We start from the raw sequence: 576716 nt of genomic DNA on the forward strand, positions 1-576716 counted from the left end.
CGGGGTCATTCACATGGGTACTAAAAGAAATCCGATAAATTTTGGGTATACGATAAACCGCACACAGTTCCACTAAATACCTAGGAATTACAATTACGAGCAATTTAAATTGGAAAGAGCACATAGATAATACTGTGGGGAAGGCGAAACAAAGACTGCGCTTTGTTAGCAGAACTCTTAGAAGATGCGACAAACCCACTAAAGAGACAGTCTACATTACACTTGTCCGTCCTCTGCTGGAATACTGCTGCGCGGTATGGGATCCTTACCACGTAGGATTGACGGACGACATCGAAAAAGTGCAAAGAAGGGCAGATCGTTTCGTGTTATCGCGGAATAGGGGTGAGAGTGTTACTGATATGATACGAGAGTTGGGGTGGCAGTCACTGAAACAAAGGCGGTTTTCTTTGCGGTGAGATCTATTTACGAAATTTCAATCACCAACTTTCTCTTCCGAATGCGAAAATATTTTGTTGAGACCCACCTACGTAGGGAGAAATTATCATCACAACAAAAATAAGAGAAATCAGAGCTCTAACGGAAAGATTTAAGTGTTCCTTTTTCCCACGCGCCATTCGAGAGTGTAATGGTAGAGAAGTAGCATGAAAATCGTTCGATGAACCCTCTGCAATGCACTTAAGTGTGAATTGCCGAGTAACCATGTAGATGTTTGTTATTACATCTCTGTACTGTGGTCGTAATAAATCCTTGTTTTTGTTTACCTGCGTCTTCTTGTTGCTTATCAAACATCTCCCTATGGGGAAATACAGCAGCTAAGACAATAAACAAGCTAGAGGGCGGAAGAGAAACTAAGAACTCTTAAGAGTTCCAAGCCTGAGAGTGTAACGGTTGGTTAATTTTATAAAAGTTCAGCATTGTGAGGAGACTGTTGACTTAGTAACAAACATACGATTGGCAGGTTATTTGCAGAACCGTTGCCATTGGGCTTCTAAAATTGTGCAGACTTTCCGAGTACAGAACGAACTCAGATATCGCAGAGAACAAAAAAAAAAAATGGTTCAAATGGCTCTGAGCACTATGGGACTTAACTGCTGTGGTCATCAGTCCCCTAGAACTTAGAACTACTTAATCCTAACTATCCTATGGACATCACACACATCCATGCCCGAGGCGGGATTCGAACCTGCGACCGTAGCGGTCACGCGGCTCCAGACTGTAGTGCCTAGAACCGCATGGCCACTCCGGCCGGCGCAGAGAACACATATGAGTGCTCAGTAGAGGACAAACCTCTACACACTCCTTGGAAGAGAGCACACGACACTTCATCATAATTCCCCAAAGAGAAAAGACAATGGTTCTCGAAAGAGAGCACTTACCTTAGAGACATCAGGTGAGGTGTCACAGGCGGGGCCAGAACAGAGTGGCTATTTCATTTCATACACCGGAAAGAGTGCGCAACATTGGCGAGCAGGATGCAAGAATGCACATTCATTTACCAGTACGCCGTTAAGGCTAAACACACTTCTGAATCCAATAGTATCGCGAGGCTGTCCAGGAGCATCACGCATCAGTCAGAAATATTACTTTCTTGTGTAATGCTTTTTTTCCCTTTGATGTACACTGGGAATCACTGAGTGATCACTGGGGACTTGAATATCGATACATCATGTGTAGGTTCCAGCTTTATCCCACCCACATGAATTATTCATTCTTTGCCAATGTTTTCCCGAGTTAGATTTATAACAATCCATGTTAACAGTCAACAGTTTTCTCAACCTCTGTACTGCCTGTGATGGAACTTATCTAATAATAATTTGTTATTCATGTACGTTATAATATTGTAATAAACAAGGATAAATGCTGACCACTGTTTCATCTCGTAGTCAGAAGAACACCCTCTTCATAATTTTGTCAGTTACCATACTCATGTCTCATGTTTGCTATGGCCATCCCTGTCTGACTAATTCCCCTTTGCGTGACATCGTTTTCATTACACGCTTGTGAGCCAGCCTGGAGCAGTCTGACTATCGGCAAAGTCTTGTCGATGTGGAAGCGTATGATGTATCCAAAGGGGTACGTCGAAGACAGCCATAACCTCGTACATAATATTTATAAAATATTGCTGCACTTTATTCCGTTCTTGTAAAAAAATTTAATACTAATTCTCTAATCCATTTTATACAAGATTAATAATTGGCGATACTGCCAAAAACATTTAACTTTCTTGACGCCTAAAAACCTAATAAATGTCAGACACGGCTAGAACTGCATAGATTCGTTTCAGGCGTACTTGTGCACACAAGAATATAAAAATCGCGCTCATCGGTCTAATACGAAAGTCCTGATATTTTTTTAAACGTATAGTATGGAATATGATTGCCGTAACGTAAGGGTGCATATTCCATACGTTAGTACAAACAACTACAGAATCAATCAGATCGTCAAACTTCCTGAACGCTCGCGTTATGATGCTCGGTTGTTTTCATGAACTTTCCTCGTAGCTGCCACTCTGACTAGTGGGCAATTTTTACTACTTAACGGGATGCTCGAAACAACGGTGTACTATTTTAGCACGTCCACTTTAACCATGTAGTACGTTCTTCTGGTATTCGTCATTGGAGAGTAAATCTGGAGTGTAAATGAAGTGATTAAAACAGCACAATGTTCAAATGTTCAAATGAGTGTGAAATCCTAAGGGACCAAACTGCTTAGGTCATCGGTCCCTAGACTTACACACTACTTAAACTAACTTAAACTAACTTATGCTAAACACACAAACCCATGCCTCAAACCACGCGGCTGCAGCACAGTGGAACAGGTCCTGGCAAACAAATGGATGATGCAATTGCTGTGACTTTAAATGTAGTGTCACTGTAGTTTGGATGCACCGAAGATGATGCAACATGTCTGGAAGTTGCCCTTGTCAAATTTCATACCGCTACACTACAATGTGTTTCAGTCGATCCGTTGAAACTCCAAATTCCACCTCAACGACGAATTAGAGTCGAACGTAAGAAAACACAGGAAAACCTGTTTTGAAAAATATGATTATGTAAATATTGCATATGTTAATATGTATGGTTTCAAACAATGTTTTTAGTTTATTGCCAAATAATAGTTCTTTTACGGCTCTTCCGGATCTTCTGATCGATATATGATCTGTTACATTGTACTGCATCTTCAGCAACCTATGCCTGTGAAGTCTCTAGATTTTTTCACTTTCAAACATTTCGTACACAAAGAACAGGCATATACAGATAAATGGCCGTATTGCTTGGCAGAACCGACTGGTCTCTGTCTTTTCATTTTCATTTGCAACTGTAAATAATTCAGCCTCTTGTTGGAAGAATGGTTTATAATTTCTTTCATGGATAACCGATTTCGGGACTGCAAGTCTCACCTTCAGATGCACCTAGGAAAATCCTGAGAAAGGTACAATACAGCAGTGCATACTCGTATTCATTATAACAGCACTACTCGCGAGCACATGTTACTACCGGCCAAGCCCATCGGTTATAAAATCAGATTAAAGTTCTTTTGCTTAAATCGGTTTTTACATGAAATTGAAATTGTTCATAGTCATATAACAAAAATTAAAACAATAATATTTTCTGCGTTACGTGTGTTAATGTTATTATTGCTTTTTGGCAACCAAATTAACATTTCACTTAAGACAGTTTCACAGTGTGAGTGTCTAGACCGGACCCTACAAGCATGAACCATTTAAGCTTTTAAACCAAACCTCTACGTAATAAGGAATGAACATTTATTCTCAGAGGGTACTAAGGCATAGTAAAATACTGATTTATGTACATCGGCTATATAGTTAGAGGTTAAATTACGTGAAGGTTAACCTGTGAGAACGTAATACGATAAAGTAAAAATTGGTAGAATCAATAGAAACTATTTTAACTCATACTTTGATTACTCATAGTCATAAAGAAAGTATTAATACATAAGTATTTTATAGTATGTGTATTAAATGTCGTAATTTGGCAACCTGTTCTGATTAAAATTAAGGAGCATTTACAGGGGGAGTGTGTATAACACTCCTCATAAACAAAAACCATTTATAATGTTAAAATTCTTAAGATAAACCCGAGCAAACATTATTCTGGATGAGCATCAGGTTGTAATTAAATACGAGTACTATTCTATTGCCCTATGGGCTACATTGTGATGTGTTAAAAATTAACCAAGGGTAAGAAGGCAGAGGGATAGAAAATTATTAGAGTCAGAAGGAACCGACTTGTTTTGTACACGGTATAGTTACCTTTTATTCCATGTACTCACTCTAGTCTATCGCAGGTCGTTCTGGACCCCAATAACCATGAGTCCGAAAGGGACTGTTACATCTACTCATCTGAAGATGGGCCTACAAGTCCCGAAATCGATTATGTATTAAAGAAACTAAAAACCATCCTTTCAGCCACAGACTAATTTGTGAATCACGACAAGGCTGCATTCCCACCATTCTCTTCGATGGGAACTCGAAAAACATTTTTATTCGGTTTCAGTTTTTAGAACTGGTACATTCGCTTCGTAATTAACTTTTTGTATGTAATCACCCATTACTTGTTGCCTTTCATCGCTAATTGTCTATTGCTGTAGCAACATGTAAATTCCTGCTCAGCCCGTTGAGGTAAAAACAGTATCTGTTTCCGTACTCGTGTTGGAGTTCGCTTGTCGATCATAGAAATGGAACTGGCGTTGCTGCCAGATGGGGAAAATCGCCGGCTGCCCGGTTTCACACGTTTGCACGCCCGCCAGCTGTGCTGTTTCGGCTGTCTCCCCCCGTCTGAATGATTTGTGACGGGGCTTGACGCCGGCTGTCAGAGAGCGGGTGATACGGCACGCTGCTGGCGTCTGCACTTCCTCGATTCCGGGGCTGCTAATTATGCTGACACTCAGCTGCAAGCGAAACACGGCGCGTTTTAATTTGTACGTCACTGGCAGGCAAATGGACGGAGAGCGAAACTCATTAAACGTTTAGTGCCCTAAATGAACGCAATTAATTACTGCACGGATATCGAGTTGAACAGGCCTTATTTGAACAGATAACGTAGCAATTACGAGGGCAGTTCAATAAGTAATGCAACACATTTTTTTTCTCGGCCAATTTTGGTTGAAAAAACCGGAAATTTCTTGTGGAATATTTTCAAACATTCCCGCTTCGTCTCGTATAGTTTCATTGACTTTCGACAGGTGGCAGCGCTGTACGGAGCTGTTAAAATGGCGTCTGTAACGGATGTGCGTTGCAAACAACGGGCAGTGATCGAGTTTCTTTTGGCGGAAAACCAGGGCATCTCAGATATTCATAGGCGCTTGCAGAATGTCTACGGTGATCTGGCAGTGGACAAAAGCACGGTGAGTCGTTGGGCAAAGCGTGTGTCATCATCGCCGCAAGGTCAAGCAAGACTGTCTGATCTCCCGCGTGCGGGCCGGCCGTGCACAGCTGTGACTCCTGCAATGGCGGAGCGTGCGAACACATTCGTGCTACTCTTCAGAAATTGAAGAAACGACTTCAGCGTGTTCGTAGGCACAAAAATCTGAACGAACTTCTCCTTCTCCATGACAACGCAAGACCTCACACAAGTCTTCGCACCCGAGAGGAGCTCACAAAACTTCAATGGACTGTTCTTCCTCATGCACCCTACAGCCCCGATCTCGCACCGTCGGATTTCCATATGTTTGGCCCAATGAAGGACGCAATCCGTAGGAGGCACTACGCGGATGATGAAGAAGTTATTGATGCAGTACGACGTTGGCTCCGACATCGACCAGTGGAATGGTACCGTGCAGGCATACAGGCCCTCATTTCAAGGTGGCGTAAGGCCGTAGCATTGAATGGAGATTACGTTGAAAAATAGTGTTGTGTAGCTAAAAGATTGGGGAATAACCTGGTGTATTTCAATGCTGAATTAAACAACCCCTGTTTCAGAAAAAAAAATGTGTTGCATTACTTATTGAACTGCCCTCGTATGTTACGCGAGATATTTCGTTACACAATATTTTTCAGTGTCTCCGAAACATTTACCGTACGTAACTGCACGTACACAAATTTCACAAAATATCATCCAGCGTGCAGGAACCCTTGTCAGATTCAGTCCATACGATATGTTGTATGATAAATAGTGTAAAATACGCCTGCGTATGCTGTTATGGCTGCACACTCCTGCGTTCAAAAAGTTCTGCACCACATGTGTTGCTTACAGTGCGGTTTGTCTGCAGCCCTAAGGTCTCGATGTCGATGTTAACCAGAACAAGCTACGAGCGTCTCTCGTTCGCACATTGCGATGAGGCATTTAGTCACATACCACGTATCAGGGAGCAAACTGCTGTTGCAAACTTGGAAAAAAGGAGAAAAGAACTATGGCGAATATTGTGAAATATACTAGAAGATTTTGAGCTAATCATTATTCGTCGCAAGGCACTCTTTCATTGAAAACCAAAAATAGAGAAAACATAACGTTTTTTGAGTAGTTATTTTCACACAATTTTAATTTTCACATAATTTATTCTCGTCTAAGACTTCTTAACGCAGCGGAATGGATAGCGCATCTAACTAATAGCTTGTCGAGATTTCCGATGGACTCACTCCACACTGGCAAGACCAAATTTCCTTTCTGTTGCATATATTTTAATCAACGCTTGGGCATACTAGAAAAAAAATGGTGTAATGCCTGAACAAAATGGCTTGCCACAACTTAATAATCAAGACCACCATTTGTTTCATGTATCTCCTCTTTCATTACAATAAATTCTTTCACGTTAATGTTGCATAATTTCTTGCATTACACTTAAACATAATAGTTAAACAAGGGATTCTCCACCCAATGCGCATGCTATTACATAAGCATTTTGCTATTCTATGGTCTCGTAACGTTTCTGTTTATTTGCTACTGTGCACTTTCTGGATTGGTAAGGAATCTTTCGTACTTCATCCTCTCCCATACTCTCATAAGTTCATTCATTAGCAACGTAACGTATTTACTGACTATCGGGCTGTATTAAGGAAAATCATGCTTGACCCACCATATTTGAAACTAATTCTCTACTGTCTCATGCAAATCACACAGATTAAACATACAAAATAAATCACATTGGCAGCATAAAACACATCTCAAAAACAAAATTTTTGGTTATCTACTTGTTCTGCTTTCCCACATCAACCAACAGTCGTCCCAAATTCACACGTCACTGACACACGTAATAATTTTCGTACCACAAACTCTGGACGGTTTATGCACATCTCCCTGTGCAATGCAGCCCACATGGTGTTGCTGGGTAGATGGCTGACTCACCTTAATTCTCTCTCAGAGTATCAGAACATCAAATAGCGTCACACAAATGTATCTCATAATGGAAATATTTGGTAACTTAATTATCTCACACATGAATCCTCAACTGAATGCTTGGACAAACACTTCTATTTTTTTATTGTATCATAGGTACATCTCACACTGTACTCACCACGTGGAAATGCTTGTCTCTAACAAGTTCTGCATACGCAGTTCTTAAATATTTTCAACTTAGATTTACACACACAAGTATTTCATCTTAATATTACAACACGTGGTTTCATTGTGATCGTTGGTCAACATGACAACTCCTACAATCCATGGTACTGTCCTTTCAGTTGATTGTATAGTTGTTACTCCACTTTCGATCTGGCTGTCGACAAGTGACCCTGTTGTCTACAGAAACCCATAATCATTGTGAAGCATCAACTCTAGTTTCTTCCGTTTTTAATGTTCTTTAATCAGATAATAATTGATAACCAAACGACAGCTGTCCTATATAGCTATACAAAGTGTCAATCGTGCCTTTGACAAGTTACAGTTAACACATCACTCTCAAGACAATATGAATCCCATACTTCAGTGGTCGAGTGAAAACAAAAAAGTTGTTCTGTCCGCTGAAAGACAAAATATTTGCTGCCACTCACATCGTGGAATCACAAGTCTTTCGATTCTCTGACTTGATGATACATATGGCCAGTCGTGTTGTCTCACGGGTCCTCTATCTAAGTTCTAGTTTATAGTTGCTCTTAGTGAGCGCCGCCAGGCGGTGCCTTGGGTCGTTCAGTCAGGTCTCTTGCCGCCGCTGGGCGAGCCATTGAGTAGGACGGCCGCCTCCTGCTGCTTTCAAGGGATTCTCTCCCCAGCTGTGAGGGTGGCGCAGCTCCCACCGGGCCTATGGCCTGGTGTAGCGAGCGCGCGAGGCCTTCCGCGACCATTAGTGGAGTGGGGTAGCGTGGCTGCCGGTCGCCGCTGCCCTGCCGACGTGGCTTGGACCTGCCGTGGCTTCCGCAGCTACCGGCCCGCTCCGAGCGCTGTGACACCCAACCAGTGCGACTCGTCAGTGCATCTCGCAACATTACAGATCACATTTTTTTTTTTACCTGTCAGTGAAGTAACACGAAACGTACTCACCAGTCCCAAGACAGATTTAATTTTAATCTTACAAAATTATCAAGAATTTTAAAAATATTGTCTCGTTGTATGGTCTGACAACTGTTTATATACTACAATTTCGTCAGCGTGAAGGGGTCTTCTGGGGCACATTTGAATGTGGCGTTTGAATACGATTTTATAAACGATGTATGTCTTTGTTAGGCTGTATATCGCTGACTGTGTAAGACCGCAGACCCAGAGATAGTGCGTCTGGTCTGAGACTATTGTGTTGGAGTAAGAGTTGTAGGGAGGTGTCTGTGAGCGAAAGACGATGGAGTAGGCAGTTTTTGTGGAAGCCACCAAGTGTTAAATTAATTTAGGTGTGTCAATATAGTTGAACTTGGAACCAGAAGTCTTCATGCAAGCAAAGTAAAGATGTTGAATAATTATGATCTTTGTTTTCTCCAGCGTGTCAGTATAGATGAGTTGGCTGATAATTTCTAATTGTTGAGGAACCCCAGAATGTACGTAAACTGTTTTGATAAAAAAGCTAGTTAGATATTTCACTTTTGCAATGCTTCTAATATTTTTTAACAGAGCTATATGTAATTTGATGACTAGCCTTTATGTTGGATTAGTCAAGTTAGATAATACTTGCTGTTTAACTCTCATTGTTTGTGAATCAGTTGTGAGTAATGTAACTTCAATTGCCAGACGTTTTTGAAAAGACAGACTTAACTTGAAATACAATTTTGTTAAAAAAAACTCAGTGTTAGTAACTCACCATAATCAGTACCGCCTCCCGGTCCAGGGCATATATTTTTTCGAAGAAGTTGGATCTTTCTCAAATGTTTTCACTTATCAGCCAAAGAATTTCGTGTACATTTCAAAGTATAGCGGCCAGCATTGCACACCGCTGAGCCTGTACCTAGCATATTTTTTGTGGGAGACCAGAATATATCGCGTTACTCCGTTGCTGCTTTAGAGGTAAGAAAATTTAATCTATTTGTTATTTGCACAGGGACCACAATTACCAGTTGTGAACAGGGACAGAGGATTCAGTGCCTGAGGGGCTGAGTGTATTTTGCAGTGACTGTATTCGTTTATTGGTATTGGGAGTTGCATTGTCAATCAATTCGTATAAAGTTTTTGCAAACAATAACACAGACTAAGTACATAACTTGCACTTACAACACGCTACACGACAATTCGAGTTTTGTATCCATTCCACAATTCAGACGTTCATTCAGCGTAATAGGAAACTTAAAATTTTTAAAGAACGTTATAAGCTATATCACATTTTGACGTCAGAATACTGAACAGCTATAAGTTGCTCAAAATCATTATATACACCCACCTATTCCTTGATTCGAATCACAAATTTTTATCCTTCTTAGTATTTCCTACCATTTGTACAACAGATTCTTGTACCATATCGTGAATTCTACTCCTGCGTTTGTGTCAAAATTTGGAATTGTTTTGATTACTTAAGCGGAATTTTTGTGTATCATTTCATCTGCTATAATCAAAGAACGAGGAATAATAAGAGATTCATTGCAGTACATGATGATTTATTTATGCTAAGAGTAACCCTAACTCATACGATATTTCAGGTACCACCTTTGTTTATTATGTAAAGTTATGTTTTACGTTTGAGTTTTTATCTACATTTCCTGCTTTGCACCTAAAAAATTCGAATGACTTGTCTTTATAATCGCTCTGATACGTCACCAAGTGTCTGTGAATTAGGGATGTTTTCATAGAATTGTTCGACAGAGTCTGGTTGCAAATAGAGGTGAGGGGATGAGGAGGCTTAAACATATTTGGCACGAATCCACATTTAATGTAAGATTCACTAGAATACCTTTATTTCACATTTCTCGGAGTTTTCGACTTGCTCGTAGGACGTGGATGGTGCAGCTTCAAGTTCACCTTCAACACAATTTTCTTTTCTGTTCCTTCTTGGAACACGCGTTGTCGCACTTTTCGCTGGCGCTGGTTCAACACTGCTGCTACTACCACATGTTGCACTGATTTTACGTTTCCTCTTATAATTAATTCGTCCATCTTACAACAAAAGTTAGAATAAGTAGTCGGCCAACACAGTAATAAAAAGAAAGTCAAAGAAGGTAATCTGAAAATCAGTTCACAAACGCAAACAATGAGTTTTGCGACTTTGAGTAAAGAAAAAGATCCTCAACGTAGCAGTCACGAAAATATACTGAGTACTGAAAGACTATGATGAGTTGGTAACGTACATTCGCAAACACTCTTACTGTTGTTTACAACTGAAACAAATAATACAAATGATCAGCGAGTGCACTTGAAGACATCATTGTAGTAAGCAAGATATGTGTAGTAAGCAAAACGGATTATTGGATAGAGGACACTTCAGATCATTCTACCTGAAATATTTTTCGTTATTTGTGATCATTCAAGAAACATATTATACTGATTATGCGTATTCACTAAGATGTCTTCGTTTACCGCTGAGGAACCCATACCACAGGTCGAACGCCCTTTTACTAGAGCCCAACCAATGTTCAAGGATGGCTCCTGCAACAGATCGTTCGAAGCTGCACAGTAAAACAAGAGGAGAGGAGTAACAGAGACAGCAGGATCTGATGTCCAACCAGTAGTTAGAGATACAAAACCACATGCTAGTACACCCGGATAAAGGAGTATAAATGTCACATTTCGTCAGTTACTCAGTGTGGTGAAACTGATGAAAGCAAAATAGCACCAGATCAAAGAAAATGGAAGCGAAGATAGCGGAAAAAGAAGTTGAACAAACGCAGGAAGGTGTCCCAATTGTGGTAGAGGGTATGTAGGTTCGAGCCACGGTAGCAGAGCATAAAATATGTAAGATGGATCAGCAATTACAAGAAGCGTCGAGAAATGTTGTCACGTGTGTGGCTCCGGTTGAAGATTTCGAGTGGCACTGTGAGGAAGCGAAGTTTAATAGTCTACAAATTTAAAAAAGTAGAATTTGAACGCCTTAAAGTATTTGGGGACCATTTTAAGAGGAATGTACTAGCAAGCTTCAGCAAACAGAAGAAAGTGTGAAGTAGTATAATGAAGCATAATAGACAATTCAGGGTGAACAATGAGAAATCTGAATTACGACATTCTTCAATGAATGTTAAACTTGAAGTATCTAAGTTGGAATGCGTGACCATCTACACTCGTAACACACTCTGGCATGTACGGATGAAGTCGAATCAGTTTTTAGGGAAGAAAGTATTAGTAAATTACGGTACCAATGCAAAGGGCCTATTACGTCGGCTGGAACTACACTCTCATAAAGCAGCAGAGACGAACATTTATAAACGTGCATACACGGGAACATGAAGCACAAGTTTCCAGAGTTCGTTAAAGTGATATTTCTCACCTTTGAACAAATATTTATTTATACGATAGTTCTCTTTTACAAAACAACCGCTTTCGTATATCTATTGACAATATATCACACCTCAGCATTTAAATAAACTTAATTCTCTAACTAATTCAGTAATGGCTGCAGGGCAACAATACAACAAGGTACGCCACGACAACACGTCTTTCTATTCCAGTATCTCAAGCCATAGTGGAACGTATTATTAGTCCAGTGTCAAGGATGCTATATCAGGAAACAGTATATTCTCGCAGCCATTCTATTTCGATGTCGCATATATGTTGATTCTTAAGCACGCATGATGTTTTCGTTGTCTATTATAACAATAGTTCATAATGGAAGTTTCACAAATCCCAGATCAAAATTTATCTTGTTATCTATCGGTTTGTACAATTAGGCGATGCCGTCGTGGTAGCGAGATATATGATATGGACAGATGTCGTTACTACTACAGTGGATTTATAAGTAAGGAATGGTTTCATTATCAAATGCTACGAAGAACACAGTAGCAACAAATACCATTACTGAAGGTACCATATAACAACAAGCTTCTGCTCAGTAACTTTGACCATACAGAGTGCTGGGGTACAATAGAATGACCAGTTTTGCCATAGCAATTTAACTTTAAGGTCTCCCATTTGTGAATGTCTCACCGGAAACTATGGAAAACTCTGACAGAGAAGCGTCAACCTTCTGCTTGCCTGACTCCTAATAAACTAATGTCGTATGAATTTACAAGATACTTAGTTGAGTTGATAAGCTTAACCCTCCTAATACCGTGGGGTCTACACTCCTGGAAATGGAAAAAAGAACACATTGACACCGGTGTGTCAGACCCACCATACTTGCTCCGGACACTGCGAGAGGGCTGCACAAGCAATGATCACACGCACGGCACAGCGGACACACCAGGAACCGCGGTGTTGGCCGTCGAATGGCGCTAGCTGCGCAGCATTTGTGCACCGCCGCCGTCAGTGTCAGCCAGTTTGCCGTGGCATACGGAGCTCCATCGCAGTCTTTAACACTGGTAGCATGCCGCGACAGCGTGGACGTGAACCGTATGAGCAGTTGACGGACTTTGAGCGAGGGCGTATAGTGGGCATGCGGGAGGCCGGGTGGACGTACCGCCGAATTGCTCAACACGTGGGGCGTGAGGTCTCCACAGTACATCGATGTTGTCGCCAGTGGTCGGCGGAAGGTGCACGTGCCCGTCGACCTGGGACCGGACCGCAGTGACGCACGGATGCACGCCAAGACCGTAGGATCCTACGCAGTGCCGTAGGGGACCGCACCGCCACTTCCCAGCAAATTAGGGACACTGTTGCTCCTGGGGTATCGGCGAGGACCATTCGCAACCGTCTCCATGAATCTGGGCTTCGGTCCCACACACCGTTAGGCCGTCTTCCGCTCACGCCCCAACATCGTGCAGCCCGCCTCCAGTGGTGTCGCGACAGGCGTGAATGGAGGGACGAATGGAGACGTGTCGTCTTCAGCGATGAGAGTCGCTTTTGCCTTGGTGCCAATGATGGTCGTATGCGTGTTTGGCGCCGTGCAGGTGAGCGCCACAATCAGGACTGCATACGACCGAGGCACACAGGGCCAACACCCGGCATCATGGTGTGGGGAGCGATCTCCTACACTGGCCGTACACCACTGGTGATCGTCGAGGTGACACTGAATAGCGCACGGTACATCCAAACCGTCATCGAACCCATCGTTCTACCATTCCTAGACCGGCAAGGGAACTTGCTGTTCCAACAGGACAATGCACGTCCGCATGTATCCCGTGCCACCCAACGTGCTCTAGAAGGTGTAAGTCAACTACCCTGGCCAGCAAGATCTCCGGATCTGTCCCCCATTGAGCATGTTTGGGACTGGATGAAGCGTCGTCTCACGCGGTCTGCACGTCCAGCACGAACGCTGGTCCAACTGAGGCGCCAGGTGGAAATGGCATGGCAAGCCGTTCCACAGGACTACATCCAGCATCTCTACGATCGTCTCCATGGGAGAATAGCAGCCTGCATTGCTGCGAAAGGTGGATATACACTGTACTAGTGCCGACATTGTGCATGCTCTGTTGCCTGTGTCTATGTGGCTGTGGTTCTGTCAGTGTGATCATGTGATGTATCTGATCCCAGGAATGTGTCAATAAAGTTTCCCCTTCCTGGGACAATGAATTCACGGTGTCCTTATTTCAATTTCCAGGAGTGTATAATGTCCCCAGGCCATATATTTATGCAAAATGTACCTTATTTGCCATTCCTAAAAATTATGAAAAATTTGGACTTTTCCTGAATTAAGTAATGGCTTTGTAATATATTAATATAAGTTTTTGAAAATATTTACTTTTGCCGAAAATCAAGAGAGAACCACTGATTACCATTGGGGTTAAATGCGACCCCATTTTCCTCTTTTGGTATAATTACCCAATAATGCTGCATTGAATCCATAACTGTTGCTGTATTTCCTTTGTTTTATTCTTGTAAATATTGTTGTAACGTGTGATTGTTGCCAATACCTTATAAGCCGACAGTTACTTGTTCCATACAAGTGGATACTACGACTGTGTGTGTTGCATTTAGTGGAAAATGTCTCATCACGTTTCCGAAGACGAAGTGCTTGAAAAAATACTTCCTTTATAATCCTCTATCTGGAGAATCAAATAGTGATATCAGCGATATAGTTTCTTATGTCTCATGCAGCGATGGAGAAATTGACGTCTTAGAAGAGAATATTCCTCAATCAGACGGAAGTTCAGAAGAAGATTTGGACAGCCCAGATGACCAGCCTGAACAGGAAGTAACACATTATTCTGACTGTTATATGTAAGTACACATCGTATTTTTGTAAATATGCGTTAGGGTCTAGCGCCAAGATACACCCTTTGTATTTTTTTATTATTTTTTATTTTGTGTAGGTCTAAAAACAAAGAAGAATTGTGGCACAAACACGAGTTGAGAAAAGCGTGTGGAAGAGAAGAGAGATGCAACATAATGCGAGTAAAGCCTGGCCCAACAAAATTTGCAGTGAAAATGTAGACTCCATAGAATCAGCTTTTCATTTGTTTCATGGGAGAAACATTGTTGATGTAATTCTAAAGCGGACTAACAAAGAGGGTACTCTTGTTTATAGTAGTAAATGGAAACCAGTAGATGCCATTGAACTGAAGTGCTTTATCGGTGTCTTTATCCTAGTAGGTGCTTACAAGGCCCATACTGAAGCAGTTACACATCTGTGGAACAAAGAGGATGGTAGACCCATTTTTAGTAAAGTAATGGCTAGAAATCGCTTTACGCAAATTTCAAGGTGCATCTGATTTGATGACGCAGATGTGAGACGTCACAACTGTGCTCCTGACAAACTGGCTCCTATTAGAGAAATATTTGAAATTTGGTTACACACATTTCAAGAAGCATATGCTCCTCACAGCAACATAACAATTGATGAACAACTTGTGGCATTTAGTGGTAGATGTCCATTTCGGCAATATATTCCTTCAAAACCAGGAAAATATGGGTTGAAATTATGGGCTGTATGTGATAGTGCAACGTCTTACATTCTCAATTTCCAAGTTTACACTGGTCGACAAGAAAATGAATCTCGTGAAGTTGGTCAAGGCAATAGAGTTGCTTTAGATATGGTGAAAGGCTTAGAAAACAGTGGCAGAAATGTAACAACTGACAATTTTTTCACTAGCCTTAGGAACAATTAGAAAAAATAAAGGAGAACTACCACAAGCTTTCACTCAGACCAAAGGTCGAGTCAAATATTCATCTATTTTTGGGTTCCAAGAGCATGCTTCAATTGTTTCTTATTGTCCGAAAAAGGGAAAAGTTGTAACTTTGCTCAGTACAATGCATTCAAGGAAGGAAGTGGAAGATCGTGAAGAATTCAAGCCAGTAATGATTCTGGATTATAATAAAACAAAATCAGGAGAAGATACTATGGACAAGCTGGTTAGAACGTACACTACAAAGAGGATGAGCAGAAGGTGGCCAATGGTATTGTTTTACAACACGATTGATATCAGTGCACTGAATGCATTTGTCATATGGCTACATCTTACACCAGACTGGGAAGAAAGGACCAACTACAAGAGACGGGCATTTCTCATAGAATTAGGAAAGCAGCTCGTAGGAAGAAAGCCAGATCAAATTATTTCCCAGTACTTCCATCAACAGTACACACAAAAAAAGAGGAAGATGTCCGTTTTGTAAAAGGTCTGAGGATAGAAAATTCACCGATAAATGTTCAAAATGTGGATGTTCTGTGTGTAAAAACCACTCTGCAATTTATTGATGTAAGTGTAATGCTTCATAAATGTCAATTCGGAATTTAATGAAAAATGTTTGTAGTTTCATGAGAATCGTTTGTAAATTATACGGAAATAAATAATTTTAAAAAATATGCATTTTAATTTAATGCAATGTCATTGACATCATGTTTTAGATTGCGGAAAAAATAAGGAATGTGATTTTGTTCTACCGTTATTAAACTATCCTTAATAAAAATTAAATTCCGTTGGGGTCACTAAAGACCCCAGTGGTACTCAGTGTAACAAAAAATACTCGGTATTAGAAGGGTTAAAGGGTTGATAACCCACATGAGTTTCAAACTGAAAGAGTAGTTCACTTTGAAATCAGTTACGAAAATATCGGCATTTCACTACCATAATTGTCGTTTGCGTAATCAGATAAGTTTTTATAGTACATCTCAGTATCCATTCTCTTATACTATGAGAGTTGGGTGTAATTAAGAACGTTCAAAATGCGATTCTTCAACTGATCGGTGAGACGAGGCGGCGCCGTAGGCGGAAGTCCACCAACTGCCGCCTGCTTCACGTCTGCTGTGCAGCGAGCTACCTTGATTTAAGTATTAACTGTATTTTTCTTACTTGTCACTTCTTCTTTCGTGTGTATTTGCTTTTAGGAAGCTTTAATTGTCTGGTGCTATTAATAGTGTTCCATAGATTTCGTGTTTGTTTTGAATACAGTCAGAGAGAGTCCCTTTAGTCAGCCATAGTCAGTGTCAGTGTCGTCGTAACTGCCGTCTGCTTCACGTCTGCTGTGCAGCGAGCTACCTTGATTTAAGTATTAACTGTATTTTTCTTACTTGTCACTTCTTCTTCCGTGTGTATTTGCTTTTAGGAAGCTTTAATTGTCTGGTGCTATTAATAGTGTTCCATAGATTTCGTGTTTGTTTTGAATACAGTCAGAGAGAGTCCGTTTAGTCAACCATAGTGCCAGTAGTGCTAGTGTTTGTTTTCAATACAGTCCAGAGACAGGTAATGCAATTTTCATTGTTTTCTACAAGAAGTGGCTAGCAACCCCAGTTTAGTGAATAAACAGCCGCCTTTAGTGAATTAGCAGTCTAGTTAAAGGTTGAACAACTCTCTTCAGTAAATTGATTCTTAGGATGGATAGGATGTGTGACTGCTCTGTACGGACGCAGGAGGAGCTGGCCACTGTTCGCGAACAGCTGGGCGTGTTGATGGCCGCGGTCAGCCGTCTTCAGGCTGCTGCCTCGGAGTGTAGCGGCAGTGGGGAGTCTGGTGCGTCGCAGGGTACACCCCAGGTGTTACATGCTTCACACACTGTCCCTGCTGTCGAGACATCTTCGCGGGTACCGGGCGCGGTTGGGCCACCCTCTCCCCAAGGGGAGTGGCGGGTTCAGCGGCGTTCGCGGCGCACGAGGCGGAGGGTCAATATGGAGGCTGGCCGTGTGGTATCGCCCGCTCTGCCTGTGAGTGGACATGTGGCTGCTCCTTCAGCAAGGTCCGAGCAGGTACAGGGGGGGAGGGGTTTATTAGTTATTGGGAGCTCCAACGTTAGGCGGGTGATGGAGCCCCTTAGGGAAATAGCGGGAAGGTCGGGGAAGAAGGCCAGTGTTCACTCTGTCTGCTTGCCGGGGGGCCTCATCCGAGATGTGGAGGAGGCCCTACCGGCGGCGATAGAGAGCACTGGGTGCACCCAACTGCAAATTGTTGCTCTTGTCGGCACCAATGACTCCTGCCGTCTGGGTTCAGAGGTCATCCTCAGTTCGTACAGGCGGTTGGCGGAATTGGTGAAGGCGGAAAGCCTCGCTCGCGGGGTGGAATCAGAGCTAACAATTTGTAGTATCGTTCCCAGAACTGATCGCGGTCCTCTGGTTTGGAGCCGAGTGGAAGGCTTAAACCAGAGGCTCAGACAATTCTGTGGAGATCTGGGGTGCAAATTTCTCGACCTCCGCTATCGGGTGGAGAAATGTAGGGTCCCCCTGAATAGGTCAGGCGTGCACTACACGCCGGAAGCGGCTACAAGGGTAGCGGAGTACGTGTGGAGTGCACATGGGGGTTTTTTAGGTTAGAGAATCCCCTCCCCAGGCCCGACAAGACGCCTCCTGAGACGCGGCAAGGTAGGAGTAGGCAAAATGCAACAGGGAATAACAATATTAATGTGCTAATAGTAAACTGCAGGAGCGTCTATAGAAAGGTCCCAGAACTGCTCTCATAAATAAACGGTCACAGTGCCCATATAGTACTAGGGACAGAAAGTTGGCTGAAACCAGACGTAAACAGTAATGAAATCCTAAACTCAGATTGGAATGTATACCGTAGAGACAGGCTGAACAGTGAAGGGGGAGGCGTGTTTATAGCGATAAGAAGTGCAATAGTATCGAAGGAAATTGACGGAGATCCGAAATGTGAAATGATTTGGGTGAAGGTCACGGTTAAAGCAGGCTCAGACATGGTAATTGGCTGTCTCTATAGGCCCCCTGGCTCAACAGCTGTTGTGGCTGAGTACCTGAAGGATAATTTGGAAAATATTTCGAGTAGATTTCCCCACCATGTTATAGTTCTGGGTGGAGATTTTAATTTGCCAGATATAGACTGGGAGACTCAAACGTTCATAACGGGTGGCAGGGACAAAGAATCCTGTGAAATTTTTTTAAGTGCTTTATCTGAAAACTACCTTGAGCAGTTAAACAGAGAACCGACTCGTGGCGATAACATATTAGACCTTCTGGTGACAAACAGACCCGAACTATTTGAAAAAGTTAACGCAGAACAGGGAATCAGCGATCATAAAGCGGTTACGGCATCAATGATCTCAGCCGTAAATAGGAATATTAAAAAGGGTAGGAAGATTTTTCTGTTTAGCAAAAGTGACAAAAAGCAGATTTCAGAGTACCTGTTGGCTCAACACAAAAGTTTTGTCTCAAGTACAGATAGTGTTGAGGATCAGTGGACGAAGTTCAAAACCGTCCTACATTATGCGTTAGATGAGTATGTGCCAAGCAAGATCGTAAGAGATGAAAAAGAGCCACAGTGGTACAACAACCGAGTTAGAAAACTGCTGCGGAAGCAAAGGGAACTTCACAGCAAACATAAACATAGCCAAAGCCTTGCAGACAAACAAAAATTACGCGAAGCGAAATGTAGTATGAGGAGGGCTATGCGAGAGGCGTTCAATGAATTCGAAAGTAAAGTTCTATGTACTGACTTGGCAGAAAATCCTAAGAAATTTTGGTCTTATGTCAAAGCGGTAGGTGGATCGAAACAAAATGTCCAGACACTCTGTGACCAAAATGGTACTGAAACAGAGGATGACAGAATAAAGGCCGAAATACTAAATGTCTTTTTCCAAAGTTGTTTCACAGAGGAAGATTGCACTGTAGTTCCTTCTCTAGATTGCCGCACAGATGACAAAATGGTAGATATCGAAATAGACGACAGAGGGATAGAGAAACAATTAAAATCGCTCAAAAGAGGAAAGGCCTCTGGACCTGATGGGATACCAGTTCAATTTTACACAGAGTACGCGAAGGAACTTGCCCCCCTTCTTGTAGCGGTGTACCGTAGGTCTCTAGAAGAGCGTAGCGTTCCAAAGGATTGGAAAAGGGCACAGGTCATCCCCGTTTTCAAGAAGGGACGTCGAACAGATGTGCAGAACTATAGACCTATATCTCTAATGTCGATCAGTTGCAGAATTTTGGAACACGTATTGTGTTCGAGTATAATGACTTTTCTGGAGACTAGAAATTTACTCTGTAGGAATCAGCATGGGTTTCGAAAAAGACGGTCATGTGAAACCCAGCTCGCGCTATTCGTCCACGAGACTCAGAGGGCCATAGACACGGGTTCACAGGTAGATGCCGTGTTTCTTGACTTCCGCAAGGCGTTCGATACAGTTCCCCACAGTCGTTTAATGAACAAAGTAAGAGAATATGGACTATCAGACCAATTGTGTGATTGGATTGAGGAGTTCCTAGATAACAGGACGCAGCATGTTATTCTCAGTGGAGAGAAGTCTTCCGAAGTAAGAGTGATTTCAGGTGTGCCGCAGGGGAGTGTCATAGGACCGTTGCTATTCACAATATACATAAATGACCTGGTGGATGACATCGGAAGTTCACTGAGGCTTTTTGCAGATGATGCTGTGGTGTACCGAGAGGTTGTAACAATGGAAAATTGTACTGAAATGCAGGAGGATCTGCAGCGAATTGACGCATGGTGCAGGGAATGGCAATTGAATCTCAATGTAGACAAGTGTAATGTGCTGCGAATATACAGAAAGATAGATCCTTTATCATTTAGCTACAAAATAGCAGGTCAGCAACTGGAAGCAGTTAATACCATAAATTATCTGGGAGTACGCATTAGGAGTGATTTAAAATGGAATGATCATATAATGTTGATCGTCGGGAAAGCAGATGCCAGACTGAGATTCATTGGAAGAATCCTAAGGAAATGCAATCCGAAAACAAAGGAAGTAGGTTACAGTACGCTTGTTCGCCCACTGCTTGAATACTGCTCAGCAGTGTGGGATCCGTACCAGATAGGGTTGATAGAAGAGATAGAGAAGATCCAACGGAGAGCAGCGCGCTTCGTTACAGGATCATTTAGTAATCGCGAAAGCGTTACGGAGATGATAGATAAACTCCAGTGGAAGTCTCTGCAGGAGAGACGCTCAGTAGCTCGGTACGGGCTATTATTGAAGTTTCGAGAACATACCTTCACCGAAGAGTCAAGCAGTATATTGCTCCCTCCTACGTATATCTCGCGAAGAGACCATGAGGATAAAATCAGAGAGATTAGAGCCCACACAGAGGCATACCGACAATCCTTCTTTCCACGAACAATACGAGACTGGAATAGAAGGGAGAACCGATAGAGGTACTGAAGGTACCCTCCGCCACACACCGTCAGGTGGCTTGCGGAGTATGCATGCAGATGTAGATGTTGGGAACGGGAGTTGAAGATCTAGAAGGCGGAAGACGGGAAGTCCTTCTTCGTAGGGAAGCAAATGGGACGGAACAGCCATTGGGTTAATCGTCGAATCTCGGAATTTTATGGAATGGGATGCATGTAGGTAACAAACGTGTGTTAGACCAAATTAGTGAAACAGTTCCTGAAAATGAAACGAAAACGTAGTTCGCAAATGATAATAGATCTGAATATTGTCAGAAGTCGATTCAGTTTTTACATCACCACTATCTCATTAGCAGTACCAGAGTATTTTCCGCACAAATACCACAAACTTTTCACGGTACATTCACACCTTTTCACTGATCACCAGAGTTAACACCTCATCCAACGTTTTCCGCATTCGACTGGCATATTGACAGTTTATACGTTTCGTATACTTGTGCTTTCTTCTGATTTATGTCATTTTATATTTTAATTGAAGGTTGACATCGTCAGTGTAAACACTGGCACTGTTTCTCTTGAAGTTCATATTGGTTTGAATCATGACTATCCTCAATATTGACGATTATGGCACAGATTTTTAAAAACATTACTCTCTCCCATATTCCATTGAAGTTTGATCACATATTCCCAATCGGGAGATTTTATTATGCATGGCTAAGTATGAGCTAAAAGCTCGAATACATAAAAATACTCTCAGCACAGATACAAACATATAATGAGCAAGAACTCTTGCGGAATTAATTGAAATCTTCACTTTTATGGGAAGAAATAAGAAATGACAACTGTTGTAATATGGTCCATTTGTAATACTAAGAATTCCACATCATGCATCTTACTTATTAGGCTATCCAGGAACAGGCCGAATAAAAGGCTTATACCCACATCAGGGTATAAAGTGATACTTCTCCTGAGTAGATGAATGACGAATCTCAGATGAAGTGCAAATATAAAGATAGTTTCGTGGTAATATTAGTTTTAAGTAGATGTTTTATGTATGTTTTCTTTGTAGTCTTTGTGTCCTCAACTGCTCAAGAAACCCGAGGACAACTTCTGATTTGAATGTATTTATGTGACTATGTGTACTAATTTTCCTGCAGAGATGAGAGTTTACAGTAGTCATATGTTTTATTTCAGTTAGTGAGCAATGATTTCTGTGTGTATGTGTGTTTGTGTTAAGTTTCTATTACTGAGCAAGGGTTGCCAGATTTAGAGATGGTGTATCAAACAGCTTCGGTTCCGTGGACTGTAGACAACACCAAATTGAAAAGCGATAATTTTATGCCGAAAGTGTGGTGTGTAATCAGTTTAGTCCGGTTTTTTTCCGCTATGAAAGATTAAATTGTATCAGGGATTTATAATGAGGACTGTTGGCTAAAATCCACTTTCTTGTACGCTTTCATTGTTCCCTCTGTTGTTAGGTGTTCCCCCCAATAGTTGCCACTTCTTATTTCTCCTCTTCAAGAGCGAAGATTTCAAATAAGTCTGGAAGAGTGCTTGCTGACCCACATTACGAGTTTGCATATGTCTATTTCCGAACTTGAGCTTGTTCAGAGGGACTGACTAATGCTTGTACATTTTAAACTTCTCGTGACGTAATTAATATCCCATTATATTTCGGGCATGCAACCGTGCAAATAAAATTTCTTCCACTAATATTTCGGCCGTGTTTCGTCCGACCATCCTCAGAGTGTCGCAAGACTGAGGACGAGGTGCCAAGCGCGGCCCAGATGCTTCAGCGCAGCGATACACTGATGCGGGTCGCAGAGGCTGGTCGCCTATGGCGAAGGCGTACCAGACATTCGGTTCGCTTGTCGATGTCTGTTCGGCGGCGGTGACACCGTGACAACTTCTCTGCAATTTAATTATCCCGAGAGCCGGATTCCAAATTTTGCCGAAATTAAAACAATTACATCTATTTATTAAATTACTAGCTAATCTAATCTCTAAAGCTTCTTTTAAGACAGAATACCAAACGGAAGAGGTGGATGTGAAAGTCTTCACATCATTGTATTTCATGGAATGCTCTGTATCTATACAATGTTCGGCCACAGCTGCCTTGTCTGGTGTGTTATGCGCGTGTGTCTTTGATGAATTTATTTCTTGCCGCGTCACAAGTTAACTGGATAGGATGATCGTAAGCAGTGAGGTAGAAATCATGTGGACAAAAGCTGCAGATAGTTAATCGTATGATTATTGCCTGAGCCTCGAAAATTTTAATCTTGAAGAACGATTATATGCTCCAGGAGGTAACCTGTTGGGGTGAAGTTGGAGGAATCATTGGGATTTCTGAAAGGTGGCCTATGGAGCTCGGAAGACTGTGTTGTTGGGGTACTGGCGAAGGCAGATAGGAAGGACACATCTGTAATGGGACAGTAAATAAATGCATTAGTAGTGTTTATCGTTATATAGTGTGGACAAAAGGATAGAAAGTTTGAAACAAAATGCAGAATTTTATTGCAAGTTTGCGATGTGCCGGGGCTAGCAGTTTATTTAACACTAAATTCTCCTAGAATCTTCATATGTAAATGATGCTCTAAGCCACCCCCCCCCCCATTCTAACTCCGACTTTTGCTGTGGCACATGGATTAAAAAAGAAACGCGAACTGACTGTAATCGACCCTGCTAGTGGAGTAGAAAAGATTTAGGCATCTGCAATAATTTAATTTGACAAATAAGTTAAATAAAGTTTCATTAATGTAGTGAGAAACGAAAGGGTTGCTCTGCCGATTAACAGAATGAAAGTTCTGTCCAAAATAACAATATGATTTATTATGACTAAACTCAAAATAATAAACAAAACACATGAAAAATTTACAATACATCAAATAGGCTCAAATTGGATAACCAAATAAATGCTGTGAAGGTGAAGTTGTCCCTAAACTAGCTGGTGACATTTATGACGAAGTGGTGTGTGGAGCCAATTCCTTGCAACTCAAATCTTAAGAGAAACACACAGCCAACTCAACATTAATTGTAGCTACATTAGTGAGAACTCAGACAATGAAGACCCAAGACAGAACAAAGTTAGAAAAAACCGAGCAGGCGCACTCTGCTGAGCTCTGATTATCACCTAGGAAAATCCCTAATCTGTTGGTGCTGTGGACATACATTACCAAACTGTCTTCTTAACTGCAAGAACACGATCTGGCGTATCGGAGGCGATGGCTGGTTGCTATGACGTCCTGTCGTGATGTTGATAATGTCGCGAGTATAGCCCGAAACAAATTATCCTCATCTGGTTGTTCCAGACTAAAGACTTCCTAGCAATACAAATGCGCCTCTGAGGGAGATGAAGAAGGCTCGCCACACAATCACTGATGGTACAGTGATTGATTTTAACAGGCGAAGTCACACAGTAACTCTGATACAGTCAACTTTAGCCAAAACTGCTCAAGACAGACAACATGGGCCGCTTGTACGCAGAACGCTCAATTACCAACTGTACTCAGAAAGTTACGTTGAAGTCGAAACTTTAGCAACTTCGTCAAACAGTTACAATTAAGTAAAAGTATATTAGACAGCCAACGGAAGGCAGGCTGTCCAGAGCAGTGAGAGCTCAGTCTTGTAACCTACTCCGACCGAAAGGCGAGAGCAGACTCTCTCAGGAGCACCCGTACAAGCCGAACACAGAACATTCTCACCCCCACGACAGTGGCCATGGTTAAAAGTTCCAGTCAGCAACTCGAAAACCGGCGGAAAATTCCACTCTATTGCCGAAGCACTACTAGTCCACCAATGGAGATTCTTGGCGCCAATTTCTGCCCGATTTTGCTACGTCACGGAGCTATGCCCTGAGCAAGCCAATCACAGTTACGATTTTGCAGAAAACACGGGGATTTGCCCACCAAGACTGCCTGGTAACACAAGTCATTCCCACGCCTCGCTGGTAGCCCGCCAGAAAGTGTTTTCACTAAGTTTCTGCGAAGTAACAGAATCTCTAGCCCAGCCGCTCCGTCAGGCCCCTCTGGGTGTGTTGCCCCCACTGTTATGACAATGTCGGCGTCTGGAAAGCATCCACTCGACTCCCTCACACCCATCGGCTTATACCTTTCAAGCTCAGAAGAGCTCGCCTGTCACTAGACCACCCAGGTGACGAGAGACGCTGCGTGGGAAGTCCGCGTGCGAAGGAATAGCAACTTTTCACCACATGCAATTAGAGAGGAAAATCGAATTACTCAGAGTAAGATAGAAATATGAGAGGGGGGCTCCTGCCACCTCTCATAGCCCTTATGCCGTTTTAGGTTGTAATTGGTAAGTCGTTGGCTCACTTAGGAGCAAGCTAGTGAGTCAATCGCCCAAGAACAATCTTGCAAACTGACTCCACATGCCGCACTCTACAAAAAAAAATCACTGCAACAGAAAAATGCAGCTCATAGAGGGAGGATTATTTACGATGTAGCCAACTTCACCTTCTTAATATGGAACTCTAACATTCATATCACACATCCATACCCAGGGTGCCGCTTCCAAACACCGATTCACACAGACATTCACGCTCTAAATATGGCCCGGGCATGTGAGCCAAATATGGAGCAGTTTATTCTTTACAATCAGAGTTGGAGTGCTTCGCAATCAAATGGCCAAGATGTTACAACAATTTCAATCATTAAACTAACCTGAAATCAATCACACATGATACTATTGAAGTTAACAATTTCTTTATGAGCTTTCAGAATCTAATTACAACCCCCAATTAATTCTGTCTCCCTACAGCAAGAATAACCTTTAAAAAATGTTCCCTGAACTGATAGTCCATTCACAATGACAGTGGTGGTATCTGCCTAGTTTATGGGGACTTCAGGCACACTGTTTGCATACACACAACAATAAATACAGATTTAAAAAAAAAAACATGGTGTAGAGAACAATACAGTAATTTGTAATTTGTGCGCCCTACTCTATCACTTACATAAGAATTACAGTGCAAATTCACAAACACATACAAGGTATAACATACATTACAAAAACAACACTAGAGAAAGAAATTTAAGAGAAAAAAAACAAGGTCCATGGGGTGTCAAGTTGTGCTTGCACATTGCACAATGTTCATGACTGTGCTGAGACTGAGGCACTAAATCACATTGTTAGAAATATTCGAAGCACTTCACAAATTCTTTAGTTTCTCTGAAGGGGTTGGTATGTTAAGTCATATGCATTGATGCACGTGGTTTCATGTCTTGAGCATTGGAGGGGGGCTTTTGGGATGGGGCCACAGTACTGACACACAAAGGGCTAAATGTCGGATGTTGTTGTTACATTGTTGCAACAGCAATAGGGTGTGCTGGAGCATCTGCAGTACGCTATTGACACTGCAGCAAGACCCACGCAGATGATCACAGCAGTATGGTAGGAAGACATAGTGACAGGCTCTCCTCACGTCGATTAATTGTGTCTGAGGTCTACTAGTTGGGATGCATCACTAGTCCAAATCTCTTCTCTCCCTGGACAGTACTTTACGTTTCCCAATATTGAAGTTCGACGAGGGATGATGGCACGAGGAGTGACTCCACAAGTGTGTGAGGTCATCCATACAGGATCGAACTAGGAGCGACGATTGCTACAACTGCTCTCTAATAGAGAGAAGAAGTTAGATATGAGACAATTCATTTGTTAGAGTTTGTGGCACGATACTGCTTTGTGTATGCAGATCGGCCAAGGCTAGTGAGTTGTAAAAACTCAAACAGGTGAGTATATAGCGTCTCTTTCTGTCCTAAGGCACATGAGGCGCAGGTTCTGACACCGTACGTGATCTTCTTCGTGTACTCACGACAACGTGGATCGCCGCAGGGTATCCCTCCAAACGGCTGCCGTGTCCGGAGAGCTAGCTGGCTGTTGCGTGCTGGTCGCGTGTCAGTGTCTACGGCCAGCCTCACTTTTGCTTGTGGCCTGGCGAAGGTTGTCGCCCGCCTAATCCCTCAGGTATTGACAGCTTGTAGGACCGGACGCTCCCGCGCCCTTCTCGTCAGATGGCGCGCCGACGCTCCCCTTCTTGCAGGTAGCCGATGACCTCTTCTTTCTGCTCCGGCTGGCCTGTGCATTGCCAGAATACCCGTCATATTCACAATTCTGACAAAAATCTTACGCCTAACCTTTTCCCAGGACCTTCTATGTTATAATAAATTTACATAACGATACATTGATATTCTGTCATTTCAGACACTCTTATTTTGATTTTATAGTTATTAATTTATGGCTATCATTATAAAAAAATCCCGGTGTATCTAATGTAGACATGGAAATAATTTATCTTGATATTTGTGAGACCGATCTCACTACAGTTCATGGTTGGTGACGCTATGTATTAGATGAGCAACTAAATGTGTGGGCCCGCACTAATGTTACTAGTACTTATGTAGAGCGATAGTAGACATGCTCAAAAGTTAACTGCCATTTGCCAACGATCTATATTCTATGTCTTTTGAATAAATTATGTTATTATGGAGGTGGAAGTTTTACTGAGTTATAAAGAACATGTAACTGTTCTACGTTCGCTCCCCCGTTGTCCCTCCATATCGGGGTCTGTGGTTTGGTGACCCGAAAAATAGCATCCCAACAGGCGCGCGCCAAACACTTGTGGTAGAAAACCCCCACAATATTAAGGATCTAGTTATTGCTAAAGCCTAAAGTTTAACGTATCCTAGTATATGGTACTTTTTTTTACCTTATACAACACTCTTATATACTTCCTGTTACGCTGAGATGTCTCATTGCTCGCCTCTATCGACGACGACAGTGATGTGCGCGCCGTACGACACGACCTCCGAGTTCTCACTAAACCTTACTGAAACTCCAGAGACTGGGTTAGTCATGGCTATACAGGACAATAAATTTATAGTTGCAACTTCTTTTTCTATGTGATGCTGTTTTAGTGATCAAAGGGCACATTTCCAGAGGCAATGTAATATGACCAAGCCAGGACTGGTTCCTGTTGAGGATTCAGTCGCCCACCGCACGACAGCTACACAGTATGTCACGAATATCCAAGTATAAGTCCCTGGTTATTCATCTGTGACAGTCACGAGCAGCACGCTAAATCTCCAACCAGCACATTGGCATGGTAGGCTTTATGCCCCCATTTCTATCGTCTAGGGCACCATTGGAGTCAAACACTCACAGGTTCACCCCGACTTGCAAGACGACGATGCTGGCGCATCTCTGTAAAAACTATACTGCCCATATTTACCTTCGAAATCACGCAATATACCACAATCTTGCAGTGCACTGACACGTGTCTGAAAGCATTGGCATAAACGTCTCACGAACTGGTTGTGGCCGCTATGGTGCGTATCACGACTTCCCAGAACGCTTCTAGGAGCACGTTCTTGTATGCGCCCGTCTATGCCATACATCCTCACTCATCATTATCCCTCAACATGGACACCAGACAGGAAAGGACAGAAACATTGCTCATGGGATGGTAGTGCCTTCTACTCCATCGACATTGTAAGTCGCGAACGTAAACCAAAAAGGATAGCAGCAGTAAATTCTAATGCGAGACAGTGCAGCGTGTTAATACTTTAACAATCTTAATCTATTAATGAAACGATTATTGTTCCCCGAAGAAAGTTTCATATATTTGCCTATTCTACTATGTACACCACTTAAACTACTATTATTCCACGAAATTCTTTGTGTGAGAGATATGGTGGAGCCCTATGGACTAGCGCCAATCCATTGTTAGACTTCCCCTCCTGTGACGTGCATTAGGATTCGCAGGTCTAATTTCAATCTCTTGGTTCTCCTGTTGTCCTTGATTTCGCTCTCTCCAATTACGTTCGCTTTGCCGTTCGTTATTCCTCCTGTCCCCGCTTCATTGTCTATCATGACCCTGTTCCCTGACGTTCTGGTTTCCGTGTCTCTGGTTTCCAAAACCTTGGTTAGCGTAATATTGATTTCCGTAACCCTGGTTTCCTAAATGACCAGTGCTATTATGTCACCTTGGTTAGCGTAATATTGATTTCCGTAACCCTGGTTTCCTAAATGACCAGTGCTATTATGTCATCTGTTGTCGTCCTCCCTTGCTGGTCGTTGGTATTTGTTACTATGCCCCTTCTTCCTTTCCTTTGCGTCTTGTTTGTCAAAGACAACTTCGAGTTCACGCAATACACTCTTGAATGCTTCTATGTCGCCCACACTTCCCGACAAGTGTCTGTTGGTACCTAACTGGCAATTTGGAAAAACAAAATTTGATGATTTCTCCCTTGCTATATGGACTATCTAAAAATTGATTCTTCTTGAGTAAATCATCAAAAAATTTGGTTGCGCTCCTCTGCCGAGACACTTCCAGTTCAGGACAAAATATTATTTCCTCTTTAATCCTGTCTTGCGTTTCCTTTGACCAGTAGATCCGCAGGAATGCACCAACAAATTCCTGATAAGTCCGACACGTCGCTGCCACACCCCGCATCTTTTCCGCGGCTTGGCCTTCGATGTGTCCACACATGAATTCTAATTTTGCCTGGGTTGGCCATGATGACGGTAATGAATTTGTAAACTGCATCACACAGCTCTTGGGATGCATCGTTCCTCCATTATTTCTGAACTTTTGGAATTTTAGTGTCGTTAGGAAGCGATTGTGATCAAAATCCTGCCCGATCCTCGCACTGGTGTTGTCACTCGTTTCCGATACTTGTACGTCTGATCTATCTTGCTGATAACTGTGATGTGCTACCTCTGTATCACAGTGTAAGTGGCATCCAGCATTCACTCTTCTAAGTGGGCTGCAATTATTGGAGCTATTACTCGCTGTTTCTGCATATGCATTGTTAGTTCCGCACTCTGTCACTGGGCTAGAGCACGGCGGGCTTTTCCTCGGAGACACAATTCTGTGTACTCCATCATTGGTATCCAAACGCTCAGTGTTCGTGTGCCCGTTTCGCTCTACTTTTGCTATTCGACTCTCTACTTCTTTCATTCTTTCCGTGATGTTCGTAACCGCGATATTACCTTGAGTTTTTAAGAACGCTAGGGATTTTGAGTGGGCTTGTGTCGCACGTCGCAAGCGACCTGCGAGTTGAGAAGTTACTTTTGCGATTTTCATTGCCCCTGTTGCTTCCGTTTTGGCTAGGCCTGCTACTTTTTGTGCTACCATTGACATTTGTTTTGCTTCTCCACATTCTTTCTTTATTGTTAGTAATTCCCCACGAATTTCCCCTATATGCGAAATTATTGCCTCAGTGTCCTTCTTACACTGTTCGTCAGCTTCTTCCTTCTCCTTCTTACGATGTTTCTCATCTTCATCCTTCTCCATCTTACGTTGTCCGTCAGCTTCTTCTTTCATTGATCGTAGGAAGCTTAGTATAGGGTTAATGTCATCTTTTTGATCCTCGTCACACATGGGCGATGTAACTCTGGACACCTGGGCGCTAGAGCTCTGACGTGACCGAGCTGGCCTCTGTCTGCTCTCGTTCGTTTGACTATAAACTTCTTCTACCGTCTCGACCTGTGCGCCTGTCTCTGTCTCATCCTCTACCTTACTATCATAATCACGGCCGCGACGTTGCTCTAAGATCGCGTCCAAATCACCGTCCTCATCAATGACCCTGTCGTCGTGTCCTGCTAAAAATGTGCCCATCTCATCTCCGAACCTATCCCCGTCAGTAAACTGCCCCTTATCCATTTTACTATCCTCTTTTGTTTTAGTGTCGCTCGATAATAGTCGTGCCTTACTTCTCGTGATCATTCATGAAAAAACAAATTTATCTAAACTGCACAATAAAAATAATGTACTACCAATATTTCTACACATAGACATAAAATTTCAACAACGCCGTTCCAACAACGCTGTAATTACATGCACCGTATGTTGTGGTTCAGAAACCGCACACAAACCCAACAAAGTGTGATGTGGTATGGACATCACATCAAAGAAACACATAAAACAACGAACAAACAATATATATATATATATATATATATATATATATATATATATATATATATATATATATATATATATATATGCTGAAAACAAAAACTGTAATCATGCGCCGCTACTTAAAAACTAATCGAGGAACTACAACAAAAAGAACTTGGGTATTAATCATTAAATAAAAGTAGAGAAAAAAAATTTGAATGTTCCTACTAAGAATACTGTTTGCTTATCAGTGATTAACAGGAAAGATCCGAGGCTAAGGGTCGCCATTTTATGCGAGGTCCGGGGCTAGCAGTGTATTTAACACTAAAATATTCTAGAATCTTCATATGTAAATGATGTTCCAAGCCCCCCCCCCCTCCCCATTCTAACACCGACTTTTGCTGTTGCACATGGATTAAAAAAGAAACGCGAACTGACTGTAATCGACCTGCAAGTGGAGTAGAAAATAGTTTGGCACCTGCAATAATTTAATTTGATAAGTAAGTTAAATAAAGGAAAGTTTCAGTAATGTAGTGAGAAATGAAAGGGTTGCTCTACCGATTAACAGATGAAAGTTCTGTCCAGAATAACAATATGATTTATTATGACTATTATGACTAAACTCAAAATAACAAACAAAACACAAGATACATTTACAATACATCAAATTAGCTCAACTTGGATACTCAAATAAATGCTGTGAAGGTGAAGTTGTCCCTAAACTAGATTGTGACGTATATGACGAAGTGGTATGTGGAGCCAATTCCTTGCAACTCAAATCTTAAGAGAAACACGCAGCCAGACCAACATTAATTGTAGCTACAGTAGTGAAAACTCAGACAATGAACACCCAAGACAGAACAAAGTTAGAAAAAACCGAATAGGCGCACTCTGCCGAGCTCTGATAATCACCTACGAAAATCCCTAATCTGTTGGTGCTGCAGACGTACATTACCAAGCTGTGTTCTTAACTGCAAGAACACAATCTGGCGTACTGGAGGCGATGGCTGGTTGCTTTGACGTCCCGTCGTGGTGATGATAATGTCGCGAGTGTAGCCCGAAACAAATTATCCTGGTCTGGTTGTTCCAGACTAAAGACTTCCTAGCAATACAAATGCGCCTCTGAGGGAGACGAAGAAGGGTCGCCACACAATCACTGATGGTACAGTGATTGATTTTAACAAGCGAAGTCTCACAGTAACTCCGATACAGTCAACTTTAGCCAAAACTGCTCAAGACAGACAACATGGGCCGCTTGTACGCAGAACGCTCAATTACCAACCGTACTCGGAAAGTTACGTTGAAGTCGAAACTTCAGCAACTTTGTTAAACAGTTACAATCAAATAAAAGTATATTAGACAGCCAACGGAAGGCAGGCTGCCCAGAGGAGTGAGAGCTCAGTCTTGTAACCTACTCTGACCGAAAGGCGAGAGCAGACTCTCTCAGGAGCACCCACACAAGCTGAACACAGAATCATTCTCTTCCCGACGACAGTGGCCGTGGTAAAACGTTTCAATCAGCAACTCGAAAACCGGCGGAAAATTCCACTCTATTGCCGAAGCACTGCTAGTCCACCAATGGAGATTCTTGGCGCCAATTTCTGCGCCGATTTTGCTACGTCACGGAGCTATGATCTGAGCAATCTAATCACAGTTACGATTTTGCAGAGAACGCGGGAATTTGCCCGCCAAGACTGCCTGGGAACATAAGTCAGTCCCACGCCTCGCTGGTAGCCCGCCAGAAAGTGTTTTCACTAAGTTTCTGCGAAGTAACAGAATCTCTAGCCCAGCCGCTCCGTCAGACCCCTGTGGGCGTGTCGCCGCTCCCTCTCTTATGACACTGTCAGCGTCTGGAAAGCATCCACTCGACTCCCTCACATCCGTCGGCTTAACCCCATCAAGCTCAGCAGAACTCGCCTGTCACCGGAGCACCCAGGTGACGAGAGACGCTGTGTGGGAAGTCCGCGTGTGAAGGAATAGCAACTTTTCACAGCATGGAATTAGAGAGGAAAATCGAATTACTCTGAGTAAGATAGAAATATGAGAGGGGGCTCCTGCCACCTCTCAAGTTCATATGTCTAAAGTTGAAAAAATGATCAGGATCCTATACGAGCATGGCATATTTACGGGCTTTCAGCTTATAGGATAGGAGGTGGGTCAAGTACAGCAGCTATCCGTTGGGAGAGAAGTTAGTCCGAAGTCAACATTTATCTACAGGTGTTGGTTTTGGCATTTATGTATGCTGTCACACCAATTTGATAAGGTCTGCGAACGCTTAAGTGGTATTCTAGATTTGGTCGAGTTTGTGTCTTGTATGCGATGTCCTTTACATGAGCATGGGGGTTTCTGAGAACCCTTGAAACAGATCTTATACTTGCATTCGGCTTTTCCGTTACATATTGTAAATCTTTATTCCATTCCATGTCGCTTTATAGTATTATCGCAAAATACAAGTAACGCGACGTGTTACAGTGTCTCGCCACTAAACTTGTAAACAGGTTCTATCAGTTTCTTTCTGTTTCTCATAGGCATTGTCTTTCACTTATCAACATATGAAGTGCGCTGCCCTTCATTATACTAGCGAAAATGTCCATATCTTCCTGCACTTCATTACGCTAGTCTTATGACAACACTTTTTGTAGACAATAGCATCGACAGCAAACAATTAGAAAGTGCCACTGTCAGTATATGATAAATAGTTTGTGTGTATACGTATACAGCGCTTCATGCAGGGCGGGCCACGCCTACTAAATAAGCTTCTTGTAAAACTAGAGGAACAGGCTAACAGGCTACACGCGCCCCTGGACTTAATCTACCACACTGGATTCTCTGCAGTCCGCTTAGGTCCCAGTTGCTGTAATTACTACACTCACGCAAAGCACTGAAACGGCTGAGAAATTCTACCACGTGCTGACGCTCAACTCCGAAAAATTTGTCGACGTCGCAATACTTATAGCCTGGTAGCGGAATGAATTTCAAACGCAATACTGTACCAGTCCTTTTCTCTTTCCACCTGTTTCTAGTTTCAACTCGCACAGGTTCATTCACTGGATCACTATATCCGCTCGTCGATTATTTTTACCCCTCGTTCCCATTTACGGTCTACTCGACAACTTGTCAAGCACTAGCCCTGTCCGCACACCCTTCTATGGCCGAAAGCATTTGTCAAACGCCATCTACAAACTGAAAGAAATATTTACGTTTTGCTCAGAAGTGTTATCCAGATTAGAACGTTCACGGTTAACTAAATTTTTGTTGAACTATTTGGATACTGGAGTGTAAGTCAGTAATTTAAGGAAACACTGTCAGATTCATGCACGTTTATTCCGTAGGCAAAAATTTCGTCACCCTTGCAGCATGAGCCAGTAAGCTGCCAGCTTCACAAAATACTAAGAAAATGAGTCTACAAGCATACATAGGATACATATTTTTGGTTACTGCAAGACGGCCACTTCTGTTTAGAGCTATTATCCTTAATGACGGCACTAAGTACAAGATCAATGAGAAGTCAGATCTCAATATCACTAATAATATGTTTCATTGAAAATCATGCTCATGTACAGTTTTTGAACGATTCTCTTGTAATGTATTACATTGGTTAGGATCCGAGGTTTATAATGATTTGATGGAAACGATTTTGCTAGTAGATAATATGGGCGACATATAAACGTAACAAAGTGTTTTAATCTAAAATTTAAAACTGTAAGAACAAACTGATGAGCTATAGTATCTATTTAGATTCTGTACATGAAGTTTTTCCTAACATTAACATCTTTCTGTGGCGCAGGTTTATGGGGAACTAAATCCTTTAAATCGTAATTTCCCATCAACTAATTAGATTTCATGGGCTAAGGTAATTTGACACCCTGCATCTCCCTGCTTCTCGTCCATTTTTGTCGTCTTTCGGTCCCATAGTTTCTCATGTATGACTCTGTCTGGCCATGTTATCAATAATCCTACAAACTCACAAACACCACACTTTTTAAACAAAATAAGCACAAGCGAGATCAACTTTCTGGCGTTTATTTGGCAATGATAAAGCCTCCTCACTCAGTATGTCCTCTTTAGACATCACGGGTCTGAGTGCATTTTGCTCCAGTACTCCCTCCAGATTAAAAGCCCTAGCTGTACTGGGAAACATACTCAAATGCCCTGCAACTACAGTAAACTTGTTTACATAGTAAAGACTCTACAGTTGAAATGAAACTTCTGTCCAACAAGAAGTAACAACTTAATAAAAAGTTACCTCAACCTGTTTCCAATGATTACTTCCTTATTATTTTGTTTTAACTTGACAGTCTTTTAACCGTCACACTTATTCCCATTTCGTTATTCCCTTCACCCGCTCTAGTTGGCGAGGGCACCGTACCTGTATTTCATGTAATACTCGTTGCCAAAATAACTAATAACAGTCGTATACAGCTTAGAAATAAGCCCCTTTAGCTATTTACGAAGCCGCATTTACGAGAATTATATGTGTTGAATTATATGGTTTGAACGACTGACATTTTCTATGTGTGCGGTCAGCTGCCGACTACGTTTATGTGCTAAAACTGCTGGCATTTGTGCAGTTTGTTACATCTCTTATTTGCAGGCATTGGGGTTCGTTCCAGTGAATGAGCGAATGTGAATTAATTATTCAGCGGAAAATAATGGAGCATCAGGATAGCTGGTTCAATAATCATAATAAGCAGATTGCTATATCGTTCGGAAACGACGAGAATTACACAGAAAGTAAATCAGTGACAAATACTAACACTGTCCACTGCACAGAACAGGCAATGCCTCATAATGATTCTGGAGAACCCAATACTGGATTTGGAATAAAGATTTCAGAATAGGTTCTGTACCTCTCGCGGGTAGGGTAACGAATACAATAATCATGGTTTTGAAACTAGTCATCTAATAACTTCAAGAGGAGGAGGATATTAGTGTGTAACGTCCCGTCGACAACGAGGTCATTAGAGACGGAGCGCAAGCTCGGGTGAGGGAAGGATGGGGAAGGAAATCGGCCGTGCCCTTTCAAAGGAACCATCCCGGCATTTGCCTGAAGCGATTTAGGGAAATCACGGAAAACCTAAATCAGGATGGCCGGAGACGGGATTGAACCGTCGTCCTCCCGAATGCGAGTCCAGTGTGCTAACCACTGCGCCACCTCGCTCGGTAACTTCAAGACTACGTTTCATTACACTGTAAGAGTAATTTTCAGGATCCAAGGATAAGGAAAACTTTCGAAAGAGCAAGGTGACTTCACGAAGATGAGACCTGTGGTGAACCGAACTCCCCACGTAGTATCATCACTTGACCCAGATGTGAGTACTGCGAGAAAGAAATGGTGACATCCGGCGTTTTTACAGCGTCGGCTATGGTCACTTATGAGTGACCTTGCAGAGCGATGGGTGCCATTAATATTCTCTCCAGCATAGTATAATGCGCCGAGAAATGCTCAATTTCCTCAGCTCACAAACACTCCCTAACCATGTCTGTAAAATGGTGTCATGTATTCTCTGCCCTGTGAAATTTCTGCCCAGAAAAGGTCGAGGAAGAGCCCATTCATCCCCTGTACCAAACATACTATATGTTGCATGTCACAATTTCAGTGTTATTAGTTATGATATGTTGAAAGATCTCTGTTGGATTCCATTCATGTTAATTTCTAAAATCTATTGTCATTTACGGCATAAATTCCTCTTCTAAATTTACTTTGGCGTTTCTGACTATCTGGGAGGAGACTGGGTAGTGGAACGTGTTACTTTTACACATAAACAAGAACGATCTATCACACTACTACACTTTAAAACACAGTTTAAATGTAATTCATGTCACACAGTCTCATACGGAACCTACATCCGCTTTCTTTTATATACTGTATATGATAAGATACTGTCATCCCCCTTCCCTTCTGTGTGAGAGGATGAATGAGCAAATGTATTTCTAGTTGCATGCTTGAGGGTAGCAGACAAGCCTGTCTGCTAGAGAACAGTAGGACCAACGTCGGAACAGGTAGCTACGCTTTCTAAAAGCAAAGAGGTTTCTATCCTTAGTATGGTCCTGTCCGTCCCTTGTCATGTTGGTATAGGAAGCTGCCCCTCTGGCCACTTCCGTTTGTATTTGGGAGCCACCCTCAGGAAGGGACCACGTCAGTCTGTTCGTGGCGAGAGTCTGAAGTGGTAAGATCTTCGGCTAAGCGCATCTCTGCTAAGTCCGTAGGACAATGGATTTCTTAAGTTCAGCCTAACTGAAAATTTAATCACGTTCACCTTTCAGGTTTAGCTCTAAAGTATCTAATGTTATCTTAAATTGCAACGCAGTGTGATTCGAGTGTACAGTTCAGAATATATTCCGGTAGTTGCTTTGTCACTACTTTGTGAGTAAAGTGGAACCACGTGTTGATCAGTAACTCTAACTTGCATCATCAATCTTCAATGCGATGTGCGTGAGATTATAACGTCTCGTCTTGACAACATTTTTCAATATAGCAACTTTTCTTTATGTTCAACCCACGTGGGGTGTACTTTGTGAGACCAGTACCACGTGCTTATACAATTGTTTGACCCATCAGGTTAATAGTAAGACGATAGTAACCAGTTCGAGGTTTTTCTTCAGTAAATCGCGTTTCGATGTAATTTGTTGTAATTATCAAAATTATTGTGGAGTTACACTCTTTGTGTAAACCAAGTTGACCACGTGAAGCACTTGGTGTAAGCATCAAATAGCCCTCAGCTATTCTTTTCGGGAAGATTTCACAGAAAGTTAGTATGAATTTAGTATACCAGTGTGTGGTAATTTCATGACGGACAGGATTGTGCTTCTTTGGATAAAAATTGAATCGGTTGATTGTGGTTAATTTCCTCTTGCATATGTTTCCACGTTCTTCGTGTGTTATTTTATGAATGCTGTGTTGCATGCAGTCTCCCAATCTTGGCTCCATATTTGATGTGTTCCCTAAGATTACAATCCCACATTTTCACAATCCTAAATAAGACACCAGCTTAGTTATGAATCGAGTTTAATATGCTGAAATTTCAATGATCAATGTTAAAATAAATTTCCAAATATAAACTGATTTATTTCTTTTTATTTAAATTCTCTTTTTTATATACACTCCTGGAAATTGAAATAAGAACACCGTGAATTCATTGTCCCAGGAAGGGGAAACTTTATTGACACATTCCTGGGGTCAGATACATCAAATGATCACACTGACAGAACCACAGGCACATAGACACAGGCAACAGAGCATGCACAATGTCGGCACTAGTACAGTGTATATCCACCTTTCGCAGCAATGCAGGCTGCTATTCTCCCATGGAGACGATCGTAGAGATGCTGGATGTAGTCCTGCGGAACGGCTTGCCATGCCATTTCCACCTGGCGCCTCAGTTGGACAAGCGTTCGTGCTGGACGTGCAGACCGCGTGAGACGACGCTTCATCCAGTCCCAAACATGCACAATGGGGGACAGATCCGGAGATCTTGCTGGCCAGGGTCTAGAGCACGTTGGGTGGCACGGGATACATGCGGACGTGCATTGTCCTGTTGGAACAGCAAGTTCCCTTGCCGGTCTAGGAATCGTAGAACGATGGGTTCGATGACGGTTTGGATGTACCGTGCACTATTCAGTGTCCCCTCGACGATCACCAGTGGTGTACGGCCAGTGTAGGAGATCGCTCCCCACACCATGATGCTGGGTGTTGTCATTGTGTGCCTCGGTTGTATGCAGTCCTGATTGTGTCGCTCACCTGCACGGCGCCAAACACGCATACGACCATCATTGGCACCAAGGCAGAAGCGACTCTCATCGCTGAAGACGACACGTCTCCATTCGTCCCTCCATTCACGCCTGTCGCGACACCACTGGAGGCGGGCTGCACGATGTTGGGGCGTGAGCGGAAGACGGCCTAACGGTGTGCCGGACCGTAGCCCAGCTTCATGGAGACGGTTGCGAATGGTCCTCGCCGATACCCCAGGAGCAACAGTGTCCCTAATTTGCTGGGAAGTGGCGATGCGTTCCCCTACGGCACTGCGTAGGATCCTACGGTCTTGGCGTGCATCCGTGCGTCGCTGCGGTCCGGTCCCAGGTCGACGGGCACGTGCACCTTCCGCCGACCACTGGCGACAACATCGATGTACTGTGGAGACCTCACGCCCCACGTGTTGAGCAATTCGGCGGTACGTCCACCCGGCCTCCCGCATGCCCACTATACGCCCTCGCTCAAAGTCCGTCAACTGCACATACGGTTGACGTCCACGCTGTCGCGGCATGCTACCAGTGTTAAAGACTGCGATGGAGCTCCGTATGCCACGGCAAACTGGCTGACACTGACGGCGGCGGTGCACAAATGCTGCGCAGCTAGCGCCATTCGACGGCCAACACCGCGGTTCCTGGTGTGTCCGCTGTGCCGTGCGTGTGATCATTGCTTGTACAGTCCTCTCGCAGTGTCCGGAGCAAGTATGGTGGGTCTGACACATCGGTGTCAATGTGTTCTTGTTTCCATTTCCAGGAGTGTACATATCACCGGTTGTCGTTATGACCATTAAAAGATTATAATTAATGTTAGTCTGGTTGGGAATTTGGTAAGCTAGACTGGATACCTAGTGAAACAGTTGCTCAATAATGCAAGGTTAACTTCCCCAGACAGCTCACAGTTTTTAAACCGCTTTTATTGTCTATCAGTACCGCTTTCATAGCAAATCAAAGCAACAACATTACAATGTATATGTTTTTACGTAGAGAGTTCTTACTAATTAAAAGTAAAAAAAATGATTGTATTAATTTATGCAGAAATTTGGTTTAGAAAACATACACAGCGACGTTGCCCAAGTGAGCACAAAATAAGTAAATAAATAAATAAAAAAGTAAATTGCGGTCAGGTTTTTGAATTGCCATTTTTGGCTGGTTCAAAGCTTATATTTGTTAAACTTACGTCAGAGAAGCATGCGACCCAAAGAACATGAAAGAAGGCGCAAAAATATTATAGTTCAACAGTGCATTTGTAGATGATCATAACATTGACGAGGCTAACAAAAGTTAAGAACCTATTAAGGAGATAGCTCTTGATAAAACTGAAGGACGTATAGAAAACGTTTAAAATCTTGCACATAACTGTCATGCAATAGAAGACAGTGTATTAGTTGTAGAAAGAGCAAAAGAAGAAGAATCCAATGAAAGTAGTAGTATTATTTTCTTTTCTGGCACCTGTCAGTGACCTTTGTCTTGGAAATCTAACAGTTGAATCATCAAAATAGTAAATGACAAAAAATTTGAAAACAAACATGACTCATTCTTTTTTGTTTAACAGACAATGAGAAAAAAGAAAAGCTTTAACTAACAGTTAACGTCTGACTTCTTCTATATCAGACACAGCGTGAGAATATTTTTAGAACTTAGATGGGACATTCAACTAAAAATCACAGTTTGTACTATTCTTGTTGTAGTCTCCTTACCGCAGGCACGAGTAACAAGGCATATAAATTTGTTAAAAAAGTTTTCAAGCGTGGTTGAATTTTTAAACCTTAAAACCTTAGGAACAAGTCTAATTGTAAACAGATATACCTGACCTAGACATCACCTCAAACGGAAGAATGGTCGTATCAGAATGAGTAAACAAATAAATGATTTTGTGAGGATGGTAATTGGCGAGGATGACAGAAGACCGCGATGGGTTCCAAAATACATAGCTACACCACTGCGTAAACGTCAGTCTGAAGCAGAACAAAATATTCGACGTGTAGGTAACAAAATAGGAAATTAGTACAGTTCCGTGTGAGCTCGAAATTGATCACGGCAAATATCGCCAAGTCGTTCAATAACTTAATATTTAAATAGCTCAGGAGTCTCATCTTTGCATCATTAGTGCGCGTCTTTCTTAAGTGAATGGGAAATCACAAAAAGCAAGTTTGCATTCCAATGATATTCTTAATTTTAGCTCAGTATATGATCATTCTTCGTTACAACCTAGAGAAAACCAATTTTGCGTTTGGTGTTCCATGTAACGTCCACAGTTTTGGTCACTAGAGATTCACTTTCGCTTGGATTGTCGGTTACGGGAGAGGTGGCGGTGGGGAGGGGGTGGGGAGGAAGCTGCCATGACCTCTTTAAGGAACCTTCGTAGCATTTGCTTAAACAAGGAAAACGAAATACAGTAGACTATGGACGCCGAAATGATTGAGCCCTGGTTAGCCACTGCACTAACCTCGCTTGGTATGATAAACAACAAATAGACTGTACATAGAACAAAATAAGACGTCACAGAGACTTTGGAATATTTCAGTACATAAAAAAAAATTCGGTTCTTTTACGGCACTAGACAGCAATCATTATCAAGAGATACATTTTCATAAAAGTGCGCTTATTAAATACACGGAAATATTAAGTGACATTATGTTCACACGAATATTAAGTGACATTATGTTCACACGAATTAGTGAAGTTCTGTGGCAGGAGGAACAAGACTTATGGTCAGGTGACTACAGGGTTATAAACACAAAGTCAAATAGGGGTAATGCAGGAGTAGGTTTAATAATGAATAGGAAAATAGGAATGCGGGTAAGCTACTACAAACAGCATAGTGAACGCATTATTGTGGCCAAGATGGATACGAAGCACACGCCTACTACAGTAGTACAAGTTTATATGCCAACTAGCTCTGCAGATGACGAAGAAATTGAAGAAATGTATGATGATATAAAAGAAATTATTCAGATAGTGAAGGGAGACGAAAATTTAATAGTCATGGGTAACTGGAATTCGAGTGTAGGAAAAGGGAGAGAAGGAAACGTAGTAGGTGAATATGCACTGGGGCTAAGAAATGAAAGAGGAAGCCGCCTGGTAGAATTCTGCACAGAGCACAGCTTAAATTGTAAGACATTTCCAGGGGCAGATGTGTACTCTGACCACAATCTATTGGTTATGACCTGGAGATTAAAACTGAAGAAACTGCAAAAAGGTGGGAATTTAAGGAGATGGGACCTGGATAAACTGAAAGAACCGGAGGTTGTACAGAGTTTCAGGGAGAGCATAAGGGAACATTTGACAGGAATGGGGGAAAGAAATACAGTAGAAGAAGAATGGGTAGCTTTGAGGAATGAAGTAGTGAAGGTAGCAGAGGATCAAGTAGGTAAAACGACGAGGGCTAGTAGAAATCCCTGGGTAACAGAAGAAATATTGAATTTAATTGATGAAAGGAGAAAATATAAAAATGCAGTAAATGAAGCAGGCAAAAAGGAATACAAACGTCTCAAAAATGAGATCGACAGGAAGTGCAAAATGACTAAGCAGGGATGGCTAGAGGACAAATGTAAGGACGTAGAGGCTTATCTCATTAGGGGTAAGATAGATACTGCCTATAGGAAAATTAAAGAGACCTTTGGAGATAAGAGAACCACTTGTATGAATATCAAGAGCTCAGATGGAAACCCAGTTCTAAGCAAAGAAGGGAAGGCAGAACGGTGGAAGGAGTACATAGAGGTTCTATACAAGGGCGATGGCCTTGAGGACAATATTATGGAAATGGAAGAGGATGTAGATGAAGATGAAATGGGAGATACGATACTGCGTGCAGAGTTTGACAGAGCACTGAAAGACCTGAGTCGACACAAGGCCCCCGGAGTAGACAACATTTCATTGGAACTACTGACGGCCTTGGGAGAGCCATTCCTGACAAAACTCTACCATCTGGTGAGCAAGATGTATGAAACAGGCGAAATACCCTCAGACTTCAAGAAGAATATAATAATTCCAATCCCAAAGAAAGCAGGTGTTGACAGATGTGAAAATTACCGAACAATCAGTTTAATAAGCCACAGCTGCAAAATACTAACACGAATCTTTACAGACGAATGGAAAAACTAGTAGAAGCCGACCTCGGGGGAAGATCAGTTTGGATTCCGTAGAAATACTGGAACACGTGAGGCAATACTGACCCTACGACTTATCTTAGAAGAAAGATTAAGGAAAGACAAACCTACGTTTCTAGCATTTGTAGACTTAGAGAAAGCTTTTGACAATGTCGACTGGAATACTCTCTTTCAAATTCTAAAGGTGGCAGGGGTAAAACCAGGGAGCGAAAGGCTATTTACAATTTGTACAGAAACCAGATGGCAGTTATAAGAGTCGAGGGACATGAAAGGGAAGCAGTGGTTGGGAAGGGAGTAAGACAGGGTTGTAGCCTCTCCCCGATATTATTCAATCTGTATATTGAGCAAGCAGTAAAGGAAACAAAAGAAAAATTCGGAGTAGGTATTAAAACCCATAGAGAAGAAATAAAAACTTTGAGGTTCGCCGATGACATTGTAATTCTGTCAGAGACAGCAAAGGACTTGGAAGAGCAGTTGAACGGAATGAATGGTGTCTTGAAGGGAGGATATTAAATGAACATCAACAAAAGCAAAACGAGGATAATGGAATGTAGTCAAATTAAGTCGGGTGATGCTGAGGGAATTAGATTAGGAAATGTGACACTTAAAGTAGTAAAGGAGTTTTGCGATTTGGGGAGCAAAATAACTGATGATGGTCGAAGTAGAGAGGATATAAAATGTAGACTGGCAATGGCAAGGAAAGCGTTTCTGAAGAAGAGAAATTTGTTAACATAGGGTATAGATTTAAGCGTCAGGAAGTCATTTCTGAAAGTATTTGTATGGAGTGTAGCCATGTATGGAAGTGAAACATGGACGGTAAATAGTTTGGACAAGAAGAGAATAGAAGCTTTCGAAATGTGGTGCTACAGAAGAATGCTGAAGATTAGATGGGTAGTTCACATAACTAATGAGGAAGTATTGAATAGGATTGGGGAGAAGAGAAGTTTGTGGCACAACTTGACGAGAAGAAGGGATCGGTTGGTAGGACATGTTCTGAGGCATCAAGGGATCACCAATTTAGTATTGGAGGGCAGCGTGGAGGGTAAAAATCGTAGAGGGAAACCAAGAGATGAATACACTAAGCAGATTCAGAAGGATGTAAGTTGCAGTAGGTACTGGGAGATGAAGAAGCTTGCACAGGAGAGAGTAGCATGGAGAGCTGCATCAAACCAGTCTCAGGACTGAAGACCACAACAACAACATATGTTCACACATGTGTAGTGTAGCTTAATTTTAACTATCAATTCGTAAACACTAGTTACACTAATAAACACTAGTCCCATAGTGGCGCTTTGGGTTTAGATGCGTTAGAAATCACATAAGTACAATTTTAAAAAGAATCAGTCCCATCGCACTCTATCCAGGCTTTGAACTGGCTAAATGGCAAAAGTAATTTTATTGTCATTTAGGCGTGTTTAAAATCGGATTACAAGCTTAGCCAAATTCTGTTATCTTTTTTTGTCTTTTTTCCGTTTTTTGTAATTTTTTAAGATTGCTATTTACATTTCATATATTTTTTATTTATATACATACTCTGGGACGTTATTTAGTCTAGTTTTTGAAGGTAGGAGACAGCCTTCAAGCAAGTCCTTAATTCACCATCCTCCTTGTACTTTTTCATTTTTTTCTCCAGCCTTTCATCCCGTTTCATGACACTGTTTTCTTTCTTATTCTTCCATACTCAGCTCTATTTTCATTAACGCTCACGCTGAATTATCTGCTTCTGTTTTCGTGCAAGTAATTACATCACTAATTTTAGGATTTGGTTTGGAAAGCATATTATTAATTTTGTCATGCCAGCCCTCTATGTGGTTAGTTGTCCGCTGGAGCCGTTTGTAGCAGCTCCAAAGGCTGATAGGGTTTCCTTCATTTTCCAACCATCTCTCTACAAAATAGTCGAGAAAGTCAGAAAGCCTAGGAACATCCAGTGCCTGTGAATGTATCTTCAGCCAGCCATCACATACATCTTCAGGCCGTAGAAACGCCAGCACAGCACACAAGCGAATTTGTTGTCTCACTTTTTCATTTTCTTGATATTCGTGAGTGAGTGAGTCCAAGAACCTGTACTTTACTCCAGAGAGACTTTCTCATGTGGAAATAGCATCCATGCACTGAGGAAGTTGGTAACATATGTATAATTGCAGAAATCGCTGCTGACGCAAAATCTACAGTCACACTTGCAGGGTTCCATTCTGGAATATTTTCCAGCACATTTCTGAAAAGTCGGATGTATTTCTCTTTGCTTTTATTTTGTAATAATGCAAATGGGTAGATATTAGTCTCATTTTTATTACTTCCAAAATCTGCATGCATTGTATATATCTGTGAAAACTGTTTGCTGCAGCACTTGAACGTACCATCTATAAAAAAAGTCTCGTTTACTTCTTAGAGCCTCTCTCCCCGCTCTTCCACAAAAACTATTATCCTGTCTCCGGATTTATCGTCGCTTAACAGGAAACTGCTGCCATCAATCATAGTTAATAGTCCATAGTTAATAGTCCAATCTCTTCTCTTGTCTCTGGATCCCTCTCGCTTCCCTGCGACTTTGCCCTTTGCTTGTATAACGTCCTCTTCGTTATTCGCTGCTCTGGCATTTCTGTCACAAAGTCGTACCCTCGGTTATGCAAGCTACGTAGCTCCTCTGAATAGATTTTGGAAATAGACGTATTTTCCTCTAGTGCCCTCTTTTTGGACTGGTTCAGAGCCCTCTCATCCGGAGCTCGACATTCATGCTCGTGCGAAAAGAGCACTGATGAATGCTTGGTTTTAAGCTTTCCTCGGCAATGCTTCTCTTTCTGTTTGGAACAGTGCCACATCACAGTCCCATCTTCTTTCGTTTTCTTCACTGTGTAAGAATAACCTTCATAGTGACAACTAGCCTTACCACAAATTGTTGTTGAAACTTCTACATCACAACTACTGAGATGGTAGTATCCAAGCGGCACGATGTGAAGTCTACGAAAACTAGAGCGATACGAACAGGCAGACGGGGCTGTGCAAGCGGAGCTCGGCCGAGTCCAGGGAACAGGCAGAGCCAGGTGATTAGGACGGTCCGGCTGTAGGTAGGACGGGACACAATGGACGCAGGTACGAGGCGGAGAGCTCGCAAGATTTCTAGTGGGGCGGAAAGTTCGCAGGGCAGAGAATTCATACAGGCGAAGATGGACGCTCTGCGCTAAGACTGTCGGCCTATGGTCCATTTCCTTTGTCCAGTGCAGGACAACTGGTGTGACCACGGTCTGATCCATACGAGATGAAGGCACCAACTGACGGTCAAGAGAAGCTTGTATGGAATTTTATCAGCTCGGTTTGAGAGAGAAAACATGAGACGACCTGCCTCTCCATGTTACCAACGTTCTCGGATAATGGAGCCAGTGCCTGTGTCCATCCCCCCCCCCCCCACCCCCACCCACCCACCCTAATGCGCATGGGCAGTCACTGAAAAGGCATCCAATTGATAACGACTGTGCGCGGAGGAGCGCAGTTTTTAACGAACTAGCTGCGTTCACACTTTGCAGAAGCTTGGTGAAAGCGGAGGGAGTGAGAGTGGCTTTTAACTAAGTGGCCGCTTTCGAACTACGCAACGGACGCTTATAATTAACGACAATTTTGGGAGTATTAAGTGATTAACAGTTATCTTGTCCAGCTCTAACTTTGGTAACAATAACTACCGCACATGGGGAAGTTATTGATACCTCTTCTTCATCTTTCCAACGTCACTGAACATACAAAATTCGCTCATAAGGTTTTAATTAATCTAAATTAATTGTCATATAAAACCTTAACTCACAGGACTACCTTCCTATAATTAGCACCCATTAACTGATATGGTCGTTTATTAGCTTTCTTTCTTCTTTCCGCATTTGAACGAATGCACAACAGCATTCGTTTTATACCTGGGAACACCTGCTTCAGTGGGAACTTTAATGTCATAGGTACGTCATAAATGAGGAAATACATTCCGAGCACAGCGTGTTGCTGTGCACAACTAGACAAAAATATTTGACATTTATTTGGACTGTCTCTATTGTTTACCACATATACGAAAGGAAATTAAGCATTTAACTATGCATAAGCTCAAGATAACGAAAGATCTTGTCTAATGAAGTGATAGAAAAGGGAGTCGACGTGGAAACATTGGGGATCCAATATTAGAGTTTAAAAGAGCCTTGGGACACTTGCGGCCAACTAAGGCAGAAAGTTCTGAAATCATTGAAACAAGTGCTAACCATGTGAGCGTTCAAGATGGTATGTAGTATGATGAGACTGGAGACACAGCATCAGACTTTCGGAAAAAATATCTTTGACATAATCCCACTGACAGCAAGGGCAGGTAACTGCGAGAACGATAAGAACGAAAGACCAAATACGAAGTGCTCGGATTAAGAAGGACATGAGATATAAATGAAATCTTATTCTCTGCAGTCCAATCTATTCATCGAATAAGCGTTGACGGAAATAAAAGAAAACCGAATGCTCAGGTGAAAGGATATCAATAATAAGACCGAAGAACTATCCAAGCCGTTTACCTTGGCGGAACTGGAGAAGGCGATCAGTAAGTGCAAAACGGAGAGCAGCCGGCCTTGATGACATATGCGTCGAGCAAATAAAGCATTTTGGACCTGTAACAAGGAAATGGCTAGTCGATATGTTGAACAACTGCATGGCATCCTGCAAAATGCCAAACATCTGGAGAAAATCGCGAGTGATTGCCATCCTAAAACCAGGCAAAGAACGTGACAATCCCAAAAACTACAGGCCGATCTCTCTGCTATGCCACATGCACAAGGTTTTGGAAAGGATGATACTCCACAGAATCATGGACGCCATCGATCCCCTCCTGATCCCACAACAAGCAGGCTTCAGACAGGGCAAATGCTGCACGTCACAGGTGCTAAAATTAACGCAACACATAGAGGATGGGATCGAGAACGGGAATATCACTGGGGCTGTCTCCCTAGACCTATCAGGAGCCTACGACACAGTCAACCACCGACTGCTCCTGGGGAAAATATACGCAATGAGTAGGGACTACAGACTAACCTTACTGATTGGAAACCTACTCCAGATTCGAAGATTCTTGGTGGATTTTCAGGGACTGAGAAGCCGGTGGAGGATACAGAAAAATGGCCTCCCCCAAGGAATCGTAGTGGCCCCAACACTTTTTAATATATATACTAATGACCAGCCTCTCCCCCAAGGCACCGAAAGCTTCATATATGCACATGATTTCGCCATTACCGCTCAAGCAGACAGCTTTGAAACTGTTGAACAGAATCTGTCAGAAGCCCTCGAACAGCTTGTCACCTACTATAAGGGAACCATCTCAAACCCAACCCAGGGAAAACTCAAACCTGCGCCTTCCACCTAAAGAACAGACAATCTGCAATAAGACTACAACTTAACTGGGAAGGAGTGCCCCTGGAACATTATAAAACACCAAACTACTTAAGCGTCCCCTTGGATAGAGCACTCACCTATAAAAAGCACTGCGTGAACACTAAACACAAAGTAGCCGCGAGAAACAACGTTGTGCGCAAACTAACGGGCACTACATGGGGGGCACAGCCTGGAGTAGTGAGAACCGCAGCTCTTGCTCTGTGCCATTCAACAGTGGAGTACGCGTGCCCAGTGTGGTACAATTCTAGCCACGCCAAGCAAGTGGACATACCGCTTCATGACCGAGCGAGGTGGCGTAATGGTTAGCTCACTGGACTCGCATTCGGGAGGACGACGGGTCAATCCCATCTCCGGCCATCCTGATTTTGGTTTTCCATGATTTCCCTAAATCGTTTCAGGCAAATGCTGGGATGGTTTCTTTGAAAGGGCACGGCCGATTTCCTTCCCAATCCTTCCCTAACCCGAGCTTGCGCTCCGTCTCTAATGACCTCGTTGTCGATGGGACGTTAAACACTAACCACCACCACCACCACCACCGCTTCATGAATCCTACCGCATCATCACAGGCTGTCTGAGACCAACCCCGACTGATAAATTGTACTGCCTGGCGGGCGTGGCCGCACCAGATATTAGAAGGAAAGTAGCGGCCAGGAAGGAAAAGACAGAGGCGTCGACCTCACCTGCCCACCCGCTGTACAAACACCAGCCAGCCCGCCGTCGACTAAAATCTAGGAAAAGCTTCCTGCGCACAGCAGAAAACATCGTCGGGACACCGCAGCAAATGAAGCTGGCAATGTGGCGAGAAGAAAAGGCGCACCTTGGGGAATGGTTAGTCCCAAACGAAGAACTCCCTCCCAGCCATATGGAAGGATGGACGACATGGAAATCTCTTAATAGGTTACGCTCTGGTGTCACACGATCTAAAGAGAATATCGCAAATGGGGCCTCTCAAATGAGCCGGCGCTGTGTGACTGTGGACACAGTCAAACGACCACCCACCTCACGCAGTGTGTGCTATGCCCAAGCACCTGCACCGTGAAGGATTTGATGAAGGCCGCCCTGGAAGCGCTGAACGTGGCCAGGTTCGGGTTCAAGACTTCATAAAATAAAAAACTACTTGACCCTGCTTATATATCTGTATCCTTTTACACTGCTTTTGGATTTGTTATATACTTGATATGTATGTGTTAATTATTCTGATTTTATGTAGGATGCTTCTGATACGATAAAAAAAAAGAAATAATAAGATTCAGTGACTTTCGGTGAAAGTGAGGAAGAATAACAGGAGCTGCTGAATGTTATTACAGCCTATTGTTTGCATAATGTGGGATAAGAATAAACAGAAGAAAGGCAAAAGTAATGAGAAGTGGAAAAAACGAATTATTAATTAACATCAAACCTGGTGGCCATGAAACAGAAAAAGTTAAAGGTTTCTGGTAAATTGGATCCAAACTAACGTTGTGGAAGAAGCTAGACTGGCACGACCAGCAGATCAGTACAGCCAAAGAAGAAATACGAGGTGCATTCAAGTTCTAAGGCCTCCGATTTTTTTTCTAATTAACTACTCACCCGAAATCGACGAAACTGGCGTTACTTCTCGACGTAATCGCCCTGCAGACGTACACATTTTTCACAACGCTGACGCCATGATTCCATGGCAGCGGCGAAGGCTTCTTTAGGAGTCTGTTCTGACCACTGGAAAATCGCTGAGGCAATAGCAGCACGGCTGGTGAATGTGCGGCCACGGAGAGTGTCTTTCATTGTTGGAAAAAGCCGAAAGTCACTAGGAGCCAGGTCAGGTGAGTAGGGAGCATGAGGAATCACTTCAAAGTTGTTAACACGAAGAAACTGTTGCGTAACGTTAGCTCGATGTGCGGGTGCGTTGTCTTGGTGAAACAGCACACGCGCAGCCCTTCCCGGACGTTTTTGTTGCAGTGCAGGAAGGAATTTGTTCTTCAAAAAATTTTCGTACGATGCACCTGTTACCATAGTGCCCTTTGGAACGCAATGGGTAAGAATTACGCCCTCGCTGTCGCAGAACATAGACACCATCATTTTTTCAGCACTGGTGGTTACCCGAAATTTTTTTGTTGGCGGTGAATCTGTGTGCTTCCATTGAGCTGACTGGCGCTTTGTTTCTGGATTGAAAAATGGCATCCACGTCTCATCCATTGTCACAACGACGAAAAGAAAGTCCCATTCATGCTGCCGTTGCGCGTCAACATTGCTTGGCAACATGCCACACGGGCAGCCATGTGGTCGTCCGTCAGCATTCGTGGCACCCACCTGGATGACACTTTTCGCATTTTCAGGTCGTCATGCAGGATTGTGTGCACAGAACCCACAGAAACGCCAACTCTGGAGGCGATCTGTTCAACAGTAAGTCGACAATCCCCCAAAGCAATTCTCTCCACTTTCTCGATCTTGTCGTCAGACCGGCTTGTGCGAGCCCGAGGTTATTTTGGTTTGTTGTCACACGATGTTCTGCCTTCATTAAACTGTTGCACCCATGAACGCACTTTCGACACATCCATAACTCCATCACCACATGTCTCCTTCAACTGTCGATGAATTTCAATTGTTTTCACACCACACAAATTCAGAAAACGACTGATTGCACGCTGTTCAAGTAAGGAAAACGTCGCCATTTTAAGTATTTAAAACAGTTCTCATTCTGGCTGCTGGCGGTAAAATTCCATCTGCCATACGGTGCTGCCATCTCTGGGGCGTATTGACAATGAATGCGGCCTCATTTTAAAACAATGCACATGTTTCTATCTCTTTCCAGTCCGGAGAAAAAAAAATCGGAGGCCTTAGAACTTGAATGCACCTCGTACCAGGCATACACTTTGATATAAGCAAGACATTTCCGAGAGTATGCGTCTGCAGCACTGCATTATGCTCTGCTGTATCATGGACTAAGGGAACACCAAAAAAGGAGACAAACAGAGTGTTTGAGAAGTTGTATTTGAGAAGGGTGGTGAAAATTACGTGGACTGATTAGATGAGAAATGAGGAGGTTCTCGGCAGAATCAGAACATATGGAAAGCACCGACAAGAAGAGGGGACAAGGCGTTGTAACACGTGTTAAACTTCAGGGAATAACTTCCAGAGTAGTGGAGAGAGCTTCACAGTGTAAAAACTATAGAGGAAGACGGAGGCTGGAATATAAGTAACAGCTGATTAAGGATGTAGAGAGAAAAAGCTACTATGAGATGAAGGCGTAGGCATAAGTGAGGAATTCGTGGCGGGCCACTTCAGGCCTGTCTAAAGAGTGATGACTCAGACAAAAGTGAAAAAAAAAACAACTTCAGTTCTAGACACGTTATTCTCCATAAGCATATGGAATGAGGAATCTAAGTCTAGATTTGCTTGAGCCAGTGCCGGGAAGATAAGGGTATCTTGTAAAAATTTCTGGAACACATGTTACCATCCCAGAAATATGCAGGAAAAAGTAATCTCATCATATTGTAGAAGCAATCGTGTTCACGTTTCCACAGTGTCCAGTTTCGAGGTTGCAATAAGGAATAACGTAGTCGAAGTAAACTGGAAAATTGTGGAGCTGTGCCAGTCATTCCCCCTGTTTATAAAAGTGTATCGGAACACAGTAAAGTTTCCTCTGAACCATAGCGTTTTGCTGGCGCGCAAGCGTATTTCCAAGTACCTCGCCTTCGCATCCTTATCTTTGCTTGTGGCGCGTACTGAGGCATGGTTGCCGTATCAGTGTTGGAGGAGTTAACTGGGAAGGACGTGGACAGTTGGCGTTCGGTGTCACCTGAGGCCGAAGTGCGTTTGTGGTGGAGCGGGAGCCGACCTCGTGTGGGGGAGAGCCCCTCCTGCCGCCTGTGGGGAGGCCTGTGGCTGCCTGGGGTCGCGTGCTGCCGGTTCCGGACACGGCTGTCTAGGGTCGTCCGCTGCCTTATTGCCGCCTGCTGTACCCGACACAAGCCATATCGGACGTCCAGCGAAAAGTTAAGTGAATTTGTCAATGATACGTGACTGCAGATTTGTCAGCATTGCTGTAGTGCTTTAAAATATATCGAACATTTTTCATTTGGCTTGTGGCATAATAAACTTCCTGTGGTGTGAATGCATTCTGTGGATCCACTATTGGGTGTACTCCTGAAACCTTGGGTGTATAAGTTCTGAAGATGTTCGGAGTGATATGTCATGTAATAAGCCTTCTATGTAGGAATCATTTATTTAGGGAGGTGTGTAATTCTTCTTTTACCATCAAATGTGTATGCTTCATTGTATTGCCACAATTAATCCAAGACAAAGTACTTTTTTATTGAAAATAGATGCACATATTTGTTAAAGCGGATTTCGTGCCTCCATCTGTCAGCTAAGTGATAAGACCATGCTCCACAGTGCATTTATGTTTGAAAGTTGATTAGCAGTGTCTTCATTCCAGTGGAGGAATGTTTATAAATGTTAACTGAAACATAAAAGTACGGTAATTGATCTTAAAGAGGGCAGTGTACCGTTTTATTAGTAAATAATTTAACCTGTTATTTAATATCTTTTGGTAGTTGTTTACGTTGTCCCTGTGGACCCGTTCTGTGTTACAGCTGGCGGGCTGGTGTTTCGGAGTAGGAGCTACCCCTCCACCTACGGGTAGTGGGAGGTGACTCCGGGTCGAAGCTCGAGAAGTGGGTCTTGTACGAACTGCCGGCTTCAGCCTTCTGCATTGGCTTCTCCAAGTTCCTTTCGTTCTGCCTTCGAGCGACCTGGCGTCATTCCTCGCTAATTAAATCTGGTGCTAATTATGTTTATTTGAGTATTTATTATACTTATTAAACTTTTCTGAAGAGCAACATACAATTGTGAATTAATTTAAGCCGTCAGGCGCGTAGTTGTTAGTGGTTTTAAAATTCTCGTATATATGAGATAAAAAGACATTGGTAACAGATTCATTGTTGTTTCAAAGGAATTTGTTTATATGAGTGTTAAATAAAATGAGTGATAACAAAAGGGTCCTCCAGTCCTTCCTATTTGTTTCCCTATCCCCTAGTAGAACAACGTTTCATGCTCCACGTTTCTTTATGAATCAGTTGCATTGCCATTGGATCAAGCATATTTTTCTTTGTTTGTCAATGTGTGATAGTATTCGCAAAAATTTGTTCTGGAAATAGCAGTTCCAGAGCTTAGTTTTATTGTTCTTGCGTTTTGTTAATTCACATTCCTGTCTTTCCGATCAGTTTCAGTACTGGAGCCTCATCCTGGAGCGCTCGTTGTTGTTGCCAATCAAGCTTTCAAGCATCGACTTTGCATCGTCAAGGACCCACAAAGAATATTTGCTTTTAAAATAATGGAGAAGATTATGAAGATCACTCACGAGACAGTATTTCTCATTGACGGCTCATCCCATGTAAATTGCAGATCACATGAGAATATGGCACAGATTCGCAAATGCGTTGTGAAACATCGAGGTGTGCAAATCTACAACTTTCTTGGGTTTTTCGTAGTCATTCATTAACAGTCAAAATCAACAAACACGAATGATCCGCACACAGTATTATGAGTGTGATTTTTCTCTGTTTGTACTACATTTAGACACTGCAGCTGTCCAGAAAAAGAGATAGCAAAATAACAAAAACTGGCAGCTCAGATGACTGCTCCGCTTAAGACGCGGCTGCAGACGAGGAGTTTGTAAACGTTCGCGCCCCTTGGGGCCGTTCCGGGTATAAACTCGCTACGCGGCGCGCAGCGCAGAAGGTGTTCCGGGGGGGTGGGGGGGAGTAATTTCCTCGCAGCCAAATTACTCTCCGTAATTAGGTGGACGCACGGCTAAAGTAAACTACGAGAAGAAGAAACAAAGCGGCCACACAGGCAGAAGAAAAGACGGGGGAGAGAGAGGTGCACAGAGAGACCTGGGGACCGAGACAGCACGCTGCCCACCGCAGAACAATGCGGAGCAGGTGGCGCAGAGGAGATGGCTGCTGCGATGAGTGCCGCCGGGGGGGCGGGGGGGGGGAGAGGAAAGAGGGGGGAGGGGCCATTGTGGCGCACCCGGCTGCTCGCGACGACCATTGTGAGCAGGGGCAGGCTGGCTGCCGCCGACACCTGGCGACCCGGCCATTGTCCGCGCCGATGGCCCTCGATCGCCGCAGGCGCGCGCCCCGGGACTCTGCCGCCTCTCGCGTGGCCAGACAGGTCAGTCCCCTCGCAGACGAGCACTCCCTCCACGCAATGGATGTAGAGTTAATCCACATCGATTACCTAAACTAAAGCCGTTTCGTTCCTTCGTAAATCCAGAGTGCTATATACTGTGGGTGCAGAATAACACCGGTTCGGAAAGTATTACATGCACTTTAAGGTAGGCAACCCAGACTTCATCATCCTTTATACGACGTACGAGTCACAAATGAAGGTGATTCGTTGAAGACACGGCCGGTTCGGGCTTGTGCTCATCTTCAGGTGATTATACAGGGTGATTCAAAAAGAATACCACAACTTTAAAAATGTGTATTTAATGAAAGAAACATAATATAACCTTCTGTTATACATCATTACAAAGAGTATTTAAAAAGGTTTTTTTCACTCAAAAACAAGTTCAGAGATGTTCAATATGGCCCCCTCCAGACACTCTAGCAATATCAACCCGATACTCCAACTCGTTCCACACTCTCTGTAGCATATCAGGCGTAACAGTTTGGATAGCTGCTGTTATTTCTCGTTTCAAATCATCAATGGTGGCTGGGAGAGGTGGCCGAAACACCATATCCTTAACTTACCCCCATAAGAAAAAATCGCAGGGGGTAAGATCAGAGCTTCTTGGAGGCCAGTGATGAAGTGCTCTGTCACGGGCTACCTGGCTGCCGATCCATCGCCTCGGGTAGTTCTCTGTAAACTGTTTATACCAACGTTTAATACACCACCTATCAGGAGGTTTAACACCATACTTCGTTCGAAATGCACGCTGAACAACTGTCGTCGATTCACTTCTGCTGTACTCAATAACACAAAAAGCTTTCTGTTGAGCGGTCGCCATCTTAGCATCAACTGACGCTGACGCCTAGTCAACAGCGCCTCAAGCAAGCAAATGTACAACTAAATGAAACTTTATAGCTCCCTTAATTCGCCGACAGACAGTGCTTAGCTCTGCCTTTTGTCGTTGCAGAGTTTTAAATTCCTAAAGTTGTGGTATTCTTTTTGAGTCACCCTGTATACTCATTTTCATGTTCCCAGAGCCAATGTTGGAGTTCACAGTCTCGATAAAACATGTGTTGAAAATATGGGTATACTAACATATAAGTGGTGTATCCATCGCGTAATTGCACATTTGTGGAAACGTGAGGATGAATGTACAATCACCTAAAGATTGGCACAAGCCCGAGCCGGCCGTGTCTTGCAGAGATCACTCTCAGTTGTGACTGGTAGAGGATCACATTCTACACCACATCAGTCACGGGGTTCACCTGCGCCCATTATTGTGGATGAAACTCCCTCACATCATCCTTACTATGGGTAGATTATGTGAGCTGGGTTCCCTACCTTAAGATGCAAGGCATGCAGGTCCACTATAAATGATTCGCTCACTTTCGAAGCTCTGTATTTTTCAAAGCACTGCATGTCCAGATATTATTAATGAGTGAATAGAGCCGTAAACTCACGGAGTTTGCGTTTTGCACTCTACAAATACTCTGCAACTTCTCTGGTCACACGACTCGAGTCCAACCTGAAGTCCGTAACGTACCTTGTATACGAGCATCATAGCGTTATTAATGTGTTGTTGGAGCTGTCCCAGTGTTCTGGGTAGTAGATGTAAGTAAACACGCGGACCTTAATGTACTCTGAAGCAAAACGTGACGAGGTGGTAGTTCAGGGGACTTGGGGATTGGGGTGGGGGGGGGGGAGTGGACATGTGGAGGGAGATAGGCCAAGAGAACAGAGCCATATCCTCCACACCACTAGGCCCAACACAGTACAGTGGAAGTTCGTCTTTGTATGGATACGTGAAGATCGCACACAGTGAAAACTCGCACCTAGCCAGAATTCGGTGAAATTCGCACCCAGTTTTGCTGGAAGCTGCCTGCTCAAGAGCAGAGCTGGGAGCTGTCACCCCCCGGCAACGTCCCTGTGCGGCGCAGCCCACCTACACTGGGGAAGCACTCGTCCACTCAAATGAGTGACCGCTTGGCTAGTCACTGTCAGTGTGAGTCGAATTTACGGAGTGTTCATCTCGTTCGCCTTGTGCTCTTTGTGCTTATACGTTCGATATGGAATCGTCAACAACCATCCATGGTAAACCATGTGCCCACTATGTAGTTACTCATAAATCGTAAAGAGAACCAAAGCTGATGGGACTGTGATTTGGCGCTGTTTCAAATATAGAACAACATATTGCCGAGGAATGCTTAAAACCAAAGAATGTAACGTGCTTAGTTCAAACGAACATCAATGCGGGGCACCGGATGACACTCGCTTAGAAGCAAAAAGACGTTGAGTCAGGTGAAGAAGGGTTCACGATAGGAAGAGACTTCGATTTCTAAAATATATACCGAATAGTTAGGCGACTTGCACAGTCGAGGGTATGATTTTGTTACCGAAATGCCAGAATAGCAAGCAATGAAGAGGATGTTATATATGCATTGGGCCAAATCACACATCAATTAGAAAGAGCCAGAAACACTACAAGAAGTTTATCTTCAATCAGAGTTACTAACCATGAATGACGGCAGTAGTTTTCTCTTAAGTGATGACAGTTTTGGAGACAGGATCATAGTTTTTAGCGAAAAGCACAAAGGGAGGCTATAAAGATTAAACAAGACTTTTTATGGATGGGACCTTCAAATGCTGTAGCAAGCAATTTTCACAAATATATACTAACAAGACTTTTTATGGATGGGACCTTCAAATGCTGTAGCAAGCAATTTTTACAAATATATACTATTCGTGCAGGCTTCGGAAGTTCAGAGGACGAAAAAAATATCTATCCAGTGGCTTTTCCATTCTTACCAAACAAAAGAAAAGAAACATATATCCGTCTTTTCTGCAATGTTGTGGATAATGTACCAGAATGGAAACCTAATAATGTCACCGTTGATTTCGAATCAATTGCGACTTCTGCGCTAAAATTTGTGATCCCGTTGGTTAAAGTGCATGGCTGCCATTTCCATATGAAGAAATCTCTCTGGAGGGAAGTGCCAGACTTGGGACTTACTTGCGAATACAAAAAAAAGTTCAAATGTGTGTGAAATCTTATGGGACTTAACTGCTAAGGTCATCAGCCCCTAAGCTTACACACTACTTAACCTAAATTATCCCAAGGACAAATACACACACCCATGGCCGAGGGAGGACTCGAACCTCCGCCGGGACCAGCCGCACAGTTCATGACTGCAGCGCCTAAGACCGCTCGGCTAATCCCACGCGGCTTGCGAATACAGAGAAACTGAAGAAGTAAGGCTGCAAATTTGCATGGTGTTCCTTCGACCTGAAGATGTCTGCGGTGGCTGGCTCGTGATACATTCACAAGCACCGGCTATCGCCAAGCTTTCTCAGTTTTTCGACTATTTTGTAGATGGATGGTTGGGGAATGACGAAAACCCAGTCTCTCTTCGGAACTGCTACAGACGGCGCCGTCGTACCACCAACGCTGTAGAAGGTTGGCGCAACAAAATTAATAATCTTCTCTGAAAACTAAATCCTAAAATTAAAGACGCGATCGAGTGTATGAAGACAGAAGCGGAGAACTCGGCATGTGCATTAATGAGGTCACAATGAAGTATGGCAGACAAACGAAAGAAAACAACTTTCACCAAACTTGATGAAAGGCTGGAAAAAATAGTAGAAACGTATGAAGAGGATGGTGGCATCAGGGCTTGTTTGAAATCAGTCCCTTATGTCGAAAGTCCGTATCTCGTGGTCGTGCGGTAGCGTTCTCGCTTCCCACGCCCGGGTTCCCGGGTTCGATTCCCGGCGGGGTCAGGGATTTTCTCTGCCTCGTAATGACTGGGTGTTGTGTGCTGTCCTTAGGTTAGTTAGGTTTAAGTAGTTCTAAGTTCTAGGGGATTGATGACCATACATGTTAAGTCCCATAGTGCTCAGAGCCATTTGAACCATTTGAGCCTTATGTCGAAAAATTTGAATTAAGCCATATGTTAGTGTTGGAAGATGTATGTGAAAAGAATGTACAAATTGTTATTTCTCATAGTAACTTACAAATTTCAAATAAAATATAAAATTAAAAAAATTAAATACAAAAAAAATATAAAGAAATACAAAAAACTGATTTTCAATACGCCTAAATGACAGTTGCCCTCTCCATTTAGCCAGTCCAAAGCCTGGAAAAAGTGTGATGGGAGTCTGTTTACTACGAAAAATCTATAGACACAACATTGTCACTTCCTATGAGAAACAACGTTTCATGTATGGAGAACTACGATTGACTGCTCGAACAGTCCACGGGTATACTGCCGGTTCATAGTACCAATTGGACACTACGAACCGGCAGTATACCCGTGGACTGTTCGAGCAACAAATACGCCGGGAGAAACTGAAGAATCATGCGATTGACTGTTGGATACTTTATTATCTCTGGCGCAATCGCAAAATTTTCGTCCCTCTCCAGAAACAATGTAAAACATATATATAAAATTACAAACACGAGGATATATCCCTCAAAATTTATGTTTCAGAAAAACAGATGGTAAATTAGCCCTAACAAACCAGGAAAACTGTCAAGTATTGGCTCAATATTTTTCTAACCTACTAAATTGCCCAGAACCTAGTTTAAGGTTTCCCAAAGAAATCAGTGCCAACGCTCAACCGGATTCATTACCACTAACACAGGAAGAAATCAAATGTCACATTAAAAACTTAAAAAATAATAGAACATCTGGCGAAGATGGCATTGTTGCAGAGCTATTAAAAAACCTAGGACCAAATACGTTGCAAGAGCTCACAAAAATAATAACAAAAATATGGGAAACAGAAAAATTACCAGAGGATTGGAAATGTGCCCTTATTCACCAGTTACATAAAAAAGGAGACAGAGCAAATGTCAATAACTACAGGGGAATCTCACTTTTACAAGTCACCTACAAAATTCTCTCAACATGCCTGCTAAAAAGAACACAAGAGCAGCTGGAACGCCAAATTGGTGATTATCAAGCAGGCTTCCGCCCCGGTCGCTCATGCATAGAACAAATATTTAATTTAAAGATAATATTAAAACACAAAGCAATTAGAAATGCCCCCATAATTTGTACATTTGTAGATTTTAAGAAAGCCTATGACTCAATTGACCGGCAATCTTTGTTTAACATTTTAGAGGAACTTGGACTTGACTCCAAAACACTAAGGCTTATCAAAGAATCACTGACAGACACTGTATCTAAAGTTAAATTCAGGGGAGAAATCTCTGAGCCTTTTCTCATAAAAACTGGAGTACGTCAAGGTGACGGGCTATCTCCACTTCTGTTTAATATAGTCCTGGATAAAGTCATTAAGGAATGGGAAAAAGAATTAAAAAATCAATCCTACTGGAAACCAATCCATCTTGGTAGAACCAAAGACAACGTGGAGGTATCTTGTTTAGCATTCGCGGACGACTTGGCCATACTTGCAGATGATGAAGAAATCGCCACCAAACAAATAGAGATCCTTAAGGAATGCGCGGATAAAGTAGGTTTACAAATTTCGTTTCAAAAGACAGAATTTTTCTGTACGAAATTCCATATACACAATTTGAACACAAAATATGGAAAAATAAATAGAGTAAAACATTTTAAATACCTAGGTGAAATTTTGGAGCCAACCGGAGGAGAGAAAGTTGCACAGAAGATCAGATAACAGAAAATGAAGAGAGCATATGGTATGACACATGAAATATACAATAAAAAATGCATCTCCTCGAACACAAAAATCAGACACTACTCCGCAGTAATTAAGCCAGCAGCACTATATGCTAGTGAAGCGCTCACACTCCACACAAAATGTGACTTAGAAAAAATACTAAAAGAAGAACGCCAAATTATGAGAAAGATTTTAGGTCCAAAATTAACAGAAGAAGGATACCGGATACAATCTAGAAGAACCACAGAAACTATATCAAACCTGGCAGCAGACATAAGAAGGCGAAGATTAAAATTTTATGGACATGTCACTAGACTTCCCCCCACACGACTCACCAACAGAATTCTCACTTACATAGAAAAAGTCAAATCAACAACACCATGGATTAGCCAAGTAAAATTAGATTTACAAAAAACAAATATTGAACTTAAAGATGTCAAAGATAGAAAAACTTTTAGAAATAAGGTGGAAAAGTGGATTGTATTGTCGGAGAAGGAAGCACTAAAGAGACCAGGAACAAAATGGACAGAAGAAAGAAAAAGAAAACATGGAGAACGAATGAAAGAAGTATGGAAGAAACGACGTCAGAAAGCTTTGCGTGATCCTTCTGGGTCCATTCGCGATAAGTAAGTAAGTAAAATTACAAACATATAATTTAAAAATCCTATGAAGTATGGCTCAGAACTACGGATGGTACATCATGCATATGTAATATAAAGGCCAGCATCCCGTGGTCGTGCGGTAGCGTTCTCGCTTCCCACGCCCGGGTTCCCGGGTTCCCGGGTTCGATTCCCGGGGGGGTCAGGGATTTTCTCTGCCTCGTGATGGCTGGGTGTTGTGTGCTGTCCTTAGGTTAGTTAGGTTTAAGTAGTTCTAAGTTCTAGGGGACTTATGACCACAGCAGTTGAGTCCCATAGTGCTCAGAGCCATTTGAACCATTTGTAATATAAAGTACGTAACATGTGTTGTCGCGAAGATGAAGACCCCTGTACAAGGGCTGTGCTTATGTAACGCTAGGCGTGATGTGAGAAGCCGTGTACAGCAAATTCCACCTATATTCGTGCCTAACCGTGGACTTTGTTAGTATGACAACGCGTCTTAAATACAATACATGTAACTATATGCTGATCCATGGCTGTGGACCATGTTTTATGTTTTTTTAAGTATTATTTGGAAGTAGAATTGGTTATATCATTAAATTCTGTGTTTGCAAATTGGTTTTTCTGTTTTCAATTGGAGTCTCCGAAGATATAGAACTACGTAAATAGCATTTAACAGAAAAAAATTATAACTTTTCATTATGTGGCAGTACGAATCTTATCCGATCATGACTAGTCCCCGTCACCCGTACACCACATAAAAGTACGTTTACACGGCCTGTCAAAACGGGCTCTTGCTGACAATATAGGACGGCAGTGTTGTCCGGCAATATGACGGCTACACGAATTACATCCAAATGTACGGCAACATTGCCGGCCACTGTTGCCCGGCAATGTTTCCGGCAAAACACTTCCAGGACAAATTTGTTTATATGAGACACGCCATGGCCGCGTAATTAACAGAAGCAAGATAGTGGATGTGAGTCGTACTCTCCAACACTTGCATTCTACATAGAAAAATATTTGCAAGAACAAAATAAATGCAAACATTTTTCTATGTAGAATGCAAGTGTTGGAGAGTACGACTCACATCCACTATCTTGCTTTTGTTAATTAAGATAATGGATGTGAGTCGTACTCTCCAATACTTCCATTCTACATAGAAAAGAAGAACAAAGAAATAGTGGTCCATGGTGTGGGTTCCTGTAGTCATGTCCTAGTTCATGAACCACGGGCAACGTATGAGTGGCCAAGTAAGTGGTCCCGACAGTCGGGATACCAGTTACTTTGGAATAAGGCTGGGCATCTCGGACATATTCTGAGTCGTGGTCACCTTTGTGCTCATACGGCAAAGACTACCAAATCCACCGGTTAGTCCCTCAACCGTTAGGGGTAAAACTCAATGGGACTCGGGGCAAGTAAGGCTAGCAACCTGCTTCCCTTGTACTTTAAATATGATGCTGGCAACAATCAGAGCAAAATGCCTCGGACCTTTGGAGGTGACGGAGTCCCATCTCTAACTGACAAACGAGGGACTCCTAAGATACGACTTGGCAAACAAATGGTAATGAGATGAGGAGCTATTAATATCAATGGGGGCTACTCTGGGAAGAAGGTAGAGCTGGCAGAGGCTGCAAGTAAGATACGGCTGGACGTTTTAGCTGTTAGTGACATTCGGGTAAGAGGTCAGAAAGAAGAGGAAGTGGGAGAATACAAGGTATACCTGTCAGGAGTCAAAGCAGGAGTAGCACAATGGGGTGTAGGGCTTTACATCAGGAAAGAAATGGAACCCAGCGTAGTTGCAATAAGGTATGCAAACGAACGACTGATGTGGATAGATTTGACAGTGTCTAGCAAGAAAATTAGGATTGTGTCAGTATATTCACATTGTGAAGGGACAGATCAAGATAAGATGGATAGTTTTTATGAGGCACTCAGTGATGTAGTTGTTAGAGTAAAGGACAAGGACAGTGTTCTGCTCATGGGTGATTTTAACGCCAGGATTGGAAATCGAACAGAAGGGTATGAAAAGGTTATGGGTAAATTTGGAGAGGATATGGAGGCCAACAGGAACGGGAAACAACTCTTGGATTTCTGTGCCAGTATGGGCTTAGTAATCACAAACTCCTTTTTTAAACACAAGAACATTCACCGGTATACTTGGGAAGGCAGAGGAACCAGATCTGTCATTGACTATATAATAACAGATCAGGAATTCAGGAAGGCTGTGAGGGACACACGTGTATTCAGGGGATTCTTTGATGGCACTGATCAATATTTAATCTGCAGTGAAATTGAGATTGTGAGGCCGAAAGTGCAGGAGGTCAGGTCCACATGTAGGAGGATAAGAGTGGAGAATCTTCAGGATAAGGAAATCAGGCACAAGTACATAACAGTGATCTCAGAAAGGTACCAGTTAGTTGAATGTAGTTAATTAAAGTCATTGGAAAAGGAATGGACAAGGTACAGGGACACAGTACTATAAGTGGCTAAAGTATGTCTTGGAACAGTAGTGTGTAAAGGTAGGATGAAGCAAACAACTTGGTGGAATGACACAGTCAAGGCAGCCTGTAAAAGGAAAAAGAAGGCGTATCAAAAATGGCTACATACTAGAACTCAGGTAGACAGAGAAAGTTATGTTGAAGAAAGAAACAAAGCCAAACAGATAATTGCAGCATCCAAGAAGAAATCTTGGGAAGACTCTGGAAACAGGTTGGAGACTTTGGGTCAAGCTGCTGGAAAACCATTCTGGAGTTTAATTAGCAGTCTTCGAAAGAGAGGTAAGAAGGAAATGACAAGTATTTTGGACAGGTCAGGAAAACTACTGTGAATCCTGTGGATTCCTTAGGCAGATGGAACGAATATTTTGAAGAGTTGCTCAATGTAGGTGAAAATACGATCAGTAATGTTTCAGATTTCGAGGTGTAATGGGATAGGAATGATGATGGAAATAGGATCACATTTGAGGAAGTGGAGAAAATGGTCAATAGATTGCAGTGCAATAAAGCAACTGGGGTGGATGAAATGAAGTTGGAACTAATCAAATACAGTGGAATGTCAGGTCTTAAATGGCTACACAGGATAATTGTAATGGCCCGGGAGTCGGGACAGGTTCCATCAGACTGGACAAAAGCAGTAATCACACCAATCTTTAAACATGGAAACAGAAAAGATTGTAACAACTACAGAGGTATCTCTTTAATCAGCGTTGTGGGTAAAATCTTCTCAGGTATTGTTGAAAGTAAAGTGCGAGTGTTAGTTGAGGACCAATTGGATGAAAATCAGTGTGGGTTTAGGCCTCTTAGAGGTTGTCAGCACCAGATCTTTAGCTTACGGCAAATGGATAAGTTTTATGAGTGGAACATCTAGAAAAGGCATATGACCGGTTTCCTAGGAGGAAGTTATTGTCCGTTCTACGAGATTTTGGAATAGGAGGCAAACTTTTGCAAGCAATTAAAGGTCTTTACATGGATAGTCAGGCAGCAGTTAGAGTTGACGGTAAATTGAGTTCATGGTTCAGAGTAGTTTCAGGGGTAAGACAAGGCTGCAACCTGTCTCCACTGTTGTTCATATTATTTATGGATCATATGTTGAAAACAATAGACTGGCTGGGTGAGATTAAGATATGTGAACACAAAATAAGCAGTCTTGCATATGCGGATGACTTAGTTGTGATGGCAGATTCGATTGAAATTTTGCAAAGTAATATTTCAGAGCTAGATCAGAAATGTAAGGACTATGGTATGAAAATTAGCATCTCGAAAACGAAAGTAATGTCAGTGGGAAAGAGATATAAACGGAATGAGTGCCAAATTGGAGGAACAAAGTTAGAACAGGTGGACGGTTTCAAGTACTTAGGATGCATATTCTCACAGGATGGCAACATAGTGAAAGAACTGTAAGCGAGGTGTAGCAAAGCTAATGCAGTGAGCGCTCAGCTACGATCAACTCTCTTCTGCAAGAAGGAAGTCAGTACCAAGACTAAGTTATCTGTGCACCGTTCAATCTTTCGACCAACTTTGTTGTATGGGAGCGAAAGCTGGGTGGATTCAGGTTACCTTATCAACAAGGTTGAGGTTACGAATATGAAAGTAGCTAGGATGATTGCACGTACTAGTAGATGGGAACAATGGCAGGAGGGTGTCCACAATGAGGAAATCAAAGAAAAACTGGGAATGAACTCTATAGATGTAGCAGTCAGGGCGAACAGGCTTAGATGGTGGGGTCATGTTACACGCATGGGAGAAGCAAGGTTACCCAAGACACTCATGGGTTCAGCAGTAGTGGGTAGGAGGAGTCGGGGCAGACCAAGGAGAAGGTACCTGGATTCGGTTAAGAATGATTTTGAAGTAATAGGCTTAACAACAGAAGAGGCACCAATGTTAGCACTGAATAGGGGATCATGGAGGAATTTTATAAGGGGGAATATGCTCCAGACTGAACGCTGAAAGGCATAATCAGTCTTACATGATGATGATGTTGATGATGATTATGACAAAAGAAATAAGGCATCGTGGAGGCGTTCTTGTTTAAAGCAGACGAACTGATTCGGAAACTTTAGCTTGTTAACTGATACCGGGAACATACATTTTCCAGAATTTTGAAATCCGATTTCGAATATTTCATTTTAAAATAACTCGTCCGAGAATTGATAAACCAATACCTCTATTACCTACTATATACGAGTTGCAACCGTTCAGTTTTCGGCTAGTTGGGCTTGATACAGAGGTCTGATATTCCTCTTTCAAGAGCTGAAAAAATACATTTTTCAAAGTTTACACCAGAGCTGCTAGTTATATAGAGTTGACTGAGAAGTTTCGGACTTTGCCTATTTCCATATGCCTCCTGTTACAGAGAATAAAATTTGTAATGAGTCGATGCATCGAATGTGGATAACAAATGTAGCCTGTCAGTAATAGTATTGCTCATATGGTAACTACTTACATATTTTGTATTTAGGATGTATTTGGTGCGGACAGTTTTATTTATGTCATAACACTGACATGTATCTCAGATCTGCGTTAAAATATGTCATAATTGTAGTTACACCATACTGAATTATGTTAACATATCTGCATAATATATATTTTCCTTAAGTGTTGTGCCTTCATTCAATGTGATTCACGTGACAACGATATTTGATATATAATGGAGAAGTTCCTCAATGAACTACAGTGTGCGTCACGCTGGCTTATTTAACGTAAACATTATCACAATTTTGATAGATGTCGGATAGATGTCGGTGCAACGAATTTTTTTATGTCTTACATAACCTTTGATGTATTCAGTTTACTTGACGATTGTATTAAGATCAATGACTATATCCAGTGCAAGGAAGTGTTCCATCACTTCACAGTTGTACAATATATATTTCATTTCCTTTCAGCACTGTTTGAAAGCAAACATATTGTTTGATTTGTATTGCAATGAAATCGACATACAATAATATTCTGCTGTTATAAGTTTCACAATATAGATTGCGACTCATATGCTGATTAAGCTAATGGTTTCTATGAATCGTTTGTAGTCACGTGTTTGATGATTAATGCGTCATGGAGTGCCTTTCATGTGCTGATTAAGGTGCTACGGAAATTTTCTGTGATTTTTCTGCTGCACGATTCTGTTTGTTGATTTAACATTTGTTCTGGGAACTTAGTCGTGTGAATGTAGAATTGTACAGGTATTTCTTTTAGCATGTCCTTAACTGGTCTTTGAAGACATATGTAAGGTAGTGAAATTTCTCTCGATATTTTCAATGGAGTGTGTATTATATACTGAGGTGCGTGCTGAAAATTGAAAGGTTATTTTCGTTTCTGTTTATGTATCCTGTATATCTCGTTTTAAGGGGACCTGGAGTGCAACGAGCTGCACATCATTGATCTACAATGCCAAGGCAGTTGCGGGTTTGTACCAACGCTGGATGCTAAAGCTGTACAAGGAAAGCTATATAATTATCTGTTATAGTTTAAGAAATACAACATTCTGTATAATAGGTGGTTCACATTGAAGGAATTTGGTGAGCATAGCTCAAATCATTGGGAACAAATATGTACCTAATGTCCTGAAAATGTAGTTTCGAGAAAATGAGAAAAGATTTTTCTCAGTGTTTTCGACTCACTGTATGCCTCTTTCAGAACATTCCAGCACCATTATTCTTGCTGGCCAGTTGCTTCTTCATCCTCTGTAGACTGTTCATGAATCTTTTTCTTACTCTGGACCGTTTGTGCTGATTTTCGCAACCCTTGCAGCTTCAACTACTTGCTGACAGTCTTTGGCATTCAACACAGCTATCACATTATTTCATGGTTGGATGCCTAATTTGTCCATTAGTTTTTTCTTGCTAATTACACCATCACTGAAACAGATGACAGCATCTATTACACCCGAGTACTGTCAATCGAACAAACACTGTTTGCCACACGCATCTGTTGAAACTCTCATTAGGGTTTGGTCTATGGTTATGTAGACATCTGCTAAGCAACTTTGTATCTGCAAGGTCCCTGTATATTGGCTTTATTGTTCCCATGACTGTGGTAGGCAAGAAATGTTTATGGTGATATTCCTTGCCTGTCGCATGAGTTTGGTTGGTTGGCAGACATTTGTACAAAGAGCGTTTAAGACCAAATCAACAACTGAAAAGTGGATGAAAAATACATTTTCTTAAACAGGAGAAATTTCTTTTTCAGATGGAGACAAAAACATGTTTTCGAAAATTTCAGTAATTTCACGTCCAGGTCCCCTAAAACGTCCGTCTGTCCAACGTAGGCTTTATTACATTCGTTTTTTTTTAATTGCCAGAATAGTTGTATCGCCATGCCTTGGCTACTTTATAAATGATGTTGGTATCGAGTGTGTTTCTGTCAAAATGGTGATAATACCAGCAATAAATAAGCCAGCGTAAAACAATGAGAACAAATTCTCCACTGTATATAAAATATCGTTGTCACATGGATCACATCATGTTAGGTAATGAAGGTACCACAAATATATATTGCACATACATGAACATAATACGGTACAGTAAGACGTAAATACACTCCTGGAAATTGAAATAAGAACACCGTGAATTCATTGTCCCAGGAAGGGGAAACTTTATTGACACATTCCTGGGGTTAGATACATCACATGATCACACTGACAGAACCACAGGCACATAGACACAGGCAACAGAGCATGCACAATGTCGGCAATAGTACAGTGTATATCCACCTTTCGCAGCAATGCAGGCTGCTATTCTCCCATGGAGACGATCGTAGAGATGCTGGATGTAGTCCTGTGGAACGGCTTGCCATGCCATTTCCACCTGGCGCCTCAGTTGGACCAGCGTTCGTGCTGCACGTGCAGACCGCGTGAGACGACGCTTCATCCAGTCCCAAACATGCTCAATGGGGGACAGATCTGGAGATCTTGCTGGCCAGGGTAGTTGACTTACACCTTCTAGAGCACGTTGGGTGGCACGGGATACATGCGGACGTGCATTGTCCTGTTGGAACAGCAAGTTCCCTTGCCGGTCTAGGAATGGTAGAACGATGGGTTCGATGACGGTTTGGATGTACTGTGCACTATTCAGTGTCCCCTCGACGATCACCAGTGGTGTACGGCCAGTGTAGGAGATCGCTCCCCACACCATGATGCCGGGTGTTGGCCCTGTGTGCCTCGGTCGTATGCAGTCCTGATTGTGGCGCTCACCTGCACGGCGCCAAACACGCATACGACCATCATTGGCACCAAGGCAGAAGCGACTCTCATCGCTGAAGACGACACGTCTCCATTCGTCCCTCCATTCACGCCTGTCGCGACACCACTGGAGGCGGGCTGCACGATGTTGGGGCGTGAGCGGAAGACGGCCTAACGGTGTGTGGGACCGAAGCCCAGATTCATGGAGACGGTTGCGAATGGTCCTCGCCGATACCCCAGGAGCAACAGTGTCCCTAATTTGCTGGGAAGTGGCGGTGCGGTCCCCTACGGCACTGCGTAGGATTCTACGGTCTTGGCGTGCATCCGTGCGTCGCTGCGGTCCGGTCCCAGGTCGACGGGCACGTGCACCTTCCGCCGACCACTGGCGACAACATCGATGTACTGTGGAGACCTCACGCTCCACGTGTTGAGCAATTCGGCGGTACGTCCACCCGTCCTCCCGCATGCCCACTATACGCCCTCGCTCAAAGTCCGTCAACTGCACATACGGTTCACGTCCACGCTGTCGCGGCATGCTACCAGTGTTAAAGACTGCGATGGAGCTCCGTATGCCACGGCAAACTGGCTGACACTGACGGCGGCGGTGCACAAATGCTGCGCAGCTAGCGCCATTCGACGGCCAACACCGCGGTTCCTGGTGTGTCCGCTGTGCCGTGCGTGTGATCATTGCTTGTACAGCCCTCTCGCAGTGTCCGGAGCAAGTATGGTGGGTCTGACACACCGGTGTCAATGTGTTCTTTTTTCCATTTCCAGTAGTGTACAATTGTGACATCTTCGAACGCAGGCAACGCACAACCAAGTGTGTGACATAAATAGAACTGTCCACACCAAACACATCCTAAATACAAAATATGTAAATGGTTACCGTATGAACCATATTGTTTATGATACCTTTATTATCTGCAATCAACGCATCCCCTAGTAACAGATTTTGTTGTGCGTAAGAAATGGTTTGTGAAAACGGGGTAGAGTCCGAAACTAGTCAACCAACACTAAATAATTAATTAGCAACTTCGTTGTGAATGTTTAAAAACATAATTTTTGAGCTGCCAGACGCGACGCACTCAAAAATTCTATATTTTTAAAGCTCATTTCCCATCCATTTGCTTTTCGGTACAAGGCATTTGCAATGCTTTGGTGAAAGGGCTCTAAGAATTTATTAAGATAGTAGACTAGGACTGATCAGAGTTATAGGGCGTGCAAAGTAATGTATACAACCGCTGCAGTAAAATAATGACAGTTGGAAAATTGATGCCCATTTAAAACGCTTGATCGAAGCTTCAAAAACGTTCAAGCGTCTTAATAACCGACGTAGAATAAAACTTCTGTTCAGTACTGCAGACCTTCTAAAACGATAGCAGTGACAAAGTCCTTTTTCAGAATTCGCTGTTTGTATACATTACTTTCTGTTTCTTTCGTTCTAGTTGTAGATGTATTTATCACGTTCATAGATTTCTCGTTGGTTGCTCGTTTGCCGAGTTTTACATACCTGTAGCTGCTTCTTTATTCTTGGAGCAGTGGTTCGTATAATTCATTAGACGAACGTAATCTCCAAGAACGAAATGATGCTGTTTCACGTGACTTGACATATCACCAACGTCGGCTGAGAAAGAAAAATCGTGGCTGAGAGTGAAAGGCAAATACATACAGACAAGAACTGAGGAGGATATTGCTTGGGCATTGAAGCTTCGCAGCAATGTTGCTGGCAACACTATTGAGGCCAAAAAGTGCCGTAAAATAAGTCCTTCGGCTCTCCTACCTGCCGAGCGGCAATTCTACCTGCCGGGCGAAGATCGGACGAAGAGCTTAGAGGACCTTTCCTCGACCTTTTCTTGGTGCGAACTTCACTGGGAGAGAGTTTCAGGACACCGTTTACACAGCGGAGAACATCGATGCTCCAATGAGGCGGTGATCCGTCTTGTTGCAATGTGAAATTCCCGCAGCCAGCAGTCAGCTATGGAAACAAACACAGCTGCAACATGAAAGGAACCCATCAAAGTCTTCTCAGAGAAGAAAAACGGCCCGTACCTCTTCGTACACTGTACAGAAAACTTCAACCTTCAGCGAATCTCGTTCATGTGAAACAATGTTACGAGGAACTTCAGTGATCTCACCCTCACATCGTGGCGACTAACCTTCTCAGATAAATGGAAGACTGCTTCGTTGCTGAATATCATCTCGGAGGTGAAATGTTCATCCTGAAGTGTCTCATGCATTATGATGAAACAATAATAGCGCTTGCCATAATATACAGGACTTGATTGTTGGACGAGCTACATACGGTACGATTCGAATTGTAACCGCCATCGCAAAATCTTCTACACGGATTGCTGGTTATTCAAAGATTGTGGCTTGCGCAAACCGTTCATTTTTTTGGACTGCATATGAAACTTTTGCCTTACGCTCTGCACGATTGCCTCTAGGACACCTGGTCGACCGGTATTTTTCTGTTTACAGAGACACCCAGCGCCCCTAAACTGTCGATACCAGCGCACAGTCCTCTGTTTACGCAGCAGTTCTTTTCCATGATTCATTTTGAATACACGCTGCACTGCTGTGATAGAGATATCATATAATTCCAAAAAAAATGTTCAAATGTGTGTGAAATCTTATGGGGCTTAACTGCTAAGGTCATCAGTCCCTAAGCTTACACACTACTTAACCTAAATTATCCTAAGGACAAACACACACACCCATGCCCGAGGGAGGATTCGAACCTCTGCTGGGACCAGCAGCACAGTCCATGACTGCAGCTTATTTCCAAACAGAAGTTTTCTTTTCTTGCTTTGTCGCCATTTTGTCAAGGTATTGCACTAGTAACGCCAGCTTGTGGGCAAAATGCAAACTCAGTGACTTTACGGTTCTATTCCTGCATCAGTCATATCTGTACGTGTAATACTCTGAAAAATATACATCTCTGAAAATGAGTGAATCACCTATATTAGTCGTGTATATTTCACGCCAGATTCATTAGCACACCATGTTCAAAGGCACCAAGATGGATGTCTTATTCCTTGATGTTCGGAAGGCATTCGAAGCAGTACCACATTGTCCTTGTGTATTTATGAATTTGTCATGGATACCACGAGATAGTCGAGACACCGCAATTCTGGGGTCTAGCGGCGCATGATGCAGGTAACGTTCCTATAGCATCTGCATATCAACATGAGTTAGTAATGCCTTGAAAACAGATTAATAGCACAGAAAATCGTGTAAAATTCGAAAAGGCAGCTGGTTGCACGTTAAACCCACATAAATCACCAATTTGAACACAGCTGCATTTAGTTTTACACAACCGACAGGCCCTATTTATCTCGGAGTAGCATCTGCAGCCTACGTCCTCAATTATTTGCTGGATGTATTCGAAACTCTGTCTTTCTGTACGGTTTTTATCTTCTACAGTTCTCTGCAGTACCATGGAAGTAATTCCCTGATGTATTAACGGATGTTCTACCATCCTGTCCCTTTTTCTTGTCAGTGTTTCCCACACGCTCCTTTCCTCGGCGAATGTGTGAAGAACCTCCTCATTCCTTACCTTATCGCCGGCCGAAGTGGCCATGCGGTTAAAGGCGCTGCAGTATGGAACCGCAAGACCGCTACGGTCGCAGGTTCGAATCCTGCCTCGGGCATGGATGTTTGTGATGTCCTTAGGGTAGTTAGGTTTAACTAGTTCTAAGTTCTAGGGGACTAATGACCCCAGCAGTTGAGTCCCATAGTGCTCAGAGCCATTTGAACCATTTTTGAACCTTACCTTATCAGTCCACCTCCGTTCCGATTTTCCCACAGTCCGTGTTACATAGCTGTTCTCCAAATGTTCAGTCTCAGAAATTTTTTGTTGCCAAGGTAGCAGAATTCCTTAATCTATTTATTGCTCACCGGTTTTGATGTTAAGTTTCCCGTCGTTCACATTTCTGCTACTTCTCATTACTTTCGATTTTCTCTCAGTTCATATTCTGTACTCATTAGAGTGTTCATTGCGTTCAATAGATCCCGTAGTTCTTATGCACTTTCGCTCAAGATAGCAATGTTGTCAGCAAATGTTATCCTTGACATCTTTTCTCCATGAATTTTAATTCTACTCTTGATCCGTTTTTTATTATTTCCGCCATTGTTTCTTCGATGTACGGGTTGAACAGTAGGTACGAAAGACGACATAACTGTCTTATACCATTTTTAATCCGAGCTTTTGATTCTTGGTGTTCCATTCCTGCCGTTCCCTCTTGATTATTGCGCGTATCGTTTGTCACCCGTAATTCTCTATAGTTTACCCCTATTTTTCTCAAAATTCCAAACGTCTGGCACCGTTTTCCCAGGTCGACAAATCCTACAAATGTATCTTGATATTTCTTCAGTCTTGCTTCCGTTATCAGCCACATTGTCAGAACTGCCTCTCTGGTGGCTTTCCCTTTCCTAAACCCTAACTGATCGAGATCTAAGAGATCCCCAGTTTCTTTTCCATTGTTTTGTATATTGTGCTTGTCAGCAACTTGGAAGCATGAGCTGTTAAAGTGACTGTGATATAACTCATGTCGCTTCTTGCATTATTCGGAACTGTGTGGATGATGTTTCTCTGGAAGAATGATGGTATATCGCCAGTTTCAGGCGTTCTACACACCAACATAAGCAGTCGTTTTGTTGTCACTTCCCCCTATGATTTTATAAATTTCGATGGACTGTTATTTATCCCTCCTGTGTTATTTTATCTTATATCTTCCAAAGCTCTTTTAAATTCTGAAGGCAGAGATTTTACTTATAGTAAATAGAAATGATGTGGCGGGTAAGATCGCCGCAACGTGAGAGGACCTAGCTCCATGTGCGGAAGGTGAGTGAGTGGTGCGAGGACCGTCAGTGGGCCCAGTGCCTGAACAGATACTGCGTGTAAATAGCCAAACAGACCAATTAGTGCTGACTTACGTTATTGGCAATAAATGAGTGGAGTAATCACAAAATCCCCAAGTGTAACCATCCGGACCGACTGGAAACTGAATGACCAGACAGAACCGTTGTGATTCATTGCGTTAATGTTAAACAAACGTAATTCATTTAGCAAGCATTTGCTATTTTTCAGTCTTGCAGTTTTGTTAGGTAGGACTGATTTAAGACAGAAAATTATCTGACAAACCGTGGCACTTTTCGTGACTGGATGGTTCAGTAAGTGCCTGCGCATTGAAGGAGTTACTCGTCGAAACCAGCGGCATATGCTACGAGAGAGTCAGAGAGCGTAGCGCTGTTTCAACTCGTCCACCCAGGGCTGGAACTGAGGACTAGTGATGGGGAGCTCGTGAATGAGTCGTTCAAATGAACGCTTCACTCCAGTGAAGTGTGAACTAACGACTCAATTTCAATGAACTGGTACTTCAAACTCTTCACAGATAGCACACTCCACACTTTCTTCTAGTTCACTCACTCTCTTCCCCTCTCCCTCTCCCACTACATCGGCGCTGCGTCTCTCATCCTCCCTTCACTTCAGCCCTCCCTCTACTGCCTGTCGACGAATCACGCGGTGTTTGTGGGGAACGATAGGTTTACGAGGGGTTGGGGCGGTGAGGGGCGTGGGGAAGGCAGCGTCAGCTGTTTCCTGCAGTGCTGACATCATTACCCGTGACTATTTGTGCAGTTAAACTCTGCGTCTGCCGGCCGCGGTGGTCTAGCGGTTCTGGCGCTGCAGTCCGGAACCGCGGGACTGCTACGGTCGCAGGTTCGAATCCTGCCTCGGGCATGGGTGTGTGTGATGTCCTTAGGTTAGTTAGGTTTAAGTAGTTCTAAGTTGTAGGGGACTTATGACCTAAGATGTTGAGTCCCATAGTGTTCAGAGCCATTTGAACCATTTTTTGAACTCTGCGTCTACGGGTAGCCTACCGTTGGCAGCCCTTGCAGACAAATGAATATTAAAGATACAAACGAAGAGGCTGGCTGTGTGAACACGCACAGCCAACATGAAAATAAAAGGTTTGTTAACAACACTGAAAGAGATTTTACCTGAAATCGTACCAATGACTACAGGTGACAGTTTACGTTTGGAATCTGGAGGGTTATTATTCTCAACAAAAATAAAATGTACAGGAAAACTTCTGAATAATTACTTAACGTAGGTATATAGACTTTGTGACAGTGGTAAACATACTCATTCTATTTTGGATTAAATTTTTAAAAGGAACATAAAAGTGGACTGCATTTCGTTGGTAGCCCTAGTTTTCAGTCCATGAATACAACAAATAATGTTTCATTTGGCAGACAAAGACTTTTTTGGGCGCTTCATGAGAAAATGTCGAGCAAGATTAAATGTAATACCTTCTTTATATGTGACAGGCTTCTCTGTTTATTTTTCCTTTGTCCCCTTCGACCATGCTCGATTTAAGTTAGCTCAGACGCTGTAAGAGCGTAAAACGTTGCGTGCACGTTACTGCATAGTTCGGCCATCTGTTGGTAAAATTATGCAGTATTACGAAGCTTTATTGTACGAGCGAGGCGAAGCGAGCGTAGCCGCGGCTGAGCGGCGAACTGGGCAACTTTGCCAGGCTTCCGTACTTCGTGAATGAACTACTTCATTTGAACGCTTCACGGCAAAGACTGAAATGAATGAAGTAGTTCACGGGAATGAACGAGTTCGACCCATCTCTACTGAGGACAGCTTTTGTCTGCTCGCTCGCCTGACTGTGCGGGGACGTGACGCGGCCGCCCCAGGCGAGCTCAGCTGCGGAGGCAGCGAGCGCGACCCACGGGAACGGGTACGGCGCAGAGCTGGCAATTCGGACAGTTGGTCCTCGCGCTGCCTTTTCCCAGAATATGTTCCGCGAAATGGCCAAGTTTGAGACACTCTCAAGGATGGCCGAGTATACAGCTCTCTGAGAGTCTACAATAACTCACATGAAACATTAATGCAAATCTGAACACATCTGCGATCTTAGAAAAATGAGGTGCACCCAGTGACTCAATAATAGCTCAATTTTTTTAAAAACTACACAAGTTGACATCTCACAACGAACAAACATTTTCACAATCACCCTGTCAATTGAGAACTTTTAATCGCTTCATGCGATTTCAACGAACTTATCTCTGATGATAGCATTGCGGTATAGCTTTCACAGCTGAGAGCTCTGTATCTGTATCTATTTTATTTATTGACTTACTACTTCTTACACATCATTCTCTCTGGTTCCGAGCGTCTAACAGAAGTGGTAAAGGCTCCCAGTCTTGCTTGCAAGATGAAAGCAGAGCTGACCATTAGCAGCTTAGTCGACTGGACCGATTGCGGTCCTCTGGTACAGAGCCGAGTGGAGGGTCTGAATCAGAGGCTCAGACGGTTCTCCGACCGTGTAGGCTGCAGATTCCTCGACTTGCGCCATAGCGTGGCTGGATTTCGAGCTCCGCTGAATAGGTCAGGTGTCCGCTATACGCCGGAGGCGGCTACGCGGGTAGCAGGGGCTGTGTGACGTGCACTGGGCGGTTTTTTAGATTAGAGTTTCTTGGGAAAACACAAGAAGGGCTTCAGTCACAAAGGGTGCAGTCTGAACACAGGAAAAACGTAGATACAGGAACCATTGGCGTAACAGTTGTAAATTGTCGTAGCTGTGTTGCGAAAGTACCAGAGCTCCAAGCGCTAATTGAAAGCACTGATGCTCAAATCGTTATAGGCACTGAAAGCTGGCTAAAGCCGGATATAAGCTCAGCCGAAATTTTTACGAGGAACCCAGCGGTGTTCCGAAAAGATAGGCTAAACACGGTTGGTGGTTGCGTGTTTGTTGCTGTCAGAAGTAGTTTAACTTGTCGCGAAATTGAAGTAGATACTTCCTGTGAGTTAGTATCGGCAGAGGTCATTGTTGGCAACCGGAATAAAATAATAATTGGATCCTTTTACCACCTTCCCAGTTCAGATGATACAGTTGCTGGAAGGTTCAAAGAAAACTTGAGTCTGATTTCAAACACGTACCCGACACATACAATAACAGTTGGTGGTGACTTTAATTTACCCTCGATATGTTGGCGAAAATACATGTTTCATTCCGTAGGTACGCATAAAATATCATCCGAAATTGTGCTAAAAGCATTCTGTGAAAATTATTTCGAGCAATTAGCTCATCAGCCCACGCGAATAGTAAACGGTTGTGAAAACACACTTGACTTCTTAGCAACAAATAATCCTGAGCTAATAACCAGCATCAAAACCGATATAGGGATTAGTGAACACAGGGCTGTGGTAGCAAGATTGAATATTGTAATCACCAAATCCTCGAAAAATAAGCGAAAAATATACTTATTCAAAAAAGCAGATAAAAATTCACTTGACACCTTCCTGAGAGACAATCTCCACTCATTCCAAATTAATAAGTGTAGACCAGATGTGGCTTAAATTCAAAGAAGTAGTATCGGGAGCAATTGAGAGATTTATACCAAATAAATTAACAAACGACGGAGCTGATCCACCTTGGTACACAAAAAGGGTTAGAAAACTGTTGCAGAAACAAAGAAACAAACATGCCAAATTCAAACAGACGCAAAATCCCCAAGATTGGCGATCTTTTACAGAAGCTCGATATTTAGTGCGGAAACTCTGTCTCGGAACCTGGCAGAAAATGCAAAGAGATTCTGGTCGTAGGCGAAGTATGTTAGCGGCAAGAAACAATCAATGCCTTCTCTGCGCGATAGCAATGGAGATACTATTGAAGACAGTGCTGCCAAAGCAGAGTTACTAAACACAGCCTTCCGAAATGCCTTCGCAAAAGAAGACGAAGTAAACATTCCAGAATTCGAATCGAGAACAGCTGCCAACATGAGTAACGAACAAGTAAACATCCTCGGAGTAGTGTAGCAACTTAAATCACTTAATAAAAGCGTGTCTTCTGGTCCAGACTGTATGCCAATTAGGTTCCTTACAGAGTATGCTGACACAGTCGCTCCAGACTTAACAATCACATACAACCGTTCGCTCGACGAAAGATCCGTACCCAAAGATTGGAAAGTTGCACAGGTCACACCAATATTCAAGAAAGGTTGTAGGAGTAATCCACTAAATTACAGGCCAATATCGTTAACGTCGATATGCAGCAGGATTTTAGAACATATGTTGTGTTCGAACATAATGAATTACCTCGAAGAAAACGGTCTATTCACACACAGTCAACGTGGGTTTAGAAAACATCGTTCTTCTGAAACACAACTAACTCTTTATTCACATGAAGTGCTGAGTGCTATTGACAAGGGATTTCAGATCGATTCCGTATTTCTGGATTTCCGGAAGGCTTTTGACTCTGTACCACACAAGCGACTCCTAGTGAAATTGCGTGCTTATGGAATATCGTCTCAGTTATGTGACTGTATGTGTGATTTCTTTTTCAGAGAGGTCACAGTTCGTAGTAATTAACGGAAAGTCATCGAGTAAATCAGAAGTGATTTCTGGCGTTCCCCAAGGTAGTGTTATAGGACCTTTGCTGTTGCTTAGCTATATAAACGATTTGGGAGACAATCTGAGCAGCCGTCTTCGGTTTTTTACAGATGACACTGTCGTTTATCGACTAATAAAGTCATCACAAGATCAAAACAAACTGCAAAACGATTTAGAAGAAATACCGGAATGGAGCGAAAAGTGGCAGTTGACCTTAAATAACGAAAAGTGTGAGATCATCCACATGAGTGCTGAAAGGAACTCGTTAAACTTCGGTTACACGATAAATCAGTCTAATCTAAAAGCTGTAAATTCAACTAAATACCTAGGTATTACAATTACGAACAACTTAATTTGGAAGGAACACAGAAAATTTTGTGGGAAAGGCTAACCAAAGACTGCGTTTTATTGCCAGGACACTTAGAAAATGTAACAGTCCTACTAAGGAGACTGCCTACACTACGCTTGTCCGTCCTCTTTTAGAATATTGCTGCGCGGTATGGGTTCCTTACCAGATAGGACTGACAGAGTACATCGAAAAAGTTCAAAGAAAGGCAGCATGTTTTGTTTTATCGCAAAATATGAGAGATGTCACAGAAATGATACAGGGTTTGGGATGGACACCATTAAAAGAAAGGCGTTTTTCGTTGGGACGGAATCTTCTCACGAAATTCCAATCACTAACTTTGTCCTCCGAATGCGAAAATATTTTGTTGACACCGACTTACATAGGGAGGAACGGTCACCAAGATAAAAATAAGGGAAACCAGAGCTCGTACGGAAAGACATAGGTATTGATTCTTTCTGCGTGCTATACGAGATTGGACTAATAGAGAATTGTGAAGGTGGTTCGATGAACCCTCTGCCAGGCAGCTAAATGTGATTCGCAGAGTATCCATGTAGATGTAGATGTAGATTTTCATTATCCAACTGTTTATCAGAACACCGTATTCAGCACATTTACGCAGCAAATGAATGCAGCACAAATACCTCATGTACTGTAATACTTGTGTTTTTAGTTAATGTACAGTTTACTATCTTGCCAGTAACTTTATTTAAACGTTGATAGCGAGTGCTATTAAACAAACTGTGCTTATTCGGAAGTGGTCACCCGCATGTGTTTGCGGACACCAAGATTGAAAAAATAATTCAAATGGCTCTGAGCACTATGGGACTTCTGAGGTCATCAGTCTCCTAGAACTTAGTACTACTTAAACCTAAATAACCTAAGGATATCACACACATCCACGCCCGAGGCAGGATTCGAACCGCTTGGCCACCCCGGCCGGCACCAAAATTGAAACGAGAACTGAAAGATGCTTCTGACAAGAAGGCGTAAATAACTGTTTAAACTGAAAGATGCTTTTGTCAAGAAGGCGTAAATAACTGTTTAAACAATAATTAAGGGCAATCAGTTGTCATTTATAGTTGGCACACTTGCACAAGAACGCTGGTTTATTTATTTACGAACCAAATATTACTTACATTTAATGTATATGATAAGAGTATAATGTAATGTTTATATTTATTTATTTAAATATTGATGTAATACAGTAGTTTGGTCCAGGAAGTGGCCAACTTTAATCAAATCATGCCTGTAGAGCTTAAGGACGATGCATGTTTGGCGGGGGTGGCCTTCAGTCAGCGGAAAAGCTGACAGTAGTGGAACACTACGAGAGTGCGGAGACCGGGACTTCTCGAGTGAAGAGCTCAAGGGAGAGTTTGTGGGTACTCCAAGTCGAGCTCCAGGAGAAGGAAGACCAGCGTGTGGTAACGGGCATGACGCAGTCGAATAGGTGCTCGATTCTGGGCCGTGAACTGCCGCTACCATACCTTAATTTCTCAAGGGAATTTGTATTTCGGGAGGTCTGAATGTGCTCCAGAATAGGACTAACTCATCCCACTTGTATCATGGAACTGAGGAGAGGCAGAGTATGAGTTACTAATCTTTGTAAAGCATGTGATAAGTTGTGAATCATCACGTTAAACTGTGAACTGTTTTGAGCTGGTTAATATTTCATATACTGTGATCGTTAGAAACGGACTTAGTTTTCGCGTATCTTTGATGACCATTTAGTTTGGGGATTCTCCTGCCATTCTCTTACGCTAACCAACGTAGTTATACTGCCATTGATAAGCGTATTTTCTGTCTGTATTTTAACAGAATATCGTTGGACCATTTCCGGTTTTTTGGGATGTTCCATCGTGAATAAAAATCATTCAACATAATTCTCTATCGTCTGCATCAATTACAGACGTTACAATAGGAAGTTTGTTATGAAATTTTTCAGTTAACTATTGTTTTGTATTTCTGTGTATTTTATTTACTCTCAAATCTAGCCAGTAACCAGACAGTATCACTGCAGGACCAGAGCTACAGGAGAGACGTGGTGAAGTTAAGACGTATGGGGGCACGGCTTAGGGCAAGGAGATTCTCGGTGAGGGCAGAACACAACAAATTTCGTTATATGAGATAGAGAGGAATAAATTGTACTGTAAGTTCCGCATGGGGAGAAATTTTGAGGGGTTACTTCGATGTGTTACGTGTAGTATTTTGGATGGATTTCTAATGTGCTAAATGTAGTTTACTTGTAATCACTGTTCGCACCAAATCTGATGAGTGGAGGTCATCACACTTCATCAAAATTTTAAGTGTTTGTGACGGTAGAAAATATGGTTATATGCAAAATATAAGCTAAGTTTTTGACTGTACATTACTTGGGTTAATTATATAATGTATTTTATTTGGAAGGGTTTGGACAGATATAGGAATGTAAAACTATAGGGATGAGTTCTGGCGATAAATGATATTTTAGTGCAAATCAGAGTTTTTTTTTTTTAGAAAGAGGTGGAGCCCCTCCATTAATACGCGCTCATCTGGAGATAGATTGGTCGAAATCTGACGAAGGGTAGCGGTTTGAAGGGCAGAGGGAAAAAAGTGCCAAGGCAAGAGCCAAGGGAAAAAAACCTCTGCGAAAGTTAGGTCGGGCGGCAAGAGCAGTAGCGGTTGTCTTGCTGCCTGCGATAGGTTGTGCAAGGATAGGCTTTGTTAGTAGTGGGTATCATGCATGTCGATACCTTGACGTTGTGCGTTTGTGCTGCTCGGCGGCTGGCGCTGGGTGCTGGTACAGAGTCCTCGTTCAGCGTCCTGCAACCTGCAACAGTTATGTTTGTTATCGGTCTTGTGTCCGATAGGTCATATACCGGAGGCACAGTGTGAGGGAGTGTTGGCAGATTGTTGGTGCGTCTGTGGGCGAGCTCGTCGGTGTCCCTGCTGTGGCTTGTTGGTCGGCTCTAATAGCAGCTGGTAGTTGCCAGTCAGTGTTGCTGATATGCAGGGGCTTACCGACGTTTGTCGCTGTTTGCGTATGTTAGTTTACCATAGGTGGTTATGCCCTAGCTAGCAGTGTCTTTGGTCGCATGTGTTTCCATCTGTGGTTGTGATCGTAGTTTCCCAGAGTGAGGATGAAAGGATTGTTCGAGTGTCTCGAGTTCCTGTATAGTCGTGTGGCGTGTTTCTTGAATACTTCCTTGAGGGTATCAAGGCGGTATTCATGGTGAAGATCCACGGTGCGTGTGTAGCGTGGAGCGTTGCTAATGATTCGTAGCACTTTGTTCTGTATGATCTGCAGGCGGCGCAGTCGTGTGGGAGCTGCATATCCCCAGACGGGAGCTGCGTACGTCATCAGAGGTCTAATCAGTGTCATGTATAAGGACCTCGACACCCTCCTATTCAGTGTGCTTTCCCTGTTGAGCATTGGGTAGAGCTGTTTGAGCCTTGCGTGCGCTCGGTTGGCAACGTATTCGATGTGGTCCCCCCATGTAAGTTTCCGGTCCAGCCAGACACCAAGGTATCTGACTTTCTCTCGGAAACGTATTGGGCGTGTATGTAGTGTTATCGGTTTACAGTGTTGGTGTTTGCGCAGTAGTTTCGGCCTGCGTGTGAACAGAACTGCTTCGCACTTGTCGACGTTTACTTTAATACGCCATCGCTCCAGCCAAGGCTCAGCTGTTCTGAATGCTGTCTGTATTCGTGAGTTGATGTTCGACGGTTTCCAGTCTTGCGCGAGGATGGCTGTGTCATCCGCGTAGACGGCTAACGTCGTGTTTCGCGTCGCTGGGAAGTCATTAATGTACAGGTTAAACAAGATGGGCCCCAGGATGCTTCCTTGGGGTACTCCAGCTTGGATACCGTGTTGTGTTGATTGTTTATCCTGCACGTTAGTGTTGAAACATCTGTTCGTGAGATATGAGTGTATGAGACGTACGAGTCCGTCTGGGAAACCAGCTTCGCTTAGTTTGCGTATGAGTCCGTTGTGCCAGAGACGATCGAAAGCCTTTTCGATGTCTAGGAACACGGCCCCTGTGGCTTTGTTCATGTTGTAGCCGTGTGTTATATGTTCGACTACGCGGAGGAGTTGTTGTGTTGTCGAGTGGTGATTCCTAAAGCCGAATTGCTCCGGTCTTAGGGTGTCGTTGGCGATGCAATGCCTAGTGATACGTTTTAGTATTACCTTCTCAACAATCTTGCTGAGCGAGCACAGCAGACTGATGGGTCGGTAATTTTGTGGGAGGGAGTGGTCTTTCCCTGGCTTCCTGAACATCAGGACCTTGGCCGCCTTCCAAAAGTCAGGGAAGTGTTGGTGTGTCAGGATGGCATTCGTTAGGGGTGTGAGGTATTCTACGGCTTTATCCGTGAGCAAATCAGAGTGAACATTTGCTGAATTTATAATCCAGTCATGGGGTGAGTTAAAATGAAAGCTAAATGGACGATTACTGCACAGATAGTATTAGTTTTTCAAGTTAGTAAAATTACAGAAATATGATGAACTGTTAATTGATTTGTGGTGTCAAATGTCATAGCACGAAAAACGTGTTTTCTAGTGGGGAAGTGGACAGAGTGTTTGAAATGTCGGGCTTAAGAAAATGTGTTTTGCTTACGCTATAAATCAGTTCTTGCTTGCTATCTTGTTTGTGAATGTTTAAATTTCACTAGGGAAGGCGTTCAGTGCCTGATCTATAGGGATTCGGGAACTTGTACGATTATTGCTAACTAAAGCACAATCGTATTTCGACAGCTGTCTCCTTCAGCACTGACGCTGACTGAGGATCGACGAATGATCGGCGCAGTACTTAGCCAAGGGATTCATGAATTTCTGCAGTGGCAGCTGGACTGCGGAACATTCAAACTGCAACGCTAGAACACCAATTAGCACTGCGCCTGCGAAAGTGAAATGCTACGATGTAATGGTCAAAGCAAAAGGCGCTATCAAATGAGCGCAAAAGCGCTAAAGCCTTTTGAAAAGTTTCGGAGAACTTAAATGTTACTTTAAATTTATGTATTTATTCGGCAATTTAATATGTCGTAATTTGTATAATTTGTGTTATATATAATAAATGTATGCTGAAAGATGATAAGACGTATCCTAGGAGGTACATGGTGTTTCAATATACCACCACAAGGACACTTACAATACTGTTTTATATTCAAGTGGTTTCAACAAACGATGTCTCATATGATAGCATTGCACTATAGCTATATTCCCTGAAAGCTACGTATCTGTTTTATTTGTCGATTTAAGACGTCTTTTATATGTTTCCCATTACGCGCATGTTTGTCAGAACATCGTATCCGCCACAATTACACAGTAAACGAACACAGTACCTTATATTGTCGTACTTGTGTAGCTATTTCCGGAACAGTTAGCTATTTTGCCGGCCGAAGTGGCCGTGCGGTTAAAGGCGCTGCAGTCTGGAACCGCAAGACCGCTACGGTCGCAGGTTCGAATCCTGCCTCGGGCATGGATGTTTGTGATCTCCTTAGGTTAGTTAGGTTTAACTAGTTCTAAGTTCTAGGGGACTAATGACCTCAGCAGTTGAGTCCCATAGTGCTCAGAGCCATTTGAACCAGTTAGCTATTTTTCCAGTACCTGTATTTAAATATTTGTGGCGAAACAAACTCTGTATCGTTTGTGAGATACAGAGGTGAGCGAGTGCGCCGGGACTTACCCCAGTTCACTGCTAGTAGCTCCACGTCACCAAAATGCGTCTATGCGTAGCATAATTTAAGAATTAAATTAAAAATTAAAGTTGCTTTTCCAAACTGTATCAACATATGCTTTAGTGTATTAACGTTTAAATTGCCGAATTTCACATTTATCAGATCGATATCTTTCCATAAATACAATGTTTTAAGAAAAAATAAGTGGCACTAAATAAAAAAGCTAGGAGGCCAAAAATTAGTCATAATGTGCGGATGTATGTCAAAATTAACTAGTACAATTCTCAACGTGATTAAAGCAATATTTTGGACAGATCCACGTTTTTAAGAAAAATTTAAGGCGCTAAATATTATACTTAGAAATATGAAAATTAGTATGCCGCTTCAGTTCAACATAAAAATAGTAAGTACGGGACCCCATTAAACTACCTCTAATAGTTTTCGAATAATTTACTGAAAACTAAACATGGAAAAAAGCATCCTTACTTGTAGTAGATTAAATATCTGTTATAGTAATGCTGGAAAGTTCTGAATACAATATGTAATGAAACCGATTAAATAATAGAGAAATAACAAAAAAAAAATGGTTCAAATGGCTCTGAGCACTATGGGACTTAACATCTATGGTCATCAGTCCCCTAGAACTTAGAACTACTTAAACCTAACTAACCTAACGACATCACACAACACCCAGCCATCACGAGGCAGAGAAAATCCCTGACCCCGCCGGGAATCGAACCCGGGAACCCGGGCGTGGGAAGCGAGAACGCTACCGCACGACCACGAGATGCGGGCGAATAACAAAATTCAAGGCCTAGATGTCAATAACAACAAATACAAGGCCTCTTAAATTTGTAGTTCAGAGTTCACGTTCTACCGTCAGTTCCGTTCTAAAAAATCTAAACGGCAAAGTTTAAATACAGGCGAGCTAAAACTTTTTCTACATTCATACAAAAATTACGAAAATTCAAAATTAATAACAACAGTGTTATAAGGTATTACGGGTCTGAGGAAGTGCTAATTTAGAGGCTACTACCGGGGGCACATAGTGTGTGACAGCAGGTGTTCCCTAGGCCGTCCCCTGTGCCCGTATGTAAATACGCCTGAGACTTCTCTTCGCACCCCGCTGCCATATGGTCCGCATCGGCCGAACGCCGGGGTACGCGCTGCCTCGGATGACGTCACAGACAGGCTATTACTAAACGCATATTTTCAGTAATAATAGGATGTGAACTTACGAGGACTCTAAACCATCCTGAATCGTTTAGATTTGCGAAGAAGACTTCACTTCACACCCAGACACCTTACGATCTGCGTCAATCAACCGCTGGAGTACGCTGTGTCTCGGATGACGCTACGGCCGGACCGAACTAAACTAATGTTTTCCGTTTAAATAGGAAGTGAACTCGCAAGGACTGCACACCGCTCTGGATCACTTAGATTTCGCAGAAGTATCTGTTAATGTGCCGCCCGTAATGTTAACAGATCCGCGTGGCAAGTGTTGACAATTATTTTCCACTTTTGTGGCGAGCATATACTTTGATTACCGGAAGTCAGGGCGAAAGACCATTTAATGGAAACTAACCGTAGAGGTCGTCTTTGAACTTCTCTTAGTGCCGTTTACATTAGAGAGGGCCGGCCGAAGTGGCCGTGCGGTTAAAGGCGCCGCAGTCTGGAACCGCAAGACCGCTACGGTCGCAGGTTCGAATCCTGCCTCGGGCATGGATGTTTGTGATGTCCTTAGGTTAGTTAGGTTTAACTAGTTCTAAGTTCTAGGGGACTAATGACCTCAGCAGTTGAGTCCCATAGTGCTCAGAGACCTTTGAACCATTTTTGAACATTAGAGAGGTTTATTATTACTATTAACATCATGCATATTAAGATGTTGTGCATATAGAAATTTATCAATTGTATCAATCAATTAGAACTCAAAATCTTCATTTATAATCATAGTTCCTGACCGCACTGAGTAAACAGAGAATAGAACCATTTGTTTCAGTGGGCCGTACAAGAATGTCAATTTCCAGACTGGAAACTATGGTCAGTATTTTATCCATCGCTTTCTGGCTGACCACAAAATTAATTTCCAGGCTCTTGTAAAAGACTCCGAACAATGTTCTAATAATATTGGTAGAGCACTTGCCCGCGGAAGGCAAAGGTCCCGAGTTCGAGTCTCGGTCGGGCACACAGTTTTAATCTGCCAGGAAGTTTCATATCAGTGCACACTCCGCTGCAGAGTGAAAATCTCATTCTGGAATATTCTAATATTTTCTATTACTTATGATTTATTAATAGTCCCCCATTCGGATCTCCGGGCGGGGACTACTCAAGAGGATGTCGTTATCAGAAGGAAGAAAACTGGCCTCCTACGGATCGGAGCGTGGAATGTCAGATCCCTTAATCGGGCAGGTAGGTTAGAAAATTTAAAAAGGGAAATGGATAGGTTAAAGTTAGATGTAGTGGGAATTAGTGAAGTTCGGTGGCAGGAGGAACAAGACTTCTGGTCAGGTGACTACAGGGTTATAAACACAAAGTCAAATAGGGGTAATGCAGGAGTAGGTTTAATAATGAATAGGAAAATAGGAGTGCGGGTAAGCTACTACAAACAGCATAGTGAACGCATTATTGTGGCCAAGATAGATACGAAACCCACACCTACTACAGTAGTACAAATTTATATGCCAACTAGCTCTGCAGATGACGAAGAAATTGATGAAATGTATGATGATATAAAAGAAATTATTCAGATAGTGAAGGGAGACGAAAATTTAATAGTCATGGGTGACTGGAATTCGAGTGTAGGAAAAGGGAGAGAAGGAAACGTAGTAGGTGAATATGGATTGGGGCTAAGAAATGAAAGAGGAAGCCGCCTGGTAGAATTTTGCACAGAGCACAACTTAATTATAGCTAACACTTGGTTTAAGAATCATGATAGAAGGTTGTATACATGGAAGAACCCTGGAGATACTAAAAGGTATCAGATAGATTATATAATGGTAAGACAGAGATTTAGGAACCAGGTTTTAAATTGTAAGACATTTCCAGGGGCAGATGTGGACTCTGACCACAATCTATTGGTTATGACCTGTAGATTAAAACTGAAGAAACTGCAAAAAGGTGGGAATTTAAGGAGATGGGACCTGGAGAAACTGAAAGAACCAGAGGTTGTACAGAGTTTTAGGGAGAGCATAAGGGACCAATTGACAGGAATGGGGGAAAGAAATACAGTAGAAGAAGAATGGGTAGCTTTGAGGGATGAAGTAGTGAAGGCAGCAGAGGATCAAGTAGGTAAAAAGACCAGGGCTCATAGAAATCCTTGGGTAACAGAAGAAATATTGAATTTAATTGATGAAAGGAGAAAATATAAAAATGCAGTTAATGAAGCAGGCAAAAAGGAATACAAACGTCTCAAAAATGAGATCGACAGGAAGTGCAAAATGGCTAAGCAGGGATGGCTAGAGGACAAACGTAAGGATGTAGAGGCTTATCTCACTAGGGGTAAGATAGATACTGCCTACAGGAAAATTAAAGAGACCTTTGGAGATACGAGAACCACTTGTATGATCATCAAGAGCTCAGATGGAAACCCAGTTCTAAGCAAAGAAGGGAAAGCAGAAAGGTGGAAGGAGTATATAGAGGGTCTATACAAGGGCGATGTACTTGAGGACAATATTATGGAAATGGAAGAGGATGTAGATGAAGATGAAATGGGAGATACGATACTGCGTGAAGAGTTTGACAGAGCACTGAAAGACCTGAGTCGAAACAAGGCCCCCGGAGTAGACAACATTCCATTGGATCTACTGACGGCCTTGGGAGAGCCAGTCCTGACAAAACTCTACCATCTGGTGAGCAAGATGTATGAAACAGGCAAAATACCCTCAGACTTCAAGAAGAATATAATAATTCCAATCCCAAAGAAAGCAGGTGTTGACAGATGTGAAAATTACCGAACAATCAGTTTAATAAGCCACAGCTGCAAAATACTAACACGAATTCTTTACAGACGAATGGAAAAACTAGTAGAAGCCGACCTCGGGGAAGATCAGTTTGGATTCCGTAGAAATACTGGAGCACGTGAGGCAATACTGACCTTACGACTTACCTTAGAAGAAAGATTAAGGAAAGGCAAACCTACGTTTCTAGCATTTGTAGACTTAGAGAAAGCTTTTGACATTGTTGACTGGAATACTCTCTTTCAAATTCTAAAGGTGGCAGGGGTAAAATACAGGGAGCGAAAGGCTATTTACAATTTGTACAGAAACCAGATGGCAGTTATAAGAGTCGAGGGACATGAAAGGGAAGCAGTGGTTGGGAAGGGAGTGAGACAGGGTTGTAGCCTCTCCCCGATGTTATTCAATCTGTATATTGAGCAAGCAGTAAAGGAAACAAAAGAAAAATTCGGAGTAGGTATTAAAATCCATGGAGAAGAAATAAAAACCTTGAGGTTTGCCGATGATAGATATTAAAATCCATGGAGAAGAAAAAAAAAGCTTGAGGTTTGCCGATGACACTGTAATTCTGTCAGAGACAGCAAAGGACCTGGAAGAGCAGTTGAACGGAATGGACAGTGTCTTGAAAGGAGGATATAAGATTAACATCAACAAAAGCAAAACGAGGATAATGGAATGTAGTCGAATTAAGTCGGGTGATGCTGAGGGAATTAGACTAGGAAATGAGACACTTAAAGTAGTAAAGGTGTTTTGCTATTTGGGGAGCAAAATAACTGATGATGGTCGAAGTAGAGAGGATATAAAATGTAGACTGGCAATGGCAAGGAAAGCGTTTCTGAAGAAGAGAAATTTGTTAACATCGAGTATAGATTTAAGTGTCAGGAAGTCATTTCTGAAAGTATTTGTATGGAGTGTAGCCATGCATGGAAGTGGAACATGGACGGTAAATAGTTTGGACAAGAAGATAATAGAAGCTTTTGAAATGTGGTGCTACAGAAGAATGCTGAAGATTAGATGGGTAGATCACATAACTAATGAGGAAGTATTGAATAGGATTGGGGAGAAGAGAAGTATGTGGCACAACTTGACCAGAAGAAGGGATCGGTTGGTAGGACATGTTCTGAGGCATCAAGGGTTCACCAATTTAGTATTGGAAGGCAGCGTGGAGGGTAAAAATCGTAGAGGGAGACCAAGAGATGAATACACTAAGCAGATTCAGAAGGATGTAGGTTGCAGTAGGTACTGGGAGATGAAGAAGCTTGCACAGGATAGAGTAGCATGGAGAGCTGCATCAAACCAGTCTCAGGACTGAAGACCACAACAACACAACATGATTCATTATTATTAACCCGCCGCCCCACATGTTGATTGCAAGTGCTATTTAAAACCTATACTAATTTATGAGTAGTCAATCGCATGAGTTATTGGACACCACGACTGAAAGCAGAACCAAAAGACGCTTCTGGCGTAAATTACTGTTTACACAGTACTTAAGAACAATCTGTTGTCATTATCGTGAGCACACTTGTGGCACCAGAATGCTGCCTTACTTATTTATGAACTAAATATTACTTATATTTACTGTAAATGATCTGAGTGTAATGTAATATTTATGAATTTTATTTTTACGTATATGCTGTCATAATGTATCTGTTTTGTCCAAATTATGAATCAAATCATGCGTGTAGAGCTTAAGGACAATGCACTTTTGGTGGGGATCGCCTTCGATAAACGGAGAAGCAGATAGCGGTGGAACACTATGGGAGTGTTGCGACCGGGGCGTCTCGAGTGAAGAACTCAGTGGAGCGCTTCTGGGCACTTTGTGTCGAGTCCTTGGAGAAGGCGGGTCTGTCTGAGTAAACGAGCACGATTCACTCGAATAGATGTTTGACTCTGGGCGATTAACCGCCGCTAACATAACATAACATAACATAACGTCTGAAGGGAATTTGTTTTTCGAGAGGTCTGAATGTGCTCCAGAATAGGACTAACTCTTTCCGCTTGTATCACAGAACTGAGGAGAGAGAGTATGAGTTACAATTCCTTGAAATGCATGTGACAGTTTCTGAATCATCGCGTTAAAGTCTGAACTGCTTTGAGCTCGTGAATATTTAGTTGGTGAATATATTGTATACTGTGATCACGTAATGGACTTAGTTTTGGCGTATTTTTGATTACCATTAGTAGTTTGGAAGGTAGCGGTGCTGGTGCAGTTTTGATACAGGGTGTTTCAAAAATGACCGGCATATTTGGAACGGCAATAAAAACTAAACGAGCAGCGATAGAAATACACCGTTTGTTGCAATATGCTTTGGACAACAGTACATTTTCAGACAGACAAATTTTCGAAATTACAGTAGTTACAATTTTCAACAACAGATGGCGCTGCGGTCTGGGAAACTCTATAGTACGATATTTTCCACATATCCACCATGCGTAGCAATAATATGGCGTAGTCTCTGAATGAAATTACCCGAAACCTTTGACAACGTGTCTGGCGGAATGGCTTCACATGCAGATGAGATGTACTGCTTCAGCTGTTCAATTGTTTCTGGATTCTGGCGGTACACCTGGTCTTTCAAGTGTCCCCGCAGAAAGAAGTCACAGGGGTTCATGTCTGGCAAATAGGGAGGCCAATCCACGCCGCCTCCTGTATGTTTCGGATAGCCCAAAGCAATCACACGATCATCGAAATATTCATTTAGGAAATTAAAGACGTCGGCCGTACGATGTGGCCGGGCACCATCTTGCATAAACCACGAGGTGTTCGCAGTGTCGTCTAAGGCAGTTTGTACCGCCACAATTTCACGAAGAATGTCCAGATAGCGTGATGCAGTAATCGTTTCGGATCTGAAAAATGGGCCAATGATTCCTTTGGAAGAAATGGCGGCCCAGACCAGTACTTTTTGAGGATGCAGGGACGATGGGACTGCAACATGGGGCTTTTCGGTTCCCCATATGCGCCAGTTCTGTTTATTGACGAAGCCGTCCAGGTAAAAATAAGCTTCGTCAGTAAACCAAATGCTGCCCATATGCATATCGCCGTCATCAATCCTGTGCACTATATCGTTAGCGAATGTCTCTCGTGCAGCAATGGTAGCGGCGCTGAGGGGTTGCCGCGTTTGAATTTTGTATGGATAGAGGTGTAAACTCTGGCGCATGAGACGATACGTGGACGTTGGCGTCATTTGGACTGCAGCTGCAACACGGCGAACGGAAACCCGAGGCCGCTGTCGGATCACCTGCTGCACTAGCTGCGCGTTGCCCTCTGTGGTTGCCGTATGCGGTCGCCCTACCTTTCCAGCACGTTCATCCGTCACGTTCCCAGTCCATTGAAATTTTTCAAACAGATCCTTTATTGTATCGCTTTTCGGTCCTTTGGTTACATTATACCTCCGTTGAAAACTTTGTCTTGTTGCAAATACACTGTGTTCTAGGCGGTGGAATTCCAACACCAGAAAAATCCTCTGTTCTAAGGAATAAACCATGTTGTCTACAGCACACTTGCACGTTGTGAACAGCACACGCTTACAGCAGAAAGACGAAGTACAGAATGGCGCACCCACAGACTGCGTTGTCTTCTATATCTTTCACATCACTTGCAGCGCCATCTGTTGTTGAAAATTGTAAATACTGTAATTTCAAAAGTTTGTCTGCCTGAAAATATACTGTTGTCCCAAGCATATTGCAACAAACGATGTATTTCTGTCGCTGCTCGTTTAGTTTTTATTGCCGTTTCAAATATACCGGTCATTTTTGAAACACCCTGTATCTCCTTGATATGCAAATTAATTGAATTGATTAATTATTTGTCCCACAACCACGCTCACGCTCATATGTTTTTCTCAGCCTGCATGTGGGCCCCAGTCCCTTCCCCTATCGCCTCTTTCCGGCATCCCCCTCCCCCACCTACCCTATTGGCGGGAATTTCAAATTTTGGCGGAAATTTCGAATTTTAGCGAGAATTTCGAACTTTGGTGGATATCTTTTTGTCCCACAGCTGTGCTGACGTCACACCCTACCCAACATCCGGGAATTGACGGGAAATTAAAAATAGCGGTAGTCTTTCCGGGACTCGAACCCTAGCCCTCCTTGATGGAAAGACCAAGTTCACCTGCAACACATGGAAACTGCCCAGATACAGGAGACGAAGGATAGGTTAGTGTATTTTACTCGCATTTATTTTGGGTGGGAAACTGACGTAAAGATCTGTCCTAATTACGGAATTAGTCATAAAGATCGGGCCGAGTTACACAACTGTGTGCATAGCGCTATACAATGACTGCTTGAATTCGCAATACAGTTGAAAAATTGACGATACCATACAACTGTGGTTATGCCGCCGGGAAAAAAAATTCATAGTACCACTCAAAGCAGACGTACTCAAACACTATACTTCACCTGCAAACTAGCAGGAAAAAGGATGAGGTGTAATTTACTTTTTTTTTTCTTTTGAGGGGGGTGGGGGGTAGTATGTTCAACTTACGAGATACTGGCATTAGACAGACAGGAGTTTCGAAAGTGTATTACCTGTAAGCATACGGCAGTATTTAACGTTGTTTGTTGTCAGATTTCGCTATAGATGCCTGCGCAAAAATCACCTTGCAGACCTGGTAATCGATACCATACACGCTACCAAACCTGAAGGAAAAAATGCATTACTGTTCTAAATAAACTTCGAAATTGTCATGAAAAACCAGCACTCGTAATGAACAGGTCATACTAGGGAAAATTGTCGGCCGAAAAGACTGCATTGGCTGCGGCAGTTGAACGCGCGTTCTCCGCGATAGGCGCTCATAAACTTCCGAAATTCAAAGCCCTCTTACCTCCACTTATCCCTCCCTTCCTCCCTCCCTCCATCCATTCACAGGCTTTTCTGCAGCCCGCAGCCCTTCAAGCATGCACGAGCTGGCCGCAGTCAGTGTCTGCCTTGATGCGACGGTCCTTCACCAACACAAAAGCATGTATAATCAACTAAACAGTAGGAGAAAGAAGGATTGCAGCCCAAAGTGCAAAGCATGTGTAATCAACTAAACAGTAGGAGAAAAAAGGATTGCAGCCCAAAGTGCAACTTGTTCATCTAAAATATAGCGTCACGGCCTCACCCCCACTGGCTGCACCCGATGGTTAGGGGGCTCACCTGCATCGGCGACGTCATACAGGCTAGGGACGCCCCAAATACCTCCAATAGACGTGTTGTTGTGTGATGGAAAACACTTTTATTTATCTTCAGACAGCTCTTTCTTGCAATCTGTTAAACATACCTTTCGGGAAGGCTGGACCCCTCTGGAACAACAACGAAATCCTACAGAATAGTCCAGGTGGGTTTTTCAAGAGTTGACTGCTTGGAAAGCAGATAGCCTTCCCACTAAGGCAACCGCAGAGCACAGTCTCTCACCGCAGAGTCTTTGCTACAGTGTGTCCTTGCGAGCACATTGCTGGGTGGTCAGCGTTGTTGACGCCAACAAAAGCTACACATTGTAGCGCAACTTTACGCTAGCAGTTATTGAAAGGACTAGGCCACAATTCTCAAACAAGATTTACTTTATTATAATATAACTCTCTGAACAAGTTTCATTCCTTGGTACTTATTAAAAAAAACACAGAGCATAAAATTTTAAGACAAACTTTCTCATAAAAACATTACGCTAATTAAATATATGAAATCTCAAAAACAAATTCAAGCTAACAAGTAAATGACTTTAGAATTTACTTCTGCAATAGTTCAACACAGGATCATTAAACAACCTTAAACAAACTCGTGGTTTTAAAATTAAGCCACCATTCGCTCGCACCGGGAAATAGAAACAGAGCTGGCTTCGCAGCCAATTTTATTGCACGACGCGGCCTGCCGCGGGTGCAACAGAACCCATGTGGACGGGTGGAAAGAAATGTGTCAGGCTTCATAATACGTATTTATATGTGTCGTGTATTATGCATTTCTTGTACGTGGATGTGAATCTGCACATGAACTTTCCTAATCCTCCTCACACCTTTCCGTAAAGCGTGGCCAAATCTTTGTTGGGAAGTAGTTCTGTAGTATATTAGTGCCAACCTTACTCCTGGTTAGGGAATCAGAGAGACAGCACAGGCAGGTAAAAGTCAAAGACTTTCCAGTGTCACAAGATTTGGGGTGGAGAGGTTGGTCACGGCCAAGTGGTTCGACCACCCCCTCCACGGGGGCCCAGGAAGACCTCCGGGTGCCCGCCATATTCTAGGGCGTGTTACAGAAGACGGGTAAGTGAGCAGACGTGCCCTCAGTGCGTCTGTCTCAATGTTCACGCATGGAAGAGAGGTATTTGAATTTTTGTACTTTTTATTTCCAGCTTGGGATTGTGTAAGGTAATGAATGTGCTCGTTTAATTCCGGAAATTTGACACCCTGTGTTAAAGTATCCCAGTTTTCCGGTTATCCTCCGCACATTGTGAATGTCCTATGTAAAATATTGGGAGACTTTGGTGGTATACATTTGGCCAACGCAATTCCGTCTTACCCGTAGAAATGTGCGTGCAGAGTGGTGTATAATACACCCGAGCTATAAGTTGTAAAATTGTAATATCTGTAAACTGAAACAATTGCTGCTATCGCTGTAAAGTCGAGTGATAATGTTTAAAATAAATAGGTAATCAACTGTCATCAGTCTTTAACATACCTTAAAACTCACAAAGAAGTCAAGTTAAAGGAATTTATTTAAAATAAAAGCTACAGAATGGAGGGACCCACACATCAGTGTGTGAGCCCTCCAGCCGCTTGCCTAGTATCGCACAGAATAGGCCACGCTCTCTAGGTAGCGCTCTCAAGCTCCTCTCCCCGGTTATCCGTTGCGCAATTTTGATACTGGGCTTGACACCAACTTTCATCTGGCGTCGCTAGGCAAGGAGGTAAGACGGTAAACTTTCAACATAATGGTTATAATTAGAGGCGTATACTCAAAGCAGGACTACTCAGCCTTCCCTTCGTTGCACATGAACTGCCGCCCTTTTACTCTCCAACAATCAACAGTCCTAGCGCGCCCGTCTCCTCAGGCAGGCCGTTGTACACACGGGCGAGAACACAAAGTAACAAGACGAGCTTGTAAAACACACAAACAGATGGTGTTAATTCAAAAAGCCTCAAAAACATGTTCATACGTGCTTCAGGGAATACAGGCCAGGCAATAATGACAGTTAAAGCTATGGCCTGGAAAGCTTCAAGCAACCAGTTGGTCCAGTACATAAATAAAAAAATAATTTAACCACACTTGATAAAGCATGAAAACACGGGCATTTCACTACTAAGGAAATCGCTCAGAACTGGCAGTTGGCAGTACCCATAGCACAGATTGAAGCAGCTGACGAGAATTTCCAATGATGCAACAAGAGGCAGCAGTACATTAAATCACGTTGTTACAACAGTTCATGGGCTGAAATTTTCCTCACCCAAAAAGAACTAATCATTGTTCCAGTGCCGTCGTGTGCAGAAACAACGCTGCCCGCTCAGAGCCCCGTCAACCAGTGAACGCCAGAATCACCAACGCCAGTGCCAACAGTCTGAGTTGCACGCGTTGCCAGCTCATACCGACGCCCAGCGTGCTTCCAAACACAGCGCGTGTGCGACCCACGCCTCTTACCGGCTCCGTGGCTCGCGTCAGTCCCCCGCTGTATAGGCAAACATTGCGCCAGACGGGATCGATAACCGCTAGGCCGGTGTGCACACATTACACGTACAGTAGAGCAGTAGAGTGAGACACTGGCATCCCTCAGAACAAAACAGTGATACATGAGGGCTACCCTGACCACGGGAATGGCAGAGCCACGACCTGCCATGGAACTCGGCCATCATGCCAATTAGAGCACTGACCCGCAACATCTGTATTTAACATCAACACGTCTTCTGTAATCAATCATCTATTAAAGAAGGAAAACACAATAACCAATGTCCTCTTCCTGTGAAAATAGGCGCACTCCATTATCTTTTAGCTTTATGAGCAAATCCGATATAGTTTTTACGTTCAAATGCAGATTGTCCTCCTTATTTCGAAACCGCCACCAGACTCAAGAAAAAGCGAGAATTTAAACTCCAAAGGAAAAACGTCTATATTAAGCAATTTCTTTCAGATTGATGGACAAAACACACTAAGGGCGTCTCCTCTGTAAATAAACCGTCATGCATGCGCGTATTACAAACATTTCGGACGCGTCAAATACCATTAGAAAATAAAATGTTTCACGCCATTTGCTCACATATCAGAAAAAAACAACACGAAGCTGTAATTCAAGAGGAAGTAGCTGTTTTGTATCAACGGCATTCAAAAAGAAACGAGCTGGAGGCATAATTACAGAAACCAGTAACTGTATGTTAGAAGTACTGACCCTGGCTGTTGAGACACTTGTCCGACTGTGACACAAGGTGGTAAATGGCTGTCGCATAAAATTCCCGGGCGAGCGATGTTAACCAGATCCGCACGTACTGCTGGAAGTCGTCGTCCGAGGTGAGCCGTTTTCCCCTCAGAGCCTTTTTAAGGGGACCAAAAATTCATTCCTTCTGATTCACTTCCTACAGCATGGGACAACAGTGAATCCCCAGCGTTACTCGCAAATCTTGGCCACCCTTCGCGAAGCGATCAAATCAAAACGCCCAGGCAATCTCAACCGTGAGGTCATTCTCCTCCACGACATTGAAAAGCCTCATACGGCCAACACAGTCATGGCACTCCTGCAGAAATTCAAATGGGAGGTTGTCGGCCACCCTTCATACAGTCCGGACATCTCTCCCTGTGATTACGCCGTTTTTGGTCCCTTTAAAAAGGCTCTGATGGGCGAACGATTCACCTCGGACGACGACGTCCAGCTGTTCGTGCGGAACTGGTTAACATCGCAGCCCAGGGAATTTTATGAGACAGCCATTCACCGCCTTGTGTCACAGTCGGACAAGTGTCTCAACAGCCAGCGTGAATACTTCTAACATACAGGTACTGATTTCTGTAATTATGCCTCCAGCTCGTTTATTTTTGTACACCTCTTCTACACTATGGTATGTCTCGTTTGGCCTGTGTGATGCTGTATCATACCAGCGTTTACGAAACAAATCGTGAGACTCTGTCTTGTTATAGAACCTCCCATAAGATTTTACCACGTGACTCTGTCTTTTCTTACATCGAAATTAATTACGGTTTGCATGCATACATTTGACAAAATGGCTCTGAGCACTATGGGACTTAACATCTGTGGTCATCAGTCCCCTAGAACTTAGAACTACTTAAACCTAACTAACCTAAGGACATCACACACATCCATGCCCGAGGCAGCATTCGAACCTGCGACCGTAGCAGTTGCGCGGTTCCGAACTGCGCGCCTAGAACCGCTAGACCACCGCGGCCGGCCTACATTTGACACTTTTTATGCATAACTCACCTCCACTGACATGTCTGTAAAGTTTCTATCATTCAGTAAGAGATCCTCGCGTTCTAGTTACGTAAGCAATTTGAAGATGACAGCCTGTTTCATGCAATCTACTCACATGTCGGAAAAAACACTATTATTTCTAGGTATCACAACGAGCTGTAATTCAAGTGGTTTATACATTATAATTAGGGGTTATGAAGTATGAAATAACACAGGACGTGCGGTAACACCCATTTTTAAACACACAATCGAGACGATGATAATAAAAACAATCATGACTTCACGAGAATACATACAGCCGAATACTATTAGTTTTATGAGAAGTATTGGTGTAGTTTTAACAGTACTATACGCAAACAAACTTTAACCAGTTACAGCACTTCTTCTAGTATCACCTCCTATCAGATTTTACCACGTATCTCTCTTAAGCTGCCGGCCGACGTGGCCGTGCGGTTCTAGGCGCTGCAGTCTCGAACCGCGATACCGCTACGGTCGCAGGTTCGAATCCTGTCTCGGGCATGGATGTGTGTGATGTCCTTAGGTTAGTTAGGTTTAACTAGTTCTAAGTTCTAGGGGACTAATAACCTCAGAAGTTGAGTGTCATAGTGCTCAGAGCCGTTTGAACCATTTCTCTTCAGCCTTACCGAAAAACAATTACCGTTTTCGTGTTGTCCTAAAGCATATTACACGTACACATATCGCTCCATTGGATATGGAGGCCAGTGTTCGAAGTCGTTAGCACAGATCTGCACAAAGTTTTTTCGTATATGCTGGAGGAAGACCTTATCAAACAGACAACCAGTTACACAAGAGGGTTCCTATATTTTTGCTTCGTAGGCATTTTAATAAATTGTTTTTTTGGTTGTGGCACATCAAAGCAGTGTACAGCGTCATACACTTTGTTTCTTCCACCATGACTTCGAGGTCCGTGTCAGCTGCTGCTAAACCGACATTAGCATGTATCGATCCTTTGGCTCTTACAGAATACTGAACATCGCATGGTGCAAGCAATGCAGCTCCCACAACACACTGTTTGGTAGAAGTAAAGCACAGAGGCAATGTTTCTCATTCACAAAATATGGAAGACATCGCAACACATGGGAATATACGTCCGATGACACCCGTTCAGCTTCTTCTTTGATCCGTTCACTCAGTTTTTTTTTTTTTTTTTTTTTTTTTTTTTTTTTTTTTTTTTTTTTACAGAGGAACCTTTGCCTTTCGTGGGCAAGTTTGGGAGGTAGGAGACGAGGTACTGGCGGAAGTGAAGCTGTGAGGACGGGGCCTGAGTTGTGCTTAGGTAGCTCAGACGATAGAGCATTTGCCCACGAAAGGCGAAGGTCATGAGTTCGAGTCTCGGTCCAGCACACGGTTTTAATCTGCCAGGAAGTTTCATATTAGTGCACACTCCGCTGCAGAATGAAAATTTCAATCTAGTTGCTGGATTGTAGAGCGTTTCCAAAAGCTATCCGAAGGCATACCTGTACAGTTAATTTCATCTTCTACAGCGGCAAGCTAGCGGATGTCTCTATGTTCCATTTCGAAAAGCATTGATTCTTCATTTTACAGTCATGTACATGATTACTGTTCTGGTGTTGAACATCGTCGGAGGGTGCTGTTCACAACAAACGCAAGGTGGGACAAATAAAAGAGGTAGTGTTATCTTATTTGTGAAAAAAATAATAAAATCATGTGAAGGCATTGCAGAATATCGTAATAGGACGAGTCTGGAGTGATGAGGAACGTTTCCAAACAGCTGTCTGAAGGTGATGACCTCTACATTTAATCCAATGTTCCACAGTGACAAGTAGCAGATATCCAGTGTTACGCCAAGGCCTCCTCCACCTCAACCAAGTGACATCAGTCAATAAACAGCGTACCAGTGGATGGACAGGATGGGAACGGCACCGCTGATACCGGACGATTCAATGTAACAAACACCGCAGTTTATAGCGAGATCCGTTTTAGCAATTTTACCTGTTGCTCCATAATTTCAAAGCTAGTCAGTGACACGATAGAATGCTTCCCAATTTCTGCATAATCGCTGAATCACCACTCCACTACTTTGCAAGTATCATATACCACGAATGGAGATAGATGACTGATCAGTACATCAATTCGGTCATATACAATGAAGTATATCGATGGAAAGAGGTTATCTATATATCTCCAGCGCATTGATCATAGAGCAGAATTTACGACTACGACTGTCTATCTTTCCCTGTGCTCATAGAGTACTGTCGCATTTGTAGTATAAAGTCGAAGATTGACAGATCCCTCCCACACTGTCCTTTACCAGTCCTTCATGCAACACCAATCTCACCCACGGCACCCATCCAAAAGCACAAAATCTCCCCAGATGCGGGCGTGACAAGGAGGTTAGCACCTAATATCTGTGTTTAGTAGACATGAGAGTGTTGCGTTGGTATGACAGACAATTAAGAAGAAACGTGTGGTTTATTCATGATGGAGCTCCAGACGGATGGAGTTGAAAAATTTCACATAGATCAACCGTACAATCAGTTCTGAAGCATTATTCCTGTGTCCGGAATCAGTATCAGGACGGTACCAGCATGAGAGAAATGACTGTAGAGCATAAACATGCACTCCGATGATTACACTTTTCTGCACCTAAAAATGCCATATTGTCAAAGCCATGCAGTTCCTGAAGTACTGGTCGTGCGGAATGCAACGCTCTTATTACTTTAATGCAGGATATATTTTTACATCAGACATACGACTACCCCGCGAGTTTACTACACCAATCACTAAAGTGACAAACTTTAAAATGATAAAACTTCTTCCCTCTACATTACTCTGGTGTCGTAGGAAGACATCATTAGTGTATATCCACCGCTCGAGCTACTCATAAACCAATAAACCAACTAGAACGAACTCTCGAGATTATTGTTCCGTCTTTTAGGAATTAATGGATTTTGTACATCTTCTTAAGTCGGAAACGCATTTACCCTCAATCACACTTCCCTTGTAAGTGGTGCATGTCATTAGTAGAATTTTGACGGATGCGGCTATGTCCCACAAGGAAACAGTGTGAAGAAAAACCGATTTGAATATTTTCGATAGCTGATACGTTGAGATACCAGACACATAATGCTGCAGGAAAGTACACACGAAGAAGCAGCAGCTTTTTATGAGGGAGTAAGCTCCACGATCAGTAGACAAAGGAGATCCAACAGTCTTACTGCTGTTTACAGTAGCATCACCACAGCTCTGGTAGTACTCCTCTTGCACGAAGAAGTCCTGGTCTCATGCACTGCAATTTTATCCTAACACCACAGCTCTCGAGTACATCCCTCTCACACTGTTGAAGGTGATGTAAGTGACATCGGTCCATTCTCTTACAGAACACGCCACGGAAGGGCTTAAGTCTGATAATTGTTCTTCATATTATTTAAGGAATAACATTGTTTGTGATAACCAGCCATAATTCGGGAATATCTATATTCGAATGTACGTGTGAGAACACAGTTAGGGATCGGGATGCATATGTTTTTGCCTGCTTCAGATAACGCCTCTGTGTAACACTTATGTCGCCTTTGTTGGAGAACGTGTTACGAAAACCCATGTGGTTTATAGGGGCTGGGGAGGGTTAAAAGTAAATGCAACCAGAGCATAACTTCTAAGCTTTCCTCGGTGTTGAGTGACTGGGTACACTCCCCCTCCACCCACAACCCCACCTCAGATCCCTGCAATTCGTGGTACGTTTTCTCTAATTTTATGTGTTCTCAGCCAATTTAAGTAATTTTACAATTTTTTCGCAGTTTTGTATATTTCATCGTAATTCCCTCAATTTTAAGTATTTCCCATCAACATGTCGTAGTTTACCAGGTTTTCGGCCGGTTTTATCGATTTTATGTCCTTTTCATTTTTTTTATACTTTTCGTTAGTTAAATGGTCATTTTGCTGGCATGCCCACGCACTGTTTGATTTTATAAGAGGATATTTGAGTGTCCTATACACCTACGTTCTAAAAAATCCTAAGGATTCCCCTCTTCCCTATGATCCACAGGCGTTCATTTTGGATAGGACGGTCTGAAAAGTGTAGTAACACAGTAGCACTCCCGTCATACCTACGTGAGACTCAGCGAGTGGTGCAGACTGGAGACTAATCAGCGTGCTGCTACGGCACATCAGACTCTGCAGACTTATGTGGTGACGCACTTGATGCAAACTCAAAGTATGACACTGTTCTACAGGTTGATCTGACATCCACTCTACGTTGTAGGGACCTGCAACAGGGAGCTGTGTACAGAGCTTATTTCTGTTGGTGCTGCGATATTCTTCCCCCCTCCCCCGCACCCCATAAGTATATGCCTTTATTTCTTACTATATGAGCTTCGCTACACCGTCCCGCTCTGACACACCCCTACAACCACATCGGGACATCTACAAACGGCACATTTCGAGTATTTTTTATTCCAGTAATAATTTATTTGTTCGTTGGCAGTGCGTCGACTGCACTTGTCTTTCTGGACAGTGAGAATTTCCCTTCGCCGTATCTACAGAGTGCGCACCCGAGGCAGCGTAACTTGTAGACGAACGGTTAGCAAGATAAGCATTCGAATCGCATCCGCCCACCCCTGACAGTTCTACACACATACATATAGAGACTATGCACACGTATTAGCAATCGCGAAGTCTCGATTTCAACCGCTTGTACGTTATTTTCGACAGAGCTGTAGCTCCGTAAGTAGTGAAAATCTCTTCACAAAGCGATTCTAATGGCTCAAATGGCTCTGAGCACTATGGGACTTAACACCTATGGTCATCAGTCCGCTAGAACTTAGAACTACTTAAACCTAACTAACCTAAGGATAGCACACAACACCCAGTCATCACGAGGCAGAGAAAATCCCTGACCCCGTCGGGAATCGAACCCGGGAACGCTACCGCACGACCACGAGCTGCGGAGAAAAGAGATTCTGTAGGGGATGTAAGCACATTTAAACAACCTGCTAAAGAGCATAACATCTTCGATGCATGTCATATTACCGATTCTTCGTAACAATAGTGTTTAGTTTTTCCAGTAATAACAACAAACCATGGCGTCATGCTGCGCCTACGACGCCTCCTTTTATACTCTTACAGGTCCACGATGACGGCGTATAATCATCCCAGTTTCGCTATTTTGTGTGCTAGGTGTCCGTCAGATGGAGGGAGACAGTCCTTCGTGAGTATTATTCTTATCTATGGTACAGACCTACACGTTTGTCGGATGGTACAGTACGGCGCTGGAATGTGTTGTACATATGCAGTGCATTTGCTCTATTTTTCTGTGTCCGTGCGTGTGTTGCTGATGGCTCCAATAAACCCGGTCCAGTTCTCCTGCTGGCGTACCCGTAATGCGGTACGTCCGTTCAGATCAGTAAACGGTGGAAGTGGTTAGTCTGTAAGTGGCCTGAATAAGCAACACTGTCTGTGTGTGCAGGGAAACACTGAGCCGACGGAACAATGAAATAACAACCAGACCGAGTTGTCGCAATGTCGGGAGGCGCAGAGTGTGCGAAACAGACAGGTCACGCGCCGTCGCGTGCTTAGAGCCCGAGACCGGAGGGGGTGGAGGGACCGGTCATGCGACACCGGACGCCCGACAGCACGCGGAGGCAGAGTGACTCGTCGCGTCTCGTCGCCGTGACTGGTCGGTGAGTGGGAGGTGGCGTGCCGCACGCACGCAGCAGGCAACAGGCGCAGCGCTGCCGCCCCGCGACGGACAGAGGGGCAGCTTAAGGCCTGGCCAGACAGAATGCGGCCTGGCCGTCCGGCCTGCGGCCTTGAACCGCAGCGGGCAGGCCGCACTGTTGAATCTCTCGTTGCTGTATGGCGGCGGTCACACAGAGTGCGGCTCTGACGCACCGGCACGCGGCCTGCCGCACCGGCCGCCGCCGGGTTGTCACAGATTACAGATTCGCCGCTAGCCGGAGCGGCTGCTTGCCTCCGTTGGCGCACTCAACCGCTCTGTGGTCACACTGGAAGCAGCGGCGTGAGGCGGTTTTCGTCTTGCAGCTCGTAGTGCATGCATCATGGACACAGAAAGACTTATAGAGGAGGTGATACCATACAACTTTTTGTACGATACACGCGATCCTGATCTGGAGGTAGAATACTTTTGCCCTAGATATACTCTTGATAGAAAGCTGAATTCTCAGAAATAGTGTTGTCACTGTGACGTCCATAATTTCCAATATCAACTACTGTAAACTCTTAGTATGGATCAACGATCGCCAGGAGAACCAGCGAAAAGAATTGTTTGTAACAGAAGAACTGGGATCCACTATCCTTCGGGCATTTTAACTTATATGCTTTCCGTCTATGCTTCCAAGGCAGTTCAGAAACCCCCAAAGTTCTAGAAATCCTTCTTCAGATTTCTTCCACATCTCTGTTGTAGGAGTAGGTAAATACTTGGGTTGTAGGACAGTCCATATTGCCTGGCACACTTGTTTCACAATTTCTGAGACTGTTGAACGTCCTAACTGAAAAGAAAAAGCTATGCTATGGTCTGGTGACTGTCACCTGTAGTCAAGTATCTGGAAAGGATTTAAATAAATTATGCCGATAGAACGAATAGATGAGTTAACGACCAAAGATATGTTTGTTTAAATTCAATGACAATGTTATGAATACAATGAAACAAAACAATCTATTAAGTAGAAAGTTCTCTCTAGCGGGACATACGGAACTAGATGTTACTATCGCTTGCTGTATTCGTAAACACTGCAGATAAATTTATCACTCCACTCGTAAATACGTTGTGGGGTAGCACTTTCTTCCGCCGAATCTTTCACATCATACAGCAAAACTGAAATGGAATAAATTATATGACTTCTGTTTGAAGCACAAAGACGCAAAAAATGGTAAAACTTACCTCAAACAAATGGCTTGTCTGTGCCTTGTATCAATTGGCTTTCTCCAGTTCGTTGTGCTACCTTTTTTATCAGGCGATGCAGTTCCTCGAAACATTCTCGCGACATACGAAAATATTTGAAGAACCTATCTTCGTCAGACTCTAGATCAATACACAGATGATGGTACTCTCCTAAGCTTTCTCTCTTGCTATTAATGTCGTGCACCCAACATCTCCTCTTCTTGGTGCGATTTCGTATCGCTAGTGCGAGCTACTCATTTCTGCACTTAAAAAAAATAATAATAATAACTCGCACAAAGATAACGTGTCCCGCGTGAAGCTTCCAAATCGTCCAACGCCAATACTATTGCGCTACGCACGCATGCTTAATAATGGGTTTCGGCCCCTTCCACAGTGTAACACAGCTGACGCAGCAAGAGTCGCTGCGGCCGGCCGGCCGTTGCCTGTGTGGCGTCCCTGGCCGCTGTCTGGCCCGGCCTCCCACTGTGCCGTCCGTCTTAGCGGCAGGCCGGATTGTGTGTGGCCAGGCCTAGGCAGGGCCGCCATGCTGTGAGGCTCTGCCCCCCACTGTGAGGGGGCGGCGACAGCGGGCACGGCGTCCCGACGCCTCACGTGCGAGGGCAGCCCTGTGTTCCTCTGCAGTTTGCAGCAAACTGCGGTTACAGAGCGATCAGACAGCAACAGACAGTTGATCAGTTGATGTTCTGTATGGCGGAACTGTCATGGCCAACCGAAACGTGGGAACAGTTTCAGGAACAACGCCAAGGGAACGTGGAACAACTAGGCGAGGTTTAGGGAAAACATCTTTCACCTTTTAGTGTACACTTCTTATTTTAACGAGACCCAACAGTTTTAATAAGGAAATATCTCTATTGTTTTAAGAAATATAATGAAAAAGCTTAAATGACTGCAATAAAAAACATGTAGCTTGAACTACAGACCTACTCAAAGAAAGACAAAGGTTCACAATTACCCAAATCTTACGAGGGAACTCCCCATCGCACCCCCCTCAGATTTAGTTGTAAGTTCGCACAGTGGATAGGCCTTGAAAAACTGAACGCAGATCAATCGAGAAAACAGGAAGAAGTTGTGTAAAAATATGAAAAAATAAGCAAAATATACGAACTGAGTAGTCCATGAGCAAGATAGGCAACATCAAGGATAATGTGAGGTCAGGAGCGCCGTGGTCCTGTGGTTAGCGTGAGCACCTGCAGATCGAAAGGTCCTTGGTTCAAGTCTTCCCTCTAGTGGAAAGTTTACTTACTTTACTTTCGCAAAGTTATGATCAGTCCGTTCGTTCATCGATGTCTCTGTTCACTGTAATAAGTTTAGTGTCTGTGTTTTGCGACCGCACCGCAAAACCGTGCGATTAGTAGACGAAACGACGTGCCTCTCCAATGGGAACCGAAAACATTTGATCGCAAGATCGTAGGTCAACCGATTCCTCCACACTGGTGACGGCATGTGCGTCACATGACAGGAATATGTTGTCGATCCACCTAACTTGGACACTTGGCGAATGGGTAAAAAGATTCTTCTACCTAGCCCGATTTAGGTTTTCTTGCGGATGTGATAATCACTCCCAAAAAAGTGATGAAAACATAAGAGTATGTCACATAAACTGCAACAAATGAATGCATCAGTTTCACAGTCGCGCAGTTTTCCCTGTGCTCTGTCAAAACATATGTTTTTATCTTTTTCAAATTTTCCCGTGTGTAGACCGTCAAATCCTGCATATGTCCAAGCAAATCTGAACATGTCCTGGAATTTTGGAGAGCGAAGTTGATTATGTATGAGTGCCTCAACTTTGATAATTGACACACGATCACGTAAACAATGCTGCTCTGTGTACCTGTGCAGCTTCGCAAAATCGTAGAATCTTTTCACAAAGTATTTCACTTGCCGAAAACCAAACACATCTAACGGTTGCACAAGACGTGTACGACCTGGAGGAATGGTAATCACGTCTACTCCCACACTAAAATTGTCTGAAAATAAAAAATTAAACTTTTCACTCGAGGGAAGACTGGAACCAAGGACCTCTCGCTCCACAGCTGCTCACGCTAACCACGGGACCACGGCGCTCCTGATCTCACATTATCCTTGATGTAGCCTATCTTGCTCATGGACTACTCAGTTTTAATATTTTGCTTAATTTTTTCATAGTTCCACACAACATCTTCCTGTTTTGTCAAATGATCTGTGTTCAGTTTTTCAAGGCCTATCTACTGTGCGAACTTATAACTAAATCTGAGGGGTGTGTGATGGGGAGGTTCCCTTGTTAGAAGAAATGTCAGCCATTAATAAAAGAAAAACAATTTAAGAGACTCCGCCAAAATGTCATCCTACTCAACTTTAAGATATTAAACTCCCAAAGAACCCAGAAAATTTAGCAAATCTTACATTTTTCTCTCAGTTAAACAAACAAAAACAATTTTTTTTAGAAAGGTATTAACCATTTAGAAAAGCAACCATTTAAGAGACACCCCCAAAATGTGCTTTCAAGACAGGTCTCCATTTACGTATAATTGCTTTAAAATATCTAAGTCTCAGTGATTCCACCATACTTAATAAAATGTTACAATTTCTTTGAGTTCAACAGGCAACAGGAAAATTCTTAACATGCTATTCCCTTAAGAAAAAAACAACGATTTGAGTAACGCTCCCAAAATGCGCTTTGAACTCAGTTTCGCAAATCCGTACAAACTGACTTATGTAACACTTGATTCAGTGAGCCGTTTGCAGAATCTTTGTCCCACGGTTGTCAAGGTCCGGGAATCCTTCCACCCTATCAGACTGGCGTCGTTTTCTGCAAGACGTGGCCCTCACACTGGCAGAACTAGAACTCCCTCAGCCGTGTGTCAGGGGTCTTCCCCACACCACTCATCCACGAGCAGTTTCAATAAATGCACAGTGCGAAACAGCACGGCGCCTTGTTGATACCACACTCAATATGCAAGCACCGAGCTACCAGGGGCTCAAAAGGCAACGGACAGATAGAAACGCCCGCAACCCCCGCACGACTGTATCGAACCAAAATACAAGAGGGACGTTACGAAGACAGAGCAACTCAAAGATGTGGCCAACAGACGGAACGGTTAAACCAAACAGCCGTCCAACTTAGGTCAACTCTGATGAACACAGCAACTTGCACAGTTCAAGGGTGGGGTTTAAGATTGCACACCTATTACGTCGAAGGTGTCAGCAACATATAGAATAGAAAACCGGATAGGCCTTCACATTACTTGAATAAATCTGAGACAACTGCCACCAAGGCGACACTATCCAGGCTCATTCTTTTGGAAACTCATGCAACCAAACAGCTAAGTCATCAGAGTTTTGTTATCAGGATCAAAATTCGTGTCCAGGATCACAGCACCACAGCCACTCCGCCAAATAACAGAAGTTAAAGAGGGTCACTAAGCAGTGGAAAGATGACCAGGGCGGACGATGAACCGCTTCATTCGAACGCAAGTACTTGTGCACTTTCTGCTAACCAGTGGGGCCTCCTGCTGCCAGTTGTGGCGGCCACGTCCCGACTCGCGCTGCCACTCCCGTCTGGCCCTAGCCAGTCCACTAGGCTCCTTGGATGGATCACCCCACACATCGTAATGCCCATCACGTCCTTCGCAAGCCACTGTCATTGAAATCGAGCTGTCGCCGCGAGGCCAGCGTCCCCACCAGAACGAGACATCTCGGAAACAAACAAAGGGCAGACAGACCCTGGGAATTCAAAGGAAGCTGAGCTGCGCGGCTTAACCTCGTCCGCCAAACCCAAAGAAACCCCGTCCCATTTCTGATGTGCTGAGTTTTGAGGGAGATGTCTAGTTCTCCTGAATCTCAGAGAAGTGAACCCTGCACAGCGTACCCGACTTACAAGCAAGATGAGCGGACCCAATACTCAGACTGTATGGAACTCAAAACCTGGGTTAGTGCACATAAACGTGACCACCAACCTTACCCCTAACTTCTCTATGCTTCCGATTATAGCGATCGGCCAACTTCTGACGAGTCCACTGAATGGTTCGACGCACCTTCATCCAATTCTCCTGCAGAACCTTGCCATCATTACGTTCCAGTAGCGAATCGGCAACTAACCACAAGTTGGCCATTGGTGAATTAAGTTTGTACCCCAACACTAGGGAAGCAGGGGCTGAATTAAAGGCGAAATTCAGCTATCCCACGCAGCGGTTCAATTTACTCTGCGAATCACTATGGAAGACAAGAAGAGCCCCTTTCAAATTTGGGTTAACATGTTCCACAAAAGATGGTTGAGGATAATAGGAGGTAGTTGTGATATGAGGGATAGCTTGCTCAACACAAAATTCCTAAACCCCTTGAATTTAAAAGCTGGGCATTATCGCTGACTAAATACATCGGCAGACCATAGACGGAAATTATCCCCGATAGATGCCGAATAGTAAGAAGGGCCTAACCCCGCGAGTGGGGATTAGCTAACGGAAGCGCGAGAAGGCGTTCAGCACCACGAGTACATACCAGTCACCACAGCGAGTATGTGGCAAATCACCAATATAATCCATGGTATAAGTCTCCCTAGTAGATTGCAGAAGATCTTTACTGGGACTGCCGGCAGCGGTGGTCTAGCGGTTCTGGCGCTGCAGTCCGGAACCGCGGGACTGCTACGGTCGCAGGTTCGAATCCTGCCTCGGGCATGGGTGTGTGTGATGTCCTTAGGTTGGTTAGGTGTAAGTAGTTCTAAGTTCTAGGGGACTTATGACCTAAGATGTTGAGTCCCATAGTGCTCAGAGCCATTTGAACCATTTTTTTTTACTGGGACTAGAATTTGGTTTCACTTTTGACTTTTGTAGACTTCATACTCACTCATTATCTGCTGGACACCCTCGTATAAGGATGGCCAAGACACATGGAGCATAATAGCGATAGTTTTTTGGACACCTAGATGCCCTCCAACTACCATATGATGAAAGTACCGGAACACAGGTTGGACGAACTGACGGGGCAGACAGACATGGAAATAACCTGACCACACTCAACAACAACAAACCACTCCTTTTTGCATGAGATAACTGGCCACCTGTTCCACATTCAGTAACTTATCCTTAATAGTTTTTGCCGTAGGATCACTGTCCTGTCCTTGTCTGAGGTCCCTAGAAAGTTCTGGGACTTCGGACACAATCCTCCAGACCGGAATACTTCTTCAACTACTGAACCGCAACCTCAAACATCCGACTCAAGGCGCCGGCCACCTGTTTCAGGGATATGCTTCACCTTGAATTGGAAGGCCGACATTCGAACAGCCCAGCAAACTATACTATCCGTCTTACGTCGGCGTGCCAACACCCAGCTGAGGGTTTGATTATCAGTTCCAAGTAAAAATTCGCGGTGCTCAAGGTAAAACACAAAATTTTCTACAGCGAAAAGAACCACTAGCGCCTCTCATACTTAGACAGAATACCAAAGCCGTGATGGGGACAAGCTTCTAGACGCGTAGGGCACCAATCTACGTTCTCCTTCCTGTTCTTCGAGGAGGACGGCCGCTACTCCGCAGTTTGGCTCACAAAGGGCAACTTGAAGGTTGGGATAGCAGGACTGACGGTTTACTGAGATCTTTCTTAATAGCTTCGTACGATGACTGATAAATTTGATCCCAAAGGAAATTAACTCCTTTCCTGCCTAATTCATTAAGAGGGGCGACCAGTTGTGCAGAGTCAGGCACATATTTGTAGGAATAGTTGGCCATCCCAATGAATCTGGCGACCTCCTTTTTGTTAACAGGAGCTGGAAATTTTCGTAGAGCCTTCATATGCTTCTGATCCATCCCGACTCTATAGGGAGAGACTAAATGGCCTATAAAGGAAAGTTGATCGCGGACCAAGGTAACCTTAGGTTTCACAGTCAAACCTGTCTCACCAAACCTCTCTAACACTGCTTCCAAATGCCACAAATGTTCCTCAGAGGTGGGGCTATAGATAACAACATCTTCCAAATGGTTGTATACACACTTAAATTTTGAGTCACCGAGTACCCGATCGAATAACCCTGATAAATCAGCCGCTCCAGTCGACAGACGAAACGGAACTTTGAAAATTCCACGAGAGTCCAATCAGTACAGATGGCGGCAATGTGTTTGGAATCCTCTGACAGCGGAATTTTGTAATAGGCTTGGTTCAAATCGCAAACTGTTAAAATTCTTTGCTGCAGATAACCATGTGAAACAATGATGAATATCAGGTAAAGGAACAGATTCAAAGATAATCATTTCGTTCACCAACCTGTAATCAACTACCGGTCGCAACTGCTCCTTGCTACAATTAGGAGCCAAGAACAATGGTATCACATATGGGGAGGGAGATCTTATGACCCCTTCACGCAACATACTACCTATCAGGACACACAGGCTCTTCAGCATTGTGTGACGGTGGGGGTAGGGGTAAGGGGCAACCTGTAGGGAGATCGACACCGGACTGTAGTCAGCCAACCGGATTTTACACTGGACCTTGTTCGTCATGCGAAGGCTATTGGTGAGGATTTCGGGAAAATTATCGAGCACCTATGATAATTGATCATTTTGTCGTGGCCCCAAATGATTCCGTTCATAACACGTGGTAGCAGGCAAAACAATGCACTGGCAATGAAATATTACGCGTGCATTAACCAATTGGCTCCCTAGGACAAAATAAATTGCGTGTTGTTGACCCTCGAACATTAATCCCACGCGGGATATAAGATAACAGCTTATTGGACGTTAACAGATGGACACTTCGGAGAAGAAGTTTGTAAGGGAGCAAACTTACATAAAGATCGACGCTCCAGGCACCAGTTATTGAACTCTCGGAATCAACAAGGGCGCAGACTTGCTGCTGATACAGCTAGGCACACACAAATGCCGAGGGCTCACCGACTACCCTCCCACTTCCACGACAACGCCTAGGAAAGGAGATGTGAACTCCTTTCTTGAATTCCAACACCGTCAACTGTCTACCTGCCCTTTTCGCTGAACGGGTCACTCACGTACAAAATGTCCTACCTGTCGGCAACGAAAACAGATGTCAGATCGTTGTCACACGACGCTATCAAATTTAGCTTCGACTAAACAGCCACTAGCTCCTAAACAACCAAAAGATGAATAAACCCGCTGATTATTAGAGTAACTAAGTCCCTCAGTGCAGGAAACCAAAACAAAAAATGGTTCAAATGGCTCTGAGCACTATGGGACTTAACGTCTGAGGTCATCAGTCCCCTAGAACTTAGAACTACTTAAACCTAACTAACCTAAGGACTTCACACACATTCATGCCCGAGGCAGGATTCGAACCTAACTAACCTAAGGACAAGATTGTTAAGGCTTTCGTGGCCACTTGTTGACAAACTGCCTATTGGATTCTGTCTCGGGTTCTTCGGCCGGCGTTCATCTAATGATTTTTCTGACGTTTCGCCAGCACGAGTGGCTGGCATTGTCAAAGCTTCACCCTCCATTGCCGGTGGTGAACTGGAGGCGAGCTCGCGGCCGCAGACTATATGTACCTGGCGCGCCAACGTCCGAGGGCTTCTCCGCGGTCATTTCCGGTGCGGTTCTCCTCTTGCTACCTGCGACGGTCGTTCGCTGCAGTACGGGAAGCCAGGATCCGTTTACCTTAAGGCTTTCCTCTTTCTTGTTGAAACTGTTCGCGTGTTTTTGGATTTCTACAGCTTCTCCGAACAGGCGCGTGTGATAGTGCTTCTCTACAGCCACAACTTCCGTGTCGGCGAATTTTATTACGTGGTCGGTCTCAATCAGTGCGTGCTCTGCCACGGCCGATTTCTCCACCTGCCCCAACCTGCAATGTCGCTTATGCTCTTTGATCCTGGTGTTAATGGATCGTCCAGTCATTCCGACATAAACTTTTCCGCATGTGCAAGGTATACGGTATATTCCCGACATTGCAAGTGGGTCTCTTTTCTCCTTCGCCGATCTAAGACACTCTTTGATCTTCCTTGTCGGTTTGAAAATCGTCTTTACGCCGTGTTTGCGCAATATACGGCCGATTCTGTCCGTCACTCTGGCATTGTATGGCAGAAAGGCCGTACCCGACATTTCATTTTCTGGTTCCTTACTTCGCCGAGTGTTTGGCTCTGTTACACTTACGCTGCGTCGGATCTGCACTTAGTTTTCGGTACGTCGTCGGATCTAATAGGTCTCGGATGTTGTGCTCTTAATCTTCGGTCTTCGGCGGCCGCATTCCCCTTATCGGCAGGCAGTACCAATATACTCTTGTCGGCGTTGAGCGTATCACTCGGAATACGAATCGATCAGTCAAGGCGTCCTCTCTGCCGGCGGACATACAGAGAAACCTGCGCAACACAGAAGCCCTACCACCTCGGCTGTATGGATTACCCAAGATCCATAAGAACAACGTTCCACTGAGGCCGATCGTTAGCGCTCCTGGCTCAGCAACGTATAAACTGGCGAAACACTTGGCCTCTCTGCTCCAGCCACACGTGGGAAAGACCGACACATACATTAGGGACGCAGGACATTTCATTGAGAAGCTGAAGGAACTGAAACTTGCGCCAAACGACATCCTGGTCAGTTTTGATGTTGTTTCGTTATTTACGAAAGTGCCACTCAGCGACGCTCTGGAACACATCGGTTCCATGTTCCCGCAAGACATCAAAAAGCTCTTCCATGCATGTCTTACCACGAGCTATTTCACGTGGAATGGCGAATTCTACGAACAGCTGGAAGGCGTCGCCATGGGTAGTCCTCTCAGTCCAGTGGTGGCCAACTCCTTCATGGAACAATTCGAAGCACAGGCACTGGACTCGGCGACTTGCAAACTTAAGGTGTGGTACAGGTACGTCGATGATACTTTCGTGGTGTGGAGCCATGGTGAAGAACAGCTCGGTGAATTCCTGAGACAATTGAACAGCCTCCATGCCAACATAACATTTACCATGGAAGTAGAAAAGGACAAGAAACTGCCATTTCTAGATGTGCTGGTCACAAGGGACGGCGAAAACCTGGGACACAGCGTGTATCGAAAACCGACACACACGGACCGATACCTGCACAAACTGTCAAACCACCACCCGAGTCAGAAAAGAGGCATGATTAGTACGCTCGTAACGAGAGCAGGACGAATATGTGAGCCTCAACACCTCAAACGAGAAATGCAACACCTGGAAACTGTTCTGAGGAGCAATGGGTACTCCACAAATTACATTAGAATTGTAACAGAGCCAAACACTCGGCGAAGTAAGTAACCAGAAAAAGAAATGTCGGGTACGGCCTTTCTGCCATACATTGCCAGAGTGACGGACAGAATCGGCCGTATATTGCGCAAACACGGCGTAAAGACGATTTTCAAACCGACAAGGAAGATCAAAGAGTGTCTTAGATCGGCAAAGGAGAAAAGAGACCCACTTGCAATGTCGGGAATATACCGTATACCTTGCACATGCGGAAAAGTTTATGTCGGAATGACTGGACGATCCATTAACACCAGGATCAAAGAGCATAAGCGACATTGCAGGTTGGGGCAGGTGGAGAAATCGGCCGTGGCAGAGCACGCACTGATTGAGACCGACCACGTAATAAAATTCGCCGACACGGAAGTTGTGGCTGTAGAGAAGCACTATCACACGCGCCTGTTCGGAGAAGCTGTAGAAATCCAAAAACACGCGAACAGTTTCAACAAGAAAGAGGAAAGCCTTAAGGTAAACGGATCCTGGCTTCCCGTACTGCAGCGAACGACCGTCGCAGGTAGCAAGAGGAGAACCGCACCGGAAATGACCGCGGAGAAGCCCTCGGACGTTGGCGCGCCAGGTACATATAGTCTGCGGCCGCGAGCTCGCCTCCAGTTCACCACCGGCAATGGAGGGTGAAGCTTTGACAATGCCAGCCACTCGTGCTGGCGAAACGTCAGAAAAATCATTAGATGAACGTCGGCCGAAGAACCTGAGACAGAAGCCAATAGGGAGTTTGTTAACCTAAGGACATCACACACATCCGTGCCCGAGGCAGGATTCGAACCTGCGACAGTTGCAGCAGCGCGGTTCCGGACGGTAGCGCGTAGAACCGCTCGGCCACCTCGGCCGGCAAAACAAAACACTTAATGGATCAAAGGTAGAAGGTTAAGTAGCAAAGTTGGTTTGAGATCAATCCCTTCCATTATGTTATCGACAGGACCTTGCAGTTCCAAAGCCAAAACAGCGGCCTGGACTGCTCAATACGTATACTCAACTGCTTATCACTTGATTGCACCCACCAATCATGTAGAGACTGCAAATCGTTGTTCAAACGGGGGAGGTGGGGAGAGGTCGGTTTGAAATTGATCATCCATTAATGATGTAAGTCCTTCAGCACCTTTCCTTCGTGCACACTGGCCACAAATATTTCACTCAATGTCCCACTAGTTAATGGATGTCCTAAGGGAAGAAACTGGTCAACAGACCAATTCAGCGGAACCGCACGTCGTTCAAATCTAACAGAACCGGGTTCGATTCCCGGCGGGGTCAGGGATTTTCTCTGCCTCGTGATGGCTGGGTGTTGTGTGCTGTCCTTAGGTTAGTTAGGTTTAAGTAGTTCTAAGTTCTAGGGGACTGATGACCATAAATGTTAAGTCCCATAGTGCTCAGAGCCATTTGAACCATCTAACAGAACGCAATCAAACCGCCTTTACATCACTCACAGAGTCACTGGACAACATATCAATTTCCCTCAATAGAGTTTATATAGGGTGTGGTAGTTTGCTGAATTAGACATACAAAAACGCTGAGGCGCAATAAGCACGTGAGCAGGATTATTCAAAGCAACTTGGGTGCCAGAAATGTGGTCCCCAGTCGAACTAGATACGTTCTCTAAAGGAAGCTGATTTCCAACACTTTTCAGTATAGCAACCTGACTCTCCAGTTGTTGAACAACTTGCACTTGGTTGACACCGGGTTATAACGGCCAAGATCACCAAACCAGTTTTCCCAGTGCAATAGTTCTGCCTGAAGGTGAGCAAGTTGTTTATGAGTGGGAGGAGAATTGTGAAGAAAACCAATGTTCTGCCCCAAGCTGGCCAACGCAGTGGTATCATGGCCGCAGCGCGTCACATACCTCACCAACAGTTTCCACTGTGACGGCGAGGGGCCTACCCACCGACGCCGTCACCCACGTAGTGAAGTAGACGACGTGAGAGCGAATCTTAGCTTCGAAGACGATCTGCTGTTTCTTTAACAAGTTGGACTCTCTTCAGAGCCGCACTTCGACAATTAACTGCGGCCTGAAAATGACAACTGTGTAAGTAACATTAATTTACCTTAGATATTATATCACTAAGTAAATAGCCACGTGAAGGATGCTTAAAAGTTCCCACCACCACCACCACCAGCCAGGAATTAGGGCCACACTCTGCTACCATTTGTCATGGCCAATAAAAAAGTAAGAACACTTTCAGAAACAACGCCAAGGTAACGTGGAACAGCTAGGCAAGGTTCCTGGAAAACATGTTTCACCTTTTAATTTACACTTCTTATTTAAACAAGACCCAATATTTTTCGATAAGAAACCATCTATGTTTTAAGAAATATAATCACGAAGATTAAAAGAATTAATTAAAAACTCGCAGCGTGAACTGCAGGCCTACTCGAGCGCTTAAGAAAGGTTTACAACTGCCCAATTCTTAAAAGAAACGTTAATCACTTAAGAAAAGAAAAAGAATTTAAGAGACTGTGTAAATATGTATCAAATCCTTTAAGACGTTGAAGACCAGAAAAATTAGGAAAATCTTTCCTCTCAGTCAGACAAACAACAAGAAACTTTTATTTAAAAAAAGGTATTTCCCATTTAAGAAAAGCGACCATTTAAGAGACACCGCCAAATGTGCTTTCAAGCCAGGAATCCAGTTATGCATAACTGCTTTAAAATATTTAAATCTCAGTGCTTCCACCAGACTTAATAAAATCTTACAATTTATTTCAGTTCAACAGACAACAAGAAAATTCCTCAAGTTTTAACGTTTTAAGAAAAAAGAACCATTAGTGAAACACTCCCAAAATCTGCTTTGAACTCAGTTGTGGAAGTGGATATAGATTGCCTTATGTAACTGTTGATATCGGTGAACCGTTTGGAGAATCATTGTCCCACGGTTGTCACAAGTCCGGGAATCCTTCCACCCTATCATCTACATCTACATCTACATCCATACTCCGCAAGCCACCTGACGGTGTGTGGCGGAGGGTACCTTCAGTACCTCTATCGGTTCTCCCTTCTATTCCAGTCTCGTATTGTTCGTGGAAAGAAGGATTGTCGGTATGCCTCTGTGTGGGCTCTAATCTCTCTGATTTTATCCTCATGGTCTCTTCGCGAGATATACGTAGGAGGGAGCAATATACTGCTTGACTCTTCGGTGAAGGTATGTTCTCGAAACTTTGACAAAAGCCCGTACCGAGCTACTGAGCGTCTCTCCTGCAGAGTCCTCCCCTGGAGTTTATCTATCATCTCCGTAACGCTTTCGCGATTACTAAATGATCCTGTAACGAAGCGCGCTGCTCTCCGTTGGATCTTCTCTATGTCTTGTATCAACCCTATCTGGTACGGATCCCACACTCCTGAGCAGTATTCAAGCAGTGGGCGAACAAGCGTACTGTAACCTACTTCCTTTGTTTTCGGATTGCATTTCCTTAGGATTCTTCCAATGAATCTCAGTCTGGCATCTGCTTTACCGACAATCAACATTATATGATCATTCCATTTTAAATCACTCCTAATGCGTACTCCCAGATAATTTATGGTATTAACTGCTTCCAGTTGCTGACCTGCTATTTTGTAGCTAAATGATAAAGGATCTATCTTTCTGTGTATTCGCAGCACATTACACTTGTCTACATTGAGATTCAGTTGCCATTCCCTGCACCATGCGTCAATTCGCTGCAGATCCTCCTGCATTTCAGTACAATTTTCCATTGTTACAACCTCTCGATGCACCACAGCATCATCTGCAAAAAGCCTCAGTGAACTTCCGATGTCATCCACCAGGTCATTTATGTATATTGTGAATAGCAACAGTCCCATGACACTCCCCTGCGGCACACCTGAAATTACTCTTTCTTCGGAAGACTTCTCTCCATTGAGAATAACATGCTGCGTCCTGTTATCTAGGAACTCCTCAATCCAATCACACAATTGGTCTGATAGTCCATATGCTCTTACTTTGTTCAATAAACGACTGTGGGGAACTGTATCGAACGCCTTGCGGAAGTCAAGATACACGGCATCTACCTGTGAACCCGTGCCTATGGCCCTCTGAGTCTCGTGGACGAATAGCGCGAGCTGGGTTTCACATGACCGTCTTTTTCGAAACCCATGCTGATTCCTACAGAGTAGATTTCTAGTCTCCAGAAATGTCATTATACTCGAACACAATACGTGTTCCAAAATTCTACAACTGATCGACGTTAGAGATATAGGTCTATAGTTCTGCACATCTGTTCGACGTCCCTTCTTGAAAACGGGGATGACCTGTGCCCTTTTCCAATCCTTTGGAACGCTACGCTCTTCTAGAGACCTACGGTACACCGCTGCAAGAAGGGGGGCAAGTTCCTTCGCGTACTCTGTGTAAAATTGAACTGGTATCCCATCAGGTCCAGAGGCCTTTCCCCTTTTGAGCGATTTTAATTGTTTCACTATCCCTCTGTCGTCTATTTCGATATCTACCATTTTGTCATCTGTGCGACAATCTAGAGAAGGAACTACAGTGCAATCTTCCTCTGTGAAACAACTTTGGAAAAAGACATTTAGTATTTCGGCCTTTAGTCTGTCATCCTCTGTTTCAGTACCATTTTGGTCACAGAGTGTCTGGACATTTTGTTTTGATCCACCTACCGCTTTGACATAAGACCAAAATTTCTTAGGATTTTCTGCCAAGTCAGTACATAGAACTTTACTTTCGAATTCATTGAACGCCTCTCGCATAGCTCTCTTCACACTACATTTCGCTTCGCGTAATTTTTGTTTGTCTGCAAGGCTTTGGCTATGTTTATGTTTGCTGTGAAGTTCCCTTTGCTTCCGCAGCAGTTTTCTAACTCGGTTGTTGAACCACGGTGGCTCTTTTCCATCTCTTACGATCTTGCTTGGCACATACTCATCTAACGCATATTGTACGACGGTTTTGAACTTTGTCCACTGATCCTCAACACTATCTGTACTTGAGACAAAACTTTTGTGTTGAGCCAACAGGTACTCTGAAATCTGCTTTTTGTCACTTTTTCTAAACAGAAAAATCTTCCTACCCTTTTTAATATTCCTATTTACGGCTGAAATCATCGATGCCGTAACCGCTTTATAATCACTGATTCCCTGTTCTGCGTTAACTTTTTCAAATAGTTCGGGTCTGTTTGTCACCAGAAGGTCTAATATGTTATCGCCACGAGTCGGTTCTCTGTTTAACTGCTCAAGGTAGTTTTCAGATAAAGCACTTAAAAAAATTTCACTGGATTCTTTGTCCCTGCCACCCGTTATGAACGTCTGAGTCTCCCAGTCTATATCCGGCAAATTAAAATCTCCACCCAGAACTATAACATGGTGGGGAAATCTACTCGAAATATTTTCCAAATTATCCTTCAGGTGCTCAGCCACAGCAGCTGCTGAGCCAGGGGGCCTATAGAGACATCCAATTACCATGTCTGAGCCTGCTTTAACCGCGTCGTTTCCTGCAAGACGCGGCCCTCACGCTGGCAAAACTAGAGATCCCTGAGGCGCGTGTCAGGGGTCTTCCCCACACCACTCATCCAGGAGCAGTTTCAATAAATGCACAGTGCGAAATAGCACAGCGCCTTTCTGAAACCCTGGTCAATGTACAAGCACAGAGCTACCAGGGGCTCAAAATGCAACGGACAGAAAACAATGTCCTCAACCCCCACACCGCTGTATAGAACCAAAATACAAGAGAGATATTACGAAGACTGAGCAAGTCAAAGATGCGGCCAACAGACGCAAAGGTTAAACCAAACACACTCCCAACTTAGGTCAACTCCGGAGAAGCCAGCAACTTGCACAGTGCAAGGGTGGGATTTAAGGATATACACCCATTACCTAGAAGGTCTCAAGAAATGTTTAGAATGGAAGACCGGATGGACCTTCAGATTAAATAAACAAATATGAAACAACTGCAACCAAGGCTACACAATCCAGTCTCATTCTTTCGCGGAAAACACGTGAGCAAACAGCTAAGCCACGAGTCAGCGTTTTGTAATCACGATCTTAATTCAAGTCCGGGATCACAACCACTCCGCCAAATAACGGAAGTTAAAGAAGGTCACTAAGTAGTGGTAAACGACCAGGGCGGACGATGATCGCCTTCAGCCGAACGCAAACACCTGTGTCCCTTTCGATGTGGAAGCCAGTGGCTACTCCTCCTGTCCATTCTGTCGGTCACGTCCTAACTCGTGCTCCCTCCTGCTGCCGCTTCCGTCCAGCCAGAGGAGCTCAGCTGGGTTCGAGGTCTCGGCGACAAGAGTCAACATCATCGTCTAGGACCAACGAGTAGTTAAAATTTGTGATGGACTTGTTCATTTAAATGAGGAATATTGTACCTCAAGAGAACAGTTTGATAATTAGTTCATCACGACAGTTATAAATTATACTGTATTCCCACGGCAAAGAAGTGTGTCAAAATTGAGCAAAAACTTCATTCATTTATGTAATAAAGTTAACTAATATTTCATCTGCTGATGTGCCTTGTGGCAGAGCAATCAAACAACACACAGTTGTGGTTGGATGAAAGTAGTTACACCTGGTCACAACACTATCCACTTATGGAGCGTTCCAGAAGGAATGACCAGTATTCAAGGGATATGACAGAAACGGTAATTCGGTACAAACATTGGTTGTAAAGTGCATGCCTCTAGAGCTATGAGAACTTCTTTAATGGAAGAGATAAGTTTCACAATAGCGAAGATGAACAAGTGCTCATATTTATCAAGGTATACATTATAGAGCCCACTTTTTACTAGACGTATTTGCTTCGAATGATCTTCCCTGTCATAGCTCTGAATATTGGCCGTCTTGTAGGGACACCCTGTATACCATTAAACGTACGTGTAAAATTATATTATGGTATGGTGCATAGTTCAGCTGATATGACATCTTAGGCGCTGATCAATGGAACTGATAAAACGAAATAATAGAGCTTTGCGTTCAGCCATTGACATTCTCAACGTCAAATACGTACCACATTGCCGCATTAGGAAAGTAATCAGGTGAGTGAATGCGAATTTCAACAACACTAAATGTGCGATCTTAATGTCTCGTAACTTGCGGGATTATTGCAGGTAAGGCATTCAGGTCTCCTCTTCGCCGGCCGGAGTGTCCGAGCGGTTCTAGGCGCTACAGTTGCAGGTTCGTATCCTGCCTCGGGCATGGATGTGTGTGATGTCCTTAGGTTAGTTAGGTTTAAGTGGTTCTAAGTTCTAGGGGACTGATAACCTCAGAAGTTAAGCCCCATAGTGCTCAGAGCCATTTGAACCATCTCCTCTTCAAACTCGAGACATGCTGGTATTGTAACGTCAGTAATCAATGTCCGCTGTATGGCACCTCATACTCCTAACTGCCCATCGTGCATAATCATAAAATCCTACACAAACTCCTACATCTTTCATCCCACTCCTGTACATCCCCTGCACTGCCGATATGCCTAATTACCGCCCCACTGCCTGCCTCTTCCTGCACGTTGAGAGGAAACGATCCCATTCTCCACAATTCCCAAAAATCAGTCACTTAATATTCTTTATTTCGTAGTGCAAACAGTCGACCTTCAAGATCAACACGTCCAAGACCCCGGCAATAATTAGAACAACCAGCAGCTTCGATTCCCAAGACTCCTGTTTCCAAATGTTAATGAACACATTAAATAAGTTGGACTGGTCCTGAACTGCAAATCAACATGAACACTGCACCTAATAGCAATGCAACAAAAAGCCCATTACTAACTGGCCGAACATGAGGATGGCATCCTTATGCCACATATCACATCTCGAAATACTTAATTCGGCCAGTCCTTTTTCATCCCAGTGATCCTGGATTTCCAATATCTTCAAAACCTCGACCCCATATATTCGGTCTTGCAATACGTACCCACCAGCCTCCCACCCACCACTTTCTCGTATCCTCTGTAATATGATAGACTTGCCTCCTTTCCTTACTCACACTGAACAAATTTCATGTTTTCTACAGTTCATGAAAACTTGGCACCCCTCACCCCTTATTATTAACCCTTGTATTCTAACCCTCTTGTATCACCTAATACCCGAACTTGCACTTATATTTATGAAATGACGTAATGTAACAGGTGAAGCTGTTTTATACTTTATGTTTAATTGTATGGCCGGTTTCAGTTATGGACCATTTTCCAGAATGAACTTCCGTTATATATACAGGCTGGTCAGAGAGAGTCCGTAAAGCTTGTAAGGATACTGCAGGGTATGTTATGCTGAGAAATAATTGTTAAGAAAGGAATTAGACAAGTTGCGTCATTTCAGAGTCAGTTATCATTGAAGTTAGCCAATTAGGCTATTACGTGCGCAAATTCAAGCGGCCCATCAGATACTTATCAGAGTCAGATGGTCTCATAGCATAGAGAATAGTGGACGAGACCGCTCAGTCTTTGGGTCGTTTTCGATTCTTACGGTCGCCTCATGACAATTTTTATATCGCTCTCTTGATCGGTTTTAGGAAAACAAACGAAGAACACGTTTGACAACTCCTGCTATAACAGTTTAACGTGCTTGATTCCATCATTTTTACGATTTATCAAAGCTTTGGACAAAATCAATAAAGATTATTTTACACTTACAAACTTTGCTCATCCTAATCCAACGAAACGTTAACCCTCCCCCCTTCCTGATTACAAAATTCGATCAGAGATAAATCCATTCCATAGGCGTCAACAAAATGCATCTCTTTCTTCATGTCATGAATCCTTTTCCCTTACTTTTCTCACTCCGTGTCTAAAGCCTGGTCTATTGTCCTGAGCCCCGACTTTACATCTCACATCCTTTCCGAAAACTTTTCCTTCCCTCAACTCTCCCGATCCGCTCCTTACTCTCTGTAGGTCAGCCTCGTTATATCAAGTGCTCCATAGTGTATTAAGGTAGACGTCAGTCTTTTGGATTATAAAATACAGTAACACCCTACTCAAACGTTTCAATGCACACTTCAATTATTTCAAAAAGTAGTCTTTTATGTTTTACGAACTTTATCAGCGGGAATCTAATCTGAAAGCTCAGCCTCAAAGGAAGCAAATTAAAAAAGAGAAATACGTATCCTGATATCATACTACGCAGTAATAAAAGCAGTTCATCAGTACTTATATAGCTCCTCTCGTAATAACAGCGTAACTTAACTCAAATAAACTGGGTTGCTTTTGAACAGACACTGTTTTAAAAAACTGCGGTCTCACTCATCTCGAACAAAGGGGAGGTTCTCTCTGACAAGACTGTCTAGGAGCCGTATGCCTACAGTAACCCATGTCAGGTTTGAAGTCTGGTACCCTCCACTGGTGCTTACGTAGTGAGAAGATTGTAATCTAGGTTCTGCGAAACTAATGAACTTGCTGACCTACACCAAGTGATACTGAAAGACTGAAGATTGAGGGTTATGCGGGACAGTCCCTATAGGCTACTGGTCAAAGCGCGGTGCTTCTGCCAGCAACTATAGGAACCATACTCTGAGAACTAGTCTAAATGAACTACGTCATCGGCCGGCCGCGGTGGCCGTGCGGTTCTAGGCGCTACAGTCTGGAGCCGAGCGACCGCTACGGTCGCAGGTTCGAATCCTGCCTAGGGCATGAATGTGTGTGATGTCCTTAGGTTAGTTAGGTTTCATTAATTCTAAGTTATAGGCGACTGATGACCTCAGACGTTAAGTCACATAGTGCTCAGAGCCATTTGAGCCAACTACGTCATCGTATGGCTAGAGTGCATTTCTTTTCTTAGAAGTGAGCTTTCATTCCTAAACCAAGTGTGAAGACCAAGAAGACCACTGAAGAATGAACCTCCTTCCTCCGCATATTACTGCAATTTTCATCCAACGTGAGACATATTTATTAGCTTCCCGTAGCTTCGTGTAAGATTATTACCTTATATATAAGAAGACAGGTCATTTAAATTATTTGAAAAGCGTTTAAATTATTTTGAAAAGCATTTACAAACTAAATGAACTAGGCCGATAAAGACTGTATATATTAGGGAATTTAAGGAGATGGGACCTGAATGCACTGACTTATCCAAAGGTTGTACAGAGTTTCAGGGAGAGCATAAGGGAACAATTGAAAGGAATGGGGGAAAGAAGTACAATAGAAGAAGAATGGGTAGCTTTGAGGGATGAAATAGTGGAGGCAGCAGAGGATCAAGTAGGTATAAAGACGAGGGCTGGTAGAAATTCTTGGGTAACAGAAGATATATTGAATTTAATTGATGAAAGGAGAAAATACAAAACTGCAGTAAATGAAGCAGGCAAAAAGGAATACAAACGTCTCAAAAATGAGATCGACAGGAAGTGCAAAATGCCTATGCAGGGATGGCTAGAGGACAAATGTAAGATATATACCGCCTACAGAAAAATTAAAGAGACCATTGGAGAAGAGAGAACCACTTGTATGAAGATCAAGAGCTGAGATGGAAACCCAGTTCTAAGCAAAGAAGGGGAACCAGAAAGGTGGACTGAGTATATAGAGGGTCTATACAAGGGCGATGTATTTGAGTACAATATTATGCAAATGGAAGAGGATGTATATGAAGATGAAATGGGAGATATGATACTGCGTGAAAAGTTTGACAGAGCACTGAAACACCTGAGTCGAAACAAGACCCCGGGAGTAGACAACACTCCATTAGAACTACTGTCGGCCTTGGGAGAGCCAGTCCTCACAAAACTCTACCATCTGGTGAGCAAATTGTATGAGACAGGCGAAATACCCTCAGACTTCAAGAAGAATATAATAATTCCAATCCCAAAGAAAGCAGGTGTGGACAGATGTGAAAATTACCGAACTATGAGTTTAATAAGTCACAGCTGCAAAATACTAACGCGATTCCTTACAGACGAATGGAAAAACTGGTAGAAGCAGACCTCAGGGAAGATCAGTTTGCATTTCGTAGAAATATTGGAACACGTGAGGCAAAACCGACCTTACGACTTATTTTAGAAGAAATATTAAGGAAAGGCAAACCTATGTTTCTAGCATTTCTAGACTTAGAGAAAGCTTTTGACAATGTTGACTAATACTCTTACAGAAACCAGATGGCAGTTATAAGAGTCGAGGGACATGAAAGGGAAGCAGTGATTGGGAAGGGCGTGAGATACGGTTTTAGCCTCTCCCCGATGTTATTCAATCTGTATACTGAACAAGCAGTGAAGGAAACAAAAGAAAAATTAGTAGGAGGGATTAAAATCCATGGAGAAGAAATAAAAACTTTGAGGTTCGCCGATGACATTGTAATTCTGTCAGAGACAGCAAAGGTCTTGGAAGAGCAGTTGAACAGAATGGACAGTGTCTTGAAAGGAAGTTATAAGATGAACATCAACAAAAGCAAAACGAGGATAATGGAATGTAGTCGAATTAAGTCTTGTGATGCTGAGAGAATTAGATTAGGAAATGAGATGCTTGAAGTAGTAAAGGAGTTCTGCTATTTGGGGAGCAAAATAACTGATGATGGTCGAAGTAGAGAGGATATAAAATGTAGACTGTCAATGGCAAGGAAAGCGTTTCTGAAGAAGAGGAATTTCTTAATATCGAGTATAGATTTAAGTGTCAGGAAGTCGTTTCTGAAAGTATTTGTATGCAATGTAACCATGTATAGAAGTGAAACATGGACGATAAATAATTAGGACAAGAAGAGAATAGAAGCTTTCGAAATGTGGTGCTACAGAAGAATGCTGAAGATTAGATGGGTAGATCACATAACTAATGAGGAGGTATTGAACAGAATTGGGGAGGAGTTTGTGGCACAGCTTGACAAGAAGAAGGGACCGGTTGGTAGGACATGTTCTGAGGCATCAAGGGATCACAAATTTAGCATTTGATGGCAGCATGGAGGTTAAAAATCGTAGAGGGAGACCAAGAGATGAATACACTATGGAGATTCAGAAGGATGTAGGTTGCAGTAGAAACTGGGAGACGAAGAAGCTTGCACAGGACAAAGTAGCATGGAGAGATGCATCAAACCAGTCGCAGGACTGAAGACCACAACAACAACAACATATTTTGTATGGGCTCAATAGAATTGCAATAGGGCTAAGTAAATAAATGTTCAGTAGTTATTATCTTTTAAATTGCCCTCTTGGTTTTGCTTCATTCAGTGAATGATAAAGCCGAAGCATCTCCATTGTTGCCACGCCATGCAAACTTTGGCGCATGAAGTACGAATAAAACACATGCTTATAATATTGATACAGTGGGTGTGTGAGGGACAAAGCCTTTAAAATAACAGAGGATTCGTTCCTGAGACTATGGCGATCGGAGGTTATTCCAGGACCGTTTATTTTGTGGTTGTCGACTACATTTAGCAGCGAGGAAGGTGACTCGTGTCCCATCGGCTCCTCGTGATTGACATGTTCCTTGATGCTATAAAATCAGTTCAGGTGAATGCCAGGTCACAAGTAGCCAAAAGTGTAGATCACACGTAATTTAGTAAGACATTGGTGTGACTGTATATTTTATTTTTAGGAATACAGATAAATATATTTTGTAAAACTCTGTAAGGGCGGCAGGAATTTGTTGTGGTCTCAAAACCAATGGCTGTGCCGCCAAGGAATTTATGTTGCTATCGCTCAAACGCAGCTCATACTTTCCCATGCATATACACAGCATATAATATCTTCCATGACGACAGCACGCTAAAAGAGGACGTCGGTGATGTAAGACCACGTCAAATGTCTTACATTACAGCCAAAAAGTTCCACACAGGTGGAAATTTTAATAACACCCCTACAGTGTTGACAAATGTAACTGTCGAAAATTATTTTATGAAAGTTAAGATAAGCAACCCAATTTACATCTTGCAGCCCCGGAGGTGATTATGTACGCCGGTTTACACGTATTAAGATGTATAAAATAAATGAACGCATCAGGAAGGAATTATACGAATGGGATGCAAATCGGTAGATGTGATGTACAGTACTTATACAGACAAACAAATGATTACAATTTCAGAAGAATTGGATGATGTATTCAGGTGAAAGATTGGCACGTTACATCGTCAAAAACCCGAGCTGGTTAGAGGGCCCTGCCAATAATGATTCAAACTTTCACAAATGGCGAGAGATTCGGCGACCTTGCATTCCGAGGTGGCGTTTGGTAAGGACGAAGACATGCAGCAGAAACTACCCGTGTGCGAACGGGTACTGTCTGGCTGAACTGTAAGGTGAGTCGGCTTGCCATGAACGGCAACAAAGCAAGTCGTTAAATATTGCCGACGTACCAGTGTGTTGAAAGGGGTCCTGCCACGGAATGTGGTCCCCCCCCCCCCCCTTTCCCTTCCGCCTCCGGGGCGTTCGGCCGCATGGCCAGTGAAAGCCAGGCTGCAACCCGCTACCCCGCCACTGTCCACTGTCCGGTAGACAGCAGTAGAATTGCCGTCAGTAACAAGTACGACTTCGAAATGCACCCAGATGACCGGCAAAGACTTTTCGTCTAATTTGGATTAATCAAATCAGAATAAATTTACCTTCACAGCTGCTATTTGCCGTCCTGATTAGCTAATAATTATTAAACCTGAAGAATTTGTCTGTTCTTAAGTTAAACTTTTTAAATTATTTGCAAAACATTAATTATGAGCAGTACGTTTTTAGCTGAAGGTCTTCTGCAGACATACTGGGAATTTATTAACAAGACTGTATTTTTAAAAAATTCAAGTTTAAATTATTAAATTTTCGTTTGCGTCAAACCACACTTAGTATCCAAATATTTTAAATATTTACATGACTTTTCTACTGTCATATGGTTTAAGATTTTAAAGCGTTTTAACTTTCTGGTTCAAAAAGGCAATTTTTGGGGCTCTGATTTTACTGGAAATGTAAACATAGATTTTAGTTTAATTTTAACTGACCTTCAACCTGTGCCTGTGGGTCATGTTGGGTTATTCTGTTATGGCATCTACGCAGGACTTATTGTAGCTATCTGTGATTGCGCCTATATCGAGATTATTGTTCTAAACTTGATTTTGTATTCCTCTGGAAAAAGTTTATAATCAGGATAGAATTAGTTTCATTGCAAGTAATCTGCAAAGCAATATTTTAAAATAAATGTTTATTGATTCCTGTCATTTAATTGTGAACGGTGTTTGAAATATTTCCATTTACTTGGGCGTACCTGGCACACCCACTCGACAGCTATTTACGCAGATGTCAAAGTGGCGCACCATTTTACAGAGAACGCTCCAAATTTATCAGTCCTGCTGTTATTAAATTATTCTGAACCGCCATAGGAGCTAACTCAACCCATCGAGCCTCAGCTAAGTTCTAGAAGGGTGATATTATTGCCACAACACAGAATGAGATAACTAAATGCTAAATGTAGGTCTAGCACCTGACGCTGCCTTTGAGGTAGTTACAGAAGAGCAAGACTTTCAATGTGTTGTTAAAAATGCAGCATTCATTGCGTGAGTGGAACTATCCATGCATCATGAGGGAGTATATAGAGAAGAAAATGACGATGGACTATGATTCACCTCACGCTCCTATTGACGTTCTTGTTTAAACATAAGGTTTCAGTATGTGACATGTACAGTAAAGGTCCACTCAGGTGATACATACACCCGAAACATCCAGAGTGGTCTGAACTTGTGTCATCTATAATGTGCACTAGCAATTACAGTATACAGACTAACCCACTGGCGTCCATTTATTAAAGCTGCATACTAAGACTTTGTAGGTTCTTTGGAGTCAATAGTTTGAAAAGACAGCTACGATTGTATTCAACCAATGTCAAAGAATGTAAGTGTTGAGCCTGCAACTTATAAAATCCATGGATGCTGAATTTACTGAAAGATCTCATGTGTATGTAATTTCACCTATAGGGATGAATATGATTGCTACAACAAGAAGAAATGCAGATGATAAACGGGTATTCATTGGACAAATATATTGCACTAAAACTGACATGTGATTACATTTTCGCGCAGTTTGGGTGCTTTGATCCTGAGAAATCAGTACCCAGAACAACCAACTCTGGCCTTAATAACGGCCTTCATACGCCTGGGCATTGAGTCAAACAGAGCTTGGATGGCGTTTATAGGTACAGCTGCCCATTCAGCTTCAACACGATACCACAGTTCATCAAGAGTAGTGACTGGCGTACTGTGACGAGCCAGTTGCTCGGCCACCATTGACAAGACGTTTTCAATTGGTGAGAGATCTGGAGAATGTGCTGTCCAGGGCAGCAGTCGAACATATTCTGTATCCAGAAAGGCCCGTACAGGGCCTGCAACATGCGGTCGTGCATTATCCTGCTGAAATGTAAGGTTTCGCAGGGATCGAATTAAGGGTAGAGCCACGTGTCATAACACATCTGAAATGTAACGTCCATTGATCAAAGTTCCGTCAATGCGAACATGAGGTGACCGAGACGTGTAACCAATGACACCCAATACCATCACGCCGGGTGATACGCCAGTATGGCGATGACGAATACATGCTTTCAATGTGCGTTTACCGCGATGTCGCCAAACACGGATGCGACCATCATGATGCTGTAAACAGAACCTGGATTCATCCGAAAAAAATGAAATTTTGTCATTCGTGCACACATGTTCGTCGTTGAGTACACCATCGCAGGCGCTCCTGTCTGTGATGCAGCGTCAAGGGTAACCGCAGTCATGGTCTCCGAGCTGATAGTCCATGCTGCTGCAAACGTCGTCGAACTGTTCGTGCAGATGTTTGTTGTCTTGCAAACGTCCCCATTTGTTGACTCAGGGATCGAGACGTGGCTGCACGATCCGTTACAGCCATGCGGATAAGATGCCTGTCATCTCGACTGTTAGTGATACGAGACCGTTGGGATCCACCACGGCGTTCCGTATTACCCTCCTGAACCCACCGGTTCCATATTCTGCTAACAGTCATTGGATCTCGACCAACGCGAGCTGCAATGTCGCGATACGATAAACCGCAATCGCGGTAGGCTACAATCCTTCCTTTATCAAAGTCGGAAACGTGATGTTACGCATTTCTCCTCCTTACACGAGGCATCACAACAACATTTCACCAGGCAACACCGGACAACTGCTGTTTGTGTATGAGAAATCGGTTGGAAACTTTCGTCATGTCTGCACGTTGGAGATGTCGCCACCGGCGCCAACCTTGTGTGAATGCTCTGAAAAGCGTATCATTTGCATATCACAGCATCTTATTCCTGTCGGTTAAATTTCGCGTCCGTAGCACGTCATCTTCGTGGTGTATCAATTTTAATGGCCAGTAGTGTATGAAGGTCAACTTCGTTTTTTTTTTTTTTTAATGGGATGATTTAGTTCGGTACTTATTATCTGATAGCGGATATCGAAACGAATCCAATGATGTGTAATAGTAAGGTCTTTGAAGGTCAACGAAGGTCAGAAAGATGGCATGAACGTCCATTTGCAGAAGGTGTTCGAAGTGATGACAATTGGTATCAATGCAGAGCTGCAATCTTCTTACCACGGATTGAGTGGTATTCCTTATCATATCGGCATTTATCGAAGCACATGCTCTGACAATTCTGTCCCGTATATCGTGGAAACAGAAAATATTCGCCGAATACGGCGTATCCATGTAACGCACCATTGACATGTAAACACCATTCGGCGGTTTCGCAATACAACACTAATAGGATCGGTAAGAGTAGTGTCGTTGAAACAAGCGAATGTTAATGATGTATTCCTTCGAAGAACAAGTGAATATGCTTCTCATTTACGGAGAATGCCAACGAAATTCAGTGAGAACTTATACGCTGAAAGATTCCTCAACGTACTCACCCAACACGTCGTACATTTAAAAATGTGGATGATAAATTGATAACACCTGGATCTTTAACGCTTCGGAAAAATATCCGGCAAAGGAAAGTTACTGACGAGGATACGGAAATTGGTGCTCCTGCCACTGTGGTTCGAGATCCTTGTGTTAGTTCGCGTCAAATTGCAAGGGAATCTGGCGTGAGTCAGAGTACTGTTGTTCGTATTCTGCATCGCCATAAATATCTTGCTTACCATATCAGTTTCCACCAAGAATTAACTGGTACGGATTGCATGCGTCACACTGAATTCTGCCGACGGGCTTAACTTCAGTTCAGAGTGATGACACATTTATTTATTTGATTTTATATACTGATGAGGCTACATTCACGTTGAAAGGGTACAGTACCGCCCGACATTGAAAATAGGTACAACATACTTCATTATTTTTGTCAGAACAACACTTTTTTTTTGTAAAATAACTCATTTCAATTAATACAGCGAAGCCGGATACCAGTGTGGGAAAGAATGACAATTTATTTATTTAATTGATCACATGTGCACTCCCACAAAATAAATCCCTACATCCAGTTTGGTGAGATCTGTGAAATGAATGAATGTATGGTCGTCTGCTAACCGCAGATAGTGAATGTGAATATATGATAATCTTTGAGAAGATCCTTTGGCCACCTTTGGTGGAACCAAAGAGGTGAAACTTACCGGAGCTTTGAGTGCCTGAAATGTGGCTGACCAATACGGTAGCATGGTCTTCCCCCACCTCGACAGAGGTGCGAGATGACCTGAAGAACGGCCATGTTTCAGCATTCTGCCGCTGGATCTTGTGCTGTTAAGACCTGTCTTAGTTGTGCTCCGTAAAGACAAAAGAGTGGAGACATAGTATGCATGTGGAATATTTAAGAGTAGTTTGAAATAATAATTTCTCTATTTCAGGAACTTTTGTGGGGAGAATTAAATGTCAGGCAGGTAATATTAATGAAACCACGTGTAGCAATACGTTGAAATACTTCCGTGTGCTTAAGTTAAGCTGAATTACTAGCGTGTGTACAATAAGTTGAAATATTTAAGAAATAGCGTGTGTACCATAAGTTGAAATATTTAAGAAATGGCGTGTGCAGGACTTGAAATTAGAGACGAGTACTTCCACGTGGTGAGTACTGTGTGAGTCTCAATCTGTGTATGAGACAAAGGATGAAGTGAAGTACTCGTCCATGGTATCAGTTGAGGACTCGCGTGTGATGAATATGTTCTTAATATTACTTTGCATGATATGATTCCGTGTGACGCTTGATTCAAACTATAAAACTCTGAGAGAGAAGCAAGGTGTGTCGGCCGTCTATCCAGCAACGCCACTTGGCTTGCATTGCACAGGAAGACGTGCATATATCTCCAGAGTTCATAGTAGGAAAGTAGAATTACAAAGTGGGGCAGTGTCGTGTGAAACTGGGATAAATATTAATTGAAGTGGGAAAGCTGAAAGTGATAATGTTGTGACTATTCCCTGTGTAGTATTTCATGTTGTAGTGTGGTGTACGTCATGTAATTTAAGTATGTGTGGTTTGCATGGGAGAGTAGCAAGGTAGTTTCAGAGGTAGTGGGTATGCATGTTCCTTTTGTACCGCTCGGTCTGGAGGAAAGTTTCGAGATGATGATTGTGAGAGTCGAAGTGTGAGAAATAATAAAAGATCCACCATCCTATCCAGAAAGTGCACTGTAGCGTTAAATAATTACGGGACCATAAGATAGAGATTCATCAATGTAAAGCCATGCCCACTGGGCGGAATTTCTCACGTGCTATTGTTGTAGGATATGGAATTTGTGTGTTTAGGTTATAGAATTTATCGGAATAAATAATATAGTGAAAAGAAAAAGATTGGTGGCCTTTTCCTTCGAATTGTATGTTGTCATGATATCCAGAATTTATAATGTGTGCGCCGCTCATATTCAGTGCGATGGCCACGTGCTGATAAAAGCCGTTAAATAAAAAAAATAAAAAAAAGGAAAGAAAATGTGGTACTGCCAGTGCGTAGTGAACAGTCAGAGTTCTGTAAATTACTGATAGTCAGATGTGCGTTTCCGTTGCGTATTATTCATATAGGAGGATAATTTGTAACTTAGTTGCGAGTACGAGAGTTCACGTTACTCGATAAATACACTCCTGGAAATGGAAAAAAGAACACATTGACACCGGTGTGTCAGACCCACCATACTTGCTCCGGACACTGCGAGAGGGCTGTACAAGCAATGGTCACACGTACGGCACAGCGGACACACCAGGAACCGCGGTGTTGGCCGTCGAATGGCGCTAGCTGCGCAGCATTTGTGCACCGCCGCCTTCAGTGTCAGCCAGTTTGCCGTGGCATACGGAGCTCCATCGCAGTCTTTAACACTGGTAGCATGCCGCGACAGCGTAGACGTGAACCGTATGTGCAGTTGACGGACTTTGAGCGAGGGCGTATAGTGGGCATGCGGGAGGCCGGGTGGACGTACCGCCGAATTGCTCAACACGTGGGGCGTGAGGTCTCCACAGTACATCGATGTTGTCGCCAGTGGTCGGCGGAAGGTGCACGTGCCCGTCGACCTGGGGCCGGACCGCAGCGACGCACGGATGCACGCCAAGACCGTAGGATCCTACGCAGTGCCGTAGGGGACCGCACCGCCACTTCCCAGCAAATTAGGGACGCTGTTGCTCCTGGGGTATCGGCGAGGACCATTCGCAACCGTCTCCATGAAGCTGGGCTACGGTCCCACACACCGTTAGGCCGTCTTCCGCTCACGCCCCAACATCGTGCAGCCCGCCTCCAGTGGTGTCGCGACAGGCGTGAATGGAGGGACGAATGGAGACGTGTCGTCTTCAGCGATGAGAGTCGCTTCTGCCTTGGTGCCAATGATGGTCGTATGCGTGTTTGGCGCCGTGCAGGTGAGCGCCACAATCACGACTGCATACGACCGAGGCACACAGGGCCAACACCCGGCATTATGGTGTGGGGAGCGATCTCCTACACTGGCCGTACACCACTGGTGATCGTCGAGGGGACACTGAATAGTGCACGGTACATCCAAACCGTCATCGAACCCATCGTTCTACCATTCCTAGACCGGCAAGGGAACTTGCTGTTCCAACAGGACAATGCACGTCCGCATGTATCCCGTGCCACCCAACGTGCTCTAGAAGGTGTAAGTCAACTACCCTGGCCAGCAAGATTTCCGGATCTGGCCCCCATTGAGCATGTTTGGGACTGGATGAAGCGTCGTCTCACGCGGTCTGCACGTCCAGCACGAACGCTGGTCCAACTGAGGCGCCAGGTGGAAATGGCATGGCAAGCCGTTCCACAGGACTACATCCAACATCTCTACGATCGTCTCCATGGGAGAATAGCAGCCTGCATTGCTGCGAAAGGTGGATATACACTGTACTAGTGCCGACATTGTGCATGCTCTGTTGGCTGTGTCTATGTGCCTGTGGTTCTGTCAGTGTGATCATGTGATGTATCTGACCCCAGGAATGTGTCAATAAAGTTTCCCCTTCCTGGGACAATGAATTCACGGTGTTCTTATTTCAATTTCCAGGAGTGTAAGAATGATTCCACTCGCTTGGCAGACCACTCATCTTGCAGGCCTGACTGCTTGATGCCACAGTATGAGCAAGGCATGTGGGTGCCTCTCAACGTACCATGGAAATGTTAATTTGCATGACATGTATTAGTGGGAAACTGAAAATCCATGTTGGCTGCGGCTAGTTGCACACCAAAAACCATGGTCGGTGAATGAATGGTGTGGTATTCTTGAGGATAGAATTATAGGCCCCTATTTCACCGAAGGAAATCTAAACAGTAGGAAGTACACCAGATTCCTGCAAGAAACATTAGGTCTGTTATTGGAAGAAATACCTTTACAAACAAGGAACAGAACGTGGTATCAGCACGATGGGCGTCCGACACAGTTTTCGATGATAGCTAGAAATGAGTAGCAGAGACAGTTCCCAAATCGTTGGATCGGAGGCAGAGGAGATGTGTCGTGGCCGGCTCGTTCGCCAGACTTGATGCCTCTGGATTTTTTCTTGTGGGGCTCCGTAAACGACATTGTTTATAAAACTACACCTTAAGATATGCGAGAGTGATTTGTCAGAGCATGTGCATCGATAAGTGCCGATGTGATAAGGGATACCACTCAGTCCATGATAACAATATTACAGCACCGCATTGATGCCAATGGTCATCACTTTGAACACCTTCATGACAGTGAAAAGACGATCTACATAAATAATTTACAGAGTTAAATTTTTTCACACTAATACTACTACGTGTTTCCTGTATGGTTTATAAACACAGCAGTGTAAACAATTTTCAGAGATTTTTAAAAAGAAGATGATCTGTATATGCAAGATTTAGGGATACAATTTTTTTTAATTTCGTTTCTGATATATGGCTTTCAAGATATACAATATTTACGTTGTATGGGGGAACAACAACACACGGCCACAGGAGAGGAAAACCTTATGTACACTTGAAGTCAGTGTGTATGGAATATATAATTTTTTTTAAGGACACATAGTGTTCAACCATTCATACATACGTACACAAAACTTTGACAACCGCGTCATCTATTTATTCCACACACACACACACACACACACACACACACACACACACACACACATACACACGGCTATTCTCTAGTGTATAGCGTGAGAATAGGAGGGTCACAATACAATCCAAACAGATGAGGAGTATGATATCACGGTGCGACATGCCAAGTTTCGGTTTCAGTGCGGTATGTATCTCATGGTGCCGTGATCGAAAGAATACTCGCCACACAGTATGTGGATAAATCATCTGCACCATCATGCAGACAGCCCTTGTAACCTGTAGTCGCAAAAGCCTGTGACGGATGCACACCCTTAGCTTGCCTTCAGGTGGCAGCTGTGCGCAATTTGGATGTGAGACCCACATTTAACTCAGTGGCTTTGTCAAGCACCTGGCGAGGCCACAGAACCCGTCCAGACAAGTCCTTCCCACAAAGGAAGAGAGAGAAAAACAATATTATTCTTTTAATACTGACCACAGATTCGAACTCCTCAGAAAATTCCGAGTAAACTGACCCCTAACTCCAACCAGTCGAATAACTAATCAACATTTCATCAAACTTGATTATTGAACTAATAACATTAAATTAATTACTTCCGTAGACACTACCGAGGTATTGTCTACAAAGAGGACTTTAGCTTGGAGGGGGCTGGATAATTTTAGGATTCCCGTTTAATCAATGTAGAAAACGGCCAAACTGGTGTCACCTGGCTGGCTGTCCTGTCGGTTACCTCGAGCCGTCGTTGGAGGTGCGGCGGAAGCACGCCGCTCTGACAACTCTCCCCAGTTCAGGGCAGCCAACGTGAGGGCGCAACTGTACCACTCCAGGCCACCACGACAGCAGCAACTGTTCCACCTGTCACCCCTAAGAGGATTGCTACAAGGAGCTTATCGCGTAATGTAGCTCATCGACCGAGCCTTTCAATAACATGGAGAGCACATCTCGAGCCCCACTCGGTTGCAGTTTCTAGAGGAGTCAACATCGCGAAGTTACTGCCGTTCAATGGCTAGTGCTTCCCGTTGCCTTGTGAACTGCATAGGTTTAGTAAACACTAAAAGGTCTCTGTTGGATTCTTTTCATGTTAATTTCTTAAATCTGTTCTCATTTACGGCATAAGTTCCTCTTCTAAATTTACGGTGGAATTTCTGACTATCTGGGAGGAGACTGAGCAGTGAAACGTGTTACTTTTACACATAAACAAGAACGATCTGTCACACTACTACACTTTAAAACACAGTTTATATGTAATTCATGTCACACAGTCTCATACGGAACCTACATCCGCTTTCTTTTATATACTCTATATGATAAGATAATGTCATTCCCCTTCCCTTCTGTGTGAAATAATGAATGAGCAAATGTAAGTAAGGCTGTGAGGACCGGCCGTGAGTCGTGCTTCGGTAGCTCAGATGGTAGAGCACTTGCCCGCGAAAGGCAAAGGTCCCGAGTTCGAGTCTCGGTCGGGCACACAGTTTTAATCTGCCAGCAAGTTTCATATCAGCGCACACTCCGCTGCAGAGTCAAAATCTCATTCTGGAAATGTATTTCTAGCTGCATGCTTGATGGTAGCAGACAAGCCTGTCTGCTACAGAACTGTAGGACCAACGTCGGAACAGGTAGCTACGCTTTCTAAAAGCAGAGAGGTTTCTATTCTTAGTATGGTCCTGTCCGTCCCTTGTGATGTTGGTATAGGAAGCTGCCTCTCTGGTTACTTCCGTTTGTATCTGTTAGCATGCTCGGTAGGACCCCAGGTCAGTCTGTCAGCGGCGAGCGTCTAAATCTCCGGCTAAGCGCGTGTCTGCTAAGTCCGTAGGACAATGGATTTCTTAAGTTCAGACTAACTGAAAATTTAATCACCTTTATTTCAGGTTTAGGCCTAAAATATCTTATGTTATCGTAAATTGCAAATCAGTGTATTTAGAGTGTGAAGTTCAGAATATATTCCGGTAGTTGCTTTGTCACTACTTTGTAAGTAAAGTGGAACCACGTGTTGATCAGTAACTCTAACTAAGATCATCAATCTTAAATGCGAATGTGCGTGAGATTATAACGTCTCGTCTTGACAATATTTTTCAATATACCAATTTTTCTTTATGTTCAACCCACGTGGGGTGTAAAAGTGAGACCACTACCACGTGCTTGTACAATTGTTTGACCAATCAGGTTAATAGTAAGACGATAGTAACCAGTTCGAGGTTTTTCTTTTGTAAATTGCGTTTCGATGTAATTTATTTTAATTATCAAAATTATTGTCGAGTTACACTCTTTGTGTAAACCAAGTTGACCACGTGAAGCATATGGTGTAAGCATCAAAGTAGCCCTCAGCTATTCTTTTCGGGAAGATTTCACAGAGAGTTAGTATGAATTTAGTATACCAGTGTGTGGTAATTTCACGACGGACAGGATTGCGCTACGAACGTAACTTCTTTGGGTGAAAATTGAATCGGTTGGTTGTGGTTAATTTCGTCTTGCATATGTTTCAACGTTCTTCGTGTGTTATTTTATGAATGCAGTGTTGTATGTAGTCTCCCAATCTTGGCTCCCTATTTGATGTGTTTCGTTAGATTAGAAACTCACATTTTCACCATCCTAAATAAGGCACCATTTTAGTTATGAATCAAGTTTAATATGCTCAAATTTCAATGATCAATGTTTAAATAAATGTCCAAATATAAACTGATTTATTTATTTTTATCTAAATTCTCTTATATACATACACACACACACACACACACACACACACACACACACACACACATATATATATATATATATATATATATATATATATATATATATATATATATATATATCAACGGTTGTTGTATGACGATTAAAAGATTATAATCAATGTTAGTCTGGTTGGGATTATGGTAAGCTAGACTGGATACCTGGTGAAACAGTTGCTCAGTAATCCAAGGTTAACTTCCCGAGACAGCTCACAGCTTTTAACCCGCTTTTATTGTCTATCAGCACCGTTGTATAATCTTAATTTTTTCCCTGCAGGGCTGAAACAACTTCTGCGTTGTTTTTGAGCAGACTTTCAAAAGATTCACGGCGTTGTTGAGCGGCGTTGTGTTGTTGGTCCTGTTTTGTTTTCTATATTTATGTGTTTTATATGTATGTGTTTTTTTTCTCGCTTGTAAATTGCATTTCTCTGCCTCGTGATGACTGGGTGTTGTGTGATGTCCTTAGGTTAGTTCGGTTTAAGTAGTTCTAAGTTCTAGGGAACTGATGACCATAGATGTTAAGTCCCATAGTGCTCAGAGCCATTTGAACCATTTTTTTGTAAATTGCACTGACATCGATCAAAGATATAAATTTGTTTTGCGTGCGAAAAAGTGGGTACTAGGTTGGGTACCTTTCGTGTGATTGTCGTAATTTTTGGGGGATACATTTATTCTGGTTAGTGTGTTGTGAACCGGGTATAAATTGAGCTAATGCAGACACGTAACCAAGCTAAAAGTAGGCGGTCCAACAACTTCAGCATAATGGACCAGGGGATAATTTGATTTCGAATATCAACGCGTTGGACGGTTCCGAAAATGCATTGGGGAATACTTCAGAGGAAATGCAAAACAGGACGAACGGGCTCACATCAGAGCCAGAAATTAATTTGCCTCCAACTAACCAAATTGATTTGGCAGAACTCATGAAAGCCTTATTGCAACAAAATAAAGAAAACGCAGAGAAATCTGAAAAATCGATCCGAGAGCTGGGCGAACAAATGACATAGAAATCTGAAAAATCGATCCGAGAGCTAGGTGAACAAATGACGCAGAAATCTGAAAAATCGATCCGCGAGCTAGGCGAACAAATAGACGAAAAACTAATCCAGCAGACAAATAAAGTCGATAAGTCGATGCAGAGAGTGTCCGATGATATCTCACAAAGAATAAACAATCTGGCAAGTGAAATAAAAAGTGATATTATGAAAGAAATCGGCCGTGCATTTGAACAAATCGATGATCGTCTGCAAGTCTTAGAACAGGGCAAGCGGAGGCGCGATGCGGAATCGAAAGAGAGCGCGGAACGGCTACTTAGGAATTTCCAAGCGCTGAGAGAAGAATGCCAAAGGGAACGCCAGCAGGTACTCTCCAGGGTTGAGGATGCGGAAACGTATTGTCCCGAGTCCGTTAGCAACACAGTAGCGGACAACAGTCAAGCGATTCATGCACTCGAACGGCAAGTAGAACAATTGAAGCAGACTGGGGTGGAAGACAACAGACAAACACATGATAAGATTGCGACTTTAGCGGATATCGTATGCACGATGAAGGTGATGGAGAGCGATAACAATACCACACCGGCAGCGGTCGCAGAGACCGAAGAAGTGCGTTCGCTTCTTAGATTTCAGAAGGGACAGTTCGAAGTGAACAGGCGGCACAAGGCGTGGCGCATCTGGAAAGCCGCATTGGGTGTAATTCCGAACTCGCCAATAGCACTAAAAATACCTGTACGCACAGTGCAGAGAGGAGGAAATGCGGGGATTTGATTTCAAACATTTCCTTATGGAGAGAAAGTTTGAGATATTTAGAAATTCGCAAAAAGGAATACATCCACGAGCATGGCTCGAGCAATTTGAGTTCTGTCTTCCCCCCGACTAGGCAAGTTCACATAAGATAGAATATATGTGTGGCTATTTGGAAGGCGAAACGGCGATTCGCATGAGGTCGGCAGCGCGTCACTGCAACTCCACTCGGGAGTTTCGACAAGCCTTTCTGTCCGCCTATTGGTCGGAAGCGGCACAAGATAGGGTCAAACATGGCATAATTATGCTGCCAAATTTGAACCAGTCTGGTTTCGGCAGCCCTGCACGCCTATTCGACCACATGCTGCAGGCAAATCAATTTTTATACGACCCATACGGGCCTGCGGAACTAATTAGGATATGCATCACCAAATTGCCGATGCACTTGCGGCACGTCATTCTGGCAGGACGATGCAAAGAGGACGTGGAAACGTTCAAGACGCTTCTCCAAGAGTTGGAATACAATACAGGAGAATGCCCGCCTAATCAGGCACAAAGTTATTACGGGGCACAGCAGCGCGATCGCAGTCGTGGCCGTAGTACTAATCAACGGCGTGACTGGTCGTCGCGACGCGAACGGAACAATAATCGGGACCGGCCGTATAGAAACTGGGGTAACAGTCGCGAACTCAGGTGGAACAACAGAAATGATCGAGGACGTGGACAGAATCGTGAACGGAACAGCTACGGCAACCAGAATCGATATCACGGTGAACACGGTGGGAATAGGACTGTAGGCGGAGCACCTCATGATGTTGAAATTCGGCCGGCTAACCCTAGATATAATCCAGCAAATGGAAATGAACAAAACCGGCAATGACAAACGATCAGCGCAGAAGGCGCCCAATCGGAACAAATGAGCGACATGGCAAAGGACTGCATACGGTATATAGAGAGGGAAGATATTAGAGAGGATTTGTTGCAACAAACTACGAGTGCTAAAATTTCTGGCATAAATCCAGTCGTGACAGTTGCAGTAAACGAAATATGTTTTAAGTGTGTCATTGACACTGGAAGCCCTTTCTCGATAGTGAGCGAGGCAGCATTTCAAAAATGCGAAGGGACTGGGACTTGGCCCGTTTTTCAAGTGCGAGGAATAAAGGTGAAGGGCGCAATCTACGGTAAGAGCATAGAAATCCGAAGGCAGACTCGGCTTAATTTTACCTGCCAGGGAAGAGAGTTTGAGTACAATTTCTTTGTGCTCCCAATGCTGAATGTGGCAATGATTTTAGGAAATGACTTCATGAATGCCCACCATGCAGTAATTGACATGGGTGGAGGAGTAATGACAGTTCATGTTGGGGATCAGCCAATTAATTTAGTATTTGATGAATGCATATTACGAGCCGAAACAGAAATTAGTTGCCTAAAATTTCAAACTCAAGCCGAGTCGCAACCCAGACTGGAGCTACTCGTGAACTACGTAAGTGAGTCGTGCTCTACGTCTGGTGAGCAGGGAAAAGATGTTGCTTTTGCTGATGCACTGAGAAAGAGCATCGCGGGTGTCAGAACCACGGACAGGGAAAAGGAGAAATTGTATTGCCTACTTAGGAATCATGAACGGGTATTTTCTGAGACTCCCGGGGCGATTAAGGGTTTTACTTACCAATTCAGGGTACGTGAACATCAGAAGTTTTCTGTTAGACCATACCCTATTCCCGTGGCATATAAAGCCCAGGTGGAGAAGGAAATAAACAAGATGTTAGAACTAGGAATTATTGAGCGGGCAGTAAGCTCGTACAACTCACCCTTGCTTGTCGTGCCAAAACGCGACAACTCGGTTCGTTTGGTGCTAGACTCGAGACAGATAAACACAATTATTATGTCGGAAACGGACAGGCCTGAGAGCCTTGAGGAACTCTTACAACGTTTCCACGGGGTAAAGGTACTATCATCTGTCGACCTCCGTTCGAGTTTTTGGCAAATCGTGCTACACCCATCTTGCAGATTATATACTGCGTTCCTGTGTTACGGAAATTGTTTCCAATTCCGGCGCCTCCCGTTCGGACTAAATGTCTCATCAGCTGCTTTTATAAGGGGATTAAATAGCATTTTGCCTGATGATTTGAAACAGCGAGTGACAATTTACGTGGATGACATATTAATTGCGGAAAAGTCGTGGGAGGATCATAATGACGTTCTGAACAGACTACTGGATGTTTTTGAGAAGGCAGGTGTAACAGTCAACTTAGATAAGTCACAGTTCGGACGAGAGAACATAAAATTCTTAGGCCATATTGTCTCAGCAAATGGAATACAACCTGACCCGGAGAAAATTGCGGCGATAGCGGAGTGTGCAATGCCGACAAATAAAAAACAGTTGCGCGCATTCTTAGGCCTGTGTAACTTTTATAAGCGATTTATAAATTTTAGTGTACTTGGTACACCCCGTCTATGTGGACTAACAGGGAAGAACGCTTTGTGGGTCTGGGATCAAGAGGCACAGGATGAATTTTATAAATTGAAAAAGGCATTGGTAGAGGCTCCCATCCTCGTGCATCCCGACCTGACACAAGAATTCTGTTTAATGACGGACAGTTCCTTGTCAGGATTAGGTGCGGTACTGTTTCAAACGGAAGGAAATGATGATATTACAACTTGGTAGCAGGGTGCTCTCTCGATGTGAAAAAAATTATTCTGTGACAGAACTCGAAGCACTCGCGATAGTTCGGGCATTCTCAAAATTTAGGTATTTCTTATTTGGGAGGACAACCAGGGTGTACACTGACCATCGTGCACTTCAATTTCTTATGAGCTCAAAAATCACGCATGGGAGACTAGGACGCTGGAATATAATTTCACTGTAGAATACATTCCGGGTCAGAAAAATGTAATTGCTGACGCTTTATCGCGCATTCCTATAGGTTTCGTTCACACAGAAGAAGGGGAAATCGGTGAAAATAATTTTAGCGTCCTATACTTACAGAATGTAGCGTTCGAGAACTTTGTTACCACCTCTTTAGGGTGTATAGCGGACGAACAGGATAAGGACGCAGTATTGAATGATATAAAGAAGAAGTGGGAGGACAAGGAGAATGTAGGAATACGCCAATACTACTTAGTGCGCAATAGAATACTATTCAAGAAACCAGCTCCGGACGACTCCAGACGGGTGTTGGTGATTCCGGAGGAACTCGTAAACAAAATTATATGGTACATACATTTGAGTTATGGTCACTTCGGAGCACAGAAATGTTGTGAAAAACTGAAGGAGACATGCTATTTTAATAACATCCTACGGCGTATTCGTGGTGTACTTGGAGTGTGCGGACCTTGTCAGCGAGCAAAGGCGGCCAAGTGACGTATGCTGCATCATTGCACCCGATAATACCAAGCAAACTTTGTGACCTCGCGGCCGTGGATCTATTTGGGCCACTAATACGATCTAAAGCAGGTTTTGCATATGTTTTCGTAGCGGTGGAGCTAACCTCCAAGTTTGTGTGTCTGACTCCGTGGAGGCGAGCCACAGGAAGGGCAGTGGCAACTGCATTCGCAAAGCAGTTTCTGCATGAAGTTGGGAGCGTGAAAAGGGTTATCTCGGATAATGGACCACAATATAGATCACAATATTGGCAGCGGATGCTTCGAAAGAGAAGAATTAAACCTATATATATCTCTCTATTTCACCCCAGCTCGAACCACAGTGTGCGTATTATGCGTGAATTAGGAAAATTATGTAGGTTATACTGCAGTCGTGATCACCGATCGTGGGACATACACCTAAAAGGATTTCAGAACATAACTAATGAGTTGCCTAATACGTCAACAAAGCTTCCGCCAATCACTGTGCTAAAAAACAAGGAGCCCCCGAGCAAAATCAAAGAGGTGGTGCCTTGGCCACTAGAGCCGAGACTACGCCGGAACGCAATTGTTGACTTAGCTTTACGCAACATCAAGCGTGCAGCAGAAGCCAGAGTCAAGGCGTATAAGAAAAACGTGAGAACAATATCAGATCACACAAGCTGCCTAACAAACGGTCAGGTGTCTGCATGAAATTTTTTAATCTCTTTAACGGCCCGTATCGAATAAGGAAGATTCCCCATGAAAACGCCATAGAAGTTGAAACTCTTAGATCGAAGAAATCAAAAGGGCTACACCATGTGTCAAACGTAAAACCATACATTGAGTAGAAAGGACAGTGAGATGTAGAGAGGACGGTGAAGAGAAACAATTGATTAGTTTACATTTGTGATAAATGCATTTTGAATAATATGTTGGTAAAAATAATGATAAAGATGTTTCTATGTGATTGATTGAAGCGTTGTTTTTAGTGTTTTTTCTTTCCTTGTGCAATTAGGATTTAGGTTGATTCAAATGTGAAGATAAAAGGTTTCTTTGGGAACGAGTGAAATGCTGTTTATGGTTTTTTGGTGTAAATTGAAAAGAGTCGCTCCTGAGAGAAGCAAGATCTGTGTTGAATTAATGCAAAACTCAGGGGAATAACCGATCTGTGGGTATTATGGGTCTGGCAAACCCAGGTCCCCAGCTGTTAGTAGCCTTGTTTCCGATTTTCTGCTTTCAGTGCTACTATCTATCTATAACTATTCTATATCTGTCAGTATAAATGAGGATCTCTTACTATAGTATGCGTGCTGTATGAATATTTTAAGATAGTAGAACTCTGAGAAACGAACGAGTAAGTTTGGAATTTTGAAAACAGAATGCGATAATACGATTATTTAACCAGTGGCTTCCCAATATGCGATGATGTGTTAATAATGATGATATATGTCTTTTTGTTCTTTATAGCCGAGTACGTAAAGTGCTGTCTGTGGATTTCGTAAGTAGATTGATTACCTTCAAGGTGAAAGAAGAGTTGTGGTTTGTGTAATTTACGTGGTCCTGAAATATTATTGTGGTAGTCAAATACGAGCAGCTTTTCAGCAAATGGAGACTGGAACAGAAATATGGATCCTTTCTGTAGCCTTGATTGATGTTGAGCCAGAGCCTGAAAAATTATTCTGCGTTAATACTTGTCCTAGAAAAGTGACGTTTATGTGTTTTGCTGATGCTGTGAGCATTACAGCTTACTGTTTTCGCTGGTGCGGGATGCACTGCAGCCTATATGATTTGTACTGAGGAAATGTCCCTCTTGACAGTAGAGGATGATTAAATAATTTTGACTAAGAGGCCGAAGGAAGGCTTGGTTTAATGTAATAAGGATGAAGCAAAACATTTGTCATTTAAACTACAGGAGGATTCGGATCTTTTGTGTCAGTGGTAAGTTCAATAGGATGTTAAGATGGAACTGTTTTACAGAATAGAGGTGACCACAATTTTTCCATTCATGAGAAATGAATTCAGAATGACCACCACAGGCGAAATAACTGATTTGGAAGCGAAAGGTAACTTAAAGAAAGAACGAAATGGGTAAGAAAATATAGTATAACCTGTATAATGAAAATATTTTTACCATTCTCACAGTCATCCGTGTGATTAATTCTTGTGATAACGTAATTTTAGATGAAATTGTTTTACTGTTTTATGTGTGAATATATGAGTATGATAAATCTATAATTGCGAGTCTCTTATCTGGTGTGTCAACTGGTATACATGTTTTGGAGTGTAAATAACCATTGTTCTTTTTACAGTGCATGTTTAAGGAAAGTTTCTCCATACTTATCATGTGACAAGACATATGCCACGAGCGTCAGGAAGAGAACGAATTTGAACAATGTTGTAGTGGTATAAACACTGTGTTGAAATAGCATTGAAGTAGCTTGTTGGATTAACTAGTAGTGGATTGAAGTAGAATTTTGAGTAATACATGTTTATGGGTAGTTAGTTCGTAGTATAGACAACAGGTGTGCATGTGTGTGTGTGTGTGTAAATAACATGTGAACCCTATGCTGCCCTGACCTGTACTTGCACAAGGCATAATCCTATTCATTTTAGTGAATTAATAAGTAGCATTCGATTTATTAAAACGCAAGTGAACCACATTAGTGATGTGGATTTAGGTATTATATTGTCAGTTCATTTAATTTTTATTTTTATACTGTCAATTCATTTCACTTTTATTTTTTTATACTGTCAAGTTATAACGTAGTTGGTTAATTTGCTAAGAAAGCGGTGCTGATAGCCAATAAAAGCGGGTTAAAAGCTGTGAGCTGTCTGGGGAAGTTAACCTTGCATTACTGAGCAACTGTTTCACCAGGTATCCAGTCTAGCTTACCAAATTCCCAACCAGACTGACATTAATTATAATCTTTTAATTGTCATATGACAACCGGTGATATATATATATATGAAAGATAATTTAAATAAAAATAAATAAATCAGTTTATATTTGGAAATTTATTTAAACATTGATCATTGAAATTTCAGCATATTAAACTTGAATCCTAACTAAACTGGTGCCTTATTTAGGATTGTGAAAATGTGAGATTGTAATCTTACGGAACACATCAAATATGGAGCCAAGATTGGGAGACTGCATACAACACTGCATTCATAAAACAACACACAAAGAACGTTGAAACATATGCAAGAGAAAATTAACCACTACCAACCGATTCAATTTTCACCCAAAGAAGTTACGTTCGTAGCACAATCCTGTCCGTCATGTAATTACCACAAACTGGTATACTAAATTCATATTAACTCTTTGTGAAATCTTCCCGAAAAGAATAGCTGAGGGCTACTTTGATGATTACACCACATGCTTCACGTGGTCAACTTGGTTTACACAAAGAGTGTAACTCCACAATAATTTTGATAATTAAAATAAATTAGATCGAAAAGCAATTTACAAAAGAAAAACCTCGAACTGGTTACTAACGTCTTACTATTAACCTGATGGGTCAAACAACTATATAAGCACGTGGTAGTGGTCTCACAACGTACACCGCACGTGGGTTGAACATAAAGAAAAGTTGCTATATTGAAAATTGTCAAGACGAGACGTTATAATCTCACGCACATTCGCATTTAAGATTGATGAACTTAGTTAGAGTTACTGATCAACACGTGGTTCCACTTTACCCACAAAGTAGTGACAAAGGAACTACCGGAATATATTCTGAACTTCACACGAGAATTACACTGCGCTGCAATTTAAGATATTATATATTTTAGATCTAAACCTGAAATAAAGGTGATTAAATTTTCATTTAGGCTGAACTTAAGAAATCCATTGTCCTACGGACTTACCAGACACGCGCTTAGCCCGAGATCTTACCACTTCAGACGCTCGCCATGGACAGACTGACCTGGTCCCTTCCTGAGGGGGGCTCACAAATACAAACGGAAGTGGCCAGAGGGGCAGCTTCCTACACCAACATGATAAGCGACGGACAGGACCATACTAAGGATAGAAACCTCTTTGCTTTTACAAAGAGTAGGTACCTGTTCCGACGTTGGTCCTACTGTTCTCTAGCAGACAGGCTTGTCTGCTACCCTCAAGCATGCAACTAGAAATACACTCCTGGAAATGGAAAAAAGAACACATTGACACCGGTGTGTCAGAACCACCATACTTGCTCCGGACACTGCGAGAGCGCTGTACAAGCAATGGTCACACGCACGGCACAGCGGACACACCAGGAACCGCGGTGTTGGCCGTCGAATGGCGCTAGCTGCGCAGCATTTGTGCACCGCCGCCGTCAGTGTCAGCCAGTTTGCGCGTGGCATACGGAGCTCCATCGCAGTCTTTAACACTGGTAGCATGCCGCGACAGCGTGGACGTGAACCGTATGTGCAGTTGACGGACTTTGAGCGAGGGCGTATAGTGGGTATGCGGGAGGCCGGGTGGACGTACCGCCGAATTGCTCAACACGTGGGGCGTGAGATCTCCACAGTACATCGATGTTGTCGCCAGTGGTCGGCGGAAGGTGCACGTGCCCGTCGACCTGGGACCGGACCGCAGCGACGCACGGATGCACGCCAAGACCGTAGGATCCTACGCAGTGCCATAGGGGACCGCACCGCCACTTCCCAGCAAATTAGGGACACTGTTGCTCCTGGGGTATCGGCGAGGACCATTCGCAACCGTCTCCATGAAGCTGGGCTACGGTCCCGCACACCGTTAGGCCGTCTTCCGCTCACGCCCCAACATCGTGCAGCCCGCCTCCAGTGGTGTCGCGACAGGCGTGAATGGAGGGACGAATGGAGACGTGTCGTCTTCAGCGATGAGAGTCGCTTCTGCCTTGGTGCCAATGATGGTCGTATGCGTGTTTGGCGCCGTGCAGGTGAGCGCCACAATCAGGACTGCATACGACCGAGGCACACAGGGCCAACACCCGGCATCATGGTGTGGGGAGCGATCTCCTACACTGGCCGTACACCACTGGTGATCGTCGAGGGGACACTGAATAGTGCACGGTACATCCAAACCGTCATAGAACCCATCGTTCTACCATTCCTAGACCGGCAAGGGAACTTGCTGTTCCAACAGGACAATGCACGTCCGCATGTATCCCGTGCCACCCAACGTGCTCTAGAAGGTGTAAGTCAACTACCCTGGCCAGCAAGATCTCCGGATCTGTCCCCCATTGAGCATGTTTGGGACTGGATGAAGCGTCGTCTCACGCGGTCTGCACGTCCAGCACGAACGCTGGTCCAACTGAGGCGCCAGGTGGAAATGGCATGGCAAGCCGTTCCACGGGACTACATCCAGCATCTCTACGATCGTCTCCATGGGAGAACAGCAGCCTGCATTGCTGCGAAAGGTGGATATACACTGTACTAGTGCAGACATTGTGCATGCTCTGTTGCCTGTGTCTATGTGCCTGTGGTTCTGTCAGCATGATCATGTGATGTATCTGACCCCAGGAATGTGTCAATAAAGTTTCCCCTTCCTGGGACAATGAATTCACGGTGTTCTTATTTCAATTTCCAGGAGTGTGCATTTGCTCATTCATCCTCTCACACAGAAGGGAAGGGGGATGACAATATCTTATCATATACAGTACATAAAAGAAAGCGGATGTTGGTTTCGTATTAGACTGTGTGACATGAATTACATATAAACCGTGTTTTAAAGTGTAGTAGTGTGACAGATCGTTCTTGTTTATGTGTAAAAGTAATACGTTCCACTACTCAGTCTCCTCCCAGATAGTCAGAAACGCCACAGTAAATGTAGAAGAGGAATTTATGCCGTAAATGACAACAGATTTAAGAAATTCACATGAAAGGAATCCAACAGAGACCTTTCAAAGTCATTTAACTTTTATTTTAATAATGTTGATTCATGGAACTTTTTTATTTTAAAAAAAGGAATAAGTCTCACTTTTGTTTTTAAAAATTGTTAATGACAATACTAAGCGGTATTATGTATGACATTTTGTAATCACATAACTATGATGAACAATTTCTGTGAATGCAGTTGAGAACGTAAAAACGAATCGGCTAAATTCTTATGAGACAGAGGGAGCAGCGAGGAGGAGGACTAGTTGTAAACAGGCGGGTTTCCCAGCAGGACACACTGTCAAGCCGGGCCACTTCTGGAGTGCGGTCGACAACAAAAGAAGGGCTGCGGGGCAAACACTTTCCCTTGCACCCGGAGATAATGGCCAGCCTCACCCGTGCGACCCTTCGTGGAGGCGATGACCTGAGATGGCCGAGCGGTCCACCGCACGGAAATCCATCTGCTGGCAACGCACCACATGCACGTGACCGTGACGAGACGGCAGCGGTGAAACGACAGAAGACAGGGGATAAAATGACGTGGAGCCTTTTGACAGGTACTGTCAACGACGCCTATCAACATTTTCTGGCGGAAGCCCATTTATCAGGCGACAATAAATCATGGTTCGGTGTTCTCTGGTTGCTAAGGGTGGCACAAAGAAGAGCCACTAAGCGTCATCCTTGCCCAGGAATATCAAACTGGCGAGCCAATTGAGGATAACTCAAGAATGTAACAACACAAGCGGCGTGGAGCCGCTTGACACATACTGTCCAGAGAAACTGGCAGACTTCAACGACACCTATCAACATTTCCTGGCGGATGCCCACTGTCAAGTGACAGTAAATCATAGGTCGATGTTCTCTGGTAGTTAAGGGTCGCACAAAAAAGAGCCATTAAGTGTCATCTTTGCCCAGGAATATCAACCTGGCATGTCAAACGAGGATACAGCACGAATTTGACAACACAAACATGGAACCAAATCGAGATGTACGTGACACGGGCCACCAAGAGAATCTTCATGAGAGGGCAGAGACGGCGGGATTCCACGCAACAGATGGACAAAAAACCCTACTGACAGCTGATGCGATGAACCCCCCCCCTCCCCCCTCATCCCTTTATATTGTGCCTCGGAACAGTGGAACCAGTGAGTGTGTCAGTGAACAGTGATTATATGGTTCTTAGTCCAATGCATATACGTGTGTTTCTGTCAGAGAAACTTTGACTCGTGTGTTTTGCAGTGGTTCGATTTATTGGTGTTTATTAGACTGACTCTTCTATTTTGCAAGTGTTCTATTTATAGTTTTTTTTTAGACTTTGACTCTTGTATTTTGCAGGTGTTTTATTTATGGGTGTTTTTTTTTAGATGTTGACTATTGTACTTTCAAGGCTGTTTTATTGATCAATGTTTGTTCTTGTGTGATGTATTAGATTTGTGATATTTTGTTTTGTAAATTCATTCCTGTGGCATTGCTTCGTTTATCAGTCAGATAGCTATTCATTTTCATTGGACTGTGATCGATTAGCCTTTGCATGGGGCATATTTATAGTGAGGAACCCCTTAAGGGTAACAATCACATAATTAATTGTAGTTTCAGTATAATGACACAGTGATCATTGTTTGCTAACTAACTGAAATATAGTAGAGTGATGAAATTAGTGCCACAAAGTTATTTTACTTCTACAAATTATTACTTTTATAAGATATAGAATTTTTTGCGATAACCACTTTGCAAAACATGTTTCTTCTCTTATTTTTTTTTTTTTGGTTTGCGGATTGTGCATCGTAATGTTCTGCTTTATAATACTGATGTTATTTTCATGTTTTTTTTTTTTAAATTGCTGTGGCATCTTTGCTATTTTTACAAATTTTACTTGTTAATAAGCAGTCATAAATTTTCTTGTGATCAGTTGGCTCTTGCAATGAGCAAATACTGGTGAACTCCATAAGAGTAACAACCAGAAATTGTTTTCATATTAAGGACATAGGAACCATTGTTTTTACTTGCTGACTGAATTAGGTCTACACTATCTTTTAAATAGGTGTCACGGATTGTTTTTTTTTCTCTTTGAAATTGGTAGATTCTAAAGATGTGTTGAAATTATTGTGTTTTAGCAAGTAGCTGGTGACCTTTTGCCTTTTCCTTACATTTTTAGTTTAAGTTGGATGTGAGAAGCCTGCTTGGGAATGTCCTAGCATGGCCAGAAAATTCCCTGCACAGTCTTTTTCCGGAGCGTTGGGGTTATGAAAGGTCTCTGTTGAATCCCTTTCATGTGAATTTCTTAAATCTGTTGTCATTTACGGCATAAATTCCTCTTCTAAATTTACTGTGGCGTTTCTGAGTATCTGGGAGGAGACTGAGTAGTGGAACGTGTTACTTTTACACATAAACAAGAACGATCTGTCACACTACTACACTTTAAAACACAGTTTATATGTAATTCATGTCACACAGTCTCATACGGAACCTACATCCGCTTTCTTTTATATACTCTATATGATAAGATACTGTCATCACCCTTCCCTTCTGTGTGAGAGAATGAATGAGCAAATGTATTTCTAGTTGCATGCTTGAGGATAGCAGACAAGCCTGTCTGCTAGAGAACAGTAGCACCAACGTCGGAACAGGTAGCTACGCTTTCTAAAAGCAGAGAGGTTTCTATTCATAGTATGGTCCTGTCCGTCGCTTGTCATGTTGGTAGAGGAAGCTGCCTCTCTGGTCACTTCCGTTTGTATCTGTTAGCATGCTCGGTAGGAGCCCTGGTCAGTCTGTCCGCGGCGAGCGTCTGAAGTGGTAAGATCTCCGGCTAAGCGCGTGTCTTCAAAAAATGGCTCTCAGCACTATGGGACTCAACTGCTGTGGTCATCAGTCCCCTAGAACTTAGAACTACTTAAACCTAACTAACATAAGGACATCACACACACCCATGCCCGAGGCAGGATTCGAACCTGCGACCGCAGCAGCAGCGCGGCTCCGGACTGGAGCGCCTAGAACCGCACGGCCACCGTGGCCGACTAAGCGCGTGTCTGCTAAGTCCGTAGGACAATGGATTTCTTAAGTTCAGCCTAAATGAAAATTTAATCACCTTTATTTCAGGTTTAGCTCTAAAATATCTAATGTTATCTTAAATTGCAACGCAGTGTATTTCGAGTGTGAAGTTCAGAATATCTTCCAGTAGTTGCTTTGTCACTACTTTGTGAGTAAAGTGGAACGACGTGTTGATCAGTACTCTAACTAAGATCATCAATCTTAAATGCGAATGTGCGTGAGATTATAACTTCCCGTCTTGACAATGTTTTTCAATATAGCAACTTTTCTTTATGTTCAACCCACGTGGGGTGTACTTTGTGAGACCACTACCACGTGCTTATATAATTGTTTGACCAATCAGGTTAATAGTAAGACGATAGTAACCAGTTCGAGGTTTTTATTTTGTAAATTGCGTTTCGATTTAATTTATTTTAATTATCAAAATTATTGTGGAGTTACACTCTTTGTGTAAACCAAGTTGACCACGTGAAGCATGTGGTGTAATCATCAAAGTAGCCCTCAGCTATTATTTTCGGGAAGATTTCACAGAGAGTTAGTACGAATTTAGTATACCAGTGTGTGGTAATTTCATGACGGACAGGATTGCGCTACGAACGTAGCTTCTTTGGGTGAAAATTGAATCGGTTGGTTGTGGTTAATTTCCTCTTGCATATGTTTCAACGTTCTACGTGTGTTATTTTATGAATGCAGTGTTGCCTGTAGTCTCCCAATCTTGGCTCCCTATTTGATGTGTTCCGTAAGATTACCAACTCACATTTTAACAATCCTAAATAAGGCACCAGTGTAGCTATGAATCAAGTTTAATATGCTCTAATTTCAATGATCAATGTTAAAATAAATTTCCAAATAGAAACTGATTTATTTCTTGGGAATTTGGTAAGCTAGACTGGATACCTGGTGAAACAGTTGCTCAGTAATCCAAGATTAACTTCCCCAGACAGCTCACAGCTTTTAACCCGGTACTATTGTCTGTCAGCACCGCTTTCATATCAAATTAATGCAACAACATTACAACACTCATGACGTTTCTGAAGCACTCCGCAATTACGACGGTTGCGGCTGCGTTAGTGCTACGTCTGTACAGCAAAATACTAGCGCTGCAGTCCGACATGCAGCGTAGTAAGCTGTTTTGACCGAGCGCTGTTGCTCTTAGAGTTAGTTTCTCTGGTTTTAGTGATACCCATTATTTGACCTCTGTGCTGTCTCTGGGGACTGGTATTCATAATGCAGACAGATTTGTGAGTGATCTGGAGCACTTTCAACTTGTCCTACAGCAACATTCCGTGTGTAGCAATTTATGAATACCTGTGACAGAGCTATCTCTGAATGCATGTGTTCATTACTGATTGTATGTTTCGCCAGATTACGGTGACTTTCATTGTCTGTGGCTTCCCTGCTGTCTCTTTTGTAAACCATTTTGTTACTAGGCTACGAAAAACCTGCGGAAGAGACGAAGTCCGACGCCGCGGACAGAAGATCCTCAGGTGAGCAATATGCTAGGGAACATTGTCAGTCGGAGCTCCATTGCAAATCTACTACAGTTATTGCCACGAAAAACTCAAACGCTACAAAAATTTCCAAACAGAGTAATTCGTATCTCTCAAATATCTGCACTTGGAATGTCTGCCTACGGAATAATCCTCACTAGAATGTCTCAGAAAGAAATAATAGCTGACTACTGAGACTTGAAACGCATTAATATATCTGAACTTGCAAACGAGGTGCCAGAAGTAGTTTGGGGAGCATTTCCTCCTCCGTTCCAGGACTTGGCGAAAGCTTCATGGGTTTACTAACAAGCTTATCCAACTACGTGGCAAATATGTTTCCTAAAGACCACAAAACTAAGAAGGCGGCCTACACGTTGCCTAGTTGAAAAAATAAAACGGCTCATGAATTACAGCGACGCTGCACATGCGGCATACAAACTGCGTCCCATGCCCGAAAACCTTACAAGCAGAAGCGGAAAATCGTCAATCAAGCTTCGAAGAACGCAAAGCTCAGACATGCCGATACATTAACTAACAAAAGAAGTAGATCAGCTGTCCTGTGGAAAAACCTGGGTGGTCTTGGTGCAGGCAAGGTAAAAGCTACACTTGATCCCACTGACCCAGGGAATAACTGAACCACAAACGAAACAGAGACTCATTGATAACTTCGTGGAGGAAAACGACTGTAGCCACGAAAAATTATATCTAAAGCATGTTACTTGCAATATCATCAAAAAAGCGGTCTTGCATATCAGATCAGCATTTATTGCACCCTATGTCATTACAGTCCAAATGATGAAGCATATTATCGATTACTTACTGCCCAGGATAACAGATATCTTCAACTAAACCTTAACACTCATGAGGCCCGGAAACAGGGACTCACTAAGCCACTTCCTAAAAAGGATGCTGCCACAGCAGCCTCCGACTGTCGAACTACTTACATTCTTTCTGCACCGTCCAATGCCTTAGAATATATAGCCCAGGAGAAGCTAGCTAACAATCTAGTTAATTACAGGTAACCTACAATGCTAATGCTAATAAGGTTTGTGTAAACATCACAGCACAACATGTGGCTAAATGGAGGTAACACATCACCTAAGGCTTGCTTTGGATGCACAAGGGTCGACTATCATGTGCACTGTCAAAATGGGTGACGAGGTAGGGTTAAAGCTCAGTCCGGTCAAAAAGCGAGCCGTTCCGGTTCGTCATTCTAGACTCTTTAGCCACAAACATCGGGAATCCCTACCATATTTAGCAATAAATGGGAGAAATATCAACTTCTCTCCCACAGCGCAACAATGGATGAAAATCTAAATTGGACTAGGCACGTAATTGCAATTTTCAAGAACGCTTCAGCACTTCTCTTTGCCTTATAAAAACAAAAAAAGTTTTCCTTTTGACCTTAAAAAAGGAATTTGCACGAACACGCATACTTTCAGTTATTGATTACCGTGATGTTATGCAGCAAGGTCTTTCTCAGAAAAGCTGTAGGCACCTAGAACTGGCTATGAATGCATGTGTTCGTTGTACCTGTCGTGTTCGGTCCTTTGACCATATGCTACGTGATATGCACGGCTATCCTAGCCGTGTGGAGCCAAGTACAGAGATTTCCGTAACCTTTGTCTTCTCTGCTGTCTTATCGACATACACTGCCTCTCGTATACCTTCTGGACCTTTATGCTCTTGTCTGAACAACATGGAGGAAACATCCATTCCCGTCAGACAAAAAATGTTTCTGTCCCGCTCCATCGTACAGGCACTTTCTCAAATTCCTTCTCAGTAGCAGGCACCTGGCTCTGGAATAACCTCCTGCAATTTATTCGAGAACTGATTCAACTGAATAACATTTCCAGTTTCAGAATACAGCCAGTGACGTATCTACTGATGCAACAATAATGATTACCATCGTTCCTGCAGAAACTCGTTTGCCTCGTCCAACCTTCTTTCAAACCAGATCTTCCTCATTTCCCAGTATTCGTAGCCGGTACAGTCTCCTTAAATTTTCTTTCCTCAGAACTCACTATATAGGAAAACATATATTTTTTGCACCTAAAAATTCCTTTTATATTACTCACTATCATTATTGCTATTATTGTCATTATTATTAAAAGGTGAGCTGAAAAGGACTCAACAAATTCAAAAAGATATGGAACTTTATTGAGATAACTTACAGTGTAGGTAGACATGTCATTTTGTAGCAAACAGCCACAAGTTCCACATAAAAGTGTCAAGTGTCATTTTGGTTCGATGTGATTACCATTTGTGATGCAGTGAATTTTCACCGGTGCGCAATTTCTTCCCACATACGTTGTAAGCAAATCGGGTGTAACTTGTATCACGGCAGCGTAGGGTCGATTTTTCCGGTCGGCCAAATTGTTTTGTAGGAAAGGAACATACGCACATTATTTAATGAGACCCCGAGGAAGTTCGTTTCATGAAACTAAAACATACAGAGAGCACGCTCGGCGCCAGTGAAGCACCCATTTTCACTGTGCACTACGCTATCGTGGCCAAGCGGATTTAGGCGCTTCAGTCTGTAACTGCGCGACCACTACGGTCGCAGGTTCGAATCCTGTCTCGGACATGGCTGTGGGTGTCGTACTTAGGTTAGTTAGGTTTAAGTAGTTCTAAGTTCTAGGGGACTGATGAGCTCAGATGTTAAGTCTCATAGTGCTCAGAGCCATTTGAACCATTTTGAACCACTACGCTAGCGGTTCTGGTGGTGGAATGGGGGATTGATGCGTTACGTGAATCGAACTTGAGGCTGTTTGCCACAAAATGACAAATGTACCGATTCTGTAAGTTATCTCAATTAATTTTCGATATCATTTAAAAGCTATTAAGTCCTTTTTGACTCACACTGTATTATTATTATTGGCAGCAGCAGCTGTAGTTAAAGTGCTGCGAGTATTAACTTTATCAGTCCGCATTATTATTTACTCACATCGTCACTATAGTCACTCAAAACATTTAAATACTGTTTGCCGTATTAAAATTGATATTTCTTAGCTAATTATGATGTAAGAAAGGAACTAAGTATGTGAAATGCTTGTCGGATGTTAGAGACACCCTGAGTCCTAATCAGATCAGATTAAATAAATTAATACACTAACAAATCCGGTAATGCTTCATAGTTGCTAAATATGTGTGTTAATTGGCATTTTTTGAGTCATAAGACTTCAGACTGTTTTCATGTAGCTCTGCACGAATTCCTGTCCTGTGGCAGCCTCTTCATCTCCGAGCAGCGCGTGCAACCTGTGTCCCCAGTTACTTGCTGGATGTGTTCCAGTCTTTGTTTCCCCCTACACTGTGTAGCCTCCAGACCGCTTTCTAGTACCACGGAATTTATTCGGTGATGTCTTAAAAGAGACCCTACCGTTCTGTCCCTTCTTCTTGTCATTGTTTTCTACATATTGAAAAAAATGTTCAAATGTGTGTGAAATCTTACGGGCACTTAACTGCTAAGGTCATCAGTCTCTAAGCTTACACACTACTTAGCCTAAATCATCCTAAGGACGAACACACACACCCATGCCTCACGGAGGACTCGAACCTCCGCCGGGACCGGCCGCACAGTCCATGACTGCAGCGCCCTAGACAGCTCGGTTCTACATATTCGTTCCGTCACTGATCCTTCAGAGGACCTCCTTATTTCTCATTTTAACAGTACACCTAATTTTCTTCTTCTACAGCATCACATTTCAAATGCTTTGATTGTCTTCTTTTCCCGTTTGCCCATAGTCCATGTTTCACTGCCACACAACAGCTGTGATAAAAACGTACTTTATCAGAAATTTCTTTCTCAGAATTGGCTATACGTCTAATCTTCTCTTCTCTCTCTTCTGTCCACCACCTCCTTCCCCCAACTCTATGTCCATTCCCCCCCCCCTCCCTCTCCAGCTCGATCTCCTCCCCTCTGGAGATGGGCAAAGTCGTTCGTCCTAGGGAACTAGTTCACTGGTGATAGCTCTTTTTTGGGAACCGTTCATTTTTACTCGTTCACCGTTTACTGTGCTTGGTATACGGTTCTTATGAAAAATTGAAAATTAGTAGCATAGGTGACTGAAGATGGAAGACGCCAAGAGGGGGCACTTGCCTGCCCCTTGCAGTAGGGGGCCTGCAGAGTTTTTATTCGTAACAGAATTCTCACACACTTGTAATTTTCTTGAGTCTGCAAAGCATCTCATTTAGCCAACGGCATCGTTATGTGGCTGAAATATTATAAGGTGGCGCACGAAAAACCGGCCCGGGTACAAACTGATCGCCAATTACGCACGATTTGTTGACCGCTATGAGCAGAATAGATAAACATGTAGTAATTAAGCAGTGAAGAAATAACAAATAAGCTAATGCAAACAACTTCGAAACAATAGATGACGATTGGTAAGCGACAATGAGCAGTCTAGTATTCGGGGCCCATTTTTCATGCGCCACCCTGTACCACTGACATAATATTGTAGGAGTTACCATATTGTAGGAGTTGTCGTATTCTCTTTACAAAATGTGATACCAAGCGCTCGATTCGGTTGTAAGTCAGTCTGCCTTCCATAACAATGAACGTGCTGTTTTACCTTGGATCAAAAAAAGACGGAAAATAGCCACTTGTCTGTGCCGTGCCGACGTCCTTTGCATGTGTAATAACAAAAAATCTTGCCTTTTTACAAGTATTTATTCTGCTGTTTATCGAAATAGTGAAGTAAGCGGACACGCCGTTTTGTTACCTGAAAAGATGTATGTATTACATACCACGTAATTTTTATGTAATTTACGTAATTGTAAAATACATTTTAATTACCGGTCGTGGACGGTGAATAGAATACGAAAAGAACAAGAAGTACAGGCTTCAAAAAAGGTTTGGAACAGATCTAGAATGGGTGTGCGAAGCGAACGGTATGAACAACAACTCGATACTGAACTTTGAGCTGTCGGCAGTGGAAGTGCGATGAGTGGCCACACGGAGAAGGACGAATCCGGCCGAGCGAGACCGAGACCGAGACAGACGGGAACGGGACCGAGGCTGGAGCGAGACCGGCCGACGTGCCGTTGCGGGAGCGAGACCGGCCATTTCCCGTTCCCGGGAACTATAAGCAGAAAGCCGCGACCGAAGTGAACTATGAAAGACCGTTCCTTAGAATTCGTTCCTCGCTCGTTCCGTTCATCTCGGTGAATCGTTGCTTTGGACCCGTTAGCTCGCGAACGACACATCTCTATTCCGCACCCCTCTCTATCACCTTGTGACATGTTATTGTTATTTCAATGAGAGTATTTTGCACAGACTTACGTGCAAACGGGTAGGATTACGAAGTTTCATGTGGTCTAGATTCAATTTTAGTATTCCAGTCATAGGCCGGTACGCCATAAATAGCAGTTTTCCTGTTTTCTGTTGAAACCGACTGTGAGGAAGAAAAGGAAGCAGCACATTGTCGTATATACAATTTTTTTAAAAATTTTATTTCAGAAGAAAGAAAATATATGGGAAAAAATTGTCCGATGGTTTAAATGTTCTGCTATCTTAGTTAGAGCCAGTCGGAAGAAAGAAAACGAAAACGAATATTTTCTCAGAACAGTAGAGCACAGCATTGTCTTTCTTGCAGTTGTTAATTAAAAAATTTACTGTTTATGTCCATCCAAATGTTTGTTAGCTTATCGTGAAGAAATTAATCTCCATTAGTGAAGAACTATACAAGAGTCTTACTAACAACAACGTTTGGCCAGCCGTTGTGACCGAGCGGTTCTAGGCGTTTCAGTTTGGAACCGCGTGACCGCTACGGTAGCAGGTTCGAATCCTCGGGCATGGATGTGTGTGATGTCCTAAGTTAAGTTAGGTTGAAGTAGTTCTAAGTTCTAGGGGACTGATGACCTCAGATGTTAAGTCACATAGTGCTCAGAGGCATTTGAACCATTTTTTGAACAACGTTTCCTCTTCGTACATACCCTGGTGTACAAAGTTAAAGCAATAGTTTCCGCGTCCTGTGTTTAACTCACGATATAATCATACAAACTGTCTACAGATGTCCGTTTCATAGTGTTCTGCATGCAAGATGGTATTTCGGTCAAGCGAAAACAAAGCAAACGATGACATAAAGACCCCTATCAAGCAGAGTAGTATTGTCGGGTAGTCGCATATCCACAATCCCTGTGTTCGCAGTCACAGACGGTGCGGTATGGCACAGAGATGTCTTCCACCACACTCTCTGCGGTGGAAGGCAATAACAAGAACGTAAGCAGGACAGTCGCAAACTCGTGTGGCCCGGTGGATAACGCGAATCGTTCTGTTGTTTCCCGGATGTGGCGACAGTTTATAGAATCCGAAACTGTATCCCAAAGACCACTGTAGGGCTGACCAAGTGTGACATCAGGAAGAGAGGACCGTTAAATGGCCGAAGGAGGACAACAGTACCGTCTTAGTACTGCGCAGCAGACGGCATCTGACCTCGCAGCATCCACGGGACGTGTTGTGTCGAGGCAAACGGTGTAGGGAAGACTTCGACAGTGTAGCCTCTATTGCTGGCGGACTGCCGTGTGTGTGCCTCTGGCGCGTCTTCACGAAAGGGAACATCTGGAGTGGAGTCGTCAACATGCTACCTGGACAGTCGAAGAGTGAAGAGTGGGCCAGTGTTCCTTCACAGATGAGTGGTTCTCGACGGGTTCGCATCTGAAAGGAATCTGGAACGCGATTACGAGACTCTGGAGTGGAGTCGTCAACATGCCACCTGGACAGTCGAAGAGTGAAGAGTGGGCCAATGTTCCTTCACAGATGAGTGGTTCTCGACGGGTTCGCATCTGAAAGGAATCTGGAACGCGATTACGAGACTCTGGAGTGGAGTCGTCAACATGCCACCTGGACAGTCGAAGAGTGAAGAGTGGGTCAATCTGGAACGCGATTACGAGACTCAGACATTGTGGAAGAGACGGATATCGAGGAGGCTCACTGATGGTGTGGACAGGGAGTATGGTGACCACTCGAAAACCTCTTCATGAAATTGTATGGGTGAACAGGAAAGGTTTGACAGCTGCCAGATATCATGACGAGGTCTTGAGATCTCAGGTGCGGTTGTTGCGAGCGTTCTGTGTGCCACATTTGGACGATAGTGCTCGGCCTCATAGAGAACGAGTGGCTGATGTTTCCTTCAAAACGGAAGATACTGCCCGCATGTTGTGGCCTGCTCGCTACCCGATTAGAATCCCACAGGGCATATCTGGGATGCACTAGGGAGATGGGCTGCATCCCTTCAACATCCACCAAGACTGGCGAGAAGCTCCGCAGAAACAATGGAAATTATTGCCTCAACACGACAGTGATGGCCTTATTCACAGCATGCTCCGTCGTTGTCAGCCCTGTATTGCTGCCAGAGGTGTTAACGTCATATCAAACTCGTCCAGCAAATTCCAATGAACTAGCCAAGAAGGACAAAAATCATACACCCAGAAAACGATATCCTTTCATGTATGAATGAGTCACTTATCAATAGTCCTTTCTGAAGTTGTTTTCTAGTACTACTACTACTGCTACTACTACTACGTGATCAATCCCAGTGGACCGCACGCATCTACAAGTTTCCTCCTCCACTGTATTCTGTCCATGGCTGCTATCCGCTATTCGTTCACATCTATTGACACTTGGTTTAAATCTTCATGGAGTCCATCCCTCCAACGCTTCTTGGGTCTCCGTGGCGGTCTCTTTCCTGTAGGTACGAAATCCAGGAGCTTCCGAGGCCATCTGTGATCCTCCATCCGGGCCACATGGCCGGCCCACTGCATTCGTTTGGCTTTGACAGTTTCTGCTATGTTGGGTTGCTGGTATAGTTCCTCAAGCTCTTGGTTGTTTCTGATCCTCCAGTTCCCTGTATCTGCATCCAGAAACGGACCGAAGATCTTCCGAAGCACTTTTCTCTCAAAAACAAGGAGCTTATGAAAGTCCTGTTTCTGGATACTCCATGTCTCACAGCCATATAGAACAACAGACTGGATCAGGGTTTTGTACAGTCGAATCTTGAACTGTCCGGAAAGTTATCTGGACCGAAACACTTGTGCTAGGCTGTGGTAAGATCGGTTTCCTGCTTGTTTTCTGGCATTGATCTCTGCTTCACATGACGAGTTCTCAGTGAAAAGTGCCCCTAGGTATTCGAATTCTTGCACTCTCTTGTAGGACTGGTCCCCAGCCTTCAGTGATCGTCGATGATCAGCAGTTTGACAATGACCACGCGTCATAACGAGGTACTGTGTCTTGGCTTCGTTTCTGTTTAGCCCAAATTTGCTGGCAGCCTCCTTTAGTGCTTTGGTCATTTGTTTTCTGTGTTTATAACTAAAAATGTTAATGTCAATGATTTCAAATGTAAATTCAATTGGATAACCAAATCTCTATATATATAATTTGAATCTTCTGCTTGCATCTGCCTGTATGGTTAAACCAATATCGGGATTTTAAGGTGGTTTCTACTAAAAGGTAGATTGCTTTATGACGTAGGTTTTTGGGTATAATTTGTAAGTATTTCGTGCAGAATGACTGAATTATGATGAATTAGACTTCTGTTGCTGAGAAAAGGACGCCATTACTGTGTAGCGGCGAACGGCAGAAGTCCTTTGGCAGAGCTGCGTTTGGCGGGATGGAACGATGGCCAAATCGAGGACGTCCGAACGCTCTCCTTCGTTTGATGTAACGACTGCAGCACCGCTCACATGATGTGGACACGACTTAACGTAGTCACGTATTAGTTCTGCTCTTTGGAGTTAAAACTGGTGAACAGATCTAGAATGGCAAGAAAGGTATATATAGGCCTTTTACGTGCTCATAGACTACGGTGGATTCGTGAGCATTTTAACACACAAGGGCCGATATTATTGACGCTAGAGGATGGAACTCAGTTGACGAGTCCTTGCGTATCACTACAGAAGATTTCGAAAGACTAACACTAATGGTCGGAGATGAACTCCGAACAAAGGACGACAATTTCGGATTGTCAGTTTCTATTTCTCTCAGACGAGCAATCGAAATTTGCACTCATAGTTTACTGCACATTTTTGGAACAATATGCAGTGAGTCACTTAACTTCATCCTATAAAAAGAGCTCGTTTGAGAACAACTGCATAGCGAAAAATCACGCGAAGACAAAAGCTGTGGTTTTAATGTTTAATTCATAACGTAAAATGTTTTCCAAATAGCTGCTTCAACATGCAATTTTTGATTCGTTTAGAAAAAGAGAGTTGTTTTCTGCAGTGCAGCAGATGACTTAACTTTCAGCTTTACCCTCTAACAGCTTTCTCCTCTCTTTGATTCAAACAAAGATGCAGATGCTATTCTTTATTTGGCAGAGGGGAGAGCGGGGGAGTGAGGGAGGAAAGCCTGCCACAGTGAGCATGTAACAGAGAATTGCGGCAGTGAGTCGACACAATGAGTCAGTTTCTTTTTGGCATTCGGACATTCTGTCCACTTAGCCAGCCTCCTAAACATGATACCCTACAAATTTAAGGACATACTCACTAATAGATGGATTGCGTAATGAGGAAGGTATCTGTGTATAATTTATTACCCTTACGCCGCACAAGTCATCTAGTAGCAGACACTTAGAGCCCTCCATGTGAAGCTGGGGTGGATCACAAGTTTTGATATAAATCCAATACATGAAATGTAATTAAGTTTTTGCGTATTAATAAAAATAATGTTATTTATTTTAGATTCATGTTTGGATACACATTCTGAATACAATTATATACTATTTATTTATGTAATTGAAATTATGCGTTATGCGAGATAACGTTTTTGAAAGTAACTCCTTCCCCTAAATTTACGTAGAGTATCAGGTTATGCAGTACATAAAGGGGACCGTTGTCCAGTTCCATTACAGCCTGACGAGAGCCTAAGAAGCTGAGAGCCAGTTCAGAGGAAATAAATAGCATTTCTTCGAATATGGCAATAGTTTTCATTTTCCTGTTTATAATTATCGTACAGTCCTTTATAGCACCAACAGAATATTAGATGCTGTTATTAAACTTAATTCTGAAACCACTTTGAACTGATATCAAGAAGGTACCCGATGCGTCCGGTGCTGTAAAAATCGGAACAGGACATGTCAAGTATATCTTCCGATTAGTATCAATACACTTTGGAAACAACTTATGTGTTGCATCCAGACACTCTGACAGATGACATAATTGGCAGCTGGCTGGTATCAACTGAAAATCGCCTCTAAGGCCAAAGCAGGCGAGCTAGAAAATTTGAGAGTACCTAAGAAAGTTGAAACGATGATTATAGTGACATGATAGAGCGTAAACAATGAAAAGAATTCTTTTTGAATCAGTTAATTCAGTTACAACAATGACCTCAATTGTACCAATACAGATGTAAACAAAAAGTTAATTGCACATGATGAATTCAGACATACAGTTGGCAATATACCAGTGTAATAACTTAAGTACTCATTATTATTGTTAGGTGGCAGGATGCGAACGGCCCACATTTGACTTCACAACTCTGTACCTCTATCTAGAATAGTCATAGTCATCTGATTCTAAGCTACAGTCTCATTCTAAAATAAGTGATGTATTATATTAAATGCTGTAGTGAATAGCAGTAACTTCTGAAATTTGGTTTTGTCGATCACATACAAACTAAGGCTCACGATGGCGAATCGCTGCACTAGGGACACTAAGTTACACCACACAGATGGCTCATTCACTTCATGATTTATACTGTAATTTCAGAATGGAGAAAGCTTCTTTTGATCGCTTATTGAAAACTGCAGTGACGTTCAGGATAGGCTATTTTAGCCCAGCAGCTTGAATTCACCCGACTACAGAAAATTTTTGTCAACACTAAAGTGCTGCATCTGTTCAGTTTTCTCCAGTGAAACAAAGAAATGCCAGCACTAAGGACCGCCGACAGCACGTCAAATCCTTCCCCACTCTCGTCAGATTGTACGGCGCCCAGATTTTATGGACTTTACATGAGCTTGATCCATAACGACATTACGATACACTATGAGATCCTCAGAAAATAATAATTATATTATATCAACAAAAGGCAATTGCAGTACTTTCATGTACTGAAAAGTAACAAAACAATATCTACCAATATGGACCGGGTCATGAATAAGTAAGTTAAAGTGAAACATATTATGGAGATGAGCCGAGTAGGTGGTTAATGGCATCGGAAAACTCCACTTCACTAGAGAACAGCGTGCTTCAGTGCAGGAAGTGTTTCCGGTCGCAGGTTCGAATCCTGCCTCGGGCATGGATGTGTGTGATGTCCTTAGGTTAGTTAGGTTTAAGTAGTTCTAAGTTCTAGAGGACTGATGACCACAGATGTTAAGTCCCATAGTGCTCAGAGCCATTTGAACCAATTTTTTTGCAGGAAGTGTTGTAACTGGTTGCGGGGTTGCTGATATCGAAAGCGTTCTGGTCGCGGGGTTACCGAGAACCAAAGCGTTCCGGCCACAGTGTTGCCGAGAATGAAAGCGTAGCGGGACTGAATGGGAGCGGCCTGTGTACATACAAAATGGACGAATGTGAAAGGATGGACACGAACAGTGACTGATGACCTAGCAAGATCTTACTATCAACAACATGCAAGAATCAACAGGGTCAACTCAAAAATCAACAACGTCCACTCATACACAGAAACAAGCAAAGTAAAACACAGTGTCAATAGACTCACACGAATAACAGATTGCCCTGATGGGCGAGAGGCAGGCGCTTAAATACATGATAGGGTATGTCGCTATTGGCCGCTGGGACCACGTGCTGTGGCGCCCTCAACTTTATACGTGGGCCAGGAGCGCACGTAGCCACAGCTTATGGCGTGGCGACTAGAGAGACCTCGAGGTCCATGCCATCTGATGCGGATTCGAAACCCATGGCGCTCGGTACCAGAGAAAGGGATAAGGTAAGAACAATACATTATTCCGTCTAACATAAATACAGCCAGGACTGAGGGTAAGTGGCTGGATTGCTGTAACAGGGCTAGGCTGCAGCCCAGCAAGAAAAATGAAATTCACGATTAACGAGGTGACGATTGGCTGAAGCCATACTGGGCGACACAGGTGTGCCACGGTGGGGAGATCCCCATTATGTAATAGCACTTTGAGAACTAAAATTTGTTATATATCTCTATTGTCTCCCAGCGGACTGCACAAGTGTGTGGAAAATAGTGAGACCATTGAGAGCTTTGCTTTTTGTGAAGTGTGGACGATATGCTTCACGTATCGTGGTGACATTTGGCAAAGAGGTAGTTAATTATTCTTGCAGGAATTTTTGCAGGCAAAGAAATTTTGCATGCCACTCCAACCCACAGTGAGTGTGCAATAGCCGTTATTTCGGCTAGGGAAAAATTAACATTCTACAGAATGTAGGAAAGTTGAGACTGAATGAATTCAGTCAAGGCCAGAGTAGGTAATTAGCATTTCAGATGCAGCACAGAGACAACGCTGTTGCAGATGCCCCTTGGTAAAGTACCATCGCGCATTAGGCTACAGTAAATGTTGCGTTGAGATTTTGCTCACTCCAACTTGCGTACGCTTTCACCACTGAATATAAAAAGCTAGGGTACTAACCTACCCTCACACTGAATACATGAAGGTTTTTCATTGGTTCAAAAAGTAAATTCATTCTCCACCAACTCAGAGCACTGACCACCTATGACATCGTAGATGTAAATGAGCTGATGAAGATTTTAATCATTCTGTCCTGTGATAAAAATTTTATCATATGTAGAGATAACCATTTTGATAATCGTCAATTCAATATGTCCAAGAATTAAATATTTTATTACTGAGTGTTGAAAGTAATTGAATATGATTATTCTGTATCACTTGGCCACTGAAAGCACAGCTGATAAATTACATGTAGAATTAAAAATTGAATAGCTGTTTTGTCTTTCTAGAATAGAACCCAAACTTTCACTTTTATTAATTCATGCATTCTAGTTAAGTGACAGCAACATTTCAAATGATTTTTGTTACGATCTGCACAAGATATTAGCTGACTTACAGGGCCAGATTCATATTTATATAGAATGTCTGTTTCACACACTGGGCTTGAGAAGCCAGTTCAGATGTTTTGTCCTTTTGCATGCTAAGCAGTAAGCTAATTTTCAACACATTAGTCCACCCAATGTGCTTATATAAAGTGCGGACAATCTCACAAATTTCTTCTCTGACAAGATGTAAAATTACAGCATTCTGATAAATTGAGGGTTTATTTTTGATAGGTACAAAACACATCATCCTCCGAAACAATAAGCTGACGTAAATTGGAGTAAAAGAAAAGTAAATCTAAATGTGACTCAAATGTGTAGTGAGTGTAGATAGAGTTGTATTCATGTATTTCTTATTTGCGGGCGCAGCGGGCAAGTACAGAAAGGGCAACAGCCTCAACGGGTGCGGGGCAAAGTCAGGACATGCGGGGACCAAGCAACAATCGGTATTGTAATTGTAAACTGTCGAAGCTGCGTTGGTAAAGTACCGGAACTTCAAGCGCTGATAGAAAACACCGAAGCTGAAATCGTTATAGGTACAGAAAGCTGGCTGAAGCCAGAGATAAATTCTGCCGAAATTTTTACAAAGGTACAGACGGTGTTTAGAAAGGATAGATTGCATGCAACCGGTGGTGGAGTGTTCGTCGCTGTTAGTAGTAGTTTATCCTGTAGTGAAGTAGAAGTGGATAGTTCCTGTGAATTATTATGGGTGGAGGTTACACTCAACAACCGAGCTAGGTTAATAATTGGCTCCTTTTACCGACCCCCGACTCAGCAGCATTAGTGGCAGAACAACTGAGAGAAAATTTGGAATACATTTCACAGAAATTTTCTCAGCATGTTATAGTCTTAGGTGGAGATTTCAATTTACCAGATATAGACTGGGACACTCAGATGTTTAGGACGGGTGGTAGGGACAGAGCATCGAGTGACATTATACTGAGTGCACTATCCGAAAATTACCTCGAGCAATTAAACAGAGAACCGACTCGTGGAGATAACATCTTGGACCTACTGATAACAAACAGACCCGAACTTTTCGACTCTGTATGTGCAGAACAGGGAATCAGTGATCATAAGGCCGTTGCAGCATCCCTGAATATGGAAGTTAATAGGAATATAAAAAAAGGGAGGAAGGTTTATCTGTTTAGCAAGAGTAATAGAAGGCAGATCTCAGACTACCTAACAGATCAAAACGAAAATTTCTGTTCCGACACTGACAATGCTGAGTGTTTATGGAAAAAGTTCAAGGCAATCGTAAAATGCGTTTTAGACAGGTACGTGCCGAGTAAAACTGTGAGGGACAGGAAAAACCCACCGTGGTACAACAACAAAGTTAGGAAACTACTGCGAAAGCAAAGAGAGCTTCACTCCAAGTTTAAACGCAGCCAAAACCTCTCAGACAAACAGAAGCTAAACGATGTCAAAGTTAGCGTAAGGAGGGCTATGCGTGAAGCGTTGAGTGAATTCGGAAGTAAAATACTAGGTACCGACTTGACAGAAAATCCTAGGAAGTTCTGGTCTTACGTTAAATCAGTAAGTGGCTCGAAACAGCATATCCAGACACTCCGGGATGATGATGACATTGAAACAGAGGATGACAAGCGTAAAGCTGAAATACTAAACACCTTTTTCCAATGCTGTTTCACAGAGGAAGACCGCACTGCAGTTCCTTCTCTAAATCCTCGCACAAACGAAAAAATGGCTGACATCGAAATAAGTGTCCAAGGAATAGAAAAGCAACTGGAATCACTCAACAGAGGATAGTCCACTGGACCTGACGGGATACCAATTCGATACTACACAGAGTACGCGAAAGAACTTGCCCCCCTTCTAACAGCCGTGTACCGCAAGTCTCTAGAGGAACGGAAGGTTCCAAATGATTGGAAAAGAGCACAAGTAGTCCCAGTCTTCAAGAAGGGTCGTCGAGCAGATGCGCAAAACTATAGTCCTATATCTCTGACGTCGATTTGTTGTAGAATTTTAGAACATGTTTTTTGCTCGAGTATCATGTCGTTTTTGGAAACTCAGAATCTACTATGTAGGAATCAACATGGATTCCGGAAAAAGCGATCGTGTGAGACCCAACTCGCTTTATTTGTTCATGAGACCCAGAAAATATTAGATACAGGCTCCCAGGTAGATGCTATTTTTCTTGACTTCCGGAAGGCGTTCGATACAGTTCCGCACTGTCGCCTGATAAACAAAGTAAGAGCCTACTGAATATCAGACCAGCTGTGTGGCTGGATTGAAGAGTTTTTAGCAAACAGAACACAGCATGTTGTTATCAACGGAGAGACGTCTACAGACGTTAAAGTAACCTCTGGCGTGCCACAGGGGAGTGTTATGGGACCATTGCTTTTCACAATATATATAAATGACCTAGTAGATAGTGTCGGAAGTTCCATGCGGCTTTTCGCGGATGATGCTGTAGTATACAGAGAAGTTGCAGCATTAGAAAATTGTAGCGAAATGGAGGAAGATCTGCAGCGGATAGGCACTTGGTGCAGGGAGTGGCAACTGACCCTTAACATAGACAAATATAATGTATTGCGAATACATAGAAAGAAGGATCCTTTATTGTATGATTATATGATAGCGGAACAAACACTGGTAGCAGTTACTTCTGTAAAATATCTGGGAGTATGCGTGCGGAACGATTTGAAGTGGAATGGTCATGTAAAATTAATTGTTGGTAAGGCGGGTACCAGGTTGAGATTCATTGGGAGAAAATGTAGACCTCAACAAAGGAGGGGGCTTACAAAACACTCATTCGACCTATACTTGAGTATTGCTCATCAGTGTGGGATCCGTACCAGATCGGGTTGACGGAGGAGATAGAGAAGATCCAAATAAGAGCGGCGCGTTTCGTCACAGGGTTATTTGGTAACCGTGATAGCGTTACGGAGATTTTTAGCAAGCTCAAGTGGCAGACTCTGCAAGAGAGGCGCTCTACATCGCGGTGTAGCTTGCTCACCAGGTTTCGAGAGGGTGCGTTTCTGGATGAGGTATCGAATATATTGCTTCCCCCTACTTATACCTCCCGAGGAGATCACGAATGTAAAATTAGAGAGATTAGAGCGCGCACAGAGGCTTTCAAACAGTCGTTCTTCCCGCGAACTATACGCGACTGGAACAGGAAAGGGAGGTAATGACAGTGGCACGTAAAGTGCCCTCCGCCACACACCGTTGGGTGGCTTGCGGAGTATAAATGTAGATGTAGATGTAGATCGTTGAATTGAGTAGTGTTGAGTTCTGACTCCGTTTACCAAAAGGCTAAGTAAAAGACGATGTAACGGGTTCAAATATTGAATATAGGACCGTGGATGATATTTTGCGATGGAATCAAGTCTTATGATGAGATGTTAACGTATAGTCAGGCAATGTTTAGTGGAACATAGAAAGCTCAATAATGACAGAAAATAATGAATTAAGACAAAGAGAACTCTTGGAAGATCTTGATAGGATCGAGTTGGACACGCAACAGGTAAATCAGCGTGAACAACACGAGACAGAACACGTAGAAATACCGAATGAGACCGAAAATACAACACATGATGTTCAATATGGTCCAAAGGATGCACATGAGAACGGCGCTGCTAATGAATCAGAAGCTGAGTCTGCAGATAGCGATTTACAGCGTGTTGAACCAAACGTAACCATACTGAATCAGTCGGGGTTGCAATTGTTTGAAAGAACGAGTGTTGGCGCTCCTACACTGCGTTGCGGAATGAAGGAAACGGGGAACGGTTCACGAAAAACGTGACAGGCGAAGGGTTGCATCAGATGGCAACTGGCGAAAATAGTGTAGATGAAATCGCCAAAATATATGGAATGTTGCAGCGTTTATTAAAAGAATCTCAGGAATCAGAAATGCGTATAAATGGGAGCATAACACAAGGGCAAAAAGAATTAGAAGGGCGCACAACACAGGGGCAAATTGACACTGGGGCTGAAAGAAACTAACAAGGAAATACAAAAAACGAGTGATAATATTCAATGCCAACTGGATCAAATACGAACTGCAGCTAAGGAAGCGCAAATCACTCTCCAAACAGTCGTTACAGTGCACAAACAACTGAGAACAGACATTGACACTGCCCAAGCAGACATGATAACGTTGCGTGAAGTTATGCAACAAAGTGTCAAAAACTTTAAACAACAGGCTGAAGCTTTTGCCATCAAAGCGACGACGAAAGGGAAACACGTTAATGCTGAGACGACGTTTCACAAAAGAGCGAAAAAATCAGCATTAAAAAAATTCGATGCTCGTGTTTTATGAATTGAAGAGAAAAACGAACACCAATTTCAACGTCTGAGATCGGAAGTTTTACGTTAGACCGAAAGTCGAGGTGACGTAGAAAGCGTTAGTGAGGAGTCGCAGAAGACGACAGAATCCACTTTAGTGTCGGTAGATACCACTGTGAAGACTGCAAAATCAAAAGTGGCCGATAACACGACAGAAAGGGTACGCGAAATTACGTGTGACGTGAGACGGAAAGGAACATGTGGATGCCAGTCCGAAACCGCAAACCGCGAACCGGAAATTAGTTCGAACCAGCGTGTGCCAGAACATCACGGTAACCTTAGGGAGCAGTGTCGATTACGACCACTTGTTCAAGAATGAAAACAGGTCAGTCGGGAATACAAGAGTGTGGCATACGCTGATCAAACCACAGAGACGCGTTACGCAACGCCACAACCTGTAGGACGAGTAACGACGGGTTACAGTACGGCCTCTAACGAGCCAGAATTGCTCACATGTCAAGATACAGAGTCAGTAGTGAGCGCTATGCACGCATATTACGCAATGAGACCTGCAAGTGATTCTACGGCACAAATGTCACAGAATGAGTAAGGTTTGACGCAAACACCAGCACTATAAGGAAGATGCAAATGTTCTCCATCCCTGCACATTTATTGACCAATTTAAAAGTAGGAATACCGACACACTGGCCATTGAAACATAAGTCAGATTTCATTTGCACACATATGGAGGGAAGTGATACTGAAACTATGCAGAAGATAGCAGAAACTTGCTATTCGTGTTATTCGTTTAGAGCTGCCTTTATAACAAGATATTTGGTCAGCTGAGGCTCAGATGAGATTAAAATATGGACAATCACAAAATGTCTCATTCGAAAATTCGCGTGAGAAGACAGCAAAAAATGGTTCAAATGGCTCTGAGCACTATGGGACTCAACTGCTGAGGTCATTAGTCCCCTAGAACTTAGAACTAGTTAAACCTAACTAACCTAAGGACATCACACACATCCATGCCCGAGGCAGGATTCGAACCTGCAACCGTAGCGGTCTCGCGGTTCCAGACTGCAGCGCCAGAACCGCGCGGCCACTCCGGCCGGCAGAAAACAGCAGTCAAATTCTTTGAGAATATGGCTAAAAGGTTCAATTGCCTCTGAACACTGTGGGACTGATGTGGTCATCAGTCACCTAGAACTTAGAACTACTTAAACCTAGCTAACCTGAGGACATCACACACATCCATGTCCGAGGCAGGATTCTAACCTGCGACCGTAGCGGTCGCGCGGTTCCAGACTGTAGCGCCTAGAACCGCTCGGCCACTCCGGCCGGCGGCTAAAAGGAACCATTACTTAGATAACCCATATAGCGACGGAGAATTGATTCAAATATGCAAAAACGAAATTGCCAATGAAGTAGTATCAACAAACTTTGATAGGACGTGGGGACGATAATGTAAATACTTTCAAAGGTGTTTTGAGAGAAGTAGAATTTATGTATGAAAACGACGCTCAAAGACGTCGCGATTCAGGACAGAATGATTTTGAAAGAACACGTGATAGTAAAGAGAATAATAATGGTAGCGATGGTAGGCCGGTATTGAGATTGAATTGTGGAGGAATTGGGAATAATTCCGGAAATGGGAGTAGCGGAAACATTAGGCCACAGCGTAATGGATATGGTTTTAATAGTAGTTGAAACAGGCGGAACAGAGACGAAAATAGGAATGGAAACTGGAGAATTCGGGATAATCGACAGACTGATTTTAATCAGCGATCTCCATCTCCACGGAGAGAATGCAGGTGGGGAGGTGGTGCGAGAACGCAACCACAGACAAATACTTCCGGTAGTTACCGGAGAAGCGAACCACGGATGGAGGTTGAATTACGACCACCAAATCCTGGGAAGCGCGAGGAGTGACTGACGTTAGGTATTGCAAGAGTTCAAGCAGATAATAACTTTCTGCAGAAACGGATGACAAGGCGCCCGCAGCAATAAACAGGTTAAGGTGTGACGTACAAGAGGCGGAATTGGGAAGAGGAACGACAAAACGATCATCAAAAGTATCTGTACAGACACTACAAATAGGAAGGAAATCACAACTGAGGTTTTGGGCGAGATAGACTGGACTGACACTGACGATGAACCCCCAGCGTTACCTAGTGATGAGCCATTTGATTATGACGAAGCATTTATATGGTGCAGATGTTTGATTCTCCACAGACGAAAAATTATTTTCAGCAGGATAATACGTATACTACTGTAAGCTGCAACGCTACGATTGATCAAGACGACAGGATTAACTGGCAAAATACGGCTAATACGTGTCACAGAAAAAAGAAGGAAGTACGGATAAGTACACCTGACCAAAAGTTCGACACGATACAGGATCTACTAAAAGCCTTCCAAAAAACTTTGAAATAAAGCAGAAAGAGTCTGAGGCGTTGTGGATAGTGGGAATCATACAAAATCGGGAGTGAACCAGGCGATAATGGAGAGAAAAATGACTGGGAAAATATCCCGTCTGGATCGGAAAACAAATCAGATTATAAAGGATGTGAACAGTCTGATAAATCAGATTCAAAAATATACAATTTTGACACATACGAGGACATAATACGACAGTATTACCGAGACTATGTAATTATCACACCAGACACAGAAAACAGCGTGGTAATAAATGACTACATAGCTGGAAATTTGAGACTGAAACTCTCAGTGGCAGATAACAAATATGATAACGAATTGAATCAGGGTGCGAGTACAGACACCCCCAGAATCTAAGTGTGAAGTACTGTCACACTTAAGGAATATTTTCCAGGCTCTAAAATCCAAATTAAACACGATTACACAGACGTATGACAGGGGGAGACGAACTTAAAGGAAGTAGCAGGGTGTGAAAATGAGGATTTAAAATTTAGATTGGTTACTGCAGAAGCTGATCTAGAAGCAGCGAGACTACAGTTGAACAATTTAAAAAAGGGAAATACTTCCGCTCAAACTCTAGATGAAGACCATCAAATGTTGAGGGAAAATGACGCAACTATGGATGTCCATAAACATCCAGTTGTGATAGAAAAAACACACATACATCGGTTAAATTACGATGTAAGTGAGAACATATTAATGGAGGAAGTCTAAGACGAGATTACTTCAGAGATAAGTCCGATACTTCGTGTAATTTTCAAGGGTATTGTCGTTAACGCAACAGTAGATAGCGGGAGTGAGTTAACGGCGATATCAGAGCCGTTATTCAATCACTGCAATAGTGACAATGATTTATTCGAACAGAACAAAGATCCAGAGTTGTTAAGGGTCAAAGATAAGTGGAAAGACAAGAACTCGGTTGACATTCGTCAGCATTACTTGCTGAAGAGTGACGTGCTGTTCTACAGACGATACCCAAGTATAAGATTACGGACAGTATGTGTTCCTGATGAACTCGTAAACAAGTGTATATACGGTACATTCACTTAAGTAATTGGCACTTTGGGGCGAACAAATCCTTTATCAAACTTAAAGAGACCGCACATTTCCCCAACATGGAAAGACGTATTCGGCAAGTACTCAAAAAATGTAAAGATTGCCAATGTGCTAAACACGTTACTTTTCAGACAAGACCATCATTATCACCCATAGTACCTAAAAAACTAAAAGCTCTAGCAGCAACAGAACTGATGGGACCGTTACCATAGGACAACGAATGGGAACACATTTATCTTTGAAGTTTTAGAGTTAACATCAAAGTATTTCGCTTTGACCCCTTTGAAACGTGCAACTGGCGTTACGATCCTCAAGCAGCTAGGGCATGTAGCAAGGTTTATTTCAGATAATGGGCCCAATATAGATCTAAACCTGGGTTGGCAACTTTAAAAACACATTATATGAAACCCATCTTCATGTCCAGATACAAACCAGGCACTAATTGTTCAGAATGAAAAATGAAGGATATTGGTACATGGTGTCGTCTGTACTGTGGTTCATAACATAGCACATGGGATGCCAGTTTACATCAGTTACAGACTATTATTAAAGAAAAGCCACATAGTACTACACACTTATCACCAGTCACAGTGATCAAAAATAAAAGACAGTGGACAGGGGACAGGGTAAGAGAAGTAGTGCAGTTCCCCACATCCAGAAGACCATCACGCCAGAAGATAATAAAATTAGTGCTCGAAAACGTCAAACGAGCAGCTGTAAAACGGAAGCTCAGAGCAGACAATGGTGTGTTGGTTCAAATGGCTCTGAGCACTATGGGACTCAACATCTGTGGTCATAAGTAACCTAGAACTTAGAACTACTTAAACCTAACTAACCTAAGGACATCACACACATCCATGCCCGAGGCAGGATTCGAACCTGCGACCGTAGCGGTCACGCGGTTCCAGACTGAAGCGCCTTTAACCGCATGGCCACACCGGCCGGCACAATGGTGTGTCCACATGGGTATTCACTGTGGGACAGTTGGTTCTTGTTAGAACTCACTTATTATCTAATAAAGGAAAACAGGTTTGCCATAAATTCTATCCCATTTATAAGGGACCAATGTCAATTAGTAAAGTGGTTCATGCAAATGCAGTAGAATTGGTGAACCCAAAAAATATAGGTCTGCATCACATCAGCCACCTTAAGGCTTATAATGAATGATAATTTTTGCAGGGGTCATACAGCAATTGGCCATGAAAACAAAAATATAAATCGTTAACGGATGACACAGCAAAATAATACAGAAATGTTTCAGGTAGCAGAAGATCTCAAGAGGCAGACAGGATGAGTTAAGAACATGTAAATATAAAAATATAGGTACAATAACACTAATCGTTTAAATCATTAAAGTAGGTCAGGAAAAAATAAAAGAAAACTAATGGCGTGATGCACTACTTAACTAACCCACATATCATCAATCCATGCTCATTCAAGAAGTAAAGGAATCGTTATCAAATAAAGTAACTTAAGATGCAAATGTTAATTTGTGTAAATTACTGAAAAAACCTATTCAAATATTCATTGTATTAGTCAGGGAGTATTCAATGTAAGACTCTTTGTAAATTTAGATAAATAAACTTGCAAGTAGTAGCATTAAACAAAACGTCATGGTAACCAGTTGAAACAGAGAACACACACAACGCCACATCACTACAATCGTCTGGGGAAGGAAGACGAGCTGGCAACAGAAGCGGAAGGCCGGCGGGAGGCTGCAGTCTGATAGTGAGAGAGTTCATACGACTGCACAATACAGCACTGGCGACAAACCGGATACCAGAGTAAGGAATTTACTGACTTACGCTTCACATTAGTGTGGACACCGAGCCAGGTGTATTTTCAAGAATATTGTCCTACGCCTCACCCCAGAAGCGAGAGGACAGGGAAAGTCCAACTACAACCCGGCCCAAAGGACATACAGCTGCGAGGAAAGCGAAGCGACCCCATTAGCAACGCACAATAGCAGCGACTAACAATAGCTAACTGTGGGCAACAGCCCTGTAGCGCAGCCGCCTGGAAATATAAAGTCGGAATATTTCTCTCAATACCAGATGGAGAAGCTAATAACTGACCACAGAAATATCACTTCCGAAATTATGTATTCAGACTTGACCATATCTCATAACAACATTACTGGCAATCCTTCTGAATAACGTTCACTGAATAACATATCCTATCCCAGTGCCAGAGAGGTTCCAAGTTCCAAGAAAGAAGACATGAAGACACAGCAAGAAACGAGGAGAACAAAGGGTCCCAGGATGAGGGCGGAAGACAGCAAGACTCCTTTCTAAATCCTATACCTTAAACTAGTATGAGATTTGACAGAATCATAAAATAGCAATATCAAACGAAATCTTGGCAGTTATTTCATTCTAACTGTCAGACCAACCAAAGGTGCTCAAACTATCAAACAGCATATGCATAATGGGGACATCAGTCTGCAGCAATCGTCGAGGGGCTACACTCATCCACCTGGATGCCAATGACGCCAATAAAGGATGATGCTGGCTACGTTGTCACATCATGGCATTGCCTTGGACAAGCAGTTTGTCGTCAAAACAATGCAATGTGGAACTGACGGTGTAATGGCATACGTGATTGAACACTTTGAACTGTAAATGTCGATAATCTCCATTAACATCATGCAGAGTCTGACTAGCTGCATCAACCACCACTGATCGACAGCAGCATCAGGAAGCAAACCCAGCCCAAAGTTTAAAGTGTAAAGAGCATTAAGGAAGAAAGTGATGCATGTGACGAATTCATTGTAATATTATAAAAAGTTCAAAAGATAATGACCTCTGCAAGGAGTGGAGATGCCTGTAAATATTCAGTCGCACCTGTACCACTCAGGATTTGTATTTTATGTGTTTCATTTGTATTCTATAATTCGATTTGTAAATTGTTCAAGTATATTCATAGATGTACCACATTATACATTTTGTATTTCATTTGTAAATTTGTAAATGTGCATTCACTCTAAAGATATGTTAATAAGAGTTTGTCTATTGTAGATATTTTGGAAAAATGTGTATTTAATGATAAATAATGTGAATGAATATAAAGTTTGTGTTATGCAAAAATATTAACTATTTTAAATATGATGACCACTCAATACTGATGTAGTATTTACGTGTTGAGAATAGAGATATGGAAACAAATGCTTCCTTAACTTCACTCATCTTTCACAATCATCAATATCATGAATGTTTGAGAATTGTGGAATGCCTGAAGTTATTGTAAAGAAAGAATCTAAAGGGTGGATGAACCTTTTAATAGAACTTAACCACAAGTAATAGCGAAAAATTTTGTAAAAAAGGGCCACATAATAATCATCTAAATAGAAAAGGCCATGTAAAGCAACACATTTCAAATCAATTTAGAATGTTCAAATGACATCACTAGCATAAGATAGACAAGTAGCTGGACAATGATTAAAATTAGCTGAACTTTTAATTTTGCACTGCAGTGAGCAATGTCTCAATCACTGATCACAGCAGCACAAAATTAATTCGAAAGGGATGGCATGTATAAGGCATCCAGATTTTATGGACGTTACATGAGCTTGATCCATAACAACAGTATGAAACAGTCTAAGATCCTCAGGAAATAATATCATATCAAGAAAAGGAAATTGCAAGAATCTCATGTACCGAAAACTAACAAAACAATATCTACCAATACGGACAGGGGCATAAATAAATAAGTTAAAGTGAAACACTTTTTGTAGACGAGCCGAGCAGGTGCTTAATGGCATCGGAAAACCTCACTTAACAAGAGGACAGCGAGCTGCAGTGCAGATAGGGATAAGGACAGAACAATACATTATTCCTTTTAATGTAAATACAGCCGGGACTGAGGGTAAATGGCTGGATGGCTTTAACAGGGCTAGGCTGCGACCCAGCAAGAAAAATAAAATTCACCCTAACGAGATGGCGATTGGCTGAAGCCATAATGGGCGACACAGGCGTGCCACGGTGGGGGGATCCCCATTATATAAAAGCATTTTGAGAACTAAAATTTGTAGATATCTCTCTCGTCTCCTGGCGGGCCGCACAAGTGTGTGGAAAACAGTGAGTCCATTGAGAGATTTGCTTTCTGTGAAGTGTGTACGATATGCTCCATGTATCGTGGTGACATATAGGAAAGAGGTAGTTACTTATTCTTGCAGGAATTTTTGCTGGCAAAGAAATTTTGCGCATCACTCCAACCCTTAGTGAGTGTGCAATAGCCATTCTTTTGCTTAGGGAAAAATGAACACACTACAGAACACAGGAAAGTTGAGACTAAGTGAATTCAGTCAAGTCAAGAGTAGGGAATTAGCGTTTCAGATAAAGCACGGAGAAAACATTGTTGCAGATGTCGCTTGGTAAAGTACCATCGTGCATTAGGCCACTGTAAATGATGAGTCGAGATCTTGCTCACTCCAGCTTGTGTACGCTTTGGCCATCGAATATCAAAAGCTAGTATACTAACATACCCTCACATTGAGTACATTAGACATCATAGATGTAAATGAGCTAATGAAGATTTTAATCATTCTTTCCTGTGATAAAATTTTTCATATGTAGAGATAACGATTTTAATAGTCATCAGTTCCATATGTTCATGAGTTAAATATTTTGTTATGGAGTGTGAAGAGTAATTGAACATGATTGTTGTGTATTGGTTGAGCCCTGAAAGCACAGCTAATAAATTATATGTAGAATAAAAAAGGGAATAGCTGTTTCGTCTTTCTAGAATAGAACCCAAACTTATACTTTTATTAATTCATGCATTATAGTTAAGTGACAGTAGCATTTAGAATGATTTTTGTTACGAACTGCACATGATATTAGCTGACTTGCTGGGCCAGGTCATATTTATATAGAATGTCTGTTTAACACCCTGGGCTTGAAAAGACAGTTCAGATGTTTTGTCCATTTTTGCACTAATGTTAAGCTAAGTTTGCACTCGCTAGTCCACTCGCTGTGCACATACAAATTCCAATCTCACAAGATGGAATCCACTTGCCTACTTCCGCTTGGGATATTCTGTTCCTGTGTCTCCTAATGCGAATTTTCTCATTCGCTTCATCGGTCCTGCCAGGGGAAGTTGTCATGAATAACTGTCATCGTGCAGCCTCTCTTGACATGTGCACTGTGTCATTGGCGCTTTGGAAGGCACTGCTGTATCAAAGGCGCAAGCCAACTGTCGTCATCACCTTGGTCTAGAACTCGACGCCTGCATTGGCCACAAAACGGGGCTGTGTCCCTTGACTGGTTAATTTTATGAACTTGTCTCCTCCTCCCGTCACTAGCGTTGACTGTTATGTTGGTGACTTCTCAAACAGGATTGTGAGAACCCTAGGGTCGTGAGTTGTTAAATATATGTGGTAGCTGGTTTTCAGTGAAACATTGTGCTCAGTGTTTCTGGCACAACACTTCCTCAAAACTTCAATGAAGTTGAATATTTCAAATTCTTGGAACTGAAGAAACATTTTCTTCCGAGTATCACTTTGTGTTCCTTGTGCAGAAAGTCACTGTCACCGTAAGCCGTAAAATGTCTCACATGCCGAGAAGTGAGTTATCGTGGGTACTGTTTATACTCAACAAGCGGATTAATTTAATAACTGTTTCGTTTCAACGACGGCCTGACTAAGTTGATATCGTTACTGAAAGAGTAAATGATAATTTCTTTCTTATTTCCAATTAGTTCGAAACTCACATGATAATAGCTTTTGGTGACTTCAATCTATCATCGATATTTTGCCAAAAATAGGTATTTCAATGATATGACACGCATAAACCAGTGTACTAATTGGTACTAAATGCTTTCCCCGAAAGTTATTTTGAGTTATTAGTTCAAGACATCACACGAAGTACCAATTGTTGCGATAACATTCTCCTAAACGTCTTGGCAAGAAATAATCCTAAGCAAATAGCGAATGTCATGAGCGATGCTGGAATTAATGACCATGAGGCAGTGTGCGATTTGTGCTTTTACCAGGGGTGGGGGGGTGGGGGGATGTCTTAGAGGGTTAGTATAATTATATATGTTACCAGCTTCCACCGTGGCGTTACCCATGGTTAAACAGTTATTTATAAATAGATGTTAATGCCGAAACTCACTATTCATGCGTGTGCACTATCAGGAATGCACTATCAGAAAAGCCATCCCTTGTTATATGTTTAAAAGTACATTGCAGGTAAAGCTTATTTACAAAATCATCTACATACGAGGGGAATTCTAAAAGTAAAGGCACATTTGTGTAAACCTGTACTTATTCTGATGATAGAAAACTGAAGCATGCGTTATTTTTCTACGTAACCTCCCTGGACTTCACTGCAGTTTTCCCGACGTTTTACGAGTTTTTTTATTCCATCAGAAAATACGTTTTATCTGTTGCATCTGTAACCAATTTTGCACCGCTGCAATGACGTCTTCATCACTTTCAAATCTTCTTCCCTGTAGTGCTTCCGTTAAGGGTCCAAACATGTGAAAATCGCTTGAAGCCAGGTCTGTACTGTATGATGGATGTTCCAGCACCTCGAATCTCAACTCCTTTATTGCGTCTGCTGTCCGTTTGGCGGAATGTGGGCGAGCGTTATCTTGCTGCAGGATGACACCTCTTCATAGTTTTCCACGACGTCTGGATCTGATTGCAGGTTTTAGTTTCGTACGCAACACATCACATCCACCATACAATACAGACCTGGCTCTAAGGCCTCGTTTACACTGGGGCGACGTCTTGCAACATGGTGGCATGCTACGGAAATGTGGCGTGCGTCGTCTTGTCATTTAGTTCTAAATGTTTTGAATTGCTTAACTACTACATAACACTTTTTTCAAAATTAATAAGCAAACATATTAACAGTATTAATAGTAAACTTTCAGTGTTCGGTTCGACAAACTTAAATTATATGTAAAGTTTTACTCCAGTGCGTGGGAAATAAACATCCCAGGTTGGGATGCATAAACTAAAACCAGATGAGTGGAAGGTCTGATGCAGAGGGGGGGTTAGGGGGAGCGGGGGGGGGGGGGGAGAAAATTCCCCCCCATCCCCCCCCCTGCAAATCGCACACTGTCATGAGGTCGTTTTAGCGAGACTGGAGAGCGTACATCAGATGTGGCTAAATTGAAACACCCAGAGTTGTTGGCAGTTGAGTTTTATAACAAGTAAATTAATAAGAGACGGTACAGATGCCCGTAGATACAAAACAACAGGTCACGACAGTGTTCCAGAAGGAACGCAGAAAGCATGTTTGGTTACGGAGAACTCAAAAGTCCAAGAATACCAACGTTTTACAGAAGTTCGGAACTTAGTGCGGGCTTCAGTGCAAGGGGCTTCTAATATTCTCCACACAGAAACTCTGACTCGAAATCTGGCAGAAAGTCCTTACAGATTCTTAACGACTGTAAAGCATACCAACGGCAAGACACAATCAGTATTATCCCTGAACGACAGCAGTGGCCATGTGACCAATGACAGTGCTACTTCAGCAGAGTTACTTAGCATGATTTTCCGAAATTCCTTCATCAGAGAATACTTAACAAAGGGAAGCCTTTTGATCCATATGTACACTAATTAAGTTCCTTTCAACCATGCTGGTGAAATAACTTCATTTTAGCAGTAACATATAACCGCTTGCTAAACGAAATACCCGTACCTAAAGATTGGGAAGTTGCACAAGCCACACCGCTATTGAAGAAGGGAAATATAAGTAATCCACCGAATTATAGACCAGTTTCTTTGACATCATTTTACAGTAGCATTTTGGGACATGTACTGTCTTTGCACACTATGAAATACCTTGGAGAAGACTATCTATTGATAGATAACTATCACTGATTCTGAAAATATCATTCTTGTGAGACAACGGAGGATTTTGAGATACCTCTTCACTTGTGTGTTCGAAAAAATTACGTGCCTATGGAGTATCGTCTCATTTGTAAGCTAGGATTTCTGATTTTCTGCCTCCACGGTCACTATATGTAGGAACTGATGTGAAGTCATCGAGTTAAACTGAAGCGACACATTTTTTCCCCAAGCAAGTGTAACAAGCCCTTTGCTGTTCCCAGTCTACGCCTCGTGACAAGAAAAGTGAAGCATCCAGAGAGTGGAGTAGGGAATGCAATGAAACTTCAGTGGTTGAGAACGTTCACTTTTCTAAAAACTTGGTTACAAACAACTTGGCAGTTATGAACTCCTTATCAGTATGACATTGGACCCTCTCTGGCTTGGTTGCTGAGATCATCGTATCTTCTCATGAGCCAAGCTGGCCCACATCTGTTGTAAATGGTTTTTGGTATCCCAGACATTGCCAATGGGAGAGAGTTAACGTCCGCGGAGGTGCCGTACGTCGTCTGCTGGGGGATATGAAGGGATCTCGATGGAAACGGTTGTACTTCATTACCACGCAGACAGTCCATAGAATCCTGTATAACGTAAGGGCGAGCACTGTCCTGTTGAAACCGGACACTGCGATAGTGTTACACGAAAAGTAATACGTGAGGACGTAGTATGTCCATGATATACCATTGTGTTGTGATATTTTCCTGAATCACTACTATCCGTGACATAAAGCTATAACCGATAGATCCCCACGTAACATCGTTATGCCTCTCGAAAATACTGGAAGAATGGGACCTCCCACCAGGTCGCCGCCATGCTTACCGACGATACTCATGCGGCGATTCCTCTCTGAACACATTATGACGCCATTCATCAGCAGTTTGCGTTATGGCGTTGACGGCAGCCAATGGACGTGACTTCAGGAGTCCATTACTTCTCTGATGGCAGTTGGAGATTGGAAGGGGTTTCGACATGCTCCGTGCATAACATGGTAATCCACCCTTGTGGTGGTCCACCAGGTCAACCAGATCGTTGAGTGTGTATGGCCTCAGGTTCCAGTGCATTCCAACGTCTGGCCTTTGTTACATTCGAATGCCCCAAAAATCTGGGTACTGTACGATTCGAGGAACCGGCCCGATAGAGACCCACAGTGGGGCACCTTTCATCCACTGTCAGATGTTGATCACGCTGTCTCATACGAGTACACGTCATCTCCGTGTCCATCGCCGTGATCACTCAACATTCGACGCTGTTGACGCCCCTTATACTTGTATTTCCTAACAGGCCTTGTAACAACAGTAAGCACGAGCATTATTAATGGGCACTAGTGGTCGTCCTCCTCATTACAGAGAACTGCAGTTCTAATAATTTAGACGCCATATGATGATGTGTGCATATAGGAAGTTACGTTGACATCCGACCGTGTCTTCTCTTTCGCCAGCCACAAAATGTAAACGGCTTAGGAGACAATCTCAGGAGTTCTCTTACATTTGTTGCAGCTAATGCTGTCGTTTATAGTCAAGTATATTCATCTTTCAAAACTAATAGCAAAAAGATATCTGTAAGGTACAAAAAGTGTTTACATTAGATAGTAAAAAGTCTGACTTCGGTGGCAAGCATTGAAAGAAAGGCGTTTTTCATTGCGACGACGTCTTTTCTATATATTTCAATCACGAATATTCTCCTCCAAATGCGAAATTATATTGTTGACACCAACATACACTCCTGGAAATGGAAAAAAGAACACATTGACACCGGTGTGTCAGACCCACCATACTTGCTCCGGACACGGCGAGAGGGCTGTACAAGCAATGATCACACGCACGGCACAGCGGACACACCAGGAACCGCGGTGTTGGCCGTCGAATGGCGCTAGCTGCGCAGCATTTGTGCACCGCCGCCGTCAGTGTCAGCCAGTTTGCCGTGGCATACGGAGCTCCATCGCAGTCTTTAACACTGGTAGCATGCCGTGACAGCGTGGACGTGAACCGTATGTGCAGTTGACGGACTTTGAGCGAGGGCGTATAGTGGACATGCGGGAGGCCGGGTGGACGTACCGCCGAATTGCTCAACACGTGGGGCGTGAGGTCTCCACAGTACATCGATGTTGTCGCCAGTGGTCGACGGAAGGTGCACGTGCCCGTCGACCTGGGACCGGACCGCAGCGACGCACGGATGCACGCCAAGACCGTAGGATCCTACGCAGTGCCGTAGGGGACCGCTCCGCCACTTCCCAGCAAATTAGGGACACTGTTGCTCCTGGGGTATCGGCGAGGACCATTCGCAACCGTCTCCATGAAGCTGGGCTACGGTCCCGCACACAGTTAGGCCGTCTTCCGCTCACGCCCCAACATCGTGCAGCCCGCCTCCAGTGGTGTCGCGACAGGCGTGAATGGAGGGACGAATGGAGACGTGTCGTCTTCAGCGATGAGAGTCGCTTCTGCCTTGGTGCCAATGATGGTCGTATGCGTGTTTGGCGCCGTGCAGGTAAGCGCCACAATCGGGACTGCATACGACCGAGGCACACAGGGCCAACACCCGGCATCATGGTGTGGGGAGCGATCTCCTACACTGGCCGTACACCACTGGTGATCGTCGAGGGGACACTGAATAGTGCACGGTACATCCAAACCGTCATCGAACCAATCGTTCTACCATTCCTAGACCGGCAAGGGAACTCGCTGTTCCAACAGGACAATGCACGTCCGCATGTATCCCGTGCCACCCAACGTGCTCTAGAAGGTGTACCCTGGCCAGCAAGATCTCCGGATCTGTTCCCCATTGAGCATGTATGGGACTGGATGAAGCGTCGTCTCACGCGGTCTGCACGTCCAGCACGAACGCTGGTCCAACTGAGGCGCCAGGTGGAAATGGCATGGCAAGCCGTTCCACAGGACTACATCCAGCATCTCTACGATCGTCTCCATGGGAGAATAGCAGCCTGCATTGCTGCGAAAGGTGGATATACACTGTACTAGTGCCGACATTGTGCATGCTCTGTTGCCTGTGTCTATGTGCCTGTGGTTCTGCCAGTGTGATCATGTGATGTATCTGACCCCAGGAATGTGTCAATAAAGTTTCCCCTTCCTGGGACAATGAATTCACGGTGTTCTTATTTCAATTTCCAGGAGTGTACATAGGTAGAAATGACCAGCGTTATAGAATAAGAGAACTCAGAGCTCACATGGAAAGATTTAGGAGTTCGTCGTTCCCACGTGATTTTCGAGAGGGGAACGTTCGAGAAATAGCCTGAAAGTAGTTTTAAGAACCCTCCGGTGAACACTTAAGTGTGAATTGCAGAGCAGTTATGTAGTTGGGGATACTTATTCAGTTTGCTCTCCATTTACGGTAGCTGTCGTGTATTACCCGGTGTGGTGTCCCTACACGCATTCTTCTTCTTGGACTTAGTTGTTAATAACTTTACTTCATTCAGAAGTAATTGTCAAACGAAATGATCGCTACTCGAAAAAATGATAACCTTTCCGGGTGAATTCTCCCCGGATTGAACGGAGGGGTTTGCATGATTCTGCGCGTTTAAGTTTCGGGGGCTCTCCAGTATCACTTACACTTGCAAATAATAAACCATAGATTTTTAAATATCAAAACAAATTATTGTTTATAGTTCATTCCCTTTTTTAGTAAAGGCGGTCGTCACTGAAGTTTATATACATTCACTGTATTGTGTTTTTTCTCAGGAATTGTTATTATGTTAGTTGTGTTCCAAGATGACGAAATCTTCATCTGTAACGTTTTCTTCCAGAAATCTGAGAGAATGAATCAGTAGATGATGACCTATTTGATGAAATGTGTGGTAATTTATTTATTTTATTTACTTGTGTTTTTACCTTAAATGAACTTGGCAGTCACAAGGTATCCAAAGGAGATGGTGCTCCCTTGTGATGATCTGCCAGGTACAATAGACTGATTTCCACTTTGAGTGCTTGAAGCTGAAATCTTTTGAGCATTGAGATACTTTACAAACAGTTTACAGCTAGTTTAGTTTGTAATAGCATTCAAATGTACTCGAGGTCTTCAGGAGCAATAAGATAATCGTCCAATTATTTTCATAGTAGCTCAATACTTGGTGTTGCCCTAGTAAGTACTTATTCTCTCAGTCTGCCTACTCCATCTCCATTCCTTGTCCATCCCCCCCTGCTCTCTCTCTCTCTCTCTCTCTCTCTCCATCCATCTGCTCCTCCCCCCTCTGACCATCTCCTCCTCCACCCTCTATGTACATCTCCTCCTCCCCAATCTCCTCCTCACCAATCTATTTCCCTCTATTCTTCCCCCTCTATCTCCTCCTCTCCTCCCTCTAAGCCTACCTTCTCCTCACTCCCTCTCTCTATTCATCTCCAGCACCATACCACTCTCACCCATCTCTCTTTCCATTTGTTTTCCCCTTCCCTGTGCATCACCTCGGCTTCCCTATATCTCTCTCCCCCCCACCTCCCTCTACCAGGGATTTTTCTCGCATACGTATACTTCACAAGCTGTCAACAAATTTAAAACGCAGTTGTAGACATATTTCACCTATGTCTCTAGCGAATTTCGCTGTCAGTTCCGTTGTCAAGCAACGAAGTGTTTGTGACGTCATATCTCCCGAACTATGTCTTGTACAACGATATAGTCTTGCATGTATATTCAGTGGTATTTACGGATAGTGTCTGCAAAATGTGTTTCTGATAGAGTTTGCAATAATGGAGAACTAAATTGAAACGTCACGCACGATACGGCAGTTTTTCACACATCTTAGGGATTGAGAAGTTGTATCTGCTGAACTATCCGTCGTAGAATGATATACATTTGCAGGTGCAGTCAGTGGTATGTGTGAATACTGTCTGGCAAATGAGTTGATAAGACAAGTAATAAACTAAAAGCTCATGCCTAATGCTGCAGATTTGCTGCAAACAGAAAAATAGAAAAAATATACTAAGCGATAAACTTTTCCCCTTTCATTATTTTATGTCCGGGGGAGGAGGGGGGGGGGGGAGGGCGGGGGTAATAGCGAGAAAAGTTCTCCTAAGGGTTTGAAGCTGCGTGTAAAGGTTTTTTGCAAGTCGCTAAGCGCTCTCATTCTCCAACACTGGATCAGTTTAGTCTGGCTATTTGCGAGTCGTGACATACGCTTGTGTTCCACCTCCTAACCCACCCTTTCGAGAGGAAAGTAGTTCTTACTGCATCAGTGGTTATTTCCAGAAAGTAAGTGCTACATATACCGAGTTCGACTGAATAAGATCCAGTGGTTTAGGTGGAGTTACGGATCACACACACATACATACTCTTTGGAAATATGTATGGATTTACTAGCATATGATTTCCTACGAAATTTGTTAATAAGGCTTTCCGCTATATTATAATTCGTAGAAATTCACTGTAAGCTTCTTGTGGGATACAAAGGGAGAACGGAAGATGGGGATCTTTACATCGCATCCACTGAGGGTGGTACGCAGCAGTGATGCAGGGCAGCTGGAGAAAGGGTGGCGTCGTGGGGGCTGCAGACGCCGCACATCCCGATGAGGCACCCAGCTAACCCCCCCCCCCCCCCCCGCCAACGCTACTGTTCGTGGCGGCGCCTCGGCCCACACATTAGCTGCCACACGCTGCTGCTACTGCTGCGGCACTACTTTGTATTCCACGGCCGGTGCTCGGTTTGCGCGTGCGCACGCCGGGCGGCATGTTTGATGCAGCAACCAACTGCTGCAATGCCTGGACGAGCCGCCTAATTACGTCGATTTATGTTGAGCTGCGTCTGGCAGCGGCAGCGCTACAAACAAACCGTGGCACAGTCCGGCCCCGCCGACACGCAGGTAGCCAGCCAGCTGCTGCAGGCCAGTGCACCTCCCTCGGGTTCAGACTACAGATGGGCAAAACTGTTCTTTTCAGAGATCGGATCAGAACTGTTCACTCCCTGAAATGAATTAGCTCTTTTTCATGACTCACCACTCATTTACAATAGAAAATAAATGGAAGGCACATTGCCCTTTATACTTGGTTTATTCCAGTACTATACCTGTATTTTGATCTTATTTGATCCTATTTTGAAGTAACACAGATAATGAGTAAGAATTTTGTATTGTTTATTGAAATTTCCACGATACAACAAAGTTTTTGATTATTGATTTATTTTGCACTATCGTAGTTTTTTGGGTGATCGGAAAATGTTGTAACTTAAGATTTACATTAACAATATATTTGGCTATAATGTATTAAAATTTCATTAACCTCGTACAAATACATCGCAAGCCATATATTTTTAAAGTGAACGTTTCCTTCCAAAGACGCCTAAAATCGCAAAGTCCGTACCAGAATAAGAAAAAAAAATATAAATTTGACTGTAAAACGAAAGTGCTGCATATAGCCTTATGCAGAATAAAAGAAGGAAAATATTGGTGTATCACATTTTGCGATACGTTTATCGGTTCGCTCGTAATTAAAGCGTAAATTCGAGTGTCCGTAATAATAATCCTATAGTAAGAGGAGTCGTCAGGAACCTAATCTAATCAGTTTAAACAAATAAAAATAAAATAAAAACAAATGATGTATACATAACATAATAATGTAATATACATAGCGGTATTACTACAAAGAACAATATCCAGTAGAGACGAACTCCGATGCACAAGCGCTGAGTCGAGCAGGTCGAGCCGCGAGCTGTATTACTGCGTGAGCTAAGACCGCAGAGACCAGAGTGACACCTGAGTTGCTTTGCTCAACGCTCTGGCTAGAGTCGAGAACGGTGGGGTGAGCGTTGAGCGTGCGAGTTCCGAGGGTGGGGGGAGCGGTGAACGGCCACCACTCACCCGCTCCGAGACAAATCGTCCATTCCCTTGCGAGCAGGTTGTTGCAAGTAGTTCCTATGTTATCCGCTAGGTGGCTCTCTGTCCTGTTGCTCGCATCAACTGCCCAGAGGGCAGGACGTGCGACTGAAACGATCGCCGACAGAGTGTGATGCGAAGGTAAGCTGCGCCAGACACTGCACGCGGCAGACGATGCACAGAGACGGCATGACATACGTGAAACACAAAATCCAATGGGGCACTGCACAATGCAGGCAGCCAAGGTAGAAGCAGGGCAGAGGCCGGCGCTGGCTGTGTTGTGTGGCGTGCACTGTGCTGTGACCAGCAGAGGCGCTGCTGATATGCTCCGTCTCTCTCTCTCTCTCTCTCTCTCTCTCTCTCTCTCTGTCTCTCTGCGGTGGGAAACCTTTGGAGCTACCGTTCTTTTTTTCTGAATCACTGATTGTTCACTCCTTTGAAAGATTCAACTCTATGAATCAGTTCAAGAGCGGATCCCCCATCTCTAGTTCAGACTCCCCAGTTTCCTAACTAGTATATAATGTAGAGATTGCGTTAACTGTTCGACTCGTAGCCTCAGAAACGGACTGTCCCTACTATATAACTATCTCGCAGTTTGATTCGTGAAGTAATTTTACAACCATAAACGTATGTAGCATCAACATCTATCAACTCACTACCAGTAGACGAGACTCTTACCAGAGACAAATTAAGCCTATTTGACCACATTTGAGACACTGGTATACAATAAATTTATTTTATTTTCGTCAGTGCTCACAAAACATTTCGTCCTTACAATATCGATTACGGTCAGGGACGACCATCTTCAAGTCTGTTGTACAACACATCTTAATATAATGAGATCACAGTGGCATTGTCAAGAAATACACATGAGCCACAGGGCTGGCAGTCGGTCTGTCAACAGCGCTACTGCTGAAAATAAGCTATGGCTTCATTATATTAGCACGTAGTAAAACAGATGTGCAGATGGTCATCACTGACCGAAACCGATAGGCTAAGGACCAAAATGTTTTGTGGTCACTGACGGAAGTACATCTACATCTACATCTACATACATACTCCACAATCCACCATACGTTGCGCGGCGGAGGGTACGTTGTACCACAACTAGCATCTTCTCTCCCTGTTCCAAACAGAACGAGGGAAAAATGACTGACTATATGCCTCTGTACGAGCCCTAATCTCTCTTATCTTTGTGGTCTTTCCGCGAAATGTAACTTGGCGGCAGTAAACTTGTACTGCAGTCAGCCTCAAATGCTGGTTCTCTAAATTTCCTCAGTAGCGATTCACGAAAAGAACGCCTCCTTTCCTCCAGAGACTGCCAACCGAGTTCCTGAAGCATTTCCGTGACACTCGCGTGATGATCAAACCTACCAGTAACAAACCTAGCAGCCCACCTCTGAATTGCTTATATGTCCTCCCTCAATCCGACGTGATAGGGATCCCAAACGTTCGAACAATACTCAAGAATAGGTCGTATTAGTGTTTTACAAGCGGCCTCCTTTACAGATGAACCACATCTTCCCAAAATTCTACCAATGAACCGAAGACGTCTGTCCGCCTTCCCCACAACTGCCATTACATTCTTGTCCCACTTCATATCGCTCTGCAATGTTACGCCCAAATATTTACTCGACGTGACTGTGTCAAGCGCTACACTACTAATGGAGTATTCAAACGCTACAGGATTCTTTTTCCTGTTCGTCTGCATTAACTTACATTTATCTATATTTAGAGTTAGCTGCCATTCTTTACACCAATCACAAATCCTGTCCAAGTCATCTTGTATCCTCCTACAGTCACTCAACGATTCAACGATGACACCTTCCCGTACACCACAGCATCATCAGCAAACAGCCGCACATTGCTATCCACCCTATCCAAAAGATCATTTATGTAGATAGAAAACAACAGCGGATCTACCACACTTCTCTCGGGCACTCCAGATGATACTCTCACCTCCGATGAACACTCACCATCGAGGACAACGTACTGTTCTATTACTTAAGAAGTCTCCGAGACACATATTTGGCAACCAATCCCATATGCTCGTACCTTGGTTAGGAGTCTGCAGCTGGGCAGCGAGTCAAACGCTTTCCGCAAGTCAAGGAATATGGCATCCGTCTGATACTTTTCATCCATGTTTTGCAAGATATCATGCGAAAAAAGGGCGAGTTGCGTTTCGCTGGAGCGATGCTTTCTAAAGCCGTGCTGATGCATGGACAGCAACTTCTCTGTCTCAAGGAAATTCATTATATTCGAACTGAGAATATGTTCGAGAATCCTGCAACAAACCGATGTTAAGGATACTGGTCTGTAATTTTGAGGATCCATCCTTCTACCCTTCTTATATACAGGCGTCACCTGCGCTTTTTTCCAGTCGCTGGGGACTTTACGTTGGCCAAGAGATTCGTGATAAATGCAAGCTAAGTAAGGAGCCAATGCTATAGAGTACTCTCTGTAAAACCGAAATGGAATTCCATCAGGACCTGGCGATTTATTTATTTTCAACCCATTCAGCTGCTTCACAACCCCAGGGATGTCTATCACTATGTCCTCCATACGGGCATCCGTACGAGACTCAAACGGCGGTATGTTTGTACGATCCTCCTGCGTGAAAGATTTTATAACACTCCTGTCTGCTACTGTTATACCATAACCTCAAAACTGGAGGCAATTTGCAAAACAGAATTATTTTGTTGGATTAATAATGGTATAAAGCAACAGAACAGTGTTACCCTCTGAGAGGAATTTTGATATGTTGACCGTGTTGTACCTAACGGAGGTGGTTATCGGAAGTGAAAGTCAAAATTACGTAAATATTTGAACAGTAACAAACAAAATGTTGCATAGCTATACTGTTTATAGAATAAGGAAAACGGTCGCCAGCCTAATTAGGCAAGAGAAAGATTAACGTTCTCGTTTAAGAAAGTAGGTATAAGTAACTATAACGGATCAACGCAACCTATACTTTGTCACACTCGAGTGCAGTGAACTCTGACACATACATATGTTTACGGTAAGATTGAATCTAACAGAGCAGCAGAAACAATTTGCAAAATTATAACAGATACCGAAACACACTATTACTTTCAGGGTTTACACAAAGTGAATGGTCTTTATAACATTACTATTAATATGCACTTCTAATACACAAAAGAGACAAACACTTAGCAAACATGAGTATATAACGTTTCACAACTGCAGCTTTCTCACTTTTACTACAGCGAAACACAATGTTGACAAAATTGCAAGAAACTGACTCACTTTTTAGAATTTACTGCAGACAACAATGTGATCATTTACTTTATAAGCCTCAGTCTTAAGAACTTTTAATTTTGAAGGTAACAACAGCACTTTAATAAGCAGTTTTAATAGGAATATTTTCAGCAAATATTTACTTTAACTCACTCTCTTGCCACCTTAACTTTAACTTTCTTTTTACTATGTTGAAGAGGCATTAATTTAAAAAAAAATGGTTTTTAATGTTCTTTCAGTAGGGACACTCGGTAATCACTTTAGTTCACACGGAGAGGAACCTGAGAGGTGTTATGATAAGGAAAAAATCAAGGTAGGTACATAAATTCAGATACAAATTACCTTATATTTGAGCACACTAACACATCCATTAAGCTGATCCTTCACTGTACATCATTGTAGTATTCCGATGCAATAATTGCGCAATGTGGTGGTAACTGCATGTTGGTAGGTGGAATTGCAGGTAGAATTGCTGAACTCTGTCGTTTCTTGGTGGCGATGATAGATACAAATTCCTGAATAGTTCCAGCTATTTATCCATCCATCCGAGGCATTGGAAAGTAGCAGAAAAAGCCTCTTTCGGAACCAGAACACTATGCATCTTTTACATGGCAGTGCACAGTTTCGTATCTTGTCCCCGACTTACTATCAGTTCCACCTTTTCTACCTAGGCCAACCACAATTTGCGCGCGCTACACAGTTCCGTTCCCGAGGGGAACTACAACACCTTTTACATACAAACTCACTAAGAACCCTAAGTGAGGATCAGCAGTTTACATAACAGCAACCAAACACATTAAATAAAACAGAACATTTTCACATATTGATATTTCTACCAAAAATTATTCACACAAAAGTACAATCATATACAGTAAGTTTTGTTCCCTCCAAATGGGACAAAGCATTTAAAGTACAGATACACTACTTTGCATTGAACCAAACCTTGACATCAAAGTTTGTACAAAGAAAGGAGTACACCATTCTGTGTTATCTATTCAATCAAACACATCTACAGAAGCTCAATGATGTAACATTAAATGAAACAAAAGCAAAATAAATCCGTACAGCATAAGAGCTATGGTGTTACAATTTCACCTTTCGTTTTTCTGTCTTCCGTTGCCAGGTCAGACTGATCAGGAGGTGACTGGATGGAAGCCTTCGACCCACTTACCGATTTTACGTAAGACCAGCAAGACCAGGGTTTTCAGCAAGATCTTTAACTAAAGTATGACGGTGATAGTGGTTGTATGCTTCGCGCATCGCTCTTTTTACGGCAACACGAATCTCTACTAACTTTTGCCTGTCCTCATTCTCCCGATCTTTCTTGCACCGTGAGTGCAACTGTCTTTGCTTCCTTAGTGTTCTCCGAATTGCGCTGTTAAACCACAGTGGGTCTTTTCCGTCCGTAACCCACTTTTTCGCCAAAAGAGATTTCTTTCGGTAAAAGAGATTTATCCTACTCTTCCTGAATCATTGTTTTAATTCGCGACTGTGTCGCACCTTGTTAGACAATGTGGTCGGAGAGGCCGGCTGTTCACAGCGTTATGCATAAATTTGCAGAAGACGACTACGCGAAGAGACATAGAGCAAAATTACACACAGAGAATCTGTCCAAGCTTTTTCTTGATAATACTTCGTTAAAGGGTGCGCCCCTAGAAACAGGCAAGTCAGAACCCAAAAACAAATCACATGCTCCATTTTCTCGCATCCAATTAGTTAAGGCAAAGGTCCCGAGTTCGAGTCTCGGCCCGGCACACAGTTTTAATCTTCCAGGAAGTTTCATATCAGCGCACAATCCGCTGCAGGGTGAAAATTTCATTTCAGTTAAGATGTTGTTTACAAAATCCTCAAAAATGTGCGAAATCTTATGGGGCTTAACTGCTAAGGTCATCAGTCCCTAAGCGTACACTCTACTTAACCTAAATTATCGTAAGGACAAACACACACACCCATGCCCGAGGGAAGACTCGAACCTCCGCCGGGACCAGCCGCACAGTCCATGACTGCAGAGCCCCAGACCGCTCGGCTAATCCCGCGCAGCACAAAAATCCTCCTTTCATACACTAGCCAGTATTCCTGCCGAGCGTGGAATCTTTCACATATAGGAAGAAATACAGGTTATTCGAAGACCTGCGCGCCCATCTCGGGTTCCTCTGGAAAAAATAAGAGCATCGTGGAAACGCTCGTGAAACTCCACTGGCGGTCCGTCATGGAGAGGTTTAGCGGTTGCATACGTGAGAGGGTGCATTTCAGCAATACGGGTTCGACGGAAAAATCAGGTAAAAGAGATTACACACAGTCTGAATCGCAGCCGTTCTTCCCACACAAGATTTTCGTGAGTGGGAGAGGGTAGTGACGAAATAGTGCCGCTTCTACAAGTACTCTCCCCCATATACGATGACGTAGGTTGTCGAATGCAACCGTAGATGTAACACTGTTGGCCGTTAAAATAGCAACACTAGAGATGATAGTGTATAACGAAATTTTTCTTACTGTGTGAACAGAGTATGGTAGGAAGATATACAGATTGTAGCCGGTATAAGTGCAAATATTTTTGCATCTGGTACCGTAATATGTAGAAACATCAATTATTTCATTGCTTTTTCCTTTTTTCTGCTTCGAAACATGTTCCCACAGAAACATTACATTAGGGACGGGCAAATACCGTTTCTCGAACGCGGGCGCTCCCAGATGACCGCGAGGCCTGCCCGAGGCTCTTCCCCCACTCTGCCAGCCAGCAGTACCCCCACCATCTACTCGCCCAGCCACTGACGTCACAGCACCGCGCGGAGCCACTCTGTCCGTTGACTTCCCGTCGTTCCTACTGTCTGTGTAAACATCGCGTTCGGTGTTTGTGATAAAACAGGACTAGTGGGTGGAAAATGGCTGAGGAGGAGGTGTAATCGTTAAAACGGAAGTCCTTTGAACCCATGCTCGTTACTCCACAGTGGGACGAAGAGCACTTTTTTGTTGGAACGCATAGATGACCTCAGTGTTTGACTTGCAATGCAACATTGTCTTCACGGAAGAAGTACAGTGTGAAGCAACATTAACAATTGCGTCAGGAGGAGGACATAGTCGGTTTGAATGATGAAGAAAGAATAGACAAACTTATCTAAATGAAGCGGAAAAAGGAGAAAAACGTACATCTGCATGTAGATAATTATGACATTGATTCACATTATTACTATTGTTAATAATGATGTGCATTTTCCGTCACTTTTAGCTTCTCCTGTACGTATTTACAGGACGAAAACCATCATCCACAACGATGCAGCGATGACAGTAACCTATCATGTCTCCTTCGGAGATGGAGAATTTGTGGAAGAATGTTTTGTTGCTGCCATAACAAAGTTGTGCCCAGCAAGTCCTCCTGTTTTCGAAACCGTTGCCTTTCATGGAGAACGGTTAGCAGGCGCATTGAAGAAATGGCACACGATGTGGATGCTCAGTTGAGAAACAGGATCAAAGATTTTGTTTTCTTTTCATTAGCATTGGACAAAAGTATTGATGTATGTGACGTTGCTCAACTTGCAATCTTTTTGGAGGACTTCATGAACAGTTTAATGTGATTGAGGAACTCCTCGATTTAGTACCAATGCGTTACACAACAAAAGCCGACGATATATTTTCGTGCATAGAACATAAAATACAGAATACAAACCATGTTGGGAAAAACGTTAATCGATTGCAACAGACGAGGCTCCAGGTATTATTGGTCGTAAGTCTGGTGTCGTTGCTTTGATACGAAGCAAGTTGAAAGCCGTCGGTGTCCAGCAGGAATTACCAACAATACATTGCGTTCTTCACCGTGTTAATTTGCTAGCAGGCACGGGTCAGAGCACTACAAGATTGTGATGTATTGCGTGATTTCGAGGATGAATATGGGCAGTATAGTTTTTACAGTGATGCGCCGGCATCGTTGTCTTGTAAGTCGGGGTGAACCCCTGAGCGTTTGACTTCAATGGTGCCCTAGACGGTAGAAATGCGGGCATAAACCCCACCATGCCAATGTACTGTTTGGGGATTTAGCGTGCTGCTCGTGACTGTCACAGATGAATAGCCAAGGAATTAATCTTGGAGATTCGTGACATGCGATGTAGCTGGCGTCTGGTGGGCGACTGAATCCTCAACAGGAACCAGTCCTCGCTTGGTCATATTACATTGCCTCTCGAATGGTGCCCTTTGATCGCTAAAAACAGCATCACATAGAAAAAGAAGTTGCAACTGTAAATTTATTGTCTTGTATAGCCATGGCTAACCCAGCCTCTGGAGTTTCAGTGAGGCGTAGTGAGAACTCGGAGGCCATGTCGTACGGCGCGCACATCACTGTCGTTAATAGCGGCGAGCAGCGAGACATCTCAGCGTAACAGGAAGTATGTAAGAGTGTTGTATAAGGTAAAAAGGTAAAAAAAAAAGAGAGAGAGAGAGAGAGAGAGAGAGAGAGAGAGAGAGAGATAGAGAGTACCATATACTAGGATAAGTTAAACTTTAGGATTTAACAATAATTAGATCCTTAATATTGTGGGGGTTTTCTACCACAAATGTTTGGCGCGCGCCTGTTGGGATGCTATTTTTCAGGTCACCAAACCACAGACCCGAGATGGAGGGACGACGGGCGAGTGAAAGTAGAATAGTTGCATGTTCTTTATAGCACAGTAAAACTTCGACCTGCATAATAACATAATTTATTCAAAAGACATAGAATGTAGATCGTTGGCAAATGGTAGTTAATTCTTGAGCATGTCTACTGTCGATCTATATAATTAATAGTAATATTAGTGCGGGCCTGCACATTTAGTTGTTCATCCAATACATAGCATGAGTTGTCACACACCATAGACAAAGTGAGATCGGTCTCTACACAAATATCAAGATAGATTATTGCCATGTCTAGATTAGATACACCAAGATTTTGTTATAATGATGGACATAGATTAATAACCATAAAAGTAAAATAAGAGTGTCTGAAATGACAGACTATCAATGTGTCGTTATGTAAATTTATTATAACATAGAAGGTCATGGGAAAAAGTTAGGCATAAGATTTTTGTCAGAATTGTGCAGATGACGGGTATCGTGGCAATGCTGAGGCTGGCCGGAGCAAAAAAACAAGAGGTCATCGGCTATCTGCAAGAAGGGGAGTGTTAGCGCGCCACCTAATGAGGAGGGCGTGGTAGCGTCCGGTCCTACAAGCTGTCAGTCACCGGGCCGTATACTTGAGGGATTAGGCGGGTGACAATCTTCGCCAGTCCACAAGAGAAAGTGAGGCTGGCCGTTGACACTGACACGCGACCGTCACGCAACAGACAACGCTCTCCGAACACGGCAGCCGTTTGGAGGGATTCCCTGCGGCAGGCCACGTTGTCGTGAGTAAACGAAGAAGATCACATACGGTGTCAGAACCTGCGCCTCATGTGCCTTAGGACAGAAAGGGACGCTATATACTGACTTGTTTGAGTTTTTACAACTCACTAACATTGGCCGGTCTGCATACACAAAGCAGTATCGTGCCACTAACTCTAACAAATGAATTGGCTCATTTCTAACTTCTCCTCTCACTTAGAGAGCAGTTGTAGCAATCGTTGCCCCTAGTTTGATCCTGTATGGATGCCTCACGCACTTGTGGAGTCACTCCCCGTGCCATCATCCTTCATCAAACTTCAATAATGGGAAACGTAAAGTACTGCCCAAGGAGAGTAGAGATCTGGACTAGTGATGCATCCCAACTAGTAGACCTCAGAAACAATTAATCGACGTGAGCAGAGCTTATCACTATGTCTTCCAACCGTACTGCCGTGATCATATGCGTGTGTCTTGCTGCAATCTCAACAGCGTACTGCAGATGTTCCAGCACACCCTATTTCTGTTACAACAACATAGCAACAACACCTGACATTTAACCCTATGTGATGTAAGTACTGTGGCCCCATCCCAAAAGCCTCCCTCCGATGCTCAAGACATGGAACCATGTGCATCAATGCCTATGACTCAACATACGAACCCCCTCAGAGAAACTAACCAATTTGTGAAGTGCTTCGAATATTTCTAACAATGTGATTTAGTGCCTCATTCTCAGCACAGTTGTGAACATTGTGCAATGTACAAGCACAACTTGACACCCCATGAACCTTGTTTTTTTTTCTTAAATTTCTTTCTCTAGTGTTGTTTTTGTAATGTATGTTATACCTTGTATGTGTTTGTGAATTTGCGCTGTAATTCTTATGTAAGTGATAGAGTAGGGCGCACAAATTACAAATTACTGTATTGTTCTCTACACCATGTTTTTTTGTAGTCTATATTTATTGTTGTGTGTATGCAAACAGTGTGCCTGAAGTCCCCATAAACTGAAGCAGATACTACCACTGTCATTGTGAATGGACCATCAGTTCAGGGAAAAATTTTTAAAGGTTATACTTGCTGCAGGGAGACAGAATGAATCGGAGGTTGTAATTAGATTCTGAAAGCTCACAAAGAGATTGTTAACTTAAATATTATCATGTGTGATTGTTTTCAGGTTAGTTTAATGATTGAAATTTTTGTAACATCTTGGGCCTTTAATTGCGGAGCACTCCAGCTCTGATTGTTAAGAATAAACTGCTCCCTATTTGGCTCACGTGCCCTGGCCATATTTAGAGTGTGAATGTCTGTATGAATCAGTGTTTGGAAGGGGCTCCATGGGTATGGATGTGTGATGTGAGTGTTGGAGTTCCATATTAAGAAGGTGAAGTTGGCTACATCATAAATAATCCTCCCTCATTGAGCTGCATTTTTCAGTTGCAATAATTTTTTTTTATAGAGTGCGGCATGTGGAGTCAGTTTGCAAGATTGTTCTTGGGCGATTGACTCACTATCTTGCTCCTAAGTGAGCCAACTGCTCACCAATTACAATCTAAAATGGCGTAGGGGCTATGAGAGGTGGCATGAGCCCCCTCTCATATTTCTATCTTACTCTGAGTAATTCGATTTTCCTCTCTAATTGCATGTGGTGAAAAGTTGCTATTCCTTCACACGCAGACTTCCCACGCAGCGTCTCTCGTCACCCGGGTGGCCCGGTGACAGGCGAGTTCCACTGAGCTTTAGAGGGTTAAGCCGACGGGTGTGAGGGAGTCGACTGGATGCTTTCTAGAAGCCGACATTGTCATAATAGTGGGAGCGACACGCCCAGATGCGCCGGAAGGGGCGGCTGGGCTAGAGATTCCATTACTTCACAGAAACTTAGTAAAAACCATTTCTGACGGGCTACCAGCGAGGCGTGGGAATGACTTGTGTTCCCAGGCAGTCTTGGCGGGCAAATTCCCGCGTTTTCTGCAAAATCGTAACTGTGACTGGCTTACCCAGGGCATAGCTCCGTGACGTAGCAAAATCGGCGCAGAAATTGGCACCAAGAATCTCCATTGGTGGAATGGTAGTGCTTCGGCAATAGAGTGGAATTTTCCGCCGGTTTTCGAGTTGCTGATTGGAACGTTTAACCACGGCCACTGTCGTGGGGGCGGGAATGTTCTGTGTTTGGCTTGTACAGACGCTCTTGAGAAGAGTCGTCTCTCTCATCTTTCGGTCGGAGTAGGTTACAAGACTGAGCTCTCGCTACTCTGGACAGCCTGCTTCCGTTGGCTGTCTAATATACTTTTATTTAATTGTAACTGTTTGACGAAGTTGCTGAAGTTTCGACTCCAACGTAACTTTCCGTGTACTGTTGGCAATTGAGCGTTCTGCGTACAAGCGGCCTATGTTGTCTGTCCTGAGCAGTTTTGGCTGAAGTTGACTGTATCGGAGTTACTGTGTGACTTCGCTTGTTAAAATCAATCACTGTACCGTTAGTGATTGTGTGGCGAGCCTTCTTTGTCTCTCTCAGAGGCGCATTTGTACTGCTAGGAAGTCTTTAGTCTGGAACAATCAGACCAGGACAATTTGGTTTTTCTTGTTGGAAGGTAACTTCGGAGCCCTCGAGAATAGGGTACAGCCTTTACCTGAAGTAAAATGGATGCTTTCCAGATTTCAGCCTATGCGGAACAGAGACGATAATTTTATGTATCCTATAGCATCCCTAATGATTACAGCAGCTGCTGGGCCTGTACGACGATGACGAATAAAACACGACGATGTTCGTTGTCCTTGGAGCCTCTACATACACATACAGCCACTGTTATGCTGTAAGCAGAACTGAGTTTTCCTGGGGAATGTGTTACTTCAAAGAATGCTATTTCCTGACGTGGCTGCACGACCGAATTAACGGTGTACCTATCTTCTCTGGCGCTGACTGCATGAGGCCAGTGAGATCAAAAATGTTCAAATGTGTGTGAAATCTTATGGGATTTAACTGCTGAGGTCATCAGTCCTTAAGCTTACACATTACTTAACCTAAATTATCCTAAGGAGAAACACACACACCCATGCCCGAGGGAGGACTCGAACCTCCGCCGGGACCAGCCGCACAGTCCATGACTGCAGCGCCCTATACCACTCGGCTAATCCCACGCGGCCACCAGTGAGATCCTGCGTGGTGTCGCGTATGGTCATTCTGATCCCATTGATTTCATATTCGCATGACAGTCGAGAGATCACAACTAATACAAACTCACGCTCGCATCCACTCCTCTACAAAATGTTACCAGCCAAACAAATAAGGCTTAATATGAACCATAACATCTACAAGAAACAAACTGGACTCGTCTCCATTTGGAGCCGTGCTGAAAATTCTTTTCCTCAAAGTCACAATGTCGTCAAAACTATTTACAACATTTTTGAAACTGATAATGTTCAAGGACAGCTGGAAAAAAAGAAGAATACGAGTTAATGGAGAGAAACTTACGCTTTGCAAATGGTACTGTGCTCCTAATTAATGCAACAGATGAAGTGCAACTTTTATTTACCAATCTTCCAAAGAAGGTGAGAATATTGTGCTTTAGGTAACATTCAGAATGAAGACGACTATGAATAAGTCTTCAGATAAAAGTCATGAGCGGCACAAAGGTTCTATAGACAGTTCATTAATATGTATGTGTAAGTCGGTACGTATATGTAAGGCGATATTAAATCAGGACAGAAGAGCTGACGATATTCGTGTAGCGAACAAGGTTTGTGACGTAATACGAGCTAAGACACTGAAATGGAAATGAACAGAAATTGTTTCTAGATGAAATGATGGAAGCTGGACGAAAGCAGTCCTACAGTGGAGCCAAAACGAGAAGAGGAACGAAAGCTAGCTGGATGTGTTCACCAGAGTTTGATATAGTTGGGTATCGTAAATAGAAAGAAGTATTAATTTCCGTTCCATTAAAATATTGGTGTTAAATCAGTGAAATCAGCGGAAGAAGTAAAAAAATCTGGTAGCATGCATAAAAGACAGTTGCAATCAAGCTAATCTATCCTGTGCATAACAGTTTAGGGATCATTCGCATGCAACGCCGACATTTTTCCCCATTGCGACGCATAAGTTTCAAATTTCGCTCAAATGTGCCTACGCTACAAACGTGTGGTACCCGACCTCCCCCTCAGGCTCGGCATCTCTTCAAACAAGGCCTCGACACGTACGGGAAAAAAGGCCATGGCCAGCCGGCGTGGCCAAGCGGTTGTAGGCGCTTCAGTCTGGAACCGCGCGACCGCTAAGGCGCAGGTTCGAATTCTGCCTCGGGCATGGATGTGTGTGATGTCCATAGGTTAGTTAGGGGACTGATGACCTCAGCAGTTAAGTCCTAGTCCGCAGCTCGTGGTCGTGCGGTAGCGTTCTCGCTTCCCGCGCCCGGGTTCCCGGGTTCGATTCCCGGCGGGGTCAGGGATTTTCTCTGCCCCGTGATGACTGGGTGTAGTGTGATGTGCTTAGTTAGGTTAAAGTAGTTCTACGTTCTAGAGGACTGATGACCATAGCTGTTAAGTCCTATAGTGCAGCCGGCCGTGGAGGCCGTGCGGTTCTAGGTACTTCAGACCGGAACCGCGTGACTGCTACGGTCGCAGGTTCGAATCCTGCCTCGGGCATGGATGTGTGTCATGTCCTTAGGTTAGTTATGTTTAAGTAGTTCTAATTTCTAGGGGACTGATGACTTCAGAAGTTAAGTCCCATAGTGCTCAGAGCCATTTGAACCTATAGTGCTCAGAGCCAGATAAGTCCTATAGTGCTCAGAGCCATTTTGGAAAAAAGCCAAAAATCAGAGGTTCGTATGAGGTACAACAGCTTAATGATGGCACACTGTCATCAAATTTCATCATAGTTCCGCCCTACGCCACCGTGGATGTGGCATAAAAGATCGTCGAGGAAAATCTTTTACATTACTGTTCAGATTCAGGATGTGGTATAATGGGAGTCAATGACATCATCCTTTCCCTTGGGCCGTTCACAGACAAATATTCCTCGGTCGAAAACGAAGTACAATAGACCGCCGTTTTTACAACGTTTGATACTGCTGACGCCCGCCTAACGATTCACCCAAAAACGTCGTGAGGTTGCATCGCTGTTGAACGTGGTTTGACACCATTGGAGCGTAGCGGCACAGCAGAGTTTGCTCTGGTATACAAGATGCAACCAAATGGGATCATTCAGAACCATACTGCGAAATGTCAAATGTGATCTGAAGCAGCAAATGGCGTCTACGCTTTTTCAGCCCTACTGTTGTCCGCCCTTCTTGGCATGACCACAAAGAGTGCAAAACTGTCACATGTGTGAAACAGTCTGCAAATGGTTCCTGCTGATTCCTCCACTTCAGCGCCACCTTTACCTGCAAACCTTTCTTGAGAACTTTAAAAATGTACCTGTACAGAGACAACACTTGACAGATTCCTAGGCTCCTACGGGCAGGCAGCCGTTTCGACTCCACTCATAGTCCACATGCCAGCAGGCAGGCGCTAGAGCACGAAAATAGCTCCACTCAGTTTAAGTGTGTCATAGGGGCAGTAGCCTGACTGCAGCTGCCCAGTACTGGACATGGATTGTCTCTGTACAGGCACTTTTTCAAAGCGCGCCAAATAGCGTTACAGGTGCCAACCGGGGGTGTCTCAAGGACCTTTTGCCACATCATTCACGTATGTGCCAATGTCGCACCCCTTCCCCTCCCCCCTCCCTTCCTCCTGTGACCACAATGCAGGAGGGTGTGCAACAGAAGGACTGAAAACACACAAACACGCTTTGCTACTTCGGTTCACGTTCAAATTTCATCGAATAATTTTGAAACACTTGGTGGAAATAGTTTTTTAACCTATCTCAAAATTTTCCATTTGCGTCACAAGCTTCATCTGTTAAAACACCCAGCAGCAAGCTGCACTATTTTTCTCTGTAATGTGAGTTTCGCAATGCTAGTTACCTTAAACATGTTGTGGCTTCCGTATAGAGTTACGTTAGTGACAAAAGAAACCAGGACAGTCTCATCAAGAATCAGTAGCCAACCTCGACTGAGTAGGAAGTGCAGGTTTGTAGACACTCATTTTAACCAGTCCTACGCTGACTCTCTGATACACGACGTAGTTGGCTGTTCAGCTCCAAACACATAGGTGTCTGAAGAAGCACTGTGAGATCCTACAGCCGAGGAGAGTCAAGCTCCCGCTCAGGTATACGACAAGTCACTGACAGCGGCTGGACAGTCTGAGGATATCACGAACGTTGTGTTGCTCCCACAGCAACACAACACTCCCTGACACACTCGTCATGCTCCTCTTGTCCGGACCATTCACAGTCATTGGTGGACCTCCGTGATGCTGGTTCCTCTCATGTCCTGATTGTTTTGGTGGACATGCTCGTCATCACTGCCCACGCCAGCAGGCTTTGCCCTAAACAAGGCCAGACAGGCAGCTGTCTGTCATAGCTGCCTCCATGGCCAGCCCACGGACGAGGAGTTAGAGTTTACAGAGGTTCATAGTGTTACGCCAGCGCACGGCCAAGAGATCAGTGGTCCCAGCGAGATCTACATTACACTCCAATTCAGGAACAGCAGTTCTGTTTCTAGGCCGATACTATGGCCCCTGTGTCTTTCGTGAGTCTAGAAAACTTCTGTGATATTGGACACCCTGTCCCTTCCTAAGAAAACCGTCGTTTGGTCTGTTATGGAGAAAAGCCAATTCCATTCAAGGCCTACAATCTACAGTGAGTGTTGAGACCGATCATCTGTTTAGCTGTCGACAGTGAGATGTCCGAAAACATTTTTGCACTCGACGTTGCTGGATGGACAGCAGTTTCCGAAAACTAATTTTGCAGTGTCATACCGGCAATTTTATCTGGATTATGCCTCTCAACAGATTATCGGCATCAGCATTCCCCTCGAGATATACAATTATATGCACCTCCTACCATTCAGCAACATGAGTGCTCTGGTTACTTTACAGAGTTTTATAGGACATTTAGCACAATATATTCAATGATGTGCAAACTATCTTGCAGACAATATCGCCATTTCCTCTCAGCAGAAACGTCAAGTTAACCTATGGGTCTGTTCACTAAACTGCAAGGGACAGGCCTTAAGTTCAATCTGCACAAGACGACGGTTTGTCAGACAGACATCGAATATCTGTGCCACCTTCTTGCGAAGGACAGTGTGGAGTCTGCCGTCTGCCACTTCGCAGTTATTCACAACCTACCTAACGCTTGGAACCTTAAGCAACTACAGCTATTTCTGGGTGAAGCTAGACATTCGACATTTCTTCCTAACATGGCGGGCATCGTTCATATGTTAAACAACTCGAATTACAAATGTGTTCCTCTTTTTTTTTGGTGGGCAGATAGTGATGGGTCATATGTTACACAACTTGAATTACAAATGTGTTCCTTTTATTTGGTGGGCAGATAGTGATGGGTCGTATGTTACACAACTTGAATTACAAATGTGTTCCTTTTATTTGGTGGGCACATAGTGATGTCTAAATAAAGTTGCTGCTTACGTCATTGCAGTCCATCGGCACCTTTACGATAGGTATACAGTTAGTCCTTGCAACAGATGTCTCCCAATATGAAACTGGGGCAGTTTTCACTCACCGAAACCCTGACAACTCTGAACAGCGTAATTCGCACTCCTCTGAGATATTGACAGCTGCACAATCTAATTACTTCCATGTAGAAAACAAAGCATTAGCCATAATGTGAGCAGTGTGGAGATTCCCCGTGGGAAACAATTCCATCTCACCACTGGCCACAAGCCGCTTGCGGTCCTTCTTGTGCCTCGTTCATGGTTTCCAACAGAGCAAAAGAATGACTTTGGCATTCGGCATTTTTTCTTTTCGGTGTGTATCGCTATTCGGTTCATTAACAGACTGACAGCACAGCATGCTGATGTGGACACGCCGTGCTTTCCCCTGGAACTGGACCAAGCCCTCAACAAAACCAAAGCTGTGTCTTGTCAGATAGTTGATCACTTACACAACACGGTAGACAGAATTCTGATAGTGGCTCATTCCGAAGTGTACGCCACCTGGAAAGATCCCTTGCTCCAACTGGTGGCCAATATGCAACGGGTGGCCCAATCGACCGCCCACCAAGGAGTCTGGTCCGCTCTGCAGCTATTTCATCCACTGGCATCAAATGGCAATAGACAGTTGTACACACCTGCTTAGCACCAGCACGGATGATCCCTGTGCGTCATCGACACTCTGGTCGTATGGGCTGACATCCTTACTCTTCTACACTGTGGCTACTGGTGTGAGACGTGCATGAAGGTCCTTGCACAGTGTTTTGTCTACTGGTCTGGCACTGATCCAGCGGCTGAGGCAGTCGCCCACGAGCGCCAGCAGGGTGCTGAGCAATGGGCGGCATCGTCACAACTTGGCTACATGTCCGGACTGAGTCAAACCGGACGCTTCTCTCAATCTATGTGTTCGATGGTGGTCGACACACTGACAAATTATCTCCATGTCATGCGCATGTGCTCCACCTTGACAGAAATTGAACGATTACCATTCATTTCTGATTTGCTTATTTGCATTTAGTTACATCTGACTCTACTTTACTTCCTTGCGTCAACCTACACGGATATCATTACCAAACTGTGTACACTTGCTTTCCAAAGAGGGCATTACTTTTTCTACCTTGCTTGATTTAATGCTTGGAGCTTCACAAAAAAGGGTCGTCCCAAAATAATTATTCGACTGTTAAGTGAAAGACAAAGGATAAAACATGGGAGGGCTCAAGCAGCCGATGAAGTTAGCGAATATTTACCTTACACTCCGAAACGATCATTCTCTCATTGAATTTACTGCTTATATTTTATCAGTTCGGACAACTAAACATGATTACTGGTCAAGTTTTCTTTCATATCTGCTCATGTGGAAGTGTGGAGACATTGATCAGCTGACCAGAAATAAAATTAGCAAGAAATTTCACACACTAATTTACTTAAGTATTTCAGACAATTCACACACCAAATGCCTAACCAGAAATCGGTCTGTAATCTCTACTATATTCTGTCGTGTTGATAACATGGTTGGATCACACATACTGCGTCAGGCTCGTACCACAAATAAAATTCGTTCCATATTTCGGAAACAAAGTTACGTTTATCATTAAAGGCAAGGTAGTTTACGACATAATTCAAATGTAATCAAACGTACTGAAGGAACGTTAACATTGACTTTGTGATCATATTGTGCTCCATGCTCTCGACGAAATACCAAACTTCTAGCCATTGAATTTATCTGTAAAATTACTGCAAGAAATGGTCACCACATAACACTGACTACATAATGGATTAGCAACCTTAACAGTAATATACTTCATCCACTTCAGCTTTTGCAAACTACATGACGGAGCCCACTGCAGATTATGTTCACCCTCTAGCCGGACCAGGAACCGAAGGCCGAAGAATGGCGGAGTGCTCTTAACGGTCACTATGCTCTTCGCTGAGGGGGAGAACTACCATTCCTCAAGGCTCTACAGCTACAAGTGCATTTTTGTCAGTTCCCCACAAGAGTTAGGTTGACACCAGAATCTATGTAAAGCATGCATCTGTGTCCTACAGTTATTCTGGAGACGAAACCGCAATCAATACAAACACTCGTTCTATGTGTACCGGGCGTGAGTCGTGCTTCGGTAGCTCAGTTGCTAGAGCACTTGCCCGCGAAAGGCAAAGGTCCCGAGTTCGAGTCTCGGTCGGGCACACAGTTTTAATCTGCAAGGAAGTTTCATATCAGCGCACACTCCACTGCAGAGTGAAAATCTCATTCTGGGAACATCCCCCAGGCTGTGGCTAAGCCATGTCTCCGCAATATCCTTTCTTTCAGGAGTGCTAGTTCTGCAAGGTTCGCAGGAGAGCTTCTGTAAAGTTTGGAAGGTAGGAGACGAGGTACTGGCAGAAGTAAAGCCGTGAGTACCGGCCGTGAGTCGTGCTTCGGTAGCTCAGTTGGTAGAGCACTTGCCCGCGAAAGGCAAAGGTCCCGAGTTCGAGTCTCGGTCGGGCACACAGTTTTAATCTGCCAGGAAGTTTCATATCAGCGCACACTCCGCTGCAGAGTGAAAATCTCATACTGGAAACTCGTTCTATAATTTATAGCAACATAATAAGGATAAGGGAAGGGGTGTACGTAATAAAATAATTAAATAAACGAACACAGTGGCGTCCATTCCTTTTTTAGAGGCCCACTGTACCGTACTACACATAGCTAAATGAGTAATGTATCGTACAAAATGAATGACACAGGGTACAATGCGACACAGTAATGAAGCGGAACCACTGGTTCCATCTGAAACCGACTGCATAGGCTCTCATGCAGGTTTTTGCGATTTGACGATAGTTTCAGAAAGTGGCTCACAGTTCACTTCGGCGTTGTTCCATGACTTCTGCACCCACAGTGGTACTATGCACCTCACTTCCGCACCATTTCACTCACTGAGAGGCGCTAAACTGGCAAGTGGTGAAACATATGAGAGAGAAAGCTGTAATGTCATGCATTATTCAGTCGAGAAGTTCAGAAGCATTCTATAATTCCACTATATTGAATGTAAAACGTAGCATGTACGCATCACACAAAATCATTTCTAGAATTATAATAAGAATATTGTACTCAAGTTATTCAGCTATGATGTCGTAATGTATTTATCTCTCATTCAGACATCACACATTGGAAATCGATGATTGTATCAACTTCTGTTTAAAATAGGCATTTCATGTAGAAATATCAATATATTAGCAACTCTAACCGCTATGACTTACTTCACAGCTCCAGTCTCTCTTAAGGAAAAATAACGTGAGTGAATTTTGCCTCAAGATACCAGAACTGTTAATCCAGTACCTCCAAATGAGTTTTCTTTTACCATCGATCGTCACCACTAGTAAACATAACAAAACTATATTGCTAGTGGCTTCGCTATTTCATTTGGAGCGAGGTATTTCTCTTCCCTTTTGATTCTATATATTTCGCATGGCATGAGTATCCATCAAGAATTAATTTGAAGAACTTAAAAATTCCTTTGACTTTAACATTTCAGTACGTAATTGGAATGTTAAAGAATAAAGTAACAAGCCGATATATCCTCGCCGAGCGGCTATTCCGAAAGTTAATGAGTATTTGCGGAAAAAACTACATACCTCATTAAGATGCAGTTCCGTTTTTTATGACAACAGTAAGTTCTAACGATAGAATCCGGTTTCCACCCGCCGATGGAAAATATTGGATCGAACTTATCTTCTTTGTTAAAACAAAATTAACAAACTTTATGCAAAATCGAAATGTAAATGAGTAGAGGAGGCAGGTAAAATACTCTGTTTTGTGAACTGAGGAAGTTCTGAAATTTAATTGGCATCTGTGTAGTTGGTTAAATGAATCGACATTTACTTCCGTGAAAATATGAGGTGGTTATTTCTTCTTGCAGAGCTGAGACATAATCCGAATAACGAACACTGGCTGGGCTTTAGATTTTGGTAGCTAAACAGGACAGCGTCGCTGATAGAATATGGAGTGCAATTCTGTACGGAAGGGGTGTTCTTTAGGCTGTGGTAATAGTGATAATTCTGAACAGAAGACATCACATTAAGTTACAATATACGATGGTTTTAGAATTTTTTCAGCACACCAGCGTCTGCAGTAGGAAATGTGTTATTAAACAACTTGAAATTTAAATGGCACTAACTTTGTATTCCAGTAATGGATGACATATTCTACCACTGCTTAAATTTATTAAAATATTCATTATAATGGTCGCAGTGAGAAATAAGCACACTTAATAACTGGTCCAGATAAGATTAAATGGTCATCTTGAGATCTAAAAATAAAATGAAACATTAATGAATAACTATTTCTGTACATAACATAGATTAAAATATTTAAATTTTTTTTTTTTTAATTTTACAGGTATAAGCAAATAACAGGCTGACTGTATTTAAAATTCTTCAAATTTACCTGATTGATCATTAGTTGAGGTCAATATTCCTTAAAGAGAACATACTCATAGGTGTGAAGTAATGCGCTTGTGTCAATATTCCATTTTATTGACCTCACTATGCATCACGCAGTGCCATGTCACACAGATGATGGGTAAGGGAGGGAGGAAGGTGGGAGGGAGAGAGGGAGACACAGATATTATGTGGTGTTAAAATGTGACAAAGAACTTATCAAATAAAATTGTCCATGTGCGAACAGCAGTCACGCACTGAGGGCTGCATGCAAACTTAATTCGAGAAGCTCAACGATTCTTGCCTGTTTTCGATGTAGATACTGGCAGCATTAGGTTCTGACAATTCCAAGACAGTTTCAAAACCTCTACAGTAGTTCCTCAGACTAGCGCGGAAATAGAAAGCAGCTAGGAAGGGTCTTTAGTTTATATATCTAGATATAGAAGATTTACTAAAACACCTTCTCTTTACTTACTGAAACATGACTAAAACTTCCATTTTATGTCTTGCGGTGATGTTCGTCTATTGTGCCACTAACCAATGATAAATGTAGTCTATGTTCGCATGAAAACTTTATATAATTACAATTTAACAGTTGCATTTAAGTAATAATTATATTTATTGTAACAATTGTAATTAAGTAACAACAGAAAGTGGCACTGACTAAGTGACATAAAACTGAATTTGGTACATCAACATGGTCAAGAGTAAAAGACTTCTTAATAGATTTACAGACAAGCAGACAGAAGGATAAAAATATGACAAACATATTTCTTAGTGTTATATAACCCAATTTGTTATATAACACAATTTTCGGATTGTTTACTTTACCTGTACTTTGAAACTTTGCTTCAGGCCATATTTCATGGTCCCACGTCAATAGGAACTACCCTATATGTTTAATGAATAGGTTTGTAAGTTTCAATGTATGTGACATAAATTTCTGAATCCTTTGACGGAATAGGCTTAGAAGCTTAAACTTCTTACACCGCCAGGATTTCATAGACTTTAGTACGTGACAAAAATTTGAAGTTGATACGCCAACCTGTTAGAGCGTAAAAGCGATCTTAACAGACAGAGAGGCAGACAGATGGGTAGAAAATCGTAAAAAAATTCTTTTCGTGTATTGTATTTACAGATTAACAAGTTTCGGATTTTTTCTTTTACTTGTAGAGTGAAACTGTGCGTCTTCGCAAATTTGGTGATTCTACGTCAGCGGGAAGTATCCTATAGGTTTTGATTAGTACGTTTTCGAGTATGAAAGTATTTAACACAAATGACCGTATCTTTTGATTGAAACGACTTAGACGATTAAAAGTTTCACATTGCGAAGGAACAATGGACCTTACTACGTGACATAAATCTGAATAAATCTGAACTTGATGTATCTACCTGTTCTTGAGAAATACAGTTCTTAACTGTCGGACAGACAGACAGCAAAGCTTTTCTGTAAGCATTCCATTGTCACAGACTGAGGCACGGAACCCTAAAATTCGTGATACAGTTAATGTAAAGCAAACGAGCAATATACATTCCTGAAAATTGAAATAAGAACACCGTGAATTCATTGTCCCAGGAAGGGGAAACTTTATTGACACATTCCTGGGGTCAGATACATCACATGATCACACTGACAGAACCACAGGCACATAGACACAGGCAACAGAGCATGCACAATGTCGGCACTAGTACAGTGTATATCCACCTTTCGCAGCAATGCAGGCTGCTATTCTCCCATGGAGACGATCGTAGGGATGCTGGATGTAGTCCTGTGGAACGGCTTGCCATGCCATTTCCACCTGGCGCCTCAGTTGGACCAGCGTTCGTGCTGGACGTGCAGACCGCGTGAGACGACGCTTCATCCAGTCCCAAACATGCTCAATGGGAGACAGATCCGGAGATCTTGCTGGCCAGGGTACACCTTCTAGAGCACGTTGGGTGGCACGGGATACATGCGGACGTGCATTGTCCTGTTGGAACAGCAAGTTCCCTTGCCGGTCTAGGAATGGTAGAACGATGGGTTCGATGACGGTTTGGATGTACCGTGCACTATTCAGTGTCCCCTCGACGATCACCAGTGGTGTACGGCCAGTGTAGGAGATCGCTCCCCACACCATGATGCCGGGTGTTGGCCCTGTGTGCCTCGGTCGTATGCAGTCCTGATTGTGGCGCTCACCTGCACGGCGCCAAACACGCATACGACCATCATTGGCACCAAGGCAGAAGTGACTCTCACCGCTGAAGACGACACGTCTCCATTCGTCCCTCCATTCACGCCTGTCGCGACACCACTGGAGGCGGGCTGCACGATGTTGGGGCGTCAGCGGAAGACGACCTAACGGTGTGCGGGACCGTAGCCCAGCTTCATGGAGACGGTTGCGAATGGTCCTCGCCGATACCCCAGGAGCAACAGTGTCCCTAATTTGCTGGGAAGTGGCGGTGCGGTCCCTTACGGCACTGCGTAGGATCCTACGGTCTTGGCGTGCATCCGTGCGTCGCTGCGGTCCGGTCCCAGGTCGACGGGCACGTGCACCTTCCGCCGACCACTGGCGACAACATCGATGTACTGTGGAGACCTCACGCCCCACGTGTTGAGCAATTCGGCGGTACGTCCACCCGGTTTCCCGCATGCCCACTATACGCCCTCGCTCAAAGTCCGTCAACTGCACATACGGTTCACGTCCACGCTGTCGCGGCATGCTACCAGTGTTAAAGACTGCGATGGAGCTCCGTATGCCACGGCAAACTGGCTGACACTGACGGCGGCGGTGCACAAATGCTGCGCAGCTAGCGCCATTCGACGGCCAAAACCGCGGTTCCTGGTGTGTCCGCTGTGCCGTGCGTGTGATCATTGCTTGTACAGGCCTCTCGCAGTGTCCGGAGCAAGTATGGTGGGTCTGACACACCGGTGTCAATGTGTTCTTTTTTCCATTTCCAGGAGTGTAGATAATGCACCTAATGTTAACACGTACGTTAAATATCTTGTTAAAGTTTATAACTAAATTAAAACATCGTGCGCACGCAATTTTCACCAGAAGTTTTTCGGGGTGTGTCTACTGGTTTGCTGCCTCAGTCTGGCTGCGGCCGCGACTCGGCCACGCTGGCTGCAGTTGCAGCGGGCTGCTGGCTGGGGTCGGCCCGGCCGTATTGCGGAGCTGTGGCGGAGCAGGGCAGCTGTTGCCGACAGGGCCTCCTCGGTATGTCGTCAGAAATCTTCTGGTACGCTGAATTCCACAGACATTACAGCATATTAAAAAAACTTTCCATCGACACTACACGTCAAGATTCATAGTTGTGCCTGCGCTTAGTTTCAGTTAGATGATCTCCAGATTCTGTTGGGTTATTTTTTAGGGCAGTGTGATTTCTGTGTCTTGTCTCAGGAAGTCTACTGTTTGTGACAGTCGTTACACGTCATCCTGTTCACAACCGATGCTCTAAATTTACAACTTAATTAATCTGCATCATGTTTTAACTTAAAAGGAAGAGTTTCACTTGCTCGAAAGTCTACTCTTAGCCGATTTTCACAAGTACTCGCGCAGTTGCATCTGACACCATTTACTGTATATTCTACAGCCGTGCATTAGAATTTGCACTTAGTGCTCCTCTTTTAGAGGAGTAGCATCTACTTTCTGTCTCTGCTCCATTTCAGATTTTTAAATATTTTAGTGACTAACCCAGCCTTGTAAATGTTAGTTAGAGCGACTTGTTCAAGAATGGCTGTTTCATTTTTCCTATCCTGCTCACTTAACGTGAAGCGATCTGTTAATTAGGGAACGACAATGTGCCATTTTATATATACTTGCATGCCACGATGTAGAAGCTAAGTTGAAATCTGTATAAGTAGTTCCGCATAAACACTGGTATTGTATCTACTGTCTTGTTTAGTGGCAGTTACGTCAAAGAAATTGATTATTCGTTTCCATTCATATTCAATAGTTCATGTCACTTTGTAGTTAAAAGCACAAATCTTCACGAAAACATCATCTGTTTCATTAACAATCCATTTGACTAACAAAATGGGATCATCAACTCATCCGTAACACTATTTTCTTTGATTAACTCTGCGTTTTTATCTAAAACATTCTGCTCTACAACGATCATCAATATTTCATCCATCGTACCAGCGCAGGTATTAGCCATTGCTGAACCCGCAGGTTGGTGAGAAATTTAGCTCTTAGAAAAGAACTTTAGTTCTAAGAAGGGTATTAACTCCATCGTCTGTCCTACAGGTACTTTTTTGTTCTAGTAAGTTGTTTTTAATCAAGTAGAACTTTCCACTCATTGGCACATTTTGTATTCAAGTTTACTGCGTCAGTTGGTGTAACGAGCGCACCTGCTGGAGTATTGCAGTTTGTTTGATACCATCAGCGAAGCCAAAGATGTTCTTAAGACTACGTAGCTGGCTTTAATTTTTGTGTCATATGTCTATTATTAGGTACATCAGAACTCCGTTTTGTGGTGGAGATGAGTCTCAGGGACGTTTCTAGGTTGTTCGGCTAAACCTGTGCTCACACGACTGATATTTGAGGAATAGCAACGAAAAGCCGTTTCTGAATGCATTCAGTGTTTTAATTTAATTATAAAATTTAGCAAGGTGCTTCGTATATTAATATTGGTACATAATAGCACTGAAAGACCTGAGTCGAAACAAGGCTCCCGGAGTAGACAACATTCCATTGGAACTACTGACGGCCTTGGAAGAGCCAGTCCTGACAAAACTCTACCATCTGGTGAGCAAGATGTATGAAACAGGCGAAATACCCTCAGACTTCAAGAAGAATACAATAATTCCAATCCCAAAGAAAGCAGGTGTTGACAGATGTGAAAATTACCGAACAATCAGTTTAATAAGCCACAGCTGCAAAGTACTAACACGAATTCTTTACAGACGAATGGAAAAACTAGTAGAAGCCGACCTCGGGGAAGATCAGTTTGGACTCCGTAGAAATACAGGAACACGTGAGGCAATACTGACCTTACGACTTATCTTAGAAGAAAGATTAAGGAAAGGCAAACCTACATTTCTAGCATTTGTAGACTTAGAGAAAGCTTTTGACAATCTTGACTGCAATACTCCCTTTCAAATTCTAAAGGTGGCAGGGGTAAAATACAGGGAGCGAAAGGCTGTTTACAATTTGTACAGAAACCAGATGGCAGTTATAAGAGTTGAGGGACATGAAAGGGAAGCAGTGGTTGGGAAGGGAGTAAGACAGGGTTGTAGCCTCTCCCCGATGTTATTCAATCTCTATATTGAGCAAGCAGTAAAGGAAAAAAACGAAAAATTTGGAGTAGGTATTAAAATCCATGGAGAAGAAATAAAAACTTTGAGGTTCGCCGATGACATTGTAATTCTGTCAGCGACAGCAAAGGACTTGGAAGAGCAGTTGAATGGAATGGATGGTGTCTTGAAGGGAGGATATAAGATGAACATCAACAAAAGCTAAACGAGGATAGTGGAATCTAGTCGAATTAAGTCGGGTGATGCTGAGGGTATTAGATTAGGAAATGAGACACTTAAAGTAGTAAAGGAGTTTTGCTATTTGGGGAGGAAAATAACTGATGATGGACGAAGTAGAGAGGATATAAAATGTAGACTGGCAATGGCAACGAAAGCGTTTCTGAAGAAGGGAAATTTGTTAACATCGAGTATAGATTTAATTGTCAGGAAGTCATTTCTGAAAGTATTTGTATGGAGTGTAGCCATGTATGGAAGTGAAACATGGACGGTAAATAGTTTGGACAAGAAGAGAATAGAAGCTTTTGAAATGTGGTGCTACAGAAGAATGCTGAAGATTAGATGGGTAGATCACATAACTAATGAGGAAGTATTGAATAGGATTGGGGAGAAGAGAAGTTTGTGGCACAACTTGACCAGAAGAAGGGATCGGTTGGTAGGACATGTTCTGAGGCATCAAGGGATTACCAATTTAGTATTGGAGGGCAGTGTGGAGGGTAAAAATCATAGGGGCAGACCAAGAGATGAATACACTAAGCAGATTCAGAAGGATGTAAATTGCAGTAGGTATTGGGAGATGAAGAAGCTTGCACAGGATAGAGTAGCATGGAGAGCTGCATAAAACCAGTCTCAGGAGTGAAGACCACAACAACAACAACATAATAGAAGTTGCTTTATGGTTTAAATTAATTGTGTTACGACATTTAGACGGCTGTTTCTTATATTTTAATACTGCTTGGTCTAGGAGAAGTGTATTCGTTTGGTTATCAAACTCTCCTCAGTCCAGCGTTCTGCGCCACTGCTTAAATTCTGAATGAAAAACATCAACAATCGCGGACGAAGCATTCTGGCGGTACGTGCGAGTGTGTTCTTATGACAGTTTGTAGATACCATGGCTGGGTTGGGTGACTATGTATCAGAGTTGAATGGTACAAACAGAAACAACAAGCCTAATCCGATAAGCAATAAGTGTGAAGTATATGCATGTGGATGAATATCAGAAATACGGGAAAACATCACAATACCAGTAAAATTCCATTACATCAGTTTCTTGTTGGTTATCTGTATTTACACTTAGAGTGTAGTGGAAATGCGTCAGTTCACAGACTAAAAGCGTGCGATTTTACCTATCGTGCTACATATATGAAAAATGGTTCAAATGGCTCTGAGCGCTATGGGACTTAACTTCTGAGGTCATCAGTCCCCTAGAACTTAGAACTACTTAAACCTAACTAACCTAAACACATCACACACATCCATGCCCGAGGCAGGATTCGAACCTGCGACCGGCGCGGTCGCGGGGTTCCAGACTGTAGCGCCAAGAACCGCTCGGCCACACTGGCCGGCCTACGTGTATGAGTCTGTGATTGAAGTCACATCAGTAGGCGCATTGAAGACCTGTGTAAAGATATGTCACAAGTACTGCAGAAAATCCTAGTCAGTATGCGGTGTTCTTGTAGTTGTTGAGGAGTTAAGAGTTGTGGTGATGGATTCTGTAGTTTCAGAAACAGTTTATTTCAATTTGTGCCATTCTGATGCGATATGGGATCGTTTTGATACAATGTCAACCTCCCAGACACTCAAAACTGATAAAAGCTTACAAATTATGCTTTGTAAGCATTCAGTGTTAATTATCCGCCCGTGAACCGATAACTGGGGCATATAGCTTCGACAACTGTAACTGGAAAAAGAAGAGGCAAATGCAAATGTGCAAGCTGGATTTACATATGGCTTTAAACATAGTGCATGGGGAAATCTAGCTATCATGGGGCGACTATTAGCATTCACAGTAAACAGTAGCCAGCCAGAGTGGCCGAGCGGTTCTAGGCGCTACAGTTTGGAACCGCGCGACCGCTACGGTCGCAGGTTCAAATCCTGCCTCGGGCATGGATGTTTGTGATGTCCTTAGGTTAGTTAGTTTTAAGTAGTTCTAAGTTCTAGGGGACTGATGACCCATTGTGCTCAGAGCCATTTGAGTAAACAGTAATGGAAATTGTGTATACGTTGGAATACTCACCAAAAACAATACAAGTGTGTTTGAGGTGAGAGTACACTGATGATACATACATACATCACGATAGTGGAAGAAAGGTGCATTATAGAGATGTGGTGTCAAGACGAAACTGCGTATCCTCCTATGCATCAACAATACTACCTAACGTTGGACTCTGACTGTTGTTGTTCCAAGAGTCTCTCTCACGTGTGGTTGCCCACTGAAAGCCATAGAAATTATTGCACCCTGAAAGATGCAAAGTGATGTAGTAACGCTGTCTATATCAAAGAGTTTGCACCCAGAACATTCAATAAGGCTGCCATTTCCACTCCTCCTGAGTGACATTTATGAGTTGGATTCTTCCAATAAAGCCACTGCTTACTGCTACTGGCTTGAAGGCACAAACACATTTGGGATTAGGTCTGACTTCCAGCATACAGGCACCATAGGAGCATACACATACAGAACATTTCAATGTTTAGCAGTTTCCATGAGGGATATTGCCAGCTGTATTATTTCAATCAATGGCACACACACAATAGTAATGGAGGGGCGGTTTAGCAATGATACCGAAACTGAGAATCAGGCTGCAATGTTACTGACTAAGAGCATCACAGCATCGATGCAATGAGATGTTTTGTTGAAGTGACAAGTCATCGACGGCAGCGGTTTGGAACATGAGTAACTGGATAAGATACGTTGAAATTATGGAAAACTTGATGAAACTGGGAAAATTTATGGAAAATACGTAGAAATGAGGAAAATACAAAACGAATGAGGGTTCTTACATGTTCACCTGTGTATATGAAAATCATTCCATTCCTCCACTGGTGTACTCACAACTGAAGGTGCATACTGTTCATCCTGTATGGGTTTTAGTCCTACAGAATATCCCCTTGTTCTACATGCTGTTATGCCTTGTATGCCATATAAATTTGGGTAAAATGCTTTGAAATTATGGAAAACCTGGTAAAATTTCGAAAAGTGATACATTAAAAATGAGGGTACTTCCATGCCAACTTGGGTGTAAGAAAATCATTCCATTCCTCCACCAATGTGATCGATAACTGATGCTGCATACTGTTGGTTTAAGTCCTGCAGAATACTCCCTGTTCCACAGTTGACTATGCATTGCAAGCCATAAAAAAGAAAGACACAGTGTCCAACTGGAGGTCAGGATGACGAATACATAGGACACCAAAACAATGATAGTATACAAGGGTGTGACATGAGGAATCACTGCTCATGGTATCTTAAAAAAACAGACACCGAGACATCTGTTACCCCGTCACTGTGGAACATGGGATTAAAGGCAGAATACTGCTTGGAAATGCTCCAAAATGCTGCAGTCTCCCAGTTTTCATATGTTGTAATGCCTTCCATGTTTTTGTCAATACGAAACACCACATAAAAGTTTTCTGGGTTTGGTACCGCGTCATAATGTAAAAACTACTGCTGCTGGACAAAAACCAACGTTTCGGCTACGATTGCAGTGGCCTTCTTATGGGTCTACGCAATTATATAAGAAACACCACCTCTATCTTTTATTTCCAGTAGCCTGTGTGTTGTGGAGCAGCACGCTGTACACAGTGTGATGTCCGTCTTCCTGTGAGACCCAATGGATTGAAACGTTTTATTGCCGGTTTAACACTTGACATAGAGCTCAGCGTCGTTATATGGAAAGAGATTGATGGAAATGCACAATGTTGTAGTCATACATTGCTTGGATGTGTTGCAGCAAAAAACAATTATCAAACTGATAACAAAACTACAACATGGGATCCCCCTATCGTCACTGATAGTCTGAGGGATATGGTCTTCTTCCAGTACAGGCTAAAAAACGTTACACGGTCTGTGGAGGGGACTTCTATCACTGGTCACCTGGTCCAGTGAATCAGTACTTGAATAAGAAATGTGATTAACACATATGTTTGATGTCAACACATAGGGGTACTTATATTCGACATATTGGAACAGAGAGATGTTGTGAAATCTTATCGAGTTCTCTACCACGTGGTGTTAGCAAAATTCTTATGGTTTGTAGTTTCACTCCATCGGATGTCGTGAAACAACGAGGAGAGTGAGGTCTGAACTGTACCTTGCTGTTGAATGTAAAAAGGACCGTTTTTTCTGACATGTGAATGATACTGCTCTGTATTGATATTACATGCATCTGAAATTCATGTAATACCCACATGTACAATGATATATGTACATAACTTCCACAAACACAAATTCCCCCCAGGGGGCTCACCTCTCTTTGGTGGGTTCGTGCTTGGCTAGCAAGGAGCCTCTGCCTTAGCAGCACTTTTTCTCTTCCGTGCTGTTAGTCTATCCTCTTGCTATTCTTTTACCCCCTTGCCCCCCTTGGGGAACATATCTGGGGTATTTTTGGGAATGTTCTGCATTCTGTTGCTGATCTGCGAACAGTTTCAACTCTCTTTTTCTCTCCATTTTCCTTTCTTTGTTTCCCTTCTCCTCTCGTTCTTCCGCTTCAGCGTTTGAGGATCCTCCTTTTCCTTCTTCCTCCCTGTGCAGTCCTGAAGGTCGGCCCATGCATCTGACATGTAAAAGGTGACTGGGTAATGCGTAATTCCCAGCCTCAGGTCGACAGATACCCCGTGGTTCAGGCCAGGCCCAGGGAGGGGTGATTGCCTGAGTTGTTAGCTTCCCAGATCGCCCATTGATCCCTCCATCACGTGTTCAGGATGTGTGACCTGAGGTATGAACAATTACCTAAGGCAGGTGCGCCGCCTTGTAAAGGGGGCCTCCCAGTTGGAAGGAGTATGCCATCACAGATGCTGGCAATCATGGGGGATTTCCGCATGATGAGTCAATCAACCTCTCCATCGACGTCGACGAAACATAAACGTAATGAGGCTACTGATTCGAAGACCCTTCCCACTGCAACATGGATCCTTGTGGTATCACGTACTGAAGACGATCTGTCCTTCATCATGGTCAACCCATTTATTATTCAGAAAGGTGCTGATGCCATTGCTGGCCCTGTGAAATCGTGCTCTCGTTTACGGAAAGGCACTTTGCTTTTGAAAATGGCTTCTGATTCTCAAGCATAACAACTACTTGCTGCCTCACTTCTCCATGGCTACCCTGTCTGTGTCGAGGCACATTGAACTTTGAATAATTCCAGTGGTATACTTTACACCAGACTGCTTGACGGTCTAACCTGATCAAGGTGTCCATCATGTAATGAAATAGGTCAATTCCTCCTTGGTGCCCACCTGCACTCTTTTCCAAACCTTTGATGGGGTGGTACTGCGTCCTCCCAGGATTGTTCCGTGTATCTAGATGAGCAGGCTGTTCAAGAGATTTGGGTAAAGGAAAGAGTGCCATACCCAGTAGCTCGCAAGTTACTGGCTAGACGCGAATCATGTGTCCTCCCATCTGGCACCTACAGCTTTTGTTACCCATCGCTCCATGAAAGATATGGCCACACAGACATGTGACCTCACATTTGGCTCTGAGGTTGTGGAGTCACCCAGTGTCAAGGTAGCATCGCTGTCCCCCCATCCCAATGTGCAACAAACCGTCAAACTCTCGCCTAAAGGAGTGAAGCTACCCACAAAACGACTGGCAGGCATGAAAGGACAGAAGGAGTTCTCCCAACAAGACTTCCTCCATCCCTCCAGCCAATCAACACCCAAGTCTTCCTCTAACCAGAAGAGCTCAAAGATGACTGGTAAAGACAACATCACCAACTCGAAGATCCTGCTCGATGGTGTCGCCACGTGGTCACTTAGCTCGGAAGCCTCTTTTTTGCCGGTGCGCACCACCAACCGTTTTTCAGCGTTGGACTCTGCAGACTGAACGTATAAGCACGCCGATGCTTCTGTGGACCCCATGGAGCAGGATCCTCCTACTTCTGTACCCTGTAGTAGCGACTCTCCACCGGCTGTCCCTGGGTGGCCACCGAGTTGACACCACTACATCTGTTCCTCCTCATGGCTGTCCTCCAATGGAACATTTGCAGTCTTCGGTCCCACAAAGTGGATTTAAGGCTGCTTCTAGCATTGCAGCATCCCCTTGTACTCTGCCTCCAGGAAACGAAATTGCGCCCTCGAGACATTACTTATTAACTCGTTTTAGCCTTCCCCCTGAGGTCGGCATCCCATCAAATGGGGGCGCTATGTTGCTGATACAGGCTGCCCTTCATGGTCAACCCTGACTACCTGTCTTCAAGCCGTTGCCATTTGACTTTTCCGTTCCCACCTGAGTTTCTCCCTCTGTACCATTGAAGTACCTCTGACGTCACAAGGGCAGCCTTCCTTCAGCTTATTGGGCAGCTACCTCCCCCATTTTTGTTACCGGTGACTTTAATGTGTATCATCCCCTTTGGGGTTCTCTCAGGACCTGCCAGAGATGTGCCCTCTTGGCTGGCCTGCCATAACACTGGAGTACCATCTTTCCTTTCTGACTCCACACACACCTATTCCCATCTAGACCTATCCATTTGCACTGCCCAGCTTGCCCATCGCCTTGAGTGGTCCGTTCTTTCTGACGCCTACTCGAGCGACCATTTCGCATGTGCTCTCCGTCTGCTGACTCCTACCCCATCCACATGCATGCCCAAATGGCAGCTTACTAAGGCTGACTGCCAGCTTTACTCGTCCCTGGTGACCTTTGTAGAACAAGATTTCCTCATTTCAGCTGGACTATCGCACTAACATTATCCTTAATGCTGCAGAACGTTCTATTTCTCGCACTTCATCTTTAGCACGCCGTGTCCAAGTCCGTTGGTAGACTGAGGCATGCCGTATTGAAATTCGCGTGGAGACATGCTCTCCGCGTTTTTAACCGCCACCCTAGGCTGGAAAACTGCATTCGTTATAACCAGATGCGTGGAACATGTCATTGAATTCTATGGGATAGCAGAAGAGCCAGTTACATTTCATTCATTACTTCTTTTAACAGTTCCACACCTTCCTCTGTCATGTTGGCCAACCTTCGATGGCTCTCTGGAACCAAGATCCATTCCCCTCTTTCTGGCCTTATAGCAAGTGCTGATGTCATCTTAGATCCTGTTGCTATCTCTAACACCTTGGGCCGACATTTTGCGGAAGTTTCGAGGTCTTCCCACTATCACCCTGCCTTCATCCATCGGAAAAGAGTTGAGGAGGCTCGAGCGATATCCTTCTCTTCTCCGAATTTTGAGTGCCACAATGTTGCCTTCACTATGAGGGAGCTAGATCATGCTCTAAGTTCATCCCGGTCCTCCGCACCAGGGCAAGGCGCTATCCACATTCAGATGTTGCAGCACCTCCCTTTTGCGGGCAGGCCCTTTCTGCTTAACAGATACAACTGCATATGGGCTGAGGGCACATTTCCTGGACGCTGGCGAGAGGCCACCGTCATTCCCTTACCTAAGCCCGGTAAGGACAAAAACCTTCCTACTATCTAGCGCCCCATCTCTCTTACCAGCTGCATTTGCCAGGTGATGGAACGTATGATTCATGCCCGGCTTGTGGGGTGCTTCGAATCTCGTCATTTACTCACGAAAGCACAATGTGGGTTTCGAGCAAGTCGTTCTGCAGTTGAACATCTCGTTACTTTTTCCACCCATGTCACGAATGGTTTTCTGCAGAAATCCAAGACTGTGACCATGTTTTTCGATTTGTAGAAGGCCTACGACATCTGCTGGAGAACTGGTATCCTCCATACTCTTTACACATCGGGGTTCCCTGCTTCTTTCGCCCGGTTTTACAAGCCCGAGTTTTCAAGGTGCGTCTGGGTTCTGCCTTGACGGACACTTTCATTCAGGAACACGGTGTGCCTCAGGGTTCCGTCCTGAGCGCCATCCTCTTTGCTATCGCCACTAACCTATAATGGCCTGTCTCTCACTGGGCATCTCGAGCTCCCTTTTTGTCGATGATTTTGCCATCTACGGCAGTTCTGTACTGATCTGCCTCACTGAGTAGCGTCTTCAGTGCTTTCTTGATCGTGTTCACTCCTGGAGCATCGCCAATGGCTTTCGCTTTTCCAGTGACAAAACCGTCTGTATGAATTTCTGGCGGCTCAAATAGTTTCTCCCATCATCTCTACGTCTTGGGCCTGTTGCCCTTCCGTAAGCTGACACTGCGAAATACCTAGGGCTCATGTTCAATAGGAAATTCTCATCCATGTCTATTACTGGGCAGCCCGCTGTACGTAGTCCCTCAATGTCCTATGTGTCCTCAATGGTACCTCTTGGGGTGCCGATCGCACGACCCTACTCCATTTGTACTGGTCCCTTGTCCGTTCGAAACTAGACAATGGGAACATCGTTTATGCATCTGCACGCCCATCCCTTTTATGCCATTTCAACACTATCCATCATCATGGCACCTCTTTGGCTACAGGCGCCTTTTATACCAGCCCTACTGCCGTTACTTTCTCCTCAGCAGGTATGCATGCCGTTTGTCTGCCATGCGTGGCCACCCCTCCTCTGCCTCCTTCTTTGACGATTGCTTATATCGTCAGTATGGGACTCGTCTCTCTTCTCTGGAGTCCGCTATCGCCACTTGCTACGGCGGCTTAACTTCACCCTACCCGCAACTTTCCCATTGGATGTGAACCCTTCAACAGCTTGGCTTCGTGAAGCCTTCATTCGCTTCCTAAGGACACTACTCCAGCCTCTGTCTATCGCCTTCAGTTTCACGACCTTCGCATGGAACATAGCGATAGTACCTTTGTTTACACTGTTGGCTTTCAGACTGACCGCGGGGTCGGGTGTGCCTTCGTCATTGCCACCCATGTCTTTCAGTACTGGCTTCAGTCACACTGCTCAGTATTTACAGCCGAGCTTTTGGCCTTGTGTCAAGTCACGGAGTACATCCGGCGACACGACCCTCCCAGCGCCCTCCAGAGTCTCTGTGCACTGTACACGGCTCATCCTTTACTGCAGCGGGTCCAGGAGAACTGTCTGCCACTTGCTCACTCTTGGTGCAGCCAATGTCATGTTTCAGCGGGTTCCTGGTCATATCGGTCTGCCAGGAAACAAGGCTGCTGACGCTGTTGCCAAGGCTGAAGTCCTCGTACCTCAACCCTCGAGCACCTCTATTCCCTCCGATGATCTCTGTGTTGCCGTCTGTCAGGAGGTGGTGTCCCTTTGGCATCGCCAATGGTCCTCCCTTCACGGGAAATAGCTTCGGCTTATTAACCCTCTCCCGGCGCCTTGGATGACCTCCTCTTGGACCTCCCGCCGGGAGGAGATTATTTTAAATTGGCTGCCTGTTTAGCCATCATCATTTCCTGTGTGGTGCAGCGCCACCACTTTCTACGCGCTGCGCCCAGATTATAACTGTCTGCCACTTCCTGCTGGAATGGCCTTTTTTTTACCAATTTACGTTCCAGCTTGGATTTTCCTTATGATTTATCACCAGTTTTAGCGAATGACGCGCGGACTGTCGACAGCGTTTTTATCCGCCGAAGCAATATAGCGAAGGCCATTTAATTTTTAGTTTAGCACCTCCATTTTTGTATGTTTCTTAGCCCTTTTTCCATGTGATTTTTTAGCTGTTTCCTATTCTGTCCATTGGGACTGACATATAGTCTTCCCTGCGTTTGCGTTCTATAGTTTTCACTTGGGCGCAAATGACCCCAGTTGTTTTTTGCACCCTGAAACAAAACAAAACAAACATAAATTTTGAAAGTGACTAACACTCTCAACTATGCCAGTTGGTCCATCAAAGTGAAAGAAATTGTTTGCATGCTTTCTCATGGAACCATGACTGCGTTATTGTCATCGCAAATGTGTTTTTTTAATAGCTGGTCTCTTATTAGAGGTATACCAACGTTAGATACAGCTGTCCCACTGAAAATTTTCATCAGACAACAGCTTATAACATAGATGTTTATGGAGATTGAATGTTTTCGGACATTAAAGTTCTCACCGTCACTCAGATGGATGCACTAAAGTAGCAAGGACATTCTGCAGTGATCGGTAGTTATCACACCAAAACAGTGGGAGTTTTACATTAATTTAGGATATGACATCGATTTTATACGCACTCGTGTATAAGAGATGTGTGACACGTTAATACATATATTAGATGTATCGTTATACAGCTCCACTCTCAGCAGTTTGCTCATCCATCATCAAAAACAGTATCATAGACGTTTCAGAAGAAAGAAAACTGATATTCTACGGATCGGAGAGTTTCATGTCAGACCTCTTAATTGGACAGTTAAGTTAGAAAATTTAAAAATGTACAAATATAGTTTAAAGCAAGATATAGTGGTAATTAGTGAAGTTCGGTGTCAGGAGGAATAAAACTTCTGGTCAGGTGAATACAGGGTTATAAATAAAAAATCAAATAGGGGTATTGCAGGAGTAGGTTTAATAATGAAAAAATAGGAGCATAGGTAAACTACTACGAACAGCATATTAAAGGCATTATTGTAGCACAGATAAACACGAAGATCACGCCTACCACAGTAGTACAAGTTTGTATGCCAACTACCTCCGCAAATGGTGAAGAGATTGAAGAAATGTGTGTTGACTTAAAGGAAATTATTCAGATAGTGAAGGAAGACAAACATTTAATAGTCATGGGGGATTGTAATTCGATAGTAGGAAAAGAAGGACAAGGAAAAGTAGTAGGTGAGTATACAATTAGGAATGAAACAGAAAGCCGCCTGGTAGCATTTTGCACAGATCATAACTTGATCACAGCTTACACTTGGTTTAAGAATCATGAAAGAAGGTTGTATACGTGGAATGGGCCTGGGGACACAGGGAGGTTTCAGATAGATTATCTAATGGTAAGACAGAGATTTAGGAACCAGGTTTGAAATTGTAAGACATTTCCAGGGGCAGATGTGGACTCCGACCACAATCTATTGGTTATGAAGAAACTGCAAAAAGGTGGGAATTTAAGGAAATGGCACCTCGCTAAACTTAAAGAACCAAATGTTGTAGAGAGATTCAGAGAGAACATTAGGGAACGACTGACAAGAATGGAGGAAAGAGATACTGTAGAGAAGAATGGGTAACTCTGTGAGATGAAAAAGTGAAGGCAGCAGAGGACAAGTAGGCAAAAAGACTAGGGTAATAGAAGAGATATTGAATTTAGTTGATTAAAGGAGAAAATATAAAAATGCAGTAAATGAAGCTGGCAGGAAAGAATACAAATGTGTCAAAAATGAGATCGACAGGAAGTGCAAGATATCTAAGCAGTAATGGCTACAGGACAAATGTAAGGATGTAGAGGCATATATCACTAGGGATAAGATAGATACAGCCTGCAGGAAAATTAAAGAGACCTTTGGAAAAAGAGAACCACTTGCATGGATATCAAGAGCTCAGATGGAAACCCAGTTCTAAGCAAAGAAGGGAAAGCAGAAAGGTGGAAGGAGTATATAGAGGGTCTATACAGGGGCGATGTTCTTGAGGACAATATTATGGAAATAGAAGAGGGTGTAGATGAAGATGAAATGGGAGATATGCTATGGATGAAGAGTTCGACTGAGCACTGAAAGACCTAAGTCGAAACAAGACCTCAGTAGACAACATTCCACTAGATCTACTAATAGCCTTGGGAGAGCCAGCCCTGACAAAACTCTTCCATCTGATGAGCAAGATGTATGAGACAGGCGAAATAACCTCAGACTTCTCGAAGAAAGAAAGCATATGTTGGCAGATGTGAAAATAACCGAACTATCAGTTTAATAAGTCATGGCTGCAAAATACTAAGACGAATTCTTTACAGACGAGTGGAAAAACTAGTAGAAGCCGACCTCGAGGAATATCAGTTTGGATTCCGTAAAATGTTGGAACACGTGAGGCAATATTGAACCTACGATTTATCTTAGAAGATAGATTAAGGAAAGGCAAACCAACGTTTCTAGCATTTGTAGACTTAGAGAAATCTTTTGACAATGTTGACTGGAATATTCTCTTTCAAATCCTGAAGGTGGCAGCGGTCAAATACAGGGATCGAAAGGCTATATAAATTTGTAAGGAAACCAGATGTCAGTTGTAAGAGTCGAGGGGCACGAAAGGAAAGCAGTGATTGAGAAGGGAGTGAAACAGGGTTGCACCCTATCTCCGGAGTTATTCAACCTGTATATTGAGCAAGCATTGAAGGAAACAAAAGAAAAACTTGGAGTAGGAATTAAGTAATTATGGAGACAGCAAAGGACCTGGAAGAGCTATTGAATATAATGGACAATGTCTTGAAAGGAGGACAGACAGAGAAAAGACAGCATTTGTATGGCGTGTTGCCACGTATTGAAGTGAAACATGGATGATCGATAGTTTAGACAAGAAGAAGCTTTCGAAATCTGGTGCTACGGAAGAATGCTGAAGATTAGATGGGTGGAGCACATAACTAATGAGGAGGTATTGAATAGAATTGGGGAGAAGATGAGCTTGTGGCACAACTTGACTAGAAGAAGGGATCGGTTGGTAGTACATGTTCTGAGACATCGAGGGATCACCAATATAGTATTGGAGGGCAGCATGGAGGTAAAAATCGTAGAGGGAGACCAAGAGATGAATACACTAAGCAGATTCAGAAGGATGTAGGTTGAGTAGATACTGGGAGTTGAAGAAGCTTGCACAGGATAGAGTAGCATGGAGAGCTGCATCAAACCAGTCTCAGGACTGAAGACCATAACAACAGCCGGAGTTCTTAGTTTTACTCAGTTGGACGTTATGAAAGAAGGAGAAGGGGTCGGGAGTGCGTATTTTAACTTTCTGTCACGTGAAAAAATGATCGTGTGTTTCTTCTGACATGCAAATAGATAAAGTGAAAGCTTCTATTATGTTTTGATATTTGTGCATCTTTGACAATTTATTCATAAAACTTCCAATTACACTAATTTTCAGTGCGCAGAGGTTAGGAAAGCGCGCAGAGGCATGGGAGGTTGCGGAAAGCAGCCGGTGGCAGTGGGCGGGAGGGGTCACCGCCAGCGTATTGTATACCGATGACCTGCAACGACTGCAACAGCAGCTGGTCGCAACACCTGCCACCTCTTCATACTGCGAGACATAGCTGACGACCATAGAGTGCAGTTGGCTGTTCTTTTTCTTGTGTGTTGTTTTGGCTCATTTGGGACAAATAGCCAAGTACTGTATCTGATTTCTGCAGACCTGAAACAGTATTGTTGACAACCGAACACCAACCAAAGCAGAGCACCTGCAGTGGATGGAGCTATTTGTGTACCATCGGCGAGAGGTTAGAACACTCCAGGAAAACTGGTAGGCCCATCTATAGGGGGAAGGGTGGCGGGAGGGGGGTGCGGCTGTTTCTGACCTGGTTAGTCTGCATCCACAAATCGAGGTGAAGAAACATGTACTGTTCTGATGGAAGAGTCTTTTTTTGATAGTTATGTGATGTAATTATGGTGTCCATCTTCCTGCAGAACCAAAGCCAGGATGTACTCACAGCACAACATAGTCTTTGCTATTTTTTTAGCAGCTGCTTACTTATAAGAGGATTATGTCTCTCTCCTGAGACATACTGGTACCAATCATAATGAAAACATGTCTATCCAACACATAATGTTTGCTCAGTACTGGCTATCATGTTGTTCGTTGGCCCTACCAGCATTACGTTATTTGTCAAGACTTCTACTCACCATAATACGTGGAACTTGCTAGCTGAATGTTGGGTGGGGGGGAGGGGGGAGAGGTTACGTTTAAGGATTGGTGGTTGATGTTAAGTACTCATTGTATTGTATATTCAACGCAAAGTTCAGTGTTCTCATTAAAGTAGTCATTGTAACATGCATAAGTTCATACCACAACTGTGTGTTTACAGTTATGTGACTGGAGAGTTCTTCGATTTTGGTACAATATCGTCTATATGCACGGTTGCTGCCACACTATTCGTTTAAAAACGTAAGACTAAACCCATTACACGAAATGAGGTGAGGTCTGTTGGTACAATATTCGTTGCAGCAAGCATGATAATAACACTTGGAGAATACCCAATGGTAATACCTCCTGCAGCAAATGAGTGTACATGTTTATTCAGTCACTCTTTTTAAATAAACGAGATAACATTATAGCAGTTGAGCTGTTAAGAACAGCAGCACTTCAGGCAGATATGCAGTATGTTACTCCAGAAGGCACAAGTGGTCTGCATAAAACTCTTCCATCATCTGTTCCTCAGCTGTCTGCACACCAGGAATCTCTCTCTCTCACACACACACACACACACACACACACACACACATTCTGTACAGTGGTAGTTTGCTTTCCTACCCCCTCTTATCATGTATTTGTGTACAAGTTCCTCAACAGCTACACACCTTATATCATTTCTTCCGTCAGCAACTGTAAGACAGCTTCCCGCCGATTTTGAGTGGTATTGTGGACTAGGGCACACAATAAACACACACGATCAACAATATTTGGGGAAGGTGGTGGGGGCAGTGGAAAGTGGCGACAGTTTGGGAGTGGCTGTAGGACAGTTTAGAGCACCATCTGGTGGCAGTATTATGGGTTACAGCAGTCAATCTTTGAACTTCGAGGTGAACATTCGCATACTTGATCAGAGAAAGAGATGGTTGGACGGGAAAGTGGGGGTGGGGGGTAGCGGGGTCTGCAGGCAGTTGTAGGACAATCCAGCAATATGATAAAATCCTCAGAAAATACAGTAAATAAATCTCTTACATATCTCCTCCCTAGAAGCTCAGCACTGAATTTTTTCTGCACCAGTTCACAAGTGGGGAACTGGAAGGGGAGTGGTTGAGGGGAAGTGTTTAGTGGGGGAGGGGAGGGGAAGTTGAGGAGGTGGAGGAGTGGGGGTGATGATGTGAAACGTCCCCCTAGAACAATTATACACGTCTGTGCTGATAAACCTCTTACACTATTTGCTTTTCAAACAGCTGAGCAAAACTGAACGTACTCAAATATTCACTAAAGTGACACACAATATTTTTAATGCAACGCAATCTGACTATCAAAGATCCCTGCAAAAGAATGGCCCTGAGTAACATTAACCTATACGTTTCACAAATCGCTTCCTCACAAAAATCTTGGTTACTCGAACTACTGCAATACAGCAAGCGCCACTACTGCCAGCTAAATAAAAGATTCAAACTACTGAAGACACTAACTACTGATAGGGATAGGTAGCAAATGAAAGATTTTAATAGAGAACAAACAATGTATTTACCTTAATAATCATAATATATATAGCAGTTCATGCCATCCAGTATTACAAATTGCAAAACTCCGCCATCTCTCTCCCCACATCCACCACTGCTGGCGGCTCACCTCCAACTGCGCAACGCTACGCGCTGTTCACATCCAGCTGCCGCTGCCTAACACTACAATGGCAGACAACAATGCAAACTAGCCACAGGCTGCACACAGCACAGCCAGCGATTTTCATAGAGAGCGCTACGTGGCATTACCAATATAAAAATCTAAACAGCCTACTTACATAGCCCCCATGCTCCCCACAAAAAATTTTACAAATTTTTTTGGCCAGTGGCCAATAATGATTTGATAAAATTTTTCATAATTACAATAACAAAGAAATCAAATGCACACACTTATTTATACAATGTTGGTCAAAAGCTAAAATTTTCTCACAGTCCATAAAGACAGTTCAGATTGTTCACCACAGTAGAATTTCAGTGGTTTTCTTTTCAAAGTCTGAGCAGTAAAAGACAATGCACACGGAAGTAGTGGATTACTATGCAGTCTTGAAGAAGTAGTGTTGTCCTTCCAACGGAAAGACAGTGTTGACTCTTGACATGCTGACAGGTAATGGGCCACAACAGAGCCAACCCACAGCAGAGTCATTCGACGTTTTGAAGAAGATTGGTAGGTAGGTCATCACAGAGTAGACCCACTGTAGTCCTTGTAGAGGGTATGGTATTGGTGGGCCACCAGAGGTGCAAACCCACTGCAGTCCTTGTAGAAATTGTGGACAGGCCCACTGTAGTCCTGGTAGAGATTGTGGTATTGGTGGGCCACCAGAGGTGCAAACCCACTGTAGTCCTTGTAGAGATGGTCAGCAGCCATCTGTTGTGACTGTGCGGGTGCACAATCACCATTGAAGAGTCTTGCAGTTAATATAGCAAGTCCATAACCACCACTTGTGCACTCACAAAGTTTTTGGAATTGTCCTTAGAACCAGTAATGCTGTTATCCAGTCCCTTGCTGAATTATTAACACACGTGCAAACACTAACAGTCCCTACTTCTCACATATTGTCCATATACTATGACCAACAGAAATGTGTGCAGTGAAATGTAACATACAAGTTACTTAATGTGATAAACTGGTGTCAATTACAATATTATAACATAAGAATACAATTACAAAGGTACAAAATACATCATTAAAAACATAATAATACAGATAACATTTGTAGTAATAAAGGCTTTACAAAAGAATAGAAATATACTCTAAACAGCCTACTTACAGATGTCGTCAGTGCGACATTTGCAAATGTACCTCAAACAGAGTGGAGGTGTGGGGACACCCAGAGACAGCTGCCATGTTAGAATAAATTCAGCAACAACGCAGGCTGTGACTGCATCGGTTGTATCCACCTACTGAGGTGACGCTAAGAAAAGGACTGTATAACCATCGGAAGAATAACGTTCTAAGTGTAGGGGTGTGGAATTTCGGAAGTCTGAGCATGGCAGGGAACATGATGCCTGAAAACGGAAGTGCTAAGGCTCAATCCAGATATAGTTGGAGTCAGTAAAGTGAATGAAGGAAGACAAGGATTTCTGGTCAGATAAGTATTGGGAAGCATCAACATCAGCAAATAATGGTGTATTGGTATTAGGTAGCACAGAGTCTAAGTTACTGTGACCACTTCAGTGGAAGGGTTTATGTCATCAGAATCGACAGAAAATCAACAGTGACAGCAGTAGTTCAGGTATACATGCCGATGTCACAAGAGGAAGATGAAGAGGTATAGTATATGAGGATATAGAGAAGGTCATTCAGTACGTAAAGAGAGAGGAAAATGTAATAGTCATGTTGACTGGAATGCAGTTGTATGGGAAGGAGTAGGAGAAGTCACCAGGAATAAATGTGTAGGAACTGCAGGGAAACTAAGGTGAAATGGCTACGTGAAATATGTGAAGAAATACAAAAACGAATGATTGTCAGATGGACTGATTCAGCATATAGAAAAGTCAAAACAACCTTCAGTGAAAGTAAAAGCAAGGGGAGTGACATTAAGAGTGCGATATGAATTTCTCTGTTAAATGCAGAGGAGAGAGCGGATAGGCGGAAGGAGTACATCGAGGGCCTCTGTGAGGAGTCGATAGGGAAGAGATAGGGGATCCAGTATTAGAGTTTAGAAGAGCTTCGGAAAATTTAATATCTGATAAGGCAGAATGGAAGAAAACATTCGATCGTAACTTCTCAAATCATTGGGTGAAGCGGTAACAAAACGATTATCCTTGTTGGTATGTGGAATATATCAGACTGGCAATACGCCACCATAGTTTCTTGTAAATATCATCTAAACAAAGCTGAAGATTGCAAGAGCCAACAAATGAGGGAACTGTCACAAAATCAGCTTAAAATCTCATTAATCCGAGTTGCTTTCAAGAACAATACGCAGAAAAATGGAAAAGAAAATAGAGGAGCAGTTAAATAACCATCAGTTTGGGTTTAGGAAAGGTGAGGGCACCAGAGCGTCATTCCGAGGTTGCGGTCGATAATGGAACTCAGACTGAAGAAAAATCATGTTCGTCGGATTTGTCGACCAGGAAGAAGGGTTTGACAGTGTCAAATGGTGCAAGATGTTCGAAATTCTTAAATAAAGGTAAGGTACAGTGGAAGACGTACACCTGACAATATGTATAGGAGCCAAGCTGGAACAATAAGAATGACAGACCAAGAACGAAGTGCGCGGATTAAAAAAGGTGCAAACAGTGATGTCGTCTCCCGCCCTTGCTGTTCAATCTATAGGTCAAAGAGGCAATGTCGGAAACAAAAGAAAGGTTCAAGATTGGGATTCAAATTCAAGGTGAAAGTATGTTAATATTAAGATTCGTTGATGACTTTGCTATCCTTAATGTACGTCACAAAGGATTGCAGGACCTACTGATTGAAGTCTAGTGAGTACAGAATATAGACAGAGTAAATCTAAGAGGGCAAGAAAAATTTACTAGTATCAAACATAGGTTTTAATTTGAGGGGACATTTCTGAAAATGAACATTTGGAGCACAGCACTGTATTTCAGGGAAACATAAGCTGTGGGAAAACTAAAATAGAAGGGCAACGAAGGATTTGAGATTTGATGCTACAGAAGAATGTGGCGAGTTTTCGGGGTCTTTTGCAAAATCGTCAACTTGCAAAGAAGCGTACTTGCCGAAGTCAGCCGAACTTCACCTGGGCTGCAGGGAGCAGCCTAGCTGCAATGATGTATCTTGCAGCGTAACTTGCTGTGACAGTGCGAGAGAGAGACAAAGATATTGTTTATTACTCTGTGACGGTCAGCGCTCACATAATTATTCTTAGGATATAGTTTTTTGTTTGTTCTTGTGAAGAGTAATTTTAGGAGAGGAGAGCCATTCTTGTGATGTAAAAAATCGACGCCACTTCGAGTTTTTGATTCACATTGTAAAATATAACTGCATATGGAAGGAAATAAAAATATTGTTCATTTCAAGAAGGTACGTCTTATTATACACCCAGCGATATACTGCTATTGTGATCTACTAATAAACACCAATCTCAGAACAGTTCCGACGGGAGCGTTCAGTTCTAGTGAAATAGTTCGATGTTTTCTTCGGAAAAGAAGTCATTTCATGGATCATTCAAATCCACAATAGTAACTGGACATTTCTCAGAACTGAAAGCTGATTGCTATGCAACAGAGCCCCGAAGAATATTTTTCCGTAGTTTGGTTACCACTTTCAACTCAACACGGGACCTCCAGCATCTGGAGCAGATTTCTACAACAGTGGAAGAGTGTAATCGCTATCAGTTTCACACACCGCCCTGCGTACGCTATATGTATTTACTCACAACAGTGAACAAACAGTTACTCACACACATAGAGAGACAATACTAGATACTGTGGAGACCCATTTCAGTATAAAGGCCCTGTAGAGCCAAATAGTAATAAGCCTAGCAATATGAGGACTCATTATACTGCGAGGGAACGCGCCAGATCAGTAGGCTAGCTGCGAGGACACACGCCAGATCAGTAGGCTAGCTGCGAGGGCACGCGCAAGATCAGTAGGCTAGCTGCGAGGGCACGCGCAAGATCAGTAGGCTAGCTGCGAGGACACGCACAAGATCAGTAGGCTAGCTGCGAGGGCCCGCGCAAGATCAGTAGGCTAGCTGCGAGGGCAAGCGCCAGATCAGTAGGCTAGCTGCGAGGGCACGCGCAAGATCAGTAGGCTAGCTGCGAGGGCAAGCGCCAGATCAGTAGGCTAGCTGCGAGGGCACGCACAAGATCAGTAGGCTAGCTGTGAGGGACCGGGCAAGATCAGTAGGCTAGCTGCGAGGGCACGGGCAAGATCAGTAGGTTAGCTGCGAGGGCACACAACAGATCAGTAGGATAGCAGCGAGGACACGCACAAGATCAGTAGGCTAGCTGCGAGGGCACGTGCCAGATCAGTAGGCTAGCTGCGAGGGCACGTGCCAGATCAGTAGTCTAGCTGCGAGGGCACGTGCCAGATTATTAGGCTAACTGCGAGGGCACGCGCTTGATCAGTAGGCTAGGTGCGAGGGCACGTGCCAGATCAGTATGCTAGCTGTGAGGGCACGCGCCAGATCAGTAGGCTAGCTGTGAGGGCACGTGCCAGTTCAGTAAGCTAGCTGTGAACGCACGTGCCAGGTCAGTAGGCTACCTGCGAGGGCACGCGCCACATCAGTAGGCTAGCTGCGAGGGAACGCGCCAGTTCAGTAGGCTAGCTGCGAGGGCACGCGCCAGATCAGTAGGCTAGCTGCGAGGGCACGTGCCAGATCAGTAGGCTAGCTGCGAGGGCACGTGCTAGATCAGTAGGCTAGCTGTGAGGGCACGCAGCAGATCAGTAGGCTAGCTGAGAGGGCACGCACCAGATCAGTAGGTTAGCTGCGAGGGCACACGACAGATCGGTAGGCTAGCTGCGAGGGCACTCGCCAGATCAGTAGGCTAGCTGCGATGGCACGCGCAAGATCGGTGGCCAGCTGAGAGGGCACGCGCCAGATCAGTAGGCTAGCTGCGAAGGCCCGTTCCAGATCAGTAGGCTAGGTGCGAGGGCACGTGCCATATCAGTAGGCTAGCTGCGCGGGCCCGCGCCAGATCAGTAGGCTAGCTGCGAGGACACGCACTAGATCAGTAGGCTAGCTACGAGGGCACGTGCCAGATCAGTAGGCTAGCTGCGAGGGCACGCGCCAGATCAGTAGGCTAGCTGCGAGGGCACATGGCAGATCAGTAGGCTATCTGCAAGGGCTCGCGCCAGATCAGTAGGCTAGCTGCGACGGCACACTCCAGATCAGTAGTCTAGCTGCGAGGGCACACACAAGATCAGTAGGCTAGCTGCGAGGGCATGCGCCATAGCAGTAGGCTAGCTGCAAGGGCACGTGCAAGATCAGTAGGCTAGCCGCGAGGGCACGTGCCAAATCAGTAGGCTAGCTGCGAGGGCAAGCGCCAGATCAGTAGGCTAGCTGCGAGGGCAAGCGCCAGATCAGTAGGCTAGCTGCGAGGGCACGTGCCAGATCAGTAGACTAGCGGCGAGGGCACGTGCCACATCAGTAGGCTAGCTGCGAGGCCACGTGCAACATCAATAGGCTAGCTGCGAGTGCACGTGCAAGATCAGTAGGCTAGCCGCGAGGGCACGTGCCAAATCAGTAGGCTAGCTGCGAGGGCACGAGCAAGATCAGTAGCTTAGCTGCGAGGGCACACAACAGATCATTAGGATAGCTGCAAGGACACGCAGAAGATCAGTAGGCTAGCTGCGAGGGCACGTGCCAGATCATTAGGCTAGCTGCGAGGGCACGCGCCAGATTAGTAGGCTACCTACGTGGGCACGTGCCAGAACATTAGGCCAGCTGTGAGGGCATGCGCCAGATCAGTAGGCTAGCTGCGAGGGCTCACGCCAGATCAGTAGGCCTGCTGCGAGGGCACACACCAGATCAGTAGGCCAGCTGGGAGGGCACGTGCCAGATCAGTAGGCTAGCTGCGAGGGCACATGCCAAATCAGTAGGCCAGCTGCGAGGCTACGCTCCAAATCAGTAGGCTAGCTGCGAGGGCACGTGCAAGATCAGTAAGCTAGCTGCGAGGGCACACACCAGATCAGTAGGATAGCAGCGAGGACACGCACAAGATCGGTAGGCTAACTGCGAGGGCACGTGCCAGATCAGTAGGCTAGCTGTGAGGGCACACGCCAGATCAGTAGGCTAGCTGGGAGGGCACGTGCCAGATCAGTAGGCTTGCTGCGAGGGCACGTGCCAGATCAGTATGTTAGCTGCGAGGGCACGTGCCAGATCAGTAGTCTAGCTGCTAGGACACGTGCCAGATTAGTAGGCTAGCTGCGAGGGCACGCGCTTGATCAGTAGGCTAAATGTGAGGGCACGTGACAGATCAGTAGGTTAGCTGTGAGGGCATGCGCCAGATCAGTAGGCTAGCTGCGAGGGCACGCGCCAGTTCAGTAGGCTAGCTGTGAACGCACGTGCCAGGTCAGTAGGCTACCTGTGAGGGCACGCGCCACATCAGTAGGCTAGCTGCAAAGGCACGCGCCAGATCAGTAGGCTAGCTGCGAGGGCACACGCCAGATCAGTAGGCTAGCTGCGAGGGCACGCGCCAGATCAGTAGGCTAGCTGCGAGGGACGCGCTAGATCAGTAGGCTAGCTGTGAGGGCACGCAGCAGATCAGTAGGCTAGCTGCGAGGGCACGCACCAGATCAGTAGGCTAGCTGCGAGGGACGCGCTAGATCAGTAGGCTAGCTGTGAGGGCACGCAGCAGATCAGTAGGCTAGCTGCGAGGGCACGCACCAGATCAGTAGGTTAGCTGCGAGGGCACACGACAGATCGGTAGGCTAGCTGCGAGGGCACTCACCAGATCAGTAGGCTAGCTGCGAGGGCACGCGCAAGACTGGTGGCCAGCTGAGAGGGCACGCGCCAGATCAGTAGGCTAGCTGCAAAGGCCCATGCCAGATCAGTAGGCTAGCTGTGAGGGCACGCAGCAGATCAGTAGGCTAGCTGCGAGGGCACGCACCAGATCAGTAGGTTAGCTGCGAGGGCACACGACAGATCGGTTGGCTAGCTGCGAGGGCACTCACCAGATCAGTAGGCTAGCTGCGAGGGCACGCGCAAGACTGGTGGCCAGCTGAGAGGGCACGCGCCAGATCAGTAGGCTAGCTGCAAAGGCCCATGCCAGATCAGTAGGCTAGGTGCGAGGGCACGTGCCATATCAGTAGGCTAGCTGCGAGGGCCCGCGCCTGATCAGTAGGCTGGCTGCGAGGGCACGTACTAGATCAGTATGCTAGCTGCGAGGGCACGTGCCAGATCAGTATGCTAGCTGCGAGGGCACGCGCCAGATCAGTAGGCTAGCTGCAAGCGCCAGATCAGTAGGCTAGCTGCGAGGGCAAGCGCCAGATCAGTAGGCTAGCTGCGAGGGCACGTGCTAGATCAGTAGGCTAGCGGCGAGGGCATGTGCCACATCAGTAGGCTAGCTGTGAGGCCACGCGCAACATCAGTAGGCTAGCTGCGAGGGCACGTGCCAAATCAGAAGGCTAGCTGTGAGGGCACGCGCAAGATCAGTAGGCTAGCTGCGAGTGCACACACCAGATCAGTAGGATAGCAGCGAGGACACGCACAAGATCAGTAGGCTAGGTGCGAGGGCATGTGGCATATCAGTAGGCTAGCTGCGAGCGCACGAGCAAGATCAGTAGGGTAGCCACGAGGGCACATGCCAGATCACTAGGCTAGCCACGAGGGCACGTGCCAGATCAGTAGGCTACCTGCGAGGGCACACGCCATATCAGTAGGCTAGCTGCGAGGGTTCATGCCAGATCAGTAGGCTAGCTGTGAAGGCATGTGCCAGATCAGTAGTCTACCTGTGAGGGTATGCGCCAGATCAGTTAGCTAGCTGCGAGGGCACGTGCCAGATCAGTAGTCTAGTTGCGATGGCATGTGCCAGGTCAGTAGGCTAGCTACGAGGACACGCGCCAGATAAGTTGGCGAGCTGCAAGTGCACGCGCCAGATCAGTAGGCTAGCTGCGAGGGAATGCACCAGATCAGTAGGCTAGTTGTGAGGGCACGCGCAAGATCAGTAGGCCAGCTGCGAGGGAATGCGCCAGGTCAGTAGGCTAGTAGCGAGTGCACACGCCAGATCAGTAGGGTAGCTGCGAGGGCACGAGCCAGATCAGTAGGCTAGCTGTGGGGGCACTCGCCAGATCAGTAGGCTAGCTTCGAAGGCATGCGCCAGATCAGTAGGCTAGCTGCGAGGGCACGCGCCAGATCAGTAGGCTAGCTGCGAGGGCATGCGCCAGATCAGTAGGCTACCTGCAAGGGCACGCGCCATGTCAGTAGGCTAGCTGCGAGAGCACGCGCCAGATCAGTAGGCGAGTTGCGAGGCCACGCGCCATATCAGTAGGCTAGCTGCGAGGGCACGCGCCCGATCAGTAGGGTAGCTGCGAGGGCACGAGCCAGATCAGTAGGCAATCTGCGGGGGCACTCGCCAAATCAGTAGGCTAGCTTCGAGGGCATGTGCCAGATCAGTAGGCTAGCTGCGAGGGCACGTGCCGGATCAGTAGGCAAGCTGCGAGGGCATGCGCCGGGTCAGTAGGCTAGCTGCGAGGACACGTGCCAGATCAGTAAGCTAGCTGCGGGGGCACGTGCCAGATCAGTAGGCTAGCTGCAAGGGTACGGGCCAGATCAGTAGGCTATCTGCGAGGGCACACGCCAGATCAGTAGGCTAGCTGCGAGGGCATGCGCCAGATCTGGAGGCTAGCTGCCAGGGCACGCGCCAGATCAGTAGGCTAGCTGCAAGGGCATGCGCCAGATCAGTAGGCTAGCTGCGAGGGCACGTGCCAGATTAGTAGGCTAGCTGCGAGGGCACGCAACAGATCATTAGGCTAGCTGCGACGGCACGCGGCATATCTGTAGGCTAGCTGCAAGGGCACGTGCCAGATCAGTAGGCTAGGTGCGAGGGCACGCGCCCGATCAGTAGGGTAGCTGCGAGGGCACGAGCCAGATCAGTAGGCAATCTGCGGGGGCACTCGCCAAATCAGTAGGCTAGCTTCGAGGGCACGTGCCAGATCAGTAGGCTAGCTGCGAGTGCACGTGCCAGATCAGTAGGGTAGCTGCGAGGTCACACACCAGATCAGTAGAATAGCAAACATGACACGCACAAGATCAGTAGGCTAGCTGTGAGGGTATGTGCCAGATCAGTAGGCTAGCTGCGAGGTCACGTGCCAGATTAGTAGGCTAGCTGTGAGGGCACCCGCCAGATCAGTAGGCTAGCTGCGAGGGCACGCGCCAGATCAGTAGGCTAGCTGCGAGGGCACGCGCCAGATCAGTAGGCTAGCTGTGAGGGCACGCGCCAGATCAGTAGGCTAGCTGTGAGGGCACGCGACACATCAGTAGGCTAGCTGCGAGGGCACGCGCCAGATCAGTATGCTAGCTGCGATGGCACGTGCCAGATCAGTTGGCTAGCTGCGAGGGCACGTGCCAGATCAGTAGGCTAGTTGCGAGGGCACATGCCAGATCAGTAGGCTAGCTGTAAGGGCACGCGGCAGATCAGTAGAGGCCGCCACTTCTACAGACAATTTGCTGCCTCCGCCGCACCATTTTCCTCTGCCACTCCGAGCCGATATCGCTAGATGAATTATTGTAGCTATTTGGTAGTCATCCGCCAGGTGCCTATAGCTGCCGTCGCCTCGTAGCAACGCGCCACTGCCGTCGAGGGCCCCCACAGTCTCCGTTCGAGGAAGTCCGGTACTGTGGAGTGCGATGGCAGAGTACCTGGCCCTGGCAGTCATATTGGATTATCGCCTAACGTGGAGGCAGCACATCGAGGACGTCACTGGAAAAGCAGTGGGGCGACTCAGACTGCTTTCCCTCTTACTCAACCCGACCTCTACGCTTCCGGACCACGTGGGCCTCACCTTGCTCTAGGCCTCTATTCTATACATCCTCTACTCGACTACGCGGCCGTGGTGTGGGGTAACACGGCCTACACCATCTAAAAATGGCTCCAGACGATCCAGTACAGAGCACTTAAGTAGCACTTAACCTTCCTTTGGACGTCCCAACGGACCTGCACAGGATCACCTCTGAGCGGTGCGTGCAGGTGGCGACCAACGCCGAGCATTCGCCAACCCCAGTGGTGCACGAGCTTGGCAACAGACCACACTGACGAGCAACTCTACCCTAGTCTGACCTGCTCGGCCATCAAAATATGCAGAACAACATGGAACGTTTCGCTACGCAGACGTAGCAGCCACGCAGATTTGCCGCACACACTAAGATGTGGCAGTCATCAAGAATCAGAGAAGGTCACGATGCACAGTGGCATAGCTAATCGAGAGCCTTGAAACTAATATCAACCTACTACTTGATGAAGGTAAGGTTACGAAAGATAACCAGGACTTCAAACACGAACCAGAGGTATCCCACCCTCATCGAAGGTGAAAAGGATTGTGTCACCATTCTGCAATAGCAGCAGGCAGATCCGTCTGCGCCAGCAGCACGCCGCCGCCCGGACTCGGCGTCACCCCAGCCAGCCGGGACCGCAGAGCAACGCGGCCCGCTGCTGCGGCTGCAGTCTCTCATGCTTGGCCTCCTTCTACTGCTCGTGAGGTGGGACTTTAATTTTCTGCCTACTGTTGATGTCTAAGAAGATCGTTTGTTTCCTGTACAAGAGAACCTCTCAGAAGATAGCCTCACTCAGAGATTGACTTGTCTTGTTGCCCAAGAACTTTAAGTGGTCGAAGAAGTCGTTCTGTTATTTTCAAGGAAGACTTTTCTTGTTTGTTTAGAATTGTTAACGGATCGCAGAATTTATATTTCTGAACATAAACTGATTGTGCCAATAAGTTGATTATTGGCAACTGACTTGAAAAGTAGATTGACAGGACATAAGGCTGAGGAAGGTCTCCACAGAAGCGGCGACGAAATAAACATATAAAAAAGACTGACAAGGAGAAGGGAACGGATCACAGGACATCTGTTAAGATATCAGGAAATAACGTCCGTAATATTAGAGGGAACTTCAGAGAGTCAGAGACTGGGATACATCTAGCAATAACTGGGGACACAGACTGCAGTGGCTACCATGAGATGAAAAGTTTGGCACAGGAGAGGAATTCGCGGCTGTCCACATCAGACCAAGGAGAAGACTGTCGGTGGAAAGAAAACTGCTGTTCTTCTCTCCTCCTTCCGCTTTCCTCCCTCCATCTTTGGCACATGGGCTCTATTTTTTTTAAATTTACAACTCAAGTTCCGTAGGACCAAATTGAGGAGCAAATCTCCAAGGTCATCGAACGTTTCAGTACATGAAATCACAACATAAAAGTAATAACAGATAAAAATAAATGTTTATGAACCCGAAAAAAGTCAGTCCATAAGTTTAAGTAAACGCAATCAGCAGTACAATAAGAATCAGCTTCATTTTTCAAGGAACTCCTTGACAGAATAGAAGGAGTGACCCATGAGGAAATTCTTCAGTTTCGATTTGAAAGCGCGTGGATTGCTGATAAGATTTTTGAATTCGAGTGGTAGCTTACTGAAAATGGATGCAGCAGTATTCTGCCCACCTTGTTGCACAAGAGCTGAGGAAGTTCGATCCAAATGCAGGTTTGATTTCCGACGAGTATTAACCGAGTGAAATCTGCTTATTCTTAGGAATAAGCTAATACTGTTAACAAGAAATGACAGTAAGGAATATATATACATTGAGAGGCCAATGTCATAATACCCAGACTCGTGAACAGGAGTCGACAACAGGTTCGTGAACTTACACCACTTATTGCCCGAAGCGCCCTTTTCTGAGTCAAAAATATCCTTTTAGAGTGGGAAGAGTTACCCCAAAATATAATACCATATGGCACAAGCGAATGAAAGTAAGCAAAGTAGACTAATTTTCGTGTCGAACGATCACTCACTTCTATTACAATCGAATAGTAAAAGTGGCAGTATTAAGTCTTTGAACAAGATCCTGAACGTGGGCTTTCCACGACAGCTTACTATCTATCTGAACACCTAGAAATTTGAACTGTTCAGTTTCACTAATCGTATGCCCGTTCTGTGAAATTAAAAAGTCAGGTTTTGTTGAATTGTGTGTCAGAAACTGTAAAAACCTAGTTTTACTGTGAATTAGCATTAGTTTATTTTCTACAAGCCATGAACTTAGGTCATGTACTGCACTATTCCAAACCCAGCCAATGTTGCACACAACATCCTTTACTACCAAGCTAGTCATCAGCAAACAGAAATATTTTAGAGCGACCCATATCACTGGAGGGCATATCATTTATATAAATAAGGAACACGAGTGCCCCCAACACTGATCCCTGGGGCACCCCCCCCCCCTCCCCCACTTGACAGTACCTCACTCAGACCCCACATCACAGCCGTTATCAACATTGTGAATAATGTCCTTTTGCTGCCTGTTACTAAAATAAGAGGTGAACGAATTGTGAGCTACTCCCCGTATTTCATAATGGTCCAGCTTCTGGAGCAATATTTTGTGATCAACACAATCAAATGCCGTAGTTAAATAAAAAAATATGCCAAGCGTTCGAAACCTTTTGTTTAGCCAGTTCAGTACCTCACAGAGAGAAGAGATTATAGCATTTTCAGTTGTTAAACGATTTCTAAAGCCGAACTGTACATTTGATAGCAAATCATGTGGTATAAAATGATCAATTATCCTTACATACACAGCCTTTTCAATAACTCTTGCAAACACTGATGGCATAAAAATAGGTCTAAAATTATCTACATTATCCCTTTCTCCCTTTTCATACAGCGGCTTTACTACTGAGTACTTTAATCGCTCAGGAAACTGGCCATTCCTAAATGAAAAATTACAAAAACGGCTAAACACAGGACTAATATGTCCAGCACAGTACTTTAATATTCTGTTGACACTCCATCATGACAATGAGAGTCCTTAGTCTTCAGTGATTTAATTATTGACTCAATCTCCCTCTTCTCTGTATCACAGAGGAGTATTTCAGACACCAGTCTCGGAAAGGCATTTGCCAAGAAAGTTATACGATTTCCTGTAGAAACTAAATTTTTCTTTAGTTCACCACCAACACTCGAAAAATGATTGTTAAATACTGTACATAAATCTGATTTATCAGTAACAGAAATATTTTTACTGCGAACTGACTTTACATCGTTGGCCTTGTGCTGCTGACCAGACACTTCCTTCACAACTCACCATACAGTTTTAATTTTATCCTGTGAATTAACTATTCTGTTTGCATACCACATACCATTTGCCTTCCTAACAATATTTTTAAGCACTTTGCGGTTCTTTTTGTAATGGGCTGCTGTAGCCTGCTTTTGACTATTTCTAACATTTTGATATAATTCCCGCTTTGTTCTACATGATATCCTTACCCCACTGGTCAGCCACCCGGGCTGCCTATTACTGGTAGTGTGGTGTCACCGCCAGACATCACACTTGCTAGGTGGTAGCCTTTAAATCGGCCGCGGTCCGTTAGTATACGTCGGACCCGCGTGTCGCCACTATCAGTGATTGCAGACCGAGCGCCGCCACACGGCAGGTCTAGAGAGACTTCCTAGCACTCACCACAGTTGTACAACCGACTTTGCTAGCGATGGTTCACTGACAAAATACGCTCTCATTTGCCGGGACGATAGTTAGCATAGCCTTCAGCAACGTCATTTGCTACGACCTAGCAAGGCGCCGTGTTCAGTTACTAGTGATATTGCGAATAATGTACAGTCAAGAGCGACGCTCACCATTAATGGATTAAAGTTAAGTATTCCACCAGCTACGTCCGTTTTTCTAAATTCTAATTTCCTTGTCCTGTTCCAGACCTCACGCCAGCCTACGTGAGCTAAAACGCGTGCCTTTCGGCTTCCTATAGTAACACGGTGTTGGCTCTCCTGCCAACCCACAACAGCTAGTACCTTTAGAGAGAATCTTGTATGTGACCGGTAGTAGGGATATTCCTCTGTAGTTGTTCGGGTCAGTCTTGTCACCTTTTTTGTGTAGTGGGTGTATCAGGGCAGTTTTCCAGTCGTCAGGAATTTTCATAATCTTCCAGATATCTTCCAAGATCCTGTGGATGTCTTTGGTGAGTTCTGGGTCTTGTAACTTCCAGATTTCCGCGATGATGCCGTCTTCTCCTGGTGCTCTACGATTCTTGAGTGACTTGATTATTTCCTTAACTTCTTCTAGAGTTGGAGGTTCACTATCTGGATTGTACGTGCTCGTTTCTGTCATCATTTCTTCCATAGGGGGATCCGTATTGAGCAGTTTTGCAAAGTACTTTGCCAGAATGTCACAATTGTTTTTGGTATTGGTTTATAGTGTTCCATCCGGTCTCCTGAAGCACAAGTTGGGTGGTTGACATCCAGTCACATTTTCTGTGAACGTTCTGTAGAAGTTTCTTGTATTGTTCTTCATGAAGTCCGATTCGATCTCCGTCAGTCACCGTTTATCATACTGTCGTTTTTCACTGCGGATGATTTTGCTTGATTGCTTTTGTGTTTTCAGGAAGTTCACCCAATTCTCTTGGGATTTATAGCTACTAAATTTTTTCCATGCACTGATTCGTTGGTCAATAGCTTGGTCACATGTGTGGTTCCACCAACGGTGTTTCCTTGTGCGAGGTGCTTGTGCTAGTTTCATTGCCTCTCGGATTCTTCCTGAAAGTTGTGTCCAGTCTGTCGTTTTCTCCATTTTAATTTTGTCTAATATTTGTGTCTGGTTTAAAGTAAGGTATTCTGGATCTGGTCTAACAATTTTGTTCTTCTGGAGGTTTTTCTTGGGCAAAAGACGAATCCTGATCTGTAGTAGGTGGTGGTCTGAGTAGAAGTAGCCTTTACGTGTGTCTACGTTCAAAATTTCTTTTTGTGAGTCTTTCTGGACTATTACGTGGTCGATTTGTAGTTGTTGCTTTCCGCTGGGGAATTTGCATGTGGTAAGTTTCCGTGTTGGTTTCTTGAATTTTGTTGACATAATGGCGAGGTCGTGGCTTTTGCAAAAGTCTATCAGGTGTTTTCCGTTTTTGTTTGTGTCCTTGTGTGGAGTATGTTTTCCTATGTTATGTCTGTATATCTTTTGTTTTCCGAGTTTAGCGTTGAACTCTCCCAGTATTATTTTGACTCTATGTGCAGGAATTTTTCTGATAGTTTCTTCCATTATCATCCAGAAGTCATCAATTTCGTCCGGGCTTTTCCTGTTGTAGTCATTAGTCGGTGCATGTGCGTTGATTATTGCGTAGGATTTGTTGGCTGATTTCACTGTGATGGTGCTGATTCATTCATTTGGTGACGAAAAGTCGATTATGGTCTCCGTGATGGACCTGTGTACTGCAAATCCTGTGCCAAAAAGCCTTAGGTTTTTCAGTTGCCTTGATGGTTTTCCTTTGTATATTCTGAAATTCTCCGTGTTGAAATGGTCTTCGTCTGTGAATCGGGTTTCTTGCAGTGCACATATTTTGATTTGAAATTTTTTGAGAGTGTCTGTCAGTTGTTTCATCTTTCCTGTCTTCATCAGTGTTTTCACGTTGAGTGTGCCGATGTAGTGTTTGCGTTTGGTCTTGAGGGAGTTTGAGAAGCTCCGATTCTTCTCATGATGTCAGTGAGCCACCGGAATCCGATGCTCACGAAGATCTCAGTCTGTTGACTGGGGCCCGGGGTAATGAGATTTTCCTCGTTGTACCATCATGATGTTTAGTAGTTGGATGTATGGCACGCTGCCGAATACAACCTGACTTTCCAGACCAGGAGGTTGTTTGAGGCCGCCACTGACACGTAGAGCAGACGCCTTTTGTAGCCGCCCACTGTGGGAACAGACGCTGCTAGTAGTTTTGGTCCGCCCCGAGTATTTCATTTCCTCGGTACCACCTGTATCTAGGAGGCCTTCCCCTATCCGCCACCTGGGGAGGCGCTCGGTGGCGGGTCTACTAACCGCCCCGATATATATATATATATATATATATATATATATATATATATATATATATATAGGAAATGGAAAGAAGAACACATTGACACCGGTGTGTCAGACCCACCATACTTGCTCCGGACACTGCGAGAGGGCTGTACAAGCAATGATCACACCAGCGGCACAGCGGACACACCAGGAACCGCGGTGTTGGCCGTCGAATGGCGCTAGCTGCGCACCAGTTGTGCACCGCCGCCGTCAGTGGCAGCCAGTTTGCCGTGGCATACGGAGCTCCATCGCAGTCTTTAACACTGGTAGCATGCCGCGACAGCGTGGACGTGAACCGTATGTGCAGTTGACGGACTTTGAGCGAGGGCGTATAGTGGGCATGCGGGAGCCCGGGTGGACGTACCGCCGATTGCTCAACACGTGGGGCGTGAGGTGTCCACAGTACATCGATGTTGTCGCCAGTGGTCGGCGGAAGGTGCTCGTGCCCGTCGACCTGGGACCGGACCGCAGCGACGCACGGATGCACGCCAAGACCGTAGGATCCTACGCAGTGCCGTAGGAGACCGCACCGCCACTTCCCAGCAAATTAGGGACACTGTTGCTCCTGGGGTATCGGCGAGGACCATTCGCAACCGTCTCCATGAAGCTGGGCTACGGTCCCGCACACCGTTAGGCCGTCTTCCGCTCACGCCCCAACATCGTGCAGCCCGCCTCCAGTGGTGTCGCGACAGGCGTGAATGGAGGGACGAATGGAGACGTGTCGTCTTCAGCGATTACAGTCGCTTCTGCCTTGGTGCCAACGATGGTCGTATGCGTGTTTGGCGCCGTGCAGGTGAGCGCCACAATCAGGACTGCATACGACCGAGGCACACAGGGCCAACACCCGGGATCATGGTGTGGGGAGCGATCTCCTACACTGGCCGTACACCACTGGGGATCGTCGAGGGGACACTGAATAGTGCACGGTACATCCAAACCGTCATCGAACCCATCGTTCTACCATTCCTAGACCGGCAAGGGAACTTGCTGTTCCAACAGGACAATGCACGTCCGCATGTATCCCGTGCCACCCAACGTGCTCTAGAAGGTGTAAGTCAACTACCCTGGCCAGCAAGATCTCCGGATCTGCCCCCATTGAGCATGTTTGGGACTGGATGAAGCGTCGTCTCACGCGGTCTGCACGTCCAGCACGAACGCTGGTCCAACTGAGGCGCCAGGTGGAAATGGCATGGCAAGCCGTTCCACAGGACTACATCCAGCATCTCTACGATCGTCTCCATGGGAGAAAAGCAGCCTGCATTGCTGCGAAAGGTGGATATACACTGTACTAGTGCCGACATTGTGCATGCTCTGTTGCCTGTGTCTATGTGCCTGTGGTTCTGTCAGTGTGATCATGTGATGTATCTGACCCAGGAATGTGTCAATAAAGTTTCCCCTTCCTGGGACAATGAATTCACGGTGTTCTTATTTCAATTTCCAGAAGTATATATATATCTGGTTTGAGAACCATAAAGTACTACTGGCATTATTAATGTCTTATACAACCGTAACTTTAGTTGTTGCGAGACAGTTGGAGAAGATCTTATAACAGGTGTTGAGTAGCGCTATGCCCCTGTAGTTGTCACATACAGATTTGTCTTTCTTTTTATATGTGGGGCATATCACAGCTACCTTCCATTCCTCTGGTATTTCATGTTTTACCCAAATTTGCTCGATTAGCTTGTGGATTTTGAAACAGAGGATTTCGTCTCCAGCCTTGAGAAGTTCAGCCGGAATACCGTCCTCACCTGGACTTTTACCATTCTTAAGGTTTTTAATCTGGTTCCTTATCTCTTCAATGGTGTGTGGAGGATATTCTGGGTCTACAGTTACTGGTTCATCAAACTCAAGTAGTTCGGTTGGTTCATCAGAGTTTAGTAATTCTCTGAAGTATTCCATCCATCTTCTTCCAATTTTTTGATCTTCTGTTAACATTCTTCCATTGGCATCTTTTATGAATCTGTGTTGATGGTATGACCCTCCTTTAAAACTTTTCACTTTTCTATAAAGTTCTTTATACCTATTTCCATGAAAGTCTTGTTGAGCTTCCTCCATGATACTTTTAACATATTTTCTCTTTGCTTTCCTCAATGTGGCTTGGGTCTGCCGTCGTGTTTCTTCAAACTTATATATATATATATATATATATATATATATATATATATATATATATATATATATATATATATATATATAAAATAAATCTTATTTGTAATTGTATCTGCGTGTCTTCAGTCACTTGAAATTTACCTTGTTGATTTTTAAGATTTCTTGTCTGGAGGCATTCAGCCGTGAAAGGTTTGGAGTTTGAAACTCGTAGTTGCAAAAGTTCGGCTACTTGCCGCTTTTGTTGTAAATGTGTTATTAAATTACAATTTTAAGGTGAAACTGACCCCAGCCTTACTTGGCCCTTTCCACAATCCTAATCACCTGTTCCTGTCCAGCGGGTTTAGAGAGAGTATCAACAGTACCCACAGTCAAAGTCTATCTTCAGCAGTTCCGGGAACCGGGGTGATGTAAAACCTTTTTTGATGTGTGTATTATAAGCATCTCACATTGAAGTCTGCGTTAAATATCAGAGTTCTGTAAAAGGTCCTTCATCTTGAAGAGTTTGTTTTCGTTTAAATTTGGGATGCGTTTCTCATTGTTCCTGCTGCAGTGTTCTAACCCATTTTGTGTACCAAGTGGGATCGTTTCCGTCTTTTGTTAATCTGTTTGCTATAAATCTCTCTGTTGCTGTCCATACTATTCCTTTGAGTCCAAGCCACGTCTGGTCTATACTTACCTGTTCATTGTTAATCTGGAAGGACTGAAGATTGTTTCTCAGGAAAGGGATACTTCAATTATTATCTGCATTTTTTAACAGATAAATTTTTCTTTTATTTATTGAGGGTTGGGAGTTACATTACACAGTCTCCCTACGACTAGCCTGTGTTCACTAAACGCTGTATTCGTTTTGGTGCTCACTATTAGCTCAAGTTCATTTGTGCTAAGAGATCAAGTGGGTTTTCACTACCAGTTGCTATTCGCGGGCTCATGAAATAATTACTCGAAATAATTTTGAGATAATGCGTTTAGCACAATTTCAGACGATGTTCTATGCGTACGTCCGGAGTTAAACACATATTTTCTGTAGCATATGGAGGGAAAATTAACGTCACCACCAACAGCACCACGTGTTTGAAATTAGACTCAGTTTTCTTTGAACCTTTCAGCAATTGTATCATCTGAATTGGGAAGTCGGTAAAGGGATCCCATCACTATTTTATTCAGGGTGCCAAGAACGATCTCCTCCCATACTAACTCATAGGAACTATGTACTTCAATTTCGCTATAAGGTAAACTATTTTTAACAGCAACAAACACGCCACTGCCAACTGTGTTTAATCAATCCTTTCTGAACACCTTAACATCCTTCGGAAAATTTCGGCTGAACTCATCTCCGCCTTAAGCCAGCTTTCAGTGCCTATAACGATTTGAGCATCAGCGCTTTTCATTTGCGCTTGGAGCTCAGTTACTTTCCCAACATAGCTACGACATTTTGAAACTGTTACGCCGACGGTTCTTGGATCTGCGTTCTGCCTGTGTTGAACCTGCAATCTTTGAGACTGAAGCCGTTCCTGTGTTTCCCCGAGCCCCTCTGACCTATAAGTCCTCCCTGCCACGCCACACAGCGTGCGTGTTGTTTTACCTTCGATTCTGTGATTGCCTTGTTTTTTGTCGAAGTGTATGATCATTATTTGTTTCTTACTCCACGTAGCCAAATATTGCTTTGATATTCGATGTGGTTTTCATAGTTCGTGGAAGTGTCATCATCCCGTCCTACACTATCTCGAGTTCGGTAACGCCATCTTAACTCGAATGCCACAATTTTTAAAACGTTCCTAACATTAATGGTTTCGTGCATTTTTGCTGTATATGTATGACAACACTGACACACGTATTGTAAACACGTGAACTATTTCCTGATGTAACTGCGTGAATGGTGTGTTAACGCCGCCGACCACCCCCACCACCAAGTGCTGTCATCTACAAACCAAGAGAAATGCAATTACACGCCGTCGCAGGCGTGATTAGAGATGTGAGAGGGGTCTGCGTCAAAACGTTTGAATATGCACCCCTGTTAGAGCTGGGAGACGACCCTTGTCAGATGCCTATTGCTCTGTCGAAGTGATCGATGTTCTCAAGACCGTGTCAGTAGAATTTCTGTTTGCGAAGTCGACCAGGTCTTGGTATTCTTTTTCATTTTCCAGTAGCAGACAAACAGTACATATACGCAGGTATACAGAAACCGAGAATAAAAAGAATTAGCAATGGTAGTCCTAAATTTCTAAAGAAAACTTTTTCAATTAATTTCTGTAAGCACATATAGCTTTTCTAATCGCTAAAGACATTTTGGTTTACCAGTTTAAAAACAGAAAACGTGGTCATTGAGATTTACACTTACGCTATAAGACTCAGTAATCATTTACAATTTCCATTCTTGAAGTAGTTCAGGTAGTTCAGGTAGTGAAGGGAGATGAAAATTTAATAGTCATGGGTGATTGAAATTAGACAGTAGGAAAAGGAAGAGAAGGAAATATAGTAGGTGAATAAGGATTGGGGCTAAGAAATGAAAGAGGAAGCCGCCTGGTAGAATTTTGTACAGAGCTTAGCTTAATCATAGCTAACACTTGGTTGAAGAATCATGAAAGAAGGTTGTATACATGGAAGAACCCTGGAGATACTAAAAGGTTTCAGATAGATTATATAATGGTAAGACAGAGATTTAGGACTCAGATTTTAAATTGTAAGACGTTTCCAGGGGCGGATGTGGACTCTGACCACAATCTATTGGTTATGACCTGTAGATTAAAACTGAAGAAACTGCAAAAAGGTGGGAATTTAAGGAGATGGGACCTGGATAAACCGAAAGAACCAGAGGTTGTACAGAGTTTCAGGGAGAGCATAAGGGAACAATTGACAGGAATGGGGGAAAGAAATACAGTAGAAGAAGAATGGAGAGCTTTGAGGAATGAAATAGTGAAGGCAGCAGAGGGTCAAGTAGGTAAAAAGACGAGGGCTCGTAGAAATCCTTGGGTAACAGAAGAGATACTGAATTTAATTGATGAAAGGAGAAAATATAAAAACGCATTAAATGAATTACGCAAAAAGGAATACAAACGTCTCAAAAATGAGATCGACAGGAAGTGCAAAATGGCTAAGGAGGGATGGCTAGACGACAAATGTAAGGATGTAGAGGCTCATCTCACGAGGGGTAAGATAGATAATGCCTACAGGAAAATTAAAGAGACCTTTGGAAAAAAGAGAACCACTTGCATGGATATCAAGAGCTCAGATGGAAACCCTGTTCTAAGCAAAGAAGGGAAAGCAGAAAGGTGGAAGGAATATATAGAGGGTCAATACAGGGGCGATGTTCTTGAGTCTAATATTATGGAAATGGAAGAGGATGTAGATGAAGATGAAATGGGAGATACGATACTGCGTGAAGAGTTTGACAGAGCACTGAAAGACCTGAGTCGAAACAAGGCCCCCGGAGTAGACAACTTTCCACTGGAACTACTGACGGCCTTGGGAGAGCCAGTCCTGACAAACCTCTACCATCTGGTGAGCAAGATGTATGAAACAGGCGAAATTCCCTCAGACTTCAAGAAGAATATAATAATTCCAATCCCAAAGAAAGCAGGTGTTGACAGATGTGAAAATTACCGAACCATCAGTTTAATAAGTCACAGCTGCAAAATACTAACGCGAATTATTTACAGACGAATGGAAAAACTGGTAGAAGCCGACCTCGGCGAAGATCAGTAGACTTAGAGAACGCTTCTGACAATGTTGACTGGTATACTCTCTTTCAAATTCTATAGGTGGCAGGGGTAAAATACAGGGAGCGAAAGGCTATTTACAATTTATACAGAAACCAGATGGCAGTTACAAGAGTCGAGGGGCATGAAAGGGAAGCAGCGGTTGGGAAGGGAGTGAGACAGGTTCAAATGGTTCAAATGGCTCTGAGCACTATGGGACTTAACAGCTGTGGTCATCAGTCCCCTAGAACTGAGAACTACTTAAACCTAACTAACCTAAGGAAATCACACACATCCATGCCCGAGGCAGGATTCGAACCTGCGACCGTAGCAGTCGCGCGGTTCCGGACTGCGCGCCTAGAACCGCGAGATCACCGTGGCCGGCCGGAGTGAGACAGGGTTGTAGCCTCTCCCCAATGCTATTCAATCTTTATATTGAGCAATCAGTAAAGGAAACGAAAGAAAAGTTCGGAGTAGGTATTAAAATCGATGAAGAAGAAATAAAAACTTTGAGGTTCGCCGATGACATTCTAATTCTGTCAGAGACAGCAAAGGACTTGGGAGAGCAGTTGAACGGAATGGACAGTGTCTTGGAAGGAGGGTATAAGATGAACATCAAGAAAAGCAAAACGACGATAATGGAATGTAGTCGAATTAAGTCGGGTGATGCTGCGGGAGTTAGATTAGGAAATGAGACACTTAAAGTAGTAAAGGAGTTTTGCTATTTTGGGAGCAAAATAACTGATGATGGTCGAAGTAGAGAGGATATAAAATGTAGACTGGCAATGGCAAGGAAAGCGTTTCTGAAGAAGTGTAATTTGTTAACATCGAGTATAGATTTGTCAGGAGGTCGTTTCTGAATGTATTTGTATCGATTGTAGCCATGTATGGGAGTGAAACATGGACGATAAACAGTTTAGACAAGAAGAGAATAGAAGCTTTCGGAATGTGGTGCCACAGAAGAATGCTGAAGATTAGATGGGCAGATCTCATAACTAATGAGGAGGTATTGAATGGAATTGGGGAGAAGAGGAGCTTGTCGCACAACTTGACTAGAAGAAGTTATCGGTTGGTAGGACATGTTCTGAGGCATCAAGGGGTCACCAATTTAGTTTTGGAGGGCAGCATGGAGGGTAAAAATCGTAGAGGGAAACCAAGAGATGAATACACTAAGCAGATTCAGAAAGATGTAGGCTGCAGTAGGTACTGGGAGATGAAAAGGCTTGCACAGGATAGAATAGCATGGAGAGCTGCATCAAACCAGTCTCAGGACTGAAGACCACAACAACAACATTATTGAAGTGTTTTAATCAACTGTGTAATATTTATACAAATGCTGAGACATGGAACTCAGCTGATTTAGGAGACATCCAGTTACTATTCTGTTTCCTTCTAATTATTTTCTTTAGCGTTTGTCCTGTTAACGGGAGAAAACACACTTGAAATTATACGCTCTGTGCAAAGCTGTAAGCCTAATACGAAACATTATAATTTTAGCCGGATATGTTACAGTTAATTTACATCCTGAAGGTGTTCCACTTTTGTTTATTACTCCCATTTCTAAACGAGTACCGACAATTGCCAGGAAAAGTGCTGACAGTAAATGCTGAAATGACGTAATTTCTATTTCTATTTGTACAGGAAAATGTAGCGGAGAAGTTCGTCAGAAAAAAATCATCATCATCATCATTTAAGACTGATTATGCCTTTCAGCGTTCAGTCTGGAGCATAGCCCCCTTATAAAATTCCTCCACGGTCCTCTATTCACTGCTAAAATTGGTGCCTCTTGAGATGTTAAACCTATTACTTCAAAATCATTCTTAACCGAATCCAGGTACCTTCTCCTTGGTCTGCCCCGACTCCTCCTACCCTCTAGTGCTGAACCCATGAGTCTCTTGGGTAACCTTGCTTCTCCCATGTGTGTAACACCATCTAAGCCTGTTCGCCCTGACTGCTACATCTATAGAGTTCATTCCCAGTTTTTCTTTGATTTCCTCATTGTGGACACCCTCCTGCCATTGTTCCCATCTACTAGTACCTGCAATCATCCTAGCTACTTTCATATCCGTAACCTCAACCTTGTTGATAAGGTAACCTGCATCCACCCAGCTTTCGCTCCCATACAACAAAGTTGGTCGAAAGATTGAACGGTGCACAGATAACTTAGTCTTGGTACTGACTTCCTTCTTGCAGAAGAGAGTAGATCGTAGCTGAGGACTCACTGCATTAGCTTTGCAACACCTCGCTTTCAGTTCTTTCACTATGTTGCCATCCTGTGAGAATATGCATCCTAAGTACTTGAAACCGTCCACCTGTTCTAACTTTGTTCCTCCTATTTGGCACTTAATCCGTTTATATTTCTTTCCCATTGTCATTACTTTCGTTTTGGAGATGCTAATCTTCATACCATAGTCCTTACATTTCTGATCTAGCTCTGAAATATTACTTTGCAAACGTTCAATCGAATCTGCCATCAGAACTAAGTCATCCGCATATGCAAGACTGCTTATTTTGTGTTCACACATCTTAATCTCACCCAGTCTGTTGTTTTCAACATATGATCCATAAATAATATGAACAACAGTGGAGACAGGTTGCAGCCTTGTCTTACCCCTGAAACGACTCTGAACCATGAACTCAATTTACCGTCAACTCTAACTGCTGCCTGACTATCCATGTAAAGACCTTTAATTGCTTGCAAAAGTTTGCCTCCTATTCCATAATCTCGTAGAACAGACAATAACTTCCTCCTAGGAACCCGGTCATATGCCTTTTCTAGATCTATAAAGCATAGATACAATTCCCTGTTCCACTCATAACACTTCTCCATTATTTGCCGCAAGCTAAAGATCTGGTCCTGACAATCTCTAAGAGGCCTAAACCCACACTGATTTTCATCCAATTGGTTCTCAACTAATACTCGCACTTTCCTTTCAACAATACCTGAGAAGATTTTACCCACAACGCTGATTAAAGAGATACCTCTGTAGTTGTTACAATCTTTTCTGTTTCCATGTTTAAAGATTGGTGTGATTACTGCTTTTGTCCAGTGTGATGGAACCTGTCCCGAGTCCAAGGCCATTTCAATTATCCTGTGTAGTCATTTAAGGCCTGACATTCCACTGTATTTGATGAGTTCCGACTTAAATTCATCCACCCCAGCTGCTTTATTGCACTGCAGTCTATTGACCATTTTCTCCACTTCCTCAAATGTGATCCTATTTCCATCATCATTCTTATCCCATTCTACCTCGAAATCTGAAACATTACTGATCGTATTTTCACCTACATTGAGCAACTCTTCAAAATATTCCCTCCATCTGCCCAAGGCATCCACAGGATTCACCAGCAGTTTTCCTGACCTGTCCAAAATACTTGTCATTTCCTTCTTACCTCCCTTTCGAAGACTGCTAATTACACTCCAGAATGGTTTTCCAGCAGCTTGACCCATAGTTTCCAACCTGTTACCAAAGTCTTCCCAAGATTTCTTCTTGGATGCTGCAATTATCTGTTTGGCTTTGTTTCTTTCTTCATCATAACTTTCTCTGTCTACCTGAGTTCTAGTATGTAGCCATTTTTGATACGCCTTCTTTTTCCTTTTACAGGCTGCCTTGACTGTGCCATTCCACCAAGCTGTTTGCTTCATCCTGATTTTACACACTACTGTTCCAAGATATTCTTTAGCCACTTCTAGTACTGTGTCCCTGTACCTTTTCCATTCCTTTACCAATGGCTGTAATTGACTACATTCAACTAACTGGTACCTTTCTGAGATCACTGTTATGTACTTGTGCCTGATTTCCTTATCCTGAAGTTCCTCCACTCTTATCCTCCTACATATGGACCTGACCTCCTGCACTTTCGGCCTCACAATCCCAATTTCACTACAGATTAAATAATGATCAGTGTCATCAAAGAATCCCCTGAATACGCGTGTGTCCCTCACAGCCTTCCTGAATTCCTGATCTGTTATTATATAGTCAATGACAGATCTGGTTCCCCTGCCTTCCCAAGTATACCGGTGAATGTTCTTATGTTTAAAAAAGGAGTTTGTGATTACTAAGCCCATACTGGCACAGAAATCCAAGAGTTGTTTCCCGTTCCTGTTGGCCTCCATATCCACTCCAAATTTACCCATAACCTTTTCATACCCTTCTGTTCGATTTCCAATCCTGGCGTTAAAATCACCCATGAGTAGAGCACTGTCCTTGTCCTTTACTCTAACAACTGCATCATTGAGTGCCTCATGAAAACTATCCATCTTATCTTGATCTGTCCCTTCACAATGCGAATATACTGAATCCTAATTTTCTTGCTAGACGCTGTCAAATCTATCCACATCAGTCGTTCGTTTACATACCTTATTGCAACTACGCTGGGTTCCATTTCTTTCCTGATGTAAAGCCCTACACCCCATTGTGCTATTCTTGCTTTTGACTCCTGACAGGCAGACCTTGTATTCTCCCACTTCCTCTTCTTTCTTACCCCTTACCCGAATGTCACTAACAGCTAAAACTTCCAGCCGTATCTTACTTGGAGCCTCTGCCAGCTCTACCTTCTTCCCAGAGTAGCCCCCATTGATATTAATAGCTCCCCATCTCATTACCATTCGTGTGCCAAGTCGTATCTTAGGAGTCCCTGGTTTGTCAGTTAGAGGTGGGACTCCGTCACCTCCAAAGGTCCGATGCATTTTGCTCTGATTGTTGCCAGCCCCAGAGAAGCAGGTTGCTAGCCTCCCATTGGGTATTGCCCCTAACGGTTGAGGGACTAACCGGTGGATTTGGCAGTCTTTGCCGTATGAGCACAAAAGTGACCACGACTCAGAATATGTCCGAGATGCCCTGCCTTATTGCAAGGTAACTAGTATCCCGACCACTTACTTGGCCACTCATACGTTGCCCGTGGTTCATGAACTAGGACATGACTACAGGAACCCACACCATGAACCACCAGAAAAAAAAACTAGCACATTCGACGGGGCAGTGGAACACTAGCCCACGAAAGGCAACAGTCCTGGTTTCTAGTCGCTGGCTGTCGCTTAATTTTAATCATCCAGAAAATTGTAGAATGAAGGATTTCACGACCGGTTGACATGGCTATTGATATACTTTCCGGGATGTGAGGTCGTGGTCCAAGAACTTTTCTGCTCCTTACGTTGGTATCGATATGTAGATGACACATTTGTGGTTTGGTCCCATGGCAGACAGGCCTTGGACGATTTCTTTGATTATCTAAATAAAATTCACCCAAAAATACAGTTTACCATAGAAATAGAAAAGGAAAACAGAATATCTTTCTTGGATGTCTTAGTTATGAGACGGCCCGATAGAAGCTTGGAATATAAAGTTTTTCGGAAGGCAACACATACGGACAGATATTTACATAAAAATTCTAATCATCATCCTCAACAAAAAAGAGGTGTCATAAAAAGTCTCGTCGATCGAGCGGAACGGATATGTACACCTGAACATTTGGATGCTGAAGTGAAACATCTGAAACAGGCTTTTGAAAAAAAACGGCTACTCAAGAAAAGAGATAAATAGAATTTTGTTTCCAAGGAACAGAAACCCAAAAGATAAGAATGAACCACAACGACAGAAAAATACAGTAGTTCTCCCTTTTATTAAAAAAGTAACAGATCGGATCGGTAAGATTTTACGAAAACATGACATAAAACCGATCTTTAAGCCAACAAAGAAAATAAGTCAAGTACTACGATCTGTGAAGGATAAACGCCCTCCCCTGTCGACATGTGGTGTGTATAAAATTCCATGCACCTGTGGTAAAGTTTACATTGGTACTACCAAAAGAAGCGTAAACACGTGACTGGAAGAGTATAAAAGTCTTTGTCGACTTGGAAAAATAGAAAAGTCAGCTGTAGTGGAACATGCTCTTCAACCAGGCAACCACCAAGTGAAGTTTTCGGATACCGAAGTTTTATCTACAACGTTAAATTACTATCCACGGCTGTATAGAGAAGCTATCGAAATTTATAAACATAACGATAATTTTAATAGGAAAGAGGAGGTTATGAAACTTAGCGATATATGTACAGTGGCTCTACAAAATTGCTAAAAATTTTTATCTTTGACAAGGTGGTAATCGATAGTCAACCTTATCTTTGCTATGGATTATCACTGCTCATCACGTGTCACCTGAACGACGCCCCCCTTTCTCACAATATATAAGTCGCTCTCAGACACCCGACCAGTCAGTCGGCAAGACCCAGCGGAGCAGCGCCTCTGAGGACGTCCAGCGCAGTCCTGGACGAAACGTAAGGAGCAGAAAAGTTCTTGGACCACGACCTCACATCCCGGAAAGTATATCAACAGCCATCCAGAAAATATATTCCGTTACTGTTTCAACCTCTCCTGTGTTTATCGCTACGGCGTTGCAACTTGAGAAGGATTTTTTTTTTTTTTTTACTTCACTGCATTCGGTAATCAAATACGTGTCTACCGGTATAGCGGCGTCTGGCATGGCGTGGCGCCGGACTGTTCCTTTGTTGCGGAACGCTTTGTGCGCACAGGATCCTAATGCAGTGCTGTGAGCTGCCGCCGCCGTTGTGGCGACAAACAGCGCGAGGGAACGCAATGGCGGCGGCGGCGGCGGCGGCGGGAGGGCGGGCTTTGTCTGCGAGCGAGTCGACCCCCGGCTGCGCGAACGTGGCTGGCCGGCCCCGCGCACACAGCGGGGAATCGCGAACCGCCGTGTCGGCAGAGTGAGTTCCGTGGCGGGTCTCGGAGCCGGATTATGGGGCTGTGCTTGTGGCGCCGCCGGTCACCTCATACGTGTATCCATCCACCTGAAGCGTTGCGATTCCACCTTTATGTCTCAAATTCCGAATATTCATCACTTGTGTGCACGACGCTGCCTTCATAAGCTATGCTGAATGGAATGTGCTTTGTGTCTCATTTACAATGAGGTAAAGGAGTTTCTCGTTTTGGAAAATATTCCGCATCTGTCTGGAAGCATGTCATTATATGCAACTGCAGCTGGTTACCTGTGGATGCAATACGTTTGTGCTTATTCTTTCGCGGTGATTTGACTGCATTTCGCTTACACAAGTTGCGTCGCAAATAATTTTAGAATTTTTGGGAGCATATTCCAAAATGTCAAACAAACTCAGTATAAACATATGAAGAGTGGAAATGGAAAAGTCTCTTATGTGCTATGTATCACTGTCTATAGATCCATAACGCATCTCCTTTTGTAAATAATTTATTTTTATCCAAAATATTGAGAAGCTATTCCCATACCACAGAATTATCCCTCCTCCCCCCTCCTGGATCACTTCAGTGCAAAAAATAATGAGACAGATGATGAAATAAATACTTAGAAAAAGCGTTGTACGGAAGATGACTGGTTCTAAAATTGTGCCAGTAATAAAGTTTTAGTGTGAAATGCCATTCATTCAACGGCAATACCCTTTGCTTTTGGTGGTACAAGTACAGAAATACGATAGCAACATTTTAAGTAATAAAACACTAATAAACAACTGATTCCCATTTCTTTTAAATTCTTTACAGGAGAATAACGTATGGATACCCAAGGAAAAGAATCTTCTAGTATTGATTTCCGCTTCCTTGACAACTTCATTCTTGTGATCAAATGTTGCAATGTTTGCCGTAAACACCCTGTACTGTTGAGGAAAAAATGCCAACATCATCGACACGTCTTTTCGTTTAGCAATTGATCCATTTGCCTGGCCTTTCAGGTGAAGCAAGGCATAGCACACATCTCACGGCTGTCCTATTTAGAAGACACAGAGAATTTTCCATTCTCATCTTTCAGAGTAAGAACGCATATATACTTGTTTACGATGGACGCTTTTCGATGCGGTTGGAAGTCTTAAATGTCCAGGATTGATAATGACGTTTCAGCAGCATCATTAAAATCAAGTAGACACGTTCTGTGCATTGGAATTTGATGGAATAGGTGACCCATGCGCGGTTCGTGTTCGTGCCGTTATTGCTTGACATCTTGTCTTGGCAGTACTGCCGTCTCCTTTCTTATTGTATTTACTGGTGTCACTAAGTTGCTGTCTTGCCTGCCCGTGAGTGGCAGCAGCAGCGCTTATCGTTAAGAGCACTGTTGTACTATCTTTGCAGCGACCGCTAGTATTTTCGGATCATTGTGTGTCGGGGGTTGAGTTGGGAGGGAGCAGCAGAGAGGGCCAGACAGTCATGACTCGCCGACCGTTGCCGACATACATGACTTGAGTGGGGACGACCTTGGTAGGCCGTTCGGCCACTCATCTCATCGGACGACGATGTAGTATTTTAGCAAGGAAACGAATTCCTACCAGTTTACACCAAAATAAAGTCGTATAACTAGTGGGTACCCCTGGTCTAGGGTGGGTACACGTGGTCAGGGGTAGCGTGTTTGATTCATAATCAAAAATTCTTCGTTCCCGGGTTCGATCCCCGCCACTGCCTAAATTTTGATAAATAATCAGCATTGGCGGCCGAATAGTCGGGGCGTGGAATGTCAGCAGCTTGAACGTGTTAGGGAAACTAGAAAATCTGAAAAGGGAAATGCAAAGGCTCAATCTAGATATAGTAGGGGTCAGTGAAGTGAAATGAAGTGGAAGGAAGACAAGGATTTCTGGTCAGATGAATATCGGGTAATATCAACAGCAGCAGAAAATGGTATAACAGGTGTAGGATTCGTTATGAATAGGAAGGTAGGGCAGAGGGTGTGTTACTGTGAACAGTTCAGTGACCGGGTTGTTCTAATCAGAATCGACAGCAGACCAACACCGAGAACGATTGTTCAGGTATACATGCCGACGTCGCAAGCTGAAGATGAACAGATAGAGAAAGTGTATGAGGATATTGAAACGGTAATGCAGTATGTAAAGGGGGACGAAAATCTAATAGTCATGGGCGACTGGAATGCAGTTGTAGGGGAAGGAGTAGAAGAAAAGGTTACAGGAGAATATGGGCTTGAGACAAGGAATGAAAGAGGAGAAAGACTAATTGAGTTCTGTAAGAAGTTTCAGCTAGTAATAGCGAATACCCTGTTCAAGAATCACAAGAGGAGGAGGTATACTTGGAAAAGGCCGGGAGAAATCAGATACTGGGTTGTAAGCCGTACCCAGGAGCAGATATAGACTCAGATCACAATATAGTAGTGACGAAGAGTAGGCTGAAGTTCAAGACATTAGTCAGGAAGAATCAATACGCAAAGAAGTGGGATACGGAAGTACTAAGGAATGACGAGATACGTTTGAAGTTCTCTAACGCTGTAGATACAGCAATAAGGAATAGCGCAGTAGGCAGTACAGTTGAAGAGGAATGGACATCTCTAAAAAGGGCCATCACAGCAGTTGGGAAGGAAAACATAGATACAAAGAAGGTAGCTGTGAAGAAACTATGGGTAACAGAAGAAATACTTCAGTTGATTGTTGAAAGGAGGAAGTACAAACATGTTCCGGGAAAATCAGGAATACAGAAATACAAGTCACTGAGGAATGAAATAAATAGGAAGTGCAGGGAAGCCAAGACGAAATGGCTGCAGGAAAAATGTGAAGACATCGAAAAAGATATGATTGTCGGAAGGACAGACTCAGCATACAGGAAAGTCAAAACAACCTTTGGTGACATTAAAAGCAACGGTGGTAACATTAAGAGTGCAACGGGAATTCCACTGTTAAATGCAGAGGAGAGAGCAGATAGGGGGAAGGATACATTGAAAGCCTCTATGAGGGTGAAGATTTGTCTGATGTGATAGAAGAAGAAACAGGAGTCGATTTAGAAGAGATAGGGGATTCAGTATTAGAATCGGAATTTAAAAGAGCTTTGGAGGACTTACGGTCAAATAAGGCAAAAGGGATAGATAACATTCCATCAGAATTTCTAAAATCATTGGGGGAAGTGGCAACAAAACGACTATTCACGTTGGTGTGTAGAATATATGAGTCTGGCGATATACCATCTGACTTTCGGAAAAGCATCATCCACTCAATTCCGAAGGCGGCAAGAGCTGACAAGTGCGAGAATTATCGCACATCGAAGCTGCTTACAAGAATAATATACAGAAGAATGGAAAAGAAAATTGAGAATGCGCTAGGTGACGATCAGTTTGGCTTTAGGAAAAGTAAAGGGACGAGAGAGGCAATTCTGACGTTACGGCTAATAATGGAAGCAATGCTAAAGAAAAATCAAGACACTTTCATAGGATTTGTCGACCTGGAAAAAGCGTTCAACAATATAAAATGGTGCAAGCTGTTCGAGATTCTTAAAAAAGTAGGGGTAAGCTATAGGGAGAGACGGGTCATATACAATATGTACAACAACCAAGAGGGAATAATAAGAGTGGACGACCAAGAACGAAGTGCTCATATTAGAAAGGGTGTAAGACAAGGATTTAGTCTTTCGTCCCTACTGTTCAATCTGTACATCGAGGAAGCAATGATGGAAATAAAAGAAAGGTTCAGGAGTGGAATTAAAATTCAAGGTGAAAGGATATCAATGATACGATCGCTGATGACATTGCTATCCTCAGTGAAAGTGAAGAAAAATTAAATGATCTGCTGAACGGAATGAACAGTCTAATGGGTACACAGTATGGTTTGAGAGTAAATCGGAGAAAGACGAAGGTAATGAGAAGTAGTAGAAATGAGAACAGCGAGAAACTTAACATCAGGATTGATGGTCACGAAGTCGATGAAGTTATGGAATTTTGCTACCTAGGGAGTAAAATAACCAATGACGGACGGAGCAAGGAGGACATCAAAAGCAGACTCGCTATGGCAAAAAAGACATTTCTGGCCAAGAGAAGTCTACTAATATCAAATACCGGCCTTAATTTGAGGAAGAAATTTCTGAGGATGTACGTCTGGAGTACAGCATGGACTGTGGGAAAACCGGAAAAGAAGAGAATCGAAGCATTTGAGATGTGGTGCTATAGAAGAATGTTGAAAATTAGGTGGACTGATAAGGTAAGGAATGAGGAGGTTCTACGCAGAATCGGAGAGGAAAGGAATATGTGGAAAACACTGATAAGGAAAAGGGGCAGGATGATAGGACATCCGCTAAGACATGAGGGAATGAGTTCCATGGTACTAGAGGGAGCTGTAGAGGGCAAAAACTGTAGAGGAAGACAGGGATTGGAATACGTCAAGGAAATAATTGAGGACGTAGGTTGCAAGTGCTACTCTGAGATGAAGAGGTGAGCACAGGAAAGGAATTCGTGGCGGGTCGCATCAAACCAGTCAGTAGACTGATTATAACACTCCTGTCTGCTACTGCTATACCATAACCTCAAAACTGGGGGCAATTTGCAAAACAGAATTATTTTGTTGGAGTAATAATGGTATAAAGCAACAGAGCAGTGTTACCCCCTGAGAGGAATTTTGTTATGTTGACCGTGTTGTACCTAACGGAGGTGGCTTATCGGAAGTGAAAGTGAGAATTACGTAAATATTTGAACAGTAGCAAACAAAATTTTGCCTATCTGCACTGATTATAGAATAAGGAAAACGGTCGCCAGCCTAATTAGGCAAGAGAAAGATTAACGTTCTCGTTTAAGAAAGTAGGTATAAGTAACTATAATGGATCAACACAACCTATACTTTGTCACACGCGAGTGCAGTGAACTCTGTCACATACATATGTTTACAGTAAGATTGAAAATAACAGAGCAGCAGAAACAATTTGCAAAATTATAACAGATACCGAAACACACTATCACTTTCAGGGCTTACACAAAGTGAATAGTCTTTATAACATTACTATTAATATGCACTTCTAATACACAAGAGAGACAAACACTTAGCAAACATGAGTATATAACGTTTCACAACTGCAGCTTTCTCACTTTTACTACTGCGAAACACAATGTTGACAAAATTGCAAGAAACTGACTCACCTTTTAGAATTTACTACAGACAACAATGTGATCATTTACTTTATAAGCCTCAGTCTTAAGAACTTTTAATTTTGAAGTTAGCAACAGCACTTTAATAAGCAGATTTTATAGGAATATTTTTAGCAAACAACATTTACTTAATCTCACTCTCTTGCCATCTTAACTTTAAGTTTCTTTTTACTATGTTGAAGAGGTATTAATGAGCGAAATATTGGGCTTTAATGTTCTTTTAGTAAGGACACTCGGATATCACTTTAGTTCAAATGGTGAGGAACTTGAGAGGTGTTATGATGAGGAGAAAAATCAGGGTAGGTACATAAATTCAGATATAAATTACCTTATATTTGAGCACACTAACACATCCATTAAGCTGATCCTTCACTGTACATCATTGTAGTATTCCGATATAATGATTGCTCAATGTGGTGGCAACTGCATGTTGTTAGGTGGAATTACAGGTAGAATTGCTGGACTCTGTCATTTTTTGGTGGCGATGATCGATACCAATCCCAGAATATTTCCAGCTATTTAACCATTCTTCCAAGGCATTGGAAAGCGGCAGGAAAAGCCTCTCTCTAAACCATCACAATATGCATCTGTTACATGGCAGTGCACGGACTCGTAGCTCGTCCCCGACTCGTAGTTCGTCTCTGACTCGTAGCTCGTCCCCGACTGACTATCAGTTCCACCTTTTCTACATAGGCCAACCACAATTTGCGCGCGCTACACAGTTCCGTTTCCGAGGGGAACCACTACACATTTTACATATAAATTAACTAAGAACCCTAAGTGAGGATCAGCAGCATACATAACAGCAACCAAACACATTAAATGAAACAGAACATTTTCACATATTGACATTTCTACCAAAAATTATTTACACAAAATTACAATCATATACAGTCAGTTTTGTCCCCTCCAATGGGACAAAGCATTTAAACGACAGATACACTAATTTGCATAGAAACAAACCATGACATCAAAGTTTGTACACAGAAAGGAGTATACAATTCTGTGTTATCTATTGAATCAAACACATTTACAGAAGCCCAATGACGTAATATTAAATGAAACAAAAGCAAAATAAATCAGTAGAGCATAGAGCTATGGTGTTACACATGCCCCATGTTTCGTTGAAGTTTCCCGTCAGTGATCCTTCAAGGAAACATCCATAACACATAAGTGGTGTTGGCTGCAAAAAAAAAATTTATTCCGTCCAACTTCAGTTGGGAGAAAAAAAACATATTAGAAATATACAGTATAAACACTAAGATATTTCATCCATTTCTTCCAAGACCACTTTCAAATTAAGCCATTTACAGCAATTTTCATTTTCACACTGCTTTAAGGGAACTAATTTTGCATCATTACACAAGTTATCTTTAAGCATGTTCATTTCATACACACACAGTTCAATTAATAGGCAATCAGTACACAAAATAAATCTGCATATTAGTAGAAAAGGTATAGCCTTCAAAATAAAATAAAGGAATAAACACATATACAATAGCACAGAACATTTTAACTTAACAAAGCAGAAATTAGTCTTACAATATTTTCAAAGAAAGTAAATATTCACAGACACCCAACCATACTCATGGTCACAGTATGTTTTACAAGATTCAACAATTAATGTAATATTGAAAATTTCAGTTTGCATCCAGATATGCACAAATATTTACACAAACAACTATGAGAACCTTTTTCCAACTGACTCTTTAAATAACAAAGTAACTTTGCAAGGTTTTTCCAAAATAATTAACTTTAAAGCTGCTCTTCATTAATAGCAGTCCAAAATATTTGTTGCACATAGACACACTAACATATTCAGAGCCTATCTTTAATCATCACTGCTGTGTTTTAAAACAAGGCAGTCCAAAACTTTAAGTTATTTCAAAAAACCTAGTATCAAAAACATCTACATCCATTTAAATAAGAATGCATATATATTTTATAATAACTTTTCACTGACATCAATAAGAATAGTCAGTTCATAACATATTGCTCAAAAAACCTAACTTAGTTCACTGCTTGCCTCAGCACTAGCAGTCCATGTTACACATTCTGCCTATTATTGGTTTGGCAGTCTTTGTATGTGAACATCTAGAGACAAAAATACAATTTAGATTAAGAACACTAAAAGACACATTTTTAAATTAATACGCTGCCCCATCCACTAGGTTTGGCAGTTCGTGACCACTTATCATCTTGCCCCACAATGGCAAGTCCTTTGGCTACTGCTCCCATAGTATATTTGGTTGTCCTCAACTTCAGGACCACAGCATTCTTATTCTTTTGTCTTGTTTTGCTGCCCAACAACATATTTTTGAGCAGTTTATTGTCATCATCTTTAAGCTTTTTCATCATTATGTCACATCCTTTGGTAAAATTTGCATTAATGGTATAAAACATGAAACCTACAACTTTGAAACAGCAATTAGACACTGGTAACAAAACCATTTCTTTTCAAATGACAACATCGGGTAACATATACATTAATCAAGTAAACTTTAAATGTCATACTTGGGCTCAAGTCAGGATTAAGAATTTCTTACTACTCCTTTACCATTGCTTTTTGACACACAGTTAGGTCATCAGGTACATCAAGACCAGGACAATAATTTTATATCCTATTGCAAGTGATTTCTGCCAACTTTTTGTGGCACAAGACACATACCTCTCACATCTATTTCACATACATTAGCCAGGTTCATCTCCTCAGTTTTTTGACACCCACAGTTTTTCAATATCATAATTATCCCTATTTTCAGAAAAAAAACATTTACATTCAGTCATATTATGGCATTCATTTACCTTTTCTTTTCAATATTCTTACCTTTTCTCATCCATATTTCTCTTTCCAATTACTTTTCCATTAAATTTTTCCTGCACAATACCCACTATGAATTCATTATGCTTGGTCATTTTCTTGTGTACCCAATTTAATTATTCATTTTCTTGTCCACAAACAATACACAGGATCTTACCTCATTTTCACACTTTTCAGTTTACTCTGACAGAGAAGAAGGAAAGAAGATAGTAAAAGTTCTGAATGATGAAGAGGAAGGTTGACAGCACGAAAAGAAATTGAAGTAGTGCTGGCAACGACTCGGGTCCCTGGTGCTCGTCAGGCACCTGACAATGCAAAGAGTGCATGTCCCCTGAGGCTTGTACATTTCATTCATCATTGGTTTCTGTGGACATACATTTTCAGGTCAACTATATTTCTAACTCCTAAAGACTTCCTTGACCTAGGGTACACAAGAAAATATGCATTTGCATGTGGAGTTCCTTGCACTTCAAAAGGCCCATTGTAAATATATTTGAATTTAGAAATTTCATTATTAATTTCGCTAGATTTTTCATGTGTCTTCACTAAAACATAATCTCCAAGCTTAAATTTAGTTGTTTTGAGGTTATTATCATGCCTTTTAGATCTAGCGGCCGCTTTCTCTTTCATTCTTTTCTTAACTAACTCTTTTTTCTCATGCAGGTTAATTCCTACAATAGGTGGGAATTGCAAGATCTCTTCAATAATACTTTTACTTTTACGGTCCAACAGAATTTCTTCAGGGGTAAAACCGGTGGTTTCATGGTATAAGGTGTTCATGGTCTTTTCAAAGTCACTTACAAATCTGCCCCAAGCCTTATGGTTATGGTGACAGTAGGTTCTACCTAATCTTCCTAATTCACGCATATATCTTTCGACAGGGTTACTAGCCGGGTGGTAAGCTGAAATATATTTAACTTGAACATCATGTTGCTTCATGCATTCCTTCCAGATTCTTGAGATAAACTGTGGTCCATTATCAGACAAACTGCTTTAGGTTTACCAATGGTGTTAAAATACTCAGTCATCTGGCTAAAGACTGCTTTAGCAGTGGATTTCCTGATTGGATATAATTTAATAAATTTGGAGAACACTTCCAATACTACAACAATGTAAGACCAATTACCTGAGGTTTTAGGTAAAGGACCATACAAATCCACTGACAGTAATTCTAATGTATCCTCTGGTACTGTATTCTGCATAAAACCTTGATTTACTCTATTTGTTACTTTTGGCCTCTGACATACATCACAAGATCTTATTCTCTCAGTAATTTTCTTAGTAGCACCTACATTAATCGCAACCACATCAGTTAACTTTTCAAAAAAATGGTTCAAATGGCTCTGAGCACTATGGGACTTAACAGCTGTGGTCATCAGTCCCCTAGAACTTAGAACTACTTAAACCTAACTAATCTAAGGACATCACACACATCCATGCCCGAGGCAGGATTCGAACCTGCGACCGTAGCAGTCGCACGGTTCCAGACTGCGCGCCTAGAACCGCGAGACCACCGCGGCCGGCGTTAACTTTTCAATACACTTCTTGGGACCACAATGCCCTAAGGAAAGATGAAAATAATCAATCACTTCAGTCTCAAATTGCCTAGGCCAACACACCTTCCATTCTTCAGTGCTGGTATTCTTTCTCCTATATAAAATTCCATTAAATATCTTGTAAAATCTGCAGATTTGTGGGTGACTAGGGTTACTAAAATTAACTTTCACTGACTTCCATATTTCATCCTCATTCTGGTGGAACCTCATGCTTTTACAAATTTGCTCTATTTTTTCCTACCTGGAACCTCATTAATATATCTTATATGAAATTTGCCATCTTCATTACATTCCCTTGGTAAGTTGTTCATACCCTCAGGCAATCGTGATAAAGCGTCAGCTATATAATTGTCACTACCTTTAATATATAATATCTCATAATCAAATTGTTGTAAGTACAGGGCCCATCGACTCAACCTGCCAGTAAACAGTCGACAGTTTTTTAAAAAGGTTAATGCCTTGTGGTCTGTATGAATTATAGTTTTATGTCCCCATAAATAATTCCTAAATTTCTTTAATCCCCAAATGATTGCTAAGGCCTCTTTCTCTGAAATAGTATAGTTTTTCTCATATTTAGTTAAAGTTCTACTAGCAAAAGCAATGGTCTTATGTGCTGTTTCCCCAGATTTTGTGTTTTCCTGAAATATTTCAACACCAATACCATAAGCACTACTGTCTGTAATCATGTGGAATGGCTCACTTAAAACTGGATGATGTAAAATATTTTCCCTTACTAACTCAGTTTTTAAATTTTCAAAATCTTTCTGACATTCAGATGTCCAAACATATACACTATTTTTCTTCAACAAGCTATTCAAATGTGGGCTGTTGAAAGCATGCCCCTTCGCAAATTTGAGGTAAAACCCACAAAGACCTAAAAACGCTTTCAACTGTTTCCTGTTCTTTGGAGGAGGGCACTTTTCAATAGCATTAAGCTTTTCTGGGTCTTTGCCAATCCCAGATGTGGTTATCATATGTCCTAAAAATTTAATTTCTTGTCTCACAAATTCACACTTTTTTAACTTTAAAGTCATGTCCCCTGCTTGAAGAGCAATAAGGGTTTTGTTTAACAGGTCACAATGTTCTTTCCAGTTATCAGCAGCAATCAATAGGTCATCCACATATACAGTCAATCTGGCACAAAGTTCTTTTCCTAACACAGAATCCAAAGCCCTGATGAAAACAGAAACAGAGGTATTTAAACCAAATGGTACAACTTTGCATTGGTAACACTTTCCTGCAAACAAAAAAGCTGTATGTTTCCTAGAATCCTTGTGTAATAGGATTTGCCAATATCCAGCAGTGAGGTCTAAACTAGTTAGATATTTTACATTATGGAACTTTTGTAATAAATCGTCTAAATTTTCAGGTCTGTCTACTTCTCTCCTGACAATTTTATTCAGTGTCCGTGCATCAATGACTACTCTTACTCCTCCATCCTTCTTATTGACTATAATAAGTGGACTATTGTATTCACTATTGCTTCTCTCTATTACCCCCCATGCCAACATTTTATCAATTTCAGCTTGTACTGCTTCTTTCTTAGCTATAGGTATTGGATATGGCCTGACAAAGAATGGTTCATGTTCTATGACATCCATACGGTATTCAAAGTTGTTTACAACACCTGGTTTATCAGAGAACACTTCCTTGTTATTATTCAAGATATTAAATAAATCCTCTTTCTGATCATATGAGATTTGTTGGATAACATCAACAATTTCCCTAAACCTGTCAGTTTTTTGACCATACTGCAATAAATCTTTTACATGGTATATTTCTTATAGTTGAGATAAACCATCATTTTCAGATTCAATTTTTAACAATATAGGTTCTACATTAACATCTTGGCCCTGGTTGTCACCTTCAAATTTAATTTTTATTGTTTTGGTTTCTCTATTATTCTTAACAGTTCCACTACCACAATCTAAAATTAACTTTTCCTTGTCTAGCCAATCAATACCTAGAATCATTTCTGTACTTAGTTCAGGGATCACTAAAAAATCATGTTCAAATTTTTGACTTCCTATTTCAAAATCCATCAATACTTGTTTTTGAATGGGCTTGCTGGACCTACCAGTAGCTCCTATAATTTTTACCCCACTCACAGACATTATTACTAGTCCTGGTTTACATGAAATATGACCAAAGAAAGATTCTGATATGGCACTGATTTGGGATCCTGTGTCTAAAAGCACTTGCAGTTCAGTGTTACAAACATTTACAGGTATTGTAGTTTCTTTAATAATTCTGTGTTCCTTTTCCTCCTGTTCTTCCCATAACGGATCCTGCTCAACCATAATGTCTTTCTAGGAAATATTACCTACTGACTTCTGTTGTATATCAGGTGGCTTTTTGGGTTTGTTGACTTCTACATCTTTACAGATTTGCAACAATTCACGTACTACTAGATTTATATCTGGAGGTTCTTTAGGTTTCTGTAAATCTATTTCGTTCATTAAATCAAGCAAAGCTTGTCCTAATATAGTGTCATCTGGCGGCTCATTCGGTTTTGTTTCGGTTACGCATTCTGGATTTTGTTTCGAAAAGATGTCATTAACTTTTTCGTAACCTCTTTCTGTAAAGGTATAATTACGTTTGTCGACCTCCGAAAACTCATATGTATCTGAATCTGAAGTATCTCCTTCATCTGAGCTATCACTAGGTTCTACCTCGTTATCAGATTCGAGCAGGAAAACAACTTTTAAACAGTGAGGCAGATTATCACTAGATGCTTCAGCCACTTCGTTTTTCGACTCATTTTCTACCCACTGCACATCGTTTGGAGACTCTGGCACTTCTGTTGTATCACTTTGAACGATTTCAGCCTTAACTTCATACTTAGTATAATCATCATATACTTCGATAACCTTCATTTCACTCTTTCCTTTACTGTCAATTTCAGATAACCGTGCGAAATTCCTACTAGTCCCTTCTTCATCAGAACCACAAAATACCTTACCATCAACAATAATTTCATCTGCACTGCTTATAAAGCAATGTTTACTAACGTCCTCCTCTACTTCATTTTCACCTATTAATAATTGTGCACACGTCTTTTGCGTGACGTATTCTACCTTCCTTTCCTCTTTATTCATCATAACGTTCCCCACATCTACGTCTTTTAACTCATACACATCATTAACAGTACAATTATTCCCCTTTTCACTCGCCTTTTCTGTCTCCCTTTCATTCTTTAATAAAGTTTTTTCGCACGATTCCGATACTGAGTTATCCTTATCACATGACGTATTAATTTTATTTACATTTTTACATTCATCTACTACTGAAACCGGCCAACGGAACTGTCCGATCCCGCCTCTTCTGTTCCTCTCTACGGCAGCCATCTTGTTCTGATGTCTGCCATTTGTATGTGCTGCCAAGTGCAATGTACGGTGCTCCAGCAAGCGCTGGCCCGAGCACGAACGGTCACGTGAGTTTGCACTGGGAACGCCACTATGTATCACTCCGCGCCCGTCTTTCATAGGCGCGTCCTTAACCTTCCTGCCCCGTATTTTGCATCTTTCCTTCTCGAATCTATTATTTGACATCTTTTCTTTGGGCTCAAAATCGGTTTCCGCGTGAATCCGGACCGTAACACACGCGGTTTTCAGTTTTCCATTTCGTCTCTAGTTTGGAAATTCCGCGCCATGTATCCTCTGCCGCGCGTCGTACAATTTCCCCTACCTCTCGCACGACCTATTTGAATCGTGTTTACACGATATCTTTCGTTTTCAGGTCGTTCGTTTTGCTCATTACTTTCTCGCAAATAATTGTTGTTATTGTAGGGACGGGTCTCGCGATTTCTTCGCCAGTGATCTTCATCCTCTACCCTTTCCAAGAACGCAGAAAAACTTCTGTGGGTACTCCCAACATATCGTTTATAATCCTCAGGCAATTTCTGCCAGAGAACCCAGACGATCTCGGCTTCAGTACTTCTTGCTTTTAGGTGTATCAGTTTTCTATACCACGATTCGCAAAACTCTTTCATGGTTTGTCTACCCCTGGTATCATACAGCCTGGCCATTAGGAACTCGCGGCACAACTGGTCTTGCTTTTGTTCCGACCAATATTCGTCAGTAAATTTTTGCTTAAAGTTTTCAAAAGACATCTGCTCAGTATCCAGATTCAGTCCCTACCTTTTTGCTTCTCCCGTTAATGCACTGATTACAACATTAACTTTTTCCTGGTCAGTCAAATATTCAGGAAAATTTCTTTCGCAATTCTTTACAAAATCAAGGGGGTGCCACCCGTTATGTCTCTTTGCTGGGTCGAATTCTTCCTCGCCCTCTAATATTTTACTGAAAGGCATTTTTTCAGTAAAATGTGTAGGTCCTGATTGTAATTTTCTTTCCAAGTCATACATTTTGCCTTGGATTTGTGAAGTGTTATGTTCACACTTCTTTTCGCAAGTAACAATCTGTTTGGTTAATTCTCTACTTGTTTATGTTACAGATTGTTTAATCTGTGCAATTTCCACGTAACATTCTGTTTGTATTTCGGATTTAATACCGAATACCTTTTCATCCACTTTAGTACAGACTAAGGGTTCTATTTGATCTTGAATTTTAATTATTTCAGTGTCAAATCTTTCGTTAATGTCATCAATCTGTCCTTGTATGTTGGTAATATTGCCATTGATGACAGTTATTTTGCTTTTAACGTTTTTAATTTCATTACTCACTGTTCCTAACCTTGAGGTGACTTCTTCAATTTGTTTACTAAGTCTGATGCCCTGCATTTTGATTTGTTTACTTTGCGCACTAATCTGTTGGTTTTGCTCAACAAGTTGATTATTATTGTTTCGCCCCTGTGCTGCTATTTGTGCATTAATATTGTCACTGTGTGCTGTAATTTGTGCCTTAATATTGTCATTGATATTGTCATTTTGCGCTGCAATTTGTGCCTTAATATTGTCATTTTCTGCTGCATTTTGTTGCCCCTGTGCTGCAATTTGTGCAGACAACATTTTTAACAATTCTATCACATCTGGATTCTTTTCACTTTTAGGTTCTGCTACATTTTTATGTTCGAGTCCTACTTCCCTTTCAGTTTTTGGTGACTCAAACATATCCCGCGATTCATTGACATAGCCACTGTCTTCGACAACATCGCCAATATTGTTTTGCTTAGTACGCGCGACACACATAGCTTCAATCTGTTTATTGATGTCTGCGTGATAACGTACGTAATTTAACTCGCGTGTAATGCCATATGTTGGTGTGCTGCCTGAACTGCTCTCGGGTGCATTCTGTTCTCGCGTGTCTAGATTTATTTCTAGTTTCCTGTCCATTTTAGCTATTATTAAGTACTGATACCACTTATTTTCAATTTAAACTGAACTTTTACTATCCGGTCTGTCAAATGGTGCACAGGTTCGTGCCGCTGGACGTTTTATGTTCACTCTATGTTTGTAAAATGCTAACTACTTATAATTTTTTTCCTGAACTGAACAACGTCCTGTCACGCGGCGCCACGTATAACACTCCTGTCTGCTACTGCTATACCATAACCTCAAAACTGGGGGCAATTTGCAAAACAGAATTATTTTTTTGGAGTAATAATGGTATAAAGCAACAGAGCAGTGTTACCCCCTGAGAGGAATTTTTGCTATGTTGACCGTGTTGTACCTAACGGAGGAGGCTTATCGGAAGTGAAAGTGAGAATTACGTAAATATTTGAACAGTAGCAAACAAAATTTTGCCTATCTGCACTGATTATAGAATAAGGAAAACGGTCGCCAGCCTAATTAGGCAAGAGAAAGATTAACGTTCTCGTTTAAGAAAGTAGGTATAAGTAACTATAATGGATCAACACAACCTATACTTTGTCACACGCGAGTGCAGTGAACTCTGTCACATACATATGTTTACGGTAAGATTGAAACTAACAGAGCAGCAGAAACAATTTGCAAAATTATAACAGATACCGAAACACACTATCACTTTCAGGGCTTACACAAAGTGAATAGTCTTTATAACATTACTATTAATATGCACTTCTAATACACAAGAGAGACAAACACTTAGCAAACATGAGTATATAACGTTTCACAACTGCAGCTTTCTCACTTTTACTACTGCGAAACACAATGTTGACAAAATTGTAAGAAACTGACTCACCTTTTAGAATTTACTACAGACAACAATGTGATCATTTACTTTATAAGCCTCAGTCTTAAGAACTTTTAATTTTGAAGTTAGCAACAGCACTTTAATAAGCAGATTTTATAGGAATATTTTTAGCAAACAACATTTACTTAATCTCACTCTCTTGCCATCTTAACTTTAAGTTTCTTTTTACTATGTTGAAGAGGTATTAATGAGCGAAATATTGGGCTTTAATGTTCTTTTAGTAAGGACACTCGGATATCACTTTAGTTCAAATGGTGAGGAACCTGAGAGGTGTTATGATGAGGAGAAAAATCAGGGTAGGTACATAAATTCAGATATAAATTACCTTATATTTGAGCACACTAACACATCCATTAAGCTGATCCTTCACTGTACATCATTGTGGTATTCCGATATAATGATTGCGCAATGTGGTGGCAACTGCATGTTGTTAGGTGGAATTGCAGGTAGAATTGCTGGACTCTGTCATTTTTTGGTGGCGATGATCGATACCAATCCCAGAATATTCCCAGCTATTTAACCATTCTTCCGAGGCATTGGAAAGCGGCAGGAAAAGCCTCTCTCTGAACCATCACAATATGCATCTGTTACATGGCAGCGCACGGACTCGTAGTTCGTCCCCGACTCGTAGCTTGTCTCCAACTCGTAGCTCGTCCCCGACTGACTATCAGTTCCACCTTTTCTACATAGGCCAACCACAATTTGCGCGCGCTACACAGTTCCGTTCCCGAGGGGAACCACTACACATTTTACATATAAATTAACTAAGAACCCTAAGTGAGGATCAGCAGTATACATAACAGCAACCAAACACATTAAATAAAACAGAACATTTTCACATATTGACATTTCTACCAAAAATTATTTACACAAAATTACAATCATATATAGTAAGTTTTGTCCCCTCCAAATGGGACAAAGCATTTAAACGACAGATACACTAATTTGCATAGAAACAAACCGTGACATCAAAGTTTGTACACAGAAAGGAGTATACAATTCTGTGTTATCTATTGAATCAAACACATTTACAGAAGCCCAATGACGTAATATTAAATGAAACAAAAGCAAAATAAATCAGTAGAGCATTAGAGCTAAGGTGTTACATGATGACCAAAAAAACGAAAAAAAAAGAGGATCGTGTGTTTGACCCTGTGCAGAGACAACTGTGTGCCATGCCGCTAGTCAGTTCCGTTTAGCATCCGTTTTTGAACAATTTACTGGACAGCTGCTTGTGTTTAGTAGTGTTCTGCAGATCGACTACTGGGGTAATTAATGTATTACGAGTATGAAAGAAAGAAAACTCGAAAAAAAGACATCGAAGTCAAGAAGGCATCGAAGTCAACAAATTTACTCTTAGATGACTTCCGTAAAGACAAAAACATAAATTGCAATTGGTAAAATAACGCCAGGTAAGAAAACTGCTCGTAAGTTGGTGCTTTGGGCAGCCATAGTGACGATAAATACACATGCGTTTGAGTATAGGTCGAAAATTTCAGAACCTAACGATGTACTTCCTTAAGGAATACACGAAAAGTATTCACGTCTGGATCTGATTGAAAAAGAATGGTTACATTCCACCTAAATGTAGTGGGAATGGATGTTAAACACCTAGTACTATTTATAGTAGTAGTATTTGAGCGAGCAAATGGATGCCTACCATTTTTCAAGCTGGCCTATGGTGGCGGCAGATCTCCGTCTGTCAAACGACTAAAAAGGTGCCACGTATATCGAGCTCAAGCAGATCGGACATCCGTTAAATAGTGACCCCTGTGTGGATCACGTAATTGGTAGACTAACTTGACATGCAATTAATTTAATGTTTTCTAACCCACAACGAAATAAATGACATCATTGGGAACCATGGACCTTGCCGTTGGTGGGGAGGCTTGCGTGCCTCAGCGATACAGATGGCCGTACCGTAGGTGCAACCACAACGGAGGGGTATCTGTTGAGAGGCCAGACAAACGTGTGGTTCCTGAAGAGGGGCAGCAGCCTTTTCAGTAGTTGCAGGGGCAACAGTCTGGATGATTGACTGATCTGGCCTTGTAACAATAACCAAAACGGCCTTGCTGTGCTGGTACTGCGAACGGCTGAAAGCAAGGGGAAACTACAGCCGTAATTTTTCCCGAGGACATGCAGCTCTACTGTATGATTAAATGATGATGGCGTCTTCTTGGGTAAAATATTCCGGAGGTAAAATAGTCCCCCATTCGGATCTCCGGGCGGGGACTACTCAGGAGGACGTCGTCATCAGGAGAAAGAAAACTGGCGTTCTACGGATCGGAGCGTGGAATGTCAGATCCCTTAATCGGGCAGGTAGGTTAGAAAATTTAAAAAGGGAAATGGATAGGTTAAAGTTAGATATAGTGGGAATTAGTGAAGTTCGGTGGCAGGAGGAACAAGACTTTTGGTCAGGTGATTACAGGGTTATAAATATAAAATCAAATAGGGGTAATGCAGGAGTAGGTTTAATAATGAATAAAAAAATAGGAGTGCGGTTTAGCTACTACAAACAGCATAGTGAACGCATTATTGTGGCCAAGATAGACACAAAGCCCATGCCTACTACAGTAGTACAAGTTTATATGCCAACTACCTCTGCAGATGATGAAGAAATAGATGAATTGTATGACGAGATAAAAGAAATTATTCAGGTAGTGAAGGGAGACGAAAATTTAATAGTCATGGGTGACTGGAATTCGTCAGTAGGAAAATGGAGAGAAGGAAACATAGTAGGTGAATATGGATTGGGGGGAAGGAATGAAAGAGGAAGCCGCCTTGTAGAATTTTGCACAGAGCATAACTTAATCATAGCCAACACTTGGTTCAAGAATCATAAAAGAAGGTTGTATACCTGGAAGAATCCTGGAGATACTAAAAGGTATCAGATAGATTATATAATGGTAAGACAGAGATTTAGGAACTGGGTTTTAAATTGTAAGACATTTCCTGGGGCAGATGTGGATTCTGACCACAATCTGTTGGTTATGAACTGCAGATTGAAACTGAAGAAACTGCAAAAAGGTGGGAATTTAAGGAGATGGGACCTGGATAAACTGAAAGAACCAGAGGTAGTACAGTGTTTCAGGGAGAGTATAAGGGAACAATTGACAGGAATGGGGGAAAGAAATACAGTAGAAGAAGAATGGGTAGCTTTGAGGGATGAAGTAGTGAAGGCAGCAGAGGATCAAGTAGGTAAAAAGACGAGGGATAGTAGAAACCCTTGGGTAACAGAAGAAATATTGAATTTAATTGATGAAAGGAGAAAATATAAAAATGCAGTAAATGAAGCAGGCAAAAAGGAATACAAACGTCTCAAAAATGATATCGACAGGAAGTGCAAAATGGCTAAGCAGGGATGGCTAGAGGACAAATGTAAGGATGTAGATGCTTGTCTCACCAGGGGTAAGATAGATACTGCCTACAGGAAAATTAAAGAGACCTTTGGAGAGAAGAGAACCACTTGTAAGAATATCAAGAGCTCAGATGGCAACCCAGTTCTAAGCAAAGAAGGGAAGGCAGAAAGGTGGAAGGAGTATATAGAGAGTTTATACAAGGGCGATGTACTTGAGGACAATATCATGGAAATGGAAGAGGATGTAGATGAAGACGAAATGGGAGATAAGATACTGCGTGAAGAGTTTGACAGAGCACTGAAAGACCTGGGTCGAAACAAGGCCCCGGGAGTAGACAACATTCCATTGGAACTACTGATGGCCTCGGGAGAGCCAGTCATGACAAAACTCTACCATCTGGTGAGCACGATGTATGAGACAGGCGAAATACCCTCAGACTTCAAGAAGAATATAATAATTCCAATCCCAAAGAAAGCTGGCGTTGACAGATGTGAAAATTACCGAACTATCAGTTTAATAAGTCACAGCTGCAAAATACTAACGCGAATTATTTACAGACGAATGGAAAAACTGGTAGAAGCCGACCTCGGGGAAGATCAGTTTGGATTCCGTAGAAATGTTGGAACGCGTGAGACAATACTGACCTTACGACATATCTTAGAAGAAAGATTAAGAAAAGGCAAACCTACGTTTCTAGCATTTGTAGACTTAGAGAAAGCTTTTGACAATGTTAACTGGAATACTCTCTTTCAAATTCTGAAGGTGGCAGGGGTAAAATACATGGAGCGAAAGGCTATTTACAGTTTGTACAGAAACCAGATGGCAGTTATAAGAGTCGAGGGACACGAAAGGGAAGCAGTGGTTGGGAAAGGAGTAAGACAGGGTTGTAGCCTCTCCCCGATGTTATTCAACCTGTATATTGAGCAAGCAGTAAAGGAAACAAAAGAAAAATTTGGAGTAGGTATTAAAATTCAAGGAGAAGAAATAAAAACTTTGAGGTTCGCCGATGACATTGTGATTCTGTCAGAGACAGCAAAGGACTTGGAAGAGCAGTTGAACGGAATGGACAGTGTCTTGAAAGGAGGATATAAGATGAACATCAACAAAAGCAAAACGAGGATAATGGAATGTAGTCAAATTAAGTCGGGTGATTCTGAGGGAATTAGGTTAGGAAATGAGACACTTAAAGTAGTAAAGGAGTTTTGCTATTTAGGGAGTAAAATAACCGATGATGGTCGAAGTAGAGAGGATATAAAATGTAGACTGGCAATGGCAAGGAAAGCGTTTCTCAAGAAGAGGAATTTGTTAACATGGACTATAGATTTAAGTGTCAGGAAGTCATTTCTGAAAGTATTTGTATGGAGTGTAGCCATGTATGGAAGTGAAACATGGACGATAACTAGTTTGGACAAGAAGAGAATAGAAGCTTTCGAAATGTGGTGCTACAGAAGAATGCTGAAGATAAGGTGGGTAGATCACGTAACTAATGAGGAGGTATTGAATAGGATTGGGGAGAAGAGAAGTTTGTGGCACAACTTGACCAGAAGAAGGGATCGGTTGGTAGGACATGTTTTGAGGCATCAAGGGATCACAAATTTAGCATTGGAGGGCAGTGTGGAGGGTAAAAATCGTAGAGGGAGACCAAGAGATGAATACACTAAGCAGATTCAGAAGGATGTAGGTTGCAGTAGATACTGGGAGATGAAGAAGCTTGCACAGGATAGAGTAGCATGGAGATCTGCATCAAACCAGTCTCAGGACTGAAGACCACAACAAAAACAACAGGGAATGTCATTGAAAAAGTAATAACAAGGAGTTACAGTATCACAAAGTGATTTATTAACTAATATCAAGGTCAAGAGAGAACAAACATATAAACAGAAACTTCAGCTGTATGACATTTCATTAACACGAACTCAAGTTGGTTGGCAATGAACTTGGGGAACCTGACTGGACTTTACGTATGGATGAGACTGGCTGCTGGGAGTGGAATAATGCCAGTCTAGGCAAGCATACTCTGCTGCGTCGTTCCGCTGATTGGTCTCTCATGTCAACACATAATTAATCATGCAATGGACACTGGGAGTGACTACTGCGAATACAAGGCTTCTATAACAAAAAGATGGCCCTGGAAACGATTGATAGGCTTCTGAATTTGACGAAGCTGTGCGATGATATTGACACAGTCGGTGAAAGACGAGATGCTGTCATCTGCGTGTGGGCGCTGCCGAAGTTGCTAGGATCGTTGGCGCACCGTACTGCAGGGGGTGGATGACCCCTCGTCTGCCGGCGGTACTCTCACGACCGCAAAAAATATGAAGCTTCGCCCGGATGTCCAGACGTGTCTACAACTTACTGGTCTCTCTGTAGAAACGGAAGAGCTCTATGGATTGTGCGACGGTCGAGAAGCACCTCCTCAGCATCCCCCATTGCTCAAAACCTTCGGAAAAACATGTTCCCTCCCAAGTTCCTGCATAATCCAGCATGGCCCAGGGATGGTTACCGTGCCAATCGTGTTTTCTAGCAGCGAGACCCGACAGTCCTCTACCAATCACTGCAGTGCAGTACACATTCTGCTCTCAGAAAAAAACGTCACACAATTCCTGGAGGTCCTGCAGCCAAAACCTCGGCGCATTTCACAAGCTCCATCTCCTCCATAAAACGATTTAGTGGGCACTGTTTTGGAACATCACACAATTCCTGGAGGTCCTGCAGCCAAAACCTCGGCGCATTTCACAAGCTCCGTCTCGTCCATAAGAAGATTTAGTGGGCACTGTTTTGGAACATCACACAATTCCTGGAGGTCCTGCAGCCAAAACCTCGGCGCATTTCAGAAGCTCCGTCTCGTCCATAAAACGATTTAGTGGGCACTGTTTTGGAACATCACACAATTCGTGGAGGTCCTGCAGCCAAAACCTCGGTGCATTTCACAAGCTCCATCTCGTCCATAAAAAGATTTAGTGGGCACTGTTTTGGCGAGGCGTGGCAGTGAAATGCGACTTCTGAAGAAATTCGTCATCCCCTCTCACAAGATACGTTGTTCTTGTAATAAACACGTTAGCTGGGTGCCAGCCCGACGCCACTTTACCTGGATCCGCACGTGGGGTGAGGAGGCCAGACCACCACACGACGCAAACAAAGCGGTTAGGCCAGCGCCAGGACGCGCGGCACTGGCAGTTTCTAAAGAAGTGTCATTTCGCATTCAGTCACGACATTCCCAGCCTCTTGCTTCAGCCGCTAGCAGAACCTGGCCGACCAGCAGAATGGCGGCCCATAAACCACTGCCCAGTTTCGGTGACTACAAAGGAAGGCTAGCAATGAACTCACTTGCTGCTCGGGGAAAGTTCTAAAGCTGCCCCTAATTCACTTCCAGCGTCCAAAAATCTGTATTTATAACCGAGTTTAATTCTACTGCTGCTACTCAAGTCATACAAGTACTGTGAGTTCAATCAGTGGTTTACCCTAACTCTAATAGTCCATCAGATTAATATCAACCAAGGAAAATTCGGATACACCAAACGCGAATAAAACTGTGTGATAATTACCGATACAAAATGAAGGGGGAAGTGCCTGACGGGTATTAACACTGCAGTGGCCTGCCTGGTAGGCATTGCCATCTTTCAAGTTTACGCGAAAAATAGAATCTTATAGCTGGGAACAGAACGGATCGTGTATTTGACCCTGCTCAAATACCAACAAAAGACATTGACAAGTGTATGCTGTATCAGGTACTTCCATGTGCTGTCAGTTGAAAAATAACTTGCGGAACAACTGTGCGTAGTGTTCAAGTATGTTCTGCAGTTTGTCTGCTGTGGTAATAACCCCATAAGCATGATTAATGTGTCATGAATAAAAATAAAACTACAAATTGAAGAGGTGGAAGACGAGAAGCGAAAATCAGGGATATATTGTGGAGACAACGTCAAAAATGGGGACTACGTATATAAACTGAAATTGGAGGAAAGAAAGATGCTATTGCAAAAAATGTAAGTAAGGCTTACATATTCCTTTAAAGACAAATACGTATTAGCATCTACGTCAATAGAAGTGGTAAGTAACCATCATTGGAGCACTCTCCTAACGAATGCCGGAATGGCGACTGTTTACTGCATTGAAGATACAAGAAAAATCTGTTCATAAACCTGCGTTCACATCTAGATTTGCCAAAAATAGGATGCCTACATTGCATCTAAATGCACCGGATTATACTGTATGTTGCACACTTAGCAACATCTGCAACAACCATCTGCAGAGTTTAAATCTGTAGGAATAACGGCTAGCCGGCCTTGGTGGCCGAGCGGTTCTAGGCGCTACAGTCTGGAACAGCGCGACCGCTACGGTCGCAGGTTCGAATCCTGCCTCGGGCATGGATGTGTGTGATGTCCTTAGGTTAGCTAGGTTTAAATAGTTCTAAGTCTAGGGGACTGATGACCTCAGATGTTAAGTGCCATAGTGCTCAGAGCCATTTTTTGTTTATGCCCGATGACTACTAGTGTGTGGTAACTCATTCACTGTGAGGTTGCATGTGCGACCTGTCAATAATGCAAACGCCGGGATGTGTTAGAATAATGTCAGCATACACACAGAGCTGGCTGGCAGCTTGCATCTGCACGATGGAAATGTTTGTGAACCAGGCGAGGGTGGAACGGACAGTCACCGGGGGACAAGGGCTGTGCAAGTCGGCTGGAGCAATATCAGAGGGAACCGTTGCAACGCGAACGACTTTTATCACGGTCAGCTGATAGCGGTGCCCTGAAGGGGCGCCGCCTCCCCCCTGTTGTCGGGCCGTGCTGTGTGGTTCAGTTTGGCGGCGTTAGCGGGCTCTCCTCTTACTGCCCTGCACTATGTGATTCTTTCCTAAGTTGTGAATTTGTACTTGCCGGGAAGTTTGGATCCTCCGTGGTATGATATGTACTGCTTATAGAAACTGTGTGAACCTGCAAACCTCTGTGTTATCTGAGCGCCTTGCTTGGCTGAAAAGTAACTTCGCTGTGACCCCCGGGTATGACGATTTTGGTGACAGTTGTTTATTGTTTGGTTTTACTAGTATTTCTCCTTGTCAAATGATGCCTAACATTGATACTGCCACCATCTGTGCAAGCAGTGGAAATACGGCGGCAGTCGCAGCTGCTACTGGTGTTGTACTGTTTTCATCAAGTTTTAAATTCCGATCTGGCCACATCTATTAGTGTACTGGGCGCACTGCTGGACAGCTGTGGAATTTTCTTTGTTGGCTCCCTCGGGTGTTTTAAGTCGAGACTCCTTATCTGATTTTTGGAGTCTGCGAGCGGTCTTCTATTGTATTGGTATCTGACGGTTATATTGCTAATAGTACCAGGATTTCAAACGAGAAGGGAAATTCAGATTGTTATTTAAAAACTACCTAAAATATATTTGTAGCTTCGTTGTGTTAATATACTTATTCTTGGTTCTCGACAGTGTTTGAATTGTATTATTCTTGAAATTCTTAGTTTAATCTGTTAATCGCTGTTTGCCGGGTGTTGTAACTCATTCTGGATTGCTTGTTCAGGCAGTCATTTGCTGAAAATATGTTAGCGTACAGATTGAGCTCTTGGTGTTTCTGTCCACCTCCTTGCCCCACGACGCTTATTCTGCTGACTGGTCACCTACTGATCCTGCCGTCCACTCGTGCAACTGGCTGGCACTGGGATTCGCCGCTGCCGTAACCTCGTGTGAAGCAGTACCGCGGCGCGGCGACTGCTGTTTGAGTTAAGTATTAGGGGAAACGAACTGGCGGATGTGGCTGCCAAAGATGCGTGTTCCCTCCCTCACGTCGTTGAATGTGCCGTCCCCCTCCATGCTGTTACCTCCCTTTTGCGTTTTCGTGTTATGCGTCAATGGGAAGAGGAGTGGCTGGCAGTCGGTGAAAATAAGCTGCGTCTGGTCAAGGCCCCCACGCGGCTATGGCGTACGTCCTACCAGTCATGCAGGCGGGATGAGGTTCTCCTCACTCGCCTCCGCATCGGGCACAGTCCCTTAACGCACGGTTTTTTACTCCGGCGGGAGGACCCTCCAATCTGCAGTGCTTGTGGCGTCCAAATTACTGTCCGCCACATTTTACTTGACTGTCTTTTATTCTCTGGCCAGAGGGCGGTGGTTTCCTTGCCACCGGATTTGCCCTCTATTTTGCAAGACGACGCAACGACTGTGGTTAAGGTCTCACGGTTTTGTGTCCTGTCCAATTTGTTGCCTCAGATTTTAGGGAGAGGATTTTAATGTGCTGCTGGGTGACTGGCTCACCCAGGCTTTAGGTAAGAGGTCCGCCAGTCACGATTACCTACTTGTTTCCTTTCCTCTTTTAGAGCGTTTCTTCTCCTCTTGTTTTGCTCTGTATGTTAGGATTTGTAACTGCGTCAGGTCTGTGTGTTTTAGCCGTTCTCCTTGTTCGCTGTCCGTCTTCGTCCCTTCACTGCATGTGTTCCTGTTTCTATGCGTTTGGGCGCTGATGACTACGCTGTTTAGCGCCCGAAAACCTCAAACCACTCACACACACACACACAAGTTTTCTCCCCTGTGGTTCGCGTGGGACTAGATCTTTTCAGAGTACTTTTGTCTTTCGGCTTGCATCCATTTCGGCGCTGTGCCCTATCGCTATCAACTTTCCACAGTCAGCCAGGCCATTTACTGCATCTTGCTTCGCTTAAATTTGTCGACTTTCTTGAAGACTGGGTTAAATTTTGATTTGTAATTTAAAACCATACTGTTGGCTTGGACATTTATGTTTATTTAAGCATTTTACACGTTACTAATTTAATGCTAGTCGTTCTTACATTTGACCTTTTAGAAAAACTTGATTTAAATTTATCACTTGTCTAAAAGTACCGTGTAAGATTTTGATCTGTAATTTAAAACCTTTCTGCTAGCTTGCACTTTTAAATTTCTTTAAACATTTACATGTCACTAAATTTGTTACAGTCGTTGTTACGTTTCACCTTCAAAACTTTTGGTCTGTAATTAAAACCATTCTTGCAGCTCGACCGTTTAAGGTGATTAAATATTTCACCTGTACTAAATCTGTGCTAGTCGTTGTTACATTTGACATTGAAAAATATGAGCTTAAAATTTGTCAGGTCAGGTCTGTTAAAAGACCATGTTAAATCTTGGGTCTGTAATTCAAAACCACTATGTCAGCCTGGTATCATTTTGCTGTCGTAAAATCTTCAAAACAATTGTGTTATCCTTGTACCATTTTGCTCACATTCAGTAATACTATCGCGCCTATCAAATGTTTAATAAATGTGAACCACTTGTCAAATAATGAATGATGTCATAACCTGGAGCCTATCTCTTCCATGAATTCCTGATAATTTGGGTCGATAGAGTCCACTGACATTAACTTTATCTGCTTTGCCGTGTTTCAACGTAACGATAGCTCTCTCTCACTGACCCAAGACATGCTCACTCCCATGACAAGACCAGTGTGTCGCCAATGGCGTGCCATGCTGTACCCCTATCATCTTCCTCGCTCACGTCACTGTTTTAATAGCTGTGTGTGCTATACCTAACGCTGCCTCAATATCATACGTCCAGCTTTGTGGCGACAGGTCTAAATATTCGTATCACTTACACATATATAACCGTACAAACACAACATCTGTCAGAAGTTTTCAGGATAAGAGGAAACCCGGATTTTGAGAAAGATTGGATAATTAGGTGAGTGACGGAGAGAGAGAGAGAGTGAGAGAGAGAGAGAGAGAGGGGGGGGGGGGAGTCGTAGGGTAGGGAGAGAGAGAGGTGGGGAGAGGGAGAATGCTGTGTCATTAATCAGCGTCAGTGGAACAATTTTATTTTTTACCTAAGTGACAGTTTGGTTTATTTCGAGGATCATTAACATCAACGATTCCCTGTATGTACAGCCTTCAGCATTCAGTGGGCCTCAACTGAACGTGCACGTGGCTTTGGAGGCAGACCATGTCGACTATCGAAGCGTTCTCGAAGTACATCAGTGGATTGCCTGCTCTCACTACATCTTGCTTAGAGAGACATACGTGTAAAGAACAAAAATAGAAAGAACGAAAAAATAGTCGCCGCACGAAAATGGAAATACTTTTTGTGGTCAACCTAACTGTGTCTTTTACGACAAGTTATCAGAAATAGCTCAGGCCTTTTTACCACCAAATTCAGTTGGATCACAGCGCGTGAGTAACTGATCTTCCTCATAAGAGGCTTCATTTTAAAGGAACTCTCTAGCTTTGCCATGATTAGTAACTCAGCGTATTGAGCTGCAGAACTCGTGGAAAATACTCTGAAATCTGAGGAACATCATTGCATTATTGTCATCCCTCGACGGACACAAGAACATATATAAAATTAACATTCAGATTAATTAAGTAGAAACGTATATCTTTTTGTGTTACTTTTAGCTTACTCGTATTTCAGTTCTTCTGATTTAAGTGATTATGAAAAATAAACACAGTACTGACATCATTATGTTCGTGAGATCACAATCCCTTTTGCAAATAACCTTTATGCAGGCTTGCCACGAGTATTGGGCGTATAGAAAAAATTTGTGCTGCTCGCGGAGCAGTCTACCTGCAGATGCGGCTTTCAAGAAATTTTCATTGGATCCTCCGAGTGGTTCCCGACGACAGGCAGCCAGAAAATTGGAACAGCCAGCTTCTGTGTGAAGATGTTCTGTACACTGGATGGCCACAGCTGAGTTCAGCGCGATTTAGGTAGAAGTTGTTTTCCGAAATCCCTGAGCTGTAATAAGATGATTAATTTATCAATTTAACTCCTCAAAAATGCTTAAATATGCTTGATTAGTGCACGAAATGTTACATTCATCCGTAGTGAAATGGTGCCAACAATTACGCCGAAGCTACACAAATCCCAGTGATGCTGATCTGGAAGGAAAAACCGTCTACATCGAGTGCAGAGGACAATGCCCACGAAATCGTGGAATGATATTTGGGAGCAAGAGATTTTCAGCTGTATGAACTTTCAAATAGCTGTTCTCGAATGGCTCCATAACAGTGCAGTGCTGAAGCATCGAGTGCACGCCGACCTGCTCAGCGCCGCCAAGTGGCATCAAGAAGGCGCAGACCCAAGCGCCAGTCCAAAGAGCGGGCAGCGCCGCACCTCCAGGACGACTCCCTGCGACGCTGACCTGACCAGCCGCCCGTCTCTGGTCGCAGACTTACCGAGCATCAGTACTGAGGAATAGGAAGGTGATACTTAGCCTGCGTTCCGCGAGCAGAAATAGAGAAAAGTACTAATTTTCTAGAAAAATTTCATATCAGCTCACATTCCGCTGCAGAGTGAAAATCTCATTCTGGAAATATCCCCCAGGCTGTGGCTAGGCCATTTCTCCGCAATGTCCTTTGCTACTTCTGCAAGGGTTCGCATGAGAGCTTCTGTGAAGTTTGGAAGGTAGGAGACGGGGTACTAACAGAAAAGTAAAGCTCTGAGGACAGGGTCTGAGTCGTGCTTGGGTAGCTCAGGTGACAGTCTGCCTTTGGCGGAGCTGTGGCACGGACGTATGATTACGTACGTCCCTGCTGTGGAACTTCGGGCGCGCTTTTGTTTACCAATCCGGCGTACTTCGAAGACACCGATATAGAATGGCTCATACATATCGCAAATCGACTCTCAAGATTTGTTTTTCGAATGAATATGCGAGACGGAAAGTCTATGAAATATACATTAAATGATTTTGCAATTCCGAATAAGACAATCGTTAGCTGTAGAACGGAATGACGACAATGAAAATTTATGCCGGACTGGGCCTGCAATCGGATTTCCCGCTTATCGCGAGCGGTCGCCTTACCATTTTACTTTTTTCCCTACCACTTTTTTCATTTTTTAAAAACTTGCTTTCTTTTTTATTTGTACTTTTTTATTTTTTTGTTTTTTCCATTCCTTATACCTCTTCTACTTCAGGCGTTGGCCCCTATCACCCATACTGCCCCCAGGAACCTAATCAAAAAGAAAGTTAGTGCCACTGGCCAACCGTGCACGACTCACGGCTATACCAAAACTTCCACATGTCGTCAACTGTGCGTCTACGACCCGTACTCGTTCATCCATTATGCGTATTCCCGTACAGGTCAGACGTTGTACTTGGAAGGCATGCACGTCCAAGGAACTCTGAATTGTAATCAGAATAACACAGGCACTGCAATATCGTGTTTATCTGCTGATACCGGGCAAGCAACGTGGTGGTAATCATGGTGTCGAAGTTTATCCCTTTCAGACCAGATTTTCTCCTGGAGGAAGGAAAATTTTTCTTTTTGTAGTAACGTTCTTAGGTGATTTTTTAATGATTTTAGATGCAAGAGTTATACAAAAATATGTACCCGTTTTCAAAATACACTTTGTACACTTGGCTTCATTTTATGGACTAAAATAACTAATTGTGATTTATTTCCTAGTGTAATAAATGAAATGACCACTCAATAACAATAAAAATCATTCAAATAGAATAAAAATAATTACACAGTGGAATACAGCTTACGAACCACAACTGTGTATTCCTGTGGTCACTATGTGGTGACGAGATGCTGCACACATACTGATTTGCTGAATTTTCATAGTGATGCCCATCACTTCCGCATGACGTTAGGGTTGAATATTTAAAAATGTATAGCTCAGGTTTCCATTGAGGAAATATATTTCTGTTGTAGCTGAGTTACAGTAAAAGTTAATGTACACAATTGCAGCCAGAGAGTCTGAAAGGGTTAGAGGGCGTGATTTTACGAAATTTACATTTACCAAACTAGAAGAACGTGCGGATCTATCACAGTTTAAGAGCAACGGTAAAGATGAATGGTTTGTACGAAAGTTGCGGAACTGCTTTACTTGTAACCATTTAGAGCACACGACTAGGCAGTACAGAGAGTTCATGTGGGCCACGGTTAGAGAGAAGAAGTAACTTGGTAGAATAGTTCGGGACTAACTGTTCTGCGCGTATTGTTCTGTTTTAGTGTAATTTTTATCGTGGATAATGGACACACAGGCAAAATCAGAGGCACGAGGTGTCACCAGTCAAGAAGCAGTGCAGTCATAAGTGGGTAATGTGGCTGTGTTTAATGAACTAGCAGGACAGAGACACCCTGGATCAGGAAGATCGCCACACAGGAGGTGTGAGCTGTAAGGGGGTACACGACGCTGCTAGGACTGCGGTTCGCGAGAAGTTTCAGTCTCAAAGGGTGCAGGTCGAACACAGGAAGAACGTAGGTACAGGAACCATCGGTATAGCAGTTGTAAATAGTCGTAGCGGTGTTGGGAAAGTACCAGAGCACCAAGCGCTAATAAAAAGTACTGATACTCAAATAGTTATAGGCACTGCAAGCTAACTGAAGCCTGAGATAAGTTTAGCTGAAATTTTTGCGAAGCATCTAACGGTGTTCCGAAAGGATAGGATACACACAGTTGGCGGTACCGTGTTTGTTGCTGTTAAAAATATTTTATCTTGTCGCGAAGTTGAAATAGATAGTTCCTGTGAGTCAGTATGGGCAGGTGTCATTCTGCGCAACCGGAATAAAATAAAAACTCTTCCAATCCATATGTGGCATACAGCAAACCAGTGATTAATAGTATTAGTTAAAAACAGTCTTGGTTGCAGCCAAGACTGTTTTTAACCTATACGGAATAAAATAATAAATGAATCCTTTCGTCGCTCTCACCATTCAGATTATACAATTGCTGAAAGGTTGAAAGAAAACTTGAGTTTAATTTCAAACGCCTACCCGTGATCTACAGTTATACTTGGTGGTGATTAATTTACTCTCGATATGTTTGGCGAAAACATATGTTTATATCCAGAGGTACGCATAAAACGACATCCGAAATTGTGCTAAATGCATTCTCTGAAAATTGTTTCGAGCAGTTAGTTTATGAGCCCACGCGGATAGTGAACGGCTATGAAAACACACTTGACCTCTTAGCAACAAACAATCCTCAGTTAATAACAAGCATCAAAGCGGATACAGGGATTAGTGAACATAGGGTTGTCCTCACAGCGAGACAGGATATTGTAACTCTCAAATCCTAACCCCCAAATCCTCCAAGAACAAACGAAAAATGTACCTGTTCAAAACAGCAGATAAAAATTCATTTGACGCCTTCCTGAGAGACAATCTCCAATCATTCCAAATTAACAGTGTAAGTGTAGACCAGATGTAGTTCGGACTCAGAGAAACTCTATCGACAGCAGCTGAAAGTTTTATACCAAATAAACTAACAAAGGGCTCGGCGGATCCCTCCGTGGTACACAGAACTGGTCAGAACACTGTTGCAAAAACGATTAAAAAGTGTACCCCATTGAAACAAACGCAAAATCTCCAAGATTGGCGATCTTTTACAGAAGCTCGAAATTTAGCATGGACTTCAATTCATGATGCATATGATAGTTTCCACAACGAAACTTTGACTAGAAACCTGGTAGAAATTCCGAAGATATCCTGGTCGTATATAAAGTATACTAGTGGCAATACACAGTCGATGACTTCTCTGCACAATAGCGATGACACTGCTGCTGGAGCAGAGGTACTAAACACAGCCTTCCGATATTCCTTCTCCAAAGAAGACGAAGAAAATATTTCAGAACTCGAATCAAGAGCACCTGCCAAAATGAATAACATAGAAGTAGATATCCTCGGAGTAGTAAAGCAACTTAAATCACTTAATGAAAGCAGGTATTACGCCCAGACTGTGTACCAATTATGTTCCTTTCAGAATATGCTTATGCAATAGCTCCATACTCGTTCGATGAAAGATTCGTACCCAAAGACTGGAAAGTTTGAACAGGTCACACCAACTAGAGTAAACCACTAAATTACAGGGCCATATTATTAACACGAGAAATCCGTCAAATCTAAAGACCATAAACTCAACTAAATACCTCCGAATTACGAACTTGTGCTGGAAAGAACACACAGAAAAGACTGCGTTTTATTGGCAGAACACTTAGGAGATGCAACAAATCTACTAAAGAGGCTACCTACACCACACTTGTCTGTCTTCTTTTGGTGTACTGCTGGACAGTGTGGGATCCTTACCAGATAGAATTAACGGAGTACACCGGGAAAGTTCAAAGAAGAGCAGCATATTTTCTATTATCGAGAAATAGGGAAGACAGTCTCACTGACATATTACAACGTTTGGGGTGGACGTCATAAAAACAAAGGCGTTTTTCGTTGGGGCGGAATCTTCTCACGACGTTTCAGTTACCAACTTTCTCCCTCGAATGTGGAAATATTTTGTTGACGCCGACCTAAAAAGGGAAAATAATCATCATAGTAAAATAAGGGAAATCAGTGCTCACACGGAAAGATATAGGTGATCGTTTTCCCGCGCGCTGTTCGAGATTGGAATAATAGAGAATTAATGTGAAGGAAATTTGATGAAACCTACGCAGGCTCGTAAGTGTGATTTGCAGAGCATCCATGTAGATGTAGACTAGAAAGGAGTAGAAAGAGCACAGTTGGAGGATCTGCCGTTAGAATTCCAGGATCTGCTTCTTCCAAGAGGGCCGTTGCCTGCCACACCAGTAACACAACATAGGAGTCCAACAGGAAATGAAGCGACGGTATACCATGGTCGCCGCAAACAGTTTTAGAAGAGTTCATAAATCAACAATTAGCTGGCAGCACAATAGTAGAAAATAACAGTGCATAGGGGCAGGTATTGTAATAGTACCTAACAACTGTATCGATGGTTCGTAGAACTATCGGTTCTGTTTGCGATTATCGCTATTTGAATAGGACAAATGCCTGCCTTATTCCGAATATCATGGAGACCATAGATGACACAGGCAAAAGCAAGTTTATCATTATGTTGGACATAAAGAGCAAATACCATCAGTTAGAACTGGTTCCTGAAGACAGACTAAAAACAGCATCTTAAGAGAAGTATTCAGGAGATTACGTGCAGCAAGGCTCACTCACAGCTCCGAAAAACGTCACTTTCCACTGGAGGCGAGTTAATTAGTTGGGCCATGTCATGGGTAAGGGTGGTGTAACGACTAGTTAAATGTTGGTGCAAGCAGTGCAAGATTTTCCAGTAGAAAAAAGTATGAGGGAGTTACAATCTTTCCTTGCTCATATGAATTACTAAAGGAGATTCGTGGTGGGATTTCCACCTACTGCAAGACCGCTTACGCAGTTGTTGAAGAAAAGGTTTAAGTTTGTGTGGTCGTAGGAGTGTCAGGGAGCATTTGACAAGTTAAAGAAGGTGTTGACATCCAGTCCAGTTTTGGTAATTCCGTATTTTCATAAAGAATTTATATTGTCATGTGATGCACCAAATTACACACTTGGCTGCGTTTAGAGCCAGGAGGTCGATGGTCAGGGACCTCCTGTTGCCTTTATATCAAGACAATTGACATGGCTGTTGAAGGAAATAACAGTGGTCAAAGAGATGCTTAGTCTGGAGTGTAGTATAACGTCCTTTCGATGTTAGTCGTTCAGGAGGAAATTTAAGGCGATAATGGACCATGCACCTTTAAAGTGGTTACTAAGATTGGGAGATCCATCTGGTAGTTTAATGAAATGGACACTGGAACTCAGTGAATGTGAGTGTGAAGTAATCTACAAGCTGGGAAGGAAACACAGAAATGTAGGTCGGCGAAAGAGAGCTGTAATACAAACACGGGGTCAAGATCTTGCAGAACTGCGAAAAGCAGAAAAAAAGACGAGGAATGTAGGCAGTATAAGAAACAGCAGCAATTTGGTATGCATGAGAAGTTGTTGTGCAGAGAGACAAAATTAGGGCTGCGAGTGATGATGCCATCCAAGTCAAAATTCGAAGCGTTACGTCAGTTGCATGATCACGTCTTGTAAGGCAATTGTGGATGCAGGCAACGAATAGAAGGGTGGCCGTGAGCTATTGGTGGAAAACAAGGAACAATAATGTAGATCGATACTTTGCCAGAAGCAACAGAACCTTTTCGTTTCATTGGGATGGGCGTGTTAGGATGATTCATGCGGGCTTTAAAATCAAATGAAATAAGGGAGTAGTGTGATGGCCCTCAACTATGTACCCTCAGACTCAAAGTTGAAATATTAAAAGTTTTGGCTGGTTTCATTCTCTAGGCCCCGGGATACGTAGTTGCCACGTTACAAGCCAAATACTGCTGAGTCTACAGTATACAATACGAATATATACATGAATCAGATGGTGGAAGGTTCCTATCACTCGGCAACTGCGAATTTTGAATGTAACATTTATAAATGAAAATTGAAATTAAATAAAATCTGTAGGTACTATCTTAACGATTTTAAATGATGAGTACAATAGTAGAAGTAGTTTTGAGAATTTGGTATATTTCTGCAAAACACTCATTGGTGTCAATAGTCCAGCAATTAAATAAAACATACATTGAATAACAGGGATACAATAGATTCCTACTGCACGTAATTAGCTATGAACAAGAACGTAGCTCCCGAGATATTCACTTCTAAACTCACACTGCGTGTTCACTGTAGAAGCCACGGAAATCTCACAAGTGCACAAGTCGGCACTCCGAAGTATTTCTGTCTGCCGCTCCACACTCTCCAAGTCTCTGCCGCGACCGAGCGTCCGTCGCGACGTACTGTCCCGGACTCGCCGTGTCCTCTCCCACCCTCTTCCATCCAGTCTCCCCATTCACGAGCGCTGTGATTGGCTAGAACGCTCCCACCAGGTCTTCAAACCTACGCACATTCACAAACATTATGAAACACATTCCAAATACTGGATTTACATTTAAATAACTTGGAATTAAATAAATAGTGCTAGCCCTCGACCATAAACACGCTCTAACATACACTATTAAATACTTAAAGAAATTAAACAAACATATATGAAGGGATTAGCAAGCAAAAGTAGGCCTGTAGCCTAATGTCTCTGTGCTAAAACAGTATATATTTAACCAATTTGTTCATGAATAGTATATATCAGATATAAACAAAGACATAGATGAATAAAAATATTTATAAGCATGCTGCTATCGTTTTTTCGTGTAACTGTGGAATACTTATGGCCTGACGCGATCGATAGTAATTGGCCACTGACCTCCAGTAACTCATCTACTATTCAAGTTACATGCCTGCAATTTATACCAATTTAGTTTTACAGTAATAGCTTTCTAAACACATGTAGATCGACGCAATCGAATGAACCGTTTAGATTTTGGAAATTCGTTGCTGGGTGCTACTTGTATAATTTATTGTCAGATTGTAAACTTTAAACTAATGAAGATATTGGAAAATGTGATTACACCATCAGAATCGCAGTGCAAATAATAGTAAGGTACATGATTCTTTTTGAAGTATCATGATTCATTTGGCTACTATTAATTTCTATATGAACTGTGTGAAGTGTCTGCTATTAAGGTTCCACAAAGTCCGCCGTCTTTTTCACTCTGGCGTGTCTGTTAAATCGACACAACCTCACCATGGAATTGCCAGGCACGTGACTGGACCACGTGCTGGGGCTACCCCTCATGCTCACCCCTAAAATTCGGCGCCGCGTGGTTGCTGCCGGGCCGCGGCCCGCCGAGAAGCCCCCGTGTGGCCATGCAAACTCCGAACTTGGAATATTTCCAGGGCGCCACAACTCGCCCGTTACCTCGCATTCAGCAGAACATTGGTGGGTAATTGTTTCATGCTGACGGTAATAGATAATTTTTCTCTTTATGTCAAGATGATGCCAATGCTGTACCGACAGGCAATCACAGTGGCACAGACGTTAGTTAATACATGCATATTGAAGCTCGAAGTGCCACAGACGATGATAATTGGCAAGGGGCGAACTTAATTTCAGACTTGATGAAGGAATTGTGTCAGTCGCAGAGAGTGAAGAAATTAAGGACTGGTCCAGTACATCCGCAAGCTGATGGAAGGACAGAGAGAGTTCATAGAACAATTGGAAAAAAATGCTTGGTTATTACATGGATTCAAATCATTCAAACTGGGATACATAGCTAGCTCTTGTTGTAAACGTGTATAGCTCTGAAGTACCTACTAGCACTGGGTATCACCACTTAAGATAGTTTATGGCAAAAAGATGCCATCACCTTTCGACATGATTGAGCAGAAGAGTGGCAGAAAGGGAGAAAAGTGCGCAATTTTGCAAGAAGAGTAAACAAGGTGGTACAAAGACCAAATACACAGGTTTTGGAGAAACAGGAAGATGCAGTGAGGCATGTGGGGACGTTACTGCTGTATAAGTGGTCCAATGGGTGATGTTGTCAAGTCCATGTACGCTGAAGAGGAAGACAAAGAAGTTGTTAACACAGTATCAGAGCAGAGCCTGTACCATGTGTCGAAACTACATCACCGGTGAATGTGAAGCTGCAGTTGCCAACAAGGACGACGATTCTGCAAGTGTGACGTCACGTGTGACGTCATGTATGGCCATTCAAGGGTTTTCCAGAGGCGATTTCACGAGATGTGCTAGTAAAAGTAAGGAAGGATGTAAAGAGGGAAAAGCGAAACTATGATCATCAGGCGAGGAATGTCCAGATACCTGAGACTCGTTATACATTAAGGTCAAGTTACTAGATGATATTGATAGTAGTAGAGGTAGACCTATATATTTATTTATAATAGTATTTTCTGTAAAACAATGAGGTGATCGCTATTCGGAGGCAGTAGGCTTCATGAATGGAGGGGAGGTGATATGGATCCATGTCAGGTTGCCAGACGAAGAAGAATAATGCTAGTATGGGCACTACCGTACCTCTCCGCGAGGGACGGAGTAACGAGACAAGGTGTCATACAGCAGGACCTACGTTTCATTTACGACTATGACAGGAGTTACTCTACTTAATGTGACACAGGCACAGCTGTTCTGGCCACACGAGCCACTAGAGATCCTATCCAAACAGAATTTTACCTTTCTGAACGATACTTCGCAACCAGATGTGGATCACTCCTTAAGCCAAATGATATCAGCTGGTAGGATGGATTCCCAGGACAAATAGCGACTGGTATATCGACTGGTCTTATACGTAATAGTTGGGAATAGCATGTTGCGGTGACTGCACAGATAAAGAATGTAGGTGTAATCAAAGCAGAGAAATAGGTGGGACTGAGACCCAACTGACCGGTTCTTTTCCGTGGAGGGAAGCGGTGTAAATGGCACTATTCAGTATTTTACATAAAAGTACTAAATCTCCAGTGTAAGTGACTGAAAGTAGTATGGAGGCTGTTGCAGAGTAACATGCTGGCCTCAGCCACGCTGTGACGACACGTAGAGCACGATAACAGATGCGCAGGTGTGTTGTGAAGCGAGGACAGTTGAGCACAGCAGTAAACTGCCTCGCGCAGCAAAGGAGTCGTTCTTTGTAAGTGAGTAGTTGCCTCCACACTCGAGCGAGTGTGTTTGTAACGGGGCATGTGATTAGACAGCGTGTTTTAGAGAAACAAATGGGCAGTAACAGTGTAAAAATGAGGCTCAATATGAGGCGAGGACGTCATCCATTTCAGGGACTTGGTCGCCGCTGAGTAGCCGCACCGTGGGGCCAGAGCACCGCCAGACTGTGAAATGACTGGGCAGCGCTAGCAGCAGCTTCCGAACGAGACCGGGCTATGTCTGCCGCAGCGCTGTGTCCTTCATGGGAATTCGTGCCACGGCCCCACTGGTTTGCTTTCCAGAACCGCTGCCGCCGATGCTGAGGCCCAGAGAGGTACCTGGCGTTGTGTGACGACCCACAGAGTCCGACAGGTGGGGGTCGAGACCAGCGGACAGCCGCCTCTGCCACCATGGAGCAGATGAGATGCCATTACAATCTGGTCCATACACAGTACTGGTACTCCAAATAAACTTCAATTCTTGATGTTTAAACCTTAACATGTAGCTCGTTAAGAAAATGGATGTCACACACCCACAAACACACATGCGTGAACAGTCTCATACGCACAATCTTTTTTTGGCTGGTTTGATGCGATCCACGACAGTTTCGTGTGCTGCACTCCAATCTCTTTGTATCGGAGCTGAACTCAGAACAACATAACCAATTACGTGTAGCCTAGTGTAATTCATTTGATTAATATTTTAAAAGTAGTTTAACGTATTTATCACGCAACACTAATTAAGAATTCCCGATTTCTTGCTTGCTACTATGATCAGTCAGTTCACTTAGTAGTACCTTCCGTTAGAAGGGTGTGTTTATTGGCGATGAATAATTGAATACTAGAAATTATGAGATTCAGCAAGACGGTAACGGAAGAAACGCTTCACGGAGCTCTTGCCGCGTTAGTTTTGTCGATCTCGAGCTTTCGACGACTTCCTCCATCATCATTGCTAGGAGCTTCCACGTCAGCAAGCTGTTATGAATTTTTATTGGACGAGACGTCACGAAGCCACGGAACCTCCGTCGGCCATCAGAACATATGTCGATCTTTACGACTGAACAACGTTGGTAGTGATGCTGATTTCGATAGATGGTGAATGACTCAATTGATTTCTTTGTTGCCTTTCAGCATCAAGCACCTGTTTCCATGCTGCACCACTAAGGGCGTGACCACGGTTCCGGTTAAAGCTCTTGTTATTCATTCTCTGGTGACAGTAAGAACAATTTCACAACGTTCCACAGAACAACAACATCATATTAGAGATCGCCCTTTCGAAAATACGTGCTGGGTGAACACTAGGCTCATGAACAAAAATGCGATAATGTTTCATAACACAAAAGCATTATCCTATGTATCTACGTACTGGTATTCTGTCAACAAAGGCAGCGGCTACACCCGCAAATGTGCTCGGAAACGATCGCTCCATGCTGAAAGGCAACGAAGCAGTCTGTTGATTCATCCACGATCAACCAAAATCATCATCGCTACCAAAGTTCTTCAGTCATATACGCAGACATACATCCTGGTAGCTTATGGAAGTTACGCCCATTCGTGACATCTCCGAGACGTAATTCGGATAACCAACGTACCTAACGGCCTGCTGAAATCCAATCTCCTTACGATGACGACCGATGAAGGCCTCGAAAGCTCGAGTCTGAAAAATCTAACGCGGCAAAAATTTCGTGTAGCACACACTCAAAAACGTCCCAACGGAAGAACTACTATCTCAAACAGGTAACTGGAACTGTAGATAGAAAGCATTTATTTTAGCTAAACCAACAGGGAAGGTTGAATGACGACGTATAGTGAAAGCGAATATTTTCCGTCTCTTCGAGGAAGAAGGAAAAGAGGACGCTCTTCTGGAGAATAGGTGGAATGCTGGCCGAGACCTCCAGGGTGGACCCAGACCCCGCAGCGCCTAAGGAAGGCCGGCGAGTGGAGGGGAGGGGCCGTGATGACACGATCCATCTGCTAAGAACATTTTACTAAACACGTTTTAGGATTTACATACAACAAACTCCAATTTTTTCAGCTAACTTTCAGAGATTAAGGAGTACCAGAACTATGACTCTGGCAAGGAATTCTAAAGCCGCGTACACACTGAGCCTGAAATATGTTTTCAAATCATGTTTCCGGCTACTTGCTGTGGACGCCATTTGAAAATGTGTTTGGAAAGAGCAAAAACAATGGCTTTCCTTAATTAAGTGTTAATGAAACAGCATGTAGCATATTTCAAAAGTCAGCAGTCGACAGTGGGTATGAATGTAGCTGGGCCATCACCATCATCAAGTAATAATTCCCCTGTTATATTTACAAGTTATGAAGCCAGTGATAACACAATTGAAGAAGTTGTGTTTGATGAGATATATAGTGTAATTGACAAATAATAACATTTCGAAAAGATCCTTATTTAACGATGTTTTTCATTTACTTACCTTTACATAACCTTCACTACTTCCACCAGAGCTCCACATACTTCAGATACTATTTGAGATATCTCAAATAAATATGCAAGGCTTTGAAATGAATCGCCTTTTGACAGAAAACGAAGAGTATCTGCAAGTCTTTGGTTGACTGAAATCGCTTTCCTGAAATTCGTGTATTTTTTAGAAGCAAATGGTGATATCAAATTTGCCAGATATTCAAAATCGGCCAGAGCCGTCTTCCATACTCAGCTCACGTAGCAAATTATTTCCACCAGTTCTTATATAGAATGTTTTTCTCCACCAACGACGAGGACACCTTTTATTTTGTTTGTGTGAACCTCCTAGTATTAATAATGCAGCACTACATGTTATTGTTTTTTCGACACCAGATTTCTTTCGCTGTTTTCTGAGTAAGTGTCGCGTTTAGCATTTGCGTTGTTTTCTTCTGTTCTGTTTACAATCTCTTAATTTATTCCGCAAGTTGAGTTTGCCTCTTGTTGTAAGTTTTTGTAATGGGATTGCATTTGCGAACTATTCGGACTTTGAAAAGATATTGGTTTTTTGAGTATCACTCTTCTATACAGCATTCTGGTCCCTTCAGCATTTATACAGCGCTTTCAAAATAGACAGAAATTTTGTCATGCAACTGATTAACGTAATTCTATCCGTAATTCCAGGATCCGTGGTTTTGATCCTTGACAAAGTGAACTGTCGCCGCAGTTATCATCGTCTGTGAATCTTTCTTGTTGGGTCAATAAATTAATGGATAATTTTAAGCAATATTGTCATTTCTCTGCCCTACAACTGTCTGATGTGGCCACCCTTCTACTCTTAGTAAATGTCATCAGTCGGTTTGTATAACGAAGTTGTGCACTCTCCGTATCATCGTTCCGGCGTAAAATAAGTCCCATTTCCAGGGATAATTTTGATTAACCACGAAAATTTATTGTTTCATTTCACTTTTTATGCAATCTTTTACTTCATTTTTGGTAATCGAACCTCATCTGCATTTGGAGTAAGCAGCGCGAGTGATTATCGTTGCCAATGTCGTAAATGTACAGGGCGTTTTGAATCTGCAAGTGTGACAGGCAGCTTACACTCATTACTGTCGAACCCTATTAGAGTCACACGAGCCATAGAAAACGATACTATCCTAACATCAAACGTCGACCTTATTCTGAGGAAGAAATTTCTGGGAATGCTGGTTTGGAGAATAGAATTGTATGGAAGTGAATAATAGACTTGAGGAAAACTGGAAGAGAATAATATCGAAGAGTCTGAGAAGTTGATTCAGGTGAAGCGGTAAAATCAGGTGTAAGTGCGTCTCCACAGAACCTACGAGAAGAGCAACACTAGAAGAAGACTGAAAAGAGAAAGCGACCAGTCTGTTAACCCGACCAGTCTATTAACCCACTGGCTTATACAGCCTGCTCAGACCCTGTCGCAGTTTCCCAAGTACGTTACTATACTGCTGGCTGTAAGATGAGCCGAGCAGCTATCGCTTTTTCTTAACGTTCCTTGTTCTCTGTTAATAGATGGTATGACATGTTATTTACTAGTCGAAAGCTGAGGACTCAACATATTTAGTGGCATATGGCGCACTCGATTTCTTTCGATATTTTTCGTTTATAAGCAATTTTTTAAATATTGTTAGGTATATCCCCGCCCCCTTCCACCCCACAAATGCTATCAAGAAGATACCATCCAGAAATTGTGTAGTGTGCAAAGCAAGGTGGAAGAAAAGTGATACACGGTATGAGTGTGAGGAATGTGTAGTGGCTGTATTTTTTCTGGTATTCCACACTAGCAAAACCTTCTAAAACACTATTATTTTCACTACTCACCAGTTGAATAAATAGTAATGATAGATTTCTAATGAGTTTCTATCAAAAAACTATTTCATTTTGAGAAAAGTGTGTAAGAAAAAATATGCTAATTTTCGTAATGAAAGAATTTCATTTTACTTGAGAGAGCAGTTGAGGAAAAACTCGGGAGACATATAAACGAGAAAAAGAGATCAACACTATTATAATTGTAGGTATGTGTCACACATTAAAACTTAGGATGACGGCAAGGTTATAGGTTTGTTGGGAAGACAGAAGAGGGTTCACAGAAACAGTAACAAACTTAGGCGTCTCCCAGAATAGAACCAAGGATCCGTGCCTGGTGGGGACCAGGTGGACAAAAGGAGGTGGGTAGCTGGAAGAGGCAACAGCAAGAGGAAGCTGTGAAAGCGTCATTTGATCTTTTACTCAAAAACGAAAATATTAAAATATTAAATATTAAAAAAAATTGAAAACCTGGATAACTTCTCTCCTACGGGCAGATATTTTGGAGCATGTGAAATGTAGTAGGAAAATATGTTTATCTTTTTGTTAAATCTGTGTTTCACGTGTAACACGAGTGCTGACAAAAGCTACAATACTCAGCAGATTATTTTTGAGCCTCAGTGGAGCTTAGTTTACTGAAAATGAGCGGTATGTTGCCATGCTCATAACCGAAGCATTTACACATAGACTATAAAAAGACTCCTCTGACGTCATTTCAGCACAACTGTGGAATATGTAACCGAGTGAGCAGCTCAACACGTTGATAGTAATGTAAATGTATTTGCTTATCCTCAGAAACCATTTATTGTCTCATGATGACATAATGAGGCAAAATTCGATCATAATAAATCAATGCTACTGCAGTTAGCCCAGTTTCTGCGTGTGGTCCATTAAATTTAACTTACTCTTTGTCTCAGTAAGTTATTTTCTGCTACGCATTTTACAATCAATTCCTTATTGTAAGTATATGATAAACAACTTTTCGATCAATGGCAATGTAATCAGTGAAACATGTTTCTCGAAACTGAACTCTGATATGGTAGTACTTGTTGTACCTGCATTTGCTTATCATTATTAAACGTTGATAGAAATAGTATTCACAGCAGTCAGCCGTTGTGTGCACTTTTCTCGTCACACACGGTTATTGAGAGGGCAGCATTCAGCGCGCATTCTTTGCCAACGCTGCTCTCCGTTTAATAGGCAGCGCAGGTTCTGCTATCTCGGCAGCTCGTGATGGGGCAGGCACTCTTTGAATACGGGAGCATCACGGAATTGGAACCCACGGCGCTGATAAGCGCCGCTGTGGCACCAAAAACTCCCACTACTGGCGGGCAGGCAGGCCGCTGCGGTAGCCCTCCCCCCCCCCCCCCCCCCCCGCCGATTGCTGCTGCACGCCTGCCGCCACTAGCTGACTGCTGTCCGCTGCTACCTGTTACAGCACGCACCGCCTGCTACCCGCTGCCTCCCACCTCCTCACACTCCCTCACTGCAGACCGCTGCTGATAGGCAAAGGTTTTCGAACTTCAGCGTTCTCTCGCGTGTCCCTGGTGATAACCACACGGCAATCTACGAGTAAATGTAACGGAAGAGGACGGAACCGTATATGAATTTGTAACATACAAAGCGGAGCCTCATTCCAAATGTAATAGAGTACTCGTCTCGTCTCCAATAGATTTTGCATTGCCTTTTTTTTTTCAATATTGGCCGTTTATTCTGAAAGTTCACACCGCTCTGTAAAAAACGGAACTCTCGTGAAAAATGCACCAAAAAAAGGAAAACATTTTCTTATCTTTCGTTTTCCTTACCGTATTTCGCCGGCTCTGTATCAGTGTTTACTTTTAATTTTTGAGCAACATTCTAACCGTATGATATGGGACGACAACGAGACCACTTTTGTCACAACTGAAGTCACACGTTTCATTACAAGCGATACTGTAAAACGCTAGCGTCTATGAAATTGCTTTATTTGTGTTACCGGTTTCCTAATTCCTAACCGACATCAGATATAACCACATAACACCAAACAGTTAGCAAGGGATTGGTTGCGTGCAGTATTTGTATTATTGACGTATTGGACCTTCTGAAAAAGTATGAGCCGGCTGGGGTGGCCAAGCGGTTAAAGGCGCTACAGTCTGGAACCGCGCGACCGCTACGGTCGCAGGTTCGAATCCTGCCTCGGGCATGGATGTGTGTGATGTCCTTAGGTTAGTTAGGTTTAAGTTGTTCTGAGTTCTAGGGGACTGATGACCTTAGAAGTTAAGTCCCATAGTGCTCAGACCCATTTAAACCATTTTGAAAAAGTTTGAATTCTACATGTTTACTCGTGTCACTCATTTGTATATTTCATGTCACGTTAAGATAGATGGAACGATTTCTCACACAGACAATTTAAAGACTTTTGCGCCTTATTACTAATAGCAGAAACTGGTAGGGTGGGACAGATTGCGGTAAGACAGGATGACAACCGATCCTCCATGTGATTCGAGCTGTGAACTGAGAAAGCACTAACGGAAACGAAAGATCTTGGTAGACACCTTGGGCACGAAAATACGAGGTGAAATCTGGGTACAGTTCAAGATAGGACTGAATGAGAGTGTTGAAACAATGTCGAGCATGATGCGAAAGAAAAGACTGAAATCTGCCAGTACTTCACGATGTTGGAAGACAAGACTCTGACAAAGAACGTAATGAAAACAACTTGCGTTACAGGGAACAACTGGATGAAACAAATTTGGGTAATTGGAAAGCTGGGCCAAATGAAAAACTCCCTGCACTGCGGTGCAAGATATGTCCAGCTGTGGGAATGTCATATCTGGGCTGATACTCGAAGCAGAATTAAGATCACAGAAGCAAAGAGCCCAAGCAGGAGCGAGAGAATAATGAGTTATTGGGAAGAAAGATGTAGTATTGAACAAGTAATACGTCATCGTAAATAGTCGAAAAGACCAAACAAATAAATATATATAAAATTTCCAAAGCGAGCCAAAAAGGTGAAGCATTCACAAGACAGTTTGGGATGTCAGAGTAACTTCGTACTGCTGTGAACTTTCTCCAAGTATGTAAATCATTAGAACTGCAATTGTCTGTCACATTTAGAATTGACACCAGTAGAATTAGCATTGTTCGTGTTTGGTGTTGTTACCGAGCTTGACAGGGTACATAAGAGGCGCTTTCGGCGTCACATGTTGAGTGATCGCCGGCCGCGGTGGTCTAGCGGTTCTAGGCGCTCAGTCCGGAACCGCGCGACTGCTACAGTCGCAGGTTCGAATCCTGCCTCGGGCATGGATGTGTGTGATGTCCTTAGGTTAGTTAGGTTTAAGTAGTTCTACGTTCTAGGGGACTGATGACCACGGATGTTAAGTCCCATAGTGCTCAGAGCCATTTGAACCATTTTTTGTTGAGTGATCACTGTGAAGGATACTCATGGAAGACAGCGCCCAAAGGGGCATTTCTGCGGGACTCCAATTCATCCACTGGACGAATCATGCAATATCCACATTTGTGGAGCATTTGGATGCGACAGAGGTACTGTGTTGGATTCAGTGGGAACGTCCAGGCATGTTTGGATGTCGTCAATCTTCCAGCCACAATGGAGATCCCTGTGGTATGCACCAAGTATCTAGTAACTTCTTCACAAATGCATGAGCCATTAGAGAACAAGTGATGGACTCTGTTCAACATTCTGTGTTGTGGCAACAGAAAGCATGTGGCATCAGCTCAGAAGTCATCCCTGTCTCAGTGCCAGTACTGAAGGTGTTGATGCGTGGCAGTCAACTACTGGACTGTCTGAATTGTCACCAGAAGGTATATAGCGTTGGTTCCAACTGATGTGAAGAATCTGTAAATTGAATGAATCGTTGAGATATGAGTTCGTTGCAATGTTGCACTCAACATGGATTGTACCAACTAGGAGAATATCCACTGTCTGATCAGATCTGTACAATTAACTGTGACCCAGCTTAAAAACCTGCCCTTTTCTGAAGCCCAGTAATGGGCCTATTCAACGTTTCTGCTTAAGTCAACCGATACATTCAACGTCCTTATTTCAGACATAAGGATACTGATGTTTGCATCGAATTTAGTGCCTTTTCCGGACTGTTTTAAAACTTCGTTTAAATCGTCAATATCATATGCAGCAGGTTCAGTTTCCTCAATTTCATTTTCACCATTAGTCTTCAGACGTTAACCTTCGTGATGTTTGGAATTGTGTTCTATGTCTCCGGTCCAATTACTGTGATACTCCAATCCCCACTGCTTCAATCAGTTCGTGGGAAGCAATTTGCACGTAATGCAGACGATCAGCAATAGTAATACTAGCTTAAGGCAGTATTACTGTTCAGGGCACATACTGGTTGAAAGCACCGATGATGGCTGTTAATCAGTTGAAATCGATTTGCAAAAGTAAATAAATAAAACATGATTTTGCGATTGGTTGCTGCATATTTGGCAGTCATGTATAGTTTTCCACCACTGACCGTGAATGGGATTCAGTAACTGGCTTAAAGGTTTCTCGCAGTGTCTGCTTCCGCTTCAGGTGCCCTAACCTCAGCAATTGTAGTTTCTGTCGAATGGCCTTGCTTGACTCAATGACTTTGTGCTTAGTCGACGTGTCGTTGTATACCAATCGGACTTATGTGTAGCGTGAGGTTTTATTTACCCGCTCTTCTGCTTATGTTGCTCCATCATCTCGCTAACAGTTATTTTCCTTTCCGTTAAGTCACCTTTTTCTTTTTAATTGTATTAACCCGTGCAAACTATGTCCCCTCCTCAATAACAGCTTTTCCCCTTTGTTAAGTCGTTTACTTTCTTTTCAATTACAGTAACCCAATCATTCAGTGTATAGTTCGGTATGAGAAGGATATGACATTACGTCCCCAGTTCCTTGCGTATGCCTTCAACTTTCAAGAGACTGAACTTTTGCGTCCATGTACAAGCGATTGCTTTGTCTATGCACACCCATCCTATCAGACTGAGCTCCAACCGTGTGAATTTATTTATGGTGATGCCGATATTGATGTACTTACCTCTTTTCACGGCTATACATATAGGAGCTTCTGGAAGTCCCGTATATATCTGCCGTCATTCTGTTTTCTTGTTTTATCAATAACGAGAAACTGATACTGTGAGTCATTCCAGCAATCTGTACATATCTTTACAAAATCATTGAACGACGTGTTGGTTCCTACATGAGACTGGTAAACGTGGCTTAAATTCAGATTGACGTATGTGAAAGCGATAATTTGGTATGGATTATCCCTCACCAGTTGAGTTGGCACTCTGGAATATGTCTTACGCAGATAAAAATACATGGCGACCGAAACAGAAATATCGCCGAAATTGATTTTGATCTTCTACAGCAACATCATCAAATATGAACATTGTGTTTGGCGTCTTTTCTCAGTGGAGGGATATCACCGTTCTCTCTAAGTGCTGTGTATGTCACACAATCTACTACTTGCGATATCTCCTGTAATAGTTGGTATTTGAACACAAACAGTGTTTTGAAAATAGACAGACATGCTCAAAGTCGACTCATCCGGATGTGTTAGCAACGACATGAGAAGATTCCTCTTGCAACAGTTGGATGGACCTACAATTATTGCATGTATGTTGTCAGACAGGAGTATGCCATTCCTCATTCGGACTTCTTGCACACCATCAAAGCTGAGATAACTTTTTCTGCTGCATGTTTTCAGTGAAGATACTGGTAGTAATAGATTTAATAATTGCAATATAATGAGAGGTAAGAAATAAAGCACATGAATGGTTAGATATATTTCCATTCAGTAATCATACAGAGGATGCACGACATCAACTGGTTCTTTCTTCCTCTTAAAACCACGTATTTATCTCAAACTCATCGGCACTATACTAACTTCCAGAGATTCCATATTTACTCAGCGTTCAAAATCGTCTACATGCACACTGTCTGTATGGAGTTACTTCGCATTGTCCCTATTTTTTTGACATCATTCTTCTGACTAGTTTGATGCGGCCCGCCACGAATTCCTCTCCTGTGCAACCTCTTCATCTCAGAGTAGCACTTGCAACGTACGTCCTCAGTTATTTGTTGGATGTAGGCCAATCTCTGTCTTCCTCTACAGTTTTTGTCCTCTACATCTCCCTCGAGTACCCTCATGTCCTAACAGATGTCCTATCATCCTGTCCCTTCTCCTTATCAGTGGTTTCCACATATGCCTTGTCTCTCCCATTCTGCGCAGTACCTCCTCATTCCTTACCTTATCAGTCCACCTATTTCCTACATTCGTTTGTAACACCACATTTCAAATGCTTCGATTCTCTTCTGTTCCGGTTTTCCTACAGCCCATATTTCACTACCATACAATACTGTACTCCAGACATACATTCTCAGAAATTTCTTCCTCAAATTAAGGTCTGTATTTGATATTAGTAGACTTCTCTTGCGCAGGAAGTACCTTTTTGCCATTGATAGTCTGCTTTTGATGTCCTCCTTGCTCCGTCCATCATTGGTTGTTTTACTACCTAGGCAGCAGAATTCCTTAACTTCATCTACTTCGTGACCATCAATCCTGATGTTAAGTTTCTCGCTGTTCTCATTTTTACTACTTCTCATTATCTTCGTCTTTCTTCGATTTACTCCCAGTCCATACTCTATACTCATTAGACTGCTCATTCCGTTCAGCAGATCACGTAATTCATCTTTACGTTCACTCAGGATAGCAATGTCATCAGCGAATCGTATCATTGGTATCTTTTCACCTTGAATTTTATTTCCACTCCTGAACCTTTCTTTTATTTCTATCATTGCTTCCTCGATGTACAGATTGAACAGTAGGGGCGAAAGACTACATCCTTGTCTTACACCCTTTCTAATATGAGCACTTCGTTCTTGGTCGTCTGCTCTTATTATTCCCTCTTGGCTATCCTACATCCTTCTCTCCCTATAAGTTACCCCTACGTTTCGCAGAATTTCGAATATCCTGCACCATTTTACATTGTCGATCGCTTTAGTATGTGACAACCATCTGTTCAGTCTTTCCAACACGATGGATAGCACTCTCTGTAGACCAAACAAGTTTGTAACGGTGGAATGCTCTAGATAAATGGTAGTGTCACCCGATTTCACATGGAGTGCAGAGTCATTCTACATTATTGTAATGGATAGAGATAGGACAGCACAGCAAATGTCCGGATGAGGACGGCTCATACTCAGCGGTCAATGCTGCTTGATGTAGGCTTTTGCATGACAGAGGTCATCCCAGTCCACTCTCATAAACCGCAATTTAACACTTTCAACTGCATTCTCGATATCTATCGCATCACACCAGTCTCTGTCTGTGGATGCTTCTAAACCAATATGTACACGTTTCGAACCACTAACAGCTAAATTACACACTGAAATGAGCAGTAGTGGTGCATACGGCGTAACTGGTATATTGTCATTCACTACATCCTCACTTTGTCCATGCAGTATAAGTGGGATATTCTGCGATGGCGGGTATGAAGTGCGTCCTGTACCGACCTGATTAGGATCACCGGTGCACTTCTGTGAGTCAGGGACTGGCTGGCTGTCTTCAACAGATCATAACAGGACATTGTCCTGCTCCAACAAGCTGACCAACTGCGCAATAGTATCCTAGTGCGCTGCCGCTGCTGTGGGTCCAGACGGGCTGGGACCCGTTGCTGCCGCAGGCACCGACAGGCTGGAGGATGTTACATTCACTCACGAGGAAAGAAGAGCACAAAGACTTCATCTTCCTCACATGACAGTAAACACAGACATTAAGCAAGGGGTGCACGCTTTCCCGTGGTTGCCTCCTAGTCTCCCGTTGCTGTGGCTGCGCAGCGCTGGACGATCTCAGCTGGCGCTTCATGATGACTGACGGGCGCTGCATGGCTGTTGGACCCGTCTTTTATCCACAGTGCGATCGGATGCTGAATTCTATTGGCTACCGTCAATTTCAAGCTCCTCTGGTGTCATAATTGTGAACTAGACTAGTTCATTGGTCCTCTGCATCGCAGGCAGATGTGTCTTGTGAGGTGGAAAACTTACCGTGAATTTGAAAAATGTCGAACAATTATAAACACAGGGTGTTTCAAAAATGACCGGTATATTTGAAACGGCAATAAAAACTAAACGAGCAGCAATAGAAATACACCGTTTGTTGCAATATGCTTGGGACAACAGTACATTTTCAGGCGGACAAACTTTAGAAATTACAGTAGTTACAATTTTCAACAACAGATGGCGCTGCAAGTGATGTGAAAGATATGGAAGACAACGCAGTCTGTGGGTGCGCCATTCTGTACGTCGTTTTCTACTGTAAGCGTGTGCTGTTCACAACGTGCAAGTGTGCTGTAGACAACATGGTTTATTCCTTAGAACAGAGGATTTTTCTGGTGCTAGAATTCCACCGCCTAGAACAGTGTTGTTGCAACAAGACGAAGTTTTCAACGGAGGTTTAATGTAACCAAAGGACCGAAAGGCGATACAATAAAGGATCTGTTTGAAAAATTTCAACGGACTGGGAACGTGACGGATGAACATGCTGGAAAGGTAGGGCGACCGCGTACGGCAACCACAGAGGGCAACGCGCAGCTAGTGCAGCAGGTGATCCAACAGCGGTCTCGGGTTTCCGTTCGCCGTGTTGCAGCTGCGGTCCAAATGACGCCAACGTCCACGTATCGTCTCATGCGCCAGAGTTTACACCTCTATCCGTACAAAATTCAAACGCGGCAACCCCTCAGCGCTGCTACCATTGCTGCACGTGAGACATTCGCTAACGATATAGTGCGCAGGATTGATGACGGCGATATGCATGTGGGCAGCATTTGGTTTACTGACGAAGCTTATTTTTACCTGGACGGCTTCGTCAATAAACAGAACTGGCGCATATGGGGAACCGAAAAGCCCCATGTTGCAGTCCCATCGTCCCTGCATCCTTAAAAAAGTACTGGTCTGGGCCGCCATTTCTTCCAAAGGAATCATTGGCCCATTTTTCAGACCCGAAACGATTACTGCACCACGCTATCTGGACATTCTTCGTGAATTTGTGGCGGTACAAACTGCCTTAGACGACACTGCAAACACCTCGTGGTTTATGCAAGATGGTGCCCGGCCACATCGCACGGCCGACGTCTTTAATTTCCTGAATGAATATTTCGATGATCGTTTGATTGCTTTGGGCTATCCGAAACATACAGGAGGCGGCGTGGATTGGCCTCCCTATTCGCCAGACATGAACCCCTGTGACTTCTTTCTGTGGGGACACTTGAAAGACGAGGTGTACCGCCAGAATCCAGAAACAATTGAACAGTTGAAGCAGTACATCTCATCTGCATGTGAAGCCATTCCGAGAGACACGTTGTCAAAGGTTTCGGGTAATTTCATTCAGAGACTACGCCATATTATTGCTACACATGGTGGATATGTGGAAAATATCGTACTATAGAGTTTCCCAGACCGCAGCGCAATCTGTTGTTGAAAATTGTAACTACTGTAATTTCGAAAGTTTGTCTGCCTGAAAATGTACTGTTGTCCCAAGCATATTGCAACAAACGGTGTATTTCTATCGCTGCTCGGTTAGTTTTTATTGCCGTTTCAAATATACCGATCATTTTTGAAACACCCTGTAACAACAGCATCGGTCTGCATGACTTGCAGAATACATCTTGATACAATTCTGCTGTAGAGCCAATATCGGCTGGACAGTATTCCTCTTCCTCAGGCACTCATCCAATATAACTCCTTGCCCTTCTGGTTGCATGAGGCTACGGGTGCAGTCCTCGGCTGTTACAGGCAGCATGGTTGTTAAACACCACTCAGACAGCAAAGGCTGTTTGACACAACACGTTCTGCATAACAACAAGGGTGGTGAGCCAGTGATGATGGGATTAGGGGATGGATTGGTGAATGGGACAGTGGATCAGGGTGCACAGTTGAAGCTCTTCTTTGCTATATATGGCATACAAGAATACGTTTCCACTGGAGCGAATTAGCATCAACAGCCCACCTCTTGCTTTTTGGAAGAGTGAAAGGTTCTTGTGGAATATCTCAGCCGTCTGCACATGTGCCTGAGCATGTATCATAACGTGCATCATTGCTCCATTCCTCCGCATTGCCACAATCTACTGAACCGAATTCTTCTGCTTCTTTCTCCTACACTCTTCCACTAAGCCTTCCATCCCACATATAGTGAAATGTGCCTACAGTGCTCCTTCGAATGCATAAAGGTAATACAGCTATTGAAAACTGCTATTGAAAACTGCTCTGCCATTCACATTCACCTTATTATCAAACACTTCCTCATGCTTCCACAACTGCAGCTCGGCATAGACTGAACCTCTCCCACCAATTCTGGTCATGTGAGCGGAGAGAATAATAGAAATTCTCCCAAAATTTGAATATCCCACTAGTTTTTGCGGAAGGGTATGGGGCTAGGACGTCAGCATACCCATAGAACTAAGAAATTCACACCAGAATTCTAAATTCCTGCCAAAATTCGAAATTCCCAGCAATAGGGTACATGAGAGTTGGGGTGTGGGGGGGGATGGAAGTGGTGAGAAGGGGAGGGGACCCACATGCCAGCTAGGGAAAACACATGACGTCATCTGGGGGTAGGGTGAGGATGGGGGTGGGGTAATTAATTGCTAATTTCACAAATTTGCATGTCCATTCGATTCAAAATTCGGGTCAGAGCCCTCTTATCCCACTACTTAAGACATATGAACTTTTATAGTGAGCTTCACCTTACATGTAAAATCAGTAACGAAATCTTCTGCAATCGACGAAAGTTCTGCCGGAGAAGCCTAATTTCCCTACAACGTCTTCGGAGTAAAACTGAGAGATCGACATACATGACATTGTGACCTCGAAGGATGTTTTATTTGGTATTTGATTAATGAATTTTAAGGATGAGTTCACTTAGTACTGAATTCAAAATCCGTTTTTATCAGTCAACTATTGTACCAGTAGCATTATATGGATGTGAAGCTACTACATTCAGGAAAAAAGATGAAGAAAAACTGTTGATATTTGAAAGAAAAATACTAAGAAAAATATTTGGACCAATCTTCGATGAAAATGTCATGGAGTGGAGGATAAGGAAAAATGAAGAACTACGGGAGCTGTACAAACATAGTACCATTGTGGAAATGTTAAAGAAGAGAAGACTGAACTGGGCTGGTCATGTAGCAAGGATGCCGGAGAACAGACTACCCAAAATAGCATCCACTAAGAAATTAGAAGGAAAGAGAAGAAGAGGAAGACCTCGAATTAGGTGGATGGAGAATATCCGGGAAGATGCAGCTAGGATGGGCATCAACTCTGATTGGACAACAATTTCCCTGGATAGAAATAATTGGAAGAGGCTCGTAGAGCAGGTGTATGGTCGATAAGGCCTTAGCCACGTGTAAAGTAAAGTAATTTGGTTAATGAAAAACCCCGGTTTCTGACATTCCATAACATTTATCATTGCAGTTTGCATCATCTTCTTGATACATGGCAGCCTGGCAAGACATGTGACACAAGTAAATATAGTAATTTTGGTTTACGTCACTGAAAAATATGTGTGAAGTGCTGAACTATGCTGCGGCTCGCGTTGGTGTTGTTTGTAGGTTTCCAGCCTCTGTTGCAGGCCAGACGCTATCGTTTAGTTGGAATGGTTGCGGTTGTTTGGCTTCTTATCGTGTTGACTGGCGCCACTCGGTTTTGGAGGCGTTGCCTGACCGCTAGTCGCAGCAGCGGCGGTTATCGATAGGTAGTAACTGCTGCCCTATCTTTGGGGTGACGTCGTTGTTTGGCTGGGCCATGTGAGTGTGCCAGTTCGGTTGGGGACTCAGCAGGAGCAAGGTCCGTGCAGTGCCAGAACACGCCGGGACCGCTGGCGGCACACACGGGCTGCCAGATGGAAGGGCTGTGGTCACGAGGGTGCACGATCTCGGCGTAAACCAGATCCAGCAGGCTTTAACATGAGTGCATTTCAGTAGAGAAACCTCCACCATCGTGATGTCTCGCGATTCTCCAGTGACTTGGATTCATGTTGCTGCTCGTAGTGTCACCAAGGCGAAGAGCAGCGAGTGGAGTGCTTGGGGAAGACGGATCTGATTAGCTTCCCTCGCGTTCTTATTACTATTTACTGCGCTCAACTTGTTACAAAAAAATGGCTCTGAGCACTATGGGACTCAACATCTTAGGTCATAAGTCCCCTAGAACTTAGAACTACTTAAACGTAACTAACCTAAGGACATCACACACACCCATGCCCGAGGCAGGATTCGAACCTGCGACCGTAGCAGTCCCGCGGCAACTTGTTACAATTTGTTACGTTTAACCAGCGGTAAGTTTTCTTGCTGGGTGGCCGCAAACGCCCCAGTTACTTGCCCTGGCGGTTAGTGTATGTAACGGCAGTGTATTTTTCCTCGGCTTGCCGCTGCTGTCTGGTAAGGCGTGTAGTTTTGACAGCTTTCTTGATTGTAGGCCGGTGGGTGATTCTTCTACTGTGGTGGTAGTGGTTCCTCTCTCATTCCGGGCGCTCTAAACACAGTATTCTGGGGATGTAGTGCAGACCGCCGGTTCCGGCTTTGGCGTATTGCTCTGTGGCTGCATTTGGTTTGTCAGACGTCAGGTAGCTTCAACAAGATTATCATTAGTCATTCGTTAGACTGCTGCTAGTCTCAATTACCAACTTTTGAAGTGAATGCAACTCTTGCCTGCCTATCTCATCGCTCGCGAAACTGTTGGTTGCCAGACTTTCTCAGAGATCGATTCCTGGAGCACCATCTGGATCAGTTACTTTTTTTTTATTTACTTTTGCTATTGCATTTGCTGTTTTACAGCAGGTTTCTAAATTTTTATGTAATTGCCGTTTCTGGAGTGAAAGGCCTTCAGCTGTGATTGTGGTCATTTACTTTAAAAACATAATTCGAAATTTGTATTTTTACATTAAGCCTTAAAACCTTATTTACTGCCATTCCATTCATTGAATACCTTCTGCTGTGTTTGTGGCCACTTACATTTAATATTTCAATACCTGTAAGTTGTAATTGCAGCGAGTTGGCCGGTTGGTGTGGCCGAGCGGTTCTAGGCGCTACAGTCTGGAACCGCGCTGCTGCTACGGTCGCAGGTTCTGTGGTGTCACCGCCAGACACCACACTTGCTAGGTGGTAGCTTTTAAATCGGCCGCGGTCCGCTAGTATACGACGGACCCGCGTGTCGCCACTGTCAGTAATTGCAGACCGAGCGCCACCACACGGCAGGTCTAGAGAGACGTCCTAGCACTCGCCCCAGTTGTACAGCCGACGTTGTTAGCCATGGTTCACTGAGAATTACGCTCATTTGCCGAGACGATAGTTAGCATAGCCTTCAGCTACATTTGCTACGACCTAGCAAGGCGCCATTACCAGTATAGATATGAGATTCTATTAATGTATCATCAAGAGGAATGTTCTACAAATGTGGATTAAAGTTAAGTATTCCAGAAGCTACGTACTTTTCTTTATAGCATTCATTACGTATCCTGTTTCAGACCTCACGCCAGCCTGCGTGAGTTTAAGCGCGTGCCTTTCGGCTTCCTCTCATTGTGTCTAGGCTGTCTTGTCTAGACACAACAGGTTCGAATCCTGCCTCAGGCATGGATGTGTGTGATGTACAGTCGTGGACAAAACGAGCGAGACCCCTCGCCTTTTCGTTATGCTGATCCGCACGGCTTTAAAGTCTGTTACACGGCATAACCGGCAAGGCGACGAAGTGCTACCAACATACTATGCACAGGCGTGAAATTGACAAACTATCTGACCTTTTTTAGGCTGTTTTCAATAATTTATAATACTATATTAATGCTGATTAGTGTGTTAAATACAACAAGTAAATATAAGACAGAATGAAGGAAGAAACGCTAACTGGTATGAACTGTACCAATAAAAATGAATTTCAACTTATCGAGATAACATAACTGTTTTAGTAAGACAAAGAACGCCGGATCGTTACGAATTAGCAAAATATTATCCGCTTTCGGCCGCGAAACGGTCTATGTCAACGTTCAGACCAGTCCTACTGGATTATCGTTGCTGACCTACCATGAAAGTGTGCAAATTTAGCAATGCGTGAAGATTCATAACGAAATTCAGTTAAAAAATATCATTCAGTACCACACTTAAGTCAATTCCATTATTGACAGAAGCGGAAAAAGTAGGCAGTAACATGTATGAAATTCTACAAGAGTGTCATATTGACAGTACAGAATAAAGGTAGCGATAAAAAGTACTGAGGGCGCGAGAATTTCTTAAAATTGCTTTACTGATATTCTACCTGCCTCCATCGAGATTAGAACCGAAAACAAACCAGACCTTCCTTTCACTACGCTAGCAGACAACCCAGGCAAACAGCCCTCTATTATTACCCCAGACATGAGTAAGCCGGCAGTTTCGCAATGAAAATGGTAAAATTATCTACAGATTCTGTGGCATAGAGCTTTCTGGGCTCAAAAACATGAATTTTCTTCCTTTATGTCACCGCTTATGTGACAATCATTCGGGATGTTTATCGAAATAACAAAATACTCTTATTAGAGGGTAAATTTAGTAGGATAATTCTGCACCACCTCAGGAAATAAACGGCTACATAGCTGCCAAACATATTCTACACTGTTTCGAATTCTCCACTAGACTCGCCACAGCCAGAAAACGTTCATTAGCCTAAGTGTTTCTTAAGCTACCTAGCAATGGGAATGTTCGCACTTCTAAAACACGGTAGCATTAATACTGGGATGTGAATTACAACGTGTATAGGCAAATGGATTCTATTTGCATTCCTGTAAACGTGATTTGGATCGAAAGCGTAGCTACGATTAATATGCTGATGTATCGACTACAACTAGAACATTTCGAATAAAGAGTAGGGGGTGTTATTTATGGGGCCCTCATCTTCAGTAGCTGTCGTATCTGTTTTCGTTGTTAGGATTTCGTCACCTAAACCGGTAAAAACGGAACCCTACTAGTCTCACTTTCTTGACCGTCTATCGGTCTACCCAACCTTTAAAACTCGTTTACCTCCAGAACGGGTAGACATAATAAGCGTAAATGTATCGCACTTCTTGCGGTAACCGGTCCCTTGGTGGTGTAAAAAAGTGAGCTTCTATGTCAACGCAATCTAAAGATACGGCCGTTTATGTAAAGAAAATTTACGCGAAAGGTCAAAAAATGGCTTCAGGAACTATGCGACCAAACTGCTTATGTCATCAGCCTCTAGACCTAGAACTACTTAAACCTAGCTAGCCTAAGGACATCACAGACATCTATGCCCGAGGTAGGATTCCAACCTGCGACTGAAGTAGCCGTGCGGTTCGTGACTGATGCACCAGGAACCGCTCGACCACAGCACCCGGCGGAGCCCTATTCACCTCATGTATAATGATAAACTGTATTCGCCAGCAACTCAGATCGTTCGATCACGGAACTTTTACGAAGCTACATTCCAACTTTGTTCGAAGTCGTCTGCAATATCCATTTATAAACACCCTAGGAACGCCGTATGCGATATCCACTTCTGAAGACGCTGGCAGATATTGCAGTACCATAACAAGTAGGTAAGAATTTATTGTTATTGGTCCATACATCACACTTTATTTCAATATCAATTTAACGCGCCTAGGTGTTAATATATGGCTGAAACCAATGAACAAAAAGTAAATAAATAGCAAACAACTTCGATGTTCAAATAAAATGAAAGTCACATGTTGCAATTACAACATAATTTCGTTGTTACATCTACATGACTACATCAACAAGATTTCTTTGCAATCCAGACTTACGTGCCTGGCAGAAGGTTCGGACTATTTCTCTACCGTCCCAGTCATTAACAGTGTGCGGGAAAAAGGACCACTTAAATCTTTTCTTGCGAGCCTTGAATTACATTACTACTATGGTTTCTTCCTGTGTAAGTTCCCGAGGATTGGCATTCAGAACAGATGTTGGTGATTGAAATTTCGTGAAAAGATCTCGCATCAACGAAAAACGCTTTTGTTTTCATGAATGTTACCCCAACTCGATTATCAACCCTGGCACCCTCTCTCCCCTATTTCGTGACATTACAAATCGTGCTACCGTTCCTTGGACGTTTTGCGAGCGCAGTCAATCACTTCTGTCAAGGATATTATAGCAGTGGACGGACAAACGTAGTGTAGGCAGTGTTTTCAGTTGGCCTGTTGCGTATTCTTAGTGTGCGGCCAATAAAACGCAGTCATTCGTTTGCCTTCCCCACAAAAGCATGTTTTCGATCGTTCCAGTTTGAGTTTTACTGGGTACTGAGATGAACTGACAGTGCTTCGACTTGTGTTTTGTCATGTAACCGAAAGTTAATTATTGTTATTGAACGCAGCTTTCGTGTTTAATGTATTCCTCATTCAACAGAGTACACTCCTCCTACACCACATATAAATGTTTCAAAGTATTAAATTGTTACTGATGTTACCAAGTTGCAGTGGTCATCTTAACTTGCCGTTTTGAAACAAAGGAAAATATTATAGCGAAATGTAGCAACTAAGAAGCGGAGTATCCAAATAAATAAACATTTCCGGTTTAAGAAGTTGCAGTAGGTCTACTACACAGTAACGTAAATTAGGAGCAAAGTCCATTAGTAGATCGTTATCAGGAAAATCAGCCCTCATAATCCAAAGTGCCACTACAAGAAAGAAAGTTTCCAAATATCTCAATGAGTAGTCGAGGAAAGTGGACGCATTCTGTCTACTGAATCCCAACGCACGCCACTTACGAGGGGACACGCCAAGCGTCATACCCCGATCTTGCTGAAACTTCCCTCAGTGAAAGAGGGGACAAAATAAGCGAACACGTGTCTTAGCTTATCTGCTTACACTCTACCGCTTCTGAGAAAATGACGGTCAAAGTTTTCAATGCGCTGTTGCTATAGTGTAGATACCTCTTAGCGGGTAAGGATTCAACTGAAGCGGTGGCTCTGCGGCTACCATAGCGACTTCGGAACTTTGCGCTGCGAGTTCGAAACCCGGTTTTTCCTTCCCCTCCCCCCCCCCCCTCACTCTCTGAATTATCTACGAATGTTTATTCCAATTTACGTTGAAACACTGTTGTTGTTATTCGTCAGTTAATTTACTGTGTAAAGAAATAAGTTAAAAAGGGAACACATAGTGCGTAGTGGGGCGATCACTCTGTTGTAGAAATAATTCAGAAGCCAAGATCGCTTAAATACTGTTTACTGGGTAACCGGGTTCAACACACTAAAGGTGCCGTCATCGGATCTGAATGTAGATTAACATTTATAAACCATTTGGATATAACGCTACATGAGGCAGACCAGATGATTTTAGATCAGCTTGTCTCATTCGTTTAATGTTTTTTTAATTAATTTATTACACATAAAGTTAATTGGCGAATAATGACAACATTATTTCAACATAAATTAGAAAAAAAACATTCGTAGATAATTCTGATAGAGAGGCAGGAAAAAATAGTAATAAAAAAACCCAATACGGTCTCGAACACGGGAATCAAAGTTAAGAAGGAACGACGGTAGCCACTGAGCCACCGCTTCAATTGCGTTCTCGGCTGCAGAAGGTATCTACACTATAGCAAGAGCACGTTGATAACTTTGACCGTCGTTTTCTCGGAAACGGTCGAGTGTCTGCAGATAAGTCGAAACACATGTTCGCTTATTTTGTCCTCTCCTTCACTGACCAAAGTTTCCGGACAATCAGCCTATGACACCTGGCGAGTTCTCCTCGTTAGTCGAGTCGCTTCTTACGCCCGGCGAGAATTATGTATGCCTCAGAGAAAACTGCGCCACTTGGAAACACGGCGAGCGAGGATAAACACGTTTTCCTTCTTATAAGGCAACCTTCTACAGCTAAAATTCACGAAGTGTTCTTCAGGTTGCCTCATATATTTCAGAAATGTTTCTTGCTTTAGGCCTGCCGCATATGCAAAACGTAAACATTTCATTTCATGTAATATTTATCAGGATAAGACATGACAAGAGTGGACCAGTCCATTCTGAGAAAAATTACAGATTCTAAGTTGCTCCATTATGTAATGACACGGGTACGGGCTTGCGACCTCTCGTTTATGCCATCGATTTCCGTGTTACACATACTTGGCCACTGCGTTGTGGCTGCCGTCGTGGAGGAGGCAGTCTGTTTCCTACTAGCGCTGTTTCCGCAGCAGATATTAACCGCGACGAATCATTCAGTCAACGCTAAATGGCCCATCTGGCTGAGGAAGACAAGGGCGCTATAATAGCACTCCATGCAGAGGGATCTTCAAATGGCTATACAGCACGAACTATGGGTCTTCCCAAGTCGACGGTAGCCAGGTGGATCAGACGAAAGGAAGAGAGTGGTAACCTGAATGGGAGGCCTCATGGGCGTCGCCGCAAAACAACAGCAGCTCAGGATCAGCAGATACGCCGTTTCAGTGAGAACCACCCGTTTGTCACCCCACGACAAATTCAGCAGACTTTGGGTCTCAATGTTAGTAGTAAGACCGTCACTCGTCGTCTAAGGGAAGGTGGGCTGAGAGCAAGAAGCACTGCTGTGATAGACACATTGTCTGTTTCCCACAGAGAAGCTCGCCTTGCTTTTGCTGCTGAAAATGTCGACAAACCTCTCCAGTTTTGGAGGCGAGTGATTTTCACGGACGAAAAAGTTTTCTCTACGGCATCAACCGGAAAAGTACTTGTTTACCGGCCTGAATGTGCTAGGTATAATCGAAAATATATTACAGTTGCCGAAGGAATGGCAGGGAGTCGGTAACGGCATGGGCATGGATATCGGCCGAAGGGTGTGGGCTCCTGTGGAAAGTGGAAGGAAGATTCGATGCGTGCAATTACATATCAGTTCTGGAGAACGTGATGTAACCTTCTGTGACAGCAAGATTTGGCGATGATCAGATCATGTTCCAACACGATCGCTCGCCTATTCATATGGCACGTGTGGTTAAGAGGTGGTTCGACGACCATAGTAATATTACTGTAATGGAATGGCCACGTAAAGGAGCTGACATGAATCCCATTGAGAATATTTGGGCAGAAATGGTCAGAGTAATACGAGAAAAGGGGCAGTCACCGTCGACTCGCCGACAGCTTTTCTGTGATTCATGACGCTTGGAATGAGTTACTTGAATCTCCTAGTTATGTGGCTCGAGTTGTGGGCTCAATGCCCAACAGGCTTCGAGCTGTTGTGGAAGCCGAAGGAGGCTATACGCGATACTAAGCAGCATCAGCGGAGGTGGCTTTTTTTTTTCAGCCCTTCACCAATCAGTTGCAACAGCTGTTTCAAGTTTTTTCATTGTTTACAGACGTATATTTTATATAATTTCAAGGAAACGCAGTAAGTTAATGTGGAAAAACAAATTAATTCACAGCAAGATATGTAATATTTAATTTAACAAGAGAAGAAATACACACCTTATATATTCATGCAGTCTGTAAAAAATACATGACACACGTGTATATGCAAGAAGGGTACAAAACAATTCAGCACAAATGAAAAATATTGAGGAGAAGCTCGCCGATGAAGGCGTGATTGGAGAACAAAGGTTGGGCTAGAAGGAGAGGTAATGAGGCCCGAGAAAGCAGAGAAAAATCAAATACCCAGTAGACTTTGAGTCGTTGTCGCTGCAGAGGGCGGTTGGTATATGCGATTCGGAGCAACAGTAGAAGAATAGTTTTATTTACTGATTTTTAGGCTTTATTTTGTGACGGCTAAACAGTGCTGCATCATGAGACCCACTATTTGTCCACATGTGGCTAAACATCAGAGGTGTAAAAAATTTTGAGAGATGCCGAAGTTCTCTGGAAGAGTAACGTGTTTTAGACAAGAAGATGATTTTTAGTTCATTTCATTTTAACCATTCACACTACGCTTTGTCATTCTAATCTTTGATTTCATTTGATTATTGTGTATCTTTTCTTCAGTGAAAGTCAACGGTAGTAAGTTTCAAGATATGAAGAATAACTGGAAGTTTTTAATTTGTGGAATAGCGTATTTAACAGTTAATATTTTCAACAAATCTGTAGTTATAGGACATAATAAGAAGCAAGTCAAAAATGGCATTGTGGAAAGATCAGGTTGGTTTCTAAAGGGTAACGACGGTAAAATAGCAAATACGAAATTATGGGTAACAACTATTGTTGATGGTGAGGAGCAATAATTGATATCCAGAATGAGATTTTCACTCTGCAGCGGAGTGTGCGCTGATATGAAACTTCCTGGCAGATTAAAACTGTGTGCCCGACCGAGACTCGAACTCGGGACCTTTGCCTTTCGCGGGCTGTGGCTGAGCCATGTCTCCGCAGTATCCTTTCCTTCAGGAGTGCTAGTTCTGCAAGGTTCGCAGGAGAGCTTCTGTAAAGTTTGGAAGGTAAGAGACGAGGTACTAGCAGAAGTAAAGCTGTGAGTACCGGTCGTGAGTCGTGCTTCGGTAGCTCAGTTGGTAGAGCACTTGCCCGCGAAAGGCAAAGGTCCCGAGTTCGAGTCTCGGTCGGGCACACAGTTTTAATCTGCCAGGAAGTTTCAATAATCGATATGCCACTATTCTGTAATTGTTTTTCTGAAGTTTATCGTCAATCCTAGGACTGAAACCAATACTCTGTTTTACGTAAAGAATATAACCTTCAAAATTTATTTAGCAGCGTAGAATATTAAATGGTTCAAATGGTTCTGAGCACTATGGGACTTAACATCTGTGGTCATTAGTCCCCTAGAACTTAGAACTACTTAAACCTAACTAACCTAAGGACACCACACACATCCATGCCCGAGGCAGGATTCGAACCTGCGACCGTAGCAGTCGCGCGGTTCCGGACTGCGCGCCTAGTACCGCTAGACCACCGCGGCCGGCTATTAAATCATAGTTTATAGATCAGGAACCTAATCCAACTGCCTTTAATTTTATTCTCACGGATGACATTGAGACATTAAATAACAAGAGAAATAACAAAACTCTCAGAATCAATATAGAGAATTCAAGTGTCCAGTGGATTCAAAAGTTTGCTATAGTAGCGAATAATTGCTTTTACTGACTCCTTCATGCCTACGTCTTCTGTCAGACAATATTTGAAACTAGGACTAGCAAGGTAAACAATTTTTCCACAAATTGTCAAATTGGAAGTCGGAGAGCCAGTTACATAAATTACGATGGCAACAAACGTTTTTCAAGTAAACTGATCACAGGAGGCATCCAACACATTTATTGTTTGTTACATGCACAGTATGTAAACTGGCAACGCCACCAACACACAATACCACTAACAAGGGAACATCCCCATCGCACCCCCCTCAGATTTAGTTATAAGTTGGCACAGTGGATAGGCCTTGAAAAACTGAACACAGATCAATCGAGAAAACTGGAAGAAGTTGTGTGGAACTATCAAAAAAATAAGCAAAATATACAAACTGAGTAGTCCATGCGCAAGATACGCAACAACAAGGACAGAGGGAGCTCAGGAGCGCCTGATCCCGTGGTTAGCGTGAGCAGCTGCGCAACGAGAGGTCCTTCGTTCAAGTCTTCCCTCGAGTGAAAATTTGAATTTTTTCTTTTCAGACAATTATTATCTGTCCGTCCGTCCGTCCGATGCGAGGTAACTGCGCCGTAGTATGATGACGCTACACCGAAGCAAACATCGAAACACATGACGTCAGTCGACTACAGCGCACGGAAGAGAGAGTATTCCTGCTAACGAGGCTCCATGGCTGGCAGTTGACTGTTCGCTACTTTAGAAGGGAGTGCATTAAAAACGTGAGAAGCATTCCGTGGGCAATATGAATCCAGCAAATAGAGCTCGCGACTTCAATAACACTGTCAATGAATATTTTCCGAACTGTAAGGCATCGGATAGTTCCTTAAGGGATCGAACGATTGTCGAACATTTGTATGATTATTTCCTACATTTGTTGATAAACAGTACGTGTGGTGACGATTGTCTGAAAACAAAAAATGAAACGACTCACTCGAGGGAAAACTTGAACCAAGGACCTTTCACTCCGTAGCTGCTCACGCTAACCACGCGACCACGGCGCTCCCGAACTCACACTATCCCTGCGCATGGACTACTCAGTTTGTATATTTTGCTTTTTTCTTTTTTCAAAGTTCTACACAACTTCTTCCTGTTTTCTCGATTGATCTGTGTTCAGTTTTTCAAGGCCTATCCACTGCGCCAACTTATAACTAAGTCTGAGGAGGGTGCGATGGGGAGGTTCCCTTGTTAGCTATGAAACAACTGTAGCAAAACGGAGCATCCTCGTTATCCATGTGATGGAAAGACGACTAATTCGCAACATAAATGTCAGTGTAAGCATCAATTTATGTTGGAACGTGCTTCCTGGACCAAATAACATACGTTTCCTACGTCTTCAATACGAATCATGAAGCAAATGTAATTTAAAGGACATAAAAATATCGAGTGATTTTACTAACATAATTATAAACCACCCACGAACGTAAATAGATGATCACATAGTTGTCAAAAAGTATTCTACAGTATTGCCATTGTCCATTAGACTAGCAGCAGGAAGAAAACGTACACTCTTTGACATAAAACTCGACCGGCGGCCGGCCGCTTCAGAGGCTAAGTCCGCGCCGATCGCGACATGGGACAAAAAAACTGGCCAACTCGCTAATTCTCTAAGTCCGGTTATCTGCACAATCTGGCAACACTGTAGACTGCGGCACTTCCTGGAGGAAAACTTGTCCCAAGATAGAGAGACTCTAGGCTGATTGCGCCTGTGGTCTAGCGGTAGCGTGCGTTGTTTCTGTTCATAATGTCAGTGGATCGAGAGCAGCTGCCATAAAATATTTTTATAGCCTCTTCTGTCTGAATGCTGAAGACGTGAATGTAATGGTAGCGCAGATTCAATCTATTTCGCTTTGTGACACACCGATATCAAAATTTTATCTAGTAACGATTTTGCGGCAGATTTCCTGCAGACTGTCCTCCTCTGGACGCCGTATGCGGCAAAGCTCCGGGATCCATTTGCTGGCTACTGGCAGCGGCCGTGGCGACAGCAGCGGCGCTGCACTCCCCCGTTCTTTAACGAAAGCGCCTGCTACCGCTCATCGCTTTTGATGATTTAAAACGCTTCATTATTAAATGTTGCTCCACAGAAAATTTCTACAATTTCCATTCACGCTCAAAAGCAACGGAGACAGACGCCCTGATTAGTAGGCGGGTAATCGGCAAGAGCTGAGTATGGCCCGAAATTAAATTTATAGACTGGGACGAAATTAAACCACCTCACTACATTCGATGAATTTATAAATGCTTCATACCTCGTTTCTTTTCCTTTCAAACTTAATTATTTGTGCAACTTTTGGTCAATGTTTGGATGTTTTCGTCAAGCCAGAGTGAGCGTCTGTGGTGTAAAGTGTATTACAGTTCTTGTTTCATTCCTTATGGTAAGTCTATGCGATAAACTGTGTGAATACCTTGCAATGCATGCTCTGTAGCAGTGCAGGCACACTGCACATTTGGAGTTCCATGTATGGGTTCATGAAGTATTTATTGTTGATCGGAAGTGATAGTTAAGGTCATCAGATTTAAACCAGAAAAATTTGTCGTTTTGAAGGTTTCAGAGAACGGAAAGGAATTGCTAACGCCGGTGTTAGAAAACGTCTACAGTTAAATGCTATTGCAAAAATTTAGAAGATGGGAACTATATTAATGAACATGTGCACTTCATAAACAACCTTCCGACATGTTAGACCTATATGACGAACAAAGCTCAAATTTATATCGTTGACAGTCGGTTTGAATCTTTTCAGGACCTATTTTACAGTGAAGTACCTTGGAATTTGCAAAGCAGAAATCCATGATATTAACTTAATTTACTAAGTCGAAATCGGACGAAGATTGATGTTTAAAGGCATTCTTCAGATTTCGCATAAGAAATTTTTACTAGCAGTTTGCAACTCCATTAATTAAAATGGAAAATGAAAGGTTGTAGTCAGCGGCTTCTACCGTGATTCGAACTTATAGTACAAGCACTGCAACGCACAAGGGAACCTCTGAGCTAACAACACATTGGCGGCCAGAGGCGGACTATAGTCACTGCGATGTTGCCTGAGCCTCAAAACGCAACCTTAAACACACAAACAGAGGAGGTGGAGATTACTGTTTTAACGTCCCGTCGACAACGATGTCATTAGAGACGGAGCACAATCTCGGATTAGGGAAGGATGGGGAAGGAAATCGGCCGTGCCCTTCCTACGGAACCATCCCGGCATTTGCCTGAAGCGATTTAGGGAAATCATTGAAAAGCAAAATCAGGATGGCCGGGCGCGGGATTGCACCGTCGTCCTCCCGAATGCACACACAAACAGGTGTTACTAATGTGAAGAACGCCGTTTTTGGAGTCCAGAAATTAAATATACTTTCTAATTGTGTCATCTTGCAGTGGATTATATCGTACGAGTCTTCGATGTGGAAAACGAATGTCAAGTGAATCTAGCGAGGTAACGCCGACCTACACCCGGAAGTAAATGCACTATCAGAGTGTTGACAAATACTTGCTACGACGCTGCCATTTCTCGGCTCTCTGACGAGGCAGCTCTTCAGCGAAATGCTTGCCGTGATTCTCCGATATGGTTCTTCAGAGTGGAGACGCGCGCGCACGTTTGGTTTTTATGCGGCGTTCTCCCCTGATGGTTTCTGACGTCGCCTTGTGGGCTATGTATACATATGAGACATTCAATTACCATTAATCCAGAATGATACAAGTTTCAGCTTCCGGCGTGGAAGAAGGCTGTTGACGCCGACATTATATCATTTCAACGTAGGGAAAGCAAAACGGATCATTCAATGTTTCTCATTCAACATAAAGCATGTGAGATAAATTTCCGTAACGTTCATAATCATCTAAAAATACAAACGAAGTAAAAATACACCGGAAGCTTATTCGAATTGAATATAATGTAAGATACCAAACGCTTTGCACCTCGATGTCGAATTTGTCCACTTGCAATCGTTTGCAGCATGCACATAGAATGTCATGATTACCACGAGAATGAAGAAATATGTTGGTAAGGATGGAAGCAAGAAGAGACGCAGTCAACAAATATTCTATTCCTCATGGCATTCATTTCATTTGACACGTAAGAAGAGGTAAAGCGGGAATTTACTTTCGTTAACACGAAAGATATGCCGCACATATTGATAACGAGGAAGTCTGCGTCTTCATACGTTTCCTCCTTGAAATCTGTATGCTCTATTATATACTAAGTAGCCCGATCATTGTTTCAGTAATGTTACCCTCTTGTTTGACCCCGTAACGATGAACAGATTCTAAATGCATGTCTCTGCGTGAAAGTAGCAGTTCGAACCCTTCCTGGGTTGTTTTTTGTGTTTTATTGCTTGGAATTCCTGAAGCAGACCACTGTGCCTTCCTCCTCGTGGGTTAGGTCTCAAAACTAAACCGCTTTGTATCCAATGGCATAATTTATTCATACAGCATCAGCATAAGACTCTTGCGAGTGAGAGAATGACAATAACAATCGTAACAAGAACAAGCAAATAATGAATGATGTTTATTCCAACGCAGAACGAGAATGGCTTTAAATATAAAAATCTATATCTATATCCATATCTATTGATCTTTGAGTTGGCACAATGCAAATATATTCTTTGCATTTAGTTACTGAATTTAGTTCTGGATGTTTGCAGAGAAAAGGAAAAGTCGGTACTTCTCGCTAGTGTAATATAATGTGAACCAGCAACTACCCTTTCCTTAGAACACGACTCAAGCAGGTCCTCAAGTAGGCACTGCTGCATTCTGTTCCCTGACATTGCTCTGATGACGGTTAATGCAGATAGTTCCGATTATGAAACACAAAACATATTGCAGGTTAGTTCCTAGGATAGTAACATTAAATTTGCGTTGTAGACGGCACATGAACGTGACGACTATCCATATTACTCATCAATATAAAAAGACAATATTTTGGGAATTTAGCAGGATTACTCAAAATGAATTCTGAAATTGGGTGACTGACCGCACAGGTGCTAAACGTCGTCAAGAGTATACGATGTCCTAATCGCATTAGGAATATGAAGATCGTCTTCGACAGCTCGCAACTTTCACATTGCTATTTCCACCCTACTCCAGACAGCTCTCGGTGGAGTTGCACTACGTTGCCGATGTTATGGAAGGCCTTCAAACCGACAACAGACCACATATTGAAAAATACAAGCGAATTCTCTTGCAGCGTAAGCTTATTGTAACTAATCTAAAAATTATTGGAGAGGAACATTGTCCTATTCAAAAAAAGTAAAATGTTACACACTGTTGAAGTCAAACGGACATTATCTATGTCCTGTCTTGTGTCCTACTCATCTATAATATCAAGTGTACTATGAAAATGATTATATATAATGGATTATAAGGTAATGCATTGATACCAGATGGTGGGGGCCGGCCGATGTGGCCGTGCGGTTCTAGGCGCATCAGTCTGGAACCGCGTGACCGCTACGGTCGCAGGTTCGAATCCTGCCTCGGGCATGGATGTGTGTGATGTCCTTAGGTTAGTTAGGTTTAAGTAGTTCTAAGTTCTAGGGGACTGATGACCTTAGAAGTTAAGTCCCATAGTGCTCAGAGCCATTTGAACTATTTAACACAAAATGACATTAAAAATTTAAGTTATTCACGAGCAGCTAGTTGAGAATATGTATGAACATTAAATGACACGACGAACCGTCTTGTTCTGCATATGGATTCAAACCCAGCTCATGCAGACTAAGCAAAGATTTCGTGACTGACGGAAACTAACAGTCATTCCTGATTAGGCATACAGAGAGTGATATACCTCGATTTTAGACAGTATCAGTTAGCAAATATCAACTTTAAATTGCATAACGCAAACATTTTTAACAGACGCGAATTCCTACCCAGCATCTATTGTCCCTGTTAACGAACTACGAGATATGTTAAATATTGCTTCCTCACAAGTAACTTACTTGAAATGCCGTGAGGTAAAGCTGTGTGTTGGACACGGATTCGAACCCGGAACCTAATCGGATTGCTATCGAAGCACAGTCAAATGTGACATATCGGAATTTCGCGGCAGTAACTAGATGTTTTAACTGAAATGACGAGACGAAACATTAATTTTTTTCCTTCCCAGGACTCCAACCCGGCACCTAACGCTGTTATATTCTAGAGAAAACTAACGTTAAATATGGGTTTGTTGCACCAGCAGTGACATGTGAGCATGTTTGAGCTGAAATAATATGACGAAGATTTCAGCGCTCACTGGACACATATCGTTGTTGACTACACACAAAGAGACGTCAGCTACCGAATTTTTCTCCACCAGCTGCTCAGAGTAGCATCTTGAACTTACAGTCATCTCGCAAATAGTTCTGTGTCTCACTGGGAGTTAAAAACGTCGGATATCGTTAGTGTTGACAGCGAATGAAAATACATTAAAAATCACAATTAGTATCCACCAGCAGATAGGTGTACTCATGCTAGAGCTTGATAATACATAATTAAATCTTCAGTGCCGGGCCAGGATTCGATCCCATTCACGCATAATATGTGAAGGTGTTGAGGAATCTGCAGTTTTGAACAAACAACAAATTGTAGCCGAGCTGTATTGCCACGAAGGGATCAAATTCCGCGTTAACGGCGGTCTGAGTTGCATTCCCAGTTCAGAACCAATTTTATCGACATACAGAAGCTCAAATAAAAGATGGAATAAGTGTCCTGTGACCACACATAGCGTTTGTGTCGTCACTTGAAATAAATAACTAGTATAAGAAAGGTTACTGGTGATAGAGTTTCTACATGTCGCCACCCCAGACTTTATTGTGGTTCAACCTACCGTCTACTTGGTAAAGAAGGAATATCATCTTTAATGAGAATTTTCAGACCACGCAGCCATTATATCTCCTTCACTTGGTGTAGCCAGGAGAGAATGGAATCTGTCTCTCCCTATCTAAAATCATTGACAGAAGTGGGAATCGAACCCAGACCATAGGTATAACAACCTACCATCCGTCCAACAGACCACGAAATCCTCTTCTCTGCGAGTCATTTTTCTATCGTAACGCAGTTGCGCCACACTGGATGAGAATTCTGACACACAGGCTCCCTGCAGTAATTTGCAGCATGTTCAGTAAATTCATTTACTTGGTTGACCGAATCACCATGAACTAGCTGCCTCGGCTACCCAGTGCATACATTCGACTATTTTGTAATCACAGAAATAAAATCACGTTACTGCCACCTACACACAACTGCCAACATTGTAGGATGCAGAAGTTTAAATAGGAAGTGTTCCTTTTCACTTGAGCTATTCTATTGCGCTATCTGTTACTAGAAAGCGTCGTTTAGTCCAAAAGAAAAGCTGTAACTGTTTGTCTCTCAGAAGTCAAGACCTGGCCATATGCATAATCTCACAGTGCTGTGGAATCCAAAAGTTCTGGAGGAATAGTTGCCGAGCTCTGGAGCTGTTGTAGCTACGTGTCAGCTTGTAGCATAGATAAGATGTCGCGAGTTCGAATACATTCAGCGCTACATTTTTTAAAACGCAATTCTGCTCTCTGCTGAAGTTATCAATCTAATGGAACTTTGAACATAATTCCCTTCACTTCTCAACCCAAAGTAGTCGCATGTGGAAAAAGGACTAACTACTGTGACATTTTGTTCTATTCAGGTTTAATAGACAGCAGGCAGCAGATGCATCTCGAAGATGTGCAGGGAGAGCGCATCGTGCCATAACATGTCAGAAAAGTATTTTCTACATTAGCCGTCGTGTGGTAGTGATATTTTATTCTTCTTCAAACTTTGATTGACAGCTTTAACTCAGAACAAATTTTCTACATGCATGTAATCAATAAACTGCATGTGCATTGTCAGACTGTCATAGGTAACATCAGAGAATTCGCATATATCGTTGATGATTAATTTCTCTCTCATGTTTACTATTGTTTTAACAACACTAAAGGAACCCTTACGAAAATTGTGCACTGTATTATAAGAAATGAAATAAAACTAACCATGATAACCTTACGACGAAAGTATCTGTACACAAGCATGCCTCTATCGACACGAATTAGTAAAATACTACTCACTTAGATTTTGATTGGGTCTGTGTTTAATTGGTATGCTGTGTCATACTCAAGAGGTATGCAAATGTGGCATTTCATAAATATAGTTACGTATTCCTAGAAACCCAAAATTCGCTTGTCAGCAGCGGAAAGAGGCGTTACCTGTTGTGCAGCATTGTAAGTTTTTCAACATTGCACTATGAGCTGAAAGCATTTTCTTGCGATTTCCTTATTGATGTTTGATCTGACTGCTTGTAGCTCTTTCACAGAAGGGATAAAAACGTTTCAATCAGTTAGACTGGAACTGCGAACTGTAACAGACGCTGTTTCACAGGTCAGCACGTTACCACAGAGCTGGCGAGGAGGTATGGGTCTCAGTTTCCTATTACGACGGCAATAGTAACTAGAACTCGTAAACTGCTATTTAAAGGTCGAGATTAGTTGCGATTTCCACCTGCAACGACTTTCCTGGGCTGAAAACCGTAAATTTTCAATCTTTTGTTACCCTTCAAGCTATAATAACTCAGATTATTCAATGGAAATGGCAGGTAAAATCAAGTGAACTTTGAGGCTTAATTCCGTGCACACCAGGAAGTAACTCGTCGATCACAGAGTTGCCAAACATACGTTGCCTTGTTGCCAAATCTCAGTTACAGTACCAGCAGGAAGAAGACGAACCGATGTGATCCTACAGCGGTCTGGGAAGTGACCATAGCTGGTGTCTCCAACTCGCGGCTGTTACGGCCTGGAATACGTAATGCGTCTGATTCGCTTTCTGTAACTAGGTTTAGGGACTGGAGCGTAGTTACTAATAATACTCAGAACTGACTGCAAACTGAGCATCATAAATCAGTAACTCTCATTGTTGTTTTTATATTTCTTTCGTAAGAGCACTCAAAACTAAGAAAGTCATTCACAGGCGTTTTCGTGCCTCGCCGATAGTCGAGCACAACATACAAATAAAAATAAAAAAGAATGTGTGTGTGTGTGTGTGTGTGTGTGTGTGAGAGAGAGAGAGGGAGAGAGAGAGAGAGAGAAATAAAAAGCAATGAGAGAGAGTGTAAAAAATTGTTGTAAAGAAATTGAATCATGGTATTTAAAGAAATCTTTCATTAAAATGACACGTTCCACATCATTACGAAATGTCGTATTCATGATCTATGGAGCAAGAGTTAATCTAATGTAATCTAATCTAATCTAATCACATCATATTGATGATTAGCCATGAAGAGTCATGAATTACCGAAAGTTTTGCCAATACTAGTAACCAAATCTAAACTTGAAAATAAAAGACGACAATTTTTGTAATAAACCGTGACTCCTATCAAGACCCTTTCATCCCTGTTATCTAACCACGAAAGATGTCGGATATACCTCCATTCTGAAGTAACAAAGTGTGCATGCATTTAAAGATGAAGTGCATGATGTGAAGTTCTGTGACGGAGATACGAACCCAACACGTAATCCGATTGTTAACTAAGAAAAATCAAATGTTACGTATCGGTTTTTCTTACGAGCCGCTAGGTGTCTGAATCTAAAATAAGGATACAAACGTTTGTGCCTAAGCGACAATCGAACTGCACACCTACCGTGCATCCACGAATATAGCTTAAGTATCAGTTGCTTACTCATGAACAGTAAGATGTGTGCGTGTTTGACCAGAAATAACGACACCTGTTGCGATTGTTGGCAACACATGCACAGACATTGAAATTGCGCGTTAATTTTCACTAGCAGGTGGGTGTGCACTTGATAAAGCTAGAAACGAAATTATGAATATTTTTGTACTGGATCAGGTTTCAGACCCACATACTTACCTTTGGAGGAGACCTAGAGAAGATTGCAGTCTTGGGAAAAGGAACGAAATGACTGAACTATACTGTTCCGAGAGATTCAGATCCTCGAAAGAGGAGATACGAATTCGAATCACAGTCCAGCACCAAATTTTTAAACGTCTCTAGTTCAACCAAGTACAAGTAAAATAAGAGCCCTGTCCCTTTAAACGGCTATCGGTTCATCAAATAAAATAAAATTTTCTAATGTAAGTAAGCTTACTGGCGACTGTATTTCTTTTTACCATGACTTCCGCTGTGTCATTTCCCAACGTAAACCGGCTCTGCCCAGTTGGTAATGAAGGAACGTGATGTTTAATGCGGATTCTGGATTATAACGTCTTTCTCTTGAGGTTACCAGAGGTAAAATAAATCTGTTTGTGCGTCTTAAAAGTAAATGCCTGAACCCACGCATTGCACCTGTGATAGCTCGTTCCACCAGACCATTGTGGCCACATTACCCAGCCCCAGGAGTGTGCTGTAACGGATGATGTGCTTAGCTTACAAAATTAGTCACGGTGGAAAAAATGCGAGTCTATTAAATGGTCAAGTAGAAGCACGCTTCTGACGCAGAGATTATGCTATTCTCATGTCAGCAGGATGTAAAGGCTCTTCTAGGCATCAAAGGCTGGATGTGAAGCCATTTTGATTTTTCACAAATTCAGCAAATTTCTTAGTTCGAGAAAATCCACTTTGAAGTGTGAATTTGCCGGATAATTCGATTATTACTGTTATTATTATCACCATTTTATTCATAATGCTGCTGTAACACAAGTGCTTCAACATCATTTAGTGCCTTTTGGTCACTATAGAAGTAGTGTCCCAAGAACAGGTTCTTTCCCTGTCTACGGAATCCTTTTCATGTTAATATCAAACACCAGCAATTATCGTAGATTACTTCACACTTCACAGTGGATTTTCTCGAACTAAGAAATTTGCTGAATTTGTGAAAAATCAAAATGGCTTCACATCCAGCCTTTGATGCCTAGAAGAGCCTTTACATCCTGCTGACATGAGAATAGCATAATCTCTGCGTCAGAAGCGTGCTTCTACTTGACCATTTAATAGACTCGCATTTTTTCCACCGTGACTAATTTTGTAAGCTAAGCACATCATCCGTTACAGCACACTCCTGGGGCTGGGTAATGTGGCCACAATGGTCTGGTGGAACGAGCTATCACAGGTGCAATGCGTGGGTTCAGGCATTTACTTTTAAGACGCACAAACAGATTTATTTTACCTCTGGTAACCTCAAGAGAAAGACGTTATAATCCAGAATCCGCATTAAACATCACGTTCCTTCATTACCAACTGGGCAGAGCCGGTTTACGTTGGGAAATGACACAGCGGAAGTCATGGTAAAAAGAAATACAGTCGCCAGTAAGCTTACTTACATTAGAAAATTTTATTTTATTTGATGAACCGATAGCCGTTTAAAGGGACAGGGCTCTTATTTTACTTGTACTTGGTTGAACTAGAGACGTTTAAAAATTTGGTGCTGGACTGTGATTCGAATTCGTATCTCCTCTTTCGAGGATCTGAATCTCTCGGAACAGTATAGTTCAGTCATTTCGTTCCTTTTCCCAAGACTGCAATCTTCTCTAGGTCTCCTCCAAAGGTAAGTATGTGGGTCTGAAACCTGATCCAGTACAAAAATATTCATAATTTCGTTTCTAGCTTTATCAAGTGCACACCCACCTGCTAGTGAAAATTAACGCGCAATTTCAATGTCTGTGCATGTGTTGCCAACAATCGCAACAGGTGTCGTTATTTCTGGTCAAACACGCACACATCTTACTGTTCATGAGTAAGCAACTGATACTTAAGCTATATTCGTGGATGCACGGTAGGTGTGCAGTTCGATTGTCGCTTAGGCACAAACGTTTGTATCCTTATTTTAGATTCAGACACCTAGCGGCTCGTAAGAAAAACCGATACGTAACATTTGATTTTTCTTAGTTAACAATCGGATTACGTGTTGGGTTCGTATCTCCGTCACAGAACTTCACATCATGCACTTCATCTTTAAATGCATGCACACTTTGTTACTTCAGAATGGAGGTATATCCGACATCTTTCGTGGTTAGATAACAGGGATGAAAGGGTCTTGATAGGAGTCACGGTTTATTACAAAAATTGTCGTCTTTTATTTTCAAGTTTAGATTTGGTTACTAGTATTGGCAAAACTTTCGGTAATTCATGACTCTTCATGGCTAATCATCAATATGATGTGATTAGATTAGATTAGATTACATTAGATTAACTCTTGTTCCATAGATCATGAATACGACATTTCGTAATGATGTGGAACGTGTCATTTTAATGAAAGATTTCTTTAAATACCATGATTCAATTTCTTTACAACAATTTTTTACACTCTCTCTCATTGCTTTTTATTTCTCTCTCTCTCTCTCTCCCTCTCTCTCTCTCTCACACACACACACACACACACACACACACACACACATTCTTTTTTATTTTTATTTGTATGTTGTGCTCGACTATCGGCGAGGCACGAAAACGCCTGTGAATGACTTTCTTAGTTTTGAGTGCACTTACGAAAGAAATATAAAAACAACAATGAGAGTTACTGATTTATGATGCTCAGTTTGCAGTCAGTTCTGAGTATTATTAGTAACTACGCTCCAGTCCCTAAACCTAGTTACAGAAAGCGAATCAGACGCATTACGTATTCCAGGCCGTAACAGCCGCGAGTTGGAGACACCAGCTATGGTCACTTCCCAGACCGCTGTAGGATCACATCGGTTCGTCTTCTTCCTGCTGGTACTGTAACTGAGATTTGGCAACAAGGCAACGTATGTTTGGCAACTCTGTGATCGACGAGTTACTTCCTGGTGTGCACGGAATTAAGCCTCAAAGTTCACTTGATTTTACCTGCCATTTCCATTGAATAATCTGAGTTATTATAGCTTGAAGGGTAACAAAAGATTGAAAATTTACGGTTTTCAGCCCAGGAAAGTCGTTGCAGGTGGAAATCGCAACTTATCTCGACCTTTAAATAGCAGTTTACGAGTTCTAGTTACTATTGCCGTCGTAATAGGAAACTGAGACCCATACCTCCTCGCCAGCTCTGTGGTAACGTGCTGACCTGTGAAACAGCGTCTGTTACAGTTCGCAGTTCCAGTCTAACTGATTGAAACGTTTTTATCCCTTCTGTGAAAGAGCTACAAGCAGTCAGATCAAACATCAATAAGGAAATCGCAAGAAAATGCTTTCAGCTCATAGTGCAATGTTGAAAAACTTACAATGCTGCACAACAGGTAACGCCTCTTTCCGCTGCTGACAAGCGAATTTTGGGTTTCTAGGAATACGTAACTATATTTATGAAATGCCACATTTGCATACCTCTTGAGTATGACACAGCATACCAATTAAACACAGACCCAATCAAAATCTAAGTGAGTAGTATTTTACTAATTCGTGTCGATAGAGGCATGCTTGTGTACAGATACTTTCGTCGTAAGGTTATCATGGTTAGTTTTATTTCATTTCTTATAATACAGTGCACAATTTTCGTAAGGGTTCCTTTAGTGTTGTTAAAACAATAGTAAACATGAGAGAGAAATTAATCATCAACGATATATGCGAATTCTCTGATGTTACCTATGACAGTCTGACAATGCACATGCAGTTTATTGATTACATGCATGTAGAAAATTTGTTCTGAGTTAAAGCTGTCAATCAAAGTTTGAAGAAGAATAAAATATCACTACCACACGACGGCTAATGTAGAAAATACTTTTCTGACATGTTATGGCACGATGCGCTCTCCCTGCACATCTTCGAGATGCATCTGCTGCCTGCTGTCTATTAAACCTGAATAGAACAAAATGTCACAGTAGTTAGTCCTTTTTCCACATGCGACTACTTTGGGTTGAGAAGTGAAGGGAATTATGTTCAAAGTTCCATTAGATTGATAACTTCAGCAGAGAGCAGAATTGCGTTTTAAAAAATGTAGCGCTGAATGTATTCGAACTCGCGACATCTTATCTATGCTACAAGCTGACACGTAGCTACAACAGCTCCAGAGCTCGGCAACTATTCCTCCAGAACTTTTGGATTCCACAGCACTGTGAGATTATGCATATGGCCAGGTCTTGACTTCTGAGAGACAAACAGTTACAGCTTTTCTTTTGGACTAAACGACGCTTTCTAGTAACAGATAGCGCAATAGAATAGCTCAAGTGAAAAGGAACACTTCCTATTTAAACTTCTGCATCCTACAATGTTGGCAGTTGTGTGTAGGTGGCAGTAACGTGATTTTATTTCTGTGATTACAAAATAGTCGAATGTATGCACTGGGTAGCCGAGGCAGCTAGTTCATGGTGATTCGGTCAACCAAGTAAATGAATTTACTGAACATGCTGCAAATTACTGCAGGGAGCCTGTGTGTCAGAATTCTCATCCAGTGTGGCGCAACTGCGTTACGATAGAAAAATGACTCGCAGAGAAGAGGATTTCGTGGTCTGTTGGACGGATGGTAGGTTGTTATACCTATGGTCTGGGTTCGATTCCCACTTCTGTCAATGATTTTAGATAGGGAGAGACAGATTCCATTCTCTCCTGGCTACACCAAGTGAAGGAGATATAATGGCTGCGTGGTCTGAAAATTCTCATTAAAGATGATATTCCTTCTTTACCAAGTAGACGGTAGGTTGAACCACAATAAAGTCTGGGGTGGCGACATGTAGAAACTCTATCACCAGTAACCTTTCTTATACTAGTTATTTATTTCAAGTGACGACACAAACGCTATGTGTGGTCACAGGACACTTATTCCATCTTTTATTTGAGCTTCTGTATGTCGATAAAATTGGTTCTGAACTGGGAATGCAACTCAGACCGCCGTTAACGCGGAATTTGATCCCTTCGTGGCAATACAGCTCGGCTACAATTTGTTGTTTGTTCAAAACTGCAGATTCCTCAACACCTTCACATATTATGCGTGAATGGGATCGAATCCTGGCCCGGCACTGAAGATTTAATTATGTATTATCAAGCTCTAGCATGAGTACACCTATCTGCTGGTGGATACTAATTGTGATTTTTAATGTATTTTCATTCGCTGTCAACACTAACGATATCCGACGTTTTTAACTCCCAGTGAGACACAGAACTATTTGCGAGATGACTGTAAGTTCAAGATGCTACTCTGAGCAGCTGGTGGAGAAAAATTCGGTAGCTGACGTCTCTTTGTGTGTAGTCAACAACGATATGTGTCCAGTGAGCGCTGAAATCTTCGTCATATTATTTCAGCTCAAACATGCTCACATGTCACTGCTGGTGCAACAAACCCATATTTAACGTTAGTTTTCTCTAGAATATAACAGCGTTAGGTGCCGGGTTGGAGTCCTGGGAAGGAAAAAAATTAATGTTTCGTCTCGTCATTTCAGTTAAAACATCTAGTTACTGCCGCGAAATTCCGATATGTCACATTTGACTGTGCTTCGATAGCAATCCGATTAGGTTCCGGGTTCGAATCCGTGTCCAACACACAGCTTTACCTCACGGCATTTCAAGTAAGTTACTTGTGAGGAAGCAATATTTAACATATCTCGTAGTTCGTTAACAGGGACAATAGATGCTGGGTAGGAATTCGCGTCTGTTAAAAATGTTTGCGTTATGTAATTTAAAGTTGATATTTGCTAACTGATACTGTCTAAAATCGAGGTATATCACTCTCTGTATGCCTAATCAGGAATGACTGTTAGTTTCCGTCAGTCACGAAATCTTTGCTTAGTCTGCATGAGCTGGGTTTGAATCCATATGCAGAACAAGACGGTTCGTCGTGTCATTTAATGTTCATACATATTCTCAACTAGCTGCTCGTGAATAACTTAAATTTTTAATGTCATTTTGTGTTAAATAGTTCAAATGGCTCTGAGCACTATGGGACTTAACTTCTAAGGTCATCAGTCCCCTAGAACTTAGAACTACTTAAACCTAACTAACCTAAGGACATCACACACATCCATGCCCGAGGCAGGATTCGAACCTGCGACCGTAGCGGTCACGCGGTTCCAGACTGATGCGCCTAGAACCGCACGGCCACATCGGCCGGCCCCCACCATCTGGTATCAATGCATTACCTTATAATCCATTATATATAATCATTTTCATAGTACACTTGATATTATAGATGAGTAGGACACAAGACAGGACATAGATAATGTCCGTTTGACTTCAACAGTGTGTAACATTTTACTTTTTTTGAATAGGACAATGTTCCTCTCCAATAATTTTTAGATTAGTTACAATAAGCTTACGCTGCAAGAGAATTCGCTTGTATTTTTCAATATGTGGTCTGTTGTCGGTTTGAAGGCCTTCCATAACATCGGCAACGTAGTGCAACTCCACCGAGAGCTGTCTGGAGTAGGGTGGAAATAGCAATGTGAAAGTTGCGAGCTGTCGAAGACGATCTTCATATTCCTAATGCGATTAGGACATCGTATACTCTTGACGACGTTTAGCACCTGTGCGGTCAGTCACCCAATTTCAGAATTCATTTTGAGTAATCCTGCTAAATTCCCAAAATATTGTCTTTTTATATTGATGAGTAATATGGATAGTCGTCACGTTCATGTGCCGTCTACAACGCAAATTTAATGTTACTATCCTAGGAACTAACCTGCAATATGTTTTGTGTTTCATAATCGGAACTATCTGCATTAACCGTCATCAGAGCAATGTCAGGGAACAGAATGCAGCAGTGCCTACTTGAGGACCTGCTTGAGTCGTGTTCTAAGGAAAGGGTAGTTGCTGGTTCACATTATATTACACTAGCGAGAAGTACCGACTTTTCCTTTTCTCTGCAAACATCCAGAACTAAATTCAGTAACTAAATGCAAAGAATATATTTGCATTGTGCCAACTCAAAGATCAATAGATATGGATATAGATATAGATTTTTATATTTAAAGCCATTCTCGTTCTGCGTTGGAATAAACATCATTCATTATTTGCTTGTTCTTGTTACGATTGTTATTGTCATTCTCTCACTCGCAAGAGTCTTATGCTGATGCTGTATGAATAAATTATGCCATTGGATACAAAGCGGTTTAGTTTTGAGACCTAACCCACGAGGAGGAAGGCACAGTGGTCTGCTTCAGGAATTCCAAGCAATAAAACACAAAAAACAACCCAGGAAGGGTTCGAACTGCTACTTTCACGCAGAGACATGCATTTAGAATCTGTTCATCGTTACGGGGTCAAACAAGAGGGTAACATTACTGAAACAATGATCGGGCTACTTAGTATATAATAGAGCATACAGATTTCAAGGAGGAAACGTATGAAGACGCAGACTTCCTCGTTATCAATATGTGCGGCATATCTTTCGTGTTAACGAAAGTAAATTCCCGCTTTACCTCTTCTTACGTGTCAAATGAAATGAATGCCATGAGGAATAGAATATTTGTTGACTGCGTCTCTTCTTGCTTCCATCCTTACCAACATATTTCTTCATTCTCGTGGTAATCATGACATTCTATGTGCATGCTGCAAACGATTGCAAGTGGACAAATTCGACATCGAGGTGCAAAGCGTTTGGTATCTTACATTATATTCAATTCGAATAAGCTTCCGGTGTATTTTTACTTCGTTTGTATTTTTAGATGATTATGAACGTTACGGAAATTTATCTCACATGCTTTATGTTGAATGAGAAACATTGAATGATCCGTTTTGCTTTCCCTACGTTGAAATGATATAATGTCGGCGTCAACAGCCTTCTTCCACGCCGGAAGCTGAAACTTGTATCATTCTGGATTAATGGTAATTGAATGTCTCATATGTATACATAGCCCACAAGGCGACGTCAGAAACCATCAGGGGAGAACGCCGCATAAAAACCAAACGTGCGCGCGCGTCTCCACTCTGAAGAACCATATCGGAGAATCACGGCAAGCATTTCGCTGAAGAGCTGCCTCGTCAGAGAGCCGAGAAATGGCAGCGTCGTAGCAAGTATTTGTCAACACTCTGATAGTGCATTTACTTCCGGGTGTAGGTCGGCGTTACCTCGCTAGATTCACTTGACATTCGTTTTCCACATCGAAGACTCGTACGATATAATCCACTGCAAGATGACACAATTAGAAAGTATATTTAATTTCTGGACTCCAAAAACGGCGTTCTTCACATTAGTAACACCTGTTTGTGTGTGCATTCGGGAGGACGACGGTGCAATCCCGCGCCCGGCCATCCTGATTTTGCTTTTCAATGATTTCCCTAAATCGCTTCAGGCAAATGCCGGGATGGTTCCGTAGGAAGGGCACGGCCGATTTCCTTCCCCATCCTTCCCTAATCCGAGATTGTGCTCCGTCTCTAATGACATCGTTGTCGACGGGACGTTAAAACAGTAATCTCCACCTCCTCTGTTTGTGTGTTTAAGGTTGCGTTTTGAGGCTCAGGCAACATCGCAGTGACTATAGTCCGCCTCTGGCCGCCAATGTGTTGTTAGCTCAGAGGTTCCCTTGTGCGTTGCAGTGCTTGTACTATAAGTTCGAATCACGGTAGAAGCCGCTGACTACAACCTTTCATTTTCCATTTTAATTAATGGAGTTGCAAACTGCTAGTAAAAATTTCTTATGCGAAATCTGAAGAATGCCTTTAAACATCAATCTTCGTCCGATTTCGACTTAGTAAATTAAGTTAATATCATGGATTTCTGCTTTGCAAATTCCAAGGTACTTCACTGTAAAATAGGTCCTGAAAAGATTCAAACCGACTGTCAACGATATAAATTTGAGCTTTGTTCGTCATATAGGTCTAACATGTCGGAAGGTTGTTTATGAAGTGCACATGTTCATTAATATAGTTCCCATCTTCTAAATTTTTGCAATAGCATTTAACTGTAGACGTTTTCTAACACCGGCGTTAGCAATTCCTTTCCGTTCTCTGAAACCTTCAAAACGACAAATTTTTCTGGTTTAAATCTGATGACCTTAACTATCACTTCCGATCAACAATAAATACTTCATGAACCCATACATGGAACTCCAAATGTGCAGTGTGCCTGCACTGCTACAGAGCATGCATTGCAAGGTATTCACACAGTTTATCGCATAGACTTACCATAAGGAATGAAACAAGAACTGTAATACACTTTACACCACAGACGCTCACTCTGGCTTGACGAAAACATCCAAACATTGACCAAAAGTTGCACAAATAATTAAGTTTGAAAGGAAAAGAAACGAGGTATGAAGCATTTATAAATTCATCGAATGTAGTGAGGTGGTTTAATTTCGTCCCAGTCTATAAATTTAATTTCGGGCCATACTCAGCTCTTGCCGATTACCCGCCTACTAATCAGGGCGTCTGTCTCCGTTGCTTTTGAGCGTGAATGGAAATTGTAGAAATTTTCTGTGGAGCAACATTTAATAATGAAGCGTTTTAAATCATCAAAAGCGATGAGCGGTAGCAGGCGCTTTCGTTAAAGAACGGGGGAGTGCAGCGCCGCTGCTGTCGCCACGGCCGCTGCCAGTAGCCAGCAAATGGATCCCGGAGCTTTGCCGCATACGGCGTCCAGAGGAGGACAGTCTGCAGGAAATCTGCCGCAAAATCGTTACTAGATAAAATTTTGATATCGGTGTGTCACAAAGCGAAATAGATTGAATCTGCGCTACCATTACATTCACGTCTTCAGCATTCAGACAGAAGAGGCTATAAAAATATTTTATGGCAGCTGCTCTCGATCCACTGACATTATGAACAGAAACAACGCACGCTACCGCTAGACCACAGGCGCAATCAGCCTAGAGTCTCTCTATCTTGGGACAAGTTTTCCTCCAGGAAGTGCCGCAGTCTACAGTGTTGCCAGATTGTGCAGATAACCGGACTTAGAGAATTAGCGAGTTGGCCAGTTTTTTTGTCCCATGTCGCGATCGGCGCGGACTTAGCCTCTGAAGCGGCCGGCCGCCGGTCGAGTTTTATGTCAAAGAGTGTACGTTTTCTTCCTGCTGCTAGTCTAATGGACAATGGCAATACTGTAGAATACTTTTTGACAACTATGTGATCATCTATTTACGTTCGTGGGTGGTTTATAATTATGTTAGTAAAATCACTCGATATTTTTATGTCCTGTAAATTACATTTGCTTCATGATTCGTATTGAAGACGTAGGAAACGTATGTTATTTGGTCCAGGAAGCACGTTCCAACATAAATTGATGCTTACACTGACATTTATGTTGCGAATTAGTCGTCTTTCCATCACATGGATAACGAGGATGCTCCGTTTTGCTACAGTTGTTTCATAGCTAACAAGGGAACCTCCCCATCGCACCCTCCTCAGACTTAGTTATAAGTTGGCGCAGTGGATAGGCCTTGAAAAACTGAACACAGATCAATCGAGAAAACAGGAAGAAGTTGTGTAGAACTTTGAAAAAAGAAAAAAGCAAAATATACAAACTGAGTAGTCCATGCGCAGGGATAGTGTGAGTTCGGGAGCGCCGTGGTCGCGTGGTTAGCGTGAGCAGCTACGGAGTGAAAGGTCCTTGGTTCAAGTTTTCCCTCGAGTGAGTCGTTTCATTTTTTGTTTTCAGACAATCGTCACCACACGTACTGTTTATCAACAAATGTAGGAAATAATCATACAAATGTTCGACAATCGTTCGATCCCTTAAGGAACTATCCGATGCCTTACAGTTCGGAAAATATTCATTGACAGTGTTATTGAAGTCGCGAGCTCTATTTGCTGGATTCATATTGCCCACGGAATGCTTCTCACGTTTTTAATGCACTCCCTTCTAAAGTAGCGAACAGTCAACTGCCAGCCATGGAGCCTCGTTAGCAGGAATACTCTCTCTTCCGTGCGCTGTAGTCGACTGACGTCATGTGTTTCGATGTTTGCTTCGGTGTAGCGTCATCATACTACGGCGCAGTTACCTCGCATCGGACGGACGGACGGACAGATAATAATTGTCTGAAAAGAAAAAATTCAAATTTTCACTCGAGGGAAGACTTGAACGAAGGACCTCTCGTTGCGCAGCTGCTCACGCTAACCACGGGATCAGGCGCTCCTGAGCTCCCTCTGTCCTTGTTGTTGCGTATCTTGCGCATGGACTACTCAGTTTGTATATTTTGCTTATTTTTTTGATAGTTCCACACAACTTCTTCCAGTTTTCTCGATTGATCTGTGTTCAGTTTTTCAAGGCCTATCCACTGTGCCAACTTATAACTAAATCTGAGGGGGGTGCGATGGGGATGTTCCCTTGTTAGTGGTATTGTGTGTTGGTGGCGTTGCCAGTTTACATACTGTGCATGTAACAAACAATAAATGTGTTGGATGCCTCCTGTGATCAGTTTACTTGAAAAACGTTTGTTGCCATCGTAATTTATGTAACTGGCTCTCCGACTTCCAATTTGACAATTTGTGGAAAAATTGTTTACCTTGCTAGTCCTAGTTTCAAATATTGTCTGACAGAAGACGTAGGCATGAAGGAGTCAGTAAAAGCAATTATTCGCTACTATAGCAAACTTTTGAATCCACTGGACACTTGAATTCTCTATATTGATTCTGAGAGTTTTGTTATTTCTCTTGTTATTTAATGTCTCAATGTCATCCGTGAGAATAAAATTAAAGGCAGTTGGATTAGGTTCCTGATCTATAAACTATGATTTAATAGCCGGCCGCGGTGGTCTAGCGGTTCTAGGCGCGCAGTCCGGAACCGCGCGACTGCTACGGTCGCAGGTTCGAATCCTGCCTCGGGCATGGATGTGTGTGGCGTCCTTAGGTTAGTTAGGTTTAAGTAGTTCTAAGTTCTAGGGGACTAATGACCACAGATGTTAAGTCCCATAGTGCTCAGAACCATTTGAACCATTTAATATTCTACGCTGCTAAATAAATTTTGAAGGTTATATTCTTTACGTAAAACAGAGTATTGGTTTCAGTCCTAGGATTGACGATAAACTTCAGAAAAACAATTACAGAATAGTGGCATATCGATTATTGAAACTTCCTGGCAGATTAAAACTGTGTGCCCGACCGAGACTCGAACTCGGGACCTTTGCCTTTCGCGGGCAAGTGCTCTACCAACTGAGCTACCGAAGCACGACTCACGACCGGTACTCACAGCTTTACTTCTGCTAGTACCTCGTCTCCTACCTTCCAAACTTTACAGAAGCTCTCCTGCGAACCTTGCAGAACTAGCACTCCTGAAGGAAAGGATACTGCGGAGACATGGCTTAGCCACAGCCCGCGAAAGGCAAAGGTCCCGAGTTCGAGTCTCGGTCGGGCACACAGTTTTAATCTGCCAGGAAGTTTCATATCAGCGCACACTCCGCTGCAGAGTGAAAATCTCATTCTGGATATCGATTATTGCTCCTCACCATCAACAATAGTTGTTACCCATAATTTCGTATTTGCTATTTTACCGTCGTTACCCTTTAGAAACCAACCTGATCTTTCCACAATGCCATTTTTGACTTGCTTCTTATTATGTCCTATAACTACAGATTTGTTGAAAATATTAACTGTTAAATACGCTATTCCACAAATTAAAAACTTCCAGTTATTCTTCATATCTTGAAACTTACTACCGTTGACTTTCACTGAAGAAAAGATACACAATAATCAAATGAAATCAAAGATTAGAATGACAAAGCGTAGTGTGAATGGTTAAAATGAAATGAACTAAAAATCATCTTCTTGTCTAAAACACGTTACTCTTCCAGAGAACTTCGGCATCTCTCAAAATTTTTTACACCTCTGATGTTTAGCCACATGTGGACAAATAGTGGGTCTCATGATGCAGCACTGTTTAGCCGTCACAAAATAAAGCCTAAAAATCAGTAAATAAAACTATTCTTCTACTGTTGCTCCGAATCGCATATACCAACCGCCCTCTGCAGCGACAACGACTCAAAGTCTACTGGGTATTTGATTTTTCTCTGCTTTCTCGGGCCTCATTACCTCTCCTTCTAGCCCAACCTTTGTTCTCCAATCACGCCTTCATCGGCGAGCTTCTCCTCAATATTTTTCATTTGTGCTGAATTGTTTTGTACCCTTCTTGCATATACACGTGTGTCATGTATTTTTTACAGACTGCATGAATATATAAGGTGTGTATTTCTTCTCTTGTTAAATTAAATATTACATATCTTGCTGTGAATTAATTTGTTTTTCCACATTAACTTACTGCGTTTCCTTGAAATTATATAAAATATACGTCTGTAAACAATGAAAAAACTTGAAACAGCTGTTGCAACTGATTGGTGAAGGGCTGAAAAAAAAAAGCCACCTCCGCTGATGCTGCTTAGTATCGCGTATAGCCTCCTTCGGCTTCCACAACAGCTCGAAGCCTGTTGGGCATTGAGCCCACAACTCGAGCCACATAACTAGGAGATTCAAGTAACTCATTCCAAGCGTCATGAATCACAGAAAAGCTGTCGGCGAGTCGACGGTGACTGCCCCTTTTCTCGTATTACTCTGACCATTTCTGCCCAAATATTCTCAATGGGATTCATGTCAGCTCCTTTACGTGGCCATTCCATTACAGTAATATTACTATGGTCGTCGAACCACCTCTTAACCACACGTGCCATATGAATAGGCGAGCGATCGTGTTGGAACATGATCTGATCATCGCCAAATCTTGCTGTCACAGAAGGTTACATCACGTTCTCCAGAATTGATATGTAATTGCACGCATCGAATCTTCCTTCCACTTTCCACAGGAGCCCACACCCTTCGGCCGATATCCATGCCCATGCCGTTACCGACTCCCTGCCATTCCTTCGGCAACTGTAATATATTTTCGATTATACCTAGCACATTCAGGCCGGTAAACAAGTACTTTTCCGGTTGATGCCGTAGAGAAAACTTTTTCGTCCGTGAAAATCACTCGCCTCCAAAACTGGAGAGGTTTGTCGACATTTTCAGCAGCAAAAGCAAGGCGAGCTTCTCTGTGGGAAACAGACAATGTGTCTATCACAGCAGTGCTTCTTGCTCTCAGCCCACCTTCCCTTAGACGACGAGTGACGGTCTTACTACTAACATTGAGACCCAAAGTCTGCTGAATTTGTCGTGGGGTGACAAACGGGTGGTTCTCACTGAAACGGCGTATCTGCTGATCCTGAGCTGCTGTTGTTTTGCGGCGACTCCCATGAGGCCTCCCATTCAGGTTACCACTCTCTTCCTTTCGTCTGATCCACCCGGCTACCGTCGACTTGGGAAGACCCATAGTTCGTGCTGTATAGCCATTTGAAGATCCCTCTGCATGGAGTGCTATTATAGCGCCCTTGTCTTCCTCAGCCAGATGGGCCATTTAGCGTTGACTGAATGATTCGTCGCGGTTAATATCTGCTGCGGAAACAGCGCTAGTAGGAAACAGACTGCCTCCTCCACGACGGCAGCCACAACGCAGTGGCCAAGTATGTGTAACACGGAAATCGATGGCATAAACGAGAGGTCGCAAGCCCGTACCCGTGTCATTACATAATGGAGCAACTTAGAATCTGTAATTTTTCTCAGAAGGGACTGGTCCACTCTTGTCATGTCTTATCCTGATAAATATTACATGAAATGAAATGTTTACGTTTTGCATATGCGGCAGGCCTAAAGCAAGAAACATTTCTGAAATATATGAGGCAACCTGAAGAACACTTCGTGAATTTTAGCTGTAGAAGGTTGCCTTATAAGAAGGAAAACGTGTTTATCCTCGCTCGCCGTGTTTCCAAGTGGCGCAGTTTTCTCTGAGGCATACATAATTCTCGCCGGGCGTAAGAAGCGACTCGACTAACGAGGAGAACTCGCCAGGTGTCATAGGCTGATTGTCCGGAAACTTTGGTCAGTGAAGGAGAGGACAAAATAAGCGAACATGTGTTTCGACTTATCTGCAGACACTCGACCGTTTCCGAGAAAACGACGGTCAAAGTTATCAACGTGCTCTTGCTATAGTGTAGATACCTTCTGCAGCCGAGAACGCAATTGAAGCGGTGGCTCAGTGGCTACCGTCGTTCCTTCTTAACTTTGATTCCCGTGTTTGAGACCGTATTGGGTTTTTTTATTACTATTTTTTCCTGCCTCTCTATCAGAATTATCTACGAATGTTTTTTTTCTAATTTATGTTGAAATAATGTTGTCATTATTCGCCAATTAACTTTATGTGTAATAAATTAATTAAAAAAACATTAAACGAATGAGACAAGCTGATCTAAAATCATCTGGTCTGCCTCATGTAGCGTTATATCCAAATGGTTTATAAATGTTAATCTACATTCAGATCCGATGACGGCACCTTTAGTGTGTTGAACCCGGTTACCCAGTAAACAGTATTTAAGCGATCTTGGCTTCTGAATTATTTCTACAACAGAGTGATCGCCCCACTACGCACTATGTGTTCCCTTTTTAACTTATTTCTTTACACAGTAAATTAACTGACGAATAACAACAACAGTGTTTCAACGTAAATTGGAATAAACATTCGTAGATAATTCAGAGAGTGAGGGGGGGGGGGGGAGGGGAAGGAAAAACCGGGTTTCGAACTCGCAGCGCAAAGTTCCGAAGTCGCTATGGTAGCCGCAGAGCCACCGCTTCAGTTGAATCCTTACCCGCTAAGAGGTATCTACACTATAGCAACAGCGCATTGAAAACTTTGACCGTCATTTTCTCAGAAGCGGTAGAGTGTAAGCAGATAAGCTAAGACACGTGTTCGCTTATTTTGTCCCCTCTTTCACTGAGGGAAGTTTCAGCAAGATCGGGGTATGACGCTTGGCGTGTCCCCTCGTAAGTGGCGTGCGTTGGGATTCAGTAGACAGAATGCGTCCACTTTCCTCGACTACTCATTGAGATGTTTGGAAACTTTCTTTCTTGTAGTGGCACTTTGGATTATGAGGGCTGATTTTCCTGATAACGATCTACTAATGGACTTTGCTCCTAATTTACGTTACTGTGTAGTAGACCTACTGCAACTTCTTAAACCGGAAATGTTTATTTATTTGGATACTCCGCTTCTTAGTTGCTACATTTCGCTATAATATTTTCCTTTGTTTCAAAACGGCAAGTTAAGATGACCACTGCAACTTGGTAACATCAGTAACAATTTAATACTTTGAAACATTTATATGTGGTGTAGGAGGAGTGTACTCTGTTGAATGAGGAATACATTAAACACGAAAGCTGCGTTCAATAACAATAATTAACTTTCGGTTACATGACAAAACACAAGTCGAAGCACTGTCAGTTCATCTCAGTACCCAGTAAAACTCAAACTGGAACGATCGAAAACATGCTTTTGTGGGGAAGGCAAACGAATGACTGCGTTTTATTGGCCGCACACTAAGAATACGCAACAGGCCAACTGAAAACACTGCCTACACTACGTTTGTCCGTCCACTGCTATAATATCCTTGACAGAAGTGATTGACTGCGCTCGCAAAACGTCCAAGGAACGGTAGCACGATTTGTAATGTCACGAAATAGGGGAGAGAGGGTGCCAGGGTTGATAATCGAGTTGGGGTAACATTCATTAAAACAAAAGCGTTTTTCGTTGATGCGAGATCTTTTCACGAAATTTCAATCACCAACATCTGTTCTGAATGCCAATCCTCGGGAACTTACACAGGAAGAAACCATAGTAGTAATGTAATTCAAGGCTCGCAAGAAAAGATTTAAGTGGTCCTTTTTCCCGCACACTGTTAATGACTGGGACGGTAGAGAAATAGTCCGAACCTTCTGCCAGGCACGTAAGTCTGGATTGCAAAGAAATCTTGTTGATGTAGTCATGTAGATGTAACAACGAAATTATGTTGTAATTGCAACATGTGACTTTCATTTGATTTGAACATCGAAGTTGTTTGCTATTTATTTACTTTTTGTTCATTGGTTTCAGCCATATATTAACACCTAGGCGCGTTAAATTGATATTGAAATAAAGTGTGATGTATGGACCAATAACAATAAATTCTTACCTACTTGTTATGGTACTGCAATATCTGCCAGCGTCTTCAGAAGTGGATATCGCATACGGCGTTCCTAGGGTGTTTATAAATGGATATTGCAGACGACTTCGAACAAAGTTGGAGTGTAGCTTCGTAAAAGTTCCGTGATCGAACGATCTGAGTTGCTGGCGAATACAGTTTATCATTATACATGAGGTGAATAGGGCTCCGCCGGGTGCTGTGGTCGAGCGGTTCCTGGTGCATCAGTCACGAACCGCACGGCTACTTCAGTCGCAGGTTGGAATCCTACCTCGGGCATAGATGTCTGTGATGTCCTTAGGCTAGCTAGGTTTAAGTAGTTCTAGGTCTAGAGGCTGATGACATAAGCAGTTTGGTCGCATAGTTCCTGAAGCCATTTTTTGACCTTTCGCGTAAATTTTCTTTACATAAACGGCCGTATCTTTAGATTGCGTTGACATAGAAGCTCACTTTTTTACACCACCAAGGGACCGGTTACCGCAAGAAGTGCGATACATTTACGCTTATTATGTCTACCCGTTCTGGAGGTAAACGAGTTTTAAAGGTTGGGTAGACCGATAGACGGTCAAGAAAGTGAGACTAGTAGGGTTCCGTTTTTACCGGTTTAGGTGACGAAATCCTAACAACGAAAACAGATACGACAGCTACTGAAGATGAGGGCCCCATAAATAACACCCCCTACTCTTTATTCGAAATGTTCTAGTTGTAGTCGATACATCAGCATATTAATCGTAGCTACGCTTTCGATCCAAATCACGTTTACAGGAATGCAAATAGAATCCATTTGCCTATACACGTTGTAATTCACATCCCAGTATTAATGCTACCGTGTTTTAGAAGTGCGAACATTCCCATTGCTAGGTAGCTTAAGAAACACTTAGGCTAATGAACGTTTTCTGGCTGTGGCGAGTCTAGTGGAGAATTCGAAACAGTGTAGAATATGTTTGGCAGCTATGTAGCCGTTTATTTCCTGAGGTGGTGCAGAATTATCCTACTAAATTTACCCTCTAATAAGAGTATTTTGTTATTTCGATAAACATCCCGAATGATTGTCACATAAGCGGTGACATAAAGGAAGAAAATTCATGTTTTTGAGCCCAGAAAGCTCTATGCCACAGAATCTGTAGATAATTTTACCATTTTCATTGCGAAACTGCCGGCTTACTCATGTCTGGGGTAATAATAGAGGGCTGTTTGCCTGGGTTGTCTGCTAGCGTAGTGAAAGGAAGGTCTGGTTTGTTTTCGGTTCTAATCTCGATGGAGGCAGGTAGAATATCAGTAAAGCAATTTTAAGAAATTCTCGCGCCCTCAGTACTTTTTATCGCTACCTTTATTCTGTACTGTCAATATGACACTCTTGTAGAATTTCATACATGTTACTGCCTACTTTTTCCGCTTCTGTCAATAATGGAATTGACTTAAGTGTGGTACTGAATGATATTTTTTAACTGAATTTCGTTATGAATCTTCACGCATTGCTAAATTTGCACACTTTCATGGTAGGTCAGCAACGATAATCCAGTAGGACTGGTCTGAACGTTGACATAGACCGTTTCGCGGCCGAAAGCGGATAATATTTTGCTAATTCGTAACGATCCGGCGTTCTTTGTCTTACTAAAACAGTTATGTTATCTCGATAAGTTGAAATTCATTTTTATTGGTACAGTTCATACCAGTTAGCGTTTCTTCCTTCATTCTGTCTTATATTTACTTGTTGTATTTAACACACTAATCAGCATTAATATAGTATTATAAATTATTGAAAACAGCCTAAAAAAGGTCAGATAGTTTGTCAATTTCACGCCTGTGCATAGTATGTTGGTAGCACTTCGTCGCCTTGCCGGTTATGCCGTGTAGCAGACTTTAAAGCCGTGCGGATCAGCATAACGAAAAGGCGAGGGGTCTCGCTCGTTTTGTCCACGACTGTACCTAGGTTAGTTAGGTTTAAGTAGTTATAAGTTCTATGGGACTGATGACCTCAGATGTTAAGTCCCATAGTGCTCAGAGCCATTTGAACCATTTTTTGCAGCTAGCAGCGAGTTCTGAAACATTCTTAATTTATTGCCATTCTTGGCGTGTCAGGCCTTCAGCCCTGATCACAGTGGGTTTTTCTTTAAAAAAAAAACAAAAAAAAAACAAAAAGGTTACCTGTATCTGTATTTTATGGTGATTTGCTAAATTGTAACGCACTTTAAACACTATTATTTACACAGTTGGTATTTTTTTATTTATTGTTGAATCTGGAATAACTGTTTTAAAAATAAATGTGTGTTACAGGCAAAAGGCAACGAATAGTAACTGAATACGGCCCCGTCTACAATTGCAACCGAATCATGTCTCCCCTCGACTACCACCAGTTTTCAAGTGGCTCAATGTGTACGAGAAACGTCACACCTCTGTCTCGCAATTTGTCCACTTCAGGGCAGTTGTGTTGCTGTTGGTTACTTAATGATTCGCCAAGGCATGAAAAGCGTCGCTTCAGGCTTCCTATTGGCAGATGTGCATGGGTCATTCAAGGAGTTCTCAGACTTTTCCAGATTTTTCATATGTAAGGTAAGTCGAATTTTTAATGGCACTCAATATTACAATATATGCGTTTATACAGTGTCTGTATTATAGCAGCACTACCATTTGGGTTAGGAAAAGTCAACATTGGTGCAATATTTCTGAGCGTTACAGCCTGGTGGGGACCTGTTCACAGTGAGTTACACTCACCAGCAGTTGTGAAGTAAAATAGAGGCCACAGGGGCGTAGAAGCGCAAGAAAGCACATGCAGTGCCAGTGTCAGAGGCAGAAGGGGCCCACTGGGCAATCTAAGTGTTATGAGTACGCGATGCGGAGCGGCGTGTTTAGCAAAACAGAGCCGCACTGCCGCATATAAATAGGTGCTGGTTCACTAACAAAACATTCATGTGTGGCAGCTCTCCTGTACAGCGGGGCACGTCAGATCCCTGGCTACACAGAGCAGCAGCAGTCCAGACCATTGTGGATCGCTGGTTCTACCCTCTGTGGCAAACGCATGTCCACAGCCAGCCAGTTGGGGGTCACGCTATGGCTCACTACTGGCGGCAGTCATCTTGGCTCCCAACATGCCAACATGCACCGGAGACATCCAGGATAAGGGACGCAGATTCAGCAGCCAGATCGCAGGCGCTTGTTGTCGCCACAGCCCAAGCCATGCCGGCGGGGACGCACGCAGTTGTCAGCAGGCGGCGCTGTGGCAGTGGCAGGACAAAGGCTGCTGAGTCGGCTGCCAGCACAGCCCTGACATCATCATAACAATGCAGCCGTACGAGGCTGACACAGTAGCAGAGCACTTGACAGGTTACTGAGGTGGTGTCCTCAGCATTGCAGGACCCAGTGGTGCAGACTGAGGGGAAAGTGGCACGGTAGTTGGAAACAGCAGTTCACTTGTAAAGCTCAGGCGAGTCTTAATACGGTCCCTTCTACCTCTTCCCGCTGCATTTGGTGTCACTGTCACATTTGGTGTCAGAAAATGCCGCTACAGTATCTTATATTAAAATGTCATTTGTGCATTCATGCATGTGTGAAGGAACATATAGTGTTCTGGCGATTACAGATGTTGTAAATATTGCGAAATGTTGTGCATTGCAGCGTTCAAGGAGAAATGAAAATTTATACTACAAACAAAGTTCATATTGAATCCCTTCCCTTGGTGTAAAGTATTTTTGTATTACATAAGCCCAGTTATGATTCTATGTTTTCGTAAATTGTGTGCGTTGAACTGTAACTACGCTATGTTCCTTCTTAAATTGAATGAATTTGATGAATTATAATTTTAATTTGTATTATTCTAATAAAACAATTTCAAATTGTTTTTCATTTTTTATTCTAATTACAATAAGATAAAAGAAAGAAAAATTATTATTTATGATGGAAAAGTGGCAAAGTATTGCATGAGAGATCGCAACAAGAACACAAATATTTTATAAAAAGCTAGGAAAGGGACACAATCAATAAATTCCTTACAACACATCTAATTCGCTGAGGATGGAATATGTCCATATTGTTGTACAGAATATAATGGAATTTAGAGGCAAAAATACCTGCTAGAAATTTAAAGAAAGCTTATACTACTGCAGTATGGTTCTTATAGTTTTCTTTCAGTCGTTTATTCTGAAGTATTGCATTTCTGAGTAGTGTCCGCCGTGGTGCAATGTACTTTCGGTAGCTAATACCGAAACGTTGCCCTTACCCTTCATGAAACACATCTTTTAATATGACACAATAGAATATAATGGTTTTTACTAGGGTAGTGCACAGTTTACTAGTGTAGTCACAGTTTCTTGACAGAATAGTAATGAGATTCGATCTACTATATGAATAGTTTATCCTTTGTTGCTCTCACACTGGATGAAGTATTTTCACCTGCAGCACGTCACGAAAATCATGGCTTATTGAGAATACAGAAAAACGTATTATCACAAAATTTCTGAAAGATATATATACGGGACAAAGGGAAAAAGAGATAAGTTTCTCGTTCTGCATCTTTCACGGCAGCTGAGTTTCTTCCTTCTCTTTTCTCAGTAAGGCACTCGGAAATGAAATGGTCCGTTTGATGCGTTTATTGGATGAAGCGACGACAGTTTCTTGTCATTTTTGCACGGCGTTACTTCCATCTTAAATCTAAGGTGAATTATATCATTAGCCATCACAGAATTTTTGCCTAGGTCATTCATTTACAACAGCCTTTCTGCTTCTTTGTGTGCAGTCATAAAAACAGTATGAACTGCTTTCACCTCCCAGCCAGTGGCTCCATTTGTTTTCCGTATATAGACAGATTGTTTGACTATAACGATAGTGTTCCATGTGAGAATCAGCTCTGCTACTTGGAGCCTCCTTCTCGTGGTCTGATTCGTTGGCAGTGCTGCGCCCGGTCTAATTCCGCCCTTTACACTACACGGAGTGCCTGTGGAGATGTAGTGGGCAGAGCACTATACTCCGGCCATGGACGTCCCGGGTTGAATTCTGCGCAAGGGCGGGGAAGTATGCTCGTCCCAGTGGCTCGAGGATGGCCCCACACCCATTTACCCTGCTGCCAGATGAGTATCGGGCCAATAGACCGGTATGCGTTTTTGCGGTACAGACTTTATCTACACTAAATGGAATTATGAGTACTCTTCGTTAAAGGTGTATGCTTGAATAGCTGCTGTTCAGATGAGAAATGACAACTGCTGCAGATCTTCAGAAGTAAAATTAGGGTTTATCGGCCCGTCAACGACGAGATCGTTGGAGATGAAGGTGAATCTATGATTGGGGAAGGATGAGGGAGAAAATCGGTCTTTTCTTTTCAGAGGAACATTCCCGGCATTTGTTGTTGCTGCTACTGCGTCACAGCGACCAGTGAGTGAAAAGGCATCACTGGACGCTTGCATTTTTGTGTATACACTTCGTTGGGTGCCAGAGGCACCTTTGGCAGCCAAAGGCAACAAATCTCCGGGCGTCAACTTTTATTATGGTCAGTATCAGTGTAGCTGGTAACTTGGTCTCAACTTCTCGGTTAAATTTGTTGGAGGGTGCTGTCAAGCTTCTGGGTACATCAAATTTCGATAGATATCTTTACTTGTCCGGCCAGCGTTTGTTTGGTTTGTCTGTTGTCATCATATTGTCACAAATTGAGAGATAAGACGACTCAATTTCGAAGAGAAATTTTAAATTCATGTAAAATTAGTAACTGACCTTTGGAAAAGCACCACACCGTCGTCCATGTAAATGAAAAAAAATCGAATATACAACCGTCACACAAATAAAACAAATAAAAACAACGACATAAAATGAAGCAAACGCTTTTTATTCGGACCTATAAGTCTTATAACTGCCACTCACTTGGTAAACGAGAGCTTGTGACATGGCGGTCTTTACAGCATTGGAAAATTTCTGTCTGCGGCTTACCTCAGGGTATGCCGACAGATAATTTACAGCAAATACAGCGTTTAAATTCTAAGCTCGATCCAGTTCATTGCTATAATCATGTATGTCAATAATGTCTGTGGAAAGCCGTCTATTTCCAAAGGTGGCGTGGTTGGACGCATTAAGTACATTAGAGTACACACAAATTCAATAGCCTCCACAGCGATGGCAATGAAGTAACAATCCACTGGAGACAGAGCCACATTCCGAGTTCCGCCGGTCGCCGGGAAATAACAGCGCAGTATCACCAGAAACGCGTGTCATCCCGACTGCTCGCCTCATCGCACGCCAAACCGCAAAGTCCGGGGCAATAGGGTGCATCAGCGGCCGGCCAATAATGTCTGATTGAATCGCAGAACTAAGGCTCTGAAATAGTAATCACGAGCGTAATTGCCAAATGGAAATGAGCGTACGTCATAGCGGACAATACGCGGTTCCCTTTCATGTCCTCCAATGTGTTGAATACCCGTGTAAACAACGACAAAACCTATATGTCTGTCTCTCTCTCTAAGGACTGGAATAAATGGTTTGTGTTTGAGTGTGTGCATGTGTGTGTGTGTGTGTGTGTGTGTGTGTGGGAGCGAGAGAGAGAGAGAGAGAGAGAGAGAGAGACAGAGAGGGCGGGCTGGTCCGTGAGTGTATTTCGTTGAAATTGAACATTGAAATTGAAGAGTCCAAGGAGACAGAATTGACATAAAACAAATAGCGTCCCCAGTTTTGGGACGAGAATGGTCGACTTTCACCGAGCAAAATACTTGGTCTCCGACAGAGTGCGAGAATTTTACTCGTACAGGGCACTCAAACACAACAGGAATTTGTATGTTGAAGCGTTGTTTACAAAAGGGTCGAACGAAATAAGGAGCTACCACAATACCACGCAGTGTGATGACAGTGAGGTCTTACCACTGTTTTCTTCAGATTTCCAGAATTATCATACTAGACTATGTTTTATAAAATTCGTTACATTTTAATGCCACTCCACCGGAGTCGCATTTTTACACATATTTTATTCATTGGGATGGTTCATTTCGCAATGGCACTGCCGACTTCCTTTCCCATCCCTTAGTAAGCTGATCCTGTGTTCTGTCTCTAATGACCGCTCTGTCCACGGGACATTAAATTCTAATCTTTCTTCCTTACGTATGCATCGAATCCGTCCAGCGACATTCTTGTCGTCAGTGACTCTTGATGTTAGGTAAGATAAATAGAACTGGACTAAAAAGGTAACAGTCTACAATTGAAAATTTGAAGTTTTCCACAAACACGAGCACCAATGTAAATATGTGAAATTGCTTTCTGTCAAAGGACACCTGCAGGAAGCAAAAAGTAGAACGGGAGACAATGTGACGAACCACGATATGGTAGAATGTATACTAGATCACCTTACAATGAGATCATCACTGTCCCACAGAGGAGGAGGCTCCCCAATAGACGAAAGTGGGACACTATGTAAAATTTCATCTTCACGTACCTAAACAACCATGGTTCAATCAGAAAAGATTATCTTAACGTCATCCATCTTTTCCTACTGCTACCAGTCAATATACATTCGAAATTAAGAACTTTTTATGAAAATAGCACACTATGGCTATTTTTATGCTACATGGAACCAAATGTTTACGCTACATGCCAGTGATGGAGATAGAAAGGTTACCAAAATTGTTATTGATGTGGTTGTTGTGGTGTTCAGTCAAAAAACTGGTGTGATGGGGCTTTCCACTTTAGTCTATCACATGCAAATCTCTTCCTCTCTGCGAAACTACTGAGATCCACATACCTGCATTCATTTGAACAAGTTTTTTGAATTCAAGGTTTAGTCTCCTTTTACATTCCCTCCTCCCCCAGAACCGTTCCTTCTCTATTGCCAAACCAGTGATTCCTTGATGCCTTCTGTCGACCAATTCCGTCAGTTAAAGAGAAAAAAGAAATATTTAACTTCAGTGGCAGGATGTGTTGGTCTCTGTTTTCATTCATGAACAAGCCACAATTTTTCCCAGTTTACGCTTTATTGCCAAGACAGACAAGTTTTTAAGTCCCCATAATAGCTTCTTTGCACCTATATCATAACAAGACAACAACCAATCTGGAGCCCTTGTCACCAAAACAGTTACACCTTCTGAACATTTAGTTATGACTTTCGTTTTTATGTAAGTGATTATAATCAGTTATATCATTTTATGAGGATTTTCTCACAATTTATCGTAAAATTTTGTTTACTTGGATCTTTCATCCTACAATGTGTTTTTCTCTCGAAACTGTGGAAAATATCAGAATTGGAGTATAATTCATTTCTTTCCACTAACATCTTCGTATCTTACTTCATACAGGTGATGATGGGTTTCAGTGATATTTCCCACATAAATTTAGTAATATTCACAACCAAATCTAGTTTTTAAAGACTGTGAAGATTTTATGCAAAGTTTATGACTTTACATGTATTTCTAAATTATGAGGTACATATAAACACACATTATATTTTAAAATAATTGCGTTTATATTTGGGAAAAATAATTTTAAAGAAATGTGAATTTTTCATTGTAGCATTCTAGACTATGAGCTGTTCACAGAAAAATCTAATGACACTGCCAAAATCTGAAAAGGTAATGCATGTAGGTACAGGCAAAACTGAATAGCATTGATTTTCATGTGTTACAAGAAGCCTTGAAAAAGTCTTTGTTTCTGTTGTTTACATAAATCACACAAAAAGTGTCAAAATCTTTCAGATAACAACTGAGGAGATAACAAATTTCTGTCGTATCTTCACACTTGTTTCTTGTTTCTTGACTTTTGACTCTTGCTTCTTGGTTTCTCATTTATCTCCACCTTAGGAAGATTTTATTTCTCTCAGTATCTATCTAAAACGTTTATACCTGACATAAGTATCAAGTTATAATTTCCTTACACACATTTCTCAGCAGATACATACTATAATTTGTGAAAGGATGGATGAATCAGTAATAACAACCATACATATAGTATTAATTTTTTTTGTAATTGTATGTAATGGTACTGTGTTTAGTCTGAGGAGCATGTATCTAAGTGCTGCCTGCTTTGAGAATTGGTGTTTTGTGATTTGTCATGTATAACTGGAGCAAACATTGGTCTGATGAGAGAGCTAGTCAGTAATGAAAGAAAACAGAAGAAACCGATATAATACAGATTCCACAACACTGACAAAACTTAGAAAGAAAATACAGGAACACAACACTATCATCACGAAGGCAGATAAAGGAAACACAGTGGTTCTCATGAATAAAGAGTTAATCACAAAAAATAAAATTTCAAAATTAAGATCAGATCCAACAAACAGATTCCAAACGAAGCTAATAAACACTCTAAAAGACATTGAACATACAATAGAAAACAATGAAAAAGGAAAACTGATATAAACAAATACCAAGGCGCCTTCCCTCTGATGTCAACCAAAGCTACACAAGAAAGATCTTCCAGTCAGAGCTATTGTGAATTATAGAAATGCTCCCACTTACCCACTTGTAAGATACATGTTGAAAATCTTATCAGTAAACTACAAATTACAAGATGACAGGACTATATAATTGACTCAGTACACAAAGGACATAATCGTTCCAGAGACAGCCATCCTCCTGTCATTTGATCTATTCCAGTATACCAATAACTGAAACAATAAACATTACAGAAGGAAACCTTAAGACACACAGTCCACTTCCACATAAAAACATCAATGAAACAGTCAGGGTTCTAGAGCTAATAACAGAATAGAATTATTTTCAGTTCAATAATGAACTCTACTTATTAAGTGAAGGATTAACAATGGCATCTCCAGTGTCTGGAACCATAGCAAACATATTTATGAACCATGTAGAACAGTTATATTTAATAATATAGTGCCAATAGATACATCACCCTATAGTGGATTAGAGATATGGATGACATCTGGTGCCTGATAGATGGACCAAACAATAAAATTGACCAGTTACACACAGACATAAATTCTGTTCATGATAAGATACATTTTACAATATAGAAAGAGCCAAATAGACAATTAAATTTCTTGGACACCACCATAAAGGTTCAAAACAACCAACACAATTTGCCATGTACCGAAAACTGACAACAACAGACACAATTATACATGACAGATCACAACACCCCAATTCTCAAAAGCAGTCAGCACTTAGATCGTTGCTCCACAGACTAAACACAATACCATTAGATACAACTACAAAAAGAAATGAATACTATAACACAAATAGCCACAAACAAAGGCTACAGAGAGAACTTGGTAACAAAGCTGAACAATAAAATCAAGAAAGAGAAAAGAACAAACATCTAACTGTCACCAACACAAGGACAAGCCGGCCGGAGTGGCCGAGCGGTTCTAGGCGCTACAGGCTGGAACCGCGCGACCGCTACGGTCGCAGGTTCGAATCCTACCTCGGGCATGGGATGTGTGTGATGTCCTTAGGTTAGTTAGGTTTAAGTAGTTCTAAGTTCTAGGAGACTGATGACCTCAGATGTTGAGTCCCATAGTGCTCAGAGCCATTTGAACCAACCAACACAAGGACAAAATCACACACAAAGAAATACATAAAATACAAGAATTGAAACAGCACAAATTGTGAAGGAAACAGAAAATAAAAGATTGTACTAATGACATACAACCACAAATACACACACATAATATCCAAGATTTTCAAAAACCAAGACATAAAAATAGCACACCAAAGCAAGAACTCAATTCAGAAATACTTCCCAAAAAATAGGGAAAACTGATCTGTATCAAAAGTCAGGTATATACCAACTGAAATGTGATGGAAGATACATAGCTCAAACCAGGAGGGCATTTGACATCAGATACGAAGAACATGTAAGAGCATGGAAGTTTAGGACAAATCATTCAACTTTTGGAGAACACTTACACCTACACCAACATAAAATTACAACCAGACACAGAGACATGGAAATCATAAGGATAAACAACAACAATAAACACCTCCTCACCTTGCAAGAAAACTACCACATCCAAAAAACCATAACAGAAAAGAAACAACTCATAAATGATCATATCAACTTGACAAACCACACACTCTTTAAACTGATTGACCACTTAATATAGCATTAAAAGTACAAATATAACCACAGGCCCCATTTCTCACTACCACTTTCTCCCAGATGTATCCCATAATCACTGTCCAGGCCATCCCTATCGTTCTCCCCCCCCCTCCCCCCCCCCCGTCCTGGAAAAAAACCACAAACCACCACCGCTCTCACGTCTCTATCCGCATGCAAGACACACACACACACAGAATAATTGTTTCACTGGTTGGCAACACTCACAACGTGAACGAAAACAAACGAATAGGCATAAACACTTTAGCAGTGATGAATGAAAAACAGTTAAGAAAGTCAATTATAAATAATGCAGCGCAGAAAACAACGCAAAATGCAAAAAAAAAACTGCAGATATGAAATGAAGCCTATTGACATCATACACTGCTAGCACGAGGGGAAGGTGCAAACTACGTGAAGAAACACCGTAGGTAGCTTGCAGACTAGCTTCATAAAGGAAACACTGTTTCCAACCTAAAAAAATCAAAAAATAAGTGTACAAACGTATGTAATCCAATTTACATAATGCCACAGAAGATGCTTTGCAAGCAAAAGCGAAACGAGTCTGGTGCGATTCTTTTCAATTACATTGAAGTCACCTCAAGACAGATAACTTATAATAACAGATGTTAACAGCTGCAGCGGAAGATGGCCATACAAAGAAAGGTGAAATGTGGAATTAGTTTTAAGAGCTACCGGAAAATTGCATAAGGTAAGCACATTATACACTCCTGGAAATGGAAAAAAGAACACATTGACACCGGTGTGTCAGACCCACCATACTTGCTCCGGACACTGCGAGAGGGCTGTACAAGCAATGATCACACGCACGGCACAGCGGACACACCAGGAACCGTGGTGTTGGCCGTCGAATGGCGCTAGCTGCGCAGCATTTGTGCACCGCCGCCGTCAGTGTCAGACAGTTTGCCGTGGCATACGGAGCTCCATCGCAGTCTTTAACACTGGTAGCATGCCGCGACAGCGTGGACGTGAACCGTATGTGCAGTTACGGACTTTGAGCGAGGGCGTATAGTGGGCATGCGGGAGGCCGGGTGGACGTACCGCCGAATTGCTCAACACGTGGGGCGTGAGGTCTCCACAGTACATCGATGTTGTCGCCAGTGGTCGGCGGAAGGTGCACGTGCCCGTCGACCTGGGACCGGACCGCAGCGACGCACGGATGCACGCCAGGACCGTAGGATCCTACGCAGTGCCGTAGGGGACCGCACCGCCTCTTCCCAGCAAATTAGGGACACTGTTGCTCCTGGGGTATCGGCGAGGACCATTCGCAACCGTCTCCATGAAGCTGGGCTACGGTCCCGCACACCGTTAGGCCGTCTTCCGCTCACGCCCCAACATCGTGCAGCCCGCCTCCAGTGGTGTCGCGACAGGCGTGAATGGAGGGACGAATGGAGACGTGTCGTCTTCAGCGATGAGAGTCGCTTCTGCCTTGGTGCCAATGATGGTCGTATGCGTGTTTGGCGCCGTGCAGGTGAGCGCCACAATCAGGACTGCATACGACCGAGGCACACAGGGCCAACACCCGGCATCATGGTGTGGGGAGCGATCTCCTACACTGGCCGTACACCACTGGTGATCGTCGAGGGGACACTGAATAGTGCACGGTACATCCAAACCGTCATCGAACCCATCGTTCTACCATTCCTAGACCGGCAAGGGAACTTGCTGTTCCAACAGGACAATGCACGTCCGCATGTATCCCGTGCCACCCAACGTGCTCTAGAAGGTGTAAGTCAACTACCCTGGCCAGCAAGATCTCCGGATCTGTCCCCCATTGAGCATGTTTGGGACTGGATGAAGCGTCGTCTCACGCGGTCTGCACGTCCAGCACGAACGCTGGTCCAACTGAGGCGCCAGGTGGAAATGGCATGGCAAGCCGTTCCACAGGACTACATCCAGCATCTCTACGATCGTCTCCATGGGAGAATAGCAGCCTGCATTGCTGCGATAGGTGGATATACACTGTACTAGTGCCGACATTGTGCATGCTCTGTTGCCTGTGTCTATGTGCCTGTGGTTCTGTCAGTGTGATCATGTGATGTATCTGACCCCAGGAATGTGTCAATAAAGTTTCCCCTTCCTGGGACAATGAATTCACGGTGTTCATATTTCAATTGCCAGGAGTGTAGATATACTCCTATCACTCGTTCATATGAGGTCGTAGTAAACAAATAAGTGTAAGAGGTGGTATACAAGAAAAACTTATTTACTAACTACTAACAGAGATAGAATGGAAATTATACATTGAAGCACCAAAAAAAAATTTGTGTTACCATGCGTATTCGCATACAGAGATATGTAAACTGGCAGAATTCGGAGCTACGGTCAGCAAGGCCTATGTAAGATGACAAGTATCTGGCGTAGTTGTTAGATTGGTTACTGCTGCTACAGTGGCAGGTTATCAAGATTTAAGTGAGGTTGAACGTGGTGCTATAGCCGGCGCACGAGCCATGGGACGCAGCACTCCTAGGCAGCGATAAAGTGAGGGATTTTTCCGTTCGAATATTTCGGGGTGTGCTGTTAATATCAGGAATCCGGTAAAACATCAAACCTCCCACATTTCTGCGGCCGGAAAAAGATCCTTCAAGAATAGAACGAACGAAGACTGAAGAGAATCGTTGAACGTGACGGAAGTGCAACCCCTCCACAAATTGGTGCAAATTTTAGTGCTTACCCATCAAAAAGTGTTGGAGTGCGAACCATTCAACGAAACATCGTCGATATGAGATTTCGGACCCGAAGGCCATCTCGTGTATCCTTGATGATTGCACAACACGAAACTTATGCCTCGCCTGCACTCGTCAACACAGACATTGGACTGTTGATGAATGGAAACTTTTTCCCTGGCTGGACGAGTCTCGTTTCAAATTGTATCGAGCGGATGGACGTGTGAGGGTATGGGTATGGAGACAACCTCATTGTGGACCCTGCATGTCAGCAGGGGACTGTTCAAGCTGGTGGAGGCTCTGTAATGGTGTGGGATGTGATATGGGACCCTGCTACGTCTAGATACGACTCAGTCAGTTGACATGTACGTAATCATCCTGTCTGATCACCTGCATCCATTCATGTCCATTGTGCATTCCGACGGACTTGGGAAATTCCAGCAGGTCAATGTGACACTCCACACGTCCACAATTGATACAGAGTGGCTCCAGGAACACACTTCGGAGTTCAAACACTTCCGCTGGCCACCAAACTCCCCTGGTTTGAACATTGTAGAGCACATGTGGGATGACTTACAACGTGCTATTCAGAGGAGATCTCCATCCCCTCGTAGTCTTATGGATTTATGGACATCCCTACGGGATTCATGGCGTCTGTTCCAGTCAACGCTACATCAGACTTTAGTAGAGTCCATCCCACGTCGTGATGCGGCACTTCTCCATGCTCGCGGGGGCCCTATAGGATATTAGGCAAGTGTACCAGTTCCTTTGGCTCTTCAGTGTAGAGGGAAGTATCTTGCAGAACCAAATAGGGAAGTTGATCAATGATGCAACATGCAAAACAGTACTGAAAAACAATGCTAATAATTTCAAAAGTCCATGCTCGCCAAGGAAAATGCCTACAAAGAGTTCATGACAATGGGAGATACAAAAACTATGGTATACTTAAAACGTCATAATTATTACTTCATCATCTTTAGATTCTAACCTGAATTAGTTTTTAAGCACATTTTCGAAATGATGTGGAACAAATACTTCGGAACACACTAATCTGGAATTCAAAAGATATTCCATTTTGTCTGTTTTATAAGAAAATGATACTTCACAAGACTGACTTTAATTTGGGTATCACATAAATCTCCTTTTGTTTCTTCACCTTTTCCATGACAATATTTTACCTTTCAAAGTCATTTCCCAAAACAATAATTTTCATTACAAAATAAATTTTAAAAACAAAATTTTGATTACGACATTGGTTGTTACTTATAAACTTTACATTTCCAGAATGAGATTTTCACTCTGCAGCGGAATGTACGCTGATATGAGACTTCCTGTCAGATTAAAACTGTGTGCCGGACCGAGACTCGAACTCGGGACCTTTGCCTTTCGCGGGCAAGTGCTCTACCAACTTTTTTTTTTTTTTTTTTTTTATCGTTGTGTTTGGTCGTTGCGGACGTCGCAAGACATCCTGTTAAAGTTCGGTGGTTGATTCTTCCACTCAGTTTTTTTATTACAGAGGCCAACCGGCTCTCTGACTGAACACGGATCGTTGTGTTTGGTCGTTGCGGACGTCGCAAGACATCCTGTTAAAGTTCGGTGGTTGATCCTTCCACTCAGTTTTTTTATTACAGAGGCCAACCGGCTCTCTGACTGAACACGCTGAGCTACCGTGCCGGCACCAACTGAGCTACCCTAGCACGACTCACGCCCCGTCCTCACAGCTTTACTTCTGCCAGTATCTCGTCTCCTACCTTCCAAACTTTACAGAAGCTCTCCTGCGAACCGTGCAGAACTAGCACGCCTGAAAGAAAGGAAGGTAGTAGACACTGGCAGAAGTAAAGCTGTGAGGACGGGGCGTAAGTCGTGCTTGGGTAGCTCAGTTGGTAGAGCACTTGCCCGCGAAAGGCAAAGGTCCCGAGTACGAGTCTCGGTCCGGCACACAGTTTTAATCTGACAGGAAGTTACAGAAAATAAACTTTTTTAACTCATTTGCGTGACTTTGTTACTAATTTGTTGGAACGTTTTAGAACGTTCGTTCTCCTATTCTGTTACCTGGCCCTGGAGCACAGCTGCGTAATAGTGGCAGGGAGCGGTGTTCTGCACCAGAAGCCGTTCCACGGCCCCAGAAACTCAGTCTCCACAGCAGAAGCCACGAGTGCTTTACAAAACTGGCGACGAGCGATTGCAAAACTGAGATCCCTATTATGTGAGTTGCACAATCATCTTTTAATCATGGGAGGAGACTTTATCATTCAACACTCAATTGGGATAATTACAGTATTGTTAGTGGTAGACCATAAGACTTCTCTCAAAACTTCTTAGAACAAGTAGTTTGGAACTGCACTCGTGTTGGAAATATATTGAGCTTAATGGTTACAAATAGACCTGACCTGTCTGAGGATGTTATGTAAATTCAAAGTGGAGGAAGGAGAAAGGAAAGGAAGGGAACAGATGATATCAGCTGGCTCGGGACTTTCTGCGGAATCAATGGCTACGAGTGTAAATGTGTACCAGACAGTGACTGGAAGCCGGCATCTCCTGCTAAGCACTGCCCCACGTGGACACAGTGTTGGTCGCAGGTGCGCCCCCTGGCCGAAGCGCACTCCGATCCAGCGCCACCTAAGCGCAGGCCCAGTCCACCTCGACCACGCTCCACAATTTTTGATTCGCGCTGCAGGTCTGACGTAAATTTTTTTTTCTTTATTGTAATTTTAGCACCTCATACAGGCGGGCTGTCAGCAGCATAGTACGCCGCTCTGCAGTCTTAAGTGGTACAATCATATGACAAAGAGGCGACATAGACAAGACAATGAAAATGGCGGGCAAAAAAAAGTAGAGACAAAAAACAATAAACATGAAGCCGTTCACGCTGGACGATAAAAACACTAACACTTGTTGGCACGGCGCACAGAACACGGAGGACGGTGACGGCACATGTGAACAGTGGAGTTGTAACTGCGAAAGAACGCGAAACACAAAACGAAGCACACACACGAGACACAGACGGCGATGATCTCCAGCGCGCGAATGTTCATTGAGCGTGTGCGAGTCCGTGGACCTGCCAAGAGAGGAGGAGGAGGGGGGGGGTGGGAGAAGGAGAGGGGAGAGCAGAGATGCCAGGGGCAGGGGAGAGTGGGGGAGAGAGGAAGGGGGAGGGGAAGCCCGGGGGAAGAGGGGCGGAGGAAGGGGGACGGGGGAAAAAGGAAAGAGAAGGGAGGGAGGGCGGCTAAAGGAAAGGAAACAGGAAGTGGGGGGGAGGATCAAAGTTGATAGGAGGGGTAAATGGAAGGGAGGAGGACATCATCAGGGAGGGGTAGCTGGCGGAAGCCACCTCGGGAGAGGGTAAAGAGGGTGGAGAGATGGAGACCGGGTGGGACGTGGGAATACAGGCGCGGCAGTGGGCGGGGGTGGGAGAGGATCGGGGAGACTAGCGGGTGAGGAGGATCGAATTTACGGGAGGTGTACAGGATCCGTATCCTTTCAAGGAAAAGGAGAAGGTGGGCGAAGGGGATGAGATCGTAGAGGATCCTCGTGGGGGAGGGGAGACGGATGCGATAGGCGAGGCGGAGAGCATGGCGTTCAAGGATTTGGAGGGATTTGTAAAAGGTAGGGGGGGGGCGGAGATCCAAGCTGGATGGGCATAACAAAGGATAGGGCGGATGAGGGATTTATAGGTGTGGAGGATGGTGGAGGGGTCCAGGCCCCACATACGGACAGAGAGGAGCTTGAGGAGACTGAGGCGGAAGCGTGCCTCGGCTTGGATTGTCCGGAGTCCAGGAGAGGCGACGGTCGAGGGTGACGCCAAGGTACTTAAGGGTGGGGGTGAGGGCGATAGGACGGCCATAGATGGTGAGATAGAAATCAAGGAGGCGGAAGGAAGGGGTAGTTTTGCCTACAATGGTCGCTTGGTCTGACGTAAATGTGCATCCGCACTGAAGTTTGTGAATTCATTGCTAATTGAGGCGAATCAATTACATGAATGCGTGGTTTCCGAAAGCACGGACAACACTCATTGTCTGTGCTTTAGGACACCACGCATTCATATAACTGATTCGCCTCAATTAGCAATGAATCCGCAAGCTTCATTGTAGAAACACTTTGACGTCCGACCTGCGACTGCAATCTGAAATTAGAGAGCATGCAGGAGATGGGCAGGGACTGCGTATAGGAGGCGCTTAGTGCGAATGTGAACAGGCCAGGGAGAGTATTTGCAAGAAACACTGTGCCCGGGTGGTGCAATGGTTAACGCAGTGGCTGGTAAGCAGCAGATGCTGGCTTCGACTCTCTCTCTGACACACTTTCTCACTCGTCGCCATTGATTGCACATAAAGTCACAATACAGCTGATATCATCAGTTCCTTTCCTTTCTCCTCCCTCCATCTTCAATCTACACTATATGTGTCATTACTGCTGCTGCTCCTTCGAACATGTCCGATAGAACACGCACCACGCATTTACATCTTTGAAGGTGTCGACACTGAAACTCGAACCAGTGGCCTTAGCGACAGTTATTACCAGAGTATGAAGGGGAAAAAGTGAAGCAGAATGATTTATATGTTCAGTGACGTAGATGAAAATGCATTAGCACCATATCTAAATAATGAGTTTGAAACTGAGGACAGGAGTGTGTAGAGCTAATATAGCTCAAGTTTAAATGAATAGTTGACCATTCACTGAATAGCTATATACTTAGCAGAACTGTCCACGGTATACAGACACTGTATAGCAAGTCTTAAAGAAAGAGAGGCTACTGAATAATATGTGTAAAACAAAGGGTAGAGCTGTACGTAAAGTTATAATGAATTAAACGCGTTTAGTTGTCAAGAGGGCATTGCACAAAGCATTGAATGTCTAACGCTGTGGTGTATTATCGAATAATGTTTTACAAAATCGGACAAAATTTCGGAAGCGCATTTAGGGTGTTAGTAGCAGTAAAGTTACTGTCCAGACGTTCACTGATGGGAAGGGAACTGAAATAAAGTGTAGCAGAGCAAATTTACAAATGCTTAAATCAGTTCTCAAATTTCCCTTTAGAAAGGAAAGCACAAAAGCTATTCCCCAGTTTAGTTCTCGTACCGCTACAAAGATGAGTGAAACAAAAACTAGTGTCAGTGGTGTAGAGAAGCAGCTAAAGTCGTTAACACTGAACAAAGTTCCAGGTCCTGATGGAATGTCTATCGGATTCAGTATCAAACTGGCGGCTGTGTTAGCACCGAAGACCCGTCGAACAAAAAACCATGCCCTATGGTTGGCAAACGCACTGGACACACCTATCTGCAAGAACTTCTTCATGCAATAATTTACCAACAGCCGTATGATCTGTAGAAGTTAATTTTATTTTATGAACTTCTATGTGCTACCAGTTTCGGCATTACATGGATGCCATCCTCAGGCCTCACTCGTCATAGTCGTAAAATAGTTATACACGGAAGGAGTCATATAACTGGATCCGTGTATCAATTGTCCTGCAACAGCTCTTGGTGGCCAGGCGCTCTTGCAGGACGATTGATTCACGGATCCAGTTATATGGCTCTTTCCGTGTATAACGATTTTACGACTATAACGAGTGAGGCCTGAGGATGGCATCCATGTAATGCCGAAACTGGTAGCACATAGAAGTTCATAATATAAAATTAACTTCTACAGATCATACGGCTGTTGGTAAATTATTGCATGAAGAAGTTCATGCCAGCCGTTGTCCAACGATCCATAATGGATCAACGATCTGCAAGAAGGACAGCAGAAGTAATCTGTGGTGTCACCGCCAGACACCACACTTGCTAGGTGGTAGCTTTTAAATCGGCCGCGGTCCGCTAGTATACGACGGACCCGCGTGTCGCCACTGTCAGTAATTGCAGACCGAGCGCCACCACACGGCAGGTCTAGAGAGACGTACTAGCACTCGACCTTGTTGTACAGCCGACGTTGCTAGCCATGGTTCACTGACAACTACGCTCTCATTTGTCGAAACGATAGTTAGTATAGCCTTCAGCTACAGTTGCTACGACCTAGCAAGGCGCCATTACCAGTATAGATATTGAGAGTCTATTAATGAATGTATCAAGAGCGATGTTCTACAAATGTGGATTAAAGTTAAGTATTCCAGAAGATACGTACTTTTCTTTATAGCATTCATTACGTATCCTGTTTCAAATCTCACGCCCGCCTGCGTGAGCTTATAGCGTGCAATTCGGCCTCCTCTAAAAACAGTGTTGGCAATTCTGCCGACACTTTATATTGGCGCCGAGTCTCAAAAAGGATCTTGTTCTTTCTACTTGCTTTGGCCTAATTTACTTGTGTCATGGCTTCGCCACATTCTCCAGATGTACTGTCCGAATTTTATCGCTTGCAGAATCAGCAGACGCAGGCCTTATTGGATGCCCTTGGACAGCTCGTCCAGGGTCAACATGCACTGCAAAACGATGCGGCCGCCGCCGTTTCACCGCTACCGCAGCCACAACACGCAGTTGCACCCCAGTTTCGTCCGTTTCAAGCAGAAGTGGAAACCTGGACGGAGTGGTCACGCCAATTTGGATTCCATCTCGCCGCCTACAGAATTCAAGGTAACGAGCGGAAGCCTCACTTATTAGCGTGTGTCGGCGTCCAGACGTACAGAGTGATAGTGAAATTGTTTCCCCAAAGCGACGTAGCAACTCTGTCCTACGAAGAAATTTTGTCTGCTTTAGATGCCTATTTCAAAGAATCAGTTAATGTGGTTGCAAAAAGGTATACATTCTTTCGTACAAAACGTACGGCCGGTCAGACTAATCGGGAGTGGGTTGCAACTTTGCAAGGCCTTACACGGGATTGTGCTTTTGAGTGTGAATGTGGACTCCCTTATTCAGATACTATGGTACGTGATGCTATTGCACAGAACGTTTCTGATGTTCGCATAAGGGGAAAGATTTTGAAACTAGTCAATCCCTCCCTTCAACAAGTGATAGACATATTGGATAGGCAAGACACACTTGACTTTGCTCAGGAATCATTTGAAACTTCGCCAGCTGTGTGTCACGTTAACCGGACCGCCGGGCGAGCTGCACGGAACTGTAACCAGCCCTCGCGCCCTTCCGCGCAGCCACGTGTGCCGCGTAAGCAAGCAAATGCCGTGAAATCATGCCCGCGGTGTGCTACTAGACATTCGCGTGAGAATTGCCAGTCACGCCAAGCTATTTGCTTTTTCTGTAATAAGAAAGGTCATGTTCAGAGTGTTTGCCAGAAAAAGCTCCGATCGGACACTCACAACTATTCCAGGCCCTTTGCTTTGCGCTGGAATCGAACCAAGAATACTCAGGCTCGTGAACCTTCGCCCATGGACATTCATGTAGTTAATGCCACTCCAGTGCTACTCTCTCTAAAAGTGACTGTGTTCGTCCCACAAAAAGTGTGCGTCGACATCGACGGAAACCACGTCAAGTCGCAAGTGCTTCTGTGCCAGTGTCTGTTCACGTTGCACAAAACAGTCGCTCTTGTCGTCAGCAGGACAATAAACTTTTTGTAGACTTGGAAATTAATGGCAACGTGATACCATTCCAGCTCGATACCGGAGCTGCAGTTTCATTGATCAATCACGACACGTACAAACAGCTGGGCAAACCTTCGTTGCGTGCCACATATCCCTGTGTTAGGACAGTGCAGCCTTCTTGCAACATACAAGGGACAAACAAAACTTGTGTCATTTTACGTCCTTCGTTGTTCTTCTGCAGTGAACTTGTTTTGTTTAGATTTATTTCAGTTGTTTCACTTGTCTATCGTAAATCAGGTCCTATCAGTGAACCAGACTGTGCCTTCAGCCAGTGTTTCTCGTCTATGCGCTAAGAACTATGAAGCACATTTGGAACTGAAAGTCAACGCGCAACCGAAATTTTTCAGAGCGCGCAATGTTCCCCACGCATTGCGTGATGAGGTCGCAAGAACATTACACGATTTAGAATCACAAGGTGTAATTGAACGTGTGCAGGCTTCTCTCTGGGCTTCACCCTTAGTAATTTTGCAAAAACCTTCCGGAAAATTGAGACTTTGCGTGGACTTCAAGGCAACAGTGAATCCACAACTTGTGACTGCAACTCTTCCTTTACCCCGCCTGGAAGATCTTTTTGACAAACTGTGCCCGGGTAAATATTTTTCAAAGTTGGACCTCGCAGATGCGTACTTGCAAATACCGGTGGACGAAGAATCCCAGCGCGTATTGGTGGTTAACACGCATCTTGGTTTGTATCGGTTCAAAAGACTGCCATTCGGGTGTGCATCCGCCCCTGCATTGTTTCAGCAATATTTACAAACTGTTTGTGCGTCGGTCCCTACTGCTGCAAACTATCTGGACGATATTGTGATCTCCGGAAAGACGCCAGCCGAACATTTAGACAATCTCCGAACATTATTTCAGGTCTTGCGACAACATGGTCTTCGCTTGCGGAAGGACAAATGTGTGTGTTTTGCTTGTGAATTGCCATATCAGGGACATGTACTCAATGCCCAAGGCATACATCCCAGTCCAGAGCTCCTTCGTGCCATACAAGACTTGCCTTCGCCGCAGAATTTGAAGCAGCTACAGAGTGTGCTGGGTAAAATAAATTATTATCATCGCTACATCCCCCATGCCTCTTCCATTTCAGCTCCGCTTCATCGCTTACGCCGTAAAGGTGTTCCGTACGTCTGGTCGGCGGAATGCGAACGCGCCTTTCGCCAACTGAAATCGGCGTTGCTTTCTCATACTTGCCTTACGCCATTCGATCCCCAGAAACCCCTTTTGTTGATGATAGATGCATCAGATTTCGGGATCGGTGCTGTGCTTGCGCACAAAGATGGTTCGCATGATCGCCCTATTGCCTTTGCGTCCAAATTGCTCTCGTCGGCGCAAAGAAATTATTCACAGATCGAGAAAGAAGCTTTGGCTCTCGTGTTTGGTGTTACAAAGTTTCACGATTTCTTGTATGGTCGTCACTTTACCATCATCACGGACCACAAACCTTTGACATTGCTTTTTCATCCGACCAAGCCTGTACCTCCACGTACAGCGCAGAAATTCATTCGCTGGTCTATTTTCCTCTCGCAGTACCGCTACGATATCCACCAAGGACATTGGGGTATAGTGCGAACGAAACAACTTGCTCGTCAGCACTGTACTTGGTTCGGAATCGATGCTGCCATTACGAATATGTGCTCTTCTTGCATGGCGTGTGCCGAACAACAATCCGCGCCACCGCGGAAATTCTTTGCCTGGCCGAAAGCCATTTCCCCTTGGCACCGCTTACACATCGATTTTTCTGGTCCATTCTGGAATGCTCGATGGTTGGTTGTGGGCGATTATTTCAGTAATTTTCCTTTTGTTGTCCGGATGTCTTCCACGACGTCTTCTGCCACCATCCAAGCGTTGTCCGCTATCTTTTGCATTGAAGGTCTTCCGCAGACTATTGTTTCCGACAATGGCCCACAATTCATGTCCGCAGAGTTTCAGTCATTCTGCAAGGCCAATGGTATTCAACATCTGACATCCGCGCCGTTTTCGCCGGAGTCAAACGGTGCCGCTGAGCGATTGGTCCGGACTTTCAAGTCCCAGATGTTAAAGTTGAAAGAGTCGCATTCTCGGGAGGACGCGTTATTGCTCTTTTTGTCCTCGTATCGCTCTCAGCCCCGCGATGGTCACTCGCCGGCTGAGTTGCTCCATGGTCGTCCTCATCGAACCTTGATGTTTTTGCTGCATCCGCCGCATCAGGTTCCTGTGCAGCGGCACGCCTGCTTTTGCTCCAGGCGACGTTGTATACTATCGCAACTATCGCGGTTCACGGCGTTGGCTCGCAGGGCGCATTCTTCGCTGCCTCGGCCGCGCGATGTATCTGGTTTTGGGGGCCTCTGGTGAGATGCGTCGGCATCTCAATCAGCTGCACCTCTGTCGTCGCCCGGGTTCTGCCGCGCCCCGTCTGCTTTCAGCGACGGTGCCGTCCGGTCAGCGCCCTGGGGACCAATCCACTGGCTCGCCTCATCCCCAGGTGTTACCGACGCTGCCTTCCATTTTGCCCCATGGCGACGCGCCGCCGCCGCCGCCTGTTCTCTCGCCGGCGCCGCCAGCAGTGGACGCGTCGCTGCAACCGCCGGGCGCCTCCCTGGGCCACGCGCCGCCGATCGCTTCCCGTGACCAGCTGTCCTCCGCCATGGACTTCTTGCCCGCTCCGGACCATCTGTCGTCTTCGCCAGTCGGGTGCTCCGACTCGATGGAGGTCCTGACTATCTACGGGCGCATAAACCTCATGTTGGCGTGCACCCTGGACTAGGTTTCCAGGCGTTTCCTAGCTCCCCTCGGACCGAATGGCCGGGTGCGGGTGGCACAGCCTCGCCTGTTGCTAGGCTCACCACCTCGTCGCATACGTCAACATGGGGTCCTCCCCACGGCGGGCGGAAGCCTTATAACACAACCGTTCGTCGATTTGCGGGGGAGGAATGTGGTGTCACCGCCAGACACCACACTTGGTAGGTGGTAGCTTTTAAATCGGCCGCGGTCCTCTATTATACGACGGACCCGCGTGTCGCCACTGTCAGTAATTGCAGACGAGCGCCACCACACGGCAGGTCTAGAGAGACGTACTAGCACTCGACCCAGTTGTACAGCCGACGTTGCTAGCCATGGTTCACTGACAACTACGCTCTCATTTGCCGAGACGATAGTTAGCATAGCCTTCAGCTACAGTTGCTAAGTCCTAGCAAGGCGCCATTACCAGTATAGATATTGAGAGTCTATTAATGACTGTATCAAGAGCGATGTTCTACAAATGTGGATTAAAGTTAAGTGTTCCAGAAGCTACGTACTTTTCTTTATAGCATTCATTACGTATCCTGTTTCAGACCTCACGCCCGCGTGCATGAGCTTATAGCGTGCAATTCGGCCTCCTCTAAAAACAGTGTTGGCAATTCTGCCGACACTTCACAATCAACAAAACTACAGTAAAAAATCCTTGATATTCATTTGTTGTAGTATCTTAAAATATATTCTCAGTATAATGAAGTTCCGTATGAGGGAAGCAGGATAGATATTCAATTAGTCCTTGATCAAATTTCAAAGTATTACAAAGACTGTACACCCGCTTTAAATGTTCAAAAATCTAAAACTGTGCACTTTTACTAAACGTAGAAGCGTAATATCCTATGACTAATATCATTTACACACGCCAGGAATCGGTCAACTTATACGAATATCTGTGTCTAACAGTTAGTAGGGATACGAAATGGAACGATCACTTAGGTTCAGACATACATAAACCAGTGGCAGAGTACTAGGGAAATACACTCATCCTACAAAGAACGCATACAAAACACTAGCGAAACACATGGAATACTGATGAAATGTATGGCACAAGTACCATATAGAACTAACAGCTGATATTGAATGGATCCAAAGAAAGGCTATAAGAGAGGTCACAGCATTGTTGACCATGGGAGATGGTAACGAAGATCCTGAAAGAAATTGGCAGACGCCTGAAAATAGATGAAACATCGAATTAAAATGTTTCTAAAACCAACTTCAAATCATGTATCTAAGAATATACTGAAGTCCCCCACGCACCGCAGCCATAGAAATCGCAGAGACGAGATCATCGTGACTACGGTAAACACAAAGGCGTTGAGACAATCACTTTTCCTGCGCTCCATGCACGAATGGAAAGGTAGAAATTCCGAATGATTCGTACAATGCGACGTACCGTCTGCCATTCACTTCACAATGGTTTGCGCAATATAGATGTACAGATGAAAATGTCAGTGCGTAGAATAAATCTTGAATCAACAAGCAGATTTAAAAAACGAGAACTGCTTAAAGTAGATCGTTGAAGTGTGCAATATGTTATTAATGACCACCATCTCTGTAATCTTCACCCACACCCACGTTCTCACTTATGGCTTTGTTTCTAGTGTTGCTTTACGCAATATCATACTTGTGCCCCCTTTTATTATCTACATCTACATCTACATAGATACTCTGCAAGCCACCGTACGCTGCGTGGCAAAGGGTACCCTGTAACAATACTAGTCATTTCCTTTCGTGTTACAAGAGCGAGGGAAAAACAACTGTCTGCCTCAATATGAGCCCCGATTTCTCGGATCCTACCCTCATCGTTCTTAGGTGCAATGTACGACTGCCGCTGTAGGATCATTCGGTAGTCAGCTTCAAATGTCCGCTCTTTAAATTGTGTCAGTGCTGTTCCTCGCAAAATAAATAAATAAATAAAAGTTCACCTTCCCTCCAGAGACTCCCACCAGCGACGTATATACGGTCTCCTTTACAACTGAACTACACTTTCCTGAAACTTTTCCAGTACACCGAAGTTGACCATTCGCCTTCCCTATGTAACTGCTATTTAGAGAGTGGACATTCAGAAACGAATATTAGATGAAATTCTGTAACACGAAATGACCCAGGAGCCAAAAAACGGTAGTTGCATTTCGAAGTAAGAGTTAGTTGAAATTCTACAAAGAGTAGATATTTGAAACAGACTAACGCAAACTCGTACAAAGCGATTCCAAGCAAGACACAACAGAGCTGCGTTTTGTTTTGATTATAATATATAAACCAATGCGCAGCATTGTTAGCTCTCTTGAGTGTTAGTCTTCAATGGTGCATGTTCGCAGTCTTCCGTGGTAGCCGGAAGTTAGGGATTATAAGCCTAATTGAATATCACTGTGATAACTGGAGTAGACATTGGACTGGTGGATAATAGATTATTTTGAGTTATTGGGACAGAAAATAGTTGGACCTTATCATACTAATATCTTTGCCGATCTTTGTCAAGACGATTCTGCTACTACAATTGATATCGTGTCGTGAGAATTAAGAAGCTTAGACATTGTAAAGCCAGAGACATATTTATGATTTATCAGATATTAATGGTAAAGGTCAGTTTCATGTGAAATAATATCTTTGGCGATAGGTACGCGAAGGAATGTGGTACGGACTGACTGTTGTTATACGGAAACGATACACACTAGGCTCAACTCCTTTTTCATTGATTCCCCAGTCCCATCTCTCATTAATTTAAGAAGTGAATTGTGTCAATAAAACAGAATATATACGAGACCTCCCTGTGTTTTCTAAATCCCAAAAATCAGCTAGTACATAGACAATTATACCTGTGACTATTCAAGGGTTATTGAGAAAAGCTGATCAACCTGTTACAGGTAATAGGATTTAACGAAGGCATATTGACTACGAAGATAACTAAATCAAATTATTTGGGAAGAAAAAATTGGAAAAAATAGACTGTAAACCGATTACTATGTTATTCCCGAGTAATAAATAAAATCACTGTCTTTGGATCCGTCGTGGTTGAAAGTGTATAAAATATCTCTGGAAATAAAAACGAGATCAATTTTTAACTGCTAGTTAACGCAATTAGATTCACGACGTGATTCAGAGATGCTTTATGCCCGACCCACACGACTGAGAACGGTTCTTAACTATCCGGGACAAAATATACACCAACTTCTGAGATCATCTCCGCTGCCAGAGGGAAACGGCGAAGCGACATCTGTGCAGTCGTGGCGGTGGTGGGTGTGCGGACGCACCTGCCACACACAGCCCTCACGCGCTCCTTCTGTTTGATGTCGCTTTGCAGCGTTACACGCAGTTCAAACGACGTGGCTCTGTCAAGCAGTTCACTACTAACGCTGTATCTAAAATTACATGCTTTGTTTTTCCCACTCATCCGTCGTTCAACACACCAACTGAAATTTGGTCTCGGTCATCTTGTGTCTTCCTACAACCATTTAACTTCGGTACCTCACCGTACACCGCAATATCACAGGGAAAACAACCGGAGATTGCTGTTCACCCCGTCCGCCATATCATTTATGTATACAGGGTGTTACGAAAAGGTGCGGCCAAACTTTCAGGAAACATTCCTCACACACAAATATAGAAAAGATGTTATGGGGACATGTGTCCGGAAACGCTTAATTTCCATGTTAGAGCTCATTTTAGTTTCGTCACCTACGCTTCCACCTGCGCTCAATGGAGCACGTCGTCATGATTTCAAACGGGATACTCTACCTGTACTGCTAGAACATGTGCCTTTACAAGTACGACACAACATGTGGTTCATGCACGATGGAGCTCCTGCACATTTCAGTCGAAGTCTTCGTACGCTTCTCGACAACAGATTCGGTGACCGATGGATTGGTAGAGGCGGACCAATTCCGTAGCCTCCACGCTCTCCTGACCTCAACCCTCTTGACTTTCATTTATGGGGGCATTTGAAAGCTCTTGTCCACGCAACCCCGGTACCTAATGTAGAGACTCTTCGTGCTCGTATTGCGGACGGCTGTGACACAATACGCCATTCTCCAGGGCTGCATCAGCGCATCAGGGATTCCATGTGACGGAGGGTGGATGCATGTATCCTCGCTAACGGACGACATTTTCAACGTTTCCTGTAACAAAGTGTTTGAAGTCACGCTGGTACGTTCTGTTGCTGTGTGTTTCCATTCCATGATTAATGTGATTTGAAGAGAAGTATTAAAATGAGCTCTAACATGGAAAGTAAGCGTTTCCGGACACATGTCCACATAACATATTTTCTTTCTTTGTGTGTGAGGAATGTTTCCTGGAAGTTTGGCCGTACCTTTTTGTAACACCCTGAATATAGAACAACAGCAGTACTATCACACGTCCCTGGGTCACTCCTGGTGATATCCTTGTCTCTGATGAACACTCGCCATCGAGCATATATAAGAAAAAAATGGTTCAAATGGCTCTGAGCACTATGGGACTTAACATCTGAGGTCATCAGTCCCCTAGAACTTAGAACTACTTAAACCTAACTAACCTAAGGACATCACACACATCCATGCCCGAGGCAGGATTCGAACCTGCGACCGTAGTAGTCGCGCGGTTCCGGACTGAGCGCCTGAACCGCTAGACCACCGCGGCCGGCGCATATATAAGAGTAAGATTTATGCAGACTTAGATGCCATACAAGGATGTTATAAATCTCTAAGACACGCGAATGTGAATTTTATCTACGATAATAATTCTTCTGAAAAGAATTTCGCTGTCTCCTCGACAGTAGTGATCAACAACTTTGAAAAAGACTGTACATGTGGTTTCGAGGTGCAAAGACGAGAGTAAATGCCGTATCATGTTTGACAGTGCATTAGTAGCATAAAAGAAAATATTTAAGCTAATTTGTAAATAGCTGCGAGTGAAACCCAAAAAATGATAAAAAACACTTAATTCCACGTGGATGAGACAAAAGACAAGGAGAGCAATAGTAGTAAAACGAAATCATGCTACATTTGAGTCCAACTGCTGTAAGTAACTACTGTAAGTACTGGATAAGTCGCAGGATTATACTCCGCAGAAGAGAATGTATAAATGTTCCACAACAGCATGTATAGCAATATGATATATTTTTATATTTGTAGTAAGGTACTATGTGACCAAACTGCTGAAGTCATCGGTTCCTAGACCTACACACTACTCAACCTAATTTAAACTAACTTACTCTAAGGCCCGCATCTCGTGGTCGTGCGGTAGCGTTCTCGCTTCCCACGCCCGGGTTCCCGGGTTCGATTCCCGGCGGGGTCAGGGATTTTCTCTGCCTCGTGATGGCTGGGTGTTGTGTGCTGTCCTTAGGTTAGTTAGGTTTAAGTAGTTCTAAGTTCTAGGGGACTTATGACCACAGCAGTTGAGTCCCATAGTGCTCAGAGCCATTTGAACCTTACTCTAAGGACAACAGACACACCCGTGCCCGAGGGAGGACTCGAACCTCCGGCGGAGGAAGCCGCGCGAACCGTGGCGAGGCTCCCGAGACCACGCAGCTACGACCCACGGCTAACAATATGAATTATACTGACAGCCACAATGAAAAGAGGTACACGAAAAGAGTTCTGGAGAATAACTCAAAATATTATTATACTTGCAACATAATACAAAAACAGTGTAACATGTCACTATTAACTGTACATTGTGCAAATACATAAGCTAAAGTGCATATCAGTATGTATGAGGACGTACAGTTTGCTGCAGGGAGGACGTGTACACCTGTATGAAAACAGAATACAAAACAGTCTGGAACATATTGACAACGATAACGAAACAAACAAAGAAAATTTAAGAGGAGGAAGGAACAGCTTGAGTGAGAATAACTGAAGAAATGTTGGGCTTAATAGGAGTTCAGAAGAACGGGATGTATTGCGCAAAGTACAGTACTATTGTTTAACGTTAGCTAAGGATTGGGATAAAAAATTCCACATTACAGCTGTTGTTAGGAGCAGAACAATATGGTTTCTCTCTGCATTCGTTACAGTCACCCGCTACACTCTGAATCATTGTTGAACATGGAGGAAATGCGAGTCATAATACCTTTAATGTTATGTCTCTGGGTAACCTTAGTTACCAGGATGTTACAATTATACGAGCAACTATATCATAGCAACGAATCTATTTTCATAGGAAGTTAACTTGTTCTGTAGAAACGTTAACTATCTAAAGAACTACAGTGTCGAATTTTTTGAATGCAGTAGAGGAAGCCCTTAAAAATGACTGAAACTACGCTCAAAGCAGTGTCAGGCACTAGTCTGTCAAATGGTACACTTGGCTCTGAGCACAATGGGACTTAACACCTGAGGTCATCAGTCCTCTACAATTCAGAACTACTTAAACCTAACTAAGGACATCACACATATCCATGCCCGAGGCAGGATTCGAGCCTGCGACTGTAGCGGTCGCGCGGTTCCAGACTGAAGCGCCTAGAACCGCTCGGCCACAACGGCCGGCACTAGTCCATCACTGGTGCTATAAATAACACGAGGATGTGAGGAATGTGCTAGCAGCCAAACGTGATCTGCAGCCATCTTTCTCCACAAGGAAGTTAAAAACGTTTGAAATTCTCTTCTTAGAACATATGGGTGCGTTGTAGTAACGCTAGAATTTCGATAGGGCTTGATATTGCGTTCTGCTGTAACTTGCTGAAAAAAATACGAAAATACACATTATTATCATTCACCTTAAGCAACTGAATGAAGAATTTGGTGTAAATAAGGACCAGCATGTTACTGCTGCGCTAGTATTAGTCTTAGTCCTAGGAAAGAGGAATTTTGTTAAAAATTCAGTAAAGGCGCGGTTGGGCGATGAAGTCTGGGGCCACTGGCAGGGTGTGGTAATAGTCGGCAGCCAGTAGACCAGGCACAGTAAACATGGCGCGTAGCTGCAGCGGCGTATTGCACGTACGATTTGTTTGGGATGATGAAACAAAGAGGCAAGGAACTGCAGCGTTGCTTTAAGTTATTGGGATGTATGAGGGCAGTAGGCCAGAGCCGGGAGCAGCGACGTGTAAGCGGCTGACGTATCGGAATTTACCCCTGTCATAGTTTCTGCCTCTCTCTGACACTACATCAGAAGCGAGGGGAAAAGCAGTATAAACAGTCAGGCACTTTTAGGATGAGGGGTGTGCCAGGTCAGTCGAGAGTCGGGTCGGACCTGTGCTGGTCTACGCTTATAGGAGCCAGTCTGGCAGAAATGTAAATTTTCTATGTAAACCTATACTTTGTTTCTACATGCTTTTTTTTATTGTCGTGCGACTAGGGCCGCCCGTCGGGTAAACCGTTCACTGGGTAAAGTCTTTCGATTTTACACCACTTCGGCGACTTGCGCGTCGATGGGGATGAAATGATGATGATTATGACTACAGAACACCCAGTCCCTGAGAGGAGAAAGTCTCCGACCCTGGCGGGAATTGAACCCAGGCCCTTAGGATTGACATTTGAGCCTAGCCGATTTCAAACCTCGTTGTTGTTGTTGTTGTTATTGTGTGATGTCCTTATGTTAGTTAGGTTTAAGTAGTTCTAAGTTCTAGGCGACTGATGACCATAGATGTTAAGTCCCATAGTGCTCAGAGCCGTTTGAACCATTTTTGTTGTTGTTGTGGTCGTGGTCTTCAGTCCTGAGACTGGTTTGATGCAGCTCTTCATGCTACTCTATCCTGTACAAACTTCTTCATCTCCCAGTACCTACTGCAGCCTACCTCCTTCTGAATCTGCTTAGCGTATTCATCTCTTGGTCTCCCTCTACGATTCTTACCCTTCACGCTGCCCTCCAATGCTAGATTGGTGATCCCTTGAAGCCTCAAAACATGTACTACCAACCGATCCCTTCTTCTGGTCAAGTTGTGCCACAAACTACTCTTCTCCCCAATTCTATTCAATACCTTCTCATTAGTTATGTGATCTACCCATCTAATCTTCAGCATTCTTCTGTAGCACCACATTTCGAAAGCTTCTATTATTCTCTTCTTGTCTAAACTATTTATAGTCTACGTTTCACATCCATACATGGCTACACTCTATACAAATACTTTCAGAAAAGACTTCCTGACATTTAAATGTATCCTCGATGTTAACAAATTTCTCTTCTTCAGAAACGCTTTTATTGCCATTGCCAGTCTACATTTTATATCCTCTCTACTTCGACCATCATCAGTTATTTTGCTCCCCAAATAGCAAAACTCCTTTACTACTTTAAGTGTCTAATTTCCTAATCTGATTCCCTCATCATCACCCGATTTAATTCGACTACATTCCATTATTCTCGTTTTGCTTTTGTTGATGTTCATCTTATATCCTCCTTTCAAGACACTGTCCATTCCGTTCAACTGCTCTTCCAAGTCCTTTGCTGTCTCTGACAGAAGTACAATGTCACGCTGATCACTCAGCTACCAGGGGCGGACTCTACGTACTTATTCGTTCTGCATTCCGCCTCTGGCTACACAACACCAGGGCGGGACGGAACTTCAGCCACGTACTTGGAGACTGCACAGTCTGCCTGAAGTAGAGCAGTGACAGCAGTCTGCAGTGGGTCCAAGATGGGCCACATTCGCTTCCCACCTGGTGTACCGGGGTCCAGTCGAGGCACCACTATGTGAGGCGCAGCAGCGCTGAAACAGCGTTGGGACAGTGGCGGGTGTTGCCATCCGGCGAGCGCCACTAGTGGCAAGTTGTGGCACAGCGTTCAGGAGGGCGCGGGTTCGAGTCCGGCCCTGTCCTGGGAGCAGCAGCGGCCGAGGGCCACGGGTGACCAGTACAGCCATTGTCAGACAGAACAGGCCAAACGACGTGGAGGGCGGTGGGGACCAGGGACTGTAACAGTCGCCAGAATTGCAGGCAGCAGGGCATCGCCTGTCGCTGTGTTTCGGCGGGCGGCGGCCGGGCGAGTGCGGCCGAATTCCATCGTGAGGTGGCGTTGATGACCGCGGCAGCGGTGTCGGCAGTGCAGGAGTGCTGAGACGGCTTGACTCGTGGAACAGCACGTGGGTAGCGCGCCGACGTTACACTTCTGTGAACTAGCTGAACAAAGGAACACTTCCGAATACCGCTGTACCACTCTGCACTGCCCCTTGACGCTGCTCGGCCTCCTGGCGAAATACAGCACAGTGGGTCCCGGCTTCAGCTCGGCCATCTGGAGTTCCGGGTTCGACGATCGCCACCCCGCAACAGTTGTGTCAGATGTGGGGCCAGTTTCAAAGCTGGTACCGGACTCCCACTCCCACATCTTATGTCGAGCAAGTGGCGTTGAGGTGCGCCTGTGTAGAGGGGTAGTTGAGGTGTTTGGCTGCATTCGTGACGGGTGATTCTTGTTACATCTTGTCATTTGGGAAGTGTTCGTCCATACCAGTATAGGACTGGCACCTGTGCACGAGCGTGATGGAGATGGGCGAGTGGGGTTTGATTTATTGTTTATATGTCATTCTTTTGTGTTTTAAGGTGTTAAGTGTCAATTAGGACGCATTTTTTGAAGGTGTCTTTTGTAAGATCGGGGGAGCTTGTAGATATTCAGGGGAAATGGGGGACATGACTACGTAGCGCCTAAGCGATGTAATTTTTGTAACCTGTCAGGTCACGGATTACCGTGTACAGAGTGGGTGCCAAACAGTTGTTATATTTGTAACATGTTTGGACACTCGGCATGCAGTTGTTCAGAATGTAGATGGTCGATGATTCGCCACAAGGACCAAGTTTTAGGAGCAGCAGAGTGTAATTAATGCTAACAGTAGAGCTATAAGCAAGACTGGTGGTAACACTGCAAGGAGGGGAGGCTGCTGCAGTGACTACAGCGGAAGCGGTAGCCGCTCTAAATGAGCAAATTCGGGTATTGTCGGAGGCAAGGTTAAGGGACAAAGAAAAATGTGAAGAATTTGAGGGGAGATTTGAGGCATTGCAAGTAGGGGAAGGGACGTCGGGTGAAAGTAAATTGCAGGTCGGGGAGTGTCATAGACCGTTTGACCCGGCAATCGCGGCATTGATTAACCTCCTTTTCTGGTAAAGCAACGGACGATGTGTGGGTATTCCTGAATGACATTATCACAACGGCTGAGGCCAATGGGCGGTCGGATGTTGTAATGTTGAGATGCCAAGTCGTACATACTGTGCCATGAATCGTTAAACAATTTGGGGACGTTCTCAGAGCTTGAGGCTGGGTTACGCCAGAGGTACCAAAAACAGAATAGTACAAGGATTTTTCGGGAAAAATTAAGTGCGTTAGTTATCAGAAGAAGTGAGACTGTGGAGCTTTTCTCAGGATTCGAAAGCTGAATGCACAAACGTTTTGAAATGTCAGCGAATGGAGAGACGAATAGAGTGCTGTTACAGGAGGCCGAGAACAGGGCGTTAGATGTGTTTTTGCGGGGAGTTCCGCCGGAGATGTCACGTCGGGTGAGATTAGAGAATCCCAGTGATCTTGCGGCGGCTCTAAGGATTGCCACGTACTTAGAGGAGGTAGATTGTGCGACGAAGCAAAGGGTGGGGCATAAACGTCTGGCAGCAGAAATTAAGTGTTTTGGTTGTGGCCAGGTAGGGCACATTGGCAGGCAGTGTCAACGTCAGTTGCGGTGTTACTCGTGTGGGAAAATGGGTCACCGGGCAGAGAACTGCAGGAGTAAAAGTAGGCGGGAACCTCGGCGGCAGCAGTCGTTAACCGAGAACGGGACTGCTTCAACCGTCGGAGATCAGTCCCAGTTTCTGTGTGACACGGGGGCACACGTGTCTGTTATTAGTCTAGACCTGGTTAGCAAGAGAAGGCTTGAGGCACCACATTATAGGTTACGTGGGGTGGGGGATAATAAAGTGGAGTCATTGGGTACGACGGTACTTCAATTTGAGATCGCAGGAACTAAGTTTAGTGAGCAGCTAGAGATGTTACCATGTGTGGCGTATTCGGTGATTCTCGGACTGGACTTCCTTGAAAACTGTAGCGCGATGACAGATCTTTGGCAACAAACAGTGGAACTCAGTGGAATAATGTTTTGCATGGGGGAAACGCTTGCAAATGTACGAATGTCCCAAGGCGCACTTAACACGAAGATGACGCCAGCTAAACCGCGAACGGATTCATTAAAGGTCGATCAGCAGGATAACATACCGGCAGGTACAGGGAAGGTAACCTGTGTTTCGATAAATACAGACTTACCAAAAGAGACGTTGTACATGGTGTAGCCACTCTCGAGTATTGAGGAGTTGGATAATACACACTGCTTTGTGCGGAGGAGTTTAGCTCATGCAAGTTGTGTGGAAAGAGAAATGGTTAAAATGGCTCTGAGCACTATGGGACATAACATCTGTGGTCATCAGTCCCCTAGAACTTCTAACTACTTAAACCTAACTAACCTAAGGACATCACACACATCCATGCCCGAGGCAGGATTCGAACCTGCGACCGTAGCGGTCACGCGGTTCCAGACTGAAGCGCCTAGAACCGCACGGCCACATCGGCCGGCGTGGAAAGAGATTACAGAGTTCCTGTAAGTATAGATAACTTCGACAGAGCGCATTTTAGCTTGTCGAAAGAGTTGTTATTGGTCACGTTGGGGGTTTTTGATGAAGAAGACCTCGATAGGGAGGATTTAGAGGCGAGCCATAAGCAAACCGTCGATGCAGCGCAATTGAAAGAAAAACTACAGTATTTTCAGGGAGACGACAGGGTCGCGTTGGAGGAATTGTTATTGACATTTAGCGATTTATTCGGAACGAAGGGTAGGTTACCGGCAATACCGATTACGAAGTATCACATACCAACGGAGGATAATACACCAGTGTTTCGGAAACCTTATAGAGTAGCACGTCATATGCAACCGATACTAGAGGAGTTTATAGAACAACAACTACAGGATGGAATCATAGAGCACAGTAATAGTACGTATTCAAGCAATGTAGTTCTCGTATCTAAGAAGTCCGTATATGGTACAAGGAAATATATGTTTTGTTGTGATTATAGGTTCCTGAATGTGAAAAGCATTTCGGACGCATATCCGATTCTCGATATCACAGACACATTGGATACTCTGGGACAATGTAAGTATTTTACGACGATGGATTTACGGAGTGGATACCACTAGTTGGAATTAGCGCCAGAGGATAGGGCAAAGATAGCTTTTACTGTTCTTGGGGGACACTGTCAGTATATAGAAATGCCGGTAGGCTTGAAGAATGCAGTGGCCACTTTTCAGCGATTATTAAATGGGATTTTAAGGGGATTGAAACCAAAGACATGTATGGTTTACCCAGATGACATTATAGTATTTTCGAAGGATATACCAGAACATGTATCGCGTTTAAGAGAAGTCTTTAGAAGATTGCGGTCTGCACGGTTATCATTAAGTTTAGAAAAATTTAATTTTGCGCAGACACAGGTCAAATATTTAGGTCATGTAATCAGTGAACAAGGTGTTAAAACCGATCCTCGGTTAACAGAGGCAGTTCAGAATTTTCCGACACCACGTACGACGAAGCAATTACAATCGTGTATTGGGTTATGTTCGTATTATCGTAAATTTGTAAAGGATTTTTCTAAAATAGTCGAGCCGTTAACAGAGCTTTTAAAGAAAGGGGTTAAATGTCAATGGACGGAGGAAAGCCAGCAAGGTTTCGATGAATTAAAAATGAGATTAGTTTCCGGTCCGTGTGTTGGTATTACCGAATTTTGAAGAAGACTTCATCTTATGATGTGACGCTTCAAATGGCGCAGTAGGATGTGTTCTGGGGCAAATGGTAAAGGGACAGAAGTATGCGATGGCGTATACTCCCAGACAGTTAAATAGGGCAGAGCAGATTTATTCCACAACGGAAAAGGAGATGTTGGCTTTAACATATGGAGTAACATATTTTCAGCCGGCCGGCGTGGCCGAGCAGTTCTAGGACCTACAGTCTGGAACCGCGCGACCGCTACGGTCGCAGATTCGAATCCTGCCTCGGCTATAGAAGTGTGTGATGTCCGTAGGTTAGTTAGGTTTAAGTAGTTCTAAGCTCTAGGGGACTTATGACCTCAGACGTTAAGTCCCATAGTGCTCATAGCCATTTGAACCAGTAACGTATTTTCGTTGTTACCTTTATGGAAGTTTAAGGTCGTGACAGATTATGCAGCGTTGAGATGGTTACTAGGACCCAAGGATCCTTCTAGTCGATTAAGACGGTGGGCTCTGAAATTAAGTGAGTTTGACTTTGAAGTAATTCATAAGCCAGGGAAGAAACACGGGAATGGAGATGCATTAAGTCGCAAGTTAGACGCATTAGAAGTAATGAGTAAAAGTGTCGCGGAATGGCAAAGGGCACAAGCAGAGGATGAGGAGTGCCAGGGTTTTAGAACTCAAACACATTTCATTGTGGAGGGAAATTTGTTGTGTAGAGTTACCAGGTGTGGACCACGGGTAATGGTACCAAAGAGTTTGAGAGAGGAAGCTGTTGTGACTTGGCAAGACAGCCAAGCCACTATGACCGGTAGTCGAAAGGCACGCGTTTAAGCTCACGCAGGCTGGCGTGAGGTCTGGAACAGTTAAGGGAATTTATAGTAGCAAATAAAGTACATCTACATCTACATCCATACTCCGCAAGCCACCTGACGGTGTGTGGCGGAGGGTACCTTCAGTACCTCTATCGGTTCTCCCTTCTATTCCAGTCTCGTATTGTTCGTGGAAAGAAGGATTGTCGGTATGCCTCTGTGTGGGCTCTAATCTCTCTGATTTTATCCTCATGGTCTCTTCACGAGATATACGTAGGAGGGAGCAATATACTGCTTGCCTCTTCGGTGAAGGTATGTTCTCGAAACTTTGACAAAAGCCCGTACCGAGGTACTGAGCGTCTCTCCTGCAGAGTCTTCCACTGGAATTTATCTATCATCTCCGTAACGCTTTCGCGATTAATAAATGATCCTTTAACGAAGCGCGTTGCTCTCCGTTGGATCTTCTCTATGTCTTGTATCAACCCAATCTGGTACGGATCCCACACTGCTGATCAGTATTCAAGCAGTGGGCGAACAAGCGTACTGTAACCTACTTCCTTTGTTTTCGGATTGCATTTCCTTAGGATTCTTCCAATGAATCTCAGTCTGGCATCTGCTTTACCGACGATCAACATTATATGATCATTCCATTTTAAATCACTCCTAATGCGTACTCCCAGATAATTTATGGTATTAACTGCTTCCAGTTGCTGACCTGCTATTTTGTAGCTAAATGATAAAGGATCTATCTTTCTGTGTATTCGTAGCACATTACACTTGTCTACATTGAGATTCAATTGCCATTCCCTGCACCATGCGTCAATTCGCTGCAGATCCTCCTGCATTTCAGTACAATTTTCCATTGTTACAACCTCTCCATACACCACAGCATCATCTGCAAAAAGCCTCAGTGAACTTCCGATGTCATCCACCAGGTCATTTATGTATATTGTGAATAGCAACGGTCCTATGACACTCCCCTGCGGCACACCTGAAATCACTCTTACTTCAGAAGACTTCTCTCCATTGAGAAAGACATGCTGCGTCCTGTTATCTAGAAACTCCTCAATCCAATCACACAATTGGTCTGATAGTCCATATGCACTTACTTTGTTCATTAAACGACTGTGGGGAACTGAACGTAGCTGATTGAATACTTTAATTCATAATTGGTGAACATCGGTCTGACGGTACATGCATCGCAAGATAAATGGCAAATGATAATGGCGCCTTGCTAGGTCGTAGCAAAGGACGTAGCTGAAGGCTAAGCTAACTATCGTCTCGGCAAATGAGAGCGTAATTTGTCAGTGAACCATCTCTAACAAAGTCGGCTGTACAACTGGGGCGAGTGCTAGGACGTCTCTCTAGACCTGCCGTGTGGCGGCGCTCGGTCTGCAATCACTGATAGTGGCGACACGCGGGTCCGACGCATACTAGCGGACCGCGGCCGATTTAAAGGCTACCACCTAGCAAGTGTGGTGTCTGGCGGTGACACCACATTCCTCCCCCGCAAATCGGCTTACGGTTGTGTTATAAGGCTTCCGCCCGCCGTGGGTAGGACCCCATGTTGACGTATGCGACGAGGTGGGGAGCCTAACAACAGGCGAGGCAGTGTCACCCGCACCCTGCCATTCGGTTCGAGGGGAGCTAGGAAACGACTGAAAACCTAGTCCAGGGTGCACGCCAACACGCGGTGTATGCGCCCTTAGAGAGACAGGAGGGGCCGAAGGGTCGACCTCCATCGAGCCGGGGCACCCGACGGGCGAAGACGACAGATGGTCCAGAGCGGGCAAGAAGTCCATGGCGGAGGACAATGGGTCACGGTAAGCGATCGGCGGCGCGTGACCCAGGGAGGCGCCCGGCGGTTGCAGCGACGCGTCGCTGAAAGCAGACGGGGAGCGGCATATCCTGTGCGACGACAGAGGCGCAGCTGATTGAGATGGCGAGGCACCTCACCAGAGGCCCCCAAAACCTGATACATAGCGCGGCCCAGGCAGCGAAGAATGCGCCCTGCGACCCAACGCCGTGAACCTCGATAGTTGCGATAGTATACAACGTCGCCTGGGGCAAAAGCAGGTGTCTGCCGCTGCACAGGAACCTGATGCGGCGGATGTAGCAAAGACATCAAGGTTCAATGAGGGCGACCGTGAAGCAACTCAGCCGGCGAGCGACCAACTCGGCGCTGAGAGCGATACGAGGACAAAAAGAGCAATAATGCGTCCTCCCGAGAATGAGACTCATACAACTTCAACATCTGTGACTTGAAAGTCCGGACCAAACGTTCAGCGGCACCGTTGGATTGTGGCGAAAACGGCGCGGGCGTCAGATGTTGAATACCATTGGCCTTGCAGAATGACTGAAATTCTGCGGACACGAATTGTGGGCCATTGTCGGAAACAATAGTCTGTGGAAGACCTTCAATGCAAAAGATAGCGGATAACGCTTGGATGGTGGAAGAAGACGTCGTGGAAGACATCCGGACAACAAAAGGAAAATTACTGAATGAATCTACCACAACCAACCATCGAGCATTCCAGAATGGACCAGCAAAGTCGATGTGTAAGCGTTGCCAAGGGGAAGTGCCTTTTAGCCATGCAAAGAAGTTCCGCGGTCGTGCGGATTGTTGTTCGGCACACGCCATGCAAGAAGAGCACATTTGTGCTTCCGCAAGCGAAGACCATTTTGTCGCAAGACCTGAAATAATGTTCTGAGATTGGCTAAATGTTCTTCTTCCGTCTATACGGAGATCACAATATCGTCCAGACAGTTTGCTGCAGTAGGGACCGACGCACAAACAGTTTGTAAATATTGCTGAAACAATGCAGGGGCGGATTCACACCCAAATGGCAGTCGTTTGAATCGGTACAAACCAAGATGTGTGTTAACCACCAAAACGCGCTGGGATTCTTCGTCCACTGGTATCTGCAAGTACGAATCTGCTAGGTCCAACTTCGAAAAATATTTACCCGGGCACAGTTTGTCAAAAAGATCTTCCGGGCGGGGTAAAGGAAAAGTGGCAGTCAATAGTTGTGGATTCACTGTTGCCTTGAAGTCCACGCAAAGTCTCAATTTTCCGGAAGGTTTTGGCAAAATGACTAAGGGTGATGCCCAGAGAGAAGCCTGTACACGTTCAATCACACCTTGTGATTCCAAATCGTTTAATGATCTGGCGACCTCATCACACAACGCGTGGGGAACATTGCGCGCCCTGAAAAATTTCGGTTGCGTGTTGACTTTCAGTTCCAAATGTGCTTTATAGTTCTTAGCGCAACCGAGGCCCGGTGCAAAAATGTCTGCAAATTCTTCACATAGACCAGAAACACTGTCTGAAGGCACAGTCTGGTTCACTGATAGGACCTGATTGACTATAGACAAGTTAAACAACTGAAATAAATCTAAACCAAACAAGTTCACTGCAGAAGAAGAACGAAGGACGTACAATGACACAAGTTTTGTTTGTCCCCTGTATGTTGCAAGAAGGCTGCACTGTCCTTTTTTATTACAGAAAAAGCAAATAGCCTGGCGTGATGGGCAATTCTCACACGAATGTCTAGTAGCACACCGCAGGCATGATTTCACTGCATTTGCATGCTGGCGCGGGATACGTGGCTGAGAGCCAGGCGGCTTTGGCGCGGCCGGGCGCGTGGACTGTTTACTGTTCCGTGCAGCTCGCGTGGCAGGCCGGTTAATGTGACACACAGGTGGCGAAGTTTCAAATGATTCCTGAGCAAAGTCAAGTGTGTCCTGCCGATCCAATATGTCCAGCACTTGTTGAAGGGAGGGATTGACTAGTTTCAAAATCTGTTCCCGTATACGAACATCAGAAACGTTCTTTGCAATAGCATCACGTACCATAGTATCTGAATAAGGGAGTCCACATTCACACTCAAAAGCACATTCCCTAATAAGGCCTTGCAAGGTTGCAACCCACTCCCTATTAGTCTGACCTGCCGTACGTTTCGTACGAAAGAAGGTATACCGTTTGGCAACTACATTGACTGATTCTTTGAAATATGCATCTAATGCAGACAAAATTTCTTCGTAGGACGGAGTTGCTACGTCGTGTCGGGAAAACAATTTCACTATCACACGGTACGTTTGGACGCCTACGGCGGAAAGGAGAAAAGGCTGCCGCTCATTACCTTGAATTCTGTAGGCGGCGAGATGGAATCCAAATTGGCGTGACCACCCCGTCCAGCTTTCCAGTGCCGCATCAAAAGGACGAAAAGGTGGTGCAACTGCGTGTTGTGGCTGCGGTAGCGGTGAAGCGGCGGCTGCCGCATCGTTTTGGATTGCACGTTGACCCTGGACGAGCTGTCCAAGGGCATCCAGTAAGGCCTGCGTCTATTGGTTCGGACAGTACATTTGGAGAATGTGGCGAAGCCATTACACAAGTAAATCAGGTCAGGAGCGGTACGAACGCGAATTGGCTCGTCGCCAATCCTCGGCGCCAAACTGTTGTGACTCGGCAAGACAGCCAAGCCACTATGACCAGTAGCCGAAAGGCACGCGTTTAAGCTCACGCAGGCTGGCGTGAGGTCTGGAACAGTTAAGGGAATTTATAGTAGCAAATAAAGTACGTAGCTGATGGAATACTTAACTTTAATTCATAATTGGTGAACATCGGTCTGACGGTACATGCAACACAAGATAAATGGCAAATGATAATGGCGCCTTGCTAGGTCGTAGCAAAGGACGTAGCTGAAGGCTATGCTAACTATCGTCTCGGCAAATGAGAGCGTAATTTGTCAGTGAACCATCTCTAACAAAGTCGGCTGTACAACTGGGGCGAGTGCTAGGACGTCTCTCTAGACCTGCCGTGTGGCGGCGTTCGGTCTGCAATCACTGATAGTGGCGACACGCGGGTCCGACGTATACTAGCGGACCGCGGCCGATTTAAAGGCTACCACCTAGCAAGTGTGGTGTCTGGCGGTGACACCACAGAAGTCTCATTTGCTTTCAGGGCATGGTGGTTGTCGAGCAACGGAAAGACGAGTAGCAGAAAGCAAAATACGTAGCAAATTGTGTACTGTGTGTGCAGCGAGGGGATGTGACGCGCACAAGAATTCCACAGCAACGGTTACCTGAGGCTTCGAAATCTCTCAAGTTTATCAGGTTAGAATTCTGCGGGCCATTCAACAAAACACTGGCAGGGAATCGTTACGTTTTAACTACAGTATAATTGATCACTTTTCGCGATTTCTAGCCATGGTCGCAATACCAGACTACCAGGCAAGTACGGTAGCACAAGCTTTAATTAATAAATAGTTATTGAAGTTTAGGGTGCCTGATACTATAATTACGGATAAGGGAACGAACTTCATGTCCTAATTAATGACACAGTTGTGTCGGTTATTCAGAATTAAAAAATTACGGACCAGTCCATTTCTTCCACAGGCGAATGGGAGAACAGAGCGAGTACATAAGACAATTTCAAAAATGCTAAGTTATTATGAGAATTGAAGACATGATAACTGGAATGTTTATGTTCCGTACGTGGTATCGAGTTATAAGACCAAAATACATTCGGGGATAGGAATTTCACCGTTCGAGGTGGTCTGTGAAAGAAAGATGCCATCACCGTTTGACGTTCTATGTCCGAAATCAGAGCTAAGGCGAACGCAGTGAGGAAATTTGCACGGACATTGCGGGAAGTCTGGAAGAGGGTACAGAAGGCCAATACGAAAGCGTTGGAATGGCAGGAAGAACCGAATAAGCGGTAGGGACCTTTACCGCAGTACAGGGTAGGTCAATGGGTACTGATCATGAACCCATATACACCTATGGGGAAGACGAAAAAATTCTTGACGAAGTAACACGAACCGTACCAGGTCGTGGAGATGACTTCGCTTGTAAACGTAAAAGTGCACTGCCAACAAAAACATCCCTTATCTACATAAGTAGATTAAAGCCTTTTAAAGGAATGGTGGACGGATTACCTCAATTACAAGGAAGTGACCAATTGCCGAGGCTAGGCAAAGCAAACGGAAGAAGAAGGTCGCAGCGGAGGAACAACAGCGGACGCATAACGTTCTGTATGCGTTACAGCCGCGGAGGGAGTAAATTGTTATATCTGTAATATTGTATGGCATGTTTACATTTTGTGTTTTTGTATCAAGGGATAATTTTCGTTTCTTTGTGTTTTGGTGGGTCAGATAATAGTTGCGTTTTTCTTGTTTGTTGTTTTAGTTTTGTCATTGTATGGGGGAGACTACTTTTCAGAGAATTCGATAGGGGCGGAGTGTACTATCGGGAATTATTGACGATGTCGTACGAGGTTGTAGTATCTTGCAGTTGTAGAGAGGTGTTATCGACACATTCCTACATCTAGAAGGTAGGGTGGCATTGGTTATAGTTGGTATTTACGCCGATATGGATGATGGTCACTTGTTATACCAATCAGAGAGCGGATAAAACAAGGACGTTGCAATTCCGGGAGAGTGGAATAATTATAAATGGTACGGTTTGTGAAATTGTGGGGATGGATTTCCGTCTTCCAGCATCACGTACTGGTGAAACAGCTTTAACTTTGTCATATGGAATGTTGTTTTGTCCGGAAGGGGTTGTGGAGATATTACCAATGCAGAACCTGACATATTTAAACTCCATATTAAATCCACAGCTTTTGGAAACGTTGCATTTCTTTGTTAATGCTCAAGAAGCATCTGTCACTGTTAGTGAAGTATTGGAACACGTTCGACCGTTACAACAGCGTCGTACCGACAGAATAATGACAATGAGCATGTCAGCCACAGGGTGTGCTGTTTTCCTATTTTTCACGAGTACAGCTTTGTGGAGAGTGTGGAAACATGCACCAGTAGAGGGGGTACCAACACATCAGTTGCCTAAGGCATGGGCAACCAGTGTAAACAGTGTACAGGGATAGCGTTGATGTTTTCATGTTCTCGTTAGTTTTAGTCTGTAGCATATACGAGTAAGTTTTGTGAACAACGTATGTTTATGCAGCCACAGGCCTCGGCTGTTATATTTCGATTCGGGATGAATCTTGTTGATAGGACGGACGTGTGCTGCGCTAGTATTAGTCTTAGTCGTAGGAAAGGGGAATTTTGTTAAAAATTCAGTAAAGGCGCGGTTGGGCGATGAAGTCTGGGGTCACTGGCGGGGTGTGGTAATAGCCTGGAGCCAGTAGGCGAGGCAGAGTAAACATGGCGGAGAGTTACAGTGGCGCATTGCACGTACCATTCGTTTGGAGTGGAGCAACAGCGAGGCAGGGAACTGCAGCGTTGCTTTAAGTTATTGCGATGTATGAGGCGGGGCAATAGGCCTAGAGCCGGGACTGGCGATGTCTAAGTGGCTGACGTATGGGAATTTACCCCTGTCATAGTTTCTATATCTCTCTGATATTACATCAGAAGCGAGGGGAAAAGCAGTGTAAATTGTGAGGCACTTTTAGCTCGAGGGGTGTGCCAGGTTAAGTGAGAGTTTGGTCGGACTGTGCTGGTCTACTCTTATAGGGGCCATTCTGGCAGCGATGTTGTAAATATTCTGTGTAAACCTGTACTTTGTTTCTACGTACTTGTTCGGGCTGTATTGCGCCTCCGGGGATACAACACCGGAACGGAACGGAACGGTACCCAGGAGCTTGGAGATTGTGTGGTCTGCTTCAGGGAGGGCAGTGACAGCGGTCTGCAGTAGGTGCAGGACGGGCTATGTTCGCCTCCCACCTGGTGTACCGGGGTCTAGGTGAGGCGTACTTTACGGGAGTTGCAGCAGCGTTAGGACATGGCGGGTGTTGCCATCCGGTAAGTACCACTAGCTGCAAGTTGCGGCACGGTGTCCAGGAGGGCGCGGGTTCGAGCCCGGTCCTGTCCTGGGAGCAGCAGTGACCTAGGTCCACAGGTGACCAGTAGAGGAGCCACCTTCGTCCTATGGTCGGACAGAGCAGGGCAAAGGGGGCGGAGGGCTGCGGGGACCAGGGACTGCGACAGTCTCTGGAATTGTAGGCAGTGGCTGCGCCTCCGGGGGCGGCGACTGGACCAGCGCAGCTGACTTCCACCGTCGGCAGTGTTGGCAGTCCTGGAGTGCTGAGACTGCCTGAGTCGCGGAACAGCACGCGGGCGGCGCGCTTCTGTAAACTGGCTGAACAAAGGAACAGTTCGGAACACCACTGTATCACTGCACTGCCCCTTAGACGCTACTGACCTTGCTCAGCCTGCTGACGAAATACGGCGTGGTGGGTCCTGGCTTCAGCTCGGCTATCTGGAGTTCCGGGTTCGACCATCGACACCCCGCAACATTACACTGGAAGAGACTTACCTGGGTAGATAAGTAATTTGGGATACACCTGTGAGTTGTGGGGCAAGGACTGTACTGTTGATTATTATACAAATGTGAATCTATTTTTTCGAATAACTGTCAGCAGTTAATTGTCATCTACTGTTATTCGCAGAAATAATAAACATATGTCAATTACAGCTTAACAATATATCAATAAGAAACTGGAAACAAATAATGTATCAACAATGGACGCACTTCTTGATAAGTAATTGTCCGTGAACCTTGCCTGTAGAAAACAGATCTACTTTCAATGTATCAGTCACTGTTATTAGCATTTCAAACTGACCAGTTCCACACAGTATGATCCATCGTAACATGATTACCCGCAGTTGACGACAAATCCAGGAACCGGTCACTTTTCAAACTTCAAAACAGCGATCGAGAGGCGCAAGTCAGGTGTAATTTAAAAGAATACCGATGTTTGTACTCATTCTTCTTCTCTGTTGAGTGACGTCTCCTTATAGATCGTTCAAGAACACCGTGAATTATTTTCCCTTGTTTTTAGAATTTCTGTTCACTGTAATGATTTCGACTGTCCAATGTCACATATTCTGCGAACATGTATTTCATGTTCGACAGGTTTGAGTGTCGCTCAGAGCTTGGGAGCGGTGTTTAAATGCGCCGTTGGCTTGTGTATCGTGTATAGTTGAAGAAGCAAATGAGACATGTGAAAATGAAAACTAAGGAAATACATTTCAGTGGATATAACGAATGATATGCGTTCGGTTTGGTCTATTGGGAAAAAGAGAAATACTTTTGAGAAAAATAAATGGTAATGCCTTTCCTGGAGTGGCACAGTGTACGCCTAACTTACGCGCCTACTTTGCGGACGCTGACAGAGTCCCAGGGACGCTTAGGTATGTATGTATGTGTGTGTGTGAAATCTTATTGGACTTAACTGTTAAGGTCATCAGTCCCTATGCTTACACACTGTTGTTGTTGTTTCTGTGGTCTTCAGTCCTGAGACTGGTTTGATGCAGCTCTCCATGCTACTCTATCCTGTGCAAGCTTTTCATCTCCCAGTACCTACTGCAACCTACATCGATCTGAATCTGTTTAGATTTCCATCTGAGCTCTTGATGTTCATACAAGTGGTTCTCTTATCTCCAAAAGTCTCTTTAATTTTCCTGTAGGCAGTATCTATCTTACCCCTAGTGAGATAAGCCTCTACATCCTTACATTTGTCCTCTAGCCATCCCTGCTTAGCCATTTTGCACTTCCTGTCGATCTCATTTTTGAGACGTTTGTATTCCTTTTTGCCTGCTTCATTTACTGCATTTTTATATTTTCTCCTTTCATTGATTCATGTGATCTACCCATCTAATCTTCAGCATTCTTCTGTAGCACCACATTTCGAAAGCTCCTATTCTCTTCTTGTCCAAACTATTTACCGTCCATGTTTCACTTCCATACATGGCTACACTCCATACAAATACTTTCAGAAATGACTTCCTGACACTTAAATCTATACTCGATGTTAACAAATTTCTCTTCTTCAGAAACGCTTTCCTTGCCATTGCCAGTCTACATTTTTTATCCTGTCTACTTCGATCATCATCAGTTATTTTGCTCCCCAAATAGCAAAACTCCTTTACTACTTTAAGTGTATCATTTCCTAATCTAACTCCCGCAGCATCACCCGACTTAATTAGACTACATTCCATTATCCTCGTTTTGCTTTTGTTGATGTTCATCTTATATCCTCCTTTCAAGAGACTGTCCATTCCATTCAACTGTTCTTCCAAGTCCTTTGCGGTCTCTGACAGAATTACAATGTCATCGGCGAACCTCAAAGGTTTTATTTCTTTTCCATGGATTTTAATATCTACTCCGAATTTTTCTTTTGTTTCCTTTACTGCTTGCTCAATATACAGGTTGAATAACATCGGGGAGAGGCTACAACCCTGTCTTACTCCCTTCCCAACCACTGCTTCCCTTTCGTGTCCCTCGACTCTTATAACTGCCATGTGGTTTCTGTACAAATTGTAAATAGCCTTTCGCTCCCTGTATTTTACCCCTGCCACCTTTAGAATTTGAAAGAGAGTATTCCAGTCAACATTGTCAAATGCTTTCTCTAAGTCTACAAATGCTAGAAACGTAGGTTTGTCTTTCCTTGATCTAGCTTCTAAGATAACTCGTAACGTCAGTATTGCCTCACGTGTTCCAGTATTTCTACGGAATCCAAACTGATCTTCCCCGAGGCCGGCTTCTACCAGTTTTTCCATTCGTCTGTAAAGAATTCGTGTTAGTATTTTGCAACTGTGGCTTATTAAACTGATTGTTCGGTAATTTTCACATCTGTCAACACCTGCTTTCTTTGGGATTGGAATTATTATATTCTTCTTGAAGTCTGAGGGTATTTCGCCTGTTTCATACATCTTGCTCACCAGATGGTAGAGTTTTGTCAGGACTGGCTCTCCCAAGGCCGTCAGTAGTTCCAATGGAATGTTGTCTACTCCGGGGGCCTTGTTTCGGCTTAGGTCTTTCAGTGCTCTGTCAAACTCTTGACGCAGTATCGTATCTCCCATTTCATCTTCATCTACATCCTCTTCCATTTCCATAATATTGTCCTCAAGTACATACTACTTAACCTAAATTATCCTAAGGATAAACACACACACCCATGCCCGAGGGAGATTCGAAACTCCGCCGGGACCAGCCGCACAGTCCATGACTACAGCCCCTTAGATCGCTCGGCTAACCCCGCGCGGCGACGCTTAGGTCCGCAGGCGTCCAGCTCGCAGAAGGGCCACGATTGAGCGCTGAGCAGTGGGGATCCCCGCCACAGATTGTTATTGATGGGACGCGTCTCACTCAGCGGTAATCGCGGTGGCAAATGCCGCCATCGCAGCCGGTGGCGGACAACGAACGTAATCGCAGAATTTATCGACGCGCGCAGCCACATTTCAGTCAGCGTGCATCCGCGTGTTTAATTAGCTGCTTATGTGCGGATACCGCGGCTGCTGGCGTTCCTGTGGTCGATGTTTGCAAACCGGCACGCAGCCGGCCTCTGTTCCGCACCAACAAAACGACCATAGCCGTCTATAGTCATACACACACACACACACACACACACACACACACACACGCTGCGCGCGCAGGAACTAGCGATAGCTATACTGCTGTAGCTCTTAATATGCTTTTAAAATATTGTAGAACTCAATCAAGTAGGCCATCGGTCGCAAAATACTTATTACTGTTCAATGCACATTTCAAACTCAATGAATTCATCTGCAGTTTTTAATTGTTTCTGCATCTCTGTCGTAAATCTTCTAAAATTTCCAACTTCTTCCTGCCTCCTTATTTCGTGGCCGTGGTGGCCTATTTTGGTGGAGCGCTATAATCCCGGGTGCAGCGTGGATTTTTCCCTCGTTCCACTGCCTTCAGGGCGGTTCCAAGACCACTCAGCCTGCAATCAAACGAGTACCGCAATTCTCTTCCGGGGGATAAAAGGCGGCGGAGGCGTTGGGCCCGCCACCCTCCCCCTCGAAGTGCCCCCGCGGAGAAACGCTGAAGTCTGCCGGTGACCTTTCTACCTGCAGTCTTGCCGATAAGCCGGCAAGAGGCTTGAGCCGCACACTTTACTCCTTACGTCTATTTAAAACGTGCTCTTACCGGCATTTTAATATAATGTTCGAAGTAACCGGCGAACATTTACAGCGGCGCCATCGGTCAGTTCAAACAGTCCGACAATTGTTACGACTGAAACATAACTATTTTCAAACTTCACTGAACAGTTAGTTACCTTAGGAGGAATAGACAATCCAAGTGTTTTTGCAGAAGGCTAACTTTTTCATAGTTTGATTCGAATGTTTAAAATTTTTATTGTAACAGCCTAAGTCACAATTAGTCTCATTTGACAACTATTTTCCATCACATCTAATAATCATTTACGGATCTCATTAGTCACTAGTTATGGAAAGTCAAATTCTTTTAAAGAGGACATTGAAGGCAAATGGGTATGATAGTTATTCAATGCACAGGGCTTTTAGGCGGAATATTTATACCGCTAATAAGAATGACGAAAAACCGCCTTCTCACTCCGTCAGGTTACCGTTCGTTTCTAGGGTCACTAACCGCATAAGCAGAATTTTAAAGAAAAATTGTATTCAGACATCTTTCTTTAGTCAAAACAAAATAAAAGACGTTTTCCGACGGAAAACGGATGCACCTGATTACCTCCAAAATGCAGGCGTATATCAAGTGTCATGTGGCTGCGGCAAAGTGTATAAATGCGAAGCGGGAAGAACTGTTCACGAGCGCATTAAGGAACACGAACGGCACATGCCACTAAAACAAAGTGCAAAATCGGCACCAGCGGAACATCACGAGAACTGTGGCTCTGACATCGATTTTAACAACGTAAGTGTACTGGATAAACAAACATTTATAGAAGAAAGGTCCGAAAAGCGGTTGAAATTTCTAAAAATGCATCTAATTTCAATAGAGAGGACGGCTATAGGCTTCCGTCATCGTGTCTCCCCGCCATCAAGGAAGTGTGTGAGTGGCATAAACAACACGCTGCAAGTCACCTCGGCGGACAGTAATATTTTGGGTAAATATTCTGTTGTGGCGTAGCAAGACAGCCACGCCACTCGGAAGTAGCCGAAAGGCACGCGTACACACACACCGACTGGCGTGAAGTCTAGAACAGGATAAGTTATAAATACACTAAATAAAAGTATGCAGCTCCTCGGATACTTAACTTTATTCCATCATTGTGGTACATCGCTGTTGACGATACAAGTGAGACTATCTCCAGATACGGTTAATTACAATCACTGTAAGGCAAATGGCGCCTTGCTAGGTCGTAGTCATGGACTTAGCTGAAGGCTATTCTAACTGTCTCTCGGCAAATGAGAGAAAGGCTTCGTACGTGTAGTCGCTAGCAAAGTCGTCGTACAAGTGGGGCGAGTGCTAGTCCGTCTTTCTAGACCTGCCATGTGGTGGCGCTAGGTCTGCAAGTACTGACAGTGGCGACACGCGGGTCCGACATGTACTAATGGACCGCGGCCGATTTAAAGCTACCACCTAGCAAGTGTGGTGTCTGGCGGTGACACCACACATTCCCCCTCTTTTGCTCTGTCCGTTTCGAATCTAGCCACTTATTACGACTAACCAATAGCGGTAGCAGGCATTTCAACCAATAACCCGTCTCCACCATAAGTGTGGAATAGTGCCTTTCTATCCAATGACGATGGGCCGCCAATGGTATCCACAGGAGACGAGCTACCAACGTCCCTTCTTCTGCATCAGAGCGGGAATATTAGCCTATGACTCTGGCCCACCAATGGCAGCCATATGAATTTTAACCAATACTATCACTTCTCTAGCACGAATGCCAGAAAGCTCCCCATTTATAAGTGGACGCGACTCTCGCCTCTGGCAGTGTTCCAACAGTAGTGGACACCAAAAGATCCTGAGGAAGATCCCAGCAGAGGGGTGGAAACATCGAACAATTTAGAAGAAACATGACGCGGCCTAATAACCCAGAAGGTTTTAACTTCAGAACTATAGTAGGCTTGTGAAGATGTGCAGTGGCATTGAGCATTCTTCTGTATGCTGAATGCCACTGGTTGTTATCACAAATGTACCGTAGTTCTGTACCCTTCATTTTATAGCTTCCGATTATGCTCCTTTTAATGAATGTGCTTTCACAACTCGTGATTAATCAGATATGTAGGTGATCATTAAATGCTATCGAAACTAATTACCGGTTGTCAATAATTGCTACTGAGGTTGATAGAGTAAGTATTTCTAAAAATTTATTCAGTTGCTGCAACTTTCAGACAACGTGCCATCCGTATTTGTTTCAATTAATTGTTTTCTATTATATATTTAGCTTGGCACAAAGAAACGAAAGCAAACCGTACAAATGCTAGTACAGTCAAATGAACAGGAATAAGAAAAGAAAAATTGCATTAATTACATAATGAGTTAGATTTTAACAGCAAAAACTAATTGATTTATAAAAGTCACAAATTAATCTAATTCTAGCAGAGATATGTCATTTCATTGGGATACGTGTCCGCAGTGTGCTCGTTTTCCGATATCGTAGAATCTTGTTCTGGTTCTTCGTTTGTTACATCGCATTTCCTTCATAGTTTTGTGTGGGAGATATCCGATTCTGGTGATGAAGGAGATGTGTGCTCGTCTTCCACCATGGGATCACAGCAATAGTGGACGACAGAGGCGGACAACCGCTAACTGCACTCGAGTTTTCAAAACAGCTGACGTGTCTCCTCTGGGCGGGAGGATGAGGGTACGGAGTTTTCATCCAGGATGTGAATCGGATCTTCAGAAAACCTACAAACCATGAAGGAAATGCGATTATTCAGTTTCATAATGAGGTCCAAATGAGGCAGAGTACATAGGCGCTGACGTGAGATTAAATAAAGAGGAGATTTATTTGCGTTATGGGATTGATCATACCGATTTTCATTTTTAAAATTAGCACCCCAAAAACTTGGTGCTGGTAACTTCGTCTCCTGTATCTGGCAGTGAGCCATGAGCTTCGTGTCAGCGCTGAGGAAGAGCTAACGGTTATAGTGTGGATGACTGAGAGGAGGTGACGCCCAAGAGATTCCCTCTGATTATTTCAGCCCAGAGAGCTGGGCAGTGACCGTTTCTGGACACGTGGTTTGTACTGTGACTCTGGTCCACGAAACAGCTTTCACCTCGGGAGGAAAATGGTAGTATGTTAGAAGTAAGGCGTCTACGGTCTGTGTGAATCTCCTCTGTGATATTATCTAGCAACTGTCGGAACTGTTCGGCAAACAGGCAACACAGAGTACCAGTTGGGAAGCGCTGGGGGCGTGGGAAACCAGCCTCTCCTCCAGCCACTCAGCTTCCTCGCAGACTGGCTAGCGATGCCAGCTAGCTTTAACAGAAGGCACTATTTGGTCAACTGCTTAGTGGCGTCAGGTAGAAGTAGGACATTTCTCTAACATACGATTGGCACTCGTAAGTCTTGGGAGGAAGTATCGGTGATGCAGTTTTAGAATAAACTGGAAAGAACAATTGATAGTGGGGTACCATACATCATCGTGATGAGTGAAGCAGGACAGTTGGTACACGATTTCATCATGTGCTGCGCTGTGTCTACTGCAGGTGGTAAACTAGTAGATCGTCGGAAGTACTGTAATGGTTCACACCCAGTCACTTTCACACGCTGAAATTCACATGGCGGCGAATATTATGGTGAGTATGAATGCAGCAATGGAATGGTAGGCAATTTCAGTTATTAGTGTCACATCAACGCTTAGGTTGTAAGTTTTCAGTCCATAGGTGCATACTGAGATCGATGGCACTTCTTCTAGCAGACGGTCGGCCACTGTAATCAACGTGTAGGTGTAACTATTTGTATTGTTCAAGGACAAAGGAGAAGCTAAAATCCAACCCCCTTCCCATAACCACATCATTCAGTAGCTTCTGCAAAGAATTTATGTTCATTATTGTAAAACAGTACTTCGAGAGTGATGCACATTTGATTGATTACTGATATGCATGTTTGATTTGAATCTTAATCAAGTAATGAAACACTCTCCCATCATTTAGAACGTAATTGACAGTGAAATTGTGATTTCCCACCTTAAGTTTAAATGCTTGGGCTCCACTCTTCTCTGAGTTTTTAAATCCATTGTGCACATTTTCACCATTGTTGGATCTTAAGGTTGTGTCTGGATTGTGTCTACGTCTGTCCAATTAACGGTACTAAATTACACAAGCTCAGTTTCTCGCAGGTACCATTATATTTCTTAATCTTCTTCTTTGAAATGAAAACTAATGGTGCTTTTAGAAGCCTCCGTGGTCTCTCTATACAGGGTGGCCAGCAACAGCATAAAATGCTTGTAAATAGTCGGGGGAGGTTGTGCTGAGAAATTATTCTTAAGAAAAATCCATGTTGTAGGTTGCGCAGAGTTATTTAGCAGTCAAATTACCCACGTCGCCAAACGTGTTCTTTCTTTGGTTGTCTCACATAGCATAAATTTATCACAGCCGAAAAAGGCACATTTTTAACTGGTAAGGATCATTTCAACCAGTGGAAACTCATCAACCGATATAGGTCTGTGCATTACCGCATTTTAGCGAGTGCAATTGCTTGAATTTTGGACCGCAACGAACTGGTCGGCTAGCTGTAATGGATCGAATTCTGTTTTTAACAATTACTGCTCAGCTCAATCTCCCCTACAACACCCTTAAAATTTTTTCAGACTCCTTCTGACCACCCAGTATAACTTTTCATGTAATGAGATGGTGAGCGACGGTTCTGTTTGGTACGGTTGCCAACACTAATTGTGGCCCAGAAGTGAATTCATGAACGTTTATCTGCTTTGTTATGCGTGGGTGCTCTTTTAAAATCTATTCCAGACGACAGCGACCCCTGCTGACAGCATTTGCATCTGGTGTTCGTTGTTTTTACGAAATTGAGGTAGTCGTTACATGCCCTAGTCATTTTGTCTCGTGAAAATAATTGTTCCTTTACGACTTCAGAGATAAAGTGAGTTAGTTTATTATTTTGCTTCGTTACTTTGTCTAAAGACTTTGGAGAGGGGGGGGGGGGGGAGGCGGGAGATGCATAGACTCGTAAGTTTACTGTCCAGCTTATGTGAGCACATGTAATACCATTAAATTATGTCATTTCCATACAGTGAAATCAAAATATAAATAACTTAAAGTACAAGATGCGACATTAAGTGCGGCGGCGCGAGACTGCACTAAATGTGTGAATCAGCTGATAGTTGCTGCAACGAAAATATTCCGTCACCGTAGCAGTGAGGCGTACCATGAGCGCCCAAAATGTAGTTATTACAATAACAAGAACAAACAATATAACAAAATTATTGTTCTACGTTCAGTCATATCAGTTAAAAACCTTACAATAAAGTTTGCTTCTTGCATTTTCTGGTTGCGAACTACGAGTTATGACGTAACGCATTTCATTGTGCAGCTGACCGCATCTATTTCAGTGCAAAGAATTAACGTCTGTACTTTGCCCTTACGAACGATAGATTCAACGTGTTTTGTACTATTTGGTATCCAGCCTCGCTTCACGTGATCCAGAATTTGGTCAGTGTACGTATCAAAGCTGAATCAAAGGCGAACTATATAAATCTCTTCCTTATTCATTGATGTTTTCGTAAGTCTTTTGAACGCTGTTTGGGTAAATTCTTTGTTCTGCAGTGCTATGGTGCCGCACGTGGTTCAAGCAGAAGCAACTGTGTTCTCTCATATATTATGAGCTGTGGTTTGAGAAAGATTTCTCTCAATTTATTTACGAACAATGGAGGACCAAAACTGACAGCTGAATTTTCATGAGTCTCTTTAATATGCAGAGTGCACCTGTACTTTACAACTTGAACTGTAGCAGATATTATACCATCATCATTTGACTTAAGCATGATTCAACAGACGGCACTCTTTTATTCACCAGCAAGATTATTTGTAGCGTTTACGTGTTTGTTGTTGTGGTCTTCAGTCCTGAGACTGATTTGATGCAGCTCTCCATGATACTCTATCCTGTGCAAGCTTCATCATTTCCGCATAACTACTGCAGTCTGCATCCTTCTGAATCTGCTGAGTGTATTCATCTCTTCGTCTCCCTCTACGACTTTTACCCTCCACACATCCTTCCAGTACTAAATTGGTGATCCCTTGATGTCTCAGAATGTGTCCAATCGACCTATCACTTCTTCTAGTCAAGTTGTGCCACAAATTCCTCTTCTTCCCAGTTCTATTAAGTACTACCTCATAAGTTATGTGATCCACCCATGTAATCTTCATCATTCTTCTGTAGCACCACATTTCGAAAGCTTCTATTCTCTTTTTATCTAAACTGTTTATCGTACATGTTTCACTTCCATACATGGCTACAAACGATACAAATACGTTCAGAAAAGGCCTCCTAACGCTTAAATCTATATTCCATATTAACAAATATCTCTTCTTCAGCAATGATTTTCTTGCTATTGTCAGTCTACATTTTATATCCTCTCTACTTCGGCCATTATCAGTTATTTTGTTGACAAAATAGCAAAACTCATCACCTGCTTTAAGTTTCTCGTTTCGTAATTTGGTTCCCTAACCATTACCTGGTTTAATTCGAGTACCTTTCACTACATTTGTTATGCTTTTGTTGATAATCATCGCATATCGTCCTTTCAAGACACTGTCCATTCCGTTCAGCTTCTATTCCAGTCCTTTGCTGTCTCTGACAGAAATACAGTATCATCGGCAAACCTCTAAGTTTTTATTTCTTCTCCCTGAACATTAATTCCAACTCCAAATTTTTCTATGATATACTTTACTGCTTTTTCAGTGCACTTATTGACGTAGGGGATAGACTACAACCCTGCCTCACTCCCAGTTCAACCCCTGCGTCCCTTCCATCCCCCTTGATTCTTATAACTGCCGTCTGGTTTATGTACAAGTTGTAAATAGCCTTTCATTCCCTGTATTTTACTCCAACTAGCTTCAGAATTTCAGAGAGAGTATTCCAGTCAACAGTGTCAAAACTTTTTCTAAGTCTACAAATGCCGTAAGTGTAGGTTTGTCTTTCCTTGACCTATCTTCTAAGATAAGTCGTGGGGACAGTATTGCCTCGCGTGTTCCTACATTTCTCTGGAATCCAACCTGATCTTCCCCGAGGTCGGCTTCTACCAGTTTTTCCATTCTTCTGCAAACAATTCGTGTTGGTATTTTGCAACGACGACTGCCTTAAATTGATAGTTCGGTGATTTCCACACCTGCAAGCAACTGCTTTCTTTGGAACTGGAATTACTACGTTCTTGTTGAACTCTGAGGGTATTTCACCTGTCTCATACACGTAACACACGAGATGGAAGAATTTTGTCATGGCTGGCTCCCTCAAGGCCATCAGTAGTTACCTTCAGTTTCATCTCCACTGTACGGACATTCTATATTCTCCTTCCACCTTTCAGCCTTCCCTCCTTTGCTTTGGAGTGGTTTACCAACTGAGCTGCTTCTCATTTCCCAAAGGCCTCTTTAATTTTCCTGTAGGCTTTATCCGTCATTTCCCTAGTATTACATGATTCTAAATCCTTACATTACTCCTCTAGTCATTCCCGCTTAGCAGTTTTGCACTTCTTGTCAATCTCATCTTTTAAAACGTTTGTATACGCTTCATTTGCTGCATTCTGAAATTCCCTCCTTTTATCTGTTACATTCAATATTTCTTTTGTTATGCAAGGAACGCAACTAGACCTTGTCTTTTTACCTATTTGATCATCTGCTGCCTTCACTACTTCATCTCTCAAAGCTACCCATTCGTCTGCTACTGTATTCCTTTCCCCTTTCTTGCCTAATGCTTCCTCTGAAACACTCATCAACGTCTGGTCCTTTCAACTTATTCAGGTCCCACTTCCTTAATTTCTTAGCTTATTCGAATTACTTCAGTTTTCTCTGCAGTTCATAACCACTAGATTGCGGTCAGACTTCACATCTGCCCCTAGAAATGTCTAACAATTTAAAATATTGTCCTCAGATCTCTAACTACTCTACACTCGGTCTGAAGGCTTCTGGTGTCTCCAGGTCTCTTCCACGTATACAGCCGTCTTTTATGACTCTTAGACCAAGTGTTACCTACGATTACATTACGATCTGTACAAAACTCTACCAGGCGGCTTCCTCTTTTATTCTTCTACCCCAGACATTATTCACCTACTATTCTTCCTTCTCCTCCTTTCCCTACTATCGAATTCCAGTTCCTCATCACAAAAACTTTCGTCTCCTCTAACCATCTGAAAAATTTGTGTTATCTCATCACACATTTCTTTAATCTCTTCATCGTCTGCGAAGGTATTTGGCGTGGATACTTGTACTACTGAGGTGTCTGTCTCCGCTATAGAAATGCGTTCACTATCCTGTACATATTAGCTTACTCGCGTTCATATTTTCTTTTCTTTATTAAATTCAATCCTGAATTACCCCTATTTGACGTTCTATAAGTATTTGTAACCCTGTATTCACCTCACCAGAAGTCTTGTACCTCCTGCCACTGAACTTCCTCAATTCCCACTACATATAACTTCAACCTGCCCATTTCCCTTTTCAAATTTTCTAGCCCACCTGCCCGATTAATGGATCTAACCTGCCACCGATTTGTTTCTCCTGATGACACATCCTCTTTAGTAGCCCCGACCGGAGATCCGAATGGAGGACTATTTTACCTCCGGAATATTTTACGCATAATCATTTAACCATGCAGTAGGACTGCATGACCTCGGATAATACTAGGACTTTCCCCTTATGTTCAGTGATTCGCAGTACCAGTACAGCAAGGCCTTTTTGGTTGATGTTACAAGGCCAAATCAGTCAATCTCCCAGTCTGCTGCCCCTGCAACTACCTCTTCAGGAGCCAAACGTTTTTTCTGGCCTTTCAACTGATACCCATCCGTTGTTGTTGTACGTACGGTACGGCTATCTATATCACTGAGGCACACAAGACACCACACCGATGGCAAGGTTCGTGGCTCATGGAGGCGTTTACGTATGAAGCTTTAAGATTTCCAAAGCTAATGTTGCATGGAATTATTGCTGGGAGCAAATATATCTGAGGATCCATGCAGTGTTTAGTACTCAATTTTTTAAACATTCTGTGGAAAAGTACTTAGGCCACAGTCGTGAGTCACGTACGCTCATTGCACGTGCTTCGTCTGTAAGGTCGGGGGTTCACACATTTCGTACGTTAAAAAATGGTTCAAATGGCTCTGAGCACTATGGGACTTAACTTCTGTGGTCATCAGTCCCCTAGAACCTAGAACTACTTAAACCTAACTAACCTAAGGACATCACACACATCCATGCCCGAGGCAGGATTCGAACCTGCGATCGTAGCGGTCGCGCGGTTCCAGATTGTAGCGCCTAGAACCGCTCGGCCACGCCGGCCGGCGTTTCGTAAGTCAAGCTATGAACTTGTTAGTAACAAGCTCGAGCACTGACGTATATTTAAATCCTCATTTAAGCCTATAGATCGACCATTTGTGGAAAATAAGTCTTCAATGTGTTAACATGTTTTTCAGAAAACGTCAGAAAGCTCTGAACTAAACTTACATGGGTCAGTATTGATAAATTGGAAGACAGCATTTTCATCAGGGCAGTTTTTTGTAGGCATTATTACATGTATGGCTCAGAATTGTGGTTCATGCTGTGGCTTCCTGTAGTCATGTCCTAGTTCATGAACCACGGGCAACGTATGAGTGGCCAAGTAAGTGGTCCCGACAGTCGGGATACCAGTTACTTTGGAATAAGGCTGAGCATCTCGGACATGTTCTGAGTCGTGGTCACCTTTGTGCTCATACGGCAAAGACTACCAAATCCACCGGTTAGTCCCTCAGCCGTTAGGGGTAAAACCCAATGGGACTCGGGGCAAGTAAGGCTAGCAACCTGCTTCCCTGGTACTTTAAATATGATGCTGGCAACAATCAGAGCAAAATGCCTCGGACCTTTGGAGGCGACGGAGTCCCACTTCTAACTGATAAATCAGGGACTCCTAAGATACGACTTGGCAAACAAATGGTAATGAGATGGGGAGCTATTAACATCAATGGGGGCTACTCTGGGAAGAAGGTAGAGCTGGCAGAGGCTGCAAGTAAGATGGGGCTGGATGTTTTAGCTGTTAGTGACATTCGGGTAAGGGGTGAGAAAGAAGAGGAAGTGGGACAATACAAGGTCTACCTGTCAGGAGTCAAAGCAGGAATAGCACAATGGGGTGTAGGGCTTTACATCACGAAAGAAATGGAACCCAGTGTAGTTGCAATAAGGTATGTAAACGAACGACTGATATGGATAGATTTGACAGTGTCTAGCAAGAAAATTAGGATTGTGTCAGTATATTCGCATTGTGAAGGGACAGATGAAGATAAGATGGATAGTTTTTACGAGGCACTCAGTGATGTAGATGTTAAAGGACAAGGACAGTATGCTGCTCATGGATGATTTTAATGCCAGGATTGGAAATCGAACAGAAGGGTATGAAAAAGTTATGGGTAAATTTGGAGAGGATATGGAGGCCGACAGGAACGGGAAACAACTCTTGGATTTATGTGCCAGTATGAGCTTAGTAATCACAAACTCCTGTTTTAAACATAAGAACATTCACCGGTATACTTGGGAAGGCAGGAGAATCAGATCTGTCATTGACTATATAATAACAGATCAGGAATTCAGGAAGGCTGTGAGGGACACACGTGTATTCAGGGGATTCTTTGATGACACTGATCATTATTTAATCTGCAGTGAAATTGGGATTGTGAGGCCGAAAGTGCAGGAGGTCAGGTCCATATGTAGGAGCATAAGAGTGGAGAAACTTCAGGATAAGGAAATCAGGGACAAGTACATAACAGCGATCTCAGAAAGGTACCAGTTAGTTAATGTAGTCAATTACAGTCATTTGAAAAGGAATGGACAAGGTACAGGGACACAGTACTAGAAGTGGCTAAAGAATGTCTTGGAACAGTAGTGTGTAAAAGTAGGATGAAGCAAACAGCTTGGTGGAATGACACAGTCAAGGCAGCCTGTAAAGGGAAAAAGAAGGCGTATCAAAAATGGCTACATACTAGAACTCAGGTAGACAGAGAAAGTAATGTTGAAGAAAGAAACAAAGCCAAACAGATAATTGCAGCATCCAAGAAGAAATCTTGGGAAGACTTTGGAAACAGGTTGGAGACTTTCAGTCAAGCTGCTGGAAAACCATTCTGGAGTGTTATTAGCAGTCTTCGAAATGGAGGTAAGGAGGAAATGACTAGTATTTTGGACAGGTCAGGAAAACTGCTGGTGAATCCTGTGGATGCCTTGGGCAGATGGAGGGAATATTTTGAAGAGTTGCTCAATGTAGGTGAAAATACGATCAGTAATGTTTCAGATTTCGAGGTAGGATGGGATAGGAATGATGATGGAAATAGGATCACATTTGAGGAAGTGGAGAAAATGGTCAATAGACTGCAGTGCAATAAAGCAGCTGGGGTGGATGAATTTAAGTCGGAACTCATCAAATACAATGGAATGTCAGGCCTTAAATGACTACACAAGATAATTGAAATGGCCTGGGAGTCGGGACAGGTTGCATCAGACTGGAAAAAAGCAGTAATCACACCAATCTTTAAACATGGAAACAGAAAAGATTGTAACAACTACAGAGGTATCTCTTTAATCAGCGTTGTGGGTAAAATCTTCTCAGGTATTGTTCAAAGGAAAGTGCGAGTATTAGTTGAGGACCAATTGGATGAAAATCAGTGTGGGTTTAGGCCTCTTAGAGGTTGTCAGCACCAGATCTTTAGCTTACGGCAAATAATGGAGAAGTGTTATGAGTGGAACAGGGAACTGTATGTATGCTTTATAGATCTAGAAAAGGCATATGACCGGGTTTCTAGGAGGAAGTTGTAGTCTGTTCTACGAGATTATGGAATAGGAGGCAAACTTTTGCAAGCAATTAAAGGTCTTTACACAGATAGTCAGGCACCAGTTAGAGTTGACGGTAAATTGAGTTCATGGTTCAGAGTAGTTTCAGGGGTAAGACAAGGCTAGAACCTGTCTCCACTGTTGTTCATATTACTGTATTTATGGATCATATGTTGAAAACAGTAGACTGGCTGGGTGAGATTAAGATATGTGAACACAAAATAAGCAGTCTTCCATATGCGGATGACTTAGTTGTGATGGCAGATTCGATTGAAAGTTTGCAAAGTAATATTTCAGAGCTAGTTCAGAAATGTAAGGACTATGGTATGAAGATTAGCATCTCCAAAACGAAAGTAATGTCAGTGGGAAAGAAATATAAACGAATTGAGTGCCAAATAGGAGGAACAAAGTTAGAACAGGTGGACGGTTTCAAGTACTTAGGATGCATATTCTCACAGGATGGCAACATAGTGAAAGAACTGGAAGCGAGGTGTAGCAAAGCTAATGCAGTGAGCGCTCAGCTACGATCTACTCTCTTCTGCAAGAAGGAAGTTAGTACCAAGACTAAGTTATCTTTGCAACGTTCAATCTTTCGACCAACTTTGTTGCATGGGAGCGAAAGCTGGGTGGATTCAGGTTACCTTATCAACAAGGTTGAGGTTACGGATATGAAAGTAGCTAGGATGATTGCCGGTACTTGTAGATGGGAACAATGGCAGGAGGGTGTCCACAATGAGGATATCAAAGAAAAACTGGGAATGAACTCTATAGATGTAGCAGTCAGGGCGCACAGGCTTAGATGGTGGGGTCACGTTACACGCATGGGAGAAGCAAGGTTACCCAAGAGACTCGTGGGTTCAGCAGTAGTGGGTAGGAGGAGTCGGGGCAGACCGAGGAGAAGGTACCTGGATTCGGTTAAGAATGATTTTGAAGTAATAGGTTTAACATCAGAATGTTAGCACTGAATAGGGGACCATGGAGGAATTTTATAAGGGGGCTATGCTCCAGACTGAACGCTGAAAGGCATAATCAGTCTTAAATGATGATGATGATGATGATGATGGCTCAGAATTTCAAAGACATAAGTGCACCTCAAGATTAATTAGAATCTTATTGGCGGACAAATCACGTCTCCAGATATAACCACACAGCGGTAGAAAAGCGCGATCATTCTTTCAATGACTGCAAAAAGAACTCTCTATTTGCTTTATAAATATTGCGAAATTTGTTTCCCTGTTTTTGTGGACAACGTTGTTTAGATCCACGAAGAGTAAACTGTGCAGAGGCTGGTAACAGGCTTGGAATAATGAAGATGTGAATTCGATGTCTCTGAGCTCAGACGACACCATTAAAAAATTTTTTTTAACCCAACTACATTAACAGTTATTACAATCGCGTTCGATCGGTAACTCGACTGCAAGCAGTTCGCGGCCGGGTCATACGTACACTCACTGTTCACCGGTTTTTTCCGTAATTACCCTTAATTGCGAAAACCACAGCAACACCAACAGGTATTATGAGACCTTGACGAGCTAACAGATCATGTTTTCTGGCAAACGGTAATGAGATTTTGTTTCCGGTGACCTTCCCAGTAATTAAAATGCAATTTAATTTGCCATTTTGAATGCTCGGCTCTGCTGTTTTAATTGCATTATCAGGAGGGTAACTGCGGACGTAAATATCACGGCTGAGGGCTCTCGGGGCCTCAGCTGCGCAGCCCCCACACCGCGCTGCTCTGAATCCACAAGTCAGGCCGCGCCGCGCAACACGCCGCTCTCGCTGCCCTCAAACAGCTCCAAACTGCACAGCCGATTATTTATTGAAATGAATTAAAAATATGACTGTACGTAACTCATCAGGTATGTTCACATATTTGTAGCGTAACGAGGGAATTAATTACACATAATGGAAATATATCAATTTGCAATAAACTCAACGACAAAAAAAAAAAAATGTCTCACATTTTGCTGTTTTTATTTTTTATAATAAATGGTAAAGCCATTTCCCAACTACCTGAACTTGTGTACTTTATTTGTGTTGCTGTATTTTCGTTTGTCAGGCCATTTCCAAATGCTTAAACCGACTCTACTTCCGTCAACACATTTTCAAAACTATACAGTATCAGAAATAAAATAGTTTTGAGGAACCATGACCACACAATGAAAAACATTTCTCAACAGACAGTTGATTGCGACATAACATCATTTTTATGATTGTTCTACAATATTATGCAGATGAAACTCAACTGAGTGGTCTATTGTTCAATGCATAAACGTTGTTACTACGACTGTCTGCTAAAAAAAAAATATATACGTTTTGGTTATCTGATTACTTCACTGAGTAATTATGGAGCTTAAGAACTATTGTTGATGGTTATATATCAGAAGTTGTGTAATTCACGTTGACATGTGTGTGAACGGAACTTGCTTCAGTTCAAGCGTTCGATAATGGCCCGACAACTTAAGCTGTAGTAATGCAAATAAGAGACACAAATTCAGCAAGCTGTGGATCCGTGTTGTTCTTTAGTATACTCGTGTTCATAGTTGTGTATGTCGTCAGTGCTAAGTTTAATTTATCTTCTCTCCTGCTCTCTCATCGCAGCTCTACTCTCGCTTTCAGCAAAGCTGCTGCGTTTCGCAACATTTCCGATCTGCCTCACACACTCGTATTTAAGGCTGTCAGTGCCCTCCTTTCGATCCACCATCGCTTTACCTGCAGTTTGCAACCCGGAATGCGTGCATCTCGCGAGCGGTCACCTTAACCATTTGGCCTTTACTGCAACTCTCCAGGACCGACACTAACTCCTATAGGTCACCAAGTCCACAACCCTTACGCTGGCACATTTCATTATTCTAGCACCGGGAGACATAAATATTTTATCGTCATTTTAATCCGTCAAGGCCACAACTCCGATTAAAACGGCCTCCCTCTACAGTCTGGGCACTGTTCGCTTCTGACAAGCTGGTTGATATTTCTGTAACTCCCCATAACAGTTTCAGTATGGTTCAGAATATCATATTCCACCATGATTTCCTTTTATAGGCGATTTCAGTAACAATTTGGAGCGATGGGGAGTACGTTTTGTCGGTTGTGTACAGTGGGAACCAAAGGACAATTGGGTGGATACAGCAGCCTTCATTTCGGCCTTTGAAGGTGACTCGTTGTCAGAAAAGGTCGAGATGATGCTGTATCGACGCAGTGTCTCCATATTGCAACGCCAGGCCTGACTTTAACATTTGTGAACATCCCTTGCACTTTGAAGTTCCTTCTGCCTCGCCCCCACCCGTCTGTATGAAACCATTTCCCCTGTTCACCGGACTTCACCATCTTCCAAAGCCAAAAAGAAAATCCAAAAACACAGGACTCTCGACCGACTCACACGTCAACAGACCAAGAAGAAATATGATCATTTGCACCCTACATGTATGATGATGACGTATGCTACACCTGCGACGATATTACCCTCTCTACCGACTGTATCATCACACTCCGTGACCTCTACGTCGGGATCTCAGTGTCACCTGATCACACCTGCTCCCCTGGTTGTGGGGGACACTCATTCTTCCTGCTTTTCTTATAACCTCTTTGGGGGCGTTGACTACGCGCCCAGTGGGGACTTCAGTCCACGACTCCTCGCTGTCTGTCATTTCTTACCAGGAACTGGTCCCACAGGCACTTTGTTCCCAGGAATCTGCTGTTCTCCAACCATATGCCAGCCAGTGGCCAAATAAGTCATAGGTTGTGGGTCATAATACTGTATGTTCTTCCTCTGTTGGAGAATCTGGATCCGACAAGACCTTGCAAACAGCAAACTCATTTGCGGAGAAGAAGGACAAGAAGAAGCCCTCCAAGAAAGAGGATGTTTGGTGGCCCCCATGTCGGTGAGCTCCGCCCATTCCAACTCTGCCTCTAAGGCGGCCTCCCTTGTAGCCCCATCCTCCCCACAGAGTTTGGTTCAGAACCAATATGTATTTCTGTTGTATCCTCACAGCCGTTGGTAGCAGGTGTTCGTGTCATTTCAGCACACCTTTAGTACCAATGAGTGGACAGGTATCTGCAATGGACCATACCTTCTTCCCCACTTAACGGATGCCAACTACTACAAGCGCTGGCGGAGATATTGGAAGATGTGACACTCGAAATTCCAGCAGGAATTATGGTTTTAGAGTGATGGTGCGGCAGTAGCTTTTACAGTTCCGGTCCAAAATCATCTGAATGTAGTCTCGTGGCAGGTGGATTGGTCGAGCTGGAACAGAAAAGTGCAGCTGTTTCCATACGTTTTGCCTTCCCTACCCACTTAGCAATGAACATTGTCTTTCTTATCTCTCCTCGGCCAAAACGATCTTGTCTGAAAATCATGGAAAAACACTCGATTCCATCAGAACAAAATCTATTCCGCCCGACTCTATCGAGTACTGGCTTTCTAGAAATGCTTTTCGGTGGCAGGAACCTGTCTCTGGAGTGACCTCACTCTCCTCTTTGGAAAACTGTACAACATCTCCAGCTTCAAAAGACAGTTAATGACATATGCACTGAAACAACACTAACATCTACTTGGGGCTGATATCTGCCTTTGTTCTCGTATGCAATTACTAACCCATTACATCCTTCCTTCCATCTAGCTCTCCCTCATTTCCTGAGGCAGTTGGTGCAATCTACCTAAATTTCTTTCCCTCAGAACATGTTATGTCGGAAATACCTTTTCTACACCTATATGTATATTTTTTATGTGCCAATATCAATATATCACATCGAACAGCCGTTGTACTATCATAGGAAACCGGAGTGATATCTGTATTTGTTTTCCTTGTAACATGGAAGGGAACTGTTTCCAGACATGGGTTCCTATGTAAAACGTAAACGACTAAGTCCCCTCTACAGCCTCTAGAAGTATGGAACATGAATTCTCAAACATCCTGTATATCGACCACAGGCACTCAACACCTGTTCCAGACTTCGCGAGCTTCTCTGAGACAAGCCTTGCAGGATAACATCGCTGTAATCAACAACTGGAAGTATAACCGTTTGTTTAGATCCCAAGGATATTTATACTTTATGCAGCATAGAGAGATGCAAATTTCTTCTTGCCCATTGCAGCTGTGTGTTTAATCCAATTTAAACTTCCTGGCAGATTAAAACTGAGTGCTGGGCCGGGACTCGAACTCGGGACCTTTGCCTTTCGCGGGCAAGTGCTCTACCATCTGAGCTACCTAAGCACGACTCACGCCCGGTCCTCACAGCTTTACTTCTGCCAGTATCTCGTCTCCTACCTTCCAATCTTTACAGAATTTCTCCTGCGAACCTAGAAGAACTAGCACTCCTGAAAGAAAGGATACTGCGGAGACATGGCTTATCCACAGCCTGGGGGATGTTTCCAGAATGAGATTTTCACTCTGCAGCGGAGAGTTTGGAAGGTAGGAGACGAGGTACTGGCAGAAGTAAAGCTGTGAGGACGTCGCGTGAGTCATGCTTTGGTTGCTCAGATGGTAGAGCACTTGCCCGCGAAAGGCAAAGGTCTCGAGTTCAAGTCTCGTCCCGGCACACGGTTTTAATCTGTCAGGAAGTTTCATATCATCGGACGCTCCGCTGCAGAGTGAAAATCTCATTCTGTAACCCAATTCTACTTTTCCTCTAACTGTGACCACACAGAATAGGAAGGGGTAGGAAATTAGAAATTCTTACTGAAATTCATTCGTATTGCCACAGGCAGTATACAGATAAGGCTGAAGCACGAAGTGTGCCGGTATGTCGCAAGTGGGTCAGCCCTTCGACATCCACTGAATGAGAATATTTCAGCAGAAAAACCTAGGAAAATGAGCAAAGTGAATTCGTTAGCTCGTATGCATGGTTTAAGGCACAGCATCGCTTACACTTGCATAGGTAGTGAGGATCTGATACAGCCTGTCGATGATTGTAGCAAAATAAGGACACTTGCGGTCATTATGAGCCAAGCCCACGTCATAGTCTGACGCTAGCCTCCTTTAAATATTGCAGCGTTCCAGCTCTCATCATGAGTTGATCATTTGAATCGATGGCATCTACAGTGAAAAGACTCGATTCCGTGATTACGATTCTGTAATGATTCTATGCCCTAGACGCTCCAGCACAGTCTATGAACTATCCAAAGATTTACTCGGATGAAGGTTTTCATCTCGTGAACTTGATGGTGCTTGCCGCCCACCGTCTGCTGCTGAACAAACTGAGTGTATTCCACCAACACCACATTTCAGAGTGGTGTTAGCACTGGACTTCAACGTAGAATCCATCATCCGAGACACTTGGTTTCCACGTTTCTGCTCAACACTATGGATGCTGAAACCCACCAAACCGGTAGGGAGGAGATCGACGATGCACGCAGCTACCGACGTCAGGTACACTGCTGATGGGACATCAAGAGTCATCACAGAATTCGGAGAGAGACGGAGGGCAGTCAAGCAGCCAGGGCGAGACCACTCCATGCCGGGCAGTGGCCATCCCTACTCACCGTCAGCCTGGGGTCGCTCCTAACATCTTCTCCTGGGCCTGCGCACGCTGAGCTGGCTAGACAGGCATCAGCTAGAATCCAACATACAGCTGAACGAGCAGCAACACAGGCTGTTGCAGGACTGCAGCGATTTGTAAAGATTGTGAATAAATGATTGAACTCTAATCACGTTTTACTAGCCTACGAGGCGCTTCACAGGTTACCAACAGCTTTCCTGACTCCACGCAATGGCGTCTCCGCTCATTCCTTCTTGTAAACCGGTGCGGAAGTGTGTACTGCGACACCATTATCAGAGTATAAGGCATCGGATGTGTTCGGCTCCTGTGTCTGGAGTTTGGAGGCAGTGGTCTGATATACGGAATTCACACATTACAGCAGTAGCCGCAACACGGTAAACACAAAAGACAATCTTTCTGTCTTTGGTTGTGATATGGCGTACTGGCTGCCGTACTATGTCCAAAGTATCTTTTGTCAAATCTATGGAACCTGTTCATCTACCAGAACACAAAATTGGAAATTTGTGGTAAGGTCTTATGGGACCCAATTGCTGAGGTCATCGGCCTCCAAGTCTACACACTACTTAATCTAACCTAAACTAACTTACGCTATGGACAACACACACACCAATGCCTGAGGGAGGACTCGAACCTCCGACGTGGGGAACCGCCCGACCATGACAAGGCGCGGCTACCGCGCGCCTCTATCAGAACACAGAGGAAATTGTAACGAAACGTGTTTCGTACCACTGAGGTGTACAATTTGCAGCAGGGAGTCACGGTGAACCATGAACTAAGTCTGTACCAGTGACTTGTTGTACTTGTAGATGACGTGGTCACTCATCGTATGTGTGTACTGAGCGTCGCTGAGCGAGATCGGGCAGAAGAAGTAGTTGAGTCTACTCTCGTTTATTGTACATTGTTTGGCACATATTGGTCTATTTTAAGAAAATATTTTCGGTATACATATAAGATAATGGCAAACTGCACAAAAATTCTAGGCACAAGGTCAGCTACTGCTAGTGACAGTATAACTGCTCTCATTGAGCAAGTGTCACAGTTGTTAGAGAAGAATGCTCAACAGAAGTTACGCCATGTTATTTGATGGCTCAGTTACAACCTTGGCGAGCAGCACAAGAGGCACACTCGGATTTGAGTGAATGTAAGTCGCCAGCAGCAATGCTCCACTTTTCAGTAGATTCTTCAGAAGCTAACCTAATCATACCTTCTCTGCCAGAACAACAGAAGACGTGACGTTATTCATTATTGGTGTATTGGCCACAGGCGAAATGAGTAATTTGTCAGGTGAAACTACTCCTTGGACGGCTAATTTACACCTTACGTGGAAAACCGAGACATAGGTGATGTATCACGAAATACTGCGCGAGGCAACTACAGTTAAACTCTTAAGGGACGCTCTGTATCAGAAATATCTTAAGCAAAGTAAAGCTAGGTTTTTTGGACAAAATGTCAGTGCGTTGACAGGGAGAGCAAATGAGAGTAAAGAGTTTGGGCAGAATCTATAAAGTAAATGCGTGAAGGTATGAGCTTACAAGAAGTCCAGAAGAGGATCGCGTCGTACTCAGGGAGGCAGAAAACAGAGCTCTCGACATTATTATTGCGAGCAATCCGTGTAGAGTTTTCGCGAGGAATTCCTGTAGAGTTTTCGAGAAAGGTACGAATGGAAAAAGGAGACATTTCTACTCGAGTACGCAATGATATGCGGATTTCTGCTTCTGGAAGAAATGGTTATCGCCATGGAAAGAAAGGGCGTGTAAAGGCGCAATGCTGCCAACCAGTGTATTACATATACTGGCGTTTTGGCCTCGAGGCAAACGCAACTACGAATAGGAAGCAGAATATCAGAAATAAGTAACAGGAAACTTTAAGCATAAGGGGAGGTGTTTCGTTCTTCAGTGAGTGAGAGAACTGTAGACACTAATGCAGAAATGGACTTCTGCTTGATGGGCTTTGTAAATGGTAAAGAATGTAAACTTTTAGTCGACACTGGTGCACATGTAACTGATTAGTCCAAAACTCACGGGTGGGAGAAGACTAGGAACTCCGGGGTACAGACTATGTGGAGTGAGAAATAATGATTTAGTATCATTGGGGACAAGACAGCTCATTTTTAAGACTGGAACTTTGCAGTTTCGTGAGCATATGGAAGTGTTGCCAACTGCATGACAAGGGTATTTCGTGATTCTCGGACTTGGTTTTCTGTGTAGAGAACGCAAAAATTATTTTTGCACAGTGCACGGTTGAACTTGGTAAAAACTTGTTTCTAATGACCCTAACAGCTGTGAATGATTCAATGTCAGAAGATATACAGATTGCTGAAGTGGTACCAAGTGAACTGTCTGCGCATACAGAAAATATAATTACGCATGACAAAACACCTGTTGGGATAAGAAAATGGTTACGGAATCTGTAGATGCCGATCACTCTTCAGTGATGGCCTCCGCAATCTTTCAGCTTCAACTACTCACCGACGATCTGTGGCAGTCGGAGGAACTATCATATTATTTCCTAGTTAGATGACCAATTTGTCCGTTATTTTTTCCTGCTAATTGCACCATCATTGGAACAGATGACAGCATCCAACACAACTATTTTGAGTACCGTCCTTTCAACAAACACTGTTTTTGGTACTTGTTGCAGCAAGGCGACTAGCGGGAGTTTTGGTGTTTTCGTAAAGATAAATCATTTTAGATTATAAAAACATATAGACTAATATTGATTACGTGGTTAATAGGTGTATTAGTGTACCTTTTAAGCGTACCATTAAAGGTTTCATTTTTCTATAGCAGAAGACGCGAAAAGATAGTAGAGTCGTATTTTCTGTTTACGTTTTGCCGCAGCAAATATATAGAATTTCGTTTAGTTGTTCTTTGTTCTCTCCAGTAATTTAACTGTAGTGTACCTCTTCACATTTCTGGAAAGTAGAGTGAAGTTTAAGTTGTTATTTCAGAAACTTTGCACTTTTGTTTTTGTTTACACACGTGTAGGCCAAATTTGTGGAACCATATTTTCGTGTTTATCTGTAATTTAACTGTCTTATTTTTAATAAACTATTATGGTTATCATGAGTAAAAAGTGCTTGACTTGCCGTAGAATTGTTAGGGCGGGGGTTTGGTGTGACGAGTGCTGTAGTTTTTTCGATGTGGGTGACTGTAGTGGCATGGGAATAGGGGAAGTTAATGAGACTCTTCACAGGTTTTGTAGGATATTTAGTAGAGATAGGAAGATACCAGAACAGGAGGGGAAAATTGCTGCCCTTCAGGCTGGGTTAGACAGGGCCAGGGGAGATCGTGACAGGTTAAGGAGGGAGAAGGGTAAAGAGAGGTGGGAAGTGGCAACAGGCAACGAGAGGAACAGGCTTAGAACTTTGTCTGACAGCTTCGTGGTGAATGTAGAAAATAGTGAGCCTCAAGCAGTTGGAGGTGTAGACAGGGCGCAACAAACTTTCAGCAGCAAATTGAAAAGTAAGAACGTAGGGAAATCAGTAAAGAGAAAGAAAATGTTGTTGTTAGGTATTTCCCACGGAAGAGGCGTTGGTCAACTTTTGCAGGATGCACTAGGATCAGAATACCAGGTCACCAATTTCTTTAAACCTAGTGCTGGTCTGGAGCAGGTGACAGAAAATTTAGGATCACTTTGCAAAGATTTCACTAAGGAAGACACCGCGGTTATAGTGGGTGGGGCAGGTAATAGTATTGACAGAGATTCTGGGTACAGTATAGAGTGTGACCTGGCAAAGATTGCATCAGCATCGAAGCATACTAGTATTGAGTTTGTATTTGTTCTTAGGCGCCATGACCGAGCTCATTTGAGCTCTTCTGTCAAAAGAGCTAATTTGAAGTTGCAGCGGCTGCTTATGTCAGGTGCAGGGTCACACATTGGTGTGGTTCCTGTTGATTCTCTCACTAGGTGGGGTTATACTATGCATGGCCTTCACCTCAACAGGAAAGGGAAGGGTAAACTGGCTGGCAAAATAGCAGGAAAGGTAAAAAGTGGAGGCACTGTCATGAGTGATAAAATACCAGCGCTTATAGGATTCAGAAAAGACCATTTTAGGGTAAGGAGGACAGAAAAAAACCAATTTTTAAGAGAGGTTAGGACTGAGACAAGACTTCAGTTTGAGAAAGAAACCAAAAAACATAATTCTAGCTTATTACATCAACACAAACAGCTATTGGTTAAGACTTTTCAACAATCAGCAAATATTTCAACTTTACCCAATTTTAACTCAGTCAAGGTGGAATGTCAACTATCTTTATTGCATCAATATATTCGAGGACTGAGAAATAAAATTAATGAATTCACCATCTTCATAGATGAATTAGAGCCTTAAAACCCAGCTGACATAATCTGCCTCTCTGAATATCATGTGACCACTGGTATAGAACTTTTAAGTGTTACAGGGTTTAGGTTAGCATCTCACTTTTGTAGAGCAGAAATGGAGAAAGGAGGAGTTGCCACATTCATCTGGAACTGTGATAAATTTAAGAACACAGACACTCATAAATTTTGCCTAGAACAGTATATGGAAGGATGTGCAACAGAAGTAGAATTTAACAAAAAGTCATTCATAATATTAAGTGTATATCGAGCACCTGCAAGTAACTTTAATCTGTTCATAAAACCCCTTGAAGCAGTACTGGCCTATTTAACAACCAAAAACAAAGAAATAGTGGTTGCTGGTGATTTCAATGTAGATTTCCTTAAAGACTCTCACAATAAGTGAATTAGTAACACTATCGTTCAACTTAATTACCACTGTAGAGTTCCCCACTAGGGTAGACAATTGCTCACAAACAGTCATTGATAATATCTTTATAGAAAAGTCCAATGAACAAAATAATGTTACAAAACCAATAGGCAATGGCCTCTCAGACCATGACATGCAGTTCCCTCTGTTAAATGTTAATACTGAACAGGATATAACATCTGTTAAATATGAGCTCAAGAGGGTAATCAATAAGCCAAAAACTGATTATTTTAGGACACTCCTCAGAGACATTCAATGGAACCATATTTACACTGCTCATGGCATGAATGAAAAATATAACACTTTTTCTAATAAAGTGCTTACCTTATTTGAACGCTGTTTTCTCCCAAAACTAACCAAGGTTAGAGCAAAGTCTACAAAGAAGCCATGGATTACTCAAGGAATAGGGGTATCTTGTAAAAGCAACAGAAAACTCTGTCGATCCGAAACAGTTCTGATGCTGATGCTATAGCACATTACAAGAAATACTGCAAAATATTAAAGACTGTAATACGGACATCAGATCAAATTTATCACAAGGAAAAGATAGTCATATCAGATATCCAAATAAAGACAATATGGGACATAGTGAAGGAGGAGACTGGTAGAACCGGACATGAAGGGGAACAAATAGACTTAAGAGTAAATGATACATTGGTGACAGATGTGTATAGTGTTGCAGAACTTTTTAACAAACATTTTATTACTGTTACTGAAAAGATGGGGTTGTCAGGGTCGGATGCTGCTATGGAATACCTCAGACCAGACATTTCAAGTAACTTCCATAATATGAATCTGACCCTCACTACCCTAGCAGTAATAATTTCCATCATAAAATCTTTAAAATCAGAAACACCTAGTGGGCATGACGAAATATCAACAAAGTTAGTTAAGGAATATGATTCTGAGTGAAGTAACATGTTAAGCTATCTGTGTAGCCAGTCGTTTGTCAGTGGAATATTTCCTGAATGGTTGATTTATGCTGAAGTTAAGCCACTGTTTAAGAAGGGAGATGAAGAAATAGCATCAAATTTCCTTCCAATTTCATTTTTGCCAGCATTCTCAAAAATTTTAGAAAAAGTAATGCACAATTGACTTCATAACCATCTTACCTCAAATAATGGTGGGAAAGAAAATCTGACAGCATATACCTCCAGACACATGAATGAAGCTCAGATTAATCGCTCAACAAATGGAAAAGAAATATTAGCAGTTATTTACAGGATGCCGTATTGCTATTTACATGGTCGTAAATTAAAAATGATTGAGTATCATGCATTAAAATTATATTATGGTTGAAAGAGCCATTAACTCAGTTTGTGAGATTGGCATAAATATTGAGTGAGTTCGACCTTAAAGTATTTCATAAACCAGCAGAAATTGATACGAATGCTGGTACACTAAGTAGGAAGACAGTACCTTTACAACTAGTAACTGGAAGCCAGGCAGATTGCATAAAGCCACAAGCAGCAGATAGTGAATGTCACTTGTTTAGAATGGAAGGTCAGTTTGAAATGCAAGTAGGCTTGTTATGCAGATCTACAAAGTGTGGACCTCACATTGTAGTTCCTGCAGTGCTTAGAGTGGATGTATTACGTTATGTTCACGACCAGGTATTATCAGTTCACAGACGGAAGAGAACAATTGATAGATGTGTAGATGAAAGACTTTGGTGGAAAACACATCACAGTGATATACAACAACGTGTAAGAAACTGCATCCCGTCTGCACAGAGAAGAAATGGGAGTCATAAGCAAATACAATAATAGTGATTACCACAAGGTGAGAAAACATTTCTATGCTAGAATTTGATGTTTTAATACCTTTTAATAGAACGAACGCAAACGGGTAATAGCTGTGTCATTACGACGTCACATCACTTTTAATGATATTTAGTTGTGGTAGCTATCCCAGATCAGATCAGTAACACAGACAATGGTAGACATCTGGTTACTGAAATCTGAAGTTCCAGAAACCACTTATATAGACGAGCGAACTAACTTTGTATCCATTGCAATGATACAATTATGTTACTCACTACAAATTAAGAAGTTTTATACCAGCCAATTACATTCTGAAACGAAAGGACTGTCAGGATGAGTTCACCATACGTTATCCAAAATGTTAAGCTATTTTATAAACGCACAGTATTCAGATTATGTTGTATATTGAAATTCTGTCGCCCGTTAATATAATTCAAAAGTTGATATTGGATCTGGCCGTTCATCGTATGGGTGAAAAATGCTGTCGCCTTTTGATGTAGTTCAACTTAAACTGGGCCCACACAGTAAACCAGAGAAATATTTTGTGAAGAAATTGAGAAAATATTGGGAAACGATAAAGGGTATCAACACAAAAACTTTATAGAAGCAAGAACGTATTTGGTAACGGATGAGTAAACTGCCACATACAGATCGGGACGGTGGGTATTATTAGCTGATCCACATACCCAAAGGGCGACACGAAAATGTTTTAACGAACTATCATGGACTTTATCAATTTATCAAAGTGACTTCACCAGTCAAATAAAATTACGGCTCCCAACTAGAACATCAATGGTCCATGTAAGTAGTGTATAACCGTCTAGAGGTGAGACTGAAGCGTTGCCACATATCGTCGAGAAAACGAAATAATTACCACAGAAAAAGGAACATCTAAGAGACGTAATTTATGCCCTGAGTCTAGAAGTAAATTGTTTATATTTTCGTACGGTATCCTAGTTGGAATGGTTAGTCTTAATTTTCTTTACGTGTCATGTTCTCTGTTTATGTACTTACATAAAGGAGGGAAGGGATTTACAGCACTCCCTTTCTCTCAGGTGACATACCAAGACGGTGTCCAGAAATATTTTCTGAACACGCTGTTTCTATACTATTGCGGAGGAGATCTTGTACGGAATCAACCTCTCTAGAAAGGAATTTTCATTGCTAAACAATCAAATGTTATACTAACGAGTCACATATATACAGTCAATGGATGTTCGATATTTGGGAACTAAGGAATGACATACAAGGACTACAGAATCGGCTCACAGTTTTGAGAGACGCAGAGAAAAAAGGCTAATTGGAAGATTTCTACAAGAAGTGCCAGAAATTAAACTTCTCGCATGAGAACTCAGGACAGTTAACAGAAATAATGACACAAACACTAATAAGTAAGAAACTAAGTTCCTAGATGCAGGAGGGAAACTGTTAAAACTGTGTTTGGAACACCAGATAATGAGGATATCAAGAATTTAAACAGAAAAAGCTTAAACTTAGGAGAATTAGAGGAAGATACAAAAGCAAAAGCAGATCAGTAAATAACACAGAACAGAAAATATTCAGTATTACTAAAACGATGCACAACTTAACAATCGAATTAGATCAGTATATATATAATGTCTAAAATAGTCCTCAGTAGTTATCTACACTACGTGAGCAAAAGTATCCGGACACTACCAAAAACATACGTTTTTCATATTTGGTGCATTGTGCTGCCACCTACTGCCAGGTACTCCATATCAGCGACCTCAGTAGTCGTCATTAGACATCGTCAGAGAGCAGAATGAGGCGTTCTGCAGAACTCACAACTTCGAAAGGTGATTGGGTGTCACTTGTGTCACACGTCTGTAAGCGAGATTTCCAAACTCCTAGACATCCCTAGGTCCACTGTTTCCGATGTGATAGTGAAGTGGAAATGTTTAGAGATTGCAGGACACTCTCACTTCTGATTCAGTGTAGGGAGTACGATCTAGGGCGATTTGACTTCATACATTGTGATGAAATGGTGGGCAGCAGTTTATAGTCTTGTTTGCGTGCTCTAGGGAAAGAAATACAGTAAGCTTTACCAGCGTTCAGGGTGCCGAGTTAAACGATTGCAGTAAAAGCACAGCGTTGGTGGGGCGACAAAGCGCGTTTTTTCTGGGGAATGATGAAGAGACATTTCCAGACGGCAGTCGCATTGTGTAAAACACATTAGCTTTGGCGCCAGACGTCCAGGTATACGGCCTAGAGCCGAAAAGTCACCGACAGCGCATTGTAGGCCTTGTTAGCGAGGAAGCCGCCAAAAGAAATGTAAACGTTCTGCAAATGTCCGTGGGACAGGGAAACTGGAGCCCAGACATCCAGACTCTGTTTCAAAACATGTTCTGTCAATGCGAGTTTATGGCCGTTCTTTGCAAACTTTGAAATGGACGCAACAGTGGAGATAACAAGCTGTTTATGGAGGGTTTTTCTTCCACCCTGTATTGTGTTAGCAAAAGACACGGCAAATGTGAGGGAAAGAGGCCGTGAAGCTGAATTTTTTCCGTTTTCTGCCAATTAACTTTAAGTCTCTGGCTGGTCAAATCGGTTTGCAGTGCAAGGAACATTCACCGAACTTAGAATGCCGAGCTCCAGCTCGTGATTGGCTTGTGTGAAAATGGGGGAAGTCAAAAAAGAGAAATGTGCTTTTGGGACCGAGCTGACGAGGAAACGAGGAGGAAGGGAGATCGGCACTCTTGTACACGTCTCTTGTACTGGCGCTTCGGTAGTAAAGAGCTGCAGGTCTCTACCTAAAGCGTGAGACTTCTGTCCTTTGCTCGGGTGCGACTTAGAGCCTGTGCCAGTCACCTTCTGAACTGTCAGAGGCACTGCTTATATCATCATAGTCACAACGAGTGATGCGTGGGTGTACTAATTTTTTTCTTGAGTTGGCCGTCTAAACGTTTGACGTATTCCGACTCGCACAGTCGTGGCAGAGAGTCAAATTGGTTTGGCAGACCAGCAAACGGGTCCAACTGCACACTGGAATCCGTCGGGGTTCTGAATTAACCGAACGCGAGACCGCGTACTTGCGTTTTTCAGGAACGCGCATTTAATAACAGATTGCCGCCGTCCATGACTTCAGTCGCCGAACGCTTCGTAGTGCGCCGCGTTGACAAGTAGAATGGTAAATTATTCGCTACTGTGACGTAGGGCTGTAATATCTATTTCCCAGCATCCTTCTTTCGAACCATATTTTTCCTTTTTTTTGTATAGTAGAATATAGATGCTTGGTGGTGGTGTAGTTTGATGCCATGACCTGGATTCACGTGTATGAAGTGAGATAGAGCGAGTAGTGTTTTGGTTAGTGTCGTGTGTCGATCCCCAGGAGATCACTTTGTCCACCATAGATCCCATTTTAGTAAGGCTTTTGTTAAATAAATATTTTTTGTATGATGTTCCTTTAATCATTTTTTTGTCTTGTTTAAGATCAATAAATCGATTGTGAATTAGACTACAACTTCTCATTTAGTTCTGATTAACAGTCCTTCGCATTTTTATGGCAGTCTAGATCAGAATGCTGAAGATTAGATGGGTAGGTCACATAACTAATGAGGAGGTGTTGAATAGGATTGGGGAGAAGAGGAGTTTGTGGCACAACTTGACTAGAAGAAGGGATCGGTTGGTAGGACATGTTCTGAGGCATCAAGGGATCACCAATTTAGTATTGAAGGGCAGCGTGGAGGGTAAAAATCGTAGAGGGAGAACAAGAGATGAGTACACTAAGCAGATTCAGGAGGATGTAGGTTGCAGTAGGTACTGGGAGATGAAGAAGCTTGCGCAGGATAGAGTAGCATGGGGAGCTGCATCAAACCAGTCTCAGGACTGAAGACCACAACAACAACAACAGATCAGAAACATTAGGAGTAGCTTTTTCATTTGGTGTCCACTGCGTGAATCTTTTACTTCATGAACAGTAACCTTCTTTCAACGTGAAGGGCTTTTTCATTTGGTGTCCAATGCGTGAATCTTTTACTTCATGAACAGTAACGTTCTTTCAACGTGAAGCGACAAGAGCAGCAGAAAAGCGTACAGGCCGACCTCACCTGTTGACTGCAACATGCTGTGCCGATGAAGAGTTAGAATATAGCCTTTCTGTATTGTATATATGATGTAAGATTGGATGCTGATCGAGCTAGTTTGCACATTAAAATACAATTTTCAATTGTAAGTAAAACGCGAAACACCAGTGATACATGAATGCAGTTGGGAAATGGATGAAAGTACAAATTCATGAAGTACTATCAGTTTCTGGATGGAGAGATGCTTATGTCGTTATCTGCAGGATGATATCATAGAAAATGTTCTTATTTGTCATTTAAGGGCGATAAAATCTAACAACCAGACCTGTGAAATGCTGTTGTATTTACATAAATGCAAAGCAGTAGGATACGAGGAAAAGATCTTAGATAAGCAGATGAAATTCCACATAGTTGGCGATCGCTAGATTTACTCCATACTTACACCTAAAACACTTGCAACAAAATGTTAAACTAACCATGACAATGAAACTAGAGTTACAAGGCAATAGATTGTTAATTAATAAAACTAGAAGGGAAACAGCAGCGAGATAATTTCATCTTCACGGCCACAATAATGATTTATGGGTGTCAACGAATGTTGTATTAGCTGGAGGAACCACCAGACACATTACCTAACACAATCCTATATTTTACTAACGAAATCTCAGCTGTCACTTTGCCACAATTCCTAGACCAATTAATAACTTCAGATGAAGGACAAATTTCGGTCAATCAAATATTGCAACATGTGGAAAAATATCATGAGAAAGGTATAGAAAATACAATTATTTTCATTGTATCAACACATGTTTAGTCTTGGCTGTAGAGTTTGTTTGTGCAACTTACTTTTATATAAGGAGTAAGATACCTTATTCAAACGAGTAAACCGTCCATCAGATACCTACGAAATGGAAATGAACTACTAAAAAGTAATTTGAGTATAGAATGTAGATAGTGAATGTAACTAGGACAGAATGACAAAGATTTAGGTTGAGAAAGATTACAGAAACAGTTGTAGAGCAAATTTTAAAATACAAAGAAGATAATGATTAATAGGCGGAAAATGAAAAATTCTGAACCAATTTCTTAAAGAGGAGGATTATATTACGACGCAGAAAAGTTAACGGTAATAAATTACAAATTTCTACTTTCACATTGCCACAGGCAGTAACTAGTCTGGCCACAGACAAGCGCTGAAGCTGGAAGTGTGTCGGTATTTGGCGAGTGGACCAGGGCTTGGACACGTAACAACACAAGCTGCCCGGAGAGAATATGCAGACATAAGGCTGCAACAGAACACCTAATAAAGTGAGACAAACATATTCGTTAGCTCCTGAGACATGGTGTAAGAAACTCAATCTCTTCCACAAGAAGATTTAGTGAGGACCTGAAACACTTAGTAGCTTCTTAAGTGAATGTATCAGAATAAGGAGGACACATGCGGTCATTACGAACTGAGCCTCCCATCATAGCCTCACACTAGCTTCATTTCAATGCTCCAGCTTTACCAGCTCTCATCAGCTGATCATTAGAATTGATAACATTCACAATAATAGCACTCCATTTTATGATTACTATATTGTCGTGAATCTACGTCCTAGATAATCCATAACAATCTACGAACTAGTCGAATGTGTACTTGAGATGATGGTCTTCACTTGGTGAACTTCACACTGTTCGCTGCCTACCATCTACTGGTCATTAAACTGTCTTTCGACAACACCACATCATAGAGTGGTGCCAGCACCGAACTCCAGCGTGGAAGTCAGCGACGAGGCCTTTTCGGGGTCAAGTTTCTGCTCGAAAGTCAGGCACCTACAGATGCTGAAACCTACCGTGCCAGAAGGGATGACATCAGCCGACCACACATCACTGATGGGTCATCACAGAATTCGGAGAAAGAGAGACGGCACTCAAGCAGTCAGTGTGAGATCAGTTTTGTGCTTGACAAGGGCTGTCTATGTTTGCTGGCAACCCACTCCAGCGCTCGGGGGCGCTAACATCTGCTTCTGGGTGTGCAGGCGCTGATAAGACCCGACTGATGTCAGCTAGAGTCGAACCTGCCGCTCACTGAGCAACAGCAAATACTGCAGGAGAGCGACGAATTGTAAACACAGCGAATAAATGATTGAACTGTAATAACGTTACTACTGTCGAAGATGCTTCACAGGTTCCTAACAGCTATCCACAGATGTATCTCTGCCTAGCTCCTCTGTATATTATTACTCATAGACTGTTTTCTGATGAAGATATTAATATCTGTACTATTCGAGAAAAGAGATAATAGAGATTGCAATGTATTTGGCTAATGAGGCTAGTTTGAACTATCGGGACAACTTGGATTTTGGTTGAGTTAAGCTTTAGTCCTACATTCTGTGCCTGTTTTAACAATGCATATAGGTCAGTATTGAAATCCTCGATATCTGTGTTAACGGTAATTGGTTTTGGTTTATATACAACTGAAAGTCAGCAGCATATACTGGTATTTACAGTAGGACAAAACTGATGACACATGATTGGCATGAACATAGGACGGATGTGCATGATCCGTGGACAGCATTGGAAGGTCCATGACGCTGGTTGGAGGCAATGTTGCTGTCTTTAAGACTGCAATGCCAGGAGGCTGTAGCGAATAGCAGGAGCATCTGCAGAGGATCGGTCATTGGCACAGGAACTGGCAGTTGACTCGGAATGCGCGTAAGTAACTGAAAGGTGGTGTGCAGAATCAGTTCAAAAAATCCAGTACTGCGGGTTGATACTGCTGACGACAGATCACTAGAAACAGCGAATCTAGTAAAACACCTGGAAGTAACAATCTGCAGCGACCTCAAATCGAATGGCGATATAAAACAAAATGTTGGGGAAAGAAGATTCCAGGTGAAGATACACTGCAGAAATCTTAAGTAAATGTAATTCTTCCATGACGAAAGTCGATTACAAAACACTTGCTTGACTGATTTTTTGTGTTTCCCCTCAGTCTCGGACGCTTGCCAGGTCACATTAATTGGAGAGGCAGGCAAGATCCTATACAGAGCAGGACACACACTATCTATCGTTTAGTTGGAGCGAGAGCGTTACAGGGATGCTAAACAAACAGTGGTGTAGATGCAACAAGAGAGGCGTTGTACTTCACAGAGACGGTCACTCTCGAAAACTATCGGAGAGACTGTATGCGAGGAAACATATTACTCTTATTACTTCCTCCCACAAACGTCTTTCGAAATGACAGCAACGAGAATATCTTAAGATTTAGAGCTAATACGGAGGTTTGCCGACAATATTTACTTCAAAGTGCCATTCGCGAATGGAGCAACGACGGGGTTAGATGTTAAAAAGTAGCACAAATTCCATCTTAGCAACGAAATGTGACTAATGGATTTGCTTATTGAATTCCTTCTCTACTGCCACTCATGATTTTCTTTTTTAAAAATGAACGACACAGCAGTGGTTGATGCGGGACTTCCTTGTAAAAGAAAATATATCTTTGTAATTTTTTTTGTTCCAAAACTTCATTTTTACACCGTATTACGCAATATTTATAGGCTTTTAATTTGAAAATTGCTCTAAAATGATGTTATAGTACGTTAAGACATCACAAAGCTTGCCCTGGTAAAGGGCTGATTGACAAGCTCAGCCTACTGATTCCAAGTACGCTCCTGTATACATTTAGATTACGAATGTGGTAACCTCGTTGCTCTGTGTAGCATTGTCAAGCGGTATAGATTAGAAGCAGACCTCAAAGTATTAATTATAAACTTTTCAATCCATCTGCATGTAGATACATTTACTACACATTGCTGTACATGTGTGGACGTAACTTGGAACAAATTTCTTTGGTTTTGTATCCTTCATGCATGGAATAGTAACTGTCTGTAGAACTGTACATGCACTATGATCTCTCTTACCTCATTCGGACGACCTCCACACGACATATACAATGGTGGCTGCGAAATCCTCGCAAAGTCTACCTCGAACGTCCATTCCCTAAACTTACTCAACATAGATTTGCGAGAACGTCTTTCTTCCACGCACAAACATTTAATGTAAAGTTGAGAAATCAGCATGGGAATTGCGTCATAAACCAGCTAAAACTTACCTATGTACAAGAAAATCGGTCGCAAACCCCATTTCTGTCAGATAGAGTCTGTAAGTTATATTTCGTTAACCCATGAGACTTAATTCCGTCTTTAGAATGAAAGGTAAAAATTGATTTTTTATACAATAATTTTTTCTACCACCAGTCACGATTTTCTTTCCTAACACGATGTGCGTTTCGACCGGTACACGCATCCCATATTAATGCCCACTAGTGGGTGTACAGAGACTTTCGATGAGATAGTGTATGCATAAAATATTCCCATAATGCGCTGTAAGCATCTAATGTTGGACGAACTTCGCGATACAAACTTCCTAAGTAGCATGAGGTATGCGCTACCCCCCGTCGTAAGCCGATATCAGTCATGCATATCGACCATTCCACTCTCAAACAGCAGAAACGTGGCCACCAGAACCGTAAGGCAGCATGCGGCTGTCACACATGCGTCGGCCACTAAGTATAACTTCTCGCCCTGGAAAGCAATTCGTATATTGCGCAAAACTTCCATTTACCTTCCGAACAGAACGTCATACAGTTACCCCCCCAATATTGTATTTTTTGCTCGCTCTTTGCTAATTTTGAAAGAAACTCCTCATTAAATTCCATATGCAATCTTAAAGGAACCACCATAACCAAGACTTATCAGAGACAGAATCAAAGGTCGACCGAGGAAACGGTAGACAAGAAAGATTGCAAAAACTGTTCATCTCTATCTAATTTTACAGTAATCTGTCAAACGCTGTCGAATGTAATTGACAAATGTAAGAGGGTCTATCATTTAAATGAACTACTGAATTTCCCTGACTGGGAACACACGGAAGTGTGGTGGCCCTGGCAAATGAGCAGTGGGTGTGGGTCTTGTTTAAATTCAGTAGTGATAACAGGTAGTAAGACGTTCATCTGTATCAATTGAAATGAAAGACTGGTAACGGATAATAGTTTATTACAAAACATTTCAAAGGAGAATCATCATGTAATGGACAAACGTGATAATTAACTCTAGGAGTAGGACGCAGAACATAAAAGTTCGTATACTCAAACAGCCCACAGGACAGGGAAGAAAATGGTCTGGCAACTAACTCAAGGCATCATTCAAGTAAAACGTACCTGGTTTCCCATCAGACATAAAGACTGCATCGTTCTGGTGAGGTAAGGAAAATACATGCTAGAACCCTCATAACTGACCCAGGGTTGAGCCATCGACTGCTAGAGCGTGATTTAAAATGTGATCCTCCGTGCTTCAACTGATAACGTACCTACTCCCGTTTCATAACTGACATCTCACCTCACTTTCTCTCCACGCCTTACGAACACTGAGAGGCCAGAAGGCGAGCCACTACTTCGATAACTGCAGAAGCCATCTGCACTGAAATGGCTGAACGTTGCGTGCACACTTGATTTTAAAGACACAGCCCAGTCAGCAGATGTTCTGTTTGTCAAATTAAAAACTCTGCTCGATAGTCTCCACGTTCTGGTGCCGTGGTAAAACTCAGGTCCGAGCCCAGTGTGTGCGATTGCGCTCAAAGTACTCCGCAAGAAGATATCTACAGTCCAAAGTACTGCCCAATTTTCCCAGAAGCATCCTCTCTGCTTGCCGGATTGGCGCCATCCGCACTACAGTGACATTCTGGAGTGGGCCAAATGTGTGTGCCGTTGCCCTCCTACGGCCTCTGCAGTTAATCATCTACCCGCAGCACCTCTGTCCAGAATCCCTGGGCAGGTCCCGCGTGCTGCAAGAGGCCAGCAGATGCGTGAGTGATCGGCATGGGGTGGTGGAGATCAGAACACCCATGAATCGGCTACACGCTTATCTGATGGCCCACGAAGTCGCTGGCCAGGCCCACTCTGCACTACAGGATCGTTTCGATGTCACCGGTCTGCACAGAGCGTCTCCGTGACTCAGAAAAAGTGCCAGCTACACCCCACCAGCAAACCAGCGCACAATGTGCAAATCGTCCTGCTGCCTGGTTGCCTTGGGTTTATAAGGACTGCGCAAACAGAGCTTGGGCGCCAATCCTGACACAGATAAATTTTAAGTACACTTTATTACAATGACCAAGTTGCTTGACGAATGTATAGATGTTAACGACATAGTGAAAATTGTCAAGAGAATACAAATGGAATAAGTTTCAGTTCCAATGCTACGGGCTAATCGGGATACTTCACATGCCAGACTGGTCAAGGAACAGAGAGACACCATCTGTTTCTAAAACACAGACGTAAAATAACATTAAGGTGCACGTGATGACTTCTGATCAAATTAACACTTTAGATAGTTCCATTAACTACGAGAATCTCCTTTTTCTAAGCCCAAATACATTTAAATTGAATTCATCCGATCCCCAGTAATGTCTAGTGGTGGATGTGTGTACGAAACGGCAAGTAAAACGCGCGCCTCAAGGAAATTACACACAAATCCGATGCTATAAATGGACACGCACCAAAATGTGAGAGCAAGGTATTCGAGATTTAACGGACACACATCCGCCTATACAAGAACTGAAAGCGTAACGCTTGTCGAGAAATTTGAAAAACATCTTCAACTTGATTTTGTAACCAAATTATTTAAATAAAGCAATGCACTCGTATTTGAACTAGAGGACACAGGATGAATTCAAGTAATATAAAATTTAATAGATTAGTAACAAACAAGTTCTTTAACAAGTGAGATACAACAGCCGTTGCACGCGAAACCGATTTAGGCCTTGCTGTATGTCCACTTGGTGAGCCAAGCAATAGGCAGCTCCCGTCAACACACCTGAAGGCAGCAGAATTTATTCTTTGATATCTCTTACAAATTCCCCCAATAAGACAGCCCATTCCAACGAAGCAGAAGCGCGGAGTGCATTGCAAAATTGTTTTATACGCCACAAAATTTTAAAGAACAATTAGAAAAACGAGAAATAATAAGAGAGACTCAACTGCACCGCACACAATTTAACAACCTTAAATATGCTTCTCTGGTCTCAGAAAATATGCTCTACACCAACAGTAACACGGGGCACAGAACGACAGCGTCGTCAGAGACTGAAAGAATTCGTCGCACAGCGAACTCCCTGGCACCGAGACCACGACGTGCCACAGCACGACGGCGAGCTGCTGCAACGCGCAGGTTGACGTCTCTGTGAGGGCCGCCTTCGCCCAGTGGCAGGACTACCTCTCTGCTGACCGCTGTGCACAAGAATGCTGCTACAAATAACAACGGCAGCTGGGTTACTCCGTTCAGCCAGTCCCAATCTGACCCTTCGAAGTCGGAACGGCCAGCACTCCTCGTGTGCACCAGGATGGATTATAGCGACAAACCGCGCATCGGGAGTATGAGGTCGCTCGAGACAACGGGGAGTCAATCTGGGACCCCACTCCCGGCTCTGCTCCTCGACCAGCCTTGCTGTCCCACCACCGAACTAAAAAGGCGGCGAGGCCGCTACTGGCGCCGCCTACCAGGTCGCTAGTGACGCTCTCTGGCCAAACGAAGTTTTACCCCCGTTTTTCTTGCGTTCATCGTGTGAGATGCACTACATACCAAGACTAGTGAGCCGTGGTAAAACGTGCTGTTTTGAAGAGCGCGCCGCAGCGCGTAGTGTGAAGCAGTCGCCCTCCGTTTCTGGCGGTGGCGCCGCTGTGGCAGTCGCAGTTTTGGTGTCTCCCTCTCGTGGGGAAGGGAAAAAGTTGCCTGTTCACGTGCATTTAAGGGGCACTATGAGCTCGGAAAGGGTTTGCACCCCTCTACCATCCTCCACACCTACAAATCCTTAATCCGTCCCATCCTCTGTTATGCCAGTCCTGCCTGGATATCTGCCCCCCCCCCCCCCCAAGTTCTATCAGTCCCTCCAGATCCTTGAGCGTCATGCACTCCGCCTCGCCTTCCGTATCCGCCTCCCGTCCCCCACGCGGATCCTCTATGATCTCATGCCTTTCCCCTATCTGCTCTTATTCCTCGAACATATCCGCATCCTCTACACCTCCCGCCGTCTTGAACCCCCTCACCCCCTGGTTGCTCCTCTCCTCTCCCATCCCCGCCCCCTGCCACGTCTTCACCGTTGTGTCCCCCCTACCCTCCATCTCCTTTCCCCAGGTGGCTTCCGTCCCCCTCCCGGACGATGCCCTCTCTCCCTCCATTTATCCTTCCTATCAACTCTGATCCCCACTCCCCCTCCTTTCCTCTGTCCTTTCCTTGGCTCCCTCTCCCCCCCTTCCGTCCTGTTTTCTCCCCACTAAACCTCTCCCTACCTTCCTTCTCCCCCCCAGTCCTTTTGTATTCCCCTCCTCTGCCTACCCCACTCCCTGTCGCATCTGCCCCCCACCCCTCTTATGGGTCCTCATCCTCCATCAGCTCCTTTCCCGGTTCCCCCCTTCGCTTTTACTCTCCTGTCCCCCCTTTTTTTTGTTTTCCCATCTTCTGTCCAGTTTCCCCCCACCTGCTCTCGGCTGTGGTATGTCACATTTGCCAACTTTTTAGTGCAGTGTTCCAGTGACTATTCAGTGTTGTTTGTCTTTCTCGTGTTGCGAACAGAAACCATGCTGTCGCTAGGTGTGAATTTTATGTCTTTTGCGAACAGAATCCAGACTGTCACCGTGTTTTTTAATTGTCTGTCTATTGTTTTCCCTGTCTGCTTCGTATGTATTTTTATTAGCATCATCATCCCTCTGTTGTTTGTTTTAAGTTCCACGATTTCTTTTCGCCATGTTACTCTTTAAGTCTCCGATTTTATCGCCTGTTTTTTATTATTTGTTCTCTTGATCTTTGTCACAAACTCTGTAGGCTGAAGAGCGGCATACTAAGCTGCTGCCAGCCCGCCCCCTTCGGGGGGAATTGAAATTCAATAAAGAAAAAAAAAAACTCGGAAAGGGGTCAGTCGGGGCGAGTTTGGGCCAGTTGGTCTGCCGGGTCAGTGTGGGGCAGTCAGTGTCTGTTAGTCGTCCGGAGTGCTAGTATGTGTTAGGCCGCCAGTCTGCTCGAGTTTGTTCAGGCAATGGGCATTGGCGGTTGATTCGATCGGTTGGTCGGTCGCGCACTGGGACCCAAGATGACTTGTCCGTCTTGAGCGTCGGCGAATGTGAGGTCACCACATGAGTCCAGTGGCCGCGCCGTGTAGAGAGGGGTAGTGGCTTCGCGGCAGACTCGAGAGCAGCAGGAGTCAACCCACGACATCGGTCTGGCCGGTGCGAGTTGCGACGCCGTGAGACGGGAGATCGGCGCGCCTTCCTGCGTCCGTTGAAGCGGCTGGCAGCGGACGGTTCGGGAAAGCGTTTTGGTGGTGCTGCGCCAGGTCTTCGTCAGAAATCGCAGTTATTAGAAGTTAAGTGACTGGAGATATGTTGTTTCATTTACTTGTTAAATTCCACTTGTTTTCTTGGTCTGTCTCTCGTCCCCAGCTTGCTCGTCTGTCTCTCGTCCGCATTTGTTAGGCAGTTAGTGTCTGTCTGTCTGTCGGTCTGCGGTACGTTAATAGCTGCCTCTGTCATGTTTTTCGGATTCGGTGTTAACGGATTTATTGGTTAAGGTGTAAACGCCGAATTTCTGAAATATGTTTTTATCTTGCCTTTCATCTTGCGAGGTGGTATATCTGTAATGTAGAGCATGTTGGTACATTTTATGCAAAACTGCATTTCATGGATTTTATGTAAACGATCATTTTAGTATATAAAGTTGTCACCCTTCCACCGTAAGAGTTTTCTTTAAAAAAAAAAAAAGTTGCATTTTCGCTGGCAAGATTTTTTTTTTAATGTGAGTGTTTTGTACTATTTCCATCCCTCTTACGGGGTGCATAGTTTATGTGTTTGTGCGAGTTGTTTAAATTTTTAGTTTAAAGTAATCTGGTGTGTTGTAGATTTGCACCAGTGTAGTGTCTCAGAGGTTGTTGTGAGCGGTCGTGGCTACGGCTGTGTTGAAAGGGAGCGGCAAGCTTCTCAGCCCGAAAGCTCATACTATAAAAAAAATGTTATTTCTGCCTCTGAATAAATTGTAACTTGATATCTACAGGGTGGTTTCTGATTATAGTTTTAAATCTGTTTAAAAAAAATAAAATAAAATAAAAAAATAAGAAAAGAGGGACTTTAGGAATAAAATTTCGATTTATTAAATAAATTAATTTGTTTCATCAGTTACACATTGGCAACTACTTCCACGCTCACACAGTGTGATTAAATGTCTTAATGTTCTTGATGAATCGCTAGTAAATAAAGTAAATTCTTAAGAAAAGGTTTCGAAATTAAATTCGCGGTTCAACCAGGATTGTGCTAACACAGAAAGGTAAAAATCTCTCTTGTCTCCCAACCGAGTATCTAGTATTAATAAACAGTGAAACCGACATACTTGCTCCACCTTCATGCGTTTCAGCGTCATTGAAAATACTACACAAGATGCTCATAAGATGACCCCAAACGCAAAAGCGTCAGCGATTGAGGTGAAGTCCAACTCGCTCCATCAATCACTCGCCACAGCGGTACAGTAGGTGTGCTAGTACATTTTTCTGTTACTGGTAGACGCAATTTAACCCGCTAATATGGTCAAAGATGTACGTAATTCCAACTTCATGTTCAGATCCTGCTGTAAATTGCGTCCTGCATCTGTTGCTGCAGGAAATGACACTGTCGACACATTGACATATTTAAGCTCTTTCGACTAGCAGATAATTCACGATAGCTACGCAGCAGCGCCACAGGCTGCCATCTGCATCCTGAAATGACGGTTATTGGCAGCTGCCCGTCCAGTATGTTTCCTACCTGTTTATCCCACCGGCAGACTTGCAGCTGAGCGCTGCGGCTTGCCTACCCCTCAGGCGACCGGCTCCATATTTCAGCGTTCGCAGCGGCTGCTTCCCACACACAGAAGCGGAGGCAGAGGCGGCTCCGCAGCGCGTCAAGTCAGCTGCGGTCGCGAAACACCTGCTGCGGTGAGTCGCAGCGCTGCGGCCTCTGGCGATGACGGGCGGTCGCTGCGGCCAAGCCACGAACTCGCGCAGCGCGCTGCTCTCGCAGCGCGTGGTTTCCGGGGGCAGCCTGTACGTTTGTTAGATTCGTGTTATATTCCTTCAATAAATAAGCTCACAAACAACCACCGCCATTTTCCATTGCTACAAGAGGATACATCTACAGAAGCTATAATCCAATTTCCCGTGATGCTATTACAGTATTATTATGTACATTCGTGTGCAAAACTAAGGATTAAAGTAACTTTCGCACATAGGTAGATCCAACTTCTAATATAGATAGAAGGAACTACTACAGTCTAGTACAGAGCGTAACTGTAAAAAACACGCAGTGTCATTCATCATTACAACTCTCTTTCTACTTCTTCCTATCATTATTTTATCCTTTCCTTCTACAATTCTTTGTTAAATATAAATACCATGCGGAATGTGTTCCAGCAGAGATTTTTTCCTCATTCTGATACTTTCCCTCCTTTCTTAATAACTTCTTCATTCTAAAAACTAAGGCGACAAAACTCATGAGACTCCTCCTACTATCGTGTTGGATCTCCTTTTGCCTAGCGTAGTGGCATGAATTCGGGAAATCGTTGGAAGTCCCTTGCGGAAAAACAGAAGCACGATACCTCTACAGCCATACATAATTGCGAAAGTGTTGCCAGTCCAATAATTTTTGCAAGGGCTGAGCTATCCATCATGTCCAATACATGTTCGATCGGAGTCATGTAGGACGATCTGGGTGTCCAAATCATTCACTCGAATTGTCCAGATTGTTCTGATATGGCGCATTGTCACTCATTAAAATTCCGTCGTTGTTCGGGAACATGAAGTGCATGAATGGTTGCAAATGGTCTCCAGGTAACTGAAAATAAACATTTCTAGTCAATGATAGGTTGAATTAGACCAAAGGACACAGGCCACGTAAACACGGCACACATCATTATGGAGCCGCACCGGCCAGAGTGGCCGAGCGGTTCTAGGTGCTTCAGTCTGGAACCGCGCGACCGCTACTGTCACAGGTTCGATTCCTGCCTCGGGCATGGATGTGTGTGTCGTCCTTAGGTTAGTTAGGTTTGAGTAGTTCTTAGAGGACTGATGACCTTAGATGTTAAGTCCCATAGTGTTCAGGGCCATTGAGCCATTTTAGAGCCGCCACCAGCTTGCACAGTTCCTCGTTGACAATTGGATCCACGGTTTCGTGGGGTCTGCACCACACTCAAATCCTACCATCAAACATCGTATTTTTCCGACCTTACACCCACAGAAAAGGAAAATTCATCCTACAGTATTCCTCCGAAATTTTTCAGGAGTTTTTCAGAATAGCTGGAGTGACCGCCAGCGAATTCAATTCGTTACTGGATTTATCGTAGGCGATGCTGCCGTATGGGGAACCGAAATGGTCGACTCTTGTAAAAGTTACAAAGAGTTTGAACAGATGCTTTTAGCTAAATTCTGGAGTGCTGGTGTGCAGCAGCGCCTGAGAAAAGAGGATTAGAAGGCCGAAGTGTTTAACAGTAAACGCGGTTGTCTGAGGAGATATTTTGAAAAGTATTTAGCGAAAATCAAGTCCTGGGATTCGCCGATCACTGCCAAAGACGTTATTATGATTTTGAAACTAAGCTACCGTTTGCGATCAGAGAAAAGTTAGTAAACGTGTCTGAGGACGATACGGACACCTTCCTATCTGTGTTAGACTCATTAGATCTGATTTGCGAGGACGCTAGAGTTGATGTTGGCAACGCCCACTTCAGTACTGGCGGCCAGCTCAATACAGAACACGCACCACCGAAAGCGCGTGACAGCGACGGCCAGTACCAATCCCACAATGGTTTCAAAAATAAACACAATTTGTACTCTAACAGTAAATACAAAAATAAGTACAATAACGGCCAGAGATACAATTCAATATATAATTCGTCACCACATCAGTACGGAAATGCAAATTATATTACACAGCCCCAGCAATATGGGAACACGCAACCAATCAACGGTAATTATCAAAACGATCAGTCTTACGATTCAGATCGTCAGTGGGAAGGAAATAAATGGCATAATCAAGGTGAAGAGCAACGTACACTTTTAAGTAACGGTTACAATCAACACAAGCCACAGCAAAACACTTTTCAGCCACAAAATATACACTTCACGCAACAAGCGAACGGACCTACGGGTAGTCTGAAGCCTAAACGCCCGCATAATACGCAAATTTATTATGCGCAAGCGATACGCCAGGACAACAAGATCCATTTCCACCCGAGTTCGTACCACAAAACCAACATCAGTTCGAGACGGAAGAAACTTTAAGTAATAAAAATCAGCAGGAAAATAAGCGTCGAGCGGAAAATTAAAAGCAGCACCTTTGAGCCTCCTAGAGGATGCTGCAAGATTGAATGGGGGGCACCCCGTCCATTAGTCCACACGAAATTAAAGCAATTAGGTATGAGACAAACTTACGGGATGACCTGGTAGCAGACACTGAGACGAAAGACAATGATGGCGCATGGTACGAACAAGTTCAAGCTTCCATCAGAGTATCAATTGCCAACATACCAGTAACAGCCATTGTAGATACAGGAGCTAATACAAATGTTTTATCTTTATGTTTATTTAAGCAAATATCCTCTGTATGCAAAGTTTTAGCACTTCCAATTCAAGTTTGCACCGTTTCGGGAGCAATTGGTCCTCAACACAACGTGTAAATCTTCAGACTCAGCTTCAAATCCAGATAGAGTCTATTTCAGTAACATGCATTTTTCTTATTGTTAAAAATTTATCAGTGCCATGTATTTTGAGTATGGAATTCTTGAGACAGACGAAAGCTAAAAGAGACATCGAGTGTGGAATCTGTACTCTAGCAGCGGGTTAGCAACAAGTAACAGTAAATTTGTTAAGAAGAAAGGTGAAGACAAACTTCGGTGTGTTTCAAATAGCAGTACGGCCATGGACTAAAAGACAACAGTACAGTCAGACAGAAGACATGACAGATCTTGAAAGTGTTAATGACGATGAGTAAAAAGACCTAATTCCCCGTCAGAATGAATTATACGGTAAAGCTGGTGAGTCCACTGAATTATCTAAACAACAGAAGGATGAGCTTTACAATTTGTTAACAGATCACGTTCAAGTATTTTCTAAGAAACCTGGACTAATACAAGGCTTTGAATATCGGATAGATTGTAATGTTGATGCATTACTTTGTTCTGAAAGCGGTACTGATATTCAAGAAAATAAAAGTTGATTACAAGCTGTGAGCTATCTGGGGAAGTTAACCTTGCATTACTGAGCAACTGTTTCACCAGGTATCCAGTCTAGCTTACCAAATTCCCAACCAGACTAAAATTAATTATAATCTTTTAGTAGTCTTCTTACGATAAACGGTGATATATATATGAAAAGACAATTTAAATGAAAAGAAATAAATCAGCTTATATTTGAACATTTATTTTAGCATTGATCATGGTTCCGTTAAAATTACAACATATTAAACTTGATTCATAACTAAACTGGTGCCTTATGTAGGATTGTGAAAATGTGAGTTTGTAATCTTACGGAACACATCAAATATGGAGCCAAGATTGGGAGACTGCATACAACACTGCATTCATAAAGTAACACACGAAGAACGTTGAAACATATGCAAGAGGGAATTAACCACAACCAACCGATTCAATTTTCACCCAAAGAAGTTACGTTCGTAGCGCAAACCTGTCCTTCATGATTTCTCTGCCTCGTGATGACTGGGTGTTGTGTGCTGTCCTTAGGTTACTTAGGTTTAAGTAGTTCTAAGTTCTAGGGGACTGATGACCGTAGATGTTAAGTCCCATAGTGCTCAGAGCCATTTTTTTGTCCTTCATGAAATTACCACACACTGGTATACTAAATTCATGCTAACTCTCTGTGAAATCTTCCCGAAAAGAATACCTGAGGGCTACTTTGATGGTTACACTACATGCTTCACGTGGTCAACTTGGTTTACACAAAGAGTGTAACTCCACAATAATGTTGATAATTAAAATAAATTACATCGAAACACAAATTACAAAAGAAAAACCTCGAACTGGTTACTATCGTCTTACTATTAATCTGATGGGTCAAACAGTTGTATAAGCTCGTGGTACTGGTCTCACAAAGTACACCTCACGTGGGTTGAACATAAAGAAAAGTTGCTATATTGAAAAATATTGTCAAGACGAGACGTTATAATCTCACGCACATTCGCATTTAACATTGATGATCTTAGTTAGAGTTACTGCTCAACATGTGGTTCCACTTTACTCACAAAGTAGTGAAAAAGCAACTACTGGAAGATATTCTGAACTTCACACTCGAAATACACTGCGTTGCAATTTAAGATAACATAAGATATTTTAGGTCTGAACCTGAAATAAAGGTGATTAAATTTCCGGTTAGTCTGAACTTAAGAAATCCATTGTCCTACGGACTTAGCAGACAGGCGCTTAGCCGGAGATCTTACCACTTCAGACGCTCGCCACGGACAGACTGCTGTGGTCCCTTCCTGAGGGGGGCTCACAAATACAAGCGGAAGTGGCCAGAGGGGCAGCTTCCTATACCAACATGACAAGGGACGGACAGGACCATACTAAGGATAGAAACCTCTTTGCTTTTAGAAAGCGTAGCTACCAGTTCCGACGTTGGTCCTACTGTTCTCTAGCAGACAGGCTTGTCTGCTACCCTCAAGCATGCAACTAGAAATACATTTGCTCATTCATCCTCTCACACAGAAGGGAAGGGGGATGACAGTATCTTATCATATACAGTATATAAAAGAAAGCGGATGTAGGTTCCGTATGAGACTGTGTGACATGAATTACATATAAACTGTGTTTTAAAGTGTAGTAGTGTGACAGATCGTTCTTGTTTATGTGAAAAAGTAACATGTTCCACTGCTCAGTCTCCACAGTAAATTTAGCAGAGGAATTTATGCCGTAAATGACAACAGATTTAAGAAATTAACATGACAGGAATCCAACAGAGACCTTTCAAGATGTCCTGCCCCATTCAGCCTACTGTAGAACAAGCTATTCCATTCCATACGCGAGACACGAAGCTGTCAAGTGCGAGATCAGGAAAATGTTACGCTGGAATGTGATAGAAGTATCTCATTCACCTTATTCGAGTCCTTTATTGTCTGTACTAAAATCAGATGGTAGCGTAAGGCTAGTCCTAGATGCATGATTAATCAATAAAATTATAGTACCCATAAGGCTCTTGAAGAGCATCTGCAGAAGTACCATGGAGTTAAGTATTTGAGCATCCTTGATTTGAAAAGCAGTTACTGGCAAGTAAAACTTGCGCAGGAGTCTAGGAAGTACACTGCGTTTATATTTGCAGGTAGATCTTACCATTTCATAGTTGTACCGTTTGGACTAAATGTGAGTTCCGGAACTTTTATTTCAGCTCTTGACTATGTACTAGGTCCTGAACTTTTAGATGAGGCAACTGTTTATGTGGACGACGTTCTTGTAGCATCGAAAAACTGGGTCGATCATGTGGCCCTTCTGCAAAAGGTATTTCAACGATTCAGAGAGTATGGTGTTACAGCAAACCTTAAGAAATCCAAGTTTGGAAAAAGTGAAATAAAATTTTTAGGACTCATCATCACCCGTGAAGGAATTAAACCTGCCCCGGAAAAATTGTCTGCTATAAAAAACTTTCCAACCCCTGTTACAAAAGAGAAACTGAGAGGATTTATCGGTCTTACGTCATTCTTCGGACTTGTTGTTCCCACTCAGGTACTGAACAATCCCGCTCTTCACAACCTTTTAAAAAAGAAGTCACATTGGAATTGGACGCCGGAATGCCAAGACGGATTTCAGAAAATTAAAGACAGTTTGCTTAACAGTAACATTCTCCGTCATCCTCAGATGGATTAGGAATTTTGCATTACTGCAGACGCTTCCTTTGTGGGTATCGGCGCTTGTCTTTATTAGATTCAATTAGTAGATGGACAGGAGCAAATCAAAGTGATCAGCTTTGCGAGTCGAGTGTTATCTGAGTGAGAAAAGTCTTATTCGGTTACGGAATTTGAGGCATTCGCCGTTGTATGGGCTTTTAGGCGATTTAACTATTATATCTACGGAAGAAAAATTGAAGTCTATTCAGACCATCAAGCCTTATCATTTCTCCTTACATACAAGTTGCAACATCCTCGTCTTACTCGATGGTGCTTATTCCTGCAGGAATATGACTTTGACATTGTATATATAAAAGGTAAAGATAATGTTATAGCAGACGCACTTTCTCGCTCACCTGAGGGCTTACCAGAAACCAGCGAACTGGTGGAACATATGTCTAATTATAAAATTTTTTAATGAAACATCCAATTCACAGAAAGTATTTTCTTCAGTTATGTAGACAGAATCAGATTCTTCAAAATACAGATCCAAAATGGAAAAAGGTTAAATAAATTCTTCACGAAAATCCAGCCCACAAGTTGTCAAAGTTTTATAAAGTTCATAAGCAAGTGCTATTTCATAAGACGTAAGAATCATCTGAAAGGTGGTGTGTTTGCATCCCTTGAAATTTTATTGGACACCTTCTGTGGTACACTCACATTTCATGGGGTGACTACGGACCAGATAAATGTAAAAGGAAAATCTCGACTTACTGTTATGTTCCGAATCTACATCAGAGAATCCATAAACTATTGAGAAACTGTATCATCTGTCAAAAGGCAAAATCCTTAAACATTTCCACTTCAATCCCACTAAATCCAATAATTTCCTGAAGGCCAAACCAGGTCCACTACCCACCGGTAGGTGAGGCGCTAAATAAATAGTAGCAATCCTGGACAATTTTTCTAAGCACGTAAGACTGTACGCAGTGAAATCTACTTGTGGAAGTCCGACAATTTGTCGCATTGAAAATGATTATTTCCCACGATTCGGAGTTACTGAATCAATCTTGTCCGATAATGCTTCAAATTTCACATCAAGCCCGTGGCGTGCATTTCTTGCTCGCCATGGAATCAAACAAATTTTGATATCCCGGTTTCGACCGCAATCGAATCCGACAGGAAGAATCTCCAAAGAATTTAATAGATTTATATGGACGTACATTCCGAATAAGCAATCTAAGTGGGTAGACTTCGTAACACCTTTCGAACTGATTGTAAACCACGTTCCTCATCTGTCGACCGGATTCACGTCACTTGAGTTAATGTCAAGATCAAAAGAAAGGAATGAGTGGATAGACGTTCTTCCAAAGTTACAAGACAACGAATTGGACGTAGACGCAAAAATCAGGCAAGCTCTCATATCAGTGACAACGTATGCTAACCTCCGAAAAAAGGCATTTTATAAGAAGGTAAACAGAGTTATCGATTTCAAAGAAGGAGAAAAGGTGTTAGTCAGGACTCACTTTAAACCATCCCTGTTGTTAAAGAAGAATCGTAAGTGGCAACACAATTATGAAGGTCCCTTTGTGATAATGAGGAAACCACACATCGGTAGCTATTTTTTATCTGACTCTGCCACGAATAAAATCAAAGGATTGTTCCACCATCATGATTTAAGAAAATTTTGTAACGCCAGGAACTAAGTTAATTTAAGCTGTAAGAAAATTCTAAGGTATTGGAGATCAGGACTGATCAATGAGTGACAAGAACTGAACTGAACTGACTACAGACGTTAACCGGTGCTAAAAGGAAACCTTATGTATTAAAACAACCTGTCTGGAAAATAAAATACAGAATAAGTTGTAGACAAGTATTTATATGAATAATCTTTATGTAAACAGGAGGACATATCCTAGAGGCGATTTCCAATTTTAGTTATAAGTTAGTATGTAAGAAAAATGATGTAATCGAGAGGTATTAATTATCCCCGAGGTACTAAAATGAGGAAAGAGGAAGGAGCGAATAATGCACTTCCCTCGCTAAATAGTAATATGAAAAATAGGAGGAAGGAGCGAATAATGCACTTAGATCGCTAAACAGTACATATAAAAATGATGATTGTATACTTTTAGTAAGTGAAATTTAATCGAGGACAAATTAATGACCTTTTTTGAAAGAAAATACTTAACGTCCAGACAAAGCAGGAAAGTAGCGTGAAAAGATTCGATTCCATGAGGTTATTCCCTAATTTCAAATGTGAAGTAAATAAGGCACCACCTGTTAGGGCAAAACAGTCGGTAAATTTAACTTGTAAGTTCCAGCACAGTGCTGTGCCAGCAATAAAATAACATCTCTTTGAAGTAAACAGATACCTAGGATTAAGCATGAACAGACTGATAACGCAGTGCAATTGTCCTAAAAAGACCTGACGTTACCCTTAAGTAAAAGTTTATTATATAACGCAAATTAAGATGAGTCCAGACTATAAACAAGCTAAGTAAGGGAACATATGAGTAACATGGTTTATTATGGCAACTTCACGGTACAATAGAGCATTAGCGATACTGCAAATTCACAAGTTGGCAGCAAATAGAATAAGAATCTCGTCCAAGCTTCACAGATCGCCACAGCAGCAAACAACAACACTCTAGTGTGAGGCTTATATAAACAAATGATAATTAATACCCAAATGCGTAGTGCATAAACTTGACATAGTCTAAGAAATGAACAAAGAGCAGTAAGCAAGCTGCAGCAAGATAGATATTAGATATACGTGCTGGAAGTGATAGATTTTATTTTAAGTGAGCACTGCAATATTTATTGTTTTCTCTGTGACTATGTGATTATTGTATCCCTTTCCTAAGCGCAAATCCTTTAAGACCCTTGATCCTATCCACTCCCCACGATCAACTTGGAAAGATGCACGTGTGCTTGGGAAGTGAGGCACTACGTATAACAGTGAGTAGGTTCGCGACGCGCAAATTGCTTTTGTATTGTGCAATGTAAATTAAATTTTCGACCTCGTTGAACAGTAATTAAAATTCTGTCGACGATCCGCGATCAGGCCTGGCTTTGCCCACTTATTTTTCGACTGTTTGTATTTCACACGAAATCCAGAGGCGGATTTGCTGTTTTCAAATCTGTCCTCGAATTTTCTTTAAAGACAAGCACATACGAGAGAAACTTTGACATAAATGAAGCACCACTCACAAGTCACTAAATAAGATGAGCATTAAAAAGTGTATTGAGCCTACAAAATGAATAAGCAAGCGTGATAAAGATTACTATGAATGAAATTAATTTGTAAAAGAGATTGGAATGAATTTCGTCAAAGAAAAAGGATTTTTAATAGCTTACCTGTGACCGTAGTCATAAATGGCAAAAGAAAAGGCTCATTAAGAAACAATTGTTCTGATTCAAAGTGGTCAGTTAAATTATTTCTCTATTTAAATGAACTCTTGTAAATATTAGTATGTAAATCAACTTGTAAACACCGTGGGATGTTATGAAGTGAGAATTTCATCGAATACAACGTTCACGCAGACGCGCACCACAGTACAAGTTAAGTTGTAAAGTTCGACGATTTTCAGTGGCAGTATTCTACTGCACCATATGTGTGAAAAATTCATTGATGTGTGCAGTGTGTCATAATCAGTGTCATTCCACACGTGCAGTTGCAGCGGTAGCTACCACTTACCTGTGAATCCGTAACTGGATAGTGGACAGGAAGTGATATGAGGCAGTTTCGGTAGCAGAAGCTCCCACCAGCAATCTAAAAAGCACAAAGCCACGATCCGCCGAACAGAAGTGACGCACGGCACCTCAAGCGCAAAATCAACGCTCTGCAAGTAAGCTCCGGTCACGTGCGCGCGCACAGACTGAATTTCAAGACTGCTCACAACACTGAAGGCGCACAGCCCCCATGTGACGAAATAATGTAAACGTTCAACCGACTACAGCAGTTGCTGTGCGCTACATTCTGTAGCAAAAACATTGACACCCACTACTGAAAACATTTTTGTATATATCATAAATCTTCTGAGAGACTCTAAGATAGAGAGGTTAGCGTAATTAGTGTAATGACTGATTACACACAGAGATGAGTCACAAGGTCACCTCTGAACACTGTTGAAATGTAAGCTTTAACGAGAGGTCACGATGTGAATGAAAATAAGCACACGAAAATACGTCAAAGGATCCGATCCTTCTTATATCCCATCCCACATGCATATAAAATTAGTTTTGTAAACTATTCTAATATAAGATATTTTATCTGTTTCATATGTGAAATAGTTCGGAGAGCCACTCTCGAGCCCTGAAAGTCAAGGATATGGACTTCCTTGTCGAAGCCATCACCAGTGGCCGCTCTACAATCCAAGTCTATCATAAATAGTGTATGTGCGACGAAAATAAATGTGTAATTAAGTGCGATAATGGACAAAGCAATCGACTGACAAGACGATGACAGTATAATGAATACAGTCAAAACAGAAAGTTGTGTACCAGTTGTGATAGTCAAATTACGTTTTCAACGATGAAAAATGAAGTGTGACTTTTTTTCCTTATAAATTTTGTAAGTATATGTACTTATAGCCTTAATTTTAAGAATCACCAAGAAAGACTGAATCCATTCAAAGACTGATAGAAACACAGAACAAATTCACAATGCTCCATCGTCAGTAATTACAAATTGTAACGTTAATTCTTTTATTATGGAATGAATGTGAAATGAAAACATTTAATACCTTTGGTATTCCTTCCCTCCTCATGGGAGGCAGTGTGATAGTAGAGATTTTCGCCTAACAAACATTAATATACGCTCAATAGTACACACCTGATGGCCTAAAGTTATCGAACACCTGTAAAGTAAAAGAAATGAACCATCGCATTGCAGCGACAGAATCTCTTATTCTTTATCTTTGCCGTTCTTGCGCGGTGCCTGTAAATCTCTATGTACATATATCGATTAATGATATAAAAAAGAATTCTGTTTTTTCAAGACAAATGAGGCATTTGGCGCCTCACCTTTTACGGTTTGTATTCCATGAAAGGCGGACGCGGACTTGCTGCGTTCCGCAACGGTATTTTATATTTCATGTGAAAGTATTGAGTGAATATGCTAATTGTTTTTTTTTCAATCAGAAAACATGTAGTTTCTTGTAACTGATTACGAACAGCTGCATCAAGAGCACATTTTGACTATTATGTGTAAAGTATTTAACCACAATGGTCATCTATTGGAATTTAATATGAAAAGGTTCGTAGCATTAAAAGAAAGTGTGTTAAAGATAAGTGTGCTTATTTTAGTAAATTAACCTTGATGATTTCCATCTTCTCATTTACTTACTTGCTGACTATTTTGTGTTAGTTCATCACCAGAAATTACGATCACGCTGATGGGCCGAACGCAAAATGAGGCAGAAGGAACATTATCGTTTTCCTATTATTTCTGAACCAATTTTTTTAATTGTGTAGTGTTGCAACTCTATAAATGTTCTGGTCCCTTAATGTTGTTCCGGGGATGACTACATCGCGAATATAAAAATGCACAGAAATGATAATGTTTCTTTTATTCAGGTATTTAATGCTCAACATGTGTTACTATAATAGTGTAATCAATCCCTGATTCTGTTGCCAAGTGGCCCATCAAAATATTCACTTTTTCGACATTAAAAAAAAAAACAAAATAAAATAACAAATCTTTTTCTTTTGGCCCCCAAGAGCAACGCTACACCTCTCACGGTCAAATTTCTGACATTCCACGTCCCGATTCGTAGAACGCTATCCTTTCGTTGGTTGTGTATGTTTTTTCATGGCCACTTCCCCCTTGGTCTGTCCTCTCCTGGAAATCAGTCTATGGGACTAGTCCGGCATCTTTTGCCAATAGAGAGCTTTTCATGTCATTTTTTCAGTTACAGGGCATCCATCCTCTGGATATACATCATGTGTCTTTAATGCAGTAGTTTTCACTGCTTTCTACGTCCTCATGCCGTCGATAATTGCTGACTGCACGCCAAGTGCAAGAGAGTGCCCGCAATCCCTGTCCGCCCCTTCACCCTCTTTGATAACACCGTTGGCTGAATGAGGGTGACTTCTTTTGGTGGAAGCGTTCGACCGCCAATGTTGATAGTTTTTATTCCAAATTTAAGCGAAGGCGTGTTTCAAATACGGGTCGAGGACGTTTTGACTGGCGATCAAAAACTCTATCTATCGACCAGGTGTGCAAAGGTACTAGAACGGCCGTAAGTAGATCTTGATGCCAAACTCCTGGGTCATAAATTCTGTATACTACCTCTGTCAAACTAGGTATCGAATTATGACCTAAGGATGTAATTGCCTCGGATGGTATTCTGTCACTACACCAGTGTTTTCTGTTTCCGAAATTCCTGAATTGTTATCACCAATTCTCATTCCAGTGTCTTAGGACCTGGGCGTTTTTATTTTGTTCGCCTTCATCTTCAAAGTCGAGTTTGGTGTTATCAGACTGTGCACTGTACAACTCTTCCAGATAATCCAACCAAACTTCCTTCTGTTCCTCTGTCTTGTACATTTCTTCCATTACCTCACATTGTTTCCTCATTCAGTCCCATCTAATCTGATCAGTTAACTTTGCTAGTTCATTGTTGTATCTGTACTGTCTTATGCCTTCTTCCTAATCGTCATTTTTCAGTTTCCTGCACTCATCTCTGTTATCCAGCACACTTCTTGTTATCCACTCTTTCTTAATTCTTGCTTTTTTCGCATGTCCAGTTTATGTCCTTAATCCTTCCAACATAGTAGTTCTAACGGTATTTCACTCTTCTGTGACTTCTGCTTTTCTTCTTACGTGGGCCAATTTATTTTCGATGTAGCGGCTGCACTATTTCTTAAAGTTCTCATTCTTCAATACCTCAACATCCAGTTTCTTTATGAATTGTCTCTTCTTAGTATACTTTAATCTTGTCCTAATATCTGCTTCCGGTAACTTCTGATCTATGTCAGCACCTACACCTGGAAAGGTTTTGGCCATCTTAATGCTGTTTTTGAATTTCTGATTGATTATAACAAACTCTATTTGATATCTAGCAATATCATCTCGAGCTTTCCATGTGTATAACATCAGGTGACGGTGCTTAGACAAAATATTAGCAATCCAGACATCCAGTCATTCAGTAAAGGCTACTACTTTTTTTCCCGATTGGCCGTAGTCAACAACCACGTTATTTTTTCTTCTCTTTCCCACTATACTACTCCAGTGTCCTTTCATTACAATTCTAACTTATCCTCTCCCATTTCTTTCTTAGACTTCCTCTATCGGCTCATGTGTTTCGTCCTCTTCCTTTCCGCTTGTGTCTGATGCTGACTAATCAATCTAACCGCAGCATCACTGTTTAATTTGACTGTTAACACTCCGTCGCTAATCGGAATGGCCCTCACTATGGTCGGGGCGTTTCTTGTACATAACTCCAACTCCATTTTCCTTCCTTTCCGATCCATTATACATTACCTTGTCTTCTCCAGATTCAGTTTCACCTTCTCCTTCCTGTCGAACGTCACTTAGCCGTAAAAGACGTAATATGTCTCTCCATTTCTCTCTTCACTTTTTCTAATTTTCGTTTGTTATTCATCGTCTTCACAACAGATGCAGCAGTCCTTAATAAAGATGTTTCCATTTTCCTCCTTGTATATTGTTTTGATTTACTTCATGGTTCCCCTGTGTAAGTGTGTCCATCCAGATATTCGATCGTGTAACTACTCCAGAATTTTTCTTCTCAGTAACAACCATGCTTGAGGGTAGAGAAGAGTGGGGATAGGGATAATATGAAGGGCTTATTTCAATAGTGGTACAAGTCCACTTTTGTTCATCGTGAGATAAAGAGTCCTAAGGTAAAATGAGCGCTGAAAAATCTGCAGATGAAATGCCAGAAATATTCAAGCATATCGCTTCTTGCTAGAGATGAACCTTTCTTTTTGTTTGTTTGGATCATTAGTTGCAGAAGTATTATAGGCAGAAAAGTGGAGGTAACTGACTTGTACCACTATTGAAATGAGCCATTCATATATGGGTCTTTAAACCAGTGGTTTTCCCTTGCCTTCCATATCCTCTGCTCTTGGCTGTGTCAGATTCATCCACATTTAGGAGTGGCTGCCTACTCGAAGGGCAAGACAGTGCCTTGCCTTCCACTCATCCACACTCCATGGAGGCTGTTGGCACTTGGCAGGGGCCCTACCCCGTGTCTTTCTGCCACTACACAAGCGCACCGAACGGTCTTGTTTTCAGGGAGAGCCCCCTTTATTCTATACGTATAGCGGAAGCGATGCTGAACGGTCCTAGCGAACTGAAACGAACCAATCAAAAGCAATATGCCTCAGATCCGCGCACGTGCACTGCAGCGCCATAGCGGTACGAACCTGAAGCGGCTAGCAGCCAACACAGGCACGCTATTCTTCACAGTACCGAAAAGTGTGGTTAGAGGACACAATACTGTTCAAATATCCCTGACCACGTGCTTCAATGAATGCATGATAATGAAATTGACTGTGTTGCGGAAACTGTCATAAATGTCACTTTATGTTCAAATGTGTGTGAATTGCTGAGGGACCAAACTGCTCAGGTTATTGGTCCCTAGACTTACATACTACTTAAACTAACTTATGCTCAGAACAACACACACGCACACACACACACACACTACACACACACACACATGCCTGAGGGAAGACTCGAACCTCCTGCGGGAGGGGCCACGCATTCCGAACATGGCGCCTCAAACCACGCGGGCACTCCGCGAAGCCTCATTATGTAATTTTATTATCATTCACATCAACGTCTTGTTTTGGACTTGACGTTTCGGAGTATGAGTTAGGCATGAAGTGTAGTCCACATTGTACAAATACATGCATAGAAACACCCGAAAAATTCGCCATTTTTTCTGTTTTCCGTCGTTCCTTTTTTGCTTCAAAATTCATGGAGGTACGTTCCGCCTATGCATACAACTTAAGGCACTTTGTCTATTGCCATACGTGTTTCGCTTCTTTTATTCTTGAAGAGTCTTCACAAATAAAAGAAGCGAAAGGCGTACGGCAATAAAGAAACTGCCTTCAATTAGTTGCATAGATGGAACATATCTCCACGAACCCGAAAATTGTTTAAGAAATTGTCCAAGAATAAGAAGATGCATAGAATGTGGTTGAAACTCGCTCCTAGAGATCCAAATGATGAAGTATCTTCACTTCCCTATATGATACATCAACTATTTGGTTCATAAAAGCAAAATTAAAAAAAAAAACGACTTTTCGAGAGCGTGTGACGAGTGCAGCTATAGAAGAAGTTCGTTGTAGTTTATAACATGCATCTGATGAATAAAAATATTTCAGATATGATAGTATAGTCTAAAAAAAATATGGCAGAAATCTTTCATCTGTGTCTGCTGTTGTTAAGGACTCGATCGTAGATAGATACTTGTGACAAGCTAGAGTATAAAGACGATTGCTAACCGTTTCATTGGCAGTAATTTAAGTTATGCTCTTAAATTCCTGTCTGACTACACACTTGGAAATCGCTACGACTCAGAAAAAAATCGTGAATTATGTGTGACATGAGTAGGTATAAGTTTCCTGTCAGTTGTTCCACGCATAGCAATTTCATCTTTCATTTCTGAAACATATGGAAGTCGCGAAATCGTACTCATTACTGAGAAAACGCGCTCTTATGTGTAAATGACAACGAATACTTCAGAAAAGAGCTTAACTTTGACAATTAACAAAGTCTCAGAATGTGATACGAACACAAAGAGGAAAAAAAAACATTTCAGTACCCAGCGGTATGCTAATGTAAGACCTTTGACACTGCAGTTTTTTTGTTCCCCTTAATTTTCTCGGGACGGACGTCCCATGACATCCATTCAAGTTCATAATAGATCCATTTACTCAGTGTTTTGTTACAGAGGGCGGCTAAGCCTCTGACCGAACACGCTGAGCTACCGTGTCGGCTCAGTTCGTTGCCTTCCCCACTTGTCTACTACAACTCACATACCTTCACAGATTTATTCCACGTAATTCCTGTCAAGAGAGACGCAGGCTGACTTCGTTGCCGAATGATGAGGGCGTAAGTCGTGATTTTGTATGAAATTTTGGAATGTTTCCTCTTTCAGGCTTGACAAAATTCCTTTGCATTGTTAGTTAAAAGTTTTAAATGCGTCTCAATAGTTAATAAGTAAACCATTTGCGGAAAAAGTACGCAAAGTTAGTAGTAATTTCGGCTAACACTCATGTGAAATACGTAAATAGAGAGGACTTTTTGAAATTTAATGATTTCTTAATCTCTTAATTACGTAAAAATAACAGGTATTTTGTGAGGATATATTGACTGAAACTGTTTTCTTTTAGGTTATAATCCTTCACAGTAACAACAATACAAACCATATTTCTAACAAAGGAAAATAGTCTATTACGAACTCATTTTCCACCCAGACGAGGCCTGGTGATTCTTCAGTAACACAATCACTAAATCGGAAGCTACAACCGCTCAATACGATTAAAATAACACATTCTACGTATAAATAAATCACACTGAACCGAACGAGAGGGCCATACCGAAATCCTAAACCTGTCGGTACAGCTGTCGAAAAACCGGCAGGAGGACCGATCGGTAACAGGTCTCAGAAGCTTACAGAATAGTAAATTTGGATAAAAAACCGAAAATTTTTCCAGTACTGAGGCTAACCTGCTGCAACGATCGGTATGAACGATACAGAACAGAGCCCCAGAGGGGATCTCCTGATAATGAGGAATATTCGGTACCTTTGTTGTCAGCCGATTGTGGGGCAAACATTGCTCCTTCTCCATCACGTGGACGTTACCTCGGAATTTTCTATTCATCGAGTCTAGGATCAAACTGCTTTTCCTAGCCTCCCCAGCCAGTACTTTCAGCGCGGTCTTCTCTTCAAAGACATTATTATACTGAATACAGCGCTATCCATAATAATTCCCTGGAAATTGCAAAGAGCTGGACATTGTTCTTGATAGGGTGTGTGATAACCGCAAAAGAAACACGTACTCTGCAACGTGAAGGCATACTAGCGACAAGATTGGTAAGGATTTCTTCTGGCAGGGCGTCCCATTCCTCCACCAACGCTGTTCGATAGTAGTTGGTGCATGTGGAGGTGCTGAAATGCGTCTCCCAAAAGGACCCCATATGTGCTCGCTGAGATTTAAGTCAAAGAACGGGCCGGCTAGTCCATTCGCCGAATACCCTCTCGTTCCAAGAACTTGTATACCTCCACTGTCCGAGGCGTTCACCCATTATCGTCCATAGAAAATGAAGACAAAACCGAATGCACCACTGAGAAGACGCACTTGGGGAAGGAGCGCAGTGTCACAGTAATGTTGAACGGTGTGTATCCCTTATTAAAAGGACTGAATGTCAGTTCCCCCATGCAACGGTATGCCTCCCCTTCACACACACACACACATGATAGCACCTGGACCATCAAGACGATCATGTTCGACAGTACTGGACGTGCCCTCATATGGCTGGCGGAGGGAACAAACAATGCCCTCGAGAACATAGGTGAACAACATCGTTTTGGTAGTCGATGTTAGTCGGAAGTGACGCGTCACGCAAAGATACTTTCGTCTCAAGTTCTGCACACCAGTGCATAAAGTGTTGTAACAGTCTGGTATCTGGGCCTGGTGGCTCTGAAAGGCGCCCTTTTTTTTAAATTTTATTTTGCTGTATTCAAAAGAAAACAAATACTCCAATTATACTGGTTTCTCCCTCCAGTAAACAAATATTATTCTCCTTCGTCTTGATGGCGAAGAAGCAATCTCTTGGAAAAAAAAAACGTTTCTCAAAGCCAAAATCAAATTTATTTTTCCTTTAAGAACAAATTATGAGGAATAAATAAGGAAAAGTTATATACAGGCCAGCTCGTCCATACTCACTGTGTAGGCGTGGGTTCTGGGTAGCAGATCTATTCAGTTCGGTTCGGTTAATACAGTTTTCAGCTTCTCAGGGCTTGGACGTTCCTGCTACGAGTTGGGTCATCGAAGGTGCTCCGTAAGAAATTGGAAAAATATTCCTTATAGCGTGGGTTGCGTATCGGGACGCAGTGTCGTTCGTTGAGATAAGTGCAACATCCTAGCGTAGACTTGTCGCCAGAAGTAAAAAGATAGCGGATCGTGTGGCCACAGATCCAAGTCACAGAGTGAGTTTTGGCGGAGGGGTAGAAAGTCTTATCGGGGTACAAAAGCATGTGGACGTCGATCTGAGCCGGTGTCTGTCGAGTAAGAAACGCCAAAATTCGCTGCGCAAGTGTCCAGACGTCGAACGCTGTGCCACAGTGGAACCAGTGGACATCCGTGTCATCCATTCCACAGTGGGTGCAGGGGGATGAATCGGCGAGATGGATGCGGTGTAGACGATCTCGGTTAATTTGTCTGCCATTCACGGTGATGTACCATGCTGATTGAACGTCTGATTCGAGAAAACGCGCACGGATCGCCTTCCGTATGTGTCGCCACACGTACTGTGGATACTTACGTTCGATGGGGTTGGACGGGCGGCACTGTTGTAACGATTCAGAGACTGTTTTCGTGAAGTACAAACGTGTAAGTGGTAAGGACCGGTAGACATAACTGAACTCCAGGAAAAATCGTTAGATGTAATAAAAGGGGGTTGGAATGGTCGATACCAGTACTGGGGCGGACAAGGAGGCCAGCGCAAAGTTGTGAAGCAGGTGGCTAATAAGGCTCTGTGGGCAACGATGCCAAAGTTTTAGTTGGGAGCTGACGTAAAGTGCCTTGACACGAGTCGGCACGTGGATGAGTCCCACCCCGCCACGATCTCGTGGCAGTGCAAGGGATTCATATTGCACCTTGAATAATATCCCCGAGCTGACGAAGGAGCCAAAAGCCATCAACATTCGTCGGGCCAGGAGATTTGGGACTGGTAGTACTTAAGCCACGTGTGGTATACGGGAAGTATGATACATGTTCACGTATTGCGCGCGTTGGATAACGTCGAGAGCTCGTAGCCGGTGATCTGCGAGATTTGCTCTGACTGTCTGTAGCAAGCGTCTACCATTGATAGGTGCTGAGCGGCGCAGGTCTGCTGCGAAATCAAGTCCAGGACATCGCATGTTGGCGGCGACACTAACGGGGTGTAGTATAACAACGTAAGTTTTGTATAAATGATTTTCTTTTGACATATGACCATGTGCAGACTTAGTCACCAACGTCAGTTACACAACACTTCAAAATTATTTAAACTCTTTTTAAAGTGGTCGCTGAATTGTTCTTGACGAAACTGTAATTAAAACATCATCATTTGAGTCGTATGCGCAGAATTACGTCACTCAGTCCAATAGGTTTGCGCAAACTTTTTTAATTTATGTTTCGTTTGTTTCTTCTCAGAAATTATATTAATGCAAGTTATCTGCTTTAATAAATATTAGAACCACATTGAATAACTTTTCAAGACTTAAACTCGCGATGAACGCTGTCAAAAATTAATAATCTTGTCAAATAAATTAGTAATATTTCTTCCTTAACATAATTCTTCTTAAAAAAAATCTCGGAACACGTATTTAAACTTTTGTAGTATACACTAGTTTATTATCTTCCTATATACTACATATAGACGTGAACTTGAGCCTTGACAAGATAGGAATGAACATTTACAACATGATTAAACTTTCTATGACGTCATTGTTGTAGAAACATTACAAATTCTTATTTTTTCAGTTTTTAGAAGCACGACGCAACAACTCGGTTTCAGGATCTTCTGTTGCTCTTTGGCTGTCGACCCGCGACGTATAGTGGCCAGCAATTTTCTCTCTGGTCCCGCCAGTGATGATGCTGTCTCCGTTCGTTGTGCCGCCCTCTCCGTACATGAAACATACAAATGAATACAAAACTTTAGATGATTCACAACCATTACAAATATTACAAAATACATAACCAAAACACTAAATTAAACTTATATTCACCTGCAAACTGGGCTGACACTGGTGGATGGGTGACGCTTCAATTTCATGTCCCACTACATACCCCACCGAAAATAAAACTTCTTCTATATACAATATTTAACTATTAATATTATATATTTTTCTCACATTTTCCGTAATCTAAAGTCTTTGCTCATAGATAGATTCAATCCTTTTATGACGATATTGTTGTGACTATTTGTTATTTACTTTTAATTGTGCTATTATGGTAATTCATAACCGAATATACGGAGATTACGCCTTTTCATTTAATAGTTGCTAGTAAATAATACTTTAGTACGTTCTTTAACATTGTTACATTAGGACAGAGCGTTCAAATTGTGATGGGTTAGCGTCAGTTTTATTCATTTACTATAGTTATTCTTTTCAAAATGTATATTACTAATAAGTTTCTCACAATAACTAATAGTACTATTTACTTTACGTCGTTCTTTTCCCTAATGCTTTATTTATGCCTGCGGTCAAGGAGAAATCAAGCAAAACTTTCTTTAGAATCTCGGCACGTCTTTCTTTACCTTCGGACACTTTGTTGGGTCATGGCAATTTACGTATTTAGGAGAAACAAGCGAGAGAGCCCCGTTTGGTGTGTTCTGTATTAACACTATTACAAATCTCTATTACAGGCACTTTGCTATGTTCTCGAGAGCCATACAGCTATGGACGCCCATGGTCCCTAAAATTATTAACCATCCCTCTTGGTTCCTACTATCCGAGTAAATATAAAATATACAAAATTCTTTCTGACCTAATAACAAAAATTCCTTCCACATAAATCCCCTTTTGAGTGATCTTTCCCTTTTTGAAGTACCGGTAGATTATTGTAGAACACTTGTTTAAACTTCCTGTCATTTCTTTAAAATAACTCGTAACTATTACGAAAAACGTCACATGAATAAACTATGAAAGCTCGTCCATATGTAACATATACTAAATATTAACTTATTTAGGAATGAAGGGTTTAATTTGATCGACACTATATAATCCTTTAATTACACCTGATGAAGGTTCCATAAGAAGTAACGCTTTGGAATGTACAATCTTATGAACAACATATGGACCTTCAAAGATAAAAAAGAATTTTCTACATTCCTTATTGATCTTCGAATTTTTAGGATGAGATCGTACTAATACAAGGTCTCCAACCTGAAATGAGGGTTCTATAGCATGTTGATTATAACTTTTAATTCTCCGTTCAGCATTTTTAACAATCTGTTCGCGAATTTTTTCGTTTGGAATGCATTGTTGGATCTCATTTACTGATGGCCAAGATAGAGCAGCTAGTAAATGCTCACCTATAATTCGTTTGCCTAAAACTTCTATAGGTGATAATTCTGTCGTTAGATGAGGCAATTCATTTAATATCTTTTCGAATTCAGGCATTAGTTTGGCCCACCGAGTATGTTTATATGCACAATAAGTTCTTTGAATTGTACTGGAATAGGATAAGGTTTCTTAAAGAATGGTTTTTGATCTTTAATCTTAAGTTTACAAACGTAATCTTTGATTCTCCCCGGTTCATCTGAGAAGACGGCTCTAAATTCTAACCATAAAGATTCCAACTTTTCCTTTTCTTGTTCGGATAGACAATTCGTAGAATAGCATTTTTCTTTCCTTTACATAATACGGTAACCTGCTAATTAGGACTCGCATTAGATGACTTTCAATAATTGGTTCTTCAATTAATTTTGCACGGTTTAAATGCCATTCGAAATAATTCCTATAACCTTCCCACTGTTTAGAATATGGAGGAGGGTCTAACAACTCTAAAGTTAAGTGTTGTTGTTTTCCTCTTGACCAATAATTTTGTTTAAACTGCTTAACAAAATCATCGCAGTCCTTAAATTCAGTTCTATGCAGTACTGCCCATTCCGCAGCTTCTGCTTCTAAATGTCCTATTACAAACTGCATCCGTTTTTCATTACTCCATTTAGGAGATAATGAAGTTTCAAAAGCTTTTATAAAGATTATAGAGTGAAGTTCGCCTCCTGGTTAGAATACAGGAAATCGACTTGCTACATTTGAATTTGTCGTTATATCATCCCAACATTCTGCGAGAGACATAGTAGGATTTTGTTTAGATTGCAGAGACGAAGTTGCGTCGGATTTGCTTGCCGTGATTTCTTTATTTATGTTGTTGTCGTCCGAGCTAGCAAACACGATGCGACTGTTGTCTCTGATTACGTTATTACTTCTACTACTTGAAATGTTTTCATTATTATTTAATTCCGATAACCGTTTAGTAATTTCCTGTATTCGCATTTCTGTATTGGATACACGGTTAGCTAATATCGATTCTTCACTGTGTTTACGATGTGAACGCTCTGTACCTTCGTCAATGTTATTATCTTTGGAAGTCTCAAGGTTACTGCATATTTCGTAATTAAAAATTTCATGTTTTCTATTTCAGTATGATCTTTTTGTACTCGATGAGTTAATGTCTCTAATTCTACATTATCTATTGGAGAAATGTCTCCAGGTTTGGTAGAAACCTCTTTTATAGATTCTAATAATTCTCTACGAACAGTTTCTGTTTGCATAGAAAATTCATCTCGTAACTTATCGTTATTTTTCTCTATTTCATTTACAGCTAAGACCTTGACATTATCTGGTCTCTTGGTTAAGTCAGTAATATCATTTCGCATGCGAGCTTTTTCCTCACGCGATTCCTGGATATGTTCTTTTCACCTTTTACAATTATCAGCAATCTTATTACTAAGTCTTACTAGTTTTTCCTGCATTTCAACTTTAGAAGCCTTTATTTTATCACTTAATTCTCGACTGGTTTCATTAAGATGTTCCTGTAACCTGTCTGTAGATTTTGTTAGCTCCCTTTTAAGTTCCTCTTTTAATGTATCCGTAGATTCTTCGTTAGGTTGTTTCAATTCCTCTTTTAATCTAGCAGTAGATTCTTCGTTAGACTGTTTTAATTCCTGTTTTAGTTCCTCTTTTAATCTAGCAGTAGATTTTTATTTAGATTGTTTTAATTTAGCGATCGCCCTAAAAAGGGATCTCACGCTCCTATCGGACACAGATTGCTCTTCGTCTGACATTTCACTTCCCGACATTATTGTAAGATATTAACTAGTTACACACGCAGACTTGTAATCAACAATCCTATTAAAAGCACACTCCCTATGTACAACACTCCACTTCCAACTTAAAACAGACTCACCGGACACTAATATTGTAGTTTGTAGTTCTCGGTGATCAGTGTGCTGCTATGGGCTGCAGAAGTAACAGCCGTCGATGCAGCCGCTGAGATGCTGCGACCCCGCTTCAGCAACCGGCAGGACGCTGAGTCGAACACCGGAGGCGCCACTGGCTGCAACCACGCCCGGCCCCACCGTCGACAGGCGAAGCCCTCAGCAACCCCTCTAATACCAGCCGGAGGAACGCCCCCAAGCTGACGTACTGGGCCTGTTAGCTTAGGGAGAAAAGGGTTGTCGGGGTTTGCAGCGTTCAGCTGCTGCTCAACAGATGCGCCTTCTCGTGGAACAACTGCGTGACCGTACTGCTTGGCTGCGCTCCGTCAGATGCCCACACCCGCGAAGTCGCCGCTGGCTGGTGAAGGCTCCACGAGAACTCGCGTTGACTTCCGAAGGACTCTTGATGTTTTGTTTCGTACCTGTGTGTCTTAGTTGCACACAAGTCCTGTTTATAAGGTCGCCACGGTGTAGTATAACGACGTAAGTTTTGTATAAATGATTTTCTTTTGACATATGACCATGTGCAGACTTCGTCACCAACGTCAGTTACACAACACTTCAAAATTATTTAAACTCTTTTTAAAGTGGTCGCTGAATGGTTCTTGAACGAAACTGTAATTAAAACATCATGAGTTGAGTCGTATGCGCAGAATTACGTCACTCAGTCCAATTGGTTTGCGCAAACTTTTTTCAATTTAAGTTTCGTTTGTTTCTTCTCAGAAATTATATTAATGCAAGTTATCTGCAAATATTAGAACCACATTGAATAAACTTTCAAGACTTAAACTCGCGATGAACGCTGTTAAAAATTAATAATCTTGTCAAATAAATTAGTAATACTTCTTCCTTAACATAAATCTTCAGAAATAAATTCTCGGAACACTTATTTAAACTTTTGTAGTATACACTAGTTTATTATCTTCCTATATACTACATATAGACGTGAACCTGAGCCTTGACAATATAGGACAGAACATTTACAACATGATTAAACTCTCTATGACGTCATTGTTGTAGAAACATTACAAATTCTTATTATTTCAGTCTTTAGAAGCACGACGCAACAACTCGGTTTCAGGATTCTCTGTTGCTCTTTGGCTGTCGACCCGCGACGTATAGTGGCCAGCAATTTTCTCTCTGGTCCCGCCAGTGAAGATGCTGACTCTGACCGTTGCGCCGCCCTCTCCGTACATGAAACATACAAATGGATACAAAACTTTAGATAATTCACAACCATTACAAATATTACAAAATACATAACCAAAACACTAAATTAAACTTATATTCACCTGCAAACTGGGCTGACACTGGTGGATGGGTGACGCTTCAATTTCACGTCCCACTACAGGGGGCAACGCATCTCTCCGGCACGCCCTCACCAATGAGCAGGACCTTGGATTTTGACACGTTGAGGCAGCTCCCCGACGCTTCGCCGTAAGTCGCCACCCATGTCAGTGCTGCTCGTACTTCATTTTCACTGCGCAGATATAGTACTATGTCGTCTGCGTAGGCTGTACAACAAAAACGGTGGCCGTGCATAGCCATACCTTCCAAACGTTGGCGCATGCCGTGGAGCAGGGGTTCCAAGGCGAAAGCATACAAAATCGTGGAAAGAGGGCAGCCTTATCGTACAGATCGTGTGATACCAGGGGCGATGTGTGGCGATCATTGTACATTCTTGCTCAAAAGTATCCGAACGAACTGAATTGGATTTCTCCTGATTCGCATGCAACCCACATAACGAAGCTGTCTAAACGTCCTCTAACCACTCATCGGTAGAGTCGTTTCACTGTTGAAAATTGTTCCAACAAGTCATCACTAGAAAATACTGCTCTTTATTGCAAAAAATCAAGATGTAAAGTTATACCACGACACTACAAATGTCAGGGAACACCTTATCACAGATAAGACTGTCGTTAAGGCTTGCAAGCTCACATTTATTACAATAAATGACATACCAGAAATGTTACCACTCTCATTATTACGTCAGATAGGTAATGCACTTAGTAAGTTCGTCGTATTCAAAGTAACATAACGTACTTATTATATAACACAAAATGAGGTTAAAAATTTAAGTTCTTCACGGGCAGCTAGTTGAGAATATGTATGAACTTCAAATGACACGACGAACAGTCTCGTTCTGCATACGGATTCAAACCCAGGTCATGCAGACTAAGCAAAGATTTTGTGACTGACGGGAATCAATAGTCATTCCTGACTATGCATACAAAGAGTGATATACCTCGATTTTAGACAGTTTCAGTTGGCAAATATCAACTTTAAATTACATAACGTAAACATTTTTAACGGACAGGAATTTCTACCCATCATCTATTGTCCCTGTTAACGAGAGATGTTAAATATTGCTTTTTCACAAGTAATTTACTTGAAGTGCCGTGACGTAAAGCTTTGTGTTCGACAGGGATTCGAACCCATAACCTATTCAGATTGTTATCGTAGCACAATCAACTGTGTATATCGGATATTCTTGGCAGTAGCTAGATGTTTTAACTGAAATGACGAGATGAAACATTCATTTTTTTCCTTCCCAGGATTCCAACCCGACACCTATCGGCGTTATATTCTAGAGAAAACGAACGTTAAATATGGGTTTGTTACACCAGCAGCGACATTTGAGCATGTTTGAACTAGAAAAAAATATGACGAAGAGTTCAGTGCTGACTGGGAATCGAACTCCACACATATCGTTGTTGACTACACACAAAGAGACGTCAGCTACCGAATTTTTCTCCACCAGCATCCTTGAACTTACAGTGATCTCGCAAATAGTTCTGTGTATCACTGGGAGTCAGAAAAGCCAGATATCGTTAGTGTTGACAACAAATGAAAATACATTAAAAATCTAAATTATTATCCACCAGCAGATAGGTGTTCTCATGCTAGAGCTTGATAATACACAACGAAAACTTTAGTGCTGGGCCAGGATTCGAACCCATTCACGCGCATTATGCAGAGATGTTGAAGACTCTGCAGTTTTGAACAAACAACAAATTGTAGTCGAGCTGTATTGTCACGAAGGGATCAAATTCCGCTTTAAGGGCGGTCTGAGTTGCATTTCCAGTTCAGAACCAATTTTATCGACATACAGAAGCTCAAACAGAAGACGGCATAAGCGTCCTGTGATCCTACATACCGTTCGTTTCGGCACTAGAAATAAATAACTAGTATAATAAAGGCTACTACACGTCACCACACCTGACTTTATTGCGGTTCACCCTAACGTCTACTTGGTACAGATGAAATATCATGATTAATGTGAATTTCAGACCACAATGCCATTATACCTTCTCCACTTGGCGTAGCCAGAAGGGAATAGAATCTGTCTCTCCCTATCAAAAATCATCAGCCGAAGTTGGAATCGAACCCAGACCATAAGTATATGAACCTATTATCAATCCAACAGACCACTGAAACCTCTGATCAAAACTCCGTTGCGTCACAGTGGACCAGAATTCTGACACATAGGTTCCCTGTAGTGGTTTGCAGCATGTTCAGTACATTCGTTTACTTGGTTGACCGAATCGCTATGAACTAACTGCCTCAGTTTCCCAGTGTATACATTCGACTCTATTTTGTAATCACCGAAATAAAATCACGTACCTGCCACCTATACAGAACTGCCAACAGTGTAGGAAGCAGAAATTTAAATAGGAAGTGTTGCTTTCCACTTGAGCGACTCTATAACGCTGTTTGTTGAAAACGTCGTGCAGTGCAAAAGAAAAGCTGTAACTGTCTGTCTCTCAGAAGTCCAGATCCGGTCATATGCATTATCTCACAGTACTGTGGAGCGCGGAAATTCTGGAAGAATTGTTACTGACTTTAAGGGGTGCTCCTCCTACGTGTCAGCTAGTAGCATAGTGGTAATCGTTTCGCACCGTGTGTAAGATGTCGCGAGTTCGAGTACATTCACTGCCACTTTTTTAAAACGCAATTCTGCTATCTGCGGAAGTTATCAATCTAATGGAGCTTTGAACATAATTCCCTTCACTTCTCAACCGAAAACAGTCCCACGTGGAAGAAGGGCTAACTTCTGCGACATTTTGTTCTTTTCAGGTTTAATAGACGGCCAGGCAGCAGATGCCTCTCGATACTTTTGTATTATGCATGGGGAGAGCGCATCGTGCCGAAATACGCCAGAAAAGTATTTTCTACATTATCTGTCGTGTGGTAGTGGCATTTTATTCTTGTTTGACAGCTGTAACTCAGAACAAGTTTTCTACATGAATGTAATCAATAAACTGCATGTGGATTGTCAGACTGTTATAAAGAACATCAGAGAATTCGCATATATCATTTATGATTAATTTCTCTCTCTTGTTTACTATTCTTTTAACAACACTAAAAAAAACCTAACGAAAATTGTGCACAGTATTATAAGAAATGAAATAAAACTACCCATGATAACCTTACGATGAAAGTCTGTTTTAATAAAACTGAGTATCTGTCACAAGTGTGCCTCTATTGGCACGAATTAGTAAAACACTACTCACTTATATTTCGATTGAGTCTGTGCTTAATTGGTATTCTGTATTTTGTGGGTTGGCAGGAGAGCCAAAACCGCGTACTAGAGGAAGCCGAAAGGCACGCGTTTTAGCTCACGCAGGCTGGCGTGAGGTCTGCAACAGGACAAGGAATTTAGACTTTAGAAAAATGGACGTAGCTGGTGGAATACTTAACTTTAATCCATTAATGATGAGCGTCGCTCTTGACGGTACATGATTACAGTATCAATAGTAACTGGTAATGGCGCCTTGCTAGGTCGCAGCAAATGACGTAGCTGAAGGCTATGCTAACTATCGTCTCGGCAAATGAGAGCGTATTTGTCAGTGTAGCATCGCTAGCAAAGTCGGTTGTACAACTGGGGCGAGTGCTAGGAAGTCTCTCTAGACCTGCCGTGTGGCGGCGCTCGGTCTGCAATCACTGATAGTGGCGACACGCGGGTCCGACGTATACTAACGGACCGCGGCCGATTTAAAGGCTACCACCTAGCAAGTGTGGTGTCTGGCGGTGACACCACACTGTATCATACTCAAGAGATATGTTATATGTAGCATTTCATAAACAAAGTTATGTATTCCTAGAGACCGAAAATTTGCATGTCAGCGGCGGAAAGAGGTGTTATCTGTAGTGCAGCATTGTAAGTTTTTCACCATTGCACTATGAGCCGAAAGTATTTTCTTGCGATTTCCTAATCGATGTTTGATCTGACTGCTTGTAGCTCTTTCACATAATGGATAAAAACGCTACTGTCAGCGAGACTGGAACCGCCAACTATAACAGACGCTTCTTCACAAGCTAGCACGTAATCACATAGCCAGCAAAGTGGCCTCTTACGAGCCCAATAGTGGCTAGAACTCATAAACAGCTATTTAAAGGTCGAGATTAGTTGCGATTTCCACGTGCAACCACTTTCTTGGACCGAAAACCGTAAATTTACAATCATTTATTACACTTCAAGCGATAATAACTCAGGTTATTCAATGCAAATGATAGGAAAATTCAAGTGAACTTTGAGGCTTAATTCCGTGCACACCAGGAAGTAACTCGTCGATCACAGAGTTGCCAAACATACCTTGCCGTGTTGCCAAATCTCAGTTACAGTACCAGCAGGAAGAAGGCGAACCGATGTGATCCTACAGCGGGCTGGGAAGTGACCATAGCTGGTGTCTCCAAGTCGCGGCTGCTACGGCCTGGAATACGTAATGCGTCTGATTCGCATTTCTGTAACTAGGTTTAGGGACTGGAACGCACTTACTAATAATACTCACAACCGACTGCAAACGAAGCATCATAAATCAGTAACTCTCATAGTTGTTTTTATATTTATTTCTTAAGTGTACTCAAAACTAAGAAAGTCATTCACGAACGTTTTCGAACCTCACCGATAGTCTAGCACAATAAAGAAATAAAAAAAAGAGAATGTGTGTGTGTGTGTGTGTGTGTGTGTGTGTGTGTGTGTGTGTGTGTGTGTGCAAGACAGTGAGAGAGAGATAAAAATAAAAGAAAATTAGAGAGAGAGTAAAATACTGTTGTAAAGTAATTGAATCATGGTATGTAAAGAAATCTGTCATTGAAATGACACATTCTTCATCATTACAAAATGTCGTATTCATGATCTATGGAACAAGTATTAATCTAATCTAATCATATCATATAGCTAACTAGAATGTTTTGCCAATAACAGTAACCAAATCTAAACTTGAAAATAAAAGGCGACAGTTTTTGTAATAAATCAGGACTCATATCAAGAGCCTTTCGACCCTGTTAATTAACCACGAGGCCGAGCAGTTCCAGGCGCTTCAGTTCGAATCCTGCCTCGGGCATGGTTGTGTGTGATGTCCTTAGGTTAGTTAGGTTTAAGTAGTTCTAAGTTTCAGGGGACTGATGACCTCAGAAGTTAAGTCCCATAGTGCTCAGAGTAATTTCAACCATTTGAACTAACCACAAAAGATGTCTGATATACCTCCATTCAGAAGTAACAAAGTGTGCATGCATTTAAAGATAAAGCGCATGATGTGAAGTTCTGTGACAGAGATACGAACCAAACACATAATCGGATTGTTAACTAAATAAAATCAAATGTTACTTATCGGTTTTTCTTAGCAGCTGCTAGGTGTTTGAATCTAAAATAGGGATACAAATATTTGTGCCTGAGCGACAATCGAACTGCACACCTACCGTGCATCCACGAATATAGCTTAAGTATCAGTTGCTTACTCATGAACAGTAAGATGTGTGCGTGTTTGACCAGAAATAACGACACCTGTTGCGATTGTTGGCAACACATGAACAGACACTGAAATTGCCGTCCTTCTTTATCATCCACGAACATAACTTAAGTATCAATTGCTTACTCACCAACAGTATGATGTGTGCGTGTTTGACCAGAAATAACGACATCTATTGCGAATGTTTGCAACACATGAGCAGACATTAAAAATGTACGTTAATTCTCACTAGCAGGCCGGTGTGCATGTGGTACTGCTTGAAATGAATTTATGAATATTTCTGTACTGGATCAGGATTCGGACCCACAGGAGACCTAGAGATGATTGCAGTCTTGGGAAAAGAAACGGAATGATTGAACTATACTGTTCCAAGAGATTGAGATCCTTGAAAGAAGAGATACGAATTCGAATCACAGTCCAGCACCATATTTTTCAACGACTCTAGTTCAATCAAGTACAAGTAAAATAACAGACCTGCTCCTTTAAATGGTTACCGGTTCATCAAATAAAATAAATTTTTCTAATGTAAGTAAGTTCGCCGGTGTCAGTATTTCTGTTTACCGCGGACCTTAGTGGCTCATCTCTTACGTGAAATCACCCCAGTCAGCAGAGATCCACCAATCGATGTGCATCACATCTCCCACGAGCTGTACCACTATAAACATGGTGGCGATAACATATTAGACCTTCTGGTGACAAACAGACCCGAGCTATTTGAAATAGTTAACGCAGAACAGGGAATCAGCGATCATAAAGCGGTTACGGCATCGATGATTTCAGCCGTAAATAGAAATATTAAAAAAGGTAGGAAGATTTTTCTGTTTAGCAAAAGTGACAAAAAGCAGATTACAGAGTACCTGACGGCTCAACGCAGAAGTTTTGTCTCAAGTCCAGATAGTGTTGAGGATCAGTGGACAAAGTTCAAAACCATCGTACAATATGCGTTAGGTGAGTATGTGCCAAGCAAGATCATAAGAGATGGAAAAGAGCCACCGTGGTACAACAACCGAGTTAGAAAACTGCTCCGGAAGCAAAGGGAACTACACAGCAAACATAAAAATTGCCAAAGCGGTGCAGACAAACTAAAATTACGCGAAGCGAAATGTAGTGTGAGGAGGGCTATGCGAGAGGCGTTCAATGAATTCGAAAGTAAAGTTATATGTACTGACTTGGCAGAAAATCCTAAGAAATTTTGGTCTTATGTCAAAGCAGTAGGTGGATCAAAACAAAATGTCCAGACACTCTGTGTCCAAAATGGTACTTAAACAGAGAATGCCAGACTAAAGGCCGAAATACTAAATGTCTTTTTCGAAAGCTGTTTCACAGAGGAAGGCTGCACTGTAGTTCCTTCTCTAGATTGTCGCACAGATGACAAAATGGTGGATATAGAAATTGACGACAGAGGGATAGAGAAACAATTGAAATCGCTCAAAAGAGGAAAGGCCGCTGGACCTGATGGGATACCAGTTCGATTTTACACAGAGTACGTGAAGGAAATTGCCCCCCTTCTTACAGCGGTGTACCGTAGGTCTCTAGAAGAGCGTAGCGTTCCAAAGGATTGGAAAAGGGCACAGGTCATCCCCGTTTTCAAGAAGGGACGTCGAACATGTGCAGAACTATAGACCTATATCTCTAACGTCGATCAGTTGTAGAATTTTGGAACACGTATTATGTTCGAATATAATGACTTTTCTGGAGACTAGAAATCTACTCTGTAGGAATCAGCATGGGTTTCGAAAAGGACGGTCGTGTGAAACCCAGCTCGCGCTGTTCGTCCACGAGACTCAGAGGGCCATAGACACGGGTTCACAGGTAGAAGCCGTGTTTCTTAACTTCCGCAAGGCGTTTGGTACAGTTCCCGACAGTCGTTTAATGAACAAAGTGAGAGCATATGGACTATCAGACCAGTTGTGTGATTGGATTGATGAGTTCGTAGATAACAGAACGCAGCATGTCATTCTCAATGGAGAGAAGTCTTCCGAAGTGAGAGTCATTTCAGGTGTGCCCCAGGGGAGTGTCATACTCGTAGGACCATTACTATTCACAATATACGTAAATGACCTTGTGGATGACATCAGAAGTTCACTGAGGCGTTTTGCAGATGATTCTGTGGTGTATCGAGAGGTTGTAACAATGGAAAATTGTACTGAAATACAGGAGGATCTGCAGCGAATTGACGCATGGTGCAGGGAGTGGCAATTGAATCTCAATGTAGACAAGTGTAATGTACTGCGAATACATAGAAAGATAGATTCCTTATCATTTAGCTGCAAAATAGCAGGTCAGCAACTGGAAGCAGTTAATTCCATAAATTATCTGGGAGTACGCATTAGGAGTGATTTAAAATGGAGTGATCACATAAAGTTGATCGTCGGAAAATCAGATGCCAGACTGAGATTCATTGGAAGAATCCTAAGGAAATGCAATCCGAAAACAAAGGAAGTAGGTTACATCACGCTTGTTCGCCCACTGCTTGAATACTGCTGATCAGTGTGGGATCCGTACCAGACAGGGAGATAGAGAAGATCCAACGGAGATCATTTAGTAATGCCGAGAGCGTTACGGAGATGATAGATAAACTCCAGTGGAAGACTCTGCTGGAGAGACGCTCAGTAGCTCGGTACGGGCTTTTGTTAAAGTTTCGAGAACATACCTTCACCGAAGAGTCAAACAGTATATTGCTCCCTCCTACGTATATCTCGCGAAGAGACCATGAGGATAAAATTAGAGAGATTAGAGCCCACACAGAGGCATACCGACAATCCTTCTTTCCACAAACAATACGAGACTGGAATAGAAGGGAGAACCGATAGAGGTACTCAGGGTACCCTCCGCCACACACCGTCAGGTGGCTTGCGGAGTATGGATGTAGATGTAGAGCTGAAGAACGATCAAACGAAATTTTGTTCAATCTCAGAATTCCTTTTTTTTTTCCTTTATGAAATTATATATTAGGTTTCTCATTAATTTTACGCCAACAAGGTGGGCATTTCGTTTACCTTTTGCTATCGTGTAGCAGCACTAATAGGTTGCTGACGCAAACATGAGACGGCAGCAGGCTGAAGTACGCCTGGCTCTCCTATAAAAATCGCTGCCGCACAATGATGGAAGAATGTAGCGGACCTACTTTCTTTCCACAACCCCAAAAGAACGGATTTTGTTTATTTGTATGCATTTACTTCTTCAGTCAACTATCTCCTATGGACCAAACATTGCACAGGAAGCTAGCCGAAAAAGGCACAAATGGCGAGCGGAAGGACGGGCTGTGGCGAGGAAGGAGGCCAGTTTATCATTTTTTTTAAAAAAAGTGGTCTGTTGGATTGATAATAGGTTCATATACTTATGGTCTGGGTTCGATTCCAACTTCGGATGATGATTTTTGATAGGGAGAGACAGATTCTATTCTCTTCTGGCTACGCCAAGTGAAGGAGGTATAATGGCATTGTGGTCTGAAATTCACATTAATCATGATATTTCTTCTCTACCTAGTAGACGTTAGGGTGAACCGCAATAAAGTCAGGTGTGGCGACATGTAGTAGCCTTTATTATACTAGTTGTTTATTTCTAGTGACGAAACGAACGGTATGTAGGATCACAGGACGCTTATGCCATCTTCTGTTTGACCTTCTGTATGTCGATAAAATTGGTTCTGAACTGGAAATGCAACTCAGACCGCCCTTAACGCGGAATTTGATGCCTTCGTGACAATACAGCTCGACTACAATTTGTTGTTTGTTCAAAACTGCAGAGTCTTCAACATCTCTACATATTGCGCGTGAATGGGTTCGAATCCTGGCCAAGCACTAAAGTTTTCACTATGTATTATCAAGCTCTAGCATGAGAACACCTATCTGCTGGTGGATAATAATTTAGATTTTTAATGTATTTTCATTCGTTGTCAACACTAACGATATCTGGCTTTTCTGACTCCCAGTGATACACAGAACTATTTGCGAGATCACTGTAAGTTCAAGGATGCTGGTGGAGAAAAATTCGGTAGCTGCCGTCTCTTTGTGTGTAGTCAACAACGATATGTGTGGGATTCGATTCCCAGTCAGCACTGAACTCTTCGTCATATTTTTTTCTGGTCCGAACATGCTCAAATGTCGCTGCTGGTGTAACAAACCCATATTTAACGTTCGTTTTCTCTAGAATATAACGCCGATAGGTGTCGGGTTGGAATCCTGGGAAGGAAAAAATGAATGTTTCATCTCGTCATTTCAGTTAAAACATCTAGCTACTGCCGAGAATATCCGATATGCACAGTTGATTGTGCTACGATAACAATCTGATTAGGTTATGGGTTCGAATCCCTGTCGAACACAAAGCTTTACGTCACGGCACTTCAAGTAAGTTACTTGTGAAAAAGCAATATTTAACATCTCTCGTTAACAGGGACAATAGATGATGGGTAGAAATTCCTGTCCGTTAAAAATGTTTACGTTATGTAATTTGCCAACTGAAACTGTCTAAAATCGAATTATATCACTCTTTGTATGCATAGTCAGGAATGACTGTTGATTTCCGTCAGTCACAAAACCTTTGCTTAGTCTGCATGACCTGGGTTTGAATCCGTATGCAGAACGAGACTGTTCGTCGTGTCATTTGAAGTTCATACATATTCTCAACTAGCTGCCCGTGAAGAACTTAAATTTTTAACGTCAGTTTGTGTTAGATAATAAGTACGTTATGTTACTTTGAAGAGGAAATCATGTATACGACGAACTTACTAAGTGCATTATCTATCTGACGTAATAATGAGAGTGGTAACATTTCGGGTATGTCATTTATTGTAATAAATGTGAGCTTGAAAGCCTTAACGACAGTCTTATCTGTGATAAGGTGTTCCCTGATATTTGTAGTATCGTGGTATAATTTTACATCTTGATTTTTTGCGATAGAGAGTAGTGTTTTCTAGTGATGACTTGTTGGAACCATTTTCAATATTCAAACGACTGTATTGAAGAGCGGTTAGAGGACCTGCTTGACACCTGCGTTATGTGGATTGCATGCGAATCAGGAGAAATGCAATTCAGGTCGTTCGGATACCTTTGAGCACGACTGTACATGATTTTAGAGCTTGCACTACTCAACAGGCGCATAACCACTGTGACAATACCACCAGGAAAACCCATATGCTGAAGAACTGTCCGTAAATAGAAGTGGTCAACACGGTCGAAACTCTGGTTAAAGTCCAGTGAAGCCAAGGCGCCAGGGAGACTTTGATAATGCGCTAATGCTATCATGTCCCTGTAACGGCAAAGTGCCGTACGGATGTTGTTGTCGCCTCCTAAGGAAGTCTGGTCGCAGGATGTGACGTAACGTGCGACCTTCTTGGGTCGAGATGCCAGTAGCCGTGTGAATATTTTCATGTCGCTGTTGCGCAAAGTAACTGGTCGATAGTCCTGGACCCTCGATAACCCGTGCGGTTTAGGTACGGGGATAATAATGCCATCTAGAAAGGCGCTCGGGACCACTGTCATCGGTTACATCAGCTCTTGTGCGATTGCCGTCCACGTGGAAGCCAACAAATAGTGAAAACTTTTATAAAATTCGATGGGTATACCGTGAGGTCCAGGAGATATGTTACCGGAACCCGCCTTGATAGCACCTACCACTTCATCTGTGGGTACGTCGTCTTGGAGGTCATGGAAGAGTGTTCGTAGTAAGCTGAGCGACCTCTGTGATCAGTGATGCAGAATGCGGTACGGCTGCGTATAGCCCGGCAAAATGAGCATGGAGAGCACGACCGATGCTTTGTTGGATGTCGTGCTGGCGCCCTTCCACATCAGTGAGTACTTGGATCAGAGCTCGTCGTCGTCATCGTTGTCGTTCCTGAAGGAGGTGGCACATCGACGGACGTTCTTGAGGGATACGATTAGAAGCACGAGAACGGACTACAGTTCCTTCCAAGTGACGCCGCATGATCAAGGAGATCTGCGCCTTCGTGCGATGGACCATCGACTGCCGGGCTGGCGAGAAAGGCATCGTCGCACAGTCACGTAGTATGGTGTAGTAGAAGTGCAAGGTATTAGTTTGCCATGCCTTAAATTCCTTCCCATAACTCATTAGTGTCTTCCTGAGTGTCGGCTTTGCACAGGAGAGCCACCATGATAAGGTGGAGTCATAGGCTTCTCGACGATGGCGGCAGCGTGCCCACGCCCTTCGACCATACGGCGACAGTATGAGGAGGGCAGGTGAGCGACATTGAGTTTCCAGAGGCCACGACTATGCCACACTCGCTGTCGGGCGAGAGTGACGTCACAGAGGTACGCATCATGGTCTGAAAAGGCCAAGGGCCAGACTTCCGCATGACGTGTGCCATCAGCAAGGGAGCGGGTAACGTAGATGCGATCTATGCGGCTTCACGAGTGAGAGGTGTAGAATGTATAGCCCGGTTGAATTCCGTGGAGGTTCTTCCAAGTGTCAACAAGTCGATGACCACTGGGAGAGATGCACAAGGGGAATGTCTTGTGCCGAGTTAAAATCCCCACCGAGTACCAAATCGTCCTGCGGACCGGTGAAGAGGGGTGTGACGCTTTCGGCAAAAAAAGTTTGTCGGTCATGACGGCGGCCAGTGCCGGACGGAGCGTAGATATTAATAATACTCACGCCGAACAGTGTGAGGGCCATACCTCGCGCAGTGGGGAGGCAAATGACGTCCTCTGCAGAATGGCGACGCCGCTACCGGTGTCGGATGCGGGGAAAACATGGACGTTGTATCCGGTGGGAACTAGGAAGTCAGCCACAAACACCTCTTGTAAGAGTGCTACATCAACATCCGCAGAGTAAATAGTGTCTCGGAACATGGCCAGTTTATGGGGGGCACGAATGGTGGCAAGATTCACCGTGGCGATACGATGTTGCTGTGTACGGTCACCCTCAGTATGTGCAGAACGTGCGGTAGAAGTAGCCGGCAGGTGGAGACCCGCCGGTTGTGCCGCAGTGGTGATAATCACTGGCGGGGCGCCAGCGCCAGTGTCGCCGTGGTGGATTCCTGTGCAGACACGCCGGCAGTCTGTTCCACATCTTCCACGTCATCGGCCCAGGAAGCTGACGACGTGGACATGTGACGGTCACGTACTTCCGGAACGGGTGTTGTGGATTCCGCAACATGAGTGGCAGGGGGACCGCCGTCATCATTCGTTGACAACAGCGAGGACACGTCCCATCCTAGAGCATGGGACTCAGACCCGGCCACTGTGATCGATGGTCATGTCGTCAGCATTACTGATGGACACTCTCTCCCTTGTGTCGCAATAACACAGAATGAGCTGCGTTTATTTGGACTTTTTCTATGTCTTCCATCAATCCTATCTGGTAACGATCCTCTACCGCACAGCAGTGTTCTGCAATAGAAGTTTAGTGTAAGCCGTCTCTTTAGTAAACCTGTTGCATCTTCTAGGAGTTCTGCCAATAAACCGCAGTCTTTGGTTGGTGTTCCCGACAACATTATGTGCGTGATCGTTCCAGTTTAAGTCGTTCGTAACTCCTAGGTATTTAACTGAACTGTCATCTTTGAGACTTGTGTGATTTATTGTGTCGGCGGAATTTAGCTGATTCGTTTCAGCATTAACGTGAATGATTTCACACTTCTCCTTATCTAGAATGGATTGTCACTTTTCGCATCATACCGATATAATGACTAGTACGCAGTGTGCTTCATGCTTATTTGACGTTTGGCGCATGCCTCTCATTCATGTTGTTGCAATTTAAGTGGCTTGCTTTGTAAACTGTTGTAAATTTCTTTTCAGCATCTCGGTTCGCGGGTAGATGACTATCACTGACAGATGTCGCAGTCGCTTCTCTTCTGACAGTTTACCCTCTGGCAATAATTAGACAATCACATACAATTCTCCAACGTTCTTTCACGTCTTACGTAACTTAATAACGCAGTTGATTCACAGAGACCTCTCGGAACGCTCTCTTATCTCGTACAGTGACAGAAGCTGCTGTTTATTTCTCTCTTAATTGGCTGATGTGACGCAGCAGCCGGGCGCCCCAGACATGCGGCGCGGCGCGGCTGCTAAGCGCAGCGCACAGTGGCTGCCTCTGCCGGCCACGTCCGCCGCCGCAAGAACAGCGCTCTCGCCAGCCAGCGGATCCGCCGCGAGTTAATTAAATCTCCGATTGGCCCCTTCTTCTCCTTCTCAGACGCAGACTCTGGTGGAAGCTCCCAAGATTCCACAAGTGGGACCGCCGACTTTCCGGAGCCCTCCCAACACGCTCTGATGCCAATTCGAGCCACTGTGGTCCGTGAGTTGAACGAAATCTCAAAGATGGGCTTATCTGACATTTCACGTTGTTGCGCTGACGTTCAGTGCGTTGTACTCAAATGGGGTTGGAGGCTATGTACAACACCTGAAGCGTTAAAGAGCTATCTTCATTTTTCCATACTTTTATTAATCCAATCAGGAAGTATTATCGAATGACGGTGTATTGCGACATATGACCTTGTAGCACGAAGTTGTTTAGATGCTGAAGTGGACTGTTTAGTAAAAAATACAGTGTTTTTCGTAAATACCTCCAGGATTTCAAACGACGACACCGCTTAATCAACGATACATGCAGGAAATAGAAAAATATTTTTGGATACAACGTTTCTCCCAGTCTTGAAGTCACTTAAAAGTTGCTCAATGCTGGCAGCGTTTGCCGCGCGTCAGTCGACAACATGGGTGGACGTGCGCGTGCGTGCCACTCATCGCTGCCCGCGGAGGAGCAACAGCAGCTACCCGGTTTGGAAATACGTTCATTGAGTTGCCTCTCTGCATGCGCGGACATATACTATGCGACAGTACGAACGAGGTGATTTCTCTACACATTCTGACAAGCCTTCCCCGTGATGGTGCGCCTTCCAACTACGCAGCGGCACCCTTTACGAACCTAGACTTGTAGAGATGGTCTACCCACTGACATCCGTTATTTCTTTTGACTGCTTCTAATATACAGGGTGATTCAAAAACAGTACCACAACTTTAAAAATGTGTATTTAATTAAAGAAACATAATATAACCTTCTGTTATACATCATTACAAAGAGTTTATAAAAAGTTTTTTTCACTCAAAAACAAGTTCAGAGATGTTCAAAATGGCCCCCTCCAGACACTCGAGCAATATCAACCCGATACTCCAACTCGTTCCACACTCTCTGTAGCATATCAGGCGTAACAGTTTGGATAGCTGCTGTTATTTCTCGTTTCAAATCATCAATGGTGGCTGGGAGAGGTGGCCGAAACACCATATCCTTAACCTACCCCCATAAGAAAAAATCGCAGGGGGTAAGATTAGGGCTTCTTGGAGGCCAGTGATGAAGTGCTCTGTCACGGGCTGCCTGGCGGCCGATCCATCGCCTCGGGTAGTTGACGTTCAGGTATTTACGGACAGATAAGTGCCAATGTGGTGGCGCTCCATCCTGCTGAAATATGAATTGTTGTGCTTCTTGTTCGAGCTGAGGGAACAGCCAATTCTCTAACATCTCCAGATACTGTAGTCCACTTACAGTAGCACCTTCGAAGAAAAGGGGACCAAAAACTTTATTGGCTGAAATGGCACAGAAAACACCTTAGGCGAGTCACGTTCATACTGAGTTGTTTCCCGCGGATTCTCAGTGCCCCATATACAGACATTGTGACGGTTGACTTTCCCGTTACTGTGGAAAGTTGCTTCATCACTCAATCACACAATCTTTGAAACGAAAGATTCATCTGTTTCCATTTGAGCAAGGATAAAATCACAGAAATCGATTCTTTTAATGTTATCAGCTGCAGACAGTTCTTGAACCAATTTCAGACGATACGGTTTCATAACTAACCTTTTTCGTAGGACTCTCCATACAGTTGATTGTGGAATTTGCAGCTCTCTGCTAGCTCTGCGAGTCGATTTTCCTGGGCTGCGAACAAATGCTTGCTGGATGCGTGCTACATTTTCATCACTCGTTCTCGGCCGTCCAGAACTTTTCCCTTTGGACAAACACCCATTCTCTGTAAACTGTTTATACCAACGTTTAATACACCACCTATCAGGAGGTTTAATACCATACTTCGAAATGCACGCTGAACAACTGTCGTCGATTCACTTCTGCCGTACTCAATAACACAAAAAGCTTTCTGTTGAGCGGTCGCCATCTTAGCATCAACTGACGCTGACGCCTAGTCAACAGCGCCTCAAGCGAACAAATCTACAACTAAATGAAACTTTATAGCTCCCTTATTTCGCCGACAGATAGTGCTTAGCTCTGCCTTTTGGCGTTGCAGAGTTTTAAATTCCTAAAGTTGTGGTATTCTTTTTGAATCACCATGTATAATACTCATGTGGGACTCATTAATTATTTTAAAACAACCTAAACCCACACGTTAAGTAGCCGTTTTTTTCAGGAACTGTTACTGCACTTAACAGCACTTTTACTTTCAGGGACACCAAGAAGAAAACTATGTGGTACGTGCACCACAACAACCAGACCAAGACTTGGTACCGGTGAGTGCTTTACTCACACAGAAGTTCTCTTTGCAACGGATTTGGCAGTGTAGTTCCATGATGACGTCAGTGCACTCTACAGATAAAGTGAAGTGACGAATTCTTGACCACCTGCATATGTAGCTACCAGCTTCTTCAAGAGTAGAAAAAATTATAGCGCCGCTATTCCCCAATACACGACATAGCCGGAAACGTACAGGGGATGGATAATAATATGGAATCACCGCGCGAAACACACGCTTCAGTATAAATTCAGATGCCAGCCAAGCCTGCAGGTGGAGCTGTTGTGTTTTACCACAAATGTCACCTTTACGATTCCCTCAATACGTTTCAAATGTTAGTAGTCGTCAGAACAACCTTCCGTGTAATTGTGAGAGCGTTATGTCGGAGCTGAGTGAATACGAACGTGACCACATTTTGAAGGTGATATGGGTGGTGCTTCCATTGTAATCAAATTAGTCGAAGTGTTCGGTGCTACAAGGAAAGATTTATACCGCATAAACGGAAACGGGAAAAACATCATCCTCTGTGTCACAACGCAGGAGGAATTGTGTGTCGAGCAATCGTAGCGGACGATCATTGCAGAGGATAGTGCGGCATATAAGAGGATGCCGGCTACAAAAGGGACTACAGACCACACTCGCGAAACCTATCTGCACAGAAACAACACGAAGGGCGCTCCAGAAGATTGAAACATGGAGGGGCTTCCGTGACGATTTGGGCTGCCATATCGTGGTATTAAAAGGGCTGCATGATTATTCGGCGAAGTCGCGTTTTTGCCGACCATTCTGGCTGACCAGGTCCATCCTGAGGTACAGTATTTGTTAGGCAGTGGTGGTGCTGCGTTTGAAGACGACGAAGCTCCTGTCCATACAGCTCGCATTTTCCACGGCTAGTTTTGTGAGCACGAGGGTGAGCTGTAGCATTTCTGCGGCCCACCATACTTTTGTGGAGTACTTTTCAGAGAGGGGTGCGTGATCGCTATCCACTTGCAGCGTAGTTATCAGAACTTTCCACTATTTTGCGGGAAGAATGGCACAAGATTCCCCAAAAAGTGATACACGACTTGAATTTATCCATTTCGAGACGAGTGAAAGCAATTTACAAAATCAAGGATTTTCGAACACCGTACTATTCACGGTAATGTGCCATGGCTATGGTACTTCCATATTTTTGTCAACCCTCTGTGTGGGTATTTGACAAATTTATTCAAGGAAGTACAAGATGGCGGCCCTGGTACTTGTCGCAGCACAAGGACGGCTTGAATTATGAGTTACTTTTTCAAGCACGGTGGAAAGTTGGAAGTTTCTTTGCTCTGTGTGGCTTTATTCGCGCAATCTGTTCGGAGCTAGCTATTAATAAGACTCCATAGTGGGGGCCATTTGAATAGTGCCTGTGGTCTGTACCCGTGGAGAAGAGTTAGCGCCTTTGCTCAGTAATCAAAACATTGTCGGTCCCTGGTTCTAACACCACCACCACTTAAATCTGTATAAACAAAAATGCAAATGTTAGTTGGTTGAAGATCGTTGATCACCGAAAGTTCTTCACTTATTGGTTTGAAATTTTAACGCAAGGCTGAATTCTAATACGTGCGTGTATTTAGCTACCTAATTCTTTAATATACGTATATTTAAATACGTACAATGTATATATAAAGGAAAAATATTGTTACCAAATACCTCAAGATACACCTTTCCGATATACTTCAAATTTTTACACTTTATTGTAATAAATGTTTAGCCACAAAAATGGTGCAAATGGCTCTGAGCACTATGGGACTCAACTGCTGTGGTCATCAGTCCCCTAGAACTTAGAACTACTTAAACCGAACTAACCTAAGGACATCACATACACCCATGCCCGAGGCAGGATTCGAACCTGCGACCGTAGCAACAGCGCGGCTCCGGACTGGAGCGCCTAGAACCGCACGGCCACCGCGGCCGGCGCTTAGCCACATGTAGACAAAAACTTAATATATAAAATAGTGAAATTTTCTTAGCAAACAAGAAATTTGTATTTGTATATTTGTGGCTTATTCGTTTATGATTAGAATACTACTACTACTACTACTACAGAATCTGTATTTGCAGCAACAATAAAAAAAAGTTCAAGGTCACGGAAACTAGGAAAGAGGTAACGGACATAGAGGTGATAGGAAATGCACGTAGAAAATGGGAAGGAAAAGATGGACAGAGAGAGAACGCTGGTGGTGATGGAGGGAGAGTGGAGGGGGGGGAGGCGAGAAGATGGACAGGGAAAGGGGGCAGGACGTATTGGGCTACGAGACAGGGAGGAGATGGAGGGGGAGGAAGACAAGACGTACAGAGAGGGAGGAGGAGGTGGCAGACAGAGGGAGGAGGATTGAGGAAGAGGTGGACAAAGAAAGGAGGAGGTGAGGAGGACAGATGCATGGGGAGAGAACTAGACTAGGACGTATGTCCAATTCTCATACGTATTAGAAACGTGCTTTTTTCTTTTGTTTTCTTTTCTGTTGAAGCAGATTGAGCCACAAGCAAGTGTGACCTTGTACAGCTTGTATTGAACAAAAATTATGAGCAATATATGCCGAAACTTTCCGGCATAAGAAGTCAGTCTCATTCTGCCAACGCCCTTGTCAAAGATGGCGGGAGAGCGGATAGAGGTTTAGGGCACTCTGTTACACTTGGCGTGGAGGATGGAGAAAGTAGCGGAAACGACTGCACTAGAGACACATAATGAGTATGCACAGTGTGAGGATCATCTCCCTATTGGCAAAAGATTCCGGAGTACTCGCCCATTCGGATCTCCGCGAGAGGAATCCCAAGAGGATGGTGACGATGAGAAAGAGTTCGGATAACGAGCGAAAGCGAAACACTCTACGAGTCGAAACGCAGAATGTCAGAGCTTTGAATGTGGTAGTGGAGGTAGAATAATTCCAAGTTTCAGTTTAGATATGGTGGGTGTCAGTGAAACCAAACAGAAAAAATACAAGGATTTCAGGTCAGATGAGAATAGGGTGACACCAGGAGCTGCAGAAAATTGTAATATGGGAGTAGGATTATGAGTAGGATGGTAAGGCAGAGAGTGAGTTATGTGAACAATTCAGTAACAGAGTTGTTCACATCGGAATCGACAGGAAACCAACACCGGCGACAATATTTCCGGAATATACGAGCCGACGCTGCAAGCGGATGGTGAAGAGTTAGAGAAAGTACGTGACAATACTGAACGGGTAATTCAGTACATAAATGTATATCAAAATCTAATAGCCGTGGGGGACTGGAACACCGTTGTAGGAGAAGGAGTAGAAGAAAGGGATACGGGAGAATATGGGCTTGGAATTATGAATGAGAGACGAGAAAGGCTGAGTGCTGCAATAAATTTCAGATGGTAATAGCGAATTCTCTCACCAAGAATCGGAGGAGGTATACTTCGAAAACACCGGAAGATACAGGAAGATTTCAGTCACATTGCATTATCGTCAGGCAGAGTTTCAGAAATCAGATGTTGGATTGTAGGGCGTAGCCAGACTCAGATCACAGTTTAGTAACGATGTAGAGTTGGCTGAAGTTTAAGAGACTATTCAGGAAGAATCAATGAGCAAAGAAGTGTGGTACGGAAACACTAAGGAATGAAGAAATACGCTTGAAGTTCTCTGACGTTAAAGATATTGCGATAATAGATAGTTCGGTAGGCATTTTAGTTAACAAGGAATGAAAATCTCTAAAAAGGACAAACGCAGATGTTGGAAAGAGAAACATAGGTACACAGAAGCTAACTGCGAAGAAATCATGGGTAACAGAAGAAGTCCTTCAGATGGTGGACCAAAGAAAGAAGTACAAAAATGTTCAGGGAAATATAGAAATACAGAAATGAAAGCCACTTAGGAATGAAATAAATAGGGAGTGCAGGGAAGCTAAGACGAAATGGCTGCATGAAAAATGTGAAGAAATCTAGAAAAAAAAGATTGTCGGAAGAGCTAATTCAGAATATAGAAAACCAAAACAACCCTCGGTGAACTTAAAAACAACGATAGTAACATTAAGAGTGGATGGGTTGCGGGAGTTCATCGAAGGCCGTGTGAGAGGCAGAACTTGTCTGATGGCGTGACAGGAAAAAATATGGGTCGAAATGAGAGAAATAGGAAATACGTTATAGAATCAGAATGTAAAAGAGATTCGGAAGACATAATATCAAATTAGGCAGAAGGGGGAGAAAACGTTCCATCAGTATTTCTGAAACCATTAAGGAAAGTGGCAACAGAACTGAAGGCGAGAATTATGAGACAATCAGCTTGATACTTCAAGTTGCTGCTAGTCCAAGTTGCTGATAAGAATAATATACAGAGAAAAGCGAAACAAAATTGAGGCTGTGTTAGAAGACAAGCAGTGTGGCCTCATGAAAGATAAAAGCACCAGAGAGGCAGTTCTGGCGTTCTGGTTGACAGTGGGAGCAAAAGTGACGAAAAATCAAGACCCTTTTTAGAATATGTCGACCTGAAAAAAGCGTTCGACAATGTAAAGTGGTATACATGTTCGAAATTCTGAGAAAAATAAGGTAAAGCTATAGGGAAAGAGGGGTAATACAAGAACCAAGAGGGAACAATAAGAGAGGAAGACCAAGAACGAAGTACGTGATCTACAAAGGACGGAAGACAGGGGTGTAGTCTCTCGCCGCTACTGTTCAGTGTATACATCGAAGAAGGAATGACGGAAATAATAGGAACGTTGAAAGGTGGGATTAAACCTAAGGTGAAAGAAAATCACTCATAAGATTCGCTAATGACATTGCTATCCTCAGTGAAAGTGAAGAAGAATTACCGGATCTGTTGAATGGAATGAACAGTCCGATGAGTACAGAATGTGGACTGAGAGAAAATTGAAGAAAGACGGAATCAATGAGCATTAGTAGAAACGAGAACAGTGAGAAACTTAACATCAGAATGGGTGATCACGAAGAAGATGAAGTTGAGGAATTCTGCTATCAAATGGTTCAAATGGCTCTGAGCACTATGGGACTTAACTTCTGAGGTCATCAGTACCCTAGAACTTAGAACTACTTAAACCTAACTAACCTAAGGACATCACGCACGTCCATGCCCGAGGCAGGATTCGAACCTGCGACTGCAGCGGTTGCGCGGTTCCGCACTCAAGCGCTTAGAACCGCTCGGCCACTCAGGCCGGTAATTCTGCTATCCAGGCAGCAAAACAATGCATGGCGGACGTAGCAAGGAGGACAAAAAAGTAGACCAGTACTGGCGAAAACGGCTTTCTTAACCAAGTGAAGTCTACTAGCATTAAACATAGGCCTCAATTTGAGGAACAAATTTCTGAGAATACTCATTTGGAGCGCAACACTGTATGTTAGTGAAACAGTGGGAAAACCAGAACGGATGAAAATATAAGTATTTAAGGTGTGCTACAAAAGAATGCAGAAAAATAGTTGGAGTGATAAGATAAGGAATGAGAAGGTTCTCCGCAAAATCGGCGAGGAAAGAAAATATCGAAAACACTGGAAAAAAGAAGGATCAGTATGATAGGATACATATTGAAAGATCAGGGAATAACTTGTCATATACTGATTTCTATGTGACTGTCTAACATTTGTGTTATAATTCATTTTTCTTTTCAGTACTTCATCTGCAATTGATCAGGAATTTTCAATGTAACATTGAAAAATCCTGAGTTCACTTCCTGTTGTTTGACATTAAATTAATGAATCCCTTGACGATGGTGAAACTGGTACCTGAACATGTATTGATGTTCAGGAAGAAGAAATTAAGTTTTCTCATGAGCAACCGTATTTCTATAATTATATATTAGGAAGCAAATATGGCGAAAAGGGATCTTCAAGCAGAAGATGAAGTTGAATTAATTACATTATTAATTAGAAAAACTCCACTTGAATGTGGAATTTGCAGTGAATGAAAAGCTTCGGTGCACATACTGCGCCGGCCGGAGTGGCCGTGCGGTTCTAGGCGCTGCAGTCTGGAGCCGGGAGACCGCTACGGTGGCAAGTTCGAATCCTGCCTCGGGCATGGATGTGTGTGATATCCTTCGGTTAGTTAGGTTTAGTTAGTTCTAAGTTCTAGGCGACTGATGACCTCAGAAGTTAAGTCGCATAGTGCTCAGAGCCATTTGAACCATTTTTTTTGGACTTACTGCAGTTAAATAGCGATCCGCCGAAGATACGAAGCCGAGTAGGCGTCAAAAATCGACTCAGGCGAACGTGATGAGAATCGATGGAGACTGGCGCCAGCAGCGCACAAGCCCACACAACTTCCGCCCTTTTTATTTCTCATGAAAACGACACATTGCGTGTTGTACCACCATACAGTGAGACCTTCTTAGGTGACGGTCCAGACTGTTATATACACCAGTACCACTAATACCCCGTAGCACATCCTCTTGGACTGTTGCATGCCCTCATTCGTCGTGGCATACTACCCACAAAATGATTAAGGCACTGTTTGCTCAGATTGTCCCTCTCCTCAACGGCGATTCGGGTAGATCCCTAGCAGTGGTCAGTGGGACAATTCGTCCACAAAGAGCCCTTTTCAGATTATCCCAACATGTTCGATAGGTTTCGTGTTTGGAGATCATTCTGGCCAGTCTAGTCGAGCGATGCCATTATCCTGAAGGAAGTCATTGACAAGATGTGAACGATGTGGGCACCAATTGTCGACCATAAATACGGATGCCTCGCCAATATGCTGCCAATATGGTTGCACTATCGGTCGGAGGATAGCATTCACATATTGTACAGCCGTTACGGCGCCTTCCATTACCACCAGTGACGTACGTCGGCCCCACATAATGCCACCCCAAAACAGCAGGGAAACTGCACCTTGCTGCACTCGCTGGACAGTGTGTCTAAGGCGTCAGCCTGACTGGGTTGCCTCCAAACACGTCTCGACGATTGTCTGGTTGAAGGCATATGCGACACCCATCTGTGAAGAGAACGTGATGCCAGTCCTGAGCGGTCCCTTCGGCATGTTGTTGGGCCCATCTATACCGTACTGCATGGTGTAGTGGTTGCAAAGATGGACCTCGTCATTGACGTAGGAAGTGAAGTTGCGCATCGTGCAGCCTACTGCACACAGTTTGAATAGTAACACTTCGTCCTCTGGCTGCACGAAAAGCATTATTCAACATAGTGGCGTTGCTGTCAGACTTCTTCTGAGCCATAATCCGTAGGTAGCGGTCATCCACTGCAGTAGAAGCCCTTGGGCGGCCTGAACGAGGCGTGTCATCAACAGTTCCTCTCTCTCTGTATCTCTTCCATGTCCGAGCAACATTGCTTTGGTTCACTCCCAGACGCCTGGACACTTCCCTTGTAGAGAGCCCCTCCTGGCACTGAGTAACAATGCGGAAGTGATCGAACTGTGGTACTGACCTTCTAGGCATGGTTTAACAACACGAACCGTGTACCTCTTTCCTGGTGGAATAACAGGAACTGATCGGTTGTAGGACCCCCTGCGTCTAATAGGTGCTGCTCATGCATGGTTGTTTACATCTTTGGCCGGGTTTAGTTACATCTCTGAACAGTCAAAGCGACTGTGTCTGCGATACAATATCCACAGTCAACGTCTATCTTCAGGATTTCTGGAAACTGGGGTGATGAAAAACTTTTTTTGATGTGGGTAGTTATCGCAGTGATGGGATGATAACATTATGCCTGAAGATGACATAATGTAATGCCGAAAATGGATGCTTAACAAATAAAACCGGAGTAACAGCTGTTGGTATTTTATTATTGGAAATCGACCAGCCGAAGACTCGCCCTCTGTGCATAGGATGGAGTTACATTTATTGAAAATTTTACGTTCCGCCAGTCACGAATGGTTTACACCTTACCAAACGCTAATCCGTAGAATCGATGATCGTCACAGAGATTGTCCTTGACAACTGCAAGTTTTCTTTGTGGTCAATTCTAACGAAATCGCCGCTAAAGCCGAGTCAGTCGACTCAGGATACGCAGTAGGGTATCGTTTCATCCATCATCGTGAGCTCGGAATTCCTTATCGTGTCCCAGCCTCCGACGCCGTCAATGTAAATGCGTATAGTGCCATATTGTCTTCGTGGCATAGCTCATTAATAAAGTTTCTGGACTCAAAGCTTTGCGGCTATTATAGAACAGATGGTGCGACGACAGGCATAACTCAGCTCGTTAGAGAACTAGTTAGTGCAGCAGAATACTGACACCACACGAGTGGATAACGTCTAACGTGGTACGTTACCTCAGAGCAACGATCTTTCAAGTTAGGTGTTGCACAAGGAAAATGAACAGCTCACTGCCTCTAAAACTGTCCATTCTTGGTGTAGGTCGCTACGCTTTAGTTTTCGAAAAAATGTCAACGTCGACAGGCATCACATTTGAGTCCTTTATAAGGCCCAACTGTGACGTCCGCTCAGTGATTATAGCAGTTACTTAGTAAGGAGTATTTAGTGAGGTCAGATTGCTTACCTATATTATGTTTTTCACGTCGATAAGTGAAACTATTTAATAAAACTTCATGGCTTCATTTTGTGCAACAGTTAAAAAAATAGCATAAAATATGGGTAAGAAAAATATAATTCATAGTTATAGATAGCCATAAGATATATCGTTTTGTATTATCATTCAGACTGCCTCTTAGCATTAACAAATTCGATTCACTCCATAGGTTGACGGGATTACTCCTTCTGCTTAACAGGTAAGAACTGCACTACACGCAGGACGCGATTTCAGGGCTGTTTGGAATGGAAAGTGTGGTTGTTTAGGTTAGAGGGTCTCTGGAAAGTACAGAAAGGCCTACAGCCTCAGAGGGTAGTATGCATGGCAACGATCAGTTCTGTAGCTGTAAACTGTTGTAGCTATGTTGGAAAAGAATCACAGAGTTCTAGGCACAGTTACAAAACACTGAAGCTCAAATCAGTATACGTTCAGAAAACTAGCTGAAGCTGGAGATAAGCTCAAATGCAGTCTTTACAAAGGACCTAACGGTGTTCAGAAATGATAGCTGAAATGCCGTTGGTGATGGAGTGTTTGTTACTGTTAGAAGTTACTTACCTTGTAGTGAAATTGAAGTACAACAATAGGGCATAAGTATACTGTGACACGGTGGTCAAATTACGTAACTCCTAAACAGATGACTGCAATATGATTCTGGGGTATCATATACTGTGTTCCGGACAACGAAAACTTTATTTCTTAAAGATGACTTACCCTAGTACAGTATCAACATTATTGAATAAAACTTTGTCAAATATGTTAAATTTTTGATTTGTCTCTGTTCCGGCGTAACGACAAGCGGCAGCACCAAGATCAAGAGAGAGATGTGAGCCGACAGCACGCTGACCGGGACTCCACCACGGCGGGAGTGGGGCCTCTGCACGAAGAGAGTAAAATCGACGCGCCGCCTTAGCCTCGGCCGCACTAGAAGAGCCACACTAGAAGACACGCAGTGATATTAACGATAACAGTGACTTATGAAACTGTGTGGATTGGTTGCATGGAAATTGTATACATCGAAGGACATTGATTAATTGCATGTCACCAGTTGCTTGCGACACTTCATTGCGAAAAGGCAAAGTTAAGAATTGTCAGTTCAGACTTGCTTGAATGTTGTCTAGATATCCCAGAAAACAGCTTCCTAGGTACCCTACATTAGACGAGTGGGCAGGATCCGACAGTATCACACCATGATTGCTAATGATTCGGATTGGAAATGTAGCTGAGTTGTTTTATGAGTTCAAAAATCCGCATTTTTCAAATTTAAATTGTCATTTAAAAATTTTGAAGTTCCCAGTCTTCTTACTATTTCCAGATCATGTGTCACGGTTATTTTTTTTTAAAGATGAGGGTTAGACCATTTGCAGAAAGTCACAGTATTTACCATTTCTTCTGTCGCATCATGTATATTTGGTGAGTGAACGAATAAATTGCATCGTCAGTTGAGCAACGGTTTTGATATCCAAAATGTGTTTTCATTACCTGCTCAAAAATTTTGGAAAATGACTTCAGTAGTGAAGCAGCACATCAGTTACTGACAACTCTCTTATCATCTTTCTTACAGTGCGGTTCAATAACGGCACATCTCTCTCTCTCGGTCTCTCTCATTCTCTGTCTCCATCGGAACGCCAGACAATACCGACTGGCTGTCGTGTCATTCTTAGCCAAGAGGCGTCACTGGATGCGGACATGGAAGGGCACGTGGTCAGCACTCAGCTCTCCCACTCATTGTCAGTTTTCGTAACCGGAGCCGCTACTTCTCAGTCAGGTAGCTATTCAGTTGTCCTGAGTATGGCATAGAGGGCTACTCTACAAGTTGTACACACGAGGGTTACCCGGGAGCATAGTTAAGCAGATCAAAAGCTATCTCACGAATAGAACTTTCTCTGTCAAAGTAGAAACTGCCACATCCACCAAAAGGCGTATTTGTGCTGGGATCCCACAGGAATCAGTCCTGTACACTGCACACACACCAACGGCCCCCCTGGTGCACACCGCACACTACGCAGACGACCCAGCCTTCTACAAGAGAAATGCGAACAAGGACCTGATCACCCGTAGGCTACAATGGGTTTTAGAGGACACAGAAACTTGGGCCCGTCGCTGGCGCATCACCATCAACTCGGAAAGACGCAGGCTATGCTGATTACCCGCAGGCTCGGATGGTGCGAACCTCCTCAACAGCCCCCATTCCATCTTCACCTAAACGGAACCCAACTCCACTGGCGCAGAACCTCCAAGTACCTTGGCGTATCCTTGGACTCTCGTCTTATGTGGAAACCCCACATAGACGAGGTTCACAGGAAGGTCTGCGCCGGAATGTCCATCCTATACCCAATCCTGAACCCAACCAGCTCCCTTCCCTGCCCAATAGGAGTACATGTGTGCCAGGCCCTGATCCAGCCGCTAATGGAATATGGATGCCCTGTCTGGGGAGACGCGGCAAAGCAGCACCTGGACAAACTCCAGAGGCTGGAAAACCGCGACCTCAGGAGGGCACTGCACCTACTCCTTGGATTCCCCACTGATGATCTTCACGCCGCTGCCGAAGTCCCACTACTCAGAGAAACATCCCAAGATCTGGCAATGGCTTTCTACGAGAGCTCTTCCAAATCTGGAAATAACCTCATCCTTTCCTTATGTCGGTATGACATGTACCGCGACAAGCACAAACGCCCTATGACGGTCTTCGACGACTAAGTCGAAGAGAACATCCCTATATCCAAATCCTAATCCTCCTCCCGCCCGCAAAATAACAATCATCTCGCCAACCTCAAGCAAGTACCAGACACATACAGAACATTCATCACATCTCACAGACACCAAAAAATCACAGATAAATTCACACACACAAGCACACAGAGGAGTACCAGCCGCAAGGCTACAAACTCCCCCACACACTTCCCCAAAGAGGGGAAAGTACTAGATGAGAGCAGCAGGAGCCGCTACTTCTCAGCCAGGTAGCTCTTCAGTTGTCCTCACAACGGCTGAGCGCAGCCTACTTGGCAACAGCGCACGGCAAACGGGAACGGTGACCCATCCAAGTGCCAGCAGAGTGCACAGTGCTTAACTCGGGTGATCTGACGGGAACCAGTGTCACCACTGCAGCGAAGTCCCTTGGAGTGGCACATTTCAGTTTCTGGAAAAAATGTGCTAACTTAGTGATGCATTACGAGGTGCATTCAAGATCTAAGGCCTCCGATTTTTGTTCTCAGGACTGGAAAGAGATAGAAACATGCGCATTGTTTTAAAATGAGGCCGAGTTCATTGTCAATACGTCCCAGAGTTGGCAGCATCGTACGGCAGATGGAATTTTACCGCCAGCGGCGAGAATGAGAACTGTTTTAAGTACTTAAAATGGCCACGTTTTCCTTACTTGAACAGCGTGCAATCATTCGTTTTCTGAATTTGCGTGGTGTGAAACCAATTGAAATTCATCGTCAGTTGAAGGAGACATGTGGTGATGGAGTTATGGATGTGTCGAAAGTGCGTTCGTGGGTGCGACAGTTTAATGAAGGCAGAACATCGTGTGGCAACAAACCGAAACAACCTCAGGCTCGCACAATCCGGTCTGACGACATGATCGAGAAAGTGGAGAGAATTGTTTTGGGGGATCGCCGAATGACTGTTGAACAGATCGCCTCCAGAGTTGGCATTTCTGTGGGTTCTGTGCACACAATCCTGCATGACGACCTGAAAATGCGAAAAGTGTCATCCAGGCGGGTACCACGAATGCTGACAGACGACCACATGGCTGCCCGTGTGGGATGTTGCCAAGCAATGTTGACGCGCAACGACAGCATGAATGGGACTTTCTTTTCGTCGGTTGTGACAAGGATGAGACGTGGATGCCATTTTTAAATCCAGAAACAAAGCGCCAGTCAGCTCAATGGAAGCACACAGATTCACCGCCACCAAAAAATTTCGGGTAACAGCCAGTGCTGAAAAAATGATGGTGTTCAAATGGTTCAAATGGCTCTGAGCACTATGGGACTTAACATCTGTGGTCATCAGTCCCCTAAAACTTAGAACTACTTAAACCTAACTAACCTAAGGACATCACACACATCCATGCACGAGGCAGGATTCGAACCTGCGACCGTAGCAGTCGCGCAGTTCCGGACTGAGCGCCTAGAACCACTAGACCACCGCGGCCGGCGCAATGCTGGTGTCCATGTTCTGGGACAGCGAGGGCGTAATCCTTACCCATTGCGTTCCAAAGGGCACTACGGTAACAGGTTCATCCTACGAAAATGTTTTGAAGAACAAATTCCTTCCTGCACTGCAACGAAAACGTCCGGGAAGGGCTGCGCGTGTGTTGTTTCACCAAGACAACACACCCGCACATCGAGCTAACGTTACGCAACAGTTTCTTCGTGATAACAACTTTGAAGTGATTCCTCACGCTCCCTACTCACCTGACCTGGCTCCTAGTGACTTTTGGCTTTTTCCAACAATGAAAGACACTCTCCGTGGCCGCACATTCACCAGCCGTGCTGCTATTGCCTCAGCGATTTTCCAGTGGTCAAAACAGACTCCTAAAGAAGCCTTCGCCGCTGCCATGGAATCATGGCGTCAGCGTTGTGAAAAATGTGTACGTCTGCAGGGCGATTACGTCGAGAAGTAACGCCAGTTTCATCGATTTCGGGTGAGTAGTTAATTAGAAAAAAAATCTGAGGCCTTAGAACTTGAATGCACCTCGTACATGTTTAGAAAAGAGAACACTTATTATATGGGAACTAGTCTTTAGCACTTTGTTGGAAACACCGCCAAATACACATGAGACTTTTTTTTAAGAAAATGTATAATTTTCATGTTTCACAAGAGATAGTGTGTGAGACATCCATATAATTGAAATTGTAAATGAGGTTTTTTTTTCAGCGTACTACTTTGATATTTCTCTTACTCTGCCTATCCCTGTATACTTTATTTCATTTAAGTTATGGTTACACGTGTGCTAGCTGCAACAGAGCCCTTTCATTTAAATCAATAGTGATTTTATACTGTTCTGTTACATTTTACCAGTCTCTCTTAAAACGATCATGTTCGACATATTGACCCACACAAAGAGAGAGGAGCGAACATTGACAAACGTGATTGTTTCGGTGGTCCATGTGGCGTTGTGTAGTGAGGCGTAATGTTGCATGGGCATACTGCCCATCAAGTGTTTGAACACGGTATACTCATGTGTCAATGTTATTGTGACAGTGCACTCTTTCCCCTTGTGCGTCCTTTCAGGGGTTCATTTTGCCTTGACTTCATTTTTATGGATTACAATGCGCGACCTCATCAAACAACGCAAGTGAAGAGCTCCTGGAACGAGAGTATATTCGGAGAATGGTCTAGCCTGCCCGTTCCTCCGATAAAACTCATCGAGCACATATGGAACGCGTTGGGAGATGTACTGAAGAAAGTCCACATGCACCAACGATCGTCCAACACTTGTTAGCCGTGCTGGTGGAGGAATGTAACGCCCTGCCATAATATCTCCTCACGAACCTTGTGGCCAGCGTGCGAGCTGGTTGCAGAGCATGCATTACTATCTGTCGTGATCACACACCCTACTAAGGACACTGCCCCGCCTATTGTGTTGTCCTGGGACCATCATGAATCGAGGTTACTTCAACTGTCTTTCAGTAAGACATTTCTGTTCATTTCACTGCATATGTCTTTCAATTACCTTCTGCACTGTACTGCAGCAATTCTTTCTATGCATCGTCCAAGTCTCACTTATGCTGCTTAGCAGTGACACATCATGCAAAAGTTACCTTCGTCTTAAGTTCTGCACATTGGTGTTTGTTCAAACTGAATGATGTAAGAAATATATGATGGAACTGAAGTGCTGTTAGGAAACAGAACTAACTTCGTCGTGCTTAACTTGGAGAAGCGAAAGTGGAGTCTTGCGTAACGCTGGGTAACATGGCTGTAGCTTTCCGTGACATGTACGTAAACCTAAAGGAGGATGACGTCTGTAGGGCTATGAAATTGTTTGAAGACGATGCAATTCAATACAGAGATGTGATTGCTTCTCAGTGCAAGAAGACTTGCCGACGACAAGCGCCTGACACCAAGACTGACAGCATACTCTAAACGCCATTGAAATGTCCTGAAACGCGTGTAAAGAAACAAAACTTTCTAACCATTTGTCTACGCAGCGAGTGATCTCTCGTTGCACTGACGGTGTCGAAAGTCATAACAGTACGACTAGAGACTCGGGGATAATGCTAGACTCAGATTTACTGGAGTAATCCTAAACACTTGTGATTGCCGGCCGCTGTGGCCGAGCGGTTCTAGGCGCTTCAGTCCGGAACCGCGCTGCTGCTACGGTCGCAGGTTCAAATCCTGCCTCAGGCGTGGATGTGCGTTATGTCTTTAGGTTAATTAGGTCTAGGGGACTGATGACCTCAGATGTTAAGTCCCATAGTGCTTCGAGCCATTTTAACCATTTGAACACTTGTGATTCAAGCATGAGAAAGATCAGTAATAAGACACGTCTTCCAGTTCTTGAGTACTGTTCTCAGAAAAGTTGGCCCAACGGCGGAGATAGAAAAGATTCAAAAGAGAGAAGGATGGAAAGTCATGGATTTATTTCCTCGACGTGAAAGTGTAACAGAAACAAAATTCAGCGAAGGTCATTGCAGAATGACGTGCTTTACGGAGAAAGCCCACGTTCCCAACAAGTCTCAAGAAACGTACTTCTTCCCCCCACCAATACACTATGTGATCAAAAGAATCCGGACACCTGGCTGAAAATGACTTACAAGTTCGTGGCGCCCTCCATCGGCAATGCTGGAATTCAATATGATATTGCCCACCCTTAGCCTTGATGACAGCTTCCACTCCCGCAGGCATACGTTCAATCGTGTGCTGGAAGGTTCCATGGGGAATGGCAGCCCATTCTTCACGGAGTGCTACTCCCACAAAAGGTATCGATGTGGGTTGGTGAGGCCTGGCACGAAGTCGGAGTTCTTACATCCCAAAGGTGTTCTGTAGGATTCAGGTCAGGACTCTGCATCCCAGTCCTTTACATGATGTTATTATCGTATAACCACCCCGCCACAGATCGTGCATTATCAACAGGCGCTCTAACGTGTTGAAAGACGCAATCGCCATCCCCGAACAGCTCTTCAACAGTGGGAAGCAAGAAGGTGCTTAAAACATCAATGTAGGCCTGCGCTGTGACAGTGCCACGCAAAACAAGGGGTGTAAGGCCCCTCCCCCCACCATGAAAAACATTACCGCCTCCGAATTTTATTTATACCACTACACACGCTGGCAGATGACGTTCACCATGCATACGCCATACCCACACCCTGCCATTGGATCGCCACATTGTGATTCGTCACTCCACACAACGTTCTTCTACTGTCCTTACACCAAGCGAGGTGTCGTTTGTCATTTACCAGCGTGACGTGTGGCTTATGAATAGCCGCTACCATGAAATCCAAGTTTTTTCACATCCCGTCTGACTGTCACAGTACTTGCAGTGCATCCTGATGCAGTTTGGAATTCATGTATGATGGTCTGCATAGGTATATGCCTATTACACATTACGACTCTATTCAACTGTGGGAGGCCTCTGTCAGTCAACAGATGAGATCGGCCTGAACTCGTTTGTGCTGCACGTGTCCCTTCACGTTTCCACTTCACTATCGCATCGGAAACAGTGGACCTAGGGATGTTTAAAAGTGTGGAAATCTCGCATACAGACCTATGTCACAAGTGGCACCCAATCACCTAACCACGTCCGAAGTCGGTGAGTTCCGCTGTGCTCCCCATTCTGTTCTGTCACGATGTCTAATGACTACTGAGGTCGGTGATATGGCGTACCTGGCAGTAGGTGGCAACAAAATGAACTTAATATGAAAAATGTATGTTTTTGGTGGTATCCGGACACTTTTGATCTCATAGTGTATCTCCTGGAACGTACTCTAGGAAGGGGGAGGGATGTTGTGGTAATGAATACCACAGCAAGTAATTAATTTGAAGAGGAATGAACACATTTAGTAGGAAAAGCACGTATGGTCGGCAGACAAACACAGACACAAAAAAGTTTGCTGCAAACGAACTTTCGATAGCAGGTAAAATACTTCAACCGAACCACGAAACAAGTACAAAAATGTTCATGGGGTTACAGAATTTCAGCAACTGATGGAACTTAAAATTGAAACAAACAGGAAGTGCGGGGAGGGCAAGAATGACAGCTGAATGAAAAATGTGTGGATATATTAGGTTGGTACGTAAGTCCGTAGCGTTATTGTTTTACCTGTTGGCACTCAGGTTGTTAAGGGTTTATTTATCGATTGTCATTTTTATTTGTAGTTCACTGTTACTTTTTGAGTTTACGTACTGTCAGTTTGTTATTTGGAGCTGTGGCCGAGCAGTTTTAGGCGATTCAGTCCGGAAACGAACTGCTGTTACGGTAGCAGATTCGAATCCAGCCTCGGGCATGGATGTGGGTGATGTCCTTAGTTTGGTTAGGTTTAAGTAGTTCTAAGTCCAGGGGACTGATGACCTCAGATGTTAAGTCCCAAAGTGCTTAGAACCACTTTTTTCTTATTTGGAGATTGTGAATGGAGCTGTGGACACTAGAAAATGAAGTGGCAAGTCGAGAATTCGGAACATGTCCGATACATTGTTCTGTCTGAGTTCAGTAGAGAGCTGGTAGCAGCGAAGGCAGCCGGAAACATTAGCTCCGAGTATGCCACTGGACAGGGCACTGCAGGATGATTGCTTTTACTTTAGTGACTTTCTACTCTTAGGAAGACTCAGATCTGACGAAGATCGTTTAAACGCATTAATCCACAGTGATCCACATCACTGTACTCGAGAACTGGCAGATGTGATGGACTGTTATCACTCAATTATCGTGCGACATTTGCATGCAATGGGGAAGGTTCAGAAATCGGGTGTATATGGAACACATGCTCAAAAAAAAAAAAAAAAAAAGAAAAAAAACTGCGGCTCAATGTACGTGCATCTCTGCTTCCTCGTAATCAGCACCTACCATTCCTACGATCTATCCTTACTGGTGACGAGAAATTGTGTCTTTATGCTGACATAAGAGAAAGAAAGCCCAAACAAAGCTGTGCTCCCCGCACAATGTCCCCCGTGCATCTACAAGAGTTAAATGTTTTGCATCTGGTGGAACAGCGGAGGTGTGGTGTACTACGAGTTGCTTTGCCGAGGTGTAACTGTCACTGCTGACATTTATTGTCAACTGGGACGTCTTGCAGAAGCAGTCCAGGAACGACGACAAGGAAGCCTGCGTGAAGTGGTGCTACTGCTCGCCGATGCCTTACCGCATTCTGCTACACTGACGAAAAACATCACAGATGATCTGGAATGGGAAGTCATTCCGCACTCAGTTTATTCATCTGATCTTGCACCGTGGGATTTTCACCTTTTAGGCTCTCTGTCGCCCTCAAGGAACATCTTTTCCACATGAAAATGCACTCCTAACACACTTCGCCGATTTTTCCGCCTCAAGAGCACGTGATCTCCACGGTTGCGAAATCTATAAGCTACCCCAGCTTTGGCAGACTGTTGTAAATAGTGAAGGATATTATTGATGACAAAAATCTCTCTTTGGTGTATTGTTGTATTTATAAAACTCGTGGGAAAACGCTACAAAGTCATTCATGAAGTAATACAAACAGAAATGTTTGTCGGAAGGACTGATTCATAATATAGAAAACTAAAAGCAGCCTTCAGTGAAATTAAAATGAAAAGTGTCAACAATAACTATTCGACAGCATTTCATTTGTTAAATATCGAGGGGCGTGCGGATATGTAAAAAGGGTTAAATAGTTCAAATGGCTCTAAGCTCTATGGGACTTAACATCAGTCGGGACTGAAGCGCCTAGAACCACTTGGCCGCAGAAAATGGCGTAGAAAGAGTAAATTGAATATCTGCACGAAAGGGGCGATATGTGTGACATTAAAAGGACACACGGCAAACGATATGTAAGACATTGTTGATCCAATATTAGAGTTTCATGGTAATGGAAGACATGCGACCAAATAAGGCAGGAGGCATACGTAACACTTAGGAATTTCCAGGATCGCTGGGGTAATTGGGAATTGACAAACGGACGATTACTCAGGTTGGTGCGTAGACGCTATGAGACCGGAAACCTACACAAAAGCAGTGAACGAAAATTGAGGACCTGTTAGATGACGATTAGTTTGGTTTTCGGAAAGGTAGGTGCATCATAGAGGCAGTTCCGCCGTTGGGACAGATAATGGAAACAATACCTGAGAAAGAAACAACATACGAGCATGGGACCTATGAACTGTAACAAGTGTGCACAATATAAATGGTACAAAATGTTTGAATTTCTGAAAAAAGTAGAAGAATTTTATACGGAAAGACGAATAACATACAATATGTAGAAAAACGAAGAGAGAAAAATAACAGGGGAAGAGGAAGAAAGGATCGCAGAGGATATAAGAGGGGCATGCTATTTTTCGCGCACACTGTAGAATCTATAAAGTGCAATGGCGGGAACAAAAAAATAGGCACAGGAGTGGAATTAAAATTCGTCTTGAGAGGAGACCAATGAAATGATTCGCCGATGTTATTGCCATCATCACTATAAGTAGGGAAGGTTTACAGGAGCTGTTGAAGAGACTGGAAAGTCTAATGAGTACACACTACGGATGGAGTGTAAACCAAAGGAAGACGGAAATAATAGAGAGAAACAGAAATGATACTAGCGATAATATTTGCAGAGTTCCCTCGATTTGTCTACTTCGTGGTTCCCATCTTTCATGTTTCCTTGGAAAAAAAATTACAACACGGCAGGCAAAGCATGGAAGATTTAAAAGCCGGCCGGTGTGGCCGTGCGGTTATAGGCGCTTCAGTCTGGAACCGCGTGACCGCTACGGTCGCAGGTTCGAATCCTGCCTCGGGCATGGATGTGTGTGATGTCCTTAGGTTAGTTAGGTTTAAGTAGTCCTAAGTTCTAGGGGACTGATGACCACAGATGTTAAGTTCCATAGTGCTCAGAGCCATTTGAAGATTTAAAAAGCACATGCAAAAAGGATATTCGTAGCCTGACAAACTATAATTTGAGGACAACCTAAATGAGAGTGTATGCTTCGAGCACATCGCTCGTGGAAGTGAATCTCGGGCAGTGGGAAAACCGGTAAAGAATTGAAGCGTTTCCCTGTGGTGTTGAAGAAGGGTCTTGAAGATTATGTCGACAATAGGAAATTAGGATGTTAGCCAGAAAATCGCTCAGGAAAGGAAGGAGCTCGAGAACTTGCAATACTGGACTAAGAGCACTCCGTTCCAGTCGCCTCACCGAGGAAAAATCGCTAGCAGTTCCAGGAGTTGCACCCAGGTCCTTCAAGTGGCATTCAGCCACGCTGATCGACCAGCTAAATAGATGTCCATATTGGTCTGGGAGGCAGAGTCCACATAATCGTCGCAGAAATGTTTGTCTTTTCTGTATGCGATCTGTACAAACAGCACAAAGTTTTATTAAATTGACGGGAAAAGGTAGCCTTACGAACTCTTACCATGTATGACTAGTAATGCTCCTATACTAAGAAACATGCATTATCATGAAAGAAGCTGTCTCCATAGCTCTCCAGCATTTCCACTTGAAATGTGATAGAAGAGACTATGCTTGGCGAGAGAGACGGAAAAGCTCCCGATCGGAGCCTGAATATCCGGGTCCCACTTCCATTTTGGCACGGTGCCGCAGTAGGGCAAAGCTTTCCGTCCCAATCTCTTCCTTCTGCCCATCTGCTCGAACTGGGCGATACGTTTCACTAGCTGCATAACTTGTCCTACGAGGCGGAATCTGCAGTACCTGCCACTTCCGTCACACACTGCTTATTTCTCTCCCACTGCTTCACACACCGTGCATAAAACAGTGAGGTTTGCCCGTGGAATGACCGCGTCGTATGTGTTGAACCGAAATCCACTGTCTGTTTCTTGCTTGTTTACTACTTCCTCAAACGCGTTCTATAACAGGAAAGTTTACTTTCTCTTTATTTTTTAAGATCAACTAACAATATTTTGTCTTACAAGACTTGAAAGTCTGCGAATATTGTGTTATATTGTATTATCGCCGAAAACGGAACGCCTTCACCACTACAGTGTGATGAAAGGGCGTAGAGGCTAAGCGGGAGTGAAATGTCTGAGTGTAGAACAGCGCTGACCGCACTAGCGACACCCCGATAACTGGACATCGGATCTTTAAAACAAAAACGACGTGAGAGCACAGGACAACTTAGGAAGTTTGCTGGAATTATAATATACCGAGATGTATCGGAAAGGGTGGGTGAGCACAGGGAGACTCATCGCTGTCATAATTTTAGCATGGGCGATGAAAAATACACTCCTGGAAAAGGAAAAAAGAACACATTGACACCGGTGTGTCAGACCCACCATACTTGCTCCGGACACTGCGAGAGGGCTGTACAAGCAATGATCACACGCACGGCACAGCGGACACACCAGGAACCGCGGTGTTGGCCGTCGAATGGCGCTAGCTGCGCAGCATTTGTGCACCGCCGCCGTCAGTGTCAGCCAGTTTGCTGTGGCATACGGAGCTCCATCGCAGTCTTTAACACTGGTAGCATGCCGCGACAGCGTCGACGTGAACCGTATGTGCAGTTGACGGACTCTGAGCGAGGGCGTATAGTGGGCATGCGGGATGCCGGGTGGACGTACCGCCGAATTGCTCAACACGTGGGGCGTGAGGTCTCCACAGTAAATCGATGTTGTCGCCAGTGGTCGGCGGAAGGTGCACGTGCCCGTCGACCTGGGACCGGACCGCAGCGACCCACGGATGCACGCCAAGACCGTAGGATCCTACGCAGTGCCGTAGGGGACAGCACCGCCACTTCCCAGCAAATTAGGGACACTGTTGCTCCTGGGGTATCGGCGAGGACCATTCGCAACCGTCTCCATGAAGCTGGGCTATGGTCCCGCACACCGTTAGGCCGTCTTCCGCTCACGCCCCAACATCGTGCAGCCCGCCTCCAGTGGTGTCGCGACAGGCGTGAATGGAGGGACGAATGGAGACGTGTCGTCTTCAGCGATGAGAGTCGCTTCTGCCTTGGTGCCAATGATGGTCGTATGCGTGTTTGGCGCCGTGCAGGTGAGCGCCACAATCAGGACTTCATACGACCGAGGCACACAGGGCCAACACCCGGCATCATGGTGTGGGGAGCGATCTCCTACACTGGCCGTACACCACTGGTGATCGTCGAGGGGACACTGAATAGTGCACGGTACATCCAAACCGTCATCGAACCCATCGTTCTACCATTCCTAGACCGGCAAGGGAACTTGCTGTTCCAACAGGACAATGCACGTCCGCATGTATCCCGTGCCACCCAACGTGCTCTAGAAGGTGTAAGTCAACTACCCTGGCCAGCAAGATCTCCGGATCTGTCCCCCATTGAGCATGTTTGGGACTGGATGAAGCGTCGTCTCACGCGGTCTGCACGTCCAGCACGAACGCTGGTCCAACTGAGGCGCCAGGTAGAAATGGCATGGCAAGCCGTTCCACAGGACTACATCCAGCATCTCTTCTCTATGTCTTGTATCAACCCTATCTGGTACGGATCCCACACTGCTGAGCAGTATTCAAGCAGTGGGCGAACAAGCGTACTGTAACCTACTTCCTTTGTTTTCGGATTGCATTTCCTTAGGATTCTTCCAATGAATCTCAGTCTGGCATCTGCTTTACCGACGATCAACATTATATGATCATTCCATTTTAAATCACTCCTAATGCGTACTCCCAGATAATTTATGGTATTAACTGCTTCCAGTTGCTGACCTGATATTTTGTAGCTAAATGATAAGGGATCTATCTTTCTGTGAATTCGCAGCACATTACACTCGTCTACATTGAGATTCAATTGCCATTCCCTGCACCATGCGTCAATTCGCTGCAGATCCTCCTGCATTTCAGTACAATTTTCCATTGTTACAACTTCTCGATACACCACAGCATCATCTGCAAAAAGCCTCAGTGAACTTCCGATGTCATCCACCAGGTCATTTATGTATATTGTGAATAGCAACGGTCCTATGACACTCCCCCGCGGCACACCTGAAATCACTCTTACTTCAGAAGACTTCTCTCCATTGAGAATAACATGCTGCGTCCTGTTATCTAGGAACTCCTCAATCCAATCACACAATTGGTCTGATAGTCCATATGCTCTTACTTTGTTCATTAAACGACTGTGGGGAACTGTATCGAACGCCTTTCGGAAGTCAAGAAACACGGCATCTACCTGTGAACCCGTGTCTATGGCCCTCTGAGTCTCGTGGACGAATAGCGCGAGCTGGGTTTCACATGACCGTCTTTTTCGAAACCCATGCTGATTCCTAAAGAGTAGATTTCTAGTCTCCAGAAAAGTCATTATACTCGAACACAATACGTGTTCCAAAATTCTACAACTGATCGACGTTAGAGATATAGGTCTATAGTTCTGCACATCTGTTCGACGTCCCTTCTTGAAAACGGGGATGACCTGTGCCCTTTTCCAATCCTTTGGAACGCTACGCTCTTCTAGAGACCTACGGTACACCGCTGCAAGAAGGGGGGCAAGTTCCTTCGCGTACTCTGTGTAAAATTGAACTGGTATCCCATCAGGTCCAGAGGCCTTTCCTTTTTTGAGCGATTTTAATTGTTTCTCTATCCCTCTGTCGTCTATTTCGATATGTACCATTTTGTCATCTGTGCGACAATCTAGAGAAGGAACTACAGAGCAATCTTCCTCTGTGAAACAACTTTGGAAAAAGACATTTAGTATTTTGGCCTTTAGTCTGTCATCCTCTGTTTCAGTTATATGAATTATTATTTGGCCCATCAGCATTTCGTTTATTTAAAGCTTCATGAGCTGTCAGTGTTTCGACTCTTAGATAATTTTTGATGCATTGCACTGACGATCGAAACAAACCACCCAAGGTGAAGGTGGTGTAATAGAACAAGCAATCGAAAAAATATTGTGTCTAAAAGGAGAGCAATGTATTAAAAAATGAACGCCGGCCTGTAGAAGAAGAAAAGGAAAAAAATCTAGCGGCGGAAGAACTGACCAGTGAAGGTACTTTTAACAAAGCGAAAGGCTCCTGAACGAAATAAGATTTTATATGTTTTAAAAATATGGAATAATTCCCACGTTGCCTGTAAAAGTATGACTGTGGAAGAGAGGACACGAAAACCAAAGACAGTATGAAACAGAATATTGTTCTTCAGTGTAAACAAATAGGGAAGGAATTGAAAACGCTCTGAAGCCATGGAAAACGTCCAGGAACATTAAAACTGTGACCTTTTCCTGTCGCAGACAAGTACTCTGCCAGCTGAGCTACTTTTTTCCTTTTTTAATGGGATTTAAATAATGTTTTACAATACATACTAGAAGCGAGATTCGAAGTATCAACTTCAAAATTAAAATCTTGTAACGCCGTGCATTCACCTACTTTTTTGTTTCTTGCCTAAGCGATAAATGAAAAAATAAAAATTATGCCAGTCAAATGAAATTGAACGTAAGAGCTTGACAACAGTGCTGTGACGTCATACACGATGGCGGCCTGTAGACTTGACAACAGCACAAGACGTCATCCAAGATAGCGGCCACGACGTCACCCAAGATGCCGGATATTGGCGGGAAGATAGATCAATTGGGCTACCTCCACTAACCAAACCACCCCTCCCCTCCCCTCCCACAGAAAATGGAGGGAAGACCAAATTCCATTAGAACAATGCAACACGTCACAGCTAGCTCCATTAATCTAATAAACGGCAGGAAGATAGGTCACTTGGGCTACCTCCACTAACCTAAAGCACTTGACCGCCACCTCTTCCTAGGAACTGGCAGGAAGTTCAATTTCCAGCAGGACAATGCAACACACCACGGCCACCTCTACTTGGTTTTTCCAGACAAATACAGTAACACTGAATATACACAGTATTCGCCGGAGTGCATATTATCACAGCAGCAGTGCGGTTACACGTCGTCGGCGGTACACCCTCGCAATAAAATTACCGAATTTTGAAAGCGATTCGACGAAGGATCGTGGTATGAAACCAGTATTTGCAACTACCTCACACCGCCACCACTAGATATTTCTCCAGTATTTGTAATGCATTCTATCTCGATGCCATGTCAGAGGTTCTGTGATATATCCACTGAGTTATAGGCGATGAATGATTGAGATGGATCACAAACAGTAGTAGATGGTGTGATGACTAAGGACGTAAGCTTTTCAGGTCTCTAGTGCTTTGCTTTTGGTAGAAATGATGTCTCTGATTTGGAATCAAGTCTTTCCATTTAACCACATACCTGCGTTGGATCCTATGGAGAAGTTCCTTAATGATTACAGCCAAAAGTGAATCATATTCCTTTCACTCTCATATCTTGAAACGAGCCACCTTTCTCGAATGTTTCTGTTATAGTAAAAATCCAATATGGTTTTAGGTAGCCTTTATGCATCTTGCAACTGCCCCTGAGACTCTGCGCTACCATCCTTGCAGCTTTTGCGCATATGGTTGTTCCAATGTAATCGGTAGTGAGTACAAGTCAGAGAAAGCTATATCCACCACATTCTGCACCCTGTGTAGAAACAGGCGAAGCTGAGTTTCTGTGACAGAAATGTGTGTTGACCATTCAACAGAAACGAAGCCTGCTCCTGCAACACGAGGTAGTATAAAAGACATTAGGGAACTGGGGGAAGGTCGTGGAGTTTGCTACTACTTTGTTGTGCTTCTGCAAACTACAAGCACATATTACAAATCCACGTCCCTCATTTCCCATTCACGTCTATCACTCCAACATTCTATCATTGTTATTCTGTTCCATCCACCAGAGAACAATTACGAACTATAAAAGCTCCACTAACTTCATCCGCTAGAGAACACAATAAGATTTTTACTGCATCCTCTGGTCCTGTATATTCGAAACAAATAACAAATGCGTGCTGGCGTTGAGCACGTGACGATCCTATTAAATATACAGGTATTGATCCACTGTGCAGACCAGTTTAAAGTTTCGTCACCTGCACTGTAGGAGGATGACAATATCCCACAGACTATACCGTAAGTCGCAAAAGACGCTCCCTGTGACCCTGTGTCGGTGTTTGAAACATTGTTATTTATCATACTTTTTACATTGCCATACATTTTGTTTTTCCACCACGACTTCGAGGTCTGCATAGGGTTCTAAACTGGCATTAACACGTTCTGATCCATGGCCTCTCACAGAAAACTAGACGTCACTCAAGATGGCTGATGTGACGTCAGATGATGACGCGAGTAGCGTTACCCAAGATTGGTAGAAACTGCCACCCCCTGCCAAGCCCCCCCAACTCCCTGATGTAAAGTTTGAATTTTGGAGGGAATATCACTCGACTGTGTTACCTCTACTTTTATACTCATCTGTGACAGTGACGGAATAGCTGATGGCTCTGCGTTCCCTTTCGACTGACTCCTCATATTGCAGTCATGTATGCGATCACTGTTTTGGTGCTATCCATTCCCAGAAGATGTTGTACCTCCACCAAAACTCTTTCCCCTACTCAAACAAGTGGTGTCAGTCAATCATTATGTGGTAACCAATCAGCGTGTCAGTGGACAGATGGGATGGAAAACGCACTGCCAATGTACTGCAATAATAAGCGTTACAGTTGACAGTGTGAACAATTTTAGCAATTTCACCACCAGCCAATGATGTGATAGCATGTTTCCCCCAATTTCAGTATCATAGCTAAACCACCTCTTCTCCACTTTGTGAGTGCGAATGTAGATAGATGACTGTGCAGTATACCCATTCATTATCAATTCTCGAATACACACACCATCAAAGTATATCTGACAGTGCTCTACATATTTCTAACACATCGAGCATAGCACTTAATTTACGATCTATCTCTATGCTGATTGGAGTCACAAAGCATTCTCCGAGTCTTAGAGTAAAATTAGAGACTGAACGTCCCCCTCACATGTCATTGACCAACACACCCCTGCAGCATAGTTACCGATTTAATCTGCAACAGATCAAAAGTAGACTGCTACATTCCACGTCTCATGAACGAAGGAGGTTGCCGAATCCTCGCCCGTCCGAGTACACAAGATTTCTTGATATGCGCAGATGTCAAGGGGGTTAGCACTCCTTATCGATGTATACTAACAGATTTGAAAGTGTGGTGATTTAATAGCAGACGGTTAAGAGGACCAAGAAACAGGTGATTTTTATGTGTGATAGAGCTCCAGATGGTTGGAGTTCGAAGCATTTTTACATAAATCAACCAAGCTATAAAACAGGTGATTTTTATGTGCAATAGAGCTCCAGATGGATGGAGTTCGAAGCATTTTTACATAAATCAACCAAGCTATAAATTTTACTGTATTATTGCAGAGTCTATGATCAGTACCTGGAAGGTATTGGTAAGAGAGAATATAAACACATGCAATGCTAAGGCTACAACGCTCCGCACTTAAAAAACAGGCTATAATGTTACATAGCTTAAGTTTCCGACCTATCAGTCATGTGGAATGCACCGCTGTTAATACTCGCAGAAAATTAGACCTTGCACAGTGTAAATCATTTTGTTACTGTGACTACCATAACATGCCACACACAATGAATGATTTTAAGTTGGTGGCGTTGTGGAGTGTTTCCAAACTGCTGTCCGAAAGTGACTGATGACCTCTACATTTAAACTTATCTGTCACAGCGACAGAATAGCTGATGGCTCTGCATTCCATTTTGACTGATTCCTCATATTGCCGTCATGTACACGATCACTTTTTCGGTGCTATCCATCCCCAGAAGGTGTTGTCCCTCAAACTCTTTCTCCAACTTAAACAAGCGATGTCAGTCCATCATTATGTAGTAACCAACAGCATATCAGTAGACAGATGGGGTGGAAAAGAAACCATCGACAACTTTGAACATGGCTGACGTTTGCAGCAACTGTATACACAAATTTGAAAAACATCTAAAATCAGCCAAGCGGTTGCATAGGTTTCCTATATACCTTGACCAGGTTTCGCCCCCTCACCTCTAAGGGTGGCTTCATCAGAAGGTAAAGTAACTACACGAAGAACATATTGTCATTGTACAACTTTGACGAGGTGACGAAACCTGGTCAAGGTGTATAGAAAACCTGTGCAACTGGTTGGCTGATTTTTACATATTTTTCAGAAACCATCGATGTATTCTAACAATAAACATCTCAGTTGATAGTGCGAACAATTTTTGCAATTTTACAGTAATTTTAATGTCGAGCAATGCTGGGCCAGCATGTTTCCCAATTTCAGTATAATTGCTAAACCACCCCCTCTCTGCTTTGCGAGGACCATTGCGAATATAGATAGATGACCGTGAAGTACATCCATCCATTGTTAATTGTCGAAAACGTACATCATCAAAGTATACCAGACAGTGCTCTACATATTTCTAATACCTCGAGCATGGTGCTGAATTTACAATCCATCTGTATGCTGATGCGGGTAACAGAGCATTCTCGCAATGTTAGGGTAAAATTAGAGACTGAAAGACCTCCTCACACTGTCACTGGCCAACCCGGCCTGGAGCACCACTACCAGTTTAATGTGCAACCGACCAGAAGTCGACCGATGCATTTCAGGTCTCATGACGAATGGATCTATCTGAGCCCTCACCCATCCAAGTCGGTGTACAGTAACAAATTTGAAAGTGTTGTGATGTACTATCAGATAGTTAAGAAGAACAAGATACAGGTGATTTGTGCGCATGATGGAGCTCCAGACAAATGGAGATTCAAGCATTTTACGCAAATCAAATACGCTATCAAGCCTAAAGTATGGTTCTAGAATAGAGGTTCAGTACCTGGAAGGTCTTGGTAAGAGAGAACATAAGCACCTGCACTCCTTGGGCTACAAGGTTGGTTGGTTGGTTGTTTGGGGAAGGAGACCAGACAGCGTGGTCATCGGTCTCATCAGATTAGGGAAGGATGGGGAAGGAAGTCGGCCGTGCCCTTTCAGAGGGGCTACAAGGTTCCGCATTTAAAACAGGCTATAATGATAGATCGTTTGAGTTTCTGACCTATCAGTTGTGTGGAATGCTGCACTGTAAATATTCCAGTGTAAGAAATATATTTCCAGCGCATGACATACATCCTTCTTGCAGGTTTCTCTACGATAAACTGTGGTATCTAACCGTAAAACGAGAAAACTACTTCGTTGAAACAGTGGCTCTGTGTGATACCTGCACAATATAGCTTTCCAGAGATGTATAGCGTCCACTGTCCACATCCAATCGCAGTTCAGAAACTATACTATTCCCACATCAGTCTTATATAAAATGATCGTTAGTAAGAGAGAATACCTCTTTCAAGGAAACAGCTAAACGCATAGCAGCAGCGTTCAACATGTGAGATTACATGTCATGCCTCCACTAATCCCAGAGTTTGGAGATGGGTGTAGAAAAGCAACCAAGCAGGTTGGGACCAGAAACAACAACGCATTTATACTGTGGGGAAACGAGCCCAATTTGTAAAACAGTTCACACAGTGACTTGAGTCTGCTGAGTGACACGCATCAGGAGTGGATGACTTGTGACTGTCGGCTGCAGGAAAATATCTACTGCTGCGAGGAATATATATGGTGCTGTCTGTCTTTGTGGTATGTGTATGAGGTTCTGGTGGTCAATAGCTATACAAATGATGCAAAAGTGGCGATTTTTGTTGGCACAGAATACGAACTGAATGTTTACTACATTGACACGGTACATGGAGATATATTGCTGTTTGAAGATCGGTTTCAGGCTCTAATATTTAATCTCCTGTCCTCAGTGGCAGAGCAGTGTAATTGAGTAAGAGTCTTTCTGTATTTGACGTTATGTAGGGCACATTGCAAGGTTTAATTGTGGGTGCAGTATGGCTAGATGTATAAAACAGATTTATGCAGCTGAAAGTATCATCTGCAGAGAGAAAAAAAGAAGGTGGACGGTGCTTCTACACTGGTGGCAATAGTAATTCAGTGGGCATCAGTAATTCAGTTCCAGCCAATCATAATCCCCCATTTTTTCATGAGGCATCATTTGTGGTGGGATATAGGAGTCTATACATAGCAGTGATAACGTTTGTGTATGTTGAAAGCAGAAGGGGTAATATATGATGGATGGGATGCCACATTAGGACCACGAGGAAGAATGAATTTGACGATATGCTGGGGTATTTTCTTAAACAGGTTCTGTTAGGGCAAGTATTTCCATGCATACAAGCTGTTACATCATGAAAGCTCCTTAAAAAGGCACCGTTAACTATTTCTGGGATTCTATACAATTCCCGAGAGGTCAACTTGGCTCCTATTTTACATAGTCATGTGACATCAGTATCATACTGAGAACCTTTAAGATGGTGGGACACCACGCGGATGTTTCGCGGCAATGCGTCAACTATGCATACATGGCTAGACATGTCTCACTTGTCCCATTAGGATTGTGACAAAGAGAAAGCGGTCGAATAGATTTCTATACTGTGAGCTGTGTTGTCACTATGCACAGGTTTTCGCGTCAGCAATGAAATACACACGCACATGGCACAGAGGATAACTTGTCGCTTTTTTAGATAGACATGTGGTATCAGTATAACTTGAAGACATGACTTTCACCTGCTGCTGTTGGCGGCATCAGCGTGAGAGTGATGGCTCCCACTGGCTTGTGTCCTGCGGTGGCTTGTGGTGGCATCGACGCATGTGCTCCTCTGGAGCCTCTGATATGTTGGCGATAGTTCAAAAGCGTTTTTATGTATAATAAGTGTTCATGCATTACATTATCCATGTGTTTAAGCATTGTGAGTGTGTTGGCAGTGTGTTATATACGCATCATTTCAGTTATTTACATGTACACTCCTGGAAATGGAAAAAAGAACACATTGACACCGGTGTGTCAGACCCACCATACTTGCTCCAGACACTGCGAGAGGGCTGTACAAGCAATGATCACACGCACGGCACAGTGGACACACCAGGAACCGTGGTGTTGGCCGCCGAATGGCGCTAGCTGTGCAGCATTTGTGCACCGCCGCCGTCAGTGTCAGCCAGTTTGCCGTGGCATACGGAGCTCCATCGCAGTCTTTAACACTGGTAGCATGCCGCGACAGCGTGGATGTGAACCGTATGTGCAGTTGACGGATGTTGAGCGAGGGCGTATAGTGGGCATGCGGGAGGCCGGGTGGACGTACCGCCGAATTACTCAACACGTGGGGCGTGAGGTCTCCACAGTAAATCGATGTTGTCACCAGTGGTCGGCGGAAGGTGCACGTGCCTGTCGACCTGGGACCGGACCGCAGCGACGCACGGATGCACGCCAAGACCGTAGGATCCTACGCAGTGCCGTAGGGGACCGCACCGCCACTTCCCAGCAAATTAGGGACACTGTTGCTCCTGGGGTATCGGCGAGAACCATTCGCAACCGTCTCCATGAAGCTGGGCTACGGTCCCGCACACCGTTAGGCCGTCTTCCGCTCACGCCCCAACATTGTGCAGCCCGCCTCCAGTGGTGTCGCGACAGGCGTGAATGGAGGGACGAATGGAGACGTGTCGTCTTCAGCGATGAGAGTCACTTCTGCCTTGGTGTCAATGATGGTTGTATGCGTGTTTGGCGCCGTGCAGGTGAGCGCCACAATCAGGACTGCATACGACCGAGGCACACAGGTCCAACACCCGGCATCATGGTGTGGGGAGCGATCTCCTACACTGGCCGTACACCACTGGTGATCGTCGAGGGGACACTGAATAATGCACGGTACATCCAAACCGTCATCGAACCCATCGTTCTACCATTCCTAGACCGGCAAGGGAACTTGCTGTTCCAACAGGACAATGCACGTCCGCATGTATCCCGTGCCACCCAACGTGCTCTAGAAGGTGTAAGTCAACTACCCTGGCCAGCAAGATCTCCGGATCTGTCCCCCATTGAGCATGTTTGGGACTGGATGAAGCGTCGTCTCACGCGGTCTGCACGTCCAGCACGAACGCTGGTCCAACTGAGGCGCCAGGTGGAAATGGCATGGCAAGCCGTTCCACAGGACTACATCCAGCATCTCTACGATCGTCTCCATGGGAGAATAGCAGCCTGCATTGCTGCGAAAGGTGGATATACACTGTACTAGTGCCGACATTGTGCATGCTCTGTTGCCTGTGTCTATGTGCCTGTGGTTCTGTCAGTGTGATCATGTGATGTATCTGACCCCAGGAATGTGTCAATAAAGTTTCCCCTTCCTGGGACAATGAATTCACGATGTTCTTATTTCAATTTCCAGGAGTGTAGAGTGCAGGTCTGGACATCAGTGTACCTCATTATTTCAGTGATTTACGAGTAGTTTAAATATCTGTACGCTGTGTACTGCATTATTTTGACAATTCACCAGTTGATTTCGTGTCTGCACATCAGTGTACTGCATTATTTACTAGTAGTCTGCATGTCTGTGTACTGGGTAGTGCATTATTTTGGTAATTTCGGATTTGTTTACATGTCTGCAGAGCGGTTAACATGCGTTATTTCGGTAATTTACGAGTAGTTTGCAGATCTGTAGGCTATGTGGTGTGCCTACAAGCATACTAGAATGTGTGCTTTGTATAAGTGTGATATATTATCTCAATCCCATCGCTAAATTAATTGTTACAAAATAAATAAAGTACACTTGTTCCTCTCTCCAGCAGCCCAGTGCCGGCTGAGTCTTTTACCCATCATTTCTCCCTACAGAAGAACATCTTGGATTACATCAACTGAGTAATGACAGCACCGTCTGTTGGCAGTATTAGGTCAGTTGGACTCCAGACCTCATGGTGGATACACTGGATGGCTGTACTGCCTGAAATTGTTTAAATAAAGACTGCCTGCAAAATAAAGACTTATGTCCAGCACAGGCCCAGTCATGTTCCTGCCATTTTCCCCTACACCTGACCGCCATATTGGACTACATCATAGGAGGGATGACAGCGCCCTCTGATGGCAGTACTGTGTAATAGGTAAGTTGGACTCTGGATCTTGTGGCGAACATACTTGATGGTGGCACTGCCTCTAATTGTTTCATAACGACTGAAAATATAGGCTTATGTTCATCACAGGCCAAGTGCTCTTCCCACCAATTCCTAGGAAGAAGGTAGCCCAAGTGACTTATTTTCCTACCATTTTTCAGGTTAGTAGAGATAACCATGGTGTTTTGCATTAACCTGCTGGAAATGGAACTTCCTGCCAGTTCCTTGGAAGAGGTGGCACTCAGATGACAGGTTAGTGGAGGTAGCCCAATTGACCAATCTTTCCACTATTATCTTAGGTTAATCGAGGTAGCTGTGGTGTGTTGCATTGTCCTGATGGAATTCCAACTTCCCACCTTTTACTGGTGGTGGGGAGGGGATTGGGGTTAGGTTAGTGGACCTATCTTCCCACCAAAATCCGCCGTCTTGGATGTCATCATGCGCTGTTGCCAAGTCGACAGGCCAGCATCTTGGATGACGATATCGCCGCCATCTTGTATATATCTGGCAACAATTGAAAGTGGGGTGACGCGAACTTTGCTATACTAATGGCGTGTTTGTTACTGTTAGAAATAGTTTGTCTTGTCACGAAATTGAAGTAGATTGTTTCTTTGAGTTAGTATGGGCTGAGGTCATTGTTGGAAACCTGAATAAAATAATATTTGGAATCCTTTACCGACCTCCCAATTCAGATGATACAGTTACTGAAAGGTTCAAAGAAAGCGTCAGTTTGATTTCAAACACGTAATTGACTCATACGATTATAGTAGGTAGTGCGTTTAATTTACCCTCGATATGTTGGCGAAAATACATATTTAATTTCGGAGGTACACATAGAACATCATCCGAAATTGTGATAACGCATTCTCTGAAATTTATTTTGAGCAGTTAGTTTACGAGCCCAGGTGAGTTGTAACCGCTTGTGAAAACGCACTTGATCTCTTGGCAACAAATTATCCTGAGTTAATAACGAGCATGAAAACGGATACAGGGATTACTGATCACGGGGTTGTCGTAGCGAGATTGAATATTGTAACCCCCAAATCCTCCAAAAATAAACGCAAAATATACTTATTCAAAAAGAAAACAGGTAGAAATTCACTTGATGCCTTCCTGAGAGACAATCTCCACTCCTACCAAGTTAATATTATAAATATATTGACCTGATGTGGCTTGAATTCAAAGAAATAGATCTGCAGTAACTGAGAGATTTATAGAAAATAAATTAACAAACGGCGGAGCTGATGCTCCTCGGTATACAAAACGGGTTAGAACATTGTTGCAGAAACAACGAAACAAACATGCCAAATTTAAGCAGTTGCAAAATCCTCAAGATTGGCGATCTTTTACAGAAACTCGAAACAATTTCCACAACGAAACTTTTTCTCGAAACCTGACAGAGAATCCAAAGAGATTCTGGTCATGCCTTCTCCTGGCGATAGCAATGGAGATACTATCGGAGACAGTGCTGCCAAAGCATGATTACTAAACACAGCCTTCCCAAGTGCCTTCACAACAGAAGACGAAGTAAATATTCCAGAATGCGAATCAAGAACAGCTGGCAACATGAGTAACGTAGAAGTAAATTCTCGTAGCGCGCGACGCGGAATTTGAATCCCTGCCAGACGTCACGGACGTCGAAGACCCCTAGAGGTCTCTGCACCATCGCGCGTCAGCTGTGGCGGCGCGCGCCTCCTGGTCCTCTTTTAGTGTGGGGGCGCCACAGTGGAACACGAGGTTGCAGCGGCCAATAACGGCGCCCCCGATAGAGTACTTAAGCGCCTGCCTGTAGCTCAGCCTGCCAGTCTAACCTTGCGTACGTCTCAGGACATATTGACTCGCATTAGACAGCGTATTGACTTTCGTGTTTTCTTTACGAGTCGACGTGGTTGTCTTGTTTGGTTCGTGACTCTGTTGTCCGTTCTTGTTGTGTCGTTAGGTCGTTCATTGGTCGTGTCCGCCCTCTCCCGTTGTGTTGTTGTTCGCGGGAGCCTCGTTTCCGTCACTACAATCCCGCGACAGTTCCAGACGCCGTTACAACATAAATATCCTCGGAATAGTCAAGCAACTTAAATCACTTAGTAAAAGCAAGTCTTCTGGTTCAGACTGTATACCAACTAAGTTCCTTTCAAAGTATGCTGATGCTTTAGCTCCATACTTAACAATTATATACAACCTTTCGCTCGATGAAAGATCCCAACCCAAAGACTGGAAAGTTGCACAGGTCATCAATCCCCTAGTACTTAGAACTACTTAAACCGAAATAACCTAAGGACATCACACACATCCATGCCTGAGGCAGATTCGAACCTGCGACCGTAACAGTTGCGCGGTTCCAGAGTGAAGCGCCTAGAACCGCTCGGCCACAACGGCCGGCTCCACTTACTTACAGGTCCATATCGTTAACCTTTTCTACTGTCGCAAAATATGAGAGAGAGTGTCACGGAAGTGATACATTATTTGTGTTGGACATCATTAAAAGAAAGAAGTTTTTCGTTGCGACGGAATCTTCTCATGAAATCCCCCCAATCACCAACTTCCTCCTCTGAATGCGAAAATATTTTGTTGATGCCGACCTACATAGGGAGAAACGACCACCATGATAAAATAAGGGAAATCAAAGCTCTTACGGAAAGATATACGTATTCGTCCTTTCCGCGCACTATACAAGATTGGAATAATAGAGAATTGTGAAGGTGGTTCGATAAATTCTCTGCCAGGCACTCAAATGTGATTTGCAGAGTATCCATGCAGATGTAGATGACAACATCAAACTACACGAATGACTTATCGTCTTTCTAAAATTCCATTTCTATGTTAGATATTATGTAACCGATGCTCTCTTTCAACTTTTTTTGCTGACGTAGTACGCTGCGTGAAGTACAGGGCAATTTAAAAAAACGTTCAAAGACTTTATTCGCTGACACCAAAGTATATTATGAGCATACTGAAGTGTCTTAGTGTTAATGATTCATTTGTCATGGTCATCGGCGATCAGATGGCACTTACTAGGCCTGTCTGTGGGCCCTCTGTTTCGACTCCTTAGGCAGTAAATGTATGAAGTTTAGAGGCGATTAATGTTTGCAGGATTCGTTCTAGGTTACAACCGTGGCCCACCGACGGGTAGGTGCCCATGTTGAACAACTGCAGCCATATGAAGGGCGTCGCAGTGTTGGCACGCTGGAAGCTGGACGGGCCTATCGACGCGCTACTGCTCACGTCGGGTGACGCTTTACCTGTGGAGTATCGTTGCTCTCAGTAGGGGTCTGTGAAACAGTGCTACCGCCTGTAGGCCGGGTTCTGGGAGTTCGCCCAGTACAGACGCACTGTGCGAGCAGCGGTGGTCGACCGAATATCATCCAGCGACGAAATCCGGGTCCATTTCCCACAGGGAGCACAGGGAACCGGCTACTATCAGCACGAATCAGATCTCGCGTGCCTTTTGCCAGACTATCACTGAGACTGCGACACCGTCAGGCATGGCGGCTGTGGTGTCGTGAAAGAGTCGACTGTGCCACTCTGCTGTCATCAGTGATGTGAGCAGCTTCTGTCTGTATGCGAGTGATGGGCGTACACGTGTATGACGTAGACACGGTCAGCTGCCTATTCCAGAATGCGTTCGCCCACGACACACGGGTCTTACCCCAAGTTTCATGCTGTCGGGGGCCGTCAGTTAGGAGTCGCGGTGCCATGTTGTGTTTCTGGAGGGTAGAATAACCAGCGCCCGCTACAGAGCAAAGGCTGTTGTTATACCTGTGCAACTGCCATCCCTTGGAAAGGAACGTGGTGTGCTTTTTCAGCAGCACTATGCACGCCCACATACACTGCTGTGATGCAATGTCCGCTTTGTTGTGTACAACAACTGTCCAGGCTGAAAATATCACCAGATCTCTCGTCAATTGAACACACATGGAACATAATGAAGCGGAAACCTATTCGATCTCCAGGACATGCAAGGACCACTGCTGAAATGCAGAAAAGGCAAAAACTTCTTGGGACAATATGACGTAGGATGCCACTCGGCACCTTTATGATCCTTTCATGCGAGAATGCACCAGCACTTTGGCGCTTTGGGACTTCTCTGCATACTGATGCGACCGTTTGCGCACAGTTTATTGTGACACATATACACTCCTGGAAATTGAAATAGGAACACCGTGAATTCATTGTCCCAGGAAGGGGAAACTTTATTGACACATTCCTGGGGTCAGATACATCACATGATCACACTGACAGAACCACAGGCACATAGACACAGGCAACAGAGCATGCACAATGTCGGCACTAGTACAGTGTATATCCACCTTTCGCAGCAATGCAGGCTGCTATTCTCCCATGGAGACGATCGTAGAGATGCTGGATGTAGTCCTGTGGAACGGCTTGCCATGCCATTTCCACCTGGCGCCTCAGTTGGACCAGCGTTCGTGCTGTACGTGCAGACCGCGTGAGACGACGCTTCATCCAGTCCCAAACATGCTCAATGGGGGACAGATCCGGAGATCTTGCTGGCCAACGTAGTTGACTTACACCTTCTAGAGCACGTTGGGTGGCATGGGATACATGCGGACGTGCATTGTCCTGTTGGAACAGCAAGTTCCCTTGCCGGTCTAGGAATGGTAGAACGATGGGTTCGATGACGGTTTGGATGTACCGTGCACTATTCAGTGTCCCCTCGACGATCACCAGTGGTGTACGGCCAGTGTAGGAGATCGCTCCCCACACCATGATGCCGGGTGTTGGCCCTGTGTGCCTCGGTCGTATGCAGTCCTGATTGTGGCGCTCACCTGCACGGCGCCAAACACGCGTACGACCATCATTGGCACCAAGGCAGAAGCGACTCTCATCGCTGAAGACGACACGTCTCCATTCGTCCCTCCATTCACGCCTGTCGCGACACCACTGGAGGCGGGCTGCACGATGTTGGGGCGTGAGCGGAAGACGGCCTAACGGTGTGCGGGACCATAGCCCAGCTTCATGGAGACGGTTGCGAATGGTCCTCGCCGATACCCCAGGAGCAACAGTGTCCCTAATTTGCTGGGAAGTGGCGGTGCGGTCCCCTACGGCACTGCGTAGGATCCTACGGTCTTGGCGTGCATCCGTGCGTCGCTGCGGTCCGGTCCCAGGTCGACGGGCACGTGCACCTTCCGCCGACCACTGGCGACAACATCGATGTACTGTGGAGACCTCACGCCCCACGTGTTGAGCAATTCGGTGGTACGTCCACCCGGCCTCCCGCATGCCCACTATACGCCCTCGCTCAAAGTCCGTCAACTGCACATACGGTTCACGTCCACGCTGTCGCGGCATGCTACCAGTGTTAAAGACTGCGATGGATCTCCGTATGCCACGGCAAACTGGCTGACACTGACGGCGGCGGTGCACAAATGCTGCGCAGCTAGCGCCATTCGACGGCCAACACCGCGGTTCCTGGTGTGTCCGCTGTGCCGTGCGTGTGATCATTGCTTGTACAGCCCTCTCGCAGTGTCCGGAGCAAGTATGGTGGGTCTGACAAACCGGTGTCAATGTGTTCTTTTTTCCATTTCCAGGAGTGTATTTCATTGGGTCTGAATATGTTCTCTTACAATCTTGCAATGTTGAACTAGCTGTCACATCACTTATCAATAAAATGTTCTCTTTGATGGTATGCATCACATATGTTACTCACAAGGCCACGGCAACGCAAAACCTGAAAGAATGCATATTGGGTGTTCCCGTAAGAGAGTGCATACAACGTAGCAGAACATAGAGAATGCTCCACTGAACAATCTGAGGCAGGGAACCTGGTGTCGGAGAGGCCAGCTTAAGGAGATATGGAAGTACACTTGTCTACCGCTTTGTCTAGCAATACTGTTATCCAACTTATTTACAACTAGCATGCGTACAAGTATACACGGCCGGTACTCTTAAATTACAACATATTCTTTGTTTCCTGCAAGGAGACAAGGAGGACGAGCCTGATTACTACACTCACGCTCATAAATGAAGGATGATGCTGATACCTGGCGAAACAACGCTCTGGTGCGCGGTTTGCGACTTAAAATCACCTCAGGGTATGATCATGTGGTGCATTTGACCTCCGGTCGTCGCACGGTGGCGCTGGCAGCAGTCCACATACGCAGAGGTGTGCTGGTGCATGTCAGAGTACGGTGCAGCGAATAACTGTGAAGACGTTTTATGACGTGCTTATGGTGACTGTGTGTTCAAAATGGCTCAAAGAACACATATTTATGACGTTATGAGATATAGAATACTAGGTCGACTGGAGGCTTGTCAAACACAGCAGGTCGTAGCACTGGCCCTCCGTGTGCCACAAAGTGTGATCTCAAGATTATGGCAGCGACTCCAGCAGACAGGAAACGTCTCCAGGTGCTACAGTACGGGACGTTCACAGTGTACAACACCACAAGAAGACCTATAACTCACCATCAGTGCCCGCAGACGGCCTTGGAGTACTGCAGGTAGCCTTGCTCGGGACCTTACCGCAGCCACAGGAACCGTTGTCTCCAGACCAGAGACACAGTCTACTGACGACTGAACAGACATTGTTTATTCGTCCGGAGACCTGCAAGGTGCATTCCACTGACCCCTGGTCACAGGAGAGCCCGTAAAGCCTGGTGTCAAGAACACAGTATATGGTCATTGGAACGGTGGACCCGGGTTATGTTCACGGACGAGTCCATGTGTAGTCTGAATAGCGATTCTCGCCGGGTTTCATCTGGCGTGAATCAGGAACCAGATGCCAACCCCTTATGTCCTTGAAAGGGATGTCGTGGTTTGATGGTATGTGGTGGGATTGTGATTGGTGCATGTACACCCCTGCATGTCTTTGACATGCATGACTGTAACAGGTCGGGTGTATCGGGACGTCATTTTCCACCAGTGTCCGCCTTTTCAGTGGGTCCCATCTTCTTCCTGATGGGTGATAAAGCACGGCCCCACCGAGCTGCCATCGTGGAGGAGTACCTTGAAACAGAAGATATCAGGCGAATGGAGTGACCTGTCTGTTCTCCAGATCTAAACCCCATCGAGCACGTCTGGGATGCTCTCGTTTGACGTATCGCTGCACATCTTCAAACCCCTCCGACACTTCAGGAGCTCGACAGGCACTGGTGCAAGAATGGGAGGCTGTACCCCAGCAGCTGCTCGACCACCTGATCCAGAGTATGCCAACCCGTTGTGCGGCCTGTGTACGTGCGGATGGTGATCACATCCCATTTCGATGTCGGTCTACATGCGCAGGAAACAGTGCCGTTTTGTAGCACATGTGTTTCGGGACGGTTTTTTCAACTTATCACCAATACCGTAGACTTACAGATCTGTGTCGTGTGTGTTCCCTGCGTGCCTATGCTGTTAGCACCAGTTTTGTGTAGTGCCACGTTTGTGGCAGCACATTCTGCAATTATCTTTAATTTATGAGCATGAGTGTAGGAAGTCATGATGCAGGTTTTCTTTACTTTACTCCGTTGTATCGATTTACATTGTCCCAGCAAAGAACGTGCTATGAATCAACGACCGACCCATCTATTACTCATCGCTATTCAGAGACGTACAGTATAGCACGATAGAGCAGTACCGGCACAGTTTCGCAGAACTCACTGAAATGCACCTGGTGTACGTGGAAGTACGCGCGTAATCAAATGACCAGCGATTGGCCTTGAGGACGATGTAAGCAGGACACCGTCTGCTTTAGAGGCAAAGGGACACACACACACACACACACACGCACATACACACACACACACAACACGAAGTACCCGCCCGTCCTGTCCTTTGACGCAGCTTCGTGCAGCCACTTTGAAGCCTGCGTTGCGAGGAGGAGGTGTTCCGTTCGCAGATAAAAGCCCCTCTGTCGCTGTAGTCCGGTCCCCGCTACGACAAACACCGCTCCGAGCCGGCGGGTAGCGTTTGCCCAGCACCGTCTTCTGTCCTGGACCGACTGATGTGCACAGAGGGGTAAACAAGGCACGGTCGCAGACTGTCAAATGCACGCACGCACTGTTGACCGACTCTTGATTAACTGCATCGTTGTTGATGTCACTGCAGGGAAGGCCGAAGACAGACGGCGGCTCCTTGCGGAGATCATTCGGGATGTGTCGCTCGAGATCCCACGTTCAGCATCAAGATTTAAGAATCGCGACATCTCACTTGCGAGGGCATAGCGGAATAACTTCAACAAACTTTATATACAATTCTAGCGTTGTCAGTTGCAGGACATGTGAAACTAAAGGAAATGATGTGGCCGAGTCCAATGCGAATTATTTGTTGTGTAAATGTAAGAACATCCTCCAAAAACCTGTTAAACGCAATTTCCCATGCGTAATGCGTCTTTCTATCCAACAAATTCATTTCCTTTTATCTGTAAATGTATCCACTTCACAAGAAAATACATTTAAATAACTTACCAGACTTAAAATTGAAAGGAAGGAGTTATTGTGATCGCTTCTCAGTTTTGGTTATCGATAACTTGATACCAGTGTCTGAGTTTAATTTGTAGAGCACTGAAGGTGATCACTATGTGATCGAAAATCGATTATGCTATCAATAAAACAGCAATATTACGGCCAACGCTGACCTTCCTTTTAATTTAACATACACTCCTGGAAATTGAAATAAGAACACCGTGAATTCATTGTCCCAGGAAGGGGAAACTTTATTGACACATTCCTGGGGTCAGATACATCACATGATCACACTGACAGAACCACAGGCACATAGACACAGGCAACAGAGCATGCACAATGTCGGCACTAGTACAGTGTATATCCACCTTTCGCAGCAATGCAGGCTGCTATTCTCCCATGGAGACGATCGTAGAGATGCGGGATGTAGTCCTGTGGAACGGCTTGCCATGCCATTTCCACCTGGCGCCTCAGTTGGACCAGCATTCGTGCTGGACGTGCAGACCGCGTGAGACGACGCTTCATCCAGTCCCAAACATGCTCAATGGGGGACAGATCCGGAGATCTTGCTGGCCAGGGTAGTTGACTTACACCTTCTAGAGCACGTTGGGTGGCACGGGATACATGCGGACGTGCATTGTCCTGTTGGAACAGCAAGTTCCCTTGCCGGTCTAGGATGGTAGAACGATGGGTTCGATGACGGTTTGGATGTACCGTGCACTATTCAGTGTCCCCTCGACGATCACCAGTGGTGTACGGCCAGTGTAGGAGATCGCTCCCCACACCATGATGCCGGGTGTTGGCCCTGTGTGCCTCGGTCGTATGCAGTCCTGATTGTGGCGCTCACCTGCACGGCGCCAAACACGCGTACGACCATCATTGGCACCAAGGCAGAAGCGACTCTCATCGCTGAAGACGACACGTCTCCATTCGTCCCTCCATTCACGCCTGTCGCGACACCACTGGACGCGGGCTGCACGATGTTGGGTCGTGAGCGGAAGACGGCCTAACAGTGTGCGAGACCGTAGCCCAGCTTCATGGAGACGGTTGCGAATGGTCCTCGCCGATACCCCAGGAGCAACAGTGTCCCTAATTTGCTGGGAAGTGGCGGTGCGGTCCCCTACGGCACTGCGTAGGATCGTACGGTCTTGGCGTGCATCCGTGCGTCGCTGCGGTCCGGTCCCAGGTCGACGGGCACGTGCACCTTCCGCCGACCACTGGCGACAACATCGATGTACTGTGGAGACCTCACGCCCCACGTGTTGAGCAATTCGTCGGTACGTCCACCCGGCCTCCCGCATGCCCACTATACGCCCTCGCTCAAAGTCCGTCAACTGCACATACGGTTCACGTCCACGCTGTCGCGGCATGCTACCAGTGTTAAAGACTGCGATGGAGCTCCGTATGCCACGGCAAACTGGCTGACACTGACGGCGGCGGTGCACAAATGCTGCGCAGCTAGCGCCATTCGACGGCCAACACCGCGGTTCCTGGTGTGTCCGCTGTGCCGTGCGTGTGATCATTGCTTGTACAGCCCTCTCGCAGTGTCCGGAGCAAGTATGGTGGGTCTGACACACCGGTGTCAATGTGTTCTTTTTTCCATTTCAAGGAGTGTATATGGTCGTTGTGCACACAGCACTCCATGGAGTCGCCAATCAACTTACCAGATTGTAAAAGAGTTTCTTTCTAATGAAGAGTAGCTCAAGCGGAGGCCAAATATTTGTATGTTGCCAGCTCTATCTGCCATTTTGCGCAATAATTTAATCTGTAAATTGGTAATTCTGCCGGATGACATTTTGTTCTATGCAGTATCTGTCTACCGTATATTTGCAGCGTGGTGTTAGAATATGTCTAAGAAGGCATTGTAAACACTTTTCATTGGAATAGCCTGAAATGAGTGTTCTCTCTAACCATGCAGTCTTGAGGTCTTGGCGCCCTTATTTACAAACTAGCGACAGCCGTTAAGCCATACATCATCCAGACACGAATAAGATATTAGCACACTGCTGATGTCGCCATACATTTAGTTGTTTGAAAGTAGTCTATCTACATGGAATATGTGCGTAGAGAGCATGCTTAATTATGAAATTTGCACAACGGTCACATAATTTTGCGAGGAATATTAATTAAAAATGTCGCATTCTCTGAACAGTGAGAATATACTAACAGCTCTTTTCATTACATCATTCTGACTTTGTACTGTGTACATACCGAGAACTGAAACTGTTTTAGATTTATTTTAATTTCTTCCTGTAAAATAAGTTACATAAGATTATAATTCGCAAAGTAGTCTACATTTTAGGGTAAAGTGTAAATTTTAAATGCTGAAATAATTTTAAATAGAAATGGGCCAGTTTGTAGTACCGTTGCCAACATTTATCAAGAATGGAACGCTCATCGGAAGGAATTATGTGAGTTGATGTTGCTTTTCACAGTGCAGCACGGCTTTTGGCACTCCCTGAGTCGTCCACATAATACTCTGTAACGAGTCGATCATTACCATCGAGCGACATGGTGTTGTTTGGAGCACAGCGTCGTGTTTCCGCTGTGGCGGTCAGGCATCGCATTGTTCAGATTTCAAGATTTTCACCTTTACAGACTAATGCATCATTAATGACGCTATGAAATACCATTTTCATTTGTAACATGCTGCTACTTTTACTGCACAGATTATCAAATGTGTGCTTAACGTGCGAAACCCCAAAGGGACGTGTCTATATGAGTTTGCAACATCTTGCGTATCAGACGTTTAGACCAGTGTCGTTATCATAAGGCCCGTGGATTTGTATTTCTTGGGTTTCGCTTGTATTTTTCCTCTATACACATCAAAGACTGTCGTTTGCATAATGGTATAGATACTTTATTTCCTTCTATCTCGAGCATCACGACCATATTTCAGAAGAAAGGACGAGAGATGTCGGATTCGATGGGGTATCCCGAGCAGTAGGATGCGCAACCTAACTGAAAAGGGCTTTCCTTCCCATGCACACAGTTGTCAACATTAACGCGCTGTACTGTAGTCGTGCCTGCAGAGTACCTGCTGAGTGCCGGTGGCTGCAGCAGACTGTGGGTATAGTGTTGTGTCTTTGATATGGTAGGGTAGTAGGACATGGCCTGCTGGAATGTAGGAACCTAGCCCAAATCGAGGATACAGGAAAAATATTTTTTTCTTTTATTTACAGGTACGTAATGCACTGGTAGCATGCACCTAACAATTAAGAAACTTATTATAGACAAGCACAGAAGTCTGAGTAGTACAACTGAGATTCAGAATAAATGTTTAGACAGACTTAATTAAAGGGAAACATTCTTGAAACACTCAAGCGTAATTCGATTTTACAGGCATGCTCAGCAATGTGGACAGCAAGACAACCTCCAATGCAATGCTTAAACGGACTTTAATTAAATAATTAAAGCAATAAATTTAGAAAAATTCAGATACTTGAAAATTATATGCACTTGCATAACTTTACTCAAAATTTTGATGCAAGTCAATTTCCTCACCATAATGAGAACAGTATATAATGACAAGTTGATCATTTGCCACCGGCTGGAGTGGCGAAGCCGTTCTAGACGCTACAGTCTGGAACCGCGCGACCGATACGGTCGCAAGTTCGAATCCTGCCTCGGACATGGATGTGTGTCATGTCCTCCGGCTAGTTAGGTTTAATTAGTTCTAATTTCTAGGGGACTTATAACCTCAGAAGTTAAGTCCCACAGTGCTCAGAGCCATTTGAACCATTTGATCATTTGCCGGTTCACTTAATTGACCTACGCGCCGGGCTATGAATGGAGTAACTTCAGCAATTTCCACAAGTAGATTTAGTCGACCTGAACAGACTGAACAGTAACAAACCAAGGCTTTCTACTACCTGTAGTCTAGGGAGAGCGTCTTTGATTAGTAATCAAAACGTCCTCGGCTTCGTGTTCAGAACCTGCCACCGCCTAAAGTTCCATTAATAATCAGCATTGACGGCCGAAGACTACCGGCTTAAGAAGTCGCCCTCATTATGGCAACGGCCTTGTCGAAGAGGGCGGAGGAGTGGTCAGAGGTTCAGGGCACTCTCTTGCCCTTGCGGTGGGAAAATGTTCCTAAAGGCGGAAGAATCAGCAATGATCAACGGCATTACAACGCAGAAGGCAATGTAATTATGGAAACCACTGCATTAAAGACGCATAACATGTATCCAGAGGACATGTGGCCTGTAATTTAGAAAGTGTCATGATGATCTCTCCATTGGCAATAGATTCCATAATAGTCCTACATTCGGATATCCAGAAGCGGACTGCTAAGGGGGAGGTTGCCATGAGAAAAAGATTGAATAATAAATAAAAGGATAATGTCCTAAGAGTCGGGGCGTGGAATATCAGAAGCTTGAATGTGGTAGGGAAACTAGAAAGTCTGAAAAGTGAATGCAAAGATTGAAATATCAGGGGTCAGCAAAGTTAAATGGAAGGAAGACAAGGATTTCTGGTCAGATGAGTATAAATTAATATCAACAGCAAATGTTATAACCGGTTAGGATTCGTTATGAATGGGAAGCTAGGGCAGAGAGTGTCTTATAGCGAACAGTTCAGTGATAGCGTGGTTCTTGTCAGAATCAACAGCATACCAGCACCTACAACAGAAGTTCAGGTATACATTCCGATGTCGCAAGCTGAAGATGAAGAGACAGAGAAAGTATATGACGATATTGAAAGGGTAATACAGGACTTGAAGGGAGATGAAAATATAATAGTCATGGTTGACTGGAATGCAGTTTTAGGGCAAGGAGTACAAAGAAAAGGTTACAGGAGAATATGGGCTTGGGACAAGGGATAACAGAGGAGAAAGACTAATTGAGTTTTGTAATCAGTTTCAGCTAGTAATAGCGTATCCTCTGTTCAAGAATCACAAGAGGAGGAGGTATACTTGGAAAAGACCTGGTGATACGGGAAGATTCCAGTTACAATACACCGTCGTCAGATATTCCGAAATCAGATACTGGATTGTAAAGCGTACCCAGGAGCAGATATAGACTTCAGATCACAATGTAGTAGTGATTAAGAATAGGTTGAAGTTCAAGAGATTAGTCAGGAAGAATCAGTACGCAAAGAAGTGGGATACAGACGTGGTAAGGGATGGCGAGACACGCGTGAAATTATGTAAGGCATACATACATCAGTAAGGAGTAGCTGAGTGGGCAGTACAGTTGCAGAGGAATGGACATCTCTAAAAACGACAATCACAGAAGTTGGAAAGAAAGACATAGGTACCAAGAAGGTAACTGCGAAGAAACCATGGGCAAGAGAAGACAGATTTCAGTTGATCGATGAAGGAAGGAAGTTCAAAAATGTTCAGGGAAATTCAGGAAGACAGAAATATCAGTTTTTGAGGAAGGAAATAAATATGAAGTGCAGGGAAGGTAAAGCAAAACGGCTGCATGAAAACTGTAAAGATTTCGAAAAAGAAATGTTTGTCGGAAGGACTGGCTCAGCATACAGGAAAGTCAAAACAACCTTCGGTGACACAAAAAACAAGTTTGGTAACATTAAGAGTGCAACGTGAATTTCACAGTTAAATTCATAGGACAAAGCGGATACGTGGAAAGAGTACACTGAAGGCCTCTATGAAGGGGAAGATTTGTCAGATGTGACAGAAGAACAAACAGAAGTCGATTTAGAAGAGATGGGGGATCCAGTATTAGAATAAGAATTTAAGAGAAGTTTGGAGGACTTAAGAACAGATGAGACAGAAGGAATAGGTAATGTTTCATCAGAATTTCTAAAATCATTGGGGGAAGTGGCAACAAACCGACTACTCAAGTTGGCGGGCAGAACGTGTGAGTGTGGCGACATACCATCTGTCTTTCCGAAAAATGTCATCCACACAACTCCGGAGATTGCAAGAGCTGACAAGTGCGAGAATTATCTGACAATCAGCTTAACAGCTCATGCATCCAAGTTGCTCATAAGAACTATGAACAGAAGAATGGAAAAGAAAATTGAGGATGTGTTAGATGACGATCAGTTTGGCTTTAGGAAAGGTAAAGACACCAGAGAGGCAATTCTGGCTTTGCAGTTGATAATGGAGGCAAGACTAAAGAAAAATCAAGACATGTTCATAGGATTCGTCGACCCAGAAAAGGCGTTCGACAATGTAAAATGTTGCAAGATGTTCGAAATTCTGAGAAAAACGGGGTAAGCTATAGGGAGAGACCGGTAATATACAATATGTGCAAGAGCCAAAAGGGGATAATAAGAGAGGGCGATCAAAAACGAAGTGCTCGGATTAAAAAGGGCGTAAGGCAGGAATTTAGTCTTCCCCCAGTCCATACTGTTCAACCTGTACATCGAAGAAGCAATGATGGAAGTAAAACAAAGATTGAGGAGTGGAACTGAAATTCAAAGTGAAAGGATTTCAGTGATACTATTCGCTGATGACGTTGCTATCCTGAGTGAAAGTGAAAAAGAATTAAATGATCTGAACGAAATGAACTGTCTAATGAGTGCAGAATATGGATTGAGGCAAATCGAACTAAGGCGAAAGTAATGAGAAGTAGCAGAAAAGAGAACAGCGAGAAACTTAACATCAGGATTGATGGTCACCAAGTAGATGAAGTTAAGGAATTCTGCTACCGAGGGAGCAAAATAGCCAATGACGGACGGAGTAAGGAGGACATCAAAAGCAGACTAGCACTGGGAAAAAGGGCATTCCTGGCCAAGAGAAGTCTACTAGCGTCAAACATAGGCCTTAATTTGAGGAAGAAATTTCTGAGGATGTACGTCTGGAGCATAGCATTGTACGGTGAAACAGAAGGTCCTGAGGAAAATCGGGGAGGAAAGGAATATGTGGAAAACACTGACAAGAAAAAGGGACACGAAGACAGGACATCTGTTAAGGGAAGTTGGAACGCACTGTCCCGACAATGCTAAATTTAGTGACTTGGCTTCCCTGTATTTCAGGATCCCTGTAGCCATTGACATTGAACTTTTACAGGACATTAAACTGTATGTTCTGAGTCTACTGAACTACAAGAATTGCATTCAGCCACTGCTTTCGGAAATACAATTTTTAAATTACATTGTTATAATTTTGTGTACTTTTTTGTACGTTACTCTAAATAATTTTAATTATACATAATATTATGTTCTTCTTTTAGCTCAGCAGATTCAGGATATGTATGTTGTTACTCCTTGAAAATATGTATACTCTACTCGAAATGGTTTCTTAGTAATTAGTGAGAAATGGAACAGAAAATGTAACTTTTTAGGAACGGCTTCTGAAGTTTCGAAAGACTGTCACTCACTTAATATATGCTTTTTATTTTTAGTCACCCAGAAGCACCCTTCACCGTACTGTATATTATCCTCTCGATCTTTTTCCAATTTTTTTCTTCTTTCTAACTCCTTAGTGGCCAACTGTGCTGCATACTCTGCCTTATCAATGCGAACTTTGTCCATCCATTCAAGTTCTCTGAAGCAGTTTGCTCCAGGATTAATTTCCATATACTGTAGCACTTTCAGCCTACCAATGTTGCCATCATTAAAAACAATAACAGCATCACTGACCCCCCACTTTAGTGTCTTCATTCCATCAAAAACATTTTTTGGTAAGCGAGTCCATATAAGATTACTGACCGACTCACTGGGATTTTGAGTCTGACTATGCAGACATTTCGTCAGTAAATCAGGATTTGCCAGGTCTCTGTAAATAGGTTTCATAATATCGATTACTATTTCTGGGATGGAACGTTTATGGCTGTATGAACTGTCTGAGTACTGGGCATTTCCGTAATTTCACCGTGAATCAGGTACAGGAGGGAAAAGGTGGTGTACTTATTTTTCATCAATTGAAAGTCTGTATAAGAAGGTAGCCCATACTGCCTTCTTCATTTCCAACAAATTCTCAGTATTATTTCTAATGGCCATCCCATAATACTGCTGTAGTTCATCAATCACTCTGCCTGTCAGTCTGCCTCTTATGGTTTTACCGTCAGAATGTTTCTTGTCTCCCAAACTTTGTTTCAACTTCCTCAACCCGGTGCCCATCCTCTTCTGGACATGACATGGCATTTGACCCTTATATCACAAGAATCCACAGTCTTCTATATAAAAATTATTGATGTTGTTAGATTTTGAAGTAATGCACATACAAACTTTTAACATTTTCAACCAGTGTAGAGCATATTCAAAAAATAAAATAAAATAATTCCCATGTGAGTTTATAAGTCATATATTATTTTATTCTGAAAATTGGAAGTTTTATAATGAGATAAACATTCGAAAAGGTGAAAAATCTTTTTTCCGTCCTAACTCCCCTTAAGACATCAGGGAATAACCTGAATGGCACTAAAAGGGGCTGTAGAGGGCAAAAGCTGTGGAGGAAGACAGAGATTAGAAATGAAAGAAAAATTCTGTTAATCAGGAAATTATTTGTTAGCAATTAATCGAGACGTATACTAAGATTAAATGCAGCCAATAACAGAAGCACAAGCAGAACATTAAGGTTTGATAGAAAGTTATCATTACGAAGGGCACAATTCAGAATGATCCTATTTTAAAAATCGCTCTGAAAGTTACTCTCATTCACCTTTACATGGTGGAGTGAAACAAGGAAAAACGTATCTTCAATATCCTCTAAAAGTGGATTTAAAAACACCTTTCCAAGCTAAGCAATTTTCAAGACAGACTTACATCTTTAAATGAATATATATATATTCGAAAATAGTGGACTTGCACAAAGAAGTCCTTAAAGGGTGAATAACAATTTTTCAGACTTTGCACATATTAGTAAGATTACACTGACCCACTCTGCAACGTTGAGCACATTAAGCTTCTAAATCCCCCCGCCTCTCAGTTCCCTGACAGAACACCCAGAATTATACACTCCTGGAAATGGAAAAAAGAACACATTGACACCGGTGTGTCAGACCCACCATACTTGCTCCGGACACTGCGAGAGGGCTGTACAAGCAATGATCACACGCACGGCACAGCGGACACACCAGGAACCGCGGTGTTGGCCGTCGAATGGCGCTAGCTGCGCAGCATTTGTGCACCGCCGCCGTCAGTGTCAGCCAGTTTGCCGTGGCATACGGAGCTCCATCGCAGTCTTTAACAATGGTAGCATGCCGCGACAGCGTGGACGTGAACCGTATGTGCTGTTGACGGACTTTGAGCGAGGGCGTATAGTGGGCATGCGGGAGGGCGGGTGGACGTACCGCCGAATTGCTCAACACGTGGGGCGTGAGGTCTCCACAGTACATCGATGTTGTCGCCAGTGGTCGGCGGAAGGTGCACGTGCCCGTCGACCTGGGACCGGACCTCAGCGACACACGAATGCACGCCAAGACCGTAGGATCCTACGCAGTGCCGTAGGGGGCCGCACAGCCACTTCCCAGCAAATTAGGGACACTGTTGCTCCTGGGGTATCGGCGAGCACCATTCGCAACCGTCTCTATGAAGCTGGGCTACGGTCCCGCACACCGTTAGGCCGTCTTCCGCTCACGCCCCAACATCGTGCAGCCCGCCTCCAGTGGTGTCGCGACAGGCGTGAATGGAGGGACGAATGGAGACGTGTCGTCTTCAGCGATGAGAGTCGCTTCTGCCTTGGTGCCAATGATGGTCGTATGCGTGTTTGGCGCCGTGCAGGTGAGCGCCACAATCAGGACTGCATACGACCGAGGCACACAGGGCCAACACCCGGCAACATGGTGTGGGGAGCGATCTCCTACACTGGCCGTACACCACTGGTGATCGTCGAGGGGACACTGAATAGTGCACGGTACATCCAAACCGTCATCGAATCCATCGTTCTACCATTCCTAGACCGGCAAGGGAACTTGCTGTTCCAACAGGACAATGCACGTCCGCATGTATCCCGTGCCACCCAACGTGCTCTAGAAGGTGTAAGTCAACTACCCTGGCCAGCAAGATCTCCGGATCTGTCCCCCATTGAGCATGTTTGGGACTGGATGAAGCGTCGTCTCACGCGGTCTGCACGTCCAGCACGAACGCTGGTCCAACTGAGGCGCCAGGTGGAAATGGCATGGCAAGCCGTTCCACAGGACTACATCCAGCATCTGTACGATCGTCTCCATGGGCGAACAGCAGCCTGCATTGCTGCGAAAGGTGGATATACACTGTACTAGTGCCGACATTGTGCATGCTCTGTTGCCTGTGTCTATGTGCCTGTGGTTCTGTCAGTGTGATCATGTGATGTATCTGACCCCAGGATTGTGTCAATAAAGTTTCCCCTTCCTGGGATAATGAATTCACGGTGTTCTTATTTCAATTTCCAGGAGTGTAGTACCAACAACCAGTTGGCAAGCTGGAAGCTCCATAGAACGTGGGACGCTGGAAGGGAAGAAGAAGGCGGGCACAGCTAAGCCAAATCGAATGACGACTACGCCGACGTGGTGCAGTACGCGGCGGGTAGAGGAGCTGTAACGGGAACCAGCAACGCTAAAAGCCGAAGAACAAATCCATACCGTGACATGAAGGGTAGTGGTCAGCAGGGCAGTAATTGCGTCAGACGCTACAGACTGCCCCGCGGTACAGCGCGCAGCCCCTGTGAAGCTTTGCAGCAGCCCCCAGCCGCCCGCGACGCTCCGGCAGAGCCTGCTGCTTCTTCAACTGCGTCGCACGCCGTCCGTCTGTGAGGAGACGCGGTGTTTTAATTAATTTCAAATTATTTTATTTACTGCAGTTCACACCTTCTATGTAGTGGCTAAGACGTCGTATTAATCTCCGTTACAACGTGCGTGTCCGTTACTTTATGCTGGTAAAACGTTACCTTTACTAGATAACAAATTAAATTGTTCTTCTACCTTTAGGGTGCGTTTGATAAGAAACAACTCAATAGTAGAGCATTCAAGTGCAGCGTTGCTAATAAAACGGCGGATATGACGGAGAGTCGTTCCCCATGTTTGTTATAGGCCCTCTGCTGTTCGTAATCTACATAAATTATTTAGGAGACAAGTTTACCAACCGTCTTAGATTGTTTCAGATGATGCTGTCATTTATCGTCCCGTAAAGTTGTCAATCACTGCAAAAAGATTTCACAAAATATCTGTATGGCGTGAAAAGTCGCAATTCAAACTAAACGACAAAAAATGTGATATCACCTAAATGACTACTAAAGTAAATAGGTTAGTGTTTCGCAGTAAATCATGCAAATCTGAAGGCTATAGATTCAGATAAATACATAGGTATAACAAACACGAACAACATAAACTGCCGGCTGCTGTGACCGAGTGGTTCTAGGCGCTTCAGTCTGGAGCCGCTCGACCGCTACTGTCGCAGGTTCGAATCCTGCCTCGGGCATGGATGTGTGTGATGTCCTCAGGTTAGTTAGGTTTAAGTAGTTCTAAATTCTGATGACCTCAGATGTTAAATCCCATAGTGCTCAGTACCATTTGAACCATTTTTGAACTTAAAGTGGAACAATCACGTAGATGATGCTGAGGTGAAGGTGAACCAATGACGCCGTTTTATTGGTAAAATGATTGGAAGAGTAACAAATCTTCTCAGGAGACTGCCTAAGTTAAGCTTGTCTGTCCTTTGCTACAGTATTGCTGTAATGTGTGGCATCCCTACCAGATAGGACTGACGGAGGAGAAGGAAAAAGTTCAATAAAGGTGGCTAGTTTTGTACTATCGCGAAATAGCAGAGACAATCTCGCGGATATGAGAAGCTCGTTGGAGTGGCCGTCATTAAAATAGAAGTGTTCTTCGTTGCAGTGAAATCTTTTCACGAAATTTCAGTCTCCAGTATTCTGCAGAGAATTAAAAAATATTTGGTTGTCACCCACCTACATAGGCAGGACCGGTCATCGTAATAAAATAAGAGAAATCAGAAGTCGCGCGGGAAGGTTTACGTGTACGTTTTTCTCGCACTCTGTTCGAGACTGGAACAGTAGAGAAGTAGTGTGAAAATGGTTCAGTGAAACCTCTGCCACGCACTGAAATGTGAATTGCCGTGTAACCACGCAGATGTACAAAACCACCAGAAACGAAGCACTTGTAACAGAAATGCACGGAGGCATGTCACGTACCTAACTTATTTTTACTGTTAGTGTAAGTCTGGTAGTACTAATTTCTGCAGCCGCAGTAGCTGCTTTAGGCTCAGAATCACATCGATGGATGCAGTTCTGTTTTCCGTTTATTTTAGACACGACGACACGGATTTTCTCGGTGCTCTTTTGTCTGTTTGGTGTCAGCACCATTAGAGTGAGGACGCGAGTGTGACTGCTCTGAAAATTATTCCGCACAGATAGCACACTGAGCAGTGCACGGTAGTTTGTGGACAGCTACATGTGCGCTCAGTGGTGTCGCGACTGATGTATTTTAGTGTCGTAGAGAAAGTACTATCCAACATTAAAAAATTAAGGTAGCCAATCTTTATTGTGTTGGCGTCCTATTTATCTAACGACGAAGCGAGAGCACTACAAGGTAAAAGATTTATACCCTCGATGATCGTCATGAATAACCGAGCAAGAAAGAGACCTGCTTTAAACGGTCGTAATAGTTTTTACATTATTTTTGTCTGCTATAACACTCCGTGAATTTTATTATATGTGTACTGCATATGTAAACAGAGGTGTTCCATCTAGCTCTATCTACATCCACATGGTTACTCTGCAATTCAGACTCAAGCGCCTGGCAGACGGTTCATGGAACCATTTTCATACTACTTCGCTACCATTCCACTCTCGAATGGCACATGGTAAAAAGGAACACCTGAATCTTTCTGTTCGAGCTCTGATTTCTTTTATTTTATTATGATGATCATTTCTCCCTACATACGTGGGTGTCAACAAAATATTTACGTAATTTCTCTGTGATATCATACACATATGTGAAAGCGGTAGGTGGATCAAAAAAAAAAAAATGTCCAGACACTCTGTGACCAAAATGGTACTGAAACAGAGGATGACAGACTAAAGGCCGAAATACTAAATGTCTTTTTCCAAAGTTGTTTCACAGAGGAAGATTGCTCTGTAGTTCCTTCTCTAGATTGTCGCACAGATGACAAAATGGTACATATCGAAATAGACGACAGAGGGATAGAGAAACAATTAAAATCGCTCAAAAAAGGAAAGGCCTCTGGACCTGATGGGATACCAGTTCAATTTTACACAGAGTACGCGAAGGAACTTGCCCCCCTTCTTGCAGCGGTGTACCGTTCAAATGGCTCTGAGCACTATGGGACTCAACTGCTGAGGTCATTAGTCCCCTAGAACTTAGAACTAGTTAAACCTAACTAACCTAAGGACATCACAAACATCCATGCCCGAGGCAGGATTCGAACCTGCGACCGTAGCGGTCTTGCGGTTCCAGACTGCAGCGCCTTTAACCACACGGCCACTTCGGCCGGCCGCAGCGGTGTACCGTAGGTCTCTAGAAGAGCGTAGCGTTCCAAAGGATTGGAAAAGGGCACAGGTCATCCCCATTTTCAAGAAGGGACGTCGAACAGATGTGCAGAACTATAGACCTATATCTCTAACGTCGATCAGTTGTAGAATTTTGGAACACGTATTGTGTTCGAGTATAATGACTTTTCTGGAGACTAGAAATCTACTCTGTAGGAATCAGCATGGCTTTCGAAAAAGACGGTCATGTGAAACCCAGCTCGCGCTATTCGTCCACGAGACTCACAGGGCCATAGACACGGGTTCACAGGTAGATGCCGTGTTTCTTGACTTCCGCAAGGCGTTCGATACAGTTCCCCGCAGTCGTTTAATGAACAAAGTAAGAGCATATGGACTATCAGACCAATTGTGTGATTGGTTTGAAGAGTTCCTAGATAACAGAACGCAGCATGTCATTCTCAATGGAGAGAAGTCATCCGAAGTAGGAGTGATTTCAGGTGTGCGGCAGGGGAGTGTCATAGGACCGTTGCTATTCACAATATACATAAATGACCTGGTGGATGACATCGGAAGTTCACTGAGGCTTTTTGCGGATGATGCTGTGGTGTATCGAGAGGTTGTAACAGTGGAAAATTGTACTGAAATGCAGGAGGATCTGCAGCTAATTGACGCATGGTGCAGGGAATGGCAATTGAATCTCAATGTAGACAAGTGTAATGTGATGCGAATACACAGAAAGATAGATCCTTTATCATTTAACTACAAAATAGCAGGTCAGCAACTGGAAGCAGTTAATACCATAAATTATCTGGGAGTACGCATTAGGAGTGATTTAAAATGGAATGATCATATAATGTTGATCGTCGGTAAAGCAGATGCCAGACTGAGATTCATTGGAAGAATCCTAAGGAAATGCAATCCGAAAACAAAGGAAGTAGGTTACAGTACGCTTGCTTGTTCGCCCACTGCTTGAATACTGCTCAGCAGTGTGGGATCCGTACCAGATAGTGTTGATAGAAGATATAGAGAAGATCCAACGGAGAGCAGCGCGCTTCGTTACAGGATCATTTAGTAATCGCGAAAGCGTTACGGAGATGATAGATAAACTCCAGTGGAAGACTCTGCAGGAGAGACGCTCAGTAGCTCGGTACGGGCTTTTGTCAAAGTTTCGAGAACATACCTTCATCGAAGAGTCAAGCAGTATAATGCTCCCTCCTACGTATATATCGCGAAGAGACCATGAGGATAAAATCAGAGAGATTAGAGCCCACACAGAGGCGTACCGACAATCCTTCTTTCCACGAACAATACGAGACTGGAATAGAAGGGAGAACCGATAGAGGTACTCAAGGTACCCTCCGCCACACACCGTCAGGTGGCTTGCGGAGTATGGATGTAGATGTAGGTGTAGATAAGAAGTGAAACAAAATGTGAGAAATGCTATTGGAAAGGTTACGTTTATTTAAATCGCACTTGAAAGTTTATGTTTCTTCAATTGAAATGAAAACAAGAGGTGCAATTAGTGATGCTAGACTTGCTTTCACTGTTCTAAAGTACATACCTTAGACTCTAAAGGATGGCAACTATGCCACAGTTTCTGCCGTTAAGCGCAGAGCGAGGGTCACCAGCACCACGGCAGGTCAGGTCATGAGGCGCCAGTGGACAGAGCGGTGTAGGCAGGAGGTGCCCACAGACGCTGGCCTCATTACAACAAGCTTCAGGACATGGCAGGCGATCGTTTCTGTGCGCATTACGGCAGAAACTGTGGCGCCGTTGCCATCCTTAAAAGAGTTTATTAGTCTTCAGCATGTAACCATGTTTTCAAATTATTTTGCAATGTGAATGACTCGTTCCACATCATTACAATTTCTGGTGCAAATTGCCCATGGAACATGACACTAACAAATTAAACCTAATTATTTCAGAATTTGTAGGATATAGAACAGTGAAACCAAGTTTGCAGTCACTCTAATCTTCATTTCGGTAGAAAAAGCGTACATGCGCCATTTATTTACGTTACTATGTGTGAAAGTCATGTTTACTTACTTTCGCGGATTGTGCACTCCTGTCCTTTATGTGCTCGCCTGAGATAAGTGCATATCTAGGCAACTGCATTTTTCACGTTTTGTTTCGTTTCGGAGATACATAAGGTCTCAGGTTTACATGGGACACCCTGTGTATATTATTTTAGTGTTAATTGTCTATGGACGCTACAGGTGTCTGTCAGAGGCCTGAATATCTACAGGAACGTCTAATTTTCACAAAATTCACGCGGATCTGTCTAATAAAAAATGCGAAGTACTCGGAAGGGGACGAGGAGACTAAATTAAACTTGGCTTATTGTGAAGGTATGTGGTTATTTCAGTGATTACAAAATTAAGTGAAATTTACAAAGAACTTGGCAGTACGCGTCTGCTTATCAGTGACGTTGCAGCTCCCCAGACCTGGCTGCACGCAAATATAACAACACTCGCTCTGAAGGAACCTTTGCATTGCTTCATTAACTATCTGGCCTAGTACATGAGGGCCCTTACACTTTCATAGTCTGCAGAACCATGCTCATCAACGAAACCACATCAATATATATATGAGAAATGGTAAGTATTCTTATCACTAATTATTAATTAAGTAAAACACAACAAACTATAACCATTTAAATAACAAATGTTCTTTCATATGCAGTATTTTGACATACTCAAAAGTACAATTGGCTGTTCAAATGACAACACAGCTTTACATTCCAGTTCAACACCTTTCTCATAATAAATTAGGACACAAGGGATTAAATTCACTAGGATAGGATTCCTGTCCAGGTTTGTGATTTGGGATAATCACGGGTGTAAGATAAGAGTTTTTAGCAACACCACAATTATTATTATAAAATCAACCAACTTTAACAAATACACGGTCCATTTACAGAGTGCCAAATATAAACAATTTAGTGGAAAGCTGATGGTACTGGTGGCGTAATTTGCAGTGGCTACGAACCTGGTGGCGATGCAGTCATAGCAATACTGTTGGCCACGCCCTGTTACATATCTTCTTTGCGTCGGAATTATACGTATAGGGCCAAAAGCCATACTATGATAATGGTGTCACCAAATGCAGCATCCGAGCCCCATAAATATTGCCCTTAAGCTCTTGGTTCAAATGGTTCAAATGGCTCTGAGCACTATGGGACTCAACTGCTGAGGTCATTAGTCCCCTAGAACTTAGAACTAGTTAAACCTAACTAACCTAAGGACATCACACACATCCATGCCCGAGGCAGGATTCGAACCTGCGACCGTAGTATCAGCGCGGTTCCGGACTGAAGCGCCTGGCGCCGCTCGGCCACAGCGGCCGGTCACAGACATGCATTTTGTTTTTCTACCATGAGCTCGAGATCTGTGGCAGGTGCTAAACCGACATTAACATGTTTCGATTCATTGGTTCTGACCGTCTTACGGTGTTACCTATGCTGCTCCCACAACACACAGAACGGTTGAAGTAAAAGACAGAGCCGGTGTTTCTTATTGACAAAAATGTCGAGGCCATCGCAACATATGGAAACTGGAAGAGTTTGTAGCAGTGTGGAGAATTTCCAAACATTTAATATCATCTTTCACGGTGATGGCGGAGCAGGTGTCTAGGTGTTCCATTTCGAAGAGACCAAGAGCACTGATTCCTCATACTGCAGGCATGCACGCGATCACTGTTTTGATGTTAGCCATCCCCAAAATGTGTTGCTCGCACTAAATATCTATACATCTCAAACAAGATGCTGTTATCCAGTCATTATGTGGTAATCAACAGTGTAGTGGTGGACAGCTGGGATGGAAAAGACACGGTCGATAGGGAACAATGTTTTGTAAAAAGCACCACAGTTGGTACTGCGATCAATTTTAGCAATTTTATCAGTTCTTCCGTAATTTCAACGACAACCAAGGACACGGAAGCTGCTTCGCAGATTGCGTAACATCGATAAACCACCACTCCACTACTTTTCGAATTCTGTATACTAGATTGCGAATGTAGATAAATGTCTGTGCTGCACGTAATTCATGGTTAATTGTCTGATATATGCAACGAAGTATACCAGACAGCGCCCTATACCGATGCACTTAGGTTATCACATTGAGAACTTTACGATTACGATTGGTCAACTGTCCCCGTGCGGATGGGAATGACAGAGTATTCTCGCATTCAGAGGATCGAGCTGGAGACTGAGAGATCTGCCCGCACTGCCTTTGCCCTCCCGCCGGCTTACTCTGCAGCTGGCGAGAAGTGAGAGGGCACTGCACGCGCTGCATTCAACGTCTCGTGAAGGAACACAGCGACCACAGTCCCGAACACTATTCTGCACCAATCCCACTCACGACACCCATCCAGGTGCACAAGATGTCTCCAGATGCGCGCATGTCGAGGATGTTAGCTCCCTTTGTCGGTACAGTCCATAGGAGAGTGTTGTGATGATGTCACAGATGGTTAAGAAGAAAAGTGTGGTTTATGCGTGACGTAGTTCCAGACGGACGGACTTACAATCATACGTAAATCAACTGTGCTAGCAAATTTTAAAGTATTGTACTAGTGTCTGGGTTTAGTACAAAGAAAGGAAAAGGCAAGACAGAAATTATCGTAGAAGATGAACACTTGAAATCCTAAGGCTCCCCCCATGAACCATGGACCTTGCCGTTGGTGGGGAGGCTTGCGTGCCTCAGCGATACAGATGGCCGTACCGCAGGTACAACCACAACGGAGGGGTATCTGTTGAGAGGCCAGACGAACGTGTGGTTCCTGAAGAGGGGCAGCAGCCTTTTCAGTAGTTGCAGGGGCAACAGTCTGGATGATTGACTGATCTGGCCTTGTAACATTAACTAAAACGGCCTTGCTGTGCTGGTACTGCGAACGGCTGAAAGCAAGGGGAAACTACGGCCGTAATTTTTCCCGAGGACATGCAACTCTACTGTATGATTAAATGATGATGGCGTCCTCTTGGGTAAAATATTCCGGACGTAAAATAGTCCCCCATTCGGATCTCCGGGCGGGGACTACTCAGGAGGACGTCGTTATCAGGAGAAAGAAAACTGGCGTTCTACGGATCGGAGCGTGGAATGTCAGATCCCTTAATCGGGCAGGTAGGTTAGAAAATTTAAAAAGGGAAATGGATAGGTTAAAGTTAGATATAGTGGGAATTAGTGAAGTTCGGTGGCAGGAGGAACAAGACTTTTGGTCAGGTGATTACAGGGTTATAAATACAAAATCAAATAGGGGTAATGCAGGAGTACGTTTAATAATGAATAAAAAAATAGGAGTGCGGGTTAGCTACTACAAACAGCATAGTGAACGCATTATTGTGGCCAAGATAGACACAAAGCCCATGCCTACTACAGTAGTACAAGTTTATATGCCAACTACCTCTGCAGATGATGAAGAAATAGATGAAATGTATGACGAGATAAAAGAAATTATTCAGGTAGTGAAGGGAGACGAAAATTTAATAGTCATGGGTGACTAGAATTCGTCAGTAGGAAAAGGGAGAGAAGGAAACATAGTAGGTGAATATGGATTGGGGGGAAGGAATGAAAGAGGAAGCCGCCTTGTAGAATTTTCCACAGAGCATAACTTAATCATAGCCAATACTTGGTTCAAGAATCATAAAAGAAGGTTGTATACCTGGAAGAATCCTGGAGATACTAAAAGGTATCAGATAGATTATATAATGGTAAGACAGAGATTTAGGAACCAGGTTTTAAATTGTAAGACATATCCTGGGGCAGATGTGGATTCTGACCACAATCTATTGGTTATGAACTGCAGATTGAAACTGAAGAAACTGCAAAAAGGTGGGAATTTAAGGAGATGGGTCCTGGATAAAGTGATTAAACCAGAGGTTGTACAGAGTTTCAGGGAGAGCATAAGGCAACCATTGACAGGAATGGGGGAAAGAAATACAGTAGAAGAAGAATGGGTAGCTCTGAGGGATGAAGTAGTGAAGGCAGCAGAGGATCAAGTAGGTAAAAAGACGAGGGCTAATAGAAATCCTTGGGTAACAGAAGAAATATTGAATTTAATTGATGAAAGGAGAAAATATAAAAATGCAGTAAATGAAGCAGGCAAAAAGAAATACAAACGTCTCAAAAATGATATCGACAGGAAGTGCAAAATGGCTAAGCAGGGATGGCTAGAGGACAAATGAAAGGATGTAGAGGCTTGCCTCACTAGGGGTAAGATAGATACTGCCTACAGGAAAATTAAAGAGACCTTTGGAGAGAAGAGAACCACTTGTATGAATATCAAGAGCTCAGATGGCAACCCAATTCTAAGCAAAGAAGGGAAGGCAGAAAGGTGGAAGGAGTATATAGAGGGTTTATACAAGGGCGATGTACTTGAGGACAATATTATGGAAATGGAAGAGGATGTAGATGAAGACGAAATGGGAGATAAGATACTGCGTGAAGAGTTTGACAGAGCACTGAAAGACCTGAGTCGAAACAAGGCCCCGGGAGTAGACAACATTCCATTTGAACTACTGATGGCCTCGGGAGAGCCAGTCATGAAAAAACTCTACCATCTGGTGAGCACGATGTATGAGACAGGCGAAATACCCTCAGACTTCAAGAAGAATATAGTAATTCCAATCCCAAAGAAAGCAGGTGTTGACAGATGTGAAAATTACCGAACTATCAGTTTAATAAGTCACAGCTGCAAAATACAAACGCGAATTCTTTACAGACGAATGGAAAAACTGGTAGAAGCCGACCTCGGGGAAGATCAATTCGGATTCCGTAGAAATGTTGGAACACGTGAGGCAATACTGACCTTACGACTTATCTTAGGAGAAAGATTAAGAAAAGGCAAACCTACATTTCTAGCATTTGTAGACTTAGAGAAAGCTTTTGACAATGTTAACTGGAATACTCTCTTTCAAATTCTGAAGGTGGCAGGGGTAAAATACAGGGAGCGAAAGGCTATTTACAGTTTGTACAGAAACCAGACGGCAGTTATAAGAGTCGAGGGGCATGAAAGGGAAGCAGTGGTTGGGAAAGGAGTAAGACAGGGTTGTAGCCTCTCCCCGATGTTATTCAATTTGTATATTGAGCAAGCAGTAAAGGAAACAAAAGAAAAATTCGGAGTAGGTATTAAAGTTCATGGAGAAGAAGTAAAAACTTTGAGGTTCGCCGATGACATTGTAATTCTGTCAGAGACAGCAAAGGACTTGGAAGAGCAGTTGAACGGAATGGACAGTGTTTTGAAACGAGGATATAAGATGAACATCAACAAAAGCAAAACGAGGATAATGGAATGTAGTCAAATTAAGTCGGGTGATGCTGAGGGAATTAGATTAGGAAATGAGACACTTAAAGTAGTAAAGGAGTTTTGCTATTTAGGGAGTAAAATAACCGATGATGGTCGAAGTAGAGAGGATATAAAATGTAGACTGGCAATGGCAAGGAAAGCGTTTCTCAAGAAGAGGAATTTGTTAACATCGAGTATAGATTTAAGTGTCAGGAAGTCGTTTCTGAAAGAATTTGTATGGAGTGTAGCCATGTATGGAAGTGAAACATGGACGATAACTAGTTTGGACAAGAAGAGAATAGAAGCTTTCGAAATGTGGTGCTACAGAAGAATGCTGAAGATAAGGTGGGTAGATCACGTAACTAATAGGATTGGGGAGAAGAGAAGTTTGTGGCACAACTTGACTAGAAGAAGGGATCGGTTGGTGGGACATGTTTTGAGGCATCAAGGGATCACAAATTTAGCATTGGAGGGCAGTGTGGAGGGTAAAAATCGTAGAGGGAGACCAAGAGATGAATACACTAAGCAGATTCAGAAGGATGTAGGTTGCAGTAGATACTGGGAGATGAAGAAGCTTGCACAGGATAGAGTAGCATGGAGAGCTGCATCAAACCAGTCTCAGGACTGAAGACCACAACAACAACATCCTAAGGCTACACAGTTCTGCACCTAAATGCTCTGTATCATTAAAGCCACATGGTTTCCGCAATTTTAGTCACGCGGATTGTAATGGTCTTTATTCTAATGCAGGACATGTATTTCCAACATCTGACACACACTCACCCTGCATGTTTTTCATCCCACTCACTACGGTGACAGACATTAATATGACAATACTGCTTCTTTCCACACCAAAGGAGGTGTATAGCGCCCAATATTCACATCCGATTACGGTTCGGAAGTTATAGTATGCTCGCATCAGTCTTGTAAAACAATCATCAGCAATGGAAAATACCACTTACAAAGAAACAGACAAACGCAAGGCAGCGGTGTTTCGCATGTGAAATTACACGCCATACTGCACTAACTCCAAAAACAAGACAATTGTCAAGCAAATGTATATAGGATTTTCTGAACCTCACAAAAACCAGTCACCAAATTAGAAATGCTGCAGTTATGAAACTGAAGAGTCGATTTGTATCAGAGATATGGTAGAGAAATGGAGGAGGAAGTTGAAATAGGCTTTCCCTCGATGGATATGATTGATCCCACATGCTTTGGAAGTCCTCTTCTGGCTGTTGTGTGGAAAAGTTGACGATTGTGGTAGATAGCGCTCTAAGTCACACAGAGAACATGCAGTTATATATGAGTCAATCGCAGGTTATGCCACATAGGTGATGCACCACCTGAGAACAACGAGAAGAAATGGTTAACTGCATGATAAATGACTTCAGAAAATTCCCCTCTCTCTAGGTCGCATCATCAGTCAGTCATTAAATCATTGGTCGTTAAAAACCCTCTAAATCGATCACTCCATCTACTTTCTATAATCCTTTAACGCAGATCCTTGTCTGTTTAGAGGCAGTTGGTGGTTCTCTTCTCCAGGAAAGCATCAAAGACAGCAGTCAACTTACATGTATCAATATTACCTCAATACATATATAGTAGAATGTTGTCCTGTGAGGTATTTGTTACCTGACACAGATAGTTGTGGTAGATGGAGAGCACAGAGTAGCACATTTTAAATACTGTTCGTTCGGGTTTAAAACGTCTATACTTCCTTGCACATGGCCAAACACGCGATCCATTTTGTAGTTGTATATCGCAGTCCCCTCAACCAATAACCTAACAACACTTTATAAAAACCTATAAGGTGGTTGCCGATAGCTTTGGGGTCACTCCTGGGCTTGTGAGCCGACATTTATAAATTTATTACTCTATATTTGGTGGTCATCCACGTTAAACATTTTATTCTAGCAGGGTTATCATTGTCGACGAAAAATCAATGTTTCCCTGGTTTCTGGTGCTTTCATGGAGACCTTTTTTCGTGTTCATCTTGTTGTCACACACTCGGTTCCGTGTACAAGAACTATAAATGGTTCAAATGCGTCAGAGCACTATGCGACTTAACGTCTGAGGTCATCAGTCCCCTAGAACTTAGAACTACTTATACCGAACTAATGTAAGGACACCACACACATCCAGGCCCGAGGCAGGATTCGAACCTGCGACCGTATCGGTCGCGCGGTTCCAGACTGAAACAACTTGAACCGTTCGGCCACACTGGCCGGTCACAAGAACTCTCCTGCACCAGAAGACATGAAAGTATACCCTTATTCCCCCTCGGTATCCCCGCATATTTGCATATGTTCCCATAATTGATACATTTATACGTACACTACTGGCCATTAAAATCGCTACACCACGAAGATGACGTGCTACAGACGCGAAATTTAACGGAAGGAAGAGGATGCTGTGATATGTAAATGGTTACCATTTCAGAGTATTCACACAAGGTTGGCGCCGTTGGTGACACGAGACAAGAGGAAAGTTTCCAACCAATACTGAACACCGTGCTGGATCCCAACGGCCTCGTATGATAGCAGTCGAGATGACAGGCATCTTATCTGCATGGCTGTAACTGATCATGCAGCCACCTCTCGATCCCTGAGTCAACAGATGGGGACGTTTGCAAGACGACAACCATCAGCACGAACAGTTCTATGACGGTAGCAGCAGCATGGACTATCAGCTCGGAGACCGTGGCTGCGGTTACCCTTGACACTGCATCACAGATAGTAGCGCCTGCGCTGGTGTACTCAACGACGAACCTGGGTGCACGAATGGCAAAACGTAATTTTTTCGGATGAATCCAGGTTCTGTTTACAGCATCATAAGGGTCGCATCCTTGTTTGGCGACATCACGGTGAACGCACATTGGAAGCGTGTATTCTCATCGCCATACTGGCGTATCAATCGGCGTGATGGTATGGGGTGCCATTGGTTACACGTCTCGCTCACCTCTTGTTCGCATTGACGGCACTTTGAACAGTGGACGTTACATTTCAGATGTGTTACGACCCGTGGCTCTACCCATCATTCGATCCCTGCGAAACCCTACATTTCAGCTGGATAGTGCACGATCGCATGTTGCAGGTCCTGTACGGGCCTTTCTGGATAACGTTCGACTGCTGCCTTAGCCAGCACATTCTCCAGATCTCTCACCAATTGAAATCGTCTGGTCAATGGTGGCCGAGCAATTGGCTTGTAAAATACGCCAGTCACTACCCTTGGTGAACTGTGGTATCGTTTTGAAGCTGCATAGGCAGCTGTACCTGTACACGCCGTCCAAGCTCTGTTTGACTCAATACCCAGGCGTATCAAGGCCGTTATTACGTACAGAGGTGGTTGTTCTGGGTACTGATTTCTCAGGATCCATGCACCCAAACTGCGTGAAAATGTAATCACATGTCAGTTCTAGTATAATATATTTGTCGAATGAATACCGGTTTATCATCTGCATTTCTTCTTGGTGTAGCTAATTTAATGGCCAGTAGTGTATTTTCCCTCTATTTTCATAATTTTGTCGATTTTATGTCACATCTGTTCATGCGATCATGACGTCACTTCTCACCACGTATTCTAAACTTGTTTTAAATGTAGTGCATATGCACTATTTTTCTGGTTGGTCGGTATTGTAAAGCACTGTACAGGAATGCATCCAGTCATCTCTAACCAGATGTTCTACGGTTGGAGTGTATTTGCCCTGTTCTCTGTACAATTGTGTCTGTACATGTCGCGGATGGCTCTCATGTCCCAGAGCAGACCCGAGTTCGTTTTTGGCTGCGCCACACGTTATATCTATAGTGATGTTCAAATTTGTGTGAAAATCATGTTTATTGACTTTTGTGGATTATGCATTGGTGTCCTTTTTGTGCTGGCCTGAGATATGTGCATCTCTAGGCAACTGCATTTTTCACGTTTTGTTTTGTTTCGGAGATACATAAGGTCTCAGATTTAGGTGGGATACCCAGTATACAGTATTTTTGTGTCAATTGTCTATGGACGCTACTAGTGTCTGTCAGATAACACGGATCAGTCTAGTAAAATGTGCGAAGCACTCCGAAGGGAACGAGGAGACAAAATGAAACTTGGTTTATTGTGAAGGTATGTGAGATTATTTCAATGATTACAAAGTTAAGTGAAATTTAGTAAGAACTTGACTGTACGCGTCCACTTATCAGTGACGTTGCAACAGCCCAGACCCGGATGCATGGAAATATATCAACACTGGCTCTGAAGGAACCTTTGGATTGGTTCATTAACTATCTAGCCTAATACATGAGAGCACTTAAACTTTCATGATCTGGAGAACCATGCTCATCAAAAAAGCTACACCAGTATATGAAAAACGGTAAGTATTCTTATCACTAATTATTAATTAAGTAAAGCACAACAACCTAAACCCTTTAAATAACAAATGTTCTTTCATAAGCAGTCTTTAGACCTACTCAAAAGTACAATTGGCTGTGCAAATGACAACATTAGATTCAATTTCAACAACTTTCTCATAGTAAATTAGGACACTCGGAATTAAATTCACTAGGATTGGATTCCTGTCCAGGTTTGTGATTTGGGTTAATCACGGGTGTAAGATTTTAGCAACACCATGTGATTCACGACTGGAAGATTTTAACAGTGTAATTATTTGCAGTGAGTTATGTTGATGGCACTTCTTGTGCAGTCAAGATAAAAAAAGTGCCGCAATTGTTTAAATTTTCTATACTGCCTTGTCATCCTCAAAATGTTTAAATGCCCAGTTTTCCCTGCACTGGCTTATAAATTTTTTAAATAAATAAACTATATTCCAAACACTGCCTTGTGTCCTATAAATTATTTAAATAAATAATATTCTACACATTAACTTGTCTACCACAAGCTGTTTAAACAATATTCCATAAACTGCAATCGATTTCCCGCCAAGTTCTTTAAATAAGCACCTTGTTGTAACCATTAAATAGTTTAAGTAACCAATAATGCACATATTGCTTTGTCTACCATAAATTGTTTAAACAATATTCTACACACTGCAATCGATTTCCCGCAAAATAACCAATTACGTGAGTCTTTTCCGCACCAATTTCCAGATGGGAAGGGTTGGTATAGGGGCTGAGGGGTTTCCCAGAGGGGGGGATTTAATTAATTTATCGATTTAATTAACTTTTCATCAAATTGATAGTGGGAAGGAACTATTCCGGTAATTTAGTCCTGAATGTGTGCTTGTATCAGCTTGGGGGAGAGGGATAGCTAGGAGGTTTCCAGAGTGGTGCAGCGAGTGGAAAGTGTGAATGTGTGGAGGCTTTCTCGGAACGACGGATTATCCCCAGCATAAACCACTTAGCAGGACAATAGGTTAAGGTCATAAATCAGCCAGCTGTCGCCATTTAATTAATTTGAATATTAATTTGATGTCTAAACTGGAGTAGAACGTAAGTTACCTCACTACTGAAATATAGACAAAGCACCGTCTCTCTCATATCCTGCGACTATTTAGCGCTCCTGTGACTCCTGTACGTCATTTGGATGAATGCTGATTCCTTCGAACAGGTCACAAACACTCATTCCTTTTCCTTGTGCAGCTGGAGCTTGAGTTCCGTCTTCATAGATCTCGTCGTCGACGGTATTTTAAACGCCAATGTGGCTGCACTCTACAGCAGAAATACACTCCTGGAAATTGAAATAAGAACACCGTCAATTCATTGTCCCAGGAAGGGGAAACTTTATTGACACATTCCTGGGGTCAGATACATCACATGATCACACTGACAGAACCACAGGCACATAGACACAGGCAACAGAGCATGCACAATGTCGGCAGTAGTACAGTGTATATCCACCTTTCGCAGCAATGCAGGCTGCTATTCTCCCATGGAGACGATCGTAGAGATGCTGGATGTAGTCCTGTGGAACGGCTTGCCATGCCATTTCCACCTGGCGCCTCAGTTGGACCAGCGTTCGTGCTGGACGTGCAGACCGCGTGAGACGACGCTTCATCTAGTCCCAAACATGCTCAATGGGGGACAGATCCGGAGATCTTGCTGGCCAGGGTAGTTGACTTACACCTTCTAGAGCACGTTGGGTGGCACGGGATACATGCGGACGTGCATTGTCCTGTTGGAACAGCAAGTTCCCTTGGCGGTCTAGGAATGGTAGAACGATGGGTTCGATGACGGTTTGGATGTACCGTGCACTATTCAGTGTCCCCTCGACGATCACCAGTGGTGTACGGCCAGTGTAGGAGATCGCTCCCCACACCACGATGCCGGGTGTTGGCCCTGTGTGCCTCGGTCGTATGCAGTTCTGATTGTGGCGCTCACCTGCATGGCGCCAAACACGCATACGACCAACATTGGCACCAAGGCAGAAGCGACTGTCATCGCTGAAGACGACACGTCTCCATTCGTCCCTCCATTCACGCCTGTCGCGACACCACTGGAGGCGGGCTGCACGATGTTGGGGCGTGAGCGGAAGACGGCCTAACGGTGTGCGGGACCGTAGCCCAGCTTCATGGAAACGGTTGCGAATGGTCCTCGCCGATACCCCAGGGGCAACAGTGTCCCTAATTTGCTGGGAAGTGGCGGTGCGGTCCCTTACGGCACTGCGTAGGATCCTACGGTCTTGGCGTGCATCCGTGCGTCGCTGAGGTCCGGTCCCAGGTCGACGGGCACGTGCACCTTCCGCCGACCACTGGCGACAACATCGATGTACTGTGGAGACCTCACGCCCCACGTGTTGAGCAATCCGGCGGTACGTCCACCCGGCCTCCCGCATGCCCACTATACGCCCTCGCTCAAAGTACGTCAGCTGCACATACGGTTCACGTCCACGCTGTCGCGGCATGCTACCAGTGTTAAAGACTGCGATGGAGCTCCGTATGCCACGGCACACTGGCTGACACTGACGGCGGCGGTGCACAAATGCTGCGCAGCTAGCGCCATTCGACGGCCAACACCGCGGTTCCTGGTGTGTCCGCTGTGCCGTGCGTGTGATCATTGCTTGTACAGCCCTCTCGCAGTGTCCGGAGCAAGTATGGTGGGTCTGACACACCGGTGTCAATGAGTTCTTTTTCCATTTCCAGGAGTGTATATCTGCTTCAGTTTCAGGTGGTTATAGAAAAAACCAGGCACAGCAATTGCTACATGGAAAATTGGCACGCAAATACAATGAAACTGTGCCGTTGCTTGTAGACACGGTTCAATTATCCCTTTATTTTTGCTCTAAATCAGTAACGCTGCACTTGACGGCTAGACTATTTCTCAGCAGTTAAAATCCTCTCTTGTGTTGGAAACTCGTGGAAACTCGGTCGCCTAATACCGCCTTCCTTTACACGCAATGAGTAATTTACAAATCTTCGTTTCGCTGATCTTCTTGGCGTGGTAAGTGCGCCGTTTGCCAGTTCGCCTGGTAATGAGTTTGGCGAACTCTCGAAAAGCAGGCGGAGAGCTCTGAGATCCGAGCAGTCCCCGACTTTATCAGGCGTCGGAAACTTGCCGGGGCCGCGGTATTAACGGCGCATCACGTGACTGCCTCCCCATCCCTTCCTGGGCCCGACTGGGGCGACAGTTCCCGTCAAGGACGAAACAATAGGGACGAATACCTCCAATGTGGGCATCAATACACATACGTCTTTTACATACGATGTTTGTATTTTAAGGTTTTAGCAAAAATTTGCAAGAAAAACCTGTTTTTGTAAAGGGTGTTTTACTATTTCAAAGGCTTCTACACTTACACGAAATTCGTTTGATTCCACACATTCTTGTTGACCACGACAGTAACATGCCTGAATTAGTGTTCCCTACTACTTACTTGTTTACTGGAGTTTACACCTCCAACTGGAAACTGCAAGTTTTGTCTTGATGTGAGGCAAGCGACAGAGAAGTGCATCCAGGGATGCAGGAGTATAAAGAGTGCAGTGCCGTGTTGAGAGCCAGTCGGGGGCCCAGGAATGCTATTGAGACACAGTAGCGATTGCCGCGTTTACTGTTTGGTTCCACAATAGATTTATTTTATGTGTGGCAGCGGCGGCGGTAGGGGAAGCAGCACGTGGGACTGAAATGTGCCGTCGCGTTCACCTCGGCAGACTCGAGGGTGTCGGCATGCACCCAGCCACTGACACAGTGGAAGCGGAGTCATGCAGTGTAGCCGGCCCAGCATGATGGCAGGCGTTACTCGTTTGGTGGTGACACTCAACAGTTCGACGACATCATTTTTGCCAGGGCGCACACATTGACATCGAAGACAGCGCTGCAGTAAGTCCCCAGCAGCTCTGGAAAGGACGGCTGTGGTCTTCAAAGTTATGTCATGTTGTTTCCACCAGAGGAAGGTTGTGGACGTTAATGTCTACTCATAGGTTCAAGTTGGTCGGCGGAGGCAGCAGCAGCTATTGCACCTCTCCAGAGCAGAGACTGTTTAACAGTGCTCCAAGCGCCATCAGTTTGCCCCCTCCCTCACCCCCAGTGAAAAGATGGTAGAAGGCTGCAAGTGTTCACATCAGGAGAGGAAAAAAAGTGGTTCAAATGGCTCTGAGCACTATGGGACTTAACATCTGAGGTCATCAGTCCCCTAGAACTTAGAACTACTTAAACCTAACTAACCTAAGGACATCACACACATCCATGCCGGAGGCAGGATTCGAACCTGCGGCCGGCCGCGGTGGTCGTGCGGTTCTAGGCGCTCCAGTCCGGAGCCGCGCTGCTGCTACGGTCGCAGGTTCGAATCCTGCCTCGGGCATGGATGTGTGTGATGTCCTTAGGTTAGTTAGGTTTAATTAGTTCTAAGTTCTAGGGGACTGATGACCACAGCAGTTGAGTCCCATAGTGCTCAGAGCCATTTGAACCATTTTTGAACCTGCGACCGCAGCAGTCGTGGAGTTCCGGACTACAGCGCCTAGAACTGCATGGCCACCACGGAGAGGAGAAGACAGCAGCAGGATTTGTTCTTTGCAATTGAACAGAAGAGGAACTCCGAAGCGTTGGTATCGGCAGCACTCTGTCAGGGTGCATGACTTATCGCTTGGAGAGGAAGACCGAGTGTGGGCTGATATTCTGAGGCTTTCCTCACCACAGTGCGCTATTGCACCCTCTCGTTTCCGGCTTTCAGCTTGTTACTTTCTACACTGTCAGTCAGCTGAAGGTCGTTCTTGTGTATAATTTAAGTGTTGTTACTCCACTGTGCATTGTTAGTAGGAGGTCTCATTGCCGAACTAACAGTTCAGACAATTTGCTAGGGCGATATGTAGCAAAAGCCGCAGCTGTGTGTCTTGCTGCTTGCGCTAGCACCTCTCACGCCCGTTTGGCATTCAGTTGCAGACGTTGCACACGAGCGCACTACAAAAGTTTTACATTTACTTCGGATACCTTCTTGCGCCAAACACTCATTTTTCTCCTTCATTTTATTCGTCATTGTTACTATCATTCGGTCTGCGCGGACGTCACACGACACCACTTCAAGTTCATCATTGAATACTTAACTCAGTTTTTTTTATTAGAGAGCCAACCCTCTCACCGAACATGCTGAGCTACCGTGCCCGCACCCCTAGACTACGCGTCCGTAGTCCCTGTCCGTGTATGGCGTGGTAAACGTCTTTTTGCAGCGTTGCTACTTCCACTCGTGCCTCGCCGAGGCTATCTGCCAATGTTCACAACAACCTAGACATAGTCATTCTACATTCTAGTGTCGTGCCAGCCGTTGTGGCCGTGCGGTTCTAGGCGCTTCAGTCTGGAACCGCGTGACCGCTACGGTTGCAGGTTCGAATCCTGCCTCCGGCATGGATGTGTGTGATGTCCTTAGGTTAGCTAGGTTTAAGTAGTTCTAAGTTCTAGGGGACTCATGACCACAGATGTTAAGTCCCATAGTGCTCAGAGCCATTTGAACCACTTTGTTTCTAGTGTCGTAAGCCTTATGGTTCAAATGGCTCTGAGCTAGAACTTAGAACTACTTAAACCTAACTAACCTAAGGACATCACACACATCCATGCCCGAGGCAGGATTCGAACCTGCGACCGTAGCGGTCGCGCGGTTCCAGGCTGAAGCGCCTAGAACTCCGGCCGGCCGTAAGCCTTATCTGTACTCCGTCTACGTTATCATTCATTATTTCCATAGAGTTTCTCCTATACTGTGCTAACTCTATACTTTGCTCCCGAACTGTTTTGGTATACTTAACACACTCTGTTCCAAGTTTGACAGTAGCGTAATATGCCACTCCATCATGGTTTTAGTGGCTTCTGCTCTTTCCTGTGTTTGTCCCACAGTATTGTTCAAGTTTTGTGGGTCTTTGTTACCAGTAAGTTTCCCCATGACTGTAACCACTCTTATTTGTACTCATTCTGCATTTGCACTAGGAATTTCTCTCTTTCTGCTCTCTTGTGTAATTCCATGGATACAACCTGCGAACCTCATTCCTCACTTCCCGTACGTCAAACGTTAACCGCAGTGTCCACCGTTGGCTCTTTAGTAACACAGCTGGCTGTCTGGAGAATAATATTCCGAAATTCACAGGCTGGTTCTCGACTGCACACAGTACTCCTCCCCCGTAAAAGTGTAGCAACGTCAAGACTGCAACAATCACCCTGAACGTCCCTGTCACCACGCCACCTGAGAAACAAATAACTTTCCTTCCCGCACCTGCAGATGAGTATAGATGAATAAACAACATTAAAAACAACTCATACCCCATTCAACACCAAATAAATAAATAAATAGTAACAATTAACAAAATAAAGGCAATGAATGTACACAATAAAATCGGAAGAAACATAAAGTCCTAATCATAGACTGCTCACCCCATTATGTAAGTGTGTAAGGTACACTGTGTGTACTAAAACAGCCGGCCGGAGTGGCAGAGTGGTTCTAGACACTTCAGTCCTGAACCGCGCTGCTGCTACGGTTGCAAGTTCGAATCCTGCCTCGGGCATGGATGTGTGTGCTGTCCTTAGGTTAGTTAGGTTTAAGTAGTTCCAAGTTCTAGGGGACTGATGACTTCAGCAGTTAAGTCCCATAGTGCTCAGAGCCATTTGAACCATTTTTGGTTCGGTGTTGGCTCGCTGCACCCTCTGTCAAGCTCAACGTAAACGCTTAGTGAATTTCCTTAGTGACACACTATTGGCTCCAAGGCTTTATTTCGTCGAAGCGAGAGGGCATCTATCTGCAATAAACCACCTTGTAAGGCGAAAGACCATTACTGGTATGTGCTTTCGAATTGATACTGAGACTCTGAAGTCAAGGAACATGCCCCAATCGTTTACATAGTGGCTTAACATTTTATAGATGGACCTATGCAACCTCTCTATTTACTCGTGTCCTTCTTTGGAGTTTCGCAAAGTGAAGCAGATGACACAACTGTTTCATTAAATCTGATAAAAAACTTTTATTCCAGTCAGTAATTAAGGTATCTGATACACCAGATTTGAGTACTCAAATATTCACTATCGCTTATGCTACTGTGTTAACTTGTTAATCAGGAACTGCTACTGTTGTTGCGAATCTCAGAAGATGGTCTATTATGGTCAGTATATATTTATTCCCTGCATTCTATTAAATGATCCTAAAATATCTTACCCAGTTATCCTCAAAGGCCTCTGGCGGCCTTAGTAACGGAAATTTCTGATAACTAAGGTCAGCCATCTACACAAAAGCTTAGCTGTCTTTCATAGTGTTCCACATCATTGTATGTGTGTGGCCTTTATGTTGACGAGTTGCGCAACGGATTGATCTGTCAAGTACCCTTCGGCTCCTGCAAGAAGTAATTTCCACCCCATACTACTACAGAAGTCAGACAGACACTCCTAACGTACCAAAAAGAAATTCCCGAAAAACTTTCAGCAATAAATATCTTCTGGAGTCGTCCACTGTAAGGAAAAGACACAAATATATTCTATTGTCTTACGTAACTAGTGGAATACTTGCGTACTGCAGTATTGCTATTTAGTGTAAGAAAAACTTTAAACGATCGGAAAATATTATTTATTGAAAAATCTGAGAAAATCAAGTGAAACTATTATTTATAAACTGATACACAAATTTTCGGGTTCTTTTCGGAATAGGAGGTTACCTCTTATTGATAGGAATCCTGTTAACGAAATTTATATACAAAGTGTGGAAAGCTCTTTTATCCCTTTTCTTTAAGAATGTTATTTACTCAGCAGAATGGCTGAGAGCCGCGCCTACTCAATTTGATAATTATCCGATTGAATTTTTCTAAGTACGGTCGAGGCTTTTGGGTGAGAAAAGTAATGGAGTGACGTGAATGAAATTTGTTATTTCTGAAGGAGGAAAGATGGGACTCGATTACGCTGTAGTGCACAGTACCGTGAGCTGCGACGACTGCTGCCTGCGTCGTTTGCTGCAGACAAATAACACAACTATCTCTTTCTATTTGGATTGACCTTCGCCAATCGAACTGTCACTACGCCTTGATGAAGTCAGTGACTCCTATCTGCCGCTTGTCTAACTATTGGCGTGGTACACCGGTCAGATAACCAGTCCACCGCGATGCCACTCAATGTTCGCTCGCAGACGCTAACTACTACTCTGTCTGTGTTCACACCGCACATTAAGTGTCACTTCCAACACAGTGAACAAACGCTTAATCGCGAGCGACTCAATATAGAGTATCACTGCGATTCACTAGCGACAGAGGTGCTCTCTCAGTGCAGTGCTGAGTAGAGACTTTGTTCCTCGCTCTCTGCGTACACGCACGAGCTCGCTCGCTCCCGCTTCATGTTCCCACTTCAAGAGCATCACAGGAACGACCCCTCTCCACGCAAAACGCGAAAGATTATATCATCTGCTGCCTTTCCCTCACTCCTCCGGCTCATTGCGTCAGAAACAGTCTGCCAATCAACGTTACTCTTACAAACGGGAGAATGGCGCTCCGATTAAGCTGACCAATCTGGAAATACATAGCATCTGCGTTAGGCATTTACTGTACACCTGTGAGAACTCTGAAACTGTACACTAGGTCCATCAAAAAATGCGTATGCTGGGGCTCTCCCAAACAATGCAGTGGGTTTTGCTTTTAAGGTGAACATAGAGGCCATCATCCCTTTTCTCTCGATAAAGTGTTTGGGTCCTTGGGCGGTAGGCCAGCTGGCGCAGCTGCGAACTAACTCACCCACCTACGGACTTTCCAGTGGCCTGGTTGCCTCTGCCGGACAAAAACTCCTGTGGCTGTTGTGTCTTGGATGTTTGTGTATGCCAGCTTCGACTTTTTAATCTCGGTGCTCACTTCCGATTTATTTATTAGATCTGCATATCGATTAAATAGAAATATGTAAAATTGACTCTACCCTATCGAGTTTTGGCTCGAATGAAACATCTTGATACGCAGAAAACGAAGGTGAGGTCGGAATATGTAAGAGACCATGTCATCTTACATCATGTCTCATAGTTTTCCACTGGAATTTCTCAGCAACTCATCTATGTGCTATGTCAAAGTGCTTATGAATTATAAGCTTAAAGAGTTTCAGTGAGGCATCATTTGCATATTTTGCCACTGATACAAAGATAGAAACGGTTTGCACAGATTGAACACCGTTCCCATAAGCGTGTTCTGTATGAAAACCAATAAAATACGGGAGAGACAGTGTTGTATAACTAAGAGAGAACAGAAGAAGAGTCCAAGTGACACAAGAACATATCGCATGTGCCGCTGGCAGTCGTCCGAGGTGAAGCATTGGTGACCGCAATGTAGCATTCAAAATTTGTATTGCCTGTACACAAGTGAAACTCGTTTCACAAACCCATTCAAATGGATCTGTACAGACCAACTTCCATGTAAGGATAGGCATAAAACGTCTGTGTCCATCCTGACATTGGACAGATACAAACATTTGTTCGAGTAAATTGTTAACAGTGAAGATGAACAGTTTTAACAACAAAGCGGATACCACAATGAAAGTGGAACCTTAACCTTGTTAGCACCCTGAAACGCGTAATTTTGTGCAGTTCGTGGCAAGAAAATGTCGTCATTGTTTGCTGACATCTGCAGGCGATCATCCGAGTATCCAATGGACGTGAAAGGTGTGGTATTACCACATTCATAAACTCTATATCTTGTTGTTGTGCAGCCGTACATTGGCTACTCTATGGTATTTTCTTCACATCCACAGTTACTGTCCACATAAGAATTGTATCGCACACTAGTCCTGTGTTTTAACAGGCCACGGACGCTTGGTATTTTAATAAGAAAAACGTTCAAACGTATAGAATGTTCTAAATTAGCGATAGTAATTCCTTTACATCAATTATTAGTGCACTACATCACTCTAGCTTATGTTTCAGAGACATTTAGATCAGAGAAATCTTTAATGTCAAAGACAATCATCTGAATATGTGAGAGTTACATGTAGCGTGCAGCTGAATTAAGAGCTCTAGTAATAACAAACTATGCTAACTTGGACAACGTCATAATTTACACAGTGTAAATTCAAAACTGGTGGCATAGTTACTCTTATGAAAATAATGTTTCAGACGACATTCCGTAAATAAGATCCATCAGTTTCACTTGTTTTTACTATTTCTCCTTCTCTGATAGCTGGTCCCATTCAGAGGCAAGATCCTCGGCAGTACTGGGAATAATCGAACCCAGTCTGCAAATGGATGGCAGTCAGCCGCGGGGACAACGCCATCTTTTCTTTTTTTCTTTCCTTTTTTTTTTTTTTTTTGACCTGTCTGTTTGTCGTGTTACGTCAGTGGACCTTTGCTGATGTAGCGTGACATCTACATCTACCTGTATACTATGCAGATGACGTCTAAGTGCCTGGAAGAGGGTTCATCTAACCACGTTCACAATAATTCTCTATCATTCCACTCTCGAACAGCGCGGGAAAACCGAACTCCTACATCTTTCCGTGCCAGCTCTGATTTCCCTTATTTTATAACGATGATCGTTCCTCCCCATGTAGGTCAGCGTCAATAGAATATTTTCACATTCGGAGGAGAAATTTCGTGAATGATATTTGGTGAAAAGATTCCGCCGCAACGAAACAGCCTTTGTTTTAGTGGTGTCCAGCCCAAATCCTGTACCATATGCGTGACACTCTTTCCCCTGTTTCGCGCTAATGCAAAACGTGCTGCTCTTCGTTGAACTTTCTCGGCGCACACCGTTAATCCTGTCTGGAGAGGATCCCAGAACTCGAAACAGTACTACAAAAGAGGGCGAGCAAGCGTAGTGTAGGCAGTCCGTTTAGTAACTATGTTACATTTTCTAAGTGTTCTGCCAATAAAACGCAGTCTTTGGTATGCCTTACCTACAACATTTTCCATGAGTTTGTCCAATTTAAGTTGTTTGAACTAATAATTCGTAGGTGTTTAGTTGAATTTGCAGGCTTGAGATTTGACTGATTTGTCCTGTAACCAGCGTTTAACGGATTCCTTTTAACACTCATGTGGATGACCACACACGTTTCCATATTTAGGGTCAATTGCCAATTTTTGCAATATACAGATATCTTTTCTAAATAGTTTTGCAGTTTGTTTTGACCTTTTGATGACTCTATTAGTCAATAACCGACAGTGCCAGCCGTTTTGACCGAAAGGTTCTAGGCACTTCAGTCCGGAACCGCGCTGCTGCTACGGTCGCAGGTTTGAATCCTGCTTCGGGCATGGATGTGTGTGATGTCCTTATGTTTGTTAGGTCTAAGTAGTTCTAAGCCTAGGGAACTGATGACCTCAGATGTTAAGTCCCATCGTGCTTAGAGCCATTTTTTGATAAGCGACAGTGTCATCTGCAAACAACCGAAGACTGCTCAGATTGTCTCCTAAACCGTTTGTATAGACAAGAAACAGCAAAGGGACTATAACACTACCTTGGGGAACGCCGGAAATCACTCCTGTTTTACTCGATGACTTTCCGTCAATTACTACGAACTGTGATCTCTCTGACAGGAAATCACGAAACGAGTCACATAAATGAGACGATATTTCATAAGCACGCACTTCCGCTACGAGCAGCTTGTGTGGTACAATGTCAGCAGCCTTTTGGAAATCTAGAAATACTGAACAATTCATGTGTGTAAAGAGCTATTTGTGTTTCACAAGAACGATGTTTTCTAAATCAGTGTTTACTGTGTGTTAGTAGGTTGTTCTGTTAGAGGTAGTTAAAAAAAATGGGTCAAATGGCTCTGAGCACTATGGGACTTAACATCTGTGGTCATCAGTCCCCTAGAACTTAGAACTAATTAGACCTAACTAACCTAAGGACACCACACACATCCATGCCCGAGGCAGGATTCGAACCTGCGACCGTAGCGGTCACGCGGTTGCAGACTGAAGCGCCTAGAACCGCACAGCCACACCGGCCGACTAGAGGTAGTTTGTAATGTTCCAACTCAATATAGGTTCCAAAATCCTGCTGCATATCGACGTTGAAGATATGGGCCTGTAGTTTCGTAGATTACTCCTAGTATCTTTCTTGAGTATTAGAGTGACTCTGCAAATTTCCAGTCTTTTGGTACAGATATTTTGTCGAGCGAGCTGTTGTATGTGACTGTTAAGTATAGAGATATTGCATCAGCATTCTGAAAGGAACATAATTGGTATTCGGTGCGGATCAGAAGGCTTGCTTTTATTAAGTGATTTAAGTTGCTTCACTACTCCGAGGATATCTACTTACTCATGTTGGCAGCCGTTCTTGAGTCGAATTTTCGAATTTTAAGTGTTTATATATCTGGATTATGTATATATTCTTTCACATCCCATTGCTGAGGGCCTCACTCGGTTTATTTTTTATTTTACGGATGGTGACCAGCCTGTGATCGAACATGCTGGGTTCGTCGAGCCGGTCTCTAAACAACAACGAGGCGGTCACATTATGTGTGTCATGGTGAAGTTATTAAAACCGCTAATATATTTAAACGTTTTTCACCATGACCTTGTTTCAGTGTAGGGGAGATAATAAAGACTGCGTAATTTTGAAGTTTAACACTTGAACGTTCGTTCGCGTCTTATATGCGGCAAGGCACATGGTCAGACCCCTTCTCCCCGTTGGTGAGCGTAGCCGTGGCACGTGGCACGTAAACTGCCCTCATGTCTTGTGAATTGTCGCCTCTTCAAATCAGTACGACTAAGCAAACATTCACTTTCAATAAAATATATGACTGCTCCATTGTGTTTCCTGAGAGCATTTGGGTCCTTCTTGAAGTAATTCTTTCCGGATGAACGCCTTAAAAATGTTGCAATATTTCGTCTTCGTCTATAGCTATTCTGTTAGCAAACTGCAGAGTAGGATGCGGGCTGCTACCAGTAACACTCTCATTTCCACCCTTTCCTCTTACACTCGCGAAGTCAGGAAAGAACGACTGTCAGAAAGCCTCCAAATGAAAAAAAAACACTGATTTTCCCTTCGTGGTCACCGTGCGGTCCCGAAATGGAAACAGCAAACCTCTCCGTGATGCACAATGCCTGATACTATAGCTTAATGAGCATCTCTGTAACACACAACTTGCCTGTACTAAGAGAATCGTCACCAGCAGCTTCGCTATTCTTTATGTAATCTCTTCTGTTTATCCTACCTGTAAAGATTCCCAAATTAGCAAACATCATTTGAATATAGGTCGAACTAATAGTTCATGTGCTACAGTTTATGGAAGAGAATTACATTAACACATTGAGTATCAGTTTGGCACCTGCTTCCCTGCAAATACAACCACAACTTCTGTAATTGTTCAATTTTGTGTCACTGCGGATGGATTCTTCCTAATATATCTTGTTTTCGATATTTATCGCCAATACCGCAATCGATCTTTAGTACGTTTTTCCTACAACTTGAGGACAGTTCGCCCTTGTGTCACTTACACTCACGTTGAGGGAGAACTGTCAGTAAGTAATGGAGCTGACTTCGTTCTGCACAACTCTCTGCGCTGGGCTGCTGGAGAGTGGAAGGAGTACACTTTATTTATTCTGGAACAAATTATTTAGGGATGGATTTCAGATAGTATGTTTATCACACTGATACAAAACACACGCTCTGACATGCATGGGGTCACACCACACAGCCTACATATTTGTAAACTACTCATACATTACCTAAATAACGCTCTGCAGACACATAAACAATTCCTAAATTACCGAAATAATTCCAGTACACAGCACACAAACATGAAAATCCCTCCTAAATAATGCAGTACACTGATGTGCAGACGCGAAATCAACTCATAAACTATAAAAATAATTCGTAGCACAGGCTACAGACCTGCTCACAGAATAATGCAACATACGCGCAAACAACCTGCACAGGCTCTGCAAAAGCTTTCTTTGCAAAAGCTTCTAGCACTTTTCCTCTCACTTCCATAGACACAGCACACGACCTGTGTTCTGACTTCAAAGTTTAAAAGTTTAGAGTGTCCGCAGTCCCACCCCGTCTGCAGAAATTCAAGACCCATTGGCTTAGCACTGGGCCGGAAGACGCGTCAATCTGCAGTCAACAGCAGTGATGATGGATCATAGCTGTCGAAATACGATTGTGGTGTAGTTAGCAATAATCATACGAGTTCCTGAATCCCCATCGATCAGGCAGTGAACACCCTCCCGAGTGGATTCGATACATTTACAAACAGGACAGCAAGCAAAAACAGATTTATAGCATAGGCAAAACATATTTGACTAAGCTCAACATTTCAAAATCCCTGTCCATGTTCCCATCAGTAAACATGTCTTTCATGCTGTGAAATTTGATTGACGCTAAAAATCAATCCACACTTGATCATTTTTGTATAATTTTACCGCATCATAATAGAAACTTGAAAACTAATACTATCCTGAGCGATAATCTCCCATTTAGCTTTCATTTTAACTCAGAGTATAACTGGGTCATAAATTCAGTAAATGTTCACTCTTATTAGCAAAAAAATACGATTTAACCCCAGACATTTAAGTACACAAATGTATTAAAAAACCCTTCCACAATAACATACAACTTAGACTTAACTCGCTGAATATTCTCCCAGAAACTCAGCTCATTGTTTGCACTCAATTAGATGTTATACTATCATCAGCAAAAAAATTTTAATGAGGTCTGACGAACTGCACGCACCAAATTTTATGCGGACATTAATTACAAATAAGCTACTTGTAGCACATGCGAAACCCATCCAAAACACTACGATAACACAAATATCACCTTAAATATTCTCCCGCACATCTTATGTACAGTACAGTTTACATCTCTCCCTTACTCTAATAACGAAATTAATTAGTTTTTGCCGATCTCCGTGCACGTGCACCAAGAGTCGTGCTGCCAATGTTAGTTCCCCCCCCCCCCCCCCCTTGCTCTAAGTTGTGCGTCCATACTTTACTAGATACTCGTACATCTTAAGTTCACCAAATAACTCCTCAGAGGAAAAGAAATAACGCCAGAAGTTTTAAAACTACAAAGTAAGTATATTTATTTAGACCTTTATTAATACAAAGGTCATTCTTCTTTTACAAGGTGCAACTCTGCCACCGTTGCCACATATAGCATTTATTTCACCAGTGAGCGTAACGTTTGAAACCAACATTTTTGTATTTTTTCACCTGCTCAAATTCGAGCCCACTTTCCTCGTTTATCAACTGGGTTTTCGAATGAAACTTTCTCGGTTTTCCAGCAGCGTCAATTCGAATAAATTCCTCGAGCTTTTGATGGCCATCTCCACCATCGTCGTCAGGAGTTCACTGATTGCCGGGGCTGTTACGGTCTCTCGCTTATATAGGCATGATGACATCATCAGCAGCCAATCAGATCGATCCAATGTGGCGCGCGCTTCATGGAGCACTTCGAGGAGTAGGCTCTGCAAACTGCGAAATTACGCCTTCTTGCTTTCTACGATACGTTGATGACACCTTCCTGATATGGCATCATGGTGAAGATACACTACAGCATTTCGTCGACTATATGAATGGTGTCCATCCCAACATTAAATTTACTGTCAAGATGGAGAAGCACGGCAAGCCACCATTCTTGGATGTTTTGGTTGAGCGGAAGGCCGGAGGCCAGTTTGGTCATTCAGTGTACCGGAAACAAACTCACACTGATCGGTACTTGAACGCCAATAGTTTCCACCACCCTGTACACAAGAAAGCGGCCATGAACACGTTGGTTCCTAGAGACAAGATTATCTCTGACGACGACCACCTACAGTCTGAATTGCAGAACTTAAAACGTGTTTTCGGGAAAAATGGATACAGAAAAAAGAGACATCGTAAACGCTTTCAAGGGCCGGCGACGAAAGACATCTGGTGAATCAGTAGAAGAGGCCAAACGGACTGTATTGCTGCCATACTGTGGAGTAACTAGCAGTAAGTTAGGACGTCTGCTGCAGAAACACGGACTAAGACCAGTGTTCCGGCCCGCCCCCAAGATACGAGACATGTTGCGCCCTGTTAAAGACGACATTACTCTTCGAGTGTCCGGTGTGTATGGTGTACCCTGTGAATGTGGCAGCATGTACATTGGACAGACAATTTGCACGGTTACGAAGCGTTGTACTGAGCACAAGCGCCATATAAAACAAAGGGAGCTTGACAAGTCAGCCATAGCAGAGCATTGCCTAGAAAACGGACATAAAATACAGTTCGAAAATACAAAAATGTTGGCTCATGCGTCTACATACTGGGACTCCGTTATAAAGAAAGCTGCCGAGATTCGCTTAAACAACAACAATTTCAACAGAGACCAGGGGTACACACTCAGCAGGACATGGGGGCGGGCGTTGGACATCGAAAGAAAGCAGAGACAGATGCGGGAGCGGCAGTTTCAAACGTGGCGCCTCCCCTAGGCGCCACCTTACGTCGCCGGTGCTGCCACGGGCAATTGCTCCGCTAACTGCACGGGTCGCCTTTCACGCGCGCGCCACATTGGATCGATCTGATTGGCTGCTGATGATGTCATCATGCCTATATAAGTGAGAGACCGAACAGCCCCGTTCTCCGCCTCGCCTATCGCATCCGTCTCCCCTCCCCCACGCGGATCCTGTACGATCTCATCCCCCCACCTCCTCCTTTACCTTGAAAGGATACGGATCCTGTACGTCTCCCGTAAACTTGATCCTCCTCACCCACTAGTCTCCCCGATCCTCTCCCACCCCCGCCCGCTGCCGCGCCTGTATTCCCACGTCCCACCCGGTCTCCATCTCTCCACCCTCCTTACCCTCTCCCAAGGTGGTTTCCGCCAGCTCCCCCTCCCTGATGATGTCCTCCTCCCCTCCATCTACCCCTCCTACCAACTTTGATCCTCCCCCTCACTTCCTGTGTCCCTTCCTTTCGGCACCCTCCCTCCCTTCTCTTCCCTTCCCTTCTCTTTTCTTTTCCCCTGTCTCCTCCCTCCTCCCCTCTTCCCCCGGGCTTCCCCTCCCCCTTCCTCTCTTCCACCCGTCTACCCTGCCCTTGGCATCTGCTCTCCCCTCTCCCTCTCCCTCTCCCACCCCCCCTCCTCCTTTCTTGGCAGGTCCCCGTACTCGTACACGGTTAGTGAACATTCGCGCGCCGGAGATCTACGCCTCGTGTTCTGTGTGTATCGTCGTTTTGTGCTTTAGTGGTTCTGTATTATTCGTTTTGTGCACCTCTGTTCACATGTGACAATATATGTCTCTGTCCAAATGTCTGAACACATTTTATCTTGGACTCTACGCCCGTGAACGGCTCCATGTGTTTTAAATAGTGATTGTCTCCGTTTCTATATCCACCATGTTTTTTTCTCTCGATGTCTTCCTTTATACCTTGTGTGTATCTCCGAGGCCAAAGAGCGGCGTAGCATGCTGCTGCTGGCCTGCCTGTACCCAGGTTTGAAACTAGAAAAAAAAAAAGCAGCCCCGGCTGTCAGTGAACTCCTGACGATGATGGTGGAGATGGCCATCGAAAGCTCGAGGAATTTATTCGAACTGACGCGGCTAGAAAACCGAGAACGTTTTACTCATGTATGTCGTCGTGAAAGACCCCGAGGACACATAATTGGTTTTTTGTTTACAGCCAAAATTTGTGACTACCGCTGAAACACCATTTCTAGATTCGAGAAACGCACACTTTGTTTCTTCATCAAAATAGACTATTCCAGTTAGAACTGCACATTTTTGATTTGCTCCCTATCTATATACTGTTCCCTCAAAAGTTCATTTTCAATGTCCCTTCCTTTTTCCTCTGCATTTATGATACACGTTATAATTTCAGATAAACCTGCAATTTCATTATGAGCATCAAACACTTCATTAAAGACTTCCTTCATCCCGGATCCATCTTTCCTCCTTTCAGGACCTTCTACTACTTTATATTTCTTCTGTGACCACCAGTGAGGAAGTAACGACTTTAAAAATTTCCCATACCATTTCCAATCACTTATAGTGTAGTCAGTTTCTACCTTACCGTACCACTCAGTGCTAACATCATCTCCTAAACAAATACTTTACCCTTTACCTGCTCCTACAGTCTTTCGATCTACCCCTAAATCATGTGTAGGCCTTCAAACACCCTCAAAATTCTTCTTTTCCCCATCCTCGTAAACATAAAATAGACTGTCCCCATCGCTGAAGTAACGATATTAGTAGCAACATTCTCACAACTAATCACGCAGTTCAAAATTTCGTCTCCCTTACATGAAACCTCAAAAAAATGGCTCTGAGCACTAGGGGACTTAACATCCGAGGTCATCAGTCCCCTAGAACTTAGAACTACTTAAACCTAACTAACCTAAGGACATCACACACATCCGTGCCCGAGTCAGGATTCTAACCTGCGACCATGGCGCTCGCGCGGTTCCGGACTGAAGCGCCTAGAACCGCTCGGCTACACCGGCCGCCATATGAAACCTCACTTATTTCCTCCGAATCACTGCAAACTTTGTCACAAAAAACTACCGTGACATCCGCCGATAACTCATAAGATTCATTACTTAAAACGTGCATTACATCCGTCGATACATTATAGGAATCACCACCAATAACTTCGTCAACATCCTCTGATACTCCACTCCGAGTGTCGTTATTGCATCGCACCACATAAGAATTCACTCGAACTTCGTCAAATTCGGAACTACGTCTGTCTCCGTGACATATTCTCTCCTGTCAGATTAAATTTTGATCCACAACCTAACAAATGGCAAAAGAGGCGTTTTATAAGAAAAGGAGAATCTTCTGCAGCGGTCTGGACAGGGAATTCAGAAAGAGACTCATAAAATGTCTTGAATGGAGTGTTCTTCTATATGGCGCTGAAACATGGACTATGAGGAAAAAAGACAGAGAAAGGCTGGAGGCTTTTGAGATCTGGACATGGCGGAAGATGGAAAGAATAATTTGGATGGACAGAGTAAAAAATGAAGAGGTACTGAGAAGAGTGGGAGAGAAACGACAGTTACTAAAGAGAAGAAAAAGAAATTGGATTGGGCATATAATAAGAAAGAATGACGGACTGATAAAAACAGTTTTAGAAGGTTATGTAGGAGGGAAAAGGAAGCGAGGAAGGAAGAGATTCCAGATACTGGTTGACATGATGGACGGTACAATATACAGCAGCCTTAAGAAGGAAGCAATGGATCGCAGAAAATGGAGAGGCAAAGGACCTGCTAATATAGCAGATAACTGATGATGATGTCGTAACAAATTACTCTCACAATCATCCTTCCACATCCACTCATAATTCACGCTTTCATGAAGAGCCATTGGTTCACTTCTTCCAACAGAAATACATGTACAAACTCCTTCCACTCAGATATGTGAAGTAGTAGCCTCAACTTTCACATCTTCAGCTTCTAAAACATCAGCTATGCTTCCCTTTAACAATAAATCACCCCCTTCCGCCGATACACAATAAAATTCGCACAAATTTTCTCTCCAACTAATGAGACTAGTGCTTCACCGCCTTCACAGACAGCTTCACCTAATTTCTCCGATGCAAAATCATTTTCGTTACTTTCACCTACATTGCTGTAACTGTTGCTACTGAGTAGTACCTCATTCGTCATACATTCAACCTTCACCGAATTCAGATCATCCACTGGCTCCCTACTGATCACCGAATCTGTCAACAAACATATCTTATTCCGTCGTTCACTTCCTTTTCACAAAATCAATTTTTCAGTACCATATCCTCTTATCAAATTTCTCTACAGATTTTACAACATTTCTTGGGCCCTCTTTGCTATTGTGTGCTTAAAAGTAAACCACATATTGTCCTTACTTGTTACAAGGCTTCTTTGTCGAATTTTCGACATCCACAATATTTTTAAAATACCGTGTCCTTTCTAATGCCGGTTTATTTAGCTGTTTGTGGACATGAGATGCAGCGATCTCTAATTTCCCGACCTCGTGTTGTCGTATGTAAGTTTTCGTTTCCATATCCCCTTTGAAAATTATTATTACGGTGGTAATTATTTCTGTTATGGCCATTATAATTATTGTGTATATTACTACTGAGCCCGTTCGGGTATCCATTTCCCGTCTACTATTTCCAGTTTGAGGCTTGAATTTCAACGTCAGTTCAAGCTTCTTAATAAAATCTAAAAACTCATCCATGGAATTTGGTGGTTTGTAGACACGATCCCATTGTAAAAACTCCGGTAGTCGTCCCTTAAGCGTCGTTATCTCCTCCAACAGCGGACGATTTTTATGCATTAATTTCGCTAGTTCACCGTCACAAAAATCCAGCATCGACTCACCTCCGTGTCTGAAACTTGAGCCGTTTAGGAACTCATTTTGAAGTCGCTTTCGTTTCGTTTGATTGCAGAATTTCTTCAGGGTAAAAATCTCAAACATTTAGTAGGCACCAAATGAAGCACTCATTAAATTTGCTCATGACTATATATTGCCCGCGAAATGTCTTTTAGTGTAGAAAATTTTTGCCGCTTCCGACATTTATATCAGAAAACCATCTCTACAGGCAGCAATAAAATCAACAGGGTGGTATTTTCCATCATCTCCAAAACACTTCGTTGTTCCTGAACTACCCCACGGAATACTCATCACAGTCGTTGCCTGATTCGCTTCTAAAGAATTTAATTCCGGCCGTACATCTTTAACCTGCAATTCCCGATGAAAAACTTCGTTATTAATCTCTGCTTCCAACTGTTGTCTATTTATCACCACCTCTTTTTCAAACTCTACCACTCTACCAGAGAAATTGTTAACAGACTTAGCGGTAATTTTATCAAGTTTATTTTACCTCAGCACACAACTTTTAACATCGCCATCCAGCTCATAATGTATCTTTTCCAACTCTTTCCTCGAATCCTTTTCCACTGTGTCGACTCTGGCGTTCACCAGGCCAACTTCTTCAGAAATTTTACCTATATCTGCTCTTATAGCTTCTAATTTTGAATCTGTCATCCGTTCTATATCGCATTTAATTTTATTTACCGCAGCAGTTACACTTTCTGCTACACTTACCTCTACTGAACCTATCTCCGTTTCTACTGAATCTATTTCTTTACCCAACAACCCCTTTTTAAGGTTCAAGTTTGTCAGAATTTCCCTTAACCATGCCATTGAATCACTCACAATTACATCCCATTTCTCTCATTTCAGACTATCTGCCCCACTAATATCGTCGCTATCAATATCACCACGTTCAGATTTTGGACTAACCGGCTCACTAAAGTTAACTGAACCACACATGCTGTGTGACTGCTTAATGGTTGGATACTCCATCACTGACGATGCTGCAGGTCCGTACATTTTAATTCTATCGGCACAAGTAACTAACCCGCCTGTCGTGCTGACTGCTTCTGCTGCACTGCTGCTGGCCGAAGTGTCGATGCTGATGAACTCGAAGCGGCCGCCACTGCCGCCACGCCGTCGTCGACGTCTCCTCTGCTGCCGATCCCCGCAAACTCGAACTCTGCACGCCCCTGCGTAGTCCTGTTCTTCTTTCTTGAAGTTCAGTGGTGAACTTCCCCACACACAGCTTATATTACCGATCCTTTCGCACGCAACTGCTGCAAAATCTTATTCTCAGAGCCCCCACGCAAATTGCATGTCATGTAACAGCTTTGGAACCTGGATCAGCATATTGTTACGTGTTAAAATAACAATTGCAATACTTAAGGGAACTAGACTCATATCAGCTATCCAATACCTGATTTTAGGATCTCTGCCTAACCGTGATGTGATCTAACTGAAATCACACTGTATTTCCCGGCCTTTTCCGAGTATACGTCCTCCTCTTGTGATCCTTGTACAGAATATTCTCTATTACATCTGAAATTTGTTGCAAAACTTAATTAGTCTTTCTCCTCTCTTATTTCTTGTCCCAAGCCCATGTTTTCCTGAAACATTTTCTTCTTCTCCTTTCCCTATAACTGCATTACAGTCCCCCAGGATGATCAGAGTTTCATCTTCCTTTAGATATTGTGTTACTTTTTCAATATCCTCATATACTTTGTCCATTTCTTCATCTTCAGTTCTCGACGTCGACATGAATACCTGAACTATCATTGTCGGTGTTGGTTGGCAGTAGATTCTGATAAGAACAATCCTGTCACTGAATTGTCAATAGAAACACACTCTCTACCCTGCTTTCCCATTAATAAAGAATGCTAGTCCCGTTATACCATTTTCTGCTGCTGCTGATACTACCCTGTGCTCATCTGACCAGATATCCCTGTCATGATGCCATTTGATTTCACTGGCTTCTACTGTACCTACACTGAAGAGTCAAAGAAACTGCTACACCTGCCTAATATCGTGTAGGGCTCCCACGACCAAGTAGAAGTGCCGCAACATGACGTGGCATCGACTCGCTAATGTCTTGACACTGTGAATCCTGCAGCGCTGTTCATAAATCCGTAAGAGTGCGAGTGGGCGGTGATCTCTTCTGAACGACACATTGAAAGGCATCCCAGATATGCTCAATAATTTTCACGCCTGGGGAGTTTGGTGGCCAGCGAAAGTGTTTAAACTCAGCAGAGTCTTCCTGGAGCTACTCTGTAGCAATTCTGGGGTGGTGTGTCGCATTGTCCTCCTGGATTTGCCGAAGTCCATCGGAATGCACAGTGGGCATTAATGGATGCAGGAGAGCAGACAGGATTCTTACGTACGTGCCACCTATCAGAGTCGTATCTAGACGTATCAGGGGTCCCATACCACTCTAAATGCACACGTCCCACTCCATTCCACAGCGTCCACCAGCTTGAACATTCCCCTGCTGGCAGGCAGGGTCCATTGATTCATAAAGTTGTCTGTATACCCGTACGCGTCCATCTGCTCGATACATTTTGAAACGAGACTCGTCCGATCAGGCAACATCAACGGTCTGATGTCGGTGTTGACGGGCTCGGGCTTTGTGTCGTGCTGTCATCAAGGGTGCGCGAGCGGACAAACGGCCGCGAGAGTCCATATCGATGATGTTTTCATTGAGTAGTTCGCACGCTTACAGTTGTTGATGCCCCAGCATTGATGTTTGCTGCAATTTACGGAAGAGTTTCACTTCCCTCACGTTGAACGATTCTCTTCAGTCGTTGTTGCTACCGTTCTTGCAGGATCTTTTTCCGGCCGCAGTGACGTCAGAGACTGCATGTTTTACCGGAATCCTGATATTCACGGTACACTCGTACAGGAAAATCCCCACTTCATCGCTATCTCGGAGATACTGTGTCCCATTGCTCGTGCGCCGACTAGGACACCACGTTCAAACCCACTTAAATCCTGATAACCTGCCAGTGTAGCAGCAGTAACCGAATAACAACTACGCCAGACACTTGATGTCTTGTATAGGCATTGCCGACAGCACCACCGTATTTCGCCTGTGCTAGTTTCTTTGGATCTTCAATGCATAATCTGAGATGCCGTTTGTTGAAATCGAATAAAGCTTTTCAAAGGCGTTAATTAAGAGCTTTATTGTGAAAATGTTTAGTTTCTGGGGGATACTGACTTCTGCAATTTTAAAGATATTGTAATATTCTTGTGTCGTGCACCTCATATTTCTGAGATGGCAAATGCGTTCAGATTTGCATTAATATTTGATGTGAGCTATCGTCGAATCTCAAATACCCGTGACTTGACCATATATAAGACTGTCTGTCACTCGACCATTTCCTGGAGCATATTCTGCACAGCCGTCCTAATTCCCAGCTCTGGGACGGATCCGTTTCCGGTGACGCGCTCATTCTCTCCGCACTCGGTCCTGCGGGTCACGTAGTCGGCAGCCGAAACGGCCGCGGGGCTCCCTTAACCCCGGACCAGCCAGGGTCTAGCCGTACGATAGAGCCATCTCACCTCGTACCACTACTGAACGGCTGATCAGCTCGCCTGAATACGCTTTAGAATGCGCTACCAGCTTGATTCTTCAAGATTATTTTTACCTACAAAACATGAACTTTATACGTATGCATATACTCTTTCGATAACCACTATTCTGCCTGAGCTTCAAAATGTTTAAGGCCAAACCTGCTCTGAAGTGTCTATTTTTGAAATGTCACTTATGAACGAAAGGACAGACTGTTCTTACCTGGATAATGTCAAAAAACATTTCCATTTGAATAGCTAATGTTACAATTTAATGTGATGTATACACCAGACACATCGGCTGTTCCTGGCATTTGACGACAAAAGACGCGAGTTTTAGTGGCTGTTTTTCGAAATTCAGTTGCTAAGTGACATGCGGACATGTATTACACACAAGCCATAGCATAGCTTGCATCCTAAATTTCGAGGGCAGAAATTTATTTCCTGTTACCATCCGAAAGCAGTACAGAAAGAAGTAAATACAGTGATGGCCCAAGAATTCAGAGTTTTCAACACAGTACAAAAGCGATCCTGCGAGGTTGGGGGAGTCCTTCGTAGCTTTCTAGATGTTGTGGGGTACCGCAGGTCTACCCACAGGTCACGATATGCGCGAGATCTAATTATGGACCGGTGGTTTGTGGGCGCGGAGCTGGGGCCCGATAGTGTCGCAGATGTGTTCCATAGGGTACACATGAATCGAATTTGGTGATCAACACACCAACTTAAATACTGTAAACCGTCCTGAGCATGTCACTCGAACAGTGATCCTGTTGTAACATGCCATAGCTGTCGAGGAAAACATCAAGCACGAAGAGCTGTAGGTGCCCCGCGATAATTCTCAAACCACGGCTGTCACGGTGCCTTCTGTTGACACCACAGATTCCATGGAAGCTCAGCTGAATGTCTCCCAAAGCATAACGCTGCCCCGTCCAGCCCTCACCCGTGGGACAGCAGTCGTTCGCCAGGATGACGGCGTCTGTGGACTAGACCATCCCTCCACGCGACACATACCCACTCATCCAAGACACAGTCTTGACGATTCCGTGCCCACAGCAATTTCAATTGTTGATATCGAGCGGTCAACACGGAAACAAACAGGGGCCGTCTACTGAGAAGACCACTACTCAACAACTTGCGCTGAACAGTATGCTCTAAAAGAACTGCGCCTGGGCCAGAGTTATACCCTGTCGTGGGACCTCCCACAGACTAACAGCCTGCAGTGACACACCTTGTCAGACGCTTTCCGGAAGTCCAGACGTATGGAATGTGCCACAGACGACCGCCTGTCCTGCTTTACAGACCGCACAAGGCTGGACCTTCACCGTTTTAACGATATGTGGAAGTCCAGCACATTTTTATCTACTCTTTCAACCAATTTCCAAATGGTTCAAATGGCTCTGAGCACTATGGGACTTAACATCTATGGTCATCAGTCCCCTAGAACTTAGAACTACTTAAACCTAACTAACCTAAGGACAGCACACAACACCCAGCCATCATGAGGCAGAGAAAATCCCTGACCCCGCCGGGAATGGAACCCGGGAACCCGGGCGTGGGAAGCGAGAACGCTACCGCACGACCACGAGATGCGGGCTCAACCAATTTCCGTCGATGCCCAATACAGTTGCACGCGAACAGGTGTTAGTCCCAACCGACTGGGAAAAAAAAAGATTCACTTTGTCAAAGTCGCTTATATGAGGGACATCACCATTTGTGCTTCGAATGGTCGCTACAATATACCTCATTCGTTCTGTTCCGGTCGTACACTGTTCCTACAGAGTCACGTATCCCCAGCGTCATTACACGCTGCGGTCACCGTGTTTCGGCTCGTCAGTGTGTGCTGCTGGTTCTACATCTAAACCTGCACACACACTCCGCAAGCCACAGTACGGCGCGTGGCGGAGGGTATCCTGTACATCTGCCAGTTATTATCTTTCCTGTTCCACTCGGAAACAGGGAGAAGAAAAAACAACTGTCTTTATGCCTCCACGTGAGCCCTAATTTCTCCTTATCTTCGAGATCCTTACGCGCAATGTATGTTGGAGGCAGCAGAATCGTTCTGCAGTCAACTTCAAATTCCGGTTCTCTAATGCTTCCCAAAAGTGTTCCTTGAAACGAACGTAGTTTTCCCTCCAGGGATTCCCATCTGAGTTCCCGAAGCATCTCCGTAACACTCGCATGTTCTTTGAGCCTACCGGTAACAAATCTGGCAGGCCACTACTGATTTGCTTAAATTTCTTTCCTTAATCCGACCTGGCACGGATAGTAAACACTCCAGCGTTACTCAAGAAAAGGCTCACCAGCGTCCTATATGCGTTCTCCCTTACAGATGAACCACACTTTCTCACAATTCTCCCAATAAACTGAAGTCCACCATTCGCCTTTCTCACATACTCTATCGCTTTGCAACATTACACCCAGGTATTTAAAGAAACTTGACTGTGTCAAGCAGGACACTAATAATAACGTATCCGAAAATTACAGGTTTGTTTTTCTGCTCATCCGCAATAAATTACATTTTTATTCATTGAGAGCTAGCTACACTAACTAGAAATTATTTCTAAGCCATCTTGTATCCTCCTACAATCGCTCAACTTCTGCACCTTCTCGTACGCCGCCGCATTAGCAAACAACTGCAGGTTCCTGCCCATCCTGTCAACCAAATCATTTATGTATGTAGAGCTTAATAGCCGTCCTATCACACTTCCATGGCACACTCCTGACGTTACTCTTGTCTCTGATGAACACTCGCCGTCGAGGACAACTTACTGGATTCTATAACTTAAGAAGTCTTCGAACCACTCACATGTCTGGGAAAGCATTCCATATGCTCGTTGTTAACATTATGCAGTGGGACACCGCGTGAAATGTTTCCCGAAAATTAATAAATACGGAAACCGCTTATGCCCTTCATCCATAGTTTGCAGTACATCATGTGAGAAAATGGGAAGCTCAGTTTCGCACGAACGATGGTTTCTAAAACCATGCTTATTCGTAGATACAAACTTCCCAGTCTCAAAAACATTTTTTACATTCTTATTGAGAATATGTTCAAGGATTCTGCAGCGAACCGATGTTATGTATATTGGTCTGTAATTCCGAGACTTTCCATTGGCGAGAGATTCGTGATAAATAAAAAAAAGGAAATCGGCGTGCTGCATCGTTGGCCGGAGGCACAATCCCGGGAAGTTCGGCCATGAAGTGCAAGTCTTATTTCAGTAGACGTCACAGTGGGCGACTTTCGCGCCGGTGATGAGAATGAAATGATCATGAGGACAACACAACATCCAGTCCACGAGCGGAGAAAAGCCCAACCCAGCCGGGAATCGCACCCGGGCTCGCATGCATAGGAGGCGAGCACGTTACCACCCAGCTAAGCAGGCCGACATTCGCGATAAATGCAAGATAGGTAAGGGGCTAGTCCAGTAGAGTACTCTGTAAAACAGATTTGGAGTTCCATCCATACCTTGTGATTTATTTGTTCCGCTAAATAGGTCAGGTGTCCACTACATACAGGAGGCGGCTACACGGGTATCAGGAGCTGTGTGGCGTGGATAGGGCGTTTTTTTTTTAGGTTAGACAGTCTCTGGAAAGATCAAAAAGGGCTTCAGTCTCAAATGGTACAGGACAAAGAAACGACGAGAATCGACCGAGCAACAGTCGGTATTGCAGCTGTAAATTGTCGTAGCTGTGTTGGAAAAGTAACAGAGCTTCAAGCGCTGATAGAAAGCACTGAAGCTGAAATCGTTATAGGAACAGAAAGCTGGCAAAAGCCGGAGATAAATTCTGCCGAAACTTTTACAGAGGCCCAAACCGCGTTCACAAAGGGTACATTAAATAAAGTAGGTAGTGGTATGTTTGTATCTGTTGCTAGTAGTTTATTTTGTAGTGAAGTTGAAATAGATAGTTCCTGCGAATTACTATGGGTAGAGATTATACTCAACAGCCGTACCAAAATAATAATTGACTCCTTCTACCGCCCTCCGACTCAGAAGCTATAATAGCTGAACGGTTCAAAGAAAGCTCGAATCTCATTACAAATAAGTACCCCACTCATACCGTTACAATTGGTGGAAACTTCAATCTACCCTCGATTTGTTGGCGAAACTACATGTTCAAATCCGGTGGTAGACAGAAAACATCTTCCAAAATTGTACTAAAAGCTTTCTCTGAGAATGACTTTAAACAGTTAGTTCATGAGCCTACACGAACTGTAAATGTTTGCGTAAACACACTTGACCTCTTAGCCACAAATAATCCTGATCTAATAGAGAGGGTCATGACGGATAGAGGGATTCGTGAACACAAGGTCATAGTAGCATATCAATCAAAACCACTAAAAATAAATTCAAAATACGTCTATTTGAAAGAGCAGATAAAAATTCGCTTGATACCTTCCTAAGAGAGAGCCTCCATTCCTTCCAAGGTAATTATGTAAGTATAGACCAGACATGGCTAAAATTCAAAGATACAGTATCGACAGCAATTGATAGATTCATACCGCATAAGTTAATAAGACACGGGACGGATCCACCATGGTACACAAAACACGTCAGAACACAGTTGCAGAAGGAACGAAAAAAGCATGCCAAATCCAGACCAACTCAAAACCCCCAAGACTGGCTAAGTTTCACGGAAGCTCAAAATTTAGAGCGGACGTCAATGCGAGATGCTTTTTAATAGTTCCCACAATGAAAAATTATCTCAACATATGGTAGAAAACCGAAAGAGATTCTGGTAGTATGCAAAGTATACCAGTGGCAAAAAAAAAATCAACACTGTTACTGCGCGATAGCCATGGATATGTTGCCGATGATGGTGCCACTAAAGCGGAGTCACTAAATTTACGAAAGAAGACGAAGTAAATATTCCAGAATTCAGAACCAGGACAGCTGTTAACATGAGTGACATAAAAGTAAATATCTTAGGTGTTGCGAAACAACTCAAATGACTTAAGAAAGTCAAGTCTTCCGGTCCAGATGGTATACCAGTCAGGTTCCTTTCAGAGTATGCAGACACAGTAGCGCCTTTCTTAGCAATCGTATACAACCTCTCACTTGAAAAAAGGTCTGTTGCTAAAGATTGGAAAGTAGCACAGGTGACACCAATATTCAAGAAAGGAAATAGGAGTAAACACGTTTAACTACAGACCCATATCACTGACCAATTTGCAGTAGGATTTTGGAGCATATACTGTACTCGAACATCATGAATCACCTTGAAGAATATGACTTATTGATACATAACCAACGCGGGTTCAGAAGATATCGTTCTTGTGAAACACAAGTGCAACTCTTTATTCCCATGAAGTAATGAGTGCTGTCGTCAAGGGATCTCAGATAGATTCCATATTCCTAGATTTCCAGAAGGCTTTGGTACCGTTCCTCACAAGCAATCAAATTGCGTGCATATGGAGTATGGTCTCAGTTGTGTGACTGGATTCGTGATTTCCTCTCAGAGAGGTCACAGTTCGTAGTGATAGACGGTAAATTATCGAGTAGAACAGAAGTGATATCTGGCGTTCCGTAAGGTAGTGTCATAGGCCCTCTGCTGTTCCTGATTTACATAAATTATCTAGGTGATAATCTCAGCATCCCCCTTAGATTGTTTGCAGAACATGCAGTAATTTACCGCGTAGTAAAATCATCAGACGATCAATTCCAATTACAAAATGATCTAGAGAGAATTGCTGTATGGTGGGAAAAGTGGCAATTGGCACTAAACGAAGAAAAGTGTGAGGTCATCCACATGGGTACTAAAAGAAATCCGATAAATTTTGGGTATGCTATAAATCGCAAAAATTTAAGGGCTGTCAATTCAACTAAATACCTAGGAATTACAATTACGAGCAACTTAAATTGGAAAGAGCACATAGATAATATTGTGGGGAAGGCGAAACAAAGACTGCGCTTTTTTGGCAGAACACCTAGAAAATGCGATAAACCCGCTAAAGAGACGGCCTACGTTACACATGTCCGTCCTCTGCTGGAACATTGCTGCTCGGTGTGGGATCCTTACCAGGTAGGATTGACGGAGGACATTGAAAGGGTGCAAAGAGGGGCACCTCATTTCGTGTTATCCCGCAATAGGGGTGAGAGTATCACTGATATGATACGCGAGTTGGGGTGGCAGCCACTGAAACAAAGGCGGTTTTCTTTGCGGCGAGATCTATTCACGAAATTTCAACCACCGACTTTCTCTTCCAAATGCGAAAACATTTTGTTGACACCCACCTACGTAGGCAGAAATGATCATGACAATAAAATAAGAGAAATCAGAGCTCGAATGGGAAGATTTAGGTGTTCCTTTCTCTCACGCGCCATTCGATAGTGGAATGGTAGAGAAGTAGTATGAAAATGGTTGGATGAACCCTCTGCCAGGCACTTAAGTGTGAACTGCAGAGTAACCATGTAGATGTAGATGCACTCTTTGATTGGTTTTCTAGGCTGGGCATGGTGATTACTATATCGTCCATAGTTCGATGGTCAAACGACGGTATGTTTGTACGATTCACCTATGTTAACGATTTCTTAATCACGAAATTTAAAAGTTCGGCTGCCGTTTTGCTGTCTTCAGCTGCCACACCAGACTGGTCAGCAAGCGAGTGGATGGAAGCCTTAGGCCAGCTAAGCGATTTTCCATAGGACCAGAATTTTCTCGGGATCCCTCGCAGATCTTTTGCTGAACTGTGACTACGCTTCGTGCATAGATCTTTTCACAGACTCACGAATTTATACTAACTTTCTGCCTGTCGTCGTTTGCGAGTTCTCTTTTGAACCGAGTGTGCAACGACCTCTGCTTCCTCAGAATTTTCCGAATTTCGTTGTCCATAGTGAACACACTGTAAGGCAGCTTGCGAAGGAGGGAAGTAAATTTGGGTATCGTGAAACCTGGAAACGAAGTGCAGCTTTGCGGTTTCACGCCACGGCAGTACCTCACTTGTTCTGTTTGAAGCACAGCGTGCCGTGGTTGGAGTACGACGGTGGCTGACACGCGTGTAGAGAAAACAACAGCGGGACTCCAGCCCGCGCTTTGACCGCCATAGCGGGCGGCGGCGCCTGCCTGCCGCAGCGGTAATTAATCACCGCCTGTGATTGATCCTTCACGCCGCACGCCCTTCACGTGCTGGTTCAGAGGAACGCCCACAAAGCGGCCGCCCAGCGGCGAAATCGGTTAATTGCCTCTTACGGTGCCCACCAATAGGTAATTAGATCCGGCAATTTGTGTGAGTTGCGACAAATACACACTGCCTTTCCGCCGCTAAATTCAATTTGAGGATACACTATTTCCAATCAGTTTACCGTCCACCACAAACGAATCGGTTTTAGTAATTGTTCGCGTGGGGTGACGTTCAGTATTTGTGGATTTGTGGACTGAATGGAGACTTTGATGCTAAAATTGGTGCTATTACAGCCACATGTTTATTTGAATCCTAATCTGTGAATCGGAGGAAAAAGTAAATACAGAATCTGAAAGACCGTTAGAATGCTAGATAAACACCAGGTTTCTTTTATTAATACAAATTACTGTTTCTTTGGCGCCTGTGAATCCGCCTTACCAATCGGTCTCTCATATTACTCGTGCTATGCCACAAATCTCTTCATTCTTTCCATTTGATTCGGCACACCATCATTTGTTATGCGATTTACCCGTCTAATCTTCCACATGCTTCTGCATGAAACACATTACAAAAAATATTTTCTTCGTTTCTCAATTGTGTATCTTCCACATTTCACTTCTGTACAAGGTTACAAACACATTCAAAACATTTCCCAACATTTAAAATTATATTCTGTGATAACAAATTTTTCTTTTTCGCAAGGGTTTATCTGCCGTTGCCAGTCCTCATTTTATATCCTCTCTATTTTGCCCAACATACGTTTCTTTTTGGTCGATGGGTAAAACTCACCTAATAGTTTAGTGTCTGATTCTCCATTCTAATTCCGTCGAGTCGTTTCATTTGATTCTGATAGATTCTATTTCCTGTGTTTAACTTTTGCTCCTGTTCATCTTATAATCTCAAGACACTATCCGAACAACTGCTCTTCAAAGTCGTTTGCCGTCTCTGAAAGCGCCGTTAGTAAAAAATGAAATTTTCGTTTGTTCTTCCTTTCCAAATATCTGCTGTATTTGCTTCATAGGTTCCTCAATACACACAGTGAATATCATCGGGAAGACGTCACAAACCTGTCTCAATCAATTCGCATCTATTCCTTCCCTTTTGTGTCTCTCAATTCTTAAAACTGTAGTCTGGCTTCTGTACTAGTTGTAGACATCCTTCCCCTCCATTATCCGCGCTACCTTCAGAATTTCAGATACTGTACTCCAGTCGATCCTTCCCTGGATCTACAAATGTCATAAATGTAGGTTCGCCTTGCTTCAGCCTATCTTTTAACATACGTCTCCCGTGTAGCTTCATTGCCGGCCGGGCTGGCCGAGCGGTTCTAGGCGCTACAGTCTGGAACCGCGCGACCGTTACGGTCGCAGGTTCGAATCCTGCCTCGGGCACGGATGTGTGTGATGTCCTTAGGTTAGTTAGGTTTAATTAGTTCTAAGCTCTAGGCGACTGATGACCTCAGAAGTTAAGTCGCATAGAGCTGAGAGCCATTTGAACCATTTGTAGCTTCATTCCCGAGGGTCGGCTTCTGTCAGTCCTTCCAGTATACGGTGACTAATTTGTGTCAGCATTTTGTGACCAAAATTCGTAAACAGATGGTTCGATAATAGTCACACAGGTGAGCACCTACCTTCTTTCGAATTTGGATTAGTATGTTACTGTTAATGTCCGATGTTGTTTTTCTTGTCTCGCGTACCTTCCATATCAAATGGAGTAGTTTTGTCGTGGTATGTTCTCAGAAGGATCCTGAGACAGTGTCGTCTTCTACAGGTGCCTTGATGCGGCATAGGTCTTTCATGGTTTGTCAAATTTTTCCCGCTGTATCACAAAATGGGAAAGCAAAATTTTAGATTGAGATCAGGATTCGAGTATAATAAGCAAGTAATACGGATCTAATATATTTTGTTGCAGTAGCTATGCAGAGAGTCTTGCATGAAGTAGACCAGTGTAGAGCTGCATGAGACCAGTACTCGAACGGCTGGCCACAACTACATCGTCAGTCCACACCATTCGACATCTGCTTGAAAAAACCACAGAATACCAACATCAATACATACCTGTCAATCTACTGAATGCGTAGCGACGAGTCAAAACATGTATCAGACTGAGACTCCAGCTGGCAGTACACTGACTGAACCAAATATGTTTAGAATACAAGCTACGGTCCTGTTACGTGCTTAACAACAAAGTAATTGAACAAGCGTCACATTTTGAATGTCTACTTAGTGACAAGCGTTATGATCGCGTTATGATCCACGGTGTCGTAGGAAGCATGGTCAATACTCAAGGATTTGGCAGGAAGGCTAATTTGAAGCAAAAACCTTCATATGGACAATTGCCCCATTCCCCATTGTTTTTTAGATAGAACACATTTTATCACGATCGCCAGACCTTACGCGGATTAGATTTTTGTTTATGAGGATGGATGAGGCCTGTGGCGTACAAACAAAAGGCGAACACTCGAGGTGATCTGCTTTGTCGCATCACGGACGCTGGTGGGCTCGTTATGGAACGTGCAGAGGTACTCAAGCAAGCAATACGAATATCTTCTCCCCAGAGTGCACAATTGTATTGAAGTTGGCCTTGGATATTTAAACATTTATTGTGAACTGTAAAACAGCTGTAATATTACGTGCACGAGAATATTAAGAGGTGAATGTATTAAAGATATGTCATTTGAAATTGAAATTTTCAAAAAAAAAAGATGTTTACTAAATGTTGTGCATATGTAAGCCTAACAATGTACTTAATAATACATAAATAATCAACAATGTACATTAAATGTTTTCCGTCTCGGAAACCATTCGGCATAAGACATGTTTCCATATAAAGTTCTTCGCTTCAATAATCGTTTGTGTCATGTCCCTGAATATTGACCATTCCTCCTGGGACACCCTGTAGATGGAACTTTGCTCAGACTTAAATCAGTATGTGTAACAATGGAGAAAACACGTAGATGAGGTGCTTAAGAAGAGCAGAGGGTTCCGGTAGAAGAGGTCTAACGAAGACTGAAGATGTTCAGAGTGATCTGAAAGGACATACAACTAAGGAGGAAGTAACTGGATGTACTGTGGAAACAACAGGTGAACAGAATGAAGGATGGAATTACGCAAGAGAATTCTGTACTATCAGTGGAAAGGAAGGGGAGACGTAGATCGAACAAGGAAGAAGAAGAAGTGAGAGGCTGATGCCCAGTCCTTCCGTGTAAGAGATGACGAACACCACCACCACTACGATTCGGACCTAAATTTCCAGATTTACGTAAGCAGTCGCCTCAAACATTAAGTCTGAACTTTCTATCATCTGTCTGAATGCCTCTGGAGAACGACAGGCATTTCTGCTTGAGGAACGGAAACGAGAAAATGTGCTGATGTTGGGCGCTGGGGCCTCGAGTGTAACTCATCCGCGTGATGTTCTGTTGCACTAAAATCGGAGCTCTGGGCAGCCCAGTCCACTTGAGGAATATTATCGTCCACAAACCATTGTCTCACACATACTGCTTTATGACGGGGTTCATTATCAATCTGATA

The sequence above is a fragment of the Schistocerca cancellata genome, chromosome 2, assembly GCF_023864275.1.
Source record: "Schistocerca cancellata isolate TAMUIC-IGC-003103 chromosome 2, iqSchCanc2.1, whole genome shotgun sequence".
Taxonomy (NCBI): domain Eukaryota; kingdom Metazoa; phylum Arthropoda; class Insecta; order Orthoptera; family Acrididae; genus Schistocerca; species Schistocerca cancellata.